Below are 536,472 nucleotides of genomic sequence, written 5' to 3'. Positions count from 1 at the left end.
CCATTGGCAGCATATGTGGTTTTGCCATTCATAAACCATTCAGTTTCATCCAGGGATTAAACCACGTTGTTAAATTCAGCCTGGGAGCTGTTTCCCATAATGTTATGTCTCATCAGATTCCTGTAGGCCATGTAAAAACATTTTTAAAAGCTGAAGTTATCCCAGAACAAACTCGAGTACAGCTCAGTCTAAAGGTCCAAAGAACTCACTTCTCTTTCACATGTGGATACTAACTTCCCTGGGGGACACATCAGGACCCTGTCTGAGCCCCAGTGCGCATCCCCCGTCACTCCCCCTCCTGCCATCAGTTTCAGGCTCTACTAGAGCTTACAGGCAAGCTCTCTCTGGACAGCCAAAAGCTGTTCAGCTAGCTTTGCCTTTGGCCTCCTATCACTTCCCCCTTCATTTTTCTGGTTTTCCTGCTTACTAGATTCTCATTCTTCTGATAACTTCATGAGATGTTTATGGGCGATAAGGTAACTGTGAAGACCATTTATTGATTACTTAGTATGTGCTGGGCACAGGATGAGGCATTTTCAACAGATTATCCTCACTTAATGCACATCTACTTGGTATGAAATGGTATGCCCATATTTACACAAGGGGAAAGCTTAGGAAAGCTTAGAGAAGTCTAGGGACTTGTGGGTACCTTATGGCATAGATGGATTCACATTATGGTTCCCAAGTTCATGCTCTCAATCCTCAGCTGTTCATATAGGACTTTAAGGACACTAAACATGTAGAAATGTCGGTTTTAATGATCCAGTCTCACTGCAGTAGTAAAGTAATGGACTTTGGGACATTCTTTCAGTGCTCACTTAACAGGATCTCTGCTTTCTCAGCCCTCCTAGACTTAGGACTTTTGCAATAAAGACCATAGCTATGAATTCATTACTACTCCCTTTCACCCCCGACTCAGAATCTAGCATTTATGCAAACTCGGAAAGATTTGAAGTCTGTGACACATTTAGGAAGTTTAACAGTTGTAGAACTGGAGCTGCCCTCTTGGACGTCCAAGTGGAAAGACTTCATCGATGCCCAGGGGGATCTCCATTACTAAGATACATGGTTAGGAAAATGTGGTCCTCCTGTGGTCCTCCTCTTATTTCCCAAATGCCTGCAGGGTTTCCTAGTATCTAGTATTATAAGTGCACCTCTGGTAAAGGACAGGCATTGTGTCATCGTTATAATGAATGAGAGTAAAGGGAAGTGACTTGGATCATCGAGTTCAACAGGTATAACTTCCCTGGACAATGAATAAAACGTTGTGAGGGAAATTGCCCTCACACCCTGCCTGATGCCTCCAGCAAGGTGTAGAAAGTTGTATTCCAGCAGGTGATGTGATTCAACAAATTCCTTAGCATAACAAGTATAATTTCCCCATAAGCTTGTTGTGCCTTAATAAAAATGTCAGACTTGAGAATGGAGCTAAATAAAAATGACTCTATTGATGAGAAGCTAAGTTGGTTTATTATTATTATTACTACAAATATAATTACAATTAAGCCGAGGCCATTTTTGGTACACGACAAACATATTTCCTCTGTGTGTAGAGCATACAAGTAATACATAAATGTATTCCACACCTGAAACAAATCCTTTTTAAGACTTTAAAAGTTAATACATTAGCTTATTAAAATTTGAATACAGTACATATTTCTGGTCATGAGTTCTTTGGGTTTCTTCTCATGGCCAACAAGGTACTTGATTCCATGTCACCATTTTCGTTGCCTACAGTAGTGATGGTTTGACACAGACTTGTAAAATAAGACTGTATGCTACACAACTGTATAATGTAGTGAGCCTGCATCACAAAATATAAAAGTACACGTAAGGAATATATAATTATATCTTGACTATATCCATAAATGGCTTGAAGCAGGTATTACACTTACTTTTAAATGCCATTTATATCATGGACTGTTGAATGATATGTGAATTTAAAAAAGGAAAAATACATTTTTTAAGACTCTAAATGTTGATGTCCTAATGTTGTCTATTAAAAAAATTGATTTCTAAATGAGCAACTAAGTACATTAGAAAAAGATTCAAGAGTAGTGCCATAGAATTGCTTATTTCCTATAGTCATTCTGAATTTAATGCTATTAAAAAATGCTATTTGGATTTTGTTTTCTGCACTGCCTACAATCCAAGTTATTAAAATTTAAAACCATATGAGAGCCTTTATGAAGATCCTGAATTGTATTTCTCATTAGAGGAAAAGAAATGGCTTGGTGAGTCATGTCCCCAGACTTCTATAGAAGAGAAAGCAGAAGACCGTTGTCAGTCATTTTAAAAGTTAAAACTCAGCACTTACGTGAATTTAGATGAGCTTAGGAGAGGATTTTTACGGGCTTGTGTTCCTCTGAGCATCCTGAGGGCAGTGAGAAGACTTCTGATCTTCTAAACAAAAATCACTATCAAATGGATTTATTAAAGAGCTATGCAGAACAAACTGCCATCATACGTGTGCAGCTACAATTGGCTTCCATGGGAATTATAAATGGCTCTAGCTGAGGGCACATTCAATTGATTTGGAATAAAACAATATGAGGCTTGTAACAAATATACAAAAAACTAAAATCAATGAGTAACTCCAATATGCAGAATCAGTTTATATTCTTTATGTTACAGTTTGCTTATAGAATTTATGTATTTTCTTTTTTAACACTCTGAAAATTCCAGCATTTTCAGAGAAAATAAAATACAGGCTCTTGGCAAATACCTGTGAACAAATGAATGAAGAAAGGGGATGGAGGCCACTTCTGCAGTAGCCTTCCATCAAAGATGATGTTTTGTCTTGAAGCTAGTGCATCTATTTTTAAAGCTCATTTAATTTCTCACACACTTGTGATTTGTGTATTGACTTAAAAGCTGGCTTTATCATCCATGTCATTACCAATCAGACAAAAAAAAAAAAATCTATCCAAGCACCCACAGGATGCACAGATCTGTCTCTGAAACGGTATCACAGCACTAATTTGTGAGACTAGGAGGACATTTTTTATAAGAAGCTATAGTACATTGAAAAAGGAGTATTACAATTTTTCTGGAAGGAAAAATTGCTAAATCCTGCAGCCAACTCCTCAAAGAAGCCACAAAATTACCTTTCAAGATTTTTGAGCATCAAACCCTTAAAGTCTAGAATTTATGGGGCCAGCAGTATACTAAAATTACACAACTCTAACACACATCTAGGACTCAGTGAAGATGGTCCTCAGATTTTTATGTTCTAAGTAAGTTATTTAAAAGTAAAAAATGAAAAAATTTAGAATGTATTTGAAATAGTCTTAAGTAGCAATCCTATGACAATTACAACAACCGTAGTTTCAAACACCAAGGCTTGAATGTACAACTTCACAATATGATGATCTCAAAACATGTGATCAAAAACTTTGGGCAAGAGCTTCTTTCATAAATTCTTCTAGGACAGCCACCACGTTTTTGGCTTCAGGCATTTCTTCATGTTCCACTTTAACAATCTTCAAAAGGATATCTCCACTACCACAGTTCTTTAGAAACATGTAACATTTAAACAGAGCATAATGATTCATTTCTGCCTGTCGGATAAATCTCTTCAAATTATTCGTGTCTTGTATGGCCTAGAAAAAGATTACCCAGTTAAATATATGTTTATATACTTGAGAAAATAATGAAGCCTGAAAAATATCTCCTATTCAGCTGAGAGCCTGACATATGTTGCTGAGATGTTTCCTTTTTTTTTTTTTTTGAATATTTGCATCATTCTTATTACTAATATGCTTTGCCCTTGGGAGAACACAATTTCTTTTTTTTATTAATATATTTATTTATTTATTCATCAGAGACACAGAGAGGGAGGCAGAGACATAGGCAAAGGGAGAAGCAGGCTCCATGCAGGGAGCCCGACGTGGGACTTGATCCTGGGATTCCAGGATCACGACCTGAGCCAAAGGCAGGAGCTCAATCGCTGAGCCACCCAGGCTTCACCACAGTTTCTTATACAAAGTAAAAATACTTTTAAAATCTCCTAAATAAAGTAATAACACTCCTCTCCACCAGAATTTTGAACCCTTAGGCACTGAGCCATTTTTTCGGTGCTTTCCAACTAAGATACGTCACAAATTAGAAGACTGATGTCCCTGAGATACAGGCAAGCATTCAAACAAATTAATTGGAAATGCAATGATATATATGCAGAAGCTCCTGAAAAATATAAAGTAAATGCCTTCTGGGAATTCTAATTTTGAGAACGTCATATTTAATAGACATCACAGCTGTAAAGCAGATTTGTTACTCTGTCACTGGTACTAATTAAAATTCAGACAAAAATGATATGTGGCATTTGGCACATAGCCAATTAATTACCTTTAGCTTAAAGTTCTCCAGTACTTGTCGAAAAAGAAAAGGGTTACCTCCTTCAGTGCCATTCAAAAAAGCCTGCATCCAGTCCTCACAAAACCGGTTGCTTCCTATGAGATATTTTAGAAAAATTAAATAAATAAAACTGAAGTCCTACAAAGTATAAAACATTTATTCTTTCTTTTTGTTATTTATGTATTTTTAACTGAGGTGTAATTGACATATATTAGTTTCAGGTGTACACCAGATATATCCATTGTGATTTTCTTTCTTTCTTGGTAAAAACACTTACAGTGAATTAGTTAATTTTTTAAAAGACTTATTTATTTATTTGAGGGAGAGACAGAGAGGGAGCAAGCACATTCAAGTGGGGGGAGGGGCAGGGGGAGAGAGAATCTCAAGCAGACTCTCTGCTGAGCGAGGAGCCAGATGTAGGGCTTGATCTCATGTCCCTAAAATCATGAGCCCAAATCAAGACTGAACCACCTAGTCACCCCACTTACAGTGAATTATTTAAGACTTCTATAATAGTCTAAAAAAATAGTCTATTCACCACCTGGCTAAGAAATGACCAATGGTTGAAGCCCTGAGTGCGTCTTCCCGATCATATCCCCTCTCCTTTCCCATCAGAAAAGATTATCATTCCCATGTATTTCTTTCAACTTCTATTACATACTTTTTTTTTTAAATCTCTAAGGCCTATATAAGTATTACATTTGTTAAAACTTTGTGTTTTTAATGGCTGTTTCAAAATAGTATGTTTCTGGGCTATACTGAGGCATGTAGCTCTAGTTCGTGCATTTTCGCTGCTATATAGGAAGGACTCTATTGTATGAATATAGCAGTTTTTCAGTTTTCTTGTTGATAGACATTTGCTTCCATTCTTTGCTATTTCAAACAATGGCTTTATGAATATTTCTGAACTTATCTCCTTAACGTACACATATAAGAGTTTCTCTATATACACAGGAGTGGAATTGCTAGGCATGATGGGATATCTGTGGTTCTAGAATTAATACTGTTTTTGGTGAGTCTGAGATAAATATGTGCCAGTAAAAGGCAGGAGAGATAAGTTTGCATCATGTGTTCTCAGTGCAAAAACAGACTCACAACAGTGCCAGGGAGGCTGCCTCAGGGGTTATGGCTCACCTGCATTGTAGAACTGAGGCTGGGAGCCACTGCAATCGATGACCACAGATTTATGTGGCTCCTCCGTCATGGCCATGCACAAAGACGTCATGGTGCCTTCATGAATAAGGCCTTGAAGACTGGCCACACTCAGGAACCTACCAATAACACACAAGTTATTTTCCACAAACAGTATTGCAGGATAGGAGGAAGAAAGCAAATTCATTCTGCACTGGGTGATGGCTTTAAAAATGTAGTATCAGACTTGCTATGGAAAAGGTTCCCTCCTTGCAAAACTCTTCTTTACCTGTTAATGTCTCTCTTTGTTTTTTCATCTGATTCTTTAACTTCAACAGGAGTATAACTTAGAGCCTATGAGAGAAAAATAAAGCCTAATTGATACATGTATTCTAGTTTTCCTTACTGAGCAGCTACTAGATGCTAAACATCAATAACTTCCCCAATAACCACCACACTGGACGATTCTTGATGGGCACTACCCAGAAGCTCTACAGAGCCTTGTTCAGCAGCTGTCCACTGACAATCTAAAACCTGGCATTACCACCTGGTCTCATGGGACTGTCCAGTTGCAGGTGAATTTACCTACCACATATATAAATAAAAGCCAGGCCATATACTCTAGAATTATCTGGAATTTTTCATTTATTATCTGGACATTTTTTAAAAAGTAATCTCCCCCACAACGGGGGGCTTGAACTTTTTGATCCCAAGATCAAGAGATGCATGCTTTACCGATTAAGCCAGCTAGGCACCCCTATTTGGACATTTTTATATAGTTAAAAATCACTTTGGATTTTTGTTTTCCTTCTCAAATTGTTTTAGAAGTTATGCCTCTCCCAGATCACTTCAAAATTATTATTTTTAAATGTTTTATCCTAGGGGGTGTCTGGCTGGCTCACTTGATTTCAGCTCAGGTCTTGATCTGTCAGGGTTGTGAGTTCAAGCTCTGCTCAAGCTGGGCATGGAGCCTACTCAAAAAAAAAAAAATAATAATGTTTTATCCTATTAGGAATATTTAGTATTTGCAATTCTACCTCAGTAATGGAACTTTCTAGGTCTCAGAAAACAGAATTTGGTCTGTCCTGATTGCAAGCATAGTTTGAATGAATATCAGGCAGAGGTGTGGGGAGTAATATTCAGAGAAAGTGAATAAGTCTTTAAATAATCCAAACTCTGCCAAAGTGACTCTCAATTAAAGAAATGCTTTTGTTTGGGCAATACTTACGGCATGTAGCAGAAAGGTAAGCTTCTCCTGGAAAAGAAGAACCACCCTTTGGATTGGGCATACAACATCCTCAAACCAGCTGCTCAGGTAGGATTTTATGTGATTCTCCAAGCCCCTTTCCTAGATCAAGAAAGAATGTCATCTGCTTTAATATAAGCCTTCACTTAGTGTACTTAACATTGGACAGTGAAAAGAACTGAAGATAGATACCTCCATTTTTTAAGCTACCACCAGCAACTCAAAAAAAGGAATTGTAATATAACTTCCCTGAGCAGAGTGGGGATTAATCCTGTACTGAATTTAAAAAACACACTTAGAAATGTAATACATAAAATAAAGAGACCAAATAAATAGGGTTGCATGCTATTTTTTTGCTGGGAGAAGTTGGGCATTTACATGTCCATCTCTCCCTACCACACTGTATACTGTGTGTACTTACTTGAGATTTTTTTAAAGATTTTATTTATTTATTCATAATAGAGAGAGAGAGAGAGAGAGAGAGAGAGGCAGAGATATAGACAGGGAGAAGCAGGCTCTCAGCAAGGAACCCAGTGTGGGACTCGATCTGGACGCCAGGATCATGCCCGGAGCCAAAGGCAGATGCTCAACCGCTGAGCCACCCAGAGACGTCCTGGGGAGATTTTTTTTAAAAAAGATTTTCTTTTTAAGTGATCTTTACACTCAAAGTGGAGATCAAACTCACAACCCCGAGATCAAGAGTTGCATGCTCTACCAACTGAGCCAGCCAGGCACCCCAGAAGATATTCTTTTTGTTTTGTTTTGTTTTAAATTTATGATAGTCACACAGATAGAGAGAGAGAGGCAGAGACACAGGCAGAGGGAGAAACAGGCTCCATGCACCAGGAGCCCGACGTGGGATTCGATCCCGGGTCTCCAGGATCGCACCCTGGGCCAAAGGCAGGCGCCAAACCGCAGCGCCACCCAGGGACCCCCCCAGAAGATATTCTTTTAATAATCCTTATCCCTCAGCACTTGGCTGTGCCTGAAACATCCATGTGTGAACTTATAAAGCACCTCCTTTATAAGGAGGCTGAAGGAGTGAGACAGCTTATTCAGATTCAAATGGGATCAGAGAAGGACACATCAAAGTACTCATCAAAGTACTCTAGCTCGCTCCAGCTGTCAGACATGCTGCCAGGAGGACATCTAAGCTTTCCAGGCTGTGGTGCTCACTGGGGACTAGTGGAAGAGCTCCACTCTGGGAGAGTAGCTCCCCTTAGCCCCATTTCTCTGGCTTACTCTACTCCTATGCTATCCTTTCTTCTCCTGCAGGATCTTGTAAGCACATGACAAGTAAAAGGAATTGTTACCAAATAAATGGGTAGTAAAGTTAGAAGAGTTATGACTTTAACAACTACTACATGCTGGATGTGTGTTTTTTTTTAAAGGTAAGGATAACTTAATCAATATGGATGTATCTAATTCATCAAAGATCGACTAATAAAAAATGGAATTTTTCCCCAAATCTTTGATGTTGAGTTCAAGGACAGTCATACCATTGTAGAGCATGTCTTTGGTACCAGAGGCTGCATAAGCAGTAGTTCTGTCCAAACTATAAGTTTTATGTGCCTAGAAATCAGGAAAAGAGCATCCTCTTCCTCACTTGCAATGTTACCATATACCCTGAATTTAATGGATTCAATTTTTCATGGATACAAAACATAAGAAACAGTCTTGTGAAATTTACAACAGTTACAGGACTATGTTCTCTACTTTCCTTAACCAGCACCTTCCTATTAGCCCACAAAGCTGTACGTTTTTAGAATTTGGGTGTCTTTGTGTCCATCTATGATTTAATAAGTATAACGTATTTATCATCTCAGTCTTATCAACTAAAGTGATCATCTTACCTCATGGCTCATGTTATTTTTCAGCCCTTGAATGTACTTGTCCAATTCAAGCCTGAAAGTATGTTCTTAAGGAAGCAATAAAGGATGAATCAAGGCAGCGTTTGATTTCTCAATAGGAAACATAAAATCTCTCAAATAATGCAAACTGTAAAACATGCCAAGACAAACTGGTTGTATGAAAGTATGAAATGAAGTAAATAGGTAAGGGGTAGAAAAGCTCTTTCTAAGTTGGTAGAAATACTCCTCCATTCGGCTTCCCATGTTTTCCTTCCCGATATCCTCAAAGATCAAAGAAAGGATATAGCTCAAGTCCTTTTTCAGATCCTCCTAAAAAACAGACCACATACTCTGAAGCATTATGTTCAGAGTCCACTGTTGCTGCTTCAGGAAGCACTTTTTCTTGTTGGAAAAGACAGTAATAACAACCGACTCGGTAATCCGGAATCCTAGAAAAGATAATAAAATGTACACTTTTGCTAACTCACACATCTAGTTTTATGGACTGTCCACACCCTGGTCATCTTGATCTGGCAATACTGTTAGGTTGCAAACTAGGTCAGAATGTCCTAGACTTCTTGGTTTACTTGAAACAGCAGGGGAAAACTATCAGGTACCATTACGGGCTTTAATGAGAGTAGCACCTGGAATTTCAAACATGGAATTTAAGTCCTCTCTTATATGAAAAACTCATGCAAATTTTATTCTCATTCATAGTACATCCACGTTTACATAAATATAAACATGTTCTCTTTTTCCCCCAAAACTTCACGAATCACTGAAGCTTCAGGAAGATGTGCCATGTTAATCCTGGGACTTTATCTTTGGTTTGTGGGCTTCATATTCCTGAGGGGGCTTGATGCCAAAATCATAGTCTAAAGTGAACTATAATCACTTTATAGTGATGGCTGGAATTCAACAGAGGATACCTATGTTTAAGCCTGAATGTCATCAATATGACCAGCTTTGTGACCTTAATGTCACAAACATTTCAGTTTATTTGCTCATCTGAAAATGGAAGTAAGAGAACCTGCTCTACTGCCCCCTTATAGAAGAGAATGGCATCAAAGTTTGTGAAAGCGCTTTACAATTGTATACTAGTGTATACAATTTTAGTTTTGGTAATTAATTCTTATTTTCCAAATACAAGACTAAATAAGTATATTTAGGTGGCAGAGTCTGCCATTCAATTAATTCAATTAATTCCATTCCACAAATGTGTGTGTGTGTGTAAGACCCAGTGCAAAGAACAAAGATGAACTTTGCAAGTCTAGTGAGAGCTGATCTTTTGCAATTTCTCATCACTTCTCATATTTAGCTCAGAAATAAAAAATTCAGAACACAGCACATTTTACACTTACCTCAGCTCCACAGATGCAACATTACCCAGTCCTTCAAATACTGCTCCCTTAGAAAGACGCTTAGCAATGAAACTGCGCAGCTCTGGCTCCACTTCAGATGGCAGATTAGTATCCACCAAGGAGAGGCTTGACAAATGAAAGACACATTCCTTACCAGTGGACTACTGCATTTGTACCCCATAAGTCAGAATATTACCAAAAGCCAGAATCTCTTTAAGGATTTGAAAAAGCTTCTTATGACTCCTGTTGGTGAGGCTTCTAGGTGTGTATGTCACCAAGTATGATCTATTTCATCAAACAGTTTAAAATAGTCCTATCTTTCCAGCTCATTCTCTCTAGTATTATGACTCCACTGGGACCCCTAATCCACTGACCTTAACTTCCTTATTGCAATACCATAATGCTATTACAACACCTAAAACATTCCTTATATCATCCATCATCCAGTCAGTGAACATACTGTCGTATTTTACCCTACTCTGCATCCAGTGTTAAAGTTCATTCATTCATTTACTAAATTTGTATTAAATGTCTACCCTAGTACCAAGGGTGCCAGGTCAGGAGACATCAATGAACCAAAGAGACAACAATCTGCTGTCCTAGAGTTTACATTCTACTGTGTAGGAGAGGAACTCTGAAAGGGCATTGAAGCGGGGGAAAAGGAGGATTTTGATTTCTTTATACCCATAAGACATTTAATATTTAATGCAGTTCCAATCAAGGAACTAAGATTAATTGCCTCTGGCTAATCACCAGGGACACTACGAGTATTTGGATCTGCCCAGCCTTGAATGACTGAACTAGTGAGGAAAGCCAGATGAGGTTCCCAGGGGATAGGTGGGCTTGATGGTTTGCCTTGGGGAAAGCTGAATGGAAATAGGGTAACCACTGATATCTACAGGACAGATGAGTGCAGAGAAGATAAAAGCACATGCGTGGGGGCTATGGTCAAGCTGTTTTTACCTGAAATCATCACCAGAGGGAGTTTCTGCATTTGTGCCAACTGGGCTTCCATCATCAGTGTCCCCTCGCTGCTGTGCCAATCTGCACATCACAAAAGCAATATAACTGTCAGTCACGGGCTCTAAGTGCAGCGGAGTCCATCCCCTTCCCCGCCGGCAAGCACGGGGTGGGCGTGGGGGTGGGGGGTGGGGTGAAAGTCAACTGGAAATGCTGCAAGGTAGAAGTGCATGGATCCTCCATTCCTACCTTCACAATAGGGAAAACCCATGAAACGGTGCTGACAAGAGCCCCTTCGCTCTCCGGGCCCTCTAAAAGGTGGAGGAAAGGCTAAATTAAATACCAACAAGAGTCAAGGAAATTTCCGCTAAGAACCAAACTTTCCAGGGCCAAAAGAGCCCCAGAAATGTCTGCCCCGACCAAGGAAAAGGAGGCAGCGAGAACGGAGGATAATCAGAGGGTGGGGTGGAGGTGTGGATGCTTGGGGCCAAGAGGAGAAAGTGGGGCGATAATGACAGGAAAGGACGGGGGTGGAAAGTGACATTAATGAGTGCGCGAGGCGCTGTGCCAAACAAGGGCATGGGGCGACCGGTAGGGGATGAGAGGACGCGGGGGACAGCTGGAGGGCAGGGGCGTGGGAGTGGCGAGGAAGTCCAGGGCGCTGGCCCGGGAGAAGAGCTTGAGGCCAGAGACTAGGTAGCTGGGAGGGGGGAAAGAAGGCCCTGGCGAGCGCCAAGGGTGGGATGCGGGGCGGGGCTACAGGGACGGCCCGGCGCTGCACCTGCTTCCGCGGTAGTTGTAGAGACAATAGTGGCTGCTGGGCGGCGGCTCGAGCCTTCGCTCCTCGGCGGAGCCTCCCTCCTCGCTGCTCTCTAGCTCCTTTTCATCCCCGTCGAGAGATTCCTGCAAGGAGGGGAGCATCGCGGCGGCGGCCTCCGAGCGGCCCTGTGCTCCCGCCAAATCGTTCCCCCGCTGCCGTACAGTCCTCCGAGGCCGGGCTCGTGCGGCTCCCAGCGCTCGCGCACCTGCGTTCCGCCGGCCTCCCGGAGTAGCAGGCCAGGAAGCTGGCGGGCTGGCCTGGGAGGTGGGGAGGTGGGGGGGTGGGGGGTGTCTCCCCGCACGGGCTTTTGGGCGCGCCCAATTACCTCCCTAGGATCTTCTACCATTTCTCTTTTGACTCCCTTTGCTCTTCTGGCTGTTGTTTAAGACGTCTAGGAGACGTAATAAACATGGTGCCATTAGCCAGCCGCATGGAAAAGGGTGAAGCTGCCCTCCTACCACCCTTCAGGTGCGTGGACTCGCACTCACGTGCACCAGTTTGATGAAAGATCGAAGAATTTATTTTTAAAGATTTATTTATTTGAGAAAGAGGGAGCGCGCCCACACACAAACGGGGAGGGACAGAGGAGACAAGCAGACTCCCCGCCAAGCGCGGAGCCTGACCTGGGGCGTGACCCCAGGACCCCATTTCCTGACTTGAGCCAAAAATCAGGAGTCAGAGGCCCAAATGACTGAGCCACCCAGGCACTCCAAAAGATGTAAGAATTTAAAATGCCCCATCCCAGGTTTTTGAAGATTCTTGAAGGCCTTTCTAAATATTTAAAATACTTAGAAGCCACAGGAGAGGGCCACCTGGGTGGCTCTGGTTGAGGGTCTGCCTTTGGCTCAGCTCATGATCCCGGGGTACTGGGATCGAATTCCGCATAGGGCTCCCTACAGGCAGCCTACTTCTCCCTCTGCCTGTGTCTCTGCATCTCTCTGCCTCTTATGAATAAATCTTAAAAGCCACATGGGGAAAGATTAATAAATCTAAGTAAAAACTAAGCACTTCTTTTTTTTTAAAAAAAATTATTTTATAGTATATCCCATGGGGAGCCCTATGTGGCACTCAATCCTAGCTTTGGGGATCAAGCCCTGAGCCAAGGGCAGACACCCAACCGCTGACCCACCCAGGCATCCCAAAACTAAACACTTCTGTGTAGCCTAAAGTCAAAACACAAATGACCAACTAGGAAAAATATTTGCCACATATATTTGGGGCTCAATCCCAGGACCCTAAGATCATGACCTGAGCCGAAGGCAGACGCTCAACGGACTGAGACACCCAGGCTCCCTAGATTTTTTTTAAAAATCTCTACATTCAACATGGGGATTGAACTCATAACCCCAAGATCAAGGTTGCATGTTCTACCAACTAAGCTAGCCAGGTGCCCCAATGTACATGGTTTAGAAAGGAATTTGAAAATGTCTATCAGTATTTTAAATTCACATACCCTTTGTCTATCAGTGCAACACCAAGACATCATTAAATGGATACATTCATGTAAGTGTGAAAATAGGAGCCCAAAAATATTCCTTGCAGTTTATGATGAAAAACTAGATCCAATCTGAATGCTGGTCAATAGAGGACTGATTCCATAAGTTTTAGTAGACATGCAGTGATAGAATAATGACACTCCCCCCACCCTGCCAAGATGGCCACATCCTAATCTCTGGAACCTGAAAATATGTTACCTCGCATACAAGAGACTCTTCAGGTGTGATTATAGTAAGGAACTTAAAATGGGATAATTAGGGATTCCTGGGTGGCTTAGTGGTTGTGCATCTGCCTTCCGCCCAGGTTGTGATCCCAGGGTCCTGGGATTGAGTCCTGCATCAGGCTTTCCATAGGGAGCCTGCTTCTCCTTCTGCCTAAGTCTCTGCTTCTTTTTCTGTATCTCTGAGTAAATAAAATCTTAAAAAAAGAAAAGGGATAAGTATCTTGGATTATCCAAGTAGGCCCAATGTAACCATAAAAATCTCTCTAAAAAGGCAGGAAATCAGAGGAGAAGACAATTGTGATATATAGAGACTGAAGTGATTTGGGATCACAAGCCAAGGAATTTAGGCAACCTCTAGAAGCTAGAAAGGCAATAGATGATTCTCCCCTAGAGCCTGCTGAAGAAATACAGGCCTGCCAATACATTCCAGACTTCTGGTCTCCAGGATTGTTATATAATAAATTTGTGGTTAATTCTGTTACCACAGCAATAGAAAATTAACACACCTGTATACCAGAGGACTTTGCAGCTATTAAAAAGAATGAATTGGAATATATGCACATATAGGAAGACAATCCAGTATTTGTTTTTTCCTGGCAACACAATTGAAAGAGCCAAAGCATGCACACAGGGAAAGGCAGAATAATCACTGACAAGAAAGTAATGGAGAGTTAGGGTGATCTTACACAATCTCATTATTGGCTTCTTGACCATCTGTGAACATAACCCGAGGACATTAGTCTTTGCAAATTAGTCTATCAACTGCCAACTGCAATAATATCAGTATAGCATTTATATTTTATTTTTTTTAAAAGATTTTATTTATTCATGAGACAGAGAGAGGAAGAGACACAGGCAGAGGGAGAAGCAGGCTCCATGCAGGGAGCCTGATGTGAGACTCGATCCCAGGTCTCCAGGATCATGCCCTGGGCTGAAGGCGGTGCTAAATCGCTGAGCCACCCAGGGTGCCCTAACATTTATATTTTAATAGTTATCATTTATTTAGCAGTAACCATGGGCCAGGAGATTTCTGTATTTTATATCATTTATCCTTGGACCAACTCCATAAGACGGGTTTATCTTCATTTTATAGATGAGAAGAGGGATCCCTGGGTGGCGCAGCGGTTTGGCGCCTGCCTTTGGCCTAGGGCGTGATCCTGGAGACCCGGGATCGAATCCCACATCGGGCTTCCGGGGCATGGAGCCTGCTTTGCTTCTCCCTCTGCCTGTGTCTCTGCCTCTCTCTGTGACTATCCTAACTAAATAGGAAAATTAAAAAAAAAATTTACAGATGAGAAGAAAATGGAGGCTCAGCCAATATGTGATCAATCTATAATCTTTTTTAAAGATTTGAGAGAGAAAGAGCAAGTGCACAAATGTGGGGTAGAGCTGGGGGCGGAGGGAGCCGGGAGGGGAGAAGCAGACTCCTCACCGAGCAGGGAGCCCCATGTAGGACTGGATCCCAGGACTCTTGAGATCATGACCTGAGCTGAAGGCAGATACTTAACCTACTGAGCCAGCCGGGCGCCCTGATCAACCTATAATTTTTACTGCTGTTTTATTTTTTAAAGATTGTATTTATTTATTCATGAGAGAGAGAGAGAGAGAGGCAGAGATACAGGCAGAGGGAGAAGCAGACCGCCCACAGGCAGCCGGATGCGGGACTCCCTTCTGGAACTCCAGAATCACGCCCTGAGCCACCCCAGCGTCCGTTACTTTATATTGTATTCTTCCGCTTGGGTCTTGGAAACAATTGTAAGAATAAGGCTCTGTTGTGTGATGCACAGAGGCCTTCATAATTTAGCCTCTACCTGCTCCTTTTACCTTCATTTCTTTTTTTTTTTTTTAAATATTTTATTTATTTATTTATTTATGAGAGAGAGGGAGAGACATAGGCAGAGGGAGAAGCAGACTCCATCCGGGGAGCCCGATGTGGGACTCGATCCCAGGACTCCAGGATCACGCCCTGGGCCTAAGGCAGGCACCAAACCGCTGAGCCACCCAGGGATCCCCTACCTTCATTTCCTATCACCCTCTGCCTTGCTAGTTCTGTCCGGGTCCCATTTCAAGGTGTTTCCCAAACAGGTCCCTTTTTACCCCCACACCCCTACCCCACCCCCTGCAGCGTAGCAGTCTTTTAATTTACGCCTGTCTGGAATGCCCCCAGATAGCTGCATGTCTCTCTCCTTCGAATCAGTTCTCTTCACAAATGCCACCTCCTCAGAGCGAGAGTCAGAAACGCCCTACACAACCCACATCCCACACAAACCTCTGCCATCATCCCAGCAAGACTGTCCCCTCCCCTTCTACTGTTTAGCTCTTCCTCAGGACCCTCAGCACTCCCGACGTTACGTCAGGATTATTCACTGTCTGCCTCCTCACCGCTCTAGGGTCTCGTGCCGAGGTACTGGGGTCCAGGACTTTACTTTTTCTTTGTGGGGGATGGCGGGAATGGGGCGGGGTGGGTAACAGAATGACACAGTTCAGACCCTCACAAGATGCTGCTGCCGGTGAATAGCTGGACTTCTTCCATTCCAGCCTGGATTCCTCTTCCTCCCTGGAATTGTCGTCTCTTGCCACCAGCCAGCGCCGTGAGCTCCGGCTCTATCTCAGGCGCCCAGCCTCAAAGACTTGCACTTTTTGCTCCTTCTGTGAGATTCTGTCTCTTCCACTTCCCTTGCTCCCACTGACCTCTCAGAAGACCTTTCTTTCTTAATTTTTTTTTTAAGATTTTATCCATTTATTCATGAGAGACACAGGAGAGGCAGGCAGAGACACAGGCAGAGGGAGAAGCAGGCTCCATGCAGAAGCCCGATGCGGGACTCGATCCCGGGACTCCAGGATCATGCCCTGGACCAAAGGCAGGCGCTAAACCGCTGAGCCACCCAGGGATCCCCTCAGAAGACCTTTCTTATCACTCCCAGTGGCCGCCAGGACCCCGTTGGGGGCTCCCCTCCGGAGGTCTGCAACACCTTGTATTTCCCCCACTCACGGCACCCACCGCACGGCCTCGGTTACTCCTCTGCCACCCATCTCCGAATTACAAAGCGGAGACTGCCGTTTCTTTAACTTCACCCGTAACAAGCAAATGCCCAACACTTACTACATCAACGATTCATCCGGGCAATGAAACGAAAGTTAAAAGTTGGGCTCTGTCTCATTATTCATGATTTGTAGTCTGTCCTTAATGACCCTAACCACCTTTCCAGGCTTTGTTTCGTTTTTTGTTTTTTTTTGTTTTTTTTCTTCTTCAATTGGCCGGTGTCTCGGCGGCGTTCCTCAGGCGCCTGCCCCCTTACAAAGGAAACCGGAGGGATCACCAAGCGCCACCACACGAGAGCCCGGATAGCTTACACCGACAAGATGGCGGCCGCACCTCAGCGGCCACGAGTCTCCACCCACTCAGGGAGGAGGCCTGCGTCATGTGACCCTTCCCCTGCCTGGCACCGCCTCCGGCCGCAGTGCCAGACGGGAGCAGAGCGGCGAACGAGGGCGTCGGCCATTTTGTGTCTGTTTCCTGTGGGACGCGGTCGTGGCCGTTGGCTCGGACGAGTGAACGATTTTTGCCTCGTTTTTCCTGCTTGTCCCCTCCTCCCCCGTTTTACTTTGTCAGTAGAACGCAGTTATGGGTCGCAAGAAGAAGAAGCAGCTGAAGCCGTGGTGCTGATATCCTTTATCGGTTCGAAGTCGAGGCCGAGCGGGGGCGCCGGTTGGTGGTGGCTGGGACTGGGAGGCCTTGCTCCGGCCTGTGGCGGAGGGTGTCCGCGATCTAGGCCTCGAGGTGGGTGGCTTGGTGGCCAGAGCCGGATTTGGGAAGACTTCGCAGAAAAGGGAAGTCCCTAGGCCGTCAGGCTCTGGCAGTTGGGGGTCGTGGGACTCCGTGACTCAGGAGGTTCTTGCTTCGGTGCTCCGTTGGACCCCGCCACCAAGGACAGTGTCCCCTAAGGATGTTCGGCCCCCCTCCGTTGTTTTGGTGCAGTTCAACAAAGGGACTTATTTTCAGTAGAATACGCTGATGGAGTACATGGAGGGTTAGGGAAGATCTTCCGGAGTCTTGTCACCCACTTTTTCCGTTCTGTTGTAGATTCAGTGGTTAAAGGCTTGTGTTAGTCAACCCTGGTTTCGAAACAGCACACCCCCCCCCTTTTTTTTTTTGGCCGGAGTGTGTGGGGGGAGAACTAGCTTCCGCGTCTCACCCGCTGGCGCCTTAATCTTCGAGGAGCGCTCTCTTAGAGGGTGGAGTTTCTTAGGGTGTATTACCTGGCTTTGGAAGACTAAAAAAAAAAAAAATGCTACTTATTGCTTACTAAAACGTGGCGTCTTTCTAATACATTTTCCGGAAGCGCTAATACACCTTACATTAAAACTGATTTTACTCGACTGTTTTGTACTTAAAAAGGGGTTTCTTAGAGAATTGCATTTATTTATATGGTAGTTGAAAAACGGTCACTAATTTTTTTCATGTGCTTTTAGGAAAACCTACCTAGTGAGATAAAAATGCTGTTTTATTAGTGTACGTCTCTGTGAGTTTTAACAGATTCTTGGCAAAAGAAATTTGTAAAGGAGTTACAGCCTAATGGATTGTTCATACGAAATTATGTTATTCTTAATCCACTATGAGCTTATTTTTGGATCTAAATAATATAAATATTCTCAAATTCCAGATACTGGGTAGATTTTTAATATTTCGATTATTTTTGTTTTCTACTTAATTTCTATTTTGAAATTCAGTCTGACATAAACTTGGGGATTTTTAAGCATTGAACTCTTCAGTCCACAGTGTGCTTTTTAATTGTTGAAATACTGAACGCAAAAGTCAGTTTCACTTAAATCTTTGTTATATGTAGGGATTTGACAAAACTGTATTGCTGATTACTGAGATGTGTTTATTTGGAGGTGGTGAAGAGATTAAGGGTTTCCAGGAAATCTAATAGAATTACATAGCGAGATAATTCCAATTGTAGAATAAATATCAGAAGTAAAGTTTGTATAAAGTACATTTTTGTTTTTGGTTTTAACTTTTTATATTTTAACATTGCTTCTGTTCTCTTATAGGACACTTTTTTTTTTGTAAGCAGTGTCCTTACTGTTTTTTTGTACCTTAACAACATTGATCAGGTATTGTAATAGAGATTTTGATGATGAGAAGATTCTTATACAGCACCAAAAAGCAAAACATTTTAAATGCCATATATGTCATAAGAAGTTGTACACAGGACCTGGTTTAGCTATTCATTGCATGCAGGTAAGAATTTTTTTTTCTGTATTTAATTTTTACTCCCTTCTTTGGAAATCCCATGGAAAAAATTTTTGAATTTGACAGCTGTAGGGTTTCGTTTATTGCAAAAGATCAGATGTGGTTAGTCAGCTTTTAAAAAAACCAAACACTTTTTTAGCCATTAAGATAATTGGGGTTTTTTTTTTTTCTTTACATTTAAGGAAAGTTCGTGTTGATAATGTTTATTTCTGAATTACTGATAATATTTTTTATCCTAGATGATCTTGGTGACAATTAAATTGAGGTCCCAAACTATCTCCTACTCTGTACTTGGGTTAAAGAACAAGGATCAGTGCCTTGAATTTTGTGGTCAGTCTGACCAGTTCTAATCCCATGAGAATTAATGCATAATTAGTTACCATTACTCACTGCCATTGAAGGATTTGTTATATTCTGTTGCCTGGGGATAGGCTTACTTCAGTTATTCCATGGACCTCTTTTGGAATGGTAACATTGGGTTTCATTTGGTAATTTCTGGTTTTCTTGAGTTTTTTCACTACTAGGTAGGGAGAGCTTTACAATTTATATTTTTAAAGACCTAGTAAGTGCCATTATGTCTTATTCAACGTTATTTCTTCTACTTTTGCCAATCCTAGAGCTGCCTGAATTTTTGCCTAATTGGACCCTAGAGAGATGTGAGATGAGCAAATCCTTATTCATTGGAAACTACTGTTGGTAGGAGGCAGGGAGGTAAATTAAAATAAGATGGTTCCCCAAGTTTAAAAATAAGTTTATGAAAGAAAGTAAGTTTATATAGATCATTTTCACTTCAAGTATATCATTATAACAATAGTATCCATTCAAAAATATTTTAGAAAAAAAAATTTTAGAGCCTGCTACGTGCTAGACCCACAATTCTCCACTAGTAGCAATCACTAGTTACATGAGGCTATTTAAAAGAAGTTTATTTTATTTTATTTTTTTTAAAGATTATTTATTTATTCATAGACACACACACACACACACAAAGAGGCAGAGGGAGAAGCAGGCTCCGTGCAGAGAGCCTGACAGTGGGACTTGATCCAGGGTCTCCAGGATCACGCCCTAGGCTGCAGGCGGCGCTAAACCACTGCGCCACCGGGGCTGCCCTAAAAGAAGTTTAATATAAAAATTAAATATTTAACATCTCTATCACATTATAGTCACATTTCCAGTGCTCAGTCAAATGTGGCTGGTGGATGACTATGTTGGCTAGTTTAGTTACAGATTATTACTATTTATCACAAAAAGTTCCTATGAGAGGGCATTGTGCTAGAGGCACTATGTGTATAGCAGTGAAAAAAAATCCCCATTGTGGAATTTAGATTTATATGGTGGAAGAAAATAAACTAAATATTTAGTTTGTTTTTTGGTGGTGATTGAGAAAACTAAAACTAGGTAGGGGGCATAGGGAGGGCCACAAGGTAGGAAAGGCCTGAATGAGAAGCTGACACCTGGGGGGATCCCTGGGTGGCTCAGCAGTTTAGCGCCTGCCTTCCACCCAGGTGCCTTCGGCCCAGGGTGTGATCCTGGAGACCCGGGATCGAGTCCCACATCGGGCTCCCTGCATGGAGCCTGCTTCTCCCTCTGCCTATGTGTCTGCCTCTCTTTCTCTCATAAATAAATGAAATTGAAAAAAAAAAAGAAGCTGACATCTGAACAGAGATCTGAAAGGAAGTAAGAGAAAGCTTCCAGGGAATAGCAAATGAAAGACCCTTACATATAGGAATATTTTCATATATATATATATATATATATATATATATATATATGTATTTTAAAGATTTATTTATTTATTCAGAGAGAGAGAGAGGCAGAGATACAGGCAGAGGGAGAAGCTGGCTCCATGCAGGGAGCCTGACATGGGACTCGATCCTGGGTCTCCAGGATCACACCCTGGACTTCAGGCAGCGCTAAACTGCTGCACACCGGGGCTGCCCCTATTCTATATTAATAGAATAGGAAAAGGAATATAACAGCTTTATATAGGAGGGCTTACTTACTGTAGGCTGTTTTTTTTTTTTAATTCTGAATGAAATGGGAGGTTTGAGAGAGGTACAGCATACTCGGGGTCACTTTTTTTTTTTTTTTTTTTTTTTTTTTAATGATTATCCTGGCTGTGGGGTTGAGATTAGGTTGCAGAGGGCAGTGAGAATACTTAGAATGGGGATCCCTGGGTGGCGCAGCGGTTTGGCGCCTGCCTTTGGCCCAGGGCGCGATCCTGGAGACCCGGGATCGAATCCCACGTCGGGCTCCCGGTGCATGGAGCCTGCTTCTCCCTCTGCCTGTGTCTCTGCCTCTCTCTCTCTCTCTGTGTGTGTGACTATCATAAATAAATAAAAATTAAAAAAAAAAAAGAGAATACTTAGAATGTCTAGAGTATTCCAGGCAAGAGGTGATGATGACAGAGAACCAGAATTTGCTGGCAGATTAGATGTGGAGTATAAGAAAGTGAGGAGTTAGAAGATCTGAAGGTTTTTGGTTTGAGGAGTGAGAGATGAGTATTCATGGACTGAGATGTACAAAGCTACAGAAGAATTGGCTTAGAGGTGAGGATATCAGCATTGTGTTATGTTTAAAAAAAATTTTTTTTAAAGATTATTTTAGAGAGAGAGTGAGTGGAGGAAGGGGCAGAGGAAAAAAATCCTCAAGCAGACAACCCGCCAAGCACGGAGTAAGGTGCTGGGGGCTCAGTCCCACAGACCCATGAGATCATGACCTGAGATGGTCCAACCAAGAGTTGGGCACTTAAATGACTGAGCCACCCAGGTGCCCCAAGATTGTGTTATGTTAATTTTGAGTATGGGTGTTTAATGTTGAGAAGGTCTATTGAATATCCAATTGAAGATATCATATAAGCAGTTGTATCTACAAGCCTGAGGTTCAGAGAGGTGGAAGCTGGAGATAGAAATTTGGAAAGATACCATATAAGGATGGCTATTTTAACCCATGATATTAGATGTCTGTTCTTCTTAGGGAGTAGAATATAGATATAAAAGAGGTGCAAGGACTCCACTTTAGGCCACACCCAGGATTTAAAGGTTGGAAGATTAGAATATAACCATTCAAGAACATTGAAAAGGTAGGAAATCCAAGAGAATAGTGCCCTGGAAACCAAATTAAATGTTTAAAGGAATTATTTAACTGAGTCAAATATGGGTGAAGTGTGGGTGGTAGATCAAGGAAGAAGGGACTGAGGTTGGATTAATCAAAGTGGAGGTCATTGGTCACTTACCTCATCCTAGAAGGATGAGGATGAAAGCCTGATTGGGGTGCTTTTAAGAGAAAATAAGGAAAATAGGGAAGTAGAGGCACTCTTTCAAGAAGTTGTACAATAAGGAAGAGCAGAGAAATAGAATTGAAATAGAAGGAGATTAGTTAAATTATTTCAGTAATGTCTTTAAGTCCTTCTGTTTTTATAGTCTTTGTGTAATTTTACAGCAGCCTGTGAGATAGGCATGGCAGTTAAATCAGATACATCCTCCCAGTTACAGATGATAAACCCAGGACATTAATAATTTAGATGGTTCACATCAGTGATTGCTCCTATTTTTTCAGCCAAGACCATATCAACTTCTAGGCAAGATTGTAAGAAATCTGATTCTGGCTGGGATATTGGGAGGTAGTTAGGTAAATCATGTTATTTTTCCTTTCTTTCCAACAGCTTTTGATATGTTCATTCTTGGCTTTATCATTTAGAAATATAACCAAGACTAAGTTAATGTGTACATGAATACAGTTTTATTTTTTGGAGAACATAAGATTTCATCTGCACTTGTCAAGAATAGTAACATTCCAAAAAACTTAAATGGTGATTAAGTCACTTGTTCAGCAGCTTTATTCATTGATGTTTTAATCACAGTAAGGAGCAGTGGTTCAAGATTGATAAAAAATTATGGTATTTTCTGGATTTCATTTGCATGTCACTGCTTAAAATCTTTGAGATACATATTAAATAAGAAAATACTTAGCTTTTAAAATTATCTTTCTGTTCTTGGGTGAAAGTGTCTTGGGAGAAAAGAAAAATTGAGTTTGGACAAATTTGTGCAAAGCATTACTAGCCTAAATCAGTGGTTCTCAAGCTTGAGCATGCCTCAGAATCACCTGGAGGGCTTACTAAAGCACAAATTGCCAGCCTTACCCAAGAGTTTATGATGCTGTGGGGGTGGGGGTATCCTGAGAATTAGCATTTTTAATAAGGTTTCCGGTAATGCTGATAGTATAGGCAAAATACTTTGGCATTTTTTAGCCTAAGTTAATGCAAGATGCTGAAGAGGCCAAGACCACAATTTTACCATATTGGCAAAAGTTACCCATGTTTGAGTCTTAGAAACATTTGTTCTAGCAAAAACTGTACAGTGGAAAAGAAATTGTAGATTTCCAGTGTTTTAGAATAGAACTTCTTCCTCATTGTGATGTACCAAATAAATTGAGAGTAATGACAGGATCACTGTTGTGGCAGTGTTAAGTGCCTGAGGTGTAATTCATTAGTTATGGGTAATGCTAATTGTAAATGTTACTTTTGTAGTTTGTAACTATAGGCTTGTCTCAAGATCCATTCTTGGAAATTTTAATTCAATATAATATGGCGGATTCTTAAGCTTTAAGTCAAACTTGAAATATGTGTGATTTGAGTAGGATTGCTAGTTCGTTGATACTTAAGCAAGGTTGTAGTAAACTTGATGCTTATCAGATCCTTACTATGTGTTAGACATTCTACCAAGTGCTTTTCATATTCATCATATTTTATTTAAACCTAAAATGATCCTAGGTGTTAGGTACTATGGATGGAATAATCTTAAATGATTTGCCTAATTCCACATAGTAACTAGCAAAACTGGGGGTTGAATCCAGAGATTCAGTATAGAACCAGTTATTATTAACCATTATACTAAGTTGTTTTCTGAGTAATTTCAAATTACTCTTCAAGGACTTTATGAAGCATTTTATCTAATAGAAGTTTGTTTTAATATCAGGTGCATAAAGAGACAATAGATGCTGTACCAAATGCAATTCCTGGGAGAACTGACATAGAATTGGAAATATATGGTATGGAAGGTATTCCAGAAAAAGACATGGATGAAAGAAGACGACTTCTTGAACAGAAAACACAAGGTAAAGGGCAGCCTGGGTGGCTCAGCGGTTTAGCGCCGCCTACAGCCCAGGGCATGATCCTGGAGACCTGGGATTGAGTCCCGTCAGGCTCCCTGCATGGAGCCTGCTCCTCCCTGTGCCTCTCTCTCTGTGTCTCTCATGAATAAATAAAATCTTTATAAACAAAAGTTAAGGGATCCCTGGGTGGCGCAGCGGTTTTAGCGCTTGCCTTTGGCCCAGGGTGCGATCCTGGAGACCCGGGATCGAATCCCACATCGGGCTCCCGGTGCATGGAGCCTGCTTCTCCCTCTGCCTGTGTCTCTGCGCCTCTCCTCTCTCTCTCTCCTCTCTCTCTCTCTCTGTGTGTGTGTGACTGTCATAAATAAATAAAAATTAAAAAAAAGTTAAAAAAATATATTTAAAAAAGAAAACACAAGGTAAATACTAAGATGTATGCATTTTTCTTTTTTTTTTTTTGTATGCATTTTTCTTAATACAACTTCACTAATGAGAGCATTACGACCACTTTGATGTATAAATTTAATAGTGGATGTTAGATTTATTCAAAATTCCAATTTTGTTTTATAGTTTTTTTATGTCTTTATGTTTAGAATTGTATATTTGATTTGTGTATATATGTAATACTAAACGGATGATTCCAAATACTTTATTATGTTTTTGCTCCTAACTGGATTCCAAGTGGAATTAGCAAGAGTTGAAGTTTTTTTTTTTAAGAGTTGAAGTTTTTGAAAATCGTTTTGATTTGATTATATTACCACTAATAGTAAAAATTTTTTTAGTGCTATTATTTGTCTTGGAATTTGTGATCACTGTCCAGATTGTAGAAGTCATTAATCACATAGAAAATTATTTCAAGATTTTATTGAGAAAGAACCTAGGTAATTGGGGGGTGCAGGGTGGTCAGAGAGAAAAAGAGTGAGAATCTCAAGCAGATCCTGTGCTGAGCTGGGGAGCCCAGACGTGGAGCTTGATCTCTGTGACCCTGGGATCATGACCTGAGCTGAAGTCAAGAGATCCTCAAATGACTGAGCCACCCAGGTGCCCCATGAAATTTCGTTTTTTTGAAGTAAGCTGTACACCTAGTGTAGACTTTGAACTTGAGACCCCAAGATCAAGAGTCGCATGTTCTACTGACTGAGCCAGCCAAGTGCCCAGAAACTTTTTGTTTTGAAAAGTCTTGTGGAGGGTGCCTGGGTAGTTCAGCGGTTGAGCATCTGCCTTCAGTTCAGGGCCTGATCCCATTCCAGGGATCGAGTCCTGCATCAGGCTGCCTGCAGGGAGCCTGCTTCTCCCTCTGCCTATGTCTCTGCCTCTCTGGGTCTCTCATGAATAAATAAATAACATCTTAAAAACAAAGAAAAGCATTGCAGAGAGGTCAGACCTTTTTATCATAGTTTACCTTTTGGGATAAAATAGAAATCTGGTTTTTTTTAAAATATTTTTTTAATTTTTATTTATTTATGATAGTCACACACAGAGAGAGAGAGGCAGAGACACAGGCAGAGGGAGAAGCAGGCTCCATGCACCAAGAGCCTGACGTGGGATTCGATCCCGGGTCTCCAGGATCGCGCCCTGGGCCAAAGGCAGGCGCCAAACCGCTGCGCCACCCAGGGATCCCAGAAATCTGTTTTTTAATAGAAAACTGAGTTAGGAAAATTACTTCATCTATCAGACGAGGGGAAGTACTTTAGTTAACCTTGTTTAATATAGGTTGAAAATACATTTGAAGAGTAAAAAGAACAGTAGTGACTGAAGCTTTTTGTAAGAAAAGTCTCATGAGCTAATTGCACTGAAATAATTTTTTTAATGTTGACTGTCAAATTTGCTGAGTTTTTCTTATTTTATGGGAAAAACTAATTAAAACTTTTTTTAGCAGAGAGTCAAAAAAAGAAGCAACAAGATGATTCTGACGAATATGATGATGATGACTCTGCAGCTTCAACTTCATTTCAACCACAGCCTGTTCAGCCTCAACAAGGTTATATCCCCCCAATGGCACAACCAGGACTACCACCGGTTCCAGGAGCACCAGGAATGCCTCCAGGTATTACATAAGGTTTCTTAAAATTTAAAATTTTAAGGATTTTTATTGTTACAGTGTAGAAGTATTAAAATCTTTCTCTTACTCCTTTAATATTTGTGATTTTTCGTTGTTGAAATTCTTATTTATAGGCATACCTCCATTAATGCCAGGTGTTCCTCCTCTGATGCCAGGAATGCCACCAGTTATGCCAGGCATGCCACCTGGGTAAGAGAACTTTTAATTGACTTGTGGGCTTGTGCCTAGTAATGATCTTTTTCAACTTGGGTGTTGTAAGAATTTTAAAATGTTACTTTGCCCTTTTTTTCTTCTTCTAAAAGGTATGGGCTCCATAAATATTAAACTTGTGTAGTAAAGGAGTCTACCAATAAATTAAAGGAATATAAATTTGCCTCTGAAAAGCATAGATTTTTGGGTTTTAGGATGTCTGTAGGCAGCCATCTGCTTCAATTGCATCTGATGTAATTAAAGTAGTTGGTTTTAGATTTATATTTCTGAGATTCAGAACTGTCCATGACACTTTGTAGTTGTGACAAGAAGCAAACTCTGTAAATGATATTATTTGTCAAATCATCAAGAACTAAACTGAATATGAGGTGCTCTGCCTATCACTTTTACTTAAATATTGTTGGATGTGAAAGGTATACAATACACTTTCCCACTGTATTTTGAAAATCACAGTTAGATTTTGATTTTGTCATACATTTTCACAGATTGCATCATCAGAGAAAATACACCCAGTCATTTTGCGGTGAAAACATGTAAGCATCTCATTCATAATGTAATTCAGGAGGTATAATCATAATGTCATTTTTTTGTGTGTTTAATGGTATCTATTCAGTTGACTTCAGAAATTTTCTAACCTTCTTCTCTAAAACTTCTAAAATGTGTAAGCTAGTTGACACAGGTCTCTTAATGGAGGGAGATAAAACATCTGTGAGGAAATAGTAATAGATCCATATAATATAAATAAAGCATTTTCTAAATGTGCAGCTGTTTTTCCCCAAACTACTGAAGTAATGGAATTTAGCAAAATGTGTTGTTAGTAAGAAAGAATAGATACTCTTTTGCCAAATTAAATGCTTTATTATTATAGAAGGTAATTGGGTTTTCTTGTAATGAAATCTATAGAAGTTAATCTTTTGATAAAGTCCTCAATTAAGAATTCACAAATTTGTAACTTTTTAAGTGAATTGGACACTGATATTTGAAGGTGAGCTCTTTTAGGGGAAGGAAAATAAATACGGTTATGTTTTTAATCATGGCTCAGTGTTAGGTAGCTATTATAAGTAGAAATAGGCATATTATGAATTAGTTTTGACTGTTTAATTTTGGTAGTTGGGTTTTGTTTTGTTTTATAATCCTACCCCCAAGAAAAACTTTACTCCACGGTGTACATTCAGTATTTCCTTTGGAAAAATAATCTGATGACTCTGAAATAGTTCTTCCTTTTTATTTACGTTTTGTGTGGATATTTTCCAAGTGAGACAAAGGTGATTTTGATTTCCAATCATATATTTTAGATGAGGCCTCTTGTATATATTAAGGAAGGATAATTGTTCTCAGTGACTTTAAATATATGAAAATGTTTTGTTAACAAAGACTGGTTTTTCCCCCCTTATTTTACTGGTAAACCCAAGAATTTGCTGGTTTTTAGAGGATTTATTTTGATAGAATTGTTTTGGTGTTGTGTGTTCCTTCAGCTTGATTGATTTCAATATTAGGGTTCAAATTCAAGTCTTTTATCTGTTGTTTCAGGCTTTAGCCAAAATATTTTCTAAAGATTTATACTGTTAATTAACTTGGGTTTGTTTCTTGAAATTTGCTTTCTAATAGAATGATGCCAATGGGTGGAATGATGCCACCTGGACCAGGAATACCACCTCTGATGCCTGGTATGCCACCAGGTATGAAATGTTAGATAATTTCCTTTTTAATATGACTGGCATGCTTTATTAGCTATTTTGGACATAGGTTTGTGGATGTTCATTTGTAATTTATAATTTCCATAGGTTGGTGAGTTATTTTTTTCGATTACTTGGAGAGGTGTTAGCATGGACTGTGTGCTTTTGGTTTTGGTTTTTGTTTTTTGAGGTTTTTTTTTTAATAAATTTATTTTTTATTGGTGTTCAGTGCAATGAATAACACCCAGTGCTCATCCCGTCAAGTGCCCCCCTCAGTGCAAGTCACCCATTCACCCCCACCCCCCACCCTCCTCCCCTTCCACCACCCCTAGTTCGTTTCCCAGAGTTAGGAGTCTTGGAGTCTTTATGTTCTGTCTCCCTTTCTGATTTTTTTTTTTTTAAGATTTTGTTTATTTATTTATTCATTCATGAGAGAGACAGAGAGAAAGAGGGGAGCAGAGACAGGCAGATGGAGAAGCAGGGAGCCCGATGCGGGACTCGATCCTGGGACTCCAGGATCACGCCCTGAGCCAATGGCAGGCACTAAACTGCTGTGAGCCACCCAGGGATCCCATGTTTTTGAGTTTTGAAACAGATAATAAACAGGTTTTGAAGCAGTCAAAATGAGTCGCAACCTATGCACCAAAGTTCATATATCTTAAGAGGGATTGTATTTGTTAGGAATGTTTTAGACGAGGGGAAAAAAGTATTTTAGATGAGTAACAGAGAGTCTTTTGACAAGTAATGGAGAAACTGATCAGACCATATTTAAAAATATAGGCATTTATTGTCTCAACAAAAAAAGAAAAGTAGCTTCAGTGGCTGGTGATATCAAGAACCCATGTATTTTATTTTTTTATTTTTTGGTTAACTGTAGCTTTTCTCCCTCAGACACATCACTCAGTTGTTAGAACTCTGCCAAGAAAGGGTGTCAACAGCACAGTGCTCTTCTTTTATTAAGGGAGCAAAGTAACTCTCCCAGAAGCTTCCTAGCTTATTACCGTTATCCACAAACAGGTCTAACAGACCCTCTAGCTGAGAGAAGCCTGTAAAAAACAAAAACCTTATCTTGACTTTTGTATCCTATAATGTGGGGAGTGGAATATGGTTAGCCAAGTAGGTGTGCCACAGAGGCCTTCATGAGGCTTTCTCAGTTGGTTTCCTTGCTTTTTTTTTTTTTTTTTTAATTTTTAAAAAAATTTTTTGGTTTCCTTTTTATATGTAATTCTAGCAAGTTTGTTTTGCAGTTGATAGCAGATTTAGAAGTGCATTAAGTGATAGTTGATGTAAGAGGAACAGGAAAAATAAAGCAGCAGCAAAATTAGCATCATTGCCAGAGCAACCATTAATTTATAGACAGTAGCTCCATATATGTTATATTTTGAGATGGTTTTAGGCAAAGTTATGTTGAGGAAGTATGAAGAGTGCACTAGTGATGGATTTTATAAGAAAATTTATTTCAGGTGCTTAAATGAGGGGCACCTGGCTGACACAGTCATTAGAGCATTCAACTTGATCTTGGGTTTTGAGTTTGAGCCCCATGTTGGGTGTAGAGATTACTTAAAGATCATCTCTAAAGTGCTTACAGAAACAAATAACTGGTTTATTTAATTAATTAGCTTATTAGTTAATAAATTGTTTTCTGGAAAAATATTTATGGGTATATGACCTACCAAAAGTTTTTACAGTAATTTGAGTTCAGAGAGCATCCAGCTGTTGGATGATGGAAGTAATTCTCATGTGTCACAAGTTGCCAAATCAGTAACCATCAGTAGGCTTAATTGCTGCTTTCCTCATATATAGAATCTCTAGTGGTATCTCACTTCTCAAAATTCTGAGGACACGCAAAGGAATAGAAAGGTTGAGGCAAGATTGTTCCAGTGGACAAATGCCTGAGTTGTTTGGATTTCATTGAATTGAACAGTGCATCAGTAACTTTGTAGTATAGAAGTTTGCTTTATTTATTTACTTGTTTGCTTATGAGAGCATGTTAATAAAGTTTTGGGAACTTTTTTTCTGAACTAAATGTTTCAACATACCCATTCCCCTACATTTCTTCTCTACAGGTATGCCCCCTCCTGTTCCCCGTCCTGGAATTCCTCCAATGACTCAAGCACAGGCTGTTTCAGCCCCAGGCATTCTTAATAGACCACCTGCACCGACAGCAACAGTTCCTGCTCCACAGCCTCCAGTTACGAAGCCTCTTTTCCCCAGTGCTGGACAGGTAAGGTGACATTCCTGGAAAGGAGTGCACGTATAGTTAAAGGTAAAGTGTAGTTGTTTGTAGAAATCCTTGAAACTGTTATAGATCAATTTTTTGTTTATAATCTTTTTAATATAATTTATTAAATACAAAGAAGTGTCCTGTTCTCTTCCATGTTTACACACATTGATTTCCTCTACTCAAAAAAGATTGACAAGAGCCAGATAGTTTTTTTTTTTCATAGCTGTGAACTCTGGTTATTCCTTAGCTTTAGTTAGAAATGAAAGTTTAATTTCTGGGGACTTAAATACAAGATAATATTTACAATTGAATTGTAATATTCAATTTACAATTAAATATTTAAATAATTAATCCTTTATCTCTTAAACTGTGAGTGGAATGAAATCAGAGTCAAAGGTGAAAATCCTAAGACCTCAGCAAATCATTTGTTGGACTCCTTATGACATTGCTATACTTTTGGAGGAAGGATATCATTTGACCCACTTATTAGACTTAATCTTTCCTACTGAATGTCTTTTTCAGAACTCAGAAGTTAAAGATGCTTTCGTTATATATAGTATCTGTATAATTGTGACTTTTTCTTTTTTTGTCCCAGTTGTATTAAAAATTAGACAGATGTATTCAGAATTAAGATCAGGATGTATAAAAAAAAAGATCAGGATGTATGTTCTCTATTTTTCAATTTAACATTATCCTATAGAGGTTTTCTTTTCTTGATTTTTTTTTTCAATTTGTATTTGCTAAGTTACACGCATTACTTATTAAGTCCCCTGTAAGCACATAACTTGGGTTTTTCAGGTGGGGATTTTGTTTATTGAGAAATGTCAAACTTAGGACAAAAACCTTGTCATTGATAGAGAATTGGATTGAAGTGTCAGTAGTAATGCATCTTTATTTTCAGTTGAAGGTATCATTTTTGAAATAGCACAGTGCAAAGACACATCCAGTTTTAGAAAAGAAACTGGTTAGGTTTATTGGTATAGAAATAGAATAAAAAACTTTTTTTTGAGGCTTATACTGTCGCCTTGTTTATTGTAAATGCATTAACTGCCTCTTTAAATCAGATTTGATTGCATTATATTTTGCGTTTGTAAAAATGCAATCTATACTGAAAAAAAAAAAGTCTACCACGTGGCTTATTTTCACCCATTTGTTTGGAGACTTTTCACTGTTTCCTTTCTTTTATGCTACAGATGGGGACACCTGTAACAAGCTCAAGTACAGCTTCATCCAATTCAGAAAGTCTGTCTGCATCTTCTAAAGCTCTGTTTCCTAGCACAGCACAAGTACGCAGGAAGTTGCAGTTTAAAATTGTTAAAATGGCTTTATAAACTTAACCCTTTGGACCCTACTTTAAAACTAAATCTTTTCCCAAAAATATACTGTTTAATTTTTTAAAAGTAAAGTTAATGGTATAAAAATCAATGGTATTTGAAAATTTGAACTCATTAACAGAAAAAATGTACCCCAAACTCCTAAGGTTCTAAAGGGTTAAAAGCATGTAAGCAGTAAATGGGTTATAGTGGCCAATGGTTACCCTGATGCATGATTAAGCTTTTTTGATTTATGCTGTTTAATGCATCACGTATAATGTAAGGGAATTTAGTACTCTGCATTTGGTTCTAAAGTTGGCCTGAGTCCTCATGTTTCAGATGTTTGGTATTACGGGAAGTAACTCATTTATTACTGGTAACTTTATGCTTAGAAGATCCTACTTAAACCCTTTGGTCCATGATAATCATCTAGCCATTGTTAATTGGGAGGACATTGTATTATCTATATAATCTATCTGTATAATATCTATATTTTTATATAGAAAATAATTTCTGAAGGGACATCTTGAACATGTCACCACTGATATACTGTATATGCTATGCTTAGTAACAAATTTATCCAAACATTTTTATTTTTGTAATTTCTAACTTTTTTTTTGAGGTGCTTGGTAGATTAAACTAATCTAGAGTAGTAAAAGTAGAACATGCTATTCTGATAAAATGTATTTCATAAGTCTGAAATAAATGCAAAGCTTTGAATAGCAATTGTATAGCAAGTAAATTTTGGTGAGAAGGTAGATAACATCTTAGAAGTTACATTTGCAGTCTTGTTTTATTTCCACTGTTGAGTTTTGGATGTGACTTTGACTCAGCATCTTTTGATATTCTTACGTATCTTGATTTTTGCGGAGTTTTTATTATGTTAACTTTGTTTTAATTTCATTTAAAGTTTGGTACTTTATTGAATGTTGGTATCTCACTTAAGTTAATTATAGTAGATATATTCAATTTTGCGTTTTACGTTCCATTAATGAAAGATTGTGTTTTCCAGGCTCAGGCAGCTGTCCAAGGACCTGTTGGTACAGATTTCAAGCCCTTAAATAGTACCCCTGCAACAACTACAGAACCCCCAAAGCCTACGTTCCCTGCTTATACACAGTCTACAGCTTCAACCACTAGTACAACAAATAGCACTGCAGCTAAACCAGCAGCTTCAATAACAAGTAAGCCTGCTACACTTACGACAACCAGTGCAACCAGTAAGTTGATCCATCCAGATGAGGATATATCACTGGTAAGTTTTTTATAGGCTTTTAACTAGCATAGTTTAAATACCATTGTAGCAACTTTTTTTAAAATACTAATTTGTTCAGTCATCTTACAATCAAATTTGATGCTTACTATGTGGTTTTTATTATTCTGATTTTTAAGAACCACAAAATAAAGTGAATATTGTGTTTTGATCTTAGACACACTCTTTCCTCTGCTCCCAGACTATTTTTAAAAGAAAACAGTAAGTTGGGTTCTTAAGTCAAAAATCATTTTAGTTACACATATATTAGTAAATGATGAAATTGTTAAATGTGAGGTAGATTCTACAGATCCTTTGAAGCTTATCTACTTTATTCACTAGACACTTCTTACTGAGGCAGTGTATAATTCCTGGAATGTTGTTAGCTATTTTTCAGATATAAAATTAGGTGAGGTTTTCTTGAGGCATTGAGATTTAAATAGTTGTACTGGTTTGTGGAGGAAAAATAATGATTGGGAAGTAAGGGTACATTTTTAAAAAGTTACTCTGTAAGATTTTGGATGTTTGCCTTCTATGCTTAATAACTTTCTGCATCCATTCAGATGTTTAACATTGTGTTTATTTTTATTTGTAGGAAGAGAGAAGGGCGCAGTTACCTAAATATCAACGTAACCTTCCTCGACCAGGACAGGCTCCTATTGGTAATCCACCAGTTGGACCTATTGGAGGTATGATGCCACCACAGCCAGGCATCCCACAACAACAAGGAATGAGACCCCCAATGCCGCCTCATGGTATTTCTTTTTAGAAATTTATTTCTGAATTAATTATTTATTGTATTTATATTTGCTGTATTTGTATGTAGTGGGTTTTCTGAGTATACACATAAATTTATCTGCAAAATACATTGCATTTAAAAGTATAAAGCACAAACTCAATCTATTTTTTGTGTTTTAAATGTGTTTTTTAGGTCAGTATGGTGGTCATCATCAAGGCATGCCAGGTTACCTTCCTGGTGCTATGCCACCGTATGGGCAGGGACCGCCAATGGTACCCCCTTACCAAGGTGGGCCTCCTCGACCTCCGATGGGAATGAGACCTCCTGTAATGTCGCAAGGTGGCCGTTACTGATCTTACTTCATCCAATCTAATAGGTTTGGAGATTAAACCTTTTCTCAACTTGTGCTGTTTATATAGCCAAGCTTCCGTCAATAAGGCTTCATTGTGACTTTAACAAACATTATCTTCCCACATACCAGGAACTATTGGACATTTATTTTACATGGGAAAAATTATTTGGAATAATAAAGCAGGAACTTTTCCTGAAGTTGCAATTTATACTGTATGGCTTCTTTTTCATGTTTCATCTAGGTTTTTAGAAGTGAAGTATAGTAAATTTGGTTCGTTATATTGTGAAGGCGCTGGAATTACATGAACATACCACCTTAATAAAGGCAAGTTCTGTAAGCTTACATTGCTATTTGTAAAGTTATGCCTTCACAGCATTTCAGATGCTGTTGGACTTCATGTCCCCAACCTAGCTTGGTGAGGGCTGTAACTGTTTCCAAGACCTGTACATTGGAAGTCTGAATGTATAACAATATTTAATGTATTTAGAGTTCCTCATGTTGCAGGGTTTAAGATATCTGACCCACCAAGGTCATGTGACTTTTCTGTACTGTTAAACTTCATTGTAATAAAATGAGAGAAAAACTTATGCCTTTTTATTCATAACCCAGCTGTGGACCACTGCCTGAAAGGTTTGTACAGATGCATGCCACAGTAGATGTCCACATAATAAAATTCATAGTTACTGATACAGTTTTGATAAATCATTGGATTCTGTCTTTGAATTGTAGGTGTTGCTTAGCTGCATGTTTTAAACTGGACATTATATATAGAATTGTATGTTAGTGCTTAAGTTGACAGAAAAACTTAGGTATATATGAGTCATTATATAGTGAGTATGAAATCTTTATATTGTGTCACCATTCCTCACCCTTGGTGTCACTACATTAGATGTCCTAGATACTTAAAATGTAAACCTTAGTATGTCCTCTTCCCTGCTGATAAAGCTTAGAGCCTAGTGCCAGACCCATTCATTTCCTTCTGATTATTTTTGAGACTGCAATACTGCGTGGACCTCAGAAGCTTTTCAGGTGCAAACTTCTAGAAGCTTAGGTGCATGCAGTAATAGTTTTTGCTGTTAATGGGTTGGAATCTTTTCTAAGTATAATGCCAAATGATCTAAATGTGCCTCTGTTAGGATGGTTAACAGATGGATTCAAATTTTTTTATTTTATTATGCTCCTGGAAATTACATTATTTCTTTAAGATGGCTACGTTCTTTTATTATAAATCCTCAATGGTTTTTCTCTTAACCTTTTCATTCTTGGGAATTTGAATGTTACTGTGTCCTGTGAACAACTTTTTGGTAGAGGTGACACTGCTGTTCGATATATCTTTGTTACAAGTATCCTACAATACAGCTCTTGTTGACATTTTTTGGCATCCATTTTTTAAAATCTATTTTTGCAGGGTAGTTCCGTGGTTATCTATGATCAAATGACCTGCATAATATTAATACAATGAGCTCAAGTTGAGTTTTTCTCAACGTAAAGTTAAGACTTCTAAGAAAATGGTGATAATTCTTTATAACCTATATGTGAAGGTGTAGATACGACATGAAATCGGGGTTTTTGTCTTTGAAAAAATTTTTTAACCTTGTAGGGAAATGCTGAAAACTTTTAATCATAAAGAGTCTGTATTTAAGCAACAAGTGAAAGTCATTCATTTAAGCAACAAATATTTACAAAGCTGCATGCTGTCTTAAATTGGGTATTTTGCTCCAGTGAAATGTTTTATAGCTCTTTTCTTGTGGTACCATTGAAGTTCAGAAAAATTCAGTAGCTTGAAAAGGCAGCATCTGTGTATTACCAAGAACGCGTTTCTTCTGCCAGCAGCTAAGGCCCATACCCTTTCCCTTACCAAACACCTGCTTACTAAGTAGTTTTGGAATTAATATAACACTTAGATTTGGCAGCACATTTATCAGACTGCCAAAGAAGAACTTGTGTTGAAAATCTGTAAGTTAAAATGGCGTGATTACGTTTAGAATAATTAGATAGGAAATGTTTTCCGAAACCAAATGTCTCTCAGGCATTTAATGTACAGGCTTAATTAACAACAAAATACAAATGGGTTAGTAATGTTTCAAAAATTAATGCAGAGCATTATTTACATTTAATGCAATGATAACATTTTATATCAAGGTTGCTTTCTGAAGGGAGAAAATCTTACTGCTTTTAAATAAATTGTAGAGCTTTACTTTTAATTAAAAGTTAATCCAAAGTGTTATGCATGTCACTTAAGCACACCGTCTCCTGTGTTGTGTTAGGTATATGGCTCAGATGGTGCCCATTTGGTATATTTTAGGTATAATATGTGCATGCATCAGCATAATTAAGCTTCTAGAAAATCCCTTTTACCTAACTGCTTCTGGGGTCCATAGTGTGGTTAAATCATGAATGGAACAAACCATGTTGAAATAATTAACTCTTACTTTGACTTATCCTTCCCTTAAATAGTAGATGGAGTTGAGTTGAAGTAAACTTCCATCTGCCCTCACAGAAGACATCCTTTAGGACTTGCTGTATTCATTCAGGCAGGCATTGTGATTGCCATAATTTAGGAAGTTGTAAGATTAATGGGATTGCCAACTTTGGCTCTCCCTTAGTCCACTTCTATATCACCTTTAAAAAAAAAAAAAAAGCCAAAAAAGCGACTTAACGTTTTGTCTGGCACTAGTTTCTATTGTGTGTTGATTTTACCTACTGTATGTATGACAGAACAAGACCAGCAAGTGAGGATCAACTTTTTGAGTGGCTGCTGGAATTAATCATTTAATTTGAATACTTTTATTTTTAGTAATGATTGCACACATTTACCATTAGGAATTGGAAAAAGACTCCTAGTGTACTCCTATTCCACTGATCAAATTACAAATTGAGCTTAAACTTAGCTTAATTGAACTTAGTTATTTGGGGGAAGATCCCCCAACAAAAAAAAGTATGGGTTCAGAGTGAAATTATAGCAGACGATAGTTTTTTTTGTTTTGTTTTGTTTTTTTTAAAGAGCTGCTCTTTTTTCCTTTGCTTGCTTGATCATTGGGACTTTTTTTTTAATGCATGTCTTTTAAATTAATTGGGTAATGTTTTTCTAAAATTAAAATTTTCTTCTTCCTATAGCCCTGCCATAGGACAGGCTGAGGCTGAGTCTCAGTGTTGCCCTGTTCAGTCTGAGGCAAGTGGGATTTATTTTATTCCTTATAGGGGCTTTCACAGCTTTATGGCTGTTGGATATTTATGTCCCCAAACTTGCAGCAAGTTTGGTGAAGGCCCCTAAATTTAATTAAACTTAGGATTTTTATACTCTTTTGGCAGAGAAGGCTCTATATTAATATTCACGTTTGACTGTGGTGTTAATAAACAAAAAGTTTTTGATATACGTAATCTTACATTATTTTGTGTTAACAGCCTCAGTAAAGCTGGTACTGCTATATCGATCTTTAGTAATTTGACAAAATTTGACGTTCTTGATTTGGAGGCATGAAATGTTTTGTTCAAATTTTCCACTTTCACTTTTAGGAAAAAGTTACTAGACGTTTTCTTCTCAAACTATTAAATTTAACTTCATGGATAAGTTTGATCATTGGAAATACCACAGGATACTGAAATCTGCATTTTTAATCCCAAAGTTATGCATTGAACATTAAGGTTGAAGGGTCATGTGGAAATGCTTGTGATTTTTAATATATTCAAACTTCACCACATTAGAGCAAATGTTAATGTAGAGCCCTTGTGAAGAGTGGGAAGGTGGTGTGTGGTATGTATGCATATACACTACACATTTGATAAAAGGATAATTAAAGGGTTTGGGAATTACAGACCTGTCAGTATGGCTAGATTACTAATTTTCAGGTAATCAAACTGAAATTGAATCGTAAATGTAAAGTTAGTACATTGAACTGTGGTTTTGGAATAATCGTTTTGAGGTTCATTTTCAGCCTTGCTGAATGATGTTTTAGGCAATATGCACACATGAAAAGTATCCACATAGGATTCCAACTGAAATTTGCTTTTATCTGGTGAGAAACGTGTTTATGTGTGTATGTTGTGGGAGGTGAAGAAGGAAATGGAAGATAGCCCAAAACATAAACCTGGTTTACTTTTGTACCTTCCTGTGTTTAAGCGACACATCTGTTCTATCCAGATTGCATTTGCTTTTGAACAGTAACAGTATGTAGGTACAGTGTTTAGCTAATCCAGGATTGTTTTCTATGTGGTTTTAATTCTTGGATGCATAATGAAGAAGTGTACATTAAATGAATTCCAAATTTTCACCTGTACAATTAGAACATAGGATTTTCTCTGTAACTGAATCATGGAAAAAAGATCTTAGTATTTGAAAAAAAAATTTGTTACAGCAAAAGAATATATTTATAACCTGTTTGGCAATTACAGCTTCTTAGTCTCCTTAATTGGAGATGTTTTCTATTGAATCTGCCATCCCCCAATATAGTGAAATATTCAAGAGTGAGGCTGCTTGTCTTGATTCTAATAATTAGAACTGAAAATATTGAAATAAGGTGAAATAATTGAAATAGGTTGAAATAATTAAAATAGGCTTACATACACACTTGAGTACTGGGAATTGGATTTTCTAAGAGTGGCATAATTTGTTAATTTTCTTGATACCTCTGAAGTAGTATGATTTTGAGAATTACAAAACTTTCAGGTGTCTGTCACTTCCACTGGTAAATGAAAGGAAATGTTGAACTAGCTATCTTACAGAGATAACATTTTGTTTTGAGTAAATGGATACTTGTATTGGTTAGGAGACAAAAAGCATTTAAAATATAAAAATTTTGTATAAATCAGGTATGTCTTTTAAAGAGGCAATATTTATTTCATTAAGTAATCTTTGTATGTTATTCTACAACAAAGTTGGTTTTCTCTTACTGTAACTTTTATGGAAAACTCTTGTAGAAGGAGGGATTCAGTTATAAGACTATTCACTCTAAGGCAGTTTTGTAAGTAAACGCTTCCCCTAGTTACACTTCTGCTTTGCTGTCTCATGACTTGAATATTAGTAAAGGCTACTCCCTCTCCCCTTTTTTTTCTTTTTTTTTACCCTTTCTCAGTATTTTGTTTTCTGTCATCTGAATCATTTTAATAAATGACTTTTTGTTTTTCTAGCATAGAAATCCTTTAACTTCTGTGTGATATTTCTTGGCAAAATTGAGAAGCAGTTACTTTAATGATGTACATAGTGGTTATTCGTAATTTTGTGATTAATGTTGAATTTTCCGAACAATACTTTTAATAAAATATTGTGCTGTTAGGCATCCCCTATCATGGGATGTAAATTAAACAAATGCTTAGGAAATGGGATACAGGACTTCAGTTTGAGCTCCCAAATACTTGAAATATTTCCCAACTTTTCCCCAGTGTCTTCATGTTAATACTTGGCATTTCTGTTGAGATATAGTAAGTTTGAAAGTAGCATTTAAAAAAAGATTTCTTTAATAAAGGTCAGAAGAGAATTGCTTTTTATAAGCATTGTTTATTCTGCTCTGAGCTGTATACATTCTTGTATAATAATTTGGCTGTAAAGGGAAGAGCCTTTCATTTTCCTAATTCTGGAAAAATAATAGCTTGAAACTATATGAATTTGAACATTTTGAAACATGTCTTTAAATCTGTTCAATTAAGCTCATGTATCCTCAGGGGAAATATCTTTATTTTACTAATAAGCAGGATGTAGAAGTCATATTAAGGCAGAAACTGAAGACCTAAAGGAACTCTTCACTGAAGCTAATTTGAACTATTACTATTTGAAGCAAATTGAATGCTGTATTATAAATCAAGACTGTTCATGATTAGGTTCATTAGGAGGCATATAATCAGCTATAATAGAATATGTTTGTGTATATGTTTAATCTTGATCAAATTAACTACAGAGAAGATACATGTGAGTAAACTACTTTAATGATTGATAACTTGGACCCCATTCATTAATTCTAAATGCTGTAATGTGTAATGTCGTCTTACGGCACAGCTTCAGTAATGTGCCGTGTGTTTGGCCAGGAGTTTGTGTAATGTTGTATAAAGAGGGGAAGGCCTTTTCTGGAATTCTCTTGACCCCTTTGGCATTCTTACAGCGTGTGGGTTTTTGTGGGGATTTTTTTTTTCTTTTCTTTTTTTTTTTTTTTATAAACCATTAATAATATTAAAGAGTCTGTATACCTTCATCTTTGGTTCAATTTGAGAGGAGCTGGCAGTGAAATTTTTGATGCCCAACTTGGATAAAAATGAAGAATGTTTCTCCAGTTAACTATACACCAATATAATTTGGGGGGAGAGGTCATTAGGTAATGTTGTTAGGCTTAAGAACCTTAAATGTAGCGAAAGGTAACAGCATTCTTGCTCCTGGTTTGCATTTGTGATTAAGGTTTCACTAAATCATTTATTATAACGAACGTTATTTTTAACATTTTGTTCATAAATATTTTAGCAATCAGATGAAAATAAAATTTGCAGCAGCATTTCCTTTCTCTACTAATAAAACAAGGCTGCTTAACCACCCAAGTGAGCCAAGGGAAGAGTTAATGAGGTTTCTATAGCTTTGAGTTCTAATAGTAGGGGGCATATATTTTTTAAGCAAAGCCTCCCTTTTAGTTACTAGTTTATTAATATACTTCAGGAGAAGCAGATTTACTTTTCAGCCCATGTTTTAAATCTCAGAAAATGAAATCGAGTGTTTTGAAAATTTAATTTTAAGCAATTAAAACTTGCTTTCCTCTGTAGAGTAAGTCTGCACACACTTTAGAAATTAGCACGTTGAAATTTTTTTCCCCAGATACATGCCCCTCTTTTTTTTAGCGGAACCAAAATTTCCATATAATATACATATAGGAATTACATAGTTTATTAAAAGTGAGGTGTGTCCAAGAGATATACAGTGTTCTTAAGTCATTCTCAAAAAGGTCACTTTAAGAGCCAATGTAAGGTAACTTTTGTAAAACTTAGGGAAAAAGTTTAAAATGTATTAATATCAGGTTCTGAGGAAATTTAATGCACATTGACTTTTTAAAACTATGGATTGAACTCCTCAGTTTAATACAATTTGTGTTTTTGTTAACTAGCAGCAGAATTTCAGCATTTGCTACTTACTGGTAGAGAAGAAAAATCCCACAGCCCTGCCAGTACAGGTTAGTTTAATCTGTAAGTACCTGATGTTCCTATTTTTTTTTCAAACATATCCATATAACCCACACAAGGAAGAAAGCTGTGCAGTTACTTAAATGTGAGTATAACTAATAAAAGATCCATTGGACACTTTTAAACACTTAGTACTTGGGCCAAAGTAGTTAGGTTTGCTATTATCCTCAGTTGTGAGAAAGGTGTAATACTATTCCTTTATTATCTGGTCATGGTTGACCCAGTACATCCGTTTTACATGAAAGGAAAAGACAGTGAAAATTTCGATTTGCTTTACACGTGTTGGTTATCTGATAAAGGAGTGCAGGGCTTTGGATCCAGGCTCTTACTTAAGCCACTCCCATGGTAGTACTCATATTTTACCTTTCAACTTTTTACAGTATGAATCAACCTAAGAAAGTCAAGTTTCTTCACCTCTAGCAGTGATAAATGGTGTGCAATCATAAGTTAGAAAATATTTTCATACTGCTTTTTTGCTAAATGTTTTTATAACTTGCTGTATAAGTACTAATTTTGTTCATCTTTTTTGTAAACTATATTTTGTTGGTGTACCATCACTATGGGCTCATTTTACCTTGAATTAAAAGTAAGAAAACTTTTTAATATTCAAATGAAAACTGACTACCCATCAAGAAACCTAGATAAATTCTTTGTATATTCCTTTTGAGGTGCAGTGAGGGTATAACGGCTTGTAAAATATATGTTAAGGTTTTTATTACTGTAATTGTTTCTATCAGAATTCATTGTTGTCTTCAACCATCCTTGAGGCCTTTTCTTTGATCTTTAAATATTACATTCTTTAGTTGGTAAACATTTTAAATACCAAGGAGAAAATAATAAAGTATACAATTTGGTTTGTATAAGCCTGAACCATCCTTTCATTCTGTAGCATTGACTAGGATGCATGGCTACCTCCTCTACACCCTAAATGTAATGTTTATTTTGAAACAGTCAATCCATAAAACTAGCCGATCTTATATTCTGTTAAATGGGAATAGTGATTAGCCACTAAAAACAGGTCATCTTAATGTTACTTTATATGAAAGTCATGCATTTAGTTAATTAAAAATCTCAATGTGTCAACTGATAATAAAATATATTTTATAAGATATCCACTTGTTTTTTAATATAAAATTGCCTAAGGGCTTAAGTTTCATTGCCTTTCACAGTTTAATCTGTATAAGAAATGGCGTAGATACAGTGGAAATGGTTTTCCTTAAAACCATCTCTATAAAGCTGCCTTTCTGGTAAGTATTATTTTATCCTTATATGTCACAATTTTTCCTTTTAAGTTTTAACTGAAATGGGCTACTGATCAAAGAAGTGGGCAATCTGAATTTTTACACTCTAAATAATATCCGAATTGGCATTGTATTTTAGAAGTTGACTATTTCGCCTCCTGACGTTTTCCTAATAATCCACGATCACTTTTCTGACTTCCACTTAATCTGTAACTGCAAAACCTTTTAACATACATTTTTTTTCTTTTGGTGGGATGGAAAAAATGTTTTTACTCAAAACCAGTGTTTTTTAAAAATGTTTTTAAGCTTAAGATTTTCTTTTTAGCTGACAACCGAAAGTTTGGTCTCAATGCTTTTGGTTCTCAAGATGTACAGGTGTAAAATTTAAATACCAGAATTTGTCTCTTCTCTGTGAAGCTGTTGTTGCAGTGATTCATGAGCGATTAAAGCTTGAGGGTAGGCTTGAAGGAGGACTTGCCTGAAATGCTCCTGCAGACTAATGCTTACAGGATTATCTCTGAATGAGGCTTGAAAATTTCAAGTGAATCTTTAAATCTTTCTAACCTTGCATAAAAAACATGGGTTAGAAATACTGGTTTCTGGGACCGTGTATACCAGTGGGAATTAGCCTCTGTGTATATTTTAAATTTATGCCCTGTTTAGTACTTTACTTCAGAGTGATACATGGATTTTATTTATTTTATTTTATTTTATTTATTTTATTATCATTATTATTATTTTTTTTTTTGTCTCCAGTCTTTAGCCATATTCTAGCTGGTGTCAATATAAGCTAAGGATGTTTTCAACAACTGAGCCACCCAGGCATCCTCTAAGGTTTTCAAATTGTATTTCTTGCTGTGGTGTTCATAAACCAACAATGAATAGTAAACTCTTGATGCTTTTTAGTATGGAAAATTATAGTCTTCTGAAATCTGAAAATTGATATTTTGAGTATGTGATAATGGTGATGTATTCTTTTAGATAAACACTAAACAAAGTATGGACCCTCAATTTATGTCTTTAAGATTTAAAGTGAAGTAAATTTCTAAGGAACTCTGTCCTTTCCTAGCAAGGATAAGCAGACATTGAAAATGTGGTAAGTATGTAACTCTAAATGCATGTAATAGTGGTGAGAGTATGTAGCCAAATTTCCATAGTTTAAAATAACGCTTAGACATGAACAAGAATTCTCGAATTTCCTTTGCGACTTAATGTATGTGTGTCTAGCATTTTTACAAATTTGTGTGCACAATGATTAAATTGAAATGTACCTTACTATTTGTCTGGTTTGTTTTTATTTTGTATAGTGCTGTAAATACTAATTGTATTTTAAGCTTTTTTCAGGGTAGAAATAAGTGGCTGATAAAATACCTTCAAGAAGAATTATTTAAATGCTCTATTTAAAAACCCAGTGATGACTTTTCAGTTTAAAGCCTTCTGTTTTTCAGCTCCAGTTAAAACTGACAATAGACGGCTGATCAGAAATGGGGGGGAAAGAACACAACTTGGTGCTCTTTTTGGAATATTTGTAGAAATCATTGTCTAATAGTAAAATTGTGAAGCTGGTATTTGATTTCATGGAAGCAGTGCTTTTTAAATTAATAGAAAAAGTGATGAGATTTGGAATCTCTCCTGTTTGCTCCGGGATGTTGTATTAAGATAGTAAATGGAACTTTAAGTGAAAACTTTTAATTGCTACACAGGGGAGGTGATCAATGTCTGAGAAATAACGTTCATTTCTTTCCAAACTAGGATAATGTTATTTTGTGAAGCAGTTCAAGGGTTGTAGGAAAGAGGGGGCCCTTCTCACCTCAATTCAGTCTATAGGCTTCATTCTAGCATTGTACTGGCAAGAAGGGGAATGGAAAAAGTTATACAAGGAATATATGATAGTAAGGAGGACCTGAACAAGCAAGCGAGAAAGAAAGGACTAGTCCCTTTGTGTGGTTAAATTATCTAGCTAAACAAGCACTAGGCTAGTAGCATAAATTTTCTTATGGGGCACCTAGAGTGGCTCAGTTGGTTAAGCATATCTGACTTGAATTTGGCTGAGGTAGTGATCTCAGGGTTGTGAGAACAAATCATATCTAGTGTGGAGCCTACTTAAGATTCTCCCTCTCCCCTTTACTCTCTAAATAAATTTCCATGCACAAGTTATGTTAGTGAATTTTGTCACTAATGGCGTATCACCTGAAGGCTAATAAAAGAAACATGAAGTGGATGACCACAGTTGTGTTTACTAGTGTTGAATTTTAGCCTATTTCTAGGGTTGGGGGCGGGGGGGGGGGGGAGAAGTTCCTTAGTGTATAGCTGTACACTCCAAAAGGCCCTGCAGTTTTTTGTTTGAGGTAATCTGGTAGGGGCTGGGAGGGGGGTGATTGCCAAGCTTTAAAAAAGCCAAAACTACCATTGAGAAATGGGGTTTTATTTTCAGAGCTGAAGCAGTTTTCAGTTAGTGTTTTTGTCTAAAAGTGGAAGGTTTTTTTGCTTCTGCATTATTAAACATAAGCGTCTTTGCCCCATGATTGCGGTTGACAATTAATATTTCAGCGCCTGTTATTTACAAAGATGAATAAAATCTTTCATTTATTATTTATCATGGTTGTCTGAGCTCATTTTATTAAGTGTATCCAGAACAATTTATATTGAGAATGATTAAAATAATAAACATCAGCTGTCTTAAGCAGTTTTTGTATGGAAAAGACAAGGCATTTTTATTAAAAAAGGAATGTCTTGGGGATCCCTGGGTGGCGCAGCGGTTCAGTGCCTGCCTTCGGCCCAGGGCGCGATCCTGGAGACCCGGGATCGAATCCCACGTCGGGCTCCCGGTGTATGGAGCCTGCTTCTCCCTCTGCCTGTGTCTCTGCCTCTCTCTCTCTCACTGTGTGCCTATCATAAATTTAAAAAAAAAAAAAAAAGGAATGTCTTGGGAGAAAGTAAGGCAAATGATGATGTTTACACTGGATTTATGGGGTATGTGATCAAATGTTGAGGTTGAACAGGATAGAATGAACTAGATGTAGTAGCATAGTGGTTTAGACTAAGCCTAAACTTAGAGCCTGCAGTCAAATCCTTGTCTATTTACTTAATAGTTTTATGACTTTCTCTAAAAATGATACAATTACAAATTTCCTAGGCTTGTGAGAAAAAGTTACTATTTGTAAAAGACTTTAGCCTTGTCCCACCAGTGGAGATTACAGAGGTAGGATGGGGACAGGTGGTTAACTGAAAATCTGAAAAGTTGTATTTAGGAAATGCTTATGAATGCCTACTATATGCTTGGATGCTGTCCAATGTATATAGGTAATCATCTGAAAAGGGACCTTGGAGCTGAGGATTTAAGAAGCTAGCCCTTGGAAAAAGTCTTTCTGGGTAACCATATGCCAGGCAGAAGGGGTAGGTGCAGAAACGGGGGAGCATAACCATTTTTAGGAAGAACAAAAATATTTGTGAGTGGATGGGGAAGGGGTTATGCATGTAATAGGAAATTGGGAAGGTTAGATGGATCAGATCACACTGGACTGATTTGAATTTTACTCCAACGGAAGTCATTGAAGGACTTTTGAGCTGGTGAGTAATTACATAGTTTGATTTTTTTGAAGTTCACTCTTCTGTGGGGGTGGGGTGGAAGGTTGGTGGGCAGTATAAGGACTAGTTAGAAAGCAGGAAAACCCTGGCTCAGAAGAAAACTCCGGTGAAACTCCGGTGTTACCAATTGACTGGATGATCATTGGAGAAGCTAGATGATGCCAACCCTCTTTAATGGAAGAAGCACTGAAAAAGGCAAAAGGGACAGATTTGGAATTTAAAATTTTTTACTCACGGTTCTATCCACACCTGATGTGCAAGGCTTTGCTTTTTAGGAAATGTTTATTGAGGATCTAGTAAGACATTGAGAGATTAAAAAAAACAGTGCGAGGGATCCCTGGGTGGCGCAGTGGTTTGGTGCCTGCCTTTGGCCCAGGGCGGGGTCCTGGAGACCCGGGATCGAGTCCCACATCGGGCTCCCCGTGCATGGAGCCTGCTTCTCCCTCTGCCTGTGTCTCTGCCTCTCTCTCTCTGTGACTATCATAAGTAAATTAATTAAAAAAAAAAACCAGTGCGAAATTTAGTTTTGTTGAGTAAGAAAAATAGATGTTAATATAAAGAGAATATTTCTCCAATGGCAGTTTGGCAAAAGGAAATTCCACCTGCATCATGTCCGAGAAGAGGTGGCATTTGAACTATGTCTTGAAGGATTGTTAGGATTTGGACAATTTGAAAATGGTGTTCAGAGAAAAGAGTGGAAAATGTTAATAGTATAGAGAGTCAAGTGAGTGAAAGTTGGAAAGACAGGAACAGTAATTTGAGGTTAATACGTAAAGGTCCTTGAATATCACATTTAGGATATACATTTTCTTTAGAAAGTGAAGTGATTTTGATTTTAGCGTTAAAAATAACACTAGTGGCGTTTGGCTGACATAGTTGGTAGAATCTACAACTCCTCATCTTGGGGTTTTGAGAGTTCAACCCCCTTGTTAGTTATAGAGATTAAATAACACTGATTGTAGCTGTGGTTTTGGACTTCACATCTCTTCAGAAGTGCCCCAGATCTCTAGTGGATTACCAGGGGCTGCCACTGTTTTCTTCATGTTGTCCTGATGTGGGGTAGAAAGACTTGGGAACTATACTTGTGCCTGACTGCTGTTGAGTTGGTCAAGTTCAAAGAATTTATCCAGTCACCTGGTTGGTTGAACGAGTTGAGCATGCAACGCTTGATCTCCAGGTCATGAGTTCAGGCCCCATGTTGGGTGTAGAAGCTCACTTTAAAAAAAAAAAAAAATCAAGTTTCTGTTCACCATGCCTATTTTAAAATATTCTTAGAAATTATCAGGGCACCTGGGTGACTGGTTGAGCATCTGCCTTCAGCTCAGGTCATGAAGGGATTAAGTCCTATATCAGGCTCCCAGGAGGGAGCCTGCTTCTCCTGTGTGTGTGTGTGTGTGTGTGTGTGTGTGTGTGTGTGTGTAATAAATAAAATCTTAAAGACTTTTATTTTCCTTGGTTACCTTCAGGTAAATACCTCACTTTTTCTGCCATTTTTGCCAGTGGTAAGACATTGCTCCCCTCCCTCAATAACCTTTCTGTTTTGCCCATATAACAGTTCTCTGCATGTAATTGAACTCCCCTCTAATTTCTCCATGGAACCTTCCTGAAACCTGGTTCTCCACAAAAGTACAGCTTCTAGTAGTTGTCTTAAATGGATATGCTATTGATTATTACTTTATTTGTACCTGGAGTATGAGAGAATCAGTGAGCTGCTCCTCATCTAAAATAAAATGAGCCACTTATATTATACTTGTCCTCCTGACATCTTTAACCCTCTGACTTCTGAAGTTCCCCTTCATTGAAGTCTTTGATGTATTACTTAGGTAGTGCTCGATAAATTTTTTTATTACTTTTGGTTAATATCCTTTCTTTTTGAATATTGGTTATATAGTGCTGCACCATTGAGGCAGTCACATAACCTTGCAATTTTGTGTCTGAGCGTATCATACACTGTAGGTGTATAATGTATAAGCATACATCACAGTATTTGCTGGGTTTATGATGCTGCAAAACCGTTTTGTGTAAGGATATAGTCTGGTTTCCCACATCTCTCCAAATCTTCATGTGCCCCCAGCATCACTCTGGGCCACTTTGCACTTGTCTGATGACCATTTTCTTAATTCATGAAAATAGTAAAAGCCAAGGCCATTACTTTTTCACTTTTTTAAAGATCTGTTTATTTGACATAGCGAGCACAAGCAGGCGGAGAAGCAGGCTCCCCGCTGAACAGAGCACCTGATGCAGGGCTCCATCCCAGGACCCTAGGATCATGACCTGAGTCGAAGGCAGAGTTTAACTGACTGAGCCAACCAGGCGCCCCCATTACTTTTTTACATGCTTTATGTATAAAACTTGTAGAAACTTACATTTACAGTTGTGTGTTTTTTTTTGTTTTTTACTGTGTTCTGGAATACCACCATTTGCTTGCTTGCTTGCTTATTTTAGATTTTATTTTTCACAGCAGTTTAAGGTTCACAATCAAATTGAAAGGCATAGGGATTTATCATACCTCCTCTGCTCCCACACATTCATAGCCTCTCCCTTTATCATCATCCTATGCCAGAATAGTACAGTTTTTACCAAGGTTGAACCTACGGTGGTATGTCACAGTCACTCCAAATCCATAGTTTCCTTTGAGTTTGCTCTTGGTGTAGTGCATTCTATGGGTTTGGATAAAAGTAAGACGGCATATATCCAGCATTATACAGTGTGTTTTCATTGTCCTAAAAATGCTCTATGATCTATTCATCTCCACTCCCACACCTGGCAACCACGGATCATAATTTTTTGTTTTTGCTATTTATATTTTTCCTTTGAGGAAGTAGCTGACATATACACCAGTTCAGGTATACACTATAGTGACTTGACAGTTATAAACATTATGAGGTGCTCACCATAGTAGTGTGGTTATCTGTCACCATACAGTTGCTACAATGTTGTTGGTTGTATTGCTGTACTTCCATCCCCATGACTTAAAACTGGAAGTTTGCATCTTTTAAATTACTTCACCTATTTTGTTCATCCTCCCCGCCCCACTCCATCATCTTCAGCAACCACCAGCTTGTACTCTTAACAGTCTGTTTTTGTTTTTTAGATTTCACATATAAATGAGATCATACAGTGTTTGTCTTTTCCTGTCTGACTTGCTTCACTTAGCATAATGTCATCACTCTAATGTCATCGACAAGATTCCATTTTTTATTATGACAGTAATATTTTATTGTATGTGAACACCCATTGGCCTATCAATGGACACTTAGGTTGCTTCCATAATTTAGCTACTGTAAAAAATGTGGCAGTAAACAAGGGGTGCATATAGCTTTTCACATTAGTGTTTTTGTTTTCTCTGGGTAGGTACCCAGAAGTGGAATTGCTGGGCTGTATGGTATTTTTAGTTTTAGTTTTTTGAGGAATCTTTATACTGTTTTCCATAGTGCTGCACCAACTTAAATTTCCACCAACAGTGCACAAGAGGTCCTTTTTCTCCTTATCCTCACCAGCAGTTACTTTGATCTTTTTATTGTCTCTGTAGTCTTGGTTTTCCAGAATGTCCTATAGTTGGAATCCTACAGTATAAAGCCTTTGCAGATTGGTTTCTTTCACTTAGAAATAAGCATTTAAATTTCCTCAATATCTTTTCATGGCTTTATAGTTCATTTCTCTTTTAGCGCTGAATAATATTCTATTGGATATAACAGTTTAACCATTCACCCACTGAAGGACATCCTGGTTACTTCTAGGTTTTGGCATTTATGAGTAAAGCCCCTATAAACAATCATGTGCAGGTCTTTGTGTGGACATGAGTTTCAACTACTTTGGGTAAATGTTAAGTAGCATAAGCTAATTGTTGGATTATAAAGATATGTTTAGTTTTTTTGGTTTTTAATATTTTATTTATTCATGAGAGGCACAGAGAGAGAGAGTGGCAGAGACACAGGCTCCATGCAGGGAGCCCGACGTGGGACTCGATCCCAGGTCTCCAGGATCCCACCCTGGGCTGAAGGCGGCGCTAAACTGCTGAGCCACCGGGGCTGCCCGATATGTTTAGTTTTATAAGAAATTGCCAAACCATCTTCCACAGTGGATATACCATTTCTCATTCCCACTGACAAAGTGTGAGAGTTGCCATTGCTTTACTTCGTTGCCTGCATTTGGTGGTGTCAGTGTTCGATTTGCTCTAGTAGGTACACAGTAGTATCGTTTTATTTTATTTTTTTAGAGATTTTATTTAATCATGAGAGACACAGGCAGAGGGAGAGGCAGGCTCCATGCAGGGAGCCTGATGCGGGACTCGATCTTGACTCCAGGATCATGCCCTGGGCTGAAGGCAGGCGCTAAGCCACTGAGCCACCCAGGGATCCCAGTATCTCATTTTATTTTATTTTTTTTCCAGTATCATTTTAATCTGCATTTTCCTGATATCATATAATGTGGAGCACCTTTTCATATGCTTATATTTTGGTAAGGTGTGTGTTGAGGCTTTTGGTCCATTTTTAAATTGGGTTGCTTGTTGAGCTTTAAGAGTTCTTCGTATATTTTTGATAAAGCAGATGTGGGTTTTGCAATTATTTTCTTCCAGTTTATGGCTTCTAATTTTCTTAATTCTATTTTTCACAGAGTGACTCTTTGTAATAGTCTCTAGGTTATTATTTTTGGTGTTTCTTCAGCTTTTCGCATTCTTATTTTGATATTTTATTTACTTTTTTAAAATATTTTATTTATTTATTTATGAGAGAGAGAGAGAGAGAGGCAGAGACACAGGGCAGAGAGAGAAGCAGGCTCCACGCAGGGAGCCCAATGTGGGACTCGATCCCAGGATCACACCCTGGGCTGAAGGCAGGAGCCAAACCATTAGCCACCCAGGGATCCCCTTATTTTAATATTTTGATGATTTATCTTTTCCCTCAGGATAAAACGTGAATGATCGGAAGTGACATTAGGGGTAGGAGTAATGAATGACACTCATGTTTTATTCTCTATTTGGTCACCTTTCATAATCTGACCCCTACTTGTCTTCCCAGTGTCCTCGCTTGTCATTCTTCTGTGGTCCTAAGCTCTAGCTCTTTTCTGCCTGTATCTCCATATCTCCTCCCCTTATCTCTTTGGCTTGGAAATTTCTGCTTCCATATTTACTAAATTTTAGTTTGGAGGTTATTTCCTATTATAAACCCCTGAGTCTTCATGATGACCTTTATTTATGCTTTCATTGCTCCAGTTATTTAACCTTGAATATTGCCTGTCTGTGCTGGATTGTTGTAACCTCCTTGAAGGCAGGAGTATGTCTTGTTCATTGCATCTCTAAACCTAGCATGCTGCAGTATGGAACTTAAAGAGAGGTACTTAATAATTGCTGGATCCAACTAACTTGCCAGCAGTGGGTTAATTGATTTCATTGAAACAGACTAGAGGTCCAGATAGGCACATGCCTTTATTTGAACATTGTGCAATCTAAATCTGACTCAGTCATGCTGTTCTTTTAAGCAGGATCTTTAGACCGTATACTTACTGATTGGCTAAATTATAACCCTTTTTAACAGCAGAGTTCTCTTGGATATAGCTATTCTGAGAAATGCAATTTGTGTTTTTTGCAGGAAGATTAGAAGGCTATACAATGTATCAGGATTTCTTTTTTTTTTTAAGAACTTTTTTTTTTTTTTATGATAGTCACACACAGAGAGAGAGAGAGACAGAGACAGAGACATAGGCAGAGGGAGAAGCAGGCTCCATGCACCGGGAGCCCGACGTGGGATTCGATCCTGGGTCTCCAGGATCGCGCCCTGGACCAAAGGCAGGCGCCAAACCGCTGCACCACCGAGGGATCCCGTATCAGGATTTCTTGAGACACAACTTTTCCTGTGTGATGTCTGCCAGAATAAAAAGTTCCTGTTTTCTATATGGTGAAAGGTTAGCTTTTGGTTAGAATAGAGGTAGGCTAGGGATTGCAAGCTAAAATACCCACAGGAACCAGATAGGTAATAGAAATGAGTCAAACCAATTGGAGAGTGGTGAACTATTGTTCCTTTTAAACAAGGTTTATGCCATGTGTAATGTTTAGTCAGGATTGCCAGATTTCATTTTTCTAGGGAATTTAGAGGCCTTTTCAAATTTAGCAAAAAGAGTTTTGTTTAAAAATTAAAATGAAACAGACTTGTAAGCCAGTTCTCCTATGGGTTACTAGTGAGACTTCTTGGCTGGAAGCTGATTTTGGAATTTAGCTGCTAACAATAGCAGGAAACTGAGTCCCAGAAAGAAAGATTTGATAATGGACAAGGTGCCAAATGATCTGTCAGTATGAGGGAGCATAATGTCATGGGGGTTGAGATTGGTGCAGTTGAGCCAGTAATTGGCCACTAGGATCCAGCTGCGGGTTGTATTGGGAATAAATACAAGTATTTAGTGTTTAGCATCATATCAGTTCCTAGGAGACTTTTGGGGGCAATGCAGTATACCAAGAGTATTGAGATCACAAAAGCAAAACTTAATGAACGTGTTTGGGTGGGAGAGAGCATATCTTGGAAGTAGTCATAATAGGTGACTGACTTTATTACTGTGGTGTTTGAAAGAGCTTATTCTACCTGTGGTTCATAGTGTCTTTGCACATGGCACTAAGTGTTCTGTTGAGTAGGTTTATCCCTATGATGTCATCTTCAAATCAAAAACTGATAACAGGGTGTTGACAAAGCATACCTTGGTCCTCTTTCTCAATCAGCAAATAGTGGTGAGACAAAGTATTTAACTCTAGAAGCTCATAGTTACTAAGAACACAAAATCTTTTACCCAGGTCCTGGAAATCTGTACAAAGTTCCTACTGTCTTTTTTTTTTTTTTAAGATTTTATTTATTTATTAGTGTGTGACACAAGCAGGGCCAGTGGCAGAGGGAGAGGGAGAATCACACTTCCCGCTGAGTAGAGAGCCTGATGTGGAGCTTGATCCCTGGACCCTGGGATCATGACCCTACCCAAAGACTGATGCTTAACCCCCTGAACCACCCAGGTGCCCTCCTTGCTGTCTTTTTTTTAAAAGATAAGTTTTTATTTAAAGTACTACATACCACCTTTACACTTGATCTTACTCAAAAGGCAGAGAAGCAATGCACATCACTTTTAAAAATCTAACGTAGATCAAATAAAAAGCAAATAGTTCCCCGTACTACCCACATAGTCCCAAGGAAGAATTACTTCTAACGGTATTTCTTTTGGCTTTACCTTAGTGTATTTGAATAACATCCTCACGTTATTGACTTAATATCTATTGATTTCCGTCTTAGGGAAGAATTTAGCTCACCTGTGGCATCTCTACCACAGCTTCCTTCTTTATGTAATTGTATCACTTGTTTCACTGTTAATATCTTTAATGTATCTTTATTCCTGTTCCATCAGTTGAAGACAGTATCTCAACCCCTTGCTTGATACCATCATCCTTTACTCTTCTGTTCTTTTTCCACCTTTCACTTCGTACGTTGGACATTTATACTTCTTGCAGTGTCAAGGTTGGGACATTTGCATTTTGTTCTGTATACAAGGTGTTTTGCCTATAGATTGACTTTAAAATTGGAAATTGACAAAGATTTCTTATGATTGTGAATTTTATTTAAAAGGCCAAGAAATGGAGGCACGTGGGTGGGTGGCTCAGTGGTTGAGCATCTGCCTTTGGTTCAGATGGTGATCCCGGAGTCCTGGGATCGAGTGCTGCATCAGGCTCCCAGCAGGGAACCTGCTTCTTTCTCTCTTTCTCTCTGCCTATGTCTCTGCCTCTCTCTGTATCTCTCATGAATAAATAAATCTTAAAAAAAAAAAGAGGCCAAGAAATGTAATGTGATTACAATTCTTTTCTAGTGAAGCCTTTAAAAACATTTTTTTTTAATTTTGCTTATTTATTAGCATGGGCGAGAGCATAAGAGAGCGTGCATTCTTGCACAAAGCTTGGGGGAAGGGGACAGAGGGAGAGGGACAAGCAGACTCCCTACTAAGCACAGAGCCCAAAGTGAGGTTGATCTCAAGACCCTGGGGTCATGACCTGAGCTGAAATCAAGAGTCAGATGCTTAACCAACTGAGCCAGCCAGGTGCCCCTTCAGTGAAGCTTTTTGTTTCTCCTGGAGTCAATTTAGTCAGTCTCCCTCACACTCTGCCTATTTTTTTTCTTTTTCTTTTTCTTTTTCTTTCTTTCTTTTTTTTTTTTTTTAAGTAGGCTCCATGCCCAGCCTGGAGCCCAATGTGGGGTTTGAATTCACAACCCTGAGATCAAGACCTAAGCTGATAGCAAGAGTTGGATGCTTAACTGAACCACTTAGGTGCTCCATCTCTCTGCCTACTTTATTTTTAAGATTTTATTTATTTATTCATGAGAGAAACAGAGAATTAGACGGAGAAGCAGGCTCCATGCAGGGAATCTAAAGGTGGGACTCAATCCTGACGCTCAGGGGTCACGCCCTGAGCCGAAGACAAATGGTCAACCACTGAGTTACCCAGGTGTCCCAACTGTGCCTACTGTTATTAAATCCTTTAGTTCTCACAGTTTTTCAAAGACAGTGCCAATCTATGAAATATCTCTTTTTCCTTTTGATTTTTGTGCACTTTTTAAAAAAAAATATTTACTATTCATGAGAGACACAGAGAGAGAGAGGCAGAGACACAGGCAGAGGGAGAAGCAGGCTCCATGCAGGGAGCCCAATGTGGGACTCGATCCTGAAACTCCAGGATCACACCCTGAGCCAAAGGCAGACACTCAACTGCTGAGCCACCCAGGTGTTCCCTTTTGTGCATTTTTTTATAAGAAAAATCCATTGTGGGGGTGCCTGGGTGGCTCAGTTAAGAGTCTGCCTTCGGCTTGGATCATGATCCCAGGGTCCTGCTCGGCGGGGAGCTGCTTTTCCCTCTCTCTCTGCCCCTCCTCTCACTCATACCCTCAAATCTCTTTAATAAGAGAAAAAAGAAAGAAAATCCATTATGTGGTATTATAGAAATTTGTTCGCAAATTCTAGATGCTGAGAGATGTCTCCATATGCAGAACTGAGAATTATGTTCTCAGCCTCCTTCCTCTTCTCAAGTGACAGATACTGCAAAACCATGTTAATCGTCTTGTTTGACAGTTGAGAATGCTGGGATTACGCCAAACAGCAAGGTTAATTCAAGAAAAAGCAATTTACAATGCATCATATATACAGAATATTTAAAGATTTTGGTTGACAAGAAAGATATCCAGCGAAAAGATGGGTAAAGGGGGCAGCCCAGGTGGCTCAGCGGTTTAGCGCCGCCTTCAGCCCAGGGCATGATCCTGGAGTCCTGAGATGAGTCCCACGTCAGACTTCCTGCATGGAGCCTGCTTCTCCCACTGCCTGTGTTTCTGACTCTCTTTCTCTGTATCTCATGAATAAATAAAATATTTTTTAAATAAAATATTTAATTAAAAAAAGTACTGACTGAGACAAAAGGCTACAATGGCTAATAGATATGAAAAATTGATTCCTAGTCAGGGAAATTCAAGTTAAAAAAAATAGTGAAATACCATTTCAAAAGCTTATCAGTTTGGCGGAAATTTCATGATAGTTAATGTCAGTAAAGATGTGAAACAAAATATACTCTTATGTACTGCCAGTGGGAATATGTTTTTATTAAGATACACCTTCTGGCTGTTGTAATAAAAACCCAACTATAATAAAGTTTAATAAAATGGAAGTTTTTCCTCTTTTGTAACAGCCCAAGCATGGGGCTGATAGAGTGTTTGTGACGCAGATTTCTTTTAATTTCTTGATTTGTCAACTTGACTGGGCACCTTCATTCTCTGGTTCATGATAGCTACTCCAGCTACTACAGTCTGTGTACCAACTAATAAGGGGAGGTTCCATATCATCTTAAGGTATGATCTAGAATTGGCCCAATTACTTCTAGTCATGTACCATTGGCTAAAACTTAAGCACATGGCCACAGATGAGAATGAGAAATGGTATATATTCTAGTTGGTTACACACCCAGCTAAAATTGGGAGGAAAATTAAAGGACGAACAGGAAAATTAATATTTTGGACCTGTTAGCAGCTGGTGCCACACACAGGAAACTAGTTCAATCACTTTGGAGAACAATTTGGCAAAATTCAGTGAAGTAGGATGTTTACATATTCCTAGACCGTACAAGGAGATACACAAAACTATTATTTGCAATTGAAAAGTTGGAAATAATCGAAATGTTCATCAATAGAGAACTGGATAATTTAAATATATATTAAAAATGCAGAAAAGTACAGCAGTTAAAATGAATCAGGTGCTATATGTATACCAGTATGGATAAACATCAAATAACATTGTGCAGTAAAAGGTTAGGTAAATGTATGTACAATATTATGACTTTTTTTTTTAAGATTTTATTTATTCATGAGAGACAGAAAGGCAGTGACACAGGCAGAGGGAGAAGCAGGCTCCATGCAGGAAGTCTGACGTGGGACTCGATATCAGGACTCCAGGATCAGGCCCTGGGCAGAAGGTGGTGCCAAACCGTTGAGCCACCTGGGCTCCCCCCCCCCCCCCCACTTATTCTTGAAGATGTATAGCAAATGACAGCAAAATGCTAACGCTGGGTGATGGGTATGTAGATATACTAAATATCTTTGCAACATTTTATTATTAAAAGAATACCACATGTTCCCATGAAGCAGAGAGTCCAGTGGAAGGACAGCTTGATGGAACTTTAAATATTCAGTGTAAGCTTATTTTACAGAGATGCAGGGAGATGAACTGCTGGAGCAGATTATGATAGGGTGAATTAGAACCTGTAACCCAAATTAGGAGTGAAGGCTTATTTCCTTAAATTCTAACATTTTAGGCTACTGTTTCTTTAATAACAGGGGGCAACTGGCTGGCTCAGTTCCTGCAGCGTGGGACTCTTCTTGATCTCCGGGTCCTTAGTTCAAGCCCCACATTGGGCCAGAGCTTACTTAAGGAAAAAATAAAAATACTTTCTTTTCCTGATTTGTAAACATAGATATATGTTTCTCACTTTTTTTTTTTTTTAAGATTTTGTTTATTTGAGAGAGAGAGAGAAAATGACCTGGGGAGAGGGAGATTCATAGAGAGAGGCAGATTCCCTGCTGAGCAGGGAACACAATGTGGGGCTTGATCCCAGGACCCCAGGATCATGACCTGAGCCTCAGTTACACTTAAGTAACTGAGCCACCCAGGTGCCCCTGTTTCTCACTTTTTGGTTTTGTTTACTTGAAATACTTTTTGGAAATGAAGGTAAATAGGGGCCCTATGGTATTATGACATTTTTCATCTTTATACTGGGAATTTACAATGTAAATTTCTAAAATAATCATCAGAGACCTAATAAATCCCCATTTTATCTTAAGAGTTTTCCTTAAATTTTTGTACATTAGTTTTATCAAGAATTTACTTTTTTCCTGAAAATGAACTCTTTGCAAATGTATTAGACTTTATATAATATTCAGCTCTTTCACTAATAAGCTTTATGTGCAACCAAATGGCATCTAGTGATTTCTTCTCTCTAATTCAATTAGTGCTGTACTTTATACATGTTTTCTTGAAGATTTGCAAAGAGTACCAGGTACAATGTTTAAATTTACATGAGTTTAATCAATACATTTGCCTTCATTTTATTGCTGACAGAGTGCATCTACATGTGAAAGAAAAAAGTTGATGCATCTAACTTAAAGAAATTTAACTGGTATTGAAAATTATGTTCCTATAAGTTTAATTTTTTCAGTTTGCTCCTATATAGGATGATTTCTAATCTTGGACTCTCCAGGGCCAAGGTAGGTGCTCTCTTTGTATTCTCATAGAACTCAGGATAATAATGGAACTTACCTCATAAGATTACTGGGACAGGGGGATCCCTGGGTGGCTCAGCAGTTTGGCGCCTGCCTTTGGCCCAGGGCACGATCCTGGAGTCCCAGGATCGAGTCCTGCGTCGGGCTCCTGGCATGGAGCCTGCTTCTCCCTCCTCCTGTGTCTCTGCCTCTCTCTCTCTGTCTATGTCTATCATGAATAAATAAATAAATCTTAAAAAAAAAGATTACTGGGACAATTAAACAAGATACTTCCTGTAAAGTGTTTAAAACAGTTCCTAGCATAAGAAAAATAGCTGTTTTTCTTAATTGTGCTTCAAATATCACCTGTCATTCTTTAATATTAATTGAAGATCTATGCCTGATATAGGGAATATAGTTGTGAGTAAAATATGGTTAGCTTTAAAGTCAGAAGCCTAATGTAACTTTTAAAACCTTTTATTTGGGGATCCCTGGGTGGCTCAGCGGTTTGGCGCCTGCCTTCAGCCCAGGGCATGATCCTGGAGACCCGAGATTGAGATCGAGGCTCCTTGCATGGAGCCTGCTTCTCCCTCTGCCTGTGTTTCTGCCTCCCTCTCTGTCTGTGTCTCTCATGAATGAATAAATTTAAAAAATCTTTAAAACCTTTTATTTTTAGAACTAATACATTATTTTGAAAAGAATTTATTATTTCTAACTTTTTAAATTTAATTTATGATAGGCACACAGTGAGAGAGAGAGAGAGAGAGAGGCAGAGACATAGGCAGAGGGAGAAGCAGGCTCCATGCACCGGGAGCCCGACGTGGAATTTGATCCCGGGTCTCCAGGATCGCGCCCCGGGCCAAAGGCAGGTGCCAAACTGCTGCGCCACCCAGGGATCCCTTGTAAAAATTTATTATTTCTAACCAAAGTTCCTAATAGCACAGAATTTATATTTGAAAAATAGATAGGATCATCTCCAATATGAGGTCCAAGTTTTTATTTTTATTTTTCTAAACATAATATTTGACACAAAAGAATATGTGAACATGTTTATTATACCTTTTCTTTAAGTTGAAGTATAATTTGCTTTTAGTTTTCTTATAGAGTTTTATTATACATCTGTGTACATCTGAACAGTATAATATATGGTTCCGTTCATCTCTAAGCTTCGTAAAATTGGAGTTGTGGGATGATAAATCATACTGATTCATCTATATTGTTTTGTGTAGTTGCAGTGCATTCATCTTCACTGCTGTATAGTATTTCATTGTGTGCTGTACCAGATTTATTTATCCATTTTCCTTTTGATGGACGTTAGGGATTCCAGTCTTTTGTCTTTATAAACAGTGTTACTATAGGTATTACAACCTGTTTCTCCTGGTGTGCATATGAAAGGGTTTCTCTAGGATTGAGTGGAACTGATGGGTAATAGGATATGCAAATGATAAACTCTCTCTCTCTCTGTGTGTGACTATCAAATAAATAAAGAAAAAAATATAAAAAAATAAAAATAAATAAATGTGAGAAAATTATCATAATTTTATTTCTTCCCATCCTCCTACCTAACCTCTTGTGTTTTTTTTTTTTTTTTGGTGTGTGTGTGTGTGTGTGTGTGTTTTTGCATCTTAGTTAATATTATTGTGGGCTTATTCATGAATTGTGGCATATTTAAAATGAGCTTCATAGCCATGATTACTATACTTATTTTACTTTAAAAGTTTAAGTATTAACTCTTAGTCCTTTAATATCAGATTCTTTGGGACACCTGGCTGGCTCAGTTGTTTGACTTCATGACTCTTACTCTCAGAGTTATGAGTCCTAGCCCATGTTGGGCATGGAGCCTATTTAAAAAATCACAAATTCCAAATCACATACGTGTTTTCTTTTTTCATTAGTTGGTTAGGTGGATAATATATTTAGGTACATTTTCGAGAAAGGTATATATAGCTGGTATATTTTTTGACTGTGAATTTGAGAACATTTTTCTATTGCCTTCAAATACAATCAACAATTAGACTGGATAAAGATTTCTCATCAGTATTCTTTAAGTTGTGTACCTACTGGTCTCTAATGTTGCCAAGAAGGAGACCAAAGCACCCCATCTTCTTTATAGAAAAACTAATTTTTGTCTGTATTTTTATATGATTTTTTTAATGAGGTAAAGTTGGTATATAATATCGTATAAGTCTAGGGTATATGACTTTTTTTGAAGATTTATTTTAGAGTGTGCACAAGCTGGGGGAGGGACAGGGAGAGAGGGATAGAGAATCTCCAGGCATACTGCGCCAAGCATGGAGCCAAGTGCGGGGCTCCATCCCACAATCCTGAGATCATGACCTGAACTGACCAGGAGTTGGATGCATAACGGACTGAGTCACCCAGGTCCACTCCAACTTTTTAAAGATTTTATCTTTTTTATTTACTTTTTATTTATTCATGAGAGACACAGAGAGGCAGGCAGAGACACAGGCAGAGGGAGAAGCAGGCTCCATGCAGGGAGCCTGACGTGGGACTCGATCCTGGGTCTCCAGGATCGCGCCCTGGGCTAAAGGCGGCACTAAACCGCTGAGCCACTAGGGCTGCCCAAGATTTTATTTTATTTTTTTATGCAGTCTCTACTTCCAATGTGGGGCTTGAACTCAAGACCCTGAGATTAAGGGTTGCGTGCTTTGCTTACTGAGCAAGCCAAGAGCCCCATATATGACTTTTTAGTCCTTGAAGTTACCTTAACCAGGAACTACCTTCCTGTTTGTTGGGGTTTTTTTCTTGGTGTCAGTTGAGCCTGTGATCTACTAAACACAAAATTAAGTTAGAACTCTCAGTGTTCCTTGCAACCCTTTTGGAGATTTCTAAACTATATCGAAGAGGTAGGTTCTGGTCGTGAGGCTCAGAAAAGGGAGATGGCAAATCTTTGCAATTAATAGTGTCTACTGGCTTCTTGGAGGGCTATTTTGAGAAATATTTTGAGGCAGATTGGGCTTTTTGGGAGAGAACTATGATTGATATGCCAGGACCCTGCTATCCCTAAGAGCTTAGATTGTCCTCATGAGAAGATTGGGGACATGGTTGGAGACTAGTGAAGGACCCTTTAAATCTAACGATGACAACCAAAAGCAGCAGAGGCCCCAAGCCTGCTAAGACCACAAACCCAGAGAGCTGGTTCTGCTCTTTCTGTGTTACTTACTAGCTCAAAAGCTGTAGAAAACCCCCTATGACCTACCGCATAATGTCCAAAGCCTCCTTAGCCTTTTATGCCCTCTTTGATATATCCTATGGTATAGTTGCCCCAAAGTAATCACTATTTCCTATACGTTTCTATAATCTTTTCTTAGCATTTGTCTGCTTTGCCATTGTATATGGAATGTTCTTAAAGAATTCAGATGTTGGGCAACCTGGGTGGCTCAGCAGTTTAGCGCCGCCTTCAGCCCAGGGCCTGAGTCTGGAGACCCAGGATCAAGTCCCACCCACGTCAGGCTCCCTGCATGGAGCCTGCTTCTTCTCCCTCTGCCTATGTCTCTCCCTCTCTCTCTCTCTGTGTGTGTCTCATGAATAAATAAAATTTATTTTATTTTTTTATTATTTTTTTAAATAAATTATTTATTTATTTATGATAGTCACACAGAGAGAGAGAGAGAGAGAGAGGCAGAGACACAGGCAGAGGGAGAAGCAGGCTCCATGCACCGGGAGCCTGACGTGGGATTCGATCCCGGGTCTTCAGGATTGCGCCCTGGGCCAAAGGCAGGCGCCAAACCGCTGCGCCACCCAGGGATCCCAATAAAAATTTTTTAAAAAAAATTCAGATGTCAATGTTGGAAGAATTCTTAGATATCCTGTCAGTGGCTCTCAATCCTGGGTATACACCAGAGTCACTGGGAAAACTTTTAAAAAATACCTATTTTCAGGTCTCATCCTTAGAGTTTTTTGCTTTAAGAGGTCTGGAGAATAGATTTGGTATTTACATTTTTATTTTGCAAATTTTATTTCTACATTATCCTTTACTCTTTGTGCTCTTATGCATATTTGTGATAATGCACGTAATTTTATAATTTGCAGTTTGTTACATTTTTCTGTATTGCTACAGTCTCCACAATTATCGTCAGGAAAAGTGAATAATAATTTGACTTATTTTCTTATTTCTTGATTATTGATAACTTAAGTTTCCTAGATTTTACTTTTATAAATGATTATGCTATGAATATCTTCCTGCATATAACATAGATTTTTTAAAAAATAGGGGATCCCTGGGTGGCGCAGCGGTTTGGCGCCTGCCTTTGGCCCAGGGTGCGATCCTGGAGACCCGGGATCGAATCCCACGTCGGGCTCCCGGTGCATGGAGCCTGCTTCTCCCTCTGCCTACGTCTCTGCCTCTCTCTCTCTCTCTGTGACTATCATAACTAAATAAAAAAAAAAATTAAAAAAAATTAAAAAAAAAGATTTTTTAAAAAATAAACCAAAGTGGACATTTGATGTAAGAGTAAGCTAAGGAAAAAAAAAAGAGTAAGCTAAGGCCTAGAAAGGAAGTGATTTGCTTCTTGTCACACAGCTGAGAAAGGGCGGAGTAAGGGCATGAGCCTGATCATCTGACTCCTGAGGAGAATGTGCCTGTCCTTCTGTCCTTTCTCTGTACTACAACCAGATCCTAGTCATCCCACAAATGTTTGTATAAATATCACCTGCTTTTCAAAGTCAGTCCGCACTCATCTGCTTGGAAGAAGTTAGTCGTCTTGAATGTCCTTACTTAATTATCTGCAACCCTTTTTTTCCTTTTTCACTTTTGACCTTCTATGATAATGATACTGTTATGTCATAGCGCTGTTGCTAGAGGCAGTATGTGCAGTGGCTAGGGTTTAGGGCCCCGGAACGGTTTGGAGTTGTAATCTCAGCACCTCTTTTTAGCTGTGTGAACATGGGCAAGCTACTCACTTCTAAACCTGAGCTTCCTCACCCTGAAAGTGGGATTTAGTGAGAGATCAAGGGTTAAAACAGCACAGTATCTAATACACAGCATGAAATTTATTTTAATTTTTTGTTAATGTTCTCATTAATAACAATTCATGGCAAAAATGTATATATATGATATTGATGGCAAGCTTCTTGAGAGCCAGATCTACTGCTTGATACAGTGTAGGTCCATAGTATGGGCTCAATAAGTATTTGATAACAATAAAATTAATATTGAGCTATGTAATTTCCTCAAACACTTAAAAGGATGATTGGTTTGTAAGAGACATGGGTAAGTATTGAATACTGGTACCCTTCTAAGCAAAAATTGAAACTCACTTTGCTAGCAGCCAGCCTAAGTAGCTCTAGTACTTTGCCTACAGGGCTTAACCACTCAAAACCTAGCACCTTGGTGTTATGTATATTCTGATTGGGCATTTCTTTCTTTCTTTTTTTTTAAGATTTTTATTTTTTATTCATGAGAGACAGAGAGAGGCAGAGACAGGAGAAGCAGACTCCCTGCAAGGAGCACAATGTGGGACTTGATCCCGGAGGGATCATACCCTGAGCCGAAGGCAGATGCTTATCACTAAAGAACCCAGGTGTCCCTGATTGGGCATTTCTGGTCCAGACACAACTTTTGTGAAGCCAACTCATAAAAATTTTTATTTTTTGGAGTTAGTGGGAAGAAACTTTTATTTAGAAGTTGAGGTTGTTATACATGGATTTGTTTCTGTAATTTAGTGACTAATCTCTTAATTTTACTTGGCCAAGAAATCGGGATCTGAAGTAGATTTCTATTGCTATGTTACTGAAAAATTAGTGTTGAGCATGTTGTTTAAAAGGTTTAATATTTTAAGGAAATTGACAAGAAGGACTGAACTTGTCTTTAAAATACTTTGAATTTATATTCATATCTCTTTCATAGGCAAATTGCTTCTTCTTGAGAAGCTAAGCGGGTTTCTGTGAATTAATGTCCACTTCTCATACTAAAAAATAGAACTAGATCATAACACTCAAATATCTAGTTTCATGGCTCTTCATATATGTTGGTGACTAACACTGAATGTATGAACTTACGGGTATGGCTCCCTCTCTAACCGGTGTCTCTAATCTTCACTGCTGGGAGATTGCCACTCTTTCTCAACTCCAGAGCCAGCTGAATCTCAGGCTCAGGACCAACGTCCTCCCTGCCCTCAACTGTTGAGCTCATTCTGACATTAGTGTAGTTTTAGTATGTGAGCCCATGTCCTATTTCTACCTTCTCTGCCATACTCTAGCTCTGAGAACCTCTTTTTTGGCCTCCTTAATAGGATGTTTGTTTTGTAAGCTTGTGAAGGCAGACTGATAAAATGGTTGATTTTGAATAAAAGAACAAAAGTTATGAAACAAAACAGAGCATTTTATATAAATGCTTATTAAAAAAGATTGTAACAGGAATTTTGGACATGAAAAATGTGATTATTGAAATAAAACACAGAACCTCTAACATGGACATGTTGAAAAGAAAATCAGTGAATTGGGAGATTACTAAAGAATTTTCCTTGACTGGAGCAGAGTGGGTGAAAAGAATTAATTGAAAGATTCCAACATGTATCTAATGGGAGTTCTAGAGCAGGATCTCTGAGCCTCAACATTGGCATTTTGGGGCAAATGATTCTTGTAGGGAGCAGCATCCCTGGCTGCTTCCTTCTAGATGTTGCTAGGACACTCTCTCTCCAACTTGTGACTGCCAAAAGTGTCTTCAGACACTGCCAAATCATTCTTGATTGAGAACCAGTGTTCCAGAGGACTAGGCTGGAGGGAACAGGAGATGAGTAGTATTTGAGAAGACAACCACAGAACATTTTCTAGAATTCAAAAAGAATTTTTAGGTTTGATGTGCATCCTGCAGACCAGGCTGGATGAAAGATAAATCATATATCATTGTGGAAACTGTGGTACAAAAAAAAGAAAAAAAGAAAAGATAAAGAAAACTGTGGGACCTCTGGTTAAAGATAAAAGACATTATCTACGAAGGATCGCCTGTCAGCTGACTTTTCTGTAACAAAGGCTGGAAAACAAGGAAGTAGTGTCTCAAATGCTAAGGCAAAATATGTCAACCTAGAACTCCATCAACAGTGAAACTAACATTCAAGAATGAATGCAAATTATAACCGTTTTTTAAAAAGATTTGAGAGAGTGCCCCAGAGTATGACTGAGGGGAGGGGCAGAGAGAATCTTTCAAGCTGACTCTGCTGAGTGTAGACCCCACCTTGGGGCTCAATTCCACAACCCATGAGATCATAACCTGATCCAAAACCAAGAGTTGGACTCTTAGTGCCCCCAAATTATAACCATTTTTATTAGACATGACTTTAATACAGATCCTCATTTAAAAATTATGAAAAGAGGGATCCCTGGGTGGCGCAGCAGTTTAGCGCCTGCCTTTGGCCCAGGGCGCGATCCTGGAGACCCCGGATTGAATCCCACGTCGGGCTCCCGGTGCATGGAGCCTGCTTCTCCCTCTGCCTGTGTCTCTGCCTCTCTCTCTCTCTCTCACTGTGTGCCTATCATAAATAAATAAATAAATACAAATTAAAAAAATAAAAGACTTCTTTAAAAAAACTTAAAAAAAATTATGAAAAGATTCACCTCTCCAAGAAGAAAAGTGAATTAAGAGCCAAGATGTGAGAGTCAAGAAGCAAAAGTAATTTCTATGATGGACGAAGTGGTAGCTTAAAAAATAATCTGAATGTAGAAATTTATAGGCGCTAAACCGCTGAACCACCGGGGCTGCCCTCTTTTTTTTTTTTTTTCTTTAACTCTTGAAACCTTTTTCATTGAGGTAAAATGCATATGACATAAAATTTTCCATTTTAGCCTTTAAAAAAAAAGATTTTATTTTTTCATGAAAGACACACAGAGAGAGGCAGAGGGAGAAGCAGGCTCCCCGCAGGGAGCCTCATGTGGAACTCCATCCCAGGACCCCAGGATCACACCTTGAGCTGAAGGCAGACGCTCCACCACTGAGCCACCCAGGTGCCCCTATCTTAGCCATTTTTTAAAAAAGATTTTATTTATTCATGAGAGACACAGATGAGAGAGAGAGAGAGAGAGGCAGAGACACAGGCAGAGGGAGAAGCAGGCTTCATGCAGGGAGCCCGATGTGGGACTCGATCCTGGGTCTCTAGGATCACGCTCTGAGCCAAAGGCAGACACTCAACTGCTGAGCCACCCAGGTGTCCCTATCTTAGCCATTTTTAACTATACGGTTCAGTATTCAATACATTCATGATGTGCAACCACCACCACCACCCATTCACAGAGCTTTTTTCATCTTGTAAAACTGAAACATTATATGCATTAATTATCAACCTTCCCATTTCCACACCTCTCCCCCAACCCCTGGCAACCACAGTTCTACTTTGTATGATTTTTTGACCAAACACCTCATATAGGTAGAATCATGCAATATTTGTCTTTTTGTGGCTGGCTTATTTACTTAGCATAATGTCCTCAAGATTCATCCATGTTATATGTTAGAATTTCTTTCCTTTATAAAGCTGAATAATATTCCATTGCAAATATATACTATATTTTGCTTATCTACCTAATCATCCATCAATGGACGCTTAGATTGCTTCTATGTTATGGCTATTGTGAATAATGCTGCCTAAAACATGAATACAAATATCTGTTTGAGACACTGCTTTCAATTCTTTGGGATACATACTTAGAAGTGGAATTGCTGCATTAAATGGCAATTCTATTTTTAATTTTTTGATGGATCACCAAACTATATGATATAGTGGCTATTCTATATTACATTCCCACCAACAGTGCACCAGGGTTCTCATTTCTCCACATGTTTGCCAACTATTGTTATTTCTGTTTTTGTCAGAGTGGACCTCCTAATGTCCACTAGGAAAGTGGTATCTCATTGTTTTCATGTGCATTTCCCTAATGATTAGTAATGTTTAACATCTTTTCATGTGCTTGTTGACTATGTGTATATATTCTTTGGAAAATGCCCTGTGCCCATTTTTTAATCAAGTTGTGTTTTTGTTGAGTTTTAGGAGTTCTCTATACATTTCAGGTATTACTCTCATGTATTTGATTTGTAAATATTTCCTCCCATTCCATCAGTTGCCTTTTTACTCTGATAATAGTAGCTTTTGCTTTTTGTCTTTTGGGTTTTTTCCCCAAATTTTTATTTAAATTTCGGCTATTGGGATCCCTGGGTGGCGCAGTGGTTTAGCGCTGGTCTTTGGCCCAGGGCGCGATCCTGGAGACCCGGGATCGAATCCCACGTCGGGCTCCCGGTGCATGGAGCCTGCTTCTCCCTCTGCCTGTGTCTCTGCCTCTCTCTCTCTCTCTCTGACTGTCATAAATAAATAAATTAAAAAAAAATAAATAAAATTAAATTTCGGCTATTGGGGCAGCAGGGTGGCTCAGTCAAATAACTCTTGATTTCGCCTCAGGTCATAATCTCAGGATCTTGATTTCTTTTTTTTTTTAATTATTTTTTTTAATTTTTATTTATTTATGATAGTCACAGAGAGAGAGGCAGAGACACAGCCAGAGGGAGAAGCAGGCTCCATGCACCAGGAGCCCGACGTGGGATTTGATCCTGGAGCCCGATGTGGGATTACGATCCTGGGTCTCCAGGATCGCGCCCTGGGCCAAAGGCAGGCGCCAAACCACTGCGCCACCCAGGGATCCCTAGGATCTTGATTTCAAGCGTTGGGTCAGCCTCTGTGCTCAGCATGGAGCCTGCCTGGGATTCTCTCCCTCTCCCCCTCCCCCTCCCACCACTCTCATACACACTCTCTCTCTCAAATCAACCAATCAATCAATCAATCCAGGTAGTTACCATACAGTGTAATATTAGTTTCCGGTGTAGAATTTAGTGATTCATCACAACCAGTGTCCTCCTTAATCCCCATCACCTGTTTAACCCCACCACCACACACACATTCTCCTCCAGTAACCATCAGTTTGATAATAGTATCTTTTATTGCACAAGATTTTAAAATTTTCACGAAGCCCAATTTGTCTATTTTTTCTTTTGTTGCCTGTGCCTTTTGGTCATATTAAAAAAATCATTGACAAATCCAGTGTTGTATCCAAAGCACTACTGCATACATTGTTTCATTTGTGCCTCAAAGATGCAGTAAAGGAAGTTTGTTTCAGTAATCATTTGTAGAGCAGGAGTTTTTTGTTTTTTTGTTGTTTTAGTAGAGCAAGTTTTGTGCCAGGTTTTATATTAGATCTTGGAGAACCAAAGATAAGACGAAGACCGTGACCTCAAGTAACATTAACAGATAACATTGGGATATGCCACCGAAAGTGTGACTATGAAGACAGTGATGAAGGGAAAGACACAGATTCTTGGCATATGGTAATGACAGCTAGTGATGGCATTCATAGTGTTTCTTATATTTTTCCCCTATTTCTCCCCAGCTTTGTTGAGATATAATTCACATGTAATATTGTGTAAGTTTAACGTGTATAATGTATTCATGTGTGCCATTTGTATTGCAAGAAAGAATTGGTGTTTTTTTAAACACCATTTTGAAATTATATTTCACAGTTGATAATTGATTTGATTTGTTTTTGAAAATTATCTTTTCCACAGTTAGAATTTTTTTCCTGTGAACAATCTGAGTGGTATGTTAAAGCATTCAGCCTGGGTTGCCCTCCTTGATATTGTATTTGTGGAAGGAGCGATTAATCTATGTGCATAATTTGGCCCCTTGCATCTAAAATGCAATTTTGCTTATTAAAAGTATTTTACATAATTAATGCTTTGTAGGTTTGTGGTGTTATTTTTAGATCTGAAAAAGGTGAGAAATAAAACTTAACAAGTCTAGCAGTTGAAGTACATGAAACAAATCAAACATCAACAAAAATAAAAGCTCTTGAGGTGAGGAACATAAAATCTGTGATTATTATCATTATTAACTCCACAGGAGTGTTGACATGATCAGGGTATCAATATAATTAAGTGGAAATGGATTTTTAAAATTTGAGAAATAGGGAAATAGTTGCTTTAAAGTATGTCTCTTATTTTTTTTTTTTTAAGATTTTTTAAAATTTACTCATGAGAGACAGAGAAAGAGGCAGAGACACAGGCAGAGGGAGAAGCAGGCTTAATGCAGGGAGCCTGATGCAGGACTCAATCCCAGGATTCTGGGATCACACCCTAGGCCAAAGGCAGACACTCAACCATTGAGCCACCCAGGTGTCCCTGTATCTCTTTTTTATACTCAGAAAACCTTGCTTTTTTCTCTCAGTTAAACATCAATGATGAATAGTCCTTTCATATTAATTTCACATTATGATGGCATTCATATGACATTACATAAATGATGGCATTCACTGTGTGCTCCTGTGGCAGCACATACACATATTAGTTACACTGATACAAATGTATATATAAAAGAAAAGTGTGCGTTTTTTTTTTTTGTAAAAGTGTGTGTTTTATTGCACGTTCTTTTGTACATGGTGTAGAATTCCTTGCTTCATATCAAAGTGAGCCTGTAAACTCCATAATAAAAGATCTGTTTAATTTTGCTTTCTTTTGGGGTGCTTGGGTGGTTCAGTCAGTTAAGTGTCTGCCTTTGGCTTGGGTCATGGTCTCAGAGTCCTGGGGTCAAGCCCTACATCGGCCCCCTGCTAAGTGGAGAGTCTGTTTCTCCCTCTCCACTGCTTGTATATTCATTCTGTCAAATAAATAAATAAATAAAATCCTTAAAAAAAAAAACTTCACTTTCTTTTAGAACGGAATCCCTTTATTCTGATAATTTCTTCTAACAGAATACCTCTACACAATGCAGTAATGGAATTATTTTGAGCGATGTTACTATATCAGGGAAAGCTGGCCTTTAGGGTGATCCTGAGGCTCTGCTGCCTTCTTATCAAGGCCAGATCAAGCTTTTCCACCAGAACTGGTCTTTGGATGACAGATTTGTAATACCAGGTAGGAGGCATGTGTTAATGTTGCCTAATAATCTTCTCTGATTGCTTTCGTGGAATTCAGATGCATGATCAGTGATAGACCATGATCCCACATGTGGAGATATTGTGAGATAATTGATAATTTGGGGGCTATCTCATGTTGATTTGACAATTTGACCTCCATTTTTGTGCAGGATTTGGAGATGAAAGTGGCATTGTATAGTTTCATCTTCAGAGTGATTTGGGTTCAAATTCTGACTCTAACAGTGTAACTCTGGACAAATACCTTCTTTGAATCTCAATTTCTTCACTTGTAAAAAAGGCACTAGTATTACCTTATAGGGTCTTAATGGAAATTAAATAACATCTTCGCACAAGGCCTAGCATATAGTAAGTAGTTATTCTGTTATCAATAATACAAACATCTAGAGCAATATTTGACATATTTTGTTTGCACCTCAAAGGCATGTAAACTCAATAAAGATGAGTTCCCTTGTAATGTTAACATCCCACTGTTAATTCAGAGAAATCTTAGTGAAAACATTACCATACAAGGTATTAAACTTGTGTGTTGTTAACATTTAATCATCCAAGAAAATGTAAACATTATTGCAGGTTGTTTTAAGTTTTGTAGTTAGACCTTTTTATTCAGTTGATATTAAAGTTAAATAAACAGGGATCCCTGGGTGGCGCAGCGGTTTGGCGCCTGCCTTTGGCCCAGGGCGCGATCCTGGAGACCCGGGATCGAATCCCACATCGGGCTTCCGGTGCATGGAGCCTGCTTCTCCCTCTGCCTGTGTCTCTGCCTCTCTCTCTTTCTCTGTGACTATCATAAATAAATAAAAATTTAAAAAAAAATAAAGTTAAATAAACACATGCTTATTTCTATTGCATTTAACTTTTAGACTAGACATTGTTACTGAAGAGGAATAAAGACCAGGCCATATTTATAAGGGTTGTGAAACAAATCTTGCAAAGTATAACTAAGGTTAGGCAATATTAAGTGGATACAAATGAATCAGAATGCAGGGGATGAGTAGAATGAAAACTCCTAATGAAAAGCCTATGCTTCAGAGCTCATTGTCTATTTTTTTAATTGTCTATTTTTTAAACAAGGAAAACCCAAGGTATCCTGAAAAAAATTATAAGGGTAATTTAGTTTGAGGTAGGGCTCAGGGAAGCATTTGCAGATGAAGTGCAGAGAATTCTGAAGATGAGCAGTGTTCTAGGAGATCCCGAAAGTGACACTATAAAGGTAGGAAACACAAAAGCAGTAAAAATATTTCTGTAAAAAATATTTCAGCAAAGAACTTACATACAAGATGATATGAAATATATATACCTAAAACATAGGGAAGAGAGAAAAGAATGGGTTCAAACTTAAACCACCACCAAGTTAACATGGACTGCTGGGCTGTCTGGGTGGCTCAGTGGTTAAATGTCTACCTTTGGCTCAGGTTGTGATCCCAGGTTCCTGAGATAAAGTCCCGCATCAGGCTCCCGGCAGGGAGCCTGCTTCTCCCTCTTCCTAGGTCTCTGCCTCTCTCTCTGTGTCTCTCATAAATAAATAAATCTTTTTTAAAAGTATGGACTGCTATATGCAGAAGAGGTTACACACAAACTTAATGGTAACCATATATCAAAAACCACTAATAAACATGCAAAGAATAAAAAGAAAGAAATCCAAATATATCACTAAAGAAAATCAGGAAAACATGAGAGAAAGGTAAGAAAGAATCAGAAAATCTCCAGGAACAACTACAGAACAAGTAATAAAATGGCAGTAAATACATATCTATCGGGGCACCTGGATGGCTCCATGGATGAGCATCTGCCTTTGGCTCAAGTTGTGATTCTGGGGTCCTGGGATCAAGTCCTGCATCAGGCTCCCCATGGGGAGCCTGCTTCTCTCTCTGCCTGTATCTCTCAGTCCTGTGTGTGTGTCTCATGAATAAATGAATAAAATCTTTAAAAAATGCATGTATTTGTAAATGAACCAAATGTTCCAATCAAAAGACATGGTGTCAGAACAGATAAAAAACAAGATGCATCTCTGTTACTACAAGAGATTCATTTTAGACCTAAAGATACCTGCAAGTTGAAAGTCACAGAATGGAGAAACATCTGCCATGCAAATAGATGTCGAAAGTCAGAGTAGCAGTACTTATGTTGGACAAACTAGACTTTATTATAATTTTTAATTTTTCAGACAAACCAGACTTTGACACAAAGACTGTAATGAGACAAAGAAGGGCACTATATAATAATAAAGGGGACAATCCAACAAGATGGTAAAACAATTGTAAATATTTATGCCCCCAACACGGAAGCAACCAAAATACATAAAACAATAACAAACATAAAGGAACTAATCAATAATAATACAATAATGGAATTTAACATCACACTTATATCAATAGATTATGTGAACAGAGAATAAGCAAGGAAACAATGACTTTGAATGACACACTGGACCAGATCGACTTAACACATACATTCAGAACATTCTATCCTACAATAGCAGAATACACCTTCTTTTCAAGTGCACATGGAACATTCTCCGGAATAGATCACATAGGAGGCCATAAAACAGGCCTCAACAAATTCAAGAAGATTGAAGTCATCCTAAGCACCTTTTCTTTTTTTTTTTCCAAGCACCTTTTCTGACCACAATACTACGAAACTAGAAGTCAGCCATAAGAAAATATTGGGAAAGGCCACAAATACATGGAGTTGGAGCAACATGCTATTAAACATTAATTGGTCAGCCAGGAAATTAAAGAAGAAACTAATGGGGCACTTGGGTGGCTTACTTAAGCATCTGCCTTTGGCTCAGTTCATAATCTCAAGGTCCTGGGACTGAGTTCCATGTTGGACTCCCTGCTTGGTGGGGAACCTGCTTCTCCCTCTCCTCATGCCTGCTACTCCCCTTGTGCTCTCTCTCTCTCAAATATCTTTAAAAAAAAACATGCATGGAAACAAATGAAAATGAAAACACATCAGTTCAAAACCTTCGGGTTGCACCAAAATTGGTCCAAAGAGAGAAGTGTGTAGCAATGCAAGCCTACCTTAAGAACCAAGAAAAATCTCAAACAACCTAACCTTACAAAGAAACAAGGGAAAAGAACAAAGGAAGCCTAAATCCAGGAAAAGGAAGGAAATAAGATTAAGGCAGAAATAAATGATACAGAAACTAAAAAAAGATCAATGAAACCAGGAACTGGTTCTTTGAAAAAATTAATATGTAAACCTCTAGCCAGAGAGGCAATTATACAAGAATGTTATGAAAAACTAATAGCAACAAATTGGAAAACCTGGAAGAAATGGATAAATTCCTAGAAATACATAACTACCAAAACTGACACAGGAAGAACTAGAAAACTTGAACAGACTGATAACCAGCCAAGAAATTGAATCACTAATCAAAAAACTCCCAACAAACAAAAGTCCAGGGCCAAATGGCTTCACAGGTGAATTCTACCAAACATTTAAAGAAGAATTAATACTCTCAAGCTATTCCAAAAAATAGAAAAGAGGAAAACTTCCAAACTCATTCAATGAGGCCAGCATTACCTTGATACCAAAACCAGATAAAGATTCCACTAAAAAAGAGAACTACAAGCCAATATCCCTGATGAACATGGATGCAAAAATTCTCAAAATGGGGCACCTGGGTGGCTCAGTGGTTGAGCATTTACCTTTGGCTCAGGTTGTGATCCCAAGGTCCTGGGATTAAGTCCCACATCAGGCACCCTCAGGGAGACTGCTTCTCCCTCTGCATATGTCTCTGCCTCTCTCTCTCTCTCCCTGTCTCATGAATAAATAAATAAAATCTTTTTAAAAATTCTCAAAATGCTATCAAGCTGAATCCAGCAATACATTAAAAAAGTCATTCACCATGATCAAATGGTATTTATTCTTGAGTTACAAGGGTGGTTCAATATATGTAAATCAATCCACGTGATACACCACATAAATAAAAGGATAAGAAACATACGATTATTTCAATAGATGAAGAAAAAACATTGGACAAAGTACAACATCCATTTATGACAAAAATCTCAAAATAGGTTCGGAAGGAACATACCTCAGCATAATAAAAGCCATATATGAAAGACTCACAGCTAATATCCTCAATGGGGAAAAACTAAGAGCTTTTCCTCTATGCCCAGGAACCAAACAGGGATATCCACTCTCCCCACTGTTGTTTAACATAGTACTAGAAGTTCTAGCCACAGCAATCAGACAAGAAAGAGAAATAAAAAGCATCCAAATAGATAAGGAAAAAGTAAACCTGCCAGTATTTGCAGATGACATGATACTCTCTATAAAAAACCTGAAAGGCCCTATCAAAAAACTGCTAGAACTGATAAATGAATTCAGTAAAGTGGCAGGATACAAAATCAACATACAGAAATCTGTGGCATTTCTATACGCCAGTAATGAAGCAACAGAAAGAGAAATTAAGGAATCTATCCTATTTACAACGGCACCCAAAAAAAAAACAAGATACCTAGGAATAAACATAGCCAAAGAGATGAAAGAACTATACCCTGAAAACTATAAAACACTGATGAAAGAAATTGAAGATGACACGAAGAACTGGAAAGTCGTTCCATACTTATGGATTCGAAGAATAAATATTGATAAAATGTCTATACTACCCAAAGCAATCTATACTTTTAATGCAATCCCTATCAAAATACTGCCTGCATTTTTCACAGAGCTAGGAAAACCAATCCTAAAATGTGTATGGAACAATGAAAGGCTCAGGTCATGATCCCAGGGTCCTAGGATCGAGCCCCACATTGGTCTTCCTGCTCTGTGGGGAGCCTGCTTCTCCCTCTGCCTGCCGCTCCCCCTGCTTGTGCTCTCTCTCTCTCTGTCAAATGAATAAATAAACTCTTTAAAAAAAGAAGAAAAAGTAAGAGGTATCACAATTCCAGATTTCAAGTTCTATTACAAAACTATAGTAATCAATATAGTATGATGCTGGTACAAAAATGGACACATAGATCAATAGAACAGAATAGAAAACCCAGAAATGAGCCCACAATTATATGGTCAATTCATCTTTGACAAAGCAGGAAGAATATCCCGTGGGAAAAAGACAGTCTTTTCAACAAATAATGTTGTGAAAACTGGACCACTTAACACCGCTCACAAAAATAAATTTAAAAATGGATTAAAGACCTAAACGTGAAACCTGAACCCATAAAAATCCTAGAAAACATAGGCAGTAACTTCTTTGACATCAGCTGTAGCAATGTATGTTCTTTCTATGTATATTCCCTGAGGAAAGACAAACTAAAGCAAAATAAACTATTAAGACTACATCAAGGGGTCCCTGGGTGGCTCAGCAGATTAAGCATCCAACTCTTGGTTTTGGTTCAGATCATGATCTCAGGGTCATGAGACTGAGCCCTGTATTAGGCTCCATGCTTAGCTTTTATTTAAAGCTTAGCTTAGCTCTATGCTTTTTTTTTATTTAAATAAAAAACTAAAAAAAAAAAAAAAAGATGAGCAGGACTCTGAAGTACTGAGGAACTTAGCATGGAGCCTGTTTAAGGTTCTCTCTCTCTCAAAAAAAGGGGGGGTTCTCTCTCTCCCTCCCTCTGCCTCTTCCCACCCCACTTGCACATGCTCTCTCCCTCTTAAAACAAACAAAAAACCTACATCAAAATAAACTTCACAGCAAAGGAAACAACAAAACTAAAAGGCAACCTATGGAATGGTAGACAATATTTGCAAATGGCATATCTGATAAAGGGTTAGAATCCAAAATACATAACTTAAAAAACTCAAAGCCCCAAAAATGAATAATCAAATTAAAAATGGGCAGAAGACATGAATAGGCATTTCTCCAAAGACGACATACAGATGGCCAACAGACACAGGAAAAGATGCTCAGTATCCCTCATCATCAAGGAAATGCAAATCAAAACTACAATGATATATCTCATATCTGTCAGAATGGCTAAAATCAACAACACAAGAAACAGCAGGTGTTAGGACGTGGAGAAAACGGAGCCCTCTTGCACTGTTGGTAGGAATGCAACCTGGTGCAGGCACTGTGGAAAACAATATGGAGATTCCTTCAAAATGTTAAAAATAGAACTACCCCACAATCCAACAATTGCACTACTAGGTATTTACTCAAAGAATAAGAAAATACTAATTCAAAGGGGTACATGCATTCTGATGTTTATAATAGCATTATCTACAATGACCAAATTATGGAAAGAGTCCAAGTGTCCAACTGATGAATGGATAACGAAGATGTATACACACACACACACAATGGAATATTATAAAAAAGAATGAATTTTTACCATTTGCATGACAAGACTAGAGGTTATGATGCTCAGCAAAATAAGTCAGAGAAAGACAAATGCCATGAGTTCACACATATGTGGACTTTAAGAAACAAATGAGCAAAGGAAAAAAAGTAAGAAACAGACTCATAGAGAATTGATGATTATCAGAGGGGAGCTGGATAGGGGAATTAAGGAGTGCACTTGTCATGATGAGCACTGGGTGATGAAGTGTTGAATCACCATATTTTTTTGTATAAGATTTTACTTCTTTTTTTTAAAGATTTTATTTATTCATGGGAGACACAGAGAGAGAGAGGCAGAGACATAGGCAGAGGGAGGAGCAGGCTCCATGCAGGAAGCATGATGTGGGACTCGATCCCAGGACTCCAGGATCATGCCCTGAGCCAAAGGCAGATGCTCAACCACTGAGCCACCCAGGCGTCCCTGAATCACCATATTCTACACCGAAACTAATATCCCACTATATGTAAACTAACTGGAATTTAAATAAAAAACTAAAAAAAAAAAAAGGTGAGCAGGACTCTGAAGTACTGAGGAATTTTCAGGAGAAGTATGAATATGAAGGGTAGTCCCCATAAATATGCATGGGTAATTTACCTGATGGCTATATTTTCAGGACCAGATGGTATTTTATTCACTTGTTTCTGTTAAGATTTATTTATTTATTTCAGAGCGAGCACATGAGCAGGGCGAGGGGAAGTGAAAGAGGGAGACAAGCCGACTGTCCTGAGACCATCAGATCCAAAATCCAAAGTCAGACGCTTAACCAACTGAGCCACCCAGGCGCCCCAACATTATATTCTTTTTTTAAAAAATATTTATTTATTCATTCATGATAAACACAGAGAGAGAGTAAGGCAGAGACACAGGCAGAGGGAGAAGCAGGCTCCATGCCGGGAGCCCGACGTGGGACTCGATCCCAGAACCCCAGGATCGCGCCCTGGGCCAAAGGCAGGCGCCAACCTGCTGAGCCACCCAGGGATCCCTAACATTATATTCTTAAAGGCCTCTTTCAGTTGCCGTTTCCTCCTGAACTCCTCCCCAATTTTCTACCAGCTAATAAGAATCTTTACTATGGGGTTTGGTTAGCATTAATTTATGCTTCTCTTATGAGAAGTTATGCTATAATTGTTTGTGTCATAATGTTACCTGCATGTATCTATCTCTTAAATCATGATGTAATGGTGTAGTGGGAAGAACATGAGTTCTTAGGTTGAAATACCTAGATCTGAATACTAGCCCTGATCTTTTCTAGCAATATGTTAAATGATATTTATTTCCATAGGTTTGTTGGGAGGATTAAATGTAATAATATAGGTAGAGTTCCTTTACTGTCTGCTGATCCGTAGGCTACAAGCTAATGGCATAGAATTTCTGTTCTTTGCTCTCTGCTTAGGATTCTAAGAAGGTGATTTGAAAAGGTATGTATACCAGATGAGATCAAAACTCCAGGTGTACAAGGAGTCCTATGTAAAAGCTCTGTCTTTTAATTGACGGATTAAACTGATGGATGCAGATAAACTGTGATATCAGGGAATGCTGTCATTAGCCATTCAGATTATAAACTCATTTACATTATATAATGGAGAAACTACCACCATTTGTACCAGAAGTAATTTCAGCTAGGAAGATTCATTTTGACAAAACAAAATTCTTGTCCAGAATTTGGGCACCAATCTGTATTATGGAATTAGCAAAGTCAGAAGAGAAACATTCCAAAAATGTAGCTTGTGATTTCCTGGCCAATACAGAATGCTTGTTTGTCTAGTAACCATGCAGCTCTGTCAGGAGTTTGCACTTATATTGTGTGAATCATCTACACAAGATGCTGTGTGGAAGTTGGAAGTCAAGAGAAGTGAGTGGACATCCTGATATTATCTGAGGACCAGTCTCTGTTATGTAGGGTCTCAGTCTGGTATGCTGATCAGAAGCTTTGCGCACAATGAAACGTTGCGACTCTGTGTATATCAGTGTGTGTGTGTGTGTGTGTGTGTGTGTGTGTGAGGGTGGAATAGGAGTCACTAAATATGGCCAAAACTGATGGAAGCAGTGAACTCTATTCTATAAAAAACAGCCACTCCCTATAATTCTTAAAAATAAATGTGGGTTTGAAAGATCCTCCATAAAATATACAGGACCCTGACCAGACTTTGAAGATCTAATGATGTGCTGGTAGTTCCATGTTGCTTTACCTTGAAGAGATGTTTATCACGTCCCAAGAAGCAAATACAGAGAAGTACCTGGAGTTCCCTGGCTTGCTCCAGACACTCAGGGAAAGCCAGGAAAATTATTTGGCTAAAAAAGGTTCTTTGAAAATAGTGAGATGCTCTTGAGGTGAATCGGGTAATGAAAAGATCAGGAAAAATTGTCTCTGAAAACAAAGAGTCAGGAGAAATGGTGACTTCCAGAGAAGATAAAGCTTCCATATGCCTTTGTGATCAAGATGCAGCCAAGAACATGGGAAATAAGTGGTAATATCTGAGTGTGTCACTTTGTTAGAAATGTCTTCGGGTGGGTTAGGCCTTGATCTTGTCAGTCTCCTTGACTCCATAATCATAGCTTCTTGACAAGCTCCCTCACTTCTCTAAGCTCACCTCAGTTTCCTCATCTACAAAACACAGATCTGTAGTACCTGCTAGTAAAGGTTGTTTCGAGGATGAACTGAAGTAATACATGGGAAAGTTTCCCTATCAGTTACTTAATAAGCACCCCCATACTAAAGAGCTTCTACGATTGATAGGCAAGGGATAACTTCCTTTCCACTGGCCTCTAACTACAATAACACCAGCACTTCCAGTCTTGTTCTTACTTTTGATCTTATTTTTCCCACTTTTTAAATAGTAATCTCTATACCTAATGCGGGGCTCAAACTCAGACCCTGAGATCAAGAGCTGCATTCTCTATCAACTTAGCCAGCCGGGTGTCCCCTGTAATACATATTTTTAATTATTTCACTTCACCTTTTGGAGGAGGAACAAATGAAGCAAGTTGTGGACATCATGAAACTCTTTATAAATGGTTGTGATTCTAATAATGCTCCAGTTCTTACACAAAATGCATTTCCAAACAATCATTCCTAGTATAGACTATAACTTCAGAGGCCCAAGGAAAAACCTGAATACTTCTCAGAAAGAGGCAGATGTGTAAGCACCATTTTTTTCTTTATTCTAAACAGCATTATTGAGATATTCACATACCATACAATTCACTCATTTAAAGTGTGAAATTCAGTGGTTTTAGTATATTCAGAGTTGTGCAACTATTCCCACAGTTTTATGACATTTTTTATCCCCAAAAGAAACCCCAAAGCCATTGGCAATTGCTCCCCGTTTCCCTCCAACACCTCTGCCTTAGGCAACAATCTGCCTTCTGTCTTTATACATTTGTCTATTCTAAACACTTCATATGTAGAATCATGCAATATGAAGTCTTTATGATTGACTTCTCTCCTTTAGTGTACTGTTTTCAGGGTCCTTCCCTGTTGTGGCATGTATCAGTAATCCATTCCTTTTTATTGCTGAATAATTTTCCATTCTATGGCTAGACCATATTCTATTTATCCATTCATCAGTTGTCGGTCATTTGGACTGGTTCCTTCTGAACTCTCTTGCATCTGGTCTTCACAGAGAAGGGGCTTTTATTTATTTTTTTTTTAATTTTTATTTATTTATGATAGTCACAGAGAGAGAGAAAGAGAGGCAGAGACATAGGCAGAGGGAGAAGCAGGCTCCATGCACCAGGAGCCCGACGTGGGATTCGATCCCGGGTCTCCAGGATCGCGCCCTGGGCCAAAGGCAGGCGCCAAACCGCTGCGCCACCCAGGGATCCCAGAGAAGGGGCTTTTAAAAGAGTTGACTGCACTATAACTCAACTGTGAAAGCCCTGGTCATGAGTGTTTCCTATGTGTAAACGATTTAATCCATTTCATTACTTGAACCCAAATATGATGAACCACTGCTATTTGAAACTAACAATACTCCTCTAGTCATATATATATATGACTAGATATACATGACTATATGTATATATATTTAAAATCCCTCTCTCTCTATATATATATATGTATATATATTTATTTATTTAATATTTTATTTATTTATTCATGAGAGACCCAGGGGGAGAAAGGCAGAGACACAGGCAGAGGATGAAGCAGTCTCACTGTGGGGAGCCTGATGTGGGACTCAATCCAGGGTCTCCAGGTTGATGCCCTGGGCTGAAGGCAGATGCTTAACCACTGAGCCACCCAGGTATCTATCTATCTTCTTTCTTTCTTTCTTTCTTTCTTTCTTTCTTTCTTTCAGGAAAGAGGGGCAGGGAGAGTCTTAAGTAGACTACGCTGAGCATGGAGCCTGACTTGGGGCTTGATCTCACAACCCCGAGATTATGACCCAAGCTGAAATGAAGAGTTGGATGCTTAACTAAATACACCATCTAGAGATCCCCTCTTCAGTATATTTGATGGTACTACTGAACTATTTACTGATCCTGATGGCTGCTGATTTCAGATTCATCACCTTTTGAACTTTTTCTTAACATTATAACAAAACATAGGTACACTGTTGAAATTGGAAAATGCAGATAGGCAAGATTAAAAGCTACCTATAACACTCAGAGACAACTAAACTTAATGTGCCTTTAAGAATGAATTTATTTGGGGGTTCCTTGGTGGCTCAGTTGATTGGGGGCCTGCCTTTGGCTCAGGTCATGATTCCAGGGTCCTGGGGTAAAGCCCCACATGGTGAGTCTGCTTCTCCCTCTCCCTCTAACCTTACCTCCTGCTGTGAGCACTCTCTCTCTCTCAAATAAATAAATAAAATATTTTTAAAAAGAAAGAATTTATTTGTAAAAATGATACATATTTTTATAAATTCAGAAAAACGTTAAAAATTATAAAATAATTTAAAATTCCACCACCCAGAAATAACTATTTTAATATTAAGTTAAAAGGATTCCAGACAGATGGATGGTTGGATGGATGGATGGATCAATGGATCGATGGCAGTTAGAAAAAATATACATAAATGAAATAGTATAATTATTTAAAAAAAATAAAAATATTTTACTTGAATTTTATGGAAGAGTTTCTGGTCCAAGATGGTGAACTGAGCACATCTTGCTCAGAGCACATCTAGTTTCAGTCCTTTTCCCCAAACTCTTGAAATGATGGGGGAAAAAATTGATGTATCCATAGATGAGCTCTAAAACAAGATGCATTCTTAGAGATCATAAGGAATTCCTAACTAAACTCAGGATTAAATTGAAAAGGGCAATGGCAGTCCAGTGTACCTGTGGGAATCCATTGTATAGGACAAGAAGTGGAGCTCCTATATCAGATGAGAGGTGGTGGAAACTGGGAGCAGGAGGAAGCCTCCTGCTGGAGCTGGGTATTACAGTCAAAGCCTCCAGGCCTAACCTCCCTGTACCCTACTCCATCCTTCCTTCTGTAGTTCATGCAACTGCAAGCACTATGTCCACATAGGAGCAGTATCTCAGAGCTAAGGCAGTGTGTCAGGTGGCTGGCAATGCCATGGAGAAATGAAGAGCACTTAAGTCCAGAAAACTAGCTGCTGAGGCATCTTTCCTTGTAACATAGTCTACCCACCTTACAATCTCACTAAAAAGCACGTATAGCATATACTCCAACAATCAAATCTGTAACTTCCTCAACTACATCCCTTGCCCCAAGATCAACTGCTCGGTAGAGAAAGTTTAAATTTAGTAGGGATCTTGGTGGGAAAACAAATGGACCTATGGTAAATAATCCCTAGGTATGTGAGAACTTCACTTGAAACATAACTGATAGAATTGGAACGAACCATTAGAATAGGCATCATTAGTACCATCAGAGATGATGCAGGGATATAGCACCCATGAGTAAGAATAGGTATCGTAGAAATAAACTACATTGGAGATCTTGACAATGAAAAACATAGTTATTGAGATAAAACACTCAGTAGAAGGGTTGAATAGATACACTGAAGAGTGAACAATGTGGTGGCAGATTGGATGGAGAAGAACATTTAAAAGGCAGTAGGAGGGGATCCCTGGGTGGCTCAGCTGTTTAGAGCCTGCCTTTGGCCCAGGGCATGATCCTGGAGTCCAGGGATTGAGTCCCACATCGGGCTCCCTGCATGGAGCCTGCTTCTCCCTCTGCCTGTCCCTCTCTCTGTCTCTAATAAGTAAATTAAAAAATCTTTAAAAAAAATAAATAAAAATAAAAGGCAGTAGGAAAAGGAAATAGATGGGAGAATGGAAGACATGGAGACAAATGATGAAGTGCTGATGTCAGCCTGACAGGAGTTACAGGAGAGTGGAGAAAATGGAGGGGAGATGTGGCAGCTTTCTCTGTGACTCCTGCAGCTGAGGTTTTCACCCCTTTTCCTGCCAGCCTATCTGGCTTCCAGCACATATGCTGAAAATGCCCACAAATGCCACCCTTGCAGTGAGGCATGGATGTATGACCCAATCCTGATCAATGAAACCTTGCAGGAGTTCTGCTAAGATATGTCTATGAAAGGTATTTCTCTACAATACCTAGAGATGTAGAGAATGAATTTGGATTTAGCTGTGTGAGGATCAACTATCTGGAACTGCCGTGACCACCTTGCAGCCACACGGGGACAAAAGCCATGCTGAGAATGCCTGACCAGAAAGATGGGGTCCTCGAATCCTTGTATACTGTAGGTATGTCCCCTGTTATGTTTTAGACATTGCAAATACCTACTTCCATTCTGTCACCTATTAACTTTATGTGGCATCTTTCATGGTTAGAAACAATTTTGATGTCAGGAAATCCTTGTCTGTTTTTCTGTAGTTTGTACTTTTGAAGATAGTTTAAGTTTTTCCCTGTCATTTAGCTTTATAGTTTTACTTTTGCATTTAGTTCCTTAACTCATCTGGAGTTCACCCTTCAGATGATGTTAGGTAGCAATCCAGTTTTACTTTTCTCCACATGGTGAACTAGTTTTTCCAACTTCACCTAATAAATGACCTCTTCTTTCCCCCATTGATTTGTGATACCTTTTAAAGATTATTATTTTTATTTTTTTAAGTAGGCTCCACACCTAGCATGGAGCCCAACGTGGGGATTGAACTCACAAACTTGAGATCAAGACCTGAGCTGATATGGAGTTGGATGCTTAACTGGTTGAGCCCCCTCCAGGTGCCTCTGTGATGCCTTTTAAAAACTGTATTTCAAGTTCTCTTTATAAACGGATCCTTCTTAGAGTTCTCAACTTTGTTCCATTTGTCTATTGCACCGATACCCTATTATATGGCCTTGCAATATGTCTTAACATCTGGTAGAGCAAGCCTCCTTTTCTCCATTTACTCATCTTTTCTTAAGGTTATCTAAGCCACTTATGGCCTTTTGTCCTTTATATAAGTTTTAGAATACTAGTTTGTTTGTTTGTTTGTTTGTTTGTGACAGAGAGTGGGGGAGGGAGGTGGGGGGGGAGAGCAGAGGGAGGAGAGAATCTCAAGCAGACTCCCTACCTAGTTCAGAGCCCAATGACGAGCTCAATCTCACGACCCCAAGATCATTACCTGAGCCAAAATCAAGAGTTGGACACTCAACCGACTGAGTCACCCAGGTGCTCCTGTTTTGTTTTTGCTTTTGTTTTTTAAACAACTTGAATTTTGTTTGTAGTTTATAGGTTTGGAGACAATTGCTTAACAGAATAAGTTTTGAAAAGCCTATACAGGGATGCTTGGTTGCTCAGTGGTTAAGCGTCTGCCTTCAGCTCAGGGCGTGATCCTGGAGTCCTGGTATCGGGTCCTGGGATTGGGTGCTGCATCAGGCTCCCTGCATGGAGCCTGCTTCTCCCTCTGCCTGTGACTCTGCCTCTCTCTGTGTCTCTCATGAATAAATAAATAAAATCCTAAAAAAAAATAAATAAGAAGCTTATACAAAGTCATGTAATGACATTTTAGAGCATCAAAAATAAAAACATTTTAAAGTTATCAGAGAGAAAGGAGATTACTGAGAAAATTAAAATCAGATTGGCATTGGGATTTTTATCAGCAAGAGACACAAGAGTGCAGAGGAGCGTGTGGAAAAAACAGAGCTTCATGGTATGTTCTTTTCTTCAGAAAACTTCATGATGTACCTTTAAACTCAAGATTGTTTGTTTGTTTTTAAGTATTTTATTTTTAAGTAATTTCTGCACCCAACATGGGGCTCGAACTTACAACCCTGAGATCAAGCGCTCCACTGACTGAGCCAGTCAGGCACCCCTAAACTCAAGCTTGATAGCTCAAGGAGACCAGAACACTGAACTGTACTCTCTGCCCAGAAATTTTACAACTTATCTATTCACTGGAGTGAAGATCAAAGGAAACACATAAATAAAATGAGACCATTTATAATTTGTAAAGAATTTTTAAAAATGTATTCATTTGAGGGAGAGAGAACACAAGCAGAGGAGAGAGTTAGGGGGAGAGGTAAAAGCACACTTCCTGCTGAGCAGGGAGCCCAACTTGGGGGTTCGATTGAACCACCCAGGCTCCCCGAGACCACTTATAATTTAAATGAATAATAGTCCTGAAAAAATGAATAATAATACGCATATGTTATGGATCAATATTTCTTATATTTGATGTTTTGATTTTATGCAATTCTTTAAAACATGATTTATGAACTTTAGAGTCAACTCAAATATTGGGGTGAGGAGATTTTCACATGTAAGAAGAACAGATTTGACATAAAACAATATGACATCTCAAGGAGATACTTTCTGTGCTAAGCACATATATGGGGCACCTGAGTGGTTCAGTGGTTGAGCATTTGCCTTTGGCTTAAGTCATGATCCCGGGGTCCTGGGATTGAGTTCCGCATCAGGATCTCTGTAGGGAGCCTGCCTCTCCCTCTGCCTATGTCTCTGCCTCTCTCTGTGTGTCTTTATGGATAAATAAATTAAAAAGAAGCACATATAACTTATGATAGAAAACAGAGCGGGTCGAATTTAACTTGAAATCTTTTACTCTGCTTGATCACAGCTCTTTCTTTAGGTGGCTGGGTTGTAAATATTTTGTATCTTTCAGTTCTTATCAGCATAAAGAATGGCAAGTAATGTTACAACTCCTATACAAAGTATTTTTAGGTCCACAAGATTGCTTCTTTCAACAAGGGATTTGGGTTTTTTTAATGTCACATTTCTCTTCTTTAAGACAGAATTATACTTTCCAATTTCACAATTTCTTCAAAGTGCTGAAAGGAAATTAAATGTTGCACCTAGGAATTCTATTCCAGCCAAACTACCACTCAAATTTGGTGAGAAAATGTAAATAGAGGTACACAGGAAGCTTGGAAAATTTGGCACCCATAGACTCACTCTGAAATAACTACTTTTAGTCATTTTAGTTAGATTTCTGGGGACTCGAAAGGTTCAGTTTTATCCAGAAATGAAACATCTGCCTCAACCTAGGAGCACTCCAACCTAGGTGCATGCAAAGGATATACCTGTGGAGTGTGGAGTGCATCATTTTGGAGTCAGTTTTTATTATAAGATGTGTTCTGTAAGAAAAATGAACGTAGGAGGGAACAATGAGGACAAGAAGAAATAGTAAGCAAATACATTAGGGAAATTAATTGTCTGAGTATTAATTAGATTAAAGCATTTTAAAGTAGTCATGAACTAAAATTCCACTCATATCAACATGGCAGGTATGTTATATTGAGGCAGGTGAGTACTGAATAAAGGGTAGTAAAAATATTTTAAGGATCTTGTTTGTTCAAGGGGGGAGGTATAGATATTAACTCTAGATATTATTATTTTTAAAATATTTTATTTATTTGATAGAGCACAAGTGGTGGGGGTGTGAAGGGCAGAGAGAGGGAGAGGGAGAAGCAGGCTCCCAGCTGAGCAGGGAGCCTGACATGGGGCTCGATCCCAGGACCCCAAGATCACCACCCGAGCCAAAGGCAGATGCTCAACCAACAGAGCCACCCAGGCGCCCCTAGATATTATTTTTTTAAAAGATTTTATTTATTCATGAGAGATACACACACAGAAAGAGGCAGAGACACAGGCAGAGAGAAGCAGACTCCATGCAGGGAGCCGGATGTGGGACCTGATCCCGGGACTCCGGGATCACGCCCTGGGCCAAAGACAGACGCGCATCTGCTGAGCCACCCAGGTGTCCCAACTCTAGATATTATTAGAGAAAAAGTTCAAGTATATGTATAATAATTTAAAGATTATATAACTTGAAGATTAAAAGTTGGGTAGAAAAAATTGAGTAACGAAACTTGATCAATCCAGTGGAAGGCAGGAAAGTGACAACTGGGAGATAAGAAGATGCATTAAATATAAAACTCTAAATAAAATCATAAAAATTAAAATATTTTGTAAGTTACTTAAAAGAAAATGGGTTAAATACACTATTTTTTTAAAAAGCTCATCTTGTATTAAAATCACACTCAGGGCAGCCCCGGGTGGCTCAGCAGTTTAGTGCCGCCTTCAGCTCAGGGCCTGATCCTGGAGACCGGGGATTGAGTCCCACGTCGGGCTCCCTGCATGGAGCCTGCTTCTCCCTCTCTCTCTTATCTCTGTGTCTCTCATGAATAAATAAGCCTTAAAAAAAAAGATAACTCAGGCAGCCCTCCCGGCTCAGCGGTTTAACACCGCCTTCAGCCCAGGGCATGATCCTGGAGTCCCGGGATCGAGTCCCACATCGGGCTCCCTGCACGGAGCCTGCTTCTCCCTCTGCCTGTCTCTCTCTCTCTCTCTCTCTCTCTCTCTCTCTCTCTCGCTGTGTGTGTGTCTCTGATGAATAAATAAAATCTTAAAAAAAAATAAAATAAAATCACACTCATATACCGACATCCAGCAATATGATGTTTATGAAAGACAGGTGTAGGGGATCCCTGGGTGGCGCAGCGGTTTAGCGCCTGCCTTTGGCCCAGGGCGCGATCCTGGAGACCCGGGATCGAGTCCCACGTCGGGCTCCCGGTGCATGGAGCCTGCTTCTCCCTCTGCCTGTGTCTCTGCCTCTCTCTCTCTCTGTGACTATCACAAATAAATAAATAAAAATTTAAAAAAAAGAAAACCTAAATATTAAATAGCAAAAGATATTCCAGGCAAATAGTAACCAAAAGTTCATCTAAAGTAGGGATCCCTGGGTGGCGCAGGGGTTTGGCGCCTGCCTTTGGCTCAGGGCGCGATCCTGGAGACCCGGGATTGAATCCCATATCGGGCTCCTGGTGCATGGAGCCTGCTTCTCCCTCTGCCTCTCTCTCTCTCTCTCTCTGTGACTATCATAAAAAATTTTTTAAAAAAAGTTCATCTAAAGTAGCAATTAACTCCAGTCAAAATGTGATGTGAGGAAAAAAAATTTTTTAAAGATTTTATTTATTAGAAAGAGAGAGAGAACACACAAGTGGTTGGGAGGGGCAGAGGGAAAAGCAGACTCCTCACTGAGCAGGGAGCCCGACATGGGGCTTGATCCCAGAATCCTGGGAAGAAGGCAGATGCTTAACCGACTTACCCACCCAGGTGCCCTGAAAAAAAATTTTAAGAGGAAATTTGATTTTTATAAAGGAAAGAATCTATCTAAAAGATTGAGCCATCATATAAGTAGTCCCAACACTGTTAGTATTAGGTGAATACAAAACAAGATAATATTTCACTTAGATTGCCAAAAATGCCAAGAATTGGCATGAATATGGAGAAAATGGTATTTTGTCACATCACTTGAGAGAGGGTTGGGTGTGTTGCTGCATGGTCATTTGGAAGAGTAATTTGACAGTATCTAATGAAACTGAAAATGAATCTGTTTATATAATCCAACCATTATACTTCTGGGTATACTGAGAAACTTTCACACATATGTGAGGCTATTCATGCAAGCATTGTTTGTAACAGCAAAAACAAAGAGTAACAATCTAAGTGTTCATTAATAGTGGAATGGATAGGGGCGCCTGGGTGGCTCAGTGGGTTGAGCATCTGCCTTCTGCTCAGGTCATGATCCTGGGGTCCTGGGGCAGAACTGCATGTTGGGCTCCTTCCAACACAGAGAGTCTCCTTCTCCACCTCCCTCTGCCCCTTCCCCCAACTCGTGTTCTTTGTCTCAAATAAATAAAGTAAAATAAAATAAAATAAAATAATGGATAAATGTGGGATAGTCATATAGTGCAATTTATAGACTTAAGAGTAATAAAATAACTGTATATGCAGTTCACTGGACAATGTAGAATGATAAAAGCAAGATGCAGAACACTGTTTGATATGTTTCCATTATATAAATAAAAAATGATTGTTCACACAAAGCAATACTGATTTGTCTCTAAACTGAATGAAAAGTTTTTTCTCTACGTGGGAAGGATGGGACTGGTAATGGTGGCTGAAAGGGATGTTAGTTTTCTCTTTTTAATGTTTTATTTCCTAAGAAGATGAATAAAAGTTGACACATTTATAATTATTAATTCTGAATGATAGGAATGTCGGTGTTTGTTTTATAATTCTTAGTATTTTTCTTCACTTATTTATTTTTTCAGAAATTAACGACAACCAAAAAGGAAATTAAAGTAAAATTGAAGAGGAGAATCTGGCTAGCTCAGTCTGTAGAGCATGAAACTCTTGATCTTGGGGTTGTGAATTTGAGCCCCACATTGTGAGTACAGTTTATTTAAAAAATAAAACTGAAGAAATGGTTGAACTTCAGTAAATATTTCTTCATTGGAAGAGCTATATCCCAGACTATCTCTTCAAAGTTGAGAAAAGGGATGATTAAAAGCATTAAATAATTGAAATAACTATATATTTTAGCTACTTTTTGGGACACTTTTGCTTAACATCTTACTATTGAAAGATGGAAAAAAAAAAAAAGATGAGGAAATTGGGCACCTGGGTGGCTCAGTCAGTTAGCACCTGATTTCAGCTCAGGTCATGATCTCAGGGTCCTGGGATCCGGCCCTGCACTTGGTGAGGAGTGTGCTTGTCCCTATCTCTGTCCCTCTGTCCCTCCCCCGATTCATGTTCTTATTCTCTCTCTCTCAAATAAGTAAATAAAATCTTTTTTTTTTTTTTAAAGGAAGATGGGGATGCCTGGGTGGCTCAGCGATTGGGCATCTGCCTTTGGTTCCAGGTGTGATCCTGGATTCCTGTGATTGAGCTCCTTGCATGGAGCCTGCTTCTCCTCCCTCTGCCTGTGTCTCTGCCTCTTTCTGTGTCTCTCATGAATAAATAAATAAAAATTGAAAAAAAAATAAAAAAGGAAGATGAGGAAATTAAAGTTAACACTGAAAAACTTTTCATCTTCTCTCCCCATCCCATTGTTTTTGGTAGTTATATTGTTATTAGTCAAAGTTCACAACATTTACTTTATATCCCATTTAGTCTCAGTTCTATATTTAAATAGAATCATAGCCTACCACCAGCAATGCTTTCCTATTATTGAGTTCATTGTTTTGAACCATCACTAAAATAGAGTTTGTCAACTTTTTTTCTATAAAAAGCCTTTGTTTCATATTCCCTGATTTTTTTTAATGTTGAAAATATCATATGTGTGTGTTTCTCTTATATTTGAACAATATCCTGATTGGGAATAATATTCTTGGGCCACATTTTCTTTCTTTTCAAATTTGGGGTAGTATTTCATTGTCTTCTGGCATTGGATCTTGCCTTAGGTCTGAGACAAGCTTGATGCCCAGCTCCACTTTATCTCTTTTAGTCAACTTGTTTTGTCTGTCTGGTTGTCCAAAAATGCTTTCTTTAACTTCAGTGTATGGTACTTAACTGGGATAGTGATTTGTGTCTACCATTCTGTAGAAATATTATGCGTTATTTCCACCTGTAACTAATTTTTTCATTTACAAAAAAGACATTTTCAAAAATTATTTCTTTGAATAATCTATTTTATTTGTTAGGTTCTTTACTTCAGGATCCTCAATTAGCTTTATGGTAGCTGTCTTTCTTCTTTATTTTCTCTATAATCTAGGAATTCCCCAAAGTCTGTAAACTAATGTAAATTACAATCATGGAGTGGTGATTATTGGGATGGGTTGGCAGAAGCAAATTCAATCCAGGTCTCCTAGGAATAACAAAGATAAAACCCTTTTGAAGATAAGCTCACATTTCAAAATTACAAACATATGAGAAAAAAATCCTCCAGGAGGAAAATTAATCATACACTACTAACTGTAGAATTGGGTCCCCAAGAACATCAAATACTACCAGATATAGATTATAGACTTTGGTTTAAATACTTAAAAACATAAAAGGAGGAACCTAAAGCATAAGAAAATAATACCATACTTTGGAAAAGGGACAGTTTTGGAAAAGGATCAAATAAATCTTGTGGAAATTAAAACACATATTTCAATTTGGTTAAAGCTTAGTAGCAGATGGATTAAATAGCACATCAGAAGAAGCTGATATAATCAGTGGACTATTAATACATTAAAAAAATCACCTGGAATATAACACAGAGAGATAAGGCAATGGAAAAGATAAGAAATATGGTGAGAAAAAGCCAATAGTCTAACACAGTGCTGTCTGATAGAACTATAATGTGAGAGGGGAGCCTAGGTAGCTCAGTCAGTTGAGCATCCAGCTCTGGGTTTTGGCTCAGGTTCTGATCTCATGGATCATGAGATTGAGTCCTGAGTTGGGCTCCAGGCTCAGCGGGGATTCTGCTTGAAGATTCTCTTCCTCTGTTCCTCCCCCAACTCGTGAGCGCACACGCACACACACACACACAAACTCTCTCTCTCTCATAAATAAATAAATATTTTAAAAAAAGAAAAAAGAAATAAGTGAGGTACATACATAATTTAAAATTTTCTAGTACTCATATTAAAGTAAGTAAAAAGAAACTGATGAAATTAATCCAAAACATTATTTAACATATAATCAATATAAAATTATGAATTTTCAATTCTTTTTTTCAAAAAAAGAATTGTCTTTATTTTCAAATAATTTTAAATTTATTTTAGAGAGAGAATGAGCACAAGTGTTGGGGAGTGCCAGAGGGAGAGAGAGAGACAGAAGCAGACTCCCTGCTGAGTGTGGCATCTGATTATAGGGGCTGGAGATCATGAGCTGTGCCAGAAACCAAGAGTCAGATGTTTAACTGACTGAGCCACTCAGGCTCCCCTTTCATTCTGTCTTTAAAATCCAGTGTGTTGGGATCCCTGGGTGGCGCAGAGGTTTGGCGCCTGCCTTTGGCCCAGGGCGCGATCCTGGAGACCTGGGATCGAATCCCATGTTGGGCTCCCGGTGCATGGAGCCTGCTTCTCCCTCTGCCTGTGTCTCTGGCTCTCTCTCTCTCTCTCTCTCTCTCTCTCTCTGTGACTATCATAGATAAATAAATAAAAAAAATCCAGTGTGTTATTGGGATTCCTGGGTGGTTCAGTGGTTGAGTGTCTTCCTTGGGCTCAGGTCATGATCCCAGGGTCTTAGGATGGAGTCCTGCACCAGGCTACCTGTGGGGAGCCTGCTTCTCCATCTGTCTGTGTCTCTGCCTCTCTCTGTGTCTCTTATGAATGAATGAATGAATGAATGAATGAATCTTTTTAAAATTTTTTAAATTTTTTTAAATAAATCTTTTAAAAAAAATCCAGTGTACATTTTGCACTTATACTACTGCTGAGTTTGGACTGGCCACATTTTAAGTGCTTAGTAGCCACATGTACTAGTGACTACTATATTGGACAATGCAGATCTAACTTATATCTAAAAGGATTTCCTGAAGGGAAGAGAAACAGAGGAGGCAATAATTAAAGACATTATGTTGAGAAGCTTCCAGGGTTAATGTAAGGCATGAATCCTCAGATTCAGGAAGCACAGTGAGTGTTCATTAGAATGTAAATATTTTGTAGTGAAACTGTAGAGAGCCTAGAATGGAAAAAACATTAAAATTAATTGGAGAGAAAAGACAGATTACCTACAAAGGAATTTCAATTAGACTGAAAATGGTCATCTTTAATGCTGAATAAAAGTAAATGTCAGTATAAGAATTTTATACCCACCTGAACTGCCACTTAAGAATGAGAGTCAAAATAAAGACCTTTTTAGTTAAAGGCAGAGTGTATCACTAACAGGTTTTCACCAAAGGATAACCATAATAAAACATAAATGCAATAAGGTATCTGGAGGTCTAGGGAAAGGTGGCAGTGTGAGAGTGGATTTCCAAAGAGATGAAAAGATAATAATGACATTCTTTGTCTAGTTTTTACTTTCTTTTCCCCTCTAGAGCTTCAGTGGCAGTGGACTTGCAGAGCTGGAGAATCACCACTAGCTTAGAACTGCTAACCTTAGCTCCCTTAGTTACACAGAGTATGGGGGAGAGAAGTAGAAGTGTATACTCTTGTATTAGTGGGAGAGCACATTATAGCATTCCCCTTTTGGTCACTTATGGGATATAAAACATTTTAAAAGCTCAATGAAAAATGAACAGTTATAGGGGAGCCTGTCTTGCTTGGTCTGTAGAGCATGACTCATGACTCTCAGGGTCCTGAGTTCCACATTGGTGTAGAGATTACCTAAAAGTAAAAAAAAATTAACAGGGGCACCTGGGTGACTCAGTCGGTTAAGCATCCTCCTTCCACTCTGGTCACGATCTCCAGGTCCTGGGATTGAGCCCTACATCCAGCTCTCTGCTCAGTGTGGAGTCTGCTTCTCCTTCCTCCCTCTCCCTTTGTGCTCTCTCTCAAAATCTTTAAAAAAATTAATAGTTGTACAGGAGAAAGAAATAGTTTTGGAATATGGGGTAACATGGGGGGGGGAGGTTAGGGCTTTGTGGTTTGTCTTGAAATGGTGGAGGGACAAAAAGAGCTTAGCAGAGAGGGAAGGGAGGCAAGTTGAGGGTGAGGAAGCCTAAGATTAGAAACAAAGTTGACGATTGATTGATAGAGCCTTTTGCTATAAAAATCACTGATTAAATGTTCAATTAGCCCTCTATGAGGGCTCCCTGAAGAAGGGGAGTGGTGGGTGCTAATCAGCTAATTTAGCCAGCAACTTAACTATCTTTTTTAAAACTAATTAATTAATTAATTTATGAGAGACACAGAGAGAGAGGCAAAGACACAGGCAGAGGGAGAAGCAGGCTCCCCACAGGGAGCCTGAAGTGGAATTCCATCTCAGGACCCCAGGATCATGCCCTGAGTCAAAGGCAGACACTTAAACCACTGAGCCACTCAGTCAGCACTGCAACTTAAGTATCTTTTAAGAGCTGCCATTTATTGAGCACTTATATGTGTCATAGTACTGAAGTGTTATAGTGTCTTTAAAACTTTAATTTTCAAACACTTGTGTGAAATAATTTTTTTTATTTTGGTAAAGTACACAGAATGAAATTTAAAATTTTAACCATTTTTCAGCTTACAGTTCTGTGGTATTAAGCATATTTCACATGGTTGTGCAACCATCAAATGGAGTATATTTATTTTAAAGATTTTATTTATTTTTTTAGAGCAAGGGCGAGAGTCGGGGGAGGGGCAGAGGAAGAGGGCTGGATCTCACAACCCACGATTTCCATCTGAGCCAAAACCAAGAGGTGGACACTCAACTGATTGAGCCACCTAGGCACTCCTCAAATGGAGTAGGTTTTAAAAATGATTTTACTGATGACTGAAATCAATCTCAGAGAGTTTAAGTAATTTGACTATTAGATGGCAGTAAAGACTTGAGCTCCATGTTTGCCTGACTTCAAATTCTGTATTCTTTTTTCTACAGTATAGAATGCCTTTGCCAGAAGCAACTTGAAAGCCATCTTTATTTTTTTTTAAGATTTTATTTATTTATTCATAGAGACAGAGAGAGAGAGAGGCAGAGACACAGGCAGAGGGAGAAGCAGGCATCATACAGAGAGCCTGATGTGGGACTCGATCCAGGGTCCCCAGGATCACGCCCCGGGCTGCAGGCGGCGCTAAACCGCTGTGCCACCCAGGCTGCCCGAAAGCCATCTTTAAAGATTGTATGTCTAGGGCAAGAACCCAAAGGACTTCCTGGTCTTTCAATTAGAGATGTGATTTTGGAATAAAAATAAAGATAGTGGGAGGTAGATGGTCGACTACATAGTGGTAATACTGGAATTTGATTTTTTGGACCAAATAATCACTTGCTCACCATACATATTCCTGATTTTTTTTCCATGTCCATATACTATGTCTATTGCTATCTAAATTGACCCACTTTTTTAAAAAAATATTTTATTTATTCATGAGAGACACAGAGAGAAGCAGAGACACAGGCAGAGGGAGAAGCAGGCTCTATTCCATGCAGGACTTGATCCCGGGACTCTGGGATCTCACCCTGGGCCAAAGGCAGGTGCTAAACCGCTGAGCTACCCAGGCCTCCCGACCCACTTTGCTTTTCAGTGTAATTACGCGTCTCTACCTTCAACGGAAAATCAGTAGTATTATTGGCCCTAAGTAGGATGTAACCTTAAAAACAAAAACAAGGGATCCCTGGGTGGCGCAGCGGTTTGGCGCCTGCCTTTGGCCTGGGGTGCGATCCTGGAGACCCGGGATCGAGTCCCACGTCGGGCTCCTGGTGCATGGAGCCTGCTTCTCCCTCTGCCTGTGTCTCTGCCTCTCTGTCTCTCTCTGTGTGACTATCATGAATAAATAAATAAAATCTTAAAAAAAATAAAAAAATAAAAACAAAAACAAGGAAGCATAACTCCACATAGGTACTGTTGCTTCCTCTCACTTTGTTAAGAAGAGAGACGAAAGAATATTAAAGAGCCATTAAAAACATAGTGACATCACACCGAACCTTTCTTCTTAACATCGTGAGAGGGACTGGAAGATACTTGGAAACATGTCCCAGTATTTCAGGAATGGGGAATATGGCATGGGTGGGCCTCATGGAGGTGGAAGTGGAAATTAGAAAATTGTTAGGAACTGAGGTGGCCTTTTGTGGATGTGTTTGGATTCTCTTCCATGACATCCCTCATTTCTTCACTCATCTGCTGAGTTTTCCTTCTACCAACTTGGATCTCAATGGTTCCAAGTGACAGATTTTGATTTTAGTTCCCTTGGTTTAGTGGCTGAGTCTCTCAGTTCCCCAGTTCCTGAGAGAGGAATTGGATTGGTCCTGCTGATCTTTTTAGGTCAACCCCTATAAACCCTAGGTCATGACGAATCTGAGACAGCCCCTTCACGCCTACCTCATCTAAACAGCAATGGCAAAACAGTCACATAGTGTAGGGCATGGACACTTAGGGCAGCAGAATTTTGTGGCAGGGCAGATATTAGCACTTATCCAACAAATATGTATTGAGTGTTTGCCATGTGTGCAAGGCACTACCATGGGAGCTGGGGTCTTTAACAGTGGACAAGATTTTTTTTAAGATTTTATTTAATCATGAGAGACACAGAGAGATAGAGAGAGAGGAAGAGACACAGGCAGAGGGAGAAGCAGGCTCCACGCAGGGAGCCTGATGTGGGACTCGATCCCAGAACTCCAGGATCAGGCCCTGGGCCAAAGGCAGGCACCAAACCGCTGAGCCACCCAGGGATCCCCAACAGTGGACAAGATTGACAAGGTCCCTGAAACCTTGTGGAGGGAAGCGAGCTTTAGACTAATGACATAGGAAATCAAAGACTATGTTAGGTCCTGAGACGGAGATAAACAGAGTGAAATGTTGGTTCCTGGACTGAAGGTGGAGGAGATTACTTTTAATGGGATGACACAGAAGGCCTCTTTGTAGAAATGATCTTTGAGCTGAAAGCTGGGGAGGGAACATAAAGGCTTTGAGGTGGGAAAGAACTTGGCATGTTTGAGGACAAAAAAAAAAAAAAAGAAAAAAAACCACAAAAGGGGGATCCCTGGGTGGCGCAGCGGTTTGGCGCCTGCCTTTGGCCCAGGGCGCGATCCTGGAGACCCAGGATCGAATCCCACGTCGGGCTCCCAGTGCATGGAGCCCGCTTCTCCCTCTGACTATGTCTCTGCCTCTCTCTCTTTCTCTGTGACTATCATAAATAAATTAAAAAAAAAAACCACAAAAGGGTCAACTGAGCAGAGTGAGTAAGGGGTGAAGTTGGAGAAGTAGTCAGGGGCCAGATTATGCAACACTTTGCGGCCCCCAGTGAAAGGGATGGTAACCAGACCCTCCCCAATTCCCAGACTGTCAGATACATGCAGAGAAATTTTAAAGATGCTCAGCATGGAGATGAATGGCAGAACAACTGCCAGAAGATGGGTGGGAGCTTTTGGTGACATTGAGAATGTTACATTCATGAGAATGACTTACAGTTTTGTATTACTTAAGTGTAAGAGCATTGGTTGCCCATCAGTGCAGTCAGTGAAAGATGACTAGTAAGCAGTAGCTAGTGATCCCTATAATGTAAGTTACTTCTCACTCTTCTGTAATGAAGATGCTACATGGAAAGAAAATAACATTTATTCTGTATGACCTCATATTATATTATCTACTATCCTTACAGAAACCTTGAGAGTTAGGTTTTATTATCCCTTTTTTCCAGATGAGAAAACCAAAGATCACAGAAATTAAGAAACATGTTAAAATCATCAGCAAAGTGGCTGGCCTGGGCTTTGAAAGCAGGTGGATTACTCCAAAACCTGTGGTCCTTTTATTGTGTTTTCTCCCTGATGATACTGTTTGAAAGATAAAGATACAATGGAGGTATAGAGATCACTCTCTTGGACTTGATGGGAAAGAAAGGGATGATCAAGGGCAAGTCGTGTAATAAACTAGTCCTGTATGCCTCTTGCATCTCCTATGGGATCACTGGGTAGCTCCAAAGAGTAGGACCACTAGGAGATTACTATATGTATATAATCTTTAAAAATGTTAGAGAGGGGGCAGTCCAGGTGGCTCCGTGGTTTAATGCCTCCCTCAGCCCAGGGTGTGATCCTGGAGACCCGGGATCGAGTCCCATGTCAGGCTCCCTGCATGGAGCCTGCTTTTCCCTCTACCTGTGTCTCTGCCTCTCTCTCTGTGTGTCTCTCATGAATAAATAAATAAAATCTTTAAAAAAAATGTTAGCGAGGATGGTGTGGAACTGATAATACCTAAAGAACATGTTCAGGAGAATAACTACTAGGTAATATTTAGCTGTGGTGGCAATGGTTGGAGAAAGGAGGAATCAGTTTAGGTAACTAGGAAACTGAGCAGATGGTGGTGCTGTAATAGACATATTGAAGGATTTGGTGCAGGTACAAGCTACATTCCTCTATCCATTCTTTGTTGGATCTCCCATTTCTTCCTCGAGATAATGTCTCCTAATTATTAGGTCATTTCTAATGACTTAAAGTCCATTCTATCTGCTTTCTGCTCAGTTTTGCTGTGAACCTAAAACTGCTCTAAAAAATAATTTATTAAGAAGAAAAGTCCAGTCTAGCCTAAATCAAGACATCAATTTCATATCTATTTTTTATTTTTTAAAGATTTATTTACTTATTTGAGAGAGAGCACACAAGCAGGGGGAGAGGCAGAGGGAGAGAGACAGCGAGAATCCTCAAGCAGACTACCCACTGAGCTTGGAGCCCGACATCTGACATCTGTTCGATCTCACAATGCTGATATCAAGACCACACCACTCAACCGACTGAGCCACCCAGGTGCCCCCATATTTATTTTAAAGCTTCTCCCCTCTCTGACTCTAAGTTGGAAATTTGTGTTTAGTTTATACTTTTCCTCTTTTCTTTTTCCTCCCTCTCTCACTCTGCTGTCTCCTCTGGCATTAAGGGTGAGGTGTGTGTTTGGGGAGAGCAGGGAAGTAGGCGAGGGATTAAAGAAAGGAAGTAAAAGTGTCTCACATGACTTATATCATTAGAAGCAGAGGTCCATGTGATTTATGGGTTCTTTAGAGGCTATTCCTGTGACCTTAAGACCCTTTTTCAGTCATTGCTTCTTGATGTCCACTCTTCTATAGTCTCTTATTACTGGGTCTTTTCACTCTGGTGGGAAGCCCTATTGAATTGGCCACCTGTCTATGCCAAACACAGGTAGTGGAGGCTGTCCCATTGCTGCCCTTTTTCCTTGTCCTATTGTGGAATGTATCAGCCTCCTTCCCTAATTCAGAATTCTGTAGGCCAAAAGTGGTAACCATCTTCATGAATAAGCATAAAGGCCCCAATCTCCTGGTGAGAAAGGACTGGCTCACCTCAAAACTCTTACTAAGGGCACTTGGTCTGCCTTCAGCTCAGGGTATGATCCTGGGGTCATAGGGTTGAGTCCTGCATTGGGCTCCCCAAGGGGAGTCTGTTCTCCCTCGGCCTGTGTCTCTGCCTCTCTATGTCTCTCATGAATAAATAAATAAAATCTTAAAAAAAAAAAAAAACTCTTACCAAGGTGGCTGCACAGAGATGGCTAGGTTGCTATAGTCAGTAAGACTCACCAACTTGGGAAAAAGATCTCACAAACACCCCCAGTCTTTTGTAGTGCTTCCTCTTGGTAGTGAGGTGAGCATTTCATCCTCTTTCATGATTTCTTCTAACGAATTCCTTTTGATTTTTTTTTATCTCTTCCTGATGGAGCCTGGAAGTAGCTGAAGGTTTTAGGATTGGTCTAGTCATTTTTTAGTAAATCTTTTACTTACTAAAGTAGTGAGGATGAACTGGTAGGTCTTTAGAAGCTAAAGATATTTATTTCCTGTTGTTCTCAGCTTTAGAATTTTATAGCTCACTAATATTATGGTACACTATATTGATTGCTCACCAAATTGAGGAGGGAGGGATGACTTTTTAAATCAAAGAAAGGTTTAGTTTTATACTGAGATTCATGGTATCTCAGAAGTAGGAGAAATCTAGAAGCCATTTAATCAATTTCCCCACCAGTGCCATGAATCTTGTTTACAACTTGTTGAGATGTGATCCAGTTTTCTTTTGGACACATCCGGGAACTAGGAATGCATTCCCTAAGTTGCAGATAAATTAAGTTTCAGCTCATATAAGTATCACCAAATCACTTTAAACCCCATTCCTCACCTGTGAAAGGAGTGTAAATAATGCCTTCTTCACAGAACATTGTTGGGAGGATAAAAGAAAAATGTATAAATTGCCTAACCCAGTCAAAGAGGAGTGCAATGTTGATTCCCTTTACAGGTCCCTTTAGGGGACAACATATTCTGGTTTTGGATTGTCTTCATAATCCTCATATTGCATTGCCTCTGTGTATTTTTAGCCCTTCCCTAAGCTCACCCCTCAGTGGTCACACAGAATGTCTTTTCTCTTTTCACTTGGCAGCCTTTCAGATATCTATGATTCTAGTTGAAGAAACTAGAGATATTAGAAAAATCCATTTTTTTTTCTTTTCTGAGCAGAGAGTTCAGGTAGCCATTAGAGTCCCATGTGAACCCCCCAAGAGGGATTTATTGAGTGAATGGGGCAGAGATGGTATTTCACTATCTAACATCAGTTCTCCCGACGCTGATGGGCTTAATCACAGGCTGGCTATGATTCTGTATGATTCTTTGGGATTCTAGCCTGGGAAGTGTGTGTGTGTGTGTGTGTGTGTGTGTGTGTGTGACTCAGAGAGAGATGTTAGACACTTGAACGCCTTTGAATGGTGCTATTCTTTGTGTGCCACAGTGAGCACTAATAAGATCGTTTATTGCCCTGAATGAATGCTTAAACGTGGAAGCTACAAAGGAAGCCAAACGTTTTTCAATGAATACCTAGGCAGGTGCTCAAAAAGTCCCCTCAAGGGCGAGGTAGGAGAGTTGCTTCTTTTGGGGTGGGTGGGGACTAGCCTTCGGCTTTAATTCTTAGGCACCGCCTCTTTCTCCCGGCGGTCGGCCGCTAGGCGGTGCTGGGGAGCTTGCCGCCCACTAGCTGGGGCGCCCCAGCTCCCCTCCCTCGCCCCTCAATCCCCGACCCGCGGCAAGACTACAACTCCCGTGGTGCTCTGGGAGCGGGAGAGGGCGGGGGGGCGAGCCATGGGCGAAGAGGGGTGCGAGGGCGGGCTTTCCGGGAGTGTGTTTCCGGCGTCGGCGGCCGCGGCCAGGGACGGTGTGAAAGCGGTAAGATGGCGGCGGCGGCGGTGGTGGAGTTCCAGAGAGCCCAGTCTCTACTCAGCACTGACCGGGAGGCCTCCATCGACATTCTCCACTCCATCGGTAAAGGTCGCCCTGCTCCCTCTCTGACCCTGCCGGCTCAGCTCGCCGTGTGTGGGGCGGCGGCGGCGGCGCGGGGCCGGGCTAGCCGGCTCCGGGGCTGCTGACTCACTGTGTGTGAGGGGGGCCGGGCCGGGGGCACAGGCCGCTAGCAGCTCCCTGGAGCCAGCGGGGTCCCACCGGGTGGGAAGCCGCGAGGCAGCCCGGGGGTCCGCTCGCCGGCTGCTGACTCACGGTGGGCTCGGCGTGGAGGGAGGGTGGGCCGAGCCGGGGCCGCCGCCACTTCCCAGCCTTGCCGCTGCTCCGGCCCGTGCGGGCTGGCCCGGGACCGCGAGCGGTGCCGCCCCGCGGGCTTGTCGCCGACAGGACTGAGCCTCGAGTGGAGGGCCCCGGCGAAACCCGCCGTACACGGCGTTTCCCGCCGTTGTTATCAGCGCAGCCCGCTCCGGGTGGCCGCGCGAGCGCTCGCTTTTCTCTCGGAGTTGTGTTCCTCGGGACGCTTGGAGCTGCTACCACCTACCCCCAGCCCCGCAGCGGAAGGCTGCGCTAAAGGGAGTGTGGGAAACACGGAGGGGACACACACTGCAGACTGGCATTTGGTTTGAAGAGGTGCCCGAGACGGCGCTTTGCCGCCGAGTCGGGTGCGGGAGCGACCGGGGACCGCCCGGTCACGCGAGGTGACTAATCGCCCTGGCAGGTCTCTCCTGCAGGCGTGGGAAGGGAGTTCGGGGAGTTAGTTGTCGGGTCGCCGGAGAACATTAAAGTGGATTCGTAGTAGATTGCCTTGCACCTTGCACGCCCCCGGGTAACTGAGACGGGAGCTCCAGCCAGTCGCCTCCGACAGGTCTCTTCCGGGGTTCAGGTGTGAACAGAAATGGATTGGTGATGACCGAGGAGGCTTTGCACGTCCCGTGGTGAAGGGCTGGCTCCTCACTGCACCTGTGGCGGTGCGCTCTCTCTCACGTAGCTTGAGAAGATTCAGACCGGATCAACAAGTAGCGTAAGAGCGCACGTGTACGCGGGACCTTCGGGAGCCGGCTCTGAGGTGGACTTGCTGGTCTGTTGAAGTGTGGTCTTCCTGACTGGCGTGCGTGGAGCAAAGACCATGACAGGATCTGGGTGGCTTTATCTTAGGGGGGTTAAGATGCATCTGTGGCAAATGAAAGGTTTTCGTTTTGAAGTTCTCATCTTGAATTAAGTCAGTCAGAATTACAGAACCAGCGTCATCTTTAAAACCACATACACATTTTTATTCTGTGAGTACACACGCATCTGAAAAGCATGGATTTTATTTTATTTTTTGTTTAGTGCCTAGTATTTTGTCTTTCATAAAGTGGAATTATGGTAAACTGTCATTATAGTCGGAGCACTCTGTGATTGTCCGCTCTACGGTGGGGGGCGGCGGCGGGGCGGGGGGGGGGGGGGGTTCCCTGAAAGCTTCCCTGTTAGAGCAAGCTTGAGTCATGATGGTTACAGTCTTACTTTTTCCAGACTCCATCATGGAGTATCTAAGTCGTGGTTTTTGTCAAGTCATGATGCTTTCTTTGTAAGAGAAGTGATAACTAATGATAGTCACTAAAATTATCACCACAGACTCCAAGAGGTTATTCAGTGTTTGAGTGGTAAAATAGTTATTAACAGTTGAAAGTGGGACGGATAGCACAAAGTTATTTTAACAGGTCCTGAATCCATTATAAAGCAGTGATCCCTCCTAGGGACCTCACTGGAGCTTTGATTGGGTTGTTTTTCCTGAATGGCTTTGTACAACTGCTTATCCCTAGCACACCCATTAGTGAGGCTTTCTGCAGGTTAAAGTTTATTGAAAGACTACTTTTTTAGTCCTCTGTAAACGATGGTCTTTTGATTTTACTTTGTGGCATGTAAACATTTAGGCATGTTTAATATATTCAGTAACAAAGTGCCTAGTGTAGGGCTTACCACCACAAGTATGAAGAACTTGTTTGAATTTCGCTTTAACCAAGTGACAGCAACAAATCTCAATGTATATGGGTAAGGGGAATTCTAATTCATAGAATGAAAAGGCACCTTTTTTTTTTTTTTTGAAAAGGCACATTTAAAATCAGTAATCTATAATTTACATGGGACATATCTTACATGATGGTTTCACTTTTTTAGGAGGTTTTTGTTTGTTTGTTTGTTTTTTTAAGTTCTCTAGATTTTGTCTTTTCGTAACTGAGTTTGTGTTGTTCTTGTGAGGGTGAAATTTCCCTCAGTCTTCATTTTTTGTCAGAATTCTAAGAAGGTTTGCATTTTCCTCTCCCAGTGAAGCGTGACATTCAGGAGAATGATGAGGAGGCAGTGCAGGTTAAAGAGCAGAGTATCCTGGAACTGGGGTCTCTCTTGGCGAAGACTGGACAAGCTGCAGGTGAGTGCTGCAAATGGGTTGCTTTCTCTTTTACCTGAAATGTTGAAGTTTCAAGTTTCTGTTGGAGTAGAGGAACATAGGGATGCATCCACACAGTGTATTGGTGGTATAAATCCATGCTATCATCAACTTGTTGAGCTTCACTTTTTTTAGCAGGAAGTTAGGTGGACCTTTAAACTCACTTCTTTCCTGGAACAGTTTTGTTCTGCAGGTGAGGGAAAGTCCTGTTCTTCTTGGGATATAGTGATCTGTGATTTGTTTCTGGTTTGAATTTTTACTGTGTTCCTTTACATAAAGGCAGCAGCACCAGTAGCAGCTATCTGATGCTTAGATGATTAGTTATTTCAGCACTGATTTATTTAAGGTGGATAGGGACTTGGGCCCCTGACTTGAAAATGACGAGGGATTTTGCATCCAAGTAAGTGACTAGCTGTCGCTTTTTCCTGATAGGCAGTGAGACATGTAATGGAAAAGCCTTGAGATTTCTCCATTATTACCTGGGACTTTGTGCATGTCATTGCCTAGATGTTCTAGCTGTAATTGAACAGTTGAGTTTCTAGGTTTGAAATGACTTTCTGATGATGGGTGTGTCCTTAGAATAAGAGTCATTGAAATAAGAGACCAGGAAGGGCCTTTGACCAGTAAAGTGGTAATAGTATTTAGAGAGAAGGTAGCTTAAGCTTAAAATGGATGATTTTTTAAGAGTCAGTTTTAAAGTGAATTTAGATCTTATCTAATGTAGAATGGATTAAGTTCTGGTTAAATGACCTTGTGAATTACTTTGTATAAGTTAGCAAAACTTCTTGAACTTGAGAACTAAGATTTTTCACAATTAAGGATGACTAACATGGATTAATTAGGCTTAGTTAATAGAAAATAGAGTAAAGATGTATGCATTTGGGAGGGTGTGTTTATGTGGGTTTTGTATCTTATTTAAAATATCATTTGAAGTTATAATAAAACAGTTTTTTTTTTTTTTAATTAAAGACTTTATTTATTCATGAGAAACAGAGGGAGAGGCAGAGACATAGGCAGAGGGAGAAGCAGGCTCCATGCAGGGAACCTGATATGGGACTCGATCCAGGGTCTCCAGGATCAGGCCCTGGGCTGAAGGTGGCGCTAAACTGCTGAGCCACCTAGGCATCCCAATAAAACAGTTTTTAAGTGCTGTCAACTAGTTACTATTTTTTTTTTTAAATTTTTATTTATTTATGATAGTCACAGAGAAAGAGAGAGAGGCAGAGACACAGGCAGAGGGAGAAGCAGGCTCCATGCACCGGGAGCCCGACGTGGGACTCGATCCCGGGTCTCCAGGATCGCGCCCCGGGCCAAAGGCAGGCGCCAAACCGCTGCGCCACCCAGGGATCCCAACTAGTTACTATTTTAAGCACAACTTTGATTTAGTTTATTGCATCCTCAAAGCAACTCAGTAAGATAGACACTGTTGTCCATTTTATACCTGAAGAAATTGAGCAAAGAAGAGGTAAATAACTTATCAAAGATCACTCATAGTATGTGGGAGAGCCAGGATTTGAGCCAGTTTGTCCCACTTCAGAGCTCATGGCCTTATGGTGTAATGATTCTTGCTTTCCATACTCACTTATGGGTTATTAGTGGTTGCTGCTGTTTTTTTTTTTCATTTTATTTATTTATTTTTTAAAGTTTATTTTCTTGGGATCCCTGGGTGGCGCAGCGGTTTGGCGCCTGCCTTTGGCCCGGGGCGCGATCCTGGAGACCCAGGATCGAATCCCACATCGGGCTCCCGGTGCATGGAGCCTGCTTCTCCCTCTGCCTGTGTCTCTGCCTCTCTCTCTCTCACTGTGTGCCTGTCATAAATAAAGTAAAAAAAAAAAAAAAAAAAAAATTAATAAAGTTTATTTTCTTAGTAATCTCTACACCCAACACAGGGCTCCAGCTCGACCCTCAGATCAAGAGTCACATGCTCTTCCAGCTGAGCCAGCCAGCCATCCCTGTTTTGTTCATTTTATACTGACTTCTCTCCTATTTAACATATTTATGGATTCCTTTTGCCTGTCAGTTAATGTGAGCTTGAGGTTGCATAATAGTTTTGGTAATTAGTCCATACAAAATATGATTAATAAGGTAATTTTCCAGAAAGAATTAGAAGGGGAAAGTTTAAGATTTTTCTGCTGTTGAAATTTCCAAATATCTATTTTCCTCCAGTAGCATGGATAATTACAAATAGCATGTAGTATAGTCAGCATTTAAAAATTTTATCCAAAAATGTTAACTGTTTTGCTTGAAATTCCTGTTTTATGCTTTGTTCTCTCCTTATTCCTTGCCTCCCCTTTTTGTGACTCAGAACCTGAGAAGTTGAGAAGTGTATAGCTAAACCTATTGAAATTTAAGAGGTGAATCATAAGGACTTCAGAAACTTTTCCAGGTTATTTACCATTGTTTTCTTTTTCTTTTAAGATTTTTATTTTATTTACTTATTCATGAGAGACACAGAGGGAGAGAGAGGCAGAGACACAGGTAGAGGGAGAAGCAGACTCCATGCAGGAGCCTGACGTGGGACTCGATCCCGGGTCTCCAGGATCACGCCCTGGGCTGCAGGCGGCTCTAAACCACTGCGCCACCGGGGCTGCCCTACCATTGTTTTCTAAGAAAGAGTTTGATGAGTATAGGTATATACAATAGAAACCCTAAGGAAGTCTTGGGGCCTCCATATGTACCTAACTTTGCTGTTCATAATTGATAGGTTTATGTTTCCTTTGATTTTCGGTTTCCTGAGAACAGAAAATCTGTCTAGTCTGTTAATCTTCAATTTTGTTATATTATGCACTTCATATACAGTTAGGACTGTGTAAGTATTCCGTTCAAAAAATTTAAGGTAAGGTCCCTGTCCTACGACAGTAATTTGGGAATTAGTGAATAAGGCAAGGTTGTTCATAATAGTGGTTGAAAGTGGTGATGAGTCACATCATTATACATGATGGCTAGGTTCAGGATCTGCAGATTTCATAGCCTGAGATTCTAAAAGAATTATTTTGAGTTCTGTGAGATTCTCAAAAGGAAGTTCTGGTCATGCAATTGTAAATAATCTCAGTAGGAAGAAGAAATCAGTATGATTCTTTGGGAATTAAAATTAGTATATATGAAAATGGAAAGAAACAGGGAATATAACCAAGAATGAATAGTAGCAATAGACTGAAATGAAAAGTGAGCTGAATCTTTTGTAACTAAGAGGTCATTTGTTTCTCTGTTAGGGTAAGAAGAATAACACTATCAGTGCTTGGAGCAGATAATAGAATCTAGCAGGTGCTAGAGCAAAGGGCAGGCTGCTTAGTTCATGTTTCACTTTAGCCTTTTCCAGGAAGAAAAATGACTTTCAAAAAGAAAAAACATCAGAATGAGAGAATTAAAGACAAGGTAGGTGAGAGGAGAGAGAGAGCAGATACGCTCTTTAAATAAGTTCAAGTCTCTAGGCTCTGACAGTTTCTGTCTTTTAATTTCAAAAGCATAGTTCTAGCAGATATATTTATAGAGCCACTATTATTCTGAGAAAAGTCTTGGAGGATGGAGAAGTATTAAGGAAACTGAGGATGGGCAAACATTATTTCACTTTGCCTGAAGATAATGAAAAGGATAACTTCTAGACTCTTGAAACCGGTAATCACTAATATCTGGGACAGATTATTTGATAACTAGGTTTTAATCACTTAAGACCATGGGTTTATTAAAAAGAGATTATTTCTTTTCTTTCTTTTTTTTTTAAGATTTTATTTATTTATTTATTTTTTCATTCATTCATTCATTCATTCATTCATTCATGAGAGACAGAGAGATAGAGAGGCAGAGACATAGAGGGAGAAGCAGACTCCATGCAGGAGGCCCCATGTGGGACTCAGTCCCGGGACTCTGGGATCATGCCCTGAGCCAAAGGCAGATGCTTAGCCACTGAGCCACCCAGGTGTCCCAAGAAAAGATGATTTCAAACTCATCTTCATTCTCTTTGGTTTGCAGGGCTCCACAGACAGTGGCTTGCTACTTGCTTTTTGTAAATAAAGTTTTCTTGGAACCCAGCCACACCCATTTGTTTACATGATGTTTATGATTGCTTTTGCACTACAGTGACTGAGTTGAGACCACAGAGCCCAAAAAGCTGAAAATACTTAATTATCTGGCCTGTCATAGAAAAAGTTTGCCAACCTCTGGGTTAGAAGAATGATACATACAGAGTACATATCTGATGTAAAGAAGGCATTTGAACATTTGCCATAATATTGATAGGTAAACAAGGTATTTGAACATTTACCATAATTTTAATGATAGGTACAGGTAAAGATCATTTGTCAACCTAGAGGGAAGTCTCTAGCATCATGTCATAGGGATTTGTCCTTGTTCTTCTGGTCAGCATCTGGCATTATGGCTAAAGCCATTTCAGAAGGCCTGCTTATTTTTGTAGATGACTCAGTATAGTAGAGGACAGAATTAAGATTCAGTTATTGCCAAAGCCAGCAAGATTAAATTCAGTGTGGCAGTTATAAAGCTATATGCTTAAAAGTATTTATCAAAACAGAGGAAGGTGCAGAATTACTGGTCTATGCAAAAAAGACCTTAATGGATTCAGCCTAAACAAAAGTCCTATTAGAAGAAAGGAAGTAGGCTATCTTGTGTTACATGCGGTGGTGGCCAGATCAAGAGAATTAGGCCATGATTCTTCTGGTCAGACCCTACCTGGAGAATTGTTTTCCATTCTGGGTACTACAAGTGTTACGTTTGCAAATTAGAGTCTATTCGGTGACAAGGAATCTAGAAACCAGAACATTGGAGGAACAGTTGAAATAGCTAAAGATGTTTTGCTTGAAGAAAGGGAAAGTTAAGGAGATATAAATGGTAGTTATCTTCAGAAATTTGAGGCCATGTGGAGGGAGGCTAAAGACTTGTGTTTTAAAAAAGAACAAATAAATTTGACTAACATTCAAATAGTCTTTCTGAACATTCCTATCATTAGAGATTGTTCATAATTGTTCCAGCATTGGGATCCCTGGGTGGCTCAGCAGTTTAGCGCCTGCCTTTGGCCCAGGGCGTGATCCTGGAGTCCCGGGATCAAGTCCCACGTTGGGCTCCTTGCATGGAGCCTGCTTCTCCCTCTGCCTGTGTCTGCCTCTCTCTCTCTCTCTCTGGGTCTCTCATTAATAAATAAATAAAATCTTAAAAAAAAAAAAAAAAGAATTGTTCCAGCATAGTAGGAAATACTGTGGGAGAAGGGACATTGTAGTAGACTACTTTTTTTTTTTTAAAGACTTTATTTATTTATTGAGACACACACACACACACACACACACACACACACAGAGAGAGAGATAAGCAGGCACCATGCAGAGAGCCTGACATAGGACTCTATCCAGGGTCTCCAGGATCACGCCCCGGGCTGCAGGTGGCACCAAACCGCTGCGCCACCGGGGCTGCCCTGTAGTAGACTACTTTTAAAAAGCTTTGTACAAGTGTAAAAGGAATTTGAGAGGGAGAAATCATTGCAGCCTGGAGTTAGCATGGAATACTCAATAGGACTTTAGCTGGACCTAAAAGGATATCTAAGGTTTATATAAGTCAAGAAGATGGGTCAGAAATTCTCCATGGGAATGCAGTGGGAGTGAGGCATGAAAGCAGAAGCATGTGTAGTCTATGCAGGGGTGAATGAAATGGCATAATGGGGAAAATCTTGGTGGAATCTCAGGTCAATACTGGGAAGTGAAGGTAAAGATGAGCTTTTCCACTGTATAAAGTTCCTTTTGTACCTGACACAGTCCCATGTATCCTGTGACTATTCAGGCAGATGAGGATTTCAGGACCCTGAATTAGCATTCTCAGGAGGGTGAGGTTTGCTTGCCCTGAATTAGAATCCTCAGGAGGGTGAGTCCACAATTGAAGAATATTAATGAAGCCGTGGCACTAAAGTAATTTTAACCTACATTCCTTTTTTTTTTTTTTTTTATGATAGTCACAGAGAGAGAAAGAGAGGCAGAGACACAGGCAGAGGGGGAAGCAGGCTCCATGCACCGGGAGCCCGATGTGGGATTCGATCCCGGGTCTCCAGGATCCCGCCCGGGCCAAAGGCAGGCGCCAAACCGCTGCACCACCCAGGGATCCCCTTAACCTACATTCCAAAAGTACTTCTGTAGTTATTGAGTTGAAATATTCTGTAATTTTTTCTCTTGTTTCTAAAGCCGCTCCCTTAAAATGACTGTACCACCTTTTTTTTCCTATCTGAGGGGAGAGAAACTTCTGTGCTGAACATTTTTTTTTGTTCATAGTTTAAAACTTAGGTTTTGCAGGGGCATCTGGGTGGCCCCGAGTGGGGCTTTCCCTGTTCAGCGTGGAGTCTGCTTCTCCCTCTCCCTCTGCCTCTTGCCCCTACTCGTGTTTTCTCTCTCTCTTTCTCAAATAAATAAGATCTTAAGAAAAAAGACTTAGTCTTTTCAGATAGATGAAGAATTTTAGGTATATCTTTAAGGGATAGAATATCTTTAAAGGGAAAATACCATAAGTTTTCTGTGAAAAGTTTATTCAGTGCCAGAGTGCCAGGGAAGTGATATTGCTAAAAGGCTAAACTGGGGAGAACTTTGGGAGAGGAGGAGAAGGGAACCTGGAATTGAATACCTTCTGTTTAAAGGACAGCTGCCATGATGGACTTGGAAATTCAGCAACAACAAAACACCCCTCCCATAACCTCATCAGGTTTGTGAGGAAGTTGATTTTACCTCAGGTGTCAGAGGCACAGCATATTTCATGTTGTAGAAAACTGTGCTCTGAGACTATGAGCACTTTGCTGTTTATCTGTCATTAAGACAGGTAAATGAGGCTGAGAGAGGTGCCCTCATAGTAATCCAAGTAGGTGAGTGTGGAATAGAATACAAATTTGGTATATGTTGTTCACTCATTTTTGCTACTCTGTTACCTTCTAAGAATGCTTTAAATTCTTACTGTGCTTAATTTAGACTGATTTACAGTGACATAAGGATGGATTTTATGATCTTGGGTCACTATTTTAATGGATATTTTCTAGTTTCTAATATTGATGTTTCCTTTTTCTTTTCTGAATTGCCTTCCACACAGAGCTTGGAGGACTCCTGAAGTATGTGCGACCCTTCTTGAATTCCATCAGCAAGGCTAAGGCAGCTCGTCTGGTCCGATCTCTTCTTGATCTCTTTCTTGATATGGAAGCAGCAACAGGGCAGGAGGTAAGCTACTTTAATGGCAGAAGGTAGACAATAGGAAAAAAAAAAAAGTCTGTTTCAGTGAAAGAAATGCCTGCCTGCACTGTGGTACTAATGTGGAAGGGATAGCTGGGAGGACAGCTCAGGACTTATCATGTCAGTTTCTCTTTGTTACAGGGCATTTGATACTTTGGGTCTGTTCCATGCTTTGCTTTGTAAGTGGAGATTGTCAGTGGTCCCTGGAATCCTCATTACATCAGGGTCACAAACTGATTCTTGTCTTTGAGGTATTGTATTGCCACACCTTTGTAATGTTTTCTGTGTCTGTGGTACCTTTCATTCTGTGTCACAAAGCTCCCTGTGAGCACTAAATAAGTCTTGTGGCATTCCTTCTTGGCGTGTTTTGTACTGCGTATATGCCTTTCTGGAGGGGTGAGCATCCATCTGTTTGTGTCTCATCTGTGCAGAAGTGACTCTGGTGTACCTGTACATGTCCTCTACAAGTTTAGACCAGACCCTGAACCGTACTGAAGAGTGCCTCTTTGGAATCAGCCTCTTCTGAACTTTTCAAAGATATATTTTCTGCAGTTCAGGAGGAGACACTACCAAAGTTAAAACTTACTCAGTAAAAAGCAGCAGATTCAAGTAGGATAGATTATGGTTGAATCTGTTTGTAGGAAGAACATAGTTGTCTTTCCTATAGGTACATTGCTCAGTATTCACTGAGTGTGGGCTATGTGTTAAACATAGTTACATGGGATTATATTTATAAAAACATAGTGACTGCTCTCATGGGGATTATATTTTAATAAGGAAGGCAGACAATAAACAAATATATAATATGTCAGGTAATATAAGGACAAGGGTAGGAATTGCTGGTTGGTTATATGTCTAATTGTTTGCTCTGGCCCCTGTGGGTGTATAAATAAAAGGTATGAAAGGGCACAGTAGCATTCTGAGTAAATAATGAGGAATTTTAGAAATCTAGGACATAGGGATCCCACTTTGAAATCAGGTCTTTGGTAAAATCTGCTTTCTTGCCTTAATGATTCTTTGAGGCCTAGTTTAAGCACCATAAACTAACTTTATTTGTAGAAAATTCATTTGTAGAGAAGTCTTCCAAATTTGTGGCAGCACTCTGTTTCGTGATAGTAAATAAAAAATAGTTAATATTTAGATGGCTTTTTTTTGTTGTTGTTTTTTAAAGATTTTATTCATGAGAGACAGAGAGAGAGAGAGAGAGAGGCAGAGACACAGGCAGAGGGAGAAGCAGGCCCCATGCAGGAAGCCCGATGTGGGACTTGATCCTGGGTCTCCAGGATCACTCCCTGGGCTGAAGGCGGTGCTAAACCACTGAGCCACCTGGGCTGCCCTAGATGGCTGTTTTTTTTTAAACCAAAGCATTAGAAATATTTTTATGAATAATTTAAAAGAAAAAGTGATTTTAAAGGGATGTTAGTCTTATCTAACCTTAACTTTTCTTTTATTGTACTTGTTCTCATGAAAAAGTGACACCATCTTTTGTTTGAAATGGGATGCCTTATAATGAGTGGACCAAGAAACCTTAGTTTGAAATAGACTGATACATGGTACTTGCAACTTTTTAGGCAGAAAAAAATTAGTTAACAAAGCTGCTTTTTTGCACAGTGAAGTCTCCAGAATTTGTCCCTTACCATAGCATAGAGTTGGCTCAGTGGATGGAACTGCATTTGTGTAACAAGCAGTTCTACTCCTTTGTGGAGGTCCATTAAATCATAATTTAGCCCTCCTCTCCTGTCATTGTTAGTGGGGTTTACTAGCCTTTATCATGTGTCTCTGTGTCTGGTTAGGCCTTCCTGTCTAAAATATCCTGTCTGCTTTACTTTTCTTCATAATTTATTTTCCTTTTTAACATCTGTTTCCTCCTTAGAATAGAAGTTCCCTGAGGATAGCTACTTTGCCCCATCCAGTGCTGTGTCCTCAGCACTTAGAATAGTTTGGCCCAGAGGAGTTACAGAATAATATTTGTTGAAGGAACGTGTGTATAATGCCTTCCCTGTGGTAGTGGTTGACGCTTAGGAGGTACTTTGTTGAAATAAGACAAAAATTTAGTGACTTGAGATACAAGTGTTAAGTGTGGTTACTGCATTTCTCTAGGTGAGTCAAGGTCTCTGACTTGGATATATTGGAGTTATGTGTTCATCTTGGAACATCCTAGGTTCTTTTAAAATTCTTTCATTGAGTGATGGGAAAGGATAGAGGAGCAAAGTTATAGGTCACTGTAATAGTAGTATTGTGGCTTGAGGCAAAAGAAGTTTGCGAACGTTGTTGAAAAAAAGCTAGGAGTTGTATTGGGGAGTTTGGTACCCAAGAGGATGGAGGAGGAGGGTATTTTCCTTGCCTTTTTCTGCTTGGGAACTAACCATAAGTTGGATAGGTCTACAAAACAGTTTTCAGTTTGTTGTATTTCAAAAGGTGATAAGAAATCAGATTAGGATTGAATCAATTGCAGCACTAAGCTTTAGAGCCTAGAAAGAAAAGGGGTGGAGTGGGAGAGTGAGGATGGGGTGGTTGGCAAGGGGAGGGGAGTAGAGAATTGGGTTGAGGAGGGGACTGAGCCAGACCCTTTCCAAATAGTGAACTGAAATCTCAAAATTAACCTTACCTTTCAGGGATCTCCAGGTAGTTGCCCAAGAGAAGCCATTTTTGTATAGTCTAACTGCAGTAACAGTAGCACGTTTTAAGAAACCTGACATTGAGTCCTGTTATTGAAACAGTTATTTCTGTGGAAAAAAGGAGTTTGTGTTAGAGAATTTCAGACTTGGAATAGTAGTTACTATTCTCCTATTAGGATTTAGTTAATAAGGCATTTTAAAAAATGGTTAAGTGTATTGATTTCAAACTTAAATGTCTGATTTCTATCACATTAAGCTTTAAGCTTTTGTACTCAAATAAAGGCTTTCTCCAGAAGCAGGGGCTTCTCAAATCTTCTTACCCCTTTATCAGTCATTGTTAGCATTAACCAAGCGCAGAGCCTCAAACAAAATAGTTGTATAGCAAGGCCAGTGGCCTTTAAAATTTTTCCTTAGAATTGAGGTGCTGGCTTCACCAATTATAGTACTAGATAGTGCAAAATTACGCACCCTGTAAAGGATAACAGTTTCTCCGTTCAGTTTGTGAAAAATCCCTGCTCTAGGAGAAATGTCAGTACTGACTTGACAAAAGCATGGAGATAGGGTCAAGTTCTGATTCCAGCAGCTGATATGCGACCTTGAGTGAGCCACTTCACATCTGGACTGTCAGGGAAATGGGGACAGGTGAGATGATGGATTAGAATTCAGTGTTTCTTAACTAGAGACCTACATCTGGGTGGCCAGGCTGTATTCCAGACAACTTGAGTCAGGAGCCGTGGCATCCATTTTTGTATTCTTTGAAAAAGCTCCCTGGATAAAATTGGGATGGTAAGCATTTCTAAGCCCTCCCAAGACATGTAGGACTATCAAGGACTCTTGTATTTTTGTTATTAAACCCATTCAGCAGATATTTTCAGTTCCATTCATGTCATGAACAGAGATCTTATGAGTTTGGCTTTTCAGAACATAACTCTCAAAACTCTGAAATGGTGCTTGGCTTGCTTTTATTTTAGTTTTCATAGAATTTTTAATGAGGTTGGTTGAGTTTAGCACTGGAGATTAAGTAGCCACCAGAGGGCTTCAGTGAGTTACAAAGGTTCCGTTGAGTATCTCATTGGTGAATCCTCCAAATTACCATATAATGTCATCTGTTTATTTACTGAACTTGGACTTAGGATCTAAAGACAGAAGATCTGTCTATTTGAATTATATTCTGTTCCTTTTCCTTCCTTATAATACTTCTTAAGAGAGCTCTGGAAGTACGTAAAGGCATGTTGTTTTAGCAATGAGTTCTCCAGAAAGTTCAGTTTCTTTTTATACTATGCTTTGATTAGGAATCTTTTTTTTTTTTTTAAGATTTTATTTATTCATGAGAGACACACACAGAGAGAGAGAGAGGCAGAGACACAGGCAGAGAGAGAAGCAGGCTCCATGCAGGGAGCCCGGTGCAGGACCCGATCTGGGGTCTCCAGAATCAGGCGCCGGGCTGAGGGCAGTGCTAAACCGCTGAGCTACCCAGGCTGCCCTGATTAGGAATCTTAATACAAAACTTGCAGTAATAGAGTGATGTAAGATCTGCAGTACTTATATGCACTTTCTCAAAGCTGATATGTCACAGATACCTGATGGCATGTAGACTCTCTAGCATAGAACACTGCTTTAAATCACTTACTTTGCATGTTCTCTCACTGCTTGGGTGGCAGATAGAACTGAGGGTGCAAAGCACCTTTATTATTATTTTTATTCATTCATTCATTCATTTTTTTTTTTTTAAGTAGGCCCTACACCTAATGTGGGGCTCGACCTCAGGACCCTGAGATCAAGAGTCACATGTTCTACCAACTGAGCCAGCCAGGTGCCCCCAAAGCACCTTTAAATAAAGCTTTAAAGTCCTTTTAAGTGTTAGGCTAATTCTGCTTTCTTTTTACTTCCTCTAATATGTGCTAAATGTATTGTATTATGATGATGAATTGGTTAGTTGCACTTCTTAGTATCGGAAAGGAAAGAGCCAGCTGGGCCTTTTCAGTCTTACAAGCAACTGTTAGGAATAAGAGTCTCAGTCTGAGGCTTTTTCCCCTTCATTACCAGTGGGTTCAGATTAACACATTGAGTTATTATTTGCAAGTATTTAGGGAGAAATTTCTGCTTTAAAGATTTCTCAGCCATTGTAGAAATCTGTATTCCAGGCTATATATTGGAAGTTCTGGGTCCCTCCTGGGAAGGTAGAAGAGGAATCTTGAAGGTGAAGCTCTTTTTCAAAAGATCACAACCTAAGCACAAAGATACATTATGTCTAAAAAGCCAAGTTAATTCTCCATTATATAACCATTACACAGTGAGATACTGTAGATCAAGGCATGTCCCCTGAGACATTAAATAGAGCAACATGGGTAATAGATAAGGAGGGAATTGAAGCTGTTCTCCAAAGCATGGTTTGTGGGAAGAATGTGAAGACATAATATTGTATGTACTGTCTCTCTGTTGTAGGTTGAATTGTGTTTAGAGTGCATCGAATGGGCCAAGTCAGAGAAACGAACTTTCTTACGCCAAGCTTTGGAGGTATGTGCCTGCGTTAATACTACTTTCAGGTCTCTAGGCATTAGACAGACTGTGAATGTAAGTAACATCATTCCGATCAAAAGTATTTTCAGTAATTTTGTATTATCCAGGCACCCAAAGATCATTGATAATAATCCCACTCATGAAAATACTCTGGTTGAAGTTTTGAGACAGACCTGCTGTGTGACTCAGAGAAGTAAACAGCAGGACAGTAAAGTTAAGTCAGTCAGTCACTGGTCATAGTAGCAGATAATACCATGGGCTAGATCATTTCTTAGGTTGGATTTGATGCTCTCTCCAGGACTTGTGTATTCAGCAGTAACAGTTCTGTGACTGTCAATCTTTGATTTCTTTCTTTGGCTTTTTCTTTCTTTCTATCAGTCAATGCCTTTTCTCTTTCCTAGGCAAGACTGGTGTCTTTGTACTTTGATACCAAGAGGTACCAGGAAGCATTGCATTTGGGTAAGTAAGCTGGTAGAAAGTAATAAGGCATCCTAGCTGGCAAATGTATTCTGAACCTGGCCACTCTTAACTAGTTATGTATTAATAATTTATGTTCTGCCTACTTCTTTTTTTTTTTTTGTTAATTTTTTTATTTACTCATGAGAGAGAAAGGCAGAGACATAGGCAGAGTGAGAAGCAGGCTCCCTGTGGGGAGCCTGATGTGGAACTTGATCCCAGGACCCTGGGATCACGACCTGAGCCAAAAGGCAGATGTTCAACCATTGCACCATTCAGGTGCACCTGTTCTGTCTACTTCTAAGAGGGATTTAAAGTGGCTTACATTTACTGAATCTGTCGTGGAGAAATGCCATTTGGAAGTTCTAAGTAAGTAACCAAAGTTTATCTGTCAAATTTAGAAAGCAAAAGGGTCAAACTGCAAGTATTTTACTATTACATTTATTATACTTGTTTATAATTACACTTAACATCTATTTTAAAACTCAACAAATTGGGAAGCTAGTGGTTGAGCGTCTGCCTTCAGCATGATCCCGAGGTCCTGGGATTAAGTCCTACATTGAGCTTCCCACAGGGAGATGGCTTCTCCCTCTGCTTGTGTCTCTGCCTCTCTGTCTCTGTCTCTCTCTCTGTTTCTCATGAATAAAAATCTTAAAAAAAAAAAATTCAAGAAATTAATTGATGCAAATATATATGGTAGCTAGAGTGAGCTGACTAAAGCTTTTCTGCTGTGTGGCCTTTAAAAACCCTAAAAGACTTTGCCTGCTGCATTTTTTTTTTTTTTAATGGTAGATTTGGACTATTTTTCCCAGATGGAAGAACATGGCTTCTCATGATCTATTAAGCTGAAAAAATTGCCAATATTCAGTTTTTATCCTGCAAAATGATATTGCATGTGGTTCAAATAGTAGCATTAATCAAATAAATTTTTTTTAAAGTTTAATGTATTTAAGTAATCTTTACACCCAATGTGGGGCTTGAACTGATGACCCTGAAATCAAGAGTTGCATGCTCTTCCATGATCAAGTTCATACCGGCTTCAGGTGGGCCCTCCATCCAATGACTGGCATTTTTATAAGGAGAGAGGGATTTGGAAACACACAGAGGAGAGGCAACCATGGGGTGACACAGGTTGAGACTGGTGATTCTAGGGGATTTCCTGCAAGCCAGGGAATACCAAGAAGAGCTGGCCACCCCCAGGAGCTAGGAAAGCATTATGGCACAGATTTTCCTCGGAGCCTTAGAAGGGAATGTGGCCATGCTGGCACCTTGGTTTCAGACTCCCAGCCTCCAGATCTATAAGAGAATAAATTTCTGTTGTCTTAAAAAAAAAAAAAAAAGCCAGGCACCCTCCTCCCCCAAAAGTAACAGTTTTATCGAGTTGTAATTCATAGACCAATAAAATTTCACCCTTTTCAAAGTGTATGAGCCAGTGATTTTAACTATATTCATAGTTGTACAGTCATCACCACAATCAGATTTTAGAACATTTTCATCCCCCGGAGAGAAACCTTGTACCCATGTACCTGTTCGTTATCATTCCCATTATTCCCTACCCCCTGCCAGGCAACCACTAATCTACTTTCTGCTTCTATTGGATATGCCCATTTGGACATTTCATTTAAATACAGTCCTGTAATATGTGGTGTTTGTGACTGGCATCTTTCACTTAGCATGTTTTCAAGGTTTGTACATGTTATAGCATGTATCACTGCTTTATTTGTTTGTATTGCTGAATACCCATTGTGTGGTTATGCCACATTTTATTAGCCATCTTTGTGTAGGGGTAAAAGTCGTATCTTGAGGTTTTGATTTGCATTTCCCTAATGACTAGTAATGTTGAGCATCTTTTCATGTACTTATTGGACATTTATATGTCTTTGGAGAAATGTTTATTCAATCTTTTGCTTATTTTTTAATTGGGTTGTTTGTGTTCTTATTGTTTATTCTGGATACAAGTCCTTTACCAGATATGTGATTTGCAAACCCCCCCCCCTTTATGAATTGCTTTTTTTACTTTCTTGAATAGTGTCCTTTGAGGCACATTCTAATTTAAAACATTTATGTATGTATGTATGTATGTATGTATGTAAAATATTTTAGGGAGAGAAAGAGAATGCATATAGGCGTAGGGGTGCAGGGGGGTTAGAGGGAGAGGGAGAGAGAAAATCCTAAGCAGGCTCCATGCATGGAGCCTGATGCAGGCCTTGATCTCAAAGCCCTGAGATCATGACCTGAGCCAAAATTGAGAGTTGAATGTTTAAGTGATTGAGCCACCCAGGTGCCCATAAGTCCTGTTTATTTTTTTGTGCTTATGCTTTTGGTATCATACTTAAGAAATCGTTGCTAATCCCAGATCCTGTGTTTAAGGGTTTAGCTCTTACATTCAGGTTGTTGATTTCTTTTTTTCTTTTTTTTTAAGATTTTATTTATTTATTTGTCAGTGAGAGAGCACAAGTAGGCAGAGTGGCAGGCAGAGGGAGAAGAAGAAGGAGGCTCCTCGCTGAGCAGAGATCCTGGGATCATGACCTGAGCTGAAGGCAGATGCCTTAATGACTGAGCCACTCAGGCACCCTGGGTCTTATGATTTATCAGTCATTATTTATTTATTTCTATATATGGTACAAATCTGTTTGGATTGGATTTTCTCATCTGAGGTGGGAAGAAGGTGTATTTGGAGAGCATTGGCATGTCCCGAACTCTTGCCTTGCCCAACCCACCAGCCTTAGTGCCTGCGATTTTTTATGCAATCGTATAATTGCTAGACAGGAAAAGAATGATATCTAGTGGCTGTCTGAACCAAATAACTAGTTTCAGCATGTTCTGGGTGGAGATTGTCACTGTATTCAAATCTGAAGAAGCTTATAGGACTTTGGGGTCTAATGTCATTAGTATGCCAAAAACTTCAAAGAGATCTGTGTTTCTCTCTTTTTTTTTTTTTTTTTTTTTTTTGAGATCTATGTTTCTCTTTGGGAAGATAGCACATAGTAAAAAAAAATACAATTCTCACAAGTAGACTACCTCTCTTTGAGTTCAGGCAGGTTTCTTTATCCTGAGTGTTCTTATGAGGGTGGGAGAGTAAGATGTTATAGTATTAAGGTATTAAGATTATGGATAACAAAGGGGTATATATTTTTTCCTGCTCCAGGTTCTCAGCTATTGCGGGAGTTGAAAAAGATGGATGACAAAGCCCTTTTGGTGGAAGTACAGCTTTTAGAAAGCAAAACATACCATGCCCTGAGCAACTTGCCGAAAGCCCGAGCTGCCTTAACCTCTGCTCGAACTACAGCAAATGCTATCTACTGCCCTCCTAAATTGCAGGCCACCTTGGATATGCAATCAGGTAACACCCTAGCTGCTCATGTGATGTTTTCTTAAAGATCTTTTTATATCACAGTGGGGAATGGGGGAATGTCAGGATAGAGAATGTAATTAGCTGATTCTGCTCAAACTCAGAGAAACCCAATTAGAAGAGTACCTTCCGGGCAGCCCTGGTGGTGCAGCGGTTTAGCGCCGCCTACAGCCCAGGGCATGATCCAGGAGTCCTGGGATCCAGTCCCATGTCAGGCTCCCTGCATGGAGCCTGCTTCTCCCTCTGCCTGTGTTGTGTCTCTGCCTCTCTCGCTCTCTGTGTGTCTCTCGTGAATAAACAAATAAAAATATTAAAAAAAAAATACTGTGATGGGCAAGGCAGCCTAATTGTTAGAGCCAAGACCCTTACAGGTTTTTTTTTTTTTTTTAAGATTTTATTTATTTATTCATGAAAGACACACAGAGAGAGAAAGGCAGAGACGTAGGCAGAGGGAGAAGCAGGTTCCAGGTGCAGGGAGCCTGATGTGGGACTTGATCCTGAGACCTCAGATCACGCTCTGAGCCAGGGGCAGGTGCTCAACCCACCACCCAGGCATCCCGACCTTTACAGGTTTAAAAATCTCCCTTAACCTGTATCTTAGTCACTCACTTAAAGGGTACCACTTCTCCATGGTTGGACTAACCTAAGTCTCTTGTCACAGCTTGGAAGCCTTGGTAAAGGATGTTGGACTTTTCCAAAGGGTGTCAGATCAAGGCTAAGGAAAGTCTCCTCCACTATCCCCCATTTCAGTTGAATGTAGTGGATACCTTTCTTTTTTTTCTTTTTTTTTTTTTTTAAGATTTATTTATTTATTTATTCATGATAGAGAGAGAGGGAGGCAGAGACACAGGAGGAGGGAGAAGCAGACTCCATGCCGGAAGCCCAACGTGGGACTCGATCCTGGGACTCCCGGATTGCACCCTGGGCCAAAGACAGGCGCCAAACCGCTGAGCCACTCAGGGATCCCCAGTGGATACCTTTCTGATGGAGTGTGAATATTGGGGCTCAGAGGTCATGCCTGTTTTTTGTAGTCAGCAGCTTTTATTAGTCATAATTTATCATCATTATGGATGGAACACTGGATTTGGAGGCAGAAGGCTAGTATAAATCCTGGCGTTACCTCCCTGGGATGTTTTCTCCGTGTTTGCATAACACAATGCCTGTACTACTTGCTTATCAGGTATTGTGAATATCAAATAGCTTGTATTGTCAGTCAGAGAGGAGGAGCAGAAGCTCTACAAACCACCTTTCCTTGGTTGAAATTTTGGTTCTGTCAATTTGATTCTGTCAAATTTTGGTTCTTTGCGACTTTGGACAGGTTACTTAATTTGTCTTTAGGTCATCTCTAAAATGGTGATAATAATAATACCTCCTCATAGGATTGTGGTGAAGATTCAGTGAGATGATAAATGTGAAGCTCTTATAGCAGTCCTCCCTTTAACCAATATTGGCACTTTAAGATTTTATTTGAGAGAGAGGGAGAGAGTGAACGCACGAGTGGGCAGAGGGGCAGAGTGAGAAGGGAGATCATTACCTGAGCGGAAGGTAGGCTCTTAACCTACTGAGCCACCCGGGTGCCCCTGGCACTTTTTTAAAGCTGCTGTCCTTTCATTATGCCCTTCCTTCAGGGACAAGAGATGAATTTGCATTGGATTTCACAGAGGGAAAATAGAGGCCATGTTTACATGAGCTCTTTCCTTTTTCTTCTCTAGAATTTGTATCACAGCTCAGTCTACTCCTTATTAGGAATGATTCTTTTACCTTTGTTCTATTCTGTCTTCAGTCTTTCTTCTTTATTTGGATCTTCCTCTTAATCCTTTAGTTGCATTGGCTCAAAAACACAGGCTCTTTCTCTTTTGTAAATTGCTGTCTTCTTTCTGTCAAGTTTCTTGGAAAAGTTCAAAGAGTATCCTTACTTTGAGGTCTCTATTGACTCCTTGAAAGAATTAATAAGTCCCTTAGAACCTCTTGACTTTTGGGGAGAAGTTAATCCTTTAGAACACTTTAGGCTTGACATCACTGTCTTCTTGGTTCTCCTCCGTTGATTAACTATCCATGGTCACACTTTGCCGTTTCCTTTCCTCTTCCTTCTGACTTTTAAATTTTAAGTGTGTCCTCAGTGTTTTCTTAGTTGTTTTCTTTTCCTGTTCTCTGTTTCCTTTCTAAAATGCCGTACTCACCCATGACTTTAGCTGCTACATGCCACTAGTAGTTTCCTCACCTACATCCTCAGTAGCTTTCCTCGCTCCTAAATTTTATTTTATTTTATTTTTTTAAAGATTTTATTTATTTATTCATAGAGACACACACAGAGAGAGAGAGGCAGAGGCACAGGCAGAGGGAGAAGCAGGCTCCATGCAGGGAGCCTGACGTGGGACTTGATCCAGGGTCCCCAGGATCAAACCCCGGGCTGCAGGCAGCGCCAAACCGCTGCGCCACTGGGGCTGCCCTCTCCTAAATTTTAGATCCAGATTTCCAGCTGCATAATGGACATATATACTTAAATGCCTTAGAAGAGTCTTAGCCTCAACATGTCAAAAAGCAAAATTATTATCTAACTCTTCCCTCAACCTTTTTTTCTATTCAAGTTAATGGTTTATATATATATATATATATATATATATATATATATATATATATATATATTTATTTATTTACTTACTTATTTATTTATTGTTGCTCAAGCTATTGTCTTTGGAGTAATTTTGACTCTTTTTTTCTCTTCACCCCTCATATCCAGTCAGTTGCTAGATCAGGTTGAGTCTGTCTCCAAACCTACCTTTTCTATTCCATCTCTACAGTCACTACTATAATTGGAGCAGTCTTCTGCTGATCTGTCTCTGAGCCCTTTTTCCAGTCCACTGTTTTTTTATTGGCCCCAAAGTCATTTTTCTCAAGCACAAATCAGATCATTTAACACCTTTGTTTGAAATTCTCCAGTGGCTCCCCATATCCCCAGGCTACATTTTATTCTAACATGGTATGGAAAAGGAAGGCATCTTTTCATTTTCATCAGTCACCAAATGACTTCATGTGCTCTTGTTTTTGTGCCTTTTCTGTATTTTGTCTTCTTTGCATGGAAATTCCCCTTTGCATCTATCCCCTTGGTAAACTCCCATGCACCCTTCCAGGTCCAGTTCATATGTCTAATCTAATCTGTAATCCTCTTGAGTGCTTTTTTTTTTTGGACTTCTCTCAAAGCTATATTCTTTTGTATATATTATGGCAGTAATCTCATTTTGGTGACCATCTTTCCCCACTGTGAGACTATGTTGTTGCTATTTTGTTTTAAAATAATAAACCTCATATACTAGCCATGATGCTTGGAGTTCTAATGTGGGCCCTATTAATGTATTTGGGAAAGCAGTATACTGGTTCATGGGCCTTATTTTACTTTTTTTTTTGGCCAATCTTATTGTGTGGTGTGTTGTTTTCTTCTAGCTCTAGACCAGGAGGTATGGGGAATGGGAATTTTTCTCTTTAGAACAGTAGTGAAGAAGGGTCTGATTCCTTTAGCTTCAAAATGAGAGGCTTCTTGGGTAGAGTAAAAGTATTGGGGTATGGCATATATCACTCAGTAAATGGTATTAAGTCCGAAGTTCCCAGATGGTGTGTAGGCACGCAGCTATGTGATAGGTGGGTTAAAAATGTGCTGAAATGTTGTTCCCTTGGGTCATGTGTAAACAATCTCATCCTTTTACTTCAAGGTGCTGAATACTTTCTCAGTGTATCTCAATGTGAAAAATGTCGGGGAAAACTGTGGTAAATGAGTGGGGCTGAGGTCTGTAACCTCATAAGGGGCTAAAGCAGAATTAGAATTGATATACGCTTTGAGGACTCAGATGCCTCCCAAGCTAGAAGGAACTAAATTTCATATTATCCCAAGTGATAGCACAGTTGGAAGTACTAGCAAGTTTAATCAAAGTTAGCCTTTTTGAGCGCAACCCAACTTCTTTTCTTTTCTTTACTTTACTTTTCTTTTCCTTTTCTTTTTTTCTTTTCTTTTTTTTTGCAACCCAACTTCTAAACAGTAGAGAATTGTTTATAGAAACTATGATATCTTAGCCTAAGGAAGTGTCCAGTTAAATTAATTTCATGGATCTGGCATTATATGAAATCTATATTGATTGCATCTAAGCAAAAGCACATCCATAAATGACAAATACAACGAGAGCAAAAGAAGTTGGATTTTTTTTTTTCTCTTATGAGAGCTGCTTACATACAAAAATGTCAAGCTTAAAAATGGTCTCTTAAAGAAATATTGTTAAAACAAGTTATTCAGGCAGTCCAGGGATGTTTGATTCAGCTTCCTAATCTATGAGGGTGATGTCCTGGAGGGTAACTATGGCCTTTTCTAGTGGCCTTAGAAGATAGCAGAACCACAGTAGTGTAAAGAAGCATGGGGAAAGATGTTGGTGCATGGTTTTTAGGATCCCCTTTAAAAGGGTCTCTAACCTCTTTGGGATTTATGTTGTCAAGATGACATTGAACTGGGAGACTAAAGACCTGGGTTCTAATCCCAGCTTTCACCACTAGCTGGCAGTGACTTTGGAACAGGTCCTTTTATCCTTTCCTGACCTCATCACTAAGTAGAGAGGGTTGTGTTGGATTTTGGAGGCCCTTGCTGTGATCTTTTTATTTTTTATTTATTTATTTTTATTTATTCATGAGAGACACAGAGAGATAAGTAGAGACACAGGCAGAGAGAGAAGCAGGCTCCCTGCGGGAACCCTGATATGGGACTCGTTCCCAGGACCCCGGGATCATGCTCTGAGCTGAAGGCAGACGCTTAGCCACCGAGCCACCCAGGTATCCCCTTTGCTCTGATCTTTGATGGGTCTATTATTTCATAATGGTTTTTACTTCTTTATTTCAATGCCCAGGTATTATCCATGCAGCAGAGGAGAAGGATTGGAAAACTGCATACTCCTATTTCTATGAGGCGTTTGAGGGTTATGACTCCATTGATAGCCCCAAGGCCATCACATCTCTGAAGTACATGTTGCTCTGCAAAATCATGCTCAACACGTAGGTGCACGTTAATTTGTGGCTATGAGAACTCAAGTTCTTCACCTCTGTTTCCTGCCATGCAGACCTGGCTTGCACAGGGAGTTGGGGCTGGTTCGAAGTAGCAGCTGCTGTCTCTGGTGCTGGCTGATGTAGAGTGGGAGGATTGAAGGTGTTCCAGAGCACTTTTGCTTCCTAGTCTTTGAGAATCGGGGAGACAGATTAGATAAATCTCCTTTCCAGACTTTTGGAGTGTTCATATCATCCTGTTAATTATTCTGACCAGGCAGTTGCTGAGCACCAGAGAGCCTAGAAACAGTTTAGTGTAGCACTGGCCAACTGGGCCACCCAGAATGGGGTGAGTTAAGTATGAGTGAGGCTAGGGAACAACAGCAAGTAGGATAAATGTTTTTATAAGGAATTCTGCAGAACTTATCTATATTCTGTGGGAATAAGTGTGATATTGACCAGGACTTTTTGGATCTTTGGATTACACAGGGGTTGTGTTTTAACAAGACCTGTTGTACTGGGATTTGACTTACATTTATCATTCTCCCTGTTGGGTCTGTTAACTTTTGGTACATTCAGTGTGGCTTTCTTTTTAATGCTGGAGTTTTTCTACTCTTCAGTGCTGAGCTTGGGCCTAGAGTGGAGAAAGCCTGGCTTCTGTGAGGTGAGGGACATACGGGTTTAGGGGTGGGGACTCTTACCTCCATGAGCAGTCATCTCAGTGGAATTCTGAGAAAAAGAAATTTGCCTAAACTTATACTTAGAAGTATAACATCCTGGAGTAGTGACCAAGTATGTCTTTTTTCTTTCTAGCCCAGAAGATGTCCAGGCTTTGGTGAGCGGGAAGCTTGCACTGCGGTATGCGGGGAGGCAGGTAGGGAATACCTTGACTGCAGTTATGATCTCTGCCCACTGTTGAGGCCAGCATGTTGTCAGTCATGATGCCTGGTGAGACCAGTGCTTTTCAGTCTCAATTCTGTATTCTCCATGTCACCTTCCACTCCTCCCGCCACCCTTAAGTCCATTCTGTGTATTTTCTATACTGGTCAATTCTTAGTGTTTGATGCTTTTATAGACATCAGGTGGTTTGAGGGAGTTATAGAACTGAACTGAGGCATTTGTATGAGTTAGGCTACCTTTAGCTTTGACCAAAAAATTTATCTGTCTTGAGCCTGACTTGTAAACTTAACATGTGCAGAATATGAAAACTTGGATTCTCCAAGAGTCTGGAACCTGGTAAAGTCTGGTGTACTTTAGGGAGGTGCTTTAAGAAGGTCAAAGTGCTTGGTGCAGAAACTAGGCTTTGATGGCTCACCCAAGGGCTTTTGAGTATACCTTCCCACTCATGTCTTGAGTTTTGAGTGTGGTGCAAGAGGCATTTGAAAGTAGGTAACTCCTTTTGTGCCTGAGTAGGTATGAGTATGACCTGTGTAAAGGAGGACTCAGATACCTGGACCATGCCTTCTCTGTACTTTGTTGGATTATCACTAGTAAAGTAAAAGTAATCTTTCTAGATTTCAAATGCAGTTGTCTCTGAACAATAGACTCATGAGCTCTTTGGAGGAATGGCCGCAACAGATGGTTTCTTCTTTCTCTACAAGTGGCCCTGGTTTGGGGCTCCTACTTTTGACCACAGGTATAGTCGTTATTACAAAAGTGAAGGACTCACTGCCCTATCTAGAATCAGAATTGAAGACATGGGCTAAGAGAGACCAAGTGTCCAGGACCTAACTATTAAATGATGGAGCCAGACTTTGAACTTGGGTTATCTGGCTTTTCTCATTATGACATTTTTTTCTCTCGGACAAATACTGTGACACACTACACTAATGGTTAGTTTTGCACCATTTCAAACTCTGCCTTATGACATACCATCTTTATGTAAATGCATGGGCTGGTACCAGAGAAGCTACTTCTGGTCATTTGGACCTTGATGACAGCTTTCAAGTAGGAGTTAGGACAGACTCCCAGAAAGATTGTAGATTTCTTGCTGAGTGAACGTGCCTTTTATAATGAGGCTAGAAGTTTACCTCAACCACTGATTGCACCTTCATCTCTCTATGGCACTTTAACATTGAGTATATAATATGTAGAATTTTGGTGTCTCAACCCTAATGAAAGTAGATCTTGGCTCTTGCTCTGTACCAAACCTAGCAGAATGAGACTTGGAAGCACAGGTATGACCAGGTCTAAGGGCAAGAAAGTCAGTGGGCTTTGGGAATAAGGAGCCTTGGAGGAGGGGGAAAGAGATCACAGTTCTCTGGTCATTTTTTCTTTTAGCTTGTCCTCTTTGGCGAATGCCATATAAGGGCTTCTTTTTCTTTTCTTTTCTTTTCTTTTCTTTTCTTTTTCTTTTCTTTTTCTTTTCTTTTCTTTTCTTTCTCTCTCTTTTTTTTTTAAATTATTTATTTATGATAGTCATACAGAGAGAGAGAGAGGCAGAGACAAGGCAGAGACACAGGCAGAGGGAGAAGCAGGCTCCATGCACCGGGAGCCCGACGTGGGACTCGATCCCGGGTCCCCAGGATCGCGCCCCGGGCCAAAGGCAGGCGCCAAACCGCTGCGCCACCCAGGGATCCCTTCTTTCTCTTTTCTTTTCTTCTTTCTTTTCTTTCTTTTTTTTCTTTTTTTCCTTTTTTTCTATTTCCTAGTATTTTTAAGTCATTTCAGATTTCAAAGGGAGACTGGTGGCACACAGTGGTGGTGGTCTAGCTTTTCTTCCAGGCCTCTGAAGAACATTTGTGGGGTGGGTTCTTCCTTGTAGCCAGAAGTTGTGTGGACATAGCATACTGCTTAAGGCATATATTGGATGGGATGTGAATGTACAGAATAGATCACTGTCACTGTTTTTCTCTTTACTCTTAGACAGAAGCATTAAAATGTGTGGCTCAGGCTAGCAAGAATAGATCACTGGCAGATTTTGAAAAGGTAAGCAGGGTATTGGGTTGGTAGGGAATGGGTGGAGGAGAGGGGCATTTGCTTAAAAAAACTCTTTATTTGTAAATAATTATAGTTTCATAAGAATTTTCAAAGACTGTACCCAATGATCCCATGTATTACTCATCCAGTTTTCCCCAGTGGTTGCATTTTAATTATAGTGCAGTATCAAAACCTGGAAATTTTATACAACAAAACTTGTTGAGTTGTAGTACCTCATTTTTATATAGTACCTTTCAGTTTCAAAAAGTTCTTTTATCTGAGCGCCTGGTTAAGTGTCTGACATGATCCTTGGGTCCTGGGGTCGAGCCCCATGTTGGGCTCCTGCTCATCAGGAATTCTGCTGCTCCCTCTTTCGCTGCTTCGTGCTCACTCTTGCTCTACTCTCTCAAATAAATAAAATCTTTAAAAAAATGTTCTTTCATCCTTTTTCACTTGGATTTTTTTCTTCTCTCTTTTTTTTTTTTAAGATTTTTTATTTATTTGAGAGCAGGGTGAGTGAGAGAAAACATGAGTCGGGTGGAAGAGGGAGAGGAAGAAGCAGACTCCCCTACTGAGCAGGGAGTCTGGTGCAGGGGCTCAATCCCAGGACCCTGGGATCATGACCTGAGCAAAAGGCAGATACTTAATGACTGAGCCACCCAAGCTCCCTGTCACTTAGATTTTTCACAACAAACCTCTTCTCTGCATTTTATGGTTGAGGGAGCTGAGCCTATGGTTCAGGGAGAGTGCTTGAAGCCCCACAGCTCACGTGTCAGGCCTCAGTGCCAGGCCTGGCACTTGTTTTGCAGGCCATGGTCATAGGGTTTCCTTCAACTCCAGCAGTGCCAGCTCTGCTTCTCTTGTGGGCATGAGAAAGAGTCTTGCTATGTGCACATGGACCAGAAGACACTTCCCGAGGTTGATGTTCCAGGCTGGCTTTGCCTCCTGTGCCTTTTACTCATTGTTAGCCAAGGTTTGAAAAGGGGAAAAAACATGCCTAAGCAGTAGGGTGAGACTTTGTATATTCTCTTCTGAGCCTCTCTTCTCCTAGTCTCAGTATAATGACCAACTTAAAAACAAATGTAGATCTAGAAAGAAAAACTTAATTGTGGATGGAGGCTAAACCATTTGGCTCTGGCTGTCTCCAAGATTCCACATCTTTGTTGAGCTTTCTTGCCAATTTCACTTCCTTACTTGGCATGATTTGCTTCTTCTCTTAACACCTTGTAGCACAGCTGACATGAGGCTGGATATTTAGACCATTCCTCAAAGTAAATAAATTACATACATGAATAAACAAAGTAGACTAGATCTTTTTATCCTAAAGTTTGGGATGTTTGATGGGGATAAGGGTCTGGGATACATGAGGGCTGAACAAAATTAGGTGTTTTGCTTCCTGTTAACTGCAGAACTATATGCTGATGTGCTTATAAAACTCCATGAGCCAGTTGTGGGATTTAGCATTTCCCATTATTTTTTATTTATTTTTAAAGAGAGAACACAAACTAACACACACGGAGGGGGAAAGGCAGACAGAGAGAATCTTAAGCAGACTCCATGCCCATCCGGACATGGGGCTCAATCTCACGCCCCTAACATCATGACCTGAGCTGAAATCAAGAGTCAGACGTTTAACTAACTGAACCACCCGGGTGCCCAAGCATTTCTCATTATTTAATCGCAGAAAAAAAAATTTTTTTTTCATGGAGACCCTGTTTACTCTTTGGGATACACGTGGAGAACTGCTTGTGTAGTATCGGGCTTACATGGTTTGGGCTGTCAACATGAGGCCTTCTGACAGAAAGGTGGTGCCTAGAAGGGTCTCCATCTTTTAGTTCCTGATGTTTCCTTTCCTTTGCCTTCTGGCATAACTTTTCTTTCATCTCAGATCCTCTAGAGCTTCAGTCAGTTACGTGTTTACAAGGCCCAGCAAACTACTTAGGAAGCTAGGAGTAGCGTGACTTTAGGTGCTTCTCTGTGCCAATCTCTGTGACTGGCTTTCTTGGCAGGCCCTGACAGATTATCGGGCAGAGCTCCGGGATGACCCAATCATCAGTACACACTTGGCCAAGTTGTATGATAACTTACTGGAACAGAATCTGATCCGAGTCATTGAGCCTTTTTCCCGAGTTCAGGTAAGGACCCTCTTGGGGACTCTGATTCTTTGGCTAGCCATCCTGTCTAGTCCCCTCCGTTCCCACGTGTCCAGAATAGGAACTTGCATCCAAGGCTGTGTCTGGTGGGCAAGAAGGCTTGGGCTTTTCTTGCCATAGGAATAAGTGTTGAGGGGATTCTATGGGATGGAGGCCAGTGAGATTGCCCTGCTCATCCTGAGTACAGTCCCCTCCTTGCTTCTGTAGTCACCGTGCATGTGGTAGATATCTGTCTACAGTGGGTATGTGGGACGGGAATGTGTGTTTTCTAATGGTGAGAGGCCTAGGCATGACCAAAGAGTTTGGCCCCACATTAGAGGCAGAAGTAGGACTCTCAGTGTCACTGTCTCTCTGCCTTTTCTTGTAGATTGAACACATATCTAGCCTCATCAAACTCTCCAAGGTAAGGAGTCCTGAGCTTGTCTTGGGGGCAGGGACAGGGAAAGGGGCATGGGGAAGTGGTTAGCATTTGTACTCAATGGGCCTTGTTGGAAAGTCCTCAAACTTCATGGTGTGGCGTGGGGACTGTGAGCTCAGAGCTCGAGTTTCACTGTTGCTGTTTTATTGACAATCTGTTTGCCCTTTTGTACAAAACTTGTGTCAGTGTGATCTCTGACTAGTGGATACCGATCCCTTTAATCATATGCTTTGATTTTAGGCCGACGTGGAAAGGAAATTATCACAGATGATTCTTGACAAGAAATTTCATGGTGAGTAACAGTGGTGAAGCAGTTGAGGCATCATGCTCTTGTTTATCTTGAAAGATGTTCCATTTATTTCACCTGGTAGCTCCCTGGGATCCTCACCATACTTATCCCTGTGATGAGAGTATGCATAATAAATATGCACAAATGGAACACGGAGATGATTTCTGATTCTCCTTCCTGGAGAAAGGGAGGCAGCTAGGGAGCGGGCTGCTTCTCAGGTGCCTTTGTATCTCATCCCTTCATTTACCTAGGTTGCCCTTTTGTTTCCTACAGGGATCTTGGACCAGGGGGAGGGTGTCTTGATTATTTTCGATGAACCCCCAGTAGATAAAACTTATGAAGCTGCTCTGGAAACCATTCAGAACATGAGTAAAGTAGTGGATTCCCTCTACAACAAAGCCAAGAAACTGACATAGGTGAGTGCCGGCTCTGGGACCCAGCCCGGGCAGCGCCGTCTTCTGCCTGTTGAGACTGAAAGCCTCTGGGTGGCCTCGCAGCTTCCCCGATTGACACTGCTCTGTCTTCTCTTGCAGAGTTGGATCTGTAGCGGTCCTTTGGAGAGTGTGTGTGGCGGGAGAGTGAAACCTTTGGGGAAAATGCTAGGAGATTCTTTTTTCTTTTTGTTCTACTTTTCGCTCGGAAAGTTTTTAAATCCTCATTTGGTGCATCTGTATTCCAGCCAATAGGTGTGCCAGTTTTCATGTAATCTTTACTGGCCCAACTTGGGAGTGGGGAAATTGCTTAAAAAAAAAGAAAAAGAAAAAAAAAAGGTTATTCTGAATAAAAGGAAAAAGGCTTACACTACCTAAAGCTGTGCTCTCTGCCTCCTGGGAGAGGGCCGCAAAGCCAGGAGCCTCGTCAACCACTGGGGCTCCTAATCCACCTGCTGGGCGTCACCTCTCCTCCTCTTCAGAATTGGGTGTTTGCCTGACCATCAAAGCAACGACTTTTTATTGTTTGTACTGAACCAAAACAAACAACTGTGTATAGACTGCTATTTTCTTTTTTATTTGAAATGAGGCGTTTTGGTGTTCTTTCCCCTGCCACATGGCCTGTCACCTGCCCTTCCCCCCCCAACAATGGCTCCAGCAGACTGGCCCGAGGGCCCGCCGCCGCCGCCGCCACCACCGCAGCAGCACCTGCACAGCTCCGAGCTGACCTGTGGAGGAATGGGGACGAGGCCAGGAGCTAGTGTCCACAAGGGCCACACGGGAGCAGTGTGGGCCCTCAGGGGGCCTGCTGTGCATGTGGCTCTTTTTAACACAGTAAACTAGATTAGACGTCAGTGTTTTAATTGCCCTCTCTGCTCTTTTCTCTGTCCCTTCTCTTTCCCCTCTCCACCAGGAGACCATCACATGTCTCTTTTCCTCCCTCCTTCCCTTCCAGGGGAGTCAGGCTGTCTGAAATCCATCAGCTTCTCTCCCTGTCCCACTCCTCCTCCTGCTGTCAGATGGATTTAGTCTTTTTTTAACCAAGTGAACATTGAAAATGAGACTGTGGGGTGTGGGTTTTTTTTTTTTTTTCTTTCGTTTTTGTTTTTTAAACCTTTGTTGTTGGGTTTTTGAGCAACCTCATATCCCCCTCCCAGGGAGCTTTATTTACCTCTTAGAAACTGAACGGCTGGGAGGTAGAGCGTTGTATTTCAGCATGCTTTGTGTTATGATGAGATCACGTAGTGAGGCTTTCGTGCCATTTGGGCAGGTGAGCTTCTGCACCTCTGCCGTGCCCAGCGATATTTCTTCCTCCTCATTTTTTTTGTCTTCTCTTTTCCTCCTCCCCTCATGCCTCCTTCCTGCTGGCTTCCTTTTCTCTTTCTTTTCCTTTCTCAGATTATCCTTCCAGGTTTTCGTAATAAATTTATATTTTGTAAAAAGATTTTGTTGTACCAGGTTTTGCATCCTCACTGAATCTGACTGGCTTTTACTTTCCTCTCCAGAATCAGGTTTTTGTTCTCAACATCTCTTCCCATCATGTCCAGTCACTGTTTTGGTTTTGGCACCATCAATATCAAATGTACAAACGGTTCTTGCTAACCAACACCAGGTATATCTGATGTTCAGATGAGTTCCAATAAAAACAATTTTTTTTTTTCAAAAAGTGTCCTTTCTTGAGTGCTGGAGGGCTTCTGAACAAGTCCACACAGCTCAGTAGCCTTCTAGACTGGCCAAAGCTCTGGTACCATGTTTGCTTCATGGGAGACCTTTTGATCTGGGATAAAGTGGAGGGCTTTGAGGAAGAAATTTGATTGGTCAGGTCTGAAATGGGATGTGGTATGCAGGCATCCTCCTGTTTTTCCAAGGCAACATGGTCCAGTGAGGGCATGGGTTCGGGCTGGAAGATCCTCTGCTGGTAGGTAATTGTGATGTGAAGGTTAAAGTCATGCAAGTGCCTGGAGATGCCTGCAGTTGTGGTTTGGTTTTTAGTTGAAATCTTCAAAAGCAGTGAATTTTCATACTACCCCTTGGACCCTGGCTGCATTCTTCTGAGGGGCTCTGCGGCCACTGGGAAGGGGGGTGGGCTCTCAGTGCCAGCTCCACTTGAGTCAGAACTACTTGTTACTGTTTCAGTTTTGTATAGTCTCTGTGTAGTTTCACTTGAGGAAGACTTGCTTGCCTAAAGGACTGTTAAGAACTATTCCAAAGGGATCCAGCCCTGGAGCTGGAGAGGAAGGAGGGTTTCCCAAACCTACTAGGGCAGCCCCAAGATGCTGAGGTGGCAGCAGCCTGTGGCTCCCTTTGTGGGTCTCATGACCTCCTCTAGACCTGTGCTGTCCATGGTGTAGCCACTAGCCACACAGGCCTCTTGAGTCTTTGATATGTGGCTAGTTGGAAGTGTGATGCATTGCAAATGTAAATACAAACCAGATTTTGAAGACAGTATGAAAAAATGTAAAATAGCTCAACTTTTTAAATATATATGTTGAAATATTTTGAGCATAATAGGTTAAATAAAATATATTATTAAAATCCATCTGTTTCTTTTAATTTTTTTAATGTGGCTACTTGAAAATATTCAATTACCTATGTGGCTTGCATTTGTGGCTCACATATTTTTTTGGACAGTGCTGCTCTAGACCTCCAGGGCTGCTTTTCCTCCCTGGCCTCAAGTACTCTGGATCTGGGCACAGTTGAGAGGGTCGGGTGGCCCATAGGCTGGCCTGGGCCCCACTTCTTCACCTAGGGACCCTCCTGGCACCAGTCTTAAGGGTGCTAAGACTTTCTGGTGTGCTAATGAGACAGCCCTGGTGTTGGGAGGAGAGGCTGAGGTGCTTGGCTCTGGAGCACTGCTGCGTGCTAGTTATATAATCTGTGCTGCCCAAAAGGGCCACTAGATGCTGCTCTGTGATCCCTGAAGGAACAAAGCACGGCTGCCTCAGAAGCCAGGGCTTAGCCTAGCTTTATTTGGAGCCCTTTCTGGAGGGTAGCTGGCTGGGGCCTTGCCCTCTCTTTCTTGGGGTGGTATGGGAATGGGGCCATGCAGGGGTCAGGGATTCTCTGGTGACACATGGGAACACCAGCCCAAGAGCGCACATAACCAGCAGGCTGGCCCTTCTGGCAGTGAGAGGTAGGCTATAGGATAAAAGCCTGGTTTGATGGTGGGGTTTGGAGCTCTTTCCTGTAGTTCTATGAAGAATGGGAAGAATACAGCTCTAATTCGCTCAGCTGGGTCTGCAGTCTGGGCCTTGATTCTGCCATTTCTGGCACAGTAATTACCCTTTTTTCCTTGCCTTGCAATTGGAGCTGTGATGGGAGCTTGAGGGTGGTGGTGGTGGTGATGGTGGCGGTGGGTGCCCTGAGACCGTGGGCATGGCAGGGCAGAGGGGTGAACAGGACTTCCAGACAACCTCTTTCCTTAGTCACAATAGCAAGTGTGCTGGCAGTGCACATTTCATGCTGTGCTGCAAATGTGGCTTTGCCTTTGAAGTGTGAGGCAGTGCAGGCAGTAATGCAAAGAGCTCTTCGAAGGTGCTAGGGAAAGCTGGCTGGACAAAGGCAAGAGAGGCTCCCGGAGTGTGGTCAGACCCGAAGAGGCCCAGGCAAGTGCCTGCTTCTTTGGTTTAGGAAATGAAGTGGGGTGAAGTGGGCCTTGGTACTGTCTGCCATGAATTGGAATAGTTAGAACTGAAATTTGAAGGTACAGGGAACGGGGTGGATCCAGATAGTTTTAAGGGGAGGATTACAGACTTTGAAATTTAGGCATATTTTGGAAATGGAAAGCATTTAGTCTTTGCTCAACACAATAATCTGCAGGGGACCTGGAGAGACTACGGACAAAGGCTTGCTTGGGAGCTGGGCCTCTCCACCAGGGGCTGGTGCGGAAAAGGCTTTGCCTTGGAGAGGAAGACAGCCATTGGGCCAGGGGACCTCGGAGATGACTTCTTCAAGCTTATTATAGGAAGGAGGGTTGAGGACTGCGGCATGTCAAGAGCAAGCAGAGGTTGTATCCAGAGGGAGGGGCACAGTGAGCTAAGGGCCAGCTTTTATCTAAGTTAAGATGACAGCTGCTGTGGATGTTTCAGAAGTAGCCCTCGGTGCAGAACAATGCATTTTTTCCCCCATTATATGGTTACCAAAATCCCCAAACCTTTCAATTGCTCCTATTGACAGAGAAATCGCTGGGTAGTACATATACAAATTCTGGCACTTTCTGACCTGATAGCAGCATTGTTCTGCGTGGGGCAGCAGGCAGAACTGTCAGAGCTGCCGCAGGTTGACAGCCTCATGGGCTGGTGTGGCCTGGAGTCCGGGAATTGGGTAGTTAATCTGGATTACCACTTCCTTATCTTTTGGTCCAGAGGTGATAATCCGGATTAAGATACTGTTTGAATCTTCTGTTTCTCTGGTTTGTGGGCAACTCTAGATCAATTTCCCGACCAAACTAAAAGAAACAAGTGAAGAATAGCTCTTGTGAAGGATATGAATTCTTGTCCTTGAGGGCAGTTCTTACTAGAAGTCAATTTTACAATTTGGCCAGCATCAGGTCTTCAAATGATACGTGGTTAGCATGAAAAACACTTAAATCATAAGATCAGAGGATGGTTGGAAAAGCGATTGCTTCAGTTTTACTGTAACCGATAAGAGGGCCAGGGGAAATGTGCAGGTCACAGTTGTGAAGGGCTGGCTCATCTCTGGGGGCTCACGGCCCTGGCGCTGGCCCTGGCGCTGGCCCTGGCGCTGGCCCTGGCGCTGGCCCTGGCGCCGGCCTTGGCGCTGGCCCTGGCGGGGGCAGGAGAGCCAGTCTGCTTGTGGGCCCGCCCAGAACTGCCGACGACTCCTCTTGACCCAGGCTCCGGCCATTTCCCCGGGGTGCGGGGACCGAGGCCCCGGCCGGCCGGGGTGGGCGTGAAAGCCGATGGGACAGTCCAGCGGGATGCGAGTGACTTCAGCAAGGCTTCGCCTCCGCGCCCCCGGCTCGGGGCCTTCCCCCTCGACCTCCATAGCTCCTTCCCCGGGGGACGAGGGTGTTAATGGGAAAAGGGGTCTCGGGAAACCCAGCCCGAGATGGATGGCTTCTCTCGCCGCAGCTGCAGCCCCAGCCCCAGCCCAGCCCCAGCCCCAGCCCCAGCCCCAGCCCAGCCGGCGGCCGCGCGTCGCCTGGGCGGGGACGCGGCCGAGAGCGCCCCCGCGGCCAGCGGCTGCGGGCGCCGCGGCGGGAACAAAGGCAGCACGTGTCTGGGCGGGGCGGCGGGCGGGTTCGGGCCTCGGTCCCGCCCCCGGCGCCCCCCCTTCCCCGGCCCCGCCGGAGCTCGGCTGCGCGGCGCGCCGGGGACTCACGCGGCCGGGCTGCTGCTGGCGCGGCGGCGCAGAGCGGGGCGGGAGGGGCGGGGCCGGGGCCGGGAGTACCCGCCGCCGGCGTCCGGGTCCGGGTCCGGGTCCTAGATGGGGCGCGGCGACTAGAGGCGCTCGGGCCCTGGCCGCGTCCCTGCCCGCACCGCGCACGGCTGGCGCTGAGGACCGCGGCGGCCCCGGCCTCCGGCCCCGGCCCCGCCGCTGGAGCAGGCCAGCCCCGGCCGTGCGTGGGCCGCGCGCGCGCCCCCGACAGCGAGGCCGCCGAGGTGCGCGCCCGGGCGGGAGCGGGAGCGGGCGCGGGAGCGGGAGCGGGCGCGGGCGCGGGAGCGCGGCGGCGGCGCAGGCGGCGGGCGGCCGGCGGGGGGCGGGGCCGCAGCGCCTGCAGAACCTTGGACAGAAGCTCCGGAGCCGCCGCCGCCGCCGCCGCCGCCGCCGCCGCCGAGCGCGAGCCCCGCCGAGCCCCGCCGAGCGCCGGGACCGCGGGCCCGAGCCGCGGCGCGCATTGCGGAGGGAGGGCGCGGAGCGCCGGAGCCGCCGCCTGCCCGGTAAGCCTGCGCCTCGCGGCCGCCCGCTGCCCCCCGAGGAGCCGGAGCCGGGGGCCGGGGCCGGGGCCGCGCGCGCGGTGTGTCGAGGCGGGGGTCCCCGGCCGCCGCCGCCGCCGCCTCCACCTCCGCGGGCGCCGGGCCCCTCCCGCTGCGGTCGGGACGCAGCGGCCGCGGAGGCGGGCGGGGGTGCCGCAGTGGAGGCGGCCGGGCTGCGGCGCGGGGGCGCGAGGCCGGGGCCAGGGCCGCGGGGGCCGCCTCGGCCCGGGTGGCGGAGCGCGGCGCCGAGCCCCGCCTGGTGCTGAGAACCATCTTGTTTTCCACGCAGATCCGAGGGGGCAGCAGGCGCCCCCGGAGCGCCCCCGCCTCCCGCCCGGACGCCGCGGGCCCGCTGAGCCGATCGCCTCCGGCCGGCAGGCTGGGCGCGCAGGGGCGCGGGCCCCCGCCCGGCGCGCAGCGGCACCATGGGCACGGTGCTGTCCCTGTCCCCCAGCTACCGCAAGGCCACGCTGTTTGAGGATGGCGCGGCCACGGTGGGCCACTACACGGCCGTGCAGAACAGCAAGAACGCCAAGGACAAGAACCTGAAGCGGCACTCCATCATCTCCGTGCTGCCGTGGAAGAGGATCGTGGCCGTGTCGGCCAAGAAGAAGAACTCCAAGAAGGTGCAGCCCAACAGCAGCTACCAGAACAACATCACGCACCTCAACAATGAGAACCTGAAGAAGTCGCTGTCGTGCGCCAACCTGTCCACGTTCGCCCAGCCCCCGCCGGCCCAGCCGCCCGCGCCCCCCGCCAGCCAGCTCTCGGGCTCCCAGACCGGGGTCTCCTCTTCTGTCAAGAAGGCCCCGCACGCGGCCCTCACCTCCGCGGGGACGCCCAAACGTGTCATCGTCCAGGCGTCCACCAGCGAGCTGCTGCGCTGCCTGGGCGAGTTTCTCTGCCGCCGGTGCTACCGCCTGAAGCACCTGTCCCCCACGGACCCTGTGCTCTGGCTGCGCAGCGTGGACCGCTCGCTGCTTCTGCAGGGCTGGCAGGACCAGGGCTTCATCACGCCGGCCAACGTGGTCTTCCTCTACATGCTCTGCAGGGATGTCATCTCCTCCGAGGTGGGCTCGGACCACGAGCTCCAGGCCATCCTGCTGACCTGCCTGTACCTCTCCTACTCCTACATGGGCAACGAGATCTCCTACCCGCTCAAGCCCTTCCTGGTGGAGAGCTGCAAGGAGGCCTTTTGGGACCGCTGCCTCTCCGTCATCAACCTCATGAGCTCCAAGATGCTGCAGATCAATGCCGACCCGCACTACTTCACACAGGTGTTCTCCGACCTGAAGAACGAGAGTGGTCAGGAGGACAAGAAGCGGCTCCTCCTGGGGCTCGATCGGTGAGCCCTGTAGCCCGCATCATGGCTCAAGGATTCAATTCATTTTTAAAAATTTATTATTAAGCAAATCAGATTTTGTGTACAGTATGTGTCTAGCAGAGCCACCGAGGGCCTCTTTCTTCCCACCTTCTCTCCTTGGGGTTTTCTTCAGCCCTGCCAAGAACTCTGGGCGCTTTTGAACTCCTGAACCTTGTGCAAAAACCCAGAAGATGTGTTCAGAGCCACCCAGGCCACTGACTTCTCAACTTTGGGGAATTTGTAGGACTGACCTGTCTCTGCCACCTGTGCCCTTGCTGGACCAGGGCAGGTGAGGCTGCCCGCTGCTCCTGGCATGGGAGCCAGAGAGGGGCCTCTGGCCAGTTAGTTGGCCCTGGGGAGCCATTGCTGTTGCCGGTTGGAGGGCCTTTCTTGGATTTTGTTTTGGGTCATCCGTTCTCCCAGAGGCCTGTGGAGCTGGCCACCCTGACCGAGCCACGAATGGGGTTGTGAGGCGAGGTGCCCACCACCCTGGGACAACTCGTCGAGGAGAAGCTGGCCTGGTACAAAGATTGTGTCCTGTCGTTTGACCATGCACCACTCTGGTTTGCTCTTTTTTCTTTTATTAGGGAGAAGAGTTTTCCTTTAGTGAAGACATGGAACTTGCCCCCTGACCTCCTTACCCCCTGCTCCCAGCCGTGTTGGTAGTGTCGGTTAATGAGCTGGTTTGACTCATTAAGTTCTTTGATTTGGGGTCCCAGCTAAAGGGGTGGGGTGAAGCTAGGGACAGCTCCTTTCCTGGGCGAATCTTTGACTAATGCAGCTTACTCACCCTGTGGTGAAGGCCAGGGCGGCTGCTGGTGCCCCTCACCGACAGCCTGCCTTCTGGGCAGGTGCAGTCGTTGTGCCTGAAACCAGCCAGTGCTCACCTGAGGGCTAAGGCGTCTTGCTGGTGCATGACATTTGTTCCTGCAGAGCCGAGGTGATGTCGGGGACCAGAATGATGGGGTAATGATGTACCCCCCGCCCCCCTGTCCCCACCCCTGTTCATTTAAAGCTGTTTCCAAACAGTTCAGTTTCTTCTGAAGACGAAGCCTTGCCCTGCGAGGCCCAGTGAGACCACTGGATCTTGGAGACAATTCCAAGGCCGGAGTAGCACTCCTCATGGCTTCGGAAGCCTGCCATTCTGCACCTGATCATTTGCAGCTGCCCATCTGGGTTTCCACCTTACCTTAGTGGCTGTGAAAAACACACGACATGTACTTAATCAATTTCCTTTTTGATTCTCCCAGATTGGTGGCTTGGGACTTGGGAGAGGACCAGGAGAAGGGAGCGAGTCTTCCTCTGTGGCCCATCACTCCAGCTTTGGGGAATAAAGGTCAATGTGAAGATGCCCTGGGGGAAGTCTCCCTTCCAGTCCCAGGGAGGGGGGGTGGCGGGGGGCAGGCAGAGGGTCCTCTGACACAGGATAGATTCTAGGTGGCTGCTGGTTTCAGCAGAAGCACTACTGAAATTCACACGAGAGAAAGCTGTGAAACCGGGGTCTCACTTTAAGAGGCCTGGAGCGGAGCTGCCGCTTCCCGCTTCCCGGGGAAGGGGAGGAGGGCCCGCTCGGGGCTGGGATGGGATCCCTCGGCCCAGCTGCGCCGAGCCCTCTCTGGGCTGCCAAATAAGCTGAGGCGGAGCTGGAAGGAACCTCGGCTGCTGCCACAGACTTGGCCGCCACGCCTCTATCTCGGTGGGAGCTGTCACCCAGCCCGTCTGTTCAGATCCCGCTGCCACGTGTGACCTGAGGTAGGAGGCCCTTGGGGGGGCAGCGGGGCCCAGAAGTGGGGAGGGAGGTTGGGGCGCAAAGTCTCAAGAGGAGGGGTGCGTGTCTGTAGTCACTCACCCAGCGGCTGAGCTTGGCCTGAAACCCCACGCTCAGGCCGCATCCCCAGTATTCCGGTTGTGTGTTTTCCTGCTCTTTCTCCGTATTTTATTTTTTTATTTCTTGGGGGAGGGGCCCATTTCAGGAGCGGCTCGGGGCTGAGGAGGTCAGTCTCTGGCTCCCCCGGTGAGAAGCCCGCCGTGGCCTCCTCCCTGCCCTTGTGCTGGTCAGTACCGGGTGCGGGAGCTGATGGACTCCAGCGTGCGGGCCCTGAGCCCATCTGACATGCTGCTATGAAGACTACTTTTAGAACAATGATTAAAAGAAAAAAGGAAAAAAAAAAAAAGAAAAACTAACCTACGGGGGGAAAAAAACCCAACCCCTTTATTCTTTAATTGTTGCGTTTACAGTGATATTGTGCATGCGAACCAGGAGCATTTTGTGTCTTAAGAAAAATAATCTTAGAACAGATGGCTGTGAACATTACACCCGTGCACAGAACAAGTCACAGGAATAGTTCAGGATTTGGTTTTTCTCTTTTTCTTGTAAACCTGAAGGGTTGATCTATTCTTTCCATGCAGTTATTTATTAGAATTTAGTTCTGTTCCAACAGTTGTTAAACTTGCAATGAAAAGAAAACGTGCCATTTTTCCCACTCGGAATTATTCATAGGCTGTATATTTGAAACTGCTAATTACACGTGCGGTGTATGTTGGTTCTTAGTGCAATTCGTTCTGTAGTTATCCTTTGACCAAACCGTGGGTATTGTTAATATTAATTTATATTTGTCTCATTTTGTATGTATGTGTAGTGTGTTTGTAAGTATGTGTGGTTTATAATCTGACAAGGTCATGAAGCTCAGTTTGGCTGTAATTTAATTCCCTTTCCCTTATTTTTATTTATTTTTGTACTGTGCTGATTAAATAAAATGCACTGACCATCCATTACATAGGCCTCTTTTTGTGGGCACGTCATTCATGAGCAGGCTGGGGGCCCCTTTTACAAATGATTCCTGTGCTGGGAACATAATTGGATTTGTATCGTGGGGGAGGGGAGGGGCGGTGGGGGCGGAGGGGAGGGCTGGGCTCTGGGAGAGGGCTTAACCGGTGCGTTCACGTTAAGGTGATTAAGAGAGAAGCTGCAGGTTAGGTCAGCAGGTTAAGTCAACTTGGGCTTAGCTGGGCGGGGGTGGGAGTTGCTCCGCAGAGGCTCCGTTGGCTGGGCCTGGCCTGGCTGGGCAGGGCTGGGTGACTGGGACCTGTAGCCAGGGGGACAAGCAGGCCGGGGCACGGCCCCGTGAAGCCTGGCGCAGTGGCTCCTGCAGGGGCGCCAGGTCTCAGGCCCCACAGTGGAGCTTGGCTCTGAGGCCGCTGCCCCCGTGTAACCTACGCCTGGCTCTCCTGCCCAGCGCCCAGACGCTTCCTCTCTGGCCAGCGGGTGTGGAAGGGTGTTCATGTGGCTCAGCCCTGACAGCTTAGCTCTGTGCGGGTTTCCAAGAGCGGGAAATCCAGCCCCGGGGCTCCCGAATAAGCAGCCACCCCAGCCCATAGTGTGGCAAGGGTGGGGTCCCCCCACTGGCTGCGCTGCCCGTGGTCTGTGCCTGCTCCTGCCACCAGCCTAAGCTCCTGGGTCTTGGGTAGTGTGGCCTTGAGCCTCCTGGCCCCGCACCGTGATCGCTAAGAAGGCCTCTCCACCCAGTTGGCCCTTAGGAGCGGTCAGCTTTGTGATCAGGGCCACTCGCTCTCAGGGCATGTCCTTTGGTCTGGGTCAGAGTAGGTGCACTGCACATCCTTTGCCACCAATGACGGTGACCCGGTGGCCCTTGAGTGCTGGGAGGCTCTTTCGTCTCGGCGGGGCCTTGCTTACCTGCAGCTCCACCCCTCCCCGAGAGGTCCAGATTCCTCTGGCTCCTTCTCTTGCCACCCCCTTGTCCCCAGCCAGCCAGCCTGGGGCAAGGCCACCCGGCCTCTGTAGGCATCGGTGACTTCAGGCCACCGGAACGCAGTGAACTTCACGAATCTAGCGGACAGACCTCAAAATGATGGAACAAAGTGCTTGATTTAACGCCGCCTCCCGGCCTCCCTACTGCTTGTGCCTCACCGGCTGTTTCATATTCCTGTTCAAAAGCCCCCAGTAAATTATCCTCCATTTTACCTGATTTGCGCTTCATGCTCCCTCCCATCTGAGACAACAGCTGACTTTGTGTATAGTTCTCAATTACAGATGAGCAGGATACCTTTAAAAATGAGATTTAATGCTTTATTGCTCTTGATGGTAAATCAAAATATGCTCTAGAAATAAAGTTAATTTAATGGAAAATAGGAATAAACGCAGCAAACCATACCACTGCATTTAATTAGATCAAGAGAAACACTTCGTTGCCTACAATCACTGCGTCCTCCTGCTCACCCCCGGCCCCCTGGAAGCACCACTGAGATCACACCTTCAATTCTTACTCCTTCAGGTGCCACGTAATGGGACTTCTTTGAGGACATCATGAAAAAGTGCTTGTGGACTGGCCCTCGGCTGGAAGCCCCTCTGCTGGCCTGAGGAGCCACAGGCAACCCCGGACGGCTAGAGGGAGGACTCCAAGGCCCACCGCCTCCCCAGCCTCGGAAAGGCAAAGGCACTCATTTGGCATGTTCCATTTTGGAGCATCTAAAACATACATGTACATGTCTCTAGTGTAAAGCGACAAGTTTGGGGAAATGAGTGGAAAGGAGGCGCCGTTCCAGTTAGGACGGTTCAACTAGTGTCAAGGTGATTGGCAAAATTCTGTTGCTAGACCAGGCCAACGGCGCCTCTGGGCTGTGCAGGCAGCCGACCAGGCTTGGAGAATGAGGCAGGGTTTCTAAGGACAGGATGTCGAGAGAGGATTCTTTGTTGCAAATTGCACATGGTGCAAATGTTTCCTGGGCCCTGGGAAGTTGGGGTGCGGATGAGACCCTGCTGTTGGGACTGCACGGGTGTCAGCCAGCTGGCCGTGTCAGGCACTGGACCAGGCACAGAGGAGCTGTGCTCAGGCACTTGGTGTGTTTTGCAGAGTCAGGGTGGCAGGTCAAGAGTGGGTGGGGTGGCGGGGGGAGAGCACGTCCCTCTTTTGCATCCTGCCAGTCTCCCCCTGAGTCGTGGGCTCAACCTTAGCCCCCTCCCCACATGGGGTATCCCAAGTCTCTCCCATTATGGCTCCTGGCTGGGAGGCCTGGGCTGCTCAGGGGCTTGGGGCAGCGTCCTCAGCTGAGGCTCAGGAGCACAGCGATCTCAGGATGACATCTGAGGCTCCATGCTTTCTGTTGGGCACAGACTGGCAGGGCGGTGGCACTCTCCTGGCACGAGGCCTGCATTGGGCCCCAGCTGCAGCGGCGAGGGGTGTGTGTGTGTGTGTATACGTGGGGGCAGGTGGGCATCCTGGCCTGGCCTGCAGTGCCGGGACCCCCACTCTGTGTCTGTCACTCTGCCCCTCTGGCCCTGGTCCCCATTCTCCAAGTGTGTATGAAACAGAGGTGTCAGAAGGGAAACTTCCAGACCCCCGAATACTCCCTGGCCCTACCACTCTGGTTTCTTATCGGCGCTTGGGCATGAGTGTGGGCACAGGAGACACAGTAACCACTGAGCAGCTCTGCGACTGTGCACACGAGTGTGCTACACCCGCAGGCCCAGGCTGTGTAGTAAGGAAGATGGCCCTTGGAACACGTGCTCTGCTTTCTCCCAGAGAGGAGGCCTGCAGGCCTGGTGTGATGCTCTGCCGGCTTCTGGGCTGAGGGGCCAGCCCTGCTAGTGACCCTGCTCACCTGATGGCCTTGGTTAACTGCTGGGGGTGAGGGGCTCCACTGAGGAGCTCTGAGCCAGGTCACCTTCAGGGAAGGGGTGGCAGGCTGCCCTCGCAGAGAGAGCAGGGCTACATCCCCAGCTCATCTCTGCCAATCTCCTCCCCACCCCCCAGGGGAGCATGTTTTTGGTTGGGGAAACTGCATCCACCCCTTGCAGGGTCAGTTGCTGGTCCCTGGGTCAAGGCTCACTGACCTGACCTGGCAAATGGTGCGGCTTGGGGAGGGGGGGCGGTGGCGGCAGGGGCCTTCACTGACTGGAGGCACCATCACGTCCCCTCTGTGATGAGCTATGGTCTGGGCGTGAGCTCAGGGTCTGTGGCAGGGCATCGGGATCTTTGGTTTGTTGAGTGAGGACTGGAAAATTGGGGGGGGGGGGGAAGGACGGAGACCAGAGGCAGAAAGCCAGCAGGACAACCTCAGGGGAGGAGCCTTGGAGGAGGCAGAAGGGGGGCTCGGCCCCAAGCACGGACCCTGGCGAGCTGATTTCTAGCGGGCAGTAGCGGGGAGTCGGCAATTTAGACCGGGCCCTGGATGTGGGGTGGCCCCGAGCGCTGGCGAGGCCTCCCCTCGGGCCGTCAGTTCCCAGGCACGCTGAGGATGAAGCCTGAGCGGTTCTTGGTGAAGTCGGGCTCCGGCTGGTTGAGCCGCGTCTCCACGGAGACCGTGCACTTCTTCCCATGCAGGCTGCACTGCACGGGGTTGGTGACGTTGACTTGGAGGTGGCGCTTCTCACTGGAAAACCAAAAAGAGAAAGACCAGACAGGCGGTTAGCAGGCAGCCAGAGTGGGGTGAACTGCCCTGGCAGCGCTTGGGGCCCGCCGTGTGCTGAGCTCCTCCGGGCCTTGCGGTGGCCCAGGCGGTGACCCCGGAGAGGGCGCTGGCTGCAGCCTCGATCCACAGGGATTGGGGCTGACGCTGGGTCGCTGGGCCTGCACCAGGCCTGCTGCGCTCTGGCCTGAGGCCGGGTCCCCAGTCACCTGGGCGTTAGAGGCAGCAGGGGGCTTGTGGTCAGGAGGGGCACAGGCTTCTGATTCAGGGCTACCGAGCAGTCCGTGGAGCAACAGGGAGCCTGGGAAGGCACGTCTAGGGGTGATTGGAGATTTGCCCGTGGGCTCTCCTGGGTGAAAGGTCTTCTGGGTGTCCTGCCGGCCAAAGGGCCCAGCCGTGGGAACTGGGGCTGATCCCCGCTTTCCCAGCACCGCGGGCAGGCCCTCTCCGACTCCAGGGATGCTCAAGGCCAGCGTGGTGGTGGCTCCCTGTCACCAACCAGTGTGGGAGCACCTGCCGAGGGCCGCCACACCGCACATGTTCCAGATGCCACCTGCTTGCTGAGCAGAGAAATGTGTGCAAAGTGGCAGGCACCTCCTGTGCGCTCACACACGCTAGCACACCCCTGTGCCACACTCTGGCTTGTGCCCCTCGGCTTTCTCGGAGCCAGAGGTGCAAGGAAGAGGGCCTGCGGTGTCACTGGTGGCCAGTCCGGTGGTGCACTTGACCCTGCTGCGCCCAGGTGTGTGCGAGGTGCCTTCGGGGCACACGCTGGCCTGACAGGAGTTGCGGCCCCTTGGATGGACATGAGGCCCAGCGTGGGCTCTCCCAGGCTCCATGCTGTCAGGGGGCATCCCCGCGCCCCTCTCCAGCCTGCCTTCTCCCTGGGTATGTACCGGAGACGGATCCTGGAGCGGGAAGAGACCCGTGGTTATCACTTGTGGGCATCAGGTACCTAATACTTAATGTCTTGTCAGCTGCAGCTAAAACCTTGGCTTAGACAGCTATTTTTAACCAGACTTAGACATAAAAATAGAGTCCACCAAAGGCAATGACTCAGGCAGGCTCTGTTCCCGGGGGAGCCAGGGCTGCTGTGCAGGGTCTCGGTGTGGGGACCTGCGACCATGGTCTCCACCGTCCTGCCGGCCCAGGGCCAGCAAAGCCTCTGCACCGTGGCCCTGCCTGTACCTGGTGATGCTTCCGGGACTCGGTACCTGCACCTTCCTGAGTTTGTCACCTCTTTCTCCTCCTTGTCACCCTGGCACCACCTCCGGGCCCCCCTGAGCTGGAATCATATCCCCTGGAGATGCCCCCATTCTGAGCCTGGCAGAGGCCTCCCTTTTGTCCTGGCCTCCTGGTGGGCATGTGTCCTTCCCTCAGTGCCCTGCTGGGGACAGGCCCAGCCTCCCAGTCCGTATCTGCGGCCCCTCTCCATGGTACCCCATTGTGCACACAGTGGGTTCTAGAGTCAACTGGGGGCCTCAAAGTCCTCGGGAAAAGGCTCTAAAGGGGCCATATTCTAAACACAGGGGTGGGGACGGGACTCCCCAGCTACCCCCACCTTCTTGCATTTGTACCCTTTGAGACACACTACTTTCAGTCGGGTCCTTCTGACTCCAGACCCTCCTTAGCCCTGAGTTCAGTGTCCGCAGAGAGGGCCCCTGACTGCACTTTGCCTCCTTCTTTCGTGCTCTGGGCGTCTCTAGCATCTGCTCAACACTCTTGGTGCAGGGTTGAGGCTGGTGGGAAACCAAAGAGGAATGAGGGGCTAGAACAGATAACGAGGTAACAGTGGCCCAACTTCACCTTGAACATGGAGCTGCCGGGGTGGGGGTTGCAGGATAGAAAAGCCACAGAGAACCAGTGCTCCAGTTTGCTCCTCCCCACACTGGGCTGGCCATCATTGCAGACAAATGGCTTTTATCAAATCACATTCCTTCATTTTGCAGGGGATGATGAGAATATTCTGGACGCATCTCTGCTAGCCTTTCTAGGCAGCCTCAGCACAGGTACAGTCTCTGCTTCTAGAATCTAAGTCCCTGGAGGGCTGGCTCATGCACTGCGGCATGCATGTGGGGATGCCCCCTGGGTGCTGATGGACAACACACACACTTTTAGCTGGGCTGCTCTGGGCTGGCGGCGCGAGCGTGGTGTGCAGCCTCATGTCATCTGCTCTGCAACTGTTCCCTCCTTTCAACACAGCTCTGCCAGCTTCAAATATGTGTAAATGCTGGGCACAGTTGGTTGGGATCCTTGTAGGACTGAAGCACACCCAACCCATGAAGTTCATTCCAAAGGGAAAGTGGCCAGACAGCCTGTAAAATGGGAGGGTTCTACAAGGGAGACTTGCCCCTTAGCAAGGAATAGCAAAGGAATATTCTGTACTGTCAACTTAAGTGACAGTCCTTGCCTGTGCTCCTGCTCCTTCCCTGATTCCCAGCCCATCTTTATGGGGTGCTGTGGGGTTTGGGCAGAAGTTGGGGGTGAGGGGCTACATGGGATGACTTTAGAACAGAACAGTGTGGGGCTGGAAGGAGAACCAGTCTTCTGGTCTCAAGAGCTGGGCTAAGCAACCTCTGCTGGTGCCGTCCGCACACAGCCACCGATAGGTGACAGAGAAGGGTGATGTGGATTGAGTCTGGTGGCTGCTCCGTAAGTCACACATAAAATTATATACCACATGACCCAGCAATTCCTTCCACTCCTGGTATACCTAAAAGCAGATGTTCACACGTGTACCAGAATGTTTACAGCAGCATTATTTACAATAAACAAGAGATAGGGGACGCCTGGGTGGCTTAGTCGGGACGCCTGGGTGGCTCAGCGGTTGAGCATCTGCCTTCAGCCCAGGGCGTAATCCCAGAGTTCTGGGATCGAGTCTCACATTGGGCTCCCTGCATGGAGCCTGCTTCTCCCTCTGCCTGTGTCTCTGCCTCTCTCTGTCTCTGTGTCTCATGAATAAATAAATAAATAAAATATTTAAAAAAAAGAAACAAGAAATAGAAATAAGCCAAATATCTATTAACTGATGAAGGGACAAAGTGGTCTATCAATTCAATGAAATATTATTCATCCATAAAAAGGAAGTGCTGACACAGGCTACAACATGGGTGGACCTTGGGAACACGCTAAGTGAAAGAAGCCAGATATGAAAAGCCACATGTGGCATAATCCCACTTATATGAAATGTACTATAAATACCCAAATCCTTAGAGACAATAACAGAGGAGTGGGGTGTGGGGGGATTGCTTAAAGGGTATGGGGTTTCCTTCTGGGATGATGAGAATATTCTGGAACTAGACAGTGGTGGTGATTGCACAGCATTGTGACTTGTACTAAATGTGACTAATGGTAAATTTGTGTGCATTTTACCACAATAATACAAAAAAATGGGTTAATCTAAAGATGCCTGGGTGGCTTAGTCGACTGAGCATCTGATTTTGGTTTTGGCTCAGGTCGTGATCACAGGGTGGTGGGATTGTGACTGCATGGGCCTCTGTACTCGGTGCGGAGTCAGCTTGCTATTCCTCTCCCTTAGCTCCCCCCACACTCATGTGCACGTGTGTGCACTCTCTAATGCAATAAAAAATATATATTTTAAGATTCTATTTATTCATGATAGAGAGAGAAGCAGAGACACAGGCAGAGGGAGAAGCAGGCTCCATGCTGGGAGCCCGATGCAGAAATCGATCCCGGGACTCCAGGACTGCGCCCTGGGCCAAAGACAGGTGCTAAACCGCTGAGCCACCCAGGGATCCCCTCTAATACAATAAAATCTTAATAAATAAGAGCTTTGCCCTCAAACCATGTTTTTTCTCATTTCAAGCTCAAGCAAAATGGTTTTAAGACCAGCAAGGGGTTTCTTTGTTGTTGTTGTTAGAAAGGGGTTTCTTGTGCCTGTTTTGGAGACACACCAGTAGCTGGGTACGAGTGGCAGACAGGAAGTGGACACTCCAGGAGGATCAACTGGCCTCTCTTGCTGGAGCTTCACCACCCCAGAAATCTTTCTACCTTCCTCATATTTTAAAGAAAAGAAGGCAGATTTTATAGATGGAGGCAGCATGTCTTCTTCTGATGGCATGCCAAGCCAAATGACAGCTGCCGTTGGAGGCTGGCTGCAAGGGGAGGGGTGTTTTCCTCCCTATCTTCTGTTACAGGATTTAATGGCTCAGCAAACTCTGGAATTCGGGGACTTTCATCTTGTTTCATCTGTTCCGAGCCATCATTGTAGGCAAATGGCCTTTATCAAATTACGTTCCTTCATTTTGCATTTAGAGTCCTGTCCTCATTAGAGAAATCTGTGGGTAAATGCAAGACCTGATCAATGGGCATCCCCATGTGAGCCCTGTGTTTTTTGTCAGTCCTGCACAGAATGGGGCAAGAAAAGTCTCCGTGGGAGCTGAACTGGCCCAGAAAATGTTCCCTCCTGTCCAGCTCTGCTCAGCTGGGATTAGGAGACTCCCACCCACTGGCCTGCTCCATGTAGACTAGGACATGCAGAAATGAGTGGGACACTATCTCATTGCTGATTCCCTGCTGGAGCTGATTCCCTGCTGGAGCAGTGGTGACCCTGTTCTGATAAATGGACTCTACAGGGGAACGGAGGGGGTGGAGTGCAGTGCAGTGCCTCGGTGAGCACGTTCTCTGGGGGCCGGCGAGGTGCTCCCGAGAATGTGAGGCTAGTGCAACATGCGCTCTCATGTTTGCACACAGGATGTGGTGGGAGGAAGCTCGCCTTGCACCGAGCACAGGCAGGTTGTAAATAGATACCTCTCCAAGTGATGAGACGTGTAGTAAGCATTTTGTGATGGACCAGAGAGTCAGGCCATTCTCTTTCTAGGCATCCCTAGGACACAAACGAGTAGGCTTGGGTGCTCGCCAAGGACATGCTATAGATGGGACATCTAGAGCTCATGTGTGCAGCTGTCTCAGTGCGTTTTGCTTCAGGAAGCAAGCCCCTCTACTTGTGTCAGACCACAGGAGGCTAGTCTTTCAAAATCCGGCTTTAGGAAATGCTACTTCTGTTTCTGTTGGAGTCGAATGGGTACTTGGGGCGAGGTCACTTCTAAAACGAGTCTGAGAGTTCAGTGCCCCATGGTGCTGAAATCAGGGAGGAGTGTACCATCTCCTGGTCTACTGAATCCTGTTTGGGCTTGCTGCTGGTAAGGGATGGGGTCACCATTTTTATTTAGAAGATAAAACTTCCCTTGTCACTACACGGCTCTTGACAGGCAGCTTGTCTTGAGGCCCTGGCCCAGCCTGGCACCTGCCTCTGCATCCCTGAACTGAGCCAGCATCCAGGAGGTCCAGTGGGCAGAAACCCCATGTACCCTACTTGTGGCCCTGCCTCTGCTCTCTCCTCGCCAACCACCATCACCCATTTCTCCATTTCTCCCTGGCCTACTCTTCTCTTGGCAACTATTTACTGAGCACCTACCCTGGCTGGGCCCCAGGCCCGAGCTCAAGATACTCTCATTCTTCTTCTTCTTCTTTTTTAAATTTTATTTTCTTATTTGAGAGAGAAACAGAGAGAGAGAGACAGAGAGACAGAGCATGAGCAGGGGGGAGAGGGAGAAGCAAACTTCCTGCTGAGCAGGAAGCCTGGTGCGAGGCTAGATCCCAGGATCCCAGGATCATGACCTGAGCTGAAAGCAGACGCTCAACTGACTGAGCCACCCAGCTGCCCCAACACTCCCATTCTTGCCAGGGTGATGGGCAAACATAAACACCCTGTGAGGTGCATGGGACACCTGGAGGGAGCCACCTCAGCTGGGCTGCGATTCCAGAGGTGGTGATGTCTGCGATTGGCACATCAGGAAGGAGGAGGACTCCCACAGGAGTATTTGCATTCTTACTCCTTAAGTATTGTTTTATCTGTTGTCCTTTTCATCTCAGACATTATCCTACAGCAGTGTCAGCCATGCCTGCAGTTTCAGTGACCATTATCCAATCAGTATCCCCATCCTAGCTTGAGGTCCAGCACATATCTGCTGCCACCTACTAGACAAATCCCCTGACTTGGGTCTTCATGGGGTCCAATGCTGAGCTCATCCTCTTGGCCCCTTCCCCAAAACTGGCTCTCTCCTCTTGTCAAGCCTATGATAGCCAGAGTGGTCATCATCTGCTTGGTCACAGAGGCCTGAAAGCCAGGAGTCAGCCTGGATCTCTCCTCTCCCCCCATGGCCCACAACAAGTCACCAAGCTCTGTTCACTGGGCCTTTGCAGTCTCTGTCCACTGCCACAACCGCAGCTCAGAGCTCAGCCCTGATGGAGCCTCCCAACGGATTCCTCTGTCTTCAATTTGCCCCATACCCCACTTCAAACATGTCTTCCACATTGTCATCAGAGAGATCTTCTCAAGGCACAGAAGGATCCTGTCACTCCTCTGCTAAAATCCCTTCAGTCCCCAGAGCTTTTGAGAACCACCTGCCCTCTGGGCTAAGCTGGCTGTTCATCTGTGTCCATGGCTCTCTCTCACAGCTCAGAGTGTGCAACCGTGCTCTGCAGGTTCCAATGACATGATCGGAGCTGACAAGCTTCCCTGACGGCTTATCAGTGTCTAGAAACGTGAATAAAATTCCACAGAAAGAATATTTAAAATCAAAGTGGAGGCTGAAGGAAAGAAAGGATAATCTCTGGGAGTTAGAAGGAGGGAGGGGGACATGAGGCCATTGTGAGGGTCTAGCAGATGGCAAGCCTGGGGACATGCTGGCTTGAGCAGGGGTCATGCCTGGGCCACAGTGGAGGGCACTGGGTCTGAAGTCTGAGGCTGAGCCCCGCCAGGCTGCTGGATCTAGAAAAATATCATATGAGTCTGCCTTCCAGCCTGACAAAGTGGCAAAGGAATCCCTATGTGGGGAAATACATGGTTTTCCAGTAAAGACCTGAAACCTCAAGCTCTCTTCTCTTAATCTCTTGAACAGCAACCCCCTGCCGATCACCAAAGGCAAAGAGGAAACCTTAAGAACACCCAGAGGGAAAAGACACATTACTTGCAAAGTAGGCCTTCTCATCAAAAGTGAGAAAATAATGAAAACAGACTCTTCTGGGGATCCCTGGGTGGCGCAGTGGTTTGGCGCCTGCCTTTGGCCCAGGGCGCGATCCTGGAGACCCGGGATCGAATCCCACGTCGGGCTCCTGGTGCATGGAGCCTGCTTCTCCCTCTGCCTGTGTCTCTGCCTCTCTCTCTCTCTGTGTGACTATCATAAATAAATAAAAATTAAAAAAAAAAAAACAGACTCTTCTGAACATTTAAGGAAAATGACCATCAGCCTAGAATTCGATACCCAGACAATCATCTGAGCATGAGGATGAAACGAAGACTTTCTCAGACACCAAGCTAAATCTAAATGTACATTCACTGTAAAACGTAGTAACAAATGAAAATGACTAACTCTGGGGGTTCAGTCGAACACTGATCTAAATACAGTCCTGGAAAACAACATGACAGATGGAGTGGTGGTCCTCAGGGAGGCACTTAGGTTCTTGCATCGGAGAGGTGTATGGAGACACTGATGGACTTTTGACTCCCTAAGACCTGCGCAAGCGTGAAGAAAATGAACTTACGGTAAACAAGAATGCTCTACTGAAATATACAGCTCTGGAAAAAGTGGAAGCAAGTGGGAAAGAAACTCTGCTTCATCTACTGCAAGGCAGAGGCACAAAAGAACAGCTAGGAAGAAATGTGGGAACAAGAAAACACCAACGTGGATGTGTGAACCCCTGTTAAAAGGGACTTCTCAGATTTAATTTAGAAATGCAGCGCCATGCTGTTTGCCTGAGATCCATCTAAATCAGTGCGACAAGGAAAAGTTAAAACAAAACAGGCTGCACAAGGCAAATATGAATCACAAGAAGGCTGGCAAAAAGTGCTGCTGGGGAAAGCACTCACTGAATAATTGTTTTCTTTATCGGGGAGTAGTTCAGCTGGAAGGTACCCATGACACGTCCACTGTTACAGAAAATGATCTTAATACGCTTTCCTAAAACACATGTAGACCAGCAGACGACATGAAGAGAACACAGATTTGAACCCAATTCATAAACTTGTGTGTATGTGTATTCACTGTGCTCAACAATAGAGCACCCACCAGAGAAGTAACACTGTACACACAGAGCAGGCACGAGACCATAAAAGGAAGTTCACAAAGTACCTAAGAATCACCATCACACAGACACCAGCTTTTGACTATAATACAATTTAAAAAAAAAAAAAAAAAGGTGAATACAGGCATACCTCGGAGACACTGCAGTTTTGGTTCTAGACCTCACAGTAAAACGAGTCAAATGACTTATTCTGTTTTTCAGCGCATGTAACAGTTAAGTTGATCCTATGCTGTGGTCTGTTAAAGTGTGTAATAAATAGCATTATGTCTTAAAAAACCCAATATACACACCTTAAAGAATGCTTTATTGCTAAAAGATAATAACCATCATCTGAGTTTTCAGTGAGTGGAATCTTTGCTGGTAGAGGGTCCTGCCTTGATGTTGATGGCTGGATTGATGATCAGGGTGCTGGTTGCTGAAAGTTGGGGTGGCTGGGGCAGTTTCTTAAAATAAGGCAATGTGAAGCTTGTCTCTTCCTTTCAGGAATGAGTTCTCTGTAGCAGGTGATGCTGTTTGATACCATGTTACCCACAGTAGAACTTGTCTCAAAATTGGGAGTCAGCGCTCTAAAACCCTGCTGCTCCTCTATCACCTAGGTGGATGTCCTATTCCAAATCCTGTGTTGTCCTTTCAACAGTTTTCACAGCCTCTTTCCAGGAGCAGTTTCCATCTCAAGAAACCACTTTCTTGGGACGCCTGGGTGGCTCAGTGGTTGAACGTCTGCCTTTGGCTCAGGACATGATCCTGGAGTTCTGGAATCGAGTTCCACATCAGGCTCCTGCATGGAACCTGCTTCTCCCTCTGCCTGTGTCTCTGCCTTTCTCTCTCTGTGTTTTTCATGAATAAATAAATAAAATCTTTTTTTTTTTTTTTTTTTTTAAAGAAACCACTTTCTTCACTCATTCGTAAGAGGTAACTCCTCTTCTGCTCAGGGGTCATCATGAGATGGAGGCAACTCGGTCCCAGGCCCAGGTTCCATTTCTAATTCTAGTTTTCATGCTGTGGCCACCACATCTCCACTCAAGTCTTGAATCCCTCAAAGTCCTCTGTGAGGGTAGGAATCAACTTGTCCCAAATTCCTGTTAACATTTTTTTTTTTTTAGATTTTATTTATTCATGAGAGATAGACAGAGAGACAGAGAGACAGAGAGAGAGAGGCAGAGACACAGGCAGAGGGAGAAGCAGGCTCCATGCAGGAAGCCTGATGTGGGACTCGATCCCGGATTAGGCCCTGGGCTGAAGACGGCGCTAAACTGCTGAGCCACCCAGGGGCCCCAATCACAGATGTTCTTAATGGCATTAAGAATGGTGAATCCCTTCTAGAAGATTTTCTATTTACTTTGCACAGATCCACTAGAGGAATCACTATTTGTGGCAACCAGAGCCTTCTGAAATGTATTTCTGCAGTAATACTTGAACGTTGATATTACTCCTTGATCCATCTCTCTTGGTCTCTTGGGTGACCAGGTACATCATTAGTGAGCAGTCATATTTTGAAAGGACTCTTTTTCTGAACAGTAAATCTCAACAGTGGGCTTGAACTCTTCAGTAAACGATGCTGTAGACAGATGACTGTCATCGAGGCTTTGTTGTTTCATTTATAGAGCACAAGCAGAGTACACTTAATTCTTAAGGGCCCTAGGATTTTCAGAATGGTCAATGAGGTTCAACTTAAAGTCACCAGCTGCATTAGCCTCTAACAAGAGAGTCAGCCTGTCCTTTGAAGCCAATCACTGACTTCTCTCTAGTTCTGAAAGTCCTAGATGGCATCTTCTTCCAATAGGAGGCTATTGGGTGTAGCCACCTTCATGAATGATCTTAGCTAGATCTCCTGGAGACCTTGCTGCAGCTCCTGCCCCAGCACTTTGCCTTGTACTTTTCTGTTAAGAAAATGGCTTCTTTTCCTAAGCCTCATGAAGTAACCTCTGCCAGCGTCACACTTTTCTTCTACAGCTTCCTTACCTCTCTCAACCTTCACAGAACTGAAGAGAGTTGGGGCCTTGCTCTAGATTAGACTTCAGCTTAAGGGAATGTTGTGGCTCATTTGGTCTTCTGCTCAGACCCCTAAACAGCAATAAGGCCGTTTTGCTCTCATCATATGTGTGTTCACTAGAGGAGGACTTCTAATTTCCTTTTTTTTTTTTTTTAAGATTTTATTTATTTATTCCTGAGAAACCGAGAGAGAGAAAAAGAGAGAGAGAGGCAGAGAGGGAGAGGGAGAGAGAGACAGAGACAGGTAGAAGGAGAAGCAGGCTCCATGCAGGGAGCCTGACGTGGGACTCGATCCCGCATCCCCAGGATCACACCCTGGGCTGAAGGCAGTGCTAAACCGCTGAGCCACCAGGGCTGCCCCTAATTTCCTTTAAGCACTTTTCCTCTACGTTTACAACTTGGCTGTTTGGTGCAAGAGGCCTAGCTTCTGGTCTGTCTCAGCTTTTGATAGGCCTTCCTCAGGAAGCTGAATCATTGCTTGGTTTTGATTTACAGTGAGAGGTGTGTGACTCTTCCTCTCACTTAAACACTTAGAAGCCATTGTAAGGTCATTAACTGCCCTAATTTCAATAGTGTTGTGTCTCAGGGAGTGGGGAGCCTGCAGGGGAGGAGGAGAGACATGCAGTGGAAGGTGGGGGGACAGCTGGTCGGTGGAGGGGTCAGAATACATAACATCACTTAAGTTCACCCATGGACTCAGTTTCTAGGGCCCCTAAAGCAATTACAATAGTAACATCAAAGATCACTGGTCACAGGTCACCATAATAAATATAATAACAATGAAAAAGTTGGAAATATTGGGAAAATCGCCAAAATGTGAGAGACAGGAAGCCAGTGCTGTAGGAAAAGTGGTGCCATGAGACTTGCTTGACGCCAGGTTGCCACAAACCCTCAATCTGTAAAGGCACTTTCTATGAAGTACAGTAAAGCAAAGCCCAGTAAAATGAGGTATGCCAGTGTTATAATAATAATATAATAGCAAGAAAGCTTATAGTATGTACTTAGTGCTTTATAAATATCAACTTGCAACATCCTCATGACTGCATGAGGTAAGTTCCATTTTCAGAAGAAGAAACATGGCCCACATAGGCTAAGTATCAGCCAAGGTCACACAGCACCGCCAGAATTTGGACCCAGGCATCGAGGCTTGAGTCTAAGCCTAAGCCTCTATACATCCCGCTGCTAAAATAGTCCCTAGAATATACTAGTGAGCTGCTCCTGTTATTTACTATGTGCTTCTGAGTACAGCAGAGCGGAGGAGTTTTCATTCCCCTGCCGAGAGCTCCTACTGCAGTGTCTAAGACAAAATAGGAGTTCCATAAATGTCTAAAGAAAGAATAGTATTTCTTAAAAGACGAGACTGAGAAAGTAGCTGGGACTCCCTCTGACATAAGACACCAACCAGAAGACCTGGGGCCAGCCTGGAGCATCATCAAAGCAGGATCACTGAGAAGTGAGCTGGTTAGGCTCTTGGGCACGCATGCCCCTGGCACCTCGTTCTGAGTGAGGGTCTGTTCAAGCATAGAGCATTAGGGATGCTCACCATTCAGGGGATGCTTTTCGGCACAGAAGAATTGCTTTGCACAGTGACTCACTACCTTGTTTGATAAATCCAAGCTTTCCCCTGTTAGGTGTTCCTGCCCCACTGCTAATGAAGTTCTAGGGGAAATAAACACATGTGGTAGGCTGACAAACGCTTGGACCGATGGAGTTTAGAAACCTATATACATATATAAACAGATATGTGCTGGCCAAGGCTGATACTGCTTAGTAGCGTACCTTGTGTAGATGCAAAGGCATCTTTGACTGGGGCAGGGGAGGCTGAGAATCATCCTGCATTCATCAAGAACCATGCCAAGGCACTGGATGGAGCCTTTCACTGCTCCCATCACCCCCTTTAATCCTCACCAAACTTTATGAGGCGCTGTGACTGCAGCCGTGCTGTGGATGAGGACAGAGAGGCTTGGACGGGTCAAGGAGCTCCTCCTAGCCGCTAAGTGGTGAGGCTAGACCCAGGCCCAGGGGATCTGTCTCTGGAATGATGCCCCCGTCCACTGACTCCCATATGTTCAGTCCTCACACTGAGATGCTCTCTTAGTGCTCGTGTGGGGCAGCCTGGCTGCAGCAGGGATGGGATTCTTTCATCCCTGGTGCTCACGAGTCAGAGTCAAAAGCATTCAGAATCCGCTGTAATGCGACTAAGGTTTGGATGGTCTTGCTGTGACCATGACCCCCACTTTATGTGCACTTTCACTTCCTGGGCATTTACTTCTTCCACTCCTTGGCCAGAAGACGGCTGATGTTGCCAGGCACAGTTGCTTCCAGGCAGTCAAAGAAGGGGGCATGTCGTGGTGCTTGGAGAAGTTGCTGCACTGTCCTGACTATTCCCTGGTGCCTACTGGTGTCTAGCCTTTCCACCAGGAATCCCTGAGGAGAACTGCTGCTCCCTGGACACTCCTGGTTTCTGTTTTTGTCATCCAGAAGGTTCCTATGCTCTGTGCATTGGCAGCTATCCCCTGGCCAGGTGGAGGCAGCTTGGTGCCCCTCCACCCCTGCCCCGACCCTGCTGCAAGGCCAAGGGCTGCTGCTTGCCTCTCTGGTTTGTCTCTCCCTCCTGCCATCAGAGATGGAGGTGGTGAGAAGTGATTCCTTCTGCTTTATATATTTGGAATCTGGACTCTTCATTTAAAGGGTGTATTCCACGGTCCCTCCCCAAATGCCCAAATTAATGCTTTATGTGAGGGGTAATGAAATCTTTCAAAACCAAACTGTAAGAACAAAACCCACAACTTCCTCAAATATGAAGAAAGAACAAAAAACAGCAGCAACGAGACAAAACCCTACCAAACCAAACAGAAGGCCTACCACAAAACAAATGGGGCAGCGGCCGTGACCAGAGTGGCCTTGCAGGCTGGGTCTGGGGGATGCCCGGGCCATGTTGCGTCTGTCACAAGAGGCCGGGGCCTTGGGGAGACATCTGTCCGAAAGCTCCGGTTCTCTGCCTTCTCCTTCAGCTTCTCGTCTTGGTGCTTGTGTTCTGAGGGGCTTGATTTCACCAAAAAATAGCTGTTTGAGAGTTGTTGTTTTAACATCTTTGCTGTTTCCTGCTTACATTTCTACTTCTCCTATCTTGACGCTTCTGTTAACAGCACCTCCAAAGTTAGCACCATCTGTGAATGCTGGTGTTTATTTTCTACTCACATCATTAACGAACGTGCTAAGTGAGACCGGACTGAACATGCCCCAGGACGCACATCTTCCTCTGAACAGATGGCTTCTAGTGGTTTGTCAGGGACACCATCCTGTAGCTCCCTGCTCAGTCCCCCGCAGTCAGGGAGCATCTTAGCCTCCATCTGCAGTGGCTGTGGGTCACTCGGTGGAGGAGTGAGCAGGACGGCAGTGCCCCATCTGAGGACGGAGTACCGAAGGGCCTTCAACTACATGCGAACACACTGGGGGCGTGCATACTAAAACGAGGCTCATGGGAAGGACGTCTCCGTAAAATTAATCATTTTCACTGGGCTTGGGCTTAGAAGATGGCTTTCTTTTTCTTCTTTTTTTTAGGATGGCATTTTTGAACAGCGTTGGGAACCAAGAAAAAGAAGTCTATTCACAAGGTCAGGAATTCCTCAGCATTGTCTCGAAACGCATTCTACATCAAACATCTGTGTCTAAGGCTTGGGGCTGCAAGATAAATAATAAAACAGCTCCGTTCTCAAGAAGCTTACAGCCCTGGGAGGGAGGCCGACCGAACAAATGGCTACTATCTAAGGCACTAGAGCTGGCACCACTAAAGGTCTGTAGAGTCGTGCAGGAAGCAGAGTGGAGGGGAGTGCCCAATGCCAAGCAGACATGGACCGCTTTGTGGAGAGGGTGCAGCCTCTTGCGCTGTGTGGCCTGTGGATCTGCGAGGCAGACACACTGTCTGAACAAACTGGGCTCGCAGTACCCTGCTCTAGAACTGGTTTCTCTTCCTCACACTATTCCCTGCAGAGGAAGGCAGCTCTGAGATGGTGCTGAGTCCTTGTGAGAAGAGGCTCACAGTGAGCCCAGTGGGCTCACGCGGCAAAGCCACTGGGTCTCCCCCCTTTGACAACATGCCCCAAGCTCTAACTGTGCTTCCTCCCTGAAGCCTACCTGGGCTTCCCTAGCTCACAGAGATCTCCGGAACCCTACAGACAGGAGGCAATGCGCTGCCCCTCAGAGGATGAGGAGGACTTGGCCAGATGGAGATGACCTTGAAGCTTGACCTTAAAGTGAAATTTAGAGAATGTGGAGAGAATGTCAAGCACGGGACCAGAGGTCAGGACTGAAGAGTGTTTGGGAGCTGATAGGCTGATAGCTGATAGGCCCCAGATAGGCTGGGGTAGATGACAGGCAAGGAGTATAGGCTCAGATTTGTAGGCAATGGGGATACTCTTAAGGATTCTTTTTTTTGGGGGGGAGGGGGGAGAGCGAGCCCACACAAGCTGGGAGTTGGGAGCAGAGGGAGAGGGAGAAGCAGGCTCCACACCCAGTGCAGAGCCTGACTGGGGACTCTATCTTATGACCCTCAGATCATGACCTGAGCCAAAAATCAAGAATCGGACGTTTAACTCACTGAGCCACCCAGGCACCCCCTCAAGGATTCTTAAGTAGGGAAGATGGATAATACTTTGTTTTCTTCAATGCCTGCACCACTATCTGAAACTGACTTGTTTGATCCTTGGCTTGTTCACCATCTATCTGCCTGTGGCTCCCACCCCTTTCCCAAAGGTAAGCTCCATGGGAAGGAATCTTGTCCATATCCCCCATGCTTAAAAGGTTGTCTGGCATACAGCAGAAGCTTAATCAAGAGCAAATACATTAAATCAATGGAGAGAAAGCAGGTGACATGGAAGAGACACTGATGTGGGCATTTTCTGGCTGGAGGACCAGTTAGCAAACTTGCCCATCAGAGAGCGAGGGTTGGGGTTGGTAAGAGGGACAAAGATAGATCAAGTCTGAGAGATGCATGGGAGTAAGAAATCTGGTAACTGACTAATGTGGGTGGTAAAAGGGGATTTACCGTGTTCCTAGCTCTTCAGCTTGGGGGATGGAAGAGACTGGGACAATGAGTTTGGTTTTGGACACTGTAGAGCTTTACTTCCTCTGGGAAGGAAATCCAAAGGGTTGTACTACACATGAGGCAGACTCAGGGATACACAGCTCATTACTCTCCTTTTCTTAAGGGAAACACATCCAGTAAGGTAGGTCACACAAGACAACTGTTTCACAAAACCTACTGTGTAGTGGATTCTTTTTTTTTTTATTATTATTTTTTATTTTTTAATTTTTCTTTATTTATGATAGTCGCAGAGAGAGAGAGAGAGAGAGAGAGAGGCAGAGAGACAGGCAGAGGGAGAAGCAGGCTCCATGCACCGGGAGCCCGACGTGGGATTCGATCTGGGGTCTCCAGGATCGTGCCCTGGGCCAAAGGCAGGCACCAAACTGCTGCGCCACCCAGGGATCCCTGTGTAGTGGATTCTATTATAAAAGCATTACTTATGATATCATTGTGCTCTACTAGGCAAATAAACCTAGAATCTGAGAATGCAGTGTCAGCATGGCAAGTAAGTCACCCCACCTGAGCAACCGTGCCTTTCCCGACCTGGCTGCCACCCTCTCCTGCTCTGAGTTCCTTAGTCCCTATTTCAAACCCTTTATTAAATTTTTTTTAAGACTTTCCCCAACATTATTTCCAGCAATCTTTATCTGAAGACATCCAAACTTTTAAAGCAGGAATCCTAGGAGTGATAGTACAAATTACAAGGGAAAAACAAAAACAAGAATTAACAGAAATCTTGGCTTTGGAAATAGAGGGCCACATTCTCTAAAACTGTGGTACCTATAGGAATTTTGAAACTGGGCAGTGTCCCACAACAATCGGCAAAGTATGTTTTACTGAATGGTTAGCTCAAGTCCCCATTTAGGGGCTGTTAGCTCATTCAACTGCTTGCTGAGCCTGGAAAAAGTGATTTGTCTCGGACACCAACCAGTCTTGTGGAACTGACTATAACACACCTGAGAGTGGGACATTCTAGCTGGCAGCAGCGGCAGCAGCAGCAGCAGCAGGGAAGAGATGGCCTGGGGACTTCAGGTTCTTTGTATTTCTAGGAATGTTGCTTAATTGAGAGAGGACACAATGGGGCATGGTGGAGGAAAACCTGCAGTTTGGAATCAGCTGGTCCGGGGTTTGAACCCAGCTGCCTGGCTCTGGCCAACGACTTGATCCTTTGAGGTTCAGTTTCCTAAACAGGGATAAATAGGAGGGGTAATGCTCTCTCTTCCATGGGACTTTGGGGAAGGCTGGAGAAAATGTAGGCAAAGTGGCTACAGTGCAGTGGTCGGTGCTACGTCTGTGCTCCATGAACATTTGTCAATGGACTGAAGTGCTTCAGTGAAGGAGGGTCTTACACTTAGGGTGCTGATCAAACGACTACGACGAGGCTGCAAGAGCCCTTGCTCTTCCAGGCCTCCTTGCCTGGCCATGCCCAGCCCCTTAGGAGACCACTCTGCCACCATCCAGGTCCATGCTGGCAGGAGGCTTGTCGATTCTAGAAGGCCCCTTCAATTGGTTCTTGGGTACTTAAAAAAATCCCATTTAAGCTGACAAAGGATGATGACAAGGTTATTTTTATACATTTTCCCCCTCAGTCTTACTCAGTTTTGCTGCCCATCCAAGCGACTGTAACCCACGGCAGAGAATATTTGATTAGGTAGCAAGTAACTGGGGATTTTTGTTCTGAGGGGAATTCAAAGAGTTTAAAACAGAAGCAACCATCTCATAAACCAACTCCAGAACACTGACATGAAAAGAAACCAACTGCCCACTTTCTACCACCTGTTTGAGAACAGAAGGATTTGCACTCAGTTATGTTAGCTAAAAAATGTACCCCTGCCTCACTGTGGTACAGAAGCCTTTACCACATGACTGCTTTTGATGGAAAATCTGCCCCCTGCTCCAATATACCCTTTCATGCTGCTAATAACAGAGGCAAAGCAGGCCTTTCTATCAATATGTTCTGCACACTTCTTAGCAGCTCTGGGTTTTCTATTCTGCATTTGCTATTTTAAGCGAGTACATAATGCATCAATTTTCAGACTCTTACTCAATGCCACTGCTATAGAACTGAGAACTCAGTAATCTTGTCAGGCAGCGCAGAACAATATTCCAACAGATGAAACATTCCATGCAGCCTTATTTCCCTTTTCCCAGGATGGGGCATCTATTTCTGGCCCTATAATGAGAGAGGAACCAGTGGCGGTGGTCTAGTCCTTCTTGCTCAGGAATCCCACATCACAGAAACCACTCACCATGCTGCTGCTGGTAGACACATCAAAGGCCCTGTGGGGTCTCCAGTCTATTTGACTGCTTTCTTTTTATTTTAAGTTCCCAGAAATGGGTCGTTTGGATCCAGGCTGGAGCATGATGGCTGGAAACGAAAGGCTCTCTCAGGCCACATCTGTGCTTTTCCTGCCAGCCACAAAGAGTTCCAATTTTCTCCATGATCACTAACTTAAGAGCCCAAGAGTAACCTTTATTTCCCTGTTCCCGAGTCTCCTGAGACAGTTCAGTGGGAAGTATCCCAGGTGACTGCTAGCCAAATTTGCCTTGACCTTGAGTTGCAGGGACATTTCTAGTAGAAAGTCAGTTGTATCTAGTACCTTGGTGGGCAGTTTAGGCAGATTTCCCTGCTGCGTGTGTACAGCTTTAGTGGCTTCTAACACAGGCCTTATTTACTGCCTGCAGGGTTACCTGGGATCAAGAGGGCAGAACAGTCTACCACTACACCTGTTGGCTCATAAATGGGTTAGTCACCCTTTCCAAAGATTTACTCTGGATGGTATAAAAGGGCTGAGATATTTCCACCAACCTCTCCAGTTTTTATCTACTAACAACTAAAAAAAATGGCACAATGAATTAGATTGAGTGCATAACTGATTCTGCTAAAAATTAATTCCATCATAACTCTATACCACTGCTTTCTGTCTAAATAACTCTTTCATAGCATCAAATGATTCAGCCATCCCAATGGGGACCTTGAATTACTGGCTCAACTTCCTTAGCATGAAAACAATCAAATCAAATACACTCTTCCTCTGGGGCGGGAAGTCAGACACCTGAGTAATATTTAGGTCACTGCTGCCCTGGCAAGTCTGAAAAATGGTTCATGCCCTGATTAGATAGTTACATTTGTTTTAAACAACTGTCACAAAACGGGATCCGTAGGCTTTTTAAGGCAAAGTGAGGGAGAGGTTCTATGAGCAGTACTGAAACAATCTGAAGTGGGCTAAAGCAAATAATCTCTTTATCCAGGCCAGAGCTGCTATGTTGCCCCAGGACAAAGATGGATAACGGAAGGGTTTATGGGCTGGGGGTCATTACTGTGGCCCCAGCATTTTTCATCACCAGGGTACCCTGAATGCTAAAAGCAGCACAGCACATTTTGCTTACACAACAATTCCACACACCCCGGACCCAAAGAGCTCAAGCCCTGGAAGCCCTGGGCATTCTGATTCGGGGACGGCAATCCCATCTGATTGAGGAACTCCTGCGGTCAGTTCTCTGTGCCCGGAGGAGGTGAGCCTGCAGGACTTCCAGCTCCGCCGCCCTAGGGGCGCGGGGGTGGGGGGCGGAGGGCAAGGGGGCAGGGGGGCCACAGAGGGCCGCAGCCAGAGGGGCCACGGGCCGGGTGGCCAGGTGAGGAAGAGCAGCTCCGGTCCTCTTAATCCTCTCTTTAAAAGACTGGTTTCAAGTGAGGCATTGAGGTCCCCAAGAATAACAAACGGGAGCGGCGGGCGCAGCCCGGGGCTCCAGGCATCTGCGGCGACAAAGGCAGGGAGAAGGGGCGAGAGGAGGAGGGAGGACGGGGGGGGGGGAGGGGGAGGGGCGGGGGAGGGGCGAGGGAGGGGAGGGGAGGGGAGGCCCGAGGTGGGGGTGGGGGCGCGGGCGCGGAGCGAGCGAGTGAGACAAAGACGGTCCCGCCGCCCGGGGTGGGCCCGGGTGGGCCGCGGCGGGGAGGCGGGCGCGGAGGCTGCGCGGAGCTCGGCGGCCCCGGTTGCCATGGCGACGGCGCCCGAGCGACTCCGAGGGGCTGCGGCCCGGGAGCCCTGCACCGGGCGCCCTGAGAGGCCCGAGCTCAGGCCTCCTTCCAGACTGCAGTTGGACGCATCTTGTGCGGCGCCCCACACCCCACACCGCCCTCCCTCCTCCGGGCTGGTCTTGTTGGTCTTTCTGGAGAAGGTGATGATTTGGGGCTCAGCTCATCTGCTGGCGCACTGAGCTCGCTGGGGGGCTGCAAGGGACCGGGGACACGGATTCGGGTCAGCTAAGGGGATAGACTGGGCTCAGACAAAAACGTTAGGAAATGGGGTATGTGGGCGAATAGCGGGCTTTCTTTCGTTTTTCTCCCTTAAACCGGGGATTTCTGTCGGCCAGAAAGGAGAAAGGGCTACTAGTCCTGCGGAGATGTGAAATAGCATTAGTGGGACCCCTGAAGACCAAGGGGGGCAAGGACCATCGTGCAGCAGTTTGCCGCACGTGACAGTGTTCCCACTCAGATTCCTGCTCCAGAAAAAGAAAATCTGTGGGTTTCATTTTATTTTTTGGGGGTACTTGAAGCCCAACCTCTTGCTATTATCATTCAAACTGTATTTTCCCATGAACAGGGGAAGACTGGTGAAACTACTCTTTGAGGGCAGAAACTGGTCTTAATTGTCTCTGTAACTGCTGGGCCGGTGATGGGATGCTAGCTGAGGGGGGTGGCCCAGGCCCTGGGCTCAGATGAAGTCTCTGGAGTGGACTTCCCAAGGTCAGCCTCCTGAATGCCATAGGGACTGAGCCCAGAAACATCCTGTTAGCACAGATGCCTCCCTTTGAACTCAGACAAAGACCAAGGGGTGTGGTTGGGAAGTTTCTGAAAACTCAGCGAATAGCAAAACGTGGGCAGGAACACATGCCTTTTTATCCACCAGGTGAAGTCTCCCCTTTATGACACATCTTGCCTGGGTCTGAAGCATCACACTTTGTAAGATATTAAAGAGGTATGTTGATGAATAATAGGCATGTGACAGGGAGGTGCGGGTTGGCAGGAGCTGGCTCCCAAGGGCTCTGCTCTCAGCTGCCGTGGCATGCTCAGGAATAAGAGGACACTGAATCTGACTGGAGTGCCATTTCCTGACCGACAGAACTGGGTCTGTCTAGCTAGACACGTGCTAGGTGCCCATTCCAAGAGTCCTCTGTGCTCTGGGCTAATCTTGGAAGCCACTCTTGGAACCCCAGGGTAGGGAAGGATTCTCAACCAGGTCTGTCTTGCCACAGCCACAGACAAAAAAACTGAACAAAAGTAATAAACGCAAACTGCTCTTATTCCTGCATTCCAGAATTCTATCCTTACCCTGTTCAAAGATGACTGGCAAAGTTCATCTTCCCCGCAGGTGGGATAGTGGGGGTGGAGAATGAACAGGGAACAGAAGGACAAAGATGCAGAAAAGATCCGGGGAGGGAATTAGCCCCTTGGTCCAGCTACTTCCTGACCAGTACAACTGGGGAAAGCTAAAGCCTGCACACTACCTTTCCATACATTTACCTAAAAGATCAGAATCCTAGAACTGGGCTTTGAGAAATGATCTGACCTTGAGTTCTGCTTTAAGCACAGAAACATCTAAAACATTCCGGCCAGAAGGCTATTTATTTCCTAAAGACCTCTCCCTGAGGGACAGATGGCCTGTGCCTCCCTCTAGCATGACTGCATCCTGACAGTGAAGTTCTTCTAAACCATGACAACCAACCTACTCCTTGGAAACACACCTAAAATAGGGACGAGAAGGCCCAAGTGATGTACATCATTTCTGCAGTCTAAACTGAGTGTTATGAGAGTGACATTAAAGCAGTCTTCCTCTTTTAGAGGCTGACTTTCTGTGATCGAGGCCCACAAATTCCCACACAATCAAGAACAAACTGAAAAGAAGTCTGAGGAAGTTAAAGAGGAAATTTCAACACCTCACAGAAGTTGCTTCCGTGTTTGTGAGCCAGAGCGTTAAGGAATACTTAAATATACATACTAGTGAAACACATGACCAAAAACGTAAAATGATTTGGGAAAACATTAATTTGCTGAGGTATGGGTCATGATTACTTCTTTGTCCATAGAACCCTAACCAGTCAACCTGGATTACATAAATCCCAGTTTCCCTGAAACATTCCAAATACTCATGTCTAATACAATGTACACATCTTCCAAGAATAATTTTATGTTCTGTGCTTAAAGGAAAAGGTAGCTAAAAATGGTATAGAAAAAAAATTCTTTGTGGAGTATCATCCACTTCCTGTCTCAACTCCCATCCCGCCACTGAAGGCCTGATACGTGGGCAGAAACTACCCAATTCGGGATTAGAAAGCCTTTCAAAAGTAGCTTTCCCACGGGTGGTCTGAATGGAAGAGTTCTGTCCCAAACTATCCTTGTTTGCCCAAGGCCTTTAAAGTCTTTGATGTTAAGATAAAGCATTACAGTGTTTGGAGGGAACACTTGAGAACATATTCGGAGATGAGACAGCATTTCCTAAACCAACAGCCATTCATCCCGTTGTGGGGAGGAATAGGAAGTGTCAATATCACCAATAACGAAAGGGTGAAATGCAAATCAGAGAAAACTCCCCACAGGAAACAAAGAAGACTCTTAAAAAAATCAGTCTGTTTAGCTTCTTTGACCAACACTAGAACTGGGGCAGTTTTGCACCCAGACCTTCAGTCTGGGGTGAGCCTGGCGGGGGCAGACCCGGCCCTCTCCGTGGACAGGCGGTGGGCCCTGGGTGGATTTCCACACCTCTCCCAATGCCTGTTTCCTCGGTCATGAAATGGGGTTAACAGCAGTATCACCCTCATCCAGATTTTGTGAAGATCAAACAGTCATGAGCCACAGCAGAGAGCTTTCTCAGCACATGCCAGCAGCATAAGTGCTTAACCAGCATTTGCTGCTACTATTATTATGATTACTATAGAGCTACTACAACCAGGGATAAATCTGTTTTCTTACTAGAAAAATGGAGTAATTTTTTTTTTTTTTTTTTTTTGCTGGTGCTCTCCTATGCACAGGAATACATATCTATTTTTGGTGGGAGGGGGGCCTAAATGGGTATATCTTTTAAAATTTCCCACAATTAAAAAAATAAAATAAAATTTCCCACAATTAAAAAAAAAGCATCCTTTTGCTTTTGTCTTGGTGAAGCATACTTTCTTCTGACGTCAACTTTTTCCTCTACTGGGGAGAAAGTCCCAAGTCTCGGTTTCACAACTAAAAAAAGGGTTGCTTCTTAGGAAAGTGTCATAAACTCCCTCCACACTAACGGGCTCAGACATATGATGGAAACAGTGAAAAAGTTACTGATTTTTGTATTTCATTGCTTTTGTTTTCCTTAGGAAGTCACCTGGACTTGGATGATAACTGAGGTTAGGAATTCTTAGTCTGAAGAGTACAGATGTCAACATGCTTTTTTCTCCATCTGTAAAATGGGTACCATGAGGTTTTAATCAATCAGCATGAGTGGGGAACTGCAGACTCCTGGGGTTATTTCTTGGGTCCCTTGGGTGATGTACCTCTGACCACTGATCCAAATGCCCAGAGACAAATCCCCACCCCCTCCTCATTTCTGTGGCTATCTCATTTGTAGACCCGGCTCCTAAAGAGTTTTACATTCCTGATTATTTTTAGACTCATTTAGTTTGTTCAGACACGGTCACCACATGGGATGCAGCTGTGGGAAGCAGCTGCTATGGTTTGATTTCCAGTCAGTATTACTTGACATTTCTTGTCAGGTGATTTCTAAAATTTCTTGTGTTTTTTTTTGGGTGATCTCAGGAACTTTTCTTCCCGGATTTATAAGATATGACATTAGAGCTGTGCATCTGATAACATATCTCAGGGATGCGAATAGATCCAGAATCTCACTGGATAGGAAGATGTCTTTCCACTCTCAGGACCCAAACTTCTCAGCCCCAGAACAATGAGGTCTGGGACAGGAGACTGTATGATGGGCTCTGGTAATGACGGCTTCCTGAAGGCCCTCCCCCAGGTAGCTGCGGTCTCCTGGAGTCTCAGGAAGAAAGCAGAAGGGTGAGGCAGCTTCCTGGACTAACAGGAAGGAGCCTACCTTCAGTGACAACAGCTACCATGTCCCAGGGGCTGGGTCACTAGGCTGGGAGAATCTGGACCCAAATGATTGCATGCTTCCTCATGCTTCCTCTCATTCCCCTCACCATTTCTTCTTCACTAACCTTACCTGCCTTTCTCTGGCTCATTCAGCCATCAGCCTCTTGGCTCACCCCATACACCCATCCGCCATGATGCTTTTACCTCAGGCCTTTTACACAATCTGTTCCTGCCTGGAAAACTCTTGGTCCCTTTTCTGGACCAACTGCTATTTCTCATTTGATTTTCTTCTTTTTTTTTTTTTCTTTCTCATTTGATTTTCAATATGAGCATCACTTAGGGGAGCATTTCCTGATCCTCTAAGACAAGGTTAACTGTTTCTTTGATGCACTTAACACTTTGGACTTTAATTCCATCTTTATTTATCCAGTCTCTCCATGAGACTATAAACTCCTGAGCTGGATCAGGTCTTGTTCATGGACGTATCCTCACTGCCTAACCCAGTGTCTGGCCTGGCATATAGCAGGTGCTTGGCAAATATTTGCTGAATAATGTTCCAGACTCACCAAGAACTCCCTCTTTTTTTATTTTTTTTGTCCCCTATGTATTTTTAGACTATATCAAACTCTTTGTTCTTCAAATCACCTCCATAAATGTTCTATTTTATCACAGTCCCCAAATCTTTTGTCAGTTCTGAGTTTGAAAAGAAATCTTCAATTGTGCATATATGCACAAAAATGTGACACTATAGACTCCTAGACAGTGTCTGTGTCTAAGAGCAATAAACAAACAGTGAAAGTTGTGGCTGCATAATTGAAAAGAGCTAGAGACTGTTCTTCTATATCCTGGGTCATCTTCCTTTGTGAGGCCTCCTTATCAGAAGCTGATAAGTTCTGACCCTATTTCCTTTTCCTTTTCTTTTTTTTAAAAAAGATTTTATTTATTGAGAGAGAGGGAGAGAGGGTGTGCGCACACAAGCAGAGGGAGGGACAGAGGGAGAAGGAGAAGCAGGCCGCCCGCTGAGGGCCTCAATCCCAGGATGCTGAGATCATGACCTCAGCTGAAGGCAGATGCTCAACCGACTGAGCCACTGACCCCTATTTTCAAGGCCCAATTACTCTCAACAAGGAGACAGCATCCGTTTCCAACCAGGAAAAACCTTCCATTGACCATCTGGAACTGTTTTTGATTTCTTTTCTAGAGAATTCTTACAGTAGAGAGGAAGTTTTCAGTTACATACAGTCTCCACTGAAGTTCCCAACCCAACCTTCTGCTTTAAGCAGATAGGAACTGGCGCAGGAGCAGTGGTTATCGGCAGCACAGCTGGCTTCTCCACAACGACTTTTCTCCAGCCCTCGCCATCAAGTGGCAACTCCAGGTAGTAGTATACGTGGTGTGTAGCCCAACAGCACATGCCCTCTTCTAGCTGTATGTAGCACAGTAGAGGGCACGGGATTCGACTCTGGGCCATGACAAATGCCACAGGAAAAAGGACCCCATGCAGGCACAGGCCTTCAGAGTGGCATCAATGGCATCTGGAGCTGTGCCTGGCACTGCCAAACCCACCCTGGATGCTGGCAAGAGGATGGGCTGGTGGTGGCTAACCACAGAAGGGAGGGTCCACATGGCTGTCCAAGGGCCGTGTGCAAGGAGAAAGGTGGCCAACCGGACTGGAGTGTCTGGCCTACTGGGACAGTGCCGAGCACCATGGACTATAACCCAAGGGTTTGCCTTCTATCCTCACTGACTTTACAGTCTATAAATATTGACAGAAGGGCAGAGCCAAGACATTATCTGCACTAGTCAAGGCTAAGCAAAAGCAAAACAACTTGATTCTTATGGCCACAAAATTGGCCTAGTTGGGATCTACCCCACGTAAGGCTTGTACCTCTCCTGCCCCACCTGGCCAATGTGTGTGGGGAAGAAGGTAGCCTGACTGGAGGAGAAGCAAGGGACCTGGGGCCCTGTTGCTGTGGCGGTGGTAGAAAGTGATAAGGCAGAGAATGCTAAGGAGCTGGTCCCCTGAGATTCAGGAAGTGGAAAGGCAGAAAAGCTGCCGTCATGGAGAACTTAGGGGTATGTGTGTGGGGGTGACGGTGATGGGTGGTATGGCAGGCTGGATAATGGCCCCACAAGAGATAGCTATGTCCTAATGCCTGGAGCCTGTGAATGTTCCCTCACAATACAAAAAACAGACACTGCAGATGGGACTATGAAGGCTCTTGAGATGATGAGATTATCCAGGATGACCCTGGTGTGCCCTAAACACAGTCACAAGTGTCCCTGTTAAGAGAGGCATAGGGAGATTTGACACTGAACAGAAGGCCATTGGACCATAGAGGCAGAAATGGGAGCAATGTGGCCACAAGCCAAGGGATGCCTGTGGCCCCCAGAAGCTAGAGGAAGCTCGGAGCTATCCCCCCGTCCCCCCCCCCCCCCCGCCCAGAGCCTCTGGAGGGAGCACAGTCCTGCCGACCCTCTATTATGGGGCCAAACTGTGAGAAAACAAATTTCTGTTTAAGCCATGAAGTCTGTGGTCACGTGTTAGAGCAACAGTGAGAAACTAAGAGAGTTAGCTGTCATTTGATGAGATTTCTGATCCAGTTCCAACAGGCATCTCATGGTGTGATAAGAGAGACGTGCATGAGAGAGAAGGGCAAGCATTTCATATTTTTATATTCACTATGTGCAGCCAGGAGCAAAATTCTGAACACACACACACACACACACACACACACACACACACACACACACACCTTCCTGGATTTGAATCAACAACTATTCTCTAGCTTTGTGGCATTGGGTCGTTTCTGAGAGGAATTCATAGGAAATCAGAACAGGCAGCTGTGAATGTAGAGAAAGAATCCTAAAAAAAAGCTCCCCCAGGGGCAGCCCAGGTGGCTCAGCGGTTTAGCGCCGCCTTCAGCCCAGGGCCTGATCCTGGAGACCGGGGATTGAGTCCCACGTCGGGCTCCCTGCATGGAGCCTGCTTCTCCCTCTGCCTGTGTCTCTGCCTCTCTCTCTCTCTCTGTGTGTCTCTCATGAATAAATAAATAAAATCTTAAAAAAAAAAAGCTCCCCCAGCTTAGTCAGGGGGGCTTCTGGAAGGCATCATGGATGCACTGTGGGGACAAGAGTGGGAAGCAGAAGAAGATAAGGAATCACTTTAGAAAAGCAAGTAGCCTGGACAGAGGAGAGCACACCTCCTTTGCCCCCCAAAAAAAGAAAAGGTAAGGACCTCTTTTACAGTTCCAAGAACTTGCTCCCTCAAGAATAAAAGGGTAAAGGAATGCTTGGTACTTTTTCTATCTTGAAACCCTTTTGAAGTGAAAACCGTTAAAATCTTGGGCGTGGGATTTGTTTTCAAAGAGAGGAATATGGGGCACTGAACTGCTGGGTGTGCTGTGAGAAGGTGGCCAGGACAGTGTGGTGGGGGCGGTGGGGTGCTGTGTTTTGGTTGGGGGGGGCCTCTGGGCTCTTGCGGCATTTTTAGGGAGAGTAGGTGCCTTTAGCTTAAGGAATGGCCTTGGGTTTAGGAGCCAGAAGTGTTTCTGTGGTCTTTGTGAGGGCGAGATGGAGAGGGGACATGGGAGGTGGGCAATCCCCCATGGGAGAGAACGCTCTCTCCACAGTCATGGGCCACTCCAAGAGGCTCTCAAAGACCAGGCTCCTGACTGTGGAGGAGATCCCTTGCCACCTTCCCACATACCAGCTGCCAATGGGGACCCAGGTGGCCTTCTCTCTGGGCGCCGGCTCCTCCACACCAAGGGGTCCCTGCTGGACCTCCACTTCAATGATAATGTCTTAAACCCTCCATTCCTTACCAGTCAGCCTCACTTCCTGAACATTCACTGTGTCCACAGCACTGGGGGTCTGTGAGGGTTTGCAGAAGTACTCAGCACGGGGCTCAGTCCCAGGAGTAATAAATACAGTTAAACCAGAGCCAGGATGAAAACACAGGTGACAGGGGTCTCAGGTGCTGACGCCTGGGGGATCTAGTGAAGGAGCCAGAGGATCTGTATTCACCAAGCACCCAAATACACTGTATCTGTGGTCTTGGGGAAGCCACAGAGCTGCTTTAAGTCTTCCTGGCCATCTGTAAAATGGGTTTACCATAATAACAAATGGCTCACATTGCTAAAAGAACTAAGTGAGATAGTATCTATCAAAGCTAGTTTTATATACACATTTTACTTCTAAGTAACCTCTACACCCAACATGGGGCTCAAACTCTTAACAGTCAAATGCTCCACTGACTGAGCCAGCCAGGTGCCCCTGGAAGCACTTTTATTTTATTTTATTTTATTTTATTTTTTTTAAAAATTTTTATTTATTTATGTATGATAGTCACAGAGAGAGAGAGAGGCAGAGACACAGGCAGAGGGAAAAGCAGGCTCCATGCACCGGGAGCCTGATGTGGGACTCGATCCTGGGTCTCCAGGATCGCGCCCTGGGCCAAAGGCAGGCGCCATACTGCTGCGCCACCCAGGGATCCCCTGGAAGCACTTTTAAACAGTAATTGTGGTCTCCACATATGCTATAATGGACAGCATGAGGAAGTATTAAAAATTTATACTGATGAGGGTAGAAAAATTAAGACTGTTAGTGTAGTTCGAGAATATCATCACTTCCTTGTGACCCATCAAAATAGTCTGGGACAGGAATTAGAGATATCATTCAAGAGAAAAGAACATCTTGATATTGGGTAGAGTCCACATGGGTTTTGGTCTGTTCCCTTCTTCTGGCACTCTGCCTTCGCTCCTGTTGGAGAGCTGATGCACCCCTACTTGGGCCATGGGTGCTGGTACCCATCACAGCACCTTGCTCCCCAGCCTCAGGGCATGGGATCTAGACCCTGTTCTCTGGCCTCAGGCTTGTAGCCTGGCAGATGGCATGTGACCCAGTGTGGGCCAATCACAGACTTCCCTTGGAAGATTCATATATTTGAGTTAGGCAAGGTCTTCTCTTTCCTTTAGGTTGCTATGTTGGCATAATGCAAGCCTGGAGCTGCATGTGGCCAACAGCTCCCCTGTGTAGAGGCAGCATGTAGAAGACAGAATGAGGCCAACACAGAGAGTCTGGGGGGTGGGGTGGGGGGGTGGCGGGGGGTGGTGGTGGTGGAGTAGGAGAATCAGGTTAGGGGAAGACAAAGGGTCTTGACAGCAAGTCTAGTAGCGCTTAAACCCCCAGGGCCCTTCAACTCCGAGTTTCTTCTAGGATATTCAATTTTGGGTTTAAGCTGGTCACGTCATCTGAAAGAGTTCTGGTTTATATAGTGGGCTTACTCTGCAATACTAAATAAACCCTGATGAAGGGCAAATAAGAATGTTGTTGGAAAAAGATTCTACAAAGGTCATTGTTTTTCCAGAAAAAAAAAAAAAAGGGATCAGCTCAGCATTTAGAGATATTAATCCCCAATTTTCTAAACCTGGCTCAGCACTAACATCCTTCTGTATTAATCAAACAAAAAGGCCATGCGCATGCATAATGATGCACAGTAGCAGAAGCATTCAGTGAAGGTTTGACTAGATTATTTTAATACCTGACAAGCATGATCAGCACAGGGAAGTGAATTCAAAATCTCTACAGACCATAATGCTGAAACATGCAGGAGAGTGGGACAACATTTAAGCTTCTAGAGTATTAAGCACAGATCTTATATTTCTTATTGTTTGCTTACTGAACAGGAAACATTGGTGTCGCAACAGTGGTATCAGGAACCACAACATAGTACTGTCTTAGAGGTCACTGCAATTTAATGCTCTCAATGGTTACCTCATTATCTAGCTGCAAACTGCCATCACCGAAGAGCCCGTCAGTTGTGGAGTGTATCTAATCCACTGTGCTCCTCTAGAAGAATGTTCTTGAGGTCCTGCACTGCAACTCCCCTGCCTCCACTATGGCTACTGGGAATTCCACTGATAACTTCCAATTTAAGTGGGGAGAAGGCAGTTGTCTAAAACAACTATCAGAAACAAAGGAATGAAAAAATGTGAATCCCTTTCTGATCTCCATCTCTCTTTTATCTTTCAACCAGGAATGTTCTGCCTTCTTTTGAATTTCTACACAAGTTTCTGTCTGCTACTAATGATGGCTACCTGGTTACAGGAATTTAGAAGTTAAGAAACTGTTTATAGCAAATCAAACAATGTAGTGCCAACATCTTATGATGACCCATGGCCCATAGTGGGGTATTTGGGTTACTCTAAGAAGCATAAATGGGGAAATATTAAAAGTTGAAGAGAACCATTATTAGGTAGCTAGTGTCACCAAAATTCTATGTAGGTCTTAAGAGTATATAGAGACTGATATGCCCATTTTGCCACAGCAGAGCTGAGGCCCTCCACCTCCATTATTAAGTGTAAACCATATATATTTACCATTGTCTACACTAAGATTATGTTGTGTGCTGGCTGGCTACAAAATAAATGAGAGAGATGCTCTTCAAGAAGCCAGCCTTCATAGATTGCACTTTGCTTCCCTGGGTTTTCTAAGTCAACGAATTCATTCAATAGTTGGGTTTTCTGCCTTTGTTCTTATTCCTTGACCTCCTTGAAGCACCTGGCATGGTGGCTTTAGAACACTTTCTCATGTGGCTTCCATGTTCTTGCCTTCCTACTCTTCAACCATTCCTCTTGTCTTCTCTCTCCTCCTTCTCCTTTCCAAATGTCTTCAGATAGTTTCTATATGCTAATTCCCAAATCTGTAGTTCATTCGGATCCCAAACCTTAGATTCAGCTGACTCCTGGACACCTCCACTTGGATTCCCACCCAGCTGCTCAAGCCAGAAGCCTCCAGATGCTCCTTGACTCTCTTTTCTTTCTTCCATTCTGCAGCAATCCAAGAGATTTTTACTTTTCAAAATAAATGATTTTAAATTTATTTTTATTTATTATTATTCTTTTTTAGAGGGGGTGAGGGGCAGAAGGAGAGAGATTCTTAAGCAGGCTCTATGCCCAGCGTGGAGCTGAATGTGGGGCTGTCTCACAGCCCTGAGATCATGTATGACCTGAGCTGAAATCAAGAGCTGGACAGTTAACCCACTGAGCCACCCAGGTGTTCTTAGATTTTCACCTTCTAAATCTCTTCCAAATCCATCTTTTCTCCCTTAATCCTCACTATCCAGACTTTTATCATATCTCACCAAAATCACTGTTAAGAGCTTCCTCTCGGGGATCCCTGGGTGGCGCAGCGGTTTGGCGCCTGCCTTTGGCCCAGGGCGCGATCCTGGAGACCCGGGATCGAATCCCACGTCGGGCTCCCGGTGCATGGAGCCTGCTTCTCTCTCTGCCTGTGTCTCTGCCTCTCTCTCTCTCTCTGTGTGACTATCATAAAAAAAAAAAAAAAAAAAAACTGCTTTGCTGGAACTTAAAAAAAAAAAAAAAAAGAGCTTCCTCTCTGCTCTCCTTGCCTCCCATCCCTTCTACAAGTTGCAGCCAGAGTGATCTTCCTAAAATATGGATATGTGAGTTACAAATCTGATCTCTTGCCTGAAACCCTCCTTTTTGTTCCTCACTGACCTCAGGAAGAAGTCTGAACTCCTTCCTGTGTCGCTGGGATCTGCTTCCCTCTCCAGCTACTGAGCTTCTGACTCCCTGCCGAGCTCCCTCAGCTCCAGCCCCACTCAGCTATTTCCAGTTCCTCTGTGCAGCCTGCTCTCTGTTCCCTGCTGGATGTCACATCTGCTTTGCCGTCTGCTAGCACACTCTTTCCCTATTTGAAGTTTATCTTAAGGAAATAATCTGAAATGCCAAAAAGCATTTATTATAAGATACTCACCACAGCACAAATTACAATAAGAAAAATTGCAAACTTCTAAAAGATCCAACAGTGGGTTTTTTTTTTTGTTTTTTTAAAAAAATATTTTATTTACTTATTTGACATGGAGAGAGAGCACAAGAAGGGGGAACAGCAGGTAGAGGCAGAGGGAGAAGCAGGCTCCCCAACGAGCAAGGAGCCCGATGCAGGGCTGGATCACAGGGCCCCAGGATCATGACCGGAGCTGAAGGCAGACACTTAACCCACTGAGCCACCCAGGCATCCCAAACACAGTTTTTAAACATTTGCATGAAGTTTTATGTTAACAGGAAATTACTCGAATAGAATTAGTGATAAAACCAAGGCATACAACTTGCTTTCCATCAAAATTTCATAGATACTAAAATTGAAGTGGTAGTTACTTCTGCGCAGCAATGTAAATGGTGATTAAAATTTTTTTCTTGAGATTTTTGTTTTCCAAAATTTACCCATGAATATGCAACAATTACTTTCAAAATTTGGAAAACACACACACATACATAGTTTTTATGGTTTTAGATCATTTCTAAGAGAACATCTGTGAACAAGGTTAAATGAAGGTAGACATGAACAAAGTGAAGATTCTACTTCTAAGGGAGGAGTGCTTTATATGGAAAGTTTTGATCCTTAACTAGTATAATACCTAGAAGCTTTCAGGGAGTCCTGTAATAATCTGTTGCAAATGATGAAGCAGAAAGACAGCTGAAGAGTAGGGTGGAAGTTTCTGCTGATGCTCCGCTGACAAATGCTAGGGCTAATATTAACTCCTCATTTTTGGAAGTGTGTTACCATTACTGAAAAAGACCCCCCACCCCTTTTACCCCTTGTTGATATGGGCATATATTTTGGTGTTGTTGAACCAGCTGGAGGACCCTGAGAAGAAATGAATTGAGGGAGCAAAATACGGTTAACTCTCAAAATCCACAGCTGCTACACTTCGATCAGCAGGGAACAACAGGTGTCATTCTCACCAATCTGTTTGTCCAACTACAAACAGAGAATGGAGAGTCAACACACAGACGTTTTGTTCTCCAGAAAAATGAAAATCATTCAGCTGAATCCATACAGCTGTATCCAGTGGTCATTTGTGATATGTTAGTCTTTGCAAAGTAACAGGAGACATTCAGTACAGGCCTGAAAATATTACATGTGACAAGAGTTTCCCACTGAATTAGGCACGTATGCTACTTCCATTAAAGGCTCTGTTCTGTCTTAATGAAATCTGGAGTTTAATCCACAAGCAGTATGAGAGGAGAATGGCATACTTTTGGGGAAATGAGACAAAACTTTAAGCTTACACAAAGATGTCATTTTAAAGAATAAAATAAAAAAAATATAGCATCTTTTGCTTAGGTTTAACTGCTGATTAAATTTTCACCTTAGGCACTGTAGGATACAGTATGGAGGTTCCTTACAAAGTTAAAAATAGAACTACCCTATAATCCAGCAATTATACCCCTGGATATTTACTCAAAGAACACAAAAATATTAATTCAAAGGGATACATGGACCCCTGTGTTTATAGAAGTATTATCTATAGTAGCCAAGATATGGAAGCAACCCAAGTGTCCGCTGATAGACGAATACATAAAGAAATGCTGTATGTGTACAAAGGAATATGATTCAGCCATAAAAAAGAATGAAATCTTGCCATTTGCAACAACATGGATGGAGTCAGAGAGCATAATGCTAAGTGAAGTAAGTCAGAGAAAGGCAAATACTGTATGTGAAAATTAAGAAACTAAACAAATGAACAGAAGGAAGAAAAAGAGAGAGAAGGCAAACCAAGAAACAGACCTGTAACTCTAGAGAACAAATTGATGGTTACCAGAGGGGAGATGGGGCCCTGGGGGAAACAGGTGATGGGGATTAAGAAGTATACTTGTGATGAGGACCAAATGATTAAAGTAAAAACTTTATAGTAAGTAGGCAATCAAGTAAATAATTTAAAAACATTTTGCCAACAAAGATTTTATTCTTTGAAGGAAGAGAAAAATACATTGTACTTATATAGCATTTATATAATACCCTCTAACATTTAGATAATATCTTTGGGGATCTCAGAGTGTCCTCCCTCCAGAAACAAGACCATAGCAACTCGAGAGAGAGGGGAAAATCTCTTTATCACACTTAGTTCTCTTCCTGCAGAGAGTCTGTACTCAGTCCTGAGAGGCAGAGTCCAGTGAGAGGCAGGGGAGCAGAGTTATAGGTCTCTCAGGCTACAGACTCGGATTCTGCTATTTTTTGGGTCTGGAACAAATGAAACAGCATGAAATCACAAGTCATAACTTGATGAAGGAAAACAAAAGATGATCCTAATGTATCAGGTCATTTAAAACTCCAAACTGACTTTTATTATTACCAGCTGGATAAAGTGAGTAGATAAATCTTATTGGTTTAGGTATTAAAATGAACTATAAATATGGATGTTTGGGTTAAGTGAGTGATGAATCTTATGTCTACCTTAATTTCCTGGATTTTCAAATGTGTAATTCTAAAGGCAATGCCAATTTATTAGTTTCTCAGAATTAGATTTGAGTTGGAAAAATAAATGATACTATGAATAAAGAAAATATTATTATGCCATATATATTTCATTTTAAATTTTGAATTATTTCTTGAAATCTGATCTGGATCTGATCTGCAGAATTTTCTACTTGACACCCTTAAACATTGGCAATATTCCAATAATTGTTACTGACTCCTTTTAAGCTTCATTACTCAGGATTTCATTTTGGTGGTTTGAAAAAGGATGAATTGCATCCTTTCACAGTTAGAAATCGAAGGGTTCACACTTCTTGTCAGCAGGAAGTGGAGGTTGGGAAGAATTCTATTTTTGGAGTTACAAGGCCACCTTTGACCCAGAAATGTGCGGGTGGATGGAAGCTGTTTCTCTGTTCTGTCTTACTTGATTTACCCAAGGAATGGAGAAACATACAAGAGTACAACTTCAGCAGACTTGTTTCCTCCCAGGTCCTTGAGAAACCCTCGTATCAACCACATCTCAAGAATTTTAGATTTTCAAGTGTTTATTTTGGTCTTGTGTGACCTGTGTAACTGTCATTTAGATTATTTAAAACTTTCCAAATTGAAATTTTTAACTGTCTGCCAATATATAAAAGTCACAATTTATTCTTCAAAAATCAGGGGATGGGAAACAAAGGCCCATGGGCTTACTGCTTGATTTTAAATAAAGTTTGATTAGAATATAGATATGTCTGTTCATTTCCATATTGTCTATGGATGCTTCTGTGCCATGATGGAAGAGCTGAGTACTTGGTCTAAAATATTTACTACCTGGCTCTTTACTGAAAAAGTTTGTCTACTCCAGGTCCAGATGATAAACTGAGGAATTAAAGAGAAAGTCTATAGAAATAGTGATGCTAAAGAGGAGGAGGAGGTATAGTTGCCAGTATCATAAATGGTTTGTTTTTAGGGCCTATATGCTTTGTGTAATCTGTATGAGATGTGTCTATGACAAACAACATATTAAGATTCTAGTTATGAAAGGAACTGAGGGTTTAAACTGAGGGTTGGCCACTATATAGTATGGATTTTGGTAGAGAAAGAAATGAAGCCATAGGGAAGGATACATAATCCTAGTGTGCGGGCAGCCGCGGTAGCTCAGTGGTTTAGCGCTACCTTTGGCCCAGGGGCGGATCCTGGAGACCCGGGATCGAGTCCCACATCAGGCTCCCTGCATGGAGTCTGCTTCTCCCTCTGCCTGTGTATGTCTCTGCCTCTCTCTCTCTCTCTCTCATGAATAAATAAATAAAATCTTTATAAAAAAAGATTAAAAAAATAATAATCCTAGTGTGCTACTTGGCTCTGGTGGAAACAATTTTTTTTTAAGATTTTACTTTTTCATTCATGAGAGACATAGATAGATAGATAGATATAGATAGAGAGACAGGCAGAGGAAGAAGCAGACTCCATGCAGGGAGCCCAGTATGGGACTCGATCCCGGGTCTCCAGGATCACACCCTGGGCTGAAGGCGGCACCAAACTGCTGAGCCACACGGGCTGCCCAGAAACAATGTTTATAAAATTATAGAAATATAAATGCTAGTTATGGGTTTCAGCTTTAGAGTCAACCATCACAGTATAAAACAATGTAAATATTAACAATATAAAAGTAAAAATATAGGTGTCAAAGTTCAAGCAGGGGCACTTCATCTTCATTTGACATCATGGTTAGTGAAGAAAGCAGGTCTGAAGTTGAAGTTCAACCTTTAATATCTTTGAAACTGGAATGCTCCTTACTCTCGATACTTTAAAAACCTAACTGCCAGTATTATTTTTCCTCAGGGGAATATAAAATAATGGTGCATCTTATAATAGATGGCATCTTAAATTTGATAATGTAGTATTTTCAACTGTAAAAGTAACCAATAGTAAACTAAAGATCATGAAAAAACTAACAATAAACAGAAAGAAGTGGCCAAAGGAAGCTAAATAAACGATCTTTTATAGACAAAAGTAAATCTTGTCGAAATATAAATTTTTAAAAATGGCAGCACAGCATGTTGTTTATATATCTTTTCATTTATTATTTTTTTAAGATTTTATTTTTAAGTAATCTCTACATCCAACATGGGGCTTAAAGTCACAACCCCAAGATTAAGAGTTACATGCTCCTCTGACTGAGCCAGCCAGGTGTCCCTTTTTCATTTTAAACCTTTCCAATACTTGATTTTTAAAAAACCACATTAGTTTCTTGTATCTGTTGTAACAAATTAATACAGACTTGGTGTCGTTAATGTATTTTCTCACAATGTTCTGGAGGCCAGAAATCTGAAAGCAAGATATTGCCAAGGCCACGTTCTTCCCAACGCTATGTATTTCCCGAGGGGTTCCCTGCCTCTGCCAGTTTCTGGGGGCTCTATCACTACAACTTCTGCCTCGGTCCTCACATCACCTTTTCTGGGGGTGTCAAACTTCCCTCTGCCTTTCTCTTATAAGCACATTTGTGGTAGCACTTAGGACCCACTTGGATAACCCAGGGTAAACTCCCAATTTCAAGATCCTTTATTTTGTATTTGCAAAGACCTTTCTTCCAAAAAAGTAACATTCACTGGTTCTGGGGATTGGGACATGGGTACACCTTTGGGAGCCATTACTAGCCTACCCACGCATTAGTTTGATTTTTTAAAAAAATATAAATCTTAAGTCATTCTGCAATTTGAAGTCCTTTGATGGGTACCTATAACTTCTGGGATCAAGTTCAAATGATGTATTGGTTAAAAATTAGTCTCTAAACCCAAAGCACAAAACACAGAAGAAAAACAGATCAACTGGACTTTAAAATTAAAACCTTCTGAGCTTTGAAGGATACCATCGAGAAAGTGAAGAAATAACTTACCGAACAGGAGTGAATACTTGCAAGTCATATATCTGATGAGGAACTTATATCCAGAATATACAAAAAACTCTTAGAACTAAATAATAAAAAGACATAACAATGAAAAAATGGGCAAAAGATCTAAATAGATGTTTCTTTAAAGATGATATAGAAATGGCTGGGGTGCCTGGGTGGTATAGTTGGTTAAGTGATGGACTCTTGGTTTCGGGTCATGTCATGATATCGGGATCATGAGATTGAGTCCTGAGTTGGGCTCTGTGCTCAGTATGGAGTCTGCTTGAGGGCAGCCCGGGTGGCTCAGCGATTTAGCACTGCCTTCAGCCCAGGGTGTGATCCTGGAGACCCAGGATCGAGTCCCACATCGGGCTCCCGGCGTGGAGCCTGCTTCTCCCTCTGCCTGTGTCTCTGCCTCTCTCTCGCTCTCTCTCTGTGTCTCTCATGAATAAATAAATAAATAATAAATCTTTGGAGTCTGCTTGAGACTCTCTTCTTCTCCCTCTGCCCCCTTCCTTAAATAAATAAATTAAACAACAACAAAAAAGGCCAATAAACTCATGAAAAGATGCTCTATATCTTGAGTCATCAGGAAAATACAAACCAAAACCACAATGAGATACCACTTCATACTGACAAGGATGGTGATGATAAGAAAGTTAATAACATTGGAATCCTCATACACTGTTGGTAGAAATATAAAAATGGTGCATTATTTGGAAAATAATGTGGCAGTTCCTCACAAAGTTAAACATGCAGTTACCAGATGACCTAGTATTTCACCCTTAGTCATATTGCCTAAGAAAAATAAAAATAAGTCCACATAGAAACCTCTACAGGAATGTTCATAGTGGGGATGCGTGGGTGGCTCAGCAATTGAGCGTCTGCCTTTGGCTTACAGTGTGATCCTGGAGTTCTGGGATCGAGCCCCACATCGGGCTCCCTGCAGGGAGCCTGCTTCTCCCTCTGTCTATGTCTCTGCCTCTCTCTTTCTGTGTCTCTCATGAATAAATAAATAAAATCTTTTTTTTTTTAAAAAGGAATGTTCATAGCAGCACTATGCATAATAGTCCCAAAGTGGAAACAACTCAGATGTTCAGCAACTGACACAGGGATAAACAAAATGTAGTATATTCACATAATGGAATATTATATTGGCAATAAAAGGATGTATGATATGACACATTGCTATGATATGAATGAACCCTGAAAATGTGATGCTATGTAAAAGAAGCCATTCACCAAGGACCACAAATATGACTCCATTGTGTGAATGTCTAGAGCAGGGAAATCTATAGACAGAGAATAGATTGGTAGTGGCCTGAGGTGGGGTAGAGGGAATCAGGGAGTGACTCTCAAGGGCATGAAGTTTCTATTTGGGGTAGGAAAATCTTCTAGGTTGGTTGTGGTGATGGTCGCACAGTTCTGAATGTACTAAACACCACTGAACTGTATGCTTTGAGTGGGCAAGTTGTATGGTATGTGAGTTACAGCTCAACAAAGCTCTTTATGTACAGATGGATAGTCTGTAGGATCAGAGTCTACGCTTCCAAGAAAAGTATCAGGTCCAAGAGAATGTGCATGTGGACGAGACAGGGTGTGCATGCAAAGCCTTTGCACGATCCCTGGCATGTGGCAGAGACCCTCCATGTGCAGTTCTTCTCCACCCGGCATTTGAAGCTTTCATGGGACTCTGCCCCAACCCATTTCTGGCCCTCCTGTCTCTTCAACCCTCCTCTAGGCAGTCTCCCCTTCCTCCCCCTCTGACACCACATTGCAGCTATACTTAGCGCCCCCTGGAACAGTGTCAGCACATCCTGCTTTCACTAGAACATTCTTTTTCCCCTGCTTTCAGCTGGCTAGTTCCTCCTTTCCTCTCCCTGAGTCTCCTCAGCTTTACCTTTCCCAGGAAGCTTCCCAAAAGACTCTGAAGCCAGCCTTGCCCTTCTCTCCAGGTCAGCTCCTTCGCTGAGCTCCCCCGGCTGCTGGCACATACACTTAACGACAGCACTTACCATTCTTTTTTTAAAAAAAGATCTTATCTATTTATTCATGAGAGACACAGAGAGAGGCAGAGACATAGGCAGAAGCAGGCTCCCCACAGGGAGCCCGATGTGGGACTCAATCCCTGGACCCCAGGATCATGCCCTGAGCTAAAGGCAGATGCTCAACCACTGAGCCACCTTGACGTCCCAGCACCCATCATTCTTGATGGCATCTATCTGCCTCATGTCTCATTCATCTCTATATGCTCAGGCCTGGCACAGTGACAGTGACAGAGAATAAAAAATGGCAGTGCTAAATAGCCACAGGCCTACACAGGATCAGTGTAGTACCCAGCAGTCTGGCAAAACCTCTCACAGGGAAGGAAAAGACTTTCCCCCTTGCTCTCCACACTGAAGAGCAATTACCTTTCCTCTGGAGCTGGGAAGCCTGGCTCTGGTGCCCTAGCTCACACGTGTACATGTGCAGACGTGCCTCATTGCCAGCATCCCACAGAGTGACAGGGAAGTGAGGCATCCTGCCTCTCCTGTGACACCGGTCAAGCCCTTTCCAGCTGTGCCCCAGTCAGTTTATTAACACTTTACTGATGCACGTGTTCAGACATGTGTACTTAATGCGAAGGGACATCTAAAGAGCAGAAACAGCATGATGTTTACACTTTGCAGCATATGGAAAATACATTTGCAAACCCCGTAGGAGGTAATGCTCAAAAAGAACCAACAGTTTGGGGACAAGAAGGAATGACTACTTTCTAAATATTCCCCACATCATAAGCACAGTCAGGAATACACCCAGGGAGGTCTGTGTGAAATGCCCCGTAACACTTAGAAGTAGCGAGTGCCTTAACCCATACATATCCCAGCCAGGGTGGGATGACTTGCACGGTGCAGAGGAAACCGGGTGCAGTGATCTTTACCTCCACTCTAGTGCTTATAATCCATTAAATCTTTATCTTGTGAGAGTTACTTTAAATATGATGGCTGCCATGCTCACAGCTCGAGGGGTGCCCTTTCTATTGTTGTCTAGGTGACAACACCTAGACAACAACCTAGACCTAGTCTGTGTAGCTGCCAGAGGTGGCCTTGCTAAATTGTGGTTAGATAATCCTATGTGTAGTCAAGCAAAAAGGGCTTGCTTTTTATGTGGCACTGGCTTTTTTTTTTTTTAAATAACACTGTCCAAATTGTACACATGATTTAATGAAATAGTGATATGTTTTAAAGGAACCTCCAAATATGAGGAAGGTTTAGCTGGCAAAATTTTTTGTTATTAGCCACATCTCAGGGCAGTACTTTTAGCAAATGCAAGCAACCTTCTCCTGTCCCAGTGTATTTTGTTGGTTAGGGTTAGAAAAATAGAGAAAGGCCAATTAAGCTCTCAGGCACCCAAGGAAAATATGCTACACGTCAGTTCTGAAAGTCACTCCATTCACATACGGACAATTGAAACTCAAAGGGACATCCTTCCAAGGCAGCAAGCAGTCAGGCAACTGCTTCTCCTCATCTCTATTAAAGCAGAAAAGGATCAATACTGGCACGTACACATCACCCCCCCTTTTACCTTCTATGCTATTCTAGGAGTATTTTTAGTTTGCTGTGATTTTTCTTTCTCAAAAGTTCCTCTTGTCCTTGAAACAGAACATAGACCTGGCCCACCTGCCTTAGGGTATTGACCTGGGATCACTGCTTAATGTAGGAGGAAGAATCTGTCCACTTCGTGAGGTCCCATTAAGCATTACCTCCTTTCTGCCCTCCCAAAGGCCCCAGCCTGGAGTCTGCACCTCTCCACACAAAATGGATAAGAACATGGGTAGGAGTTGGAGAGGACGGAGTGGAAATCCTGACTCTGCCACTAACTAGCCATGGGCACCTCTGGCAGGGGACACAGCCTCTCCAGCTCTCAGTGTCATTGTTGGAAAAGTGGGAGCAATACCCATCTCCTCAGGTCCTTAGACGGTTAAAGGAGAAAACGTATGAGAGGCTGTGGCTTGGCCATAGCTTTTTGCCATCAAGAAATGGTAGCACATCATTTTCTTCTACTGTGCTTCCTTCTGAATTTATTCTGTCCCTGTTGCTAGACTGTGAACACTTTCAGGAATCAAATATTTACTGAACTAATGGGGAAATGGATGTGAGAGGAATGGAATACCATTCCACTTTCCGCCAACAAGATGCTCCAGAGGAATTATGGCCACTCCTGAACTTCTGTCCCTGTCTGGCCCCTAGTTAATTGACCAGACAGACTGAGGCTGTGTTACTCTGGCAGCCAGATGGTAGATTTTCATTAGCAAAGACAGCAAGGTATGAAAGGTTAATTATGATACATTCTTATATGATACATTACCTCTCAGCTCAAATTTTATATGCAATTGACCAAATGAATGACATCCCTGATTTCTGAAGGTATCCACGTGATTTTCTTGTTCCTGTTCCAAATTGTTTCCGTATTACACTGAAGAACAGAAGTAGGGTCACGTGCTTCCTCCCTTTTGCTTCTGTTGGTAACCTATTAGAATTTAAGGTCTATTTCTCTTTTCTTGACTTTTTTCTAAAGGACTTGGAATACTTGGGGGTGTGCTTCCGAAGCCCTGGACTAGATTCCTGTGATCATTAATTTCATTAGTTTGGATCAGGGCGAGCTTATAATGAAGACTCTTGGGATTCTCTCACACTCCTAGGATAACGGGCATTCAGGCCCTCACAGAGCACGTGCGGCAGATCCGGTCAAGGACTATCCCCAGCCCCAGAGACCAGGCAGTAAGCCCACAGGTTGCTTGTGTGTCACCCTGGCTGTGCAGAGAGAAATGGCTCTCCCACTATAGATTTAGGCACTTTGAGGGCTGAATGGTAGCTCATCCACTCTCCAGTTTTCCTTTGGAATTCAGTAATGAACTCATTAAATCACCAACTTGTTGTGACAGGAAGTCATTCAGATGCTGATGCTATTGCCATGGAAACCATCCCTCCACTAGGAACTCAGTCTCTGCTGAGGAGCTCTCAGGCTCCATGATTACTGTCATCCCCAAATAACACAGAGCCATCACAGCTCTGAGCAAGTCCAGAAGCAGGGGTATACAGAGACGCTATTCTGCTTTCAGATGAATCCTTGCTGGTTTTAGTATTTTTAGAACACATTTCTGCTCTGTACCAGTTGTCTTTTTAATTCCTACATACTGGCTGCTTTCCAGCACCTTTCCCAGAGAAGTAGACAAAGGATTTGGGTGGGGGGGAGGCGGGGAGGAGAGCTGTCAGGAATACTGTTTAAAGAGAACCTACTACTTCCCCCCAAATCTCTGTGCTCCAAATATGGAAAAATGAATTCTCTTGCCTTTTAGGAGGATCCCCAAGAAAGGAAACCCAAATTCCATTATCACTCATAATCTATAAAACCTAAAGGTTTTTGTTTATGGATAGATCAGTGACAGCCAAATGCAAGTTCAGAGATGCAACGCAAAGTACAAAGTGGGGCTGCCTTTATTTTGTTTGCATTAAGGAGATTATTGTTGAGCTCCATTGCTAAGGGCTGACCAAATCACAGAAAAGGAGGATCCCTCTTACTTATCCCAAGCAGCAATCAAATCTTTATTTTTATTTTTATTTTTTTTTTAATTTTTATTTATTTATGATAGGCACACAGTGAGAGAGAGAGAGAGAGGCAGAGACACAGGCAGAGGGTGAAGCAGGCTCCATGCACCAGGAGCCCGACGTGGGACTCGATCCCGGGTCTCCAGGATCGCGCCCTGGGCCAAAGGCAAGCGCCAAACCGCTGCGCCACCCAGGGATCCCCTATTTTTATTTTTTAAAGATTTTATTTATTTATTCATGACAGACACAGAGACAGAGGCAGAGACACAGGCAGAGGGAGAAGCAGGCTCCATGCAGGGAGCCCGATGCGGGACTCGACCCTGGGTCTCCAGGATCAGGCCCTGGGCCGAAGGCGGCACTAAACTGCTGGGCCACCGGGGCTGCCCTCAAATCTTTCTTGTAGGTGTTATGGCATCCGGTGTACAGCAAATCTTTTAAACAAAACCATCACTTACTTAGCACCTGAGACACCGGGCAAAGTATTTTATATTCTGTTTCATGATTTAAATTAATTTGCATGAAAGTCCCATGAGGCAGGTATTTTTATTACAATTTTACAGCTAAGGAATGTGCAGCACAAAGCAATTAGGTGCATTAAATAAATGTCACGCTTTTCCATCCTGTACAGCTGTTAACACATTATGCCTCCTGTGCTCCTGTGTCCTCAGGAATACAGGTGACTTCCATTGCCTTAGAATCACAGATGCTTGCTTTAGGAGAAATCTTTTGTGATTCCCTTTCCAACCAACACACACCTTCTAGGACATCCTAAGTGATTGTCTGGTTTAAGCTTGTGTATTTCTAGTGATGGAGAATTTACCAAGAGTGGCTGCAGTTGGAGAGCTTTGTTTGAAAGCCCCTCTTTGTCTGCTCCTGATATGAAGAAGGAGCAACCACTGGCCTCTACAGAGCCTTAAACTGAGGACATCTGGCTCTGGCCGTAAGTTTGTCCTCTGGAGTATCCAGGGGTGGATGGGAGAAGAGGGAAATGAGGAAGGGGGCAGGGTGCTGGCTAGAGGGCACTTAGGCCTTGTTTGAGCTGAACAGGTCTGGGCAGATCACGGACTCTGAGGACATTCACCCCATGGTAAAGAGACCTGCTCTCCAACGCTGGAGGGAGGCTGCTGTTTTGGATGAGACTCCATGAGTGTATGTCTGGCTTTTCATTCAGTATCACTTTATTTCTTTTTTTTTTTTTAAGATTTTATTTATTTATTCATGAGATACACACAGAGGAGGCAGAGACACAGGCAGAGGAAGAAGCAGGCTCCATGCAGGGGGCCTGACGTGGGACTCGATCCCAGGCCTCCAGGATTACACCCTGGGCGGAAGGTGGCACTAAACCACTGAGCTACCCGGGCTGCCCCACTTTCTATTTCTATATATATACACACACACTCTCCCCAGAACACGACTTTGTTACAAATATGAACACCAACATTTAAAGATAGGCAGTGAGCAGCAATCACTGGGTCACCTTCTGAAAACATAAGCAAAGTCATAGGAGGAGTGCGACATTGACCTTCCAACCTCATGAAGCCCTATGGTGAGTGGTGTTAAGGGTACTGCTTTCTGCTCATGGGAGCTTTCTACTCTTATAAATGCCCACTTGCCTCTGCCTTAGACTATAAACTCTTTGGTGGCAAGGTCTGTGATGTATGCACATGTTTATTATCTGTGACCTGGGGCAGGTCTCTCCCTCCAATGGCTCGGCATTTCACCCTGTCGACAGGGCGGAAGGATGATCATGAAGTTTCTTGCTGACTCTTTTTAGCATCTTATTTTATTTATATTTTATTTTTATGATGTACTTTATTATTTCTACTCTAATTGACAAATTCATAGTATGATTATATTTTTATAAAGTTCGTTAGTAAAAGTTTGTATTTTAATACATGGGACATAAAGTTTGTCATCCAACAATATTTGCTATATGTTATTATGAGTTGTGGTTAGTAAAACTGTATTTTCTAGGTTTGTTGGATTATTTTGATAGACCAGATTTTGACCTTATATAGAGCATGTGAGGGTATTAACAGTCCATTTTTATGTAAGATAAATTGAGGGAGAGGCTAAATGAGGTTAAAAGGCTTCCGGAAAATGATTTGATATGCGAGAGTTAGTCGATAAAGAAATAATATAGACTGGAGTTTTGTTGGGGAGATATTGTTATTTAAGGGTGATATGGAGTTGTTTAAGGGTGGCAAATTTAAATATATAAGGGTGATATTTTGGGTTGTGTTTGGGAGGGGGGTGTAGTGATGCTTGATTATATAGGGATGGGATAAATGTAAAATATTGGATGAATTGTGGGTGGGTGGTTAGTGGAGGTGGGTTTTTTTAATTGAGTATGTATTATAGTGGCGTTTAGGAATTTTTTATGAGTGTATAAGAGTTGATTTTTATATTGTTTAATTTTGTTGTTTGTTATTTTAAGTGGATGAATTGAATATAATGTGAGAGATTGGAGTTTATTGGGGTTTGGTTGTATTTGTTTGTGGAGCATATGTGGGGGGTATATTGTTTGTTGTGTTTGGTTATATTAGTTATTTATTGGGGTGGAGTGTTTGGTAAAGGGGGGGATATTGAGTTTAATTGTAGTTTTTGTAGTGTTTGGTGTTTGTGGTTTGATTGGGATGAAGGAAATGTAAAATGGGGTGTATTTTGGATGTAACATCTAGTCTTAGGCAGAGTATGTTAAGAAAACCACACAAAGGGGAAATGAGTCACTCACTAAACCCCAGAAAAGCTTAGGCTAACCGGCTAGACAGAGACTCAACCATGTCTTTTTCTGCCTCTGTTCTACTTCCATATCCTGAGAGCATCACCTTGTCTGAATCACGAGAGAGAACTGTTTTGGGCAAATACACATTGGACATATGCAGACTTTCTCTTGCTCTTTCTTCATGACATACACACCCCATATCCAAGAGGCTTTGGAATGCATGTGGTTTTTAAGAAATTCAGCAGTCTTACCTCCATAATTATGTTTGACCTAGACCAACATTAAAATATTTTGTTCTCCCTGAAAGGGCAGCACTCAGCATGAGGTACCCTCTTTCCTTGGATAATAGTCCATTATCCTTTCCCTCTTTCTTGCAGTCCTACTGAGATGAAAACCCTGGCACAGGAACTTGGCTTTGCCCACATGCTGGTACAGTGCCTAGCACATTGTTGGTACTCAGCTCCCTGAAGAAATATTTTCAGTCTCTCTTCTACTGGCTACCTACTTTTCTCCTCAGCTTATAAGCATGTTCAGGTCTCTTCCATTAAATAAAAGAACAAAAAGCCTACCCATTCATTTTTTCCCCACCAGCCATGAAATGCCCCCAAATTAAGATAAATTAACTATAATGCCAGGGCCTTCTAGCTACTAATTTCTCTCATCACACCCTACAGTTAAGCTTCTTAAGAGAGTAGTTTACATACATTGTCTTTACTTCTGTACTACCTGTTCTTTAACCTTTGCAATCTGTCTGTCCATCTATCCATCTCCTCCCTGCCATCATCCCATTCATCTGTTCTGTCCACCTATCCTTCTCCTCCCTCCTAATCATCTGTTCTTTCATCTCTTTCTTCCCCCCTCCTGCCTTTGCTTCTGCAAATATACATCAGTGCCTCCTATGTACCATGGACTGTGCTAGGCACTGGAAATACAGTGGTAAAGTAGACACAATCTCTGTAGTGGAAATGCTCTTGATCTGTTGGGAGATCTGTGTGTGTGCACTTAAACTTCTACTTTTTTAAAAAGATTTTATTCATTTATTTGGGAGGGAGGGAAAGCAAGCAAGCACATGAGTGGGGGGGAGGGGCAGATGTAGAGGGAGAAGTAGACTCCCTGCTGAGTAGGGAGCCTGATGCAGGACTCAAACCCAGGACCTCGGGATCATGACCGACCGAAGGCAGATGCCCAAATAGCTAAGCTACCCAGGCACCCTACACTTAAGTTTATTAAACTGAGCTGCAAGTCCCTTGGATACTCAGCAGTGACTATTGATAAGAGATGCCATAGAACAAACATGGAGAATCTTCTAGAAAGATGTGAAGTAACTGCAAACATCTAACAATTAAATTAAAGCCAACATTGAGAATGACAGAATGAAAAAGTAGTATTGTTTAAATAAAATAAGACTTTATTTTTAAAAGATTTTATCTTTTTTATTCATGAGACACACAGAGAGAGGGGCAAAGACATAGACAGAGGGAGAGGCAGGCTCCCTGTGGGGAGCCCGATGCAGGACTTGATCTTGGATTCTGGGATCATGACCTGAGCCGAAGGCAGATGCTCAACCACTGAGCCACCTGGGTGCCCCAAAAATAAGACTTTAAAAGAAACATGCCATGGGCAACTCGGTGGTGCAGTTGGTTAAGCATCCAACTCTTGGTTTTGGCTCAGGTCATGATCTCAGACTCATGAGATTGAGCCCAACATTGGCCTCCATGCTCAGTGCAGAGTCTGCTTTGAGATTCTTTCTCCCTCTCCTTCTTTCTTTGCCCCTCCCCCCTGCTCACTGACTCACTCTCTCTCTCAAATCAATATATAAAATCTTTAAAAGAAACATGCCAGAGGCCATTTCAGGATATGATCCCAGTGAATGCTGAGTTTACTCTTTGGTTGCTAGGGGAAATCCTTAGAAAAGTCTGGGAAGCACTGATAAGTAGATAACCAGCACACCAGGGGATACATTAAACCAGAGGTAAGAAGTGTAGGTGCTGAGGGATCTCTGAGAGCGAATAGTACAATTTTGGAGAGGGATAGACAGGACTATCTTTACAGAGGAGATGATATTTGAAGTTGCTCTTGAAAGATGAGTGGCTTGCCAGGTGGAGAGGCGGTGGGGGTGGGTGGGTGGGCGGAGGAAGCAGTATGTACCACTACAAGAAGTTGTGAATGGATCTGATGTATAAGAACAAGGAGTCTAAAAACAACAACAACAAAAAAAACCCCCAAAAAACAAGGAGTCTAACGGTAGCTAAAAAAGGGTGTAGGTATTGACTGAGAGGGCAGAACTCCAATATGGTGCTAGAAAATTCCAATGCTGGAGACCATTCTCTGTCCTTGAAACTCTTAGTCTCAGCACCACTGTGTTCTGGTTCTCTTACTTCCTTGGCAATTTCTTCTTAGTTCTTTTTGCTTATTTTCCCTCTTCAATGCCCCCTCTCTCACCCCTGGAATTTTAGTGCTCCCCAGAGTTCCTGTTTGGCCATGTTTTTCTTCTGATTCTCCACACATGGACTATTTCACTCACTCTCCCTGCTTCAACTTCCTTTGAGCACCTGGCTTCCCAGTCTACTTTCCCAGTGCAGAAATTGCACGGATAGTTCCACCTGAACTGACATACAGCCTTTCAAAATGGGTACGTCCTTAGCTGTCTACATTATCTTCCAAGCTTCTCTTCTCCTTTCTAAGGCCCTGATTCTGCCAGTCTCTACAGTCTAGACTAGTAGAACCATGATCTACCTAGTTGCTTGGGGGTCACTGGTTACCTTGCTCATCCTTTAGAACCCATCAGCTGCTACTACTTGGGTCTCTGCTACATATGTCCTTCCCTTTTAGTGTCCACCAGGGATTCTCAACTGAGCCAGGAGTTTTCCCACTCCCTTCACCCCAGCTGAGAATCACAGTGCATGGTAAGAGAGATTACTGATGGGCACAGGCTGTGCAACTGGACCATGTAGGGGCCTGACCATATCCCTCTTGGCCACAATTGCAACAGCTAGTTACTTGGTCTCCCTGATACCCATTCCTTCCCCTCTGAAGCCTCCTTCACCATTCTACAGTTATCTTTTTACCACAGAAGACTCAGTAAAGATGAGGATTTATTGAAATGGACAACACAAAACCAATACAAAATAAGGAAATATAAGTCAATACTGATCTGGTCTTTGGATGGGTAAGACTTTTTAGAGCATTCCTGTGAAGACTAAGGGAAAAGGCAGGTTTGACTATCTACAAATGCAAAATTTCTCTAGAAAAAATAACGCAATTTAAATAGATGGGTTAGGAAAACATTTGCAACATATATGAGGGTTACTGGTTCTAATATCTAAAGAGTGCTTATAAATTAGTAACCAGATGACGAAGGCACCAAAAGATAAAGACACGCAAAGGATATGAATAATTCACAACGCTTATACAGATGACAAGTTAGACTCATGAGAGAAAGTGTTCAATTTCATTTAAGAAATGTAGATGAGAACAATGGCTATACAAATTTTTTTCTCCACCAAACTGGCAAATTAAGTCCAATGCTGAGTGAGTAATCTGGTATGCAAGGCTCTTGGCTGATGGGACCGTAAAATGGTATAAGCTTTAGAAAGCTAATCTTGACATATGCATAAAATGCTTTCAAAATACACATCTTCAGGGCACCTGGATGGCTCAGTTGTCTTGGTATCTGACTCTTGATTTTGGCTCAGGTCATGATCCTCAGGGTCATGGGATCGAGCCCCACCTCGGGCTCCCCACTTAGCACGGAGTCTGCTCTAGATTCTGGCTGGCCTCCTTCCTCACCCCTCAAAGGCTTGCTTGAGTGGTCTCTCAAATAAAGAAATAAATCTTAATATATATATATACATCCATGGGGTGCCTGGGTGGCTCAGTTGATTAAGTATCTGCCTTTGGCTCAAGTCATGATCCCAGGGTCTTGGGATTGAGCTCTGCATCAGGCACCCTGCTCAGCAGAGAGTCTGCTTCCCCCTCTGCCTGCTGTTCCCTGCTTGTGCTCTGTCAAATAAATAAATAAAACCTTAAAACCTAACAAAATAAATAAATAAATATATATATATATCCTTTGGGGCACCTGGCTGGCCCAGCTGGCGGAGCATGAGACTCTTAGTGTTGGGGCTGTGAGTTCGAGCCCCAAGCAGGGAGTAGAGATAACTTAAAAATAAAATCTCAAGGAAAAAAAATACCTTTTAACCCCATGATTCCATTTGTAGGAATTCCTAAGAAAACAATCATGGATGTGAATAAATATATACCTCAAAGGACAATAATCAGTGCATTGTTTTTAATACTGAAAACTGAAGACATTCTAGATGCCTAACAATAAGGGTTGACAATTAAACAATAAAAAATTCTAGTTGATTTTTAGCATGAAATACCATGGCAGGCATAAAAGTTGTGCTGGAAAAGAATACTTAATGACATAGGAAGACATTTCAGAATGTCTGCTCTATACTGTTATGTGAAATCACAATTATTAGATAGAATATATTTAAAAAAAATCTCATTTCTGGAAAACTATGTGTATGCAAAGAGGATATAAAAATGTTAACAATGGTTTGAATGTATGCTTACAGATTGTTTTTCAAGGTCTTTGCGTACATTTTCCAAAATTTCCACATATAAAATTACTTTTGTTATCAGAAAAAAAAATGTTTTTAGTTAGAAACACAAAATTTCCCTGTGTTTTGGCTGCCTATTGTCTACTGGACAAAACCCAGTCCCTGATACACAAGGCCTGTCCCAATCTGGCTCCTCTTCAGCTTTCCAGCCTGCTCTTCCTGCCCAGAGCCCCCTATCTGGGGCCTACTGAGTCATGTGTGAGTCCACCAGCAAGCTCTTGCTCCCAACCTCTGCTTGCACAGCTCTGCCCTTCCTTCCTCTCCACCGCATGGGCAGGACTGGTGTACTCCTCATGCTTCTAAATGCTCCAGCTGTCCAAGGCTTGCTTGTTCAATTCCTCAAGCACACCAAATTCTTTTCTGCCTCAGGGCCTTTATGTCAGCTATTTTTCTGCCTGTACAGGTCTTCACATGACCACTTCCTTTTCATCTTTCAGACCTTAAATGTCACCTCTTCATCTGGCTTTCTGTGACCACTCTGTCCAAAGTGTCATCTCCTTTTAATTCTCTGTCTCAGGGACGCTTGGATGGTTCAGTGGTTGAGTGTCTGTGGCTCAGGTCATGATCCTGGGGTCCTGGAATCAGGTCCCACATCAGGCTCCCCGTAGGGAGCCTGCTTCTCCCTCTGCTTATGTCTCTACCTCTCTCATGAATAAATATTTTATTTATTTATTTATGAGACACACACACACACACACACAGAGAGAGAGAGAGAGAGAGAGAGAGAGAGGCAGAGGGAGAAGCAGGCTCCGTGCAAGGAGCCCGATGTGGGACTCGATCCCCCATCTCTAGGATCACACCCTGGGCTGAAGGCGGCGCTAAACCGCTGAGCCACCTGCGCTGCCCTCTCATGAATAAATAAATAAAATTTAAAAAAAAATTCTCTGCCTAGAGCCCTGCTTATCCCTCTTTAGCACTTATTTTTTTTAAAGATTTTATTTATTTATTCATGAGACACACACACAGAGAGAGAGAGAGAGAGAGAGAGAGAGAGAGAGAGAGAGAGGCAGAGACACAGGCAGAGGGAGAAGCAGACTCCATGCAGGGAGCCTGACATGGGACTCGATCCTGGGTCTCCAGGATCAGGCCCTGGGCTGAAAGCGGCACTAAACCACTGAGCCATCCGGGCTGCCCCCTCTTTAGCACTTATTACAAAGAAAACTATTTTTATTTGTTCACTTGGTCTTTGTGTGTTTGCACCACTGGGTAGAAGCTCTGGGAGGTCAGCGGCTGTGACCCAGGGCCTCTCATGTTCACCACACATAGGTATTTATGGAACAGACAATGGAAAGAGCAACCATTCTGTGAGGACTGCCTTTGTGTTCCCATGGGACCCTGGATGTTCCTTTCTGCCCAGTCCTGTCTTCCTATATGTTTCTAACAATGGTGCTGTGCTTTCTTTATAGCTGCTCCCTGGAATGGGCTGGAAGTGCTCTGAGAGGGAGACTGGGTATGGTTGGAAGGCCCAGTGCATCACAGGGGCTGCTGCACTGTGTGTTCTGAGTGAAGGCATGAAGGGAGCTCCTGTGGGGTTCTAGGTAGAGGAAACCATCTGGGACTGAGCAATTGCTACAACCCACACAGATGACAAAATGCTGCTTAGAGGTCAACCACAGCTCACAGAAGCCCACTACAAACTCAGCAGACATGGGGTTTGTGTCTATGAAAAGTTTTCACTACATTTTATTTTGTTCGTTCATTCATTCATTCATTCATTCATTCACTCATGATAGACATAGAGAGAGAGAGAGAGGCAGAGACACAGACAGAGGGAGAAGCAGGCTCCATGCCGGGAGCCCGATGTGGGACTTGATTCCAGGACTCCAGGATCACGCCCTGGGCCAAAGGCAGGCGCCAAACTGCTGAGCCACCCAGGGATCCCCTTCACTACATTTTAAAACAGATTTTTAGCAATTAGTTAGCAACTACTTCTTGAGCTTAAAAAAAAAAAAAAAAAAAAGAAAAAGAAAAGAAAAAGAAAAAGAAAAAGAAAAAAAAAAAAGCAGGTTGGGGGCACCTGGCTCAGCCAGGTTAAGGGCCTGGCTTTTGATTTTGGCTTAGGTCATGATCTCAAGGGTGATGAGATGGAGCCCTGCTTCAGGCTGTGGGCTCAGCAGGGAGTCTGCTCAAGATCCTCTCTTCCTCTGCCCCTCCCCCTGCTCTCTCTCTAATAAATAATCTTTAAAAAAAAAAGTAGGGAAAATAGGGACACTATAGTGTTTTTGAGTCTGTCAGAAAGTGAATTGTGCTAAATTCCTTTATCTAATGAATTTATAGGTTCCTTGTGGAGCCTATGAATTGATGATTGTTTCTTTCAAAATGTGCTCCCCTGAGACCCTAAGTATTTTACAGACAAATAATGCAGGAAATCACCCCAATTAAGGCAGCTAGAGAATAAGTGTCCAATTTCACTATGATAAATGTAGAGATGGTTTGTGACCCACAGGACAAAATGTCAAGTCTGAGGTTTGAGCAGTGCAAGGTGTCATTCAGTGAGATCACATGAGCCTGTCCCTTGTTGGCTTTAGCCTATCTTTGTAGAAGTCGGCCAAACTGAGGTACTCTGCTGCAGCAAGTCACAGCTCAGCCAAGCTTTCCCATAAAGGGCCAGACAGGAAATATTTCAGCTTGGCAGACCATATGGCCTGCCACTGCAGTGTGGACGTAATGAATGGGCATGACGGTGCTCCCATAAAATTGTATTTGTGGGCAATGGATCTGAATTATATATAATTTTACCTTTATATAAAATGTCACAAAATATTTTCCTTGTTTTCATTTCCCACCCTAACCATTTAAAAATGCATGATCGGGATCCCTGGGTGGCGCAGCGGTTTGGCGCCTGCCTTTGGCCCAGGGCGCGATCCTGGGGACCCGGGATCGAATCCCACGTCGGGCTCCCGGTGCATGGAGCCTGCTTCTCCCTCTGCCTGTGTCTCTGCCTCTCTCTCTCTCTCTCTCTCTCTCTCTCTCTCACTGTGTGCCTATCATAAATAAATAAAAAAAAAAAAATTAAAAATGCATGATCATCTTGGTGGTGAGCAGATTTGGCCTGTGGGCTACAGCTGGCTGACTTCTGGGTTAATTTTTGACAGTTTATCTGTGTGGGTGATGGCAGGACACTTGAGAGACAGGGCCCTGATCTCAGTAGAGAAAGTTCCAACAGTCGAGTGCCTAGGCCTGACAGAAACAATTTACCTGAGCGCAATCAGATTGGAGAATAACGTCAGGCTCTAGAGAGTTAACATTTCATTTGATGGAGAAAAAGACTTCACCCTTGGAAGTGAAGAGTGTTCTTTTAAGTTTGATTAAAAGTGACTTATACACACTTTATGGGGGCATGTTCTAGTGGTACTTTTTCACTGCAGGATAAACAGAACACAGGTAATGTGCTGTGATCCTCATGTGCTCGCATCTGTAGTTCCAAACAGCCAACACTATCCATTCAAGGGCTCAGGGTCAGAGAACCACCACTGACCATAAGACAGCCCAGAAATGCCTATTCTTTTCCAGAGAAATTGGCTTCCTCCACATTTCTTACTGGTTTCTATAGAATGAATTCCCAGGGAGATGAGAAGTCATAGAGGTCATTTACAAGGTCCGTCTCCTCTGCTCCTCTCATTTTCTATTTTATTTTTTTAAAGATTTTATTTATTCATGAGAGACACAGAGAGAGACAGAGACATAGGCAGAGGGAGAAGCAGGATCCCTGCTGGGACCCCGCTGCAGGACTTGATCCCAGAACCCTGGGATCACGGCCTGAGCCAAAGGCAGATGCTCAACCATTGAGCCACCCAAGCGTACCTTATTTTCTATTTTAAAATGTGCTTCCATTCCAGATAGTTCACCCCTCCTGCATGGGGCAATGCTGTTCCCTTACGTGGTGGAGGAGTAGGGTCTAGAGCCCAGGCCGCTGCAGCCGGACTGCCCAACCATGACCAATTAGCTGTGATCTTGAGCAAGCTACTTCACCTCTCTGTGCCTCAGTTTCTTCAGCTATAAAATGGAGGATCATGACAGCACCCACCTTCAGAACTGGTGTGGGTTTACATGCGTGAGCATATGCACAGAGCTCCGAATGGAGCCTAGCATGGAATAAGGACCAGGTGAGTGTTAAGTCTTTTTATTACTATCTTCATGTGCTTCAAGTACCTCATGCATGTGTGAGCATGTGTGTGCACGTGCACACATGCATACACACACACTCACAAAATTATCCTCAGCTAGTCAGGTATCCTTCCCTTTTTTTTTTTTTATCCTTCCCCTTTTTATAGAGAATAACAAACAGATTCAGTGGCCCAAAGCCAACCAGCTATGAATCTTCTTTTGACTCTGAATCTAACTGTCCTTCAAGGGCTTCTAAATCACTGAATGGGATCTTGGATTTCCTGTCCTTTATCTGTTGGGGAAGTTCCTTAAAGAAAAGATTGTATTAAAAAATGTTCTTAAAAAAACTCACATACTTGTAATCCATATGCAGTCGGGATCTCAGTTATTTGAAGTTTGTTTTTCCTGTGTTTTATTACCATTACTTTTTTTTTACACCTCATTATTTCCACCCTTAATACCCTTTCTACTATCTTTTTTTTAAAAAAATATTTTATTTATTTATTCATGAGACACACCTAGAGAGAGGCAGAGACACAGGCAGAGGGAGAAGCAGGCTCCCTGCAGGGAGCCCAATGTGGAACTCAATCCCAGGACCCCGGGATCACATCTTGAGCCAAAGGAAGATGCTCAACTGCTGAGCCACCCAGGTGTCCCCTCTTTCAACTATCTTAAACTTCCTTCTCTTTTTTACTGATTACCTGTCATCAATTTCTGGGAACGTAAACAAATTATGTCCATCTCTAGCTGCAGAACTTTAAATGAAGTATTTCTTTTTTCACCTCCTGTATTTATCACTGTTGTGCCATTGCAATGCAGTGACAGAGCAGTTACCCTGTAGTGACCCTCAGTTGGCTGCAAGAGTGTCTGCAACAAACTGAATGTGCCCATTGTTACTACGCTAAGCTATTTTGGGAAAAACCTCATCCCTTCTTTATGCATAAGTATGGTGATTGATTCCTATGGCAGGTCACCAGAGATAACACTTTCTAGTTTGTAAGCACTACTGAGATAAAGCTGAAGAGATGAGTAGTATTGAATGAGCTGGTAGCTCATTCAAGGAAAAAACTATATTTTTAAAGATACAGACAAACTAGCAACATTTAGAACTACTGTTGCTAACTCAGTCCTAGTACAACTTCTGTACCTTTCATTTTGCCAATGTTTTTCTTTCTTTCTCAAATTCATGTTCATTGTAAAATTTATGGAGAATGGGAGAAGGCATGCCAAAGTAGAAATAAAATTTACTCATAAGACTATCTCACCATCTAGAGAGAGAACCATGGTTCATATTTTGACAGAGTAACATAACAATATTCATATCTCACATATCCTTCTAAAATTAACTTTTGGCATAAAAGGTTAAAATTATTTTTTCTTTCAATTTCCCCTTGATTATCAAGCAATATATGCTCATTGAAATAAAGCCAGAAAGTTGACAGAAGTACAAACTAAAGCGCCTAGCATTAGCCACTTTGGTATATTTTCTTCTACCCCTTCTTTTTATGCCTGTTTTCTTTTCTGAAGTTTTGATCACAAGTTGGATGTAAAATTTCAGACTAAAGAAAGCGTGTATCATAAGCACTTTCTTTTTACACCAAGAAGTTTGTAAAGATAAGTTTTTTTTTTTTTTAAGATTTCATTTTTTTTATTTGAGAGAGAAAGAGTGCATAAGAATGAGCAGTGGAGAGGGGCAGAGGGAGACACAGATTCCCTGCTGAACAGGGAGCCTGCCTCTGGGCTCAATTCCAGGACCCTGAGAACATAACCTGAGATCAAGTCAGATGCTTAACCAACTGAACTACCCAGGTACTACTGTAAACATAAGTTTTAATGGCTGTAAAAAATTTCATCATATGGCTGTAGCAGTATTTGTTTACATGTTCTTCTAACATTTATATTCTAATTTTTCATGATTTATTTATTTCTTTATTTATTTTTTATAAATTTTTTTAAATTTTTATTTATTTATGATAGTCACACACAGAGAGAGAGAGAGAGGCAGAGACACAGGCAGAGGGAGAAGCAGGCTCCATGCACCGGGAGCCCGATGTGGGATTCGATCCCGGGTCTCCAGGATCGCGCCCTGGGCCAAAGGCAGGCGCCAAACCGCTGCGCCACCCAGGGATCCCCTTTTTCATGATTTATAATAAATAACTGCTATATGCAACTTTACATACAGCTTTTTGTTCACATTTGTGATCATTTTCTTAGGACATATTTCTTGAGAGGAGATTGTTAGGGCAAAGGATATATGCATTAAAAAATTAGTAATGTTGAGGTGCCTGGCTGACCTACTCAGTAGAGTGTGCAACTCCTGATCTTGAGATTGTGAGTTCGACCCACATGCTGGGTGTAGAGATTACTTAAAAAGTAAAAGAAATCTTGGGGCACCTACGTGGTGACATTGGTTAAGCATCTGACTCTTGGTTTTGGCTCAGGTCATGATCTCAGGGTCATGATATTGAGCTCCATGTTGTGCTTTAGGCTCAGCAGGGAGTCTGCTTGAGATTCTCTCTCTCCCTCTGCCCCTCCTCTGCTCACTCTCACTCTGTAAAATAAATCTAAAAAAATCTTTAAAAATTAGTAATTTTTCCCCTCTAAGTGTATAACATATTCTTTGAAATAAATACTATTAACATTTTATTATATTTTCTTTCCATCCTTCTAAAGGCAGGAAGACTTTAAATTCATGCTTTCAAATGGTTTTCCAGATTTGTATCAATTATTTCTCTTAGCATCAATTTATCAATGAAGAATCTTATTGCATTCTCACTAATGTAGAATATTACCATAAAATAAACTACACTGGGGTACCTGGGTGGTTCAGTCAGTTGGGTGGCCAACTCTTGGTTTTGGTTCTGGTCATGATGGTCTCAGGGTCCTGGGATCCAGCCCTGAGTTGGGCTCTGCACTCCTCAGGGAGTTTGCTTCAGGATTCTCTTTCCTTCTGCCCCTCCTCACTTGCTCTCTCTCTCTCAAAAATAAATAAATAACTCTTAAAAAACAACTACACTGACTTAAAGGAAAAAACAGTGTGTTACTGTTTTGTTAACATGCCTTTGATCATTAACAAAGTTGAAATATCTTCAAGTTTATAATCCATTTCTTTCTTTCTTTTTTTTTTCTGAACTGTCCATTTTCTTTGCTATAATAGCTGTTTCTAAATACATAAATAATGAAATGGTAAAGGATGAAGTTAATCTAAAGCCCGTAAGTGTGTGCCCCAGTCTGTGCATTTGAGAACCAGTGGGAACTACTTCAAACTGAGTAATAAGCAGTACAGTGAAGGTCTGCTTTACACAGGAGAAGCCAAAAAGCCACTCAGGTCTTTCTCTTGCCTGCCCCTCCATGGCATGCATTCAATCTCATCTTACACTGCTATGCATCAATTTAAGGTGAGTTACTTAATATTGGACTTAATGCATTTAGTTTTTTAAATGTTTTCCTGATTAAGTATGGTACTTATTCTGGTTTACTATGATTTTTGCTGGGCTACCACGTGCTCAAAAAATACATTTTGAATGAATGACCGTACTGGGACAGAAAGGATTCTGCAATAATCACAATGACAACAGTAAGGAAGTCAGCCACCATCAATTGAGCACCTACTATTCTGTGCCACACCTGTGCAAGGTGCTTGGCCGGACTAGCCTGGATCCAACAACACGTGAAGCAGGCATTATTATCTTCACTTCACTGATGGGGAATTGAGGAATTATGAAGTATACTGAGGTTCAGGAAAACACACAAGGTCTCGGTCTGAAGCCTGTGTTCTGCCTGCTGTGTTCTGCTGCTTCTCAGGCATGAACATGTTAGTAACTCAGGCTCCAGGCTCTTCCAGATGCTTTGGCAACTGCAGGGTCGCATGCTGTCACCCTGCTTAGTCATTGAGCCCAGGCAGGTCCTGGGAAGGAAACGCAGGTGCGCCACAAGCGGGCGAGCACAGAAGCACAACTGAGGTGCGCTGACTCAGAGCGTCTTGTGTAAGGGGCTGTGCCTGGTTGGTTCAGGGATGGGAATGGGGCCACTGTTCCAGGTTCTGTCTCCATGTCCAATTAACTCAGCTTCCTGGCTTAGAGACACACCCCGGCAAGTCAGCCATCTCAGAGATGCATTTACTAGTTTCAGAAAAGATGCCTGTGGACTGTGGGTGGCTCGGTAAAACCTGTTTGTAAGACTAGGAAAGCAATTCAAAAGGCATGTCACAATAATGGCCAGTCACAGCTTTGTGTGACAAGATCGTGCCACCTTCTCACCCAAACTTGGGTGATCAGCGCTCCTCTCTCTCTCAATAAGACCTTTTCTCTAAAAAAACAAAACAAAACAAAACAAACAAAAACTATTAAAAATTTCCCCTCAGGTATTTCTCAGAATCTTCTTTCTACCTCTGTGATATTTTTTTAAGGCAGGTTGGTAGATACATAGCTAGTATTATTTCTGAAAATTACTAAGACTTTAAAAGACTAGGACCAGATTCAGAACATCTGTGCAACTTTGATGCTGTTCAGAAAATTATAATTGGAGATGGAAATATTCCTATAACCTGCACTTGGGCAAGTTTGTGTTTAGAATATGGTTAGAATTATAGGTGGCTTTCAAGACAAGTGGTTGCTAAATCTACTACTACTCACTCTGTGGAGAGATTCTCTCCGCCTCTAGTCCCTTCCCTCTACTAACTGTCCTCATGGCTGCCAGAGTTCTTGTTTCAGAACAAAAATCTCATTAGTTCATATGACCTACCAATGCCCTCTGCATAGTGTGGAAGTCAGGTGGCCATAGGATTTGTCACCTGTCTGAGGCACTCCTGAGAGTTAAAGGACACAGCTCCATAGTTATTATGTTGGGGCAACAGGCCTACCCAGGATGGTCCCTGGCAAGCTAGGGCTTATGGTCATGCCACAGAGAAGCTGCCTGTCGGCCTTCCCTGACCCTTCCCCACCCTGACCAGCTTCTGAGAGGTAACTGCCCTTCCTGCACTTTCCAGCTACATACCTTGGCCTGGTTCACCTTCTCTGCTGGATGAGAAGAGACTCATCCACACACTCTTCAAGGCAGAAGAGGGGGGTCTGGCTTCTAGGCTCCTATGCAGCTTTCATACAAGCCTTTCCTGGATTATCAGCATTTGTGTTTATGTATATTGCCCTCTCTAGATTGTGAACACCTCAAGGCCAGGGAACTGAAATCACCCTTGTGGTTACCTTCAACATATAGAAAAGGGTGTTTCATCTGTCTTAGATGCCCAGCAAATGTTTGTTGATAATGGATAAATAAATTCCGTGAATAGAGAATGCTACCGTTTCAATAAATACACTGAATTCTGTGTCATAAATAAATGTTTATGACTATCATGTTTTATTAAGAACCACTAACTGTCTTGGTATCATAGAAACTTTAGACAATTTCCATGTAAGTGAATGTACGGAAAAATAATATTATATGAGTAATTTGTTTTCTCAGCGGTAAAGATGGTAAAAGGTATATTTCATTTCCATTGTTCATGGAGATCGTATTGCTCTAGGCCAAAATGCTGAGCCTGCTAAGTGGTGACTAATATCTGAAACGTTCTAAGTTGTGTTGGGCCCAAGGGCACACAGGCCTCCTAGTCTTTAACTCACGAGTGTGGTGCTCTCAGACTTTCGACAAATTGTGTATCAGAGTTTGCTACAGAGAAGACACTATGTGAAATTCTTGTGGGGCCCTTCTCCATCTAACCTGTTTCTTACAATGGTGAACACCCGAGATAAGTGAAAGGAAGTTCTCCAGACCAAGGCTGAAACATGTCATCTCCCACTGGGTGAGCAATGGAGTGAGTACACACCCAGCAGCGTGAATTCCCTGCCTCGGTAATGTTTTCCCTCTTCCAGAGCCTTCATTTTGAAGGGCTGAGTAATGATTGCTAAATATTTATAGCTAGAAAAATCTGTATTTCCGGTTACTTTATAGAGTGAGGAAGTGAATGCAACTCAGTGGTCTTCTCACCATGAGAGCTTTTTGACGAGTATTGACCTTCACACATAACTGAATATAGTAGAGAGACAGAGAGTAAGATCCATGAATAAAGGTGAGTTGGAAGGTGAGAGGTGAGTCTATGGAGGTGTCATAGGTGAGTCACTAGGTGGTGACAGCTCTTCCCACAGCCCCTAAGAACCAGAAGAAACCACAGCACGGGAAAATTTCCTGAGCGGGATGTTTAAGATCATTAAATAAATCATGAAGGGAGCTGGAGGACCTTAAAAACAGAGCAGTTATTAAGCAGCCAGGGATGAGTTCGGTTTAAACCTGACCAGGCCTTGAACTTGCTGGAATTTTTACGTTCTTCCTAACCCCATTGTCACATGATACTCCATCAACTGCCAGCGAAAGATGAGTAGAACACAGAACCAGAGGGGCCCCACCAACCACATGGCTTCTATTTTCAGGTATCATTAAAGATGAAAAGCAGTAGTGCTTGGCATATTCCCATCACTTCACCGTCTCTGATAGTCAAAAACTTGTCCTACTGTGAAGTCCAATTTTCTTGGTTGCGTGATGGGGACAGGGATGGTGTGCTCATGTTACCACTCGTTGTCCACAGTAAGCTAAGGTCATCACACTTTCCAAGGCTCCCTGATGTTCTTCACACTTCCAAAGCCATTGTTCTAAAGCTCAAGAAAATCTAAGACTGGGTGAAATCCTGCTTTGATAGGATTGCTCTGTGCCCAGGTGGATTCTATAATGACAAGAGAGGTCTTAAATTGAATACTGAGGAGTTAGGGATGGAACCTGGATGGAATTTTAACACGTTCCTGCTCCCAACACACACATACCCTTAAAGTGTCTACAATGCCTTAAATAAGCTTCCAGGAACATAAGCCACCCCCGGCACAGGGTTGCTGCTGGGGAGGAGGAGGTAAGGGAAGAACAGACTAATTTTTACCCCAGGCTATAGAAAGGGGCTGGGGCCAGGGAGCTAGAGTCTGGGAGGGGGAATGTGGGGCAGAAGGAGAATCAGAAGTCACAGGAACAAATAGGCTTAGAGCATGGAAGGGAAAGGAAAAAAAACACACAGAAGAGAATTTCTCCTGAAAGTAACTCAAAGCATCACTCAGAGGAGGCCCTGGAAGGGTCTTTCTCCCATTTCTGCTTGAGTAGGTATGTCAAGGGGATGTGTACTGGCTGAGCTGGAGAATGAATGCAAGGGCAGCTAGCAAGAGGGGGTGGGTGGGGGTAGGGTACCTGCTGTGAAGGCAGGTCGCTCTCAGTGAATTGGCCAAGTTTTTAGCTAAAATATATACTTGCAGCCCTCCACCTGGCCCTCCCTCAGCTGTCACTTTTGCACTCTCTATTCATGTGGCTGCCATCCTTCTGCTTCTTCAGACTGGTTCCTATATCAGGCCCTTTCTTCTCTTCCTGGAGCTCTCAATTTTATCAAGGTTGCCAAATGACCCAGAAACTGCAAATGCTGGTAGGGGTTAAGGGTAGTTCTCTAGAAGGTGACAGAGGACACAGAATGGGGCTTAAATTAGAATTAAATTATGTTAGAAATGTTCAAACTTCTACAGGTCAGGAAGGGAACTGACAACTAACCTTTCTTTTTTGACACTTGGTAGCATCCCCACCACCACCTTCTAGCATATTTTAACATGGAAAATTCTTGGTATTATTTTGACAAATTAAGACTTTTAACACCCCCTTACCCTGCCCACCTATGACTGTTCAATTAATTTGGGGAAATCAAAAAGCGCTTCCATTCCACATGCAGAAAATCTGATTTTGTTGAGGTGATTAAAAACATTACCCTTTTATTCTTTAACAAAGTAACCCACACAGAGGACTGGGAAAAAAAAACCCCACAAAACTAAAAGCAATGTTCCTTGACCCACTGCTCCTGTCTTTCATGCTTGTTTCAAATTGCTTCTATTTCTAGATCTTTTGATGGCTAACTACAATCACTGAATAATATGCTTATGCTGTTCTTACTTTATCAAGTTTAGATATTGTCCACTGTCTTCCTTTTGTGACAGATCTGCATTTGTAGCACTAATACCGTGTGCCTCCTCATCTATACCTTAATCAACATAGCTATATCACTTTTTATTATCTTTATTACTTTAAATGACAGATATATACTTTGCTTTGTTTCATTGAGAACCCATTATCTTTCTTGCTTACCGTGTGAAGTGGGAATACCAGCATCTCACTCTTCCTTTTAGCACTTCTGGCTTTCCTCTAGCCCCTGCCTCCTGTCAGCCATACTTCTATATCTTTGGGGGTTGAGGATGCTTCTTTTGTAACATCTCTGATGATGAGCTGTTGATTTTACCTCCAAAAGGTGCTTCTCTCCCAAATATCCTTTTCTCAGGCAGTGCCACCCCGGCAACTAGGTGCTCCGATCAGATACCAATCCTCTTTTTCCCTTCCACCCTGTGTGAGCCGTCATCGTGACTCCCCCAAATGTATTCTTACCATCTCCACTGCTAAAGTGCCAGCCCAGGTGACCATCTTCTCTTTCCTGGACCGGCCACACCATGCCCTTGTCCCACTACAATCCATCCTCTACAAAATGGCCAAAGTGACTTTTTTCTGGAACATTACATCAGCTTATATCACTCCCCTTGCAAAGAAATAGTCTCTCACTACAACCCCCTTACAGTTGCCCATAAGGCCTTAAATGATCTGCCCTGAGCTCTAACTTTCATTCCCTGCTTTCCCCTCCCCATCATTCACACTGCTCCAGTAGGACTGACCCTTATCTTTTGACCATCACAGAGAATTACTGTTTTAGGGCTTTGCTCTTCTGCTTGGTTAACACCCTGGATCTTTTCCTTCTCATCATTCAAATCCTAATGGAAGTGCCACTCTCTCTGAGAGGTATTCCATGTGAGCAAAGTGATCTCCTATGCCCAGCTATGCTGTATCATCATGTTATCCTATTTTATCTTCTTCGTAGACTCTAGACACTATCTTACTTATTTACATGTGTTCATTGTTTACCCCCCTTTCTAGAATGTGAGTGCTGAGGGCTCTTTTGCTCACTGCCTCTATCCCCATCATCTAGAATGGAGTCTGTAACACAGAAGGCATTAAAAAAATATTAACCATTACCAACTCATGTTCTGTAACATAACTAAGGCTTCTATACTTTGTCCAAGTCCAAAAGCTGGAAATTAAGCAGTACTTTATTATTGCAACCATGTAATTATTATTCACTACTTAATGAAATACTGAAGTATATGTCCCTAAATATGTTCTCTATTGAGTGTTTTCTCCCCCTTGGAATTTACAATTGCTTTTTCTCTTTTATGGTCTTTTTTTTTAAGGATAGAACAAAGTCCTCTGAATCCCCCTTCCCTAGGTACCAGTCGCTGAATCCCCTGCTCTGAGCTAACCTGATGGCTGGAAAAGTCTACACATCACAGTTGGCCCTTGGGCTTTGTCTCTCTCCTGATGTGGATCTACTGTCTCTTGGCTCTCACATCTTCCTTTCTTCTTTTATTACTGTAGTTTGTTGGAATATATCCTCAGAACCTTTCCTAAGAAATGATGTATGCCACCACTCTTCTGATCATGTTTTTTCCCTTGTTCATTTTGGCTTTTTGCTTTATTTTCTCTTTTTTTCTTTTTAATTTCACACTGAACTGAAACTTTGGCTGGGTAAAGAATTAGATAGGTTGACAAGACTTTCTCCTCAGGGCTTTAAAGACAATCTTCCATTGTCTTTTAGCACCCAGTATAAGTGATGAGATTTCACACTTATACAGTGCCAGGTATAATCTCAGTCCCAAGAAATTTTACTGTCTTCTGTCTCCCTCTGTCTACTATAAACAGTAGGACTGTTTATCAGTACTGGCAAGGAATGATCACTCAGACTACCGTGTACAATATGAAATTGGGCAAGGCTAGCAAATTTAACTGAATTAGTTTAAATTATAGTATGTTAAGCAAATAAATTGAATTTTACTTCTTCCAAATATAGGCAGTGCCTCTACAGAACGTTCTCTTGACCAGGCTACATACATGCCTCCTGTATGCCTTTCCTAATACTTTTCTTAGCAAACCTCCTATTTCCAGCACTCCCAGGTCACCTTCATTACCCTTGGCACAACTGTGACTGCTTTCCATTATCCGAGTGCCAACTTGGTATGGTGAGGAACAGGGTCTTGCTTACTGCTGTATCTCTGGCATCTAACTTACCCTTGAAGGCCTGGCACTTTTGAACTGGGGCTCATTATCATTGGTTGAGGAAATGAAAGCAAAGGCATACAGTGTGAGCTATGGCTGAGGCCCTTAGAAAGTCAAGAAGCTTATCCCCATGGAGCTTTTTAGGAGGGTCCTGGTCCTAACATAAAGATAGTAGCTCTCAGAAATCATGAGCTTTGGAGTCAGAGAACTGGAATCTGACTCTATTTTGCCACTTACTAGCTGTGTCATCTTGGATAAATCATTTATATGTTGTTTTTATTTCTATTTTTTAAATTTCAATTCATTTACATGTTCTGCACCCTACTTTCTTCCTGTAAAGTGGGTAAGTATGTCAACTTTGTCGTAGAGTGATTTTGAAGATTAAATCAGATAATTTATGTAAATAAACTGGCACAATAGTAAAATCTTAAGAAGTAGTTGTTAATCCAGTTTATATTGTCATATAAGACTAAGTATGATGAAAATATTCTAGAGTAAAGCTGAAATAATTAACAAGTGTCTAAATGATCTGAGGTTTCTTTTGGGCCAGCCCAAATGTCCTCCCCACATCCTGCAGTTCCACCCCCTACCATTGATTGGTCTGGTCTATATAGCTTAATCCATTAAAAAATCGTTAAGCAGGAGCCTCAAGCTACAAAGTCTTATATTTGATTTCTTTTGCATCTTCTTACTTGCTGATGAAAATTCTGAATGTGTGAAGTAGAAATTAATAAGGTTTTAAGTTTTACACTTAGATATATGAAATATATATGTGGTGTGATTGTGCACAATGTGGAAAGTGATTTTTACGGTGATTTATGGATACTGATCGTATCAGCCTTATTAGATGTGATGCGCACTCAGTCTGCTCAGGAGGGCTTCTTCTTTCCATCTCCTATCATGGCTTTTACTCACCATTCCCTCTGGAGTGGTTTTTTTCCCAACTTTATTTTCCCTCTGTTACCTTTTTAGGGTTCCTGTTCCTTTTCTTTGCAGTTTGCCCAGATTGCTGGCCCTCAGAGAAATGACAGCTGGACCAAAGGGTCAGGAAGGATTCATCACATAGACTGGAGAATTCCCAGGATGACTCTGGTCAACTACCCCTAGTGGCAATCAGCCCAGTGTGTTCACAAACACATAGCAATGAAAAAGAAAATGGGACTTTTAAAAAGGTAGGTTCCTATTATGCTTCACATCGAGGAAGCATCTTTTTATTTGGGTTTGTGGTCAATCAATACCCTCATCTGAGAGATGTGGCAACAGTGGAAGTACAGAAAGAAGGCAGACAGGAACCTCAAAGCCACAAAAAGCCTTATATTTGATGCCTTTTTACCTACTAAAGGGAATATGTTAATAGAATCTGAGAACTAAATTGCAATAAATTTAGCTCACTGCTAGGTAGATCAGGGGTGAGTCAGGGAGAATGAAGTGGAAGCATGTCAAAATGTCTATTTTCTCAAGTGTGTAGGACAAAGAACACTGCAGAACCAGTAAGCTTGCTCCTCTGCCCTATTTGCTATTTAGGTTCCAAGTACTGGGACTGATGGCAAGTTAAAAACTTTAAAAAAGCTTTGCATTTAAAGGAACCTAGGTATCCTGACCCTCTAACTCTTCTGTCCAGGAAGGACACAACAAGGGCAGCCCATTTAGGAGCCTGCATGAGTCACCTGCCAAGGTTTTCTTAGGACAAGGTGAGGTTTTAACCCTTATCTTTTATAAAATGAAGGTGAAAAAGTTTTCTAAACAGTACAAAACTCTAAAGAAAATTCTGTAATACATATCAAAAACACCTCACACACTGTTCAGGATATCAAAACCACTTAAACTGGACTAAATAAATATGATGGTAGTCCATGTGCCTAAGAAACCTGCTTCTGTGAGTTAATATCTATATTTTCTCAATCTGATAAAACATCAGCTTTGGTTTATTACTGCTACTCTTTAAAAAAAAAAGAGTAAGTGAGGTGTTGCCTGGCTTGCTCAGTTGGAAAAACATGCAACTCTTGATCTTGGGGTCATGAATTTGAGCCCTATGTTTAGTATAGAGACTACTTAAATAAATATTTGGAAAAAATTCATTAAAAAGAGTAAGTGATACAGAGCAGAGATAATATGTAATATCTAACAATTAAGCCTTGTCAGGTGCTCAGATGCTTATTTTATATCTTTCATTTTGCCAAAGGTATACTTTCAGGTTTGAATTCTGCTCTTCTGAACAGATGGTTATCATTTAACTAACAACAATGGTAAGTTTATTTACCAAGGACTCATAGTTTAGTCACAAAATAGTGAATACGATCTAGCTTTCACTTATGACAGTTGAAAACAGCCTAAATGAGAATCCAACAGATGGAACTTTTAACATTCAGAAACAAGTTTCAAAGAGACCTCAGAGTTAGCTGTTAGAATGCTCAGGTTTATAAAACAGAAGAAATGGTTGGCAGAAACTGTACATAAGAAGGTAACAATATGGCTTTGAAATCTCATATACATAAAATAAGTTACTTGGTAAAAATATTTCCCTTTGTGAGTGGTCCTAAGTTCCTTTTTTTTTTTAAGTTCTTTTTTTCAACCATATGAGAGGTCTAATAAACTGCCATCAAATGACAGGAGTCTCCTAGGGGCAGTGAGTCTCAAGGGCATCGGAATCCCTATGTACATGAAGCTTAAGAGCTATATCTCCTTCTTCTTAGGACCCACAGCTACTTCCCAATTGCAAAATTACTGCTTTGACAGCTGGTAGAATAACAACCACAAGACCCTGCTCACCTGGGAATCATGATGAGCTGGTTGAGTTTGGGACAAATCTACAACTGGCTACACCTACACAACTGGTGCCCAGAATTGGTCTTAAAATTGTAGAGTAAAAAAATAAAATAAAATAAACTTTTGGGTTTAAAATAATAGAATTTGGGGGTCCGGGTGGCTCAGCAGTTTGGCTCTTGCCTTCGGCCCAGGGCGTGATCCTGGAGTCCTGGGATCGAGTCCCACATCGGGATCCCTGCATGGAGCCTGCTTCTCCCTCTCCTTCTGCCTGTGTCTCTGTCTCTCTGTGTCTCTCATGAATAAATAAATAAAATCTTAAAAAAATCATAGAATTTAGAATAGAAAGAGAAGCTAATATTTTAAAGATCAAACTATACTTTCATTTACTCTTTCATATATCTATGTGTGTGTGTGTGTGTGTGTGTGTGTGTGTGTGTATATATATATATTTTTTTTTTTAACAATTTGGCTTTTGCCACCAACACTTTATTAAAAGTACTTCCAAAGGCCACCAGGTCAAATGGACTTCTCTGGGGCTGAATCCCCTTTCCCTCTGTGGCATTTGACCACAGTGCCCTCTTCTTTGTTTTAAAAAATTAAAAATTAATTAATTATTTTTTGAGAGATACACACACACAGAGAGGCAGAGACACAGGCAGAGGGAGAAGTAGGCTTATTGTGGGGAGCCCAATGCAGGGCTTGATCCCAAGACCCCAGGACCATGACTGGAGCTGAAGGCAGATGCTCAACCACTGAGCCACCCAGGTTGTCCTACCCTCTTTTCAAGAGAGGACTTTGCCCAGGCGTGTTTCTATCTTTTTGGCCTCCTGTCCATGAAATCCAACAACTGCCTAAGCTTCCAGCCTGACCTCTCTTTTCACTCTGTAAGTTCCCCTTGGTGACTTCCTCCTGCTTTGGCATCAATTCAAACTCATTCAACTGCCTTTAAGTCCTTGGCAGTCTGGTCACTCCTACTTACCTTTCTGGTCACTTTTCTTGCCACTTCCTCCCATGTAGCCTCTCCTGCACTGGACTACTTCTCACTGTTCTCAGACAGGGCCTGTGTATTTTCAAGTATTTCTTTTATGACCTTGTTCATGCTTTCTTTCACCCCAAATAATACTGCCCCATCATCTCACCTGCACATCCCTCCCGAGACCCCAGATCCCAGTCCCATGCTTATTAACAACGGTACTGAGGTATCCACTGACATATGATAAACTTCACATATTCAAAGTATGTAACCCGACAAGTTTTGAGGTGTGGATGTACCTGTGAAAGCATCACCACACTCAAAACACCCATCACCTCCCAAAGTTTCCTGGTGCTTGTTTGCAATCCTGTCTTCCTGCCCCTCCCCACTCATTCTTTTTTCTCAGACAACCACTAATCTGCTTCCTGTTACTACAGATTAATTTGTATTTCCTGGAATTTTATATAAATGAAATCATATGGCATGTACACTTTTCAGGTGGGCTTCTTTCCCCAAGCATTCATTTTGCAATGAATTTTGAAGTTCATCCATGCAGTGGTTGTATATACACAGTTCATTCTTACTGCTAAGTAGAGTCCATGGTCTGGGCAGAGCACAGTTTGCTTATGCGTTCACTTGTTGATGGACCTTTGGATTGTTCCTGGTATTTGGCTGTTACAAATAAGGCTGCTCTGAATATCTGTGTGTAAGTCTGTCTGTGGATGGTTGCTTTCATTTCCCTTGGTTAAATACTGAGCTGTGGCAGGACTGAAATATATGACAAGCATGTGTTTAACTTTAAAAAAACCTGCCAAATTGTTTTCCAAAATGATACCATAAAAGTAATGATACAAATTATTCAATTAATACAATCACCCCAAATGGACAATACAGTTACCCAAAAATTATCCAAACATGCTGAATCCTATCTTAGGGAGAAAGCACTCAGTCTTTCATTATTAAACATGATATTAGCTTTAGATTTTTCATAAATGCCCTTTGTCAAATTAAGTAAGTTTCTTCTAGTGTTAGTCTGCTGGGAGTTTTATCAGAAATGGGCATTCAATTTTGTTAAATGTTTTTTCTGCATCTATCGAAATGTCATATAGTTTTTCCTTTTAGTTTATTTATATGGTGAATTACATATATTGAGTTTTGAATGTTAAATCATCCTTGGATGCCTAAGATGAATCTCACTTGGTCATAATGTATTATTCAGTTTTTATACTGTTGAATTTGATTTTTCCTTCTATACATTGTGAGAGTGGAGACACTAAGTTTCATTTAGATTTTTCTTCTTTACATCTCTGTTCCCAGTGAGAACTGTAGTTGTCTTTTCTTGTGATATTTTTGTCTGGTTTTGGTATCAGGGTAAGGCTGGCCTCATGGGATGAGCTGAAAAGTATCTCCTCCTCATTTTTCTGGAAAAGTTTGTACAGAACTCATATTATTTGCCTTAAGAGTATAGAATTCACCAGTGAAGCCAGCTGGAGTCAGGAGTTTTCTTTGTGGGAAAGTTTTAACTGCTAATTCAATTTCTTTAATAGACACAGAACTATTCTGGTTATTTATTTCTTCTTTGTGATCTTTAGTAGTCTGTGCCTTTTAAGGAATTTGTCTATTTCATCTAAGCTCTCAGATGTATGGGCATAAAATATTAATAAAGATATTTCCTGGTTATCTAATAGCCACAGAATCTGCATGCATGTTTCATCTTGACACTGGTGATTTGTGTCTTTTGTTTTTCCCCATCATCTGACTAGATGCTTATTAATTTCGCTTTGGTCTCATTGATATTTCCTTTCATTTTTCTATTTCATTGATTTCAGCTCAGATCTTTATTATTTTCTTCCATTTTCTTTAGTCTAATTTGCTTTTATTTTCCAGTTACTTGAAACGGAAGCTGAGGTTACTAATTTGAGACCTTTCTTCTTTTCTATTCTCAGCATTTAGCGCTATAAATTTCCACCTAAGTATGCTTTTAGCAGCATGACAAATTTTGATATGTTGTGTTTTCATCTTAATGCAGTTCAAAATACTTTCTATCCTTCCTTTTTATTACCTCTTTGACACATGGGTTACTTTGAAGTGTGTCACTTAGATTCCAGTTATTTTTAGGCATTTATCAGAGATCTTTTTATTATTTCATTATGGCAGGGATCTATGAATCTGTTATATTAATTGTGACTTGTGTCATGGCCCAGACAGAACATAGTCTATCTTGGCAAATGTGTACTTGAAAAGAATGTGAGTTCTGATGCTATTAGGTTTTTATAGATATTAATTAAGTCAATTTGGTTGATAGTGGTGTTCAGGTTTTCTAAATGCTTACTTATTTTCTGTTAATTGGTTCTATCAGTTGTTGAGAGAGGGGTATTGAACAGGCCAACAAGAATTGTGGATTTGTCCATTTTCCCTTGCAGTTCTATCAGTTTTTGCTTCCTATGTTTTGATTAGTAGCATAAACACTTAAGTTTGTTATATTCTCTTAATGAACTGACCCATATTACTTTGTTACTGCTATTTTCAAACAGATAATTATCTTTTAAAAAGAATGAAATAACAAGGAGAGAATCTTATATATTTACTCATGTAGCTTTTATTTCTAATGTTCTTTATTCATTTGTGGAGATCTATATTTTTATGAGGTATATTTTTATTCTGTCTAAAGGATTTCCTTTAACATTTCTCATATTGTGACTACTAGTAAAGAACTGATTCCGCTTTTGTGTCTCTGAAAAGTCCTGAATTCATCTTCATTTTATTTTTTTAAGAAAGAGTGTGTAAGTTGGGGGGCTGAGGGGAAGGGGCAGAGAGAAAGGGAGAGAGAATCTTAAGCAGTTTCCATCCTCAGTGTGGAGCTGAAACCAAGAGTTGGACACTTAACTGACTGAGCCACCCAGGTGCCCCTCATCATTTTTGAAAGCTATTACTGCTTGGTATAGAATTATATGTTGGCAGATTTTTCCTTAAGTACTTCAGAGATGTTGTTCCAGGGTGTCTGGCTGGCTCAGTTGGAGGAACATGAGACTCTTGATCTCAGCGTCATGGGTTCAAGCCCTATGTTGGGTGTAGAGATTACTAAAAAAATAAACAAAAATATTGTTTCACTGTTTTCTTGCTTTCATTGTTACTGATGAGAAATCTATGCCACCTTTATCTTTATTCTTTTATAAATAATGTGTCTTTTTCTTCTGGCTTCTTTTAAGGTTTATTTTTTTTCAAAGATTTTATTTACTTATTCATGAGAGACACAAAGAGAGAGGCAGAGACATAGGCAGAGGGAGAAGGAGGCTTCCCTGTGGGGAGCCTGATGCGGGACTTGATCCTTGAATTCTGGGATCATGCCCTGAGCCAAAGGCAGATGGCTCAACCACTATGCCACACATGCATCCCTGCTTTTAAGGTTTAATTTTTATCACTGGTTTTGAGCAATCTGTGATAGGCCTTGGTGTAGTTTCTTCAAGATTTTTTGCATGTAACTTCTAGGATCTGTGGGTTTATTAAAGTTTTTTAGATCAAATTTGGAAAATTTTCAGCATTATTCTTCAATTTTTTTTTGGTCTCCTCCCTTTGGTCGGGGACTTCATTTACACATTTATTAGACTGCTAGAAGTTGTTTTACAGTTTACTGATCTCTTCCTTTTCCCAAAAATTTCTCTTTCCTGTCTGTGCTTCATTCTGGATGGTTTCTATTGTTTTGTTTTCAAGTTCACTGATCTTTATTTCTGTAGTGTCTAATATGCTGTTAATCCCATCCAGTGCATTTTCATGTCCAACATTGTAGTTTTGACTTCCAGAAGATTGATTTGGGTCTTTCTGGATAGCTTCTGTGTCTTCAACTGTTACAATGCAGTGATAATACCTATTTTAATAGCCTTTTTGGCTATTTCTAACATCTATGGCAATTCTGGGTTGGTTTTGACTGATTTTTCTTCTCATAATGGGTTGTATTTTTCTGCTTTCCTGCAGGCCTGCTAATTTTTGACTGAATGCCAGACATTGTGAACTTAACTTAAATGCTAGATAATTTTGTATTCCTTTACATATTCTTTTTATAAAAAAATATTTTATTTTTTTATTCATGAGAGACACAGAGAGAAAGAGGCAGAGACACAGGCAGAGGGAGAAGCAGGCTCCATGCAGGGAGCCTGATGTGGGACTCGATTCCAGGACTCCAGGATCATGCCCTGGGCCGAAGGCAGGCGCTAAACCACTGAGCCACCCAGGGATCCCCTCCTTTACATATTCTTGAGCTTTTTCTGGGTGGTAGTTATTTGTAAGTAATTTGATCTTTTTTTAAAACTTTTATTTTTAGTAATCACTATGCCTAACATGGGGCTCAAATTCATGACCCCAAAATAAAGAGTCACATGCTCTACTGACTGAGCCAGATAGGCTTCCCAGTTTGATCTTTTCTGGTCTTGTTTTTAAGATTTATCAGAGGAAACCAGAGCAGTGCGAAGTCTAGGGCTAATTATTCCCCAGTACTGAAGCAAGACCCTTGTGTGTACTATACTCAATGACTGTTAATGATGAGGTTTCCCAGTCTAGCTACTGGGAACAGGCACTACTCTTCACTCTCTGTGAGTGCCAGACATTATTACTGCTAACTTTTTTGCATTGTTCTTTTGTTTTCAGGTAGTGTTCTAACACACATGCACTGATCAACACTCTGATGAACACTCAGCAGGGATCCCTGCAGGTCTCCAGAGTTCTCTGTGTAGTTCTCTCTTCTGTTATCCTGTCCTGCAAACTTCAGTGGCCTTGGTCTCCCAACCCCCAGGTTCCACAATGGTTCTCCCTCCTGTGCCATGGCCTGCATATTCCCTCAAGGCAGTAAACTGGGGCAACTGTAGGGCTCATCTCATTTCCTTGTTGTCTCTCAGAAATCATCAACCTTTACTGTCTGGTATCTGGTGTCTTGGAAACTACTGTTCCGTGTATTTCATCTGTTTATGACTGTATCAGAAAGGAGAGTAAATCTCATTCTTGTTACTCCATGTTGGCTAGAAATGGAAGTCTGCCATTTTTAACCTAGAGATCTCCTGATAAGCCTAGTACAAATGCCACTTCTCTTTGATGAAGTTTCTCTAGAACATTTTCCCCATCTCTTATTCCCATCAAAAGATACACTCTGATCTCTGTGATTTAAGCCACTTTCTTTACGCTTCTGCAAACTTATTATGAATTATACATTTGTTTCCCTTGATAGACCACCAACTTCTTGATGGCAGGAGGTTGATCTTTGTATTGCTGTGCCATAAAATGATGTCTGATGTGTGACATAATCTCAAGAAATATTTTTTCCGGGGATCCCTGGGTGGCACAGCGGTTTGGCATCTGCCTTTGGCCCAGGGCATGATCCTGGAGACCTGGGATTGAATCCCACATTGGGCTCCCAGTGCATGGAGCCTGCTTCTCCCTCTGCCTGTCTCTGCCTCTCTCTCTGTCTCTCTCTGTGACTATCATAAATAAATAAAAAAAAAATAAAAATTTAAAAGAAATATTTTTTCCCCTTGTTTCTGTGGTGCTGGTTAACCAAGCCTGACTTTCATTTCATTTTTACCATCTTACTCAGTGGTAAGTGTACAATTCAGTAGTGTGAAGTTTATTTGCAGTGTTGTGAAATCCTGCCAGAAGTTTTCCATCATTATGCAAACAAATATATATATTTATTAACTGAATGAACAAATTTGGTGCAGACCTTTAATCTTACATATAAACCATAGAACAAAAAATGCTGATCTGCTCAAGACCTTATAGCTAGCTGGTGGCAGAGTTAGGCCAGAAGCCACACTCTCTGTTTCCTGTCAAATACTCATTTCTACTAGGTTTGTTAATTCAATGCATATGCTAAACAGTGAAGACCAAGAACTGCTATGCATCAAAGAAAGCTCAGATGTGGAAAGCCAGAAGTTACTAATTCTGAATAGCATAATTTAGCTAGGCTGGGCTTGGATTTTTTTTTTCCCCCTCCATTTCTTTTGGTCAGCAAGCAATATAATATCTTTTAACAAATTATTTCCTGTTTTTTTTTTTTTTTCCCGACAAGGAGTTCTCTGAATCATCTAGTAATATAGCTGATTTCTTTTCCATTTCATACCAAAATTTCTTTTCTCTTTATAGCTTCAGGCGGATTCTTTTCATTTTTCTATGATATCTCTAGGCCTGATATCTCTCCTCCTTAGATCAGGATATAACTCCTTGCTTCATTTGGTAATGATTCTATCTTATCAAAGATGGTGGGTGGATCAAGATGATTTTTTTCCACTTTGAACATTTTATATGAATCTACATGTTACTAGTTGCTTTGTTTCTGGAAGAAAAGATATTCTAAAAATAATCTCATAACTTTAAAATATATATTTTTGGTTTTCACATTTAAAATGACAATTATAGAAAATCTGCCGTTCCATAATTTTTGAGACAAGCTGAAAAGAAGTCTGAGTCTTTCTTACTGCTATTGTGCTTCTTTACAGACCTCATAACGAGGGAGACTTCTATTTAGTCCAGAAGCTCTTACACAATAGATGCATATGGATTCTTCTGGGTTACTTTTCCCACTCTACTTGTTTGTTTTAGAATCTATTTCTCAGCCTTTCAGTTGGGGAGTCAGCTTATGCACACAGCCTCTAGTTGTGGTTTTGAAGTCTTTTACTTACTCTGCAGCTGCTGCCGAGCTGAGCAGGAACCCCTACTTCTCTGTCAGCTTACTGACAAGGAGAGTCTGAAATTATTTCCAATTCTTTAGTTGTTAAAAATAAGTAAATGAAGAGCTGCAACCCCCAGCATACAACGCACCCATGGCTCTTCTGGTAGCTCTTTTAGTTGCTGATTTAATATCTTGAAATACCTATTTCCTTCTGTCCCCAGACGTACTACATCTTGTAATCTTGTAACCAGTGTAAGAGAAGAGGTATCCTAAAGGGAAGGAAACCGTAACAGGGTTCTTCCTTTCTGTTATTTACAAGGAATGCTACGTTATATCTTCTGGTTGACAAGAGCACATATGGGTATGGAAGGGGCAGAAGTATCCAACAGCGAGAGGGCCCCAGTGGCCGGCCTTGGCATTCAACGGTTACCTACTGGGAGTCCTTTGAGTGCCTGGCACTATTCTGAACACTAGAGCAAGTGCAGTGAACAACAAAGTATAGTCCCTGCTAATGTGGGGCTTGTATTCTAGTTGGAACACAGGTGATAAAGAAATAAGCAAAGATGTAGTGTCAGGTGGAGATTAGAGCTGTGGGGAAAACTGTAGCGTGGCAGGCAGAAGGGAGTGTTGGGGTGGGCAAACTGCTATTCTCTACCAAGATGCCAGGGATGGCTATGTGAGGTGCCATGTGAGCAGAGGTGAAGGACAGCCCTTTCAGTGGGCCTGGGCCTGAATAACACTTCCAGTTTCTAGTACTATGGAAAGCTGGCATGGCTTTTTGTGTTTTCATGTGTATCTCTACTGGGAGGCAGAGGATGATAAATCGTGGTCACTCACTTTTCTCTCACCATAAATGAGATGCCTTCAATAATTATAATTTTAAATGGCCCAAATACTCCATTAAGGAGAAGGACTATAATTTGATTAATGAATTCTCTACAGTTACCTACATTACTTTTACCTATCTTTATTTTATCTTAATTTATTTAATATATATATTTTATTTTTTTGAGATCTTTTATTATTATTCATGAGAGAGAGAGAGAGGCAGAGACACAGGCAGAGGAAGAAGCAGGCTCCATGCAGGGAGCCTGATGTGGGACTTGATCCTGGGTCTCCAGGATCACGCCCTAGGCTGAAGGCGGCGCTAAACCGCTGAGCCACCCGGGCTGCCCAATATATATATTTTAAAGATTTTATTTATTTATTCATGAGAGACACGGAGAGAGGCAGAGAGAGAAGCAGGCTCCAGTGGGAAGCCTGATGCAGGACTCCATCCCAGGACCCCAGGATCATGCCCTGAGTTAAAGGCAGACACTCAACCACTGAGCCACCCAGGCGTCCCTTTTTAATATATACACTACTCTGATTAGTATATATTAGTACCAGGCATTCATGGAAAGCAGTTTGGGAATACAGATCAAGGGAATACATGAAAAAGTGTAGTCAGGGTCAGGGTCAGAGACCAAGGAGCCCGAGACACACACATGGGAGCAGTGGGATTGTGGTGAGCAGTGGCTGTTGGACGAGAAGGCCCAGGGGCAGAGGCCTTTGAGTTTCTGCTTCCTATTCCTCTGGTCAGGAGGCTGCATTTCCCTGTCCCTTGCCTGTACTCCCTGGGCCAAACCGATGGCCTGCTTTTTGGTCTGAGTCCACCCAAGTTAAAAGAACAGAAGCAACCGTGCTTTTTTAATGAAACAGATATTAAAGATACTGCTTATGGAAAAACAAGAAGCAGATGGCATTGACTTCTGGCTTTCACCCACAGAAATAGAACAGGAAAAATGAGAAGTTTTGATGCCTGAGATTGGGGTTACACTGAGGTTTCCAGCATCCAGACAGGCAAATGCCTGGACAGCTGCTTAGGGCAGATGGGTCCTTTGACAGCTTAATATCGCAGAGTTTCTGGTGACTGTAGTCGGGGCAGCCAACATGAGACCATCTGTTTGGTAGTGGGCAGGAAACCTCCCTACCAGCAGGTAGCCCCTGCTGAGGGTGAGACACAAACCAAAAACCAACGCAGCCATCTTCATAATCTCTGCAAAGCCGACGGGGCTGACAAACCGCTGGCACAACTGCCAAGAGGAGGAGACCTCATCTCAGGCCTATGTGCCCTCTACAACAGGACCACATGGAACAACAATATTCTGAAAGGCTTTTTGTTTGGTCATTATTTTTATCTTTTTTTTTTTTTAACGTTTTATTTATTTGAGAGAGTGAGTGCACGAGTTGGGATAGGGGCAGAGGCAGAGGGAGAAGCAGGCTCCCAGCTGAGTAGGGAGCCCGATGCGGGGCTGGATCCCAGGACACTGGGATCACGACCTGAGCCAAAGGCAGATGCTTAACAGAGTGAGCCACCAGGAGCCCCTATTTAAAAAAAATTTTTTTTACTTAAAAATTTTTTTATGTCAGTATACTTGACACACAATGTTATATTTAGTTTCATATGTATCCAAGAGGTTTTATTTGGGTTTATTTCAAAGTACTCAAATGCTATGAAATAGATCATTCAGTCAGAAAGCTCTTTTGTTCTTTTCTGCTTTTCTAAACAGGAAAAGAAAATAATCATGAATTCAGAGTCACCTATAATAGGCCTAAAAACCAGCTGCCACTTATTATTAAAATGAATAAAGTTTTTAAAGAAGTAACATATTTATTGCAAAAGGTTTATAGTGAAAAAGAAATCTCCTTCCTACCTTTCTGCCTTTATCCCCTCCAGAGATAAACAGTGTTACCCATTTCCTATAATCAGAAATGATCTGTAATATATACTCATATATGAATGTATGTATATATACCTATAGACACATACACAAATTTCTTTCTTTTTCTTTCTTTTCTTTTCTTTTCTTTTCTTTCCTTTCTTCCTTTCCTTTCCTTTCCTTTCCTTTCTTTCTTTTCTTTCTTTTCTTTTCTTTTCTTTTCTTTTTTCTTTCTTTTTTTTAAGACTTTACTTTTAAGTACGCTCTGTGCCCAACGTGGGGCTCAAACTCACAACTCTAAGATCAAGAGTCACATGCTCTACCTACTGAACTAGCCTATTTAACTTCATTAGTATGTCCTACTTATATTTGACTTTGGTCTCCTCCCCTCCCTTCTGGTGTAATTTCTGATCTGTGGAATAGAGCCAGTACTCATTGGTATGGCTGTACCAGGTGTTTCTGGATGGTGCCTGTTCTGATTGGTCTGTGCTTGAGCTGTCCGTTTTTTTTTTTAAATGTAAGATCATCCCCAAATTTTTTTTCTTCATTTGCCTTTCCTTATTTCCCTTGCTTCTTTTCATATTGCTTCTGCACAATTCTCTTGCTCTTTTTTTCCCCGGTATTATTTGCTTTGAGTGGGATATCTATTTGCTGAAGCACAGTTCTTGAAGAGGTGAGGGCACTAGGTAGGGCTGTCCTATATAAGTTTCAGTTCAGGGTGTGACCTCACATCACACCATCCTCTCTCCAAACTGCAGTGTCCTGCATGAGGCCGCCCCTTCCCTCAGCTGGGTATGTCTTTTTTTCTTTACCCTCCTCCATATACTGGGGTCAGTTGACTTAGAAGTTTCATCAAGCCTCAGACATTCTTGGACCAATGTGGGGGCATTTAGAATTAAAAAAAAAATCTCCACATGAAAGTGGGATCGGATTATAATTTTCTTTTCTTGTGCTATCTTTATTTGTTTTGGATATAGCACATTGTTGGCCTAACAAAATATGATGCCCTTTTCTCAAAATTTTTTACTTCCTCCTCATCTCTGAAACTTGGTTAGAATTTTGCTCATGGATTTTTAAGTCCTAAATCCTCTCTCCTTATAAATTTTTAAAGACAACCCAGATCTAGTCTATCAATGGTGTCTTTTGTTATTTTGAGCCCTTTGCTTCTGACTTTTTTTTTTTTTAAGATTTTATTTATTTATTCATGAGAGACACACAGAGAGAGGCAGAGACACAGGCAAAGGGAGAAGCAGGCTCCCCGCAGGGAGCCTGATGCGGGACTCTATCCCAGGACCTGGATCACACCCTAAGCCAAAAGCAGACACTCAACCACTGAGCCGCGCAGATACCCCTTTCCCTTCTGACTTCTAGCCAGAGAACCTCTCAGAATGTACTTTAGGGAAAATTATCTGGGAGGAAGATTAAGAATAAGTTATAAAAAAATCTAGCATTTTGACAGCCTTCTCTTCCTTCCATTTATAATTTTTAAAGACATTTAAAATTCTTCCATCTATTAAAGACAGAAGGGACTGCAATTAGAACTGTTATCTCAAAATGCACATGCTAAGGAGAGAAAGCAATAGATAGTTCTAGAACCAGGTTCGCATTTTCTACCACTTACAGAAGCATTTTAACAGGAGTTGGAATTTGCTAAACAAGGACCCAGGTTTAGAAAAAACAGTTTAATTTCCCAGGCATCCCAATTAAAATCCCTTGAATTGTCCTTACTTTGCCATAACTAAATATTAGGAGGAAAATAAGCCCGCTAATTTGAGTGACAGACATTACTGTAAAGATGCCTTCACCAGGTCTTTCTCTTCCATTCTAAATTTCTCAGGTATTTCTTTTACCTCTTTGGCAGTTGGAAGGGAATTTTTCAAAGGCCTATCTATTTATCATTACTTCTGGGTAATTCCTGAGTTGGATTCTTATTTTCTTCCACCAGATGACCATCACAAATTTTTTTATTTATACCATTGGAAAAGCATTTAACTACATAAAGATCTACTTTGATCTAGAATACAAAATTTAAGAACATAAAATAAATGGTCTGTGCAGTGCACTTCTAAAGTTATATTGCACACATTGATCAGCAAAAATGAACACAGTTGAATCAGACAGAGGATATCTGATTCTAAATATGTCTTTGTTAGAAAAAGAAGAGCTGGGACGCCTGGGTGGCTCAGTGGTTGAGCGTCTGCCTTTGGCTCAGGGCGTGATCCCGCAGTTTCGGGATCAAGTCTCACATCGGGCTTCCTGCATGGAGCCTGCTTTCCCTCTGTCTGTGTCTCTGCCTCTCTCTCTCTGTGTCTCTAATGAATAAATAAATAAAATCTTAAAAAAAATATTAGAAAAAGAAGAGCTATGCCTAAACTAAAGAAAAAAAACAATACTAATAAATACTAATAAAGAAAACTTGATTACTTCTGGCAACTTAGGAAGTGTCACGTAGGAAGAAAAGGAACTAGACAATGGGCTCATTTCTTAGTCACTGAGTTTTGAAAAGTGGTCTTTCCTTGGCATCAGGGTGGTGGGGAGGCAGAGATAGTCTGTTACAATGGGAAGAATATTTGACTTTGGAATCAGTAACAACCTACCCCAAATACTCCATGATGTCCTACAGGAAGAAAAACCCTATCTCTAAAACAATTCCAATAGGTAACCAGACAAAATTACTCTTCTGCTTAAAACAGCCATTCACAGGTCTACGCTACCCTCAGGATCACCACTATGTATATTGCTCATGTAATTGTTCACATACACACACGTGCGCCCACAAATACACACACACACACACACACTAACACCCCAGATATCCTCTAGGTTTACTGTGAATATGCCACGTGCCACACAAACTCCATGCTTCTGTAAAGACTGTTGCCTCTCTCAGAAATTCCTTTAGTCTTCATGAACCAGTATGTCATTTTAAACCTGTCTTCTAATTTATATTTACATTAGACACACTCACTGATTATATTTGGGATAAAGGAGAAGCTGTGACAATAGGAATATAAAGTCATTTTTCTGTCTTTTGGATTTAACTACATTTGGATTGGCAATGAAGAAGTCACCATTGGGGAAATCTCTCATTGCTGGTTTAGCTGGAGGCTGGAAAAGTAGAGGATCATTCCTAATCTTGAAACTAAACCTGGAGACTAATTTTGTTTTCTGTGAAAAGGATGATTTAAGTTGTTCTTATAAAGGAAAATAACCCAACACACTGACATTGGCACAAAACATGTTCAGCAGAATTCGGATTTAAGATTTCATATGTTCAAAACTTGCCTCAGTTAAAAAAGTCAAGCTTTACCTCTTGAAATGATTCACCAGGACACCAACAAGTTCTCCAATTCGACTCTCATGAGTTGGCTGTTTGCTGAAGAGGCAGACAATGAGGTCTTTGTTGTCTTTTGTATGGAACACAACAAGTTGGTCCTTTCCATTGGAGACACTCAGACCAGTCAACTGCAAAGGAACAAAACATGGAAAACTATTAGGATGGTTCTCAAAAGAATAAATTTAAAAATATATTTTGTAATTCAATAATTATTTTTGACCAGTGACCCTAGGCCTTCAATTTTTACCAAGTCTTAACGCAAGTCTCATGCAATTTTTAGCAAGTCTTATTCCTTTCCTTATCTAAACATTAGGAAAATTGAAAACAGGAAAAAAATAGAGAAAAATCAACAAAACAACAAGCTGGTTCTTTCAAAGGACCAATAAGGTTGCCAAGCCTCTAGTCTGAGAATAAAAGTGAGATGACCTAATTACCAATATGGAATGGAAGAGGGGATAGCACTACAAACCACACAGACATTAAAAGGATAACAAGGAAATATTTTCAACAATTCTGTGTACCTAATGGAAGAACTTGAATGAAACCAAATAATTCCTTGAAAGCCACAAACTACCAAAACTCACTCAAGAAAAAATTGATAACCCGAGTACTACTTTATCTATTAAAGAAATTAAATTTGTGGTTAAAAACTTTTTGAAAAAGGGGGTGCCTAGGTGGCTCAGTCATTTAAGCATCTAACTTTGGCTCAGGTCATGATCTTGGTGTCCTGGGATTGAGCCCCATGTCTGAGCTCCCTGCTCAGTGGGGAGTCTGCTTCTTCCTCTTCCTCTGCCCTTCCCCTGGCTCATGCTCTCTCCCTCTTTCTCAAATAAATACATAAAATCTTAAAAAAAAAAAAAACCTTTCAAAAAAGAAAACTCCAGGTTCACATGATTTCACTGGTAAATTCTACTAAATGTTTAAAGAAGAAATAACACCAAATCTCTAAAAGGGAATGCTTTGTAACTCATCTTACAAGGCCAGCATTATCCTGATAGCAAAAAAAGATAAAGGCAGTACAAGAAGATTGTAAATCAATATCCAATAGCCTTCATCAACATGGATATAAGAATGGCCAACAAAATATTAACAAATCTAATCCAACAGTATGTAAGAATAATAATATGCCATGACCAGGTGAGTTTATCTAAGAAATGCAAAGCTAGTTTAGTATTCAGTAATCAATGTAATCCACTGTTGCAACAGAATAAATAAGCCATGTGATCATATCACTTGATGTGGAAAAAGTGATGAGGGACAGAAGCAGAAAAACATTTACCTTTAGCCCAGAAGGCTGACCTATAGCCTGCATAGTTTTGATAAGGATCAAGTAACGTGCTGGTTGTTACATTCTTTTTTTTTTTTTTAAGATTTTATTTATTTATTCTTGAGAGAGAGAGAGAGAGAGAGAGACACGCGGAGACACAGGCAGAGGGAGGAGCAGGCTCCATGCAGGAAGCCCGATGTGGGACTTGATCCCGGGACTGTGGGATCACGCCCTGGCCCGAAGGCAGGCGCTAAACCGCTGAGCCACCGGGGCTGCCCTGGTTGGTACATTCTTAAGGGGTTTCATGATTGCCTATACATTTCACTGACAGTTAATATAAAGCTGAATCATAAGCACTGGAGAAATCTTGTGAAAGTAGTTTCATGAGCAGAAATTCAAAGAAATTTATATGTATTATATATAATATAATATAATATAATATAATATAATATAATATAATATATATATATATATATATATATATATGATTTTATTTTTAAGTAATCTCTACATCCAATGTGGGGCTTGAACTCACAACCCTGAGAACAAGAGTCACGTGCTCTACTGACTAAACCAGCCAGATGTCTGTTGAAGAAACTTTTATGATCTAATACTCCCTGCATGTCCCCTAAGCATATAACTACACCAGCTTCATACAGCAAAAGTGCAGCTTACTCTTCCCAAGAGTTCTGTCCTTGTGTTATTTAAATAAGCTTACTATGGGGCACCTGAGTGGTTCAGTCGGTTGGGAGTCTGACCCTTGATTTTTGGCTCAGGTCATGATCTTAGGGTTGTGAGATCAAGCCCCAAGTTGGGCTCTGTGCTCAGTGGAGAGTCTGCTTGGGATTCTCTCTTTCCCTCTCCCACTGCCCCTCTACCCTATTGTATGCTCACACACTCCCTCCCTCTCAAGTAAATGGATAAATTTTTTTAAAAAGCGGGGAAGAAAAGCTTACTAAGGTTGCACTGTAAAATGTCTTAAGAATTCTTTTTTGGCTGTTGTACTTATGACCTGCCACATTTCTGGTAGTCTCACACCTGGATTGTGGAGTTAATCTAAGAGCTTTGGTGTCGGTTGCTAAATCCTTTTTATTCTCTCAGTCTCTGTTTCTTACTTGTTCTTTTCCAGAGATGTCCTGAGTAGTACAACCCTTCTGAATGTGTTTTGTCCAAGTGCTCAGGAGAAAATCTCTTTCCTGTGGCTACCCTATGGGGAAGACAAACTCCTGCTGCCTGGCTGGATACCGGTATCTTGGCTGTAATGGCATTGGGCTCAGAAATCAGGCTCTCCTGTTTTCCCTATTCTTTTAATACTTGTATTCTTCTCAGGCACAGGGCAAATATACATGTCATTAGGATGGCCACCGATCTCAAGACTTCCATGTAAGGTTTCCTCCTAAATAACCCAACGTGATCCCTCAATGAACATCAAATCTAAGATTCATCTTACCATGTGCTTCCCAAAATGGACCAGTGGGAGCGACTACCCAGTTGAGGCACCCACCCAATTGGGGACCGCTGCCTTGGGGCTAGATCATGGATAATGCTCACGAGAAAGGTGCTCAGATTAGACAGGAGTGCCATACTTTCAGTTTTTCACATCTTTCATTTGTCCTTCCCCATTGGCTAGTTGGTGTTTTCAGTCCTGTTCTCAGATTGAAAGTACTTCTAGCTTAGATATATGATGCTTAATATGATATAAAATAGTTGCCCCTTCTTAACAAAGGTCATGGCCTCTACCCTATCCATTAATATTAGATCTAGAGACTTACAAAGGGTATTATTATTATTGGTTGCCAAATATATCAACTCCCCCTAAATGAAAAGAGGCAGCTCCAATGTCTGGCAATTCAGTCTAGTCACCAGCTCCTACTGTAGCATAGAATGCAGTAGAGAAATGAAGGGAGGTCAACATCCCTTCTCAGGTATTACAAAGGTATCAGAGCAGTCCAGAATAGGGATACATCCTGCCATTCAACCCTAGGAACCTTCGGCAATATTCCTGATAGGATGCCATTTGGAGGCTGAGAAGGATTTTGGTAATGTGCTCCTAGTTAGTTAATGTACTCTTCTTGTTTTGTAGGAATTAACTATGAGATCAGCTTCGTGGATCCCAAAGGATTCTTCTTTGGGCTGTCTCCTAACATACTGGAGTCAATTTGGACAACAGGATTTAAAGAAGAAGTGCCTCCTCCTCTTCTGTAATAATGCTTACCCTCAATATTCTCTGAAGGATGATAAAAAATAGCTCATTAATGGGTCTTTAAGGTTCAATACTATTTATCCATTGGACCTTTTTTGTAGGTGGCAGGGAAAATGGACTGAAATTCCATAGGGTCAGGCCTGATTTGTTCATACTCCTTTAGGGAACTCCAGGACACCCCTCTCCTCACCACTACTTCTTAATCCACCATCAGCTTACTGCCTCAGGCCCCTCTGTTAATCTACCACCTTCCCTGTGTTCCGTCATGTTCTTTATGTGATCCCCTCCCTTGTCTCTCTTGTAAACAGGTTGCTGCCAAGATCCTGTATATGTCTCCCTCTTTTTTCTGAGTTACTTGTCTCTTTTTTGTTTGCTTCTTCTTTTGTGTGTCAGATCTGGAATCTATCTTGAGAGTACTGGATGAATGTTGTCTGACTCTTATTGTATGGGGGATTTTCTCCATCATTCATTTCCTGGTTATGATAATGGGAGCCAATTGTCTGGTAAGTCTGTCTTGGGATGGGGACCTTAAGGAACATTCCCAAGCAGCTACCGAAACTCTTTTTGCTTCAGGGAGGTTCTTGTCTTCTTTGGCCCAAAAGGGACTGCCTATTTCCACTTTCTGTTGGTCAAAAGAAAATATGTGTCTCTTCATCTGTCCAAGATGACAAGCTTTAGGACCAGGAATCCTTTCTCTCTGTTCTCTGGGCTTTTGTCTAATTTTAGCCTTGCTGGTGGCACCTTGCCTCTTCTGTCTCTACTTCCCCCTTTTCCTGTTTCTGTACCACCTTGGGCATGGATTGCATAACCAGCCCCTGTACCATCCTCTGTGCTTCTGGGGCCACTGGCTTCTGCTTCTCCTTCCTTTGCTATCAAGGAGTGAAGAGTATCCCTTCCTGGACTTAAACCACCCACTTCAGATTTCTCCACCGGTGCTCTAGATAAAAACTGACAGTGGGGAACAAATTGATTAATTGATTGACTGATTGACTTAGTAGACCCAGGTGTAATGTATTTGGTATTTAAACTAATTTAAATTTGTTAGTTTAATTAAGGTAGAACACGTCTTTAGAATTATCAGTATTAAATATAAAAGTTTTATTCTACCAAGGTTTACTAAAGGTCAAATAAGCTCTTGTTATCTCTATTGCAATTTGTCAGCAAAAAGATGACTTAAATGATGGTTGGTTTTGCCTCAAAGTTTTCATGGGTAATTGTTAAGATCAAGAGGATGAATAAATAAAAGGCTTGTAAGTAAAACTTCTAGTAGCTTTCAAAATTTTTGGTAACCTGCAACTTTCAAGTTTTGCTAAGTTAAATGATAAATTGGGCTGAATTCATTGGATATCTAAGTCTTTTTCAAAAAAATACTAAAGCATTGTTTACTAAACATAGGTTTGTGCTTTTGGCTTCTTACCACAGAAAAACTGAGGATACTAAGGTCTATTGGTAAACACGTTTTTAGAAATTATGAAATATATTCACGAATCTCAGATCTAAAGAATTCTGGCGTAAGAGATTGCTCACAATTTTTAAGAAAATTACTTAATTTTCTTTGGAAACTAAGGTTTCTAAGAGTTAATGTTCTGCTAAATGTAATTGAGGCTGAAGAAATAAGGGAAGCAACTCTGTAGGAAAGTAGCAGATATATGAGGAAGATATAAGGAATGGAAATACCGTCTTTTGAGGGAAAAAGAAATTTCATCTTAAAATGAGACTGGCTGTTTGGAGAGGAAAGGCTTAAGGACAAAATCAGAATGGAAACAAAACTTGTAGAAAGTTTGAGAAGGAAAATCTTTGGAAAAGAATTTTATGAAGGGTCAGGACTAAGACTGAAGTGAATGGACTTTATTTATTTATTTATTTATTTATTTATTTATTTATTTATTTATTTATTTATTTATTTATTTATTTATTTGTGAATGGATTTTAAAAGTATGCCAGTAGAGGGGGCACCTGGGTGGCTCAGTCAGTTGAGCATCCAACTCTTGATTTTGGCTCAGGTCATGATCTCAGGGTCCTGGGACTGAGCCCCTTGGTAGGCTCTGTGAGCAGTAGAGAGTCTGCTGGAGATTCTCTTTCTCTCTTCTCCCTTTGTCCCTCCCCTTGCTTGTGCGCCCATGTACGTGCACTTTCTCTTGCTCTCTTTCAAATAAATAAAGAAATCTTAAAAAAAAAATATCCACTTTTCTCGTTGTTAAAAAGACAAAGTTTTTTTGGATTGTTGGTCTGCTCTTGATAAGAAAATGTAAATAAAGTTTTTATAAAAAAAATCTTTTATCTGTCCAGAAAACCAAAGCTTCAATTTTGTCTTTATATAAGGCCTTTGATTACTTAAAGAAAGCTAAAACTTCTTAATTTTAAAGGAGCTAAGTTTTGCTAATAACTATATAGCTTCCTATAGAATCTTTTACTGCTAGCTTGGTTAGATGTAAATATTAAATTTATATGATCTGTGACGCCTGGGTGGCTCAGCGATTGAGCGTCTGCCTTCAGCTCAGGGTGTGATCCCAGGATCTGGGATCAAATCCCACATCGGGCTCCTTGCAGGGAGCCTGCTTCTCCCTCTGCCTGTGTTCTGCCTGTCTTTCTCTGTGTCTCTCATGAATAAATAAATAAAATCTTAAGAAAACCCCAAATTTATATGATCTGTAATCCTATTTAGGCATGATCTTAAAACTTTTTGAGGGTTTTAATCAACTTCCCAGAGATTTGAATTGTAAATAAAGTCTTTTTGACTAATTAGACTTGTTTATTTGCTGTGTTAAGTTACATGGGAAGAAAAAAAAAGTTACATGGGAAGCATTGTCAATAATAGAAAACAGCCCAAGTATCCATGATGAATGGATAAAATGGTATAAATACAATGGAATATTACTCAGTCATAAAGAAGAATGAAATTTTGGCATTTGCAATGACATGGATAGAGCTAGAGAGTATTATGCTAAGAGAAATAAATCAGAGAAAGTAAGTACCATATGATTTTACTCATATGTGGTGTTTAAGAAAAACAGATGATAGGGCCCCTGGGTGGTGTAGGTGGTTAAGTGTCCAGCTCTTGGTTTCGGCTCGGGTCATGACCTCAGGGTTGTGAGACTGAGCCCCATGTTGGGCTCTGCGCTCAGCATAAAGTCTACTGAAGTTTCTGTCTCCATCTCCCTCTGCCTGTCTCTGTGCTTTCTCCCTCAAAAAAAAAAAAAAAATCTTAAAAAACAAAACAAAGGAGCAAAGGAAAAAAAAAAAAGAGAGAAAACCCAAAAAACAGACACTTAAATATAGAGAACAAACTGATGGTTACCAGAGGGGATGTGGGGATGGGTTAAACAGGTGATGGGAATCTAGGGCACTGGTAATGAGCATGGGGTGATATATGGAAGTGTTGAACCACTGTATAGTACACCTAAAACTAATATTACACCGTATGTTAACTAACTGAAATTTAAATAGTACTTAAAAACCAAAAGGCATCTGTTTTCCTTATAATAGGATACCACTGGAAACTTTAGTTATATTACCAAGGCTTTGGTATGTCATATATGAGAGAGACCACAGACTCAGATATGACCAGACAGCTTTAAGGAATTAAGGTTGACTTTATGGAGTCAATAAAGCCCCTTGGAAATGTTGGCCTGATACCTTGGTTACATAGTTCCCAGAAGCCTTACCAGGTGAGTAAAGAATATCACTTTCTGGCAGGTGCAGGAAACCTCAGGATATTTTGGGGACCTTAGGAAGAGGAATGCACCCAAATCTACGGTGTTACAGGCAAGACTGATGATAATTATTTGGCATGGCTCCATACCCTTGAGCAGCAATTTCTTACACAAAGTTCTAGCAAAGCAGATTTTAAAGGATCTATATGATCAATCACCATTCTTGCTGAGCTTATGTAAATAATTAGGTCAAGTTTATTAAAACTGGACTTGTTTTACAAATGAATTAGTCTTGATTTAGCTATCTCTGGAAATAAGGGTGAATTTAGGGAGAATGATTACATTCCAATAATGCATCCTTACAGATGTTAAATTCTACTTTTGTCTTTAAATGTTTGTTGTTTGCCTAAGCTAGACAACTTGAGGTAAACTTTAGAGATATTGCCATAATAGCTATGCACAGACAATCTTCCTGCTTGTTATTCTGTGGGGATAATAAAAGGACCCCATGGGCATATGATTATTTAAACAGCTGGACAATGGAATGGACTCCCCAACAACTGTGTAACTCAGCTGCTGCCTTGATTAATTCTATGTGGCTGGGATAAGAAAAGTGCTCCTAAAACCAGACCATACCCCACTCCCTAGGGTTAACTACAGACTTATGGAAATAATGGATGGCCAAACCCGGGTTACCCTGGATGTAGGAAGATGACAAGGAACTGGATGATATGCCTTCAATATTTCTGTAAACTGGTGGAAGATCTCAAATTCTTCTTTAAACAATTAGATAAGAGCAAATGAAGGTCTCTTTGTTCTTCTATTTATCTTTTATACAACATACCTAAATGGTAACTCTTTTCTATGATGGATCCATTATGCTGAACTACAAAACCAATCTTTGTGCTGGATTTGTAGCCAACTGCCCATTTCAAGCACTTAAGGCCTCCTTTGGTGGGTTACTCCATTATGAGGTACAGATTGATATTTTTTATATCAATACATAACTGATATGATACATCATCCCAATACTGGCACACATAGGGATATTTCTATTACTAAAAAGAATGTTTCTTGCTGGCCTTTGGTAAATATTACATGGGACTCTCCAGGTCATTATAGGCCTTTCTCTTATCCTCAAACTATAAAATTTTTTTAGAAAAATTTTTAAAAAATATTTTATTTATTTATTCATGAGAGACACAGAGAGAGAGAAAGAGAGGCAGAGACACAGGCAGAGGGAGAAGCAGGCTCCATGCAGGGAGCCCGATGTGGGACTCGATCCCGAGTCTCCGGAATCACGCCCTGAACTGAAGGCGGCGCTAAACCGCTGAGCCACCTGGGCTGCCCAAACCGTAAAATTTTAAATGAATGTGCCAATCCACAGATAGGCTGATGATGACAAATTCCCCGACTATATAGTCCTTATTGATATACTCAGGGTGGATATGTGGCTTACTCCCACAATAGGACAACTAAGCCAAAAGGCCCTTTTATATTGAGAACAGAAAAACCATATCCTTGATTCATGGCTTAATGGTACTTGCCAAATGGGATGGCTCTCTCCACGAGCCTATTGATTACCATTAGTTTACAGGCACCTGGTTGGTTTGCTACTGACTGGACAAGGTGACCAGACAGCTGATGGCGAGCGCCTAATGGAACACAATGGTTATGTGGGCCAAATGTATGCCCATGGATTCTCTACCGGGCTGAACTGGAAAATATTCTATAGGTTATGCTGGGATACGTGGCCAGAGCACTAAGACAAGTCCAGCTAATCTTCCATATCTAAAACAACAATGGACAAGGTCTGTGTTTCATTGGTATGGCCATCTGACATCTATTTGTCTTCCATCAGGTTTAGAATATGTCATATGGCACATAGAGGCCCTTGATAAATACACAATTGAGGCCTTAAATGCCTCTCAAAAAAGCATTACATTATTAAACACTGAAACAACTCAAATGCATAAAGCAGTTCTATAGAGCAGAATGGCATTAGATATTTTAACGGCAGCATCAAGAGGAACGTGTGCCATTATTAAAGCAGAATGTTGCATCTGCATTCCAGGTTATGACAAAAATGTAACAGGATTACTTACTGATACGGATAATCAAATTGGTGCTCTTAAATGCCCTACATTGTCACTTAATGATTGGTTACATTTCTGGTCGGGAGGTAGACTATGGGCTTCTCATTGCTGAGGGTCTTCTCATTGCTCTTCTTATTTTCATTAAAATAATAATTCTATGGCTCAGTCAGTTGAAGAGCAGGCTCTTGATTTTGGCTCAGGTCACGATTTCAGGGTCCTGGGATTGAGTTCGGCATTGTGCTCCATGCTTAGAAGGGAGTCTGCTTGAGATTCTCTCTCCTCCTCCCTCTGCCCTTCCCCCTGCTCACACCCTCTCTCAAAATAAATAAATTAGTCTTAAAAAATAATAACCCTAATGTGTTGTCCCTCTTACTTTGTTCTCTCCTAATGTTGAGATACATGCAAGCAGGTACTGACTCCCTTGCTCAGCTGACAAATGATCTTTACTACTCGACACAAATTCACCCTGATGTCCACTCTGGACTTTACAGCAATGGTGTTCCATTATAATCAGGTGTAGGGACAGATAGTGACCAATTTCAGTCCATAGGTAAGGACATCTCTACAACCCCTGTCAGATTGAAGATGAGCCCTTCACCCTTCAATAACCTTATAGATTTAAGGACCAAATTTGGTCAGGGGGGAAATGATGAAGGATGGAAGCAGAAAAATATTCACCTTTAGCCCAGAAGGCTGACCTATAGCCTGCATAGTTTCGATAAGGATCAAATACATGCTGGTTGCTACATTCGTAAAGGGTCTCATGACTGCCGATACATCTCACTGATAGTTAATAACAAGCTGAATGATAAACACCAGAGGAATCTTGTGAAGGTACTTTTTTCTATTAAATTTTTTTTTTTAGTGAATGTAATTTTATAAGTAGAAATTTAAAGGAACATTTATGACCTAATTCTCCCTACATGTCCCCCCTCCTTGAGCTCTAAGCATACAGCCACCAGCTTCATACAGCCAATTGCAGCTCTTTCTGCCCACAGGTCCTGTCCCCATGCTACTTAAATAAATTTAGTAAGTTGCATCGTACAATGTGTCAAGAATTCTTTCTTGGGCATTGCACTCCAAAACCATGCAACAAAAGCACTTGACAATACTCATCCATTCATGATAAAAAGCTCTCAAGAAACCAGAATTAGAAAAGAACTCAATCTGGTAAATCACTCTACATAAATGCCATAGCTAACAACACACTCAGTGGTGAAGGACTGAAGGTCTTCTGTGGAGATTAGAAGCAAAAGTAAGGATTGCCATTGTCAGTGCTGCTGTGCAAATCATACAAGAAGCCCTGAGCCATTGCAATAAGGCAGGTTTAAAGAAATTTAAAAGAAATTTATATCGAAAAGGAAGAATTAAATATCTCTGTATTATTTTAATTACATGATTATCTACATAAAAGAAAATCCCAGGAAATCTACAAAATAGCTCTTGGAACTAATAGGTTTAGCAAGGTCACCAGATCTTGTTGGTCACAAGGCCAACACAAAAATATTTCTATACAATAGTAATAAACAATTGGAAATAGAATTTAAAAAATTTGGGGGTACCAAAATTTGGCTCAATTGGTTAAGCATCTGCCTTCAGCTCAGGTCATGATCCCAGAGTCCTGGGATCATGGAGAGAAGCCTGCTTCTCCCTCTTCCTCACTTGCTTGTGCTCTCTCTTGCTTTCTCTGTCTCTCTCGAATACATTTTTTTAAAAAAATTTTTTATTTATTTATGATAGAGAGAGAGAGAGAGAGAGAGAGAGAGAGAGGCAGAGATATAGGCAGAGGGAGAAGCAGGCTCCATGCACCGGGAGCCCGACGTGGGACTCGATCCCGGGTCTCCAGGATTGCGCCCTGGGCCAAAGGCAGGCGCCAAACCGCTGCACCACCCAGGGATCCCCTCTCAAATAGATTTTTTAAAAAATCTAAAAAAAATTTTTTTTTAAATTACAAAAAAATTTAAATATAGTTGACATATGATTTTGGAAACAGAAATTTAAAAACAAAACTATCTGCGGCAACTCCAAAACCAAAAATACTTATATATAAATCTAAAAAATGTGTATAGGATCTATATGCTAAAAAATACAGGTGTTGATGAAAGAAATCAAATTAAAATGTTGATGAAAGCCATAAAAGTCAAAATAAACAGAGAAATAATATGTTCGTGGATTAGGAAACACAATATTGTCATGATGCCAATTTTCCCCAAGTTGATCTACAGATTTAATGCAATGCCAACCAAAATCCCAGTAGAACTTTTTGTAGCTATCAACAAGCTGATTCTAAAGTGTGTATGGAAAGGCAAAGGAACTAGAATATCCAAAACAATTTGGAAAAGAAGAACTAAGTTGAAAGACCCACTATAGCTGATTTTCTTTCTAGAAAGTTATAGTGATGAAGATAATGTAATTGCTAAAGGGATTATCAAAGAGATTAAAATAGAGATCAGTGGACCAGAATAAAGAATTAGAAATAGTCACAAATATAGCCAATTAATTTTTTACAAATAACAAAGGCAATTCAATGGAGAAAAAAAATTTATACATTTGGATAACTTGGACCATTTGGACATTTACAGTCAAAAGAAATAAATGTCAACATAAATCTCACATTTTTTGTAAAATGTATTCAAAATGGATCACAGATATACATGTAAAACATAAAACTTTTAGGAGAAAATATGTGTCCTTGGACTGGGGAAATATTTCTTAGAAATTACACCGAAAGCGTAACTCATAAAAGAAAAACATTGTTAAACTGAATTTCATCAAACTTAAAACTTTACTTTGAGAAAGACACTGGTAGGAAGATGAGTATGTAAAGAGCTCTTTAAATTCAATAATAAGAGTACAAACAATTCAATTTAATTTAAAAAGGAACAAAAGATGTGAAGTCATTTCACCAAAGGAGACATATAAGTGGCAAATAAGTACATAAAGTGTGCTATCACTAGTTATTAGGGAAATGCGATGAGAGGGTGGTACAATGAGCTACCACCACCAATCTATCAGAATGACCAAAATAAAAACAAAAGTAAATCAACACCAACAACAAAGTGACCACCCCAAATGCTGGTGAAGATACAGAACAGCTGGAACTCTCATACACTGCTGTGGGAATGTGAAATGATATCATCATGGGGAAAGCAGATGGCAGTTACTAAAAAAGTTAAACACAGAATTATCACATGACCCAGCAATCTCACATCTAGGCATGTATCCTAGAGAAATAAAAACCTATGTTCACTCAAAAACTTACACAGGAATGTTTATAGCAGGTCTATTCACAATGGCCCCAAACTGGAAACAACTGGAATATCCATCAACAGGTGAATGGAGAAACAAACTATGATACAGCCTTACAATGTAATGCTACTCAGCAATAAAAGGAATAAACTAATGATACAAATACTCAATATGCAACAATGTGGATAAATTTCAAAGGCATTATGCTCAGCCTTAAAAGGTTACATACTGTATAATTCTGTTTATGTGATATTCTCTAGAAGAGGGAACTATATATAAGGATGGACAATGGATTGGTGGTTGTCAGAGTTCAGGGTCAGGGATAGTCTGACTCGAGGGAGTTTTTTGAGATGATGGACACCTGTGTATCCTGATAGTGGGGGTGGTTACACAAATCTATGTGTTAAGATCTACAGACTTGTATACCAACCACCACCAAAAGCCAACTTCCTTACATGTTAATATTAAAAATATAGCTCCTTGCTTATTTTGATCCCCAGATAATCTACTTTGGTCAGTAAAGCAGAAGCCTGGGTGATTCCTCACTCTGGTTTGTTCTACTGCAGAAAATACCAAAGTGCCACCTCCTGGCCGCCACAGGTGCTGTCAGCCTGGCAATCAACACGGACAGGGGATCCACTGCAGGGAATGCAGAGTGCCAGGATGTGGGGACAGTACCAAAGATGCTGAAGGTGTAATTCCTGTTATAGGAGGATTCATTTCCAGTTGGATCAGTGGAAGAGACATATAAATAACTGAAGAACATTTTAACAGTTCCTACATTTAGGAAGACCACTTAGCTCCATGTCCTCTTTATAGATACGGAAATTGAGGCTCAAAGAGGTTAGCTGATTTGCAGACCTTGGAATTAGAATTCAGGCCCACAGACTGAGCCAGAAACATATTCTTTGCAATTAGCTTTTTCAAATATCATGTACAAGTGAACATAAGCTGCAGAAATAAGTATTCCTAAACATCAAGTAAATAAGTTTTCATAAGAGACAAGTTCTTATATTGATTGAAAAAATGCCAGGGTCAGTGCTTAAAGGAGAAAAGGAAAAATATTCAAGGCGCTGGAAATCATTTCACAAACCTATGTAGATCATGGGCTTTCTGAGGCCAGAGGTAAAAGAGTATATCAATCTTTCTGCCACTTAGATATGTATCTATCCAGATGATCTAGGATTACATTAAAATATCATTTTTTCATTTCTAAAAACATTTTATATCTGTGATGTTTTGTTCTCACTTGATTATTTTATATGCAAAATTCAAAATTGAATTTATGTAGCACTTCACAGCAGAGCTTGATTAAAGCCTAATAAAATGAGAATTTCAACAGCAGTAACTCTGCCAACACATCCCAGGAGCCTTAGCCACAGGGGTTCAGGGAACAGATTCAGCCATGCATGCTGAAGCCATCCAGCCAGAGGACCCCTTCCTAGATACTGCCTGCGCTGGAGGGAAGGAGCCTAGGGCTGTTTGCTTAGTACCCTTCCCACTTCAGACTGTGGGCTCCTCTTCCTGTCTATCCTCCACTCCACACTGTGTGGCAGCTTGGTGCTGCTGTGCATAGGAATTCCTCACACGTATGCTCAGACCTAAGGGCCAGAGCCCCAGAAAATAGCACCCAATTTCCTCTGCTACACAAATAATGAAAGATTAAGCCCTGTTGTTGCCCATGCAGGATAAACAGCACGCAGAATATCTCCTTATGTTCTGGGAGACAGGGTGGTAAGTGGGGAAAAGCAGTGGAGAAAAGGATGGCTTGGGTTCTAATCCCAATTCAGCCATGTGATTATTAAACCATGTGACTGAGTGAGTCATTTAGCTTCTTGGGGCATCTGTCTTCTACAAAATAAGGGTCATGCCAGATGCCTCATCTACCTTATAAGGTTATGGTAAGGATCAAACAACAGCAGCTCAGAGGTATACAAAGATAAATAAGCACACCTCATCTGCCTTCAAGGGCTTTTACCCTCTAATCTAAAAGAAGATATGACAGCAATACCTGAAAATCTTTACATTAGTTCCATAAACATGGAAGGCATCGTAGTGAGGTATATCTGTTAGGGAAGGGGTCACTGCCTCAGCCACAACACATAAATAAGTTTCTCTGAACAAAAGTGAAACTCCTTATCAAGGATTTTCTCTGTTAGTTGCCTTCTTATTTCTCATAATCTGTGGGATCTCTAGCCTATGATAAATCTAAACCTTCCTCTTCTTTGATATTTAAGATTCTGAACAGGGCAGATACAGTCTTTGTCACCTATCTCAATTCTCCCAGGCCCTCCTCACCAAGGAGGATCCAAGAGTGGACACAGCTAGGCAAGTATAAGCACGCAGTTCAGAAGGAGAAGGCTTAGGAAGGAGAGCAGCAGGTGTCTTCCTTTGCAACTGAGTAAGTGCAAGAAAGGAAACTAGGAAAAAAAAAAAAACCTCTAATATGTATTTGCACTTATAAGTACAAAACAGACCAATATTAGAAAAAGAAATAATTCTAAAAGATAAACATGATAAATTAAAATTGCAATGATTCAAAACATTAAGTTGCACACCTTAAATATATATACAATATCGTTATTTGTCAATAAAGGTAAAAAAATGATGAAAGCAGTAAATAACAAAGAGATAATAAGAAAGTCAAATAATAAGAAAAAAAGTTTCTCAATGTCAAAAGATTTCAATCTTTGGATAGAAAAGAGTCGCAGATACCAGCCCAACTTAGAAGAAATAGTAATTTTGTCATCATTCACAGGAGGAGATAAGTAAATCCATTTTATTCTTGCTATTAAGACATCAGTTTATTTATTTATTTTTAATAAATTAATTTTTATTGGTGTTTAATTTACCAACATACAGAATAACACCCAGTGCTCATCCCGTCAAGTGTCCCCCTCAGTGCCCGTCACCCATTCACCCCCACCCCCCGCCCTCCTCCCCCTCCACCACCCCTAGTTCATTTCCCAGAGTTAGAAGTCTTTATGTTCTGTAAGACATCAGTTTAAACATTTAACGGTAACCATTATTAGAGTTAAAAAGAATGTATAACCTTCTACTTATTAGTAAAAAGAGAATACCTAAAAATTGATCAACATAGCAACAACAGTGACAAAAAAGAAAATGGTACAGAAGCATTAAAAATAGAAAGCCTCTAAATAACAAGATAAAATTTAGGGGCACCTGGCTGGCTCAGTCAGAAGAGCATACAGCTCTTGATCTTGGGGTTGTTTGAGCCCCATGTTGGGTGCAGAGATTATTTATTTATAAAAATAAATAAAAGACAGTGTGGTACTGGTATAAGGACAGACTTTTTTTTTTTTTCCGAGAAGGCTTTCTTATTACGGGGGTGGGGAGGGGGGGTCAGTCCTTCGGGGGTGGGGAGAGGGGTCAGTCCTTCTAGGACAGACTTATAAATCAAGATGGACTAGAACTGAGAATAAATACTTATATAAAAAATAAATAACACAATTACATTTAAGAAAGGAAAATCTTGTCAGTTTTTATAAAAAATGTGTATAGGATACAATTTCCTTATTGGGTAAAGAAGATTCACAGATTAGGCTAAAACCAAAATTTAACTATACTCTGTTTATAAAAGATACATCTAAAACAAAGACATAGCAAGATAAAAAATGAATGGCAAGGATACAGCAGAAAGGAAGTTTGGATGGGAACAATAAGGACAGACAAAACTCTAAGGCAAAAGCCACAAAACTGTTCTTTGTTGTTATTTTATATGGACAAAAAATATAACTCTAAAGAAATGAAAACCATCAGGGGCACCTGCTGGCTGGGTCGGTTAAATGTCAGACTCTTGGTTTTGGCTCAGGTCATGATCTCAGAGTTCTGGGATCAAGCCCTGCACTGGGCTCCACACTCAGAATGTTTGAGATTTTCTCCCTCTTCCTCTGCCCCTCCCCATACACATTCTCTCTCAAACAAATAAATAAATTCCTTAAAAAGAAAAGAAAAGGAAACACCAGTCTTCGTGCATTGAATAATAAAATACTACAACGTATAAAGCAAAACTATTCTAATACAAAAAGAATGGACTGAATTGTGACTTTGGTGGGTGACCGTCTTTTTTGGCAGTTCAAGCAAACAAAACGTAAATGAGGGTGTAGAGACTGAATAGCCAAAGATGTGATTAGCAATTAAATGGAACTTCCACACACATTTAATATGGTCCCTGAAATACTTACCCCTATTTATTATGTGTTAGGCAACAGAGCAGTACCCCCTCCCCAATTACAAAAAGCAGGATAGGCGTTGGTTGCATTCTCTAATCATAGTGCAATAAAGCTAGCAAACTACAAAAAGGTTAATAACACAACTTCATTAGTGAGAATGAAAAAGAGACACCTCTTTAAACAATCCCTGGACTGAAGAGATTGTGCTAGCAATTACAGAATATAAGGAGAAAGAGAATTCTACACATCAGCATTCACAGATGTAGCTAAACCTATAATCAAAAGAAAACACATTGTCTTTTTTTTTTTTTTAGAAAACACATTGTCTTAAATATTTTTATGATTAAAGTAGGAAGTAAATCAAATATCAAAAACCTAAAGAATAAAATATATTCAAATAAAAAATTAGTTAAGATAAAAGCAGAAGCAGATAAATGAGAAAAACATCTATGATAAATCCTAGAGGTGGCTCTTTGAAGAGACCAATAAAGGAACCAAATCCTTGGCAGAGTCTCTAATTAAGAAACCCACAAATACCTAACATTACAAATGAGAATGGGAGTTAAGAAAAAGTATGTTGACTTAGAAATTATAAGAGAATAACATTTGTAATTTCATATTAATAAACGAACAAGTTTGTTAAATATATGGCTTACTTTTTTATTTTTTTAAAGATTTTATTTATTTATTCATGAGACACACACACACACACACAGAGGCAGAGACACAGGCAGAGGGAGAAGCAAGCTCCATGCAGGGAGCCCGATCTGGGACTCGATCCTAGGACCCCAGGATCACACCCTGAGCCGAAGGGAGGTGCCAAACCACTGAGCCACTCAGGTGTCCCCGAAATGTAAGGTTTATTTATTTATTTATTTTTTAAGATTTTATTTATTCATTCATGAGAGACACACACACACACACACACAGAGGCAGAGACACAGGCAGAGGGAGAAGCAGGCTACATGCAGGGAGCCTGATGTGGGACTCGATCCCAGGACTCCAGGTCACGCCCTGGGCCAAAGGCAGGCGCCAAACCGCTGAGCCACCCAAGGATCCCCGAAATGTAAGGTTTAAATAAAAATACAAATTACTGAAATTGACTCAAAGAAAGACAAAAGAATCAAAATCTATCCTAACTAGGAAAACTTTTTTTTTCTTTTATGTTGTCAGAAAGATACTTTCCTAAACGTTACTGGGCACACATGATATTATAGGCAATCTTTCCAGGCCCAGGTAATTCCTATGCCACCGAAAATACTTTAGAATGGAAAAAGAAAAAAAAAAAAGAGAGAAAAAAAAGGGGAAAAATTAAAAAAAATAATAAAAAAGAACGGAAAAAGACAGAAACCATTCCGACTCATTTAATCTTGGTAGCAAAGTTTGAAGGTCTCTTACACACACGGTACTCTGATGAAGACAAATAAAAAATCCAAAATAATTAAGAAAGTGAATTCAGCAGGCTAATACATCATAACCAAGAGGCTACATCTCATAAGTGTGAAGATGGTTCGGTAATAAAAAATGCATCAGTATCATTTGGCTTCAGTAAGTCACATTTACGTGGTATCTCTATGTTTGTCCAAGTAGAATTATTTCCTTGCAGCAGGGCTTGATGGCTTTCACTTTTTCCAGGCAAGTATGTATGTATGTATGTATGTATTTTTTAAAGTTTTTATTTATTTATTCATGAGAGACACAGAGAGAGAGGCAGAGACACAGGCAGAGGGAGAAGCAGGCTCCCTGTGGGGAGCCCGATATGGGACTTGATCCCAGAGTCCTGAACCCAAGGCAGACACTCAACCGCTGAGCCACCCAGGTGCCCTTTAATAGAATTTTTAAATGAGAGAGACTATGTTCATAGATACCTTTTTACCTTTTATTTTTTTTACAGATAGCAGGTAAAAAAGAGTTAAGTGGAAATTAAAGCATTTAACTCCACGCCCACCAAAATACTCCATCCAATTTGACCCATCAGTCAAATAAGATCTTTAAAATTGAGGTATAATTAATAAAAAGTAAAATTCACAGATTTTGGAGTATACTGGTGGGTGATTTTTGACACCCAAGATACAGAACTTTCCCATTATGCCAGAGAGTTCCCTCTGTTCTTTTTAAGTCAGTTCTATATTTATAAGTCAAATTGGCTTTTAGCTCTTGAGAGCTAAAAAGATGAGCTCATTACTTTAGACCTAGAAATCCAACAATCTACTGTAGCATGAACAAACTCACAAAATACTAAATTTTCTCTTTATCCCTTCTCTGTTTTCATGGGTTATACCACAAAGATTATGAGAATTTTACAAAGAAAATAGTTACTCTTTGAAGGTGACAAGCCACCCAAATGCTATTATGGTCTTTGAGGAACCATTTAAATTCTTATAATAATATAATATAGAGTTATTCAAAATTGCTTGAAATAGGTGGTTTGGAATTTAAAATTATTTCTTGTGATAGAATTGAACTTCATTTGATTTCGCTTAATGGACAGACAATCGTTGGCTTCCAACTTCCAGTTTTCAATAATCAAAAAATTCTGTTGAGGCTGTGAACTCATAGTTGTTGGGTTAGATTCAATCTCAATGTATAGGACAAGAACCAATACCAAATAATATGTCTATAGCTGCAAAACTGTGCCTTGAGATATGATAGCATAAAAGGTCAGGGGACAGAGCTAACACTCCCCCAAAGTCCTCTGTAACTACAGGTCATTTTGCTTATTGTCTTTTTTCTCCATATTGCTCTTTATTTCCCTTTTTGCACCTTTATGTCTCTGCCTTTCTGTGTGCATGCACATGCTTGTCAGTGACATTGTGAGGCCTCAAGATGCTAGCTGCAAATTCCAGAATCCCAGCAATAATTTCAAGAAGCTGAAGATTTCCAGAGATGTGTGAATCCAAAGAAAAGGCTCTGACATTTTATGACAAAAAACTCTAATAATGTAATATACTTTAAAAAGAATTAATATTTTAAAATGATGATCAAGCCCTTGAAAACCACCAAGGACTAATTAGGGAGAAGAACATATGCCCTTTTTATGGTGCTTCCTGTCTGCTTTTTTCTCTGGAGCCTCTTTTTCCCAGACATCTTCTCCTCAAGTAGGAGGATCTCGTCTCTTGTGTGGTTAGTGCTTCCTTTTTTTTTTTTTTTTAAAGATTTTATTTATTTATTCATGAGAGACACACACACAGAGAGGCAGAGACATAGGCAGAAGGAGAAGCAGGCTCCATGCAGGGAATGCGATGCGGGACTTGATTCTGGGACTCCAGGATCATGCCTTGGGCCGAAGACAGGCACTAAACCACTGAGCCACCCAAGGATCCCCTCTACATACACTTCTAAGAGACTTCATTATCTTGATTTTTTTCCCTCTGACCGAAGATGTGTCTGACACACGAAGAGCTTTCATACAATGGTAGTGGTCACTTAATTTCTTCATGTATCTGCTTGTATTTGGATATATACACTTGGCCTTCTGGATTTACTATTCTCTTGTTCTTTGGTTTGATTGCAGAATTATAATATTTATGCTCTTTTGCTCTCAATTAACAAACTATTTGGGGATACTTAGATGGCTCAGTTAAGCAGCATCTGCTTCTGGCTCAGGTCATGATCTCAGGGTCCTGGGATCAAGCCCCACGCTGGGCTCTCTGCTTAGTGGGGAATCAGCTTCTCCCTCTTCCTCTGCCTGCCACTCTACCTACTTGTGCGCGCTCTCTCTGGCAAATAAATACATAAAGAAAATCTTAAAAACAAACAAAGTGATTTGGCTGCTCGATGATGGAGAGAACATTCTGTTCATTTTGTTTTCCATTCAAAAACTTGGAAGACAGACACTATCTTTCTGCAGGATGCCTGGTGACTTTATTTCTCATTTTGTCTCTGCTTTCTGTTCATGTGTCTCTCTCAGTCTCCTTTCTTCCCTCCCCTTCCCTCCTTCTTTCTCCTCTTCCTCTCCTTCTGTGGCCCAACTAGCTATAAATCAGAAGTCCTAACTGTGCAGGTTTGTCATAATGGCGCATAGTTTGGGAAGATTGAGAGTTTTTTTTACCCTGTTACAAACTATCATCACTTGAAAGCAACAAAGTACTTGTACTCCAGGCCACTATATAAGGGGGTCAACCACCCTGGGGTCGCTGTGTGTGAGGAGTCGAAACTGCTTGGCAAGGTCAGGTGTTGGTGCTCTGGGCAGCAGTGCTGGCTTATGTCCCCCAGCCCTAGTGTGACACAAGTGAGTGTCTGAGTTGTCCCATGGTTCCCACCCTCAGTTGTTGAATCACCCCCAGGCTCTGAGTCTTCCCAACCGAAGCTAGATATTGTGGAGCAAAGACAAACTGTCCCACTGTGCCATTTCCAGACTCCAACCTCATGGAATCTATGAACAGAATAAAATGGTGGTGGTTGTATTCCACTGAGTCCAGGGTAGTTTGTTACACAGCAATAGTAACTATAATAAAAACATGGAAGGAGGAGCGAGGTGCTATACCCCAGCCCTGAACAGTTGGTGTGGGCTTTGGGAAGCGTGTGGAAGCCTCCTGGTGGAATCACAATGGGCTTTAAGCAGGCAGCCACTGAGGGCCAGCAGGAAAGCAAGGAAAATGATATTTCAAGCTAGAAGACAGGAGACCCTTGTTATGAAGTGGCAGAAAATTTGACAACACTGCTGCCTATGTGAAGGCCGAGACTGGAAAATGTACCAAATTCAATAATTTAGATAAGGATTTCTAGATAGAATATTGAAAGTGCCATCTGGCTGCTTCTCGTTGTCTATGAAAAAAATGTGAGCGGGGAGCGTTGATCTTAATAAAGAACTGTTCAGCTTTCATACAAAATTTAGAGGAAATATAAAGAAGCCGGCACTTGCTGGGTTTCAAAATACAACTGTTTCTTATTCCCAGCTTCTCCAGATGGCAAATGAGTCTCAAATTAAGAAATGGTTTCAGGGCAATGATCAAATCCAGAGTGGGACTGTAAAATCCTTTGTCAAAACCTCAGAAAGATCTAAGGCAGTGCTTCACAGAAACTTCCAGACAGACTAAAGCCTCTCTAAATATCTTCAGGCCATGCCTTACAAGGTTTCTCTATTAAACAGTGGGGCTCCTGTGAGTCTTAAGGGCCAGGTCCCATAGTAGCTCACAAGGAGCCCAAGGTACAGAAGACATTATCTTGCAGTGATCTGTGGGTGTTGTTTTTTTCTGATATAGTGGATTATACATTGATGCACAGCAGGTCCACAAATAAGCCAAAGGAATTGTATCAGGTTGGATGGAGAGAGACAGAGACACTACAAAAGGTGACAAGGCTAAGATGGCTACTCAGATGCAAACACTGCGCCCTCCATTCCCCACTCCCAGAATGGAGAGTGTATCCTGGGGGTCCTATCCCTGGATCACCACTGCATGTCGGGTGCAGGGGGCAGATAACTTGTCTTTTTAAAACCTGCAGTTCTCAAGTCTTCAGATTGGAACAGCTTTGCTGAGGATCTGCACCTGGCTCAGATTATGGGAGCCATAGGGGAGGAGACTTTGGGGTATCTCAGGAGGGGGTGAGTGCATTTTGAATGTCAGAACAATGTAAATAATTTTTACCAAGGGGCAGCCTGCAGAGGATTTAAAACATATTCACAAATTCTTTGACGTTCCTCCCACTGAGAGAGGGGGTCTATGTCCCTTCCCCTTGACCACAGACTTGCTTTTAACCACTAAAATTCAGTCACTGGTGCCTTCTGAGGTAAGGTATACAAGGAATGTAGCTTCTGCTTTATTCACTGGCAAGCTCATGCTCTGAGCCCTGAGCCACCTTGTAGGAAACCTGACTACCCTGAACCCCCTGTTTTTAGGAAGTCAACCATTTCTAAAAGGCCTCCTAAGGCTCTCCAGTGAGCAGCCCTGGCCTGTAGGTCTTCCTGGGTCAGATGAGTGAATGAACCTTCAGTGACTCCAACCCCTAGCCCTTCAGTCACCCCAGCCTTCTAGGCTTCCCGGCAGAAGCCTCAGGCATGGTAGAGCAGAAAGAGTGGTCTGCTTTGCCATTTCTCAATTCCTGCCCTACAGACCATAATAAAATGGTGGTGGTTTTCTGTTTGGAGTAGGTTGTTACATGGCAGTAATGACCTAAAAATAGAGAAATCTTCATTTTGTAAATGCATCATGGAAAGAATGCATTGTTTAGGAAAACTAAGAGTTTAGCCCTTTATAAACAAGTATCTCTTTCAACAATTAAAAAAAAATTTACCATGTTGCAAGAACATTTAAGAAAATATTATATGTATATATTTAAAGATTTTCACTTGTTTATTCATAAGAGACAGAGAGAGAGAGAGGCAGAGACACAGGCAGAGGGAGAAGCAGGCTCCATGCAGGGAGCCTGATGTGGGACTTGATTCTGGGTCTCCATGATCACACCCTGGGCCGAAGGCAGGAGCTCAACCGCTGAGCCACCCAGATGTCCTGAAAATACTATATTTTAGAAACATTTTCCAGTTTCATTAAACATAATAAAATTACTTGTTTACTTTCTTAAGGACTCAGTTGTTATGGTGAACATCAATTAGTAAATGTGTTTTGAAATACATGTGTCTTCAGGGCTACCGGAGTCCATAGACTGCAACTCTGGATCAAGACCTCCAAAAATCGTACCAACATGTGTAAGCCAAGTGACATTCTAATGGTGAAATAAAACCTATCATACAAAATATGGGTCATGAGCAGTAATAAAAAACTGTTTTTAAGCCAACATAATTGACTTTATACACAAGCACCTAGTTGTAAGCCTAGTACTACTGATTATTATTATTCAGATCAATGAAAATAATTGTAATCAACTGGCAATAAGGCTAGGTTTATATCACTGATTGACAAGAGCTTTCAACCCTTGATTTTAACAACTTGATGAAAGCAACTCAGTAAAACTCTTCAGTAAGCTTCTAACACCAATTCCTCTAACTGCACTGAATGAATAATGTAGGCACTCTGAACTTCTACTTCTCTCAGATGTTCCACATCTTGACAGGGATTGAGGGCACTATCAAGAAGAAAATTCACAACCTGGATAATGTTCTCACTGGGAATCAATTTCATACTTAACAAAATTAAACGTGAATTCCTTTAGAAACTGTCACACAGGAAGCTAGGCCTGCCAAAGTCTCCTCTATCAATTTAGAAGGTTGAGTCATTTTTCCCTTTTGTTGTGAGTACCTGATTTGTGGCACACAAACTTGGCTATTTCATAGATTAAATTTGTCAAATTCCTTACTAGAAACATGGTTAGAACCTGCCAATTCCTGGGTATCAGCCCAGTGGCTAATTTTTTTCTGTTTGCTAAAAATCTCAGGCCTCTTAGAGGTCTCTCTCCTAGAATATCTGGCAGTTCAAGTTCCTAGATTTGTCCTGCAGAATTCGGTAGTTTCTTGAGAAATTTAATTTTAAGTCCAAAAAGATGGCTCTCAGGAAATAGCTTCAGAAATCACTTCAACAGATTTTTAATACCAAGCCATCTAGTGGAACAGAACTCAGTTTCCCCTGAGTCTTCCCATTCTTTAATTTTCATATATTGCAACTGTCAATATGCCTGCCTACAAGAAACTGCCTGCCTTTTAATTACTGCTTCAGAGTTATTGTTGTGGGTTTGGGAACAGATCGTCAGATTCATCACAAGGATGCATGAAACGAGACAAATGGCCCAAGAGGGCACTCCTTGAGAAAGGGTGCACAAACTGTCATGTCTGTTGTGATTATTCAGAAGGTTAAAATGAATGGACAAAATTCAGAATGTAAAAATCCACTTACATTCTATTTATCTCCTTTGGCTATGAGGTCAGTGGCTATCAACTTTGGATGCATGTTAGAATCACTATGGATGGGCCGCCTGGGTAGCTCAATCCACTGAGCCTCTCTAACTTTTGATTTTGGCTCAGGTCATGATCTCAGGGTCTTGGGACCAAGCCTTGTGTCAGGCTCTGTGCCCAGCATGGAGTCTGCTTGCAATTCTTTCCTCCTCCCTTTTTCTCCCCCTTTGCTCCCACCATCTCCCATTCTTAGGGGGCATGCTCTCTCAAAAGATTAAAAAAGAAAAAAAAAAAAGAAGAATCATTGTGGATACTCTGACTTACTTGGTCTGGGATTAGGCTGGACAGCTATAGCTTTTTAAAGGTCCCCAAGTGATTCTAACCACACAATCATTGACTTAGGTAAAACTATTAAATAACTGGGTCTCACACAGTCAAATTACTATTTTAAAAAGCTCATTGTTTTACTAATTGAATCACATTTTATATTATCCATATTAAATTCATTTTCTTCTCTCTCTTAAAATATCAATTTAATTAAGTTACTTTCCTTATTGGTATTTAATTGAATTTTTTAACCTTACAAATGAATGATCTTCTCAATGCAAAAATATTGTTTGCTCATAATTTTAGTCTTACTTTTCCTTATCCTGTGTTCATCAACAACAAATTGGTATGCACTGGTACCTCTTTCTTTAAGGAATGTTGACTGACTTTCCGTTGTATCCTGGTCATTTTGGGTATCGTGTTATAAGATGCTGGATCTAATCTAAACCTTCTATTTTAGCAAGCTTCTGCTAAAAATGGATCAGTAGGGGAATAAGGCACCAATGCCTCACTGCTGGATAGGAGCAGGAGTCCAGACCTCCCAGGTTGGGGTGGGGAGTAAGAGAGGTACCTTATACCCCCCAGGAGGGGGTGGAAAGTTAGGGTCCTCACTCAGCCTCCCATGATACTATGGAAAGGGAACTAGACACCCATCTTCCCCTGGGTGAGGGTGGAAGTATAGGCTCCCTTTTGGGCCTCCTTGATATCACCTAGTAGGGATGGGGAGGGATGCCAGGCAAGGGTAGAGGTCTAGGCTTTCCACTAGGCCTTTACTGATAGAAGCACGGGTGGGGGCGGGCGGGGGCTGTAATCTTCTGACTGCTGATGTTTTTCTGGACAAGTGTTGTCAAAAAGGTTTCTGTTTCAAAAAAAAAAAAAGGTTTCTGTTTCACTAGGCTATCCATTTCCTGGTCCTTTGGCAAGAGAAAGCAAGCTTTCTTGCTCATTCCATTAGCATTTCTGGGTTTCGGGCTGCTCCAGCACCCAGTCTTGAGATATATAGGAAGCAAAAGAAAATTCAGAAAACCTGCTGCCTTGAAGCTTCTCAAGTCTTCAAGACTAGTCGAGTTAGTCTTTCTCTCCACCTTTCAGAGTCTTACGTTTATTTTGTAATATAGTGTTCAGATTTTTATTTAGTAAGCAAGACAAGGTGAAATGCATTTATTCCATTTGCTCCAGAACTGGAAGTTCTAACACTCTATTCCAGATTATACTTGCAAACAAATTAGAAAATGTGGTTTTCTCCTTATGGAGTTTATAATGCAGTTGAGGAGTTAGAAGACACGTATCCTATGAGTGGACAACACGAGCCTTGTTAAGGGAGAAGAGGCTGCAAGTTTCCCTCTCATTAAAATACTGATCATTCTCAGATGTGGACGTCAGGCTTACACCTTTCTCTGGAGCTCTGGATAGGTATTTCTGCCTGTCTGGAGAAAGCACAGGCAGGGGTCCCCTTGGAGGGCCCATCCATTGGACATGGCCAAATGGAAACTCATCACCTTGCCCTAACCAACCTCCTTCTCAGGGCCCTGTTTCAATTAAGTGCCACTAGTCACACCATGTCGCAAACCCAAAAGAGAGGGTGGAGTAGAATGAAAAAATTATCTAAATTAACACAGGAGGAAATGAAACTAGTGCCTGGCACAGAGAAAATATTTTCTGAAAAATGTTAACTTTAAGAATATCTCAGAAACTTCCAAGGATTATCTCTCCTATGTCTGGGCTGCTGTATCCAATGACATCATTCCAAGAGCCTCTGAAATGGTCTATATTTTAACAGCTTCTCCCCTGTTCAGTCCATACTTTGTAATGCTGTCAGGAGCTTCCTAAAAAATAAACCTCATCATGCCATTTAAAATCTGTTGGTCTGCATTGCCAAACGCAGTAGTTCACAAATCCCTTTAAGAATATGAAAAAATCTGGGGCATCTGGCTGGCTCAGTTATATGAGCAGGTGACTCCTGATCTCAGGGTTGTGAGTTCGAGCCCCACATTAGGTGTAGAGATTACTTTAAAAAAAAAAAAAAGCCAGATGATGTCACATTAAAAAAAAATAATTTTGAAAAAAGCTACATGTGCCCAGTGCAGAAAAATGCACAAGTGTACACATATACATATGAACCCCTGAAATTCCTATTTGTCTGAGAAACCATTTGTATCCCTTCCACACCATGCAAGCAATTCATGTTTATCTGTCTTAACATTTAATAAGTTGCAGCATGATGTTTTTTTTCTTTTTTAAAAGATTTTATTTTCAAGCAACCCCTATATCAAATAACGATCAAGAGTCACACACTCCAACACTGAGCCAGCCAGGTGCCTCACTGTGACAATTTCCGTATATTTGCTTCACCCACTAAAGAATAAACAGATGTTGTCTTTCTCATCTTTCTTTTCCTAGTATATAGCACAATGCCACAGAACCACAGCAGGTAGTAGATGGTCAACATTTATAGAATGTGTGGAAGACAATGAGAGTAAAAGGTAGACATGAGGTCAAAGCATTCTCTTTGCTGAGGAAATTCTGATGGTTCCCATGTGTTCCTCTGTCAAAGCCACAGCCCTTATTCAAAGCCTCAAGTCTTTATTGGTTACTTTACAGGTATTTTCCCTCTCACCTTACCGTCTCTGGATGCTCTCACCCACTCTGATTTCAGCTCCCACATATTAATTATATCTATGTCCCCATTCTGGATTGTCCTCCAGACAGCCCATTGTCATTGGGCCTCTCTATTACAAGTTCCTTAAACACCTGAAATGAAATCCATTTAGGACTGAACTTATTTTCCTTTCCACACTCTCTTACCGAAGCCCTGCTTTTGTCCACCCTTCTCACCTTGGTGAGTAACCAGCACTGCCATCTGCCCAGGAAAGAAACCTATGCATCTAGACCCTTTCATTACCTCAATGCCTAGGGCCTGTCATTTCCACAACTTAAATAGCTCTTCAGCCCAGTCTCCTTCATTTCTTTTTTTCTTTTAAGATTTTATTTATTTATTCATAAGAGACACAGGCAAAGAGAGAAGCAGACTCCATGCAGGAAGCCTGAAGTGGGACTCGATCCTGAGTCTCCAGGATTGGGCCATGGGCTGAAGGCGGTTCTAAACTGCTGAGCCACCCAGGATGCCCCCAGTCTCCCTCATTTCTTAACAGGCTTACAGCAGCTCCTTAATTGCTTTCTCTGTTTCCAGTCTTGACTCTTCCAACTCATCTATCAACACCCGTTTATTGAGCACCTACTGTATGCTAGTAACAAGAGTCCATGACCCTTCTCTCATGACCCTGTGCTATTGCATTGCTAGTGCCTGGGTGGAACCGGACTGTAAACAACTGTGCAATGTGACAGGTGGTGACACCATCTATGAAGAATAAAGTAGCAGTGTAAAGGCATAGAAAGACCCAGGGTGGGAGGTGGGATATCATTCCAGAAAACTACTTTGAGGTTATTTGGGGCAGGGATCTTATGCAGGCATGAGGGAGAAGAACATATATAGAGAGAAGAATATTCCAGGCAGAATGAAAAGTAAGAAGAAAGAATGAACAGTGAGGACAGCTTTATCCTATTCCTCTGAATTCCACAGGCATGGGACTGTCCTTTTGCAACGGGGCTAAGAGCAGCTTAAAATTATTGAGTATTTTATTGTGTGACAAGAACTACACTAAGCATTATTTCAGGCTTACTTACATGTATTTTATTTCAGGTTTCAACACTCTTCTGAGGTGGGTGTTTTCATTAAAATGGGGCATGAATTTAAAAACCCCCAAATGCCTCCACACGTCCTACCACCTGTGTTTGCCATACCCCCCGAGTATGTGATTTCTCTTTCATCCTTTACCATTTATAGTGTAATACTCTTCAAATGCAAGGTGAGATATGTTCACAACTCAACAAGCTTTGTGAAAGGGTGATGGCACAGTGGAGCTAAGACTCCACTTAGTCACTAGATGTGGCTTCCTAAGGAGCAAAGGACTGATCCATCCACAGGAGTCAAAGAGATAATTTAGTAAAGTCAGGAGAAAGGATCCTGAACGTGTCAACTTAACTTCCCCACTAGAGGTACCCCCAACCCCAGCAAATTGTAAAGATGTTTTTATTTACATATAATTCTGGTGAAATGAAATATTTTTTTATGCCTGTTATATTAGAGAATCAAATCCTCCCTGGAGCACCTTGCAACTTCATTATAATAATGCAGTGAAAGGAATTTGCTCTGGACTCAATCCATAACAGAGAAACCAGCTCATTTAATACCTATGAGTTCAGGACCAGTATAGGCTGCCTCCCAGTGATGTGAGGAGAGTCCGATGAGATAGTGTATGGAGATCTCCATTATAAGGGATGAAAGCCATCAAATATGAAATGATTTTTATTATACTACCCTTGTTTAAGGAGAATCATCCAATAATACAGTCCTCATCAGTAAGACCACAGTCAGTGCCTTAACAAAGATTTAATTTTTGATGCAGGTGACAAGATGTCACAGTGTGTGTCAGCATACACATACACACTCTGTTTCCTTCCTCTCCCTCCCTGTCTCCTGTTGTGTGTGCACACACAAAAATATAATGGGAGAACTGATTTTTTTTTTTAATCTATGATAGTCACACACACACACAGAGAGAGGCAGAGACACAGGCAGAGGGAGAAGCAGGCTCCATGCACCGGGAGCCCGACGTGGGATTCGATCCCGGGTCTCCAGGATCGCACCCTGGGCCAAAGGCAGGCACCAAACCGCTGTGCCACCCAGGGATCCCTGGGAGAAATGAATTTTAACTTTGGACCGATGTTTCTGAGAAAGAGCCAGAACAACAAAAGTGAGTATATTTGGGGAACAGAATAATCAGACCTGACAACACACTACACTCATTTGGGGAGCTTAAACACACGCCAACGCCCAGGTCTACCCACACAGATTCCATTGCATTAGTCTGGGCTGTGGCCTGGGAATCAGAACTTTTACACAACTCCCCAGGCTATTCTAACATGCAGCCAAGACTGAGAACCCCTGAGCTAAAAAGCGACTGACATTTTCGATTTGGCTTTAAAGGTTAGCAATGGAAACACGCTCCGCCTGCCCCCCCCCCCCCAGTACCTTTTCCTATTTGTTTCTTTTTGGAACAGGCAGGATTGCAATTAAGGGAGAAACAGTTATGCAAACAGAAGTACAATGTGTCAGCTCCCTTCAAAGGTGTTGGTTTGGGTTTTTCTTTCTTTCTGACAGAAATGAAACAAAAGGTTTTCTTTTTGTTTCTCTATGGACCATGCCTTGAGAGCCTCTGACACACAGAACATAGCCAAAACGCAAGATTATGTAGTTTCCTGTGGGGTCCCCAGGGCCTGCAAGTCACTTATCCTTAAAAGGTTAAGATGAAATATTTTAGAAAGCAATGTAATTGTGAGAAAGACATAAGTAAACAAGGGAAATGGGAGAAAGCAAGAGAGCATTCTAGGCAACTAATCCAGAAGATGCCTCATTAGGTGGCTCATTTCGGCTTTGGTGTCTAAAAAATCTGTAGTAAAACCCTGCAAAATATGGGAATTGGTTTCTCATTTATAAACTTATACTTAACTTCTTGCACAGGATTCTGATGAAGATGGGAGACAGAGAAGTGCCTGGGTGGCTCAGTCAGTTAAGGAGCTGCCTTTGGCTGAGGTCATGATTCCAGGGTTCTGGGATAGAGCCCCACATCAGGCTCCCTGTTCGCCTGGCAGGCAGTCTGCTTCTCCTTCTGCCTCTTCCTCATTCTCTCTCTCTCAAATAAACAAAATATTTTTTCTTTTTTTTTTAAAGGATGGAGATAGAACAGATTTGAATCACCTAATAAATGCCTGGCATCGGGTACATGACAAATGCTAGCAGTGTTATTTCTTTCCTCTTAAAATAGGATTTTTAAAAAGATTTTATTTATTTATTCATGAGAGAGAGAGAGAGAGAGAGACATAGGCAGACGGAGAAGCAGGCTCCTTGCAGGGAGCCCGATGTGGGACTCGATCCCGGACCTCCAGGATCACGCCCTGAGTCAAAAGCAGACGCTCAACTGCTGAGGCACCCAGGTGTCCCTTAAAATAGGATTTTGGTTGTGTGTCTTGTCACAAAAAGGAGGTGGTGGTAGCAGTTCACCATCAGGGTTGTGAGTCCAAGGTCTCCAAGGGTATGGGGTAACGCACAAGGGTGTGAAGCTGGCTCCATTCCCTGTGAGTTTTGTGACCTTGGGTGGGTTTCCCCTTTTTTAGGGGTGGTTCCCTCCTGAGAGAAAGGTACCATGGTTATCTGGACCTTATGGTTGCCACTGGCTGGTGCTGGATGGGCTGGTTCACTTCTCTGCCTTTCTCACAGGCCCAGGAGGCTTTGTGGGCAAACTGTGAGATGTGCTAACACACTGCTAGTGCCTGGCAAATGCACAGCATGTAGTAGGTGCTCAAAAATGTTTACTGCCTAACAGAGCTCTGATAAGACACTTATGTAAAAGGAAGCCTACTACTGCTTCAGCTTAGTGACATCTATTTCTGCAAATGCAGAGATCTTTTTATGTATATCCCTCCACTTAGGGCTGTGCTTTAAAAGGATCTTCTTGTTCTTGGCAGTCTGACCTCTGGATAAATATGGAGGTGCTATACTAATTTTCTTATACTTTAGTAGTTTAAAGGCTTTGTGTTTCTTTAATGAGATAGCTTTTTAAAGGAGTCATACATTGGTCCTAATGATTGTTGCTTTCAGATACTGACTTAGTGCATCTTTTACATTTATAATTGAATTTCCAAGTATAGTACTGATGAAAATGGACTCTACCTTGTGCCCCAGAGCACTGACTTTTGACATTATAAATCAGTTTGCTTAGTAGTTTAACATAAGTGGTAGTCTCTAACTGGTATGACAAAGGCATTTACTTCTAAATGCATGTTAGGAAAACAATTAGCTGGGTAGTTCTGAAATCCTGACTTCTTCCTCTCTTATTAAAAAAGAAAATTAGAGGACATGGCTAAATGTCACATTTCTTAGAAGTATTTTCAAACCACATGGCTCTTTCGAATCCAATAGTAAAATCGTTGAGTGCTAAAAAAAATTATAAGGAGAGTGGAAAGACTGATTGCCAAAACCAGCAAAGCAGTAAAAAAATATTGAAAAACTAAACAGAAACTTTAATATCTGTATCTTTAAAAATTCTTCTTTAATAGAGACATCACTGTTTTCTAAAGATAGAGGTTCCCAAGTATTTAATATTACTAAGCAACTCTCTTTGTTGTAACAGGCAAAACCATAAAGGTTTACCCAAGATGTTCAAAATAATACAGATTCTGGGATCTGCTGAGAATTAATTAGGAAGGTAAATTTATTACCTACATAAATGAATAAACAAACCTAAGTGCTACTCCGTGTCTGACATTAAGGGGTTATGTACTTTCCATTGAAGAAGACTAATAAATACAGTTTAGAGGCTCGATGGAGGACAGAAGGGAGAAGACGACTGGCGCACACCAGCGCAGGCGGTGCCAGACATCAGCTGACCGCCTTCATTGAGATTACCATGGAAACACCTTCTCCTGGGACACTGCCATGAGGGTAGGGTGCTTTAGAAACGGTGATGGGGAGCAGAGCTCACAGCAATAGCTTTCAGCAGGGCTCACCCCTGTACACATTACAAGGACAATCCATCTTCCAAATGAAATGATAGCTTTCTAGCGAGTCACCATCAGATAGAGTAATAAAGCATGAAGCCTGGCATAATTACAACCCATTTACCTCTACAAAACATTCTCATCAGTTCAGATAATTTTCTCTTCTCTCCCCTGCTTGCTTGTATTCTCCACAGAACTAAAGGAAGTATTTGTGTAATTAATTGACTACTTCCTTGGCCATCAAGCCCACAGTGATAAAAAGGAACTCTATCAAACAGCATTTGTGGACAAACATTCTTCAAACCAACCCACCAGGCAAAACTAACACAGCTCACCAACAAAAGGTTAAGAGGAGTTCCAGCCGAGGTCGGGTTAAATGTTTCAGTTTATGTGGTTTCACTCGAAACCAGTGAACAGATTTTATGTTTACGCAAATTAAACTCGATCTTGGCAACCAGCTCCCTGAGAGCTGGCTAGGGTGAGCCTGTATCCCTGTGAAGTCACAAGGCACAAGCTCACTGATGGAGGTGACTTGTCTCATCCATGGGGTTCAATCTTTTCCAGCCATGTAGAGTGATCTCTAGGATGATTCTCAAGAGTTAAAGAGGTTGCTATTGTACACAAAATTACTAATTATGTAGGTTACTTCCTGACTGTTCTCCTTATCAAGCTGAGCAACCCTGACTCTCCCAGCTTTGTAAAACCTTCAAATTCTGACCCTCTTATCCCCTATAAAAAAATTAATCTTTCTTGACATCGGAAATAATGCTTTAATTTGATATTACAACTTACAAATACAGTGTGGACAGTGACTGGAAGGGTAAGATGCTGATCTGATAGTAACAAAGAATCCAGCTGGCTGAAACCCTATCCCAACTCTACTCTTGTCCTACTAAGAAAGTCACTCTGTGGCTAAGAAAAAGGTCACTAGTAACTTGAATGTTTCAATCTCAGACTGCTGTTTATAATTACTTGACCATGGCATTTGTGAAAACTGTGTTTACTGAAAATCATCTCAAAAACCTGTCATGATTTTCTATTTTCATATTTCCTGCAAAGAGTGACTGGAATCATTGCTAAATGATAAACTGGCTGAATAAGTTTTGCTAATAGAAGAGAAAGAAGGTGCCAAATTTATATGTTAATTATATTTTGTTTAGGCTTACATGAAGATTGGTCTTTCTCTGTTGAACACAAACCAATTAATAACAGAGAGTGGAGAGGTGATTCTTGTAGAGATTAGCTGGGACCCCAGGGTGCGCTGAGTTACATAGTTTAGAGTAATGGAAAAATACCCAATACTACTACGCATCTATTATGGCTACAATGTAAACAAATTGATAGTAGCAAAAATTGGTGAGGATAAACTCTCATTCACTGCTGGTAGGAACACAAAATGGTACAGCTACTTTGGGAGACAATTTGGCAATTCTTATAAAGCCAAACTCAGTCTTGCCACATGATGTAGCAATTGCATTGGTATTTACCCAGATGATTTGAAAACTGGTGTCCATATAAAAACCTGCATGCGAATGTTAGCAGCTTTATTCATAATGGCCTCACACCGGAAGAAGCCAAGATGTCCTTCAATAGGCAGATGGATAAACTATGGCACATCCACACATTGGAATATTATTCAGCGATACAATGAAATGTGCTATTAAGCCATGGAAAGCCTTGAAAAACCTCAGATATGCATTGCTAAGTAAAAGAAGCCAATCTGAAAAGTTCAAAAGGATATAATTCCAATTATATGATATTCTACAAAAGGCATAACTATAGAGACAATAAAATGATCAGTGGTTGCCAGGGTTTGGGGGAGAAAACTAACAGTTGTAGAAGTAAATAAGAAAGATCAAGCCTTCCCTCCCTGGCTGCCATTATGAACAACACAGTAACTACCTGAACCAGGAAGTTCATGAGCAGCTGACTACTTTTGCAGAAACAAATGGTCATCGATGTCCTTCACCCCAGAAAGGCAACAGAACCTTAAGACAGAAAATTTGGGAAAACTGGCTAAAACATACAAGACCACACCAGATGTCATCTCCATATTTGGATTCAGAATGCATTTTGGTGGTGACAAGCCAACTGGCTTTGGCACAATTTATGATTCCTTGAATTACAGGAGGAAAATGAACCCAAACATAGACTTGCAAGACATCGCCTACACGAGAAGAAAAAGACCTCAAGAAAACAGCAAGGGGAACACAAGAACAGAATGAAGGAGGTGAGGGGGACCGCAAAGGCCAATGCTGGTACTGGCACAAGGAGTAAAGATTCTGTGGTGACTATGGGGACCCGCAGGGATGTGCAGACACTTTTGCAAGAGCATCAAAAACTGTAAAAATTAAAAAAAAAAATCAAGAAGAAAGTATTGGAAGAATTTGGTTATGAAAATAGACTGGGAAAAGGAACTGAAAATGACAGGTATTGGTACAGTGATGGGTAACTTATCAATATGTAATTATTTGATGGTGATTTTTTTTTTGATGGTGATATTTATCTTTATTTTTATGCTAAATTCTAGTTGTTCGCAGAAAAACACAGGGTATTTATTCTACAAGAAGTCAGAAATTTAGACCATAGTGGGGGAAACATAATAGTAGCTTGGCTACAATGAAACATCCAAAGATGATCCACAAGGCAGAACTGGCTGTGCCACATTTGTTGAGACACAAGGTATAATCTCAAGAATGTGGAAGCGTACTGTGCAAATAAAATTAACACTTCCTGATTTAACTTCTGGTTAATAGGAAATACAGGGACTGGGAGAATAAGTTAAATGAGCCATGAGGAAACAGACAAATCCAGACACCCAGTTCTGGACTCTAAAAAGTCAATGTCATGCATACCATATGTTGGTGGAGATACGGAGAAACCAGAACTCTCATGTGCTGGAGAGAATGCAAAATGTAGCAGCTACTTTGGAAAAGTTTGGTAGTTTCTTATAAAGTTAAACAAATGCCATATGATGGAATAGTTCTACTCCTAGATATCCACCAAGAGAAATAAAAGCATATGCCCATATAAAGACTTATATGCAAATACACCCAGCAGCCAAACGTCCATCAACTGGTGCATGGAGAAATGAAATATGGTAGATTCATGCATTGAAGTATTACTCAGCAGTGAGATGAACAAACCAGTGACATATGGCACAACCTAGATGAATCTCCAAAACATACCGAGTGAAGGAAGCCAGACACAAAACAATACATGCTGTATGATTCCATGCATATGAAGTTCCTAGAAAAGGTAAAAGGATAGGCTGAAGTTGGAAGTGGGGATTATCTGCAAATGGGCACAAGTGAGCTCTCTGAGGGGATGGAAATGCTCTAAAAAGTGGACTGTGTGATGTTTGCACAACTGCATAAATTTACTAAAAGTAACTGAACTATACCTTACAATGGATGAATTTTATTGTAAGTATTATTTTGCTAGGACAGCCAGACAGAGCCCCACAGAATAGATGGCTTGAACAAGTTCTGGAGGCGAGAAGTCCAAGATCAATGTGTGGAAGGGTGCAGCTCTTCTGAGGCCTCTCTCCTTGACTTGTGGATGGTTGTCTTCTCTCGTCATCTTCACATGGTCGTCTTCCCCCCTGTATTTGTCTGCGTTCCAACTGCCTCTTCTTATACAGACACCCATCATATTGGATTAGGGCCCACCCTAATGACCTCATTTTAACCTGATTACCACTTTAACCTATCTCCAAACACAGCCACATTCTGAGGTTCTGGGATTAGGATTTCAACAAATGAATTCTGGAGAAGCAACAATTCAGCCATTATAGCAAATTATAATTTAATAATGCTGTTTTAAAAAGTCAACATCATGAATAAAAGAGTATGTCCATGGAGGTACAGTTCTGGACTAAAAGAGATGTAACTCTAAAACATGAACCTATATAGTATTTTTAAAATAAGTATAAGACATTCTTTGAACAACTAAAGAAATGTGAATATGTGCTGGATATCAAATGATATTATGGAAATGCTATTTTCTTGATATGAAAATGGTTTTGTGGTCATGAAGAAGAAACTCCTTGGGGATCCCTGGGTGGCTCAGCGGTTTAGCGCCTGCCTTTGGCCCAGGGTGGAGTCCCGGGATCAAGTCCCACGTCGGGCTCCCGGCATGCAGCCTGCTTCTCCCTCTGCCTGTGTCTCTGCCTCTCTCTCTCTCTCTCTGTCTCTCTCTCTGTCTCTATCATGAATAAATAAAATCTTAAAAAAAAAAAAAAGAAACTCCTTGTTCTTAGGCGAATGCATACAGGGTTATTTTAGTGGCAAAGTGTCATGAAAGAGAGATAAAACAAATACAGCAAAAAATAAACACTCATTGAATCTAGGTGGAAGGCATTAGGGGATTTCCTGTACTATTCTTTCAACCTCTCTATACATTTGAAAAATTTTATATTACAAAGTCAGAGGGATGGGATTACAATTGAGCACTGAGGAGGCAGGAAGTTCTCAAGACAAGAAAGACACCTCTACTAAAGATTTCCTTTCTTTCTCTCCTTCCTTGATAATTGAAGTAGAAAACATATCCCTCTAAAACTCACATCCAATTACAGTTTTTTATAAGTGAGAAATGGTTAGTGTTTCTACTGTTTCTGCTACATAAAATCTAGAATAAAATATAATGTAGATTTTAGAATTTTAAAATTTGACATGGAAGAGGCCAAGACACGTGGGTTTAGCTCATTTAAAATAACACATGACAAGAAAAGACTTTTTTTTTTTCTTAATAGGAGTAACAAATAGGTGACCTGCAGGCTGACTAGTGTCTACAGAGGTGTTTTATTTGGCTTGCACAGCATTCAATAATCCGGGACTTACATAAAATACAGACTTCAGCTTTTTCTAGGTGAATCCAAAGATGTGGCATACTGGACTCAGGCATGGCCACACCGATCCCAGTAAAGGAGTGACTGCCCCATGGCAGGGTATGGGCTTCATTCACTTTTGAACTTGTCAGACTTCCAAAGGAATCTGACATTTTGACAAAGGAAATGAGTAAACGTTAAGCTGTTGCTTCTGATGAGATCTGCTTTACCACTGTTCCTGGCTCTCTTTCCATTCCTACGGATGTGGCTAGGGAGAACATTATGTTGGGAGGAAGGTGAAATTGAAGGGAAAGAATCTGGATATGAATGAGTAGTGCTAAGGCCAATTGTTTATCTACATGGGGTAACATGAATGCAGGGCTATAGTCTCACATATATTCAAAAGTCAATTCTAGGTGAATTGTGGATGTCAATGTGAAAGGTAAAGCAATAAAGTGCACAGAATATACCAGAAGAGAATATCTTCATGATGTTTGGGATAGGGAACAAAACAACAAAAACAAAACAGCATCAACCTCAAGAGAAAAAAAGAGCTAAGTTGAGCTACCTTAACATAAAGCATTTTGTTCCAAGACATCATTCAGAGGATGAAAAGTCAAGTCAGAGTCAGAGAAAAGATCTGCGACACCTTTAACTGTCATGAGCACTTATGCAGAATATAGAAAGAACTAGAAATCAATTTTTAAAAGACAACTGAATAGAAAAATGGGCAAGAGATTTGAACAGGCATTTCACAAAAGGCATCCAAATGACCCATAAATAAGGGAATGCAAATAAAAAATAATCTGTATCTATCCACAAATGAATGGATAAAGATATGACATGTATACATAATGGAATATTATTCAGCCATGAAAAAGAAGGAAATTCTGCCATTTGCAACAACTAGGATGGACCTTGAGGGCATTATGCCCAATGAAATAAACGACAAAGAGATACTATACGATCTTACTTACATGTGGAATCTAAAAAAGCTGAACTCATAGAAACAGAGAGTGGAATGGTGGTTACCAGTGGCTGGAGAGTAGGGGAAATGAGAGATGTTAGATAAAGGGCACAAACTTCAGTTATAAGATGAATAAGTTCTAGGAAACAATTATACAGCAGTGGTGATGATCACTAATAAAACTGTATTATATACCTGAAAGTTGTTAAGTGAGCATGCAGGGGGCTTTTGGGAGTCCTATTAATGGCTGGTATCTTGACTTTGGTGATGGTTACATAGGTAAATTCACTTTGTGACCATTCATCAAGCTCTACCCTTAAGATTTGTGCACTTTTCTGTGTGTAGGGTACACTTTAATGAAAAAGTTAAAATATGTGCCCAGATGTGAACAGGTGGTGGGGGGACGACATGCTAATAAAATATTCCAAGGGTCTGCTAATCCAGTCATCTCAGTTTTACTGAAATTACCCTAAGCTTCATGAAAAAGTTTGAAAGTCTTTTCTCATGGTATACTGTCACCAAAAATGGAATACAACAGCAAAGATATATTAAGTTCTAGTTCAGACACTCATTTACAAAGAGAAATAGGACCGAAACTTCTGTGTATTGACACAAGGTATTAACAATATTGTTCTGGCCTGTTAGAAAGATGGTTTAAGAGTGAATAATGGGGCAATGGCAGAGAAGAAGATTTCTAAGTCATAAAATGAAAAATGGTTAGCTTGAGTTTTTTTTTATTTTAATTTTAGTTCTCTTCAAATGTTTTTAATTCTTTTTTTTAAGATTTTATTTATTTAGTTGACAGAGAGAGAGAGAGAGAGAGAGAGAGAGAACAAGCAGGGGGAATGGCAGGAAGAGGGAGAAGGAGCACCAAGTTCCCTGTAGAGCAGGGAGCCCAATGTGGGGCTTGATCCCAGAACCCTGAGATCATGACCTGAGCCAAAGGCAGACACTTAACCGACCAAGCCACCCAGGCACCCTTAATTCTTTTTTTTAAAAAAATATTTTTATTTATTTTAAAGAGAGAGAGAGAGCTCATGTGCACACACAAGAGAGTGAAGTGGGGGAGGTGCAGGGGGGAAGGCGAGGGACAAGCAGACTCCACACTGAGCATGGAGCCCTATGCAAGGCTTGATCCCACAACTCCGAGGTCATGACCTGAGCCGGAATCAAGATCTGGATGCTCAACAAACTGAGCTGCCTGGGTGCCCCTAAATGTTGTTTTTATTTTTATTTATTTTTCATTTTTTTTTAAAAAAATATTTATTTATTAATGAGAGACACAGAGTGAGAGAGAGAGGCAGAGACACAGGCAGAGGGAGAAGCAGGCTCCACGCAGGGAGCCCAACACAGGACTCGATCCCGGGACTTCAGGATCACGCCCTGGGCCGAAGGCAGGCAATAAACCACTGAGCTACCCAGGGATCCCCTAAATGTTGTTTTAAATTCTGCAAACTGTTTTGCTTTTAAGTTAACAGAAACTGGGATCCCTGGGTGGCGCAGCGATTTGGCGCCTGCCTTTGGCCCAGGGCGCGATCCTGGAGATCCGGGATCGAATCCCACGTCGGGCTCCCGGTGCATGGAGCCTGCTTCTCCCTCTGCCTGTGTCTCTGCCCCCCCCCCTCTCTCTGTCTGTGACTATCATAAATAAATAAAAATTAAAAAAAAAATTAAAAAAAAAATAAAAAGTTAACAGAAACTGATCAGAACAATACAACCTGGGTGGCTCAGTGGTTCAGCACCTGCCTTTGGCCCAGGGCGTGATCCTGAAGACCCGGGATCGAGTCCCCCATCGGGGTCCCGGCATGGAGCCTGCTTCTCCCTCTGCCTGTGTCTCTGCCTCTCTCTATGTCTATCATGAATGAATAAATAAAATCTTAAAAACAAACAAACAATACAACAGATAATGATCTGATGAATTTTTTTTATCTTTAAAAAATAATTTAGGGACAGTGCAGTAGAATGTTGACTGCAGGGTAACACCTTCATGTAGTGTTGTATACATTAAAAAATATATGAAACAGATGGTCTCACCAGAAGTAAATGAACTTAAAAGTTTGTGGACTTCCTTTCCCCCCCACAGAAAACACATACACATATGTACCATACATTACCATATACAGGATAATTTGAAAATATACCACTAAATCACCCACGCTCAAAGAGGAATTCATGATGGAAATGACAAAATAATTAAAATTGAACAATGACAGTACCATATATTACAACATGAGAAATTCAGCTCAAACCATTTCTGAGCACAGATTTATAGTCTTCAATGCTTTTTTAAAAAGTAAAATTTAACAATGAAAGCAGATAATCCCTCAACTCAAAAAGCTAGAAAAAGAACCAACAAAATAAATCTAGAGAATGGAGAAGGAAAAACAAGAGCAGAGGTCAATGAAAAGGTAATGAAATCAATAAAATAGGTCTCTAGTGAAACTGATCTCGGAAAAAAATGAGAAAAAGCGCATCTGATCAATATTAGGAACAAAGTATATAATAGAGGTACAGATTAGATCTTTCCACCTCGGGTCATCCCCGAGGTCACTGGCTTCTCTGAAATCAGGTGCCCACCCTGGTTTAGTTAGTGGCTTCCTCTCCTCTTGAGGAACAGCGGAGGGCTGCCTCTCTGAGCACCAGGAAATGGGGTGTACTCTTCTTTAGATGGAGGAGAAAGCAAACGTGACTGTATGTGTTTCACGCGCTGTAAGAGAGTGGTTCACATACCATCGTGTGTCAAAATCTCCCCTGGGCCTCATTTACTTCAGTTTTCTCTTTGGCTTAACCTCCTTCCTCTAACCTCCTTCACAGATAGCTTTCTTTCTTTTTCTTCTTTTTCCTCCCCTTTACTGAAGTATATAACATGCATTCAGCAGAGTACACAAATCTCAAGGAAACTGCCTGATGAATTTGAACATATGTATATGTAAGTGAAACCACTATCAGCTCAAGCTGCAGAACATTTTCAGCTGCCAGAAGGCTCTATCTTTCCTCCCTGCTCATGTCTGTGTCTTTGCTGTTTCTTGTGCCCTAATACTTTTCCTCCAAGTAAACATATGGCTCATTTCTCAGCTCCTTCGAGTCTCAAATGTCAACTTCTCAATGGGGCCTGATCACCCTATTTGAAATGACAGTACCCTTCACATCCTCCATCTTCCTTCCCTATTCTATTTTTCCCCTTATCCCTTCCTAATGGGTTACATGATGTATGTTTGTGTGTATATACACACATGCATACATACACATATGTACATACACATATACATAAACGTATAGCCTGCTGCTTCCCACTGCAATGTAAGTTCCATAAGCATAGCAATTTTGACTATTCTGACACTTCCATGCCATAATACTTACATGTCTGGCCCATAATGAGTCCTCAGTAATCCCTTGTTGAATGAAGACTTTAGTTATTGAGGCTATAAAGGTTGTAATGAGACAATCTGGTCTACAGCTGTCTAAAACCCTAAATGAAGGTCATTCCTGCACTGCTCTTCTAACTCAGGTATAACTCCCCATTACTTAGGTCTCCTGAAGTCTCTGTTCATTGCACCTCAAGATCTAGCAGAAAGAAATGAGCACGAAGATGCTGTAAGAACAGCTCTCAGATGGGCAGTGCCCTGGCTGCAGCACGTGAACAAGCAAGAGAATCTCTCCACCCAGCATGTAGTAGAGCCATGGTTTGTAGGGTGTAAGCAGTCACTTACCCTATCACAGCTGAGCTCCAGGAGGTGGTTGATGTGCCCATTAGTATTAAATGCCTGGGGAACTTAGGTGCTACTGCTTTATACAAGTTCAATGGGTTAGAGGATGTAAAGATAGTAAATTGGTCAAGTACTTTTTACGGTGCATCAGGAAAGCAACAAATATTGGTCTCATGTTGCTGGCTGGAAGCAGTTAAGGAAACACATTCTACCAAAAAGCACTGGTGAAACACAGGTTTAGAAATTGATTAGACGTACAGTCAAACTATAGCATCACCTAAACTCTCACTCAGGATGGGCATCCATGAACACAATTTAGGTCCTGTTTGATAAAGACTGGAATCCTGGAGATTGGAATAGGAGTAGGTGGGAAGAGTCCAAGGACCCAAGGATACTGGCCTATTTGAAGCACTTCTCTCCCACCCCAGCATAATCTGTGACCAAGGTCCAAAGATGACTTGGGCCTAAGGACAGTAGTCAAAGATTATAGAGGGAAGAGATCAATTATACCCTAAATGAACTGTAGTAATTATCCATGCTATACTAGGAAGAGTCAGGAAGCATGATACACAGACTAACATGTGCTTGACAAGGGACTGCGGTACCAATGTGGATCATGCAGAATTGGTTGCTATGGTACGGACTCATCTGGAGACTGTTCAATATGTTACAGCAGGATGACACTAAAGTGGTTTGTTGGGTTGGCTGATTTAGACCTCAGCCTAGCACTAGCCTGTGCTGTCTGGCAAGGATGGTGGCTGTTAGTAAGAAGGCACACAGGGAGAAGGAGAGCCTAAGAAAATGGCAGGAACTCAGACTCTCTAAGCACTCGTGTTGCTGAGGGCACTACAGGATAACACGGTCCTGTAGAACTAACTGCCTTAAATGCTGAAAAGTAGCATTCCCTGGGTTTTTGTGAGATTCTTCTTCCTTACTACCATGTGTATCCTCATTAAAAACAAAACATTACTCAAGATAGTGCATGGTCACAATCTGTCTGTTGGAGCCAGAAAAGCTTCACTGAGACAGGAAAGGAGCCTGTGCAGAAGGAGAAGGGTGGGACCCTCAGCTGTCTGTTCTTACCGATTACTCTTCTGAAAATTTTCCAACTTAGTTCTGAAACACAGTGTTCTTATAGTTCTTTTCTTTCCTAGAATAATTCATGACCTATGGAGCTGAAGGGAAACTAGAGCTCATTCAGCACATGAACAAGAGGAGCAAATGGAGGCCCATTGAGAGATTGCCTTCTTACTCCATTTCCTTCAGCGATTCTTTCCCTACCATTTAACTGAGAATGTTCTCAAATCATCTGCCTCCTTTCTCTCTCTAGACTCATAATTTCAGCCTTCAATTATACACAGATCTGCTCTGAAATTTTTATCTCAAGTGCTAAATTCCCCGCCCCCCAATATTAGACTCTCAATCACTTGTGGAATGTATATCTCCAAGTTTCACCACTGCCTGAAACTCAATATGGTTAAAAGAGATCATGTCCTTTTCCCCCTCCCACTTTCTGCATTATTGTCATTAGCATTATCATTCTTTTAAAAAAAGTTCCTTGTCTTAAACTGCTTTTTCATTTAAAATATTCTGATCATGCAAAAACTATAAAGAATAGGGGCACCTGGGTGGCTTAGTCAGTTAGGTGTCTTTGGTTCAGGTGATGATCCTGGGGTTCTGGATGGAGCTGAGCCCCGTGTCAGGCTCCCTGCTCACCTGGGAAGCTGCTTCTCCCTCTGCCCCTCCCCACCACTCATGTTTGGTCTTACTTTCTCTTTCTCTCAAATAAATAAAATCTTTAAAAAAAGATATAAAGAATAAAATAACAAAGACTCATGTTTTTACAATGGACACTTAATATTATGCCATATTTGTTTCAGACTCAAAAACATTTTTATAGATATGGTTGGAAGTCCCCTATCCCATTCAATCTGGTCTCTCCTAAGAGGCAGCCACTCCTCCAAAGTTGGTCCCCCTCAAAAGCAGACCCGGAGATAAAGAATGATAAATATACAGAGTGATTTGGGAGGTTCAGGGACACTGGCAAGGGTGTGGGGAGGTGCTTTGGGGATGGGAAGACAGAGAACAGGGCCCAGTGTTAAACCAGCTACCACAGTGGGCAGCTACAGGCAAAGTGGGTTCTGGCAGCGTAAGCCCAGCCTTTTGTCAGGGATGTTGGCTGACAGAAATTAGGCTGATGTACACAGAAATGATAAGGGAATATAGGGGGACATGGGCAGAGTACTGGTAGCAACTGTGATAGTGTGTACCCACTCTATTGACATTGCTTAGTTTTACTGCAACTGTTAAACATTGTTAATCTTTATATTATATGATATAATTAATAACACAAACAACAATGCTGATGTTGAAGGGGAATGGTGACTATAAATACACAACACTCAACACGAAAAAGGATAGTAGTTTGGGGAAATAACTTTGGTTCAAAGAGTTGTTTAGCTATTTATTGAATTTGTATCAAGTGCTTTGATTGATCTTCCTTTAATAGAAAATAAAGAGATAAAACATGGGCCACAATTTATTTTTTGTTTGGTTCTACACTTCATTTGACTTTGACAAAATCTAATTTTCTCCCGTATCTTTCTTCATCTCCTACTTTAAGATTGCAGTTATTAGGCTTAAACTATGATTGATATATGAGATTACAAGCGTTTGCTAAGAAGGCTATATACAATCAAGAATGTCTTAGAATATAATTTTCTTCTTTGCTGCAATCCATTAGCCTTTCTATTGAAAGGGAGAAAGATGCATGTGTGTGTACATGGTGGGGAGGGGGAGTGTAATGGAGACAAATTTCAACCTCATAATCAACCCTGCAGTGATGCTCTAAATCATTTAGCAAAGCCAGGAATAGTCTGTCTTCTTTGTACCCCCCAACCAATAGGACTCTTGATTTAACAACATAAAACTACAAAACAATATGTTTCCTATTTCCTTTTGCAGAGACCAAAAGGACTTAAAATAATCTTTAAATAATACTCCTCATAGATTCTATTATTGGACAAACAGATCTCTCTCCTTAGGAACTAGCAGACAGAAAAATCACCCCACACTCAAAAAGATCTAGTCATCAGCAGGATCTTTCTGAAGAATTAGAACAGTCACTTGTAAAGCAGACCACATACAGCAGGAGAAAAATTAAAAAAAAAATCTCATATTGAGATTCAAGGATGTATCCACCAAATTTCATATTTCAAATGAGAAATGATTACAGAACTTGAAAACCCCATGGAGAACAACTGAGTGGGTTTAGATCAGAGGCAAAACATACTGGTGAAAAGAACTTCTGGAAACAGCATACATTTTACATCTGAAAGAAAGGTAATGTTTTCATAAAGTAATTCTCTACTGTTTTTCTACCTAATTCCATTTCCCTATAAAAACAAACCTCTTGAAAACAAATAAGAAAATACATTATGTGCTACACTACTTAAGCAGTAAGAAGACAAAGAATAGAGAAGGGTCATTGCAGAGTCCTTATGCTTGTTTTTTAAACTGCCTTCATTAATCTATTGGAAACTTTGCCCTCCCTCTCCTTCTTCTTCTTCTTTTTTTTTTAAAAGTATTCTCCATACCCAACATGTGGTTTGAATCAAGGGTTGCATGATTTACAGACTGAGCCAGCCAGGTGCCCCTGGATCCTGCTCATAGAAAATTGTACATTTGTACAAAACATAAAACTGGCATAAAATTTCAGGAATTCATGGTCTCCTTAAAGCCCCAAAGGTTGTAGTGATCAGTCTATTGACCCATTAGTGGTCCAGGAACACCAGGTTAAGAATTCTTTATTCAGAAAAAGGCAGAGAACACTTACATTGTATAGAGGAATAGTCTTCATCACCTTGTACTGTTTAGTGGGATCCATCTTATACAGGTGACGATCGGTGACAAAAATTGCTCGGTCTTCCACCTTACTAAATCGATTCACCTATAAGAAAACAAACTAATAAGCCACTCATATTGCAACAAGAATGAAATCAAATGATCTACCAGGAAATTATCTATCTAGGGGGAGAGATGGCTGGTTGTGGAGACACATTCTTTAACAGATATGCATCATGCAAGGCCCATTCTACAGGATGAACAAAGATCTTAAAGGCCTAGCAGTTTCCAGATTTGTAGAATTTTATAATTAAATTTCACAATTTTTTAATTTAGCAGAGAAAATGTGAAAAACATGTAAGAATTAAAGGACTAAAAACATGTGACCCAGACACTATAAAGAAAATGCAAAGACAATCCAGGGAATAAGGAGAAAATGTTTTGCAAATCACATTTCTGATAAGGAACTTGTATCTCTAAAAGGATAGAACATATATTGTATCTAGAATATATAACTCAATAATAAAAAGACAAAAAAATGGGTAAAGAATTTGGACAGACATTTCTTCAGAGAAGATATACAAATGGCCAGTAAGCACATGAAAAGATGCTTGACATCATTAGCCAACAAGAAAATGTCCAGAACCACAGGGAGATACAAGTTCACCCCCACTGGCATGACAATAATAAAAAAGACAGACAGTAACAAATGTTGGCCAGGATGTAGAGAAATTGGAACCCTCATCCCTAATGGTGGGAATGTAAAATGATGCAGTTGCTTTGGAAAATGGTCTGGCAGCTCCTCAAATGGTTAAATACAGAATTACCATATGACCCAGAAATCCCACCCATAGGTATATACACAAGGGAACTGAAAACATATTCACACAAAAACTTGTGCATGAATGTGCACAGCATTAATCATGATAGCTAAAAAGAAGAAACAACCTGGGGCATGTGGGTGGCTCAGTGGTTGAGCATCTGCCTTTAGCTCAGGGCATGATCCCGGGGTCCTGGGATCAAGTCCCACATTGGGCTCCCTGCAAGGAGCCTGCTTCTCCCTCTGCCTATGTCTCTGCCTCTGTGTGTGTGTGTCTCTCATGAATAAATAAAATCTTAAAAAAAAAAAGAAAAGAAAAATGAGAAACAACCTAAATGTTCATCAAATAACAAATGGATAAATAAAATAGGATATAGGGACCCCTGGGTGGCTCAATGGTTAAGCGTCTGCCTTTGGCTCAGGGCGTGATCCTGGAGTCCCAGGAAGAGTCCCACATCAGGCTCCCTGCATGGAGCCTGCTTCTCTCTCTCTCCGTGTCTCTCATGAATGAATGAATGAATGAATGAATGAATGAATGAATAAATAAATAAATAAATAAGTAAATAAATAAAAATCTTAAAATAAAATAGGATATATTCACAATATGGAATATAATTTGTCTATCAAAAGAAATAAGTATTGATACATGTCATAACATGGATGAACCTTAAAAACATGATGCTATGTAAAAGAAACCAGTCCCAGAGGACCACATATTGCATGACTTCATTTACATGGAATGTCCAGAATAAGCAAATCTGTAGAAACAGAAAATATATTATTGGTTGCCTATGGCGGGGGAGGGGAGGTGGAGGGTTTGGAAGGATGACAGCTAAGGGGTAGGGGGCTTCTTTTTGAAAGCTGATTATGGTAATGGATATACAATTCTGTGAATACACTAAAAGCCAATGAATTGTATACTTTAAAATGGTGAATAGTATGGTATGTGATTATACCTCAATAAAGCTGTAAAAAAAATAAGACCTATTTGAAGATAACTCATTTTGCCCCTTCCTATTTCAATGGGTAGGCATATTTCAGACCAAATTCCCTATAGAATAATGAGTATGTCATTAAATCTACATGGTCAAAAATGGACAGTGCCTTCCTAGTGCCTATGGCACAAATGCCCCATAATTACTACTATTCAAAACAAGAGTGGGTCACATGGAAAGGGCAGCAAATGCACCCCGAAGAAACGCAGTAGATGCCTGATGTGGGTGTGGTAGAGGGGGGTTCCTGCTTTGAGTACAAAGACTAGAGGTTTCCAAGGTCCACTGCCACTCAGATTCCAGGATTCCTTTTTCTAACTTTCAAGAGTTTTTCTATCTGCCACTATTCTCCTTTTCATTTATTTTATTTTATTTTTTTATTTTTAAGATTTTTTAAAAGTAATCTTTATATCCAATGTGAGGCTTGAACTCATGACCCCAAGATTAAGAATCATACGCTGTACTCACTGAGCCAGCTAAGTGCCCCACTATTCTCCTTTTTAAACTTTATTTCTTTAAGGGCTCTGTTCCTTCTGACAGGCTTCTTCATGTTATTCTCTCTTTTAAATGTTCATGGTTTCTACTCTCTTCTTTTTATCTCTCTATATTTTAAGATATTGCTTAAATTCTCATTCCATTATAAAACTGCTACAATTTCTAAAGTAAAAATATGAACACTCTCTTCTATTACACAGTTGTAGAGGGAATATATAGGATCCATATAGAGTTAAGAATGAAATAAAAAAATTAATATCACAACCAAAGGGCACAGAGTTTTTCTTTCAAAGCAGGATAGTTGAGAATATGATGAGCTATTGGCTTAAGTGCTTTTGCTAACATAAAAGACTAGATTCTTCTCCCAAAGGCTTTTTTTAAAAATGAAAGACAGACAAGGCAGGTTTGCTGATGTTTATAAATTCTAAGACAATAAAGTTAAATCTATCCTTAGTCTGTACCTTCTCATTGTGAAATTTAGTTATTATCTTACTTCTCTACAAAAAGGGCAAAAATTTTCATTTAGTAGTTGTAAAGTTTTAATAATTTCAAGGACACTTGTAAGTTTTAGACTGTGAATGCTTGTTAGAACATACTTGATAAAACAGCTATGTAGAACAACGTGTTTTTAAACTTGTAGTTGAAGCTCTGTTCGGCATAGGACGTTCTACTTGTGAATCTTGTGATAGTCTACTATAACCTCACAAACGTAGATCTAAGTAACTCAGCCACTATAAAAGATTACACAGATTATCTGAAGATTGGAAATATATGAAAAAGCTGCTTTCCTTGTAAAATGGCCACAAATATGTTACCAAAATAGTGACAAATAAAATTTAGACATTTACTTGAAAACAAAGTAAAAACATAACTATATGATTTTTTTTAAATGAAGGTCAAGAAATAGCAAAACTATTTTACAGTAAAGGCAATCAGAAGAGTGGTTGCCTTTGGGGTGGTAGGGCTTGGCTGGGAAGGGGTGTGAGTGATTTCCATTACAGAGTGATGGAAATGTTCTATCTGGATAGTGTTGTGATTTACATGACTGTTCACACTAGTCAAAACTCACTGAACTGTATACTTCAAATCTGCGTATCTACTTATATATCAATACAAGTACATAAGCAAAACACTGTAACATCTCAAATATCCAGGGCAGATTCATATTTACTGCCTTATTATTTCACAGACAATAATTCTGTCTTCCAGCCAGACTGGAAGTTCCTTGAGGGTCATTATCATATGGTGGTTTTCTTTGTATACCTCACAGCAGCCAGTACAGAATTGGGCAAATAGCATTTACTATATCCTGCTGATCAGCTGGTTTTTAGAGCACTTTTAATCTGGCAGGATAATTTTAAGAGGTGTTCTTCCCCACATGAGCCAATCAGTGTTGATGATAGGAGCTGTCAGGCTGGAAAACAGAGTGGCACATTGGGGAGGTTACATAATGTGCAAAAAAATTTCCCAAGCAGCAAATGAAAGCACTTTTGCTCAATAGCTTAAGTCCCATTGCCCAGTGGGTCTTGGAAAACCTTCATTTCTGTACTGAAGAAAGAGGAACTGAGGACTCTTGCTTTGCTGTTTTTGAAGCTGGAAAACTATCAGCAAGTTAGCTCTTTAATAAAAAGCTCCCTAACATAGCATGCTCTATAAAAGCACATGGATTGCTCATCTGGAATTATTTATTCTTTTGGTTGGAACAGTTGAGATTTATTTGTATATTTTATTATATCTCATAAAGACTCTTTTCCAAGAGTTAATTTATCCCTTCAGAGTCTATATTTCTGGAGGGCAAGACCTTTACCAGCAGCCATAACTACAATACTCTGTACACAGAATGCTTACAGGCCAGATGAACCATCCTGAGTGGATCTAGGAGAAATATTTGTGTCTATACTTGCAACACTGTAATTCTTGGTTGGAGCTACCCTTATAAAATCTTTGGACTCACACTTTCACTGAGAAAAGGGGCTTTCCACAATTAGTTATCTAAAAATGTTATTGAATTATTTTTTCCTACATTTTAAAATCCAGCACATAACTCCTATTAATTAGAAAAAATTTACTGATAAGCATTTCCTTAAATTAAATGATTTGAGGGGACCCCTGGGTGGCACAGCAGTTTGGCGCCTGCCTTCAGCCCAGGGCATAATCCTGGAGTCCCGGGATCAAGTCCCACATCAGGCTCTCTGCATGGAGCCTGCTTCTCCCTCTGCCTGTGTCTCTGCCTCTCTCTCTCTCTCTCTGTGTCTCTCGTGGATAAGTAAATAAAATCTTAAAAAAAAAAATCACATTTCCTGCATTTAAAAAAATTAAATAATTTGATAATTTTTTTTGAAAATTACAGTGTGCACTTTTAAGCACTTTATATGCTGCTGATGATATACAAAGGAATGATATGAAGCCCTTGGTTATAATAAGAACCTGAGACTAGCAGATGGGGTTGAGATAAGTAAGAAACTAATGTGAAAATAATTTCATATAAAGGTAAACATAAAGAAAATAAATGGGGTCGGTAGAAAATGTACTTGTGATTCTGTAAAGTGCTACTTTATGAGAGAGTCAGAGAATGCCCAATTTGTAGGTCAATCTTTCCCTAACAGGCAGAATTAACCACAGGACATTTTATACATAAGGAATTAATTACATGCTAATTGGGATGTTTCAGTTTGGATAATACTGAAATCAAAACTGAGCACAAAAAATTCCTGAGCAACTATAATGTCATGTTTCTCAATGACTAGAAGGAAAAGCAAAGCAAAGTAAAACAATAAAGAACACTAAAACCTGTCCCCTAAGTAAAACAGAAGGCACACCTGTGATAATATATCCCCCCATCCCTGCTCCCCAGATCTTACTTTCAAGATGTAAATAAAGAAGTTAGAGATTAATTTGAACACACTATTACCTTTGGTAGGATATACAGCTAACTAAATTAGGATAGGGAAGATAGGACACAGGAGGGTATACTGCTATAGGTAGGAGAGCCAACTAAAATTTAGGTTTTGAGCTGTCTTCTCCCTTATAGTTTTAGAAATCCACCAATTTGCCAAACATTTTTTTATAACCAAAACATATTTTTCAGTTTTCAACATGACAAAATGGTATCTGTAATTAAGAGTAGTTTCTATGTGGTAAAAGAATAATTACTGTTGGTAGTAATTATTTACCTCACATGATTTTTGCCATAAGAGGGATTTGGCCCTTGTTGGAAGACCTGAAACAGAGTGACTGCAGAGCTCCTATATTAGCATTTTTCTAAGTCGTTCTGCACAACACCAGCCTCATGTGATGCTTTGTGAAAAAAAGGGTTCCAAGTCAGGTTGGTTGGAGGAACATTGCAGATCACAGCCTCCCCTAGGATATTCATAACCCGTGAATATATTAAAGGTTCTGAGAATTTTGCACTTAAAGAGCATATTTAAACTGCTTAACCCCGTATTTCCCACATATGATACAAGGAATCCTTTTTAAAAACAAATTAATACATTCAACAGAACACTGGTTTATGAAACCCATGTTGGAGAACACTAACCATTTGTGCCCATCTTAGAGTATGGAGACTAGACAGTATCTAAAGTGGAACATGAATAATAAGTAAAAGCAGTGTTCCTCATCTTTGGCAAAATCATATTGAAAAATATATGTGTGTTGCACAAGAGTATGAAAAAAGAAAAGCTTGTTGCATAATTTCACGAGGTCACACAAGAGTCAAAAAAAACAGGCCAGCCACAGTGGTAAAGTAGAGAGTACTTTCCTTTTTGTGATATGTCCGTGAGTTTTCTATTTTGTTTTTAAAGATTTTATTTATTTATTTATTTGAGAGACAGAGAGAGAGAGAGAGAGAAAGAGAGAGCAAGCACAAATGGGGTGAGGGGCAAAGGGAGATTCAGACTGCCAGCTGAGCAGGGAGCCTGATATGGGGCTTGATCCCAGGACTCTGGGATCATGACCTGAGCTGAAGGCAAATGCTTAACCATCTGAGCCACCCAGGTGCCCTGTCTATGAGTTAACTTGGAAACCAAAAGACAAAAACCTTAAAGCAGCAATTTTATTGAAGTGCTGTTAAGACATACTGCATTCCTTTTTATATAAAAACGTAGTTTGTAATGAGAACAGGTCATAAATCTTTACCTTGTGTTTTAGCAACTCAAATCATCCTTAAAACAGATCAAGTGAGTGGGAAGGACATGATGTACCAAAGAGAGAGCTTTAAGTTGCGTAACTTAGCAGAATCAAGATGGCAAGGAGAAAATTTTAACATATATAAATAAATTTGTAAATTCAAACTTAATTAAAATAATTATGGCATAGGAGCACTGTTTTCCTTTCTCATAAATTCATGCAGTAATAGAAAAGTTGGATCACAGATTCAGTATTAGATGAAATCTCATCTTATTTCTTCTATCACCCATGCTAAAATACTCAACCAAAGAAAACTCCTTATCACCTTGCTTTTGCCCTAACCCTTCTGGTAATCTATTTATAGTTTTAGTCAACAGTACAGGGGCTAGAGATAAAGTTCCCTTGGGGAATTAGAACAACAGAAAACACACTAAGGGTAAGAGTAGCTACCTGCAGAAGTCTCCCACCTTAGAGAGCATTTTTTTAAATTTTTTTTTAATTTTTATTTATTTATGATAGTCACAGAGAGAGAGAGAAAGAGAGAGAGGCAGAGACATAGGCAGAGGAAGAAGCAGGCTCCATGCACCGGGAGCCCGACGTGGGATTCAATCCCGGGTCTCCAGGATCGCGCCCCGGGCCAAAGGCAGGCGCCAAACCGCTGCGCCACCCAGGGATCCCTAGAGAGCATTTTATAACTGTAGATAATGGAAAGTGGTTGTTTCAAAAAGAATCAAAGCATAAAGAGGGCTTAACTGAAATCATACCAAGTTTACCTTGGCATATCCTTGGAACTGAAAAATTTCTAAAAAAGACATTAGCTAAACTCAACACCAAAAAACCCCAAACAATTTGATTAAAAAATGGGCAGAGGAACTGAATAGACATTTTTCCAAGGAAGACATCTAGATGACCAAGAAGCACATGAAAAGATGCTCAACATCACTCAGCATCAGATAAACGCAACTCAAAGCCACAATGAGATATGATCTCACACAAGTCAGGATGGTTAGAGTCAAAGACAAGAAATAACAAGTGTTGGTTAGGATGTGGAGAAAAAGGAACCCTCGTGCGCTGCTGGTGGGAATATAATTTGGTGCAGCTACTTGGAAAACAGTATGGAGGTTCCTTAAAACATTAAAAATAGAACTACTAAATGGATCCAGTAATTCCACTACTGGGTATTTACCCAAAGGAAAGGAGAATACTAATTCAAAAAGATATCTGCACTCCTGTGTTTACTGTAGTATTATTTTTAAGAGTCAAGATATGGAAGCAAGCTACGTGTCCATCAAAACATAAACCGATAAGGAAGATAGAGAGTGTGTATATATATATATATATATATATATATATATATATATGTTACATATATATAATATATACATATGATATAGATAATAGATTATCACGCAACCATAAAAACAATGAGATCTTGCCATTTGCAACAACATGGGTGAACCTAGAGAATATTATGTGAAGTCAAACTGAGAAAGAAAAATACCATATGATTTCACTCATACATGGAATCTAAAAAAGAACAAGTGAGTAAATAAAAAGCAGAATCAGACCTATAAATACAGAGAACAAACCCAACTGATGGTTGCCAGAGGGAAGGGGGTAGGGGGACAGGCAAAATGCATAAAGGAGTATGGGAGAAACAGGCTTCCAGTTACGGAATGAAGAAGTCACAGGAATAAAAGGACAACGTAGGAAATACAGTCAATGATACTGTGATAGTGTGGTATGGTGACAGGTGGTAGCTATAGTTGGTGAGCACAGCATAACGTATAGAGTTGTTAAATCACTAGTTTTACCTAAAATTAATATAACATTGTGTGTCAACTATACTTAAATAAAAAAATTTATATCATTTAAGATATAGTGTGAAGAAATATTATTTTTCATTGAATTTAGAAACATAAGAGTGGTAGGGGCAGAGGGATTGGGGGAGAGAGAATCCTCAAGCAGACTCCCTGCTGAATGTGGAGCCTGACATGGAGCCCAATCCCAGGACCCTGAGATCACAACCTGAGCCAAAACCAAGAGTCAGATGCCTAACTGATGGAGCCACCCAGATGTCCCAGAAATAGTTTTCTTAAATTCATCTATTTCATTAATATTTTGAAGTTTATTTGCATACTTTTTACAAAATGCTTTTTTATTAATTACTGCAATTTCCTCTCTATTTTGTGAAAACAAGTATTTTAAAGTTTTTAAGTGCCAGTTATGTCCCCTGCCTTCCACAATTCATTTGCCTGGCTGCCATCATCTGCAGGTAATAGTCCACATACACATCTTGCCTCAGATAAACAACTAAATTCACAGCACATGACTCCCCCTCCCCCCCACCTGAATTCTCTGTCCTTGAGACTATGTTCTTCTTCCCTCCTTCCCTACCTTTAAAATAGCAATAAAACATGTACAAGTAGTACTATAAGATCATGAAATGCTATTCTATGAAAGACACCCATGCAGTGAAGTACAAATTCTGGATCTCAGGGAGGTTCTCCCCACCACCCCCCCGAAACAGTAACCCCCCCCAAATCTTCACTTCCTAACCCTGAAGCTGTAGTCACCTCAGCCACTGCAGCCTGGCCTCAGCACAGGCAGGTGGTGCTCAATGATGGTGGAGCTGGGGCTGAAGCTACTAGGAGGTTTGACTGCAGCCACAGCTAAGTTAAGGTCCTCTGAATCCATCTTTTCTTCCCCAGGGAGGCCTATTTCCAGGCTGTCTCACCTTACGGACATGACAGGAAAAGAGGACATTCATGTATTTGTCCTTCCGTTTCAGTTCATTTGCAACGGGGACGAAAGTGCCTGAAGTCTGAGGTGTATCTGGCTTCTGAAAGAAAAAGGAAACATGATAAAATGATTCTGCTTAGCATTTTAGATGAAAAGGCAATCTTTTAGTAGCCTGCTTTACAACCACACTCAGACGGTTTCACACACATACTTTTACCTCCTATCCCAGATGGTGGGCTGCTGCAGGGGTGTTATACCACCAAAGGGCCTATCAAATTTTTAAAATAAGGAATGGGAGAGAGGATGAAATGCAGCTTTGGGAATAATTAATATAAAGGTGGTAATTAAAAATAGCTGTTGAATTATGCAAGGGAAGGTTCAAATGCGCAAAAATTAGGTTTTGGAGTGTGTACCTAATACATATGGCACAGAGCGACAGACAAGCCTTTTTTAAAGCAGGGGAAACATCAAACATTGCACAGCTAGAAGCCAAAAAAATCTTTTAGTTTAGTATCGCTCATGAAAGTTTTGTTTCTGTAGTTGTCTCATTCTTTCCACAAATTTCTGGGGAAAAAGTCTTTTCTTTCTTTGTAAAGGGAGCAGGAGTAGATTCCACTTTGTTCTCCTCCACCTACCGAAGCAAGATAGTTGCCTTCCCAGGCTCTCTGGAGCCCAAGGTCAGCCCTTTGACCTTTCAACATTTCCATGGCTGCAACCTTTGCCCTGACCTGGGGCAGGTCAGAAGCGGGCAAGGTCTTGATGAGCTGGGATGCTCTCCATCTGCAAGAGAATAAATGAAATGTATTAAGATTTAGAAACCCAATCCCATTCATGTCCCCAAATAACTGAGCTGTCATTAAGCAGAATTTAAACCATTTACATGCTACCCCAACTCCCCCACCCCAAAGGTCTCCAAGATATACACAGAACTTGTTAAAATATACAAAGATTTTTGTGTAACTTGCTTTGTCATTTGTGTTTTGAAAGTGACTAGAACTCTGTGGTACATGGGTTCTCATAACATTTACAGTCAGGGCACAGAAAGTTTAGATTAATCCTTCCTTCATCCAACACTAAGGCAATCCTCGAGCACTCTCGAGGCACTTACTAAACTCCAGGTGCTGTTCTAGGTGGTGGAAGCCCAGCAGTAAACAAATGGATAAAGGTCCCTTCTGCTAGGTGCTTACATTCCAGAAGCGGGGACAGACAACAAACCAAGTGTGAGTGATGTGCTAAGTGCTATGAAGAAATTCAGGCAAGGAAAGGACAGGAGCCCAGTGGCAGGCAGGAACAGGGGGCGGGTGTTACTTATACAGGGAAGTCTGTGGGGCACCACTGATCAGAATAGATGAGCAAAGACCTTCAGAAGTGAGGGTGGGTACAGGGATATTTGGGCAATAGCATCCTCTCCAGGAGGAGAGCACAGCAGGGCAAAGGCTCTAAAGCATATACTTGCTAGGCAGGTTGGAGGACCAGTAAGGAGCCCTGAGGAGTGCAGGAGGGCAGGCACAGGGGGCGGGTGTGGGCAGAGGAGGGGAGGCCAGAGGGCAACCCAGGGACAGATCCACAGAGCACAGAGGCCACTGTCAGGTCTCTGGCCTTCACTCTGGATGAGACTCAATGCCACTGGGAGGTTCTGAACAAGGAAGGGACACATCCTGACTCCTGCTTTACAGAATCATTGCTCTGTTGGAAGAAGGCTACCGTGGCTCTTTCCATACGGCACATGGGAGAGGTCAGTGGCTGGGATCAGGGAGGAAGTGGTGGAGGCAGAGACAGCTGTTGGTCCTGGATGTATTTTGAAGGACACGCCAGTAGATCTGCTGATGGATCAGACACGGGAGCAAGAGAATAGGGGGGATTTAAAGACGACCCCAAGACTGCTCGGTCCAAGTAACTGAAAGCATAAACTGGAAGCAGTCTATTCCTGATTGAGCAAAACAAGCACGAGGCTTTTATTCTGTTAGGGCTATCCTAGCCTCACATGCACTTATGTCCTCCTTTCTGCTGCAGGAGGTTGCAGCAGGGGTTGGAAACAAACCCACAATTTCTCTATGTCAGATGAAATAATCGAGGCTGGCGGTCCTCTAGCTATCTTCCCCAGGACGCAAGGAAGAGATGCACCTGACACTGAGAGGTGGTGCTCTTTCCCCGATGTATGTACATAGAACGTCAGATCACTTCCATCTTATATTTTCCTGAGATGTATTCTGGCTTCAAAGGACTGGAGCTCAAAGGTTTGTTTTTCTCTCTTACATTCCGACTGAAATAACCAAATAAATATACAAATAAGGAAAAGCTCTGTAAGCAGCCCTGAAGAATAGGAACGATGTTGGTGAACTGAGAGACAGGAAGACCTTGTTGGAGACCTGAAGTAGACTGGACCGAGCCACTGATGAAGTGGCTCAGTGCCAAGCAGTCCACCTGGTGGAAGGAGAGGAGCCCCTTCGGCAGAAATGGCCTGGAGAATCGTTGGGCCTGAGCAGCTGGGGCTGGTGGCCAGGGCAGGTGGTGAAGGATCTCACAGAGGAAGAAGTGCCAGCTCTCTGCACAAAGAATGGTTGCCCATGGTGAGATGGGGACCCCTGTTGTAGCAGACAGCATAGGAGGTAGTAGGATTCAAAAACACAATAGCGTGTAATAAGTAAAGGCTCAGATTAATGGTGGAACCCTCCTCTCTGCTTTCTATGGCCAACTGACAACACAATGGGACAGATTATATTAAGGTCATTCCAGAAGACGCTGAAAGAATGACAGGATAGGAGCAGTTGGTGGTCACAGTCAAGGTCACTGGTGACAGGCACATCCTACAACACTATGTGGCTTGCTGAGCAGCTGCCCCAAATTAGCCCTTGGGTCGCAAATTTTATTCCTGGGGTGGGAGGGAGCAGTCTTTTCTCTGTCTGCTGGTCTGTTTTCAGCCTGAGTGCCCAGTCCATCTGCTCCTTCTTTACACCCACTGTGGCCCAGGATGAGGTCCATATCTGACTGACTCCAGGGCACAGAGGCACACAGGACATCTGGGACTTGACCTATATAACCATGGACAGCACCACACAGGCTTCTCACTCTGATCAAGGAAACTGCCATCTACAAAGGTCCATAGTCCCCAACATTTTTATGGTGGCATAAAAATCACCAGCCTCAACAATATGATAAGGAGGACAAAGCTGAGTATGAGTAAGGCTCCCAGGCTCCTGAGAATGAAAAAGAATTACTGTGAGGAACAGGAGTGAGCTTAACCATGATTAGCCACACATTGAGATTTTAGAAAAAAACAAACAAACCCCCCAAAAAACAAAAGCCAACAACCACAGCAGGGTCTTTTAACACATTTCTCTCAGTAGTCCACAGATCAAAAAAGTTAAGAATAAATTAAGCAGGATACAGTGACAAATCAGGGGTTGGTAAACCACAGTCTGTGCCAAATTCAGCCCATGGCCTGGTTTTGTGCTGCTCACAAGCTAAGAATAGTTTTTTTTTTACATGTTTGACAAAACCAGAGCAAAACAAAGTATGTGACAAAGACCATATGTAGCCCATAAAGCCTATGATACTTATCACCTGGCTCATAACAGAAAAAGTTTGCCTTTGGATGAGATTAACACAACTGGCAGGATTCATTCAGAGTGCGTGTGCTTGTTGCGCGTGTGGGCATCCACACGTGTCTGCAAAGTCAGCAAACAGAGCCAATGCATGATTTTCAAAATGCTCATTAACTCAAAGCCCCGAGAAGGCTGTTTGGGACTGTCTTATATCTTTCTTGTTTGTCACCATATCCCTGGAATCTAGGACAGTGCCCATGACATAGTTGGCCTTGAGTAAATATTTGCTGAATAAATTAAATTTTGCAAAAATTAATGAATTCTAGGCTATATATAAAACCATCACAATCTAAAAAGAAGACTGTATAAGCCACAATGCAACACAAAATCAATAGTTCTTTGTGGCCATTAAAAATACCACATAGATCTTTCTTTATAGACATGGATTTTTAAGTAATCCTATTAACCATGCTTGTGTAAAAAAAAAAAAAAAAGGGAAAAAAAGTCCAGATACGTGACTGTGTATGCATGCATACTCTTAGTATGAGCAAACATTTCTACAGTGTTTATTATGTGTCAGGCACTATCTGAAATGCTTTGTGTGTGTGTGTGTGTGTGTGCATTATTTTACTCATAATCTTTTCAAGAACCCTATGAGCAGGTACTACTATTATGGCACTTTTGTAGATATGGTAACTGAGGCACAGACAGATTATCTAATTTGCCCAAGATTATACAACTAGGCAGCAGCAGAGATTAGAATATAAGCCCCAGCTCCAGGATTTGTGTTCTTAACCACTATATCATGCTGTCTCTTATATGTGGGTGTGTGCTTGTAAATGCACAGACACAGACATAGAAGGATACAAACTAATTGTTAAGAGTGATTATCTTAGGGGAAGGGTATAAAATGGGGGAGAGGAGGGAGTGTGGAGGATTTCAGTTTTATATCCTATATATTTCTACATTAATTCTCTTTTAAAAAAACAGTACACATGTATTTATGCATAGCTTAATTACTTTTTAAGTTAACATTCAGGTTACAGACACCATTCATGAAAAACACTTACTTGTGCATTAAAAGCCTGTCAGGATTTACAACAAACATTTATAGTATTAGATCTGAAAACTGAGGTAATTTTGCTTTCAATAATTCTTCATTGTTTGAGTTTTTCTTTTTATGAGATACCATTTCTTTTCTTTCTTTTTTTTTTTTTTACAAAAAGCAAATGGGATACATAGTAAAGAATTTTCTTCCTATGCATTTTTCTTTACCTTTTGATATTTGCCACCAACTATACAGAGCTAACTCTAAAGGAAGATAAAATCTGATTTAGCACAGAATTATAAATTAGTTCTTTTACATTCAGTATGCCAATTATTTCATAGTGTTCTTTGTGAAATACCACAATGCCAAATGACCACATCTGAGAACCATTAGCTTACTTTATGTGACTAGATGGCTGTATCTAAGACACAGCTGAATTAATCTGGTGCACACTGGTATCAAACAAGTGTGAATAATAAGAGTTAAGAGGCCGTGAATAACTACAAACTCAGACTCATCGGGGCAGTTTATAAAAAATGAAGAGTAGCTGGAAACATACCAGATTTTAAATGGGCATTTATTTATTTATGTAAAAATAAATGGTTGCTCTAAAACTATTTCCCCCCTTACACTTTAGAATCATCTAGGGGGCGCCTGGATGGCATAGTCTGTTAAGCATCCGACTCTTGGTTTTGGTTTCAGGTTGTGATCTTGGGGTCATGAGATGGAGCGCTACGCTGTGGAGTCTGCTTGAGATTCTCTCCCCCTTTCCCTTTCCCCCTCCTGCTCATGCTCTCTATTTCTCTCTCCTTCTCTCTAAAATAAATAAATCCTTAAAAAAAAATCATGCGGGAAACTTTAGGAAGGACCTTTGTTTGGGCTCCACTCCCCAGTTCTGTTAAATAGGACTTTCTGGAGACTTGGGCTTTGGTATGTTTAATAAACTCCTTGGTATATTTCATAACCAGGATAGAAAAGCATTGTGAGAAAGACTCACAGACTTTCCAGTTTGAGTTACGTGTGGGGATTTTAATAAATAGTTATTTTTTGCTAATAAAAGAAAGAGACAGCATGCTAATAGCTTATCTTAACTATGTCATGATCCAGGGTTTGTGGCACACTGCTGTCAAGTGCTAAAGGAAGAATAAATGCACAGTTCTATTGTTTTGAGAAGTAAACAGATGTGTTTTGAGAGTGAAATTTATAGACCTGGAGCCACGAGGTAAAGGCGTAGTGGCAAACAGCTAAGCCAGTATCATGGCCTCAGACTTGTGACTTTATACATTAAGTGTGCTACCAGAAACAGATGCAGCACATACCAACTGGCTCTTTCTTACCTATTAAAAATTGTCTGCAAGGCCTCCTCAAAACGGCGAAGAACTTTAGGTGGGGTTGGCCACTTCACGTGCTTCCCGTGGTCCTTCATGGTCTTGACACCATGGAAGCGTCTGGCAACCTCCTGAATGTAGGATTTCATCTTGTAATGCCGGTAGTATCTGATAATTGTCAGAGCTGCTTTGGTTCTCTTGTACCGCATGCGGGCCAGGGTGCCTCGCCACACCTTCACAATAGAGAAGGAAAAAGACAAGTGTTGCTTGCTGGCTGAGTCAATGGTATGGGACTTTTAAATTAATTGTATAAGATCCTCCACTTATAAACTCTGAGCGGGGTGATGGGGTGAGGGGGTGTAGGGGTAGTTTGGGATCTTGTCTATGGTCAACAAAATCAGATTGGATTCTGCATGCCACCAACAGATGGCGCCAGGAGTCACGCTGGTCATTTTACTTCAGCTGTCTAGCTGCTCCTGATGCACACTGGGGTGTGTGCTGACTCAGAAGCAGAGTCATGTTTTAACTTTATGGTCATGAGGAGAAGAAAGCCAAAATGCAAATGTCCCTGGAGAAATATTTTAAGTATGTTGAAAGGAAGCAAGATGAGTCAGAACCAAAAGCCATCAATATCTACAGTTCTCTAATGAAACCTGGCTTTATACAATTATATCACTGGCTGCTAGTGTACCATCATGTTGGATTTACAAACCGATTATACACAGTCTGTGCAGCCCTGCTCTCCAGGTGCTATGTAAATTCCCCCCAAAATTAGATGTAATCTTGGGGAAAGGGTAAAACAGATGACTAATAGTATATGAATCTTTAAATTTTTTTCAGTGCTCAGAAATCAATCAGACAATATATAAATGTCTCTGCGCCAGCTTTACCCAAGCATGGTGAAGTCAGAGATACTTATACTCTTCCTTCAGGATCCTTTGCCCAGATTCCTGTATTTTTCAATCTCTCAAGTAAAAAGAGATTTGGCATAATCTTCACTTCATTATTGGCTCTTCCCCTATATGAGTCCTCCACCACCAAAACTTAATCTTTCTTCGACAATATTTCCAGCATAAACCCCTTTCTCTTCCTTATTGCTACTAAAATCTCCAAGATCCCAAACTACTTGCACTGCTTTCTCCAACAGACCCCTTGTACACAGTGCCATGGTTCCAGTTGATATTTACTGCTGCCACTTAGATAACCAGCCCAATTCTTAGGTTGTCGGTATTAACTTCCCTCCCTGTCTCTGGCCTCCCAGGACCAAGATTTTCCACCTCTAGTTCAAAGCCCACAGTATGGGTCCTCCAGAGTCCCTCAGGGTTCTTGTACTTTCTCTTAAATCCCCACCTGTGCCCACCAATTTCTCAGAAAAACTGGTGCAATGCCTCTTTTATGCGCTCATTTTAATTAATTAATTAATTAATCAATTAATTAATTTACTCATTTTAGATGTTTCTTGATGCAGACTCCTAAATCGGCATCACATGCTTTTTTCAACCTGCTGCACAATGAAGATAGATTTGTTTGTATGGGATACATGAGATCATCACCTAGGGACCCCAAAGAGGAACTAATGAGTCAAGGAAAACTATGATATGTGAGGGGAAACGTGACATATGAGCAATTTGTGATGGGAACCTAGAGCTCACGTACAAACAGAATATATAAAGACCATGAGGCAATGAAAACTTGTTTCTGCATGTGGCGTCAGTACAGAAACCCTTTTTAGCCAAAATGGCTCTCTTCCCTGTCGCCAAATCCATCATGCAGATGGCTTTGTTACGCCTCCACCCAAGTGCTAAAATAAAGGTCCCTTCTTTAGCATCTTGAAAAACCAAAAGAATACAATTACAGGGTGGAAGTCTGTGATTCAATTTCTTAAACAGAACACATTTTTCAAGTTTCATACTGTTTGTTGCTTTTCTACTTTTTTAAGAGGAAGGAGATTAAGACTCCCTGGAGCCACACCTGTATAGAAAATCAATCCTTAATTTTAAAGGAGTGTTCACAGAATTTCTTATTAAAATGGTGTTGGTTTAATTTTTCAGTAATTTTGGGGAAAAAGCATAAGTAAGGGGCAGGTTTTTAGGGTTAACATTTTTTTAAAATGTGTATTTATTTGAGAGAGAGCGAGAGAGAGTGCACATGCACGTGGGCAGGGGTAGAGAAGGGCAGAGGGAGAGGAAGAGAATCTCAAGCAGACTCCCTGTTGAACACAGAGCCCAATGTGGGCTTGATTTCACAACCCTGAGATCATGACCTGAGCCAAATGAAGAGTCCAATGCTCAACCGACTGATTCACCCAGATGCCCTTATGTGTAGATTAAAAAAAACAAAACAAAACAACTTTATTTTGGAGGGGGAGAGAGAAAGAAAGAATGAAAGAGAGAGAGAGAGAGAGAGAGAGAGAGAGAGAGTATGAGCAGAGAGAGGGACAGAGGGAGAGGGAGACAAAGACTCCCCATTGAGTAGGGAGCTCGAATTGGGGTTTGATGTCATGACCCTGAAATCATGACCTGAGCCAAAATCAAGAGTTGGATGCTTAACTGACTGAGCCACCCCAGTGCCTCTGAATAGGCAGATTTTTTTTTCTCAGTCACGTGTCCATGTGTCCTGGACTCTTTTTTTAAAAAGACTTATTTATCTGTTTGATAGGGAATAGGGAAGGGGCAGAGGGAGAGAGAGAATCTCAAGCAGACCCTGTGCTGAGCACAGAGCCTGATGTGGGGCTTGATCTCATGACCCTGAGATCATAACCTGAGCTGAAATCACGGGTCAGACACTTAACCAACTAAGCTGGGGCTTTAGGTAGCTACCATCATGCTCCCTCCTTAATAGTAAAGAAATGCACCAGAAGTTTGCTTCACTGAGTCTGGGGTGCCTTGTATTCTTTGGGCTTGGTTGAGGACAGATATTCTTTTTTCCATACCTTGTGGAGCTTTTTCTTGATTCGGCTTTAATATTATTCCTTGCAGATGCATCCCCTACTCCTTGCCCACTTATTGGTATATCAGAGGCAGGAGACATGCTAAACATTCTTGACTCTTCTTGCCTGAAGGAAAATGTCTTTTTTTTTAATTAATTAATTAATTAATTAATTTATGATAGTCACAGCGAGAGAGAGAGAGGCAGAGACACAGGCAGAGGGAGAAGCAGGCTCCATGCATCGGGAGCCCGACGTGGGATTCGATCCCGGGTCGCCAGGAGCGTGCCCTGGGCCAAAGGCAGGCGCCAAACCGCTGCGCCACCCAGGGATCCCGGAAAATGTCTTCTTAATGGAAGGGTCCCCAGGGGAGGTATGGGGTATTCTAGGCCTTCCTTCTGGCATACATTTATAGTTAACGCCAACTCCATCAAAAGCAATGAGACTTTTCAGAATTCCCTCCTTGTAAATTCTCCATGTTCCATTCTTCTCCTTGAAGAATATATTGATTTTTTTAGCACCTTCGTTCAATTTGGTCCAATTTTTCTTTTTCTGGGTGACACTTCTCAGTTTACAGTATGAAGCTGGGATTTTTTTTTTTCTCGTTTCAGGCTTCGTGGCATGTTCTCGGTTATATTTACATTTTTGTTAATTTCAGCAAATTTGGGGGAAAGGAATTTTTGTGAGCCTGCGGTTACATTGTCAGCTTTGTCAGAAGTCCCTTAGGCTTTACTTTAACAAAAAGTAGCACTGAAGAATTACAGAGAAAAATGACTGCATGCAAAAAATTATTCATGTATTTTTCCTTAGAATCTAAGCATATTTGGTTTAAACAGATATGCTCCCACAAGTTGGTGAGTCTGTGTAGGGGAGGGTTGTTGATTTTCCCACCAAAGATCTGCAAGTTGAAATTTAAGGTATAAGACAGATTTTTCCACTTCCCTCTTTGTTTAAACTGGCTTAGTTGGGGTTTTCAAGAATCATATAAAGTGTCTGCAGAGGAATCTGCCTGATGATAGGATGTCAGACAACAGAAAATTAAATGTTATATTCAACAGCAAATGTTTAATACTTATATGCATATGTCAGAGAGGCTCAACAAAAATAAAGAAGCCAAAGGCCCTTGTTAAAACAATATTAACTTTAAAAGAGGAACCAACCTATGTGTTTTAGGATATGATGCAAGAGAGTGGAAGTTGAAGGCTGAAGGTGACACAATGGGATCTGGGAGGGAAAGTTAAGCAGAAGCTATAAAGCAGGTGTCAGACTGACAGAGAGGGCCTGTAAGTCTTTTCTCAGATAGAAGAGAGAACAGAGGCAAACAGAGAGGCCAGCTCAGGGGGACCAGCCGAGGTACAGAGAAAGACCATTCAAGAATAGTGTGTACAGGGGATCCCTGGGTGGCGCAGCGGTTTGGCGCCTGCCTTTGGCCCAGGGCGTGATCCTGGAGACCCGGGATTGAATCCCACATCGGGCTCCTGGTGCATGGAGCCTGCTTCTCCCTCTGCCTGTGTCTCTGCCTCTCTCTCTTTCTCTCTCTGTGACTATCATAAAAAAAGAATTTATAAAAAAAAAAGAATAGTGTATACACCCTTGCTGTTGAGACAGTCCAATTCCTCTCTTGTGTACCTTTACCCCCTGTAGTCAATTCTAACACAGCAGTCAGAGTGATCCTTTGAGGGCCAAAATCAGATCATGACACTTTTCTTCCTGAAACTTTGCCACCACTCTCCATTTCCCTGAGTGACCCCCAGACCCCTCGCACTAACCTACATGGGCCCAAGTTCTCTGGGGCAGTTACCTCCCTCCCCTACTCCCTTTGCCTAGAATGATCTCCCTCCAGATATTGCATGGCCAACTTCTTCACTTTCTCTCTGTGTCCCTGCTCAGTGGTCATCTTCCCAATGAGACTGGCCCTGACCATCCCATTTAAAATTCAACTTGTCTCCCTACCTGGCACTGTCTGTTTTCCTTACCAGGCTCTGTCTTTTCTCTTGCCTCTAGCATTTGACACTACAATACAGCATGTAACTCACATGTTACTGTGTTGGTTACCCTCTCCTCCCACTGGCATTTCAGCTCCACCAGGCCAAGGGCTCTTTGTCTCTTTTACTCACTGATGAAACTCCACTGACTAGAACAATGCTCAGAATATAGTGGCCACTACAGAGTATCTGCTGAATAGAATGAATGTTTTCACCTTCATCTTTCAAGCCTGATACTAAATCTTTCATTGTGGCTGTCATGTTTTCCATTTTCAAGACTCATCCTTGTTCTCTAAATTTTTCTTTTCTTTATTTAAAAGATTTTTATTTGAGAGAGAGCAAGAGAGAGTGAGTGTATGACTCAGGGGAGGGGCAGAGGGAGAAGAAGAGGGAGAAACAGACTCCTTGCTGAATGTGTAGCCCGACGTAGGACTCCATCCCAGGACCCTGAGATCATGACCTGAGTCGAAGTCAGATGCTTAACTGACCGAGCCACCCAGGTGCCCCCAAATATTTCTTTTTAAGAGCACATTACTCTTGTTTAACAGAAGCAACGTCTCATCTTTCCTTTCTGAGGATATGAATAATGATTTTACTTTTTACAATTCTCCTTGGGTTGTATGTTCCTTCTAAATCTCCTCTATTTCCATTTGTCTTGGTCTTGACCTTTTGTGCTAGAGGCCTTCCTTGAATGTTCTGGAATCCTTGGCCATCTATTACTGAATGTCACTCGAAAGCTCTGTGTATGTGCTTTAGGAATGGGGGGACTTCATTTCATAGGGTAATTAGGTGAGTTCCACATCTGTGGAAAACCCCAGAACATTTTGCCAGCAAAATTCTGAGTAAAGGGGCATTGAGGGTTATCTTTAGTAACCAGATTTTCACTTCCTTTCCTAGATTTCAGTATGGCGCCTGACCCCTCTCCACCACTGTGCTTGGTGTCCTCCAAAGCCCAGAGTTTCTCTGGTTGTATTTCTTCAGAGTAAGTTTCTTGTCTTCTACCAGAACAAGGCTGAGGTAGTGACGTGCCTTTGTGAGGTCTGGGAGGAGACCTTTGTTTTGCTCCTTATACAGACTGTTAACCAACCTCCTTCAGTTCTCTCCCTCGCTCCTACCTCCTGAGGGACCTGGTCCTTCCCACTCCTGAATTTTCTATAGCCCAGCAGTCGGGCAAACTGGCTTGCCTGTCTGCCTTCTCTGCAGGCACTCAGATGTCAGCTTTCTCCACCTGCTTGGGGGACTAACCACACATCCACTTAATTTCCAAAATTCTGTTGATGCTTCTTGTCTGCTGTTGTTGTTCCTATGGTTCTATTTGTCCTTGTGGGTTTCTCCCATTTTTATCCCTTACTGCTCATTTAGGGGTTTTGAGAGGGAGTGGATATAAACACAATCTGTCATGTTTAACCAGATGTTTTTATAATGCCATCTTAATGCTACCATGTTTTCCTCTGGTGCATACTTCCTCAGTGGTCAGGCATTTCAAAGCAACATCTGGCTGTCATTAAAGTACAAGATTCATTTTGCAAAAGATGTAGGATTCTAGGTTATGCTCTAATAAGAAGTAGGTCAATTACGTGAATCTTCAGTTTAGTTTCAGAAAGAAACACGGGTCAGCTTTCCTTCTTTTTTTTCTAGTTCTCTGTGTTTTGTTTTTTCTGTTTTTGTTTTTTAGTCATCATGGGTGTTGGACCCCTTCTGTCTCATGCTCAAACAGCTCCTGGTGCTCTGAACTGGAGATTCTCTTGGTTTCCACAACGAGAACCCTGCAGCAATTCAGCTTCCCAGGCCCTCTAAGGCAAGGGACAGCTTCTGGGAGAAGCATCTTTCCTGTTTCTAAATTTAAATTCCCCAGATAGTTACTCTGGCAGAGTTCTGACAGTTTCTGGTTGTTTTAAGAGTTGCGGTAGACAAGAATTTATTTAGGTAACAGGCTGAACCCTGAACTGTAAAATCCATAAAATCTAGCCACATACCCTCATTGAATTACAGTAGTCCCCTCCTTACCCATGGTTTGTTTTCTGTGTTTTCAGTTACCCATAGTCAACCATGGTCTGGAAGCACATGATCCTCCCCAGATTTCATCAGAAAGTCACAAGTAAGTAACATTACGTCACAATGCCTACATCATTCCCCTCATGTGCGCATCTTACCATCTCACATCATTGCAAGGAAAAGGGTGAGTACAGCACAATTTGTTATTTTGAAAAAGAGAGAGTCCATAGTCACAAAACTTTTATAGTAAATTGTAATTTTTCTATTATTAATTACAGCTGTTACTCTCTTACTGACCTTTTATAAGTTAAACTTTATCATAGGTATGTACATGTGAGAAAAAACAAGTACCTATAGGGTTCAGGACCATCTGTGGTTTTAGGCATCTGTTGGGGGTCGTGAGATCCATCCCCTGTGCATAAGGGGGGAATACTGTAGAATATGATGGTTCCATCCTAGTTGGGATATTTTATAATTAATTAGTGAAGATTTGGCCTCTTTTAGGGGTTAAAGAAAGACTCAAAGATGTAAAATATTCCCGGTACTTCCTCTTCAACTAAAATATTAACTTGATCAAAACCCAAAATGGGATTATTTTGAAGATAATTAAAAATAAAATTACTCCAGCTAACAGGTTAAATAATTCTGATAAGCCTTTCAGGATTTAACCTTGTTCAAAGGTAAACACTGAGTGGCACTGTACTGAAGAGACTGCTCTCTTTGGTTTAGTTTTGTTTCCTTGAAAGAGAATGTACAAAATTGGTAACTCACCTTCAAAATCTCTGAGGTCAAGGCTATCTCAAAACTACTTTTTGACATAGAACTGTAGGGTTTGGGTCAAGTATGTAGGCATGTGAGCAGACCCAAAGAGGCATCTTAAGGATGTTTCAGCTTTGTCTGAAAACATGTACTGCCTTTTCCACCCCCATGTCTACCTCCGTCTAATACTGAGGTGGCTTGCCACCTGGTCAGGGTACAAGTTGGGCTTTTACCTTATATAACAAAGTCCTGACTTTTCTTCCTTTATGTCTAGCATCTGAAACATGCAGAACTCCTTAAAAAAATAACCCAGTACACTTTTGCTTTCAGATGCTTGCAAATGATCTCAATTTTGAATGGTTCTCTGGATCATACAAAAGTTCAAATAATAACATTTGATATTTGAAAGAATCTGCCAAAGGTGCATCCTAACATTCTTTTCTATTGAGTTCCAAAAGCGAATTCGGGGACACAAGGCCTTTGAAATGCTCTCTGAAAAAGAGGCTCCATTTTCAGTTAAGTTTGGGAAAGCTGCATATTGCAATTCCTTTTGGGAGATTCATGATGCATATTTACCATATTAAAAGCTCTGAAAAGTTTCATGTAAATAAACCTATTTTAACTTTGTTCAACAGAAGTTAAAAAACATATTTGAATACAGAATCCTTTGTATGCAGTTTAGTCACTCATTTGGAAGGGGGTCAAGATTTGCCATCCCAAAATATGCCACTTTGGCATAAACATTATTTTGAGCGTTGGCTCATTCTACAAGAATTTCCGAAATTGCTACTACACGTGTAGTGTTTGTAGGGAATATGGAGGAAAAGAGGAAATACCCATGATATCCTAGAAAACCCAAAATGCCTCTGAGATATCTGGAAAACAACTACAACTAATCCCTTAAAAAGTAAGATCCACTCATGTAACAAAGCTGGAATCCTCAGCCACAGTGGGGCTGCTTCAAGTCCAGCACTGCCCAGAGGGACAGCTCCCTGGCTAGCAAAATCAGGGTGGAGTAGACACAATCCTGCCCTAGGGGAGAGGCCAGCATTCCCCTTGCACTATTGGGGGAATTATGCCATCGAATTTTGCAGGCTTCAGGTTCTTCAACTGAAAAGCAGGATGTTGCATTAGATAACTTATAAAAAGCAAGCCCGGGGATCCCTGGGTGGTGCAGCGGTTTGGCGCCTGCCTTTGGCCCAGGGCGCGATCCTGGAGACCCAGGATCGAATCCCACGTCAGGCTCCCGGTGCATGGAGCCTGCTTCTCCCTCTGCCTGTGTCTCTGCCTCTCTCTCTCTCTGTATGACTATTGTAAATAAATAAATAAAAAAAAATTAAAAAAAAAAAAAGCAAGCCCTAGGGGCAGGTCCTGGTGGCGCAGCGGTTTAGTGCCGCCTGCAGCCCGGGGTGTGATCCTGGAGACCCAGGATCGAGCCCCACGTCGGGCTTCCTGCATGGAGCCTGCTTCTCCCTCTGCCTGTGTCTCTGCCTCTCTCTCTTCGCTCTCTCTGAATGAATAAATAAATAAATAAATAAATATTTTTAAAAAAGCAAGCCCTAGGATTCTATTAAACAGTTTCTGATAATGAGCAAAAATTTAAAAATGTTATTTTAAAGGTTCTTTCCAATCCAAAGTACACATGCAACTAACAGCCACAATCTTTGATTTTCTTCTGATGACTACTCTTAAGGGAAGGGAGAGAAAACATTATTTCACTATCATGTGCCAGGCTTTGTGTTAGACTCTTGACATCCATTAAAAATAGGTATTTTAAAAGAACAATGATTTTACAGACCTATGATCTCTGCTTCTCTGAGGAATGCAATCAATGTTCATAGCTCTGCTAGGAGCCTGGCTTTGGTTGTAGGCAATGGAAGATGGTGCTAATAGGGATCTGTTAGACCAGTGCTGCTCAATGTACCCCCGTGTCCCAGCATGTCATCAGTTACCACGATCCCTGGGACAGTGATACCAGGTGAGGACATTTCTTGGGGGAAGGGAATACTCTGGACAAGGTCCCTTGAATTACATTGAGTAAACATCAAATATGCTTCCTATTTTCATTATCCTCTCTTAGATTATAGTTAGTGTAAGAGGAATGGCAAGATAAGAAAATGTATACTTAGTAAGGACACTTTTTTGACAGTTCAGGTTTACACAAGTTGAACCTAAGAGGATTAAAGAACTAAGGCCATTACTGGTCATAACTCAGTTACAAAAACAATGGCATTGAGTTCATGATTTATCATAATAGTGGGAAATGCATGTGATCAAATTAATAAGTAGCTCAAGCTAGAATAACATTGTGATGATACAGAAAGAAATGTTACTGTTTAGAGAAAGATCTAGTTAAGTAAAATGCTAGATTGGCTCAGTGATGTTGAGGTTTTACATTTGCACAAATAGTTGTAACTGTCTTTATTACTAAAAATCCTCTAGAAACATCATCTCATACTTGTAAATCTAAAATCTCCTACTACTTATTTCTTTCCCAAGAAATGTTTTGTAATACAATATTTGAAAAGTGAGGTTTCTTAGCTATATACCAAGCAAGTCACAACAGATTTAAAGTGGATGTCAATCAGAATGTTGACATAATTTTTCAACTAACTTCTCTAGAATCTATTATAAAAATAAGTTTATATTTTTATCAGTCATTTGTAATTCTTTTTTGTGAACTGTGCATTTCTATTCATTTTCTATTTTTGTTTTCATTGACTTAAATGAGCTATTTATAATTAAAAGGATCGTCCTTTTGTCATTGGTGTTTTTCATCCCAACATGCCAGTGATCTTCTGATACTCTTCATGGTATACTGCTATCCAGAAGTTGGTACCTAAATTCACTCACATGAATGATTTATGACAAAGTTCTAAAAGCAGAATTGCTGTTTTCAGCTGCCACACATTAAAGTTCCCATTTCCAAACTCTACCATGTGAATAGTTAAAAAGAATCAAGAAAATAGATAATATGTTGTTGCTATGATGAAAGTACTTTATGACTATTATTGAACTTTTTACAAATTCACTAGCTATTTGAATTTTTTTTTTGTGAAATATCTCTTCATTCCCTTTTTACTCATCATGTATTTATGATTTTACATAACAATTTGTAAGGGCTTTTTATATGTGAAATAAGTCAACCTTTTATTACATTTCCAAAGATTTCTTAGCATTTTACTTTTTATCATCTCCTGGCCACGGTTATTGGGTCAGGCCAATAAAACATGAGAAGAATTTTGGCATGTGGTTCTGAGGAAGGAAATTTCTCACTTTTCTGAGAAAACATTCAAGGACTCTTGAGAGTGACTCCCCTTGATCACAGAGAAGAGTGTGGTGGCTGAGACTGTTAGTGGTCATTCTGCAGCCACAAGGGGGAGCCACACTGAGACGGAAGATATGCCAAGAGAAGGTGGAGAAGAGGCTGGTCCTTAAATCCCTGTGACACATTACCTGCTGGTTTGAACTGCACTTTCTTCTGTTTTATTTTCCTCTCCCTCTTTCTTTCTCTTTTATACAATGGAACACATTGTGAAACAATGTGGTCTTTTTCTTTGCTATTTTTTTTTTTTTTTTTTTTTTTTTAGAAACAGCAGTTTTGCATGTTTATGTAGGGATCCTTATCAATTGCTGCCTTATGCTGCTAGGGTACTTAGAAAGGCCTTCTCTACTTCAAAATCAAGTATATGTCCATAAAATGATTTTGCTTTGTTAAAATGTAAGCTCTCTGGGAGGGTGGGGGAGGGGACTCAATCACAAGTGGAAGAGAGACTTTATCTTACAGTCACTTCACGAATGTCAGGACGTTGTGTCTATTCCAGTAGATTATCCATAATTAAAGATGTGTGGAATGTTCACTGAAGCTTTGGATTCTTTGCAATACAAATAAATTACCAGCTACAGCCAAGGATGACCCAGGAGAAATGTTCTATTGGGATCAAATTGGTAGGAGTGTATTGAAATTAAGTTAGTTCCTACCTGGGCAGGTACTAAGAATAGTTAATACTGGAAATCTGTATGATGATGTTTCCTCTGGAACAGTGGTATAAAAAGTCAGTGAGAAGTAATCAGGCGCGCACACACACACACGCGCGCACACACATATTACTTAACAGCAAAAGGCATAAAGTGTAGTGAAAAAGGTATATACTGGATCAAGGATGAGAAATCAGTAGTTTCATGCAAATTCAGAGCACACATATCTTGAATGCAGAGAACAAATCAGGCTGCTTTTTAGATGAGCACCAGCATTGAGACTGCCTAATGGCTCTCTCTGTATGTGAACCTTGGAAATATTTTAGGATCATCAAAATCTACCTCCTCCTCCTCCCCGTCCCATTCATCTCCACTGGCTTGTGATCAATATTTAATGGACTCTTCTATAGTTGCCCTGTAGGCATCTTTCCAGAGAACCCAAACCTAAATTCAGGCTGAAAACTTGCACAGACATAAACCCTGCTGCACTAAACGTTGAAGAAATGGATGTGTGCCAGCGACAAAAAGTGAGAGCAGCACAGGTACCATAGGGATGCTGTTTCAAGTGCTCTCCAGATGTTTAAGCCTTCTCTTGCTGCAGCTCCCTACATATGTATCTCTCTCTGCTTGAACCTTCCCTCCCCACACTCTTCCTAGGAGCACATTCTTCTCAACCGTTTGCTCTCAGCTTTGTCACAGCTACAGCAAGGTCTTCTCTGACCAGCCTATTGGAAACGTGTTTCTCTTGCACTCTGCATGACTGCCTCCCTTTCCTTCACAGCTGTACCCAATCAGTAATTATTTGCTGACTTACCTTTTTTTTTTTTTTTTAAGCTACTCTTCTTCAATTAGAATGTATGCTCTGTGAGGACATGGACTATTTCTATTATATTCATCGCAGCTTTTCCAGTGAGTACCTAGCAATCTGGCGAATAAACTAAATATCTTTTTTTGTAAGTTTTAAAAAAGACTTGCTTCTCTGTCATAAAGGCCCCAGAGGTGTTTTATATCCAAGAAAAGCTTAGTTACCTTAGGGTTAAACAGGCTCACTTAAAGGAAAGAGCTTATTCTGGTGCATAACTGTGAAGACGTGCCAGGCAAATTATGAAATGTTCAAGGAAGAGATACACAGGAGTTGCTGGGAAGTTCTTGAGTTCGTGTGGAATTTCAAAATCCCTGTTGATGGGCGAAGCAATGGTTCTAGAGCAGTCTCGCAGTCTAGCGTGAATAAGCATCAACCTAAGAAACTTGCCAATTTGCCAGTGAGTAACCCAATGCATGGAAAAGTCTGGTTCTCAGTGAATATTCCATATTCTTTTCACATTAAAAGAATTTCACTGAAAATATAAGGTCTATATCTTCAATCAGTTGGCTCTGTTATAGCTATGAAAATGCGGGTGTTCTAAATTAAATTCCTATTTCCCTGTTCATTCCAGTTACAAGATTTTTCATGAAAAATTCCCCCTTTGTCTTATTTTTCTCTTCCTGACAGAGGTCAACACCTCAGTGTTATTGCATTTTATCAAGTGACTAAGGAAAATATGATGCGTATCATATTCTCTCTCGAGGTCAGCAAGACTAAGAGTCCATAAACTCTATCTTGTATTATTTCTTTTCTCACTAGACCTGTGAGAATAATGATTCCTTTATTACTGGAATGAGAGGAAAGACCAAAAAAAAAAAAAAAAAGACCCCTAGACTTGGAAATTCTATTAAATTCAAATATACAAATATCATATACTGGTTTTCAAATTAACAAATATCAGATTCCAATTAATGCATAAAGAACCAACTCATGGTTAGATTACTTAGAAGATTCAAGCCCACAGGACAAAGATGACGAGAGAAGATACTATAATTACTATAGCTTTGGCTTTAACTCAGTAGCTGATGGGTATGCTCTAGTTCACTTCTTTTTGAGAGGCTATCCAGCAAATATTCTATTCTTCCAAAGGGGCAGAAAATCTTTGCTTCATTTTCATTATCTCCATGGAACCTACTGACTCACTACACTATAGCAAAGAGACTCCAGCAGAGTCTTAGGGTTTCCATGTCTAGGAGTTTACCACCTAAATAAAAAATCCCTAAGGACAAGTTCTTTAGGATCATCATATACAGGAATGTATTTATTTGACCAGAGTAAGGCCACAACAAATATAGCTCCTTAACTATCAAAGAACTATAGATAACGGTCTTTTTTTTTTAATTTTTTTTTTTTTTTTATTTACGATAGTCACAGACAGAGAGAGAGAGAGGCAGAGACACAGGCAGAGGGAGAAGCAGGCTCCATGCACCGGGAGCCCGACGTGGGACTCGATCCGGGGTCTCCAGGATCGCGCCCTGAGCCAAAGGCAGGCGCCAAACCGCTGCGCCACCCAGGGATCCCAGAAAACGGTCTTATTACTAAATAACTTTGCTTTTAATCCTGGATTTTATTCTCTCTCCCCAAATAAGTATATTACTAATTAGTTGTAAATTACTGTCACCTACAAAGAACAGCGTGATAGGTTATGTTATTACAGCAAATTTGATTCCTTCCCCCTTGACATACATGGGTCACCCCATTGATATAGCATGCTTTGGTCAATGGGATATAAATCCCTATGACCTGAACAGCTTGAAATGTCCTTGTGTGGTCAGCTTTGTGGTCAGGCCATTGCCATGAGAAGAACAGGCCTCAGAGATCTACCAACTTCAGAAAAATGAGTGACATGTGGAGCCAATCTACACTAAACCCACAGCCTGAAATGGGATAAGCCAAGAATGGCCAGCCAAGCCCCAAATGCATGAGGAAGAAACAAATTCTGACTCCTATATCCACTGAGTTTTAGGATGATGTGGCAGGCTGAAAAATGGACCCTGAAAAGATTTCTACCTCCTAAACCCTGGAACCTGTAAATATCACCTCATATGGCAAAAAAAAAAGAACTTCAATGATTTGATTAAGGATCTCAAAATACATAGATTATCCTAGATTATCTAGTTGGATCCTAAATGTGATCACGTATATCTTTATAAGAAGGCAGTAGGAGAGCTGAAGATCGAAGAGGAGGAGGTATTGTGATAGTGGATGCAGAGGTTGGAGCCACAAGCCATGGAATGCTGGCAGCTATCAGGTGCTGGAAGAGGCAAATAATAGATTATTGTCCCCTATGACCACCAGAGAGGGCACAGCCCTGGCAACACCCTGATTTAGACCCAGTGACACTAATCTCAGATTTCTGGCTTCTGGAACTGTAAGAGAATAAATGTGTTTTTAAGCCACCAAGAGTCTGTGATAATTTTTTATAGCAGTGCTAGGATGTTAATACAAGTGGTGTGTGGTAATAGTTAACTGATACATACCCAAACCAATACTACTACTAACATTAGTATTAATAACATCCATGTTAATAAGAATAGTGAACACATAGTATCTATGATGTGCTAGGCACTGTTGAAAGTATGCTGAATATTTTCATACTCAGTACCCATTTTCAGCATACTCAGTACTCACAAGCACAGTCTAATGTGGGTACCATGTTATTTTCCTTTTGTAGACGATGAGACTGAAGCTCAGAGAGGCCCAAGAGCATCCTCCTGTATCTGAAGCCAACAAGTATCTGCTGCTTAGGCAATAGTGGAGCCTAGGAATTACACAGAAGCGATGTTCTTCAGCTCTGGAAGCAGAGTTAAAATGTAAAGTAGTCTTTCCCGGTCAGGAGTACGTCTTATGACTACTAATTAATTACTCTGCTTGGTATTATGCAGTTATCTCATTTAAGTGCACATGACTAGATCTTAGGTATTAATAAATATCTCTGTTTTCATATAGAACCTAACTACTAGGAAACTTTATAAATCCTGAAGCACCTAGAATTGAGTGACGATAATGTAATTATGCTAGTGACAAATACCACCCAGTGCTATGGTGTACAGGACATTATGTTGGGGGCCCTGGGTAAAATTCGAACAAATGTAAGGACAAAGGACAATCTACTCGAGGAGATAAGACAAACGCGCAAAATTAACAGATGATCTACAGCCTATCAAAATTACAGTATTCAATGGGAATTTTTGAGCTTTCTTATAAATCATCTTGCTGAGAAGTTCTCTGCCCTGGCTTGCCATGGTATATCTTAGGCAGGACGTTCACATGTGCAACACACACCCAGGGGTTGTACAATCCCTCATGTGATTTTCTCACTCACAGAAGCAAGTATAAATCTTATAGAAATAACCTTGAATCAGCTCCTATTCATAAAATAATTATCTTCAATAACTTATTATTAGTAGCAAATTACTCATAATACACCTCATACCTGACTGTGATAGATGTGCCCATCTCCAACCCTACTGCTGTACAGAAAAAGGAAGAGATGACTTAAAGCTTCCACAAACCTACAACTAACAGCAGGCCCCCAGTTCCTGCCTCCCGTTGCTGTGATTGCCTCAGAGCTGTGGCCAAGTGACAAATGGGTTCTGGAGCAAGAAGTGAAGACGACTTTATTTAGACTGGTAGAGCCAAGAGGGCTTTAATGAGGATGGAGTGGAGAAGGGCACTGAAGGCACGGCCCACAGTACGTGTGAAAGCAGACAGGAGGAAAGTAAGGTCTGTTGGGGAGGTCCGTGAAGACAGCATGGGAGTTGTGCAGTGGTGTAGTATCATGGAAGGCGGAGCTGGTTGGAGCTAGACCCTAGAATAGAGTCTGATCTTGATTCTGTAGGTGATGGAAGGGTTTTTGAACAGAAGAACATCACTAAAACAGATACGTTGTACAGATGAGGGTCAAGGAGAGATGCCTGGAAGATCACACAGAAGTCCTTCTTTTTAAATAATTTTCTATCTTTCGCAATTAACTTGTATTACTTTAAAATAAAAACTGTTAATTAAAATTTGGAGTAGAAATCAATGTGATTATAGCTGCATGCTGTTTCTATTTATAATTCATTTAAAGTACAACAAACTTGTGAATAAAGTATTTTATAACCTGGGCTTGAATTACAAATCTTTGGGTCTTTGGTTCTCCGAACCAACATATTTTCTGAGTACTTGGTTTGTGTGAGTGTTTGTATCTGCACAAATACAATAAAACCAACTCAGGAGAGCTGACAACTAAAGATCTTAGTCTGAAATTAAATTTTCTTCAAAATACAGACTCTCATTGTAGTGCTGAGTCTGAACACATAGCGATGTTTGGCAACATTTTTTTCTGACAAAAACCATTGAATATAAATGGCCCTAAATTTCCCTTAGTAATGAATAAAGCCCCAAAATGGAATGCCTCATTAGTTCCTCCTCAGAGTATATAATGGGTGTGTGTATGGTTGGGGGGGGGGTGTTGATATTTCTAGAATTAACAATGTGGCTAAACAGGAATCATACTGAGCATCTTCTGAGACATCTATTTTCCCTTAACATTTATTGTAAACACTTTTGATGTTATTATTTTTTTTTACATTTTCATTGTTATGGCTGCTTAGTTTTCTATTGCATGGACGTACCATCATTCATATAACTAATTTCCTGACCTTTTTTTCCATTATTCTCCACTTTCATAAGGCATGTTGAAAATTCTTCCAACTAAGTTTTTACATAAATTCTTAAGAATCTCCTTAGTTAAGGGGCACCCAGGTGGTTCAGTGAAGTGTCCGACTCTGGATTTTGGTTCAGGTCATGATCTCAGGGTCTTGAGGTTCCACGCTCAGTGCAGTCTGCTTCTTTCCTTCTCTCTCTCCCTCTGCCCCCACCCCCGTGCACGCTCTCTAAAATAAATAAAATAAAAATATTTTTTAAAAAAGAGAATTTCCCTAGTCAAAATTTCTAGAAGTGTAACTGCTAGACTAGAAGCAAACTGATATTAAATACTTTTTGGAAACATATCGCTAAACTACCCTCCAGAAAGTTATCACCAATTTACTCTTCTGCCAATAGTACACATATCCTCAGCAACAATGAGTATGATTTTTTAGAAAAATCTTGAATCAGATGACAGGTTAAACAATGATGGCCATTTTTCTTTCTTTCTTCTTCTTCTTCTTTTTTTTTTTTTCAGGAAACTGATCACCCATAATTTTCAGCTCAATTTCTTAATGGTGTATTTATTTAAATTTTTTGGAAGGGCCTTTTGTCTATATTAAAGGTATTTATATTCTGCACCTGCTGAAATTTTTAAAAAATAGAGTTTAAAGTTTCCCCATAATGAGAAAAATGAATGCTCTAAATATAGGCAATAAGTAATGACACATTTCCCAGAACATGTTGAATATTTCATAAAACTGTTTTTTGGTTAGCAAAACTTAATTGTCCAAGAGGGCTGTGTTAAAATGTGCCATGATAAAGAATATGAATAATTACTGATACACTTGGATTTCTTGGTAGCAGTTATATACCTTTGCTATAGTAAGGAAAGGCGTAAAATAAACCTTGACTCTGCAGCCTTGACTCTGCAGCCCTCACACTTAACCCACATGTATTTTCATTATATACTTAACTTGCTATATAGGATACATTTTATCATCCATTAAGTATCTCAGCTTAATTAAGTATGTAGCAAAATTACGTAATTTAGAAAAGTCTTTAAAAGTCAGTTTTAAAAATCGTCTTGGGGGGAGAAGAATATCAGTGTTGTCACTAAGCAGTAAATGCCCATTACAATAAAACATTTTCATTGCTGTCTCTAATATTTGTTACCCATTATTTCCAAAAGAATCAGGGGGTGTTTACAGTAAAAATTACACAGACAATGGAGTCACCCAAGTAAGGATAAAAGGACAGCAAGGCAACGGGGCAGGGGTGTGGGTGGGAAGGGACACAGTCATGCTTGAAACCCCCAACTCAAATCTGAGCTGGGAGATTCCTGGCAGCAGCAGTGAATAAGAAACTGCGTGAGCTGCAGGGATTTCATTATTTAATAAGGTTAGAGATTAAAGTAAATACTTCCAGCACTTAAATAGGTTTTATTTCTAAATAATTTTTGTTGAGGAGGAAGAAAAATTAATTGCTCAGCCATGATTTAATGGTTTTGTTTGGCTTGGCTGTGCAAGTCTCTGGCTACCTGGGTGATACAGTTTTTCTCTGGGTTGAACACATCCTATTTGTAAGATCTTTCATTTGGGTCTGGGGCAGCAATCCTCACTGAATTGTTCAGAAGTTTTGTAATTTAATGTAAACATCTATTCACAGATAACTTCCCTTTCACTAATTAATTCCTTACAAAGAATCAATCTCTTGAGCTTCCAGCAATTAAAAAAGAAAAAGTGCAATGAAAAATGGAGCCAAGGGTTTTTTTCCCCTTCCTTTTTTTTTCTACCACCACCTATAGGGGCCAGAAAGTGTTGTCATGGAGACAACAGCTGCTGGGTTATGAGTGACAGGTCTCAAGAGAGAAGTGTCTTGGAAAGGGAACATCTCAAGTTAAAAAAAAAAGTGAGAGGAAAACCAATGCAAGCTCTTTTACTAAGCATAGCAGGGGAGCTCAGTTGAAAGGTGTATTTAAGCTAGCAAAGAATAAAAGCAACATTTCACCCTTTCTTTCACCTAACATAGGAAATGTTTTCCTTCCAAAGGGGAACAGATTCCTTTTAAGCAAGTCTCAAGCATATGTACATATCTTGGCATAATTACATTTTAAAATTGGGATTCACACTGATGCACCAAATTGGTTGCCTTAGTAATGAGATATCACCCGGGCAACGGATTTGCTGCTCTTTCAGGAGAGCAAATCATCTGCTTCCAACTTATGGGGGAGCAGGCTGGGGAAGGGGTGGCAAGGGTTTCTTACTGGCAGTATCTGAGAGGAGATAAATAAGAAACAAATTATTTTTGACATGTCACCATTACTTTCCAAATATGCTTTTTATCTTTTTTATTCATCAGTTAGGTGGGAGGAGAGAAAAGGGAAGCTAAAAGGAAGGGGGTACAGAAAGAGGGAGGAAGGGAAAGGGAAAGGAAAGGGGGAGGGAAGGGGAGAGGGAAGGAGGGAGGGAGAGAGGGAGGAAGGGAAAAGAATGTTCTCTTGTTCTGCTAAATTTCTGAAGCATTTTATTGTTCTAAGAGGCCTTTGCATTTGCCTCTATGTAAATACTAAGCGGCATCAGTTACTGACTTATATTATAAACCAACATAAATTTTCTTCACAAGAGTAAAATAAATGACTTATACACAGTAATGCTACTGTGACAGTGCTGCTTAGTAACATACACGAGGTAAGACTTCAGTGTTCAGTACTCATTTATGAAATGTCTTACACATGATAAACACTCCCTGGTTTCTTCATTATGAACATACCTCTTTTCCTATACCCATCTTATCAGCTACCAATAAATGTTCAATATACTTTCTTACCTGAGGATTCTGGTACTTGGTTTGTGTTTCTTCTGCTTTCATCTGGGTCAACTTTACCATGATGGTTATTAATAAACCAATGATCTCCTAATTGCGACATTAAGGAGGGGCTTCTCAACCCTTGTTTTGCTGGACATTTCTATGTTTGATACTCATCATTCCTTCTCACTTAAAATTTGCTACTTCTCTTGCTTCTTGATTCATATGTATAATCCTGACTTGAAAATCTCCTAGACACCTTAAACATATCATGGCTCAAACTATTACTTTCCTCCACATATGTTCCTGTACCCTCCATCTCTTTGTTAGTGATTAGTGATACCAGCTATGCAGGAACCTAAGTTGGAAACCTGGGAATCACTGATTCTTGGCTTTTATCAGTCTCCCATTCCAACAACTATCATGATCTGTTTTTTTTTTTTTTTTTTTGTAAGTAAGCTCTGTGTTCAATGTGGGGCTTGATTGAACTCATGACCCTGAGATTAAGAATCATATGTTTTACTGACTGAGCCAGTCAGATGTCCCTTTGGTTTGCTAATTTTAACTTCTAAGTATTTCTCAAATTTCTCCCCATCTCAATTACCATTGCTTTGATTGAGGGCCCCATTTGCTTTCCCCTAGATTATAGCAACAGGTTCTTATTGGCCATCCTAGCTCTAGTGTTGGCTTTTTTTTTTTTTTTTTTTTTTTTGTAGACTCCACTCCAGTGTGGAGGCCAATGCTGGGCTTGAACTCACAACCTTGAGATCAAGACCTGAGCTGAGATCAAGAGTTGGATGCTTAATGGACTGAGCCACCCAGGCGTCCTTCCATTCTTGACTTCTAATCTCCCTTTAATATGGACCTATCTAGAACTCAAAAACTGACCACATCAATTCTCTCTCTTAAACTTTTCAGTGGGACTTCTGACTATAGGAAGAATGTGGCAGAAGAGACAACCTGACATGCCTGCTGCCAGGAAGATCCCTATGTGCATCTGAGCTTGCAAGAGAGTAAAGGACTGACTCAAGTGTCAATATTAGATTGGTCAAAATGAAAAATTCTGAGAATGCAAATTGTTGATAAGGATAGGGAACAATAAAAACTACCACACATTTCAGGATAAGTTTAAGTGGGGACAGTTATTTTGGAAAGCAACTGGACAGTTTTAAGTAAACTCTGAAAATGTGTTGACTAAAACCTAGCATTTGCAGTGTGTGGTATGTTCCCAAGAGAATCAGTTCTTAGGATATGGCCTGGGGAAACTTGAACATTGCCAAGACCCTTTCAAGGGAGTTTCAAGAGAAAAACTAATTCCATAATAAAACCAGCAAGTTATTTACCTTTGTTAATTTTCATGCTCTCACTAATCTACAGTGGAGTTTTCCAGAGGCTAGATTACATGTGATGACATCACTACCAGCAAATGGAGTGTGAGCTGGTATATTTTTAAATTTTCTAAGGTGAGCTTTTGGGGGTGGGGGGTCCCTCAAAATTTGAGAGTAGCTGCCCCACAGAGACTCAGTCACTTGTAAAAAGGAAACGTACAAAAATATTCAGTGTAGCATTAATTAGAATGATAAAAAATTGAAAAACTAAGTATTATTAGGAAAATTAATGACTCTTTAATAATGAAATGGCGTAAAGAAGTAAAAGTAAATAAACTAGAGCTATCATTATGGACCCAGAAAAATTTGAGAAAACATGCTGAGTGAAAGAAATCGTGTTGCAGAAGACTTTGCATAGTGCACTGTGGTAGCAGAGTATCACAAGCCATGACAAAAAATGTATAGTCAAATCAGAGGCTGTCAGCCTCGAACAGAGGTTATTAATGAGGAACCATGACAGAATGGGAGCTTGTTGATCCTGGTGCTTTGAGAAGACAAGCCCTGAGCTAGCTCTTTACATCTTGTTAGGTAAACAAGAGAAAGGGTAGTAAATATTTATATACCTGGTATAAAATTCAAGCTAAATCTAAATTTAATCCTGCCATTGCAGGTTGCACTGCAGCCATGTATGATTTTCCAGTAAAATGTAAATCTAACAGAGTGGTTCTCAAACTTTTTTAGTACCTTTTCTTCCTGAAAGCCGTCTGTTCTCGGCCTAGGTAGTTCAGGGTCTCCCCTCTGAGCCCACCTGGCAATGATTCCACACCCCAGAGTGTCTCAATTACACCATTCCCCTGGTTGGAGTGTGAGCACATCTCCCTTCTCACTAGGTTGTCAGCTTCTCCTGGGTAGAACACTGTTCATTTTTATATCCCTATTTAGTAATGAATGAACAAACTCGATTTATAACTTCGTTAAAAATGCATATGAGCACTCTTCTCCCACACAGCAACATCTCACAGTGTTGGGAAAGACACGTGCTACCTGCTTCTTGCGTATACTGAACAGACATATAGTCAATGACCACCATTCGATCAAAGGCATATTTTTTTCTTTAGTCCTTTCAACAGTTTAGTCAAGGTCAAGTGGCATATTTTGACCAGAAATATTCCCCATGAATGAAGCAATGAATAACTGATTCTGGAAGCCACAATATCCTCCCCTCCTTCCTGTAAGTAAGCTGATGCTTTATCTATAGTCATCCTAACACATCTTTCCCAACCTACTCAGAGGTCAAAAATCACCTTTACCAAAACAAATAAAAATTTCTTCTCCTAGAGCCTATATTCTCAGTAAAACAGAGTCACTGATTACTTTTTTCATTACTGTACATACTTATGTCAAGAACTGATTCATCCTTTCAACATGTGTTTCTTTCCAATTGTAGTCAAAATGTATATTAGTTCACATACTTAGTAGTAAATGACTCAGACATCACTCTATGTCTACTAATGCCCTTTAATAAAGGAATTTTGCCAAATCATATTTTTCTTCCTCTCTGACCATGATGCCACCATCATTTTTATAAACTTTTCTTCAACAGTGGAAGTCGTACCTGTTTTTCCTACAAGGAGGACACTCTAGAAAATGCCACTGTGGTGAAAGAGAACAGTGGTTAAGAGTGTGTGCAGACGGCTGGCCTATGAGCGGCAGGTCCCAGCTCTGGCATTCACCATCCATGTAACCTCCAGGGAGATACTCAGGCACTCAGTGGCTTTAGTTCCCTTTCCTACTAAATGAAAATACTAGACACTCATTATATGTAGCAAGTGCCCCAAACACTGCCTGTCCCTTAGCAAAGATTAGCTACTGCATTAGCAAATCCTTTTACTTTACTTTTATTTATTTATTTATTTATTTTTTAAACTTTAAAGGCAAGGGGTGCCTGGGTGGCTCAGACGGTTAAACAAATGCCTTTGGCTCAGGTTATGATCCCCATGTCAGGCTCCTTGCTCAGGAGGGAGTCTGCTTCTCCTCCTCTCTCTGCCTATCCCCCAACTCACGCTTACTCTCTCTCAAAAGAAAAAAAAATGCCACAAAACTTTTTTTTTTTTTTTGCTACAAAACTTTAAGGGCAAAAGTAATCAATTTTCTATGAGAGATTATTATTTTGATTTTAGTCTGAGAAAGAAAACACTTGACTGCTTTCACAAAGAAGTCAATAAGCTTTGTTTGAAAATGATGTGAAAGCCCCCATGGCTTCATGCTGCTCCGTGACAATGTTTCACAAAAAATGACACATCAGGGAATAGGGGCAAATGAAAAACTAAGCCAATAGGATCTAATTTTCAGATAATGATTCTATTCACACTTTTCTTTTGGCTGATTTACAAAATTATTATACTCAGGTCTATGCTAACCTTTGAGACTATTTATAATTAATAGCTATGATAGTATTCTCAGTTTTAGAAATTACTTTTTTTACTCTATGTTTATGTTTTAATGAATTACTTTTAATCTTTCACAAGATCTTTCTAAATTACCCAACCATAATATGTAATATTATAATATACTATAATATAACCCCACCCATAAAAATATAAAGTGCAAATTTAGCAAGTAAGTACACGAATATACAAATAATAATATAGTTAGTTAGGACCAACCATGGCAGTCCTTATGATACTTGAGCTGCCTTTAAAACATACTATTTTTAAAGATGAAATGTCACTGAAAATCACAATATGTTAAAGACTAATGTATTCCATTCTCAAAGATGCCTCAGCTTCAGGGCTCCTACCCGTAACAATCTGTGAAAAGACATTTCTAAGTCAATGGGGAACAATAAACACAAACTACATATTAGGTGATGTTAAGGAACTATTATTAATTTTAAGTGGTATGAGAGTGACACGCCAAAGTCCTTATCCATAGAGATTATAATGGTATGTAAGGGTAAAATGATAGTAGAGCTGGGATCTCCTTTGAAAAAACATGAACCCAAACCAAATCAACATCCATAAAAGCATGAGGTAAGTACTAGGCAGTACTGAAGCAGAGCATAGTTGTTGAAGCTGAGATAAGGGAACAAAGGAACTCTTCTTTCTACATTTGCAAGTATTTGCAATGTTTCATAATAAAAATGTCCAAAAAGAGAGAGAAAATATACCTTCTTTCAAGTTATACACCCCCCATTGATGGACTGTCTACTAGGCCCCCCAAATTTAATAAGTTCCAGAAACTAGAGTTTTGTATACCTAACATTCCATGATCATAATGCAGTAAAACTAAAAATCACTAACAAACTAAAAAATGAAATAAAACATGAATTGCCTGGTAATGATTTTTAAAATATTTTTAAATAGTCAACAGATTCATGAAGAGATGCTCAACATCACTTATCATTGGGGAAATGCAAATCAAAATCACAATGAGGTATATCACCTTGCACCTGTCAGAATGGCCAGAATCAAAAGACAAGAAATAATAAGTGTTGATGAGGATGTGGAGAAAAGAAAATCCCTGTGCACTGTTGGTGGGAATGCAAACTGGAGCAACCACGGTGGAAGACAGTATGGAGGCTCCTCAAAAAATTAAAAATAAAAATACCATATGATCCAATAATTCCACTACCAGGTATTTACCCAAAGGAAATGAAAACACTAATTTGAAAAGATACATGCAAACCTATGTTTATAGCAGCATTATTTACAATAGTCAAGATATGGAAGCAACCCAAGTGTCCATCAATAGAGGAATATATAAAGAGGATGTGGAATGCATACACACTGGAATATTACTCAGCCATAAAAAGGATGAGCTCTTGCTGTTTGTGCCAACATATATGGACCTAGATGATATTATGGTACCTGAAATAAGCTGGAGAAAGACAAATATTGCATGATTTCATCTATATTTGGAATCTTAAAAAAAAAAACAAAACAGAAACAGAACCATGAATTTGATGGTTGCCAAAGGGGAGAGAGATAGGGAGATGGGCAGAATGGGTGAAGAAGAGTGAGAGACACATGTTTCTACGTATGGAATGACTAAATTGCAAGGATAAAAGGTACAGCATAAGGAATATACTCAATAATATTGTGCTAGTGTTCTACAGTGAGAGATGGTATCTACACTTGTGGGGAGGACAGCACAGCATATAGACTTGTCAAATCAATACCCTGTACCCCCAAAACTAATGTAACATTGTGTACAATTATCTCTCAACTAAGAAAAATAAATAATAAACATTTAAATTGGAAAAAATTTTATTTTTTTATTTTTTAAAAGATATTTTATTTATTTATGAGAGACAGAGAGAGAGAGAGACAATCAGAGACATAGGCAGAGGGAGAAGCAGGCTTCTTTTAGGGAGCCCAATGTGAGACTCAATCCCCAGACATGGGATCATGCCCTTAGCTGAAGGCAGATGCTCAACCACTGAGCTACCCAGGTGTCCTGGAAAAAAAATTTTAACAATTTTTTGGGAAAGAGAAAATCTAAACATAAAAATATTTAAATGATAATATATCAGGTCTTACAGACACAGCAAAAGTAGTTCTAAAAACACATTTCATATCCATTATTAATAAATGTGAAAGAAAAAAAATGCATGAAGCATCCAATGCTAGAAGTCAGAGAAAAGATAATCTCCTGCTTGTTTCTGCTTTTTCCATTCCAAAAGAAGGAACTGATGAAGATAAAAAGTAAAGTTAATAAGTTAGAAATTAAAAAATGGTGGAATGAATAAGTCAGAGAGCTGGTTAATTAAGAAAAAAAAAACCAGTAAAATGCACCATTAACTAAAGTTGATAAAGAAAAACGAGAGTGAGTACAAATCAAATACACAAAATAAGAAATAAGAAGGAATGACTAAAGACACAGGGGAAATGAAAAGAAACATAAAAGATTACTTTGTTCAATTCTATTCAATTAAATTTGAGAACCTGTATGATTTTCTAGGAAAATATAAACCACCCAAACTGATTCCATGCATAATACTAAATAAGAACACATCAATTGTTATGAAGAGCTAGAGAAAGTTGTTTAAAAGTTACGATCCATGGGGCAGCCCAGGTGACTCAGCGGTTTAGCAACGCCTTTAGCCCAGGGCCTGATCCTGGAGACCTGGGATCGAGTCCCACATCAGGCTCCCTGCGTGGAGCCTGCTTCTCTCTCTGCCTGTGTCTCTGCCTCTTTCTCTCTCTCTCTCTCTCTGTCTCTCATGAATAATACAATCTTAAAAAAAAAAAAAGTTACCATCCAACAAATACCCCCTCTTACATGTCTTCACAGGGAAATTCAACCCGAATAGATTAACTCCTATGCTATTAGACTGTTCCAAAATATGGGAAAAGAAGGTTATCTTGCTGAGGCAAACACAATATTGACACTGAATTGATTAGTACAATTCTCAGAATTGATAGCTCAAAAGAGAAAAAAAATTACATGAGCATCTTGATCCCTACAAAGAAGTAATTCTATTTAGTTTGACATCTATTCTTTTTTAAAAAAAATCTATTTTTGATTTTGAAATACTATTCTTTTTTTTTTAAGATTTTGATTCATGAGAGACACAGAGAGAGAGAGAGAGAGAGAGAGAGAGAGAGAGAGAGAGGGGCAGAGACATAGGCAGAGGGAGAAGCAGGCTCCATGCAGGGAGCCCAACGTGGACTCGACTCCGGGTCTCCAGGATTACGCTCTGGGCTGAAGGCAGCACTAAACCACTGAGCCACCCAGACTGCCCGAAAGTACTGTTCTTAACAGAATGGGAAATAGATGGATACCTCCTTAATGTGCTCAAATGTATCTACTTCATAGCATGCATAAATAAAACTCACTAGAAGCCTTCTCAGTAAATTCAGGAACATTTGAAGGATGTCCAGTATCACCACCCTAAGAAATTTCACAAGGGAGGCTTTACAGCAGTGTGGTCCCCTCCCCAAAACATGATTGCCAGTTTGAGGGCAGTGGCCCAGAAGTACTGAAATAAGAACAAGAAGAAATTTTCCCATGTGCCATCTGAAAAGCATGCTGAATCTTCAATGCTTCTGTATACTTTTAACCAAACATTATATACAACATGCTTAAATACTGCGGGTGTATTGATAAAAATAGGTAGCCTTATTTTTGTATAATATTCTCACAGTATCAGTTTGTCAGCAGAATGACAAATATATTTTGAAATTAAAAAAGAAAGATTTTATTTATTTACTCATGAGAGACACACAGAGAGGCAGAGATAGAAGCAGAAGGAGAAGCAGGTTCTCCGCAAGGAGCCTGGTGTTAGATCTGACCCCAGACCTCAGGATCATGACCTGAGCCAAAGACACTCAACCACTGAGCCACCCAGGCATCCCTTATTTTGAATTTTTAAAAAAGATCACCAACTCCCCTATAATTCTCTCCTGAACTCCACGTAAAATTGGAAACAATCACACATGAATTAAGCCCACATTTTGAATATTTTCTCTTACTAGCTTGAGGGCCTTTTCCTCCTTCCTCAGCTTTATCATAACCTCTTTCTCACACTCCTTATTTTCCACCCTTTTTCTCCAGTCATTCCTTTGTTCCCCCATATCTGGCTTATGAAATTGTGCCAAGTTTGCTATGGCCTAATAATCAAACCACTACCATATTTGAATCAGGAAGCTACCAGACAAGTAAAAATAAAACTCTGGGAGCCTCTGGACCATACGAGGCCAACAGATCTGAATACTTAGAGTGTGAAGCTTCTAGTATTTCCAACCTAAACATGTCTATAGTTTCACAAGAGAAATTTACCAACTGACTTTAGACTCAAACTTGACTGTGGACTCCACAGTTCCTAGTGCCATGGGTGCTACAAGTTCTGGGCCACATATAGGATGAAATAAAAGCTGGAAAACTCATAGCATGTAGTGTGAAGCAAGTCAGGGGGCTAGCATGATTTAAATTTCCAAAGGACTGGCAGCTGTCGCATTTGTGAGCTTAAATGCAATCACAGGGTACCCACAAACTGCTTGGAGGAAAATGATTAAAGCTTTAAGATACTACTTTAAGAGAGAAGGTCTATGTTTAGTAGCCTTCAGGATGTGACATAAGAAGGGCCTTGACCTCTTAACTACACTATAGCACACTGGAAAGGATAATTCTATTCCTAGAGCTAGGATCAAAGCTGTGTGATCTGAAACAGTCCCAGTATGTCATATGGTGACTAATTAAGTTCTCTATTTACAATCAACTATAGATACCCTTTAAGAAAGGGCTATTTTCCCAAATGAAGATGAATTCAAAAAAGCACCTATCTGTCCTATAGATGGGTCAAGAAACCCATTCTTCAAATCCATTAACCTATTCCAAATTTGTTAATGGCCACACAAAAGAGAATCTTCCCTCATATTTTCTATTTCCCTTTGAGAATCCATCTTTCATATCATCTTATATGACAGTTTTGATCTTGGCCTGATCAAAGTGACAGTGTCACTCCTTAAAGTAAAAACATAAATTTAAAACTATATACGTACCAAAAAGGGAGAGTTTCTTGAGAGGATCCATTACCCATTCCTTTCCCAAGACAGCAACATATTTTAAACAGAATGTGTACAGAATATTAGAGAATCATGATTCTTTGTAATGCATCTGGTGTGATATTTTCATAAAAAATTTTATTAGAAATTATTGTCTTCCTCAAGGTTTCCCCAACTATGCAACAAATGAATGTCTTATTTTCTGAGAATTAATGAACATAATACATAGAAGACAAATGATAAAAAAGCCAAAACCAGTCAAGTCCAAGTTGAAAAAGGAAAAAGGCTACAAAAAAACCAACTTGACAGATTAGCCTCACAACACACTTACTCATTACACACGTCAACTCAGCCCCACGTGCTGCTGAGCTGACTACTGATCTCTCAGCACCTCCTTGCTTAAAGCTATAATTGAGAAAACTTTAAATAGTTCTTCAGTGCTGCCTAGAAACACCATCTTATCCGATTTCTCATTCAAATGTGATGTAAGGAACACACACAGACTCATATGTAGAGGGTAAGTGAAGCAATTATGTATTATGAAAGGAACAGAAGTATGGTCTTAAAAAAATCTCACTGGCTATCCCGATTCATTTCTTTTAGACATAAAAAATGTGTACACAACAATTGGGGTTTTGTATAAAAGCTCTTTTCAATATTCAGGCAAAACATTCAGGTTTTAGGTCATTCAGAAAGGGTGTTTATAAGAATAAAAATATCTAGTGCTTCAGTGAGTAGTCCAGCTCTTTCATGCATCAGCTGGTGGGAGCATAAATTGGTCCAATCTTTCCAGAAGCTGTATGACAATGGGTACAGAAAATCTTAAAAGTGTGTATCTTTTAAACCAAAAATTTCTGTCTGAGAATTTATTATAAGAAAATAATCAAGGATAATGACATGTGCTTACAAGTAGTAATAACAGTATGAGTAGTAATGACAATAGCTAATATGTATTGAACTCTGGGTTAGGCACGGCTCTAGATAAGCAGAGCTGTGCACTGTAGTGGGACCTACAGAATGAAAAACAAGAAAAACCTAAACATCCAGTGATAGCAGATTGACTAAGGAAGCTCTAATAAATCAAATTAAGGACAAAGAAGGCTCTTATAAATACACAAATAATGTTTACTCATGTAAAGATTGGACAAAAAAGTATTACATAACTAGGTGACATGATTTCATTTATATTTAATATAAAAATTGTATTTTAAAGCTATAAAATTATTTGTATATTTTTCATTTTTCTGCATGAATTTGTATTGCTACTACTTAGGTACTACAAAACTAATAAAAGTCTTTGAACTCTAGATGATTCCTTTTTCTTTTTGAAGGACTTATCTATTCATTTTAGAGAGAGAGCAAGTGAGCAAGAAAGCAAGCACAGGGCCGAGGGAGAGGGAGAGAGAATCTCAAGCAGACTCTGCACTGAGCATGGAGCCAGCATGGGGTGCAATCCCACGACCCTGAGATCATGACCTAAGTTGAAACCAAAAGTTGGATGCTTAATGGACTGAACCACCTAGGCACTCCTAAGATGGTTATTTCTTGTTTAAAGATTTATTTATTCATTTGAGAGGGGGTAGGATGGGGTAGAAGGAGAGTCTTAGGCAGACTCTGTAGTTAGTGTGGAACCTGACATAATCAATCCCAGAACTCCAGAGATTACAACCTAAACTGAAACTAAGAGTTGGACATTCCACTGACTGTGCATCTAGGTGCCCCTAGGATGGTCTTTCTTTAAAAAACAAACAAATCAACAACAACATCAAAAACGCCCCAAAAAACCAACATATTTGTAACAATTTCATAATCTCCTAAAATGCCAAGCATATGACCAAGTATATAAAGATGAACAAGATACACTAAACAAATTATCTGTAATTCTTGATACTGAATACTTAGAGGTTTATATAGTTACAGTGTGGAAATACACACTTTTTTATGAATCAGAAAGTAATCCAATTTGTATCTTTTCTGTAATCTCTGGTTTTGCAGTTTGTTCCTCTAAGAATAACAATTTTGGAGGTTCTGGTTTTAGTTAACATAATTGATTTTGCCACTTCCAACTTGCCGTTAAATCTCTCTGGAGGTACAGAAAAGGTGAGATAATAACCTGAAAGCTAGGTTCTCACACGTTAGAACCTGTAACACAGTATGATATTGGCATAGGAATTGCCAAAGGAATAAAATGGTAAGTCCTGAAAATAGACTCAAGTATATATGGGAATTTATTGTTAGACAAAAGCAGACTTTTAATTTAGTGGAAAAAAGAAGAATTTTTAAATAAACTGAATTAGAATAGCTTGCTTTTAACTTGGAACAACAGAGTTGGACCCTTATATAATACCAATTATAAAAACTAAATCCCGGATCCATAACTTTCTTGAAGAAACTCAAAGATCAAAGAAAAAAAGATAAGAAATATTAAGTGGAAAATTTCATGTCAAAGAGTATATTTTAAATGGATTCAAATGACAAATGATAGCTTAGGAAAAATAATTGCAATACATAAAGAGATAACAGCTCCCACAAGTTCATAAGAAAAAGACAAACAACCCAAGAGAAAAATGGGCCACGGATACAAATAAGCAAATAACTGAAGAGGCAATCCAAAAAGGACAATAAACATACCCTCATGAAGAGTCATGGGAATACAAAATTAAAGTAGACATGAGTTACTACTTCTTACTCATAAGAATGGAAAGAGTCCAAAAGCCTGGTAAAAGTCACTGTAGTTAAAAAAACATTAGGGAAAAGAAGTTCACTTATGTTGTGGGCTACACAACGTGAACTGTTAGTATGTATGATGATTACAAACATGTACACCCTTCAAGCAATAATCTTTCTCATGGGAATCCAGTGCATAGAATGAAGGCTTTAGCACAGAAGTATCTAGTACACAGGATGAAGTATTCCTACATGTATAAGGAAGTCAATTAAAGTTATGGGAAGATAGTGGGAGTATATAGAAAGGAGTTAACACAGCAGGCCTGAGACTGTATCCTTAGAAAAGCCTGATTCCAAAGTTGGCCCTTGGCCAGTGTCTGCAAACTTGACTGGGTAGTTTTATATGCTGATATAAAACCTTCCGTAAATGATAAGAGTGGCTCTATTTGGTTATATTGCTTGTGCAAACAACAGGATTTATGCTGCATATCTGATTTCCTTCTCAAGTCTGGGATTTCAGCACATGTTAGTCAGAGGGTGCCTACATAACCAATCCCCAGTAAAAACTTTGAGCACTGAGTCTCTAATGATCTCCCCTGGTAGACAGCACTTAGCACGTGTTGTCACAATTCATTTCTGAAGGAATTAAGCATGTCCTATGCAACTCCACTGGGAGAGAACTCTTGGAAGCTCGTTCCTGGTTTCCTCCAGATTTTGCCCCATGTGCCTTTTCCCTTTGCTGATTTTGCTTTGTATCCTTTTGCGGTAATAAATTTAATTCATGAGTACAACTATATGCTGAGCCCTGTGAATCCTTCTGGTGAATTACCAAAATTGGAAGTGGTCTTAGGGACTCTTTGACATACGTGGCAGGACGAGATGTGGGCAGAGAAGGTAAATATTGGAAAAAGAGTAACAAAATCTTATTTAAAAAAAAAGAGAAATGTGCTCATAAAAAAAATCACCACACGAATTATCTCATTTATATCATAGTACATGTTGATATGCGCAGAAAGATATTAGAAAGGATGACCACCACAACGTTAATGGCTTGTGATCTCTGGATGGTGGGATTTTAGGTGATTTTCCATGGTTTCTCTTACACTTTTCTATATGATTTGAATTTGTTTTTGCAATAAGTAATGCTTTAATTGTATAATCATACAATTAAAAAAGATAAAGCTATTTTTAATTTAAAAAGGAAAAATAAAAGTCAATTTTTGGAGATTCTGGTTTAAGATAGCATTTTCTGGGATGCCTGGGGGGCTCAGCGGCTGAGCCTTGCCTTTGGCTCAGGGCATGATCCCGGAATCCCTGGATCAAGTCCCACATCGGGCTCCCTGCATGGAGCCTGCTTCTCCCTCTACCTATGTCTCTGCCTCTCCCTTTCTCTCTCTCATGAATAAATAAATAAAATCTTAAAAAAAAAAAAAAGCATCTCTTGATGCTGCCTCCCCTAACTTCCTGTTCCATTTCTGTAAGGTTACAGAAGAAAATAAAAATAAACAGCACATGAAAAGGTATGTGACTAATGACCTATTCCTAGAAGCTGAGAGAAATTTCCAATAATTTTATGGCCCGTGGAGTTGATTTAAAGAACAAATCATTAGATCACCTATAGTCTGCCTGAGAATTCAGAGGAAAATCCTTATTTTATTTCCTGCTCCACTGCTTTATGGTTCAGAAATTCAAGATCTACAACACTGAGCAGACTGGACAGCTCTTCTCCCATGGCTTAGGTGATAGCTTTTGAAGTAGACATCCTTTCTCCTTTAGCATCTCCCTTTTCTAAATAGAAATCATGATTTCTCACCAGAAGGAAAGCAGAGGTGCTGTAGAGAGGACAGAGAAAGGAAGAACTGTAGTAGGTGTGCATACCTACTATGCAAGAGTTGGCTCACGGGGCTGGGCATGCAATCTATGACTAGCAGAGCTGTAAGATGAAAGCCTGTGGGACGCGTCAACTGTGGAGGAAGCGAACAAACTGCGACAGGAGATGTAAGAACAGGATTCTACCAGCAACAACGTGGACAGAAAGTTCAAGGTAGGCAACTATACAATGTATTATCCATAATTATCCATATCAAAAGTGACACTTTTGAGAGCAAAAGGGGTACGAGAGACAACAGTCATAAACCAGGACTGTACCAAATGAACGGGGAGGGAGGGTCACTCTCGTCAGGGCCAAACCCTGAGCCTGTGTCAATCTCTTCAAGGGGTATAAAGAAGAAAAGCAAAGTTTTGGATCTGCCAAAAGAACAACAGCAAAATACCATTGGTAAGTATTGAAGATCAAAATAAAGGATTTGAATATATGGAAGAACAGATATGTGAAAATAATTCACCATGGCAAACAGAAAACAGACACCCAACCTGCGTAAAACAGAACTGAGCAAAAGCAATACAAAAAAACTCAGTTAAGAGAAGGAAATTGTCTCAGGATGAAATAGAATTTAGTACTCCATTTTGAGAGATTTTCCGAAGTTCTTGAAAAAAATAAATAAAAGAGACCAAAACTTAGAAACAATTGGAAGGGAAGAAAAAAAAAAGTTCATTATTTGCACATGATATAATCACTTCCCCAGAAAAACTAACAATCAACAAGGTCTCACTCTGGATACAGGTAAGTCAACAGAAGCCCGTATTATTTCTCTGTATCAACACCAGGATATAGAATAAAAAATTCATAGCAGTAACAAAAACAATAAGGAATTAACCATGAATTGACCCTGAAGGCCTTTCTAAATCTAAAGGTCAAAGAATTGATTTAAATAAGCCTATTCTGTACTCTTCAGATGATTTAATATTGTAAAAATGTTAATTCTTTCAAATTAATCTATAAATTCAATGCAATCCTAATAAAAATTATTGTTGAATTTAATGAACCCAATAAACACACATTAACATTTATGTTGCATAATAAGGTATATATGTAAATTAATCCACCTTCATAAAGAGTAAGAAAAAGATGACTTCTCCTACTAAACACTAAGACATACTGTAATAAAAACAATGTGGCATCATTGTAAAAAAATGGCAATGGTATAAATAAACATTCGGAGACAGAATATATACACATGACAACATATGATAAATGTGGCACCACAAATCAAACTGAAAAGGACATATTGTTTAGTAGATGGTACTGAGAAAATGGTTCACCATATAGAATAAAATTGGATTCCTGTGCAAAACCACATATATAGGTAGGTTCTAAATGGATTCAAGACTTAAATGTGGAAGATGAAAGTATACAGTTCAGAGGAGAAAACAGAGGCTAGTATCTTTGTGACCTGAGGACAAGGAAAGCCCTGTCCAACAAAATTTAAGACGAAGACGAAGAATTGAAGAATTTGATGATGTCAAAATTAAGGATTCTCTTCAGGGCTCCTGGGTGGCTCAGTCATTGGGCATTCAACTCTTGGTTTATGCTCAGGTTATGATCTCAGGGTTGTGAGATCAAGCCCTGTGTCAGGCTGTGTCCACACTGGAGCCTGCTTAAAGTCTCTCTCTCCCTCTCTGCCCTGCCGCCCTCTCCCTCTTTAAAAAAAAAAATGTATTTAAAGTGTCTAACAATGTAAGTGATTAATGTCCAAAATACTCAAGGAATTCCTGCTTGTTAACAAGAAAATGATACCAGCTCCAGGAGAAAAATGGAAAAAGGATACAATCCAGCAGTTTATAGGAAGAAAGCAAATACACATTTAATGAGATGCTCAGGCTCAATGGTAACCAGAGAAATACAATGTAAAGCAACAGTGAGATATCATTGTACGTATTAGTCTTGCAAAACTGAGGTGACTGGATGCTACTAGTCAGGATGTGGGCACACAGTAACTCCCTGAGTGAGCTGGTGCAAACTGGCAGTCCTTCCGGGGAAAAAACAGGCACTACTTAGACCAATCGGGTCTGTGTACACCCTCTGACCCAGCAACTTTTCTCCTGGTATATATCCCATAGAAAATATACATCTCACAGAGACACAGTATTTTTAAAAAGTTACATATATAATTTTTTAATATTAAAATTGTTCATATGGAAGGCTTGGAAATGGGTATGGCGGATAAAAACAAAACAAAACAGGAGTGAGTGAATGAAGTAAGAAGCGCCCCCCCCACCACCACACACACACTGAATAATGATGATTGCTACTGTGATCTAATGAGCTTTAAGTCAGCACTCCCACTCCTCAAATTCTGGTGCTGGGTAATGATGGTGAGCAGGGGTGTTAAACACATTGGCAAAACTTTTGAATTACAAGATTAAAAACAAGTTCTTTACCCAGTAAGGCTGAGGGAAAAACCCCAGTTAATTATAAGAGATAAAAAGTTGGCTGCTTCAGAATCTCTCCAACTTTAAATACCAGAAGATAAAACATCTCGAGTTTTGAGGATAGAATAATTTTGAGTTCAGGCAGCCAAATAAATTTTCCATGTGTGAAGGCAACAGAAAACATTCTAAGATATGCATAGGTACAAAGAATATGCCATTGTGAACATCAAAGAAAACATCCAACGAATTTTTAAGAACATAAAAGCAAGACCCGATCCTTATATATAAAATATAAAATTACCTTTTGTAGAAAGAGGACAATCCTTATGAGCATCTGGGCACGGAGTTCTTCCAAGGTAAACAGTGTTCGGGGTGTTCGAATGAAAATTTTGGTTTTCCCATAAGCTACGTCATCCTGAAAACCACAATGTTCAATTAGCTTCTTGACAGCCTCTTTGTCTGAATGGAGGTCATGGTTGGGCCAGGTGAATTCAGAGATCATCTTGTATCTGTGTGAAAAATGAACAGGGTACACATTAAGAGAGAGAAACCTTATGGTCTCAATAGATGCAGAAAGACAATTTAATAAATTTAAGACACTTCAAAGATGGAAAAAAAAACCCTTAATAATGAATTCTATTCATTAAGCTGATAAGAGATGTAGAAAAAGACTTTAATAAGAAACAACACTCCTCATGATAAAGACTCTTACTAAAGTAACGATAGAAGGGTACTTCCTTAATCTAGTACAGGCTAATTTACCAAGAACCTACAGCAAATATCATTCGTAAAATGGGTAACCTTTACAAATTCTCTTTATGCACAGAAATAAGACAAGGATGCCTCAATCATGGGTTTTCCAGCCAGCATAGAGAGACCAATAAATAAACTGGTATGATTGGGGAAGGAACAAAATTAACATTATTTATAAGTCACTTCAAAGGAAATGAAGCAGATATTTGGGTGAAAACTATTACCACTAAAAGAAAATTAAGCATGTAAGATCAATATACAAAAACCATTTGTGTTTCTAGGTACAAGTAGCCAAGTTGGCTTCTTGTAAGGCAGCTTGCTACACACCAGCTTCTTCATGAGTGAAAATGAGTAAGATGGAAGTCATAGGGTCACAGCCTTCTTTCAAAAGTGACCTTCTATTACTTTTGCCAAATTCCATTTTTCTAGAAGTAAATAATTAGGGCTAGCCCACATTCAAGGGAAGGGTACTGCAAAGGGCATGATGATGAGTGCCAAGAGGTGGGAACACTGTGACCATCCAAGAAGGCTGCCAACCACAGTACTTCTCCCCCCCCCCCAATGCCAAGCTGTTTAACACATCTAGCCAAGTCCAGTAATTCTTTTCCTATACTGCATCTGAATTTTAATCCATATAGGAAAGGCTCCTCTTCCCACTCAGATTACAGAGTAATTCATTTACCTATTCTTCTAGTAGTCAGATGTTTTCACTGTTTACATTTAAATCTTTCATCCACTTTATTTTGGTATACAGTGTGAGGTGTGGATCCAATCTTACCTTCTGACAAGTGGCTACCCAGTTGTTCCAACACTATTTACTGAAAAGTGATTTAATATGGCATTTTAATCATATGCTATGCTTTCATATGTACTTCAGTATAATTCTGGACACCCTGGTCTGTTTCACTGCCGTCTGTCCAGCTCTGCATCAGTTCCATGTGGTTTTAATTAGATGTCTTAAGTATATTTTAATATCTGGTGGTCTCTTCTCATCCTTTTCTTTACTTTAAATTTTTTTAAAGATTTATTTATTTATTCATGAGAGACACACACAGAGAGAGGCAGAGACACAGGCAGAGTTTTGGAAAAGCAGGCTTCTCGCCGGAGCTCAAAGTGGGACTCGATCCCGATCCCGGGATCATGCCCTGAGCCAAAGGCAGACGCTCAACTGCTGAGCCACTCAGGCGTCCCTCATCTTTTTCTTTTTAAAAGGTCTTTTTCTAGCTATTCCTGCCTGCTTATTTTTCTATGTGAACCTTAGAATCAATTTACATAGTTCCAGGGGAAAACAATCACAAAACAAACAGATCCTTGCTGGTATTTTTATTGGGTTCCCACATTAAAGCCATTAAATCTGTCTATGATGTTGAACCATCCTAAGAACAAGGGATGTCTTTCCACTTGTTCAAGTCTACTTTTGTGCCCCTTGGGAGTCTTTAAATGGTCTTCATAGGGCTTCACACATTTCTTGCTGAGATAATAGGTACCTAAATGGCTTCTGATCCCTTCTTCTTGATGGATCTCTCATTTCTTAGCTTCCATGACAGCGTGATCTCCCTGATTTCCTTCTGTCTCTCTGGATATTTCTTCTCAATCTCATTTTCTGGCTACTGCTCCTCCATTACCGGAACCCCAAATGTTGGAGTACCCCAAGGTCCATAACAGATTATCTTCTATGTACGACCTCCCCATGTCACCTCATCTATTCCATCCACTTTATTTTGCAATTCATGAATTTATTATCCATAGCCCAGCTCTCAGTTCTGAGCTGCAGATGTATATACACAATGCCTAAATAACTCTTGAGGGCGTGTTACATTTCTCTTTCACTTTCCCACCTCAACACCCTCAGTTACTAAAGCCAGAATTGTTATTTGATCCCTTCTCTTTTCTATCAGTCCTTCTAATTCATCATCAAATCCTACTGGGTCTACCTCTGAAATATACTTAAAATTCAACTACTCTTGTCTTTACTGCCACAGTTCTAATCCAAGCCACCATCAAGCTTACTACAATAGGCTCCCAAATTGTTTTCCAGTTCCTTCCCAATCCATTCTGCTAACTCAGCTGCTACAGTACATTCCTAGAATGCCTTACCTCATTTTTATCTTTTACTGCTCTCCTGCGTCAGCACTATGTACTCTAATCACATTGGCCTTCTTTAGGGTCCTGTAGTGTGGTTGCCTCTTCCTTGCATCAGAGCTTTTGCCTTATGTTGTTCCCGTTGCCTGGAATGCTTTTTAATCTACTACTTCAAAGGCTGGCTCCTTCTTATCCTTTAGTCTTTTACTGATATTCTTTCATCAACCATCAATCCCCATTATTTCTCTCTATACATTGGAAAGCCTACCACTCCCTTGCCAGATAGGCAGAGAAACAGAAACCAAATGAAAGAGTTCAAATATGAAGGGAGAGGTAATATCACGTGAAAAAAGGAAACAAAATCAGGATCATCCCAAATTCGTTGTAGAGCCAGAATAAGATCCAACATTTGGGCTATAGTACAGGTAGTAATGGGGTGTTTGTAGTAATGGGGTGTTTGAAGTTTTAGGCATATGACAGAAGCTGGAAATAACCACCTGCCACAATGCTCAGCGTAGGCATTCTTCCTTTCTTCCCAATGGTGAAATGACATGACCCCAGTTCTCCCACAAACTAGCATCCTGAACTTGTGAATTAAAAAGCTGAATTCGGGATCCCTGGGTGGCGCAGCGGTTTGGCGCCTGCCTTTGGCCCAGGGCGCGATCCTGGAGACCTGGGATAGAATCCCACGTCGGGCTCCCGGCGCATGGAGCCTGCTTCTCCCTCTGCCTATGTCTCTGCCTCTCTCTCTCTCTCTGTGACTATCATAAATAAATAAAAATTAAAAAAAAATAAAAAGCTGAATTCATCTGCTTCCTGACAACTAGTATTATCTCCCTGAAAGACTTGAACAGCTTTTAAGGTTATCAGAACATTTAAAATCCTTCTCTCTCTTTTTTCAATAAAAGAAATGAAAATAAAGAAAAGTGACAAGTAAAAATTTAGGTTCAAATCTATCTTTAATAAACCTGTAGAATCTAAAAGCAAAAACTGACAGTGGAAAAATCTTTCTTTTTCTTTTAAATTGTGGTAAAATTTACATACAGTAAAGGCACACCTTCAGGTATATAGTTCAACAAATTTTGAACATTTTAGTACCATGAGTCCAATACACACTGTATGTTAGTTTAACTGTATGTTAAACTACCAAATTTTGAACATTTTAGTACCATGAGTCCAATACACACTGTATGTTAGTTTAACCACTTCCACTGCTAGTTAGTTTAACTGGTATGACAATAAAATAACATGGCAATTTCTCAATCTGAACAAATTCATTTTATGTAAAGTAGAAGATAAAGTCTGCAGAGTAGAAACAGGCTCTTTTCCCAGATGCACACTCCACGGTCTCACACAGCACCCTTCCTGGATGACTCTATAGAGACGACCTATTCTCAACTTACATAATCATCAATTAGACAGACTTGTCTTGCCAATTCTGTCTTTTAAAAGGTAGGTTTAACACATGTATTTTGATTATTAACATGTGTCCAATGTCTCAACTTTTAAAATATTTTCTATTAGGTACACTTTCTTGCCGCTGCTTTTTATTGTTCTTATCTTGGATATTGAGTTTTATTTCATTTTATTTTCTCCTTTGATTTGAAAGCCATCTGTTCAATTGGGAGCCAATACACTGATGGTAAGCTCAGAAGGCAACTGCCTGAGTTCAAATCAGGCTCCTAAAGGCCACTATTTGGCTCTGTGACCTGGGGTTACTCAACCTTTCTGTACCTCCATTTCCTCATCTGCATAAAAATGGAAGGTACCATCCTTGCCTTATCTGGTTGTCACCTTCAGTGACTTACTACTTGTAGGGCTCTCAAAGCAGTGCAAATCTCTCCTTCCTTGATGAGACTGTGTTTATCTCCTTGTAAGCCCTACCTATCCTGAATGGTCTGCCATTGTCTGCCTTTAAAAATCCTTCCTCTTCCTCTCTTTAAATAAAGATGGGGCTAAGTTATACCCAAAGCTCAACCTATAGACTATTTCCTCAGAACCTTGCAGAAAACACCAAACAAAAATACCATTTTAAAAGAGGTGTATTTTTTTTTTCTTTTAGAATGTAAGCTCCACAAGAGCAGGGACAATGTTTTCTGTATGTTCTATTGTGCCTAGTACACTGTAAATGCTCAATAAATATTGATGATGGGAGGCAGTGAGTCTTGATGATAAGGTTGAGAAACTGAAATAAAAAAAAAAAAAAGGCAGTGCCTGGGATATATAGTGAGCACTTCACATTGTTAGCCACTGTTATTATCATTGTCTTAAAATTTTTAATATATAAAAAGTATATTTTTATATGAAAATATATGATTATTTTTTCCTGTCTAGTTAATTATCATCTTTATCTTTTCCATAAACAGTACAAAAGTCTTTACTTCTCTGTATTTTTCACTTCAATTTTCATTTTTGTTCAATTTTTACCAAAGGCTTTTTCCCACTTACAATGGACACGTTTAGATCTTAAAAATAGTTTCACTAATTTATTTATTTAATATTAGTGTTTGCATTCCATTTTTCTCTTCTGCATTTGTTTTTTCCTTTTGCTCTAGAAGATTTTTCAGAGAGGATCTCTGAATAGTAAACTTTTTGAGCCTATATATGTCAGAAAATATTTTTATTGTACTCACACTCTTAAATTATAATTTGGCATAGAATGAAATTCTTTTTTTTTTTTAAGATTTATTTATTTGAGAGAGAGAAAGAGAGAGAGAGCCTGTGTGAGTAGGGGAGGGGTAGAGGGGGGAGAGGGGAGAGGGGGGAGTGAGGAAGAGAGAGGGAGAAGGGAGAAAGAAAGAGAAAGAGAGAGTCCTCAAGCAAGCTCCCCACTGAGTATGGAGCCCAAAGCTTGGGATCATGACCTGAGCCTAAATCAAGAGCTGGCTGCTTAACCGACTAAGCCACCCGGGCATCCCCAGCATAGAATAAAATTCTAAGCATTAAGTTCATCCCCTGTCACTATGAAGATATTGCTGCTTTGTCTGTCTGCATCAAATGCTGCTAATGAGAAGTCTGATGTCTGTATGATTCTCACTCCCTGGTAGTACTTTGTCTTTTCCTGGGAGCTCTAAGTATTTTCTTTTATCTCTAACATTCTAAAAGTGACCATAAGGTATGTTTCATTTTTTAAGGATTCACATGCTTTACACTCAGTATATTCTTTCAATTTGAAGACTGTTGTCTTTTTCTGGTTCAGGAAAATTCCTGGCCACTATTTGTTCAAATAGTGCTCCTCCCCTCTTCTCTCTCTTTCCTTTAGATGCTCCTGTTGAACAAGTGCTGGCACTTCTGGATCGACCTTACACACTGCCTGAATTTCAGCATTTCCCATCTCTTTTACTTTGTGATGAGATCTGCAAAAACTCTTCAACTTGATCTTCCAGTTTACCAATTTGTTTTTAAAAAAAGGTTTACTGTAATTTTTTTAAATTGTGGTAAAATTTACATACAGTAAAGGCACACCTTCAGGTATACAGTTCAACAAATTTTGAAAAATGTATACACCCATGAAACTGACACCCCATCAAGATGCAGAACATCTGCATAATCTCAGAGAGTGCCTCCTTCTCCTTTCCCGTCAGTTCCCCCACTCCACTCCGGAACCAACCACAGTTCTGATGGCTATCTGTTCTTGAACTCCACATAAGTGGCAGCATGAAGGATATATTCTTTCATGACTATCTTTTTTTGACATGATGTGTCATTCATTTATGTTGCTACATCAGCCATTCATCCCCTTAGCTGGCACTGTAATCATACGACATGTTGCTGACTCATTCTCCTACTGATGGACAATGCTCTCTTCAGTTGTGTTTAATCTGATTTTCATTTTCCAAATCTCTAATTATTCTTTCCAGTAATTACCTGTTCTTGTTTCTGACTTCATATTCTTATTCTAGGATCATAATTTTCTCCTTTATATCTCTGAAAATATTAAGTAGGCTTATTCCAGTGCCATTTACTCCTTGCTCTGGTTCCTTGGGGGTAAGGTTTGATATTTATTGAGCTAACTGTCTCTTTTTCATGGTCTGGTCTTTCTCAGACGTTTTGCTGTTATCTTGTCTACTTCTACATGTCCTTCTGTGTACATCCCAGCTTTGGTTGGTCTTTTAAAACATGGCTACTTTTGCTTCCTGGGTGTTGGCCATCATGCCTACAATGTCCCCTTTGCAGCTATGGAGGTGTCACTTGTCCTGACCATTGCAGCTACCTCCTGGTGCTGTAGCTGTGGCAAACTTCTCAGAAACAGTATATTCAGGATGGTTTCCTGAATGGCAAAGGCAGTCTTTCCTTAAAACTGTGACCCTGGCTTACAACTGGGTCTTCACATCTGCTTCACATCATATTTAGGAGGGATTACATATCCAAGGTTCACTGTGAAACGCCCTTCTTGATTCCATAATGTGGCTGTGCATTTTCTTGGTTTTATATAATTTACATTATTTGGTTATGCTTTTGGAGTAGAAATGAATTTAAGCTTATGCCACTAAGACCACCATATTTAAAATTCACAGGTTCTTTTTAATCTTTTCTATTGTATTTTTATGTGTATGTTAGAAAACATATTCCAATCCTTATAGCATGTCTCCCATACCAAGAAACAAACACACCAAAATCTCCTGAATTAAATGTTAAAGATATGTATGCATTTATAAAATTCCTTGTCTCCTCCAAATCAGGCTTGCTTACTGTTCTCCTACCTCAGCTACTCTCCATGGATTCCCTTTGTCTCATGATAAAATATTTTCGGGTCAGCCCCACCCTATAGTTACACAATTCTACCCTGCTCAGTTCAATATTTAACTTCTGTTGATTTTTTATGGGTGATAATAAAAAACCAAATTATTCAAAAACCAACTTACTGAGCAATTGCTAGAATTCTAATGGTAATAACAACAGACTAGCAATCTTTCTAACATAATTTGACACTTTGAAATCGAGACTCAGGATGAACACATTTCTGCTCACAAAAACATTCCAACTCTTCAGCCTTAATAAGCAAATGAAAAATCAAATCTAAAGAATATGATTTTAATAAGGCAAATGGCCAATTTTGAGCATAACCTTTTGATCAGTGTAAAATGAAGTTCGAATTTTCCAGGCTATTGTGTTTTATTCATTCTAAGAGTCTCAATTTAGTGCAATCCCTTTCAGTTCTGTGCAAAAGCGGCTGGACATTGGTGGAAAAAACAATAATGCTGGTGGTCTCAATTTATAGCATCGTATCTCACAAGGACTCTCAGATCTTCCTGACAACAATCCTACCATACAAACCTGTGCTTTCCCACTCTCTTAAATGACTGTTCTCATTTCCCCTCAAACCTCCCACAGCACCTCTCCTTATCTTTACTCCCCACTCTTAGCCTCACCTCATGCTTGGTTAAGGAAATTGAAGCAATCCAATCAGAACATCATCTTTGCCATCAGCCAATCTTTGAGCCTTTCTGCATCTGTATTCATATTCTCTGCCTTTTGTCCTGTTGCTATGGGGGAAGCATCCCTGCTCTTACCAAATGCTAACAAACCTTCTACCTGTGTGTGGGATTCTGGGCCTCGCCTTCCCAGGGATATCATGATAATCACCATGATCTCCCTTTCTCCTGCACCACTGGATTCTCCCTCTGTTCTGAATCAGCCCCACCTGCATACACATTCCTAGAATGTGATGTCTTCTGACCTCACATCCCACTCCTGCTTCCATTCTTCCCTGCCCTCATTCCCAGCACAAATTTTTAAGTTGTCTATAGGCATCCAGCTTCTCTCTTCACTTTCCCAACCTGTTCAAATTGGGTTCTGCCCAGACTTTTTGCCCCTGGTCTTTATGTTGCCAGATATAATGCTGAAGTTTCTACCTTTATCTTACTTGACTGCACAGCAACATGTGAGATGGTAACTACGCTTTTCTTCTTGAAATGCCATCTTATCTTGGCTTCTGTGACATAATCCTCTTCTAGTATGTCTTCTCTCATTGGTTGCTTCTTTTCTTCTCTTTGGTGATTCCTTCATATCAGATCACAAACCTAAATATTTGAAGGAGCCTCCTTCTCTTCTCTATACAGTTCTAAGAATTTATATATCATCTCCACACTAATGACTCCAGTATATCTCCAATCTGTGCTTCTTTCTGGAACTCCAGATATGTGTTTTTAATAGCTCACTTAATATCTCTACCGAGATTTTTAGTAGCCATTTCAAACCCAAGACTCAGGAGACAAATTCTGATTCCATCCTTGCCCCTGTTCCATGACCTCTTCCTCAAGCTTCTGTTACCCAATCTTATCTTAGCAAATGGTGTAAGCTCACCCACACCAAAATCTAATCATAATCCCTCACTCCTCTCTGTTCCTCTCTGATCTAGCCAATCCATGAGCAAGCCTGGTTAACCTTCCCCTAACATAACCTGGATCTGCTATCGTTGGATCTATAATAAGCTCTTGTTCAAGTCACTAGGAAGGCCCCTCTCCTGGGCTCCTGTAGTAACATCCCTAAATGTCTCCTTGCTTCCTATTCACATAGAAGCCACAGTATCTCCACAAATATCCATAAGATTGGGTTGCTCCCTGCTTAAAATCCACCAATGGGCTCCTGCCACATTTAGCCAAAATCTAAACAGTTTAGTCTGGATTATAAAATTCAACATGATCTGGCCCCTGTCCACCTCTCTGATCTCATCTCATACCCCTGCCCTGTCACTGAGCAGCCTCCAACCACACAGCTAAGTTTGCTACCTAACACACCACACTTAACTACCACAGTGGAGCCTCTCCCTCCCTGTTCCTTCTGCCCATCTGCTGTTCCCTCTGCTGTTCATATGGCTGGTTCTTTCCTGCCATTATTATCTTCTTAGAGACTCTTCTGAGTACCCAATATTTTATCTATATATTCTTATTCTGTGGAATCTGTAGTCTAGAACACAGGAAATGTTCAATAAGTATTTAGAGATAAATGAACAGATGGAATATGAGGGACTTTGGAAGTCCCAGTTGTCAACTATCATTATCATTACTAACAATAAATAACAGCAGCAACGATATCTTACATATATTGAGTGATTGCTACAGGCCAGGTTCCATTCTAACTGCTTTATACACACACACACAAACACACATGCGTGCACGCACACACATACACACACACACACATTCTCATTTATTTCTCCAGCAAGCCTAAAAGTAGTTACTATTATTAACCCCTTTTTAACACAGGAGGAAACAGAGGCATGGAAAGATAGTGTGATTTGCCTAAGGTCAAAAAACCAAGAAATGGCAAAGCCAGGATTCAAATCAGGTAGACTAACTCCATGGTCTCCATGATTAAACTCCTTAATACTTTGTTATTATGGTAATTACTAATATCAGTAAGGATAAGTAGCATTAATTGAACATATATTTTGTGCCAGGCACCTGGCTTTTTTATTTAGGTTAATTTACTCCCCGCAACAACAGCCTTATGATGTAATGTTATTAAATACATTTTACCGATGGAGAAACAGAGCCAAGGATATTAAATTCCTAGCCTATGATCACACAGCAAATGAGTAACATACCCAGTATTCCAACCTAGATATAACTTTTGAGTCCAGGTTCTTTCTACCAAACTACAATGCCCATATTTTCCCCCCAAAGAATGAATCTTTTCTCATGGTCCATAAACCATAAACTCAGGGAGACTCTTTTGCTAAGAAAGTCTTTCATATTTGCAGTTCTCTTGACTCTTATTCATTTGACAAGTACTTAGACTAATATGCGTTGATGCACTGTCATACGTGGGGATGACTCTGGAACTGTCAATGTCAGAGTTCTTTAGTCTGTTCTCACCTGTGAAGAAACTTCTCGTATGTCTGGCGGAAGGCAAACCCTGCCCGCCGCACCCTCACATTTTCCAGTAGCCCAAGATATTCTACTTGGTGCCGGCAGCGCTCGTCATCAAATATCTGTGGAGATTTCTTGTCGTTCGGTTTGATGCAACGTACATAATATGGCTCCTAAAGAAATAAATCAGCAAATGATAAGTTTCACTGGAGAAAAATCCCAAACTAAGGATGCTAACATGTAATTAGTGTTAATTGTGTCAAATTAAGCTCAGTGCCTCTAATTTCTCAGGCATACTTGTGAATAAAGTAGTTATTCTCCCTTTCCCTTCAAGATTGGGAGTTCTTGTGCATTTAGCTAAAATTTTGTTTTATTATATTTTAGGATTCACCAGGAACCGTATAAAACTAAAAAGTACATAACTGAAATACGTAACCACTGAGTTTATGTGTATTTATGGAAAGATGGTTATAAAGTAACAGAAAGAGTAATTTAATAGAAAGAAGCAGGAGAATGGTAAAGATGAATTGCAATGAAGAACATAAAGCCTAAGGACAGCCCTGGCACATAGTAAGTGCTCCATAAGCATCAGCTGCCACCATGGCCACCACCACCACCACCATCATCATATCAGTTTGTGCTTCTGAAAAAGATATTAACATTTGTAAGTAGAGTTACAACACCTCCTGTAGGTGTCAGTGACTCTTAAGAAAGAGCCTAGCAAGAAATTTCTCCCTCTGGGCCAATTAAGTTTTGTACCATGCATTAGATCATAACTTCTTTTAAGTATAAAACTATGCTGGCATAGATCCTGGTCTGCTGAAGGTAACAAATTATCACTGGATGAATCAAGGAGGTCAAATGTATCCTGCTTACCAGAGTAAAGAGTAACTTTCTCTGATCTATTACCTATCAGATACACAGATGTACTTTAATTAAGAGTTAGAGTCCTCTGTAGATAATTAGGCAATTTGGAGCTCCACTGAGGGCTGGAGGTAAAAAGAAGTAGTAAATAATTCAAGGAGAGAGATTTGAAAAATGTGAAGTCACTTGCATTCTAAGTGAATTTTCAACATCAATACCAGAAGCTCCAAGTACAGATTTATCATGCTGCCTTCCATGATGAAAAAAAAATGCCACTTTTCCCCTTTTTTCTAGGCTCTGCTGTGTTCATTTCCTATTCCTGCCACCACAGATTACCACTGAAACCGCTTAAAAGCACAAAGTTTAACAAAAGTTAAAATGGCTGCACTAATGCTTCAGCAAAGCTCGATTTTTTTTTTTTAAGATTTTATCTATTTATTCATGAGAGACACAGAGAGAGAGGCAGGCAGAGACATAGGCAGAGGGAGAAGCAGGCTCCCTGCACAGAGCCTGATGTGGGACTCGATCCTGGGACTATGGGATCAACGCCCTGAGCAGATGCTCAACCACTAAGCCACCCAGGCATCCCAAAACTCGATTTTAAAGTCACTTTCCCCCCCTCATCCAGAAAGCTCCCCTCCTCCCTTCTTATCCCTTTGTTTCAGGAACCTAGTACCACCCTAAAGACGTGATGGAGGAGGCTGGTAGTACCTACAGGATTCCTGTCAAAACCTGCAAGATCCTGTATTTCCCTATAAAATTCCCCAGTCCTTTCCTCCCCAAGGGCTTGTGGTTTTCGAAGGCCATAGCCTGCTGCAGCCTCCTTTGCCCAGCAAAGCAATAAATTTATCTTTGTGTTATATTTTGGTTCTGAAGCACAGAGGTCAGTTTTCTACACCACCACAAATTTAATGGTTTTAAACAACATAAATTTATTTTCATAGAACTCTGGAGGTCAGCAGTCTGAGATGGGTCTTGGTGGGCTAAAAATCCAGGTGTCAGCAGGGCTCTTATTTTCTAGAGACTCTTAGAACCCACTTTATCTTTTCCAGCCCCTCTAGAGGCTGCCCACATTCCTTGGCTTGTGGCCTCCTTCCATCTTGAAAGCCAGTAATGGCCCATGAGTCTTTCAAATGATATCCTCTCTCTGGTTCTGACTCTACTGCATTTCTCTTTCCCTTTGAAGGACTCTTAAATTTACAAAGCACCTATCTGGATAATGCAGGATAACCCATTTATTTTAAGTTCAGCAGTCATGAACCTTAACGCCATCGGCAACCTTCATTCTACCTTGCCATGTAACATAACATGTTTACAGGTTCTGGGTTGAGGGCATGGATAAGCTTGGGGGGCTGTGGTATAATAATAAAATCTCTCTCTCTTTCCGGACTTTGTCCCAGGTTCCTGGCACAGAACTTCTAAAACCTTTGGAATTTCCTCAGTGGTAGGAGTGTCTTTGTTATGCTAATGAGGTGACTCATTCCCAGCTCCCAGCATCCCTTCAGAATGGGGGGTAGATATCAAAAAACCCTCCACAGGATTAGAGAGGTGGGATTTTCAGCAGTCTGACCTCAGAGGAGGAGAGGAAGGCTGGAGGTTGAGTCTAAACATGGGCTAATGATTTAACCAATCATGCTTATGTATCTAAAGCCTTATTTAAAAAACTCAGACACTGAGGCTCCAATGAGCTCTCTTGCGGTGAACATATCCCTTGCGGTGAACATATGGGGAGGGTGATGTACCCTGACTCCATGAGAACAGAAGCTCTTGCTCTCCAGATGCCCAGACTTTCTAGACCTTGTCACTATGTGCATCTTTTCATCTGGCTGCTCAGGTAGTCAGTGTTAGAATTGAACTGAACTCCGTTAGTGTCAGAGAACTGGTGCTGAAATGCAGAGGCCATTATTCTGCATAGCACACACCTGGCTTTTCTCATCACATTTGTGGCAGCTTTAAAAACATCTGCTTAAAGACAGTGAAGAATTAAATTATGGGGCCAGAATCTCGGAGGAGAATGCTATGGAGGTTTCCAGGTTTGAGGTTTCCTTTTCCCAGGAGAGTCAGCCAACTCCAGAGGAAGTGGATGGGATCTGAGTAGAGGCTTTGATAGCTTCATGGGGCTAGGAGGAAAGAGATCAGAGTGTAAGGCCTGAAAAGGAGGAGGTCATGGGTATTTCCCCCTTATTTTGGGCTGGGATCTGAAAAGGCTGTCGCTAGCAATGAGGTGAGTCAGACATAGGCAGTCCCTCACAGGAATCTGAAATTGGAATAGTTGATTTGGAATACTAGTGCTCTTAGCTGCCTAAAAGGAGCAAAGGTAAATCTTTATTGGAGAAAGATTACATAAACCTGGCTCTCCAGTCACGTCTATAAACGATTTTGCCAGTATAATGTTAGGAGCAAAATAAAAATTAACCAGACACAAAAGGAACCAAGATAACAAGAATTAGAAACAGCAAAACAACATAGAAAATAAACAGACGTGCAGGAATCCAGATATTGGAATTATCAGAGATAATAAAATAACTATGCTTACCATGCTCAAGATGACAAAAGACAGTACTGAACATTTTTTAGAGAACCAGAAACTATAAAAAAGAACAGAATCAGATGAATAACTCAGGCTGAAAAATATAATGATGGAAATTGAGAAGTCAGTGGATCAACTGACTGATGACTGATCCACTGACTTCTCAAGCTTCATTGTTAAATGAAACATTCTGGGAAGAAATTTCCAAGAACAAAGCATGGAGAGACAAAAAGATATATACAAAAGAGAGGTTAAGAGGCACATCAGATATGGTGAGATGATCTGAGTAACTCAAGTCCTAAGGGAGAGGAGATAGAAGAGGCAGAAGCAGCATTTGAAGAGCTCATTGCCAAGAACTTTGCAAAACTGATGAAGAACAATTGAACTGTGACAAACTAAAGAAATCCTACAAATTATGACCAGTATTAAAAAAAACAATCTACACCTAGGAACATTTTAGTAAAACTTCTGAATACCAAAGAAAAGGAGCCAGAGGAGAAAAGATCATTACTTCAGGAGCAACCAGTAGACTGGCAGCTGACTTCTCACAAGAAACAAGAATCAGAAGACAAAAGCAGTACTATCCAAAAAACAAAACAAAACAAAGTAGTACTATCTTTGAAGTACTGAAAAAACAGCCAATGTAGAATTTTACACCCAGCAAAAATATTCTTCACGAATGAAAGCAACGTACAATATTTTCAGGTAAACAAAACCAGAGACTTTGTCAACAACAGATTTCAGATATAACAGGATGAAATTGAGGCATAAGAAAAATAGTCCCAGGAATCCCAGGGGGGCGCAGCGGTTTGGCGCCTGCCTTTGGCTCAGGGCGCAATCCTGGAGACCTGGGATCGAATCCCACGTTGGGCTCCTGGTGCATGGAGCCTGCTTCTCCCTCTGCCTGTGTTTCTGCCTCTCTCTCTCTCTCTCTCTCTCTCTCTCTCTGTGTATGACTATCATAAATAAATAAAAATTAAAAAAAAAGAAAAAAAAAAAGAAAAATAGTCCCAGATGAGGGTCACTGACACAGAAAAAGAAAAAAAAAGTGATAAATGAGTAAATCTAAATGGATACTGACTATAGTAGTAGTAACAATAATGATGATAATGCCATCATTTTGCTGGTTATACAAACACACACACTCAAAAATAGCACAGATCTAAAGCAAAAACAGAAGGTACAACAAAGAGAAGTAGACAAATTCAGAATCACAGATTTTGTCACTTTTTGGCACAGACAAAACAAAGACATCAGTAAGAATGTAGAAAAACTGGACAGCAAGGTAACAGACTTGACCTAATGAATATACACAGAGTATAATGCAAATTATTTTTATATACATAAACAAAACACGTACATAAAGAAAATTTAACAAATTTCTAAGGAGTATATCTCCTGAACAAATGAGATTAAGCTTGAAATCAATAGGGAAAAAATAATTAGAAAATCTTATTGGTTTGGAAATTAATATATTCTGAATGACCTTTGGATCAAAGGTGAAAAAAGAAAATTACAGTGTAAATTTAGAAATATTTGGAACTCAATGTGGGCAAATTCATACAGTTATGTGGGCAAAGTAACCTTTGTATAAGGTATCATTTGACTAGCATAAGTAACTAGTGAACAGAAACCAGTTAAATAGAATTTTACCAATAGTAACTGATATGCACAGGAAGTGTGAACACTGGATTAGATGTTAATGACCAACTAAGGGCTGAGGGAATGCTCTTCCATCCTGTTTAGTAATATAAAATCTCCTGTTAAGGAATCCAGTGGAAATACGTTCTCTATATTTAATCAGCATTTTGTCTTAATTTATAAATGCCGCCTCCTCTCTCATTTATAAATATCCAGACTGACTCAGCTTAAGAAATCCTAAATTTGACAAATTCAAGTGTCTTAGAAAGGTTAAACTGCAAAAATTAATACTGATCTCATTCTCTTGTACGTTTTAACTTGTTTCTCCCTATATTTTATGAAAAACATTATGAAAGTATACTGATCGGTATATGCATTAGCCAGAGGACACTGTATTTAGACATTTAACCATTTAGCTTGCTTTGAACACTGCCAAATAGAGTCACAGGCAGATTCAAGTTCATTTAATAATTCACTAACCATCTGTTTAGGGTGTGCTGTATTAGACACCAAGAGGTATATAAGATTAGTAGAATTCACTTCCCATATTTAAAAGACCAAGAATCTAGGTGGGGAGACGAGGCATGCATTAATACACTGTACAGACTCTGAAACCAAGAAAGGAGTCAAGACTTCCACTTTTGGTGGTGGATGATTAAGCAAGGCTATCAACCTTCCTGATACCATCACTAGGAAAAGTGCTAGATAGATATGGGGTGGTGGTGGTGGTGGGGGATCTTAAATGCATCAAAGAGCTAATAAGCTGAGATGAGAAGACTACAATCTAAAGGGGTGAGACCAGCCTTCAGAGGCTGCTTTCATCTGGACAGACAGCCATCAGTCTACCACAGCTGCTGACAGCCTTGTGGGGCGAGGGGGCTGCAGGCTGGAAGCTAAGGCCATGGAGAAGGGACACTGGTCTGTAATCCTGAGGAGCTAACCCTGGGAATCAAAGGGGATGGAAAACAATCTGGCCCATCACTAAGCCACTCTAGGCCCTGAAATTGGATTGAGGTGATCCCAGATTATCAGAATTTGTCTGTTATATCTTTTTAAACTCAACTTTCAACTCTTGTGGATTCTTTGTCTTTGATTTGATTTGACAATTTTTATCCATTTTTCCATTCATTGTAATCACTACTACATTTGGGTTTTTTCCTACCATCTTAATTTGTTTGCCCTGGCTTTCCTAAGTTCTTTTGTCTCCTATTTCTTATGTTTTTTAGAACTGATTATTTGCTTCCCATTTTGGCTCTGCCCACCCCCAAGAGTTTAGAAGTGATAACCTCATTTCTATTCTTTTTCATGACTACATGAGGACATTTAACATGCATTTGTGTGTCATCAGGATTATAAGTTAAGCAACATTTTTATTATTTTCCTGAACAACCAAGAACCTTAAACGCTTGAATTATAAATCATCCACACTTCCAATTTATATGCTACTGTTGTGCTATTTAATTCTAATCTGTATTTTTAACCAATAATATATTGCTTTACAGTTTATTTATACACATCCATCTGTTTACCAATTTCTTTGCCCCTCTTTTTGCATTTCAGTCTTTCATTTTATATACTCTTCCTCTGGCCTCATGCATTTATCCATTAGAATTTCCTCTAGTGTACTTTAACTCTTTTTCATTTTCAGAAAGACTCTTTACTGTGTCTTTGTTCTTCCCCCCTCCTTAAGCTCCTTCAGTAAGCTCCACACCCAGCACAGAGCCCAACATGGGCCTTGCACTCACGATCCTGAGATCAAGATCTGAGCTGAGTTTGAGAGCCAGATGCTTAACTGACTGAGCCACCTAGGCGCCCCTACTGTGTTTTTGTTCTTGAATATACTCTCGGTATACTTTGGTTTACAGTTCTTTTCTCTCAGCCTCTTATTCTTTAAAGCAAATCTGCTTTTAATGCATTTTCTTAGCCTTTGATGTTCTGGGATTTTACAATGTGCTTATTGTAGATTTCTTGAAAATTTTCCAGTGTGGGATATACCAGACTTCCTGACTCCATAGTATTATCTTTCATCACTCTTGAAATTCTCAGCAATATATCTTCCAATATTGCTCTGCCCAACCTCTCCTTTCCTTGGGTAACTCTAACTAGATACACATTAGACCTTTTCACTTTCTCTTCCATGTCTGTTAATAGTGTCTCCTTTTGTTTCATTTCTTGGTCTAAGAAGAATCCTGGATAATTTCCTTTATTCTTTCTTCCATTTCTCTATTCTCTCTTCAGCACTGTCTAAACTAATACTAAATCTATCTGTTTTTTAATTTTAGTTTTTGTTTCTACCAATTGCCTACTTACTTGCTCTTCCTTACATTTTTAGGCCTTTTATTTCTTAAAATGTATTAAACATTCTCATATTGTTTCTAATAATTCCACTATAAGAACTTTTGATGACTGAATCTTGTTTAGTCTGACTCTTGCACATGGTACTTTATGTGTGTAGTAATTCTTTTTTTTTTAAGATTTATTTATTTATTCATGATAGACATAGAGAGAGAGAGGCAGAGACACAGGCAGAGGGAAAAGCAGGCTCCATGCCAGGAGCCTGATGTGGGACTCGATCCCAGGACTCCAGGATCGCGCCCTGGGCCAAAGGCAGGTGCCAAACTGCTGAGCCACCCAGGGATCCCCAGTGTGTAGTAATTCTTAATGGGAATTCCTTATATTCCTGAAAACATTATCTGTGGAAATTCTTTAAGGTCCGGTATGAAGGTGGTTTCTTCATGGAAAAAAACTGCTTGCTTCTATCAGATACCTGGGGATAATACCAGGCCTGGACCACTTTAAATTGTTGGCTTAAGTTTTCTTGCCACCTAGATAGTATGAATTTGGATTGAAACCTCATAAAAACTGGCTTATGATTATAAATTTTCAAGGAATGTTTAATATAGGCAGTTTTTCTTTCAGAAATAATGAGGGATTATTTCTAGTTCATTCTGGATGTATCCCTCTGAGGATGCAGCCCTTTGGAGACCTATCTGTGTTTGGTGTGCACGTGCATGTGTGATCTCTTATTAGACACATTAATTTGGGCAGGCCCTGGGCTTCACGTGGAGGACCCAATCTTGAATACCTATAGTCACAGTTACCTATTTCAACAAATTCCCATAGAGACAGCATATTATTTTTCCCTTGACTTCTGCCTTCATTTATTCCCTGGCCTGCATATTCCTTACTATCTTGTTAGTTTATGGCTGCATTCAAAAAATTGATTTTTATGTTTTCCCTAACATTTTAGTTGTTTTCAGTTAGCTTTAGTAGGCATTTTCTTCACCATGTTCCTAGAAAATGCATTTTAAGATCTTTCTATGTTCCTAAGTGAAACTGATCTCATTTTATTTTTTTGTATTAACCTACTATGAAGGTAATATTAATATCATAAAGAGTTGGGTAGTGATCTTTGTCCTATCCTCCAAAACAGTTTGGATATAATAGGGATTATTGGCTTCTTGAAGGATTTATAAAATATATCTGTAAAACCATCTGGGCCTCATGTTCTTGGCAGAGCTGGAATAAGGCAGCCTTCTAATTAGTGATTCAGTCTTTAAGGTTACGAATTATTCAGGTTTTCAATGTCTTCTTGAGTTAATTTTGATAACATATTTTTCTAGAAAACAAGTTTTTAAAATTCTTTGGCATACAGTTGTTCACAGTATTTTATGCCTTCTAAAATCTCTATAATATATGAGGTCATATCCCTTTTTCATTCATAATACTGCTTTGTCTTTTTTTTTTTTATCAGTTTCAGTAAAGGTTTACCTATTTGACTAATTATTTTTTTACCTCTTTCAATTATTATTATTTAAAAGTCATTTTCTTGCTTCTTTAGATTTTCTTCTTTGGAATTCTTTTTTATGGATTCTGGAATGGAGAGGTGAACTTAACTCATTTACTTTCAACCTTGTTTTTCTTAGCAGTATTCTAAAGATTTTGTTAAATTCTTTGTCATGTAAGTCCAGATATTTTATAATTTTCATTGTGATTTCCTCTTCAACTGTGAGTTACCTAGGAGAGCATTTTTTTCAAGTTCCCAAGCACATTAAAAACATTTTAATGCTGCTTTTATTTTACTTGCGGTGAGAATGGAGATTGTGCTCTATATACATTGGTTCAAATGGTTTTAAGACTTTCTTTGTGATCTAGCATGTGGTCAATTCTTGGAAATGTTCTATGCATACTTGAAAGGGATATATATTTTCTTCTATTCCCTGGGTGCAGTATTCCTTTGATTTATTAAGGTTTAAATTTGATTTTCAACGCTTCTGCATTTTTACTAAGGATTTTGTCTGCTTGAAATAACTTTCTGGTACAGTTGGTTTTTGGTTTAAAATCTCCCACAAGGATTGTGGACTTGTCATTTTTTCCTTTAAATTTTTTTCAGGGTTTTTTTTTTTTTTTTTTTTTTTTTTTGCTTTATGGAGTTCATGGATAATCACACCTATGTTGTTACATATCTAGTTAAAAGTGGCTTTATTGTCTTGGGTATTTTCATTTGATTGTTAGGAGTCTCTTTATTAATATTTTTTCTTAAATTCTATGTTCTCTCACATTAATAATGCTTTTAACCATTTTGGGGGGAGGGAAGGGCTTGATATTTTTTTTCTCACCTCTTTGTTTTTCATCTTTCTTCACAGTGTTATTTAGGTGTCTCCTGGATGAAGCATACACCTAGATTTTCTATCTATCTAGTGCTGTTGGTCTATTTACATGTACAGTGAATGCCAATTATTTAGATTTATTTCTATCATAGTATTTTGTATTTTCTAAAAGTAAAATTCTCCTTTGCTGCTTCCCCACCCACCTGCCTGCCTTCTATTGGGCTAAGAGGTTATCTCCCTCTCTCCCCCTCCTCCACAGACACACAGATTGAGAAGCCAGCAAAGGCTGCCAGGCTAGTTGCCTAACCTCATATCCAGCACCTTTTTTTATACAGAGTACTTACTTCTAGCTAGGTACACTGCTGATCAGAATAAAAATGCATTTCCCAACTTCCCTGGCAAGTAGGTGTAAATGAGATGTAGCAGATATACTGCATGAGAGTCCCAGGAAGTCTCTTTGAAAGGAAAGAAGCCCTAGCTGCTATCTTGGGCCATTTAAGGATGGACACCAAGCACTTGTATGATAGAAGAGAAAGAAAGAAGGAACCCGGGTCACTAACAACCTTCAGACTGCTATACCAGTCCTAGGATACCTTCTGTACCTTATCTATGGAAGAGAGAAATAAATGTCTCTTGTTTAAGCCACTTGTTTGGGGGTCTCTCTTTCATTAGCAGCTGAATACAATTCCTGATACAGAAATTATAGATTGTTCTACAATTTTTATTTTTTTTAAATGTACATTTAACTACCAATTTTAGAAAATAAAGGTGATTCTTTTCTAGTTAATGAAGTAAATCTAATATATTTTATAAACTATTTGTAATATATTCTATAAACAGGTTTTATTATAAAATTCTGTGTTCAATTCTGTTTCTTATGTCACATGCCTTTCCTCTAGGTTTGCCTTCCCTCTTATGGGACAGGCAGGTTGGAGCTGACATGCACAGAGAAGCTGAGAGACTTACAATGGTGATCTAGTCTTCGGTTCTGGTGTCCTCACCCCTGCCTCTCTGGAGGCTTGATTCTACAAGCTAACAAACCGTGCTTATTTGTTGCTATATGAGGCCAAAGGATCCTGCATTTGCCTAATTTATCCACAGTGAAGTAACCAGAAACAGTACAGATTTAAATTCATAGAGAGGAAATTGGTTAAAAATAAAATTTAAAAAAAAAGAGATAACAGAGGATAAAATACATAGGAAAAGCACTAGAAGACAGAGATAAAAATGGAGGAACTAAAAATAACGAGTCCTGGAATGCCACCTCATTTATCAAACTTGTCAACAGCAGCAGTTAAGAGTAGAAATCTGTTCTTTATTGGGGGGAGGGGCAGAAACACAGACTAAAGTTATCAAATAGAATTACACCTGAAGGGAACAATCAAAAGCAGAAACAATCATCAATAATACAGCATTTGATTTCTGTTTACAACAGAACTGTTGTAACAGTTTACAACAACTAAGACTGTTTACAGCAGCTGTTTACAACAGCCTAAGAACAATACTTAAATATTAAACTTCCTCTTGAAACTCTATCTGGTCATTCTGTATCCGGACATGATATATGGATGGCATATTACTATTTAATTCAAGAATTTTTTTTAAGCCACACCCTTTCTTTGGTACAGGGCTGAAGCTCATTTTGTCAGGCACATGCTCTACTTTATACATATACTTTTTTTTTTTTTTAAGATCTCACTAAGACTTTCTCCTTGTCAACAACCATAAAAAGCTCAAACTTAAGAAGCATTTCACCTGGGACAAAACTGCTTCACCCAGCCATGTTAAAAAAAACAAAATAGGAATAAGAATTCTAGAATAACATTCACTTTAAATAGATGTTTCAGTTTGACTTAATTACCTGAATGGCAAATCACACATATATTCTCTACAACATATATCAAGAGGGACCCTATGACAGCAAGTGGTGCCAACTAGCATCGAAAGTGGCCATAAAATGGATATGTGGAAAAGAAAATAATTACCTTTGATGCAAGGTTGTCCACTAAAGCGATCATAGAATTCTTAAACAAGGTGGCAGCGGTTAGAGGTCGCTTGGTCACCTCTGTAATACTCAGTTTGCCTTCAGGCCACATATTCTTCAGCACAGGATTTGAACTGAGAAGCACAGAGAGAGCAATGTGAAAATCACCTTCAAATAAGTCGAACAGAAACTGCAAACCAATCCCGCTGTATTGTACTCTGGGAGTCACAAGTGGACTACAGACTGTACTCACAGGCCTTATTGGAAAAAAGACTTCATCCAGAAAATTATGCTGAGAAAGTGTTGTGGCAGATACCGTACGACAGACGGAGAAGATGTGTTCAAACTATCCTACATTTAAAAAAATTCCTGGGTCCCCGGCTGGCTCAGTCAGTTGAGCATGTGACTCTTGGTGTCAAGGTCATGAGTTCGAGCCCCATGTTGGCAGTAGAGATTACTTAAATCAATAAACTGAAAAAAGAACTCTTTAAACTTCTTTATTTTTTTTTTATTTTTATAAATTAATTTTTATTGGTGTTCAATTTACCAACATACAGAATAACACCCAGTGCTCATCCCGTCAAGTGTCCCCCTCCGTGCCCGTCACCCATTCACCCCCTCTTTAAACTTCTTTAAAGTGACATCTAGGACCCCCAAATAGGAACGGCTCTTACAATAGATACATAAAATCAAAAGGGTTGGGTGGTACTTGGAAGAAGGACGAGCCACTGGTGAAAAAACAATGCTCAGTGGCATGGCAGAGAACACGGGTGTGAAAGCGCCTTCTCATCGGAAGAAGGATTCACACAGAACAGGCTATACTACAAAAAGTCAGCTCTGTCTCATAACACAGGCAGGAATATTAAAGAACTATCGCCTTTTAGTAAACCCCTTACTGCAGCTGAATTTATTCACTCCCTTATTGGCAGTTACAAGAGTTTACTGATGTGACACTATGACTGTTGTCCTGCAAGTCCCATAATGTGTAACTCAGGCCAGTTTCAATGCTAAATATCACATAAAAACCATTATTTGGCTTTGTGGGGATATTTTCAAAGACACGTCTGATGGTCTCATCTCTGATTTTCTTCCTGTTTCTTTCGAGTACTTCTGATTTTAAAGTAATTGGAACTCAAAATGCTGCTTGCTTCCTGGAAACTTCTTTCTCTCTTTTTATTTGTGGACAGTTGACCCATGACATTATACTAGTTTCAGGTGTACAACACTATGAATCCGTATCTCCACAGGTCACGAAGTGCTCACCACAAGTGTTGGTGCCATATGTCAACCTACAACGCTGTTTCTCAGATTTTTTTTTTTTAATTGGGGACTGAGAAGAGAAAGGACTCAGCAAGGACACTCACTGCTAACTGTGTTTACCACTGCCGTCATTTTGCCCACTTTTCTTTCCCTGGTGTAAAATTGAGGAAACTTAAGTGGTTCCCCAAATACCCAGTAAACCTCTGCACACAGAGGCTCAAAGTAAGAGCTGTGAAATGCCAGAATAGATGACAAGAGAGCAAAGAGGATAAATGGTGGCCTAAAAGACTGACTGGTGTGTGTGAATGAGGACAGAACAGCACTCCCAACCCTCACCACTGCTAGGAAGCACTGCTGACTATCATCAAAAGGGGTAGTAAAATAACAGTAATCTGTGTGTGGCTCAGGGACCCTGTTTATGCCTTTCTGGTCCTAGTTCCTGATTTTCCAATGATGCACCTATCAGGAAAAAAAATGACTGCATAAACCTATATTGTTTCTCCCTAAAATTTCCATTCTAGTCTTTAGCTGAGAGAGAATTCAAGGCAGTGGTTCTCAACCCTTAGTGCAGAGGAGGCCTGGATGTCTTCCTAACACTTACTGAATAGAATTTCTAGAAAGCAGAACATGTATGCTTTGAAAATTCTGACGTAGACCAAAGAATGAAGATTGCTGACTTTGGTCTAGGCAGTTTCTAACCCAAATTCTACCTTCCACCTATGTTGGCCATATTTAGAACTGCTTTCCATATTTTACCTCATAAATGGAGGGAGAGGGGAAGGTTGGAAATGAAAGAAATAAGATGTTTATTATGATTATTAAATAGAACTGACCCATAATGAATCAAAACAGACACATTATAATCATTCTAGAGAGAACAAACTTTGGGACAAGTCATGCATGTAATATTAATAAAATAGTTTTCAAACATTTAAAAGAATGCTTTTCTTAAAAGGGAAGCTTATTTATCCAGAAACCCCGCAGGTTTAATAAATAAGACAGAACCTATCTGGCTTAGTAGTGAGGTAGTGAAGAGTTAAGTCTGTGTACCTGGCATTTCACTGGCTTGCTCCCTTCCTCTTTCCATTTACATACACACACGTAGACACACATGCACACACACATGCATGCAAGTATACTCTTAAGGTCTATAGAACTAGAGATGCAAGGATTACTCTTTAAACATATACATAGAAAGGACTGGAATTTTGGGAGGTTGTTTAGCCATGGAAGCATTGAAAAGTCTCCAGAAGGAAAGGAAGCACAATCCAACACATTCTAGGAGGATGGTTTTAGCCAAAATAAATCCAAGACTGCCCCATCCCACTGGCAAGGCCTTTCCTGTTATGCAGATACATACAAAAAACTGCAGTCAATAGACCTTTAATCTTTCACACCTTTGCAAGACCATCCCTACTGTGAACCAGATTCATGAGCCCAATGCCTTTAATTGTTGGATTTATCCAAGTCCCTTTGTTCTGATTCCATGCTTACCAAACAACTAAGCATTCTGGATTCTATGGGTAATATTTTTCACTGTCAATTAATAAACTAGAATTCTCGCTACTATGTGAATTCCCAAGCAGGTTTTCTAATAGAGAACAGCCTGTCATACCGATGCAAATATTCCATTCCGTGTGATGGTCAGATTTTTCACTGGAAATAAATCTATATGTGGCTTTGTTTCTACATTGGTCCTGTGAACTTGGGATAATGTGCATGAGTCCACTACTAGGAGGTGAAGCTGTTCTCACTAGAATTGAACCTATGGGCCTATAAATTCACAAGGTAAATTCACGAATGCCACCTTCTGTAGGCTCTTGGTATGCAGTCTGGCTGCTTTCTTCTAGCAACACACGCTAACATTGCCACTGGCCAACTGAAGCCATTTTTCCAATTTGAGTTTTTTATATTATCTTCACAGAACAATGCCAGTCTCTGTCATTTGTCTCTCAAAATGGGTACATCTCACCTGAAAATTCAAGCATTGAAACTCCTTTCTGAAAGTCCCTTTTTCCCATGACAAATTCTAACATGGACCTCCTTTTGCATTCCCATGTAACTTTCTGGTGCTGAAAGCTCCATCACCACTCTTGGTGGCTTCAACATCCACACAGACAAACCATTTAATTGTAAAACTTCTTGAAGAACTGTTTAAACACCATGTTTCCACATTCTCATTATCCATATTCTCTGGAGCCCACTTGAGACATTCGTCTTCAGGACTCTACTGAGGCCAGTGTTGTCAAGAGTCCCAGTGGCCTTCATGTCAGCAAATCCCATGGTTAATCTTGGTCCTCACCTCTTTTTGCTTCTGACAGTGTTTGATGCAGTTTATAATTTTTTTCTTCTCAAAGCACTTTTTTCTTGACACCAGATTTCCAGTTTTCTTCCTACCTCGCTGGCAGCCCTGTCTCCTTTGCTAGTTGCTTCTTTCTTACTTGATTCTGAATGCTGGGGAGTCTCAGGGATTAGTCTTTTTGACCTCTTCTATTTGTCTATGCTCACCCTTGTTAATCTCATCTAGTCTTATGGCTTAAAGTACTGTCAACAGACTGATGATCATGAATTTCTATTTCTAGTTCCTCCTTTATCCAGAGTTCCAGATGCATACCCACAACCGCCTACTTGGCGTTTCCAGTGGAATGTCCAATATAATACAACATATCCAAAACAGAACACTCCATCTCCTCTACCCAATTAGCCCCTCTCATCATCTTCCCCATCTCAAGCGTTCCTTCCCCACTGCTCAGGCTTCATCTCAGATTTATATTTTTCTCACGCCACACAACCTATCCATCAGCGAATCTTGTTGGCTCCACTTTCAAAATATCACTCGCTCTGACCACTTTTTCATTACCTCTGTTAATAACACCTGGATTACTAAACTAGTCTCCTGTTTGGTCTCATTTCTACTCTTGTCCTTTACAGTATATGTTTTACACAGTAGTCCTAGTGAGTTCTTTAAAATATAAATCAATCATATCATAAATTCCAATGGCTTCTCTTCATACTTCATCCTTACCTTGGCTCACAGATACTTCATGATCCATACCCTCCTCATCTCCCTAAATTTTGTCCCTATAACTCTCCCTCACTCTGCTTTTAGGTACACTAGCCTTCTCACTGTTCTCAAGACATCCGTGCTCACTCCTACCTTGGCACTGGCTATTATCTCTGCTGGAAATGCTCTTGCCACAACGTGTTCATGGTTCACTCCTTCATTCAGGTCTCTGCTCAAAAAGTCATCCCTTTTAAGAAGCCTTTTCTGACCACCCTTATCTATAATATTTCCCCTTACCCTTCCTTGTGTGGATGCTTCAATCTCTTACCTACTTTTTATTCACAGCACTTGTCACTTACCAGAAAGTTGTTTTCTTATTATGTGTCATTTCCACTGGAAAGGCAGATCCATGAGGCCAGGGACCTAGCCTAAATTTTTTTCACAGCTGCATTTCAGGCCATAGCAGAATGTATGGCTCACAGGTGTTCAGCACATTTTTGATGATCTCTTAACCAACTGAGTAGACTTAATAAATGTGTGAGTACATTTCTCTAACCCAAAAGAAGAAAGTGGCTGAGAATCTCTTCTTCTTTATGGGCCTCTTTCCAAAACATCCATACTATGTTTGAACTTGCTATCCTCTGCCTGGCTTTATTTCACCACATCTTTTCCACATTTTCTTGGACTGTGAGACGGTTCTGTCCACTAAGGATCTGTCAACACTGACACTAGATGCCACTCTACTAAGAATGGTCTCTTAGTTGGAAGCAAAGGCACTATAGTGGGAATCTGCATGCGTAAAACGTTTATCTGGGCCAGAGGGTATCCAATACCCCACCCCCATGCCAATGGCCTACACTGGGGACATTGGCAGGGGTGCCAAGAGGGCAGCAGTAGTGAACAGGGAGACTGAGGCAACCCAAGGGAAATCAAGCAAAGTCATTAGCAGGCCTCTGTCCTAAATTTAGACTGCATAATCATAAAGTAATACATTATTTCATTCATTCATTATTATCAAACAGAACTAGAAAATTTGCCTGGAGCTATTAAAATTGCCACATGAAAGTAATGATGTGCATACATATTATGCAATACATATGTCAAAGAGTTTAATGGGAAGATAATTAATAAAATTTCAATCCTACCTATTATACAGGAGGCGCTTGAAATCTTGAAACAAAGTGTCTTTATTTTTGTCAATAAATCCAATGACCGAATAGCTAGGAGAAAAAAAAAAAAACCAACACATAGAAAACATGCATTATTCACCAAGCAAGAGCCACATGTAAGCTTTTTGATAAGTCTATAAGCTTTTCCACTGTTAATTATGTAATCAATCATCTGTAGAGCTAATATTGTTCACTTTGTTCTGTGTTAAAGAATATCAAATTTACCTACTAAACAGACAGGATGTTGTTTCTCTTCCTCAAAAGGAGAACAAACATCAGCACCATCACTAAGATTAAGACTGTCATTTTCTATGGTTTACTGCTTACCTCAAGAAGTCGACTCTTAAAAAGATAGCTGTGTTTATCATCCAGCACTCCTAAGATAAAAGCAAAACAGCAACATACAGGAGCTAATAGTCTCTTCTGTAAGGAGGTCAAGTGACTTGCCTATGGTTCTTTCAATGTGTTCAGGGTGGGAAAAAAGAATCCAAGAAGAACTGCAAAGGATGGTAAGATTTGGATAAGCAGAAGAAAAGAGGAAGGGAGATCACACAGTGAAACAGATCAAACGAAGGAGAGGACCAGGCCCATGCATGGCATGCTTGAGAGAAAACAAGGAGGCAGGCATTCACGGTTTGGAGGAGGGAGAAGGTTGAGGTCCTGAGGGTCCCACTCAATTCACTCTTGGTGATGAAGGAGGGATGGGAGCTGCTGGGCTGCAGCAATGAGCGTGGACTCCAGGAGAGGCCAGTTTAGTGCTGGGGGCAAAAGTGACGGAGTCACCACCAGGGTGACAAAGACAGAGGCTCAGAGATTGTGCAACAGGAACTCTAGATGTACCTGCTCCCTAGAGCTCTACTTTCTTGCGTCTGTGTATCTTCCTTGACAATCATCACAATGATATAGATCATTTTCAGATGTCTGACCGTGACCCCTCACTGATGTTTCAGCCTTACACATTTAATTCACCAAGAAGGTTCCTTCAGGCTTTAGTGCCCAATAGGAGCTTCCAGGCCACCAGATCCAAAATTACTTCCTTGCCTCCCACCTCCTAGATCCATTTCCTAAGATCTTCAAGTCATTTTTGACTGAAACCTTGAAGCCACCCAACTCTTAGTCTTTGGTCTAACCTATAACCTCCAAACTTCAAAGTTCTCATTTTGGCCTTTAAGACTCATTACAATTTGATCTCAATCTACTTTTTCAGGTACTTCTATTTCTCTAATGCTACAAAAAGGATACATTCCACTTTAACGGACCTATTTACTATTTCCTGAATATTTCTAGCACTCTTTCCACTTCTCCCTTTAAAAATAATTCCTAGCATTTAAGGACTAGCATCGACTTTCCTGGGCTTATCACAGATAGTAGTATGACATCATGTGTTTATTCTAAATTCTGACAATACTCCTATTAGTTATATGGCAATTATTTTAGATCATCTTTTATTGTACTGATGTATGCCTGTAGCTGTGTGTCTATTATGTGTATGCATATTTATGAGTACAAACACACACACACAATCAAATGGGTATATATGCATCTTACACGGAAAGCTCTTTGTGGGCGGAGCACCTTATAAAACACTGTGCACACACAGAACATATGCAGTCCTAGAAAAGGACTGAAAGGCTGGAGGAAAGGGGAAGTCTGAGGCATTGAATATCCCTTGGAAGGGTCAGCTAGAATTCTGGACTAGAGTCTAGAAACCAGTTATTGTCTCAGCTATTCCATAAACTTGCTGTATGACCCTGGACAAAAGTGTTATTACAAACTTTCCATAAGTCTCTCCATCTATAAAACAAAGAGGCCAGGCTAGCTGGTCTCCAAGGCCTCTGACCAATTCTGCTTTTATGCTCTTGAACCATATGGAAGCATCCTGTAAGTGAGGCCATCCTTTTCAGTGGGAGAGTGTGCACACCGCTGCATCTGCCCTCTTCAGTGTTCTGGAACCTGGGAACAGGACCAGAACAAGTGGAAAATGGTGCCATTCCAGCTCTAATGGCTAGTTTGACAGATGGGGTGATAATTTTGAGCTATATTATTTTATGACTCAGAGTTTTAATTTATATCAGGAACAGCTATTAAAATTTCTTCAAATGTCTTTTTGGCATTTGTAGAGATGATCATTTGCCTTTTTGTTGTTGTTATGTAATTTCTTCCTGTAATGGGTTATGATGAACAGAGCTTCTAATGTAAAAAGGAGGAAGAAGAAGAGGAAATTTTAAACAATTATCCAGTAAGAAGCGGTGTTCAGTGGGCAAAACATCCTAAGTGTAGCAGGCTGAAAAATGCCCCTCTACCACTTGAAAGACATCCATGTCAAATACCCCAGCCCCTGTTAGTGTGATCTTCTATGACAAAAGGTGTGATTATGTTATGGATCTTGAGAGGAGAAACTGATCCCATATCACCCAGGTGGACCCTAGATGCCATCACAATTGTAGTTTTAAGAGAGAAGTAGGGGTTCTTGATCTCAGAATTGTGAGTTCATGCCCTGCACTGGGCTCTGTGCTGGGTGTGGAGCCTACTTAAAAAAAAAAAAAAAAAAAAAAAAAAAAAAGAGCCAGACGGAGTTTTAACACAGACACACCAAAGATGGGGCTGCAGTGTGACTATAGAAGCAGAGACTGGAGAAATGCAGCCACAAGTCCCACGATGCCTGCAGCCACCAGAAGCTGGTGGAGGTGAGGAACAATCCTCTTCCAGAACCTCCGGCGTGTGGCCCTAGGGTTCGGACTTTTGGCTTCCAGAACTGGGAGAGCAAACATTTCTCTTGTATTAAGCCACCAATGTTACAGCAGCCCTAGGGAACTAAGTACTAAGGTAGTTTATTTTTAGTTATATTTTCCTGTCAATTTCTACTTATACTGTGACCAGAAAAAGTGAGATTTTTACTTTTTCAACTGACATTTGAAAAAGAATATGGCAAAATAAGTTTCTGCTCATGTGGTTATCCCACTGCTTGTAGTTCTTCACACACAATGGTGGCTCTTGGCTCTGGGCCTGCGAACCTACTGGCTCCTCTGCCTGGATTACCCTCCTTACCTCCTCCCTTCCTAATTCTTTCCCCTGACTAAAACCTCTCTTACTTTTAGGACTCAGCTTGGATATCACTTCCTCCCACCAAAACCTCTCTATACTCTCACCCAAATTTAATTAATTCCTCCTCAGTGTTTCCATAAGGCCTTGTGCATCTCTAGTTTGACCCTTCCCATTCTTTGTTACAGTGACTTACCATGTATCTGCTTGTGTCCACCACTGAACTCTTAGCTTCTTCAGAAAAAGGCCTACCATATCCATCTTTAACATTCTTCCATGATTCATTTATGCATCAGGTGACCTGACTGAGTGCCAACTATGCCAGGGATGGTGCATGGCTGCCACGGTGTGTGTTCAAGAAAAGTTTGAAAAGCAAGGAATGAATGAAGCTAAGCCAATTTTTTTTTAAAGTGAGGAGATATATTATATATTATATAATAGATATAATATATAGGAGATATATATTATATATATGATACATATATAATATATAATAGGAGATATAATATATAGGAGGAGATATATTATATATTATATATTATAATAGGAGGAGATATAATATATTATATAATATATTAGCCTATGAAATGACTAAAAAACACAAATGAATAGGAAAACAGTTTTTATTTCCCCTGGTTCTATTTTCTAAAGTGAAGTTGCATGCAAGTCATCGTGTTAGGTAACGAAGTAAGATACTCACACTACATCACCGGCATAATGTCGAATTCGAAAATCTCGATCAAACTCCAGGATTTTGTCTGAGGCGCAGAGCTAAGAAATCAATTAGGAGATTACTTTGGAAATGGATATTTTCACTTTCCTAAAATTATACTCCAATGTCATATAAGATAATGATAGTACCACAAATCATGATACCATTATGAATGAAATCACACTATGTGGGGCTTATCTGGTAAAGCCTGTGAGCTTTCACCGGAAGTCTACACAGCTAGATGTCATTTCCCAGCCACCCTGGCAGCTGGATATGGCCAAGTGACCAGGTGCTGGACAATGGACAGTGAGTGGAAAGGAAGTGTGGTTGTGTCAGGCCAACACCGGTAAGAAGTGATCATTTGCAGCACTTCCTCTTCTCCTCCCACTAGCAGATTGCAGAGAAGGATAGTGGCAAGGTGATGAAAGAGCCAGAAGACAGAAGTCCAGGTTCCTGGGACAAAATTGGACTTCTACTGTCTCTGACGCTGAGAGCTTGGCTGCTGCCTCAAGTGGCCCAGCCTGCCCAAACTAATATAGTCTCTTTCTGTTCCATGTTCCGCTTAAGGAGCATCACACGGAGGGCTTGCTGCCTGCTGGGCACATATATCTCATGCAACCCTCACAACTGATATTTTAAAGGAAGTATTATGAGCTCTATTTTATCACAAGGAAACTAAGGGTCAGAAAGCTCAGGTAATTGGCCCAAGTCACATAGCTCAAAAGCGGCCGTTCTGGAAGGATTCTTGGGACCAGAGGTAATGTCTGCTCTCCTATGTACATACAGAATGGCCTGATTCACTTGTCTTGGGACTCAAGTTCAAGGCTATCATTTCAGAGAAGATAAAAAGTATTCTTCTTCAGTGAGAAATAGCTGCAGGAAGTTGAAGAATCCTTTATGGAAAGGTAGTTTTTCTGTGGTGGTGGTCTCCACAGTTTTCTGAAAATTTCCTTGTTACAGTAGCACCCAGACTTCTTTGTCTGCCCTGTGAAGGATCACTTGAGATCCTATGTGTTCTAAAGTAGACATCCAAGAATCCATAGAGCACTGAGAGCAGTTATGCACAAAAACTTACGTTGCAGTGGTAGCTACCAAATACCCCCAGCCAGGATGGTGGCTTCTATACTCATAACACTAGACTAGTAAAAGAATAATTAGTTTATTAATCAAACAAGTGAATAATTACAGGAAATTAGAATCAGACTTCTGAGGTTCAAAAATCTTGGTTCTACCATCTATTTGCTCTGTGTCTTTAAATAATTACTCATCCCAGAGAGTTATACTGAAACTTAAATGAACCATGTATCCAACATAGAGAGGTCTCCAAAAAGTGGAATCCCTCTTTTCTTCTCCATTTTGTTAACCATTTTACAAAAGCCCTTCATTTATAAAACTCCTTGCGGAAAAGAACCCAGGAGATGCCCACACTAATTGAATATTCTTACATTTGGATACTGCAAAGTCTCAACTGATCTGAGCACAGAAGGCTTTAAGTTTTTCTTTACATTTTGAAAATAGTAAGTTATGTATATCATTTAACTTTCTATGTTCACAATACCTTAAATAGGAATTTCATGGTTTATTGGATCATTTGCCTATATCCCCATGATAACTTTAACATATAAGAAACCCCTTAGCCCCAAAATAATATGAGGCAGAAATCTCTTATTTAATATACCAATAACTCAAGTTAATGTAATCAATAGCAGATGATAATACATGGCTTAATGTACAGTATAATAGCATTATTTAACAGATAGATTCATAGTGATGAAATACATTCTGACAGCTTGGTTATTCCATTTCTTTCCTTCATTAGGGCTATAAACCCAGAAATTAACACACTTTAAAAGTTCCCATCTCAGGGGGGACTTCCTCCCTTCCTCCAGCATCATTTACCCTTGCCTAGAGGGGAGGAGCCCCCAGGAGGAAGGAGCTACCTGGTTGGAGAGTCAGAGAAACTTGGATTTCCACATTTAAAGAAAAAAAAAAAAAGAAAGAAAATTCCTATGGTGCCTGGGGGCTCAGTCAGTTGGGCATCCAATTCTTCATTTGGGCTCAGGTGTGAGACTGGGCCCTGAGATGGGCTCTGCACTCAGCAGGGAGTCTGCTTGTCCCTCTCCCTCTGCTCTTCCCCCCTACCTCTATCACACAGTCTTTCTCTCTCTCTCTCTCTCTCTCAAATAAATAAAATCTTAAAAAAAGAGAGAGAATTCCCATCTTCCCAGATAAATTAATATTTTGCAATTTCTTACCAAATCAATGGCAACTGCTTAAAAGTACTATGTGGAGTACAGTCTGGGTGGCTCAGCGGTTTAGCACTGCCTTCAGCCCAGGGCATGATCCTGGAGAAAGGGCATCGAATCCCACGTCAGGCCCCCTGCATGGAGCCTGCTTTTCCCTCTGCCTGTGTCTCTCTGTGTCTCTCATGAATAAATACATAAAATGTTTAAAAAGAAAAAAGTACTATGTGGAGTGGCTACTAAGATTGACATATTTCAGATATTTGGTGGACAAATTTAATTCAGGTGTATAAATGGCCAAGATGAATCAAAATGAGGTGGTTTATCATGAGATTCATAGTTATTTAATATAAATGAAATGGAGCATTGCATGTTTTAGTCTAAAATTCAATATTCCATAAGATGTATTTGGTATAATCATGACCAATTCAATTCAATTTTATAAACACTGATGACCTACCATTTTGTAGGCAGGATGTTAGGTGAATCTCCAAAACCTGGGCTGGGGTTATAAAGGATGTAGATAACCCATCCCTCGAAGACAGGACATCTCCCCATGTAATACCATCTTTCAACTGATCACTCTAAATGGTGTAGGATGCTTCTACCTTGGCTTCTGCACTGTCCCCAGTACCCAGAATATGCCTGGGAAATGAGAGGTACTTAATAAGTACCTGTGTTATACATGGGAAATGACTGAAGAATACCTCTGACAAGAAGCCTAATGTCAAAGGTCAGACAGTAGCATCTGACAGCTGACTGACTTGTAGTAGGGACCACATCAATCCTGAGTAACAGACCAAGGAGAATCTTTTTTTTTTTTTAAGATTTTATTTATTTATTCATGACAGACACAGAGAGAGAGAGAGGCAGAGACACAGACAGAGGGAGGAGCAGGCTCCATGCAGGGAGCCCAATGCGGGACTCGATCCCAGGTCTCCAGGATCACCCCCCAGGCTGAAGGCGGTGCTAAACCTCTGAGCCACCGGGGCTGCCCCAAGGAGAATCTTTAAGAAATAAACTGGCCTAAATAAATATCAGCCAACAATCTATTTCTTGATGATTAGTGCTTTATCTAGTTGCAGATTCTTACTGTTCTGATTACATAATTTCAAAGGGGACAAAGTTAGATTTATTTGTGCTAAAAAAAAATTGGCATGTATCATAGATTTACATGAAAATATAGAGGAGCAGAAATGTTTGCTCCTTTCTTTATGGAAGTGACAGAGCATGGGGTTTGTTTCTCCTTCAGCTTATAATTGCTAGACAAGCCTGTATCTGTAGGGAATACTCGAGGATGACAGTGCACCCCTCCTAGGACAAATACCAATGGCAAATATACTATATGCAAAGGTCTGACAATCACAACTGCCACCACTTATTACAGAACTGTGATCTGTTTAATAACATTTTTAGAATGTGAAAAATGAGGAGTTAAAAGGATACCCATTCACTGAAGGGAATGAGTTTCCTTATGATGGGGAGAACTACAGCTAGAATTTCTCTATTTTCAAGAAAGTCATAGAGTCTGAAGAACTGCGGCAGAGGACACACACTATGTTTTATAACTGATTACAGTTAAAAGTCAAGGACAAAAGCTGTTTTCAGTGCCAGAATTATCAGATGCAGGAGTAGAATTTTAGCATATGAACAAGGCCTCTGTACCTATTGGTTATAAATGACATCATGCTTTCTAAAATCGTGTTCATTTTTCCTATTTCTAGCAAATTGAATAGTCTGGAGCTCCCTCTCCTGGATATTATGATTCTTATCAATCTTGTCATCCCATAAACCAGAGAGGCAGAATTTATTTATAGTAGTAAGTCACTTAATGGATGCTTATGGCCTTTCTTGCTTAGTTGAGTGGACATTCTTTTAATCCAACATTTAAAACCATTTAATTCTGCCAAACAATGGGAAAATCCTACAGATCAAAAGGAGATGAAGTTCTCATAAAACACATACCTTTCGGCTGGAAAAATGACCATGTTTGCCTAATTTACTATTAAGTGCTTCGAGGAACATTTCATCGGTGACTTTGCCAACATTCATGCAGGCATCATCCAGGATTGCAATGATCCCTTTGTGCTGCTGCTCTACAAGGTCCACGATGATCTGGTTGTTGAAGTAATCGATCTGCAGGACACAAAAAGGAAGCCGTTCCAGAGGGAACAGAGAACAAGACACGCAAAACACAGATGCTGATGCTTCCAGATGTTTCAGGAATTTAAGTAAAGTTATGTCGATGTCAAATAAGTCAAGAGCATTAATGAGGTCTAGTGCTAAAATGAGCACATGTTCTATCAGAGGTTTATTTTTTATTTCTTTGTTGACTTTCTACCATGAAACACTTTGTTACTGAGTATAGCTCAAGGCAAAAATTACAAAGTAGATAATGTTTCTCCTATCACTAACTTTTGTTTTAATCCTACACCCCACTCTCCACCTCCTCGATCTGTTTGCCATTAATCACTAGACCCACACTCCACAAAGTACCAACAAATAACCTTAAAGTGTTATTTGATTCATAAGTTGAAGTTACAGTATCACATAGAACTTGAATTTTTAGTTCTATGGCCTTGGATGACCAAAATCCAAAAGAGGCCTTCTCCAGCTTTCCCAAAGCCAAAAAAAAAGGCACATGTAAGTCTAGCAGTTTTGATGTTTCTCTGGGCAAGAACATAAATTTAATTCTGAGATGAAAGTATCTGTAGGGATCCCTGGGTGGCGCAGCAGTTTGGCGCCTGCCTTTGGCCCAGGGCGTGATCCTGGAGACCCGGGATCGAATCCCACATCGGGCTCCCGGTGCATGGAGCCTGCTTCTCCCTCTGCCTGTGTCTCTGCCTCTCTCTCTCTCTCTCTGTGACTATCATAAATAAATAAAAAATCAAAAAAAATTAAAAAAAATAGAAAGTATCTGTAAAAGATAAGAATAAACTTAGCATTTACTTTTATGCGCTGAATAAAGTTCTAAATAACATCTGGCTTTTTAGCAACTTCAATATGCACAAGGTTTATCCCAAATTCCTCTTCTATATGTGTTTACTCGAATAGTCCACGGCATCCATCTCACCACACACACACTGGCCTCACTCAGGCTAGCTGTGCATCATCAGAAGATGGGCAGGCTATTAACACACATTTTAGTTCTGGGTGTTGATGTGTCCCCCTCATTTAGGAGGCATCTAATATTGAATGTTGTCTCCAATACCTTCTGTACGATCTATGTGCTCATAATGGACTTTCAGTCTCTCATGGATTCCTGCTCTGTGCTATTTAAGTCCAAGGACTCAAGCCAGTTATCTGTGGCTTTAAGCTCCGCCCCTACTCTTCCAAGTTCTCTTCTGTATCCATGGACTGACAGTCTGCTGACTGGGTGGCTTCTACTTCCTTTTTTATACCTTACTGGTTTGTCTCTATCAGTAAGTCTCAACAGGATGACTTTTCCCTCAGGGGCATTTGGCATTGTCTGGAGACATTTTTGAAGGTCAAGACTACAGGACCAGTGGGAAGAGGCCACTAAACATCCTATCATGCACAGGAAAGCCTCACAACAAAGACTTATCTGGTCCAAAACATCAGTGGTACAGAGCTGGAGAAACCTCCATCTACATATGTACTTTTATGGTGGGCACATATTACATTTGCTAATTAGGGAGAAAAGTTATTTCCATCTTTGGAAAAAACATCCTTAGTCTTCTCAAAAAGCAGTAACTCTGTATTAATTATTAGCTGAAGTCTTAGACTCTGCTAGTATAGAATTAAAGACTGTCTTTTGTCCCAGGGACAAAAGAATTAAGTCCTTTAAAGTTCCAATTGTATAACTAAAAGTGATTGGTCTTTGCTTTAAGAGTTCAGTAACTTTCAGTTTGTAAGTTTAATGTTACTTCAAACATTACTTAAATTTGTGGCTTTCTTTTTTTTTTAAGATTTATTTATTTATTTATTCATGATAGACAGAGAGACAGAGAGAGAGAGAGAGGCAGAGACACAGGAGGAGGGAGAAGCAGGCCCCATGCCAGGAGCCCGACGCGGGACTCGATCCTGGGACTCCAGGATCGCGCCCTGGGCCAAAGGCAGGCGCTAAACCACTGAGCCACCCAGGGATCCCCCAATTTGTGGCTTTCAAACCAGGTTCTTCCAGCAACCTCAATTCCCAGGGAAGGGGGCAAGAGGAGATGTGATGAGGTAGGTCAGGGGCACAGAGGTCTGGGTCTCTCATTCCCAGCCCAAAGAGAGCAGCTAAAAATGTCTTGTAAACTACAGCACCGAAAGCCTATAAAAGTGACTCAATTAGGGAGGGAGATAACCAAGCATTTGGAACCCCCTGATAGAAGTCCATGTACCACTATGAAACAGCCTGGTGCTAAAACACTGATCCTGAAACCAGCCAAGCCTCCAGATCTGACAACCAAGGACATACACAGAACAGAGACATATATTGGATGACACCTCGGGAATCCGATGAGCAAAATCCAGACTATGGCAAGCTCTACAGAACTAATGACTCATCCTCTTCATCAGGAGAATGTGAGGGAAAAAAAAGAGAGGAGAAAATCTACACATATGCAAGCAACCTATCAACCAACCACAATGTAAGAATCTTGCTTGGGTCTAAATTCAAACAACTATAAAGAGAAACCAAAAAAACTCCTTGTAAAACAATTGAGGAAATGTGAACACTGACTAGATATTTGATGATATGAAGGTATTACTGTTACATTTCTTAGGTGTGATAATGGTACTGTGGTCACAGCATTTGTGAAAGTCTTTATCTTTTAAAGAAGCACACTGGAGTATTTACAGATGAAATAATATGATGTCTGAGATTTGCTTCAACATTATCTGGGGGTGGGTGGATGGGTGATGGGTACACTGAATTTATTGTATCATGATCTATGCTCTTAGTTTGCTTGAAATTTTCCATAATAAAAAACATAAAAAAAAAATCAATCACTATGTTCAGAAGTTGAGGAAATAATTGCCCAGAACAGAGATTCTAATTTGGGGGAACCTGGCAATGTAGTCAGTACAGTAACAATTACCTTGGACCTAGCCTTTTGTTCCCTCTAGGACATTTATTTCTTGGTTTATTTTGCTAAGGATTTTTGCATTTTAGGGCTGTTGCTCCTTTTTCAGAATAGCCTACTGTGGTTGTTGACTTTCCTCCTTTATCAGCTATGCCTGTGGAATTTGATATCTTGAATACTAAAGGATATTTTTGACCAGTATCTCTGAATCACATCTGAGTAACAAGTTTTATGATTACATTTGCTATAAAAATCTAAGTGTCAGTTTTAATTGTGTGTTCAATTGTACTACAGGTCCATTCTACGAAGGCTGCATCTAAACTTAATTGAGAAATGCTTTGGTGGCTCAGTAGTTGAGTGTCTTTCGCTCGGGTCGTGACCCCAGGATCCTGGGATGGAGTCCTGCATCAGTCTCACCCACAGGGAAGCCTGCTTCTCCCTTTGCCTATGTCTCTGCCTCTCTCTCTATGTCTCTCATGAATAAATAAAATCTTAAAAAAAAGAAAAACACTTAATTGAATTACACCTTAAATGTGCTATGAGAGTTTACGGCAAAAATCAAAATTATAGGTAATTATATTACAAAGTTATAATACACCTTTTGGTTTATCTGTAAAACAGTAAAATTTATACTAATATACTTGAACAAAAAATTTTTAAGGTATTCTGACGTTTAGCACATGCTGGAAGGCAAAAATGCAATTTGAGGCAGGACAGTTGTACCACTGTCTCCCTTTCTGAATGAGAGGAGATAGAAAGTAGGAAGGTGGGAGACATATAAAAGGAATTTACATACAGCATACCAAATAGCTTTTTACTATTACAATGCATATTAAAAAACACTAACTTTATTGTCTGTTCTATTCAGCAAAAGGAGAAACACAGTTCTATACCCTCAGAAATGTATGGAAACTCAGAAGTTATACATTTCTCAAGTCCGTTCTCAAAATTGCTTAAAAATATAAATTTAACAGAAAACTTTACTGGGTCTCATCCTGTCACACACAGGAGGTCTCAATGGTAAGGAACAAGAGCACCAACCCAAGTCATGCTTTTCAGCGGTGGTATCTGGGGCTTATGCTCCAGGGCAGTACCACTTTCAGCCCTGCCTTGCCAGATGTTTGACTATGACAACTGTCAGTGTTCACACAGGGCCATGAGCAGGTGATACCAGGTGTGACACGAGGGACAGCAAACAGAAGTAAACATTAATGCTTTCATGCCTGGGTTTCAGAGAATATAAACCACAGTAACTGAAGAGAATAACAATGCCATTTAAATTGCAAAGTAGAGTTGGGGAAAAAAGGAGAAATAAGAGGAAAAAAAGGACAGGAAGAGAATAAACTCAATTTGGAAGCAAAGCCCAGCCCATTTAAGGCAAAGCTGCTATTCCAAGTAACCTCTAAATGGCGCTAAACTACTAGACAGATGAGAGCTAGAGATCCCACACAGCATCAGCCATAAAGTGCGAAGGTTGGAATTCAGCATTTCTGGACACCAACAAGGCAGTCCATCACATGAGAGAAATCCCACTTGCCGACCCTGAAAATGACTTGTAATTCCATATCCCCAAAAGGAAAGCTAACGTTGAGATGTTTCATGTACTCAAGGAGATTAAAACAATGCCCCTAAAATGCTAAGATTTGACATCTGCAATACTACATGAAACCCAGGAAGCTATTTTCCTGAGGAGACCACTCACATGCTTCCAGGGGATGCCCTCCCGCTGGTACTCCTCTTGTTCTTGCTTCAGAACCAGCTGAATGAACAGCTGCTGCAGTTTCTCATTGCAGTAGTTGATGCAGAACTGTTCAAAGCTGCAAGAAAAGGAATCAATTAGGTTCAAAGAAACAAAAAAATCAACAATAGAGTTTTAAGCCTCTTATCCAGTTTACCTGTTATTGTCAAAGATTTCAAAGCCATAGATATCCAAGACACCGATAACAGTGTTTTTCCCATGGATGGTGGTGTCATAGTTCTTGACCTCGATAATATCATTGATGCGAGTAACAATCCAACAAAAAAGGCGTTCATATATTGCCTGTGAGGAGAACAACATTGTTCATTCTTCCCCATTTGAGACTGTGTCTTCTGTTTAGATCTGTGATAAGTTTTAAATTCTTATCTACTTTCTCCTTACCATTTAACATAGCGATTGCCACTCTAAGCAGAAAAATTAGAAATGCAGATCATCTGTTAAAGAAAACTACATGATGTAGGTAATACTAAAGTAAACGGTTTGGATTTTTTAAAGCTTATTATTGGTTGGGATACTAGGGATATCCTAGATATGTGTATGTCTGTCTCTGTGCCCAGCTATATCAATAATTTGCGTACTCCTTCACAGAAGTTGCTTACTTTATTATGAATTTCATCAAATATTAAAAAGTGGGGAACCAATGAGTTAATATCTATCTTCCAGGAAAGCTCTATGGAGTCTAAAAATACAAATATTGATTTATAGTGCTACATAAAGATCTGAGCCAAAGATTGCAGTTTGAAGTTCCTAGAGCATCAAATGCATATCCAATGTCCAAGGATGCTTACAGCAAGATACATGTGGACAAAGGCACCACATGCTCACATGCACTCATGTCCTGATACAAGTGTTCTCCACAGTACCACGTCTTTAGCATGTGCATGGTTAGCAGCTCCCTCCAGCCACCTCCCTCTCCACCTGCACTTATCCACACTCACTGCCTCTGTTCTTTGCCTCCTTTTTACTCTTCCATCCAGTCAATCTTGGCTTACCTCCCACTGCTCCACTGAAATGGCTCATCAAAGACCCCAAGCACCTCAGTGTAGACACTTCCTTGGGCCTCTATGTGGATATCTTATTCAGACACTTGGTGTCACTCCACCTAGTTTCCCACTCTCTCTCTTTTTTTTTATAAGATTTTATTTATTTATTCATGAGAGACACACACACACACAGAGAGAGAGAGAGAGAGAGAGAGAGAGAGAGAGGCAGAGACACAGGCAGAGGGAGAAGCAGGCTCCATGCAGGGAGCCCGACGTGGGACTCGATCCCGGGACTCCAGGATCAGGCCCTGGGCTGAAGGCGGCACTAAACCGCTGAGCTACCTGGGCTGCTCTCCCACTCTCTTCTTGAACATTCTCCTCTCTGGGATTTGTGACAGCACATCTCCTTAATTTTCCTCCTATTTCACTGGCTGCTCCTTCTGAGTGATCTCTGATCTCCTCTACCTGGCCTCTAAAAGGTGGAGTTCCTCTGGTCCTCTTCTCTTCACTCTTTAACACCTCTTGAGTCATCTCATTCAATGTTAAACTGTCGCAACTCTTGAACCTATTGCTCCCACACAGACCTCGCCTCTGAATGCCAGACTCATGTGCTTATTAATAGCTGACCTAACGACAATCCCAGGGGCCTCGCAGCCATCTCAACCATGTGTGCTCTCAGGACTCTTGGTCTTCCCACCTCCAAAGACTGTTCCTACCCTACTTCTAACCATGAACATGACACTAGAACTATAGCAATTTATTCATTCAACAAATATTAGCTGAGTACTTACTCTATATAGATTATTGGAGATACAGTACTAAAGGAGACATAAACACTGTCTCAGTCTCCAAGGAGCACAGGGAGTAAGATGAAGGAAAAACCACACCCACACCCACACCCTCTCTCTCTCTCTCTCTCTCTCTCTTTCTTTGAAGGTGAGGTGTGTAGCATCTGAGGATAATTTAACCTGTTCAGGGTTCACAGAGGCCAGTGAAGACTGGCCTTTGTGGGCTGAGGTCAGAAGGATGAATAAGAGTTGCCGAGGCAAGCGGGGGAGAGAAAGGATCTAAGCAAAGGATCTAAGCAAAGGTGACAGGACCTCATGTGCAGAGGTCCTGTGGCTGGAAGGAGAAAGGGATAAAGACACACTGAAAGGCCCAAGAGAACACTAATGTGCTGGAATTAAGGAAGGAGGCTGAGGCATGGTGTGGAATGAGGCAGGAGATGCAGGCTGGAGCCAGACCATGCTAGGAGTGAGCCTTGATTTTATCGTTCTCCAAACAGGGATGTGGATTTTACATCCTGAATACAGCCCATCTCAAATTATCCTCTTTTCCCCATATCTGTGCTACCTGCCATCATCTCTCTCCTGTATACTGTAATGGTCTCCCTGCTTCCATCCCCACCCACAGAAGATTCTCCATACTGAAGCCAGAGCGATTTCTTTAAAAATGCAGGCTTGCTTGTCATTGCCTCTGCTTAGAATCCTCCACACTCTGTTGCACTTGGATAAACGCAAATTCCTCTTGAGACTAGAAACCAAGCCTGCGACTCATAAGAGTAAGAATGGAATACGTGGCAATCTAATCAACCAGCAAAAAAGAAAAACAAGGAAATGTGAGCTTGGTAACATAAAACATTTGCTATGCAGATAATATAGACAAAGGGTTAAAGTTACGGGCTCTTCAAAATGGGCAAAAAACAATAGCAGCCCTGAAGAAGATGTAAAAAGGACACTCCAGGAGATTCTGAGAATGGATTTAAATACCTTACAAAAATCCAGAAAGATGCTCAAATATACTAGCAATGAAAATGAAAGTAAAGTATTAGTTACATCCATAAAGTCAGTAAATGTAAAGTTTAAAATCAGTGTGTCCATTGATGTGGTAAGCTCATTCCTGGGAGTCTGTCCACTGAGAACAAAAGCGCTAGTGTATAGGGACACATGCACACAGATATGGCAGCATTATTTGTCGTGGCAGAAAAAGGAAACAAAGTGAATGATTTAAGAGGAGGATGGTTAATAAATCATGGCACCACCACCACATAGACGTGAAACCCAAGGGATGAGAACTCCATCAGGTGACCTGAGGCAATCTTCATCAAACACTGGTGAGCAAAGCAACACAGAGGGCAATGAGAGGGCCTGGGCAGGCATCACGAGGATGGATGGAGGATTCAGTTTCCTCAGAACATTTCCTGAGAGTGATGTTCATAGTCAGGGCATTTTATTGAGACTGCACTGGTCCAAAAGCATCATTATGGTTTCTAAAAGCCTGAACCCACTTTCTTGGAACATCTGGGTACATCCTCACAGAAGTTCACTATAACTGCATCACCAGGCCGAGACATCAGTTAAAAATCTCACCTTAGCAAAGGCATCCCTGCCATAGCTAGCTTCTTGCTCCGTGTGCTGCTTGTCAATGATGTCGCGACCTGTGGCCACTGTTCGGTAGAGAAGGGCTTTCTCAACCATGTCTGTTTTGGTGGAGAGCAATTCTGCTATGATAGATACAACCTTGCCATTTTCAATGAGAGGCGTGTCACCATCCACCATGAATTTTAAATTTCCCTATACCAAAGTGAAAAAAAGAAGATGCCATTTATTTCCAGCAAGATTCTGAAACATTACATCATGGATATATTTGCCAATTACAGATAAAATTCAAAGTGACCTTGTTTGTAGCACTGATTTTCCTAAATACATTACATATATATAAGAACCTAGCACTTTATCCATCTTTCCTCTTCTCCAGACACCCATCTTGCACTTAATTTTCGGTATTCTGATGAATAGAAGTTTTACATTTACTTATTTACTTATTAACCATCTACAACTGTCCAGCACATCAACCACTCTGTTGATGAATCTGATGATATACTTGTTCATCACTATCCTCTTCTCTTTTTCCCCCTGCCCTACTACTCTTCTTTAGTACATTTTATTTGATCTTCTTACATGTTTACTGGTCCAGGTAAGTTCTACAGTCATGATGTCAACTTAAAAATAAAATTCCTGTTTGGATTCTGAAGGATATTGTTGTACTTTATTTTTATTAAGAGTTAAATCTTGCCACATTAAAGTGAAAGGTTATTTTTATTCCAGATTTAAATTCATGTTGTCATTCATTTTTTCTAAGGTTACATGTTCATTATATTTTCAACATCTATAATTATAGAAAAAGGAATAACAGAAATCTGACACATGGCCCTTCACTTGTCTGAGTTTGCTGTGGTGTAGCAGAACATGATTAGACCATGATTCGCCAACCCTGGTCGACTGTGTTGGCCACCATGAAATGGTTCTGCCTTCAAGCCAATCGTGCCACCCCTTTAGGGCTCATTTCCCAACCTGAAAAATGAAATGATCAAAATTCCAGTTCTGATAATTTATGATTCTATGTTTCAAGTGCTATTGGAAATTTATTCAGTTCAAAAGATTTTAGCTTATACCATTGGTGGTCATATCATTACTGAATTCTTTTACCCTCAGGTTTAAACAGTTCAAAATCTGACATGCCAGTAAGACAATTAACCCAAGCTGTTTCAAAACCTATAGTGGCTTTGAAAATCTCTCATAACATTCTAAAATGACAGAGAGAACCACAGGTATAGTAATTGCTTCAAAATGTAAGAGAAATTTTCCTTATATAAATTAGTTTTTAAATCTACAGGGAAAAAGCAAAATCTTCTGAAAGAGCATCCTGTCACCACAGGGAAGCAATATATTCTGAAAGGTGTCCCTACTCACCAAGTGAAGAATAGCTGCCAGAATCTTATACACTGTTTGAGTCTCCTCAGGTTTGAAGCCAATTACTTTCATGGCATCAGCTACTACTTTGAATTCTGCAGCATCATTGATAGAAGACTGGGAATGAAAATGGAAAACTTAAGTCACGAACATTTCATGTGAGCATTAAAACCTTAAAATTATGAGACTACATTCAAGTTTAGTCAGGGTCTTGATGCTTTTGTAGTAAATCACTGAGTACCCAGAGAAAATCAAAACTATTTCAGGGATAGAAACATCACTCAGCGCACAAAATGTCCACTTGTGGGTGAGAGCCACCATCACACAAAATAGGCATGACATACGTTTCTGGAACCTTCCGTGAGGGAGCAAGTCCTGAGCTGCCTCACAAACACTAACTGCCACTCTGTGATGAATGAAGAAAACACAGGATGTGGAATCACAAATGGAAATACCAATCATGGAAGACTCCACAACACACACCTATGTTGCTTGTGGCTTTTTTGTTCCACAAATAGTCTAATAGAGTCTGGGAATAATACTCCCTCTCTTGGATGGTTAGGCTTTTTACTTCACAGGTGAGGAAAAGCAGGCCACCCAAAGCAAAGTAGGTTGCCTCAATCTTTCAGCAAGCTATTAGATATTTTGGGACCACAACCACTTTTTCACAAATATTCAATGTACCAGATCTTCTAACTGGTTTGAGAGGGTTGCTATAGATTGAAAGTTTGTATCCCCCCCCAAAATTCATATGTTGAAATCCTGATACCCCACCCCCTCCCAAAGTGACGGCATTAGGAGGTAGGGCCTTTGCGAGGTTATCAGGTCATTAGGGTGTAGGCCTCAATAAATGGGATTAGTGCCCTTGTAAGAGACCCTAGAGATTCCTCATCCCTTCTGCCCTGTAAGGACACAGACAAGGCTCCATCTATAAACCAGGAAGCAGGTCCCCACCAAATCTGTAAATGCCTTAATCTCTGATTCCCCAGCCTCTAGAACAGTGGAAAATAAACATTTACTGTATATAAGCCACTCGATTTATGGTATTTTTGTTGTAGAAGCCCAACTGGAGTACGACAGGGGTTCAAAGATAAATTGCCAGCCTTGAGGAGCTATAGTCATCAGGTTGGAAATACAAACGTGTCAAGAGAAATTCACAGTGAAGCAATGGTAATGGCCTATCTCAAAAAAGTTTTCCCAAAGCAGCAGTTCCAGAGGGCCTGACTGATCTTTACTTCTGTGAATTTTCCCTCGGGGGAGGGGGGACACAGAGGATCTGGCCTGATATTTATCTTTTGAGGAGGGGCGTGGGAAGGGGTCCTCTGTGCCAGATGAGTACATGCCTCCAGTATCCAGGACATGGCAAGGCCAGATCCTCCACCGACCTGGTTCTTTGACCTTGGACAAAATACTTAACACCTCATGGAGTCTCGGTTTCCTCATGGATAAAATGGGCATAATAATAATAATACAGGGTTGTTGTGAGAATTGAATGAGAATTACGTAAAGCACTTCCCTAGTTCCCAGTGCATGAAAAGCACTAGACAAGTATCAGATAGAACTATGATAATAAGCTATAACTGTGCCGAAATTGCATAGAAACTAGACAAAGTCTAACCGTCCTCCTGTGCGGAACTGTTGGCTGCTAGAACCTTGATTTGTTCACCCCTCTCCAGCTCCTTCAGGACTGGCCTACCACAGTCTTGGGACATAAAGCTTCATGGGTATAGACTTATCATGGTGATCTTATTCCTCTCACCAAGTGACTGATCAGCCATGGGCACGGGATGCTATTCTGGTCAAGAAGACATGAGGTTTCCCTAGCTGAAAAGGGACATAAGCCAAGAATATTCCCTCTGCCTATGACTCCTGGAACTGCTACTGCCACTTTGGGACCATGAGGAAAATCAGCCCAAGCACACAAGTGAAATCCAGTGAGGATGGGAGCATCTTAAGTTGGAGAAACAGACAACATTTGGGTCTCTACCAACATTGTGACAGCATTAAGTTTACCAACTTTGGAGCTGTCCCAGAATTTAGTTCTATCTTCCCTTCAACCCAAAGTATACTAATTGTACCTTGTTCCTATATTTTTACGGTAGTTAAGTAAAATTGTGATACAGAGTTAATACTTTATGGTTATTAAAATCTATCCTATTAACATATTTGTTAATGGGAAGATATTAATAATTATATTATCATTTACTTAAAGCAAATTTATTTAAACAGAGTTTATTGCACGATTCCACTTATAAACATAAATATATATAGGGGCGCCTGGCTGGCTCAACTGGAGAAGCACGGGGCTCTTGATCTCAGGTTCGTGAGTTTGAGCCCCACACTGGGTATAGAGATTACTTAAAAATAAAATCTTAAGAAAAAACGATATATATATACATATTCATATATACATATATGTATGCCATTATCAATAATTATCTCTGGATGGTAAGCTTTAGTATATTTTTGTTTCCTTCTGGTACATCTTTATTTTAGGTTTTGACTATGATCACAGATTATGTCTTCATTTTTGTTAGGAAAAAAAAGGAGGCAAGGAGAAAGAAATAGGAACCGGATGAAAGAGAACTCAAGCTACATTTAGCTTAGAGCAAAGGCTAAATATTAATTTAATACTTGCTTTCTGTGGGGGCATGATATGATTGGACCAAGAGTAATTTGGGCAGTAAGACAATTTGATTAAAGAGGAACATTTCTCGTCCTAGCTTTTCAACTGCTGGTTTTACAATCCCTTCTACACATCTCTGGGTGCCACTGGCCTACTCCCAGAAAGCTTGAATGTTGCTCTCTATTGTCTTGCTTTCAAATTAATTTTCACCCAAACATCCTGCTCTGAGATGATTGTAAAAGCAAAACAAAACAAAATGAAACAAAGAAACCATGCAATTTGAATGTCAAACAATGGAAAATTAATTGGAAAGCCTAAATATCACTTATTTCCATGCACAACAATAAAAATACAGTTAATTAGTAATGCAGGTATAATTCACTTCAGACAAATAATAGAAATAAAAAAAGAAAATTCCTCCCACATCTGAGATCTTTTCCTTTCTTTCCTTTTGCAAATTCCTTTTTTTTCCCGACTACAAAAGCAATGCATTTTTTTTTTATTACAGAAGAAATTTAAAAATATATAAAAGTACAAGAACACAAGTACCTGTAATCTCATCCATCCAGAATCAGTAATTAAAATCTTGGTCTATTTCCCTCCATATCTTATTTTATGTATTTATATACCTTTCCCCTGATAAAGTAGGATAATATTGTAATTACCATTTTATAGCCTACCATCAACAGACTACTATATTATTAGGATTAGGTGTAAAGTGACTAGCAGAAAACTAATTAGAAATAAAAGAGCAGGAAAGCATCTACATATATGAGTGCAAAAGGCCCACATGCAAGTGAAGGGAAAAAAATGGAAAATGTTCTGAATAGAAATTGAATAGAAATGTTCCAGGGGTCACAAAACTATTTCTAGAATATGTCAAAATCAATACTTGAAAAAACAGTGAATGGAGATCTTTGATACTCATTTCCAATCAGGGTGCTTTTAAAGATCCTTCTGTTTTCCCAACTTGCCTATGGCCAAATCATATGGTATCTTCTTTTGAGGTGGATTTCCTAGTCACATCAATATTTTTATAGTGTTAAAAGGAAAATTCGAAGAAAACACAAGGTCACAAGGGAGAAACTTCTTTCCCGTCAGATTGTGATGAATACAGAAATGGTTATTAAACAAAGTTGTTGACCAATAATGTAGTGGAGTTTCTGTAGTGGAGAATTTAGAATTCTAAATTCTAAATTGAGAATTTAAAAGCTGGAATAGAGGAAAAGTCACTCATTTGCTTAAAGGCAGCAGGCTGGACCTTAATGTCCTCTCTGATTTTTCTGTCTAATTCTGTATCTTGGAGAGGAAGCCCTTACCTTTAACTGAGCGCCTACGCGGATATAGTTGTAGGATGACAAGGATTTCTGGAGATGTAGAGAGCGTAGCATCTGCTCTGAACCACCTTGAAGTAGCTGAAAAAATATTTAATTATAAATAAATTGGCAAAATACACACTTAGCCAAATACATCAAATATTCTTACAATGGTAATCTTGCTTTTACTATGGTCATTTGTTAAACAGAAGCCTCTGCATTGTGGTGGTCACTTGCTTAGTGACCTCATTATCCAGACAAGATAGAGTTTTGTTTCAGAGTTCAGAAAAAGGGAGTATTGCCAAGGAAGTAAGAGGTAATAGCAGATGGTCATACGCTGAATCACACTGGAAACAAATTGCCTTTCCCTGTCAATCTCTGTATCTCAGGAAAGGAGCACCACTGGATAACCATGACTGCAGGGCTGAACAAAGACAAATTTTAACACTTTCATCTAAGTGGGAAAAGCACTGGGGAGAACTTATGGGTTCTGGAAATGAAAAGAACTCTTCTATATTTGGTGAAAAATAACTTAATGAAAACATGGTGAATTGTCAACAAATACAATGTGAGTAGCCCTTGTATATATAGAACATACCTTTGGAAGGTACTACATTTAAATTCTCTACATTAAACCGTATGCTTTGTTTTACTTAAAAGATGTAATTATCAGATTTTCAAAAGTTATCTTTTAAACTAAATATACCAGAATGTGTATATTTACAAATGAGCACTGTTTATTAAAGCCACTACCCAGGAAAAAAATGAATTCAGTTGAACTGTGTTCAGCTTATGCTATCACTGCTCTATCACCTGCAGAGACGGTTTCCACATGGAAATCAATCTTACTGATTTACAGTTATACTTTTTAAAAATTCCAAACAGACTGTTTGATTTGATCACCCACTTTATTTCTTAGCACTAGTTTATGCACTTTAGGCTTTAAAAATTATAATTATGTATCATACTTGTTCTCTGATCATAAAGACTTGTTAACAGAAGGGCTACTTGAAGATTTTGCCTTCACCCTAAAAGCATTTTCAAAATAGGCATCAAGTTTCTTTCTCAGCAATCATAGCTTTGATGGGATAAAGAAGACAATTCTCCCTTGAATTCATAATTGCTTTAAGCCTCCACATGCAAAATAAACTGAAGCTGTATTCCTATCTCCAGTCTCTCAAATTGAACAGCTTCAATTCAAAATAAAACACAATTAATTTAACATATTCAGATTTACCATTTCAAAAGTTTCATAGATATTAAACTGTTCTCTACATTGCAAAGAAACGTAGGTAATGCTCAACTAAGGTAGTCAGTCATCTGGTGGATTAACCACCTGCTAGCTCTTTATAATAATCATGCTTATCAAGTCTCTGAAGTAGCACATTGGCTACTTTTTTACCCATGTGTAAAGTGTCCTGGGCCAATGGAGGTAAGGGAGGCACAGGACAGGGGAGAGTCCCAACATAAAATATTAATTCCCGCTGGGCAAATGACTGATTACCTGCACAGCAACAGATACTAACCTGATAAAAAGAATGAAAGCTTCTTTCTCCTGGTTGTTGCACAATCACTCGAGACTAAAAAAAACCAAAAAACAAAAAACACAAAACACATTAAATCGTTAATCTGAGAATGCAGCCTGAAAACAAAGTGGAAGCCAAGTTATCAGGAAATTGCGTATCAACAGTGCATTTAAATGTCCTAAAGATTGCATGGATTATCCACCTAAAACTAGGACTTTTCTGTGGGGTTTCTGCACAATTTTAAATTTCTTTTTACTGCTTAAAATGGAATTCCCTAAACTTTCCGAAATGAAGCTATTTTTTTTTTTTTTAAACCTGGAGACTAAAGATGGAATTTTTAGGGGGAAGAGGATTGGAAGTGGGAGAACAGGAAGGAATGTTTAGGGAGGAATATTCTCAAAATTCCATTCCCCAGGGCCTGCTGGCATTTCAAAGAGCCATGCCTTATATCCTGTACTAAAATCAGTTAAGCAAGATCAGTCTATGGAGGTGTCTGCCTTAGATGGCTCCCAAAAGCCTGCTGTGAGAGGCTTCACAATGTATGTTCATTCAAAGGGATCCTTTTGACTGACTTTGCACATAAAGTGAAGCCATAAACCATTTTGGAAAAAGACTGATAATACCTGGCATTTCCAGTCCTTTTGTAACTGACACTGGTAAAAATACTTATTTCCTTAACAGACTGGCTTCAATTTAACAAACAAAAATACATTATGCTATGTTTCACTGCCATAAAGCATAGCATGAACAGAAACTAGAAGAAAATGAGATTCAAGTTAGTTAAATATACATGGAAATATTAAATCAGTATGTTGTATGCCTTAAATGTACACAATGTTAAATGTCCATTATATCTCAATTAAAAGGAGCTGTACAGGCAAGATTCTGTGAAAAGAGTGTCATTTCAGGGAATGGATGGATGTGCTAGCTCTACTGTGATGCATTAAGGACAACAACAGTAAAACATGGGAAATGGTAGTGTGTCAAAAGAGGAGAATGGATTAGTCCTAGATTGATTTTTGGTTAAATCTTACTCAGAGGTTGGCACATGTTCACATACCATTCCCACCCCTGCCACGTACACACCTAAATCCTTATCTACAAAGCCCAAACTTTTTCCAACCTGATACTGTAAGAGCTAATAAGAACACAAAAGTAGAATATCTTGTCATAGAAAGCTAATTGAGGAGCAGGAAGGGAGGGAAAACAAAAATAAAAACTACTTTGAAGTAATTTAAAAAATTCTATAAACATGACTAGGTTTAAAAAAAAAATTCAGCACTTGAAAACACTACCCTCAGAAATTAAGCATGTTTTACCTTCTCCAATAAGTAGTTATTGATATGTCCACCAATAGGATCCCCCTTGAAATCAAAGTTGATATCCATGTATTTTCCAAATCTGCTCGAGTTGTCATTACGGTTAGTTTTGGCATTTCCAAAAGCTTCCAAGACACAGTTGGACTTGAGCAACATATTCTTCACTCTTTAACACAGAGAAGTGAAAGTCACTATAAAAAGCTCTAGAGGCTGGGACTTTCAGGAAAACTGGATTTTGTTAAAGCACATCCAAATATTTACACAAAGATGCTGACTGCAGCATTGTTTGCAATATTAAAACAAACAAAAAAACCCTAAATGTCCACTAATAAGGTTGGATAAAAAACTTTTCCTGGTATAGGATGTATTGACAGAGAAAAGAGGTCCAGAATATATTAGTGAATAAGAAATTAAGCTGCAAAATAATATGTGTTGCATGATCTTTGTATGTCTGTGCATGTGTACATGTGAGTGTATGTGTGCAGGCACATATGTTAGTAAATGCTTAAAAATGTGGAAGAGCTAGTACATTTCACTATAGGGATTTAGGTTGACAGGATAGAAGTCTGTAGAATGGGATGCTGGGTAACCTGACCTTGGACAAAATACTATAATTTTTAGTTTTTAAGTGAACATGTTTTATTTACATAAAAAAAATCTTAAAAAGATATGTTCTGAAGAGAAAGAAAAGCTGACACAGAGAATAATACAATTTTTAAAAGTACTTGTTTACAAAGCCTAAAATACTGAAATTTATTGAATTCAGTTATACATCACAAATACATCTTTATTGGTTTAGAAATTGCTCATTTTGTTTGAAGCTGTAGGAAGTCTCCTCTCTACTAGTTATTTAATTCATTCCTTATCTAATGAATGCTACTAACTTTCTATAGAGCAGTCTCTCCCAATGGATACTTTTTAACTTCATGCTGTCTTTAAGTCTTTGTTTTTATTTCCCTGACAAAACTTATCTTGTATGGGCATATCTGCAAAGTAACTTTGGCCACTGAAATAAGCTAGTGTAGCAGATCCACTACTACTATAAGTGACCCCACCACCTTATCTCCTCCCACATGAAAGTATACTTTTAAAATGTGGGGAGAGGGGATTACATGATTATGGTAAACAAAGGCAACTATCTTTAAGACTATATATAGTAAAATATGCTTGTGAAACACTAGTCAATGTACAAAGCACTTACTCTACTATACCCAACTGGGTTTAGAAATAAAATGTAGTTAGTTCTCAGCTGGTTATTCTCCTGCACTTCTATGGAAACTAATAGAACTTACTCATATTCTTTTCCTTGTCATGTGAGATTGCAAAGTCAGAATCAGAAGTGGGGATGTGTCACAGTCAAGAAAATGTCTCTTTGACCACCAGCCCAATTATGCAGAAATAAGGAAAGCTGAGTTAGGGTAAGCCTAGCCTACACAGTCTTCTTTCATACAAATCCAGCATACTTTTTCTATTCATAAACTGAAGGCTGTGCGTGTGGAGGGTGACTCTTCAGGAAACAAATATTGAGCTTTACACTAGCAACTCTGGAAACCTTTTTTCTCTCAAAAAGTACACACCATGTAAGAACGTTAAGTCATGTTACTTTATCACTATCTTTCTTTAAAAAACAAACAAACAAACAAACAAAAAAACAGAACAATTCATCCATTCATTCCTTACAAATTAAGAAAATACTATGTGCCACTCTGTGCTAAAAGCTGGATCCTGCAGACAGTGCCCAGTAGCCCTCTTCCTTATCTTACACTGAGCAGCAACATGGCACGGTATGAAACTTAAAAAGGAAAATGAATCATTCTTAGAGCTTTTAATATCTGGGGTTCTGGTTATAACAGTGCAATGCAGGTAAGGCATGGGGGCTCTGCCCAGAGCCCCCTTTCCCTCCAGGACTCCTCAGAAGACAGCGCAAAAAAGACAAAGGTGTGACAAAGAGCAAGGATGCTGTGAGAACTTGAACAATGACATCTACTTGAGTCAACTGTAATAACTTAGCTAAGCATGTGCAACACTGAAAGCAGCAGTTACAAGGTGGAACAGGAAAACTCTCATGTTTCAGCATGACTTTGTTTCCTACTTAGGTAAAGCTTAACCACAGTATAACTTACCTACAAAAAAACAAACACAGAAATAGATGTGGTGATACAGATAAAAGTACACAGGCAATATTTAATCATCAACAAATGCTTGATACATATCCGAGTTAAGGCCCAGTCAAGTATAGAAAACAAAGCTCTGATCAGAAAGTCTCCCCATGGTTATACTGTCCTTACCTTTCCACCTCTGCTCTCTGACTGGGGTTGGTGATGGCTGCAATGTACTGCATGATGTACTTACTGGCTTCAGTTTTACCAGCTCCACTCTCCCCTATGGGAAAAATTGTGCAAGGCTTAACACTGTAACTTAAACTAATAGTAAGCTAATTTTTAATAGAATAATTGCAAATTCTGATGTTATTTACTTAAAATTCTTTATATTTCATTGCTTTTTTGAGTTATTTCCTCCTGTTTTGGTACAGTATAGATTCTAACAGATCTGAAAATGTTGAGGAAAAAATAAAACTATTATAGAAGTAAAATAGATTACAAGTTAAGATTTAGTAAAAAAATATCAAGGGATAAAATGGGGTAAATGAATTCCTTAGACCAAAGTCTTTGTACTTGGCAGTGACTTTTAAGCATGGCAGAAAAGAAACCAGCTAGTGACTCAAACAGTGGCCACTGCTAAATTCATATAACTTTATGTTCTATAGCAGAATTTCTTTTAATCTTAAGGGGGATGAAATAATTCCTTCAGAAAATTAAAGTCAGAATAATTTTAGTGAAAACAAAACAAAACAGCAAGCTCCAGACATGCTGTCACAGAAAAAGCATGACAACTGGTATAAGATGGAGAGAAGAGGTCAGTTTAGAATGAGCTACTCAAATTTTTAAATGTGTATGCCTTCTGACTCCAAAACTCCACTTGTAGAAATTATTGCTATAGAAATACTAAAAATACTAATGTGATCAAATAATAATCATAATTTTCACAGAACTTAAGAAGGAGTATTTCTACAAACTATACTGTGTGTCACAGCGGAACTCTGAAAATAATATGCCTGGCAGTAGAAGACCAAGCTGATAAATGATTCAAATATTTAATGGAATACCACACATTTGTCAGAGAATCCTCCATTTCTATAGGTATGCTAATGAAGAGATGTCCACTTGATATTGTTAAATGGGAAAACAAGTTACATAATAGCAGTTATAACATAATTCTGTAATATAGTTACATGTTTATAATATAATTTAATATGCATGTATATGTATTATACCCAGAAAAAATTTATAAAAAGGATAAACACTAAATTCACAGCTGTTACTGCTGGAGTTTTGGGGGTAACAAGGTATTCAAAGGGAAGGGATTTTTTTGCTCTTACTTTATAACCTTAAAGGATTGTTTACCTCCTCCCTTTTATAATCAGGTAATATTGCTTTCATAATTTAATATAATGTAGTCCTAGGATATAATTCTCTAATACTAAGTTATTTAACTCCTCTGATTAATATTATCATCTATAAAGGAGAAATACAACTGTCTTACCACTCAGAATTGTTTTGATAATCAAAGTGGAATAGAGATCATAAAAGCAGTTTTACAAATATAAAGCCCCTAATGTAGACGGTGAGATATTATTAGCACCACATAACTCCCACAGTTTGGGAGATGCCATCCTGGGTCAGCAGGCAGATATTTTCCCCATCCTCAATTCACTACATGAAATTCCTGGAAGAGCTCCTCTTTCCTTAGAGAGGTCAATTCCAGCTCTTGGGCACAGAGGGTCTATATCACCTGTCTCCCCCTGCTCTTTAGGCTTTGAAGCTCGAGCCTCCAGCTCTGACAACCAATTTCGTCCCTGTGCCTATATGTCCCATGACACTAACTCCCATTCACCTATCTGACTTTGAGTTCATTTTTCATTCTTCATATCTCAGGATTTCATTTTCTTGGTTTCATTCTGCAATTATTTAAAATAATCTGTTACATTTTATCCAGTACTTTTATGTCATTGAGATGGGAAGAATCTTTCATGACCAGAAATCCATTCACAAGTAACATGGATTTGTCAATGAACTGAGATGAGACATTGATCAGAAATAATTTGGTTGGGGGCAGCCCCGGGTGGCTCAGCGGTTTAGCGCCGCCTTCAGCCCAGGGACTGACCCCGGACCCAGGATCGAGTCCTGCGTCGGGCTCCCTGCGTGGAGCCGGCTTCTCCCTCTTCCTGTGTTTCTGCTTCTCTCTCTCTCTCTGTTTCTCATGAATAAATAAATAAATTATATATATATATATATATATATATATATATATATATATGAAATGATTTGGTCTTTATTGCAATTTTTTTCTTCTATGAAATTGCTTATGTTTCTCACTTCAAAAAATATATATTCAACAGTTTGGATCTTGAGTACCTAATAACTAGTTAAATGCATTTGACCTTGAAAGTACAGGGGATCCCCTCTGAATACCTGATATCACAATACAAGTATCTTTCGAACGCCTCTTCATAGCTTTGTAAGCAGCATCAGCAATTGCAAAAAGGTGAGGAGGTCTTTCATACAGCTCACGTCCTTTATATTGCTCAATTGTGTCTCTCCCATAGATGTTCAATGCCTTGTAAGGATTCACAGAAACAACGACTTCTCCAATGAATGTGTAGATGCGCCCTTTTTCAAATCTGTACAAAAGTGAAAGAAACAGAAGAGTAGCTGTGGTTATATAGAAATGCTGTCTTTCCAAAGAGTCTCATTTCCAAGAAGATCCAAGTGTCTCAGGAACAGTTTCTGAACTGACATTTCATTAATTCTGAATTTAATTATAGAGACAATGCTTAAGGCTGTACCCCTTCAGATGCTGCTAGTAGAAATGACCAGGGAGTTAAAAGCCAAGAAAGAAGAACTTATTTTGAGGGAGGCTGCATATTCCCTATCTCCAAATACAAAAGGGTAAGAAGTGGCTCTACACTAAGAGCCCTGGTAAGGAAAGAAATAAAAGTTAAAGATCTACTTAGCCAGATCTATAATTTTAAGGAAAACTGTCTAAATACATTTCTTTTTTTCTTCTTCTTGAAACCACACTAAAATGTCAGTAAAGGAGTAACAACACTAAAATTTGTTATAGAGAGAATGGTAGAGGAGATATTTCTGTTACACATCAAATTCATTATTCTAAAATTTCATGGTGTAGATGATCATTCTTTATTCAATCATCCTCCTTCCTTCCTGCTATTATGAATAATATTGTAGAAAATATTGCTGGCACATAGTCTTACACATCAGTGCTTTTATTTCTGTGTGATAGCTGGTTTAGAGGTATGTGTATTTTTAAAAGTACTTAAAATATGATTGCACCTTTTTACTATAAAACACTAGAATGCTGCCCCATACATGATCTGTATGTATAACTGTGCATAGATATATCTGATAAATGATTAGACAAGCACGGAAAAATATGGAAGGCTTCTTGTTATGTTTTGTGTACTCTTTTATGCATGCAACAGGGTGATGAGGAGGAAGACCATGTGGGTGGATGGAAGGAAGCCACAGGAACAAAGAAAAAAAGAATAAAAAAAACCCAGCATATATGATATGACTCCAACTGCACAAAATTATGTGTCTATATTTACAAAGAAAAAATTTAAATGTAAAACTTAGAAAACCCATATAGACTATTTATACATTAAGTCACACATATAAGCATCCCTGAATCAGGCTAACACCCAAATGGTTGTTTCTACATGAGTGTTGCCAACACATTCCACCTGCCTAGAGGCACAAGTAGACAGAGAGTTCACATCCAAGAATGAAGGGAGTGCTGAGACAAGCAAAATGCTCATCCACAGTCAGGGACCGTGCCTCTAAGCACCCTTACATAAAACCAGTGCAGCAGCGAAAGAACTCATTCTTTGGGAGTACAAGGCAAGAACGTAAAACCTCCTTCACAACAGAATGAAGGCTGTTGGCTGTAATAGGGCTGGAAATAAATGGATGCCCATAATGTCAACAATAAATTAAGGCCAAAATTTGTATTAAGTAGTGTACATTTAAATAAAAACTATTAACAATCACTTTAAGGTCTTCTGTGCATTTTCTACAGTGGTTTTCTAATGAATCATCCCTAATTGTTGGACACAAAGTTAATATGGTGGTTAAAAGCATGGACTCTAGAGACCTCCACATCTGGGTCAAAATGCTCATATTGCAAATATGATAGCTGTGAGACCTTGTGAAAGCTACTTCACCTCCATGTGTTTCAGATTCTTCATCTGTAAAATGGAGATAATTATACCTCCTCTCTCCCTTTGGCATTAAGTACTTAAAAAGGGGCGGATTAATTTTATGCTCTGTGTAAAAAATATTTTTAATGAATGCTTTTATTTTATAACAACATTGCTACTTAAATCACAGCAATCCCTACACAAGAGAAATAAATCCAATGATCATAACCTGATTCCCTGCCTCAGCCGTTAATCAATGAACGACAAATCACAAGCAAAATGTCCACATAACTCATGTCCAGACACCCACAAAAATAATAAAAAGTGAAGGTTCACTACCCAAGCCTTTCTGGCATAAACTGCATATTTGCAGGACATGCTCAATAGCTGTCTTCAAGGATAAGAATTAAAGGGACGTGGTTCTTTAGTTTTAGAAACACAGTCCAAACAGAAAAAACAAATAAAGAAAGAAAGAAGGACATTAGGAAAAAGAAATCACCTCATGAGACAGGAACTCTATGAACTAAGACACAGCAAAATAGCCTCTGAGATTAGAATGTTGCTCTAAGACTCCAGGTCTACCTACTTATGAAATCCCATTTTATTTTGTATAGAATATTTTGCTTATCAAAACTTCTAGGCATCATGTTTATAAAACACAATTAAAATATGTGATAAAACCAACAAATGCATAACTATTAATGTGAAGATAATGGTAGAGGGTCAACAAAATATAGTATTAGACACAATGCTTCAGTAATTTATAAAATGTTAGAAACTTATTTGAAACTAAGTTTGGTGATCACTGACCACAAACTTACAATTCGGTTAAGGCTTAAAATCACCGCTAGATGGTGCTAGTATACACTTTAACAACAACCCAAGATTTCAGTTTGCTTTGGACAGGCTCGGGGTAAGTTAACACTAAGGTAATATAGTCACCTGCTTGGTATGCCTCCATAGGGAACTACTGTAATCACCCTCAACGACAAATAGGGTGATGCCACCTCTTACAAGAGGTCTTACAAGAGACCAAGGAAGGCATTTCTGTGCCTTCTATATGCAAACCTTTTATGACAAACTTTTATAATGCTTTCTTCAAATATGTATTCAATATCTACTATGTGCCAGACACTGGGCCTGACTCTGGGAATTAAAAACTAAATAAAGAGCAGGGAAACAGTGCAAATAAATAGTAACCATATGATAGGTAAGATTAATAAAGGCATGTACTGTGCTGACAAAGATGAACACAACACATCTCTTTCAATGAGGAATCTAAACAGTAATATATGCAAAGTCTAGAGCAAAGCACATGAGGCCTTTTGTGCTCTGGCCTCCACATCTCCCTTCACTTGACTCTCCTAACTACACATGGACCCATCAACCCCTCCCCATCCTCTCAGTCTCAGTCACTCCTGCTGTTACATTAACGAGCTACTTAGAATACCCAAGGTTTGGTACAGTTCATGGTTTGCCCATAGAGTTTGTTCTGCCTAGAATACTCTCTCCCCACCCAGTCTCTCCTTCCCCATATGCTCAGCAGATTCTCATGCTTTTCAAAAGCCTAATAATAAGCACCAGCTCTTCCAGGAAGCCATTCTCGATATGCCATCGCCAACACTGATATTTTGTCCCTGTTCAGATTTTTTTTCTTTAGAACTTCCAAAATACTTAAAGTAGCTTAAAAGGGATTGATTTTTAAAAGTCAGTTTCTTGGGGTGCCTGGGTGGCTCAGTCAGTTGAGCATCCAACTCTTGGTTTCAGCTCAGGTCATGACCTCAGGGTTGTGAGATCAAGTCCTGAGGTCAAGGCTCATGCTGGGTGTGGAGCCCACTTATGATTCTCTCTCTTCCTTTGCTTTTTCCCTTGCCCATTGGTAATTCTTTTTTTTTTTTAAAAAAAAAAAAAGGAAACAAAAACAAAACCTTAATTTCTTTAAGAAGTTTAAAAATATTTATTGAATGGGTCAGGTATTTTCACTGGCTTCTGAATGAAACAAAAAGGTTCTAAAGGTTTTTTTTTTAAGTTTATTAATTTTTAGTAATCTCTACACACCCAGGATGGGGCTTGAACTCACAATTCCAAGATCAAGTGTTGTATGCTCTTTCGACTGAGCCAGCCAGGCACCCCCTAAACAGTTTTTAAATTAATGAGTAGCAATGGACAAGATGTGAAGGTAATGTCTTTGGAGGACAACAGTGTTTTGGATAGGAATCCTGAAACATTTTTAAAAAAACACAGTTCCATCAATTTGCCCATGCTTTATATAAAAGACAATATATAAATTTATATATTAAATAAATAGATTTATTAAATAAATTTATATAAAACTACAACAGAAAGTCAAGATGGATGCGGCTCCTTTGCATCCGTCAAGGGCACAACCCTACAGAGAAGTATGACCCTGGAGTGGGGGTGCGGAGGGGTGCTCACATAAAGTGATACTAGAGATAATAAAGTGCTAATTGCAGAGTAACACAAACTTGACAAGAACTTAGACGTGAAGGCAGAAACGTGGTGAGACTAGAAGAACAGGAGGAAGGCTGGCCTTCCTAGAGCAAAAAGTGTGTGTTAGGGAAGGTCAAGTAACAGCTGGAAAGTAGGAAGAAGTCAGATTCGATTGCTGTGAAAGGCTTTGAAAGGCAGGCTTGGAAGGTTTACATTTGATGTGACTTGGACACAAGGAGCCAGGGAAGACTTTTCTAGTTAAAGAGGTCAATGAGATCGGCTGGCCCTCAATGAGGATGGCAGCAGGAATGAGAAGAAGAGAAATTAGAGTTGCTTCAAAAGGAAACTGGACAGAATCTGAACACTTACTGAATATGAAGGGCAAAAATATATTTAACTTTGAGCTGGGCAGAGGAAGAAAAGGGAATCTACTTCAGATGATGAGATTTCAGATGTACTCTCAAGGCTTCTAAGGTCGTTCACCCACTAACAGAATCAGTGTCATCCTTGATTGACTTCTTAACATGAAATCAATTATAACCAGGCGGGAAATTCTCTGTGAACAATCTGCTAAGTATTCTATAGATCTTCATTAATGAGTAAATATTTATTTCATGAGGATGCATGCTTTCAGAAAGAGCTGCTTAATCACATTGATTTGGCCTGTTTCCTTCCCTCTTTAATGTACATGAAATTGCAGGTTGCTGCAATATTTGTATTGCCCAGGAGACATGTTCACCAGCACATGGCATCTCTCTAACCTTCCATTATCTCTTCAAGCAACTCCAGCCTACTGCCCAAAGCTAGTTCCTGATGAGACTGCTAACTCCCTCGTCTGACTTTCCATCTTCACCTTACCTGGTATCCCAGCAGCGTCTGACATTGACTCCAACTTCCCCAACAAACTCTTCTCGTGGCTTCTGTGGGGCCACCTTCTTTGTTTTCCTCCTCAGTCTCCTTTGCTGGCCCTTCCTTTTCTCATGATCTCTAAATACTCAGGTTCTCTAGGGTTGGGTTCAGGATCAACTTCAAATACCATGTAAGGGACTCCCATTTAAGGAGGACAGAGTATGGTTATCTTGGCCCTATTGCATCCTCTGAAAATCAACAAGAACAACAAAATGAAACAACGCCAGAAAACTTTACCTACTAGGAAACAAAAACCCAGCCACAACCCTGAAACACTATCTATGAAGAACGGTTGTGACATGCCACGAGAAGTCAACATGGTTGAGGGAGGACACTAAGAGAGGAGTACTTCTGCAAATGCCAGGCACTGAAGCAGAATTTTCCAGGAGTAGGCTGCAGTTCACCGGTGGCCAAATCAACAATCTCTTGATAAAAATGTCAGGGTCTTGGGGCACCTGGGTGGCTCAGTCAGTTTAAGGGTCTGTGTTCAGCTCAGGTCATGATCTCGAGGTCCTGGGATCAAGCCCCATATCAAGCTTCCTGCTCAAATGAGGAGGCTGCTTCTCCCTCTCCCTCTGCCTGCTGCTCCCCACTTGTTCTCTTTCTCTCTCTCAAATAAATTTTTTAACATCTTAAAAAAAAAGAATGGCAGAATTTGAGGGTGTCAGTGGCTGTGGAACAAAATGAGTCCCATTTAGTGGCAAGATGGGACTGAATAACGAAATGAGTAGAAATTACATTTTGCAGAAAGCAGACTCTCAATGTGGTGAGGCAAAAGAGAAAAAGTAGGTCCAATTGCTCTGCAGCAGCTGATCTTGATAGATGAAAAGAAGTGGTGCTAACTTACCTCCTAGAAGTCTCACAGCATACTTATGGGATTTGCTTGCTATTCAGGCAAACTTCTTGCCATTTCAGACACAGTGTTGGTAAGAAAGGGTTTGGAAATAACAGATCCCAAACTTGGTTATCTACTGGTCATTCTGCACACTCACTTTTAACAACTAACCCAGAATGAACCATGTTTACTCAAAGATGGTAGTAATCAAAAGTGACCCAGAATGGGGCCCATGATAAGATGTTACAAGAAAAAAGCAGGCAAAGAAATTGACAGACAAAAGGCAGATCAAGAATACCCACAAAAAAATAAGTATGTCATGAAGGAGAAAAATTATGGAAAAATATTTCTGCACAAAAGTTAAGAATGTAAAGAAAATATAGCCCTCTGAACCAAGAGGTCAAAGAAAACATGATTCAAAAATAGAGAAATTATTTTTTGGAAAAGGAGATGAGAGACCGGAAGAGCTCCAGGAAACAATGGCAGAGGAGAAAACCCCATTGAATGAAGGGTACACTAACAAACATCAGAATGAAAATGGATACTGCTCAACACAGGCACAAGAAGAAAAGCTAGAGAAAAGTGAGCAAAACGAAGGGGGAAAACCAAAGCTGAAGTAGAAAGAAGAAAAGTATAGAAGTGAGAGATAATGGAGATCGCACAACAGGTGCTCCTGAAGACTTTGGTATGATAATGGTGACAGTTCAAGACAGCAAACCAATACACCAATAACGTATGTCAATAGTGTTAGAAAACACACCAGGCACTGGGAAAAACAAAACCCATGGATCATTAGTGTGATGATTTGAACTGTGCCCCCCTCAAAAAAGATATGTTGAAGTCCTAATCCCTGGTACCCGTGAAAGTGACCTAATTTAGAAACAGGGCTTTTGCAGCTGTAATCAAGATGAGGCCATGAGAGTGGGCCCTAATCCAACATGACTGGATTAATGAGAAGAGGAAGATGTCATGTGAAGATGGCAGCAAATAGGGAGGATACCATGTGGATGACACAGGCAGACAGATGCAACTGCTAGCCAAGATCACCTCCAGAAGCTGGGAAGAGGCAAGGAAGGATGTCTCCCTTCCTGGTTTCAAACAGAGCATGGCCCTGCTGACACCTTGATTTGGAACTTCTAACCTTCAAAACTGTGAGATAAGAAGTGTCACTCGGTTTGTGGTATTTTGCTATAGCGACTCCAGGAAATGAATACAACTAGTTATGCCAAAATAAATTCTAAGAAAATGTCTCGATTTCACTTATGTTTAAAGAAATGCAAATCAAACCAACAATATGGCACAATTCTCCACTTACAGAGCAAGAATTTTGATAGTGAACAGTGTTTAGCAAGAATATGAAGTCACAGGTATCATCTTCATTGGTGTCACTCCCTTTCAACCCATTCTCCATAAAATATAAATGTAATTGCTCATTCACATACTCAAAATCTTTTCAGTGGGAAGCCTCAATGTTAAGCCAATCTGACATCAAGATATTGGCTTAACTCACACCAACTACTCCTGATGACTGTGCTCTGGCCAAGAAGAAAACAAGATCTTTCCCCACCTAAACTGACCCTGTCCACCATCATCCCATGCTTGTTTCCTCTATGATAGTTACCACAAGTAGTTTCTTGTTTGTTTACTGTCTGTCTCCAGAGGAATACAGACCATATTTACCTTGTTCACTGCTTTGTCTTCAGGATGCACTACAGTGTCTGGAATTTGTAGGGGATGGTTAAATATTTGATGAATCAAAAAATAAAAGAAATGAAGGAATGAGTCCCCTTAGCCTATCTTCATTCTCTCAGCAAAGGGTTTGCATCCTATTTATGGAGAAAATTCAGGCCATCAAGTATGAATAACTTTAAATCACCTACAATCGCTACCATTTATTTAAAATTTATGGGCAGCCTGGGTGGCTTAGCGGTTTAGCGCCGCCTTCAGCCCAGGGCCTGATCCTGGAGACCCGGGATCTAGTCCCACGTCGGGCTCCCTGCATGGAGCCTGCTTCTCCCTCTGTGTGTGTGTGTGTGTGTGTGTGTGTGTGTGTGTGTCTCATGAATAAATAAATAAAATCTTAAAAAAGATTTATGGACTTAGTTTCACTTTTTTTTTCCTTATGAGTCAAAAATGGGAGGTGGGGAGATTACATATGGCAAGATATCACTTAGTTTTTAATGGGCCATATCCCTATGACCTAAGAAAAGAACCTTTCCTTTCACATGGGCAACTTCACATAATCTAGATACAAATAGTAACTTATATTCCAGGAAAATATAATTAAAATAGAATCTACTCTGACTCACCTTGTGAGACAGGTTTTTCACTGTTAGGGAAGGAAGTTACAAAGTATTAGGGGGTGGACTTGGAATGGTAGGTATCAGTTTGAACTCAGGATATGTGGTAGGGTGTGGAGGGTGGGGATGGGAGAGAGAGATGTATGTGCACACACATTTCCTAGCTCTGCCCTTTGAGGGAGGTTAGAAGCAATGACACCCAGATGTTGGCTGTATTCTTAACTAAAAGGATCCAAGGGCCCTTTGGAGAAAAGCTGATTTTGGAGCTGGGACAGAGGAAGTAGAAGATAAGTCTGGAAAATCTTGTTGAGCCAGAAAGTAGGGAAGTACTTGAAGGATGACAGGTTCGTGTCAAAAGACACAGGAACCAAAGTGAATGGGCTCCCACTGACCAAATCTGAACTACACGAGCTTTGAAATAAATAATGTCAGTGACATTATAATGCCCCAAACAAAATAAGAATCTATGAGCCCATAGTGATATAAAACAGAAGTGAAGTGGAGAAGGAAAAGCTCTTCCTTAGAGTGACAATGAAGAAATACAGAAGGAATGATACAAGTCAGGAAATGATCAGTGCATGCTAAAACCAGTAGTTGAAAGTGTGATGAGGAACAGGATATTTACATAGTCACAAAGTATCTCCCCACAAATTACTTAATAATTACAAAGGGACAGACAACAACTTTTACAGGAAAGAAATGCTGTGACCACCTAAGCTAGGTGCTCTAAGATACCACCACTATGGACACAAACTGACATGTGCATATGATCGTTAATTTTATGTATCAACTTGACTGGGCAATGAGGTGCCCAGACATCTGGTCTAACATTATTGTGGATGTGTAGGTGTTTCTGGATGAGAGTAACATTAATCAGTAGACTGAGCAGAGCTCGGTGCCCTCCCCAATGTGGGTGGGCTTCAACCAATCCAGAAGGCCTGATTAGAATAAAAGGGTAAGTAAGAAACAAAGCTTTGTCTCTCAGCCTAACTGTCTCTGAGCTGGGACAGGGGTCTTCTCCTGCCCTCATACCCAGGCTCGGACTACAACTTACACCACTGGCTCTCCTGGGGCTCCAGCTTGCCAACTGCAGTTTGGACTTCTCAGCCTCCATAACTGTGTAGGCCAAAAATCTCTTTTTATGTGTGTGTTTATATAAACACACATACATATCCTATTGGTTCTTTATCTCTGGAGCAACCAGGCTAGTACTAATACAGATTTCGTACCAAGAGTGGTTGTAGAGGGACAGGATTTTAAGAATGAATTTTCTGAGTTAGTTCTGAAGTTTCTGGAAATGGCTCTCTGATTGGATTTTTTAAATTAATTAATTTATTTTAGAGAGAGAGAGAGAGAGATAAAGAGTGAGCATGAGCAGGAAGGGCAGAGGGAGAGAAAGAATCTCAAAGAGACTCCAGGCTGAGCACAGAGCCTGATGCAGGGCTCAATCCCAGGACCTTGAGATCATGACCCAAGCTGAAACCAAGAGTCAGACAACACGTAACCAACTGCGCCACCCAGGTACCCCTGTTCTGATTAAAAGCCACTAATGACTCTATCTCCAGTGGCAAAGAGAGTACTGATAGTCCATGGTATGATCTGGCAATAAAGATACACAAAATATCTCCATTGGATACTCTTAATCAACTTATAAGAAGTAAGGAGCTGGGTGATTTTACATATATTTGTGAAGATTTCTGGAAAACTAACAAATACATGAGGTTGGCTGGTAACTCCTAATGTCATTGGACAAAGTGATGAATTAAAAGAATGGCTCAGGGATTCAAATTCCTAGTTCAAGTGCTATAAAAGGACCTAAAAGCCTCTATGTATGCCCTATAGGACAGCCTTATTTCCTGTAACCACAAGGCTTAGAACACAGACAAATTCAGTGCCTCTTAATATGATACAGTGAGGACACCTCAATCACTTCTTGTAGTATCTGCCAAAAACATATAATCTGAATCTAATCAAGAGGAAACATAAGATATACCTAAATTGAAGGACATTCTCCAAAATAACTGGAAAATTTTATAGACAAAACAGAAAGGCTATTATTCCATATTATAAGAAATTAAAGAGACATAACAATTAAATGTGAGGCCTGCTTCTAGGAAGGTTCTTGTAGTTCTTGCATTTTTCTATAAATGTGAAATTATATCAAAATGTAAAGTTGCTAATAAAAAATTCCAAGTCTCTAGTAGGTTTAGATTTTTTTTTTTTAAGATTTATTTATTTATTTGAGGGGAGGAGGGAGTGTGTGTGCAAGAGCATGTGAGTGTGGGGAGGGGCAGCGGGAAAGGGAAAGAGAGAATCTCCAGCAGACTCCCCACTGAATGGGGAGCCTGGGGTGGGAGCTTGACCCCAGAACCCAGTGATCATGACCTGAACCAAAATCAAGAGTTGGACGTTTCACTGACTAAGCCACCCAGGCACCCCAGATTTTTATTTATTAATTTTGAATAGGCAATAGAGACTCTTAGTAAAAGATTCAAAAGATATAAATAATCGGATGGTGGAAAGTGCTTCTCATCTTTCCCACGGCCTCCCCTGCCAGAGGCAGCCACTAGAAAATCTAATGATTTTCTGTGAATTCTTCTAGAAATAGGTTATGGAGACACACACATATGCATATTTTTTTACATAAATGACATTTTTTCCTCTAATTAAAATATGTATCTTGTCAATAGTTTCATGTAAGTAAATAGAAAAAAGCCTCATTTTTTATGCCTGCATAGTATTTCATTTCATGGGTGTATGTATATACAATAACATATTCATTTAGTTCCTATTGGACTTTTAGGTTGTTACTAATCTTTTCTACTATGAACAATGCAACTGTAAATATAATGGCATCTATTTCTTTGTGCATATATGTACATATTTGTAATTAATTTCTTTGTAATTTGTATGTAATTAATTTTTTTTTAAATTTTCATTTATTTACGATAGTCAGAGAGAGAGAGAGAGAGAGAGGCGCAGAGACACAGGCAGAGGGAGAAGCAGGCTCCATGCACCGGGAGCCCGACGTGGGATTCGATCCCGGGTCTCCAGGATCACGCCCTGGGCTAAAGGCAGGCGCCAAACCGCTGCGCCATCCAGGGATCCCTGTAATTAATTTTTGTAACATTTCTAGAACTGAACTTGCCAGGTCAAAGGATATATGCAATTTAAATTTGTGAATTTTTGCCAAATTATTTTCCAAAGAGGCTGCTGCAGCAATGTGTACCTCCACCTACAGCTTGTCTTCCGGGTGTGGGTTTTTAAGCCAACGATGCGGGCCCATTTCAAAAGGACAGCTTATAATGCAGTTTTATTTTCAAAGTACACAAAACTTTGACCTCTTTCTTTATTATGTACCAAACTTATGCAATGCTCATGAGCTTATTGCTGACTTTCAACACATTCAGTTCAGTTTCCCCAGTGCTTAGATGAGAATTTCTCCCAAGGATGAAGGCACCTTGTTGCTGCTTCCTCTGGCAAAATCATGGTCTCCATGTAATGGAATCAATTCATTTAATCCCCTTTGTAAGACTGCACATTCCTGAAGTGGGCAGGAACTATTTGTTGGAAAGATTATGAGTGTCAGAGTCACACAGCCCTGGAGCTCCAGGTTTGAATCCTGGTTCTGCTAGTTACTGATTGTCTGCGTTCATAGACAGCTGAGCAACTAGTAAGTGCCATGTGCCAGGCACTGTGCCAAGAGCCTGAGTTACAAAGAAGAATAAGGCATGGTATTATTGTACCAAAGACAGAAACAGACAAGGCCATGTAGTAGTAAGCAATGACAGAGGATTTAAAAATGGCATATATATTTTTTAAAATTATCATTTCCCAGGGCAGCCCCGGTGGCTCAGCGGTTTAGCGCTGCCTTTGGCCCAGGGCGTGATCCTGGAGATCTGGGATCGAGTCCCGCGTCGGGCTCCCTGCATGGAGCCTGCTTCTCCCTCTGCCTGTCTCTCTCTCTCTTGCTCTCTCTCTGTGTCTCTAATAAATAAATAAGTAAATAAATCTTTTTAAAAAAAGATCACTTCCCTCTTGCTCCCATTCTCTCTTGCTCACATATGTGTGTACATGCATGCACATGGGCACGCACCCCCCCCCCCACACACACACACACTATCACATTGTTTCAGAAAAGATTTAAGGCAATACAAAGAAAGGATGCTATGGAAGCTCAGGAAAAGGATACCCAATTGAGTTTTAGAAGCAGGAGGGTTCAAAGAAAATATCTAAAAATTAAATTTCCTGACATCTGAATTATTTATGTGATTATACAATCTCCATACAAGTACTTGTAGGCACTTCTTGACTTATACTGCCTTCAGAGCACCTGGTATTTTGTCTTTTTATTAACATAAGCCTTGAAAGAGAACATCTGAGGAGACCACCACAGCCCACCAGCATAGCCACAGGCTGATACCGACACCCCCCATCCCCAGGACTGTTGCAAGAAATGAGACCCTCTGCTTGCTGGAACACTCGGCACACTATACGCACGTACACTCTGCACACTACTCATATGTGGTAAGATTACAAGGATGTGAAGTCCTATTTTCTCATGAGCAACACTGCAAGCCATCCGAATGGCAGGAAACATCTTTCCTCCACCCGGGTCCTCTTGTCCGGTGCACTGCATCGGTGCTCTGTTATGTTTACCCTTTTGTTAGCGTAATGAATCATGATCCAGCTTGGTATGATGTCCAGAAAGGGTTCTCCTAGTAGTTCACAGGGACCCTCTGAAGTCAGAAAACCTTCCATAAAAATGTTTAGGCTTGCAACAGGACACAGGAAACTAGTGAGGGCCACTGGCATTGGTTTAATGACTGACGCCCTGAGTTCCTTTCTCGGTTTGCTTTTCCAGAACCATCTCTTCACTTGAGCAGCACAAAAGGTAGTTAACCAGAAAGTTTGGTCAGGAGATGCTTGGCTGAACTATTTTAAATTATTTTACCTTGGGATCCCTGGGTGGCGCAGCGGTTTGGCGCCTGACTTTAGCCCAGGGCGCGATCCTGGAGACCCGGGATCGAATCCCACGTCCGGCTCCCGGTGCATGGAGCCTGCTTCTCTCTCTGCCTATGTCTCTGCCTCTCTCTCTGTGTGTGACTATCATAAATAAATAAAAAAAAAAAAATTATTTTACCTTTTTCTTTCCTTCTTTCCTTTTTCTTTTCTTGCAATGAAAAAAAAAAGTCCTGTTTTTTATACATGCATTTTTAGAGAATGCTTGCTTTTTTCAAAACACATTTCTATTCTATAATAAGACATGCCTTGCAGAGAAATGTTAACTTTAAAAGTTCATATTAAGCCGGGAGTGGCGGGGGGGAATAATAAAAGTTCTTATTGCTGTCTTTAATTTTCTGTGTGTTCACTTGCTCATTCATGTAGTCGTTATTACCGCCCATGTTGCAGGCACTGCTCTAGGAGCCGCAGTGGAGGAATGAACAGGCAGGCCCGTCTCTCCCTAATTCAGGGTAATGAGAAGGACAGACACTACACCGGCTCCAGGAAGGGGCAGCAGAACATGCACTGCACGGGTAGAGGAACAGGGCTGGAGGGATCCAGAGCAGGACACGGGTCGGTACCACACCAAGGACAGCAAGAGGAGTACTGAGGGCTGTGAGAAGAGAGGTGGCATGCCTGACCTTGCAGTGTCATGGGGGTCTGCACATTATCTGAAGGGCAGATTTTTAAGCACTGATCACATTTTTTTTTTTCAAACCCCTGTGACTGCAGGCTGGAGAGGACTGAGTGCCTGGCAGTAGAGAAGGAACAGTGAGGAGGCTACTGTCTGTGTCCTGGGAAGGGACAACTAGGGCTCTGGTTGGGGTAGGCAGTAGGGATATAGAGCAGTGGATGGGCTTTCAGAGCAGAAGCAGGACTGATTAGATATGGTGACTTATTGGAAGTGACAAGGGGTAAGGAGGGAGGGGTCAAGGCTGTTCACGTGAACAGTCTAGCTGACCACCATATGCTGCTTATTATACAGAGCCGAACAGTAGAAGAAGAGCACAATTTCAGGAGGCAGTTGTGAGCCACACAGGCTGTACTAGGTCTGAGATTCCTGAGGGAGAGCCACGTGAAGATGCTGCTCACTCTTCTTTCTCTCAGAAGCTAATTAAAGCTAGTTCTTCGGACTGAAAGGGAACAGTGCACAGGATGGCAGACACAAAGTAACAAGAGCACAGAAAGGGTGACCAGAAAGCCCTACCTGTCACCAAGGACAAATGCTGTGGAGAAGCCACATGCTCTGCTGCCCAGGAAGAAACAAGAGATATCTGGGTTTCACTTTAATTTTTTTATGACCTTAATTTGATCATGTCAAGTTATTCAGTGACTCTCTACCTTCCTGGTGTAAGAAAATAGTAGAAACAAACATAACACCTTCCCACCTAAAGGCTATCTACTGAGGTCCCAGACAATGTGGTTAATATACTACTACTAATAATAATACAATGGATCCGTCTCAGCACACTGTCTAAATTCTTGACCATAAAAGATACTTTTTACTGAATACCACTGTTCATTTACCCAGCAAAAGGAAACAGAGCATTTTATGGTATATCTCAATGAAAACAAGTTACAAGGATATAAAAAACAATCTGTCAAATATGGCACAGCAAATCATGCCCACAAATGCAGCAGCTGGGCTGACATCTGGAAATGGACTGCTTTCAGTTTTTGTTGGTTTGTCTTCTGGGGGTTTGTGAAAAAGTTTCAACTTCCAAGTCTGTCAGTGTGGTGAGAAGGATGTTGGTCACTCGCAGGGCACTCAGTCAACCAGTCACTTTGACAGGAGTGATGTCAAGACATGCCGACACTGGGCAGAGAGTCACAGTTAGGTTAGGGTACCTGTAACTTCACACTGTTGAGAATGAATCCTGAAATAGCTTTGTTTTGACTTTGCAAGGAAAGCTGTTCTTTTCCCAAGATCATAAAAGCTGTATAAGCTTACCAAACCTATACCAGGAAAGACAAATTGTGTGTCCTGGTCTTCATTTGCTACCTCATAACTTTTAAATAGTCTTTAATTATTTAATTGACTGATTGATTTACCTAAAGTCCTAATAGAGGAAATACAGAGATTGGTGAACTGGACCACAGTAAAATCACTCAGTGACTCTAAGAATCCTCAGAAACTATGGAGCATCAGACTAACAGATGGATGTTTAAATACTCACATGCATTTAAAATTAGTAAAACACACAAACAATGAAGATGTTATGTATTTTACAATGTTAGCATGTGGATAAATCACAATAGCATTATTTAGCTATGAAATGGTGAGTGTCTAATGATGACCAACATGAAGACCAAAACATAAGAATGAAACTTTTCCTATTAAGAACATGACACTGTATTTTCTCTTCCAACCAACAAGTGATAAATACAATTTCTCCAACATAAGGCCCAACATATATACATATTCCTTTTCATCCATTTTACTTAAAAATTATTTCCTTAGTAGGAAATAGAGGTGCCTGGGTGACTTAGTTAGGCACCTGACTCTTGATTTCAGCTCAGGTCATGATCTCATGGTTGTGGAATCAGGTCCCACACTGGGCTCCATGCTCAGTGTGGAATCCACTTGAGATTCTTTCTCCCTCTGCCTCTACTAGTGTGCTTAATTTCTCTCTCTCAAAATAAATAAATATAATTTTAAAAAATGATTTCCTATTATATTAGCATTTTGGCTCCCTGGCATGCCTAGGGAAGTGGTTAACTGCATTCTGCTGTAACCAAGGGGTTAGCTTATTTATAAATCATCATTGCCCAGGAAAACGAACAAGACCTAGGCCTGAGTCAGACAACCCTTTGGTAGAAATGTGCAATTACATGAAGTGCTAATAATTATGCATTTTAAATACTATAAACCTGAATACTCTTTTAAAGATAAGTAAATGATTTCACAGGTGTCTGAGGACTGTAACTAAACAAGATGCCTTCAGGATTTTTAGCCCACCCTGACCTCAGACAGGAAGCCTCTTTACCCTACACAGTACTTAAATATTTGGCTCTCTGGGTGACAGGAAACCTAATAGGTTCAGCTTGTCCTTCTACCTGATTTAGTAAATGACAAAAAAACCTAATCAGTTGACTAGATCACTTTTTAAAAACTGTAATTCCTGGGATCCCTGGGTGGCGCATTGGTTTGGCGCCTGCCTTTGACCCAGGGCGCGATCCTGGAGACCCGGGATCGAGTCCCACGTCGGGCTCCCGGTGCATGGAGCCTGCTTCTCCCTCTGCCTGTGTCTCTGCCTCTCTCTCTCTCTCTCTGTGACTATCATAAAAAAAAAAAAAAAACAAACTGTAATTCCTTATGCCAATTTTCATAACATGTGAAGGTTCTGATACAGTTAAAGCAAGGTTTTCCTAGGTGTTACTGAGACTTGGGGCAACCAGCCAGGGAGTTTTGGGGGCCAAGCTGGGCAGTAGTTATGGCAGAAAACACTGAAAAGAAATAAACGGTTAAGGAGTCAAATGACTTTTGGCTACTATGACAACACCTGTTTTAAGCTCAGAAAACAAAGTCACACTAGACTAATATTTATTGTGCTAAGAACTGCATCAGATGTTTTTCACTTATGTTGCCAATTATAAGTTTATTAAATATTAATAGAAAATTTTCCAAACCTTCTTTTGTTGACATCACATGCCCAGTTACAGGTGAGAAGGAAATTACCACATGTTCAAACCAATTACCTAAATATCACCTCTGCTCTGAGAAATCTCAATTATAAATTCAACTTTCAATGGCCTGGGAGGGAAGTCTATTTCTACTACAGAATGGATTGTGTAAGAACAACTGGAAAGCTTCCCAGATGCTCCTAAGTTATGTGTTTGGCTATTGTTTCTGTTGGGTGAACTAATAACCACCACAGAACTGAGAAGATTTTAAAACCAGCAAAAATATTTACTGAATGAATGAATGTCCAGAAACTTTGGCAGCTGGCTCTCCTTGGCTTTGTCACATTTCCTCAAGTAAAGCTTATAAATCTGCATTATCCTTACACTTCTATTTGGCACTTGCTTTTGGTTCAAGGTTGGGAGGTGTTTTGGGTTTTGTTTTTTCTAAGCAATTTCCTTTTTTTAAAATTTTTTTTATTTATTTATGATAGAGAGAGAAAGAGAGAGAGAGAGAGAGAGAGAGAGAGAGAGAGAGGCAGAGACACAGGCAGAGGGAGAAGCAGGCTCCATGCACCGGGAGCCCGACGTGGGACTCGATCCCGGGTCTCCAGGATCGCACCCTGGGCCAAAGGCAGGTGCCAAACCGCTGCACCACCTAGGGATCCCCTGGGTTTTGTTTTTTCTAAACAACTTTCCTTTTGTCTAATGTAGGTGGGGGGTGTGAATTTCCTTTCCCCATCAGCATCCTAGAATTTGTCATTTAGGTGGTCTTACTTTAGGACAATGGACAGCAGCCTCAGGGGTAGGAGGAAATTAAATCAGCACACTTACTATTCCAATGTGGGAGCTTCTGAGGGCATACTGAATTTTCACAGTGCTAATCTGGTAATACTGTCACTGCTCTGATGCCAAAAGACCCTAAAGGAAGATCAAAAGGATCAGAGGGCATTCCCAAGTGAAATAGCAAAAGCTGCTCTCTGGGGCCCCTCAATAAGGGCTGTTGGTTCTGGAATAGAGTTGTTATGGTAAGGACAGAGAGCTGAATGTGGAAGGATTTAAAGAAAATATAAAAGGCAAAAGATATCAACTGTTACCACTGTGCAAAGAGTTTCCAATGCCATGTGATATTGGAGATACTGAATTCTATAGCTTTACAGCTTTATTCTCATATTGTACTCAAGTCTCATAAGAGACTGTGAGCCAGATTTCTTTCAAATTTATTTTTACTTGTTCCTAGTACACTGCTGTGGCATCCAGGGGAATTTTTACTAAGGGAGGAGGGACCTAGAATCATGAAGTGGTGAATTATAAAAATCTCAAAGTATTAAATGGACCCATATTCAATTATAAAAAATCAACACATTCCAAGGAGGACTGCTTTATCCAGTCAGTCCTTCTGCACTCGTGAAAATAACGGAGTGCTGTCTATACTCAGGAATACCAGACATGAGGAAGTGAACTAAGAGAAGAAGAATGTGGTGGCAAAGAAAAGAGTCAAAAACTAAAAACAGATCAAATACATCAGGAAATGGAAAAAACAAATAATTTCCCCTATTTTCTTAGTTCCTAAAGCAGAAATTAAATCATTTTTATTGCTAGATCAAACTGGGAAAGGAATTTATGTAAATAGACTGGTTGCCAATTTAAGACAAATACTATCATATTTATTTTTTAAGTGTCACCGCAACCAGGATTGAATTCAGAACTTCCCAGGCTGGTGAGAAAAGCTTTAGCTGCCCCTAGAAAGCAGCTGTCCTCCAGCTCAACCTTACTCAGTAAACAGTTTCCCTAAATGTCTGTTAACATTATATCTCAAAAAGTAAAAGAAAAGCTAAGCCTACTTATCAATAACATTATTTCCAAAGCTTTACTTAAATAAGTTCCATGTCCTCTGTGAATAAAGATTAAAATTAAAGTATGTGACTGAATAAAGAAAAAAATAATAATATTCTGATTTTATAATTTCAGGAAATACTTTGTCTCAAGTTTTTGCTTATAATCCGTCTAAGTTTAAAAAGTCAAGGGTTTTGGCCAGCGTGGCCAGTGTATTTGGCAGAACCAGGGCTGAGGATTCAGCTGGCTTGGTCAGCGCACACAATGAGGCCAGGGTAAGGATTCCATTGGTGCAGCTGGGCTGTCCAGCAGGGTAGAGGAGGTGACCCCGTGGTGGGGAAATTATGGACATTCAAAAGGATTGAGAACGTAAGTAAAATGTTGAGGATGAAGGGGGCAAGGTTTCTCACTACTGTAGAAGTAAATCACAAATTTCAAAGGAGAAGGCTAAAATAAATCCCATGGTATCAGATAGAAATGGGAGATATCAGAATGAACTCATGGTATTTAACACAAAGAAACAGAAAGAAATATATACATTTGTGTGTGCCCCCCCACCCCGCCACCAAACTGTTTCCTGCAAAAATCTAAAAGCAATGACACACTAGTAGTGACAACTATAACTATTACAAACCAATCCTGATTACTAAATGCCACACTAAGACTAATTAAACCAATGATCTTTTTTTTGAGAAATGGCTGATTTCATCACTGGAACAGAAAAAACACAAGATGAGCCTGGAATCTTAAAGTTCTTAAAGATTGACAGGGATATATCAAAAAGACACCACAGCCAGCTGAAAGGGACTTCCAGCGGCCAAATATAAGACAAATAGTTTCACTTTATTTGGGAAAATAAGGAGAATGAATTTTGTGATTGACTATCTTTGTCCTGTTGTGGCTCTGTGGACTACAGCTTTTATCCTGACTCGCCTTCTAGGAGACACATATGATCAATTAGACCATAGCATGGGGCTAAATTGGCACAAAGCCATCACCACAAATGAACAAACAGCTCAGATCTATCGCTTGTTTAAAATGTCTAATACATGGGTGCCTGCACATCAGCAAATACATATACAATTTGCTAACAACGTCCTTCTTTAGAAATAAAGAGGCAATGCTTTGGATGGGTATGTCAGAGTACTAAAATTGGCTGCAGAAACAGTTTTGGCTCTTAATGCATACAAAAATTTTTTTTCTGAGTTTTGTTCTTAATATCAAGAGGAAAGAAGAAAGAGGAAAGAAATTTTTTTTTGCTGGAAAATAACTTGTAAGACATGGTATCAATTAAGTTGGCCTTAAATATTTCCTTTCCTCAAATTCTGACTAAAAGATTAATCACTTAGGGAAGAAACATCTTTCTCACTGTTGACAATCTGTGGTTGAGAGTTAGCTCTGACTTTTAAAAATAATTTTCATATTGAAATAACTGCAAACTTAAAAGGTGTGAGAAGAACATTAAAAAACTTCTAAGTACTCCTCTCAGATTGTTAACATGTTTTCATATTTGTCTTATTCTCAAATATGTATATACATGAATATATATACATATAATAATACTTCATTTATTTATACAGATTATAATAACCTACTTTTATAAGGCCAGATTATTACAGCCACAGAATTATACTGTTGATCCTTGAACAACACAGGCTTGAAGAATGCAGCTCCATTTACACAGATTTTTTTACAGTTCAGCACTGTATATGTAGTTTCTCTTTCTTATGATTTTCTTAATAACATTTTTTCTCTAGTTTACTTTGCTGTAAAAAAATACATATAACATGCAAGATACATGTTGGCTGTCTATATTATCCGTAAGGTTTCTGATCAACAGTAGACTATTAGTAGTTAAGTTCTGGGGAAGTCAAACTTATCCCTGGATTTTTAATTACATGGGAGTCAGTGTCCCACCCCCCCAACCCTCCACCCGTGTTGTTCAAGGGTCAACTATATATCATCTTGTTCTTCAAATGATATATAATTCCAGTTAGGAAAGGTAGCTGATGGTGCTGGTAAAGCTGAAGGTTTTGTTTTGGCCATGGTTTTGGCTCTTATACACTAGTCCTGTAATCAAACGAAGCTGTCTACAGGAGCCAGGCTGGCAGGACAGGTTAAATGAAGCAGAAATGGACTCCACAGGACCTCAAAGGGGCTGGACCAGCAAGTGCCCTGTATAAAGGCAGCAGCTATGACTCTCGTAGATGGTCCCTATTTTGAAATATGAATCGAGTTGTGCCAGAACTTCTCATTTTTCAAGAGAAGCTAGAGAGAGTGGATTTTTAAGGATATTATCCTATTTTTATTTTTTAAAAATATTTTATTTATTCACAAGAAACACACACAGAGAGAGAGAGAGAGAGAGGCAGAGACACAGGCAGAGGAAGAAGCAGGCTCCCTGTAGGGAGCCCGACGTGGGACTTGGTCCCAGGTCTCCAGGACCAGGCCCTGGACTGAAGGCGGTGCTAAACTTCTGAGCCACCAAGGCTGCCCATTATCCTATTTTTAAATGGGACTAACATTTAAAGATAATAAAGCTGATTTAGAGGGAAAAATACATAAACATATTCATCTGTCACTTGTATACAGCTCACTGCATGACGAGTTGACAGGTGTAATAATAATTTCTGGTGATGACTAACAAAAAGTTCTGATATCATAAATAGGTAATAGACATTGTACAAAACAATGAAAACAAAATGACCCTGCCTTAGGATCCCATAGTCAATTCCCTAGCAAAGGAAGTGATGCAATACCAACTGCACGCAGGATAAATAAAGGAAGACTGAGCTGGCAAGGATTAAATCCATGTTACAAAACAACATCTGCAGAGCAGAGCTCTTTAAAGGAATCTTGCTAAGTATTGCTACTTACAAAGAAGCTGGTTCAAACACAGTAGTTGCAAAGAAATTTGTTACAATTCGAAAGAACAAAGATTCGTGTTTTTAATTTCTTCAATTTAATTTTAATTTTATTATTTTTTATTTTTTATTAAATTTTTTATTTATTTATTTACGATAGTCATACAGAGAGAGAGAGAGGCAGAGACACAGGCAGAGGGAGAAGCAGGCTCCATGCACCGGGAGCCTGACGTGGGATTCGATCCCGGGTCTCCAGGAGCGCGCCCTGGGCCAAAGGCAGGCGCCAAACCGCTGCGCCACCCAGGGATCCCAATTTAATTTTTAAAAAAGAACAGCAAGGAATTATCTTTGGCGTTTAAAGGCTGACCTTAAGATTTATCTGGTAAAATCAGTATTTATATGTTATTAATCTGACTGTTTGAATTTATTTTTGGCTTACAGAACAGTTCATCAACTAATCAAGATACTACAATTACTCATAAAATAAAATTGATCCAATTTTTATTTTTAAACATCTTAACATCTTTTAGGAAGAATTTTAAGTCCCACCACCTCTGTAAGGCTCTCCATGGCATCTCTAGGCTGAAGGATCTCTCTCCCTCCACTGGAAGTTGAAGACAACTGCTATCTCTACAATTTATCAATTAATTGGATGCTGCACTGGGGCCATCTCCACTTTTACCCTTTAGACTATTTAATTTTTTATTGCTATTTAATATTTCAAGCATCCCTATATTTCTTTATAAAAAACTAAGCACTGTTATTCCAAGTGCTCCAATCTGCACATTGCTTGTGGCTTAGTCTGTGGGAAGTATAGAAATAGAGAACATTTAGAAACTTTCATAGCAATTTGACATTACGGTGACAGCCAAGAGTGAGATCAGTGAACTCATCTTATTCAACCAAGTATAGACCATTCAGGATGCTGTTAAATTCTCATGGTGAGGTTGTGTGTGACACAAGCTATCAGGATGACGCATCCTTCAGGAGACTTTATCAACTCTAATGGAGAAGCACATAAAAAAACCTCAGAAAATGTAAGCATTTATTTTCATTACTTATGTTTATGATCATTTAAATTTTTAATAAGGCCTGTTTTAAATTTATAGCTTAGCACTATTAATTACATTAGGAAAATAAAATTTATATTACTTCTTTTTAATCCAATTTAACCTAATCCCTAATCCTTGACAAAACAACCTTCACAGCCTTTTTGTTTGTTTGGAAAAGACACATCTTTTCCGAATGTAGCAGTCATAGTCACCTGAATACGACGGTGAAGACAGGTCTAGAAAAATGAAGACCAAAAGAGCTCAAACTATGGGCTCCAAGTTATGAATTTCTCACATATTGAGTCTGGTTTTGGAGCCAAAACTGATGATGAGGTGTATTACTGGCAGAGATGACTGATAAAACAATAAAACCATCAAAGTGAGATAACGTTTACACATAAAACATAAAGAGATAATCTCAAAACCAAAAGAATTCTTTGAAAGAAAAAGTATGGACTTAAAAGCTGACATACATACAAGGCAGAGTCTAACCCTGATTAAGGCAGCCCATCAGGACACCAAGGTTGGAGTTGGGCTGGTCCAAAGAAGCACTGGCCTTGAACCTGGTCCTGAAAGAGCTAGCTATTCAGGAGGCTGCATGCTCTCTGTTGGGGTTTCGGAGACTCTTGCTGAGACACAAGAGCTCAAACCACATCGCTCTTTTCAGACTATATGCAACTTCAGGGATTAAGTTGTCCTCTGAGCATTTGATGAGATGGGAGAGCATGATTAAACAAGTAGCCTTCGGAACACCTGGGTGGCTCAGCGGTTAAGCATCTGCCTTCAGCTCAGGGTGTGATCCTGGAGTCCCAGGATTGAGTCTCATGAAGGGCTCCCTGCATGAAGCCTGCTTCTCCCTCTGCCTATGTCTCTGCCTGTGTGTGTGTGTGTGTGTGTGTGTGTGTGTGTGTCTCATGAATAAATAAAATCTTAAAAAAAAAGAGTAACCTTAAACTACCACGCCTTAGGTGTTATATGCTGTTTACGTTTTCAATTAGAGTTGAAATGTGTATTTTATACCCCGTTTGCAAATGGGAATGTCTGGCTTTGTAGAAAGAGTGCATTAACCTGTAAAAGCGAACCTTCCTATTTTGAATGCCTAAAAAGACTAATACACTTTTTAAATATTTCTCTTAAGAGTATTAGGTCATCTGTTACTGCATTCTTATAGCTCAGTGGGTGTTTGGCTTTCCAAGGCAATGCTTGTCAGTTCCTTGCTCACTATGAATGAATTACCTATTTATTTGCCTGCCCTTAGCTCCAGCATATTCAGGAAAGGAGCGGTGCAGAGTAAATGGTGAATGGCATTTCCCATTTTACAACACTAGCCACATGCAAGGCCTAATAAAATAACATAAGGAAGGACAAACATAGGTGGATTTTGCAATGCTCTCTAGTCTATACGTGTTATATACCCACTCGCACTGTAGAACTATAAAACAACTTTACTTAAGATAAATTAACAATTGTACAATTCAGATTCCTCCAAACTGAATTCTTTTCACAAAAGACTTCAGAGTCCATCTAAACCAGACTGAAAAAATAAAACCCACAACAGTTAATGTACATGAATTCTACCATAAACCACAGTGTTAAAGGTAGGTTGAACATTTTATTGTTAGGTTGAAAATATAAAAAATAATAGTAAAAACATTCAAACAGGGTAAGTCTTCGTCCCATTCTCCAAAGATTTCAGTCACTTCTTCTACATCTTCCAGAAAACCTTATGTGCCTGTGCTGTGTCTGTATATGGCAAAGACACAGTTGGAACCCCAAACATTCCATCTCTTCTTCCAGATTTCAACCCCTTCCTGTGGTTAGGCAGGGCCACTTTATTAGTTCTGGCCAATAGCTGTGGGATATCCACAATCCTGAGCCAAAGCACTACCATGAGGACCGAAGAAGCTCTGTGTAAGATGGCAGAGCCACAAGATCAAAGCAGCCTGGGTGTTCACTGGTTGCCTGGAAAGTCTCTTGGATCCACAGATTTTATGTGAGTGAGACATAAACCCTGGTTACATTAGCTGCTGGGACCTGGGGGCTGTTTGGGACTGAAGCATAATCCATTTTTGCCCTAATTCAGCAATCTTTCCATGTGAGCATATCTGCAATCCTTGTTTTTCTAAACAACAGTACACATGTATCATAACTGACAGGTCACTTCCACTGGTGAACTTGTAGGTTGCTTCTAGTTTTGTTGTTACTTGTTCCTATAAACACATTGTCATGAACATCATATTACACACACAATTTGCTAACACATATACAGATATTTCTGTAGAGGAAATTCCCTGAAGTAAAATTGCCTGGCATAGAATAGTATGTTGAAAAAAGATTTTTAAAATTAGTAATCCATCAATCATCACAATTCAAAAGGCATACAAAGGAATGCAATGGAAGTTTCCTTCACACCCTATCCCACAACCTCCAGCGCCTTCCTCTAACTATAACCAATGCTATCAATTTCCTATGTATCCTGAGAAATTATATGTAAATTTTATACCTCTTATGTATATATGCAAATATATGCATGTATATGCATACACACATATACATATGTATATTTAGGGTGGATTTTGAAAGATGTTTCTAAATTGTCCTTCAATGAGAGTGCCTGCTTTCCCATTCTCTTCTAGGGCTATTTTTTTATTTTTAAAAATTATTTATTTGAGAGTGAGTGTGAGTGCTCATGAGTGGGAGTGGGGAAGGGAGAGGGAGAGAGAATCCCAAGCAGGCTCCACACTGAGTGCAGACAGAGCCTGATGCAGGGCTCAATCTCATAACTCTGAGATCATGACCTGAGCTGAAACCAAGAGTTAGATGTTCAACTGTCTGAGCCATCCAGGTACCCCTTCTAGGGCTGTTTTTTAAAAATAAGAGGCATTCATGCTGTGTTTCTGTGCTCAGCAGTAATAACAACTACACTAATATTTGGGTAGAACTTTCCTGTTATCTTTTCTAATTTTTTTTTTTACTTAAAGTAATCTTTATACCCAACATGGAGCTCAAACTCAACTGCGAGATCAAGAGTCACATACTCTTCATACTGAGCCAGTCAGGCGCCCTGACCTTTCATATTATCTTAGCAGAAGAGGTCCAGCTATAATTGCCAGGTAAACGAGTAATCTAAGTAGTATTTGCAAAACAAATTCACAGTGGTCAAGATGCCCCGAAGGCAGACTGAAACTAGTTAACGCTTCCTCTGGACCTAATGGCAACGGGAATGGACTAAGGAGAGTCTGAGGGTGATGCAGGACAGGCAGGACAAAACAAGGCCAGTGGTGTGCAGGTGAGTGGAGACGTAAGACCAGGAGACAGATGTGGCTGAAGGTGCATGCAAACACTTCAGGGAAGTGGCAGAATGATAAACGTCATGACCAGTAGGGACCAACATGACACGGTGTCTGAAGGGCGAGGAAGTGGACAGAGGAGGGCCCAGACAGCCGACTTGAGGCTGAGGAGGAAGGCTGGGGAGCTGTTGGCAGGGAAAGCAGAAGGGAGCATCTAAAGGATTGCCAGGAGTAGCCCTGGAGTTCCGAGTTCTCGGGTCTGGTAAAGGTCCGTTGGCGGTTGAGCATCCTGGGTCAGAATGGGAGAAGGGATTTGCCCGGGTAATTGAGGTCTACAGAGCACACTGAAAATGAATATTTCTGATTACTAGTCTTCAAGTTTATAATTTTGGGGAACAATAAGATTAAATCTGTACTTTTAATATAACTTTAAAGAACTCTATCCACTCATCACAATTTTCTGGGCTTGGGGATATGGAAATATTTTGGCTTGGGAGGTGTTTTTGTTTATTGTAACTTAATTATTTTTATAGCCTTTTAAAAGCAGATCCACTAAATTACTTTGTTTTGTAAATTCAAAATTAACTTTTAAAAAAGTTTTATTTATTTATTTAAGCAATCTCTACACCCGACGTGGGGCTTGAGCTCGCAACCCCAGCATAAAGAGTTGCATGCTCTTCTGACTGAGCCAGTCAGTTGCCACAAAATTAACTTTAATGAGTGATGGTTACTTGACCCTCAGCATTCCACTGAAGTCTTGGGTCACAGATAGTGATGGAAGCAATGGCTTCACCAAGACAGAAGGATCCCTTAAGAAGAGAGAGACAGCTCCTGAACGAGGACATGTGAAGGTGAAGGCCACTGGAGGGAGTCTGGGAGATTGCATGAAAATGGATGAGAGGGGAAGGGGCAGAACTTTTGGGGGCTGAAGAGCAGCATTTTGAGATCTACATTTCTGTTTCAGACATTTCTTCCAACTGCCTATGGGCTATCTCCCCGACAATGTCCACAGGCATCTCAGATTCAGTATGTTTAAAACAACTCGATCAGGGGGGCACCTCGGTGGCTTGGTCAGTTAAGTGTCTTGCCTTCAGCTCAGGTCATGATCCTGGGGTCCTAGGATTGAGCCCCGTGTCGGGCTCCCTGCTCAGTGAGGAGACTGCTTCTCCCTCTCCCTTTGCCTGATGCTTCTTCCCCTGCTTGTACTCTCTCGTCTCTTTCTCTGTCAAATAAATAATTTGTCAAATAAATAATTTTTCTGTCAAACTATTTTAAAGTTTTAAAGTTTTTTTAAAGTTAAAAAATAAAAAAAAAAAAACAAAAAAACCCTCAACTCAATCAGGGGCACCTGGTTGGCTCAGTTAGTTAAGCATCTGACTCTTGATCTCAGGGTTGTGAGTTCAAACCCTGTGTTAGTCTCCATGCTGGCTGTGGAGCCTGCTTAAAAATAAATAATAAAAAACAACAACTCAATGAAACCCCTGTCCATCAAACTTTGTGGCCTCTAGTGGCCTCTAGTCTCTATCATTCTCCATGAATGGCTACCTGATTAGCCAAGAAGTAACTGGAAACCAGATGAGGCCCTTCTTCCCTGTCCCTATGTCTAGCCAGCAAGGCTATGGCCCTCACATCCATCCTCCATGCTCCAGCACCCTCCTTGGTCTGAGTTGATTTTCTACCACACCCAATACCTAGTTTTACTCACTTCAACATGACCCCCACTTCAACATGACCCCCGATTCATTTTTAGATCTTTTTCCTTCCAATTACAAAATATTTTAAACTCTGCAGCAGACATGGGACATTCCATTTTCTGCCCTAATTCATCTCTCAGGAGTTCACTCCTCTCCAGCTCACTCCCATTCATTTGCTCAAAGAATGGAATCCCATCTCTAGCTCCAGGAGGATGGCTCTTGGTTAGTCTAAACTGACACTGGGAATCTCAGTCCCCTGTGAGCGATCAGACTAGGTAAATTCCCTTGATCTGAGTGAAGATGAGGGGGGAGTCCTCTTAGAGTGTTGTCACATGCACACAGTGCCTGAATCTTTATCTTAAAGTGAGGGGAGCCAGCCTAAGAAGACAAGTCAAAATGCTGAAGGAATGGGAAGGATCTGAGTCCTCAAGGACATGGCTGAGCAACGACATATGTAATCCTGGATCCATCCTACCTCTAGTCTTCTTGTGACAAGAGACAAATAACTTCTCCTGCTGCTTAGGTCACTTTTATTTGGGTTTTCTACTTGTAGTCAAAGCACCCTGCTATAGGAAAAAGCTGATAAGCTTCATTTTGAATGTTGATTTTGAGTTCCTGTGGGACACCCGAGGGAAGGCAAGATGTAAGGGTTAGAGAGAGGCAGCTTCAGCCCAGAAGTGATACGGAGAGCTACTTCAGAGGACCTGGCGACCCCAGGTCCCATTACGACTAATGATGGCTAAAAATTATTCAGTGCTTCTTAGGTGGCAGGCCCCATTCCACTGTATTAGAAGAAGTATCCCTTTTCATCTCACAAATCCCATTTTCTATATGGCAGAAATGAGGACTGGAGTTGAGGAACTTGCCAAATTTTCCAAAGGTCAGGGGCAGTAATGCCATGATTCAGACCCAGCGGTCTGACCACAGAGTAAATGCTCTTAATTCTGTGCACCATACTGCATACATTTGAATCATAACCTGGTCATAAACTGCAGTATCCGCACAAGTGGAGACAAAACACACATTTCTAAAGGCAAAAAATAAAGGACTAGCTTCACTCTGAGGGAAAGAATGAGACCTAACAAGTAATAAAGTCTGAATGTGAGGAAGCTGGAGAGCCAGCAGAGGACCTGGTCAGGGGCAGGGCCTGGCCCTGAGGCAGCCTGTGGAAGTTCTGTGCAGGACCCTGGAAACGCAGGCAGGGGATGGCCACCATCTCCACCTGCAGTGCAGCCCTGCAGAGATACAGAATGTCACAATGCATTTGCTTTCTCATCTAAACAAGATACTGTGTCACTCACAGAGTTGAAAAAGAATACTTACTGAGTACTAATAAAATGCCAAGCACTGGGGCAGCCTGGGTCACTCAGCAGTTTAGCACCGCCTTCAGCCCAGGGCATGATCCTGGAGACCCAGGATTGAGTCCCACGTCGGGTTCCCTGCATGGAGCCTGCTTCTCCCTCTGCCTTGTATCTCTGCCTCTCTCTCTCTCTCTCTCTCTCTCTCTCATAAATAAATAAAATATTTTAAAAAAAAGCCAAGCACTAAGCTACTAGACAGGAACTATATGTGTGTGCCAGTTAATCATCACTATAACCTTGGCCGTACTGTGACATTCGCTGTCCATGAACAATTTCACCATACCAATATGATTTATAAGTGTGGAGTCATTCACACTGATCAGCAAGTCCTATGTTCAACTCTTAAGATATATCCAGAATTCAATCAGTTCTCCTGCAGACGGTCTTCAGCATTTCCCAACATTTCCCAAAATTTGGAAAGCCATCCTGGCACTGACTTAGTCTTCCATAGTACATCTTCAAATATTATTCCACAGACAAATCTGAAAAAGACTGGGTTCTCACACATCCTACTATTTGTGTGTCCAACAAATGTTCACCAGGCCATGCGAACAAAATGTGTTAAGGGCTTAGAATGATGGTGACCAAAAAGATCACAGTCTGAGATTCACCAGACAGTCCAGCAGGAGATATGGACAAGTAAACAGGAAAACACAACACAGGAGCTATGTGACTGAGGAAATGCAGAGTGATTATCAGAGCACAAATGGCGTGCAGTTAACCCAGACCTCAAGGTTCTGAAGAGGCAATCCAAGAAGAAGTAAAATTTAAGCTGAGAACTCAAGGATGGGTAGGAATTATCCAGGTAATGAAGGAGGAATCGGGTAAAGAATAGTGTTCGACACAGAGGTCACAGCAAGAACAAAGCCTGAGAGGCTTAAAAAAAAAAAAGGGTAAGGTATGTTTAAGGAGAAGTTCAGTGAGGTTGGATCACAGAGCACAGGAAAGTCTGGTGCAGGTAAAGGAAAGACGACACGAGCACAAGACAGGAGAATTAATGGTTGACGATGCAGGCCCTTGCAAGTCACCTCAAGATGCTTTAGGCTTTATCCCCACAGCAAGGAGAGTCACTGAAGCACTTCAAAGTACAGGAATGAGCTGCTGAGACTTCTGCATTTTGGAAAGGCAATTCTGGCTGCATTATAAAAGTGTTAAGACTGCAGTTGGGGACACCAAGAGGAGAGAGTTGTGTCCAAAGGACCCTTAATAGAGACCTACATGAGAACCTGGTGGGAGTCAGATTCAAAATATATTTAGGAGACTGAACTGATCCCATGGAGGTGGGAATGGTGAGGAGAGGCATGAGTTAAGAACAACTAGATTTCTGGCTCTGGCATTGGGTAGAAGGTTGAACCCAGAGTAGCTTTTACATGTTGGTAAATCAGTAAATTTCTCAGCAAACATGTTTTAGAAAACTAACCTGCCAGAATCCTGGTCAGTCACATAAAAACTGCTTTTGTGTTGACATTTTAAATTTATCCCTTCTCTTTTTCCTACTGCACTTATAAATAAGAGTAAATGCTCACTGGATGTGTAAACACAGAATGTGACCTTATAAAATAGTGTGGGAGGAAGGACGATAAACAGAGGGCCGACATAACCAGAGTAGCGGTTAGTTGGTTCGTTCAGAAGAGCCAAGCAATCTGGAATAATGAACATAAGACAAAGACTCAGCAGACTATTTTAAATTAAACTGCTGTTTCTTCTGTGGGGAACACGTTACAAATTAAGACATGTTAATCATTCTTGACAACTTAAATATTTACTGTGGAATTGCTATATTAGCTATTAAATGTTGTCTTATGGTAATGCTACTTGCAATAACAAACTCCAAACTTTCAGTGACTTAACACAAGAAGTTTGTTATGGACACATTAGTCCAATACAAATGTTTCTGGGAGGAGGGAGTGGGTCTTTGCTCTAAGCAGGCATTTAGTGATCCCTTTGACAGAAACCCTTCTATCTTCAACACATTACTTCCAGGTTGCCTTGGGCACTAATCACCAGACTGCAAAAGGGGGCAGAAAATTAAAAATCACACGTGGGAGGGCTTCTATGAGCTACTAGCCCTGGAAGTGGCTAGCCCTCAGAAATTCCACTGGTGAGTGCTCACATGACCCACATAACTGCAAGGGAAGATGTGACCAAAAAAGAGAGGAAACACATTTTGGTGAATAGCTGGCAGTCTCTGTTATAGAGGGGAAAATTCTGGAAACAAGATACAAGACTTACTCATCTGTGAAAAGCCTAGCTCAAAGAAAATAAGAATTCAAGTACTCAAATAAAGTTCTGTTGAAAAAGTACCTTATGAAAAAAATTACCCTAGGGGCGCCTGGGCAGCTCAGTCAGTCAAATATCAGACTCTTGATTTCAGCTCAGGTTGTGATCTCAGGGTTGTAGGACCAAGCCTTGCATGGACTCCTGCTCAACAGAAAGTCTGCTGGAGATTGTCTCTCTCCCTCTCCCTTTGCTCCTCCCCAACCTCACTCTCTTTCTAAAATAAATAAATAAATATTTAAAAAAAGAGAAAGAAAATACCCTACAAAAGATTCATTTTATTGCACAGACTCCTGGTAAAAGAACTGCAGAATATGTAAACTGAAGGAATGTGGAAAAAAATAGAAGGTTTCTAAAATCTTGATTTATGGAAGTTGCTCATTTCAACCTGGATTTTCCATATTTACAAAGAAGATACCAAAGATGTTTTGATGGAAGAAATCATTCCAAACTTGTGATTCACTAAAAATCATAAATACTATTTCTAAAGTACTATAAGATCCCAGTAAACGGATATTACTAACTTAGGTGTTTTAAATTTTCATTTGTTAACTCTTATTCTCATAATTTTTTATGTAAAGAGTAGTTATTCTTTTAGCTAGTCCAAGCTCAAGGAAACAAATAAGATCCAAACATGCAGGTTTTTCCCAAGAGACAACTTCCATATTCCTAATTCATTTCTCTGAATGGAAATGTATAAACCAAGAGAAAGTTGCTGATTGATTAATCAGGATAGTACTAGGTTATGTTAGGGGAAATAATTAGCCCCTGAAATCCGAGTAGCTACCACAATAAAAGTTTACTTCTTGCTTATGTAAACCCATCCTGGTCAGGCAGTCCACCCTCTTGCAGATTTGCCAAATGGAACACATGGCCTACAATCTTACCATGGCAAAGGAGAGAGAAAGGAAGAAAACCCATCGGCTCTTAATTACCTTGGCCCCCAATGACATGTATCATGTTTGTTCAGAGTATGGGTCATGCAATCCCAGCCTAATGGCAGGCTAGGCAAGGAAATGTACAGAAGTAAAAGGTTATTCAGTGATTACGATCTGTACCACATCCATACAAGTTCTAAATCTTAGGTACATTTCCTATTGTAAATTTAAAAGTTGTATTCTGACATATAAATTAGCTTCTTGTAAGTTTATTTGCTAGTACCAATATATCTGATAATCAAAATGTTAAAAATTAAATTTCTGGGCTTGCAAACCCAAAGTCTTCACCCATGGTGACCTCGTAGCAGGTAACGTGACCTGAAAGCCTCTGTGAAGTAGCCAGTTTATTCCTTTCAATATCTCTTAGCATTCTAAACAAGGAATCCACTCATCCATCAGTCAATAACTAATTATTGTGGATGTCTATGTATTCAGCATGATGTTTGACATGAAGGATACAACACCTGTTCTTGGTTTCTACCCTGATAGAACATACAGTTCAGTGGGGAACAGTTTTTTTTTCTTTTAATTACCAATAACCATATTATTACAATCCAGATAAACTAGAGATATGTAAGAGGAATGCAGAATGCTAACAGTATTTAACATGAGACCTGTTTTAAGAGAGGCTTCACTGAGACAAGAGCAGAGCCCTAAAGGATAAGTAAGGGTTAGACAGGTGAAGACAAAGGGTTAAGAATGTTCCAGACCAGAGCACCTGGGTGGCTCAGTCTGTTGAGCATCTGACTCTTGATTTTGGCTCAGGGTATAATCTCGAATTGTTAGGTTGAACCCCATGTTGGGTTCCACACTCAGTAGAGTCTGCTTGAGAGTCTCTCCCTCTGTCCCTCCCCTGTTCTCTCACTCTCTCTTGCTCTGTTTCTCTCTTGCACACACTCTCTCAAATAAAATAAATAAAATCTAAAAAAAAAAAAAAAAAAAAGAATGTTCCAGACCAAGAGAAGCACTGGAAACTTAGTCCAGTATTAATTATTATTTCTGGTCTTGAGCTTTGAAAGAGTTTTAATAATTCTTTTGGTTTCTCCCCATTTGGTTACTGTAACACTACTAAAACTGAATTTTAAATAATACAATGTGATCCTAACCAATCAGGTTTGCAATAGACTGCAATTCTTTAACAGTATCTTCAAATACTAGGAGAAGGAAAAAACATTTGAATACATTTTTTCTTTGAAAATGTACACACTATTTATTTGCAATTAGTGAACCATTAGTTCATTGCTTTACATATTACCTTATATTTAAAAAGTAGTCTAAATGTGGGGTACCTAGGTGGCTTAGTTGGTTAGGCACCTGCCTTTGGTTCAGGGTCATGATCTCAGGGTCCTGGGATTGAGCCCTGCATTGGGCTCCGTGCTCAGAGGGGAGTCTGCTTCTCCCTCTCCCTCTGCTCTCCTCCCATGTGTTCCTCTCCCAATCTTCTAATAAACAAAATCTTAAATTTTTTTTAATTAAAAAAAATTAAAAGTAGTCTAAATGTAACCTTTAAATTCCTTTCTAGAGGCAGCCCGAGTGGCTCAGCGGTTTAGTGCCACCTTCAGCCCAGGGTGTGATCCTGGAGACCAGGGATCGAGTCCCACATCCCGCTCTCTGCACGGAGCCTGCTTGTGTCTCTGTCTCTCTCTCTACCTGTGTCTTTCATGAATAAATAAATAAAATACTTTCAAAAAATAAATAAATAAATTCCTTTCTAGGGCAATCTATTATAATTCTAAATGCATATGGTATTTTTATTATTTTTTTATTGGAGTTCAATTTGCCAACATATAGCATAACACCCAGTGCTCATCCCGCCAAGTGCCCCCCTCAGTGTCCATCATCCAGTCACCCCAACCTCCCGCTCACCTCCCCTTTCACTACTCCTTGTTCATTTCCCAGGGTTAGGTGTCTCTCATATTTTGTCACCCTCACTGATATTTTCACTCATTTTCTCTCCTTCCCCTTTATTCCCTTTCACTAATTTTTATATTCAGCATGTGGTATTTTTTATACTCACAAATGCCAATCTGTCAAATTTATGCATAGCTGTGCCCCCAAATAATCACCCTGATAATAAACTGTACATTATTGCATTTTGTAAGTTTGTACAATATATGCATTGTACAATAACAAATTGTACACTATACAATGTATACATTATTTGGTAGTACACTAACACTTCCATTGTGCATGGAAATGTCTGGGAAACTTGAAAAATCAATATGGCCCTAGAACAAATCATATAGTCTATGAGAACAAATATATTTGAAAATTATTCATCTGGCTGGTGAACCAGAAAAGAATTCTGAGTTACTGTTTAAAGTTAAATATTGGTATATTGTTATAAATAAAATAAAAATAGTATTCATCTGCTAGTTACTTCACTGTAATTCTGTAAGAAGGCATAAAAAAAACTATAAGCTTTTTATAGTCCTAGAATATATTGGGACTGAAGCTTCTTTATTCTGCTGAGGAACAGGAAAACAGCCATATTATTTAGTGGTTTAACAACAAAACAATTTGGAACAAAAATGTATTTCTACCTCTCTTCATTACAGTCATAAAATGTATATACATTTTCTGCATTTTGAAAACGATTATTTTATATTCACTCAAAATGATTGCAGTTTAAAAACTGGTCGTCAGCTAAACACTGGAGTTACCATTTTCAAGGATAGTAATCCTTCCCAGCTATAAAAGCCTATAAAGTTACAACTCGTTTTCAGTTCCAAAACTTAAAAAGATGACCTGAAATAAAAGAGAATTCTAGTAAGAAACTGATGTCACCTCTTCTTACTGTTTCTCTTCACCATTTGCAAGTGGTATTGTAATAATAGCCAACATTCACTGAGCATTATCAAGCCAGGCACTGTGCTAAGTGGGTTATATACATGCTCACATTTAATCCTAACAATCCAATGTACTACATACCTCTTATATTACAGATAAGGAAACTGAGACAAGAGGTAGTAGGTTCTTGCCTAAGATCACTCAAGTATTAAGCAGAAGAGCTCAGATACACCCAAGCAGTCTATTTCTAGAGTCAATGTTCTTAAGCACTCCATCCTGCAAATACTCTGTAAGCAAATATTATTTATGCTAATGCTCAAACTGGATGACTGCTGCCTCAGCAGTCTCTGCCCATCCTACCCAGCACCACCAAGCTGTGGTTCCATGGGAAGGCCTCTGTATGGAAAGACTTGCTAAATAACCAACAGAAGTTCCAGCTGAGAAGCTGGCTGATACTACACTGCTTTGAAGGTTAGATGAATGCATGTAAGATCCTTCTGGCTCACGGAATAAAAAGTGGGGAATGTATGTTTCCAGTCTTCTTTTCTAGAAGAGATGTTGAAAGACCATGTTGAAGGAAAGAAATGTAAAAGCCTCATCTCTAGCCTGAGGTTTAGATACTATGGAGGGGGGGATCCCTGGGTGGCACGGCGGTTTGGCGCCTGCCTTTGGCCCAGGGCGCGATCCTGGAGACCCGGGATCGAATCCCACATCGGGCTCCCGGTGCATGGAGCCTGCTTCTCCCTCTGCCTATGTCTCTGCGCCTCTCTCTCTCTCTCTCTGTGACTATCATAAATAAATAAAAATTAAAAAAAATAAAAATAGATACTATGGAGGTATTATAACTGCACTTTGTAGTCAGAAAGATGGAGGTTCCAAATCCTAGCTCTACCACTTGCCCAAAGATCTCTTTGACCTTGGGCAAGGAGTTCATCTCTCTAAGCCTGTTTCTATTTATAAAAGGAAGGGCATCAGACCCCATGAGGTTGTCTCGAATACTTTTTTTTTTTTAAGATTTTATTTATTTATTCATGAGAGACACACAGAGAGAGGGAGGCAGAGATACAGGAAGAGGGAGGAGAAACAGGCTCCATGCAGGGAGCCTGATGTGGGACTTGATCCCAGGACCCCAGGATCACGACCTGAGTCAAAGGCAGATGCTCAACCACTGAGCCACCCAGGAGCCCCAATGAAAACAAGGATGTAACATGATACTGGGTTGACTCTCCCTCATTTCTGAAAGGAGGGGAACCTGAAAATCTTTAAAATCCTTTCCCTCTACAAAATCTTGTAAAGTTCTGCCTCATTTTCAGCTCAAAAACTTTAAAAGATAAGCCAAAATTAAAAAGAATTCTACTAGAGAAGTTAATGTTATGTTACCTCTTCCTTGCTTTGTCTTAACAGTGGAATATGAAGAAGTAGGATATGCCTGGAAAGGGTTCAACCTACAAAAAGGGAAGTCAGCAGTTGGAAAGCCACTACAGCTGGTTATTCACTTTATTCTGAGAGCACTGGGCTTGATAACAATCACACCCACAGGAAAACTTCATTATGTTGGCTAAAAGTATTCTGAAATGACACAGCAATAATTCCTCATGTACCAGTCAGCTTTATCATTAGTTTTATATGGCTAATTTGGTTGCAAGACATGAGACCCATGCCACCTTGGTTATGTCCAGGAAGGTGTCCAGGGAAGTGAGGAGACAAGCGGGGGTCTCGGAGGAATCCAGGTAGGAATCGTTAGACCCAGAACTGAAAGGGCTGTCTCACAGCTTCTGCTTCTCTCCTCACTCAGTCCATTCTCCGTGTTTACAAAACAGCTCCCTCAGCTTTGATGAGTTTCTGTGCTTTCCTAAATCTGATTCGCATACAGTTTTGACTTGCCACAGCCCCCACCCCTCATTCTCTGCATGAAGTGCTTTCAACTTTGATCTTGCAAACGTTACATATGTATGTACGCTTCTCTGCAGGGAACTGTCCATTCTTTCATCAGAGTCCTCAAGAGGGCAAGGACCCCATAAAGGATAAACTACTGTTCTGTCTCATGAGATTCCAGCTTTAGTTGCTACTGGTACCTCTCCTGCTCATTGGGTTTCCTAATTCCAAATTTCTAATAAAGTAATAAAAATGGCTATCATTTATGGAGCTCTGAGTGTGAGTCAGTTATAAGGATGTTATGTGGATTAACTATTTTAATTCTTAAAACAGCATTATATAAAATTTAATATTTCACAGAAATAAAAGTGGGGCATAGTGAACCTTGAGGAATCTGCTTATGATTATACAACTAGTAACTGGCTGAGGCTGAATTTGAACCTAGATAATGTACATAGTGCTTAAAATGGGTTGAGTTAAACTTTCTGAATCAGGCTAAAGGTTGCTGGAAAGGCCACAGGTTGGCCATCTTTGGATCAAGTCCTTCCACAGCTGTGGCAGGATGATGGTAAAGAGCATGCAGAGGGATCAGGTGGTTCAAAACACAACAGGCAAAGCCTTTTCTCTTTAAAAGGGTATAGATGGTGGTAGACAGACTTAATATGTCTACTATAACCATTATTTTTATTGTCTATTTTCTAGGAATATTTCAAAATTAACAAACTGATTAAAACTTATCTTTTTTTTTTTTAAACTTATCCTTAAGAATTACACAAGTAGGGTAAAAGTAATACTGTGGTAAGAGAAATAAGGGGTGGCCAGGAGCCTGAAGAGCAGTAAAACTCAATCACGCATCCGCATCCACACAAATGAATACACTCCTGATTGACATGGGGCTTCCCCAAGGATCTAGGAAGAGCAAGTCCTGTCTTAGGACTGAATATCCATGAACAGACCTAAACACAAACTACCAGCTACCTTGGTTTATTCCCTCCAATCCCTAGCCCACTAGCAGCCTGTCATGGAAAAACTACTTACTTACGAACAAACAAATTTATTTCTAAAAATTACTACTGAGAGAGAGAGAGAGGAGAGGAGAGGAGAGAACAGAAGAAGCAGGAAATAAAAAAAGAATATGTTCCAAGATAATTTTGCCTGAACAGGTAAAAAAAAAAAAAATCATGGCCCAAACTATTAATTTTAAAGCAATCTCTGGGGGATCCCTGGGTGGCGCAGCGGTTTGGCGCCTGCCTTTGGCCCAGGGCGCGATCCTGGAGACCCGGGATCGAGTCCCACGTCGGGCTCCCGGTGCATGGAGCCTGCTTCTCCCTCTGCCTGTGTCTCTGCCTCTCTCTCTCTCTGTGTGACTATCGTAAATAAATTTAAAAAATTAAAAAATAAATAAAGCAATCTCTGTGGTAGGCAGAATTATGCCTCACTCCTATACCCAAATGTTTCCACATCCTCATCCCTGTGGATATGTCAGCTTATATGGCAAAGAGGAAATAAGGCTGCTGACAGAAATAAGGTTCCTAATCTAACTATACGAGGCAGAGTGGCCCAGGTTACCCAGGTGGGGCCAATGCAATCACAAAGTTCTTACAAATAGAGAGGAGGACCCAAGCTGGAAGGAGATGGGGCTCTGGGAGGTCAGGGCTCTGTGCTGTGGGAAGGACTTGACCCACCACTGCTAGCTTTGAAGGTGGAGCCATGCAGGCAGCCTCTAGAAGCCAGGAAGGATAAGAAAAAGGGATTCTCCAGAAAGGGACCCAGGCATGCCAACAACATTATTTTTCAGCCCTGCAAGACCCATGTCAGACCTTTGACCTCCAGAACTATAAGATAATGAATGTGTCTTCCTTTAGGCCACTGAAATGTGATAATTTGTTACAAGTAATTTTTTGAGCCTTTATGAGCTAGGAGCTGAAAACAAAGATAAAACAGCTCGAAAAAGAAAAGAAATGATACAAGTAAAGGTTTAAAAACAAAATGAACTAGCAGAGCTCAGAAAAGAAGAGTAAAATTAAGTCATCATGTTAAAAAAAAAGTAAGAGTAACACTGGGGAGCCACAAAAAGGAGCAAAGACCCTGTTGAAAACACGACAGGAAGATGACCCTGAAAAAAGTGAGAAAATAAAATGGAAAACAAAAGAATCAGAGAAAATTACAGATATAGAGACAATGGACAACCAACATACCCTGATTGGGATTTCTGAAGGAAAGAACAGAGGGATGAAAAGGTATCCTAAGACATAATTAAAAAAACAAACAAAAACAAAAAACTCAACAGGTTACCTTAAGTGGTCCTATGGAAGGGGTGCACAGGTTCTACAGGAAACTAACAGAGATGAATGAACATCAGGACACAGCGAGGTTACTGTGCCACAAAGACACAACAACTCCTCCCCTCCCCCGCTGCCAAAAAAAAAATCCCTAATTCTATGACCATTAAGAAAAAGAAAAGGAAAAAAATCAGACCATAGCCACCTACAAAGGAAAACTCAGGCTGGCTTCAGACTTTTTTGTAATATTTCACTTCAGAGAACAGCACAGCAATGATTGTATAAAGAAAAGTGTGACTGCAGAATTTAGCACCCAAATGGTCGCTTTAGCACCAAGGCATCAGGCAGAGTGATTGGAACGTGCAAGAATGGAAATGGTTCACACAAGTCCATTCTGAAGAAACTGAGGATGAATAACACCAACCCAGGGCTGAAGGAGGAAACTGTAGCAAAAGGACCGGAGGCAGATGCTCGATTCATTAAATGAAGAGAATTAAGATGTTACAAAAGAACAACATATACTAGAAAGAATAACATAATTAGCAAAATTCAAAAGACAGAGGAGGGAGAAAAGTAGGTCACTTAAACAGTGTGACTTCATCTTCCAGAATGGGGGGCAGGAGATAGTTTGTATAGCTCAGTCTTTGCCATGATGAATACGTGTTATCATTTAAAAGTATAAAAGCAAACTTGTGTCCAATAGAACTGACTGCTTATCTGATAACGTTTTACCTTTCTTCTTTACTAACAGAACCCCAATTTGGTTCAGGGAGGCAACACACCCAATTAAAAATATTCACTTTCCCATCTAGAAGTGACAGCCAGGGTGATGATGTGACATAGCTCTGGTCAATAAGACCTAGGTGCAGGGTTTCTAGGAAGTTTTGCTTCTCCAATACAGAAGAGTCTTCCTGTCCAAACCATCACATAACCAAAAGATAAGCACGAGCACAAAAGTCAGAAGCCAAGGATAGCTAGGTGGGAGAGCAGGGCCAGGGTTACTGGTGATGCTGTGCAGCCATGAAACCAGCCCAACTGCTCACCCCCTATTTGGGTAAGCCACTGGTGATAGGGTTCTAGTCCATAAAAACCAAACATAATACTAACTGAAACTCATTTGGAAGGACTATAATAGTAATGTAGCTAGTAAAAAATTGGGTGATGAAAGGGAGGGGAATGTCAAATTGTAGTTCTAAACATAACTACTAGGAAGAAAAAAAAAAACAACCCTAAAACTAACTATAACTGTCCAAATTAATCAGAAGGAAAATATACATAAAGCAACACAACCACTGAATATAGGGTAAAAATCATTTAGGAAAGCATAACCCCCCCAAAATATATTCAAAATCAGAACTAAAACCAAATGTATCTGTCATATCAGGAAACTGTCATGCAAAATCAAAGCAAGACTCAGAATGATCAGAAAGTAAAATCAAACTATATGCCAAATATAGGACATTCATTTGGAACAAAGCAACTCTGAAAGTTGATACCAATTCTCCCAAAACTGACCTCATAAACTTAATGCAATAACATGTGAAATCTTAAGGAACTTTCATTTTGAAACTTGAAAAGCTGGTTTCAAAGTTCAACTTTAGAAAAGTAAAGAACAATAGAGAGTTTTGTTCTTTCACACAGCAAAGCACAGTATGAAGGGTCAGCTATCATGGTTATGGTAGTCCCATTAATACTAACAGTTTACTGTTCTTCCACTGCTTGGCACATACCAGCTCCTGCTTTACAAGTATTATGTCATTTAAACCTCACAACCCTCCAAAGTAGCCAGGACACCACCCCCAGTTTACAGATGACAAAATTGGGATAGAGGAAGACTGCATCACTGTTGAGGTCACAAGCCAGACTTGATGGCCAAGTCTGATCCCGAGCCTCTTCCTCCAGAGCTGGTGTTCTCTGGTCTAACTAGCTACACAGAACTGCCTCCCTGCAAGGCAGGTAGTTCAGTGAAACAGAATCCATTTACACAAAAGTCACATGATAAAGGTGGTATTTCTAAATAACGAGTAAAGGACAGATATTCAATAAACTGCTCTGAGGCAAGTGAATCTCTCTGCTGAAACAAACAGATCTATACCCTCATATCTTACCCCAAAATAAACTGCAAATATATTCACAATTTAACATAATAAACACAGAGTAGATGAATACTTTCATAATATTGGATTTGGAGGGGTCTTTATAATCACAATACCAAACTCAGAGGCTGTAAAGAGTTGACAGATTTGACTATTTAAGAATTTAAAGGGGATCGCCGGGTGGCTCAGCAGTTTAGCACCACCTTTGGCCCAGGGCGTGATCGTGGAGACCCGGATCGAGTCCCACATCGGGCTCCCTGCATGGAGCCTGCTTCTCTCTCTGCCTGTGTTTCTGCTTCTATCTCTCGTGAATAAATAAATAAAATCTTAAAAAAAATTTAAAACTTTTTTTTGGCAAAAGCTACTACAAAGTTAAAGAACAAAATGAACAATATTTCCCACTTATACAGTACAGAGGAATAATACATATAAAGTTACTAAAATCAATAAGAATATGACAAACACTCTAATAAAAAAAGGTACTTTGGAGCATATAAATGGCTAATACATCAAAGAAAAGACATTCAATCTCACTAACAATCCAGGAATGTACAATAAAATAATAACAGATCATTTTTCACCCATTAGATCAGCAAAAGCTGTTTACAATCACAAAATCTAGTATTAAAGGGATAAATTTTTGGTTATTAGGTACAAGTATTTGAGAGAGTAATTTAGTAAAATGTATCAAAGGGCCGTAAAATGATGAGTGTGTATATATATATATATATATATATATATATATATATACACACACACACACACACACAAATGGATCAGCAATCATATTTGTAGGTGTCTATCTTACAGAAATACTAGCTCAAGTGTGCAAAAATACATATACAAGAGTATTCACTGCACTGTGCTTGCAATGCCAAAACAACAGTAATATCTGTGAATAAACAGAAGGATGATTATACCCAAACAGTGACATAGGATGAAACTTCTAGAATGGATGAGGGAGGCACCTGTGTGATGCAGTCAGTTGAGCATCCGACTCTTGGTTTCAGCCTAGGCTGTAATCTCAAGGTTGCAAAATCAAGCTGTGCACTGGGCTCCATAGCTCTGCATAGTCTGCTTAAAACTCTCTTTCCTTCCCCCTCATCTCTCCCCTCCCTCTCCAAAATAAATAAAAAATCTTAAAAAAAATAATGATGCAGAATTCAATATACTGACAGAAGAAAAGGTTAAGGACATATTACATTAAGTGGAAAAGAAACCATACTATAGACTATTATTATGGTTTGGTTCCTTTTATTTTTTACTTGAAACCACATATGTGTATACACATGCACACACACACACATAAACACACACGATCTCTCTCCTTCCTGTGCATATATATATATATATATATATATATATAATAACTAATGGGCTGTCCAAATACTTGCATGCTCTGGAAAACAATACACCAAACTTCCAGTGCTTACTTTGGGGAGTAGGATTGGTGGTAGAGAGGACATGGAAGCAATTTCACATTTTACTTCATTTAGAATGAATGTTACTAGCATGTTTTCCTTAGTAACTAAAAAAAATAAGGATTAAAAAAAGTAAACCAAATTAAAAGTAATTAAGATGTAAAAAACCTAATTTGAATAGAAGGTTTTATCCAGAGAATGGCATATCCTTATCTCAGCTGTGGCTTATTTTGAAAACTGTGATATCAGAAATATTTGTTAAGCTTATTCAGCTTTGTGTGGAACATTTTCACACCCAAATTAAGTACTATTAAAACAAAAAATGTCCATACTACATTACTTTATAACACAGGTTGTTTCTTATTTCCAGATAAATTTTAAGTAAGGTAACATGCTCACATTCACAGAGTTTTGAAATGCTTTTGATGTTTTTAATTGCCTGAGCATGATGGAAGTTAACTGGTGCTTCCTTACCAGACTATTACTATATTACAAAGCTACAGTAATCAAAATGGTATGGTACTGACATAAAAATAGATCCATGGAACAGAATACAGAGTCCAGAAATGAACCCACGCATATATGGTCAATTAATTTATAACAAAGGAGCCAAGAGACATACAGTGGGGAGGGATGATCTCTTCAATAAATGCTGTTGGGAAAACTGGACAACCACATGCAAAAAAGGATGAAAATGGATCCCTCTCTTACACCCTACACAAAAACCAACTCAAAACAGATTAAAAGACTTAGTTGTAAGATGTGAAACCAAACCTCCTAGAAGAAAACGCAGATGGTAAGCCCCCTGATGTCAGCTGCAACAATAATTTTTTTTGGATTTAGCACCAAAAGCAAAGAAAACAAAAATAAAAAAACAAGTGGAACTACATCAAAGGAAACAATCAGCAAAATGAAAAGGCTACCTATGGGAAATATACCTGCAAATCATATATTTCATAAAGGGCTAATATCCAAAATATATTTAAAAATCTTACAACTCAATGGCAAAAAACCTCAGTTAATTCAATTTTAAAATGGGCAGAGGAACTGAACAGAGAACCAACCCAAATGTCCATCAATGGATGAATGAAGAAAAAAATACGGTATATACAGTTGATCCTTGGACAATGTGGGGGTAATGGGTGCCAACCCCTGTCCCACACACACAGTTCGTTGAAAATTAATGCATAATTTTGGACTCCTCAAAAACTTAACTACTAATAGTCTATTGTTGACAGGAGCCCTTACCAAAACTATAATTGTCAATTAATACATATTTCATATGTTATATGTATTGTATACTGTATTCTAGCAGTAAAGCAAGCTAGAGAGAAGATGTTATTAAGAAAATCATATGGGGAGACGCCTGAGTGGCTCAGTGGTTGAGCATCTGCCTTCAGCTCAGGGTGTGATCCTGGGGTCCTGGGATTGAGTTCTGTATCAGGCTCTCTGTATGGAGGCTGCTTCTCCCTCTAGGTCTCCACCTCTCTCCCTGTGTCTCTCATGAATAAATAAAATCTTAAAAAAAAAAAAAAGAAAAAAGAAAAAAAATCATACGGGACAGAAAATACATTTACAGTGCTGTAGGGTTATTTACCAAAAAAATCATGTAAGTGGATCCATGTGATTCAAACTCTCTCATGCAAGGGTAATCTGTACATACAATGGAATATTATTCAGCTTTAAAAAGGAAGGAAATTCTGGCACCTGCTACAACATGGATGAACCTTGAGAACATTACAGTGAGTGAACTAAGCCAGTCACAAAAGGACACATATTGCATGCTTCCACTTACAGGGAGTACCCAGGGTTGTCATATTCATAGATACAGCCAGTAGAACAGTGGATACTGGGGCTGAGGGTGGGGTGGGCAGAGGTGGGGAGTTAGTGTTTACCAGGTATGAAGTTTCATCTTGGGATGGTGAAAAACTTCCACAGATGGGCAGTGGTGATGGCTGTGCTAAATGCTATTGAAATGTACATTCATAAAGAGTTAAAATGGTAAATTTCACATTATGTTTATTTTATAATAAAAATTTAGTAGAAAGCCTTACAGTATGTTTTAAAAGCACAAGATTTTACTTACCTCTCTGTACAACCTTCAGTCTGTTTCAACCAACATGTACCCAAAAAAAGTAGAAAAAAGTCTAAAGACAAACTCTCTAGAACCTACAGCCCACAAAACAGATGCTCAGTGACTACGTACACGAGGAATTAGATCTTTTATGCCAAAGCAATGAGGGCAATGCAAGCTTCAAAAACAAACAAACAAAAAAACACTTTATTTAAGCAGACAAACATTTTCAAAATATTTTCAGAAATCTGACTTGCAGGTAAAATATGATGCCTATCCTTACATATTAACTGCATTTTCACTAAAGAAAATGGACAGCATTGGGAAGCGTCAAAAAAGCAAGCAAGTCAGAACCACACCGCTGGCGAAAGCACACGATCACTAACCACTAAATACCGGGCAGAGAACAGAAACACTGAACATGGAAGAGGTTACAAGCACATTGAAAAACACTTCAAGTTAAGGCCCCAGCGGATGAGCTGACGTGGAAGCCAGGGATATGAATGGCAGGAATTATTTTCCAGAAAGGCTTTGGGTAAGAGGCAATTGTTTTGTGTAAGCAGATGAGACTCTGTTTTTCTTCTTCTGTGTTATTAGAAGAAGCCAGGAAACAGGTGTGTGTGTGTGTGTGTGTGTGTGTGTGTACAAGTCAACCAGAGAATGAGAAGGTTCTTGGCAGTGGTATGCCCTGTTTCAATGTTCTCTTTAATTCTGTGTTCAAGTGCGGGATGAGAGTGGGGACCAGGGGGAGGGAGAGCCAGAGTGTAATGCACCGTAAGTCACTGAGCAAAATCAATTACTTCATATTATTTAGAGAAGTGAAAGAGGTTTTAGAGTTAAGTTTTGCCACTTTCTATGCATTTTCCTCCTTTGAACTCCACAAACAAGCCTCTGGGGCTATATTTTATATTACTGGTTCTGTGGATTGTGCACTTGACTGCCGTGGAAACTGAAGCACACATGAGTCGAGTCCACGTGTGTGAAGCCACGCCACTAGTAAATGACAGAATCAGGATGTAAACCTCAGGTCCAACGCCAAGACTGGGGACACCCGGAGCTACACCGCCTCAGTTCCACCCAGGCAGGAGAAAACAAGTTACAGACAAAAATGGAAATGATAGAAAGAAAATATGCCAGAGTGGATGCCAAAATAAACTACAAAACATTTACTTTTAAGATGAGATCTTGAAATAGTAGCAAAAAAGAGTCTGCTAACAGGGAGGAGCTGAGAAGGCACTGGAATAGGAAACTAGATATATTAAGGGCATTTTTGAGCAAGGGCTTCTCAGGACACTTTCACCCTCCTCCTGCTGCTCTTTTTTGGGGGGCCAGATATTTATTGGAACACCAGACATGCCCATTTTCAAATACATGGATGAAGTCATGTGCCCAAATCAAAAATTATCTTTTACACTCTGCCTTGTACCTGTACCTTTGCATGAATCCTAGAAACCTAGGCTTCCAGTCACTCCTGAAGCAGTAGTCCAGTTTTATCCCTTGCAAAGGGCAGCAACTGGAGTCTCCTGTGGTTTTTTAAGCAAATGAGGAAATAAGCAGAAAAACAGACACACTGATACAAAAGAATACCTGCCTTGTGTGTTTCTTGTGAAGTGGGAACAAAAAGTGTCTACTACAGGATCTTTTCTCTCTCCATCCCCTTTACCATTAATCAAATAAACATTTCTTCTAAGAATAATTTGACAGAAGAGGCTTAGTCATTTTAATTGAGATGTCATCAGTTTTTCCAAGTAACTGAAGCTTTAGCCCTAGAGTCCTAATTAAAGTTAGAGGGAAAAAGAGTCCCAGCTAAAGGCTGAGATGGTCTCCTACCAATAAGGTGACCTAATTACAATATTTATTTCAGCTTTCATGAAATTAGGTTTACCTTTTCCTCCTCAACTGTGTTCTGAATAAATGGGGTGAACAGAGTCATAACATTTAAATCAAGATATTCATCATTAATGCAAACTCCTCCATCCAGTGAAAATGCCACTTATCACAACATAATTATCACTGAATATAATGCAAAATAATGCGTAACAGCACAGCACCCCCAGGGGCTGCTGACACTAGATTACAGTGGGGCAGGCAGACTCATGGCTCTGAAATACAGCAGAGCATGGAGCTGGAAAAAAAAAAAAAAAAAAAAACAGTGCAGCAGAGGGGCACCTGGTTGGCTCAGTCCTTTGAGTGTCTGACACTTGACCTCAGTTCAGCTCTTGATCTCAGGGCTCTGAGATCAAGCCTCATGTTGGGCTCCATACTGGGCTTAGAGCCTACTTAAAAAAAATAGTGCTGCAAAGATGTTATCTATTGACATGAAAATGCTTTTAAACAACAATACATGAAAGATATAGTTTTGTACTTAGTTAAATATGCCATGAATCCATTTTTATTTTTAAAATCACAGGCATTTATTTACCTATAGTTATATAGATAGGGGAAAAAAGTCTGGGCAAATAAATGCACAATATTAAGAAGAGTTATCACTAAATAGAAGACTTACAGTTTTTTCCCCTAAAATTCATTTTCTAAATTCTCTACACAAAAGAAAATATTTTAAAAGATACTGACATGAGTGCAAAACACAGGGAAGGATGAGCTTTTTTTTTTTCTTTTATCACTGACCTGTGATCAATAGGTAGAAGAAAAAGTGTCATGAATTTTTTTTAAAAAAATGGAATGCAGCACAATTCTGAGCAGCAATTTTGATAGAGTACTAATCTAATCAGAAAATGCTTTTCAAAATTCTGCTGAGAAAGAGAGCAACATTTTTTTCAAAGCACATTGTATTCACTGAGAGGAAAAAGAAAGTCTTTGATATTTTTGCTGTGTTAGATCATACTGAATTTTAATGCAGAAAACCTATGAAAAGTACCCTCCAAAAATGGCAGCAAGATAAATCCTCACAGATGGAATTTATTTCATTTTTGTTCTAACTAATTTTGTGAACATTGCTTAGGAGAACCCATGCTGATAGAGCATTAAGTGCTTTCAGATAATGAAATACTTAGTAATCCCATTAAAATATCTGTTAAAGAGGAATGTGATCATCAGGCTTCCACTAATTTGTTTTTAATAGGAAGGCTTAGGATAAATTACAAAGAAACATATGCTCAAATCTAAATCAACACAGTAAAAAAACAATGTAATTAATTATTGGTGTAACACAAATAACTGGAATTGTGGGCAGTAAAAATACTGTATTGCAATGAACTCATTTTGTGCCCCAGAGAACTTGATTACTTTTTTTAGACTTAATATAATTTATATTGGTAATATTACATTTACATATTACTTTCTTTTCTTTCTTTTTTTTTTTTTTTTTTAGGGGGGGTGGAGAGAATCCTAAGCAGGCTCCACGCTGGGCACAGAGCCCAACTCAGGGCTTGATCCCACAACCCTGAGATCATGATCTGAGCTGAAATCAAGAGTCAGATGCTTAACTGATGGAGCCACCGAGACGCCCCTACATATTACCCTTAAACAAACATTTAGATAAGTTCATGTTGACTTGCTGCTTTCTTTTCCTAGAATTTGAATTGCCTGATTAGGTAACCAGTCATGCCGTAGTCATTACACATAAGTGCAAGGTGTCTGACACCATCTCTTGACTTTTCCTAGGTGAAGCAATGCGGTGGCACAGACTCTATCACACTTGAGCCCGTCTTGGCTCAGGCACTTACTAGCTGTGTGATTTCAGGTAACTGCCTCTCTAAGCTTCTGCAGCCTCAGGTATAAAATGGGAGCTACAATATTTCACGTGCAGTAAAAGGATTCATCAGATGAATGTACATAAGGCATTTAGTACAGCACCTGGCAGGAAGGAAGTACTCAAAACAGGTCAAATTCTGGCTCTACCATTTAGCTGTGTTAACTTGAGCAAGTTACACCTCTCCGTCTGTTTCCCCAAGCACAAAATGGAGATAATTTAGGGCTGTTGTTCAGAGTTAATATGTATAAGGTGCTAAAACTGTCCTGGACGCATAGTGTTACATGAGCGTCAGCTCCTGTCAGTACATCAGTACATCAGTGATGAGTGGTGGACTAGAACATGTGGGGGCTGCCTCCCCATGATGCTTGAGTCTACTTTCCCCTATAGGCGTACTTACACTGTACTGTGTCCCACCACCTTCCATGCTATTTTCAGTTTCTCTAACATCTATTAGATTAAAGGAAACACCTGAAACAGAGAAGGTTCTCAGGAAACAAGAATGAATGTAGTTCTACCTTTACACTGACTAAGGCTGTCTTTTTCAGGTGGTGCCTGAGGCAACTGGCTGGTCAACTCCATACATGTCAAATGCTTTCCACAATACATACTCTTTAATGCTACTTAATCATGTATGGAAGCCTAAAGGTTAAAAGAAAGGGAAAAGATTTCATTAACCAATAAATAAATCTCTATTTCATACCACTGTATCAATCAAGATGGCTTTTTCCATTAATTTCTCACTGAAGTAAGTACTATTCAGGATCTTCTCAGAATGCTCGAGTAAACAGTATCAGCACTTACGTATTATGAAGTGTTTAGCTCTAAAAATGCTTAAACATGATTTATAGCTCCCAATCTTCTGACAGCTATTATTCATAAGTTAGGGATTCAGTCTGGTAAACTCTGCACTGTTTCCTAATTATATAGTACAGTTGTTAAACTTGAAATCTGTGAACAAACACCAATGAGAAGGGAGAAACAAGCTAAGAAAGGAAGTTTAGAGTCAAGGCAGTGGCATTTAAAAATGTCAATTTCAAAACACCTGGGTGGCTCAGCAGTTGAGCATCTGCCTTCGGCTCAGGGCATGATCCTGGGGTCCCAGGATCAAGTCCGGCATCAGGCTCTCTGCATGGAGCCTGCTTCTCCCTCTGCCTATGTCTCTGCCCCTCTCTCTCTGTGTTTCTCATGAATAAATAAATAAAATATTTAAAAAATAAAATAAAAATGTCAATTTTGGGGCAGCCTGGGTGCCTCAGCGATTTAGCGCCACCTTCAGCCCAGGGCGTGATCCTAGAGACCCAGGGTCGGGTCCCATGTCAGGCTCCCTGCATGGAGTCTGCTTCTCCCTCTGCCTGTGTCTCTGCCTCTCTCTTTCTCTCTCTCCCTTTCTCATGAATAAATAAATAAAATCTTTAAAAAAGAAAAAATGTCAATTTCATTAATTTTATTGACTTGAGAAAGGCATGTCTTATTTTTAAAGTAAAGCTAAAAAGCAAATGTAAATAATAGGGGCTATACATGTGACTTAATGCAAACAACTTATAACTCGGGTACAAGTTAGCAGCCTAATTCCTCTGATCTATATAACGTTTCTGTGCCTACAAAACATGATCTTCAAGCTTCCCAAGGCACTTTTACATGATTCTAAAGCAGTATCGTATAAGGCACTCCCCCTTCTTGGGTGTCCAAATTTAGATCTTCAGCCTGGACTTCTCCCCTGAACCTCAGAATAGTATAACCAACTGCTTCCTTAGTATCTCCACTTGGATGTCTGTTGAGTATTTCAAATGTAACGTGCTCAAACTGAGCTCCTGCTTTTGTTGTCCCCAAGCCTGCTCTCTCCAGCCAGCAGCTGATCTCTCAGCCATATATACCTTCAGACAATATCCAGAACCTGCCTACCCCTGCCTCCACTGCCACCATAATGGTTCAAGTCCCCGTGATCTAACTCAAATTCTATAGCGTCCTGCGGGGTTTCCCTGCCTCTGCCCCTACTTTCCCCTTCAGTTCATTCTCTAAGTGCTTCTGTTACCACATAAGTCCAATCATGTCATTCTGCTCAAACCCTCCAAGGCTGCCCAACTCAGAAACTTGCCACATCTTTCCATCAGAATTCCTGGCTCCAATTCACCCTGAGCTCTAACCCATACCTACTCCCTCCCTTCCCCTCACTCACTGTCTGTTCCTGCCTCGCTGACCTTCTGAACCAATGAAACAATCTGTGATCGAGACCTCTTGGTCTCCCTCAGGAATGGATACTATGCAGTCAACTAGCACTCAGCTCCTCCACTAATACTCAACTCCTTGGCTGTCATCATCTGCCTCCTGAGAACAAGACACTCCCTCAACTACCAACTTGCCACCAGCTTCCCCCCATTCCAGCTGGTCTTAAGCACTGTGGGTAGCTGGAGTTACTGCCCTCCAAACAAACACTATTCCCTTTGCTAAATGTCTTTAATAGCTTCCTATTGCCTACAAAAGGACAAAGTCCTAAACAATTTGTTCCAAACATATCTTGAGAGGCTCATCCAACACAGCTCTGGTTTTTTTGCCCCAGATACCACTCAAACACTGATTAATCCAGTATTTAATACTCGACTGAAATGTTACCTCCTCCAACTCTCTGAAGAGCTTGCTGCCTCCTCTGTGCTCTCATAACATTCTGTTCATACTTCTACCACAACATCAAAAACATTATGTTATTGTTTGCACAGGTTCCTTCATCACTGTATGCACTCACTGAAAGGACTGTGTCTTACTTATTCTCCAAACTCTATGCTGAGCGGAGCATCTACAAGAGAAAAGCACTCCAACAAGGTCTTGAATAAATGAATGAACAGCATTGTCACAAAGGATTCTATATAGCCCAGAAATCAGTTTCCTCGAATGGCTTCTACCTGCTGATACAGGTTCTGCTTGAGACCACAGAGAACACAAAAAACTCTTTGTCACATGAATGCCTTTCTAATTTGAAAACATCCATCAGATCCCTCTCAGTATTTCTCCTCCGACAGAACTATGACCAGTTCTTTCTGCCTTTTTAATTTTTTTTATTTTTATTTTTTAAAGATTTTATTTATTTATTCATGAGAGACAGACAGAGAGAGAGAGAGAGAGAGAGAAGAGGAGAGAGAGAGAGAGAGAGACACAGGCAGAGGGAGGAGCAGGCTCCATGCAGGGAGCCTGACGCGGGACTTGATCCCGGGTCTCCAGGATCATGCCTGGGCTGAAGGGGATGCTAAACCGCTGAGCCACTGGGGCTGCCCTCTTTCTGCCTTTTTAAAAAAGAATTTATTTATTTATTTGAGAGAGAGAGAGAGCGCGGGTGCATGAGTAGGGGCAGCAGCAGAGGGAAAGGGAGAAGCGGATTCCCTGCTCAGCAGGGAGCCCAATGCAGGGCTCCATCCCAGGATCCTGAGATCATGACTTGAGCCAACAAAGGCAGATGCTTAACCAACTGAACCACCAATATGCCCCTCTGCCTTCTTTCATATACCACAACCCAGAGTCTCTACTACCCTTGCTGTATTTTTTCTGAGTATCTTATAGGTTATTTATATGGTGGCACACAAAAACCCAATAAGGATCACCCCCTTATTGTACTTACTTCTCTTTAATTAATCGAACCTAAAAAAATCAATATAGAAAATAACTGTTGGTTCATATGGAGATTACTATGGACTGAAATTTTATTTTATTTTTTTTTGGACTGAAATTTTATATATGTATGTATGTTTGTATGTACTGTAAACTCTACTCCAACATAAGGTTCAAATTTATGACCCTGAGATCAAGACTCACATGCTCTACCAACTGGACCAGCCAGCCACCCTTTGACTGAATTTTTTTTGATGTTTAAAAACGAATTAGTTTCATTCTAAACACAATGCTTAGTAAAACTTTTTATAAAATAAAAATAGGAAGAAAAACCAAATCCCATCAACTAGAGACATATAATCCACTAATAGATTTTCTGCATTGATTTAATACATAAGAGTTTTATTTTATATTCCTCCAACCATATTATTCAATTGATAGATACTTCACATATCATAAGCATTTATAAATACTTTTAGTTGAAAATAAACTGCCATTATGTACTGTCCGTGTGCTATTCTAACAAACTTGCAAGGAAGTATTATAACTTACAGATGAGAGAATTGAAGCTTAGGAAAATGAAGTAACTTGTCCAAGGCCACATGTCATTTTTTTCCCCAATTATTTTTTATTAATAAGAAATGTAAAGGGGTAATTCATATACACTGTAAAGTTTGTTGAATTTGGACATATAGAGCTCTGTAACCCCATTCAGATTATTAACAAATAGAAAATTTTCATCACACCAGAGGGTTCCCTTGTGCCAGTTCATAGTCAGTTCTCCCACCCAGGGGTAACCACTATTCTGATGTCTGTCACTATCAATTAAGTTTCCTGTTCTTGCATTGCATAAATAGAATAATTTCATATGTGCTCCTTTGGTCTCTCTTCTTTTATTCACCATCATGTCAGTAAGATTCATTCATGTTGTTGTGTGTGTCATTTGGGTTTTTGTTATTGCTACACAACATTCCATATAGGAATATACCACAATTTATTAATGCATTCTCCTATTTTTTTTAAATTTTACTTACTTATTTGAGAGAGAGCAAGAAAGTGAGTGCACACAAGTAGGGGGTGGGGCAGAGGGAGAGGGAGAAACAGACTCCCAGCTGAGTCCCAGAATGCCAAGGTCATGACCTGAGCTGAAGGCAGATGCTTAACCAACTGAGCCACCCAGGCGCCCCACTGCAGTCTCCTGTTTATGAACATTTGGGTTGTTTCCAATTTGGGGCTACTTTGATTACAGCTGCATGGAATAAGCTTGTTTATGTCTTCTGATGGACATGTGAACTCATTTCCCCCTCAGTGTATAGGTAGGAGTACAAGTCCTGAGATGCAGGACAGGTGTGTACTCAGCCTGGGAGATACTAAGAGTTTCCCAAAGTGAGGGAATTAATATAGACTCTCCCTAGCAATAGGTAATGGTTTCAGCAGCTTCATCTCACCAGCATTTTGTTTTTTAATTTTAGCCACTCTGGAGAATGCATTATACTATCTTGTGGTGTTTAGCTTGACACTTTTTAAAAAATATGTATTTATGTATTCATGAGAGACACAAAGGGAGAGGCAGACACACAGGCAGAGGGAGAACCAGGACCCCAGATCACAACCTGAGCCAAAGGCAGACACTCAACCACTGAGCCACCCAGGCGTCCCAGCTTGCCATTTCCGTAATGTGCAATGATATTGTAAACTTTCCGAATGTTTATTATCTCTCTCTCTTTTTAAAGTGCCTTTAAAATATAAATTAGGCTTCTGGGGGGGGGTGAGTAGGAGTTTTTTATATATGTTCTGGCTAGAAGTCTTTTGTCAGATATAACCCTGTAAACATCTTTTTTCCTAGCTGTGACTCATACTCATTTTTAATAGCTATGTATTATTTTATCAATTAGATAAGTCACCATTTAGTTATTCTTCTGCTGGAAGTTTAGACTACTTCTAATTCTTGCTGTAATTAAAAACTTTGATGACCAAATTTTAAAGCTCTATCTGGGGGTGCCTAGGAAGCTCAGTCAGTTGGGGGCATTTGACTCTTGTTTGCAGCTCAGGGTATGATCTCAGGGTCATGAGATCAAGCCCCAAGTCAGGCTGTGCACTCAGCATGGAGTTTGCTGGAGTTTCTCTCTCTCCCTCTCCCTCTGCTCCTCCCCCAACTTATGTGCACACTTGCTCTCTCTAGAAAGAAAGAAAATCTTTAAAGCTCTATCTGCATCTAAAATTTTTCCTTAGCCTAGCTAGATTCACAGAAGTAGAATGGTTTCTATTAATATATTATATTAATATATGACTGTTTGGTATTGATACACACAGAGCCAAAAACTTTAAAGAACTCTACAATTGAAAAAGAAAAAACTCTACCAACTGCTATTGGTACTTGAGGTGTGAGAATATCCATTTGCCATGTCCTGACTCCAACTTAAAAAAAAAAATTATTGATCAGTTGGACAGAAAAAAAAATCAGTATTGTTTTAACATTTAGTTCTGTGACTATTGGTAAAATTAATATCTTTATTAAGCTATTTATATTTCACTTCTGCAAATGCTCTGTTCATTTTTTATGTGTGCATTTACATACTGGGGTCTTGAGAATTGTCCTCATTTATACTAGACATTAAGCTCTTATTTTTCCTTTCCTTTTATATGCATTTAATATATATTTAATATGTAATATATATGATTTATGCAATATATTTTTATTTATTTTGTTATATTTACTAGAATCATTTCCCAGGATGTAATGTACTTTTTGCTTTTAAAATTTTTATGTGGTCAAATCCGTATCACGCCCTACCTTAGAAATGTCTTTTCTGCACAATATTCTCTGGAAGTATTCCCTATAAATGTGGGTACTTCTCTGTGAATATGCACATCCATTTTCTTCCAGTTTTTGAAAATTTTTAACTCTTCAATTCCTTAGCAACTTTTCTCGGGGTATTGTATGGGACTTATCTCAAAATCTAATCTTTTTCTAACCGTAACCAGCTGTGGTAGTACCACTTATCAAATAAACATTCCTTTCCTCTTTGGATGTATGATGCACACTTTATCACTTACTAAATTCTTATATATGTAAGTCTCCTGAACTGTCTTTTCAGTTCCACCAATCTGTCTGCTTATTCTTATCACACCATTGTATTGGGGAATGTATACAGCCTTATAATTATTTCATTCGGCCAACATTCACTGAGCACCTGCATTGTGTTAAATCCTAGGGTTGAAATGGTGAATCTGACACACCTGGTCTCTGTCCTTATAGCACCTACAGGCTTGTGGGAGGGTGGAGACAAGTGCATAGGCAGTGACAATACAGTGTGATATATATGATAGGAGATGCTAAGGGGCAAGCTAAGGGGCCCCTAACCTGGACATGGGGTATAAGAAAATAGTTCCTGGAGGAGTGATGTCTTATGGCTAAGCAGAGGACATGTGGAAAAGCTCTGGAAGTGAAAAAGAGGAGGGAGCACTAGAAAGCCTGAGAGCTTTTCATTGCAACTGGAGCATGGAGGGAGAAGAGGAGTGTGCCAGAGCTGAGGCTGGAGAAGTATCCATGGTGAGATCATGCAAGACCTTTAGCGAGTTTGTACTTTATCCTGAGGTCAAGGCAAGCCATTGAAGTGTTCAGTCACGGAGACATGCATTTTAGGAAGACTACCTGGCTATAAAAGGATGAAAAATTACTAGAGGCAGGGCAGCCCAGGTGGCTCAGTGGTTCAGCGCCACCTTCTGCCCAGGGCCTGATCCTGGAGACCCAGGATCGAGTCCCATGTTAGGCTCCCTGCATGGAGCCTGTTTCTCCCTCTCTCTCTGTCTCTTATGAATAAATAAATATTTTTAAAAATTTACTAGAGGCATCTGAGTGACTCAATTAAGCATCTGCCTTTGGTTCAGGTCATGATCCTGGGGTCCTGGGATCAAGCCCTGCATTGGGCTCCCTGCTCAGCAGGGGAGCCGGTTTCTCCCTCTGCCACTTTGCCTGCTTGTGCTCTCTCGCTCTCACTCTCTCACATACATACATACATATGTAAAATCTTTAAAAAATAGTAATTTACTAGAAGTCAAGAGGACAGCCAAGGAGCCTACTTAGAGTACCAGTGGTAAATTATGTCCTGACACCATATTCTTCTCTTTCAAATTTTTCTATGCCACTATCACATATTTATTTTTTCCAGGTTAATTTTGAAATTATTTAGCCAGGTTCCCTCTTATACATCTGACTCCACTCCAATCCAATTGTGACTTTATTTGAAATTACATTAAATACTTAAATTAGCCTATGAAGGATTATGACTTCATATATCATTTTCCCTAAGATTTTTAAAATAATTGGTGCTGAGCTATAGCTCCTTTCATCATATAATTTTGCAAAGATAATGTATGGTTGTTAGTAAAACAAAAATAGAAGGGAAAAAGGCTGGACAGAAGAGTCATATTTTAACCAAAAGTACAGGAAATGTTAAAAACCAAAGATAAGCAAAAGCAAGAAGGACTAAGGTCTAAGCCAAGAAGGCAGACCAAGATGTTGGAGAGAGCCAGATTGACAGTTTTTAAATCCATCATTAAACAGAGATATGCCTGGGTCCCAGTGAAGAACCTTATTTTTCCAAAAGCCATGAAATGAATAAGGAAAAAACTTCAGCCAGAATTCAAAGGATACTGGAGTCTTACCAAAATTACTATAAACCATAGTAGTGGGGCCTAAGAACCAGAGGAGTGAAGAAGACCTGAGAAGAGACTAATGCTCTAAAAAACTGGACAAACTACATGAGGTCACACATAGTTAGTTACTAATCACTTATAGTCTGGTTCTCTCACACCAAAGCACAGTGAAGCAGCAAACCTGGAAATTCTGTGACAGAAAACAAATTAGGAGTATAGAGAAAGAAGGAAAATGAAGGAGTACTCCAGGGTTCGAACATTCACTCTGTAAGAAGGACATGGACCCTCTCTGTACTCTTCAGTACTGGTAAAAAAGAATGGACACATAATTCTGCCAGTGGACAACACAGAGAGATTGCCCACGTTGTTATGCCCATATATTTAGTCTCAGGATTTTTAAGGCATTTTTTTCACAAGAGATTTGTTATTCTGAAAATGGTCTGTCTTATTTTCCAATATAAATACTGAGATATGTAATTCAAGTCAAAATATGAGAAACTGAAAGGTTTCAAGGTCTGACAAAAGTGCTAGATAGATAATGCCAAAAATACATAGTTCTCATGCACTTTCCTTTCCAGGGCTCCCATTCAAACTTGTCTCCTTTATAAAGAGAGAACATTTACTTAAGACTGTGTTCCAATTACAATCTTCTTAATCTTTTTTATCTGCGTAGAGCATAATTCCTTCATTCAGGAGATGTTTACTACGCTCCAAGGCACTGAGGTTATAATGATGAAAAGGCAGATGTGCTTCCTACCCTCTTGGAACTCACAGTACAAGAGGGTATACAAATAATGAGATAATTAGAGTACAGGGCCCAGGGTGTTACTGGAGCACACAGGAAGAGCATCTGGGAGTTCAGGAAGGCAGTGTGGAGGAAATGACATCTACAGGAAAGTGATGTGGGTTATCTCACAGGACCCACAGACTGGGACCCAGGCAAAGAACTGGAACCAGATACTGGAACAGGGTGACCCCACCTGGGTATGGGTTACAGGTGTGCTCTCCCACAACACTGTAGAATACAGCTTCCTAACCTGTGCTCAGATTACAGGTGTGCCTACCAGCCATAAGCACAGCCTTATCCATTTACCTCAGTGGGCAGTATTGATATTACCATTTTCTATGTGTGTCATGACATGAAAAGGGCTAGGAATAACTGTTTGTAAAGAACTCCGGAAATGCTGTTTTTGCATCTCTACTATAATTTATTCAAATTCATTCATAATCTTCTCTATCATTTTTTTTCTACTCCCCAGTCCTCATGCAGAACTTCACTCCTAACAGCTCCAAAGTATACACATTCTGAATTTCACCCACCCAAAGAGAGAGAAACAGGATTTCACTTCAAATACAAAATCCTGGTGAAGAACTGTGGTCCAGCTTGAGTCAGGTGTGCACTCCTGGGCCAATCAACAATGGCCAAAAGAAGGACTATCCTGTATTTACACTGTACTTCCCAGAACTACACTTGACTAGATTGGAGGGAGGGGTGCTACTCAGATAAAACACCAGGTGGCCACAAGATCTGAATGCTGAAGGAAAAGACCCAGAAGAGAGGGTAAGAACTAATATGCAAAAGAGCAAAACCATAATTAAGAGGTCCGTGTCCCTGTGAGGGTGAGAAGAGACCAAACCCATGGCAGGGAGGAGGACTGGCCTCACAGAGGACAGGAAGGACGGAAGAGAGAATGGATGAAGACACACAGTGTAGATGTGCCAGAAGAAATGAGCATTCTGATCCAAAGAAGTATTTCTCTGAGCAGCCTGAAGGTGATGCAGGCGACAGGGGGCAGGATAGAGATATGTGGGTAGTGTAAATATGAAATAGATGCTATGTGAAATGGAGAAGCCTAGGATATAGCACAGGAGGAATTACAGCCTAGCAGCTTTGAGACGAGGGAGGTTAGCAGCTATAAATTTACTGACACCTATCTGTACAGTAGTGTAATTTTCTCCAGCAAGGCTCAGCGGCCCCAGGACTGGGTCTATAAAGGGGGCAAATAAAAAAAAAAAAGAGCAACTTGAATAAGTCCACGGCTGGGCACAGTGAAGGCCCCTGCAACACAGCATGATGATGCTGGTTAAGGTGGAGCATGGTAGATAATCCTCAGTCAGGAGAAGAAGGGAGACACTGTACTGGACAGAGAGGTGACATTTGGAGAGATAATCAAATGTACAGGGCATGTGTTTAGCTGGCTATAAGTTTTCTGAGGTAGTTAGGCCCAGCACTGCCCCGGTGGACAAGATCACCTGGGCCCTTTAAGACTCAGATTCACACCGGATTGATGATTTCTCTGATATTTTTGTTGGTCAGAAATAGTCAGTTATTCTTCAAAATCTTTACATACTTTACGTACTTAAGGGGGCTACTTTCCCCTTCCCCTCCCCTGCTCCATGAACTACCTGCATTCTTATTCAGGTCAGGTGATTTGCTCCAAAGAAAGCTGTATGCTCTTTCCAAGATGTTGCTGGCACTCAACCTTCCACCCATGGCATGTGTTCCATGCCTTCTCCTCACTCTCATTTGGATTCTACGTACCTAGACTGTAAAATTCCACCAACTTTAAAACCCAGGTTAAGTATCCAGTTTCTTCCAGAAAACTCTCCAAAATTCTACCTAACCTGAATCACTATTTCTTCTAATACATAGGTTTTTTTTTTAATTCCACACAGTTAATACTGTTGTTTGTTTTATTTCTAATTCTCTTTAAGGGCAAGCATTATTCTTAAATTCAATTTTTAAGCCAAAATTGTGTGTGTGTGTGTGTGTAGTTGGAGCCTATGAAATACCTATGATTTAAAGTATGCAGCCAGCCAAAGAAGTACACTCCATCTTATTGTTAAAGCTCATACACCGCACTGAATTTCTATAAAGAACAAGCTCTGGTGACTAAAGAGAAAATGGAGAAGTGTGTTTATATAAAATGTATTCAAAGCTGCACAATAACCTGCCAAATCAGTAACGGAATGTTGAATGAATCAAATGGAATGCTTAGTACTGACTACTAGCCTTATGTTTCTTAGTCACTAAGTAAGTCATGTTTTCTATGCCAAGGAAATCCACAGTCACCAAGTTTTCTATTTCCCTACCTTTTAGGGAAATAGAAGAGATGGAAGGAAAGAAGGAAGAAGTAGTTTACAGATCCAGCAATCAGAACAGAAGGGCAGGCAGTGGGTTTCATCAAGGTACTACAGGCAGAATGTGGGTTCAGCAGTTCCCTAACGATATGTCTGCATAAACACATCTAGCTGAATTTCAAGCTAGCATTAACATGAAGAAAATCCATTAGTGGGCAGCCCAGGTGGCTCAGCAGTTTAGTGCCTGCCTTCAACCCAGGGCATGATCCTGGAGACCCAGGTTTGAGTCCCACATTGGGCTCCCTGCATGGAGCCTGCTTCTCCCTCTGCCTGTGTCTCTGCCTCTCTCTCTCTCTCATGAATAAATAAAATCTTAAAAAAAAAAAAAAAGAAAGAAAGAAAGAAGAAAATCCATTAGCAATGATAAGACTTTTTTCCCCCAAATGAATATGGCAATACTCATTCCGAAGACATTCTCAAGCTCTACTGAATTAAATTACTTTTCTATATAGCAATCTAGCAATAAATATAAAAATTTTAAAGGTATATACACTTTGACCACTTATTTTACTTCTAGAAATCTATATCAATAAAAAAGCACAAATGTATACCTAAAAATATTTGTTAGTACAGTGATAGCTCATCAGCAAAAAGCTGAAATCATTTCACCATTAAATTGATTCAATATATTATACAAAATCTAATGTATTAAATAAATGTATAAAACATACTACTAAGTGAAAAAACCAAGCTTAAGTATATACGGTGTGACTTAGTTTTTATAGAAACAAATTTAAAGTAACATTAGTATGTATATATACCTATAGCATATGTACAGGTATATGAAGACAGAAGAACCATACACCAAACAATAATGTTATGAGGGATGTTCATTCTCTTTGTACATTCTATTTATACAATGCTTGAATTTTTAATTTTGAAAAACTATGTATTATGTTTGTCATTAGAAAACTACATATTTTAAAGTAGATGTATATCTATTGGCATGTAAAAATATCAATCTTACATTTTTAAGTGAAAAATCTAGGCTAAAGCAGCATGTTTCCATATTCGTGTGTTTTTTAAAGTTACACATATATAAGAAAAAGATATATTAAGACATTGACAATAGTTATTCTGGGTGGTGAGATTTTGAGAGATTTTTATTTTTGTCTTTGTAACTTTCCATCTTCACCTTATTTTAAAATAAAGACCATACATAATTTTTATGCATATAATTTCTTTTTAAAAAATCTGTCTTCAATTTTCACTTTCAAACCTTTTTAAGAGCTAGTGAGTTTCAACCATAGTTCAACAATAATGATTTCCTCTCCCTAATTTATTCTATTATTTTAATTTTGCTTCCTCTATTTATGCAACAGACTGTAGGTTTTATTTCCACTAAAAGTAGTGATCAGTGGGATCAGCAGAGAGAATAGGACTGAGATAAGCAATAAAAAGTGGTTGCTTCCAGCTTTGCTATAAAAAAAGACAGAAGTACCATAATTTTGATAGTTATCTTATATTTTCAATTTATTATTTTTAAAAAGCTTTTATATCCACAATGTTATTTGGTTCTCATGTCTATGTAAAAGATAATCCTCACTTGTAAGATAAGTAGCCTGAGTTCAGAGAGGGTCTCAGATTGGTGAATGATAGTGCTAGCTTGAACAATCCAAAATGGTAACCCACTGATCATGTGTGACTACTTAAATTTAAGTCAGATAAAATGATATAAAATATAAAATTCAGTTCCTCAGATTCACCAGTCACATTTCAAGAGCTCAACCGCCACATGTGGTTAGTGGCTGCTGAACTGGACAGTAGGAGATATAAAATATTTCCATCACCACAGAAATGATGGTATTACCACTCCAAGTACATTTTCCACTCGTGGTGGCTTTCTACACCCTTGCTTTGCCCTCATGAAAGAAAGGAAAATATTATTTGATCATCTTATTCTATAAAACATGAATCCCTGAAAAATTATAGGAATGAAACCTGTGCCAAATTAGGGTAACTGAACTAGTATAGTTACAGATAATAGTGAGTAGCAGGAAAGGGGTACAAGAAAAGCCTGAAGTGTGGTGTAATGATTCTGGGAGTTGCCTTCCTAGCAGCCATTCACCCTCTTCTTCCTTTGTAACAGAACTCAGACTTTGTTTCAGTATCTACTCCTGCTCCACACAGACTTGGTACCTCAGAGTTCAGGAACTGGAAAGCAATGCAATTTGGGCTTGATGAAATGACAAGTTAGCTGATAGGGTGATAGCCTCATGTGGTTTTGGTCTTGACCTCTGAAAGGTCAACAGCAGAATACCACTGTAACATCATCTTGGATAATACCCCAAAAGTGCATGTATGTCATGTGATCATACACATTACTATTACAGTTCTATCTGATCAGCATAACAGAGTCCGCAATGTGGACAAGGCATGTCATGGAGACTTACTAATATAGGTCAATTGTAGGTAAGTATCTAGATCTTTCTTGGGGTGAAGAATCTAATTTTGTGCTTTATGGGTTGAAATTATATTACAATATATTCTTGTAAAAGTAAATGACAGTAGTGATATTTATGAAAACTGCTAATTTTATGTACAAAAAACATCAAAAATTTTCATATCATTAAATAAAAAGGGAAACAGACTGACAATATAAAAACAAAACACATTCCAAAATAAACTTTGTGAGGAATAATATATCCTTTTGCAGCCAAACATTCATGAAAATGAAAATAATCAAGACAATACAAAAGAATAGATGAGAGCATAATTCTCACTTTTGCAGAACCATAACATACTATGTTTATAACATTAAATAAAATAACTGTTTAAAAACTGTGCTGTTGGGATGCCTGGGTGGCTCAGCAGTTGGGCGCCTACCTTCAGCTCAGGTCGCCATCCCAGGATCTGGGATCCAGTCCCGCATCGGGCTCCCTGCAAGGAGCCTGCTTTTCCCTCTGCCTATGTCTTTGCCTCTCTCAGTCTGTGTCTCTCATGAATAAATAAATAAATCTTTAAAAATAAGTTTAAAAATAAATAAATAAATAAATAAAAACCGTGCTATAGGGGGTGCCTGGGTGGCTCAGTCAGTTAAGCATCTGCCTACCTTCGGCTCAGGTCATAATCTTGGAGCCCCAGGACTGAGTCCCGCATATTTTATATCTCCTACTGTCCTGCTCAGCAGGAGTCTGCCTCTACCTCCGCCCCTTCCCCCATTCATTCTCTCTTTCTCTCAAATAAATAAATTTTTAAAAATCTTAGTTATGTGATTCCATTTAGGCCATGAGTCTTTTAAGAAAAATCTCAATCTGGAAATTTGTCATCTCTTGTGGGAATGAATTGGAAGCAGAATGTCAACTCTGCCAAACTTCTATAGAATGAAACATCAGTGCAGAAAACTGTCATGCAATTTTCAATGGAACAAACACGGTGGAGGTTATGAGTGATTTTGAAATCATAAGCATATGCTGCTTTGTTCACATATTCCAAAGAATAATTATAACCAAGTCAAAAGAAACTGAATTGCTGGCCTTAGGCAGAAAGATAATGGCCATTTCTCATCTTTCCTCAGCTGAAGATAAGGTTTAGGACATCCTTTGGAACCATATCATCAGGAACTTAAACAAAACACTCAATGGGATGAAATAGTAGCTAATACATGTTAAAAAGACAGGCTTGTGAGGTGCCTGGCTGGCTCAGTCAAAAGAGCATGCAACTCTTAATCTTGAGGTTGTGAGTTTGAGCCCCACGTTGTATGCAGAGATTACTAATTTTTTTTTTTAAAGTGACAGCCCTGAACAAAAGAAAGCTTAATACTGTAGTCAGCACACAACAGTACCCATATAGCAGGACTTCAAAGAACCAATGGTTGCTTGTGCAGAAGTAATTGATCTGCTGAAAAGGTACTAGCCAATGAGCCATCACGTACAGATATTTCCTATTGTGATACCTGCTATACAAAATCTGTCAGTCTGGGGCGCCTAGGTGACTCAGTTGGTTAAGCATCAACTCTTGGATACAGCTCAGCTCATGATCTAAGGGTCTTGAGATCAAGCCCTGTGTCGGGCTCCGTGCTCAGTGGGAAGTCCACTTGAGGATTCTCTCCCTCTGCCCTCCTTCCTGCTCACGTGCTATCTCTCTAAAATAAATCTTTTAAAAAAATCTTCTGTTATGGGCTCCTGAGTGGCTCAGTCAGTTAAAAGTCTGCCTTCAGCTCAGGTCATGAGCTCAGGGTCCTGGTAACTGAGCCTCCCCATTGGGCTCCCTATTGAGCAAGGAATGATGCTTCTCTCTCTCCCTCAGCTCCCCAACCCCGTTTGTGTTCTCTCTCTCAAATAAATCTTAGAAAAAAAATCTTCTGTCCATCTGTTTCAGACAAGATGCTGAAATGGATATGCATGCAACAAAAGTACACAACGAAAAAATGTGTCCCCCTCCATTTCACTTAAAATGGTTAACTAAGATTAAATGAGATTAAAGAGATAAAATATGAATCTTGGACCAGGAAAAACATTGCTATAAAAGACATTATTGGAGGCAACTGGCAAGAATCTAAATATGGACTTCGATACAAGACTATTATCCAATCCAATGTAAGATTTCTGACTTCTGATAGCTGCACTATGATTAGATAAGAAACTCTCCTTGTCCTTAGACACACACAAGTACACACTGAAGTATTAGGGGTAAAGGGGCATGATGAAAATAAATAAAGGATCATGATATCTGCAATTCACTCTCAAATACTGGTGGATGTCAAACAATTGGTGAACTTGGGTGAAAAGTATACGGGAAATTTTAACTTCCCAGAAATTTTAAATTATGTCAAAGTTAAAAAGTTACCAAGAAACCCAATTCATCTTTCTCTTTACATTTCCTTAAGAAAACTAGTAGTAGTCTCAGAGTGATCAAGGAAACAGAATGTTCTGGATGTTGCAGAGGCCTTTATAGTTTGAAGAGTCACCATATTCTGTCATTAGCTCTCTGATGGTCAGGCTGCATCTAGAATTGATTCCCTCCTTATAGTAGAACATGCTCCTGCTGAGTGTGGTGTTGACCAGTGACTACTTCCAGCTTGAAATATGGGTGCAATTACTACATAACCTGGCCTCTTACACCTTTACTGTCATGGTATGTAGCTGGGCTCCTACAGCATATCAGCCCCAAATCTCATATTTGTTCCTTAAAATGTATGCTTTAAGAGAATAGGCCTATAATAAAGACACTCCTACATGACTGTTTCGAAGACAATGCTAAGTTCCCTACATTCCTATGTACCAATGCAAAGTTAGATAAACCATGTATTATAAAATAAATAGGTTAGAAATAAGCATTATGCAGTAAAACATATACACTTAGAAGAAACAGTCCTTCAAAAATCAAGTGTGCTCATCTTACAGTTGTGAAAACATGTTTGAAGCCCAAACTGTGGAGTTTCATATACTCTCTACAGTTTAAAACAAAACGCCGAAGGAAATACACTTCACCATCATGACATGTCATCCACAAATTATATGTCTAACCCTGGAACTTATTTTAGAAACTCTCCTCACTAATTTGCCTGTGTTTTTGAATAGCAAGTAATATGTTTTCAATCAGGAAAGGTTACAGGGAAATTTTTGTGGTTAAAAACCGGCCTTCCATTGGCATAAAAATCATCAGCCTTACTTCAGTCCTTTGGGAAATAACATTTTTTTCATCATTGTCAAGCAGCTTTCAAACCAATTTAATGGCTACTGTTCCCAAGAATGGTTGTTTACATCCATCAAAAGCTGATGTCACTCAAAACCATGTAAAAGAAGAAATAATAATAAGTTGGATAAAGAAATTATTTCTTCATAATATTTTAGGAGACAACTGAACTATGTGAACTTTTCTCATAAAAATAAAAATTATTTAAAAAAATTATCCACTGGTGTTTAAACAATTGTCCAACCTCCCACATATCACACAATTAGCCTTGACCTTGAACTATCATGTTGTTCTTTTCCCATTTTTACAGCAACACTATAGACACAACACATCCATTTTACTTTCAAACAAAACTGTATTGGATATTAATTTCAGAAGAAGTGTTCTTTATGTAAAATGTCTCGGCAGTATAAAAACTAACTGACTTTTGTAAGTGCTCTATTTTCTCCTCTCTCGTTGCTTCTCTAAAATTTCCATTGATGAGATAATTATTGCCCCTCCAGTAACATGCAGCAGTTTTGTACAAGAATAACATAGTAATGCTGCCATTTTAAATTATTATTATTTTTTTTAAGATTTTATTTATTTATAGAGACCCAGAGAGAGAAAGAGGCAGAGACACAGGCAGAGGGAGAAGCAGGCTCCATGCAACAAGCCCGATGTGGGACTCGATCCCGGGTCTCCAGGATCACACCCCGGGCTGCAGGCGGCGCTAAACCGCTGCGCCACCGGGGCTGCCCAAATTAACATTTTTTGCTTTCCCCTAATTCAACCTTATGTGCTCGGTTTTTAGTTGTTTATGATATACTGTACAAGAAGGAATATACCAACTTTTCTTGTACCAACCTTTTTTTTTAGCCAACTTTTGTAAAACTTAACAACAAGCAGCAATGAATTCACAGGGAACAGAAGTTGTATCAAGGCCTGGACAAAGCTTGATCATCAGGTTTCCGTGGGAATCAACGGGTTTCTTTTTTCTCATTTATGAGAGAATAAACCTCTTTGTACTTACTTTTTTTTTTAAATTTTTATTTATTTATGATAGTCACACACAGAGAGAGAGAGAGGCAGAGACATAGGCAGAGGGAGAAGCAGGCTCCATGCACCGGGAGCCCGACGTGGGATTCGATCCCGGGTCTCCAGGATTGTGCCCCGGGCCAAAGGCAGGCGCTAAACTACTGCGCCACCCAGGGATCCCTCCTTGTACTTACCTTAAAGCTGTTTAAATATACTCGTAAGGAAAATTTTTTTCAGATGGCCAGCTGATGGCTTTGCTTCTCCGCTGCACCTGCTGAGCACCACCAGAGAAACCACTCAGATCCATGGGTGGGAAGCTACTGATCTGTGGTTTTCAACCTCAGGAGAACCTCTGACACTGCTGGTGATCCTTGTGGTTGTCCTTCAATGGCTCCCCAGACCAGCACTCGCCTCAGAAGGTAAACCCACTCACCCTCACCTCAAGCTGGAAGTTTCTGCGTCCCCTTTACTCTCAGCCAGCATCTTCCCCTCTGCTCCACAGAAAACTGAAATCAATTCGGCAGAAGCTCCTCCAACTGCAGCCTAGCAGGCTACCCACATCCTGACAATCCTTCCTTCTGTCCCTGAAAAAGAGGTGGCCCTGGAGCCTGGGACCCCATCCTCTCTCATTTCCTCAAGCATCTCCAATCCCCACAAATACGCTGAAATATAATGTCTTTTAAAACAAGCAACATGCCTTCCATCAGTTCTGCAGCCCTTCTCCTTCCTGCTCTTCATCCATTTCTCTGCTCACTGCAAGCTGGCTGACCCCCTACCATTCCGCCATCACCTCCAGGCACCAAACTTGATGGATCTGTCCATCCTTTGTTTATGTGACTTCATTACAGCATTTACTACTGCCAGTGCTTCCTTCTAGAAATCCTCTCCTTTGCAAGTCTCTCTCATACACCATTACTTTCTGTTCCATCTACTTCTTTTACAGACTCTTCCTCCAATAAAACCCTTAAATGTGGGGATCCCTGGGTGGCTCAGCAGTTCAGCGCCTGTCTTTGGCCCAGGGCATGATCCTGGAGTCCCGGGATCGAGTCCCACGTCGGGCTTCCTGTATGGAGCCTGCTTCTCCCTCTGCCTGTGTCTTTGCCTCTCTCTCTTTCTGTGTCTCTCATGAATAAATAAATAAAATCTTTAAAAAAAAAACCAAAAACCCTTAAATGTTAGAACTGTCAGTGGGAGTATATATTAATACAACCATCTTGAAAAACACTTAATAAAACATAAAGCTTTACTTTTGTTCATACCTTTCAACCAAGTTATTCTACCTGTAGGAACCCATGATAAGAAAACACTATAATCACAAATGATAAGAGGAGAAATAATCCTTGCACAGAAACATTAAATGGAATGTTATTTGTGATTTTAATAAGATAGTACTATGCTTAAACTAATGTTAAATAGAAAAACTATGATGCAAAATTGTCTATACAGTGGTATCTAAATTGTGTGGAAAATATATGCGTAGGAAAATATTTATTAGGAAATAATCCAAATGTTCACAATGATTTTCTCGGGAAATGGAAACTGAATTATTGGTGAATGTCACTGTCCTTATGTACTTTTGTACTTTCTAAGTTTTCCACAGAGATCATTTACATATTAAGAAGGAAAACAAAACAAAACAAAACCCATACATGAGTAACATTCATTAAGAGGGACCAAATTCTTTTTCTGAAAGGTGGTGTTTGTCTTCTCTTCCCACTCCACACATTCTCCAATGGGTAATCTCATGTACTCCAAAAACACCAAATATCATCATATTCAGAACACACTGACACCTATGCCCCTAGTACCTGTCACTCTTGTAAGGTTCAGAACTGTGCTTTGATGTGGCTTCTAGACAATCCAGTACGATGACTCACAAGAACCCCAGCCTCCACCTGCTGCCTTACTCTCTATCCTACATTCCAAATCTCTTATCACCATCTCCAAATTCCTACCTCAGTGAATCAGACTACACTCTTGCTCCACTGATCACCAAATGAGTAAACCAAGGCCACTCAAGTCCACCTTCTCAGGACATATGGAAACCATGCCTCCTCCTCTCTTCTTTCTTCATTAGTCTCACCTTTCAGTAATTTCCTGACTGATCTTCCTACCTCCAGCTTCAGTCATGTGATATATAACCACTTCATAGTACTAATAGTAATTTTTCTAAAATATATATCTGATTTCCCCACTTAAAATCCTTCAAGGGTTCCCTATCACCACATAATAAAATTTAAAAATCCTGCAAGCATGGGATTTCCTGAACTTACTCTCTCCATGCTCACTTGTCAACTTTCTACTCATCCTCTAGTACAAATGTTTCCTCTAGAAAACTTTCTTTACCCTAACCTCTCCCTACCCAGAAATAGTTCCATGGGTCTCCTTCAGAGTTCCTAGAGCACATCATCCTTATCTCTATGACAGCATGGATCATGCTGCTGTGAGCATTTGTGTCTGTCTTTCCCTCTAGATCTGGATTAAATATGGGCATGGATGGGATCCTATTCATCTTCGCGTCTGTAAAACACAGCATATAGTTGGCAAATAATTAAACGTGTTAAATGCTTAAGTGAATAAACAATCTGGCTCACACACCAAAAAAAATTCAAATTGTACAAACAAATCAAGAATTCTTTTTTTCTGGGCACTTGAGTAGCTCACTCAGTTGGTTAAGTGTCCAACACTTGATCTCAGCCCAGGTCTTGATCTCAGGGTTGTGAGTTCAAGCTTCACTTAGCATGGTGCTTACTTTAAAAAAATTTTTTTTTCCTACACAACTGAACCGATGCTCTATCAATTAATATATGCAAGATAGTAAATTTAAGCAATAGATTATCGAAACAATAAGTTCAACATTATGAAGTTGTGGTAAGTTTTACACAGCTATCTTGCAGTGACTTAAAGTATGCAAGTCTTTAACTTAAGAATTCTCCAACTTTTTTTCTCATTCTGAGGCCCATGTTCAAAAGTCACCTTTGACAGATACTGCTTTCAAATATATGCACAAATTAGCTTAATTGCCTAAAAATAGAAAAAAAGAGTCAAGAACTCTCTTTACTAGCAATGTCAACAACTGGAATTATACTGGAATCAGGCCAAACTAAAGAAAAATAAAATCTCCCTTTTACCTCATGGAGACTTTCTTTTCTGTTTCTTTCAAACATATGCATTAAGTAACCCCTCGGAACTTTATTAATCAGAATTATCATGAAGATCTAACGCATAAGGGGTTATAAAGACACAAAATTGGATCCTGGCAGAGTGGAGACAATTGAAAATTTATGAAACTCTGAAAAACAGATTTCTCCCTTGCTTAACTATTCAAAATTCCTCATAAGTGAGTCATCCTCCTCTAAAAAAACAAAATTCCACCTGAAATAAACCTGAGTGTGAAGAAGCTTGCACATCTAAGAAAATCAAGTGCAGTTTTTTCTGGCCTAAAGTAGGTAATCATTGATGAAGCCAACTGCAAACTAAAAATAATAAAAAATTATTCTTGCTTCAACATACATTACATGGAGTGTATATAGTGGTGACAGACTTAATTTTATTTGACAAATTAATGTTAGAATTAGTCTGCACTTCCTGTGGACAAACCAACTAATCCAGTTAAGCAGAAGCTGGGATTTAAAACATCCCATAAATATGCAATTTTCCAAGGCATCTGAGATTCAAGGTGAAATGAGAAAGTAAGCTGAAGAGAAGTAATAAACATAGTGTAAAGGCTGAATAGGCCAATAAAGGCTGTAACTACAGCTACAAAACAGAGGAACTGGAGGTAGGGAGTTGGAATACTGGGGAGTGCACTGGCTGAATCCACACTGGCTCTACTGAGTATCTATACTATGGTCTCTATGGGACACCAATGTGTAATATATATAAATGTGTACACATACACATGTGAATGTCACTTCACATACAATATATTTATTCCATACTTAGAAATTGCTCCTCCATGCTCTGCAAATCCTCTGGAGTCATGACATACCTTTGGCTGACATTAATAGAATTATTGGTTGATCCTCATTGGCTGCAAAGAGGTTTATGATGGCCTTTGTAAGGTCAAAGGACTTCTAACAACTCTTAATTGCTTGCTTATTTTTATACTGTTTCCTCAATCATTTTTTAAAGCACATTTCTAAGGACTTTCATCAACTGTTAATTGCTTGTTGATTTTTATACTATTTCCTCAATCATTTTTAAACATATTTCATTGAAGTCTAATGTGAACACATGAAAGTGCACAAATTTAAGTGCGTAACTTGATGAATCAATTATCAAGGTAAACATACCTGTGTTACATTCCTGGGTCAAGAAGATTACTACCAGCATGTAGCTGTAGTTCTCTAGTTATTCTATCATGAATACCACAATTTATTTTTCCATCCCATCAATGATGAAAATTTGTGATCTTCCCCAAGTTGGGCTCTTACTCCTTACAGCATTTTAGCATCAAACACACCACCTTCCTCTTATTTCTATGCTGCAGGTCTAGAACATTTTTTTTCTGCCTGTTTTAAACCATTCAAAAAAAAAAATCTGTTAACTATTACAGATCAAAACAATTTTCTAAAACCAAAGCTAAATAAGCAAAAAAAGGAGGCCATGTCAGAGTAAACTACATATGTGGCAAAACGTAATCAGCTCTGAGAAGTGTGGCAGACTCTGGATGAAGCCAAGGCTCACACTCATTGCCCCATGCTATGGTAGGCTGCAGGACTAGCTTTCACTGCTTCAGGGCATATTCATTCTCCTTCACTCATTCTTACTTATTTACTCATTCTCTATTTTTAAGGAAGACATTTCAGAACAAATAGTGTTATACAGACAGCACTAAATTGAGCAGCTTTAGACAGAATATGAGTTGCCATCACTCCAAATGTGCATGCAGATGTTGTTTTGGAAATGGCGTGGACCATGCAGCTATGTTTTGGTCGGTGAGGCCACCATGCATGGGCACATGGTGGTGGGGGGGGGGGAGAGTAAGAGACAACTTATACAACAAGAATGGGTGCCTCCCTTCCTCTCCCCATTCTGCTCACCTCTGCTTCTCCCAATTCCAGTGCTTTGCTTCACATTCCCTCAAGGATCTCACCCTTTGCATCAGATTATCTCCTCCCTCAAATCTCTCTCTCTCTTGCTTACTTCCCACCAGCATTTATTCATACTCAACCCTACAGGCTTAAAAATAACAGAAAAGCAGGGGTGCCTGGCTGGCTCCGTTGGTGGAGCATGTGACTCTTGATCTCTGGGTTGTGAGTTCAAGACCCATGTTGGGTATGGAGCCTACTTAAAGAAAGAAGGGTGGCCTGAGTGACACAGTTGCTTAAGCATCATCTGACTCTTGATTTTGAGGGGCTCAGGTCATTATCTCGGGGTCATAAGGTCAAGCCCTGCACTGGCCTCTACACTCAGCAGGGAGTCTGCTTGTGATTCTCTCCCTTTCCCCACTTGCATTCACTTACCCTCCCTCAAATAAATAAATCTAAGAAAGAAAGGAAAGAAGGAAGGAAGGAAAGAAGGAAGGAATCCATCTACAACCTCTTGTAGCTGTGGCTTTCTCTCCTTCCCTTAGAGCAAACTTCTTGAAAGCTGTTTCACTGCTCACCAATTCTACTTTTTTACCCCCTTGCCATTCACTGTTCAACCCACTACAGTTGTTTTCTACCCCTACAGCTCAAGTGAAACCATGCTCATTAAAGTCTCCAAGGCACTCTGCAGTGCTGTCTCTACTGGACTCCTCTTCTTTGACCTCTGGAATGCTCACCTCTACTGCCCATATGCCTCTTCTCTTGACTTCTGTGGTATCACACTCTGTTATCTTCTTCCTAACCTCCCTGGATGCTCTGCCTCAGGTTCCTCTTAGACTTTCCCTTAGATACAGATTTCCTCGGGGTTCAGTCCTTGGCCTTTTACTCACTCTTTATGCTTTCTCTTTGATCATCTACATTTCACACACGGGTCTTATGGGCACCATGATTTCAATGTGAGAGGCATTTTCCATTCCCAATACTGTTTTCAATATCAACACACCTAGTCAGTGCCCTGGTCTCTATCATTGCCCCTACTCCTTTCCCTATGCACGCAGCAACAGGGGTAGGAAAACGGTATAGGCTTTGAAGTCATGCCCCTGCCCAAGTTTCAAATTCAAAGTGCCTCTTAAATTAGCAATGTGACTTTAAGAAAGTCATTTTCTCTCTCTGAATACATGGTTCAAATCCATATGATGAGCATAACACCTATCTTGTAGAACTGAATAGATCTGGGCCGCCCCTGTGGTGCAGCGGTTTAGCGCCACCTGCGGCCTGGCGTGTGATCCTGGAGACCTGGGATCGAGTCCCGCGTCGGGCTCCCTGCATGGAGCCTGCTTCTCCCTCTGCCTGTGTCTCTGCCTCTCTCTCTCTCTCTCTGAATAAATAAATAAATCTTAAAAAAAAGAACTGAATAGATCGAAAGAGATAAATGAAAGAATTTAATTGGAAACCATCTAAAAAAAATAGAAACCATCTAACACATTACCATATGTCTCATAGCTGGCCAATCATCAGTTTCCTCCTCATTTTCCCTTTTGTGGAAGCTAGTCCTCTCTCCCTAACTATACTAAATTGAAAGAGCTTTCCTATATGAACCCTCCAAACCTGTCAAACTCGTCTTCTCCCTGTCCCTGAACACATCATGCCCATTCACAGAGGATCTCTGTAAGAAAGGCTCTTCCCTGTTGCCATTATGTCACACATACCCCAGTCTTACTCAAGCTCCAACATTCAGCCACATCGCACACCTTCAGAGAGGCCTTCTTTAGTCCCCAAAGCTCACAGAAACACCCTCCTGGTTTGAACTGCACCATGCTGGTACCTATGACCTGGCATCTATTCTATACTACACTATGGGGGTCATATACTTTTTCATGCCAATGCCCCTTTTACCCAATTATACCATGATCTTCTTGTAGGAAGTTATATACAGTTCTTACTGTATGGTCCCTAGCACACATTTTTTTTGTTTTTTTTGTTTTTTGTTTTTAAGATTTATTTATTCATTCATTCAGAGAGAGCAAAGAGAGAGGCAGAGACACAGGCAGAGGGAGAAGCAGGCTCCATGCAGGGAGCCCGATGTGGGACTCGATCCTGGGTCTCCAGGATCACACCCCAGGCTGCAGGCGGTGCTAAACCACTGCGCCACCGGGGCTGCCCTAGCACACAGTTTTAAATAATATCTGTTAATTGGTATGAGACGTCAATTTCCTTGGACCTATATTAACTGAAGGCATAAACATATTTAATAAAATTCAACTATTACTTTAAAATATGGATAGAGACACCCAAAATCCTACCCTTTAGTGCTTCAGAGGCCATGTAAACCAATCTTCCAGGTGCATGAAACCTCTTAACAACAACCTTGGTGAGTGAACTTCCAACTTCTGTTTTAATAAATCCACATACCCAGAGATTCACTACATTCTTTGGGAACCCATTTGATGTCTAGGTAGAAGTTACTTTCTTTTTTTCTAAAGCAATCTCAAATTTACAAAAAAAAAAAAGAAAGAAAGAAAGAAAGAAAGAAAGAAAGAAAGAAAGAAAGAAAGAAAGAAAGAAAAGAAAAAGAAAGAAAGAAAAAATCAAGTATCTTCTGTCTTCCTGAACTACTTGATAGTGATTTGCTGACTTGATACCTACCATCCATTTATATGATTTCCTGCAAATGATGATATTCTCCTACACAGCCACAACAAAATCATCAAAATCGGGAAATCCAAGTATGACATATTTACTAACAACATATTCTCAAACCCCATTCAAATTCTACTGGACGTCTCAATAATGTCCATTATAGAGAAGAATCCAGTTCAGACTCACACTTGCCTTTAGTTACATCTCTTTACTCTCCTTCATTCTAAAATATTTCCTCAGTCTTCCCTTGATTTTCATTAACTTGATATTTTTTGGAGATTCGTTTCTTTGTAGATTGCCCTTCCTTCCATTTGAATCTGCCAGATGTGTGCTCTGCTCAGACTCAGGTCATGCATCCTCAGCAGGCATGTCACAAAAATGATGCTGTGTTCTTACTGCATCTATTCATGTGGTATGTGATCTGATTTGTCCCACTACTGATGCTGTTCCTTTTGCTCAAGTGATTAAGGCAGTGTCTGCCAGGCTTCAATGCAACAACATTCTTTTTTTTCTTTGATGTTAATTAATGATGATTTTGTAGGGAGATACTATGTAAATATCTTATTCCTCATCAAAATTCAAGTTATTAACATTGGTTTATGTAAGCATGGACTCCTGGTTTCCTATTTCAGTTTGGTGCTCAAACCAACCCAGATGTAGACAAGGGGAGTTCCTTCACACTGGTTTCTGTATCTTTCTTACATTTTCCATCAAGCTTGGAGGACTTCCTTGCTTTCTGCTATAGCAAGAAGTCCCCTGCCCACCTTGCTTCTTTTTGTTTTAATGTAAGAACGAATGCCACTTACCTCTTTATTTAAAAAGGGGTGGGGGCTATATGACTTATTCATTAAATATATAATATATCATGGCATACTTTCTGGCCAATATATTTACAGTCATTTTCTTTGTGTCATCTATAATATTCCATAGTGTGGATGGACAGAAGTTCCTATGCTTGGGATGCTTCCAGACTCTAGCCTATGTATCTCTTCATCTAGCTGTTCATCTGTATACCTTATCATACTCTTTATTCTGAACTGGCAATCATAAGTAAATGTTTCTCTGAGTTCCGTGAGCCACTTGAGCAAATCCCCTGAACCCTTAGGAAGGGGTCACAGGAACCTCTTATTTATAGTTGATGGGTCAGAAATACAGGTGACACCGTGGACTTGGGATTGGTGTCTGAAATAGGAGGCAGTCTGTGGGATTGCGCCTGTCACCTATGGGATCTGACACTATTCCCATACAGATAATACCAGAATTGTGAACACTAAATGTGTAAGACATGCTGCTGGTGTCCACTGCACACCGGAGAACTGCTCAGTGCTACTGGCAAACCCACTAGAGTTATCAAGTCTTAGGTATGGTTCCTTCAGTCATTCTCCCATGATAGTTTCAAGTGCCCCCATCACACTGAACATTCTTTGCTGAATGAATACCATTCTGTCCACACAGTTTGTGAAAGTATATATAGTAGGCATTCTTGGTCACCTCTCCAATATCCTACTCTGTCCCTAAAATTCATTCCACCCTGGGAAAGAATAAAGAATCCAGTTTTGCTCAGGTATCTTACTCCCTTCCACATAGTCATGGGCTTTGGGAAAAGCGAACTCTATCCTCAGCTCTTGATATTTGAAATCAATCATGATAACCACATTCCTCTGAACCAGTGATGGGTTTAAAAATTTGCATGTGAGCAAACGCTGAACAAGGAAATGTGAGGAATTCTTCTAGAGGCTTCCTAAGAGAGAGGCACAAAACAAGCAGATGGTTCTCCTTCCAGAAGTTACTACATCTGGGTGGGATGCTTAGAACTGCTGTAACTATCAGCTGCCAGCCTTTGGACAAAACCAGCACAAAAAGAAAGGCAGGGCTGAGATAATCAGACCAGTGGAGCCAGAGCCTCTCTTATCATTTCTGGTTGTGTGAGATAGTAAGTTTCCTTTTTGTTTAAGCAGGTTTGTTCAGATTTTCTTTTAGTTAGGGCCAATAGCATTCTACAGGGTGGTGTGGGAGCTCTTCACCCCTCCTGGAGAGGCAGGACTGAGCCAGAAAATTCTAAGTCTATACTTCCAGGTCAATGTAGATGCATAGCAAAATATACCCCTAATCTTTGGCTCTCTTTCAATGTTATTTTGTATTTATATTGTTGCCCTTCGGTAGCACTATAGACTTATTATTTACATTGTTAGCTTTTCCATTGTTTCAACCTGCTCAGATCATTTCAAGCAAGTATGTTTTAAGTGAGCAATCATAAAGGAAGTTAAAGAACTGCTACTTGATTCCAAAACAATAGAGTTAAGAAGAAAGGAAAAGAACACAGAGGTAGGATACAGGAGATTTTTGCTCCAGTGGTAACTACCACTTGACTAAGGAAGAGTCATGGATAAATCACATACTTTCTGTGTTCCTAACTCCATGTATCTTTACATCAATGAGATAACCTCAAGGTTTCCCTTCTGGCATTAAAATTGCATGACTCTGAGACTTCATGGCTCAGAATTCTTCTGCTTGAAGCAGGAAGAAAAAGTCCCTGAAAATCAGTTTTAGCCTAGTAGTCATTATCAAGATTATTTCAAAAGCTCTGCTCTTGGAGCACCTGGGTGGCTCAGTCTGTTAAGCATCTGCCTGGTCTTAGGTCATGATCTCAGGGTCCTGGGATTGAGCCCGGTGTTAGGCTGCCCAAGAGTAAGGAATCTACTCCCTTTCCTTCTGCTGCGCCTCCCCTGCCACCTGTGCTCACTCGTGAGGACTCTTTCTCAAATAAAGAAATAAAATCTTAAAAAAAAAAAAAAAGCTCTGCTCTTGGGATGCCCACTCCAAGAAACAGCTTTGTCAGACTATAGATCAGAACAGGACTGTATTTGTGTTTACAATTGCTGAAAGAAGAGTATAGAAAGCAATTGCCAACTCTGCACTCTATTCCTCAACTTGACAAAAAACATTCAGAACAGCCACCAGGCCCAGGGAATTCTGGCTGCTAAACTGAAGCAGCCCAGATACTTAAAAATATGCTATCACCCTGAAGTGATTGCAAGATGTGTAAAGCCCTTCAGTAGTTTCCAAATGTACCCAAAGTCTAAATCCTTCACTTCCCAAGACCCTTTGCAAAGTGTGCTCCTGGACAATACTCTATCATTGCCTGTCCCCCCTCTGTCTGGAGACTTCAGCCACATTGGATGCCCTTCAGTGTATGAAATATACCAAGTAACCATCTGGTCTGTCCATATCTTCCTCTGTCCTGATTCATTCTGCCTGGCTTGTACTGCCCTATCTCATTTCACCACTCCACACCTGCCCTCCCCCACCCCCCCAAGAGGGTCTTCATCTTTCTGATCTCTGTTAAAGCCTATTTCCTCATAAAACACCTTGTCTGTGGCACCACACACCCTACACAGATGCCACTGCCATTTCCCTGATGAGGGAACCTTGCTCTTGCTCCTCACAGCACTTATTACTATCATTCTTTTGTTGCTTACCAATTTTTTATGTCTTCCCTGCTGGTTTATCAGCTCTGTGGGAGAAGAAACATGACTGTTGGGGTCTCCCCTGCACCCCCAGAAAAGAATGACAAAGCCATGGTTGCTATTATACTTTCAAGGACAGTTTAATAACATGGGAAAATGCTTAAGATACTACGTTATATGAGAAAACTTTACAAAGTTATGTCTTGCATAAGCATGAAGAATCTAAAATTTAAAATATATAAATTTATATTATGTTCAAAATATTATAAGGACATCGGGCTGCCCATGGGGAGCCTGCTTCTCCCTCTGCCTATGTCTCTGCCTCCCTCTATGTCTCTTGTGAATATATAAATAAAATCTTGGGATGCCTCGGTGGCTTAGCGGTTGAGTGCCTCCCTACAGCCCAGGGTATGATCCTGGAGTTCCAGGATCAAGTCCCACATCGGGCTTCCTGCATGGAGCCTGCTTCTCCCTCTGCCTATGTCTCTGCCCACCACCCCCCCGCCCCCATGTCTCTCATAAATAAATAAATTCTTTAAAAAAAGATAAATAAAATCTTTAAAATACATATATATTATAAGGAAATATATCAAGGTTTTAACAAGGATGCCATGATTATACTTTTTTGTATGGAAAATGTGATGACAGGAAGAAAAAATAATATATAGTATGCTAACAATGGACAACCATAACTATAGGGTTGAAAGAGCAGAATGTGTTGTCAGGATGAAGAATAAAGAAGGACTATCAAATAAATTAATTAATTTAATAATCATAACAGATCTAAGACCATTGATTGTTTGGATATATTTGTTACTATACCAGTCAGCTCACATTACAGTCACGGCCCATTTAGTTCCAATAGAACACAGCTGTAGAGTGAAAAAAACCAGTTGCCTCGGAGAGCAGTTCCTAGGCTGGCTAGGCAAGAGAATCAGCTGTGCATTTATGAGGCTTAATACATCAAAATCTCCAGAAAGTGGGTATTTTAAAAGCTGGGTAATTCTCATACAAGCTAAATTTGGGAACCATCAGCCTAGAATAAATCAAGAAGTTAAAAGAGAGGTTCCTTCTCTGTAAAGGTTTCAGTAAAATAAGAACCTAAGAAGCAGGGATGCAGAGTAACAAATTCTGCCAAAAGCAGCTGCCTCTCACAAATCAATAAGCAATCATGAAGACCACATGGTATGGAAAAAAATCCACTCATCATATTTTGGTTTGTTCAACCACACAAATAATTCAAATACCAACAGCAACAATACATTTCAGAGTAGCACCTTACCTACTCAGAACTCAGCCTGGGTCTACCTGCCTTTCCGGCCAAACACATCAAAGACATGAAAAAAAAAATACATCTGAGCAGAGAAGAGCAGATAAAAAACAAAGGCCTTCAAACACATGCCCTGCAATTGATACACCCAGTGCAAACCTTAGTCTTCATCAGAACACATTAACTCCTTCTCTAGATGCCATTCTACAAGTGCATCCTGGAGAGGATTAGATATAAATTAAAAGGGAAAAGAGAATTCATAGGGAGAGAATTCACTGAAAGAAATGATAGAAACTTAACTCATATATGCTAAAAAGTTGAATTGTTTAGATCAATTTGGTGGGGCGCAAAACATTACATGTATCTCAGTAAATCCCAAGGGCATGATGACAATTGTTCATAACTGTAATCATAATGATCTAAGTCACTGAAGAAAAAAAATTAAATTATGTTCTTAATATTCCACATAAGGAGACAAAAATGAGAAATCACTGACATTTGAGCACCCTCAATGTGTTAAGAACAACCACCCACCTGTTATCTCATTTGATGAAATGACCTTGTAATAGGGATCAGTCCCATTTTAAGACTATAGTGACCAAGAGAACTGAAATAGACTGAAGTAGAGGTTGTACAGTAATACCACCATGTTTAAATTCGGATAACTGAATTATCCCCTTTACTCATTATTTTAAACTGCACTGCCACATTTAAATCATTTTGGTTGAATTTATTTATTTATTTATTTATTTACTCCATGCCCAGTGTGGAACCCAATTCGGGCCTTGAACTCATGACTCTGAGATCAAGACCTGAGCTGAGATCAAGAGTTGGACGCTTAACTGATTGAGTCACCCAGGTGCTCCAGGTTGGAAATATTTCTAATTGGGTATGTTTGTAAGGATTAAAGTCAACTGGAAACAATCACCTAGAAAAGTGGTCTTCAAACTGTGTTTTTCATCATGATGATACCATTTCCTCCCAAACAAAAATTCCTTAGAATCCCAATATGTAAGAAGTTGAGCTACTGTGTTGAAAGCAGAAGTGAGCAGGTGACCTGAAGTCCTAATCCATCCCCACCTGGAATGGAAGACTGCTTCTCAGGCACCTCCATGGTCAGGAACACTGTAAAACACAGATTAAAAAAAAAAAATAGCACCTATCTAAATAAGCTTAGTCACTGGATCCACTGTATAAAAGTATGTCCCTTAGAGATATTCAAAAAAGAAACAAAGCTATAAAAAGGCATCCCAATGCTGATAAAAATGTAGTCAATTTGCTAAGGTAAACAACAAAATACAGCTCAAAATCGAAGTACCAATGAAGTATGTTTTCCTTTTACATGATGCTCGTATCATGTAAGATGATATCATACATATATAGTACTCATATGTCTGAGTGCTAGAAGCCTTCTAAAAGAAAAGAGGATGTCTACCACTTCGCAAAAACTTATATATATTTTAGTGGGTTTTTTTTTTCCCCAAGAGTAATGACAGTTTCATTTTCCCATCTTTCCAAAGACTAGAGTCACAATAGAAAAAATCAGATTATATAATTATATAAAATACAATAAATACATAGTTCAGGCAGGAATCAAAGATGTAGAAATATTATGCATTCATTTATTCATTCATTTTTAGAGGGGAAAACACTTCGTCCTTAATGTCTGGCAATAAGCCTTCAGATACAAGACTTTATCTTCCTTAAGATAATAAGGTCCTTGCCCTCAGGACTTGGAGACTAGAAGTAGAGCACAAATATGACAGTTTGAATGCAGTGAGAACCTCCTTGTAATTGTACTTAATGACATTTACTCTACAAATCTGTTATTTTGAGGGTGGGTTTTTTTTGGGGGGGGGTGGTACGGGTTTCTTAATCGTAAGGAACATAGACTAGGATGGCAGAACCAGGCTAACTCAACCTCATTATCAAGGACTATTCTTATAATAAATTTAAAATGACCTATATGTCCATAAAAGCCCAAACTAAAACATGACCAATTTTAGGGTTATCCAAAATAAATGTAAGGTATTTAATAGTTTGCCTTTTTTTTAATTGACTGTAAAATTTTTCTTGACTTTATATTGAACACAAAGCAGCGGTTTGAGATAGAGTCATTTGTGATCACCCTGACCCCGCTACGGATGATCTTCTATTGTACAAGTTACTCAAAGCTGACTTTGTCGTCAGAGGGAAAAAAACTGTTTGAGTTTCTCTTGGTGTTTGCTTCATTGTTTTAGATGAAGCCATTTTTTGACTAATTCATTTGCTTCTAGCGCTTATATGACCCTTGTGTATGTAAGTGGAATCCCCCCCCCCCCCGTAAATATCAGGTCTTAGTAATACTGCTATGGGAGACATATTGAGGAGAGGAGGGATGGCAAATTTGTGTTTTGTTCCTTGATATATTTTTCCATCTATTCCAGAAGTTTGGTTTTGTTGTTTTTAAACTATGAATTGGCCTGTGTCTTTTTTGTATAAAGCTATGTTCAGCAAGTAGTATATAACCATTTTATTAAAGCAAAATAGCTTTACTAGAGTTAACCTCATTAAGGTGAAATCTCACTTCTATACCTTGCACCAAGGAGCAGAAATATAGGGGAAATGAAGAAGGTCTTGTTCAGATGTAACAATGATCAGTCCCACAAGGACAGCTGTGCCAGGAATAGCAACTGGGATATTTTCAGGGGTGAGGCTAAACAATGAGGAGACTGGAAGGTGGGTAAAGGAGGAACCAGATGATGCTTCTCAAATCACTTCTCTGAAGTCACTTATCAGAGCCCTTTACTTTAAAATAGTCTATTTTCTACATAAGTAAACCATTCTATTTCACCAAAATGGCCATGATTAGGTTTACAGGCTGGCTCATGAATGTCTCTAACCCACAGTGGAATGACCATAGTATTGACCATGCAGTCTCGGTGCTGAGTCTTGGAAGTTCTGTAATTAGACATAAGATAAAGGGAAAAGAGATTCATTTCCTCCCCTAGGCCCAAAGATGAGCCACAGATAAATTTTTTAATTGAGCAAAATTTTTCCCAGGCACTCTCCCTGCCCCAGAGCCTGCCTCCCAAGAATGAACTGAGCTCACGCTGTATCCTGTCCATCCCTCCCTCCCCCCGCCCACCAAATTCATTTCTCCATCTCAGGTCTGCCGTAGCCCTGAACAGTTATGTGCTGCAAAATTATTTCTCAGAAATGAAATTTTCAGTTCCTCCTAACTCATCTCAACTAGGCATGAGAAAGGATCAAGCAAACTGACACCAATGTGAGAGAATTCATATCAACCTAACTCAATCTCCAGTTGGGAGAATTTGGGGGCAGCATAAGACAGGAATGCAAAACGTGCAGGTGATGTGGGGGTAAATATTCTGAGTGATGGAAGCTGGCTAGTAGCAGGGCCTGCCCACTCATGCCAAGAGTCGGTGGCGAAAGAGAAGAAAAGGTGGCTGGCACAGTGTAGGCCATCAGGCATCAAGGCCCAGGCAAAGGTTGTTTCCAAGTAAGAGGCCATTCCTCTACTTCCAACAAGGGCCAGCTTGAGTTCTACCCGAGTTCTACCCCTTCCACAGAGCAGGTCCTCCCTACTCCCAATCCCATTTTCTCACTTTCTCAATTCCCTCGGAGCTCTGGTGCATACACATGAGCTCTTAATTATACTGTCAGCAGTATTCTCTTTTTAAAAAATATAGTCTGTTGATTCTTTCTCTCTAGGAAGCTCTTAAAACAACTGATTGTTTGCACTCTCCATTTTTGGCTCAATTATATCCTACTTTATGTTGACCCAATTATTAAGGTATCTTTTACTGTTGCATCAGCTCTCCTCCAGAGTGACTTTTAAAAAGTAAACCCCACCAAAGTACCCACTACAGTGATAAGCACACAGCAAGAATTCAAGTAGCTGCTAGCTTTAAAGCTAGGGGGTTAGATCAAAAATATATAAGGTCTATAATGCTATGTGAAATAAGTCAGAGAAGGACAAATAGCATATAATTTCACTCATATGTGGAATTTAAGAAACAAAACCAAGGGGAAAAAATAAGAGAGAGACAAATAAAGAAACAGACTCTTAATTACAGAGAACTAATGGTGACCAGAAGGGAGGGGAGAAGGCGATGGGGGAAATAGGTGATGGGGATTAAGGAGGGCACAGGTTGTGATGAACACCAGGAGTTGTATGGAAGTGTTGAATCACCATATTGTACACCTGAAACTAATATCATACTGTATGTTAACTGGCTGAAATTACAATAAAAAACTTAAAATATATACATACACACAGAGTCTATAATTAAGGAAATGAGTTACAGATTTTTTTTATGCTTTTATTTTTTAAGATTGTATTTATTTATTTGAGAGAGAGTGACAGCCAGAGAGATCACAGAGGAAGAGGCAGAGGGAGAAGCAGGCTCCCCACTGAGCAGAGAGCCTGATGAGATCATGACCTGAGCTGAAGGCAAATGCTTAACTAACTGAGTCACCCAGGAGCCCCTAGATTTCTTTTTTCTTTTTTTTTTTAAAGACTCTACTTAAAGTTCATCACCCATCTATAGCACCTGGGGATTTCAGGCACCAATGTCGCCAACCTTTGTGAAAGCAGAGAACGGTAAACATGAAGAATAAAATATTTTTGAATATTTATGAGTAATATGAAGAGCTAGTTTCCTTTTCTAAAGAGTCTAAAACAACTTTTGGAAATTAAATGGTGGTACACCTGGAGGGAGCAGAATTATGGGTACATTTAGAGTGACAGTTCTGGAGGAAACTGGGAATGGTAAGGGCACTTGGTCCACGGGCTAGGGTCGAGAGGGGATCAAGAGGAGAGAGACAGAGAACTACTTACAGAGAGAATCTACTCTGCTTCAGTCTTCACAAAGACTGGAGTCACAACACTGGAGTTGGGTACCATGTTGAGTGCTTTACAGGTGCTATAATACAAACTTTACAATAACATCAGCTTTACAGATGAAGCAATGGTCGCTTGGGGAGGTTAAGTAGCTTGTCCAAGGCCACATGGTTGGTAGTAAGTGGACAGAGACAGGATTAAGGTCCAGATTGTTTATCTTCAATGCTCTTGCTCTCTCCACTAGGTAACCAAAATCCCATCTAGAATGTTTCATCTTTGCTCCCCAAATAAAACCAAAGCAAATGAATTTGTCTTAGGATGGAAGAGGTGAAAATAGCTAGCTCTGGATGGGTTATGAGGTCAGGACAAAGAGGTGAGGCCATGTGGGAAGGATTCAGGAAGACAACATTAGTACAGAGGGAACTGTGCACCCAGCACTGATCAGACACTTTCAACATATTGCGTGATTTCATCCTAATAACCCTAAAAAGCAATCATCTTACACATAAAAAAACTGAAACTTAGTGTTAATTTAACCCTAAATCATAATGCTAAAGAGTTAAAGTGAAGCTAGGATTTGAACTTGGTCGGTTGGGTCTCATGTGTTTCTTTCCACTGTGCCCTGTGTCCTGAACAACCAATTCCTTCCCAGTTCTTCTTCCCACTAATGTCAAAAACTGAAGTTTGGGTAACACTGTTCTATTAAGAGATCTAATCAGAAACTATATAGCAGTTGAACCAAAAGGAGCCTGCTTCCCACAGGAAATAAAACTCTCATCTTGACCAAGGAATTCAACAGACAAAGAGAGGTTTAGAATGTATTTTTTTTTAATTGGTGGGACCCTTGAACCTAGGTATGAACACAGCTGACATTCTTTTTTTTTTTTAATTTATTTATTTATGATAGTCACAGAGAGAGAGAGAGAGGCAGAGACATAGGCAGAGGGAGAAGCAGGCTCCATGCACCGGGAGCCCGATATGGGATTCGATCCCGGGTCTCCAGGATCGCGCCCTGAGCCAAAGGCAGGTGCCAAACCGCTGCGCCACTCAGGGATCCCCACAGCTGACATTCTTATAAGCCATGTCAGGTTCATCAACAGGTGACCTACCCAATGGGGCTAGAGCTATGGTTGACAGAAAAGTTCCCCACCAGATGGACCCAGTGGTGGCTGGGCAATGATCGATCCAGTCTCAACACCAACCCAGCAATGGATGACAGAGAACTATCATAAAATGGGGTCAGTCCTTGAGATAGGGTCCTTTTTGCTGAGCTGACTCAGACTTATGTGTTACCAACTAACACTTGGATAATTCCCAGTGGAGACCACTTGCATGTGGACCATTAATCACACACATTTCTACTATCTACTCCAGATTCACCATCTTTAGTCTCCACATCAAGCAAAAAGTCAAAGCTTATCTCTTTCATGAAGAAGTAGATAGAGCCCTTCAGAAACTGCAACAAATCACACCAGTAGCAGCTTTCTGAGGGCTTAATTCCACCCACATCTGGCTCTACTTGGGAGCTAAATTCAGCAGTCTCCAGGGTCGACAAATGACCCTGAATAAAAATAGTCTTGGAAATCTGTCACAGAGTAGGAAAGGAAACAAGACGGCAGGGTGATTCACTCCAAATGGCAGCTCCAAAACCCAAATTCTCATTTCTGTCCCAATATGAAGCCAATGTGCAAAACAGGCAAAGAGCAAACTGTCCTTTTCCGAAGGCCTCTAAAAGTGGCTGCCAAAGAATTTCACATGGAAGCCAAAAAGATTTAGCGTGCCATTCACCTCTCCTATAATTCTAACTACACTACTTCTAACTAGAACTCGGAACCAACTGCAGATTTACACTTGCTTTAAGACCACCCAGAGTACCAAAGGTTTTGCCCCAAGCAAGAGGGACCCCTTTGTCTCACCAAATTTTCCAAATGACCAAGCAGCCACAGAGAAAGAGTACAGAGGCTGTGTGGTGAGGATATGTGTGTATGTGTTTATGTGGGTGTATACCTACCTGCATGGGTATGTAATTCTACAACTCACTCCTCCTGTCCCCACATAGTTAAGCTGTATTAAAATAACTACAATATTTTGAGAGCCTACAGTCGTATGCTTAAGTTAAGAATTCCACTGGTTGAAGAAAAATCAATCAACATTGGACAGCTTAATGAACTCATGTAAAAATATATTGAACACACAGGTGCCCAGCATGACAGGAAACAATATGGGACCAACGATGGGTTTGCTTCACTGCCACCCACTTGCACCGTCCCCTTCCAAAGCCCTATTTCTATTTTGGCATTCACAATTTATACTCTTTTCCTTAAACATCGTCCCCCCTCTCCAACTGTCATGAGTTTTCTGGCCCACAAAACCCAGATTCACCTCTGGATCATGCTGTGTCTGAGGAGCTCACTATTTGGTCGGAAGGCAGGCATGCAGGTAACAACTACATAACCTGATACCATTCTTTCTAATGGTTAGGTCCAAGTGTCCATGTGTGCTGGGAGCACAGCTGAGAGCAGAATGAACCCTGACTCGGAGGACTGGGAAAGGTTGCTCAGAACTGGTCTGAAAGGATGAGTAAGGATAACGGGCAGAGGACATGAGCAGGGATACAAGAAGGAGAAAGACATTTCGAGTGAAATGGGAGAGTGAAAACAACCTAGGTTAGTGGTTCTCTCCTGGGACAATGCTGCCCCCCTCCCTGAGGGGACGTTTGGCAATATCCAGAAGCATTTTCAGTTGTCATAAATGTGAGGGAAGTAGTGCTACTGGCATCTGGTGTGTAAAGCCCAGGGTAGGGGAAACATCTGACTGCTTAGTGAAGTCCTAAACATCCATCCTACAATTCACAGGACAGCCCCCTCAAAATAAGATCTAAGCCCAAGCATCAATAGTGCTGCAGCTGAGAAGCCCTGACCTAGGCAAAGGTGTAAAAGACATGCTGTTAGGTTAAAAGAAGTTGCCTGTAACTTTGGCAAGCAGTGTTTCAAATGACTGCTTTCATGGAAGAGAAAAACCAGTAAAGAGAGAATGGAGGAAAAATTAAATTTCCAAGGAGCCAAGATACCAGGCTGAGCAGATGCTATATTCTCAAAACAGGAACCATTGCCAACAAAGTTAGGAAACTGACCCCTGGAAGCCTACAGTGTATTTCATTGTCTTATGAAATGAGAAGTACAGCTCTCCGGGATGCTGTCCTCAGCCTAAGCCCACCCTGAACAGCAGTCTGCTTTCTCCCTTTTACACACTTGGCTAAGTGGGAATGAGAAGCACAATGAGAACCAGTTGTTCTATGCAGTTCACTCTGAAGGGAGAGGGTGCAAAGCTACTGCTAATCCTGGAAGAACTCAAGTACAGGAATGACCCAGCAAAGAGAAAAGGAACCAACCAAAAGGTTCCAGGTCCCAAAAGGAAGTGGCTGCAAAGAAAGCAGAATATGATGAGGATACTGTGGCCAGTGCTGCAAGGGGTCATTATTAGGGTTTGCTGGCAGGAACCAGGACTGACCATGAAGGCAGGAGGTAACTGTGCAGGAATCTCACTCCTGGGCACAGATTCTTGAAAAATGCCACGAGGAGCTGACCACCACCACCAAAACCACCAGCACCTCCACAAAAAAGGAAAAAGAAATAAATGGAATGGATCTCCCCTAGCAAGGAGCTCCTAGGAGAGAAAGAAAGTAGCCTTCAAAATACTACAGCTTTTCATATAAGGGTAAGAAATATAAATTGAAACTTCTATGCAGATATACTAACTCACACCAGTCCACATCATTCCTTAAATCTTGCCTTACCCAAACTCACATGTACAGACACATACTTACATCAATTTTTGAAAATAATAACAGCATGTGGAAAGTTACACTGATTGTAGCAAATGTTTAAATATCAAGTTTTAGCTTCAAGATGGGAAAAGAAGGCCAGCATAGTAGCAAAATAAAAAGATAATTCTAAATGAACAGTGTCATAAAAGCTTTAAAGTAACTGTTTTCCTCTCTTTTTCTTCTCACTGCAAAAAAATGTTGTCACAAAGAAATGTATTATGTACCCAGCATCATGCTGGTGATGCTATCTGGAAACTTATAATCGAGTCTGGAGGACACAGACCCCTGAAATGGGTGCTATCTTGAGTGCCTAACTATGTCACCAACCACAAATGATGAGGGCCTTGCAGAAGAGCGAGGGAGAGCAGAGAACAGGACCTTCCTGACAGGAGTGAAAGAAAGAGCCACAGCCTGGGGAAGGCACGGATGATCGGGCTCATCCACACACATTCAACAAAAGATGAAACACTCAATATATAACCACAAATCACACCGGGTATGGCCCAACCACCCATGTTCTGGGAGATGAAAACACTTCAACATCACATAAGAGCACTTGGACCTGCAGTGTTCAAGTCATCTTTTGCAAAGTGAAACAAATGTTTCAAGGGTCCCAACAGCATAAGCCCAGAAGCTCATACAGCTAAACACTAAAATAGTCTGGAGGGATATCAGAGTGATATGAAATCCAAACTATCAGAGAAAGAACTGCATTCTACCTGGGTAATCAGGATTTACAACTGAAGAGGAGGTCAAGGGTACTGCTGAGACTGTGTTTATGGCTACGGGGAACCAATTACTCCCAACTTCTACGTAAACCACGAACAATCACTGAACCTGTACCTTGAGAATCGCAGCCAATTCTCAGAGTCGTCAAGTATACACAGAGATGAGACATATACAGATACGTGCACGTGTCTGAACAGCCAGGATCTTGACTGACTTGGTGATTGAGCGTGAAGGCAGCCCTAGAAACCTGGGCATTAGCCAAGGGTCATGCTAATGAGCTGGTGATTCCTCCCACAACTCCCCAACACCAACTCCTTCCCCTCCAGACAACTTAGTATATTCACTACCACCCAAACAGAACCAGCTTTCATGCCTCCACTCCTCTGCTCACGCCACTGCATCCACTTGGAATGTTCTCCACCTAGACAAATCCTACCCATCCTCTGCAACTCATCTGAACTTCTCTCCTCCTCTGTGTTGTGTTTTTGAGCCAGCCTAAAGCACCTCTCCCTCTTCTCAACTCCAGAACAATTAGTTTGTACAGTTTCTTGGCAAAGAATCATGTAAGCTCTATAAAGTCTAACTCTTCTATTGTTTTCTCGACGTATTATTTAAACCAGTAGGAATTTCCAGGTTTCTCCCTGTCTTTATTGACATTGTCACCTCTTTGAGAGATAAGGATACATCTTAGAGTTCTTCGGGCCTTCTCACCTCCAAAGTACCTTGCTCAGTGTAGAACTAAACTGCAAGGTTAAATTAGGTTCACTATAATAATGTTTCTTAAGATTCAAACCTCACACTTAGAGACTTTGAAACCAGTAATATGTAAAAGGAGAGAACTTGATCTTCAAGATATTTCAGCACTTAAATTCACTATTTTACAAATTAGGAAACAAAGACACATAGGCTGGCTCAGCTTGTAGTAGGTCAGCTTGTAGTAGGCAGGTGTAGAACTCAAATCTGTGCCCCTGCTCCATACTCTGGGACTCAGTGGAGCCTAGAGAAAAGCGGAAGATGACACCATAGGGTTTGTGATTCCAAAGATTAAAAAACTTCTTTAAATTCTTAAATTAAAATGAGCAGGGGTAATTAATACTGAGAAGCGGAGTTAGTTAAACACTCAAACCCAGATCATGGTTTTCATTTTATGAGCTTATGGAGTAATATTTAGCTATAAACCTTACAAGAAACGGGGCTAGAACTTCCAGGAAACACTCCCCACCCCCAATCTCGGTTATTTTGAAACTCCATTTACTGTAATGTTTGATAAAAAAAAAAAAAAAAGCTACTTTAAAGTCTTGTTTACACATTACTCTATCAGGAGTGAAATAATCCCATGTAGAAGAGTTTCTAAAATAAATCCGTCTTAGAAGCCCATTTTGGGGCGTTGAGTTGTGTGACTACATTCTCAAGGATGTCGGTAACACAAGGGCTCCATCCATAACTCCCTGAAAAAAACTTGAAACCATGAATGCCTTGTCAAATTCAGACAGTTTATCTTGGCGCTGGCAAGCAGAGCAGTCTCTTCGATGTCTGGAAACGTGTCTAATTACGTTTAGAGAGTAACTAAAAAATAGCCGGCGTCCCGGAATAGACAGCTCAGGGATCACTACTCCACTGCCTCCTGAATGACAGGATGGAAGCAAGCCAAGGGGGGGGGGGGGGGCGGGGAGGAAGGATAAATAGAAAACCAAGTGTGAATCCGGGATGCGACGCGAGTCTCCCTCCGAAACAATCCCCCCGTCTTCCCAAGGCCCTCATGGCCGCCACAACTCTCCCTGAAGTTTGCATTTTGCTTTACTTTTGTTTCCATGAGGTCACCCGGCCCGCCCACACCACTTACCTGGGGCAGCGAGCGAGCCGGCCCTCCCCCCGCGCCCGGACAGCCCGAGGACCCGCGTCTCCCGAGGGCGCGCCGCCGGGGCTCGCGCGCCCCTCCCCCTCCCCCTCCGCCTCCGCCTCCCAGGAGGAGCACCCCGGGGCGTCCCCCCTCGGGACGGCGCGACCCCCGGGCTCGCCGGGGCCCCCGGACGCCCCCGCCCGGATGCCCTCCATCCCCCGAGCGCGGCGCGCCCCGGGCACCCCCAGCCCCGCCCCCGCCCCCGCGCCCCCGCCCCCGCCCCCGGCACCGCAGAGGCGCCCCCTCTCGGGAAGGCGCGGGCTCCCGCCGGAGCGCACGAACGCCCCACCCTCACCTGAGCCGAAGGTTGGCCATGAACTCGGGCATGGAGACGGTGTCCATCAGGACGAAGTCCGCCTTGCCGAACTCCAGGCTCTCCTGCTCCGCCATGGCGCCGGCGCACGGGCTCAGGTGGGCGCGGGCGGGCTCAGGTGGGCGCGCTCGGGCCGCGGGGGCCGGCGGGGGGCGCGGGGCGAGCTCGGGCGGGGCCGGGGCGGGGCCGCGGGGCGGCGGGGGAGGGGGCGCCTTCCCGAGGGAGGCTCTGGGCCGGACGGAGGCCGCCCCGCTGCTTCTCGGCGCGCTCTGGGCCGGCGCGGCCGACCCGCAGCTTCCGCTTCTCCCGCGGCGGATGCCCGGAGCACCGGGGCACAGGACACCGAGACGGAGACGGCGGCGGCTGGTCCCGCCTCTGGCCTGGGTCTGGCCCCGGCCCCGCCCCGGCCCCGCCCTCCCCGGCCCCGCCCTCCCTGGCCCCGCCCCCGGCCCGGCCCCGCCCCCGCGCGGGCAGCCGCCTCCTCACCTGGGCGGCGCGCACGCGCGGGGCGGGCGGCGGGGGCGCGCGCCGGGCCGGGCCAGGGCGGCGGGGCGGCAGCGCCCCCTGGAGACGGGCGCTGGGATCTCCGGGGGGCGGTGCTGCGGGGGGCGGGCGTAGGTCCGGGGGTGGACCCGGTCTCCAGAACCCCCCGCTCTGCGGTGCTTGAGGGCCGCCCGCGGGTTGCAGTAGCCGCTCCCCGGCTTTTTGCGTCAGTCCTTAGGATTCCATCGCCTCGCCGCGAAGCCCGCTCCTACTCCCCTGCGCATGTCCTCTCCATCCTTGAAATGATGGTTCGCTCACGGACTGCGAGATATTGACAATAGCCGACGTTTGGGGGACACTTAAAATGCCGAGAGCTTTTCTAAGCGCCTTGCAGAACTCGAGCACCTTGCCACACCGCTAAGAAGTGGGGAAGCTGCAGTTTCATCTAGGTCACTTGATTCAGAAGCCGCAGGGCACAATGCTTTCCTTCTTCAGTATTGCGTGGTCCACCTTTCTCTTCCATTGGGCATGCCACCAAACATTACCTTATATTATTGATGTTTGTAATATACATAGATTTCATCGCCCTAGGATTATTGGAGGCTTCTTGAGCATGGGGCCATGTCCTAAATTTCTTCCTATATGCGTTGGCACTCACTAAGTAGCTATCATATTGCCTTGCATGTGTGGATATGAAATCTGCCCTGGGTCAGTGGAGCAGAAGGAGTTCTAAGTGGTCTCCAATTTATAGATACATTGGTTGGGCTTGGAAAATTCTTTTGGAACTTAGACTACAATTTTCCCGAAGAAAATATGTTAATGAATGACTTTCTAAGGCAGCTGCACCTCTTCAGCCTTGTGTTTCCATTAAGATCATCTTCTAGGAACTCTAGAGGCTCCCAAACACCTGGCTGGGTTCCAACTCCATGGCTGAATTTGAGATGAGTAAACCAGAAGGAAGGACCCTGCTGGAGGCTTGCTTCAGCTGCCAACAACCCACATTAGCCCAGAGAGAGGCGGAAGGCAGCTTGATTGCCTCCCAAGGGAGACTCTCTGCCATAAGAAAGCCACCCCAGCCCCTGGCACAGGCAGAGCTGGGTCGTGGCCTATCATTAGAAGCTCTCCTTCTTCAGAAGACACCTCTCTGGATCTCAGTGTTCTCATTTGTGGAATAAGACCTGTAGGGTTGACACTTTCCAACGTAGGACAGTCTTTTGCTTGGGTCATTATGTGGGTCCGTCAGTAATTGCATAATATGGTACATTCCTAAATTGCGTGTATTAGTATGTTTTAAAGTAAGTAGAACTGAATTTCAAAAATAAAAGAAAGAAATCTTACATTTTGTGCAATTCAGAGAAACCAGGGTCTCCACTCAATGACCCACTGGAAATGCATGCATGTATATTCTCTGAGCCCCAGGGTTGTTAGAGCAAAAGTAATGCTACAGTGGGTAGGATCTACAGTGGGATGTAGCTGTGGTTTTCAAAAGGCCAAAGCAAAGGAACTGTTGTGTCTTATCAGTATCTTGTATAGGAGCACAACATATAGCACATATACACTACATATGCAAAGAGCATTTTATAAATTAATAAGCCCAAATTAATATAGAATCAGGCATGAGACCAATGAGGCTCTTTTGAAGAATCATTATCCATCTGTTGGGGGCCATCATCACTTTAAATCCGCTTCAAGATTCCAATTTAATTTTGACACTGTTTTGGTTGTACAGGGTCAAGAAAATTCTAATACATGGCTAAGTAGTAATTTGTTACTTGTAGAATTTTACACCCAGCTATTTATTTATTTATGATTTTATTTATTTATTTGACAGAGAGAGATCAAGCACAAGCAGGAGGAGTGGCAGGCAGAGGGAGAGGGAGAAGCAGGCTCCCCACAGAGGAGGGAGCCCAATGCAGGGCTCAATCCCAGAACCCTGGGATCATGACCTGAGCCAAAGGCAGATGCCCAGCAGCCTGAGCCACCCAGGCACCCCATCACCCAGCCTTTTAAAAGGTCAGTGCACAACTACAATGTTATTAATAAATGACACATTTACAAGAAATCCCGATATATGCAGAGATGACAGGAGAAACAAAACACTACAATCTACATTCAAACAAGGTAATATAGAGAGAGTTAGCTCATTATTAATCTCCTTTGATAACATTTAGATATAAACACGTTTGGATGTATATGTTTGTGTTACAGTTTAAGATATACTAAAACCAAAATAAAAGTTAAAAATCACCAATAATGAGACATCCTGACATCATGAATGATGTGATGAGTGACATAATCTCCTTAGAAAGACATAACATCACTTCCCTGCTAAAAATGCACCCACTGAATCTAATCATGAAGAAACCTCACATAAACTCACATTAAGGAACAATCTACAAAAAACTTATTTGTACTTTTGGAAAATATCAATGGCTTGCAAAACAAAGAAGACTGAGGGGCTGGTCCAGGTTAAAAGGCCCTAATGAGACACCACAACTAAAGGCAGTATGTGACCTGGACTGGGTCTTTAACCAAAAATGTGTAAAAGACTCTAAACTATAGGAAACAAACTGAGGGGTGCTGAAGGGGTGGGGGATGGAGGATTGGGTAACTGGGTGATGGGCATTAAGGAAGGCATGTGATGTGATGAGCATTCGGTGATATATGCAACTGGTGAATCACTGAACTCTACATATAAAACTAATTATACAATATATGTTAATTAATTGAATTTATTTTTTTAATAATAAATTTATTTTTTATTGGTGTTCAATTTGCCAACATACAGAATAACACCCAGTGCTCATCCCGTCAAGTGTCCCCCTCATTGCCGTCACCCATTCACCCCCACCCCCCGCCCTTCTCCCCTTCCACCACCCCTAGTTCGTTTCCCAGAGTTAGGAGTCTTTATGTTCTGTCTCCCTTTCTGATATTTACTACCCATTTCTTCTCCCTTCCCTTCTATTCCCTTTCACTATTATTTATATTCCCCAAATGAATGAGAACATATAATGTTTGTCCTTCTCCGATTGACTTACTTCACTCAGCATAATACCCTCCAGTTCCATCCACATTGAAGCAAATGGTGGGTATTTGTCATTTCTAATGGCTGAGTAATATTCCATTGTATACATAGACCACATCTTCTTTATCCATTCATCTTTCGATGGACACCGAGGCTCCTTCCACAGTTTGGCTATTGTGGACATTGCTGCTATAAGCATTGGGGTGCAGGTGTCCCGGAGTTTCATTGCATCTGTATCTTTGGGGTAAATCCCCAACAGTGCAATTGCTGGGTCGTAGGGCAGGTCTATTTTTAACTCTTTGAGGAACCTCTACATAGTTTTCCAGAGTGGCTGCACCAGTGAGAATGGGGAAAAAATAAAATCTTCTTAAAAAATGGTTATTTTTAAAAAATCAAATAATACTTAGAAATGAAAGTCACATCAGAAATTTGCTGATGTTCTACAACTGAAAAACCAGCACACACTTTGAAAATTGGTACAGAGTATGTTAGGAGATTATAAACACTGAACAGACAATTCTAAAAACAAAAAAATAATTTATTTTATTTTTTTTAAGATTTTATTTATTTATTCATGAGAGACATAGAGAGAGAGGCAGAGACACAGGCAGAGGGAGAAGCAGGCTCCATGCAGGGAACCCGACTCGGGACTCGATCCTGGGTCTCCAAGATCACGCCCTGGGCCGAAGGTGGCGCTAAACCGTTGAGCCACTGGGCTGCCCTTAAAAGAGAAAATAATTTAAGTAATTTATCTATTAAATATATTTTAATAATTTAACTAATGTTTATGTTAGTTGTGAAATATGCCCCAGGGAGGGTACAATCCATTTTTTAAAAAGATTTTATTTATTTATTTATTCATGAGAGACACACACAGAGAGAGAGGCAGAGACATAGAGGGAGAAGCAGTCTCCTTGCAGGGAGCCCGATATGGGACTCGATCCAGGTACCCCAAGATCACGCCCTGAGCCAAAGGCAGATGTGCTTAACCGCTGAGCCACCCAGGGGTCCCTGGTACAATCCATTCTCTGCCTGAAATTCCCTTCCCTGTTGTCCCACCCCTCACCCCTGTGGCCTAGCTAACTTCTGCTCATCCGTTAGCTCTGCCTCGATCGACATCACTTCCTTCAAAAAGGCTTCCATGATTTCCTAAGTCAGGGTTGGCTGTCCCTCCTCTGTGCCCCCACAACACCCTGGAAGTGTCCTTCCCATTGCAATATTGAATGCACTTGAGCCTATTATCCATCTCTCATGAGAGATCGGGCCATGGGGGCTCGAGGCTGTGTCTGGTCTGTTCTGTTCTTGGGTGTAACTCTGGCACCTAGTAGCACAGTGCCTCACGTGTAAAGGTCTTAACAAATGCTTGCTTGATAGATGAATATGGAATGGACTGTGGCTTTACAAGTTGTGCAATGTGAGGTCGTAAATCCACACCCCCTACATTAAAATCAATCTTTGTGCGGTGCTTATCTTATTCTCATCTTCTACCCCTGGGAGCAGGTCTCAGGGCTGTGTTCACTTCTCTCCTGGGACCAAGCCTGAGCACTATATGTTCACATAAACAAAAGCTGTTGTCGCAAAAACCCCTCTACAGTTGACAGCTGCTTCAGAGAATCTGCTCTGGGTTATCTGTGAAAATCAACTCTGAATTTTCCAAAGCAAATATTTGCTCCCATTCTCTCCCAGAACGCTTCTGGGCTGCCCTACTCTCCCTATCCTCCCTTTATCAGGTGCCCAGCAACCAGGAAGACAGCTCACTTCAGCTGTTGAGTCCTGCAAGACAGAAGCAAGAAGGCCAGGAAAAACATAGTCTATTCAAAAGATATTTTATACATTTATTTAATAAGCCCAAATTATTCTGGAGCAGAAGTAGAAAGGCAAATTTATGTTGCAAAATAACTTCATAATGCACTCAAATCCATATAGAAATTATGTGGAAATCTCTGCCTTAGATCTTATCCAAAACATGCATCCTCATCTTTCATGCCAAAGACTGGATTTGAACTGTGAATGGTACATCAAAGGCAGTATATATTATATGCTCTCTGTGGTTTCTGAAGCCTAAGTGTTTTAAAGTAAAAGCAGACCCAACAGTTGCCTCCCTAGTGTCACTGATGACTTGCCCAACTATGAACCTCCCTTTCCCACTCCCCGCACTCCTGCCTTGTGCTCTATAGCCATCTCACAGGATAAAGGAAAGGAAAACTTCATAGCCGAGTTCATTGCCATACACTGCCCCAAAAGCCCAGAAAATGACTTTAAAAGTTCATCTTCTCATCTCGAGCTAGCTATTAAAGACAAAAGATCAGCTAGCCAGTTGCCAAAGACCCAGTTCTGGGTTCTAGGGAGTTCTTCTCCTGCTATTCCTGTAGCCCAGCTGTGCTTACCAGTATTGAAATGGGGACAAGGATCTTTCCTTAGCTCTTTGGGATGGCTGAGACTGCAGACAGAGCTCCTTTTAACATAATCAGCCTAAGCACAGAGGAAATTGGGATATATCAGCTGAAGAGAGGGAGGAGATGGGGAAGAAAGAGTAAAAGGAAAGGGGGCAGTTTGCCTGGGTCTTGGGGCAGCAGGTGGACGTAACAGGACATTGGTTCCCACTCCTTTGATTTCATTGGGGGCAGGGGGGCAGAAGGGAGAGATAGAGAAGCAAGGGAAGGTGGCACCCTGGATCCTCTCTGGGTAACCCCAGTCTCCCTACCCCTATTTTTAAGTGGGGCAATTTGATGAAAACATGTGGACTTCTCCCAAGACAAATGTACTAAGCACATACACAAAACAGTATATACATGGACCTCTCTGCCCCTCTGCCCCAAATCACCTCTGTGGATCCCAAGTTAAGAAGCCCTGAGCTAAGGGAAGGATCACAGCACAGGTTCTAATCATCAGGGAATGGGGAAGAATTTAAGAAAACCACTGTTGTCAGTATCCTGTGAGTCATCAGATAGGGACTGTCCCAACAGCACATTCCCCAGTGTGGGCAGAAGAGCCACATATTTATGGCCACAGGAAAGATATTGTCAATGGGAAAGGAGGACATAGCCTGGGACAGCCTCCAGAACTTTTCCTGCCTATGACAACTTAGTTTCTGACTATAAACATTTCACTGGAATGTATCCTCTTTACTAATTACAGAAGTGCTTATCACACTGAATTGGAGTTGGCTGTCCAGGCATCTCCCTAAAGTCTCCCAGATGGAGGCCATGCCCTAGTCATCCTTTTACCTCCAGCCCTCAAGCTGGGCCTGATGCCCCTTAGGTATTTCTTGAATCAAGTAGGTGAATTAATTAGAGAGTTTATTTAATAGTAAATGGGTGTGTGTAGGTGTAGTACTATATTTCAAGGAGCAGGTGACATTTCTCTAAGCCCCAATCCAGAAAATCACTAAGACTCAAGTTATTCTGGCCATTGGAAGTAGTCCTAGAGCTAGAAAACTTGGGGATGTGATAGAAACCCACAAGAGGGGGATCCCTGGGTGGCGCAGCGGTTTAGCGCCTGCCTTTGGCACAGGGCGCGATCCTGGAGACCCGGGATCGAGTCCCACGTCGGGCTCCCGGCGTGGAGCCTGCTTCTCCCTCTGTGTCTCTGCCTCTCTCTCTCTCTCTCTCTCTCTCTGTGTGTGTGTGTGTGACTATCATAAAAAAAAAAGAAAAGAAAAACCCACGAGAGGGAGAGCAACAAGGTACATCCACAATCGATTCCTGGATAGATGGTGTCTTAAGGCAGGATGTATTGAACTTTAATAAAGTATATAAGAATCACTTGGGATTTTATTAGAAATGTAGAGTCTCGGGATCCCTGAGTGGCGCAGCGGTTTAGCGCCTGCCTTTGGCCCAGGGCGCGATCCTGGAGACCCAGGATCGAATCCCACATCGGGCTCCCGGTGCATGGAGCCTGCTTCTCCCTCTGCCTGTGTCTCTGCCTCTCTCTCTCTCTCTCTGTGACTATCATAAAAAAATAAAAAAAATAAAAAAATAAAAAATAAATAAAATCTTAAAAAAAAAAAAAGAAATGTAGAGTCTCAGGTCCCATCTCCAACCTACTGAATCAAAATCTGCATTTTGACAAGATCCCTAAGTGCTGCTGCAGTTGGTTTGCAGACCATGCTTTTTTTTTTTTTTAATTTAAGCAATCTCTATGCCTAACATGGGGCTTGAACTCACAAACCCAAGATCAAGAGTTACATTCTCTACTGACTGAGCCAGCCAAGCACCCCTGCAGACCATACTTTGAATAGCAAGATTCTAAAGAATCTTAATGGTTATATAATCAAATACATACCCCCTGGGGAAACTGAGAGCCAGAAAGAGCAGCTGTCTTTGGGTAAGAGTGAAGTGTTGATAGAGCTAAGACCAGAACTTTAAGCTTCTGTTTGAATAGTGGGTAGTCTTCACTATCCAATGTGGACGTCCATTTGTGAGACAATATGCAGGGCAGGGGGGCAGAAGGGAGAGATAGAGAAGCAGGGGAAGGCGGCACCCTGGATCCTCTCTGGGTAACCCCAGTCTCCCTACCCCTATTTTTAAGTGGGGGCAATGAAGTCCTTCTTCTCACTGTACTTTTTTCTCCCCCTCTAAAAGCTTGGCATAGAGATTAAATAAGATTTTGCTGGGGCTGGGAAAAATCTGTATTCCTTTCTTCCCTCCACCTGACAAAGTAGCAAGTAGTCAATACAAATATCATCCGCCAGTAATATTAAATTAGTATCTACAGAGCTGACACTCCAGGAAGAGTGTGACAGCATTCCCAAGGTGAAAACTTCTCATCTGCCCCCCCCAGATCCCCTCTCCTCCTGCCATTTACCCAGAGTTTCTCAATTGGTAAGCTGCAGCAGTATTTATCTCCTTGAAGTCATATCACAAAATAAAATGATGTTAAAATGCAGAGTGTGACCTTCTGATTTTTTCCATTCAACTGGATTAATTCTTCAGACTCTCCAGAGGTGGAAATAATATGAGCAGTACTTCCAAGCAAATTCTGACAACCTGATTCCTAAAGAAATGATACAGGGGAAAAATAGAATCCACAAAACCCAGGAGACCTCAGAGGTCACATAACCTAATATCCCACCCAATGTCTGAATCTCCTCTACAATATGCTGCAATGCCTGGACCTACCTGGACCATTCCACTTGTGAGGCCTCCCCCATGCCATGTAGACTTCTCTGCATGAAAGCAAGCTCCAATACCTGTTGTTATTGTTGTTGTTGTTGTTGTTTTTAAAGATTTTATTTATCCATAAGAGACAGAGAGAGAGAGAGGCAGAGTCACAGGCAGAGGGAGAAATAGGCTCCGTGCAAGGAGCCCGACCTAGGACTTGATCCCGGGTCTCCAGGATCACACCCTGGGCTGAAGGCAGTGCTAAATCGCTGAGCCACCCAGGCATCCCTCCAATACCCTTTAGCACAGTCTTACTCCTTGAGTCATTCCCCAGACTCACTCGATGCCTTGAATCCCAACTATCCCATCTTCTGCTCCTGTTACTCGTTTTCCCTATTAATGAGCTTGGTTTGTCATTTGGAGCTGATATTCCACCAAGACAGGACCAGGTTGAAGTGAATTATAATCAATGAGCCAAGGTCATGGCCATTTAAGGAAGAGCCTTTTCTATTTTTCTCGAGTCCACCTCCCTTTTAGAGTTTCAAGCCATAGAATTCTAACATTGTTATCGCTAATCTCTGTAAAGTCTGCCTTCTCAATGTCTAAGGCCTGTGTTTGTGCTTAGCCACATCACAGTCACTTTCTCCTAGTGTCCCCACCCTTTCTAAGTCTCTAATTAGCTCTTCTGTACGGAGTAGGATTCCGATCAGAGTAGCATTTTCCCCAGACTTAGGAGGCAATGGGGGTACAGTGGCACCCAAGCTTTAGATACCTGTACACGGTATGGGTTTAGGGATCTACATTTTAATAAGCATCTCAGGAGACTCTGCTGCAGGTGGGTAGGAGGCTGAGCTTGGAGAAATATTGATGGGAATTTTGGTGTCAGACACATTGGGTTTCAGTTCCTAGCTTTGCAACTTACTACCTGTGTGACCTTGAACAAATTGGTTTATTTTTATAAGCCCCGGTTTTATCATCTCTCTCTCTCTCTCAAGATTTTGTTTATTTGAGGGACGCCTGGGTGGCTCAGTGGTTGAGCGTCTGCCTTTGGCTCAGGGCGTGATCCTGGAGTCCAGGGATCGAGTCCCGCATCGGGTTCCTTGCATGGAACCTGCTTTTCCTCCCTCTGCCTGTGTCTCTGCCTTTCTGTCTCTCATGAATAAATGAATGAATCTTTAAAAAAAAAAAAAAGATTTTGTTTATTTGAGAAACAGAGTGTGTGTGCAAACATAATTGGGGGTGGAGACGGGGAGGAGAGCACAGGGAGAAGCAGACTCCCCGTGGAGCAGGGACCCCAGGGCAGGGCTTCATTCCAGGACCCTGAGATCATGACCTGAGCTGAAGGCAGCTGCTTATCCCACTGAGTCACCCAGGCACACCTCCTCATCTCTTTTAAAGAGATGATAACATCCATCTCTGAGTATTAAAACCATGAAATGAGATGTCTGTATAGTGCTTCATGTAATTCAAGGCAAGTACTGAGCCCTCAATAAATACAAGTTAGCATTGCTATTTTAGGGTAACTGCTTCTTTTATCTTCAGGATAGGGAACTTATTAGAAGACGATTTATTGATGTCCTTTTTAGATGACTGAGATTTCTAATAGATGCTGGTGAGCCTTCTGATCACCCTACGACTTTCTCCTATGTCAGTTTTATGATTCCTCTCTCAATAATGTATCACCATTTCTATGCATAGCCATGGGCCTTGCACTTAGTAGGGGATCAAAATTTGCTGAGTATTTTTTGAATGAATGAGTGCCATCTGACCAGGCCTTCTGCGCTACACTCTTAGGGCAACATTACCTCTGCCAGTGCCCTTCAGCATCTTCTGAATGTTACAGTGCTCATTTGGTTGGTTACCCATTGCCTCTGTCCACTGAAGAGTGCCATTCCACAGTGGCAATGGTTTCTGTCAGTTTGTATTTACTTGGTTGTGTTAAAACTTCCAGTTCAGGGGCACCTGGGTGGCTCAGTCAGTTGAGTGTCTGCTTTCGGCTCAGGTCATGATCCTAGGTCCTAGGACTGAGCACTGAGTCAGGCTCCCTGCTCAGCGTGGAGCCTGCTTCTCCTTTTGCTCCTCCCTGCTGCGTGTGCTCTCTCATTCTCTCTCAAATAAATAAATAACATTTTAAAAAACAAAACTCGGGCAGCCCCGGTGGCCCAGCGGTTTAGCGCTGCCTTCAGCCAGGAGTGTGATCCTGGAGACCGGGGATCGAGTCCCGCATCGGGCTCCCTTCATGGAGCCTGCTTCTCCCTCTTCCTGTGTCTCTGCCTCTCTCTCTCTCCGTGTCTGTCATAAATAAATAAATAAAACCTTGAAAAAGAAATAAAATCTTTAAAAAAAAAGATAAAAAACAAAACTCCCAGTTCATTTCATCATATAATATATACTCTGTGCATATGGTGCATTTTTAACTAGAGAGGTAGTGAGAGATGAAGCTGGTAATAAGAGAGTGGGAGTTGAGGTGGTGGTGGGATATACTCTGACAGCCAGGTGATAAGGGAACCACTTTTTCCTTTCACAGAAATATTCAGCATAGTTCTGTTGTTGTTACCAAAGAATTAATTCAGGGGAATTGAGCCTGCAAAACGGATGCTCCATCAGGGAATAAATACAGATAGTGCAGAGCACACGTGTGTAACTACAAGGATGGGAGGGCTCTGGTATTTGGGTTTGGAAGGTGGTAGAGCATGGGGTTAGAAGCAGAGGTTCAGAGGCTGGTTCTCCACTTGTGTACTGTATGTGACCCTGGGCAAGTCACTTGAAGACCTTGAACCTCAGTCTACTCTTCTGTAAAGTGAGAGTAATACTAATATCCTATCTCATAAGGTTGCCATGAGCATTACAGGCAATAAAATACGTCTAGCACTTCATATGGGGCAGGGACATAGGGCTCGATAACTGGGAACTGACAGTACTATTAGAATCCGCCAGAGGATCCCGGGTGGCTCCGCAGTTTAGCACTTGCCTTCAGCACAGGGCATGATCCTGGAGTCCCGGGATTGAGTCCTGCATCGGGCTACCTGCTTCTCCCTCTGCCTGTGTCTGTGCCTCTCTCTCTCTCTTTCTCATGAATAAATAAATAAAATCTTAAAAAAAAAATCCACCAGTCCTCCACGCCAGGGGTTCAGTGGGTCTCATCACTGAGAGGGAGGAGTGTCTGTTCTCTGCTGGTTCTCTTCTTTTGACACCCTGGCTCTCTGGTGTCCTCTTATCTCTTGGCTTATGTCAGGCTGGTCACTTCCTTGTAGCTGAGCTGATAATACTAATTGCAGGGAGTTCACGGCCTCTCTATCTACAGTTTCTCAACCTTCAGTCTTGAAGGTATGATGACTTCCTGGCTTCCCTATTCATGCTCTGTTACCTGAGTTCTAATTGCTATTGCATGACGAGGCCGCCCTCCGAATGTAAATGCAAATACACAGAGCAGATCAGCACAGAGCTGCTCCTCCCACCCCGACCCCTGATCTTGTGCGGTTGCTTCAGGAAGGTTTTATAGACCAGTGAATCCTAAATCTGGCTGGTCCTTAGATTCACCTGGGATGCTTTAGCAAAAAAAATTCAGCTTCCAGGATTCTACTCTCAGTCCTTTTGAATTGAAACGTTTGTGGCCAGGAACCACTATATTAAGAACCCCTAGAGTTACTACACACATAAAAGGAATCACTTTGGGGGTCAGTGTTGCCTGATGAATTAATGGCCATTACATCAAAGTGGTCATCCTCTCTTTCGCATGGGATGGAGCAGAGGAAAGCTTAACATTTTGTTTCTCACCTCAAACCCCTTTCTGGAATGTATCATAAGCCTGCTTTGTACGCTACACCTGACATTTCTTAAGTATTCTGAGAGTATTCATCTCCTGCAGGTGCAATCACTAGTCACTGATTTTATTAGGAAAGAGTGCCTTCCAGCTCTCCCTATAAAACCTCTTTAGAGCATTCACTTGCCTACAGCTAGTGCTACAGTCTGGAAGTGTAAGGATTAAGCCTTCCACATGTACTACATCTGCTTACATGGCCTGAGATTCCCAGAGAAGAGGACTATACTTCATATCCCAGCCAGAGAGAAGTATGAGTGGGCCAACTCAGCCCTTAGGAAGAAGAGGAAGAAGAAAGAGGTCTATTTTAGCTACATGGGGAAAATCCTAAAGCAAGTGAGTTGGTGCTCTCTTTGTAGAAATTTAGAATGGCCAAGACAGATTATCATGTTAGAGGCCTGGGTGTTGTTGTTGTCGTTGTTGTTTTACTTCAGCTTTTTCTCATATAGGAGTGCTTCTTCACACATCGAGTTCCCGAAAAGTTGTGTGCAAGCAGCTTCTATAAACTGGATCTGCTGATGGTTGCTGTCTTTTCCCACTTGGCTTGGATTCTGTTGGCAGCAACTCTGAACACCTGAGCTCTTAGTGTCCCTCTTGTATCTGTTGACAGGCAATCTATAATTTGATTCCTAATACCCTCTTATAGAGAGAGGATTCACCACCTAGTCTGTTCTTATTCCTTGAAGAGTTACATGTATTGAGTTTTCACTAAATGGTGCTCTGTACTTAGAATGTACCTAAGATGAGTAGGTTTTCATTTTTTCTTCCTGCCCACCCAGTATTGCCCCATAGCATACAATTGCAGACGAAAATCAGAAGTCTTTCCCTTCAAAAGACGCTATGGGGAAGAGAATAAGACTTTCTTCAGGACAATGAAGCAAGGCTGAGTGTTCACAGGTGACTGTACCAAAACTCCCTGTATTCCAGTGATATCATTTGGAATCTGTTGCTTATCCTGTGAGAAGAAGGGGGAAATGGGATTAAAGAAAGGAGAAGGAAAGAAGGTATGTGATATAGAGCAGGGCTTCTCAACCACAGCCCTATTGACATTTTGGGGCTGCTTAATTCTTTGTTGGGGGGCTGTCTTGAGCATTATGGGATATTGTGCAGCATCCCTGGACTCTACCCACTGGATGCCAGTAGCATCCTCCCGCCTAACCAAAAATGCCCAGAAACATTGTCCCCAGTTGAGAACCACTACTGGAGAGCTTGCGTTTTCTGGAAGGACTCTCTGTGGGAGTTCTTAGACTATGCTTAGTACACTAATCTTTAGTCTGTAATTGGCCTCTTCTTTACTGCATGGGTCTGGCAGGCCACTCTGCTTTTGCAAGCCTCTCAAGGGTCAGGACTGTGCTTTGGGTCAGCCCCTCATGGTGCTGTGAGGATAAAACAAGATGCTGGTTGGGTAAACATTATTGAGTGTCTCAGTGCAAGACAAATCTGCTAGGGAAGCTGAGATGAAAACAATGTGGTCCCTTTTGTAAAGGGGCTCATAGTCCTGTGGGATGGGAGCACTGAGGAAATACTCATACGTTTTTAGAACCAGGAGGAACTCTTCAAATCCGCTTCAAGCCTCTTCCTTTTACAAAAAATAGAGGTCCAGTGTGAGAATATTACTTGCTTACATGACCTCTCATACCCATACAGAACTAGGATTAGAGACTTGGGTAGGTGATTTTCAGGGGAATGTTCTTCTGACTATTCCAGCCTAACTTTATTTTTTTTTTAAAGATTTTATTTATTTATTCATGATAGACATAGAGAGGGAGAGAGAGAGGCAGAGGGAGAAGCAGGCTCCATGCTGGGAGTCCGACCTGGGACTCGATCCCGGGACTCCAGGATCACACCCTGGGCCAAAGGCAGGCGCCAAACTGCTGAGGGATCCCCCCAGCTGCCTAACTTTAGATAAGTTGTTAATGACATAAGATAGCATGTGATACAGGTTCTGAGACACAAAGAGTTCTGGTGTCAGTGAGAGGTCATGTGGACACAGCTAACCCAGAGGGGCACCAGGGGAAGGGCCTTAAAGGGTGGATAGGATTTGAAAGGTGAGGTTGGATGAGGCCATGGTAGGTAGGGATGACAGATCAACAGTGGCGTGGAGACCAGAAAAGATAGGGACACATCCGAGGAAGACCAAGTTTTCCCAGCATGGCTAGAGATCATGTGGTGCAAGGATGTAAGGAGGCAAATTAAGAAGTGTTAAAATGCTTACTAATATGAAATATACAGTGGCATGTCTACTCTAAAATTACTTTTTTTCCATCTTCCAAAGGTGTTGGATGTTAGCTCTGCTTCTATTGGGGAAAAATCAAGGCACAAAACTTATGGCTGGAGTGTCTGTATTCTACAGATAAGGGTGATCTTTCTCTCCAACTACAAATTCCCCTCCCCCATCTTCCTCAGACAATTGATAGGTCCAATGGCCTAATTTCTTTCATCACATTCCTACCATTGTACCTCCAGGTGGTTTGTATGGCTCCACCTGCGCATGAATCCATGGAAGCCATGGGGGCTGAGTTAGACCATAAATTGCTTACTTTGAAAAGTGTTCATTTCTCTGTCTTACCTACCCTTGTGCCATTTCTCTCCCAGATTCACCCAGACTTCAGTGGATGCTCCTGGATCTTGGATGCACTGGGCTCCCTGGAGGATTGGCTGCTGGAACAGGTTAGCCTGGAGGCGGTTCGACTATCCTTCTACAACCACAGAAGAGCTGTTACCAGCAGAGAGATCCTTGGAGCAGTTAAGCAGAGATCCTTTCTGAAGAGCTTTTGTGTAAACGAAGTGTTCTGAATGGTGGTGCTGTTGAAAGGATTGCACTTGTCAAAAATAATCAGATAGGTCAGAGGACTGAGTTGGAAGACAAGGTATCTGATAAATACCTGTTGCAACAGGAGTCTTGGTACTACATACCTGGTCTCTGGGCCCTGTGTTTTTGGCCTCTGACCTAATTTGTGTGTGTGTGGGGGGGGAATATAAAGGCATTTTCTCTTATGTCATGTTATGCTTGTTTATGGCTTTAAAATTTTTCTGCGGCATGCTTCTCCCATTTGAACTTACCTATTTCTTTTTGGAGGACACAGTTCAACCCATTACACTGTGTACTCCCCATCTTTTCCATCTTCAGCCCCAGGGTGGAGAATGCTGCACTGGAATGAACTGATGATTTTTTTTTTTTTAAAGCACCTCTACTTAAATTTGAAAGAATAAAAAAGGGGATCCCTGGGTGGCGCAGCGGTTTGGCGCCTGCCTTTGGCCCAGGGCGCGATCCTGGAGACCCGGGATTGAATCCCACATCAGGCTCCCGGTGCATGGAGCCTGCTTCTCCCTCTGCCTGTGTCTCTGCCTCTCTCTCTCTCTCTCTCTCTCTCTGTGACTATCATAAATAAATAAATAAAAAATTTGAAAGAATAAAAAAGGAGTGCCTGGGTGGCTTTGTTGGTTAAGTGTCTGGCTTTGGCTCAGGTCCTGATCCTGGGGTTCTGGAATCGAGTCCCACATCAGGCTCTCTGCTCAAGGGGAGAGTCTGCTTCTCCTTTTCCCTTTGTTGCTTCTCCTGCTTGTGCTCTCTTGTTCTCAAAAAAGTAAATCTTAAAAAAAAAAAAAAAGGAAAGAAGGGATTTCTTCTTTGTGTAGAGGACTCATGGTGTTGGTTACCCATGTAGCACTTAGCATAATAATGTGTGTGTAATGAGTGTCTGTCAAATGTAGAAGCTGATCCCAAGTGTGGAAAAACAAGACCATTATAGTAGCATTTTAAAAATACAATAATGTAGGAAGAGAAAGAATAAATGGGCTGATAATTTTAGACATGGTGGTCTGGTAGGCTTGGGTAGGTGATGTGAAGAGGAAAGGTGCTAAGCATGGAGAAGGATTCTGGGCTGGAGGAACAGCCTGAGCAAAGGTCCTGAGGCAGTCAGGAAAGCTTTAGCTTGTTAGAGAAAACTAAATGAAAGCCCAGGCAGCTGGGTTCTAGCAAGCAAGGGAGAAATATAGTAGGAGAGGAGGTTGGAGAAAAGGCCAAGTCTTGCAGGATTTTATTTTATTCCAAGGACAGTGTGAAGCCACTGAAGGATTTTAACTGGGAAACTGACATCTTGTTCACTTTTTTCATTTTTTTTAGTTGAGGTTTAGCCTACAGTAGAGTAGACTCTACTCTAGTTGAGGTTTTAGTTGAGGTTTAGCTCTACAGTAGAGTGTATAAATCTGAACACCCCTCAAAGTTTTGTGTATATATACACATGTCCATATTAAATTACAGACCATTTCCATCACTGCTGCTATGTCAAAAATATATTGAAGAGTGTGCCAATGGGAAAATTAGTTAGAAATGTTTTGAATGCATTTAGTAGAGAGATGACAGCAGCCTGTAGGAGTGTGGGTGGTAGTCAAGATGGGGAGAAGTGAAGAGATCTAAAATGAATCTAAGATAGAATTGATATGGTTAATTAGCAGGATGAATGTGAGCAGTGAGGAAAAAATGCTTCCTCAGTTTGGAGCTTGAGCAGCGTGGTGGACAGTGATGCCAGCTGCAGAAATGGAGAAGGCTGGAGTAAGAAGGACAGGTGTTTTTGGAGAGGGGACAATTGAGGATTCCATTCTGTGCATGTTTTCAATACTAGTGAACCCTGCAAATAGAGATGCCAAATAGAAAGTACTGGCGCAGGGATGCCTGGGTGGCTCAGTGTTTGAGAGTCTACTTTTGGCTCAGGGCATGATCCTGGGGTCCTGGGATTGAGTCTCACATCAGGCTCTCTGTGGGAAGCCTGCTTCTCCCTCTGCCTATGTCTCTGCCTCTCTCTGTGTTTCTCATGAATAAATAAAGAAAATATTTAAAAAGAAAGGACTGGCCCAAAGATACAAATGTGGACATCATCAGCAGGAATGGGTAGGATCACCTAAGAAAATGGGGGGGGGGGAGACTTTTCAGAACCAAGGTTAAAGAAATTCTAATATTTTAAATCAGATGGTGGAGAATGGACCTACCAAGAAGGAGAAATCTGAGAAATCAGAAGAGGGTGGTGCTATGGAAGCCAAGAGGAGAGAGAGTGGTCTGGTCTGCTGTACACCATCTTGGGGAGAGTGTTACAAGGAGACATGGACGTCCACTGCATTTGGTGACATGTAGGTCATAGTGACCTTGAGAAGTCAATTCTCTGGAGCAAGGCAGGCATCAGGCAGTTTTAAGCAGATAGAAGAGGGAGTGGAGGTAGTCGGTAGAGACAGCTTTTCAGATGGTATTGAGACAAGAGGAGGAATTTATTTATTTATTTATTTTTAAATTTTTATTTATTTTTTATTTATTTATGATAGCCACACAGAGAGAGAGAGGCAGAGACATAGGCAGAGGGAGAAGCAGGCTCCATGCATCGGGAGCCCGACGTGGGATTTGATCCCGGGTCTCCAGGATCACGCCCTGGGCCAAAGGCAGGCGCCAAACCGCTGCGCCACCCAGGGATCCCAAGAGGAGGAATTTAGTGCTGAAAGAGAACAGAGACATGGGATGGTAGCCAGTGTCACTTGGTATGCAGATATTTAAGATGTGCTCAGTTGTTTGCTTATGGGAATTCTGCAGAATAGACTGAGATAATACGTCAGAAGGTAGAAAAAAGATCCAAGATCTTGAGGAGGTAGGAGGTGGGGGCGTTGGATTCAGAGCAGAAGTAGAAGAGAGGATGTGTACAAACACAGGTGTAGAGATTTCATGGTGAAAGTTTGAGGAAGTCAGTACCTTTTTCTTTTTCTTTTAAAAGGAAGCCAGTGAGCGTAGAAGAGGAATGTGAGAGGGTTGACAATATGAGGTCATTGTCTAAGGGGGTAGGAGAGTGAGACTTGGATCCCTGTAGACAGATGGCTCATCAGCAATGAGTGCCTGTTCAGTGGGCAATTACCAACCAATAGCAAGGCCAGTCTTGCTGTGTGACCTTCTCTGGCCACTGGTATCTGCTCCAAGCTAGGAGGGAGAGAGGAGCCAGAGAGCAACTCCATGGTGAGTGGAGCCATCCAGGCCAGCCAGGAAGGACAGGGGATGAGAGGGGGAAGGACATTATAGGGTTCATAGATATAGAAGAGGTCAGGCCTGTAAACTGAGTTTCAAAGAAGGATTTTCTCTCTCCAGCATGTCCCAGAATTAGTTCACAGATGAGGGCACATGCCTAGGAAGCAGTGGTGGCACTCAGTGACCCCTCCTTAAAGTCTACCTGCTCAGATTTAGGTTGTCAGCAGATCATAAAGCAGCCTTCTATGAAATGATCTGGGATTGATCTGCTCCACTTGGGAGACACCCATGTCCTCCCCCCATTCTCTCCAGTTGTTTCTTATGGGATTCTGTACCACCAACCCCAGGCTCTCTACGGGGATGGAGAGGCTGCTGTTCAGGTGTGTAACTAGAAGTGGATTGTCTGGGCACTGAAGGCAATCTAGTGGCTGTTTGCTCAGACCTGGGCTTCTCTGCTAGGTTCCTGCTGTCCTGGGGATTCAGGACAAGCATCCTAGGGCAGGTTCGGGCATCCCCCCAAACCCAACTAGGGTTTGAACAAATGCTGGCTTAGTGACACAAGCCTCTTCTTGCCCATGGTTGTCCTGGGGAGTTGTCAATCTGGCTGACTCAAGGGGTGAGTGAGGATCCCCCTCTCTCTACTACCCTCTGAGAGTTGACTGTGCTCAGGGATCTGAGAGAGTCCTGATGTGTCTGGCTCTTCCTAGACTCCTGCCCCAAGCACTGGGATCTGGCTTAGTCTAGAGAAAAAGCTGGCTTCCTCCCCATATTGTCCCCCATCATAGGTACTAGGCTTGACTTCTGGGCCCAGCAGATTCAGATACTTCTCCTCAACTGCCTAAAATGAATTTAGATAGAGGACCTAACAGGAAGAGAGCTATTAACATAGTTAACTACATTATGATATGAACTGGGAATGGTAGACAGGGAGGAACCCGGGAAGGCCTGTTTGATCAAAGTTCTCCATGCCCTACTATTTCAGTGGCCCACACATTTGTTTACTGAACATCTGCTCTTTTTCATCTTCCTGTGAATTTCATTCCTTCCTTTTATTTTATTTATTTTTTTAAAGATTTTTATTTATTCATGAGAGAGAAAGAAAGAGACAGAGACACAGGTAGAGGGAGAAGCATGCTCCATGCAGGGAACCCTACATGGGATTCCATCCCGATCCTGGGTCCCCAGGATCACGTCCTGGGCTAAGGCAGTGCTAAACCGCTGAGCCCCCCGGGCTGCCTTCATTCCTTCCTTTTAAAGTCCCAGACTCCTATTCTCTTCTCTTCAGATCAGAAAGGTATATACACCTCATTTTGCTTGATTGTCTTTAGAATTTACATGTCTGTGTGGATTCCCCTTAAATATGAAATGAAATTTGATTTTTTTTTTCTTGTTGTCCTATCTCATGTCAACTGATTTATTTAGTCCAGTCAGAGGGACCTTGAAGGGGAGAGAAAATTTTCCTTCCCCAACAGAATAGATATGATATTGGGACAAAGTGGCTCTATCTGTTGTAGCCATAGCCAGGCCTGTGACAACCTGCCCTATTCTGATACCCAGGTCACTGGAAGAGTTAACAGTTTCTTGGTCTGAGTGGTTTGGGCTTTCATGCCAGGGAGGCTTGAGTCCACTCCCTGCCCTACCACTTATAAGTTGTAAGAGCTCAGGTAGGTTGCCTTACCCCTCTGAGTCTATTTTCTCCTACAAATATAATCATACTGAATTTTCAGGGTTGGTGAAAAGATCAAAGGAAATAGGCTTGTAAGATGCCTAATCAGTGTCTGTACATAGTAGGTGCTCAACAAATGTTCACTCCTTATCTGGGCAGAGCACAAGCTAGCACCGACCTACCCAGAGGAAGCAAGGCTTTTTCCTCCTTCTCACCCTCAGCACCATTTCCAACCTGCTGGCTTCTTCTAACATTGGGTTTAGTCTTCAATTTGGAAATCCTTGCTATGGCTTGGCCTTCAGACTGAATAGGGAGAGGCCATATGTAGGGTGCTTGAAATTTGAGGAGCATTACAGAAACCATCCCTCTTTCATTGGGGAAACCCTCTTGCATGCGGGTGTAGCGGAAGGAAGGGTATTGCCTATGCCTCACCTCCTACACTGGAGACAGACAGGGTGAGGTCCTACCCAGAACTCTGAATCTGGAAGGGAAAGTAAAGTTGAAGGGAGAGTCACAATCATTTTAGGGCAATTGCACCCAGCACCTGGAACCCCTGGGGTACCTGCCCATTTCCTAATCTGGGTCTTTTGTTTCCTGCTGATTCTGTGGGCACCTCCTGTCATTTCAACAAGTCCCCTTTCCACATGGGATAGTTTCTATTGCTTACAAGTAAGAATACTAAATGTTTATCTCAGATCGGTCCAGGGAGACTTGAAAGGGCATTGCAATGGTAGTAGTTGCTAGAATGGTGGGAGAGAGGTGGCTAGTAAAGCCTTTGGCACAGCCTTAGTACTATCCTGTCCTCCCTGCAACTGGGTAGTGGGTGGTTAATTGGGGCATTTACATCATTTGTTTGTTTTGGTTTTGTAAGGGAGGAAAAATAACTTTTCCTCTACCTTTCTAGATTCTTGCTTAAGACCCCCATATAATAAAAAAAAATTGACAAGAGAAAAACAGAAATTAAATAACAAGTATACCTCCTGTACATATAGGATATACCCGGGAAAACTGAGTAATTCCCTAAAATGGGCCAAGCCACCACCTTAAATACCAGCTCCAGCTAAAGACAAAAGAAATGAGGAGTACCTGGGTGGCTTAGTCAGTTAAGCATTGGACTTTGGCTCAGGTCATAGTCTCAGGGTCCTGGGCATCAGGCCCCCTGATGAGCAGGGAGCCTTGCTTTCCCTCTGCCCCTCCTCCTGCTTGTGCGCTCTCTCTCTCTCTCTCTCTCTCTCTCTCTCTCTCAAATAAATAAAATCTTTATAGAAAAAAACCCAAAAGAAATATATGGGGCAGAGGGCAGGAGCCAGACCACTTATGGAAGGTTACCCAGAAAAGCACAGTAAATAAGGGTATGTATGCAAATTTAAGCTGGTACCTTCCCCATTGATTAGAGTTTCTATAGATTTAGAATCCTCTTCTTTTTCTAGGACAGAGAGGACAACCTTACAAATGTAGATTTCCTGGCTCTCTGTTCCTCCCTTTTTGACAGACAGCAGCATCTTCTGGTGCAGTGACAGCCACGTCCTAGAGACATGATGGTAAAGGTCAGAATAAACAGATTTACTCATATTGGGTGTCTGGTCACCAGGGCTGCTTTTGACTCTGGTAAAATAGATTTAGTTATTTTTTTAAGTTTGGGCATGGAGCCCAATGCAGGGCTTAAACTCACGACCCGGAGATTAAGACCTGGGCTGAGATCAAGAGTCCAACACTTAACTGACTGAGCCACCCAGACACCCTGACACTGATAAAGTGGATATTGTTGCCATAAAGAACCCCTTCATGACCTCAACTACATGATCTACATGGCATAGTCAAGGCTGAGAATAGGATATACTTATCAACAAAAAGTCCGTCTACCAGGAGCCAGATCCCTCCAACATCAAATGGGGGTGATACTGGTACTGAGTATGTTTGAAGTCCACTGGGATCTTTACCACCACAAGGATGCTGGGGCTCACTTGAAGGGTGGAGCAAGAGGGTCATCATTTCTGCCTGTCTGCTGATGCCCCATGTTTCTGATGGGCAAGAACCATGAGAAGTATGACAACTCCCTCAAGATTGTCAGCAATGCCTCCGCAACAACTGCTTGACTACTGTGGCCAAGGTCATCCATTACAACCTTGACACCATGGAGGGACTTGTGAACACAGTCTGTGCCATCACTGCCACCCAGAAGACCATGGATGGCTCCTCTGGGAAGCTGTGGCATGATGGCCAAGGGGCTGCCCAGAATATCATTCCTGCTTCTACTGGTGCCTCCAGGGCTTTAGGCAAAGTCATCCCTGAGCTGAATGGGAAGCTCACTGGCATGGACTAATATGTCCCCACCCACAGTGTGTTAGTCATAGATCTGATCAACTATCTAGAAAATGCTGCCAAATACAATGACATCAAGAAGATGGTGAAGCTGGCATCAGAGGGCCCCTTCAAGGGTATTCTGAGGTTTGGTGAGGACCAGGTTGTTTCCTGTGACTTTAACAGTGATGTCTACTCTTCCACCCTCAATGCTGGGGCTGGCACTGCCCTCAGTGACCACTGTATCAAGCTCATTTCCCAGGATGATGGTGAATTTGGCTGCAGCAAGAAAGTGGTGGACCTTATGGTCTACATGGCCTCCAAGGAGTAAGAGCCCCAGGGAGAGCTCAAGGAAGAGCTCAAGGAAGAGCTCAAGGAAGAGGGAGGCTCTCAGCTGCTGGGGAGTCCTTAACCCAACTCATTCCCCAACATACTGAGAATCTCCTGACCTCTACATAGTTTCCATCCTAGAACCCCTGAAGATGGGGAGAAGTTTGGGGAGCCTGACCTTGCCATGTGCCATCAAGTATATTGTCCCCAGCCAACAAACAAAACAACCAAAAAACCCCCCCAAACTAATGGAGATTTCCCTTATAAATGTATGTTTCTTTTACAAAAGGGCAATTTCTAGTTTGTTTTCAGAGCTTCTCCTGTGTCTACTATTTCTTAAAAATATCAGCCTAGGGCAGCCCTGGTGGTGCAGTGGTTTAGTGCCTCCTGCAGCTGGGGGTGTGATCCTGGAGACCAGGGATTGAGTCCCACGTCAGGCTTCCTGCATGGAGCCTGCTTCTCCCTCTGCCTGTGTCTCTGCCCCCTCTCTCTCTGAATAAATAAATAAAGAAAAATAATCAACCTAAATTAATTTTTATGCCAAAGAGGCATATTCTGGGGATGACAAATTCTGCTCCCCTTTAGTCTTTTCCACTTGTGTTATAAACTCCCCAAGGTTAAAGTTTTCTTTTCTATCTCTCCTACAGAGTTATAAAATCCTAGATCTGTGTTGGGACACAGAATAGGCCACCCCAAGATGGGCTGCTTTGGCATGAAGATTATTTTGAGTTAAAGAGGCGGGGATCCCTGGGTGGCACAGCAGTTTGGCGCCTGCCTTTGGCCCAGAGCGTGATCCTGGAGACCCGGGATCGAATCCCATGTCGGGCATCCGGTGCATGGAGCCTGCTTCTCCCTCTGCCTGTGTCTCTGCCTCTCTCTCTCTCTGTGTGTGACTATCATAAATAAATAAAAATTAAAAAAAAAAACTGTTAAAGAGGCACCTGGGTGGCTCAGTGTTTGAGTATCTGCCTTTGACTCGGAATGATCTTGGGTCCTGGGGTTGAGTCCCCATTGGGCTCCCCATAGGGAGCCTGCTTCTCCCTCTGCCTGTGTCTTTGCCTCTCTCTGTGTGTCTCACAGGAATAAATGAATAAAATCTTTAAAAAGTAATCAAAACTGAATGGATTCAGGAAAAGTTCTTTACCTCCCCCTCAACTGTCTAAATTTACATTAGAAAGGAGTGCCTGTACCAGGAAGACAGCTATTAACAAAGATTTCTTTTTACCTAAGAAACTGGTTTGCATAACGGGGCAAACTCTGTGTTGTAAGCATCTTCTCCCACTTTCCAGCTGATGGCCTTGTCCGCTCTGTACACCCAGACCCGAACCTTCTTACATAAGACATGCACAGGAGAATGACACCTGTACCCCCCATGCCACCTGTCTTTGGAGTTTCATGTTTGTGTGGATTCCCCAGATACGGGAAACCACATTCGATTTTGTCCTGTTAATTTGTCTTGTGTAAATTTAATTCTTAGTCCAGCTAGAAGGATTCTGAAAAAAGGAAAATTTCTTTCTCCCTGACACCTGAAAGAGACCACAAGAGATCATGTAGTTTAGCTTCTTTTCTTTTTCTTCTTCTTTTTTAAATTCCAGTAGAATAAACATACAGTGTTATATTACAGATGATTCAGAGGCTACTTTTAGATAACCAATGTGAGCAATGGAAACCTGAAGTGAGGTAGAAGGGCCCACAGTGACCACTGGGGTGAATACAGACAGGCCCATTAGGAGACCCACCTCCAGGCACCTGCGTGTCTCAGTCAGTTAAGCATCTGCCTTTGGCTCAGGTCTTGATCCGGGAGTCCTGGGATCGAGCCGGGATCAGGCTTCCTGCTCAGTGGACACCCTGCTTCTCCCTCTGACTCGGCTGCTCCCCCTGCCTGTGTTCACTCTCTCTCTCTGTGTTAGATAAGTAAAGAAAATCTCAAGAAAAAAAAAAATGAAGATCCACTTCAAAATAGCCATAGGCCCAGGGCACCTGGGTGGCTCAGTTGGTTAAGTGTCCTACTCAGTTTTGGCTTCAGGTCATGATCTCAGGGTCATGTGATGAAGACCTGAGTAGTGCTCCTGCTCAGCAGGGAGTCAGCTTGAAGAGTCTCTCCCTCTGCCCCACCCCCTCAAAGAAATGAATACATTAAAAAAAGCAGCCATAAGCCCTAGCTGACCAATGGGCTATTTATACCCACACACAGGTACCAAAAAAGGAAAATATCCTTGGTTCCCAAACTTCCTCTCCTTCCCCCTTAACTGCAGCCCCCACCGCAGTCCTGCTTGGGCTCTCTTGTGGTGTATTCAATAAACTTCTGTCTCTGTTCTGCCTGGATCCCCAGCTCCACCTGGTCAGGTTACCCCACATTCCTCAGTTTATTCTCCCTATTTAAGAGTCTGTTTTACGGTTTGTGTCTTTTTTTCTTTGTTCATTTTTGTTGTTTCTTAAATTCCATCTCCGCGTGAAATCATATATTTGTCTTTCTCTGACTTATTTCACTTAGCATTATGCCTCCTGTGTTGTTGCAAATGGCAAGATTTCATCCCTTTTAATGGCTGAGTAATATTCATATATATATGTGATATGTATCACCTGAATATTTATACACACACACACACACACACATACCACAGCTTCTTTATCATGTGGTTTATCTTCTTATCTTATATCAAGGCTACCAAATGTCTAAACCACCCAAGACAAAAATAGCACTCCATTCTTCTCAGAGTATTTCCAAGAAATGGAAACACTTTTCCCCAATCACCCATTCTGTTGGTTCCTGCTTTGCTATAAGCCCATTTTCCTTAAACAGACTGAGCAGAAGGAATTTGGGACAGGCCTCTCCCCCACATGTGCCACTTTGGCATGTGGATTATTTTGAGGTGAAGGCAAATTGAGACCCTGTGGGCAAAGAGAAATTTGTCCCTCCCTTAACCACACAGAAGAATCTAACTTGGAGGGTCTTTCCAGTATAAGGATTGTTAGTAAAGATAATTTTTTAAAAGATATATTTATTTTAGAGAGGTAGAGAGCACAAGTGGGAGGCAGAGCAGAGGGAAAGGGAGAAACAGAATGTCAAGAAGATGCCATGCTGGGCATGGAACTTGATGTGGGGCTTGATCCCACAACCCTGACATCACAACCTGAGCCAAAACCAAAGTCAGACACCTAACTGACTGTACCACCCAGGTGCCACACAAAGATAAATTTTATTTGAATGATCCATCTGCATGGCCGGGCAGACATCTAATTACCAAACATCTCTTCTTCTTAGCATTCTGTGGATAACATTCCTTTCCTCTGAAATCCCAGGCCCCTATCCCCTTCTCCTTAGTTCGGAATGACATATATCTCATTTTGCCTGTCTTTGGAATTTCCATGACCATGTGGATTCCCTATATGTATTCTATTAAATTTGATTTTCTCCTATTAATGTCTTAATGTCAATTTGATTCTTAGTCCAGCTAGAAGGACCCTTGAAGGGACAGGAATCCTTGCTCCCTGTCAGAGCTTCTCCACGAAAGCACTCTAGAGGGTAGCAAAATCATCCCTCAGCTTTCCCTGTCCCTGTGTGTCAGTTGTGGGAAACCACAGCTGCTCATGCAGCAAGGCTCGTACCAAACAGGGGAGCTGTGAATGCATACACAGGCAATGTACATAGTGGGGAAGGTGATGGGCCAAGAGACCATGCCTGGGGACAGCAGCCACGTCTCACTTACTGATACTCCCAAATAATGTGGGCTGCATTTTGAGAGATCTTATGAATTTCCTGGAGAAATAGGTAGGTATAAGTGAAATTCTTGATTTTTAAAAATGTGGGCAACTAGTTTGATTTTTTTTTTTAACTGTAAATCAGAAAAAAAGCACCCTCCTCTGTGGGCTGCATGTGGCCTAGGGGTGACCAGTTTGCAAAGCCTGCATAGGTTGCCCAGGACATAATGTGCATCCTTTGGTCCCCAGTACTGACCTTAGATTGGTTGACTGGATCTCTGCCCTAAGCCCCAGGCCTTAGCTTGAAGGCCAAGGGGGAATGACCATCCAGCTCATGCCTCCTTCTAGACCAGGCTCACTGGACTCTGGAAAAAAGTCTGCCCTCAGAGCCCCAGCCTGTTTCCTTCCAGAGCCTGCGGGGACCTCCATCCTTCCAAGGAAGCCCATAACCCTGGGACCTCCATCCTTCCAAGGAAGCCATAACCCTGTTATGCCTGACAGATGGCAATAGGATGGCTGTTTGCTAAGTGAGGGCTGTGGAAGAATAACGTGAGTTCCCTTTGGTCCCTAGAGTACAGTGCAAACCGAAGGGGCAGGACAGCCAGCCGGGGTCCTGTGTTTTATGCTTGTCTCTGGCACAGCCACTGTTTGGGGTGGGCCTGCGTGATGAGGCTGTCTTGAGGGCTCTCGCGGACCCGCATTTACCGTGGGCCCCGCACTCCGCGTCATTTGAACCCTTACATCAGCTCTCAGCATGCCTACGAGTGGTGGCCCCACTTTACCGATGAGGAAACCGAGGCACAGAGAAATGAAGTAAGTTGTCCTCAGCTCTTGAGAGGCAGAAGTAGGATTGAAACCGCGGCGCAATCCGCAGCCCCACGGGCCGGCGGGCCGCCAGGGCTGGGGGTGGGCCAGGACCCTGCGGCCTCCCTCCCCGAGGCCTGGGGTTGGCTGGGGAGGGGGGCTGGGGGGAGGAGCGCCTCCTGGGTGGCTGGGTGGCTGGGTGGCGGGGTGGCGGGGTGGCGGGGTGGGGGCCTCCCTGCAGCCAGGCCTCCCGCGGCCCCAGCCCCCCGCCCGCCCCGGGGCCCGGCGGGGACGGCGGCGCCTGGCAGCGGGGGATTTGGATGCGCGGTGGATCCCCCCTCCCCCCGGGACTTTATCTCGACTCCTCGGGACAGCCCAGCCTCTTCCCGGCATGCCCCGCTGCGGGGCCGCCCGCCCGTCCCGCGCCCGGACTTTGCCATCGGGGGCGCAGGCGGCCGGAGCGCCCCGGTGCGTCCTGCGGCCGCGGCCTGAGGTGGGTGGGCCCCGCCGCGCCCTGGCGCCGCGGGAGCTGGGGGGTCCGGGCGCGCGGGGCCGGGGGGACGTCGGGGCCGCAGCCGGGGCCGGGGGGAGCCCGGCCGGCCCTCGGTGGGGTCGCCGCGCCCCGGGGCCGCCCGCTAGGCGGGGGGTGGGGTGGGGAGGGGTCGTGCCTCCAACCCGGGGGGGGGGGGCGGGCAGCGGGGGAGGAGGGGGGGACTTGGGGCTGCTTCATCCAGGTGGCCGTGGAGCGCAGGGGGGCGCGGTGGGCGGCCGGGCGCCCCCACCCACCCCTCCCGCGGAAACCCAGGCCTCCCCGCGCTCTGCACGGGCAGAGACAAAACCTCATCCCGAGACCCTCAGAGAAGAGTGAATACACAGAGGAGGGAAACACGCAGACACGCCCGCGGCGAACCAGGGAGGGAGAGAGAGAACTCGGGGAAAGCGCGTGTGTCCCCCCTCCCCGGGCGGAGCCGAAACAAAGCGGGTGGTCTCGGAGGCCGCGGCGCGGGGGAGGGGAAGGGAGACACGGCCGAGGGGGGAGGGTGTCCGGAGAGGAAGATGGAGACAAAGGGCCGAAGGAGTAGCCCTTTAGGAGGCACAGTGCCGAGAGACACACATCGGGAGAAACTGAGGCAGACCCTGAGAATTAGCTCCTGTCTCCCGCGGTGCGCCCCCCCCCCCCCCCCCGTAGATACAGAAATGAAAGACACAGACCTACCCAGCCTTCCGCCCTCCCGAGGAAGTGAGTTCCAGGTGGTAGAGTAGCTCCTCTGTGAAACCTTTGAGAAAGGCTCCTTGGCCCTTTGAGCCAGCCGAGTGTGCATATAGTCCACCTGGCAAGCTCCTACTCATCCTTCAAAACCAGCTCAAATATCCCCTGCCTGTAAGGAGGGCTTTCCCTAGAAAATGTCATGCAAGCGCAATTACCTCTTGTCTGTGTACTCTGTCATGTGGCATAGACACGGAGTGGAGCTGGGGGAGAGGGGGGCGACAAACGGCAAACACTTGTCCACTTGTCCACCTCTTCCTCCCTCCTCAAGATTTGGAGTCCGTGCCTCACTTATCTCGTCTTCGGAATCCTGCCTAGTGCTTGGTGTCTAGCAGATGAACAATAAATACTTCTCGAATGGGACACCCGGGGGCTCAGCGGTTTGGTGCCTGCCTTCAGCCAGGGGCATGATCCTGGGGTCCCGGGATGGAGTCCCACATCGGGCTCCCTGCGTAGAGCCTGCTTCTCCCTCTGCCTGTGTCTCTGCCTCTTTCTTTGTGTCTCTCATGAATAAATAAATAAAATCTTAAAAAAAAAAAACTTATCGGGGATCCCTGGGTGGCTCAGCGGTTTGGCGCCTGCCTTTGGCCCAGGGAGCGATCCTGGAGTCTTGGGATCGAGTCCCACGTCGGGCCCCGGGCATGGCGCCTGCTCCTCCTCCTCCTGTGTCTCTGCCTCTTTCTCTCTCTCTCTCTGTGTGTCTATCATAAATAAAAATAAGTAAATAAATCTTTAAAAAAATACTTATCGAATGATAACCAGGAACATGTGGACCCTAGGAGACATGTAGTATAGAATAAGTCCTGCATCATCCTGGGGTCATAGGAACTAGATCAAAGCCCCTCTTCTGTAGGTGGAGAAATTAAAGCCCAGACTGGGGAAGAGACTTGCTCAAAGGCACACAAGTAGGAGACTGCAATGAACACATACTTCTCGGAGGTGCCCTTGTTCTTCTGCTGGAGTCTAAAATAGGTGTGAAAGAACATCCTCATCGAAAACAGTCAATAGCCAAAGGACACTTTAACATCAGTTATAAGTTTCCAAAACTGAAACTGACCATCAAATCCCTTTGCAGAATTTTTAGAACCTTCTTCCCTCTGTAGGAAGACAAAGGGAGGTGAATGCTCATCTCAGTTTCAGTGGATGGGTTCTGCTTTCTGACCACAGAAACCCCAACAAATTACTTAACCTCTGTGAACCTCAGTTTTCTCAACTGTAAAATGGGGGTACTAATACCTACCACAGGATTGTGAGAAGAGTTAACATACTCTGGCACAGAGTAGATTCGAGTAACCGCAATCCTGCCCTTCTTAGGAGAATATTCTTTCATGCACTTGGTGGAGGTGTGAAACAATAGGGCTAGTTAAAATGCTTCCTTTTGTCTAGATTTAAAAAGCCATCCTGGTTCAGCAGGTGGCAAACTCTTACAAAAGGCAAATTTGGGGCAGGACATAAAATGCATCTTGATTCTGTTCAGGCCCTCAGGTCTCTGCAAGTGACTTGGGGGAACCTGGCTCTCTGTGCTCCCCCCCACACACACACAGCAGGTAAGACCCCCCCCCCCCCTACTGCCCCACTCTCTTTACCAAGGTCTGCTCTGTCCTTTTGTCTTCTAAGATTTAGCCCATGCTGGGGATGTGACAGGAACGGAGAGAGCCACCCTGAAGCATGGAGACTGTGGTGATTGTCGCCATAGGTGTGCTGGCCACCATCTTCCTGGCCTCGTTTGCAGCCTTGGTGGTGGTTTGCAGGCAGCGCTACTGCCGGCCTCGAGACCTGTTGCAGCGCTATGATTCCAAGTGAGTGGATCCAAGGAGGGCCAGGAGGGGAAGTGGGCTCTGCCGGGGGCTCCAGCAACAGAAAAAGAGAGGAGCCCAAGAAGTTCTGTACTGGGCAACTCTCACTCAGCTTTTTGTGTCTAAAATGGTACTTTCGGGGTGCCTGGGTGGCTCAGTGGTTGAGCATCTGCCTTCAGCTCAGGACGTGATCCTGGGGTCCTGGGATCAAGAGCCACATGGGGCTCCCCACAGGGAGCCTACTTCTCCCTCTGCCTCTCTCTGTGTCTCTTGTGAGTAAATAAATAAAATCTTAAAAAAAAAAAAAGAAATAAGAAATAAAATGGTGCTTTCAGAGAGAGAGATCTGGAGCCTGAGCAATGTCCTGAGCCTTCTCTGACTCTGAGACTGCACTAAGGGTAAAGTGGCCTGAACTGTTCACCTAGCACAAAGGTGTGGCCATCTAACCGGAACTAGCCACTTCACCTGGCATTTGAATAAGCCCAACCTCTTTCCAGCCAAACTCCTAGGAATGGAAATCCTAGGCCTGTACTCCAACCACACACATGGAAGCAGCAGATACTCAATTTTGTGAAATCCCAGCATGGCACTCTCTCTTTCTTTGCACAGATTTCTTCATGATGCATTTTATGCACGACAGATTTTATGAACAAGATCCTATTTTCCGTTTAAGAATGTTTTACTTGATAGACTTGTAAGGGACATGGCAATTAACCCTTAGTTCCTCTTATCCCTCTATCTGAATCCTATCAGCGTCTCTGTCAAGTGGTGAATAATTTGTAAATGGCTGTTTATATGACCCAGAAAAGCTATGCTATTAAACAGCAGGTTATGGCATCTTATATTGTAAAGAACCCCGTTGTAAAGTAGGTGTTGTTGCTTCTCCCACTTCTCCACTAGAATGAGGAGGGAATGGAGTTGATGTGGGCAGACCAGGGCCCTTCCTGAGAGTGATTCTCCAGACGAGGTAGGTTTGGATAATAGGAACTTCAGCTTCTCTGTATAAGGTAGGCTTGAAGGGAAAATAAGTTATTTGTTGTTGTTTTAAGTAGGCTCCATGGTGGGCATGGGGCCCAATGTGGGACTTGAACTCACCACCCTGAGATCAAGAGTTGAGCTGAGATCAAGAGTCGGATGCTTAACCGGCTGAGCCACCTAGTCACCCCAAAGGGAAAAGAAGTTTGAAAAGGATGCTATTTTATGCAGAAGGAATAGCCCTGTCTAATACATGTCTATATTTATGGTTATGCCTCTGCTATTTCTCTTAGCGCTCATCTCGTTCTGCTTCACTTTTCTTCTTAAGCACTGCTACCTGCCTCCTTGACTCACCTCTAGCCGTGTGTCCAGCCCGCACCTGCCGTACCTAGGGTTAGGTTTGGATCCAGGACAAGAGGTCAATGCTTTAACTTACTCACTTCCTACACTCTGTTGGGGGATATGTGGGCCTCAGTGAGGAGAGGTTCAGCAACAGTCACCCATCATGAAACCACTCTCCTGGGCTTTTCCTTCCAGGCCCATCGTGGACCTCATTGGTGCCATGGAGACCCAGTCGGAGCCATCTGAGTTAGAACTGGACGATGTGGTCATCACCAATCCCCACATCGAAGCCATTCTAGAGAATGAAGACTGGATTGAAGATGCCTCGTAAGGCCTTTGGGACTGTTTGCTTCCTGCAGTCCCCCTAGGATGGCAAATGGGGCTTCTGGGTGCTCTTCTCTGGCTTCCTTTGCCACGGCACTACTGTGTGTCTAGGAGCACTGTGCCAACTGATCTTTTTTTCCCTGCCTGCAGTATGGGAGGCAGGAGATCAGATTATGATATGACAGTGTTTGTCTCCCTCCTCCCCCATTTAGTAGGCCTAAATACCAAAGCCCATAGATGTATGGCAAAAGTTGTTACAAAGTCACCCTGATGTGCTTGGATTATCCTTAGGGTGCCTGTAAACTTGACACTCAGGCTCCAGAGATGAAGCCTTCGTCTTCGGGGTCCTTCAGGGATCTCTCCACCCAGCAGGACCCTCTACATGTTGGGCTCTATCCAGCAGGAGCCTCTACATGGGTCCATGCTCTTATTGTTCATGGGGCAGATGTGTGGGGGGCATTATGTGTAGGACCCTGGGCCAGTTACTGCAGATATTAAACTGGTGAGAGGGACAGAATTCTACTAAATACAGTATCTCCAAAGCCATAGCATGTCTCTGCACATGGTGCCGTGGACACACAGAGTTGGCAATCTCTAGAGCTGCCCGGGATGGGGAGGTGGGGGTGACTTTCATGAAGTCTACCACAGAGTGGGTGCCTTTACACCTGAGTCTTGGAAGATGAGGTGTTCACCAGGTTGAGAGTAAGGGGAAGGACACATGAGCTGGAGGGAACAGTGTCAGAAGCTCAGAGTTCTAAGAAAGCATGTCTTGACAGGTGAGCACCACCTGGAAGAGTCAGCTGGATGTGGGAGGGGGAAAGTAAAGGAAAGAAGGTGCCTCCTGATGTAGCTCGTGGACTTGTCCAGTTTAATCTGGAGGCATTCCTGCTCTCGGTGGTGTCCAGGTGGGTCAGCGCTAGATCAGGGGCAGAGCTGGCAACAGGAGTGAGCTGGACCTTGGCAAGGAAGCACTGACAAATTCTTCCTGTCTCCCCAGAGGTCTCATGTCCCACTGCATTGCCATCTTGAAGGTAATACTTTTTGATTTCCTATGACATAAGGCGGGGGTGGGGGTGTGTGTCATCAAAGCACCCTTGTACACAGACTGTTGAAAGCGATCTTTCTAGGAAGGGCACTGAACCCATGCGAGAGGCCTTTTTAAAACGTGCCTGACACTTGAAATTTCTGCTGTTTCTACTCCCTCCTGGATGGCCTGTTATACTTTCGTGCTCTCATGACCCTCTCAAAGGTTTTATTTTTACCCGGTCCTCCTAATATGGTGACCACATAGGTGGTCGCCGACTGGGGAGGTCTCTGTGGCTGCTGAGGGGGAGCGGGGCTCCGCACCTTTTCCTTGGGCCCTTTCTTTCATTAATAGAGCTTGGCCCTTTGTTCAATGAGTCAAGTTCCGTGTCTGGATTTCTCCTGTTGCTAGAAAGTCCTTTACTGGTCCTCTCTGGCTGGGACAGTAATTAGCCAAATGAGACAATCGGTGTTGAAAAATCCAAACCGTGAACACTTGAAGGCAGACTGTTTTTCTTCTAAATCCTGCCGCCTCCATGATTGGATGGAAAAATTGCATCCGATTTGCATTTTTGCTAGATTTTGTGGTTTGGGGTAATTTTTATAATTTTATCATTTGTTTTTAAATTCTTGCCTGATAGAATAATAATAGTAGTGAAATATTGGTCAATTGCAGATATTATTGAGTGCTTCATCTCAGTAACCTAGGAAACTACAAATTTTTCTTTTTGTCCAGAAAGACATTTTTATCTTTTCTTCAATGTCATTCAATACAACATATTAAAAAGTCTCTCGGGGTGCCTGGGTAGCTCAGTCAGTTGAGTGTCTGACTCTTGATCTCAGCTCAGGTCTTGATCTCAAGTTTGTGAGTTCAAGCCCCACATTGGGCTCCAGGCTGAGTATGGGACCTACTTAACTAAACAAACAAACACACAAATAAAAATAAAAGCTAAGAAGTCTTTCATCCCACCTCTCCTTTAGCTGCCTCTCTTGGGAAGCAAAGGAGTGCCTAGTAGGAAATTGTTGCCATAGAGTCCGGGATTACTTAATTTCAAGAAGCTCTTTTGGTGTAGGTATGGTTTCAGATAGATAGGTCTAATGACCAGAGCAATAATGCCATATTCCACTTCCAACTCCCAACGAGGATGTGTTCCAGCGCTGGGTTTTGGCCCTGCCCTTGCCTATTGGAGGGAGAGGGTAAATTACATGAGGGGAAGGATAAGTCAGCAGGAAGGAGTCCTACTGGACTGGAACCAATAGCCCATCCTGAGAGTCTGCCATCAAAGGAGAGACCCTGGGATCTGACGTCCCTATTGCTTGGCCACCTGCCCTTGAGTCCCTGTGGCCTCAGCTCTCTCTTGGCCTTCTTTCTGGCCTCCTTTCCAGCACCAAGTTAAAGCAGGGCAATGGAACTTATTTGCCAGGGATGGAAGCACATCCAGGTTTTAACATTGAGGGGGTGTGTGGAAGGGGAGAAACCAAACTTTTGGGGTGATCAGCACTGTTGATGGAGGATGACAAAGGCCTTGTGTTGTAGTCTTGCCTTTTTCCTGCCTTTTTCGAAGACCCTTTCACCATCATCCTGTTGACAAACTTGCTAAATCACTCTAGAAAATTGTTGAACTAAGTGCCAGTTCTGGAGGTTATGCTTCAAGGGAACAGTTGCCCCTTGTCCAGCTGTTTCTGAGGGTTCCCCACTGGAAAGATTTTGCCTTCTGGAAGACTAAACTGTGAGGTGAAAGGATAGAAAGAGAAAGTAGGTTTTTCCCCCAAACGAGAAGGTGAAGTTAGAGCACATGGTTTTTCTTAGACAGATTATTTCAGCTTAGACTTCTCTAAGCCGAAACCCTGATTCTGATCTGAGGTTCCCACCTCCTCCCCTCACCCGGCCACATTCTTGGCTTTTGCCTCTTCCATCCCTCATCTCTGTGTGCTTTTCACCTCAGCTCGCTCACTAGTTTAGGGGCTCCCGGGTGTGGGATGGAACCCCAGGCAGGAGTCATGTTTGTTTGTGGGTGTGGCAGGTGCTCTTGGGGAACCAGGGCACCCCTTATCACCTCTCTCCTCCCTGTGGTGTTAGATATGTCACACTCTGACAGAAAAACTTGTTGCCATGACAATGGGCTCCGGGGCCAAGATGAAGACTTCAGCCAGTGTTGGTGACATCATCGTGGTAGCCAAGCGGATCAGCCCGAGGTGAGCTGGTGGGCCTTGGGGTCCCCACACTCCAGAGGGGACAGGAAGCTGAGGGAGCAGAAACTGCACAGCCAACTTTAATTACTTGTATCCCAGACATTTCTTTAAGCTTTTATTTATTTATTCATGAGAGACACAGAGAGAGACAGAGGCATAGGCAGAGGGAGAAGCAGGCTCCATGCAGGGAGCCCGATGCGGGACTCGATCCCCAGACCTGAGATCACTCCCTGAGCTGAAGGCAGATGCTTAACTGCTGAGCCACCCAGGTGTCCCTGTATTTATAGAGCATCTGGGAGGGTTTAGATACTAAGAGACCAAGCCAAGGTGGTCTCACACAGTTCCCCCCCCCCCCCACCTCCCACAGGCCCCCTCTGGTCTGCTTTTTGGGGAATTCTAGCATGAGACTAGTGCTGAATCTTCTAATCCATTCTGCAGATCCTACTGTGGCTGCTTCCTCTCAGCCCCATACCATCTAGGGCCACCTTCCTTCCCTCCGTCCCAGGCTGTGGGCCAGTAAGCACATTTCCCACTGGTGTCCACACCCCTATTTGCAGTGGCCTGCTGGCTATGCCCTGCCCAGCCCTATTTATACTCCTTGCCACTTCCCTGTCACCCACTTATCCAGCCATAGCCCAGCCAGTGTCCTCCGGGACTGGGTGGGGGAGGGAGGCAAAGCCATACTTCATTCAGATCTCCCAAATTCCAGGCTGTCTGCAAAATCCCATGTAGGAGGCAACCAGCAGGATTGCAGTCAACAACTACACCCCCTCATTTTGGGCTTGACTTTGTGGAAAAATATAAAGCCCTTTTCTTAGGGAGAAGGGTGGTACTGAGTTTGTGCTGCCATCTGGTGACCGGTATGTGGATGTGCCTGAGTCGGGAGTTGCCCTCCTCTAGGAGGGACTTCTTAATTAGCCAGACAGCCTTACTGTCAGGACCATGCCTCCACGTCCCTGGTGGGAGTGTTGGCATCCCTGTGAGTTCCAGGGGCTCTCGATCTCTTGGTTGCATGGCCTCAGGTAGATCATGAGGAACCAGCCCTCTGAAGGAATATGAAAGAATTGGTGCCCTTGAACTCTGTCCAGGGAGTTCAGTGAGTTGAGAAAGTGGGAGGGAGATAATCCGGGCTGGGTGAGGGAGGCAGGGAACTCAGCCCAGAACAGTTCTTGGCTTTCTCTGGAGCTGTCCCGGGTGGGTGTAACTACAGGACTTGTATCAGCCTGGCTGGAGGATCCTCCAGCCCAGGCTCCACACAAGCACCAGGCGCTCCTCTAGCCACCCATTGTTGGTAGAGACTCTGCACCGCTTGTATCTGCTGGACCTTCATCATACTTCCAGGCCCTGCTAAGAGCCACCCTGGGGTTGGTGAAGTTCATGTGATAACTGGTTGTAAGGAGGGGTAGGAGGAGGAAAGAGGTTGAGATTTCTGGGGAGGAACGAAGTCCTCCGTGATGAGGATTAGCTGTGCTCTGAGAGGGAGGGTTTAGCACTGTAGCACTGCTCAGAGGACACCCCTAACCTGGTGCCCTCTGGCCCGTCCTACCAAGCCCCTTGGACTACTTCCCGAATGTTTCCTGCCATAATTCAGTCAGTGTCCTTGCTTTATCTTTTTGCCTTTACACTTTTTTCTCCTTCTGGCTGTTTTTTTGTCACCATTGTTTTTCTTGCTCTATTTATTCCACATAGTGTGTTGATAGAATATTAGTTTTGAGATGAGTGGCTTCAGCTTCAGGGCACTCCAGAGAAAGGGACCAGCAAAAATAGCAGCCCATGTTCCTCAGCATGTCCTCACCAGCCCCTCAGCCCTGAGACAAGAACATTGGAGAGCATCTATTTTCAAGTGCTTTTTCAAATCAAACAATACATCATTATTCTTTCTTCCTAACTATCAAGTGGTCCAGGAGCAAGGATTTGGATGAAAATCTTGAACCATGCAAATCAGAATGAACAGTAATTCCTTTCTGAACTTGGTTTTAGGGCAGCCTGGGTGGCTCAGTAGTTTAGCGTCACCTTCTGCCCAGGGTGTGATCCTGGAGGCCTGGGATCGAGTCCCACGTCAAGCTCCCTGCATGGAGCCTGCTTCTCCCTCTGCCTGTCTCTCTGCTGCTCTCTCTCTCTCTGTCTCTCATGAATAAATAACTAAAATCTTGAACTTAGTTTTAAAAAAATAAACACAAATTGTACCCTAATGTAAAAGAGGAAATCCAATGGAGCAGTTTGAACCCAAATTAAATTTGTAGGGTTTTTTTTTAAGCATTCTATATAAGTATGTTGCACTATTTTTTAAACACAACAGTAATAAATACTTATAAAAGTCAAAACATTGCAGAAATAGATTATCTGGAAAGTGAAGGAACCCCTAATTCCCCCTCATCCCAATCCCTTGAGGTGACACTAGTGAATGGTGAGTGTTTCTGCATGCTATCCTGCTCCTGCATGCTTATTTATTTTCATGCAAACGGATCGCTCAAACTTTATATAGTGTTCAGCAGCTTGCCTATTTAATTTAGTAGTGTATCTTGAACACCATTCCAGATTGTGTGAACTTATACTTTTTAAACTATGGAGAATTAAAACCAGAAAACAAAATATTCTTTAAGCTGAACCAGAAGTCTTTCTGTTTCAGTCTGTCTGAGGATGCAAAAGCAGTTAGAGAAAGAATCACCAAAGGTTGGGGCTTGACTATCAGGAGAGAAGAATTGGGACAAGGAAAGATAGGAAGGGAAGAAGGAGAAGAGGACAGAAGGAAAGCAAGGTACTGAAAACCTTTTGCCTCCCCACAGAGTGGATGATGTGGTGAGATCGATGTACCCTCCATTGGATCCCAAGCTCCTGGATGCCCGGTGAGCGGGGTGGGGGCCTTTTGGCTTAGGCTGGAAGCTCATTGTTTTATCACATCTGTGAGGTCCACATTTGTCGTGGAGAGGGCTGTTTTGCTGGGCTCCCAGGGCTGCCTGGCCTTTGGGCACCAAAGATTTTGAATTTTTATAACTAAACATCTGGCCTATATGCACTTTCCTTCCTTCCCTTTCCCCCACGGGCTACCCTGCTCTTTGGATCCCGGAAGCAGACACACCCTAGCTGTGAGTGCTGCCCAGTAGGTGGGTGGGGCAGGTGGTAAGCAGGGCAAGGGGAAGGGAAGGGACCAGTCAGCTCAAGCTGTGCTCACCTTTCACAGGACATACCCAAGACCCCCTTGCGTGATCCTCCCCTAGTACACTGAGCACACTTAGGCTTTTGAAATTAGATTCCTCCACCAGATGCAAACCCATTAAAAAAACCAGATTCTTTTGTCTCTTGGACTTACATGACCATTTCATAGAGCTGTTGTGTGATGATTGTCAGATAGACAGGGGCTCCCAGTGCTTCGGTGCTTCCAGTCAGACAGTCCTGCTCCTATTACTGTCCAGCTGTGTCCACAGGCTAGTACTGGTGTAATACGTTCCCAAATGCATCATCATGCACACTCACTATATAAATGATACTCTACAGTGAATCTCCCCATACTGGGAAAAAACTCCACTCCTCCTCAATTTGGTTTTCAATTACATTTTGTTTTTAGAGAGGTATAAACCAGCCCAGGGCCTCATTGATTCAAAATCCACAAGGGATGCCCCAGCCAGGGCATATCTAGGCTTCCCATCTATAAGTGGACAGCAGTTGGGGATGTGCTCATCCAGTTGACTAGATCTGAATTGTCCTGCAAAATGCTCATCTGCGAGACATTAATAGGTGGGCTGCAGAAAATAGGCTCGACAGTCTTAAATATGTCAGTGAGCCACCACACTGCTGTGTTCTTTCCTCAGAGCTTTGCCATGCACGTTAAAGGCTCAGAGAAGGCTTCACTTAACCCTGATTACACCAGCCATTCCCAGATTGATTTGAGCATGGGATCATCCTTAAATTACTCCCCAGCCTCTTAGGGAAGGGCCTCCAGTTTAGAGAACTCCAGATTAGAGCCTGTCTCCATGGGCTTTGGCGCAAAATCGCTCATTTCCCGGGGAACCTGATCCTGTTACTTTTTCTAGGACAACTGCTCTGTTGTTGTCGGTCAGCCATCTCGCACTGGTGACCCGGAATGCCTGCCACCTGGCCGGGGGCCTGGACTGGATCGACCAGTCACTGTCAGCTGCCGAGGAGCACTTGGAAGTCCTTCGAGAAGCAGCCCTGGCTTCTGAGACAGATAAAGGCCTCCCGGGCCCTGAAGGTTTCCTGCAGGAGCAGTCGGCCATTTAGTGCCTGCTGTGGTCCCCGGAGTGGCTCCAAGTGGAGCCTCTGCTCCCCCCCCCAGCCCCCAGCCCTCCTTCCTCCACCCCTCCCACTCCATCCCCCCACCGCCCCACCATTAGTTATGCTCTGTGGCTCAGGAGTCCTGCTGTTTGTGCAGAGCTGATGCCTCTGCTGCAGTTGCCAGCGGTGGCTGGTGAGTGGCAGTCTAACACTGCAGTTACACGAGCTGATGCTCACCCTCTGTGCAGCAGAGCTCTGGAAACCCGTGGAGCGTCTGCTTGATTGAGCTCACTTAGCATTTTCAAGAAAAGTGAGCCACTGTCTGAAACCCACAAGGTCTTGCATGAAAATCAGAGATTCTGGCTTCTTATAGACAATCAGAAGATAAGGCCACTCTGATATGCATTTTCAGAAGACAATCAGCTGGAACTCAGTAGGTGTTGTCTCTTGACAGGGCTTGTACTCTTTCACCTAGTCCCTTTTCATTGATTTGTGGTGTCTGCCTGGTCCCCGAGGCATCTGAGGCCCTCTTCCCCTTTGAAACCTTCTCCCCAGGTTTGGCTTTGCCAGACCGCAGGGTGGATTCTTCTGTCTTCTGTCGCTGGGCCTGCAATTCTGTCTCGTTACCACTAGGAGGACAGTAAACATACACTTAGATTTCTGTCTAGTTGAATGCTCCTTGAGTCCAGTTCCAACGTATGCGGTGTGCTGGGACGTCTTTGAGGGCCAAGGATGGAAGAAGAGAGCCTCAGAATCCTGTGGATACCTTGTGTGTGTGACCCAAAAAGAGATATTTAAAGACCCTTCAGAGTTTAGGCAGAAGTATCACCATAAAGTCATTTCCACATGAACAATGATATCCATGAAGGATATGTTCCTCTTTCTCTTGATATCTGTTTGTTTTGCAAGTTTTGAAAGATGAGGGCCATTTATATGACTGGAGATCTTTGTGGGACCCAGAATCACAATGGCATAATCAGGACATATATCCAAATTATGTGATTGCCATCATAGGTGTATAGGAGAGACTGAAGTACTTTGCTTCCTCCCAGGACCTCAGAGCCAACCTTGCATTCAGGTGAGGGCTCTGGCTTGGGGGCTGCTGTGGTTCATATGCTGTGCTGTTTAGCATGTTCGGATGCTGTGTCCGGTCCCATTTCATTTTCTCTGTCCTGCCTCAGCAGCGGATGTATCAGTCTTATTCTAGAGACCCAGGAACCCATATTCTCAAGTCCAAGACTGGGGCCTCATTTGTCACTGAAATGTGCCATTGGGCACAGTCCATTCTCTCCTGGAAAGCAGGATGCTTCTGACCAGCACGTTGTATACCATTCCCACCTGAGAAGTGGAGTCAGGAGCGGAAAGCTGGAGTTAGCTCCCATTGTACTGATGGATGGATTCCTGATTACCGGGGTGCCTTATTGGGTTGTCCATTCCCATCAGCTCTGACCCTCTGCTAAGTGTAGCTAACTTTCTCGTCCTACTGGTAGGCTGTGAATGGGAAATGTCCACAAAGCTGCTTGGACTATTCCATTTGTGGCCTCTGCAGGGAGACATCCACAGTCCTCCTGTTTTTTTGTTTTGTTTGTTTCTCTTTCTTTCAAAACCTGCATTCCTAGCCAGATTGGAAACAACTTTCTGTTAGGGTTGCAATGGTTGTCACAGTTGTAAATGCCTCTTCATTTTAACCTGGATCAGAGCTCTAAGCCTGAGAGGCAGCTGCAAGTTGGCATGGTGGGGGTGAAGTTTGCCAGCATCCCTGGAGCCACACCCAAGGTCACTTCCCTTCTGGGAGCTCTGGCCAGTCCCAGTGCCTTCCTGAAGCCCTGGGTTGCTGCAGGGAAGTGTCTGCTAGACTGTGGGATCTCTTATTCTGCTGCTGGGTAGGTTTTCTTTTGTCTCCAGCAGAGGACAAATAAGTCTCTGGATAAGGTAGGTGTTGGCTGAGGGGAAAGCACCGTCTGGAGGGGGAGGCAACCCTACTCCTCTTGGCCCTTTGAGAGTTGGCTGAAGTTACCTTCTCCCTCAAGATGGCCTGGTTGGTGAGCACAGGGGATCCAGCCAGGCATGGTTCCCAGAGGATGCACACATCCAGGTCCCTAGATCATTGGTGTTTTTGTTTATGGTGGCAGATCTTCTATGACATGCTCCCCCTCCTACCTTGACTCAAATTCTGAATGAAGAAGGAATTACTCAGAGACAGAAATTGAGTATGAAAAGAATAAAATCTTTGAAATCAAACAGAATTAGGTTCAAATTTGGGCTCAGTCATTTACTGTATAAGCTTGGACAAGTTACTTAACCTCTAGTCCATAGCTCTCTTACTTATAAAATCAAGGCTTACTTACTACCTCATTGGATGGGTATGTCAATCAAATGAAGTGGTATATGTGAAATGTCCAGTTATGGGCCTTGTACTAATTAGCCAATATTAATGCTTCTTTCCCCCAAGTCCCCCCTCGACCCCATCCTGAGGCAGGTGACCCAAATGGTGGCAAGTACCTCAGTTACCATGGCTCTGTCTGAGCAGTGGTTTCTGTTCATAAGCTCTGGAACTGAGTGGACAAAATTCTGGAATCACTGCAGTAGGGAGAGCGGCCCAGCCCTGTCCCTGCCCTACCCCAAGTATGTTCACATGAAGACAGTCAAAACTCTTAGCCTCTTATCAGTGTTCCCAGGGTTGATTACTCAAGCTCACATTCTCCAGAACATGGCCCAGGGAGCCTCCTCCAGCTTGTGAAATCTTCCAGTTGGGGCACATGTTCTGGCATCCAGCTTACTGGGGTGCTTACCTTGACCTGCCCCATTCCATAGTTTCTTCTTTCCAGAGATGAATCTGTGTGCCCACATAAGCCTGATCTTTAGAAAATGACTTACATCTCCAAGCCCCTGAGATGCTCTATGACTTGGAACATCTTGGGAAGGTGTCAAATGAAGAATTTCCATCTATTTCTTCCTTTCTCCTCTCTACCCTCCTCCATCTCCCTTCTCATCCCTTCCCTCCCACAAGCATGTCCTGTTTGTTCACTCTGGGGGCAAATGTCCTAGATGCTGGGGCTGCGAACAGAAGGCACCATCCCTGTCCTGAGGAAGCAAGAGAGACAAATGAGCAGCTGACTGAACCTCGGCTGTGCAGTGTGGTGATGGAGGGTGCAGAGCTTGAAATTGGAGGTGGGAGGGAAGGGAAGAGACCTGGGAGGAACACTTGCCCCTGTCAAGACTAAGGGACAGAGAGGTGTTCTGGGTGGACGGGACAACACAGAGAAGGGCCGGGAGAGCATGGCTGATGTGAGAAATGCAGGTGATTGCAGAGGCTGGAGTGTGAAATGGACAGGGTGTCAGATCATGGAGGACCCTATAGGTCATACTGAGGAGCAGGAGCTGTATCTGATGGTAATAGGGACCATAGAAAGGCTTTGAGCAAGGAGGTGACTAGGTCAGATTTGCAATTTAGAAAGTCATTTACTTTATACCCTGTGATGTTAGTCTCCAGGGCCCATAAATTTGCCTGATGCCACTGAATACATCTTTTCCCCCGGAGTCTGAGGGGCCCATGACTCAAACATGGTAGAAAGCCAGATGGTCAACTGGTTAGGAAGGAGGAAGAGGGGTGAGGCATCAGAACAGAAAGTGCTGGAGGGATAGGGTCAGGTAGGCTTCTGATCAATTTCAACACTCTCTATGTTAGAAAAGCTAATGGACAGAGTTTTAAGAATTTGTGGCATAACTGGGTCCTTGCTGTTTCATCTCATCTGTGTTTTTATCATTCCTGTTTCACAGATTAGGAAACCACAGCCTAGGGAGATCAGTTAACTTCCTGGAGTTAGTAAGAATCAGAGCAGGAACCTCAGCTCCCCTCCTTGGGTTCTCAACCAACCACCTCTGCCTGCCTGGGGGTGGCAGGTGGGGAAATCCGCAGTGGGAAGGAAGTAGCAGATACCAGTGTCATCCCATTTTCTTCTAGTTTTAATATTTTCCACTTAAAAATGATGGTTGTGACCCATAAATTAATTTCATGGCTCACTAATCGGTTACAACCCATGGGATGATAGTACATGGATACTAAAATGAAGGCTGGGGCACAGGTGAGGTATTCTTTCCATCCAACATGACTTAATTTGATCCGTTTTAAGTAAAGCGTGCATTTACCAGATTAGTGGCAAAAATTTATGGGGCAAAATGGAATAATTAATTTATTACATGATGGATTAGTTCAAGAGTCATTTGTTGAGCATCTCCATGATATAGCAATGAATGAAAATATAATGTCTCTCTTGAGGGGCATATAATCTAAGGTGGAAAGAAACCCATGAAGAGTCATTTTCAATATAATGCAGTAAGTGCCATGTGAGGGGATGTGTGTAATGAGAGCACAGTGCAGAGGCACCTAACCCATCTCACAAGAGTTTCCCAAAGGTGGCAAATGTGTCAGAATTGTCAAGAAGTAGTAGTTAGCAGGGAGAAGATTGGGTGGGTGGGAAAAGGTGGAGGCAGAGAGGGACAGAGGACCCAGGAAGGGCTGTGTACAGTAGGGCTTCCATACTGTGCTCAGATTACTATTGCCAGTGTCAGATGGGTGGTGGGGGGATGTTGGGATATAAACCAGGAAAGCAAGGTGAGGACTAGATCCTGGATTCTTTCGCTGGGAGGTAAGGATTTATTGAAAGTTGAAAGGCTCTAATTTTTTCTTAGAAAACTACCAGATGATCTCTGCACTCTCACCAGCCTTTTAACTTTATCCTAATTTGATAGGCGAACATGGCTCAGCCTTGTGTTAATTTGCATTTCCCTGACTACTGGTGAAGTTAAACATTTTTCATGTGTTTATTAGCTACTTACTTATTCATGTTGTTTGCCCACTTTTCTCCCGGGATTTTAATATTTTTTTATCGACCTATATGAGCTCTTTATATATCGAGGATAACAACCCTTTGTCATATTTATTGCATCTATTTTCCCCAGCCTTGTCATTTGCCTTTTAGTTTTGTTTAGAATGGCTTCTGACATCCAGGAGTTTTAAATTTCATGTAGTCAAATGGATTGATTTTCTTTCCCTTAGTGATTTCTTCCATTGCTTTTGTGCTTAGAAAACCCTCTCTCATCCAGAGATCAAATAAATATCATTGAAATGTTTGAAGCAGCAGAGTGCCATGGGTGGATGATTAATAAGAATATTCACAGGTCAGATGTAGAGGTAAAAAACAAAACAAAACAAAACAACACAAAGTGAAAAAACAGAGTAGGTAAAATCGATCCTTCCTTTATCCGTCACAAGCCCAGCCCAAGGTTAAAGGTGGGAATAGTAAGAGATCAAAGAGATGGAGATGAGGAGAGGCAGGCAGAGTCTTAAAGCACTAGCAGGACATGGTCAGGCAGACAGGTCGGTGGGAATAGCACAGAAAGTAAACTACAGGTCTCAAGGCAGGATATGAAGGAACAAGGTATGTTTGGTTAGAATCTAAGATGAGAAGAAGCAGTGATGGGAGAGAGGGTTGGAAAGAGAATCAGAAAAATCCAAGAATGGCCCATAAATCTTCCTAAGACGTTAGGACTTTATCCTGGGAACAATGGAGAGCCATTAAAGGTGTAGCCCAAATAATTCTTGGTTCCGCATGGATCCAGTCACAGCATAGAGTTTCATTTAGGCAGGCAGAGCCTGACAGTCCAATGGTAAATGACCACCGGAAGACCAATTTCAAAATTCCATTGACAATAGAATTGTCAGTGCAGGCACTGATCTGCAGTCTCTGAGAGAACAGCCTCTCTTCATCTGGACCAGATATGGGAAAGATATAATCTCTCATCCTTTTCTTTCCTCTCTTCCTTGTTGCCAGGAAAGATCCTGGGATCTAGAGGGAGTCAGACCCTCGACTGCCACTCCCTAACCATCACCTTTTCCCACCTGCTTGCCTCCCTTCCTTCTGCAAATTCCATCTGACACCTGTTGTCTGACTGTTGTCTAAGTGCTGGGGACACAGGCTGGAGATAAACCACGCAACTGCTGCCCTCATGGAATTATAGACTAGTGGGGAAAGACAGATATCAAACAAATGATTGCTTAAATAAATGTAGAAGTTTTAGTTTTTAAAGTATTTTAAGATGAGAAATAGAATCTTATGAGAGATGATTAGGGATACTGATCTATCAAGATGTCAAGGAAAGTTTCCAAAAAAAGGGATCTACTATCTGAAGGAGAAGCAGGAGTTCAGATGTGGAGGAGTAGAGACTCAAGGTCCTTTGGAAGAAGGACAAGAGGTGAGACAAAGCCAGTGTGACTGGAGGGTACACGGGGAGGAAAAGGTGACGACAATGAGGCAGGGGATCAAATCATGCCAGACCTTGTAGGCCATGCAAAGGATCTTGATCTTTATCTAAAGAGCAATGTGGGGCAGCCCAGGGGGCTCAGCGGTTTAGTGCTGCTTCAGCCCAGGGCATGATCCTGGAGTCCTGAGATCGAGTCCCATGTTGGGCTCCCTGCGTGGAGCCTGCTTCTCCCTCTGCCTTTGTCTCTGTCTCTCTCTCTCTGTCTCTCATGAATAAATAAATAAAATGTTAAAAAAAATAAAGAGCAATGTGACTTAATCCAATTGTTTATTCAAAGCTGGTGGGGTTGGAGTAGGATAGGAGCAGAGAAACAATTAGATGTTGTACTTTGAAGAAGTCCTTTTGGCTTCTATGTGGAGAGCTGATTGGAGGGAGTCAGAGTAGCAAGGGGAGAGAGACCCAATGTGATTACATTACACAAGACGAGAAGATGGCAATTTGGTCTAGGCAGGGAAGGGCGGGGAGATGGAAATTTAGGGGAGGGGACACAATGGAGAGATGTTTAGGAAGTAAAATAACTAGGACCTGGGGTATGGGGCAGGGATATGGGATGATAGGGTGTCACGAGAGATTTCTGGGTTTCAAGTTTGCACACCTCCATGGAACTAGGGATCACCAGTACAGGAGACACCAGAAAAAGATCAAGTTTGGTGAAGAGGTTAATGGGGTGGTGGGGAAGGGAAGGGGAGGCTGAAGCCATCTGCTTTGCTCTTAAAGAGTTCAAGGGCCATTTGAGATTTCTGAGTGGCATTAGGTATGACTGAATCTCAGAAAAGACTGGAGTGTTTTCATTTGTCATTATTCAGATGATGGTTCTGGATACAATGCTAGGCAAAGAGTATGAAGTGAAAATAGAAGAGGGCCATGAGCAACTCCAACATCGCATAGGATCTTGGGCCAGTCTCAGGCTCTCATAGAGTTATTTTGATGGTTAAATGAAATGCCATATGCCCAATGCCTGGCACATGGAGGCAACCTAGTGGATGCTAGATGCACATCTCCCTTCTCTCCTTCTAACTACTCTGCTTCCTTTATGGCTCTATGAATTATAGCTAGAGAATTAAACCTAATTTTTCCAACTTGAGGTGGCTCCAAGGGACCTAGTGTATACACCAGGCAAGCACTGTTCTTTTCCAAGACCGAAATCTGGAAAGCCTATGTCTCTAATGCTCTCTGAAACTGAACTAGAGGCCCTGGGGCCTTTGCTTAGTGAACCGATGCCTGAAACTTGGAGAGCCAACTTTCTTAGCACACACAGCCACATCTTCCTTGGAATGTGAATCATGCCACCTCGCATTTCTACAACACGTATTTTTTCAGGGAGCCTTCATAATGATTATCTCAGTTGTTCATCATAGGATTTTTCATTATGAAACGCATTTGCATATTTTATTTACCTCTAATTCTTTCCCCACTGCTAAAACAATAGCGTTTTGAGCAAACATGCATATGGATGATTTACAAATTCACTCCACTCTCTTTCTCAAGCTTGCTTTCTCTTGTATTCCCATTTTATTTTTAAATCATGAGTTTTATCTTCCTTGTCATAATCTTTCACATGTTTCAGTGATTCCCCAAATCACGATTCTGTTCTCTTCCTTTTGGGCGCTTGCCCTCCGCTTGCCTCACGGAGAGCAAGGGCTCCGGCTCCCAGAGCCCATTGTTGCTGCACAGGCAGAAAACTCCTGTTATGACTCCTCTTCACCTCATTTCTCTCTGAAGCAGGTGCTGTTTATTCTGCATAGAAGCTTCCTATTAGCTTTAACGAGAGATTTGTTATGCAAGACAACCTTGCCATCATGCAGTCCCATCCAGATTCCTCCTTTGCCCCTGGCGTCTTAAAGATTGTCTGCTGCTTCTCACTCTCACCTTATTCCTTTTCTCTCCTAATGCATAATACTTCCCCGATTTTCCTTTCTGGATTCTTGAGCACGTACTATTAACCAGACTCTGTTGGGTTCTGGGGATTCAGATTCCCATGACTTGGTCCTTGACCTTGAAGTACTCACAGTCCACAATAGTTTTCCAACCTGATGGCACATTTGAATCATTCTATGAGGCATGCTCCTTTTTTTTAAAAAAAATATGATTTTGAAAGCTCCAGCCAAGGAGATCCTGATTTAATTGGTCTTGAGTGGGACCCCAGCATTGTTATTTTTAAAGGAGATTCTAATGTGCAGCCACTCACTGGCCTAATGGGAAAGACAGATATATGAACAAATGATTTTAATACAATGCAAAGGCAGAAGTAAACACAAGGGTTAGAGGAGAATGGAAAAGAAGCCCCTCATTCAGCCTGGGAAGTGAGAAAGCAGGGATGATTACCCAGAGCAGATGACTCAGGGCCCCATCCCATTCTAGAGAAGCTTTGCAGAGCCCTCCCTTCCAGGTTTCCTGTAGGATAGGAGAAATGAAAGTCTTAAAAGAGTATTATCTTTTCTTAAGAAATAGAAAGAAAAGAAATTATGAGCATGAGCTTTAGAGTCAAGCCAAACTGGATCCAGATCTCAACTCCGTAACTTATTAGCTGTGTGGCCTTAGGCAAATTGCTTAACTATACTTAAATCTTAGTGCTCTTATTGAGACAGAGAGAGAGGAAATTAAGGGAACAGATGTATGTAATGTGCTGAGCTCACTGCCTTACACCCAGTAGGTGCTCAAAAAAATTGTAGCTCCGTACACTTTGAAATACCACATGCACACTGAGGATGCTCAGCATTTCTTCTTTGGCAGCAGGTACTCAAATGACCTATGTTTTCTCTACTGTCCCATTCCTGTCCTAGGGGGGTACGCATTTGGTGCACCTCCATGAGGTTTACCAAGGCTGGTGTCTAAACCTCGGCCCTATTTGCACTTTCTTCCCCCAGGTTCTTTCTTTTCACTTCTGTGGCTGTCTTGTATTCTCTTTGCCTCCAAAGCTCCCACCAATATTTCCTCTGGCCCATTGTCTGTTCCAGAGCCTTTTCTGGATCTCAACATGATAGCTCCCCCACAGCATCCTCTTTGGCCCTGTTTCAATTTCTCTTGTGATGGCCAAATGGTGAGATCTGCTGGTGACCCCCACCTCGTGCCCCCCGTGACCACCTCTACCCTAGCCTCAGCACTGAGGCCATGCTGCTACTTAGGGTGGGAATTGGCCACAGCAGTGGGCTCCAGCTGGCCACAGCTGCCCACCGTCCTTCCTAAACATACAGCTGTTTCCTTGGCTACCCCTCTCCTTTTCCTGGGTCAGCAGGCTGAGGTTTGCTCTGTCTTGAGGCAGTTTGGAGAACAATAGCCAGACCTTACGTCCCTGGGGGCACTTTCTTGCTATTTTAGCTTGGCCAGCTCTGGAATTAGGGTGCTAGCTGGGAAACCATATTCTTCCCCCACAGCCCGCCTCCCATTCTCTCTGAGGCTTGCCTTGCTTCTGAAACCACACTTAACACTGCTCCGATGTTCATACTTTCTCACCGGACACCACCAGTATCTGTCTTGCCTCATTCAGCTCTAGAGCAGCCCTCTGATCTTGTGTTTCTGCAGAATGTCTGCACATGGCCCTATCCCCCCACCTGCTACCCTGACTTTCTCTCCTAATTACCAAGATTCTGTTAACACAGACTTCTCATTTTGCTTCTTTGATTTTTTTTTCTTTTAGTGATTTCTGTTTTACTCCATCACCTTTACCATTTCTCTCTCTGCTTTTCATTATGGTTGACCTTTGAACAATACAGTCTGAACAGCACAGACCTACCTATGTGCAGATTTTTTATAGTACAGCACTGTATCTTCTCTTCCTTATGATTTTCTTAATAACATTTTCTTCTCAAAAAAAATAACATTTTCTTCTCTCTAGGTTAGTTTACTGTAAGAATACAGTATAGAAACATCTGTGTATTCTAAACTGGCAGTTTACATTATTGGTAAGGCTTCTGGTCAATGGTAGGCTATTAGTAGTCAACTTTTTGGGAAACGGAAAGTTACATGTGGATTTGTGATTGTGTGGGGGATTGGCTCGCCAAAGCCCCATGTTGGTTGATGGTCAGCTGTATTTACTTCTGCAAATGGGATTTCCTTCTTTTTTTTTTTTAAGATTTTATTTGTTCATTCATGAGAGACACACAGAGAGAGGCAGAGACTTAGGCAGAGGGAGAAGCAGGCTTCCTGCAGGGAGCCTGATGCGGAACTCAATTCCAGGACCCCAGGATCATGACCTGAGCCAAAGGCAGACTATCAGCCACTGAGCCACCCAGGTGCCCCTGCAAATGGGATTTCCTATTTGGCTCCTTACAACTTTGTTCTGATTTTCTGTGAAAGACTGTTTCATATAGTCTTTCCAGGTAACCCAGATCCATTGGTGGACTAGTGATTCCCTCCTGACCTGGTGGGACTTTGTGTACCTCTCATTCCCTCTCCCAAGGGGAACACATCCCACATCCACCTCGCTGGAGTCCATAGGCTCCTAACAACATGCCTGGGAGATCCCTATGAGTAGCAATCACTATTCCTGTTTTGAAACAAGGAAAACGAGACTTAGCCAGGAGGATACTAGCATACTAAAAAGGCACTAGGTCTTCAAGCTCATGTGGCTGGTAAGGAAAGAAATGAGAAGAGGATGCACACTAAGGAATTCCCAGAGTATTGCTTGCCCCAGTGCTCTACCTTGGATGTGACAATGGGGCAGGATGCCAGTGCAGGGGTGAGTGCTGACTCCTACCCTCAGGAAGTTATGATAAAATCCCTCTCCGTGTGAGCCTAGGACCCTGGCTTACCAGTCTGTTGGGTTAATATTTCAGAATGGCAGATGAGTCACCAACTTCCTATTTATTTTTAGGGTGTCAGCCACAGGGACTCTGAGAACAAGATTCAGCAATTACATACAAGGCATGCAATGTCTTTCTACTGGGCTTCTGGTTTGGACATGCTTTTAGTCAAGCATCTGTGTCTTCCTTGGTTGAGCAGTCCACCCATGAGGCTAGACTCCAGCATTCCAGATCAGGTGGTGGTGGTGTGTGTGTGTGTGTGTGTATACATACATGTTCACGGGTGGGGGTCTGCTACTGCTCCAGCTGAAACTGCAAAGAGGTGACCTGTGTGGCTGAGTAGGAGACATCTCTCCTCACCTTTCTCTGGAAATTTCACTCAAGCTTTCGTTTTCCATGCTGGAGGCATGTTAGAGAATGAGCAGTGTCTCTCTCCAGAACAATCTTTGCCCCTGCTCAGGAGGAGGAGCATCTAGACTGGCTAGGTCATTTTTGACTGATGGGCAGGTCTATTGTGGCTCAGGATCAAGAGCCAGGTTGGCCACTTCCTCTCTGATTCCCACCCTCAAGCTCAGTGACTTTTCCTCCTCTAGACTGTCTCAGTGGAGAGCATATTTGACCCTGGATTTGAACTGGGTTCATGGCTTCTCAAAAAAAAAAAAAAAAGGCTACATTTAGGGGATCCCTGGGTGGCTCAGCAGTTTAGCGTCGCCTTCGGCCCAGGGTGTGATCCTGGAGACCCAGGATTGAGTCCCATGTCGGGCTCCCCACATGGAGCCTGCTTCCCCCTCTGCCTATGTCTCTGCCTCTCTCTCTCTCTCTCTCTCTCTCTCTCTCTCTCTCTCTCTCTCGGTGTCTATCATGAATAAATAAATAAAATCTTTAAAAAAAAAGGCTACATTTCCTAGCTTTCCTTGGAGTAAGTGTGTCTACTTGACTATGTTCTGGCTAATGAGATGGCAGTGGAAAAATCATGGGATGCTTTCTGGAAGACTCCTTTAAAAGAGAAGAATTTGGTCCTTCTCCCTTTCTTCCATCTTGCTGCTTGGATGGCAGATCTGGTATCTGGAGCTCAAGCTGTCACCTGGGAATAGGAGAAATCCCATCCTCGGAATGCGAGAGCCTTCACACTACCCAGAGTTATCTGCCTCTGGATTTATTTCACATGAGACCAATCAACTTCTGTCTTGTTTAAGCCACTGGTAGTTGAGTTTCCTGTTACTTAGAGTCCAACCTAATCCTAATTGACAGCATTAAATATGTGTAAGAACTAAGGTCAATAAATATTTGTTGAATTGACAGTGAGTCCCCAGGAGAAGCCTGGCTTATCTTTCTCCATCTCTGCAGATGTGGGTTTTCACAAGACAATGTCCTGAGACCCTAAAATGACTTCTTGTGCCTTGTGGGTGTGGGCGGGCTTGCCTCCAGAAAATGGGTTGTGCCTGGAATGTGGTTCTCAGTATGGGTGGTCTGGGCTCCATCAGTGGGTGACACACCAGAGGGGTAGAGCCAGCAGCAGGTTCTGAACATGGGCACGGGCAGCAGGTTTGCCCCGCTGCGTTCTAAACTGGTGAGCTGAGGAAGTCTGAGAAATCCCAGAAAGATAGGTGAGGTGGACTGATTACCTCTTGCAGCTACTGGCACGCTTTGAAATTAATGGTTTCCTTTTTTTCTCCTTTTAATTTGTTCCTTCCTTTGCTTTTTCTGAATTAATTTTTTCATCGTGAAATATTTCAAAGATTAGACAAGAATAGAAAGGAGCATAATGAATATCATCTATTTACCCACCATTAAACTTTATCAAATCTTAACATTATGTCATATTTGTATCAGATCTCATTTAAAGAAGTAAAACATTACTGATATAATTGAAGCTCCCTGTATATTCCACATTCCCTTCCATTCTTCTCTCTCTTCCTTAGAGGTAACTATTACCATGAACCCACTGTTTATCATTCCTATGTATGTCTTTACACTGTTACTACATATTTATGTATCCATTAATACAATATAGCATTATTCAGTAGGGTCTTAAATTTTATGTATAAATGGTAGCATACTCCACTTATCATTGGATTCTCCATTGAATAATTATACTACAGTGTATTTCTCCATTTTTCTATTGATAAATATTTAGGATATTTCCTTTTTTTCTTTTCCTAACTCAGACAGTGCTCCTGTATTTATCTCCTGGGATATATGAGAGTTTCTTCAGGGTAAGTTCTCTTAGGCAATTATGCCCCATAGGTCATATCTGGCTGCCACCTGTTTTTGTAGGGGGCCATGGGTTAAGGATGGTTTTTAATTTTAATTGAAAAACCCCGTGGTATAATATACATAGCATGGATTTGCCATTTTTACCATTTCCAGGTGTATAGTTCAGTGGCATTGGGTACATTTACATTGTTGTGTAACAATCACCGCTATCCAATTCCAGAACATTTCCACCTTCTCAAACTGAAGCTGTGCCCTTCACACAATTATTCCTTTTCCCCCCACCACCAATCTACTTTCTGCCTGTGAACTCAATTACACTGGGCACCTCATGTGAGGGGAATCATACGGTATTTGTCCTTTTGTATTTGGCTTATTTTACCTAGCATAATATCTTCAAGGTTGACCCATGTTGTAGCCTGTGTCAGAATTTGCTTCCACTTAGGGCTAATATTCTAGTGTATTTATACATCATATTTTGTTCACTCATTCAACTGTGGATGGATGTTTTTTACATTTTTAATGGCTAAAAAAATAAGATTATTTTGTGATACATGAAAATTATATGAAATTCAAATTCCAGCATTTGTAAAAAGTTGTATTGGAACACAGCCACAGGCATTCATTAAAAAATTGTCTAAGACTGCTTTCATGCAAAAGTGGCAGAGTGGAGTAGTTGTGGCAGAGGCCGCATAGTCTAAAAAGCCTAAAATATTTACTCGCTGGCCCTTTATGGAAAAAATTTCTGACTCTTGTTCTATGGTATGTAATCAGCTAGAGGTGGAATAGTTGAATGGTAAGGTATGTATTTGCACCTTCAGCTCTACTAGATGTTGTGAAACTGCTCTTCAAGGTGGTAGAAATGGGCAGCTTTCTGTCAAGTGTTTTTTTTCCCCCTTTTTCCTTTTCCTCCTCCTTTAAATAACCAGACTCTTTCTTTAAATGGAGGCACTGAAAGGGCTCTTAAAAGGCATTGTGTGGTTGGTTATTTGCTGTATTACAAACAACTCTGAGACATTAAAGGCTCCTAAGAAGTATTTATTTTGGACTTATAAGCCTGCATGTTGGCTAGGGTTTGGCTGACCTACAGTGGGCTCAGCTCAACCTGGCTCCAAGCTGTAGATTGGGTCCAGGTCTATTCCACATGACTCCTTTGGGCTTGTGGCTAACTGGGGCAAATTTTTCTCATTGAAAAAGGAAGGATTTCTAGAGAGTAGATCCAATGGCACAAGCACATTTCAAGTCTTTGCTAGTGTCATGTAAGCATCCCATTGGTCCAAGTGAGGTAAGCCCAGAGTCAAGGGCTGAGGGTATATACTCTGTCCATGATGAAGCCATGGTAAGAGTGTGGATGTACAATGTTCCCACAGGGGAGCGAAGATCTGAGACCAATAATTAACCTACCACAGAAGTCAATCATTTTAGCTTTAGAACTTTTCTTCAAACAAATCCTTATGTGGAATTTTAATATATTATGTAGACAGGAGTGAAGCTGTTCCTATAAAAGTGGGTATGTGCAGAAACCTGCCCCCTATTCCCCTGCAGAGCCTCCTGGGACATCTCTGTAGAGCGTTCCAGGCTTCATGGACTATCATTTGACAACCGCTCCTCTCCTAGGAGATTTCATGGAGCACTTCTTCCTACAAGAGGAGAGATCTGAAGCCATGCTTAAGAAGGAGCACACCTAAGGGGTGCCTGGGTGGCTCAGTCAGTTCAGCATCCAACTCTTGATTTTGGCTCAGGTCATGATCTCAGGGTTGTGAGACGAGCCCCACATCAGGCTCTACACTGGGCATGGAGCCTGCTTAAGATTCTCTCACAGTTTCAGCTGTGCCTCTTGGACAAGCAGCTGTTTCTAGAACTGAGCCACAGGCATGCAGCAGTGAGGACAAGCCCCAAAGGTCCCTATTGTCAGTCCTTGTTCTGGCAGCAGACACTTTTACCTCTCCCAGACACTGGGCCCAGAGCTCAACTACCAGATCCACCTTCTCATTGGACGTTCCCATTAGATTTCTCCTACAATATCCTTGTCCATTGCAACTTGTCAGTGTATTTTTGTGCTTGGTACCTAATTAGAATGAGTGATTTAGTAAAAACTACCATGGAAAGTCACTTAAAGGGCAGTGGCACCCACTCTTATTCCTACAGGCAGGTGGAGGCAAGAAGGGGGTAGGTGAGTGGACCTAGTGCCTACAGGGGCTTTGTCTTACACTCATTTATTGTGCATGCATTTAACTAGCATCTGTTATGTACCAGCACTTGAGGTAGTGAGAAGATAATGAAAAATAAGAAAATAGGGCCAGATACTTGTCGTCTGCCCAACCCGCTTGCTGGTGAGGTCTTGCTCAGATGGACAGATTTTCAGGGCCACTTTTGTACTCCTACTTTTGGCTGGCTGCTTAGATCCACTGCCCCAGTCCGAGCAGCTCTCCTGACATCTGCGACTGTTACCCTTGAGCTTGCTTCACTGTTTGACCTTAGTGCACTGAGCCCTTAGGGCTGCCTTCTTCAGAGGCCAGCTCTGGAGCTGAAATTCTCCCCATACCCAGCTCTGCCCTTAGCCCTGACCTGGCTTGTTCTCAACCCCATGCCCTAGACCAGAAGTCAATGAGTGCTCTTAAGGCCAGGTGTTGAATTCTTCTGATGATATAATTCGATAAAATCTTTTGGAACAACACCATTACTTCTGTAAAAAACAGCTTCCTTTGATGAGGAAGGAGATAACTAAAGCTACCTTCTCTGGAAAAAGGATTGATCAGGAGAGGGGCAAGCTTCCACTTCTTTTTTTTTTTTTTAAGATTTTATTTATTCATCACACACACACACACACACACACACACACACAGAGGCAGAGACACAGGCAGAAGGAGAAGCAGGCTCCATGCAGGGAGCCTGACGTAGGACTTGATCCTGGGTCCCCAGGATCAGGCCCTGGGCTGAAGGTCGGTGCTAAACCGCTGAGCCACCTGGGCTGCCCGCACTTCTTATTTAGAGTGTTTTAGGAACCATGGGTACCTGTGTGGCTCAGTTGGTAGAGCATGAGTCTTGATCTTGGGGTTGTGAATTCAAGCCCCATGTGGGGTATAGAGATTACTTTAAATAAAAAAAAAAAAGAATGTTTAAGGAACCAGAACAGAATAGCTTCTGCCTGAGTCTCTTTCTTGGGGTGTCCACTGTCCCTTTCTGTCTATTGCCTCTGTCCTGTCTTCCCCTCTGTCTGGCTCTTTGGCCAAGCCTGACTCTCTCTACATTCCCAGTAATAGATATATGTACCTGGGAGTTCACAGATGTGCGCTTCAGCCCCATGGGCTCTGCTTTTTTGCAGGGCTCTGTTTTAAGCAGTGTGGGGTCTGAGCTCAGTTGCTGCCCTCCACATGGGAGCCTTCCCAAGATGCTGGTGAACTGGATTTTAGATCCAGTGGAGCGGTGCAGGCTCTGATCATTCCTTGGGTGTTGTGTCTCCTTGTATTTTGGATATTAAATAAAAGATTTTACCTATTTATTTTAGAGAGAGAGCAAGAGCACGAGTAAGAGGAGCAGAGGAAGAGAGAGAATCCCAAGCAGACTCCACCTTGAGCGCAGAGCCTGACATGGTGCTCGATCCCACAACCCTGAGATCATGATCTGAGCTGAAACCAAGGGTCAGATGTTCAATAAATGTCACCATCCAGGCACCCCTGGATGTTGGGTTTTTGATGTTTAGCCACAGGACTTGGCATTTCACAACATTAAGTCCCTGTGCAGCTTAGTTATCTACATCCTTGTTGACCCTTAATCAGTAGAAGATGGCTTTGACTTAACCATGGGACAGAGTCTGTTTTACAGGATTGCTTTCTTTCTTAAGGCTCAGGGGTAGGACAATGCCTCCCTTCTTCTTTTATACAAGTGTAATTCATTTCAAATGTACAATATAATGATTCAACAATTCTGTACATTACTCAGTGCTCATTGGATGCCTTCCCCACTTTATTCATTTTTAAAAAAAGATTTTATTTATTTGACAGAGAGAGAGAGAGCACAAGCAGGGGGAACAGCAGAAGGAGAGGAAGAAGCAGCCTCCCTGCTGAGAAGGGAGCCTAATACGGGGCTCCATCCTAGGACCATGACCCGAGCTGAAGGAAGATGCTTAACTGCTTACCCAACTAGGCCACTCAGTCACCTCCCCCCAACCCCACTTTATTTATTTATTATTTTTATTATTTTTAAAGATTTTATTTATTTATTCATAAGAGACACACACACAGAGAGACAGAGACACAGGCAGAGGGAGAAGCAGGCTCCATGCAGGGATCCTGATGTGGGACTCAATCCCGGGACTCTAGGATCACGCCCTGGGCCAAAGGCAGGTGCCAAACTGCTGAGCCACCCAGGGATCCCCCAACCCCACTTTAAATAGTCAAGAGTAGTCATCTTAACCTCTCTGACTTGAAGGTTCTTGGGCATGCGGCAGAGGGAGGGAGAAATAGTGGAGTATGGGGTATAAAAATCACAAGGATATATGCTCCATCCTTCAGTTCTTCACCCTGATTAAATGTCCAATGTTAGATTTTCCGATGTAAGTGGGTATGAGTGTGTGTGTGTGTATGAGTGTGTGTGTGTGTGTGTGTGCATAGCACAGGCCACCAAAGATCTTTCTCATGGAGCCATAGAGGATTTGACAATGTTTGTGATTTCTCATTAAAATCTTTTTTTTAAACATTTTATTTATTTATTCATAGAGACAGAGAGAGAGAGAGGCAGAGACACAGGCAGAGGGAGAAGCAGGCTCCATGCAGGGAGCCCGACGTGGGACTTGATCCAGGGTCTCCAGGATCACACCCTGGGCTGCAGACAGAGCTAAACCGCTGCGCCACCAGGGCTCCCCTCTCATTAAAATCTTAAATGAGAATGTAAGTGAACCCAGACAGGGAATACATTGACTGGGATCCATGATTGCTTAGCATGTAATAACAAGAAGTAACGTTTATTAAGCACTTACTGGATGCTTTCTCTCATGTGAAATTTACAAGGCTCCTAATAATTTGCATTATTATCATCCTTACTGACAATTAGGTCACTCAGTTGCGACTGGCACAGGAGGGGCTTAAATTCAGGTCAGATTTGACATCCAAGCTTTGTAACCTCCACTCCATATAGTAGTTGAAATGATTTTTCCATTGGAAACTTTTTTCCTTTCTGACAGAAATGTTTCTCTTAGGATGGGTCAGAGCCCTAAATTCAGACCTGTGTTCCTCCAAAGCCCAAGATCTTTCCATCTCATGAGGCTGCCTACAAAACCAAGATCCATAGTTGTCTCTTGGAAAGTTTCAAAAAAATATTATTTTCTTGTCTCAAAGGTCCCTCTAGCCTGGAGGCTGCTGAATGAGGACATTTTTAGTAAATCACAGTTCCCTTGAACTTTCCCCCCTGCTGATCCATCATGATATTTATTTTTTTAAACACAAATGTTTGTTAGGCACCAACTATATGTAAGGTTATTCCCCTTTTCTCCCCACACCAATGTAGGAATGGTGAAGTAGGAATAATTATCCCTGTAATATAGTTGAAGAAATGGAGATGAGGATGCTCTCCTTTTTGCTTATGGAGACTCAAAATACTAGAGGCCCAGTCACCAGGTGGGTGATTAGGAAGCATAGCTGGAGGATGATAACGTTACGAAGGGTCATGTGGATCATCAAACCAAACCAAAGTATCTTATTTCACAGGTCAGGAAAGTGCAGCCTAGGGAATGAGGTGGTTTGTCCAGAATCACACAGAAGATGAGAGCTCAGGGAGAACCAGACCGAGACTACTCTATGCTGTACATAAGGGTATTTTGACCTCAGCACTATTGACATTTTGGGCTGAATAATTCTTTGTTTTAGGGGCTGCCTTGTGCATTGTAAGATGTTGAGCAGCATCCCTGACTTCTCCTCAGTAAATGTCAGTAGCATTCTTCTCCACAGTTGTGATTATCAAAAATGTCTTCAGCCATTACTAAGTGTCTCCTGGGGGACAAAACCACCCCCAGTTGAGGGCCACCCACTGAATAGCAAGAACTTCAGCTTCAGCTCTTCCCTTGCAATTTGGGAGAGAAATTGTTTTGGGTGCTAAGGAGACAAAAATCTTTCCTCCCAACCCAACCTTTTAGCACCTTGGGAGAGCTCTGCTGGGGTCTCTGACCTCAGCCCAGAGAGAACAGCTCTCAGAGAGATGCAGGGCAGGTGCCAGAGGGAACACAGCATGGAAGCCAGATCTTCTGAGAGGTGCACATCATTATCACCATCTGCCAGATGAAGATGTAGATGTTCAGGTGGTTGAACACACCCATTGAACCAAACATGATTTCTCTTCCACACATCACAAAAAGCCCCCCACCCCCACTCCCATGCGATACTCAGGCTAACTGTGCTTCAGTTTGTGCTCTGAGTTCATGAGCAATAATGTAAAGGGACTCCTCTTGTGTATTCTTCATCATTTACAAAGGAGTATATTACTGTGAAGCTATGTTCTGGAAAGTTAGATCTGGTCTCTGCCCCAACTCTTACTTGCTGTGGGCTCTGGAGCAATTGGCTTTCCCTTTGGAGAGTGCTGTCTTCACATTGATAAAATGAGAATGTCACTCTGCTCCAATAAGGAGCATTCTCCTTGCTGCCCCTATCAACCTCCTCCCACCCCAGTCTTGAGCCTTGAACATGGCAATAAAGGTGTTTATAGGTTGAATTAATTTTAATTAAAAATGTGAGTAGCTATATTGAGTTGTATGGAGGAATATGTATATTCTTAAAACTCAAATTAATCTGTTTCATTGACAAGAAGAATGTTAATAAAAATGACTTTTTTAAAGGCCATGAGCATGTTAACAACTGGGCCTTTTTGAGAAGCAGCAACACGGAGGCAGGTTTCTAACCATTTTTCTTAAAATTACACCACGAGCCATATGGCCAAATGAGACAGGGCACAGGTTAGGCATCACTGGGTGTGGTCTCAAGAGTCTGAGTGTGTAATGTTCATTTACAGCTTTCGTGTGCAAGGATAGCACCCCCTGGTGTAAATCCTTGCATTCTACTAAAGCTGAAAGTCATCCAGTTGCCCCTGCAGAAAAGGGAGGAAGGGGGCTTTGGGACAAGACCAAAGTTGGTTTATTAGAAGAGTAACCAGAAAATTACATTTTTGGAAGCTTCCAGTAGGTGATGATGGCTTTGCAGTTAAAGAATGTGGGTTTTGAAAAAAAAATGTGGGTTTTGGAGTCAGACCTGGCTTTCAGGTCACTGCTTCAAGGCTGTATGTGCTTGGGTAAGCTTCTTTCATTCCCATTTTCTGTATCTGTGAAGCAGAAATGACCAATCCCCACCTCTCAGGGTTGTTTTAGGAGTGAATAAGGGAAGTGGTGTTGGAAGGGTGATTGAAGATGAAGCTGGGAAGAGAGAGTCAGATCATGAAGACTTTAGGTACCATGCCAAAGGGTTTGAACTGGACTCCAACAGCAAGGGAGCCAGTGAAAGCCTGCAGGCAAAAGTGGCATGATAGCCCTTGTGTATTGGAGAGATAACTATTGGCAGCAAAGACAACGGGAGGCCCTATGACTTTGGTGGTGGTGACAGAGCTGGAATAGATGGGAAAGATGTTTTGGAAGCAGAACCAATGGAATATGATGAGTCCTGGGATGGGAGGGGAGAGGGTGCCATCAGAAGTGGCAACATGCATATGTATAGCTGCTAAGATAAGATGCTAAGCCTTCCTACCTGATTCTCACAATAGTTTCATGAGCAAGATATAATCATCCTCATCTTCTATGTAGGAAAACTGATAGGGAGGTTAAGCCATAGGCTGTATAGTTGATGAGTGGTAAAATCAGAACACAGAACACATGGGTTCCCAAGTCTACCTCTGTTTCTTAGGTCCCATTACCTCCCAAGATTCGGTGTGCTGTCCCTGCAGAATGGGAGGCAGTCTGGTGCAGGGTTACATGTGTGCTGGGGCTCCAGGTTGTGCAATATCCCTGGTTGCTAGGAGTCTCTGATAATTAGAGTCCCCAGGTTGCTAGGAGACCTGGGTTGCTAAGAGTCTCAGTTTATTATGGGTCTTGGGTTGTTAAAAGCCCCAGGTTATTCAATTTTGCAGTTTATGAAAGGCTTCAAGGTTCTCAAAGGCCCCAAAGTTATTAGAGTCATCGGTTATTTGGGGGTCCAGGCTCCTAGGGCTCTAGGCTCTGAAATTCATCAGGTTGTTAGCCTACTCTGGTTACTAGGGTACTGAGGATTGGAGAGACCTTGGGTTTGTAGAAGCTTTAAGCTTTTGAAGGGACTCCTGGGTGGCTCGCTCAGCAGTTGAGTGTCTCTGCCTTTGGCTCAGGGTGTGATCCTGGGGTCCTGGGATGGAGTCCTACATCACGATCCCTGCAGGGAACCTGCTTCTCCCTCTGTCTATGTCTCTGCCTCTCTTTCTCTTTGTCTCTCATGAATAAATAAAATCTTAAGAAAAAAAAGATGTTGGTTTACTGGAAGCCTGGCTTTTCAACATCTCCAGCTTGTGAGAGATCCCAAGTTGCTAAGGACACGGACGCAAATTTTTAGGTCCCATGGCTTCTTGAAGTCCTGGACCAGGCGTGTGGGTGTCTTCCTCTCATTAGAGCATCTTTCAGTCTGGTCAGATAGTGTAACTGAAGTTCTAGATTTTCCCCAGGGGTTTTATCCCATGTGACCTCGTTCAGCCTCCACAGATGAACAAAAGAGAAAGTTGCAAAAATAGTAGAGAGATCCCTCGTAGCCTTCATTGAGGTCCCCCCCCCCGATAGATACATCTTATAACCCGGACATTGACGTTGCTACAATGTGTGTGCATAGTCATATGTCCTTTACAATGTGTGTATTTGCATACCCACCACTCAGATCAAGAGACAGAACTGGTCCCATCATAGAATCTCCCTTGTGTGGTCTCTTTATAGTGACATTCATCTCTCTTCCTTCCCAGCCTGTGTGTGTGTGTGTGTTTGTGTGTATTTTAAAGATGTTATTATTTATATATTATTTATCATTATATATTATTTATTATTATTATTATTTATTTATTTATTCATTCATTCATGAGAGACACAGAGAGAGGCAGAGACATAGGCAGAGAGGGGCGCCCAATGCAGGACTTGATCAGAGGACCCCGGGATCACGACCTGAGCTAAAGGCAGATGCTTAACCACTGAGCCACCCAGGAGCCCCACCAACCAGTGTGTTTTTAAATGTGCTTGCCTAACTGCCAATTAGTGCCTTCAGTGTGCCTCACCCATTAAGAGTTAAGGAAATACAGAGATAAATATAACCTACTCCTTGTTCGGGAAGAGCTCGCAGGCAAGGCTCCAGTCGTGTATGTGGTAAATTATAGTGTAATGTGGTAGTTCTATGATAGAGAGAAAAAGGTGCTGGGGCAAGAAAACAGATTGGGGAGTTCAGGAGGCACTGTGTGTGGCATTCACGCTTCCTGAAAAAGTTGCAATGCTGGGCTGACTTTGAAGGAAGAAATGGAGCTATCTGGTGCCTGATGGGGAGAGATTTTAGGTAGACAAGTTTGGGGAAGAATTGATGGTTTGGGACCATGGAAGTGCCTAGGTGGTGTTGTGGGCGATGGGGGGTGGGGGGACATACAGGAAGCTGAAGCCAGAGGCCTGGGGAGAGGTCAGACTGCTGGGGACCATCTGGGTGCTGCCCAGAGTCATGAGGTTTATGCACATAGGGAGACCAGTTAGGAAGTCACTGCAGTCCCAGATCAGACAGGCCGAGTGGTGGGAATGGAGATGGAGACACATTTTTGACCTCTGAAGCACAGCAGGATGGGATGGAGGGTGTGACAGGAATGAACAGGCACATTTTTGAAGATGAATGTTTTCCCTATTTCTTTGCACTATCTTGGTTTCCCTGGGAGCAAATCCCTGGGATATAAGTCCAAGAAGATGAATGCTCATAGAGTAATTCCCTGGTTATCCAGAGATCTTGTGACTTCAGTGAGGGTGAACATAGCACAAACTTGGATGAGGAAAAGGCCTCTGATCAGTTCAAACAAGCTCGAGCTTTTACTTTGCAAGAAAGATCCTTCGGTCCTTTTACTTGGAGCCGTTTTTGACAATTCAAGTGTGCTTCTCAAAAGAATGGTTGCTTGCCTTTCCTCTCCCCAAAATAGTAATTAAGAACTACCTTTTTGTGGAGTCTGCTTGTGCCAGGTTCTGTGTAAGATGCTTTGCGTGTTGTATCCTTAAGCCCCTCAATGACCTCCTGGGTGGCAGCCCTTTTCACTTTATAGGTGAGGACACTGTAGCAAAGCTACAGTACCCTGCCAGGGTCACAAAACTAGTCAGTTTTGCTCTCAGCCAGCTGCCCTGTGCCATAGAAGCCACACAGCATGGAAGGGGTGGGGAAGATGTCAGCCAATAGTAGCACCATGGCAAGGGAGGGAATGACGTGGATTGAGGAACCTGACAACGGTTTAATGGTTTTCTACCAACTTCACACGAGGAGGGGATCAGTCAGGGTTGTCCAGAAGAGCGGAACTAGTTAGGATGTGTATGTCTGTATCTATATATCTATAAAAAAGTTTGGTTGCAACAGTGACCACACACACACACACACACACACACACACATCTTAGAAAATTTATGATAAGGCTCATGCAATTGTGGAGGAAGGCAAGTCCCAAGATCCATGGGGTGAGTTGGTGATAAGGTGAAGACCCAAGAGAACCCATGATGGACTTCTACCCAAAGGCCAGCAGGCTTGAGGCACAGGAAGTGTTGATGTTTCTGTTTGATTTCACAGGCAGGAAAAAAGCTGATGCCTGTGTTTGAACACAGGCAGGGGAATTCCCTCTTATTCAGGGAACCTCAGCCCTTTTGCTCTACTCAGGCCTTCCACTGATTAGATGAGGTCCGCCCACATTAGGGAGGACAATTTCCTTTACTTGGTCTATCTGATTTAAATGCTAATTTCATCAAATGCACAGTCTAGCGAATACAGACACCAATATTATATTATAATACTCAAACTTGCTAGGAGACTAGAACTCAATTATTCCAGCCACTAGCAATAAATAGTTATCTATTACGGTAGAGGTGCTAATTATCACCACAATGGCAAACTTATTACAATATATAAATGTACAAAATTAACATGTTGTACACCTTGAATTTAAACAATATTATATGTCAAATATATTTCAATGAAAAAAATGTTAATCTCATCCAGAAACACCCTCACAGAAACACAAATAATGTTTGACCAAATATCTGGGCACCCTGGGGCCCAATCAGGTAGACACATAAAATTAACCATTACAAGAAGGAAGACAGGATAATAAAGGAGACACAAAACTAAAAGAATATGCTGCTGTGAGATTAATTAGTGTAGGCTTAGTGACTTTACATTCCTCAGACCTCCTGGTAACTGTGTCTTGCAATTATATAGCTCTATACTATACAGATTAATGGTGGGAATAGGGATGCCTGGGTGGCTCAGCGGTTGAACATCTGCATTTGGCCCAGGGCATGACCCTAGAGTCCCAGGATTGAGTCCCGCATCGGGCTCCCTGCTTTTCCCTCTGCCTATGTCTCTGCCCTTCTCTCTGTGTGTCTCTCATGAATAAATGAATAAAATCTTTTAAAAAATGGTGCAAATAACAGAGACATAACTTACAGACAAGAGGTGAATTCTGTTTTCAATGCAGTAAGTTTGGAGTGGACCAGGTGAGCAGGTCTTTCTCTGGGGATTCCAGGCTCTCCCTACCTGCAGCCAGAGGAGGACTTGCTTTTCTATGGTCCAAGCCATTCCTGGCACACTCTTTGGAATCAGCTTCAGCACTCTCCTGATGGAGTGCCCTGGGCTACAGTTCTTCTGAATCAACTGGCTGGGTGCTTCTCACTCATTTCTTCATTTTTTTTACACAGCATTTAAAAATCTTGTTCTCGACAATGGAAACATAGACTTGAGGGACTCATCAGGCAGCTCCCAGTCTGCTGGGAGCGATGGAGAAAGAATGTACTGGTGTCACTTGATGGAGGCTGAGATGACATATTAGCATTAGATGCTGTGCAAGGATGTGGGGAACTCCTAAATCAGCCCAGTGGGGCCAGGAGAGGAAGCCTAGATTCAGTGATGCTTTCAGGAGGGCTAGGAGCCAGCCAGGGAGTTGTACAGAAAGGGTGTGTTTGACGGAGGGAATAACATACAGCATAACTGTAAGACACGGACACATAGCATTGTCACACATCGAGGGATCTATAAAAAGATTGGTTAGGATGGCGGTTCTCAGCCCAAGTAGCACTTTGGGATCACCCAGAAACATTGAAAGAGATACTGATACTTGAGCCCCACCCCTAGAGATTTTGATGTGATTAGCCTGGAGTGGGGAATCAGTATTTTCTCAAACTTGCACAGGGGCTGAGAAGCAGGAATGTAAAAGCTGCTGCTGGAGAACTTGAACCTACAGGGAGTCAGTGGAGGGTCTCTGCTAGGAGGGTCTCTGTGGTCAACAATCTGAGCTGCCTTTGGGAGAACAGGAAAGACTCATGCAGAGCTCAACTGAGAAATAAAGACCCACCGATCCCCAACTGGCGCCTTATCTGCCCTCATAACTTTCTCTTTTGAGCTGCTGTTTCTTATTCACCATTTAAAAGTGAAAGTCAAGTGGGAAATAACAAAACATACAATAAAATAAAATAAGCTGAAAGATTACTCAATAAAAAGAGTGATAAAATAGTAAAAGCAGGCCGATGCCGTAAAAACTCCAAAACTCAACCACACAGAATCACCACCAGGGGCCAGACAATAAAAACAATAGCTAAAATGTACTGAACTAAGTAGCAGGCATCTTCATGCGTTGGGAAAGCAAAGGAGGATTATTTCCATTTTACAGAGGAGCACAACGAGGCTTGGGGAAGATTAAGTGCTATGGTTGCAGCAGGCAGGGCAGGGTAAATAGCTGGTCAGGGGCGGCTCAAGACATTGAATTCGGGTGGACCAACTCAAGTCCAGAGCTCTGAAGGCTCAAGCTTGGCTGCGTGTTGGAGTCATCTGGGGAGCTCTTAAGAAATACCCAAGAAACGTGTGGGAAATATCAGAAAGGGAGACAGAACATAAAGACTCCTAACTCTGGGAAACGAACTAGGGGTGGTGGAAGGGGAGGAGGGCGGGGGGTGGGGATGAATGGGTGACGGGCACTGAGGGGGACACTTGAAGGGATGAGCACTGGGTGTTATTCTGTATGTTGGTAAATTGAACACCAATAAAAAATTAATTTATTAAAAAAAAGAAATACCCATGCCAGAAAGACATTTCTCCAAAGAGGACGTATAAATGGTCAGCAGGTATGTGGGGAAAAATCCCTTAAATTCTGACTGTCACTAATCATCAAAGAAATGCAAATCAAAACCACAAGGAGGTATCACCTCATCTCTGTCAGGATGGTATTATCAAGAAAACAAAAGACAACAAGTGTTGGCGAGGATGGAGAGAAATTGGAATCATTGAGCACTGTTGACAGGAATGCAAGACGGTGCAGCCACTTTGGAAGACACTAAAAATAAAGCTAAGGGATGATTCAGAAATCTCACTTCTGGGTATTTATCTGAAATAATTGCAGTCAGGATCGCAAAGAGATATTAACACTCCCATGTTCCCTGCAGCGTTATTCACAATAGCTGAGATGTGAGAACAACCTAAAATTTCGTGGACAAACTGGGCGGTGAAAAATTAGAGAGGAAGACAAACCATGAGAGACTCCTAACTCTGTGAAACAAAGGGTTGCAGAGGGGAGGTGGGTGAGGGGATGGGGTAACTGGGTGGCGGGCATTAAGGAGGGCACGTGATGAGATGAGCACTGGGTGTTACACTATATGTTGGCAAATTGAATTTATTTATTTATTTATTTATTTATTTATTTTTAAAGATTTTATTTATTCACTCATGATAGATACACAGAGAGAGAGGCAGAGACACAGGCAGAGGGAGAAGCAGGCATCATACAAAGAGTCTGATGTGGGACTCGATCCAGGGTCTCCAGGATCACACCCTGGGCTGCAGGTGGCGCTAAACCGCTGCGCCCCCAGGGCTGCCCGGCAAATTGAATTTAAATAAAATTAAAAAAAAAATAAAAGTTCATGGACAGATGAATGTTTAAAGAAGATGTGGTACATACAAACAATAGTATACTCTTCTGCCTTAAGAAAGAAGGAAATTCTGTAATATGTGACAACATGGATGAACCTGGAGGCCATTATGCTGAGTGAAGTGAACAAGTCACAGAAAGATAGACTCTGTGATTCTTCTTACATGAGGTATCTACAATAGTCAAGTTCGTAGAAACGGAGAGTGGAATGGTGGCTGCCAGGGGCTGGGGAGGGGAAAATGGTGAGCTATTAATCAGTAGGTATAAAGTTTTTTTTTAAAATATTTTATTTATTTATTCATGAGAGACACACAGAGAGAGAGGCAGAAACACAGGCAGAGGGAGAAGCAGGCTCCATGCAGGGAGCCCGACGTGGGACTCGATCCTGGGTCTCCAGGATCATGCCCGGAGCTGAAGGTGGCACTAAACTGCTGAGCCACCCGGGCTGCCCAGGCATAAAGTTTTCATTGAAGCAAGATGAATAAGCTCTAGAGCTCTTCTGTACAACATGGTACCTATAGTCAACATTGCTCTGCTATGCACTTAAGATTTGTTGCCAGTAGATCTCATGTTAAGTGTTCATACCACAATTAAAAAAAAAAAAAGAAATCCCAAGATGATCTGGGCCAACACTTGATTCTAAACTGGTTGGTCTGGAGCAAGGCCCAGGCAGAGAGGGTGAGCAGGTGCCACTTAACACGTTTCTGGCTATCCTCTCTGTTCTTTTTTTTTTTTTCTTTTTTAAAGATTTGGTTTATTTATCTGAGAGAGATAGAGATAGCGAACAGAGATAGTGAGAGAGAGTAAAGCAGGGAAGAGAAGGAGAAGCAGGGAGCCTGATGTAGGGCTTGATCTCAGCAGCCCAGGATCATGACCTGAGCAAAAGGCAGAAGCTGAACCAACTGAGCCACCCAGGAGCCTCTAATTCTCTCTGTTCTTTTTTTTTTTTTAAAGATTTTATTTATTTATTTATGAGAGACACACACACAGAGAGAGAGAGAGAGAGAGAGAGAAACAGAGAGGCAGAAACACAGGCAAAGGGAGAAGTGGGCTCCATGTAGGGAGCCCAATGTGGGACTTGATCCTGGGACTCCAGGATCACTCCCTGGGCTGAAGGCAGGCGCTCAACCCCTGAGTCACCCAGGTATCCCAAATTCTCTCTGTTCTTAGCAGTAAATGCTTCTATGTATTAAGCACCTTGAGTACCAAACCCTGAATCCTTCTGGGCATTGTTATTGCCACTTGAGAATTGAGGTTAAGTCACTTTTCCGGGTCCCCCAGCTGGTAGTCATCAGTGCCTTTGTCCTTTCCCAAATCCACCTGATTCCACAGCGCATGCTCTAATTGCTGTGCCCTATGACCTCCAAGCAGGGGTCCCTGTGGGGCATAGACATGGGCATCATGTGTCCCTCCAGTTAACTTCTTTGTCCCTTAAGCTTTAGAGTCAACAGCATCACCTTTGTCCCAGGCTTGTCCACAGTGAACTGTCATTGTGCAGATGCAGAAAGCAGGCCTTTTGTGGCTTGGCACTAAGGAAGAACTTTTTGCCAGTCAGAGGAGTTTGATGGTGAGGTAGGCTGCCTGGAGAGGCTGTGGGCACCTGCCATCGTCACTGCTGGGCAACTATCTAAAGGATCTGTTGGGAGCAGAAGAGTCATCCTTCAGCGTAGTGTGCGGTGTGTGTGTGTGTGTGTGTGTCTGGTAGCCAAGGAGGATTGGGCCTAGATACTTCTAACATGTGCCTAGCCCTAAAATTGAGGAGCTCAGAGGACCAGTTGAAGCTCAATGGGTGAAGATGGTTCTAGAAGATGAGCTCATAGACCTGGGGAGTTCCAGAAGGCTGCTCTCTTCCATCATTCTCTTAAAGCTTGGTGCCTGGGACCCTGGCAGTATCTTGGGGGTGTCTTGAGCTGAAGCAGGGTGTCGGGTCCCTGCTGCTGCTGTCACTGTCACTGCTGTGTCAGCTCTGGTGGGGACAACACTTGATCAGTGAGCCCCCTTCCCCTCTTCCTGCAGCTGTTGACCAGGGCAGAGAGGGGCGTGGAAAATGAACGGGATGGTCAGAAATGGGGGCAGGATTCCTGGGCTGGGAGAGCAGTGAACTGAGAGACAGAAAAGGGAGACCCCTGCTGGTGGGTGTCTGGTCTCTGAATCATCAGATCTCACACCTTGTACCCCTCGACCTGCCATGAAACGCTCTGGATGAACCTGGAGGTTTTAAGTCGCTTTGCTACATAAAGTAAAAAACAGGTTTCTTCATCTGTAAAAGGGGGATATTACTCCTACACCCATTGAGTTGTTGAGAGGATTAGATGAGATTAAGTTAGAAAACTATCCAGAAAAGGCCCAGTGCAGGGTCTGCCAGGTGTGAAGCACTTAGTAAGGTTCTTCCCATCACCTCTCCATCCCCCATCTTGATGGAAAAGGTTCGTGCTCTTGGGGTCAGGATCTCAGGATGCTTCAGTGTACACAGAACCCACTGAGCAGGCACTCCATATCAGCAACTCCACTTGGCTCTTAGGATATGAGTATACACAGGATGGCCATTGTTTCTTGGAAGTTCACTTCATGGTGGAAATGACTGCCGTATTACACAGTCCAGTGTGACAGAGGGATGGCAGAAGCACAGGGTACTTGGGCATGTTGGGGAGCTGGGGAACTCACTCTGGTGTGACCTTTGAAGTACGAGTAGAGTTAGCCATGTAAAGGAAGGAGAGGGTTAGTGCTCCAGACAGCGGGATCATCATGAGCAGACAACATGGCATTATTGGAACTCAGACTGTGAGTGAGGGAGAGGTCCTTACAGCTGAGGACCCATATGAGTCTATGAGGGCCCTCATGGGCCATACCTAGGGACAGTGATGAAGGGA

The 536,472-nt window shown here is 41.4% G+C and overlaps 7 protein-coding genes and 1 pseudogene across 10 annotated transcripts; 6 read left to right on the top strand and 2 right to left on the bottom strand.

Annotated features, from left to right (window-relative positions):
* Window positions 1-1,451: 1,451 nt before the first annotated feature.
* Window positions 1,452-11,879, bottom strand: CUNH17orf75 (chromosome unknown C17orf75 homolog). The gene is made up of 10 exons (XM_055337158.1): window positions 11,686-11,879; window positions 10,908-10,988; window positions 9,945-10,070; window positions 8,889-9,032; window positions 8,587-8,644; window positions 6,716-6,835; window positions 5,777-5,841; window positions 5,491-5,627; window positions 4,348-4,451; window positions 1,452-3,602 (listed from the first exon to the last, which is right to left on the bottom strand). The coding sequence occupies exons 1-10, from the start codon at window positions 11,823-11,825 to the stop codon at window positions 3,387-3,389; spliced, it is 1,191 nt and encodes a 396-aa protein (XP_055193133.1). The 5' UTR covers window positions 11,826-11,879; the 3' UTR covers window positions 1,452-3,386.
* Window positions 11,880-16,920: 5,041 nt separating this feature from the next.
* ZNF207 (zinc finger protein 207) lies at window positions 16,921-35,866 on the top strand. The gene is made up of 12 exons (XM_055320522.1): window positions 16,921-17,110; window positions 18,563-18,689; window positions 23,678-23,816; window positions 25,693-25,860; window positions 25,989-26,064; window positions 26,571-26,618; window positions 27,694-27,764; window positions 29,828-29,985; window positions 31,179-31,271; window positions 32,311-32,553; window positions 33,146-33,305; window positions 33,482-35,866. The coding sequence occupies exons 1-12, from the start codon at window positions 17,070-17,072 to the stop codon at window positions 33,640-33,642; spliced, it is 1,485 nt and encodes a 494-aa protein (XP_055176497.1). The 5' UTR covers window positions 16,921-17,069; the 3' UTR covers window positions 33,643-35,866.
* Window positions 35,867-99,506: 63,640 nt separating this feature from the next.
* Window positions 99,507-129,778, top strand: PSMD11 (proteasome 26S subunit, non-ATPase 11). The gene is made up of 14 exons (XM_055334023.1): window positions 99,507-99,630; window positions 101,912-102,013; window positions 109,097-109,221; window positions 114,297-114,368; window positions 114,773-114,830; window positions 117,976-118,170; window positions 123,063-123,207; window positions 124,009-124,069; window positions 126,061-126,123; window positions 128,124-128,249; window positions 128,635-128,670; window positions 128,926-128,977; window positions 129,248-129,390; window positions 129,508-129,778. The coding sequence occupies exons 1-13, from the start codon at window positions 99,540-99,542 to the stop codon at window positions 129,388-129,390; spliced, it is 1,269 nt and encodes a 422-aa protein (XP_055189998.1). The 5' UTR covers window positions 99,507-99,539; the 3' UTR covers window positions 129,508-129,778.
* Window positions 129,779-135,232: 5,454 nt separating this feature from the next.
* CDK5R1 (cyclin dependent kinase 5 regulatory subunit 1) lies at window positions 135,233-139,482 on the top strand. The gene is made up of 2 exons (XM_055306278.1): window positions 135,233-135,308; window positions 135,634-139,482. The coding sequence occupies exon 2, from the start codon at window positions 135,770-135,772 to the stop codon at window positions 136,691-136,693; it is 924 nt and encodes a 307-aa protein (XP_055162253.1). The 5' UTR covers window positions 135,233-135,308; window positions 135,634-135,769; the 3' UTR covers window positions 136,694-139,482.
* Window positions 139,483-140,780: 1,298 nt separating this feature from the next.
* Window positions 140,781-466,981, bottom strand: MYO1D (myosin ID). The gene is made up of 22 exons (XM_055323846.1): window positions 466,794-466,981; window positions 376,304-376,512; window positions 374,060-374,153; window positions 371,772-371,937; window positions 370,453-370,506; window positions 368,930-369,025; window positions 364,985-365,101; window positions 363,602-363,805; window positions 360,386-360,531; window positions 360,193-360,307; window positions 355,426-355,596; window positions 351,206-351,276; window positions 347,440-347,514; window positions 342,032-342,164; window positions 330,408-330,574; window positions 320,054-320,261; window positions 284,039-284,262; window positions 278,744-278,888; window positions 278,104-278,208; window positions 268,924-269,037; window positions 223,169-223,323; window positions 140,781-143,097 (listed from the first exon to the last, which is right to left on the bottom strand). The coding sequence occupies exons 1-22, from the start codon at window positions 466,886-466,888 to the stop codon at window positions 142,941-142,943; spliced, it is 3,021 nt and encodes a 1,006-aa protein (XP_055179821.1). The 5' UTR covers window positions 466,889-466,981; the 3' UTR covers window positions 140,781-142,940.
* LOC129508768 (histone H2A.N) lies at window positions 466,830-482,600 on the top strand. 3 transcript variants are annotated; one of them, XR_008664239.1, is made up of 3 exons: window positions 466,835-466,909; window positions 469,126-469,307; window positions 481,837-481,912. XR_008664239.1 is itself a non-coding variant. In XM_055323859.1 (2 exons), the coding sequence occupies exons 1-2, from the start codon at window positions 479,419-479,421 to the stop codon at window positions 482,035-482,037; spliced, it is 360 nt and encodes a 119-aa protein (XP_055179834.1). In that variant the 3' UTR covers window positions 482,038-482,600. The 3 variants fall into 3 exon arrangements, 1 of the variants encoding a protein (XP_055179834.1); XR_008664240.1 differs by lacking the exon at window positions 469,126-469,307 and having other exon boundaries at window positions 466,830-466,909; window positions 481,837-481,937; XM_055323859.1 differs by lacking the exons at window positions 466,835-466,909; window positions 469,126-469,307 and adding an exon at window positions 479,419-479,577 and having other exon boundaries at window positions 481,837-482,600.
* A 6,323-nt stretch (window positions 482,601-488,923) lies between these two features.
* LOC129503176 (glyceraldehyde-3-phosphate dehydrogenase-like) lies at window positions 488,924-489,540 on the top strand (annotated as a pseudogene).
* A 4,743-nt stretch (window positions 489,541-494,283) lies between these two features.
* Window positions 494,284-507,068, top strand: TMEM98 (transmembrane protein 98). Of its 2 annotated transcripts, none has more exons than XM_055328464.1 (7): window positions 494,284-494,538; window positions 496,930-497,111; window positions 498,621-498,752; window positions 499,747-499,780; window positions 501,853-501,968; window positions 504,752-504,811; window positions 506,024-507,068. In XM_055328464.1, exons 2-7 carry the CDS (start codon window positions 496,981-496,983, stop codon window positions 506,202-506,204), a joined length of 654 nt encoding a protein of 217 aa, XP_055184439.1. In that variant the 5' UTR covers window positions 494,284-494,538; window positions 496,930-496,980; the 3' UTR covers window positions 506,205-507,068. The 2 variants fall into 2 exon arrangements, with proteins under 2 accessions (XP_055184439.1, XP_055184429.1); XM_055328454.1 differs by having other exon boundaries at window positions 494,291-494,538; window positions 505,997-507,068.
* The last annotated feature ends 29,404 nt before the right edge of the window (window positions 507,069-536,472 follow it).

The sequence above is a fragment of the Nyctereutes procyonoides genome, unplaced genomic scaffold, assembly GCF_905146905.1.
Source record: "Nyctereutes procyonoides isolate TBG_1078 unplaced genomic scaffold, NYPRO_anot_genome, whole genome shotgun sequence".
Lineage (NCBI taxonomy): Eukaryota > Metazoa > Chordata > Mammalia > Carnivora > Canidae > Nyctereutes > Nyctereutes procyonoides.
This window is presented reverse-complemented; position numbering and strand designations above follow the sequence as displayed.

What these genes read in the sequence shown, in the direction of transcription:
- PSMD11 (XM_055334023.1), top strand. Translation starts at nt 99,540, where the DNA reads ATGGCGGCGGCGGCGGTGGTGGAGTTCCAGAGAGCCCAGTCTCTACTC. An exon ending in AAGCAGCAACAGGGCAGGAG is followed by an intron (nt 109,222 to 114,296) that starts GTAAGCTACTTT and finishes TCTCTGTTGTAG; the next exon opens with GTTGAATTGTGTTTAGAGTG. An exon ending in CCAGGAAGCATTGCATTTGG is followed by an intron (nt 114,831 to 117,975) that starts GTAAGTAAGCTG and finishes TTCCTGCTCCAG; the next exon opens with GTTCTCAGCTATTGCGGGAG.
- TMEM98 (XM_055328454.1), top strand. Translation starts at nt 496,981, where the DNA reads ATGGAGACTGTGGTGATTGTCGCCATAGGTGTGCTGGCCACCATCTTC. An exon ending in GACTGGATTGAAGATGCCTC is followed by an intron (nt 498,753 to 499,746) that starts GTAAGGCCTTTG and finishes CTGTCTCCCCAG; the next exon opens with AGGTCTCATGTCCCACTGCA. An exon ending in GCCAAGCGGATCAGCCCGAG is followed by an intron (nt 501,969 to 504,751) that starts GTGAGCTGGTGG and finishes GCCTCCCCACAG; the next exon opens with AGTGGATGATGTGGTGAGAT.
- CDK5R1 (XM_055306278.1), top strand. Translation starts at nt 135,770, where the DNA reads ATGGGCACGGTGCTGTCCCTGTCCCCCAGCTACCGCAAGGCCACGCTG.
- LOC129508768 (XM_055323859.1), top strand. Translation starts at nt 479,419, where the DNA reads ATGTACTACATCTGCTTACATGGCCTGAGATTCCCAGAGAAGAGGACT. An exon ending in TGGGGAAAATCCTAAAGCAA is followed by an intron (nt 479,578 to 481,836) that starts GTGAGTTGGTGC and finishes TTTCTCTCCCAG; the next exon opens with ATTCACCCAGACTTCAGTGG.
- MYO1D (XM_055323846.1), bottom strand. Translation starts at nt 466,888, where the DNA reads ATGGCGGAGCAGGAGAGCCTGGAGTTCGGCAAGGCGGACTTCGTCCTG. An exon ending in GCTTTCATTCTTTTTATCAG is followed by an intron (nt 369,026 to 370,452) that starts GTTAGTATCTGT and finishes ATATTTTTTCAG; the next exon opens with CTACTTCAAGGTGGTTCAGA. An exon ending in GCAGGGATGCCTTTGCTAAG is followed by an intron (nt 360,532 to 363,601) that starts GTGAGATTTTTA and finishes TTCTCCTCACAG; the next exon opens with GCAATATATGAACGCCTTTT.
- ZNF207 (XM_055320522.1), top strand. Translation starts at nt 17,070, where the DNA reads ATGGGTCGCAAGAAGAAGAAGCAGCTGAAGCCGTGGTGCTG. An exon ending in TAGCTATTCATTGCATGCAG is followed by an intron (nt 18,690 to 23,677) that starts GTAAGAATTTTT and finishes TTTTAATATCAG; the next exon opens with GTGCATAAAGAGACAATAGA. An exon ending in TCATTTTGCGGTGAAAACAT is followed by an intron (nt 26,619 to 27,693) that starts GTAAGCATCTCA and finishes GCTTTCTAATAG; the next exon opens with AATGATGCCAATGGGTGGAA.
- CUNH17orf75 (XM_055337158.1), bottom strand. Translation starts at nt 11,825, where the DNA reads ATGCTCCCCTCCTTGCAGGAATCTCTCGACGGGGATGAAAAGGAGCTA. An exon ending in ACAAAGAGAGACATTAACAG is followed by an intron (nt 5,628 to 5,776) that starts GTAAAGAAGAGT and finishes TGTTATTGGTAG; the next exon opens with GTTCCTGAGTGTGGCCAGTC. An exon ending in TGGAGAACTTTAAGCTAAAG is followed by an intron (nt 3,603 to 4,347) that starts GTAATTAATTGG and finishes ATCTTTTTCTAG; the next exon opens with GCCATACAAGACACGAATAA.